The sequence below is a fragment of the Chiloscyllium punctatum genome, chromosome 6 (assembly GCF_047496795.1).
Source record: "Chiloscyllium punctatum isolate Juve2018m chromosome 6, sChiPun1.3, whole genome shotgun sequence".
In the NCBI taxonomy this organism is placed as follows: Eukaryota; Metazoa; Chordata; class Chondrichthyes; order Orectolobiformes; family Hemiscylliidae; genus Chiloscyllium; species Chiloscyllium punctatum.
Genome location: NC_092744.1, coordinates 22795182 through 23355237, shown reverse-complemented (window position 1 = coordinate 23355237; position 560056 = coordinate 22795182). Strand labels below are relative to the sequence as shown.

The 560056-nt window shown below is 43.6% G+C and overlaps 3 protein-coding genes across 7 annotated transcripts; all 3 read left to right on the top strand.

Moving 5' to 3' along the window:
• Window positions 1-19241: 19241 nt before the first annotated feature.
• On the top strand, window positions 19242-32695 carry LOC140478621 (uncharacterized). The gene is made up of 3 exons (XM_072571838.1): window positions 19242-19397; window positions 29924-29978; window positions 32097-32695. The coding sequence occupies exons 1-3, from the start codon at window positions 19242-19244 to the stop codon at window positions 32672-32674; spliced, it is 789 nt and encodes a 262-aa protein (XP_072427939.1). The 3' UTR covers window positions 32675-32695.
• A 10286-nt stretch (window positions 32696-42981) lies between these two features.
• LOC140478775 (nucleotidyltransferase MB21D2) lies at window positions 42982-108235 on the top strand. Of its 2 annotated transcripts, none has more exons than XM_072572136.1 (2): window positions 42982-43514; window positions 105469-108235. In XM_072572136.1, the coding sequence occupies exons 1-2, from the start codon at window positions 43316-43318 to the stop codon at window positions 106737-106739; spliced, it is 1470 nt and encodes a 489-aa protein (XP_072428237.1). In that variant the 5' UTR covers window positions 42982-43315; the 3' UTR covers window positions 106740-108235. The 2 variants fall into 2 exon arrangements, with proteins under 2 accessions (XP_072428237.1, XP_072428239.1); XM_072572138.1 differs by lacking the exon at window positions 42982-43514 and adding an exon at window positions 98699-98794.
• A 56350-nt stretch (window positions 108236-164585) lies between these two features.
• fgf12a (fibroblast growth factor 12a) lies at window positions 164586-492307 on the top strand. Of its 4 annotated transcripts, XM_072572133.1 has the most exons (6): window positions 321418-322442; window positions 349223-349231; window positions 357215-357325; window positions 364951-365054; window positions 465351-465549; window positions 488539-492307. In XM_072572133.1, the coding sequence occupies exons 1-6, from the start codon at window positions 322244-322246 to the stop codon at window positions 488658-488660; spliced, it is 744 nt and encodes a 247-aa protein (XP_072428234.1). In that variant the 5' UTR covers window positions 321418-322243; the 3' UTR covers window positions 488661-492307. The 4 variants fall into 4 exon arrangements, with proteins under 4 accessions (XP_072428236.1, XP_072428235.1, XP_072428234.1 ...); XM_072572135.1 differs by lacking the exons at window positions 321418-322442; window positions 349223-349231 and adding an exon at window positions 164586-164716; XM_072572134.1 differs by lacking the exons at window positions 321418-322442; window positions 349223-349231 and adding an exon at window positions 297899-298008.
• Window positions 492308-560056: the final 67749 nt, after the last annotated feature.

Here is a 560056-nt window from a genome sequence, read left to right as displayed (position 1 = left end):
ACAGGCCCTTCGGCCCAACAAGTCCACACCGCCCCGCCGAAGTGCAACCCACCCTACATCTACATCTACCCCTTCCCTAACACTACGGGCAATTTTTTAGCATGGCCAATTCACCTGACCTGCACATCTTTGGACTGTGGGAGGAAACCGGAGCACCCGGAGGAAACCCACGCAGACACGCGGAGAACGTGCAAACTCCACACAGTTACTCGCCTGAGGCGGGAATTGAACCCGGATCTCTGGCGCTGTGAGGCAGCAGTGCTAACCACTGTGCCACCGTGCCGCCCACAGAATTCTTCAGTGTTCTTCAGAATTCTTATCCATGCAACAGTTTTCACAACCTCAACACATACCAAAGTACTTTACAGCTTTACTTTTGATATGAAGGCACTGTTGGAATGTAGAGAGAGACATAGCAATGGGTTTGCCCACAGTAAAATCACACAAAGTCATGTTGACCAGGCCTTTACTTAAAACTGATATTGATTAAAGAATATTGACCAGGACATTGGCAGAGCCTCTCCTGCTTGAACCCACAACTTTGTACCTTAGGAGAAGAAGGATTACCATTAGGCCAAGTGCATTCCAGATTCTAACCACTTACTGTATGTAAAAGGTTTTCCTTGTCTCATCATCGCTTCTTTTGGCAATTATCTTAAATTTGTGACCTTTGGTTCTTGATCCTTTAGCCAACAGGAATGGTTGCTCCCTATCTGCCCTGTCCAGACCTTTCCTAACTTAAAAAAAACCTCTTTCAAAACTTCTCTTAACCTTCTGCAAAGAAAAACAAGCCCAACTGCTCCAACTTTTTTTAATTAACTGAAGTTCCTTATCTCTGGAACTATTCTTGTGAATTATTTCAGCACCCACTCTGAAGACTTCACATTATCACTCATAGGTAGTCCCCTAAAGTGGTCACAATGTAACAGTTGAGCTCAACCAGTGTTTTATCCAGTTTTAACATATTTCCCTTGCTTTTGTATTCAATGCCTAGTGTTATATCCCTGATGCCATATGTTTTATCAATTAGAGAAGGCCTATGGAGAAATAAAAAGACTGCTGGAGAAACTCAGCAGGTCTGGCAGAATCTGTGAAGACAGGAAGTCCAATTACTTTTTCAGATTTCAGAATGGAGTTGTGAACAGTCATATTGGACTCAAAATATTAACTGAGTTTCTCCTGTGCTTTTTGGTTTTAATTCAGGTTTCTAGCATCCACAGTATTTTGCCTTTATTCGTGCGCTTTGAAGAGGAGTTCAAATCTCACCAGGAGAGATGGTGAAATTTGAATTCAATTAATAAAATAGAATTTTAAAAAAATGTTAGTCTAATGTTAATGAGGAAACCATTGATAATTGTAAAGATCTGCCTGGTTCACTACTGTCTTTTAGGGAAGGAAAATATGCCATCCTTACCTGGTCTAGTCTACATGAAAGTACAGACCTACAGTCATGTCACTGACCCTTACCTGTCCTCGTAACTGATTGCTTTGCTGTAACAATGAGTATGGCCGAGATAAATTGAAATCAATTATTCATTCTTATCCCATTGATTTTCCCCTGTGTATGACTGAGGCTGTAGGAAAACACCATCTATACGGTCAGTTGCTGTTTATAAACACCCCTAGGAGGTAAATAGCAAATCATCCAGTTATCTCCAGTCATGTGAATTATAGAATCTCCAGTGTCCACAGTGAACTTACACAACCATTTTTAAAGCCGCCATTCCAAATCTTGAATAAATCAAATCTTCCTGAATCCTTCAAAACTTCTCCAAGCAAAATTAAATATGTAATGTCTTTGTAACACAAGCTAAATATTCTTAATTTATTTCCCTACCCTAGGGAAAAGACTTGCTATTCACCTTATCTATGCCCCTCGTGATTTCATAAACCTCTATAAGGTCACCCTCAATCTCCTAAGTTCCAGTGAAAAATGTCCCCATTTGTTCAGCCTCTCATTATAACTCATACCCTCCAGTCCTGGTGACATCCTAATAATCTCTTCTGCACTCTTTCCAATTTAATAGCATCCTTCCTATAGCAGGGCAACCAGAACTCTACACAGTTCTTCAAAAGTTGCTTCACCAATGTCCTGTACAGCTGCAACATGATGTCCCAACTCCTATTCTCAATGGTTTAAGCAATGAAGGTAAGCGTGCCAATACACCTTTTTCACCACACTCTATACCTGTGACACCACCTTCAAGGAACTATGTACCTGAACACCTAGATCGCTGTGTTCGCAACACTCCCTAGGGCCCTACTATTAACTGTTTACGTCCTACCTTGGTTTGTCTTACCAAAATGAAACACCTTGCATTTGTCTAAATTTAGCTCCATCTGCCACTCCTCGGACCACTGGGCCAACTGATCAAGATCCCGTTACACTCTTAGATAACCTTCTTCACAGTCCTCTATTTTGTTGTCATCTGCAAACTTACTAACCATGCTCCCTATATTCTCATCCAAATCATTTATATAAATTACAAACAACTGTGGACCCACCAATCCCTGTGGAACTCTGCTGGTCACAGGCCTCCAGTCCAAAGACACCCTCTACCATCACACTATGTCTCCTATTGTCAAGCCAATTTTGAATCCAATTGGCTAGCTTTCCCTGAATTCCATGCGGTCTAAATTTACTAACCAGTCTACTATGTGAAACCTTGTTGAAAGCCTTGCTAAAATCCATGTAGACAATGTCAATGGTTCTGCCCTCTTGGTCAGGACCTAAAAAAAATTCAGTTAAGTTTGAGAGACATCATTTCCCAAACACAAAGCCAAGCTGACTATCCCGAATCAATCCTTGCCTCTTCAAATGCATGTGAATTGTGCCTCTCAGAATCCCCTCCAACAACTTACCCATTACTCATGTCAAATTCACTGGTCTACAGTTCCCTGACTTTTCCAAATGCAACCACCAGTGAGAATTCTGGCTTTGACATTCTGTTAACAGGTCAGGCTGTGCCTGAATTTTAAAGTTCTCATTCTTAAGGAATCAAGAAACAGTACAGTACAGAAGGAGGCTATTTGGTTTATCAAATTGCTTATAACTCTTTTGAAGACCTGCTTTTGTAAAACCACAAAATGTGGAGTCTGGTTGAGTTTATCACCAATGGTAACCCTCCAAGATGTTAATAGTGGGGCATTCACTGATGATAACTCCATTGAATGTGAAAGGACAGTGGTTAGATTGTCTTTTATTGGTGATGGTCATAGCTTGGCATTTGTGTGATGCATAACAGGAGTTTATATATACTCTGGTTACAAGAGCAGTTTCAATGCTAAGAGTTCTATGGCCAGTAATTCATCTCTTGATTCCCCAAAGCCTGTCCATCATCCACAAAATGCAAGTCAGGAATGTGATGGAATACTCTCCACTTGCCTGGAGTACTAGTGTTGAGATTATGGTGCTGGAAAAGCACAGCAACCGAGGAGCAGGAGAATCAATGTTTCGGGCAAAAGCCCTTTAAAGGCTTTTGCCCAAAACATCGATTCTCCTTCTCCTCACGACACTCTCAATTCTAATCCCCAGCATCTGCAGTCCTCACTTTTGCCTGGAGTACTAGTGTGCTCCATCTACAAGATGCACAGCTATAAATACATAAGTACGCTCTCACCATCCCCTCCAAGCTACACACCATCCTAAATTGGAACTGTATTGGTATTCCTTCACTGACACTGGATCAAGATCCTGGAACTCCCTCCCTCCACACCCCACGAATTGCAGTTCAATATCACCTTCTCCCAGGTAATTGCTGGTAAATGTTACCAGCATCGCCCATACCTCATGAAGGAAGTTTAAAAATCATCCACCAATCGATGGGAACTCATAACTGACAGGATATATCTTTATCATCACAATTTTATGGTTTATTTACACACTAATAACAATGCATACTGTCAAATATAATAACAAATTTCAGCAAATTAGTTTTGAATTTGTGTTTTTAAGCACAGACTCTGTCCTAGTTCCAATAATCTTAACATGGTGAAGCCACGTGTTATAATCTACAAATATCTAATCATCTGAGAATCTTAAGCACAATAGTTCTATCACTTCCCAACCTCTTTTCTAGGGAGGACAAATCCAATTTACATAAATGAGCTGATAAACTAACCCTCCATCCCCTCAGTCACTCTCTTTGCTCTCCTCTAGGTCCATGCAGATTTCTTCCATTTACATTGTTGTTTTGTTCCCCTTTTTTTCACTTCATCCCCTCTGCAACCATCAGTGAGAATTTTGGCTTTGACAGAATTGCTCTCTGTAATGGGTCTAACAAGCGACTAGTCGTCTTGAGACCTGGACTTCAAATCTGCTGATGTCGAGGATGGGGTAACCAGCGATACCTTCATGGAAAAGAAATACAAAAAAATGAATAAATTAAAGTCTTTAATCTTGACAGCAACCTTCAAGATCATTTAAATGATTTAATTCATATAAAACCAAAAGAAATCCCAGTGGTGCCTGCTTGCTGTGTCAAAAGTTCGCTGTTGCAGTGGGCAGCACGGTGGCACAGTGGTTAGCACTGCTGCCTCACAGTGCCAGAGACCCGAGTTCAGTTCCCGCCTCAGGTGACTGACTGTGTGGAGTTTGCACGTTCTCCTCGTGTCTGCATGGGTTTCCTCTGGGGATGCTCTCGTTTCCTCCCACAATCCAAAGATGTGCAGGTTAGGTGAATTGGCCATGCTAAATTGCCCGTAGTGTTAGGTGAAGGGGTAAATGAGTCTGGGTGGGTTGCACTTCAGCGAGTCGGTGTGGACTTGTTGGGCCGAAGGGCCTGTTTCCACACTGTAAATAATGTAATCTAATCTAAAAAAATAAAGTAAATGCACATTTACTAATGCAATTTTAGCCATGAAATGATATATATTTAATAAGCTCAGTATAACTCAGTATGCGAATTACATTGTCAATTCCAACCCGGCCTTCAGAATGCTGATAAAGAATCATCCTTTTCACATAAAGTTGAGAACTAACTGGGTGATCAGACCAATTACTACCCTGTTCATCAGCAGGTCTGGCTGTGCCTGAATTTTAAAGTTCTCATTCTTCAGGAATCAAGAAACAATACAGTACAGAAGGAGGCTATTCAGTTTATCAAGTTTCTTGTAACTCTTTTGAAGATTATGTAAATTGGCTGCAACCAACTTGCTCATGCATTAGCTCCTTGCAATTTCTTTCCTGCATCTTTGTGAGATGCCTTTGTCTTTCCTATCTCTGTGACATTCACCAGCACTATAAACATTAATGCTCTGCACGCCTATTCTCCTCTCACGTTTCTCCCAGATTTAATCATGCCGCCATTCGTGTACAGGCCTTTAGCTGGTTAATATTAAGGGATAGCCAGAATCAAAATGGAATCACAGCGGGTAACTGATTTGGGTGCCATGTTAGCCCACTGCTTCCTGACACTTTGAGGGGTGGGGGCTGGGTGGCGATCACTTATAAATGGGACCAGAGGTGTCCCAGGTTGCCCATGTCACAGTCTCCCTCCTGAGCAGATGTCACAGTGGATCTGGTTTCAAGTGTAACAATGGGCCTCAAAATTCCAGGTGTCACAATGTCCAGCTCTGTTCCTGTCACAATGTCTCAGGTAGTAGATCACCCACCTAGAGAGTGGCTACCCCACGCACAGCTTCTCTTAATCCTCACCTGGCACAACTTTCATTTCCCTCCTGAAAGACGGATTTGATTCGAAGAATTAGGAAATACTGGGACCCTCCCCCACCACCACCACTCCAGCATGGATTTTGTCGGCAAGTCTGCCTCTTTCTGATTGGCTATTTCGGGTGTGTTTTCTTGGCAGTGGTGACCTTCTATGTTGTTCCTAAGGTATGAATGCAAAACACTGGTAATATCACCACATCAATGCAATGATTTGAGTGTGCAATAAAGCTACAACAGAACGCAATGAAACACAAAAAAATGTTTAGATCCAAGATTTTGAATGCTAAAGTACTCCTGAGTGAATGCATGATCATGTAAGTTCAAAGCTTCAAATAATATTTGAATTGGAAGCTGAAATGATGGAAGCATATGACAAAACAACGGGTAGCGTAAAGACAATTTTTTTTTAAAACTCCCATAATTGCTCGTTGAATCACAAAAAGAATCATTATGGAAGGAATTATTTGAACCATCTTTCCTGTGCTGACTCTTTGAAATAATTCCTGCTTTGTCCCCAGGGTCATGCCAATTTCCCCTTTTCATATATCGTCTTCATCCAATTCCCTTTTGAAAGTTTCCATTGAAACTGCTTCCTCCGTCCTTCCAGGCAGCATGCTCAAGGTCACAACTTACTGAGTGAAAATAAATATTTCTTATCTCCAACTGATTGTCCAAACAAGTAGTTTAAACCTGTGACACACAGACACACACACACACACAGACACAGACACACAAACTCACACAGGCGCACACACACACTCACAACACAGACATGCACATTCAGACACACACAAACTCACACACAGACACACACAAAGACACAGACACACACACACTCACTCATACACACACAGACACACAGGTTACAGAGCCTCATGGTTTTAAACATCTCCATGAAACCTCCTCTAAATCAGCTCAGCTCCACAATATTGGCAGAATGTCAATAATGCTTTCCCACTTGCCCTGATGTGGGCTGACTTGCTGTGTATTTCCAGAGCGATACAGCTCCAAGTCAGGATGGTGTGTGGTTTGGAGGGGATCTTGTAGGGGATAGTGTTCCTATGTATCTGCTGTCCTTGTTTATTTGTGATGAATGTAAATGTTCTGTGATGTGTCAATTCAATGTAACATCGAGGGTAACATTCTCACAATCTCTCAGCCTGTGCATTTGAAAGTGATACCCACCACATTGAGAGTCACTGCACCCAAAACATTAACTGTGAATTCTCTTCACAGACATTACCAAACCTACTGAGCTTTTCCAGCAACTTCTGATTTCATTTCTGATTTACAGCATCTGCAGTTAGAGTCATGGAGTCACAGAGATGTACAGCACAGAAACAGACCCTTTGGTCCAACTCGTTCATGCCAACCAGGTATCCCAACTCAATTTAGTCAGACATACCAGCACCCAGCCTACATCCCTCCAAACCCTTCCTATTCAAATACCCATCCAGATGCCTTTTAAATGTTGCAATTGTACTAACCTCTAACATTTCCTCTGGTAGCCCATTGCACACATGCACCACCCTCTGCATGAAAAGGATGCCCCTTAGGTCTTTTTTATATCATTCCCCTCTCACCCTAAACCTAGGTCTGGTCTCCCCCCCCTCAGGGAAAACACTATGTCTGCATGGGTTTCCTCCGGGTGCTCTGGTTTCCTCCCACAATCCAAAGATGTGCAGTTCAGGTGAATGGCCATGCTAAATTGCCCGTAGTGTTAGGTGCATTAGTCAGGGGTAAATGAGGGAATGGATCTGGGTGGGTTACTCTTCAGAGGATCGGTGTGGACTTGTTGGGCGAAGGGCCTGCTTCCCCATTGTAGGGAATCTAATCTAATCAAGTCCACACCAACCCTCCGAGCGGTGACCCATTTCCCCTATCTTATATTTACCCCTAACAAATGCACCCAGCCTACACATCCCTGAAAATTCAGCATGGCCACATCTTTTAGATTGTGGGAGGAAACTGGAGCACCCGGGTTAAACCCGCACAGACACAGGGAGAATGTGCAAACTCCACACAGACAGTCACCCAAGGCTGGAATCGAACCTGGGTCCCTGGTGCTGTGAAGCAGCAGTGCTAACCACTGTGCCACTTGCAGACAAATAACGGGATCACAATGTCAATCTCACAATTGCTGGTGGTGGGTCTCACCTTACAAAAATACACACCGAGAGATTGAGAGAATGCTGCTCTTGATTTTGGGTAGAATTTACATCACACAATCGTTCACTTCCATCTAGAGAGGCAAATGCAGCAGGTACATGGAATCCCCACCAGGTGAAAGTTCCCCACCAAGCCACTCACCATCCTGACTTGGAAATATATCGCCATTTCTTCAGTGTTGCTGGGTCAAAAGTTTGGAACTCCCTCCCTAGTGGTATTGTGGATGTCCTTGCACCAAATTGACTGTAGTGGTTCAACAACATGGTTCATTACCTTCTCAAGGATGACTTGAGAACAGTCAATAAGTCTGTAAGTTAGCTCATTGAGCTGAAATGTTTGTTTTCAGATGTTTCATCACCATACTAGGTAACACCATCGATGAGAGTCTCTGGTGAAGCGTTGGTGATATTTCTCCCCTCTCTATTTATTGGTCTTGGTTTCTTAAGGTGGGTGATGTCATTTCCTGTTTTTTTTCAAGGGAAGGTAGATGTGATATAAAACCATATGTTTGTTGTTGGAGTTCTGGTTAGAATGCCAGGCCTCTAGGAATTCTTGTGCATGTCTTTGTTTCTCCTGTTCTAGGATGCGTGTGTGTCCCAGTCAAGGTGGCGTCCTTCCTTGTCTGTATGTATAGAAACTAGTGATAGTGGGTCGAGTCTTTTGGTGGCCAGTTGGTGTTCATGTATCCTGGTGGCAAGTTTCCTGCTAGTCTGTCCGATGTAGTTTTTTACAGTTCTTGCATGGTATCTTGTAAATGACGTTAGTTTTGCTGGTGGTATCTAATGGATCTTTTAGGTTCATTAGTCACTGTTTAAGTGTGCTGGTAGATTTGTGGGCTACCATGATGCCAAAGGGTCTGAGTAGTCTTGGAGTCATTTCTGATATGTCTTTGATGTAAGGTAATAAACACATCGACTTAGATCCTAATTACCTTCCCTTGAGAAAAAAGGACCAGAAATGACACCACCCACCTTAAGAAACCAAGACCTATAAATAGAGAGGCAGGACATACCACCAGTGCTTCACCGGAGGCTCACTGATGATGTTACCCAGTATGGTGATGAAATGTCTGAAAACAAACCTTCCAGCTCCGCGAGCTAACTTACATACTAATCATCAGCCTGAGCTACAAATCTCAAAAATCGCTAACAGGTAATAAATACTAATCCAGCCAGAGGCATCCACTTCCCATGAGTGAATTAAAAAACCAAACAAAATAGGCCGTGTTACCCTTCTGCTAGTTACAAATGCTTCTACTCCACATGAGCCTTCTCAAACTACTCTTCCATCTCACCCCATCTAACCTGCCTATTCCTTTCGCTCAACTGTCTTCAGTTCGCTTCTCCTTAAATATATCATTTCCATTCATCTCAAACAACTCTCTGTGTTGATCTGTTTCAGATTCTCCCCACTCTGTAATTAAAAAACGTTCTCCTGAACTCTCTATTGGATTTGTTCCTGACTGCCTTATGTTGATGGTCCCCAGTTTTAGACTTGCTCAAAAATGGAAAGGCAATTGGATTTTATGTCTAATAATATGAACTGGTTGGGCTGATAAAAGGCAACTACTGGATTAGTGGTGCTGGAAGAGCACAGCAGTTCAGGCAGCATCCAACGAGCAGCGAAATCAACGTTTCGGGCAAAAATTCCTGATGAAGGGCTTTTGCCCGAAACGTCGATTTCGCTGCTCGTTGGATGCTGCCTGAACTGCTGTGCTCTTCCAGCACTACTAATCTAGTATTTGGTTTTCAGCATCTGCAGTCATTGTTTTTACCTTAATAAAAGGCAATGACCATTAAAATCCCAAGGTACACAGATCCTAGGGTCAGTTTTCCAAGGTTTCATTTCCCTCTTCAAGACACATATTTAATCACAGCTCCTCAGTATTCCCAACATTCCCAGCCCTGAATATTCCTTTAGTTCTTCCCCCTTGACCATTGAGGACACGTCTGTGGACTAGTCTAGGTGGACGGTGCCTTGGGAGAGGTTGCTGCGGATAGATATTAATGTTGGGCAATAGGACTAAACAGATGATAATCAATAGCTGCATTTCCCCACAGACCAGGAACCACTTCATGCCTAAGACTTCTTAAATACAGCAGACTGAGGGGTCACTCTAATGTCTGGCCAACATTTTAGAATGGATATATCACATCAGCTGATTAAGGGAGTAAGAAATCCAGGTTGATGTATATCAGGTGATGATATCAATTGCAGCCTGACTTAGACCATTGAGTAAAGTAATACATATCCCCATTTGAGATTGTCCCGCTGTTTGAGAAGAGAAACCAACTTTCAATCTCTTCTTGTGTGCACAGATTTTCAAGAGAATACTGGATTCGGCTTCCCAGAAGTATCGAAGATATTGTGAACGTAAGTTTTAGATTAGATTAGATTACTTACAGTGTGGAAACAGGCCCTTCGGCCAAACAAGTCAACACCGCCCCGCCGAAGCGTAACCCACCCATACCCCTACCCCTGCATCTACCCCTTACCTAACACTACGGGCAATTTAGCATGGCCAATTCACCTGACCTGCACATCTTTGGAGTGTGGGAGCAAACCGGAGCACCCGGAGGAAACCCACGCAGACACGGGGAGAACGTGCAAACTCCACACAGTCAGTCGCCTGAGGCGGGAATTGAACCCGGGTCTCTGGCGCTATGAGGCAGCAGTGCTAACCACCGTGCCGCCCAGTGTGTAAGTATTTGGATATGGAGACTGTAGAGTCGCAGAGCTTTTATGGCAGGAAGAAAAGGCCCTTTGGTCCATCTTGTCCATATCGGTCATCAAGCATCTGTTCCAATTCCATTTTCTGGCACCTGGCACGTAGCATTTCAAATGATCATCTGAATACTTCTTTAGTGTTCCTGCATCTACCACCCTTATAGGCAGTTAATTCGAGTTATTCACCAACCGCAGGATGAGAACATTTTCCTCAAATCCCCTCTGAACTCCCAGCTCATTAGTGAAACTGTATCCCCCAGTTACTGACCCCTCTACGAGGGAGGAAGGTTTCTTCCTACCCATCTGACCTGTGTCCCTCATAACTTTGTATCCCTCAATCAAGTGTTCAATTGTTCTATGTTTGATTATCATGGTCTGTTACTATTGTTGCTCACTAGTTGTGTGTTAGGTTGGGGGATGTTGTGGGAGGGGCAGGGTGGCTGTGTGTAGGGTGGGGGGTTTGTGGGAGGGGCAGGGTAGTTGCGTGTAGTGTGAGGGGTGTTGTGGGTGGGGCAGGGTAGTTGTGTGTAGTGTGAGGGGTGTTGTGGGAGGGATAGGATAGTTGTGTGTAGGGTGGGGGGTGTTGTGGGCAGGGCGGGGGTTGTTGTGGGCACGGTGGGGTAGTTGTATGTAGGGTGGGGGGTGTTGTGGGAGGGACAGGGTAGTTGTGTGTGGGGGGGGATGTTGTGGGAGGGACAGGGTAGTTGTGTGTGGGGGGGGGATGTTGTGGGAGGGACAGGGTAGTTGTGTGTAGGGTGGGGGGGGATGTTGTGGGTGGGGCAGAGTAGTTGTGTGTAGTGTGAGGGGTGTTGTGGGCAGGGCAGGGTAGCTGTGTGTAGGGTGGGGGGTATTGTGGGTGGGGCAGGGTAGTTGTGTGTAGTGTGGGGGGTATTGTGGGCGGGGCAGGGTAGCTGTGTGTAGGGTGGGGGGTATTGTGGGTGGGGCAGGGTAGTTGCAGGTGGGAGGGAGGAAATGCACTGATCTCCAGGTATGGAAGTTAAATACTCTCCAATGTAAATTCAGGCCAATGTGTTCTCTGAACTTGCTCCATTCAGTTTAGGTGATCACCCAAATGCTTCCCTCACTAATTGTTATACTTAAGTTTTATCTTCACTCATCAGCTTGGGGCTTGTAAATCAATTTACATTCCTCTCTGGAGGTGTATGGGAAACAGGTGGTAATGGTAATATCACTGGCCTCACAATTCAGAGATCCAACTTATTGTTCTTCTGGGAACAGCAGATGGTGAAAATCAAATTTAAAGGACCTGGAATTAAAACTGGTCTAATGGATTATGTGACCATTGTCGATGGTCGTAAACCACATCTGGTTCACTGATGTACTCGAGGGAATAAAACCTGTCACCCTTACCTGGTCTGGCCTCCATGTGATTCCAGACCCACTCTTAACTGCTTTCTGGGCAATTAGAGATGGACATCAAATACCAGCCTAATTAGCAATGACCAGATCCCATGAAAAAAGAAAATATTCCTAGCCCTGAGTTTATAAGAAATATCAGTGCTGTAATGGATAGTGTTTCACAACTATATGGGTCATGTTAATGCACCATTAGATCTTACCTGTCTGATGTTTGTATATCCTGAATAGGCCCCCTGTTTGGTTCCAATTTTTTAATTGACTAATTCCCTCTTTTCTGGCTTACTCCAGTTTCAAGGATTATTTTCAGTTCCTTAACAACACTTCTCCATTTCCTTTAGTGCACCATTAATAGAAAGAACTTTGCAGTTATATCAGTTTCAGAACATCAGGACATCCCAAAATGTGTTATTTTGGCAATACTATAATTGTAGTGTAGGAAAAACAGTGCAGCCAGAAACTATGCAAAGCAAGTTCCCACAAATAACAAAGTGGTTTAGACTACTGTCTGCTAATGGATAAAATATTGGTCAGAGCATTGGGGAGAAATTCCCCAGCTATTCTTCCAAACAGTGGCCTTGGAATCTTTGACCACCCGCTGAGACGCCAGATGTGAGCAAAATAAATGACACCTTCAGTAGTACAGCACTCCCCGAGTAACACACTGCGAATGTCAGCCTAAAGTCGTGGCAGTGGAATTGGAACTTACATCAGTCTGTCTCTGATATGAGAGAGTTGCCCACTAGACCAGGTCCAATAGTGGACTGTATAGTACTCCACATTCCCAGAGAAGTCAAGTGGCAGACGAGAGATTGAGTTCACTGTCACAATTCATATAAGGTCAGAAGTCACACACCAAGTTACAGTACAAGAGGTTTATTTGAAATCACAAGCTTTTGGAGCGCTGCCCCCTCGTTAGTTAACAAAGGGTAATGCTCAGAAAACTTGTGATTTCAAATGAACCTGTTGGACTATAACCTGGTGTCATGTGACTTCTGACCTTGTCCCACCCCAGTTCAACACTGGGGCCTCCACATCACAATTGTTATAAAAATCTGACCTTACATGGATAGAGTTTGCTGTGTGTGTTGGGGAACCAACCTCTACCAGCTACATGTTGGGTTATGGTGCTGCCAACAATCTTTGTATCAATATTCAGTCCAAGTACCTGTTAGTTTAGGGTGGTAGAGAACATCATACATCTCTGCAGCAGGTGGGACTTGAACCCAGGCTCCCTGTACAACAGCCCTGAGATATAATTTATCATGTGAGAGCAATCAGCACAAATTACACTGGCTCGTTAGACATAGTTGCTAAACCAGAGTTGACACAACTGTCAACAAAAAAATTTAAGCTGAGTTCCCTCTTCCCCAAGTCTGAGATCATCAGATTGGACGAAGCCTAACTGTCTCCAATATTAACACTTTCAGAACCATTACCTCATGCAACAGGTTTTCTTGGGTGGGGTGGGGAATGAATCTACAGAACCCATCCTAACTCGGCTAATATGTGATTCCAGTCCACAGGTAACAGAACAATCAACTTTTACTTGGTGAAATGACCCAAGGTCAGAGAAGAGAGATTTTAAAATGACATGAAGGGCAAGTTTTTTTTCTACACAGAGGGTAGTTCCCCTGTGGAATGAACTTCCTGAGGAAGTGATGGATGTGGATATGTTTACTAGGTTTAAAAGATTCAGATAAATACATGAATAGGAAAGGTTTGGAGGGACATGGGCCAGGAGCAGGAGGGACTAGATTAGTTTGGGATTATATAGAAGATTACAGCGCAGTACAGGCCCTTCAGCCCTCGATGTTGCGCCAACCTATCGAACCAATCTTGATCTTATCTAAACTACACTACTCTCTTTTCGCCCATATGACTATCCAATGACTATGTTCAGCTTGCACTGGTTAGACCGAAGGGTCTGTTTCCATGTTACATGACTCTGTTGGTTTTAAGGACTGTCTGACAGGAGGAAAGACAAGTGTAGTAAGACAATTCCAGAATTTAAAACCCAGACAGCTGAAGTTATGGCGCCAGGGCGGGAATGATTCAAACTGGAGAGGTTAGGATTAGCAAAGCGTTAAGATGCTGGACTCACTGTATTTGCGTGTTTTGTCTTATGTTTCCCCTGCTTCGCAAGGACACAACTGTGACAGCATCCAAGACCATATCGTTCATGAACTGAAACGCCTGTGGGACATACTGCTGGACAGGCTGAACCCGCTGAAGGTGACTCCCAAGATGTGCAAGCAAGTGCCCAGCTGTTCGCGGGATCCGCTCCCCTCCACCACGGCGGGCCACAAGAAGCACAGAAGGTCGTACGCCCACTGCAAGAGGAGGCGGCTCCGCTACCTGGAGCCTGATGAGCAGGAGATCTTGAGCCGTCTGTGCTGCAACTATGACCCCCACAAGTTCTCCAGGGCAGAATGGACGATAAACTTAAAGGGATACGCACCTGGCGAGAGGAGGCCCGGGAACTGCAGCGATGCCTGTAAACATTCACGCGTCGTTTTCGACACGTAGGCTCACTCCAACATGGGAGCTGTGGAACTGTGAAAGCCTCTCTCATGGGAGCCCAGCCCCTCTCCTCGTCACCTTTAGTGATGTTACTCGATTTGCAATAGTGCATACATAAAATTATTCTAATCTGCTTGTATACAAATATTATATATCAACTGGACTCTGCTAATAATAAAACTCCGATTTCAAAATATGCAACGATTGATTTTCTCACTCCTTGGCAACTGCTGCTTGACCTGCTAAAGTATTTCCAATCATCGGTCCTGTTTCCAGCTTTTTTTTTAATGCAGCATTTTGTTTGTTTTTATTTTAGTCTGTTGTAGTTATTTCCAACAGTTGAACAGAGAGTTGAAATATAATTGTCTTAGAACAATATTGTAGCTATTTTTGTTCTGTCTTTACAGTGAGATGAAAAAGTCTCACATACCTGATAATTAAGTACACATCCTCAGTTATAGAGTCATAGAGATTTACAGCACAGAAAAAGACCCTTCTGTCCAACCCGTCAATGCCGACCAGATATCCCATCTCAATCTAATCCCACCTGCCAGCGCCCGTCCCATATCCCTCCAAACCCTTCCTATTCATATACCCAGCCAAAAGCCCCTTAAATGTTGCAATTGTACCAGCCTCCACCACTTCCTCTGGCAGCTCATTCTATACACATACCACCCTCTGTGTGAAAACGTTGCCCCTTAGGTCTCTTTTATATCTTTCCCCTCTCACCCTAAACCTTTGCCCTCTAGTTCTGGATTCCCCGACCCCAGGGAAAAGACTTTGTCTATTTATCCTATCCATGCCCCTCATAATTTTGTCAACCTCTATAAGGTCATCCCTCAGCCTCCGACTCTTCAGGGAAAACAGCCCCAGCCTGTTCAGCCTCTCCCTGTAGCTCAAATCCTCCAACCCTGGCAACATCCTTGTAAATCTTTTCTGAATCCTTTCAAATTTCACAACATCTTTCCAATAGGAAGGAGACCAGAATTGCACGCAATATTCCAACATGGCCTTGGTGCCCTTTTGTGGTGTAGTGGTAGAGGCCCTACCTCTAACCAGAAGGCGTGGGCTCAATTCCCACTTGCTCCCAAGGTGTGCAATATTATCTCTGAGCAGAATGAATATTGTCCTTGCAAAAAGAGTATTCTCTGCCTCAGTGGGTACTTTTCTGGGTCTCTGAGTTGAGTATTTTGATAGGGCTGAGACAATGTTTCATTGTTGTCAGTGCCATCTGTTGGATAAGATTATTAACAAATTTTTTTTTAAAATTGTCTTTCACATCCTAAGGACATTGCAGAGATTTTTGAAGTGCAATTCGTGTCATCAGGCATCCCAAATGTAAGTTACCACAAAAACCATCCAGTTATTTGGTTTAAATTACAATGGTAATTAACTACTGACCAAAACACTAATCTACTGAAACTGCTCTTCAGTTGAATTGAATTGAATTTATTGTCACGTGTACTGAGGCACAGTGAAAAGCTTTGTCTTGTGAGCAATACAGACAAATCACAGTTAAGTAGCATAGATGGTAAATAATAGGTTAATAGCAGCAAAAACAAAAACACAGGTACAGGTGAATGTTAAGAGTTTGTGAGTCATTCAGTATTCTCACAACAGTAGGGTAGAAAGTGTTTCAAAACCAGCTGCTGTGTGTGTTCAGGCTTCTGTACCTTCTCCCCGATGGTAGCACCTTCAAAGGTGCCAGGCTTGGATCGAACAGGGAAGATAGGGCTTCAGTTAAACATTTCACACAAGAAACCCCATTTCTAGAGTGCAGCATTCACTCAGTAGTGTGCTGGGGGTGAAAACATGGCTTTGATGTAACTCAAGTTTCTTGTGTGGGACTTAAACCAACAAGTTTCTAACCTCGAGACAACAGGTAGGGTATGTCAGTGTGACTGAGCCAGGTGGAAGGTGGAAATACTAACATCAGCCAATGACTTGTTGTCTGCAGAACGGAGGTTGTGGGGAGGGAGGTGGGAGTGTTAGCCAGTTCTCAACCCCATCATGATTTGATGAGTGTGTAATTAAGTCCTGAAGAGCTCATTGAGGAACATGGTGAAATCTTGCTGGGCTTGCATACGTTACACCATAACTTAAGGGTGGGCAGGTCCATGTTGACAGATGCCGGTGGCTGATCTATAATAAGTCAATTGTGTTTTGTTTGTATTTGTGCGTCAGATGTAAGTGTCTGTGTCACTAACCAAGACAGCATTTATTACCCATCCAAAATTGCCCAGAGCGCAGTTAAGAGTCAATCACATTGCTATGGGTTGGAGTTACACTTAGGCCAGGCTAGGTGCGACATTAGATTTCCTTCCTTAAAGGGCTTTAGCAAAACAGATGGTTTTTTGCAACAATAGATAGTCATTGCATTGTCACAATTGGGCTAGCTTTTTCCTAATTCCAGAGTTTATTGAATTCCTAGTTCACCATCTGCCAGAGTGGGATTTGAACCCAGCATTATAACCTAGGATTCTGAATTAATGGTTCAGGGACATTGTGTATTGGTAATATCTCGCCCTTAGATGCTGTATTAATAATGGAGCAGGAAAAGCAGAAGCCTGGAACCCAGACAGAGCTGTACCTTGCTTTACTGCACATCAAGATGTCTACCTAGAGGGACCAGGAAGGAGAAAAGCTATGTGTTCCAGTTGCTGGTAGTGTTCCCACAGGAATGTATGCAAGGGCTGTAGCTCATCACTATAGTCCAATTTCTGTTGGAGAAGGGTCTGAAGGTTTGGAATGATTGATGCATTAATTTGCAATCTGACAGGCTGTGAACACTATTCCCAAAATTATCTTCAACCAGTCAATAGGAAGGATGAGTCCTATAAAGTGGGAAGGTTTCATTGACTCCCACAGCCAGTAGATGTTGCTTTTCCACTTGATGTGAATAGCCCATTGGATCTGAAAATCCCATTAGATGGAAATATTCCACCAGACTTCAATATCCCACTGAATGTCAATATTCCACTGTATGTGAGCTGGGAATCCTGAGCCAGAGGAGCCAGTCTTCCACTGGTAGAACTATCAGGAGCTGGGCTTCTATATGTAGCTATTCACAGAGACAGCCAGCCACTTGCCCCAACACTCACTCCCCAATACCAACTCAACCTTTTCACAGTGGGCAATATCAGCTTTGCCAGCAATGGACCCTGCTGTATTCTAAAGAAGGTGAAGGGTGAGAGGGAATCCTGAGGCTGTGATGTTGACAGCTGAACAATTATCAAGAAAAGTGCAGGATCAGGTCTTGGATCTTGGCATAACTATTCTACAACTTTAAAAAAAAACACCAGCAATAGTTACTCCCACACTTTAATATGGCAACATTTCAAACCAAATGACCATGATTAAATGGGATGCATTTGTGAGCTCATTCCAGCCCCTTCCCAATGTTCCTCCCAGTTCATTTCCAACATTACATTAACACAAGACACATTTCTATGTTCATTTCAACCCAGACCCAACTGTCCCCCCCCCCCACCTAATTCCAAATGTCCCAATCCCATCTCCAAATGTTCCAGTCCATTCCCAATTGTCCCTACTGTAATCCCAAATACATTCCCAATTGTTCCACACCAAACCCAATTCATTCCCAATTGCCCACACATTGCCAGTTGTCTACAGCTGACTTTCAAATGTGCTAGCTTATCTGCAATTGCCCTAGCCCATTCCAGTGTTGCCAGTACATTCACAATTGTCTCCAGCTCATCCCCAATTGCCTAGATTATTGTATATTTCCCAAGCCATTCCCAATTGCCCCAACTGGTCCCCAAATACCCTCACCCAATTACAATTGCCCCACAATATCCAAAACCACCATTCCCAAGTGCCTAACCCATAACCATGTGTCGTGTTCATTCTCAGTTGTCCATTGCTACCTTAAAGGTAGGCAATTGCTTAGTGGCATTACTGTTGATCCAGGAATGTTCTGGAGACCCGAGTTTGAATCCTGCCACAGCAGATGGTGAAATTTGAATTCAGTTAAAACAAAAGAATCCATTGTCTATATTGTTGGGAAGACAAAAAAACATCTGGTTCACTGATGTCCTTAAGGGAAGGAAATCTGTTGTCGTTACCTAATCTGAGGTACATGTGACTCCAGACCCACAGCAATGTGGTTAACTCTTAACTGCCTCTGGGCAATTATGGATGGGCAATAAACGCTGGCCTAGCCAGCGATGCCCTCATCCTGTGAATAAATAACAAAATTGCCTTAAACACCCAACCCATTCCCAGTTGTCTTATACTAACCCCATTTGCCCCAGTCCATTCATTGTCCCAATGGCTCTCAGATTGTGCATCAATCATCCCAGGCCCATTTCCAATTGCCCCAGTTCATTGCCAGTTGTCCCAGATAGTTCTCAATTGCCCTCATCTCATCCCCAAATGCCTCTCCATCCGAGCTCACTCCCAGTTGCCCCCTCCCAGGCCATTCTCTAATTGCTCTGTGCGCCTTTCCCACACTGATCCTCTCTGAAGTGAGGGAGGTTTGACTTAGCTGCGCGTCATAATTTGTTGGTGAGCTGTTGCGCTCAGGCCCCGGGAAACTTGTTCTTATGTCATTAACCAGGGGCTGTGAAACAATGGGATGTGTCACCAAAGCTGCAGCACTGGTCGGATCTGTCTCCGGCAAACGGCCAGAAGCAGCTGGGCTCCCGCTTCACCTGAGGCACATTTCCTAACAGTGGGACTCGTTACAAAGTCACAGGGGTCGGGACGGGGTGGGGTGGGGGGAAGATTATTTTCTCTTTGCCATTTGGAGTGAATGCATTTCTTTACCAAGGTATCCGAGGAGGAGCTGGAACCACTGCCCCCAACTGACTGGGAGGGAGGATACTTTTGTCAACATGTGGGTGTGTTTGTTCTCTTCTATTTCAGCTGTGTTCTGATCGTCCTGGCGTCCTACAGCTCATTGCTACAGGTAAGGCTTTGCGTTAATGATGGAATATACTCTTCACGCTCACAACATTCCCAAGGGCAGGATTGGACGCTTGGATGAGGAACTCTCAGAATGACAATGATGGGAAGGTATCGGCACAGGAAGAGGCCATTGAGCCCAACTTGGGGGAATAAACCTGTTCCCATCCCACTTTCCCAGTGGAGAGTCTGGAGCATTCAAGGTTACATCAAATCCATCCTCCTTTTCAATGGATTGAGGGTTTCTACCTCGACCATCCAACTCGACAGGGAATTGCAGACATTCCAGGGGTTGGCATAGGGCAACTGGGAATGGGTGGGGGAGGGGGAAATTGAACTGAGGGTAGTTAGGCTGGGATGAACAATTGTAAATGAGCAGGGGCAAGTGGTTATGGGCTTAGTTCTTGGGAACGGACTAGGGGCAATTTTTGACAGGTTGGGGGCAATTGTAAACTTCTCCCCCGATCCCCCTGTAATTCTTTCGCTAATCACCTTACATCAAGAAATGAATGACATTTAAATTTCGAACTGGACAGGATTGGAAGCATGACATCTTCAGAAACTTCAATGCGTCAGATGCTTGAGATGGCTGTTTGCAAATTCATCTTCGTGATTACATAGGAACATGGTCTTGTATCGGGCATGTGCAGAGATGGGATAAAAGGACAGAAAAAGAGATTTTGTTTTCTTGTAGCAGGTCATGAGTCTTTGGAATTCTCTTCCTCAAAAGGTGATGGAAGCAGAGGCTCTGATAATTTTAGTCAAGACAGATAGATTATCGATAAACAAAGGGAATGATGACTCTGATTGTTCTGAAGAAGGATCATTGGATCCAAAATGTTGATTCTGCTTTCTCTCCACAGACACTGCCAGACCTATTAGTTTTCCCAACAATTTCTGATTTTGTTCCATTAAAATCGGTTCATTGAAAAGCTTCGTTTGCCCTTCAGAAACATCCTGTGTTTCTCTGTCGCTTCATCTTTTGTCCAAGACTTACTGACAGATGCAACGGTGCAGATCTCACATCAAGTCGTATAGTTGAATGTAGATTCCTCAATCTACCACCAATACTTACCTTAAGTTACAAACCAAGCAGATATTGGCTGTTCAGCCCACTATCCTGTGCTAGCTCTCTGATAGAGCCACTTGTTTATTTCAATTCCCCAGCACTTGCCCCATAACTGTTCCTTTCTCCTGTCTTCATGTAAAATCTGAAGATTGTGGAATCTTTCATCAGGATGGTCAATTGAGGGACAGAATGGCAAATTAAATTATTGAGTGTAGAGCTCACTATTAGTCCATGGCTCCTGCACAGTGTCACTTGAATTTCTTATGTCTTACGTTTCCCTGACGTGATCATTATCATCCAAACTGATTACCTAGTCTTTAACACATTACTGTTTCTGGGATCTTGCTATGTTCCAGTTGGCTGCCTCACTGTCTATGTGTCCCCACACCATATTGACTGCTCAAGATGCCAATAATTGCAGTTCAAAATTATTTGCATTAATTTTGCAACTCTCACAACCAAAAGCTCCCCAAATATTTACAGCCATTGTTTGAAGTATGGTCATAGTTGCCCAAGTCATCGATTCTCCTGCTCCTCAGATGCTGCCTGACCTGCTGTACTTTTCCAGTACCACTCTCTTGACTCTAATCTCCAGCATCTGCAGTCCTCATTTTCACCTCATTGTTGTAATGTAATGACACAGCAGTCAACTTATGTATAGCAAGATCACACAAGTGGTAGTGAGAGGTTGTGATATCTTTTTAAATAACAAAGTCTTTCTACTGGCAAGAACAACGATAGATCACCATTAAAAGTGAAATACTGTGGATGATGGAGAGCTGATATAAAAACAGAGAATGCTGGAGAGACCAAGCAGGTCTGGCAGCATCCCTGGAGAGAGAAACAGAATTAATGTTTTAAGTCCAATTTGCTCAAGCTGCATTCCTTTTTGTTTGCACTTGAAGTCAGGAATTCAACTTTATATTACTCGCTTTAACGCAATGATCTTTATACAGTCAGCTGCCCCATACCTCATGACAACCAAATGATGATTGGGACTTTTGAATAAAAAACACATAATGGACTGGATTTAACACTCTCTACTGATGGGTTTGAAGGTGGCTGTCTCACTAAATCTAGTCCTTTCCCTACTGGTATTCTGGGGTGAGGATGGGGGTGGGAGGGTGTTGGTGAAGGCATTGGGTGGCTAGTCCAACAATGGGCTCCCTATTGTCTTAAATAGGCAATTAACATCAATTTAAAGGTTTAATCTCATCACCACTAGGATTTATCTAGTAGCAGGAGTGGCTCATGATAAGTGCCAAGATGTGCAAGTTCCCCGAGGTCAGCTGGTAGAGGGCAGTGGGTGCTGGGCACATCAGAGGTTCTTTCCTCAAAGATTAAACCACCCCCAGCTCCCCCTTCAATAGGACCTCTGAAACCCCAGGCTGCTCCATAATCTCCTTGCTGCATACTGCCCTCCCACAATTCCCCTTATCATGGCAAATCCCAAATATCCCCAAATGAACCACATTCCCAACTTGCTGGGAGGGCTTCCCAGTTTCTGATTGGTTAGCAGCTTGATAAGGATGAACATTCTGATTCAGATGTTTATCACCTGCCTCCAGGAGAAAGTGAGGCTGGAGATCAGAGTCGAGTGTGTGGTGCTGGAAAAGTACAGCAGGCCAGGCATTCCTGATGAAGGACATATGCTTGAAACGTCGATTCTCTTGCTCCTCGGATGCTGCCTGACCTGCTGCACTTTTCCAGCACCTGTCTCCAGCCTCTGAGTAGACAAGAAGATATATAGATGGTAGATCATTGGACAGAAAGATAATCAGGAAGAAATACAGATAGTTAGGCAAAAAAGGTAATTATACAGATGGACTGACAAAGATAAGCAGATAAATGAACAGAAAAGCAGACAGACAGATTCTAGGAATAAATGCTGGTCCAGTCAGCAACGCCTACATACCATGAGTGAATAAAACAATTGAGATAAATAGATAAATAGATAGATAGATAGACAGACAGATAAATAGACGGTCAGATAAATAAATAAATAGACAGACACAGATAGATAAATAGACAGATAAATAGATAAACAGACAGACAGACAGATAAATAGATAGGTAGACAGACAGGTAGATAAATAAATGGACAGACAGATAGATAAACAGACAGACAGATGGATAGATAAATAGACAGATAGATAGATAGACAGATACATAAATAGACAGACGGATGGATAAACAGACAATGTATATAGACAGATAAACGGATAGAGTGAGATATAGAAATAAGATAGACATACAAATAGATAGATAAACAAAAAGATAGAGATGGAGAGATAAGATAGATGTACAAATAGGTAAACAGACAGAGAGGTGAAAAGATAGGCATATAGATAGGTAAATAGAAAGAGTGATATGGAGAGATAGGACAGGCCATGAAAATAGATAGATAAACATACAAATAAATAGATGAACAGACAGATGGGCAGACAGACAGTTAGATACACAGGCAGAGAGAAAAGCAAGCAAATAGATATTTGGAAAGTCAGAGACAAATTTAAAAAATCATCCTGACAGCACACAAATTGTAATGATACAAAAAAGTTAACCAGTCATAATTCATAGTGCAGTGAAAGGCAGTTATTAAAATAGGAATAGAGTGCAGTTACTTGAAAAAAAGCAAGCTGCTGCAAAGTGAAGGTCTCCTTACTTTGCAGAATCAAATGAAAGGTGTCCTGCATTCTGTGTTAAAGTCCTGAGATCGTGTTGTCAAGTTGAATTAATTGAATCATATAAAAATAATTGAGCATTCAGAGTTTTATGTCAAGCTGTATCAAAATCTGTTCATACTATATCTCATTTGCAGAATGAGCTCTTTTCTCCTTACTTCTGGTGCTATGTTTACTTTTGCTTGTTTGGGCAAAGGTAGTCTCAACAGGAAGTAGGTTTCAAGAGATTTCTAGTGAAATGCGGACAGTAATGTTCCACCAATCTGTGAGTGAAGACATATTCAGTTGTTTGATTTTGTTAGAGTAACTTTGGTGCATATATGTCGAATCATTTTCAAAGTTGGTTTCTGAATGCTTCAGTGCTTGTTGAAATGCTTTTTGTTAAATCCAGCATTTCAGACAGGGACTGTGTATTCAATAATGGGCCTTGTTTAACAATTAAACACAGTGAATAGATCAGTTTGAGAAACACAGTGATGCTTGAGAAGATATCTGTAGCTTGTGAAATCTTCCATTAGCTCTCTCAAGTATTCTGCACACTTGGCAATTCCATTTGAGAAACATCCATTGACTCCGTCCACACTTTTCCCTGTCTCGGAAAGGTGGCCAACATCATCAAAGACCTCTCCTACCCCATGTATAATCTCTTCTTCAGGCAGAAACCAACAGATACCAACAGAATCAAGAACAATTTCTTCCCCACTCTTATTAGAATTCTGAATGGACCCCTCAAATTTCAAATCTAATGTTGATCTTGCTTTTTGTGCACCTTCTTTGCAGCTGTAACTTTGTATCCCTTGCTCTGTTCCATCACCTTATGATCTGCCTGTTCTGCATGCAAAGCAAAACTTTTCACTGTATGTAGGCGTATGTGACAATAATAAATCAAATCCAATCAAATGAAGATATCTTTGAATATTGGTTCTGTGTGCAATTCAATTTGTATGTATCCAGTTGTACCAGAATGTAACACTCAGAGGGCCCTCGGTTCTAAGAATTACTTATGGCAACAATAGCAGAAGGCTTATTGCAAGGTGTTTGATAAGTCACTGAAGGAGAATTGAATGTTAGTTCAAGAGTCATAGAGATGTACAGCATGGAAACAGGCCCTTCGGTCCAACCTGTCCATGCCGACCAGATATCCCAACCCAATCTAGTCCCACCTGCTAACACCCGGCACATATCCCTCCAAACCCTTCCTATTCATATACCCATCCAAATGTCTCTTAAATGTTGCAATTGTACCAGCCTCCACCACATCCTCTGGCAGCTCATTCCATACATGTACCAACCTTTGCGTGAAAAGTTTCCCCTTAGGCCTCTTTTATATCTTTCCCCTCTCACCCTAAACCTATGCTGTCTAGTTCTGGACTCCCCGAGTCCATGGAAAATACTTTGTCTATTTATCCTATCCATAATTTTGTAAACCTCTATAAGGTCACCCCTCAGCCTCCAACGCTCCAGGGAATACAGCCCCAGCCTGTTCAGCACAAACCTATAGCTCAAATCCTCCAACCCTAGCAACATTCTTGTAAATCTTTTCTGAACCTTTTCAAGTTTCACAACATCTTTCCAATAGGAAGGAGACCAGAATTACACGCAATATTCCAACAGTGGCCTAACCAATGTCCTGTACAGCCGCAACATGACCTCCCAATTCCTGTACTCAATACTCTGACCAATAAAGGAAAGCATATCAAACGCCTTCTTCACTATCCTATCTACCTGCAACTTCACTTTCAAAGAGTTATGGACCTGCACTCCAAGGTCTCTTTGTTTAGCAACAACTCCCTAGGACCTTACCATTAAGTGTATAAGTCCTGCTAAGATTTGCTTTCCCAAAATGCAGCACCTCGCATTTATCTCAATTAAACTCCATCTGCCACTTCTCAGCCCATTTGCCCATCTGGTCCAGATCCTGTTGTAATCTGAGGTAACCCTCTTCACTGTCCACTACACCTCCAATTTTGGTGTCATCTGCAAACTTACTAACTGTACCTCTTATACTCGCATCCAAATCATTTATGTAAATGACAAAAAGTAGAGGACCCAGCACCAATCCTTGTGGCACTCCACTGGTTACAGGCCTCCAGTCTGAAAAACAACCCTCCACCACCACCCTCTGTCTTCTATCTTTGAGCCAGTTCTGTATCCAAATGGCTAGTTCTCCCTTTATTCCACGAGATTTAACCTTGCTAATCAGTCTCCCATGGGGAACCTTGTAAAACGCCTTACTGAAGTCCGTACAGATCACATCTACTGCTCTGCCCTCATCAATCTTCTTTGTTACTTCTTCAAAATACTCAATCAAATTTGTGAGACCTGATTTTCCATGCACAAAATCATGTTGACTATCCCTAATCAGTCCTTGCCTTTGGAAATACATGTACATCCTGTCTCTCAGGATTCCCTCCAACAACTTGCCCACCACTGAGGTCAGGCCCACCGGTCTATAGTTCCCTGGTTGTCTTTACCGCCCTTCTTAAACAGTGGCACCACGTTTGCCAACATCCAGTCTTCTGGCACCTCATTTGTGACTATCGATGATACAAATATCTCAGCAAGAGGCCCAGCAATCACTTCTCTAGCTTCCCACAGAGTTCTCGGGAACACCTGATCAGGTCCTGGGGATTTATCCACCTTTAACCGTTTCAAGACATCCAGCGCTTCTTCCTCTGTAATCTGGACATTTTGCAAGATGTCACTATCTATTTCCCTACAGTCTAGATCTTCCATATCCTTTTCCACAGTAAATACTGATGCAAAATATTCATTTAGTATCTCCCCATTTTCTGTGGCTCCACACAAAGGCCGCCTTGCTGATCTTTGAGGGGCCCTATTCTCTCCCAAGTTACCCTTTTGTCCTTAATATATTTGTAAAAACCCTTTGGATTCTCCAAGAACCTTAAGGTCAGTGAGTATGAGAAAGAGGCAGAAAGTAGACTTGAACTTAGAAGTGCTGATTTTTAGCTGTCCGACAATAAAGCCAGCTGAACCACATGGGTTTTGTGGATGGGTTAGAAAGTTAAGATGCAAGATGATATCTCCGCGCTGTTGGATCTCAGACCAAGTACTGTGAGTTATTAGGCAGCTGGATGTTGCAGTCAAAGCTCAGGGTAAAACCTGGAAGTTGTGACTCACAATGAACATGGTGCTGCAAGTAGTTCAGTACCTCTGAGAGTGGGGATTGAAAAACCACATGACGTGTTTATTTGATGCAGATGAGAAGGGTTAGAATCCAGGGAATATCACAGGGAAAGAAGAGATGGACACCACAGGGGATAGAGTGCCTTATTTCCCCTTCCAATTCCAGTTTGATTTAGTGCACACCCCTCTCCTGAACTGCCTCACTTTTTTTCGATGTCAGCATTGTGTTTAAAAGGCTTTGCTTGTTACGGTGCAATTGGCCACACCAGTGTTTTCCTGGTGGTGGGAAAAAAACCGGGAAAGATCCAGTATATTGAAGATAGCTGGGAGGTGTGCATATGAGAAAGCATTGGAGTGCAGTTTTTGATGTACAGTGGAGTCCTAGGAAAAGAATGTGATTGACCAGAAAAGGAGCAGTTGGTGAAAATCAGTCTGTGACAGAGTGGATCATCGGAGGGAGTTTCAAGACCAGGTGAGTAGAAGTGATTAATTGTAGTTCCTTGTGATGTTTAATGAGACTTAATTACCTACTGTGGCGTTAGTATCTGATAGGAGTGGCTGAAAAATCCTTGGGATCTGTTTGATTGCATTTGCTACTTGATGTGTGCTGCGGCGTGTTTGGTCAGAGTATATTACCCATGTTTACGACCAAGTTAATTCTGGATATTAGAAATAAGTTGTACATTTATTGTTGATTGTTTTACTGTTTCAATATTTCATGGTAAAGTACTGATGTTTGGTTAACGTCTTCTTTTAGTAAGTCCACTGAATCTAATATTTTGTCCACTTTAAGATTAAAGGTTATTGGCCCCTAACCAGGTGTAACAAATTTTATCCAGGATCATAATGTAAAATTGGAGATCTGGTTTAGGATCATAATAATTTTGAAACGTTTAATGCATACTTGATGCATAGCCTCAACATTATCTGAATTGGTGAGAGAGGAGCAAAGTGCAGGGTGCAGTCACTGTACATTAGACACAATTGCACAGTGTTGCATTTTTTGGGAGTTCTGACTCAAAGTGATTGTCCTTTATATGTTTGCAACATGTCACCTTGATTGTGACATTCAATAAAAGTCAAGCCACCCACATATTTATAAGGACAGGCATGACTTATGATGGCTGAAAATATAATAGGGCCTGATTTTATTCCTTGGTGACCTCAGTGAGAAGTGCTGTCGTATTCATACTGAACATTGTTGTCAATTGCCAAGAAAGTTCAATATCCAGTTGGCCATTACCTTACTAGGGGAACACAATTGTTTCCCCTGAGTAGGTTTCCCTCCAGCCTCACTTCTTTAGCTGTGGATGCAAGGGGAATATGGCACCTGCGATCACTCAGACTTCACGATGACATCAAATTTGAGGAATAATCAATACTGAGGAGCACTGTGGGAAATGACAGGAAGATATATATTGTCTTGCAAATAATTAGCAAATGAAGACCAATCAAGTAAACGTGAGGGAAGGTAGTGGCTGAGTGGTAATGTCACTGACATAGTAACCCAGAACCCTGGGTGTTATTCGGGGACATGGGTTTGAAACCCACCAAGGCAGATGATGAAATTGAAATCGGTCAAAAAAAATCTGGAAACAAAAGCTGGCCAGAAACCCATCATCTAATCCCTATTGATTGTGGTAGGACCACACTTGTTCATGATGTCCTTTAGAGAAGGAAATCTGCCACCCTTGCCTGGTCTGACTACATGTGACTCCAGATGACTGCAATGTGGTTGGGTCTTAAGTGGCATCTGGGGAAATAGGGAAGGACGATAATCACCGGCATAGCCACTGACTCCCACATCCCATGAACGAATAACAAACAAATGAATACATTTTGGTAGGAGAAACAGGGAAGTGACTTCTTACTTGAGAGGTTTGAGTCCAGGTGGTAGAGGAAGAAAGATTTTGAGTACAAGTACATCTGTCGTCAAAATCTGTACCACAGACAACAAGGTTATTAAAAACAAGCCAAGCTTTAGGTTTTATTTCTAAAGGGACATATTTAAAAACCAATGTTGACTACAGAAAGCTACAGAACAGAAAAGTTTGAGAATCATGAATCACAGAAAAGTTAGCATTCAAGTTCAGCAAGTAATAGGGAAGGTAAGTGGAATGTCCCTTTATTACAACGGGAACAGTGTATAAAAGTAGGTAGTTTTGCTAAAACTGTACAAGCCATTAGTCAGACCACAGCTAGAAGAATGTGAACAGTTTTGAGCCCTTATCTAAGGAACTGGCATTGTACACAGTCCAGAGAAGGTTCCCATGGCTGATACCAGGTATGAGAAAGTGAGGACTGCAGATGCTGGAGATCAGAGTCAAGAGTGTGGTACTGGAAAAGCACAGCAGGCCGGGCAGCACTGGAAAAGAACAGCAGGCCGGGCAGCAGATTCCTCTGCTCCTTGGATGCTGCCTGACCTGCTGTGCTTTTCTCTCTCGACTCTGATACCAGGTATGGAGCGTCTCTGTTATCAAGAGAGGCCGAGTTGATTGGGCCTGTCCTGTTTGGAATATAGAAGAATGAGAGTAACCATATTAAAACATACAAGAGTCTTCAAGGGCTTGACAAGATAGAAGCAGAAAGGTTGTTTCCCTTGCAGGACAGTCTAAGACCAGTTGGCATAACCCCAGAATAAATGGTTCAACACTTAAGACACAGATCAGGACGATTTTCTGCTCTCAGTGTTCTGAGTCTGTGGAATTCTGTACCATAGAGGCATTTGAAGCTAGGTCATTAAGTATACTTAAGACTGAGATAGACAGATTTTTACTCAGTTGGGAAATGGAGGGTTATGGGGAAAGGCAGGAGAGTAGAATTGAGGATTGTCAGATCAGCAATGATCCCATTGGATAGCGGAACAGATTCAATGAGCTGACTGGCCCACTTCTGCTGCAATGTCTTATAGTCTTACGGAATGTCTTTTACTTAGTGTAAAGTGAAGTTCTAGTCGCCATACTATGGGAGAAATGGATACATAGAGGTACTGGAAACAGTGTAGGGGAGATTTATAAGTGTGATACCAGAAATGTGCGGATGTATATATAAGGAAAGAACTGTCATAATGGTTCTCTGTTCCCTCTTGAAAAGAAATAACCTGGCTCGAGGTGTTTGAAATGCTTACAGTTCCTGATGGAGTGAATGCAGAGAGAATGTATCCTGTTGTGGGAAAAATCATAACTAGAAGTCCTTAATGTAAGATAATTCCCAAAGGCTTCAATGAGGAATTCAGAAGAAAATAGGGACTTTGAAGCCACAGGGATAGGGTGAAGCCAACAGTTAAGGGAAAACAAGATATGTACATTAGAGAGAAAGGAATAATAGATTGTGATGAAGCAAGGTGGGAAAAGACAGCAGTACAGTACAATGGTAAATGTTAAAAAAAAATGACCAAACTCAGAATTATTTTTGAATGTTATAAAGCTAATGAGAAAATTGTACGTGATGGAAATACTAACCAGTATCAGTGAAATGACACATTTTAAAAAATATCTTTTTAAGGGTCTCAACATAATCTAGCTTTTCCCTTTATAGCTAGTGATAGATTTCCAATGCCTTTAATCTAACAGGATTTGATATTTTAAGTTCTCCAATGAAATGTAACATTTAAATTGTGTCCTTTGTGTAGATTTACAATGGTATTCGCAGAATTGTAAAGAGTTGCAGGAAGACTCAATCAGTGGGTAAGTGTCTTCAGTTTAAAGTGTGAGTAACAGGCTACATGATGTTATGCATTGATGACTGTCTCTCACAAAAAAAGTAGTTTGTGCAATACTTAGTATGGAACATTGAACAGGATTGTTGAGAAGTAATGAGCTTTGGTTTAAGGGAGGTGACAAATTTGCTCTAGATATCATTCTTCACATTCAACCACTGTATATTACATATACATACATGTGCACACATGTGTATGCACATAGACACATGCACACACAGACATACAAAACAATAGCACTTACATGCTACAAACACCCTACAAATATGTAGACATTTCAGCTGCATGAACACACATTACAAACATGCATAAACGCATGCAGACGCATACAGTGTAGGATTTAATTTGTCTTTACTTTTCATGCCATTGGTATTCAAAGGACATACTTCACCATTTCTGCCACCACCATGATGCCAATGCCAAACACATCTTTTCCTTCCCTCTCCCAGCATCATGCTCAAGGGACTATTCCCTCCATAACACCGGGATCCAATCCTAGGTCACTCAGTTGTCACCAGAGGCTGGACAGGGCCCCACTCTGCACAAAGTCTGACTGACTAGGAAACTTCCTTGCTCTGATCTCCTGTCATTGGTGTATTGGAAAGATTAGCAACTTATTTTGCTGGGTACATCTTCCTTAGCCATCAAGTCCTGGAGTGGGACTTTAAACCTGTAACTTCTGTTTCAGAGGCAGGTATGCACTATATAAAAATAACTTCTCCCTGACTGTCTAGGGGCTTCAAGCCTGGATGATGAATGGATGGTTGGAAAGAGTTGAGAATACCAATCTAACTATTTAGTATGGAGGTCCTTCTGTTTGCCAGACGTAGCTCAGTAGATAGTGCATTTGGTTCCCACTCACAATGTTGTGGGTTCAAGCCCATGTTTGAACACACAATCCACCCTGGTTCAGTGTTAAAGCTGCCATCTTTTTGATCAGTTTTTAAAGTGATTTTTTTACCTGTCCTCCTGCCTGGAGGTGAAATATTCCATCACACTATTTTGAAGAGGGGCAAGGTTTCCTGGGTAAATACTTGTCTCAAAATAAATTACAGTAAAAGAAAAATAATCTGTCATTTACCATTGTGGGATCTTGCTGTGTGCAAACTGGCTGATGAATTTTCAACTTCAGTGACTGCTATTCATTTACTATTAAGCTCTCTGAGACATCTTGAGGTGGTGAAAGCTACGTTAAAAATACATCTCTTTCTTTTTAACTAAACGAAACATAACAGGTTCTTGCACTCACCAGTCAAAGTATTCAACTACATAAAACGCACTGCAAGAAAGGATTACTAAACAAACACACTGAGCCACATAAAAAAATAGGATATGGGTAGAAAGTAGGAATGATGGAACAGGCTCAAAGAGCTGAATGGCTCAATGATCCAATAATATATGATTTGATGTCTCCAGGGCAGCAGATGACTAAAAATGTGGTCAGAAGTATATTAAGACCAGAGAGGAAAGAGATAACCTTCCTTAAATTATTTCTTAGGATATGGATGTCATTGGATAGACCAACATTTATTGTCTACCCTTAATGAAGAGTTAGCCATATTGCTGTGTGTCTGGAATCACATGTAGCCAGACCAGATAAGGATAGCAGATTTCCTTCCCTAATGGCCATTAGTGAACCAGATGGTTTTTTTACAACAGGGGTTACATTCGACATTCGCATTTAAACTATTTTTTGTTTCAGAATTTTATTGAATTCAATCTTCATGATCTGCAATGGTAGGATTTGAATCCATGTCCCAGAAGTAGTGGCCTGGGGCTCTGGGTTATTAGTCCAGTGGCATTACAACTGCCTCTTCATACCTAGAGAGGATGAGAGCTGTAAAAGGGGAATTCCATAGTTTAGAATTTAGGCAACAAAATATGTCGGAGTGATGAAGATTAGGGATGGCTAAGAGACCAAAATTGGAGGAGTAGAGGGATCACAGAGGGTTGGAAGATTACAGGTAGAGTGGGCCAAGGCCTTGGAGGGATTTCAGAAGACCTTTAAAATTCGCAAGTTGCTAGACTGGATGCCAAAGTGAATCACAGCCAATAACAACCTTCTAATTTTGTCTATGTTCCCCAGGATATGAGTCAAGTGCTCCACAAGGCTTTTTGCTGTTCCGCCTTCTAGCTGCACTGAAGAGGAAGCTGGGAAGCATGCTGGGAGCCGTCTTCAGCCTACGGTTCAATAGGAAGGCACACCGAAGGGTACACTACTCACTGGAGCGGATGGTACCGAGAGCTAAGAAGCGACTGAAGCACAGGAGGTCCAGCAGGCATTACAAGAGGCACCGGATTCAGTACTTGCACTCAGCCAGTGGTGAGATCCTGTGCTACATCCCACACAAAATGGTAGCCTACCCATACGCTGCTGAGATCTCAACAGATGTCCACAAGTATGGGGACTTCAATCTCATAGACCTGTGGAACTCCAGCTATTGCAGGTCTGGCTATAAGTGTGCGCGGTCAGTTAGAGAGAAAGGCTTGAGGCGATCAGTTAACATAACTGACTTCGAAAATAGACTCGAGATGAGACCCAGACTGCTGTCTCCAAATTACAGCTACAAAAGAATCCATTTCACCGAAAGCAATGATATTAGAACCCCACCCCCCGCTTCATACCAGCAAAATAAAACCTGGGGTGTTGGAGGGGATAGGTAACCAGGGTGGCGAAGGTAAACAGAAGCAGAATTTTCTACAAGATTATATAAATCAGAAGATATGAAAATGTGGAGCTTTTTTTGTTTCTATGCAATTAAAAAAAGTTGAAATGCTTTTTGATGGAGCCTTGTTCTTTCCTTTCTGTGTTATAGTCAGCTTGCTGGTACTGCCAGCACTCTGTTAGCCACTGAATGAGAAGTTGTTGGGTTAAAGTTACTACTCCAGAGACGTGTGCACATAAACCAAGTTGGCATTATCCATACCAGGATTCGGGAACCGTCGTCACTTTTTCAGATGTGCCATCTTGCAGTTGATTAATTACACCAAGGTTCCACCCCCTCACATGCATTAAAACTATGATATGTGTTAGGGTTTCCCTCAGGCCGTGAAGAAAGCAATACAAATTCTGAGACTTTCAATTATTTTATCCAAGTGCCAAGATGTGATATGCTCAAATACATAGTTGATAATTTTAGAGCGAGTGAAAATTTATCCTTTCAAATCTCTGCTGTTGCCCACTTGCCCTGCAATTATTTTCTCTTCAGATAATGTTTTGGACAGAACTTGAGTATTGCTGAAAAAAGGCAGATTTTAATGGAAACTTTTCGTCTTACACTCATCAGGACAATTTTCAAGAATGTATAAGTAAAGGGATAACAAATAAATAAATAAATGTTGTTCCTCTTTTGTATTTCTTAGTAAATCATTAACTTCTTAAAGAACAAAGAACAATACAGGACAGGAACAGGCTCTTTGTCCTTCCATACTAAAACTACCTTCACTTACAGGACACATATCCCTCTATTCCTTTCCTATTCATGTATTTGTCTAAGTGCTTCTTGAATATTGCTATTGTGTTCTGCTTCCATTGCCTCCTCTGGTAGTATGTCCCAGGCATTCACCATCCTTTGTATGAAAAACTTGCCTCGCACATCTCTTTTAAAAACACTGCTCTCCCCTCCTCAAAACTGTTATTCTTGCAAGATGTCCTGATGAGTGCAAGATGAAAAGCTTTAACAAAATTTGTCCTTTTTTAGCAAAATCTCAGATAATTACACAATTCCTTTTGAAAACCAGAATTGAATCAGTCTCCACCATCCTTCCAGATGTACTGCTACAGAATTCTATATCTGAATAGACATTCATTTTGCTGCTTTCCCTTGTAGTAAACTGATTAATGCTTTCTTGAAAGGACACATTTAAAATTTCATCAAAGGAACGGAGGATACATTTTCATGAGTAATGTAATCCTATAGCACTGACAAGTCACATCTGATAAGCACAGAATTATTCCCTGTCTGGGAATAATTCAATTAACCCAGTAATTTTATAGCATTTATTGATGAAATGATGTGTTCATAAATTTTCAAATTTATATTGAATTAAACTGGAGGATAGAATCAGAACATCTTTAAGCACAAATGATAAATTTATGTTTCAGGATTAAATTAGCCTGGGAAAAGATCTATAGATATCATTCAAATGGAAATTGCTTCTGAAACATTACTGCCTGGACAGGCTTTCATCCAATTTGCACACAGATATTTGCCCACAAATATCAATATAATAGTTAGCAGATCATCTGTATTAGTGATGTAGTTCAGGGATAAATATTAGCCGGGGCACTGGGACTAGTTTTGCTGCCCTATTTCAAATTATTGCTATGGGATCTTTCTATATGGTCTGAAAGGGCAAAGTGGCCCTCAGTTTAGCATATGATCGAAAAGATGTAATGCCTGGCAAAGCAGCTGTCTTCAGGACCTCACCGGGAACGCTGCCTCAAATGGGAGTGAGACTCAAATCCACAACCCTCCGGGTCAGAGATGAGAAAGCTGTCACTGAGGCCTAACTGAGCAATTGTGTTTTCTATGAATGAAAGTCTTGACTCCAATGCACATCTGTCATTGCAAACATCACAATTTGTAGCTGAATATTCATTTGAGTTGAAATTTATGCCAGAAAATAATATTTTAGAATCTTGTACCTGAGCAATAGGGACATGATAAGCTGAGTGGAGCAAGAATTGGGAGGAATAAGTGAATTTAGATATCTGGTTCCCAAAACTCTCCACCATTAAGGGGCTTCTTCACCTCATATCTAGGCCTGTTGTAGCCTCAATGTGAGAGATTGATTGGGATTATTCACTCGTGTCATGTTGTAGAGAGAAATATCCTGGAGGAGTCTTGAGTTCTGATGTTCAGCAGTTCAAGTGACCTTTATTCAGAGCTCCATTACCACAACTGCAGGAGAGGCCAGAGCCCACCCTGAATCTGGCTTTCATGAGGGCCCAGTTGCCCTCTTAATTACAGCTCAAATCAGATGAAAGGTTAATGACACTCTAACTTTCCAATCCAGTAAACTAATAAACATTGATGGGATAACTTTATGGACAGCCCTAGGTCTTCCCATAATCTCATAATATCTACCAGATCCCCCCATCATCTGGATTTGGGATCTTACAATGCGTCTGACAGTTATATTCCTTCCCAGCCATTTGCCAGTTGTAACACATTATTTATCAAGAATACTTGCTTATCACTTGGTTGTGACTTTGATGGCTGGTTGAGATACTGCAAAGCACCTCATAGATATTACACATTGTTGCAACTGAGCATCAGCGTTGAAGGGAATGAATGGTGAAGGTGTGGTTGCAGTACCAATCACGTGAGCTGCTTTATCCTGGATGGTGCCAAGTTATTGGAGTGTCATTGGAACTGCACTCATCCAGTCTGGCAGAGTATTTCATCACACTCCTGACGTGTGCCTTGTGGATGGTGCACAGTCTCTGGGGAGTCAGGTGGCTGGTTACTTGCTGCAGGACTCCTAGTCTCTAACTTGCTTTTGTAGCCACAGTGTTTACATGACTGGTCCAGTTCAGTTTATGATCGCTGGCAGGTCAGGGGGTGTTGATGGTGAGAAATTCAATGATCGCAATGCCTCTGAACCTAAAAAGAGGTTCCCTAGTAAACTCTTACCGGAGATGGCTATCATCAGGCATGTGTGTGGCATGAATGCTATTTTTCATCTGTCAGTGAAAATCTGAATGCTGCCTGGCCCTCCCTACATGATGCTCCTACATCATTTTCTATTCTATATAGAAATGAATCTCAGTGACTTGTTGACATTTGTTATGGTCTTACTAACTTTGTTCACTATCTTTATTGATTTGTGAGTAACAAGCTCAATTGCTCTCTACTTACGCAATCCTTCCAAATATTTAATTTCCAATAAGAATGACTTCCTCACAAAGTAATATAGAATGCAAAAAGGTAGAACCTGACCTGGAGAGAACCTGACTTGGAGAGACCCTATCTAAGGGAGAAGGGTAGGTGTCTTTCTCTGGATAAGAGGCCTTAATTAGTTTATGCTGAACATGGTTAAACAAATGCTATAACTGAGAATTTACCTGCCCTCCTAGATCCATCCTATCCCCAAACTCTGGCTTCAGAGTTTATGAATTGTGTGCTATAGAACTGGAATTGACTTGTTTCATTCGCACACTTTCAGCTAGGACCATTTACAGAGCAATCTTTTTTTATTTTTGACTGATATTTGCATGAATTGCCTTGAGACTAATTTGTTCATGAAAAATAAATTAACCATTAATATTTTAAAAGAACAGATGCTCTGATTCCACCCATCAGTTTAATGTGCAAGAGCCCCACAGGGAAAGTACTCGCTAAGACACATTTTTTTCATCAATAACTGCCATAAAGCCGCTGGTTCCCTTAGAAACCACTTGGTTACAGAATGGTCTTCTGGTAAAATAGAGTAAGCAATGATGCAAATCTCATTAACTGTCATAAGCCCCTTATTCAAACTGTTGACTAATTTCCCGCTGAGGTTCGGCTATGACAGTTTAAAGGTATTGCTGACTGGAGCTCGCATGATGCACTGGTAGTGTCCTACCTTTGAGCCAGAAGACCAGAATCAAGTTCCATCTGCTGCAGAGGTGCAACATAGTAACTGTAAACTGTTCGACTAAAAATATCGGAAGCTGTCGCTAAGAGCTGCAAGTGCTTCTGCAGCGTTTTTCAATAGCTCCCAAAACTGGCTTTGCACCAAATGAACTAAATTTTTGAAGTGTTGGTGACTGTTGTAATGTAGGAAATGCACCACCAATCTGTGTAGAGCAAGATTCCACCAAGAGCCAATTGTTACCCACTTGTAACTGGTGTCAGTTGATGGATAGTTATTGGTCAGAAAACTGGAGACAGCTCACATTACAGTTTGAAATAGCTCTGCGGGGTATTTCATTTTATGTCCCCCCAACCCAGGACCCCTCACCTGAAAGATGGAAGCACCAACAGAGCAAGACTGTCTCAATGCTGTATGGGGAGAATTGGCCTAGCTTCTCAGCTCAAGCCTCAGCAGCAGACTTGGAACTAGTGACCTGTTGAGAGTGCGACTGAACTGCAGCTAATGCTGAACCTGACAACTCTGTGTGCAGCAAGCAGTGGGAAGCAGCAACAGCAATCCTCGATCATGGTAAAAGACACGCAAGGCCCTTCATTTGAGTGCAATCAGGAAAGAAGAGACACTGAGCCCAAGAAGGTAGATCAAAGCTTCAACAAGGACGCAAGCAGGTTAAAGGGACACCATTTTACTAACCAAAACTATCCTTCATTTTTAGGCTCTGGATGTTACTTGCAAAGGTGGTGCAGCTGCACAAGTGATCAAAGATGAAAGAAAATAATGTTGTCAGAGGATCAGATGAATCAAGAATAAAAATCCTGGCCAACCTTTTACACTTCCTGGTGAAACCAACCGTGCTGCCCCAATGACCCGCTCAATCCACCTGCCACCTATCTATCTCTGTGCCCCATATAGAGAAATCTTCCTGAGCAAGAATTCCTCATCGACACCATGAGCATCAAGGAATGGTAAACACAGGAAGAAGTCACTAACAGGTTCCTTGTGATAAACCCTATGTATTGAATGGCAGTTCTTGAACCATCTCTCTGAGAGTGGTCCTTTCTAAACAGGCACAAATCAACCCAGACCCCCTGTGTAGGCATACTCCACTGTTAGGGTCTCCTAACAAGCCCCTTATACACTTGCAGTCCATTGCAGAGGAGAATTCCCTTTGCAAGCTAAGAGGTAGACTGATCACCTTAGTCTCAGTAAATGCAAAAACACTCATTTGACATTTGCAAAATAAAAATGAAAGATTCTGGAACTCCTGAACAAACTTTTATCTAAAGGTTGGCAGACAGCAAAGGGGGGAGGGGTGGGGGGGGGGGGGGGGGGGTGGGGGGAGGGGTGGAATCACAAGCTGTTTAATTTCTCTCATTTCTCGATTCAAATGCTAAGAGTCACCAGTGACAAGAGACTCAGCTGGACCTGCCATTATAAATATGTATGTCAGAGCCTGGGAATCTTGCAACCATTAACCCACCTCTTGACTCCCAAAGCCAGTCCATCATTTACAAGGCACAAGCCAGGAGTGTGATGGACGTTCTGAAGAAGGGTCATTGGACCTGAAATGTTGACTCGGCTTTCTTTCCACAGGTGCTGCCAGGCCAGCTGAGTTTTCCCAGCAATTTCTGTTTGTGTTCAAGAAACTTGACACCATCCCAGTCAAATCTTGCCTGGCATCATATCTGCAAACAAACATTCACTCCTTCCATCACTGATTCTCAGTAGCAGCAGTGTGTACCATCTACAAGATGCACTGCAGCAACTCATCAAAGTTCCTTCAACAACACTTTCTAAACCTGTTAACTCTAGCCCCTAGAGGAAAATGGGCAACAGACACATGGGAACACCCACAACCTGAAAGTTCCATCCCAAGCCAGTCACCATCCCTGACTTGGCAATATATCACCATTCCTCAGTGTTGCTGGGTCAAAATCCTCGAACTCCCAACCTCATACCACATGAACTGCAGCAGTTCAAGAAGGCAGTTTCCTTTACCTTGTCCTGGGTAATTAAGGATGGGTAACACATGCTGGTCTAACCAACAACATCCACATCCCATAAAGGGTTTTTAAAAATTCAAAAGGGATAATAGAAAAGAACAGGCAGCACCTGTTGGATTTCTCTCCCCAGCTGAATGAATCCTGAAGTGTCATATTTGTAGTAAATTTTAATCGGGGATTTCCTCTTCTTGAACCTTCATTGTGGGGACAAACAACATCCCCACTTATTCATTACGGCCCCAGAGCAATGAGGTGGAAATTAGATTGTGACTGCTCATTGAGCTACAAAACAAAGAAATTGATTATTTTACCTCTGACCCAACCCACAGTCTGTCGGAAGTCAGATGGTGGGGCTGAGCTGAGTGGGTGTAATAAAACTAAAACAACAGCATATACACACATCTATCTGCAGTCAGCTAGCTATCTACAGTATTACATTATGGCGGGGTTGGGGACATTGGTGGAAGGTCACCAACACAGTTCCCATTCAGCGAGTCAAATGTAGCTATATTGGTGTCCAAACTACATTTCCAGTCTACATTTGAGCAGCTACGAGAAATGTAGGAGAAGAGATTTGGGAGTAGAAGATCTAAACCCTCTGTAACCCTTGGCATCCCCACCCCGCCCTTCTCGATGTTGCAGCCTATATTTATTCCTGCAGAGATTTTAAGGAACCTCACAAAGGAAGACAGAATCAGAGAGGTTTATGACAGGAATCGTAGAGCTTAGGACCTTGGAGCATGGCTTCCATTTGTGAAATGACAATTGGGAATGTGCAAGAGACAGCGGGAGAGGCGATGGTCTACAGGTATTATTGCTGGACTATTAATCCCAGGTAATGTTCTGGGGACCAGGTTCGAATCCTACTTTGGCAGAGGAATTTGAATTCAATAAAAATTTGGAATGAGTAGTTTAATGATGAGCATGAAACCATTGCTATTTTCAGAATAACCCATCTGGTTCACTAATGTCCTTTAGGGAACAGAACTGCCATCCTTACCTGGTCTGATCTACATTTGACTCCAGATCCACAACAATGTGATTGACTCTCTGGGCAATTAGGGATTGGCAATAAATGCTGGCCTCGCTATCCTGTGAGTGAATTTAAAAAAAGATTAGAGAACACAGTTATCTCAGATGGTTGTTGGCCTGCACAGGCTACAGGGATTTGGAAGGTTGGGACCATGGAGAGAGCAGAAGACAAAGGAGAAAAGGGTCTCAAGGATGTGGGGAAAAAAACATCAATTTGATTGCTGATATGAACTTTTTGAACCAAATGGCATATTTAAGTGTTGAACAATTCCATGATGCCAACCAACACCACAAAGATAGATGAATTGGTTTTTGTCTCATTATTGCCTGTGTGAGCTTACTGGGCACAAATTGGATGCCATGACTCCCATTTGATAACACAGAGTGCACTTCAAAAAATGCTCCATTGCAATAACGTACTTTGGACTGTCAAAGTTGTGAAGGGTGCTGTATAAACTCAAATTGGCTCACTTTTTTTGTTGGAGGAGAAAGTGAGGACTGCAGATGCTGGAGATCAGAGCTGAAAATGTGTTGCTGGAAAAGTGCAGCAGGTCAGGCAGCATCCAAGGAGCAGGAGAATCGACGTTTCGGGCTTGTGCCTGAAACGTCGATTCTCCTGCTCCTTGGATGCTGCCTGACCTGCTGCGCTTTTCCAGCAACACATTTTCAGCTCACTTTTTTTTGTTGTTCTTTTTGATGCAGTAAGGATTGTTTCAACTTACAGATAGATCCTTAAAGTGACAGTGCAACTTCAGTCCAATCTCCATTGGAGCCCAGGATGTGACATCATGCTACCTCTCTGTAGGAGGTACTGGTACAGAGCTGGAAGGATGAAAGCTAACTTCAAATGGAAGACTAGCCTCATTTATTTCAATTAATTCTCAGGAGGTGGGATTGTTGGCAAATTTATTGCTTTTCCCAGTTGACACGAGAAGATGGTGCTGGGACTTCCTGCTCATCAGGATGGGACTTATTTACTTTGAAGTTGTGAAAGATTCTATTGAAAAGCAAGCCTTCTTATTTCATTTGTTTTATGAAATGAATGGTCTGTTAGAAATCTGCTGTCCTTTAAGGAAGGAAACATGCTGTCCTTGACTGGTCTGGGTCTGATATGTGACTCCAGTCCATCAACAATATGGGGTTTTTTCGAACCCTCACTGATTTTTGTTACTTTTGATTTTTTTTTATCAATTATGGCTTGGAGCTGTGAACTGGGAGTTGTTACTTGAGACTGACTTGTGGACTTTGAAACAGCTTGTGAAAAAGCGAAAATAACAGCCCAAAGAAGCGTTGTCTGCCTGTGAAGCCAGATGAGGAGGCTAATTGCAATTTGATTAAAATGGTTCCTATGGACACAACAATCCTGGGAAAAGCATTCTGTTTAAACAGTTAGCAGAAATTGGCTATTAATTAGGCCAGTTGCTGGGAGTTAGTTCTGGCAAGTCTGGAAGAGACCCTATGTTGAAGAAGATGCCAGGTGTTGAATGATAATTAAGGCCTCATGAAAAGACAATCAGACTAACAGGGCAGAACAAGAACAGAAGATGTTTGTTTTTCAGAATTACATTTTTGTAGGAGATTAGCTTATCTGCTGACAAGACAGCAGAAAAATGTGAAAGTTCCCTGTCTAATCTGCTGCACCACCTTTTCAAAGCCCAAAGAGTAGAAAGCTAAGTTAGAAGCATTGCTGGGTGAACTGAAGAGATTATCAGTTCCAGAAAAGCATCCACAGAGTATGCATCTATTCTTATGGAACATCATGAAAGCCACTTAATATCTGGCCAGATTTATTTTCTTTCATTTATCCCTTAAGTGTGTTTATTTGTCTGTCTGTCTTTTGTGTGAATGGGGAGGGAAAACAAAGTTTTCAGGTTGAAAGCACAGACATTAATTAGTTTACTGTGTTGTTTAATTACCTCCCTGCTAAAGTTAAAAATCACACAACACCAGGTTATAGTCCAACAGGTTTAATTGGAAGCACACTAGCTTTCGGAGCGACGCTCCTTCATCAGGTGATAGTGGAGGATACAATTCTAAGGCACAGAATTTAGAGCAAAATTTTACAGTGTGATGTAACTGAAATTATACATGGAAAAATACCTTGATTGTCTGTTGAGTCTTTCATCTGTTTGACTACCATGATAGTTTCACTTCTTTCATGCCTAAATCACAAAACTTTTTTTAAAAAGTTGCATTCTGAGGTTAACTGTAACAATGAGTGTTAGCTGGACAATATGTTGAAGGTGTTAGCCCCCTGTGTTCTCTGTCTATGCCATGATGTTTAGATTATTTCTAATCTGAAAAGTGAGATAACAGAGTTTTACATGAATTCATTTACAAATGCCAGTTGTTGAGTGATAATTAAGGCCACACAAAAAGACAGTCAGACTAACAGCGGCAGAAGCAGAACTGCCTTGTCAGTCTGATCCTTTGTTAAAGATGGAAACGAATGATTTGCAAAGTCTGGTGAGGAACTACTGGAGTGCCGTTGACATTTTAGTTTTATGTGATGCAAATACAGTGGTAGAAAGGGTGATGTGTTCCGGCAGAGTTGTAACAGGTGCCACTCTGTAAAATAGCAGCCAATTCAATTTACAGTAACGGGTTGGGCAATAACTGCTGGTGTTGCCCGTGAGACCCACCTTCTGAGAGTGATTTTTGAAAGTGGAAATTTGAATTTGCAACGGTGCTATGGGTAGATGGATAAAAATGGGGGCTGGATACTCTTAGAAAGTATATTCTGATTTTGTCAGTGTACCAATGTAAAGGGAAAACCTTTTTTTCCACCCCTGTTCTCTTCAGGCCTTGATATTTCTTGTGAATTGTCCTGATGGGCGCAAGATGAACATTTTTAACAAAATGTGCCCTTTTTTTCGGGAATACTCAAGTGCTATACCATCAAATAACTATAAAAAACAGAAAGTGCTGGAGCAACTCAGTAGGTCTGATAGCAACCGTGCAGTAGAAACAGGGTGAACATGACTTTTCCTCGGAACCATGTGCTGCCAGACTTGCTGTTTGTCTGCAACCCTTTCTGGTTTCTTTTCCAGAGTATTTGAACCATATCTAGTATCCCAAATCTCACACCTCTAACCCCTCTACACAAGTCTTTTTAAAGAGAAAAGAAAACGCAATGTTGCCAGTCGGGGAAAAATACTGGCGGGTTGCAATTTAAAAACAACTTGTTGCAATTTAATAATTAAAAAAAGACAAAAATCTCCAAATCGATGAGTTTTTTTTTGGGGGGGGACTTCTCGTTTTTTTATCAATTTTAAAACGGAAAGGGAATAGCAGGGTGTGAGATTGAATGGACATGGTCGGCGAAGGGGGTAGTGGTCGCTTTAAGAGTAGCGGATGCAACATTGTAACACGCTTGTTGATTCGAGGTCAGTTTCAATTGCCAATTCCCACGTGGGTTTCATTCATCAGAGTGGCCATGTCTGTGGACTGGATGCTGCTCACATAGGACGGTTCGTACGGCGCTTCCTGAAAACAGGACAACAAGGGGGGGGGGGGTGGAAGATAAAGGAAAGAGAGAGAAGAAAGAAAGAAAGGAAGGAAGGAGAGAGAGAATGTGAAATCACCCCGGGCTCTTTTCTATTTATTCTCTCTCTCTCTCTCTTCCCCCCACCACCACCCCCCCCTTTCCCACACCATCTCCTCCCCTCTCCATTAAAATCGCTGGAAGATGGCGGCGAATGGATCAGGCACCAAGCCCTGCTCTGGTGTGGCTAAAACATCGGTGGAACTGGACTTCAGGTCCGGGGCTAGGATCGAAGACTTGAACCGGCTGATCCGGGAGTTCAGTCGGCAGGATCAGCGCGAGTATGACGATCACCGAGCCCTGGAAATTCACACCGCCAAGGATTTCATCTTTTCCATGCTGGGTATGTTCAAGCAGAGCTTTTTTTCTTTAACGCGTGTCAGCCTGTGACCGTGATTGTCCAGAGCTAGGGAGAGCTCCTACTTTTAACATTTGGAAACAAAATCACCTTTTTTCCTTCCAATTTGCAATCTCTTTTTTTGGGGGGAGGGGGCAGTGTAGGTGCGTGCAGATAATTACTATCTCTTTCTTTTGAGCCTTCAAGTACCTATCTCAGTTCGGATTGAAGACTGAGATGATTTTAATTTAAAAGGGCAATACTGAGATTGTCTTCCTTTAGTTCAGTTTCAGTGGCCAGGGTGTTGGAAAATTAATTTAAATTAATTATTTAATTCCCCCTGGCCAAACAATAGCTTAGTGCTGTGCTACAAGTGGTCCTGTTTGCATCCGTCTGGGATTATTTTTAAATTCGGATCTGAACTGGATGGAATTGACTGGATAAAAGCAAATCTGGATTAGTGATCTCGCCAGAAATTCACTCTCTGTAAAACAATTGTCTTTTCTGCCCCGCCTGATAACGATCTTTTATCCGGCTCAAGATCCAATTACGCTGTTCAGAGATTTTTTTCTCTCTCTCCTAATGACATCGTCCACAGAACCAATCCTTCATCTCCCAAACTCTTGACTCGCTAGTCCCCTGGCTTCCAAAACGTAGAATACTGCAATTCCCAATGCTCCTGGGTAATGGGAGAGAGGCAACTTTCTGTCAGCTAATTGTAACTTCCTGACTTAGCCTCTGTGAACTGCCTCCGGGATGTTATCAGATTCCGATACGGAATGCGTTTTGGGAATGACAAGTGATTGTCGACTCTCCTGTTGTATCTGCTCCCGGCACCGCCTTGAGCTGTGAAGCAAGCCGATGTCGATTATGATGAATGTACTAAGAATTGGAGCTGTTCTCCTCACACCAGTAGATACTGCATCAATATAAAATTAGACAAGCATTTGGGGAAAGCAGGCAATCTGCTGGCTGTAGTTTGTTCAGGCAGAGATTTTAAAGTTGTTGGCAAGGCTGTGAAGTATAATAGTTCCTCACCTTTTGGCCAGGTATCAATTGAATTGAATTGAATCCATTCATTTAAAGGTCTCAATACAACCATTCTTTTTCTGTACTGAAAGCACTGTTATAAATCAGACTTGCTACGGTTTTAACGCCACTGATGAAAAAGCCATGGTAACAACATGGTTTGTAATGGTGGTGGTGAGTGGTAATGCCACTGGACAACTATAAGACATAGTAGCAGAAAGAGCATTTAACCCATTTTGGGAAAGCAAATCTTCACAGGACTTGTACACTTAATGGTAAGGTTCTAGAGAGTGTTGCTGAACAAAGAGACCTTGGAGTGCAGGTTCATAGCTCCTTGAAAGTGGAGTCGCAGGTAGATAGGATAGTGAAGAAGGCGTTTGGTATGCTTTCTTTTATTGGTCAGAGTATTGAGTACAGGGGTTGGGAGGTCATGTTGCGGCTGTACAGGACACTAGTTAGGCCACTGTTGGAATATTGCGTGCAATTCTGGTCTCCTTCCTATCGGAAAGATGCTGTGAAACTTGAAAGGGTTCAGAAAATATTTACAAGGATGTTGCCAGGGTTGGAGGATTTGAGCTATAGGGAGAGGCTGAACAGGCTGGGGCTGTTTTCCCTGGAGCATCAGAGGCTGAGGGGTGACCTTATGGAGGTTTACAAAATTTATGAGGGGCATGGATAGGGTAAATAGGCAAAGTCTTTTCTCTGGGGTCGGGGAGTTCAGAACTAGAGGGCCTAGGTTTAGGCTGAGAGGGGAAAGATATAAAAGAGACCTGAGGGGCAATCTTTTCAGATAGAGGATGGTACGTGTATGGAATGAGCTGCCAGAGGAAGTGGTGGAGGCTGGTACAATTGCAACATTTAACTGGCATCTGGATGCATATATGAATAGGAAGGGTTTGGAGGGATATGGGCCGGGTGCTGGCAGGTGGAACTAGATTGGGTTGGGATATCTGGTCAACATGGACAGGTTAGACCGAAGGGTCTGTTTCCATGCTGAACATCTCTATGACTCTATAAACCCACTAAGTCTACCCTGCCACTCAACAAGAACTTGTGTGATCTGATAATCTGCAGCTCCACTTTCCTGCCTTAACCCATAAACCTTGATCCCTTTATTGATTAAAAACATGTCTATCTCAGCCTTAAATATACTTACCAATCCAGGTTTAGCACTAAAGAATTCCACAGATTCACTCCCCTCTAAGAGAAGAAATTTCTCCTCATCTCTGTCTTAGATGGGTGACCTCTTAGTTTGAAATTACATCTCCCAGACTGAGACTCTCCCACAAGGGGTAACAACCTTTCTGTATCTAAACCCGTCAAGTCCCCTGAGAAACTTCCAGTTCAGAACACCAGGCTTATACTCTACAAACAGGATCAAGGATGTCTCAGAGGGTGCAGAATGTTCTCAAGGGAGAGAGGGGCCAGCAGAAGGTCATTGTACACGTTGGAACCAACGACATAGGAAGGGAAAAGGTTGAGATTCTGAAGGGAGATTACAGAGTTAGGCAGGAGAATAAAAAGAAGGTCCTTGAGAGTAGTCATATCTGGACTAATCCCGGTGCTATGAGCTAGTGAGGGCAGGAATAGAAGGATAGAGCAGATGAATGCATGGCTGAGGAGCTGGTGTATGGGAGAAGGATTCACACTTTTGGATCATTGGAATCTCTCTTGGGGTAGAAGTGACCTCTACAAGAAGGATGGATTGCACCTGAATTGGAAAGGGGCTAATACACTGGCAGGGAGATTTGCGAGAGCTGTTTGGGAGAATTTTAAACTAGTAAGGGGGGGGGGGGGTTGCTGGTGGTGGGAGTGGGTGGGACCCAGGGAGATAGTGAGGAAAGAAATCAATCTGAGATTGGTACAGTTGACAACAGAAGCAAGTCAAACAGTCAGGGCAGGCAGGGACAGAACAGAGAACAAGGTAGGACTGATAAATTAAACTGCATTTATTTCAATGCAATAGGCTTAACAGGGAAGGCAGATAAACTCAGGGCATGGTTAGGAACATGGGACTGGGATATCATAGCAATTACAGAAACATGGCTCAGGGATGGACAGGACTGGCAGCTTAGTGTTCCAGGATACAAATGCTACAGGAAGGACAGAAAGGGAGGCAAGAGAGGAAGCAGAGTGGCATTTTTGATAAGGGATGGCATTACAGCTATATTGAGGGACGATATTCCCAGAAATATATCCAGGGAGGATATTTGGGTGGAACTGAGAAATAAGAAAGGGATGATCACCTTATTGGGATTGTGTTATAGACATGGAAAATATAGAATGTAGGGAAATAGATGGTGACATCTTAAAGAATTTCCATATTAAAAAGGAGGAAGTGCTGGATGTCTTGAAATGCATAAAAGTGGATAAGCCCCCAGGACCTGATCAGGTGTATCTAGAACTCTGTGGGAAGCTAGGGAAGTGATTGCTGGGCCTTTTACTGAGATATTTGTATCATCGATAGTCACAGGTAAGGTGCCAGAAGACTGGAGGTTGGCAAACATGGTGCCACTATTTAAGAAAGGTGGGAAGGACAAGCCAGGGAACTATAGACCAGTGAGCCTGACGTCGGTGGTGGGCAAGTTGTTGGAGTAAATCCTAAGGGACAGGATATACACGTATTTGGAAAGGCAAGGACTGATTAGGGATAGTCAACATGGCTTTGAGCATGGGAAATCATGTCTCACAAACTTGATTGAGTATTTTGAAGAAGTAACAAAGAGGATTGATAAGGGCAGAGTGGTTGACATGATCTACATGGACTTCAGAAAGGCATTCAACAAGGTTCCACATGGGAGACGGGTTAGCAAGGTTAGATCTCATGGAACATCGGGAGAACTTGCCATTTGGAAACAGAACTGGCTCAAAGGTAGAAGACAGAGGGTGGTGGTGGTGGAGGGTTGTTTTTCAGACTGGAGGCCTGTGACCAGTGGAGCGCCACAAGGATTGGTGCTGGGTCCACTACTTTTTGTCATTTACATAAATGTAAGCATAAGAAGTATAGTTAGTAAGTTTGCAGATGATACTAAAATTGGAGGTGTAGTGGACAGTGAAGAAGGTTACCTCTGATTACAATGGGATCTTGATCAGATGGGCCAATGGGCTGAGAAGTGGCAGATGGAGTTTAATTTAGATAAATGTGAGGTGCTGCATTTTGGGAAAGCAAATCTTAGAAGGGCTTCTAGACTTAATGGTAAGGTCCTAGGGAGTGTTGCTGAACAAAGAAACTTTCGAGTGCAGGTTCATAGCTCCTTGAAAGTGGAGTCACAGGTAGATAGGATAGTGAAAGTGGCGTTTGGTATGCTTTCCTTTATTGGTTAGAGCATTGAGTACAGGAGTTAGGGGGTCATGTTGTTGCTGTACAGGACATTGGTTAGACCACTGTTGGAATATTGTGTGCAATTCTAGTCTCCACAGGAAAGATGATGTGAAACTTGAAAGGGTTCAGCAAAGATTTACAAGGATGTTGGCAGGGTTGGAGGATTTGAGGTATAGGGAGAGGCTGAATGGGCTGGGGCTGTTTTCTGTGGGTTTTCAGAGGCTTGGGGTGACCTTATAGAGGTTTATAAAATCATGAGGAGCATGGATAGGATAAATAGACAAAGTCTCTTCCCTGGGGTGGGGGGGGAGTCCAGAACTAGAGGGCATAGGTTTAGGGTGAGATGGGAAAGATATATAAAAGAGACCTAAGTTGCACCTTTTTCACGCAGAGGGTGGTATGAGGGCATATGGAATGAGCTGGCAAAGCAAGTGGTGGAGGCTGGTACAACTGCAACATTTAAAAGGCATCTGGGCAGGTATATGAATAGGAGGGTTTGGAGGGATATGGGCTGGGTGCTGGTAGGTGGGACTAGGTTGGGATATCTGGTCGGCATGGACAGATTGGACTGAAAGGTCTGTTTCCATGCTGTACATCTCTGACTCTAAATAGATTCAAATCCCATCATGATGGCTGAGGACATTTTCAATTCAGCAAAAAAAAACTGGAGTAAAAAGCTTGTCTAATGGCGGTAATTTAACCATTGTTTGCTTGTTTTAAAAACCCAGCTAGTTCACTAACGTACTTCTAGGGAAGGAAATCTGCTATCCTTATCTGGTTTGATAAATATGTGACTCCCGACCCACCGCCTTGCTACCGACTCTTAACTGCCATCTCAGCAATTAGGAATGGACATTAAATACTGGCCTAGTCAGGTATGCTCACATCCCATGACCAAATAAAGAAAACCCAGCTGAGTTAACAGTGGCGGTGGTTAAAGTGTGAGTGAGGGTGATATCATGTAATTTGGGGGGGGTGGGGGGGACACAATATCTATTCTCACTGTACAAAATAAGGCTAAGATATGTTTTTTTTAAAAAGTGTAAAATTACTCGTCAGAAAAAGAATTACCACAAAGAAACTGACCATTCGGCCCAACTGATTTAATTCTGTTGTTTGTCAGTGAGGTCGCACCCACTCCCACCCTGTCTTCATCCTGTACTATCACCCCATCCTCTATCCTCTTCCCTCTCCTGTGTATCCAGTTTCCTCTTAAATTACTACCATGATGTGAGCAGCGTCAAGGTCAGTGTGTGGTCCCAGTGGTTGCTGAATTGCCTGTTCAGTGACTGGAGTTCTGGTGTAAATGTATCTTTTGGCACTTCACTTTAACCGTTTGCTGTGTGCTATTGAGTTTGGCATTCTCACCACTGTTTGTGCAAAGAAGTTCAAAAATAGTTGTTTGGTAATAGAAAGTTTCAGTATTGCTGAATAAAAGACACGTTTGTTAAAGCTTTTCAACTTGTTCAAAATGTCATGGACCAGGCCAGACGTCCCCTCAAAATATTTTAAGAAGGTAGCCTATAAGCTAACTTTTTCTTATTTTAACAGTAAAATGAAGGACTTGTTCCAGATGTGATGCGAACTGGTCAAACCACAGTTTATTTAAACACTGCAGTTGAAATACAAGCAAAAAGATTAATTTAGAATGACTTAACTATTGGAAAACTTAATTGAATAATAAATATAGTACTTATTAACTGTTACAATATAATAACATCCCATAAATTCACACCGTAGCAAAAAGGTAAATTCAGACACAGACCCTTATGGCAGTTCTCCTGTGTGTAATGAAGTTAGGAATCACACCTTTTCACAAAATGTGAAATGTTGGCTCTTCCACAAATGGCAATTAATGCTGGACCAATTGTAAATTTAAAGTTAGAGTCTGATTGTCCTTGCATTTATTTTCGTGAGCGTAAAGGGATGTTGGACAAAAGCAGGTAAATGGGAGTTAAGTCACAGATCTACCATGATCTCATTGACAGAATGGATTTGAGGGACTAAATGGCTTCTTTCCATTCCTATATTTCTATGGCATAGATCTATCACCATACAATAGAACAGTATATAATACAGAACACATATGATGCTGACTATCATGATAAAGTCGTATGGAGGTCAGTGAGGTTCAGTACTAAAATGGGAGAGTGGAGGTTTGAGACAGCAGCTTCAGGAGAGGTCCAATGTCTTACAGTAGGCTGTCAGGGCTCCAGCAAAACTTTCCGTCTTTACAGGTGCACTGACTTATAAAGTAACGTGCAAAGTATTGTTTGTGCAATATCCAGGTGAGAGGATGGACCTTAATCCTTACAGTTAAGTTCAGCATGTGTGCTTCAGGGAATCTATTAATGAAGGTCAGTGAACTAGCTCAGCCTCTCCAGTATAGGATGTAAAAAACACAAATGATGAAATGTTCCTGGAGTTTATCAGCATTTGGGGAAAGAAAAGGTCAAATTCAGGAATGGTTTCCTCCCTCTGGATAGTTCCAGTGAATGCTCCCCACAAAATAGCCTGCCCTTTTCTGTTGCATATGATGCAAGCATCCTTTGCACTTCTTATGGATTTGCAATGATCTCTCACAGCGGTCAGGAGATTGTTGCTGTGAAGGGATTTATTTTAATTCCCTTTGCTCCAAATGCTTTCATTAATATTTCTTCACACACACACACACACACACACCCCTGCAGTCTTCTTGTAGTGAAATATAGCCCATTGGTCTGAAATATTCAGCCAACTCTGGGATATAGGAGGAGGTGATGGCCCAGTGGTGGTATCACTGGACTGTTAATCTGGCGGCACTGATAATGTTCCAGGGTCCCGGCTTCAAATCCTGCCACAGCAGATGGTGGTATTTGAATTCAACAAAAATAAATCTGAAATTAAGCATTTAATGATAACCATGAATCAGGTGCCGATTGTTGGAAAAAAAACGATCAGGCTCAGTAATGTCCTTTTTTTGCGAAGGGAACTGCCATCCTTGCCTGGTGTGGCCTACATGTGACTCCAGACACACAGCAGTGTGATTGACTCTTAATTGTCCTCTGGGCAATTAGGGATGTCATAGATATCCTCATCCTGTGAATGAATGGGGATGGGGGGGGTGGGGGGGGGTGGGAAGTAAAGCAGCTTGCATTTATATAGCAATCTTTTTATACTTTTCAAAAGGTTAAATGACATTTTCTGGAAGTGGTGATTGGTGAAGAGAGAAAATAGCTAAAACGAATGGGTAATAAGAAATTTGTTTTTTTTTCTTGAATTAAATTTGGTTCAGAATAGTAGGGTTTGAGGTCTTTAAAATACGGCAGATGTGGGATGTATGGGTTGATGGAGGAGTTTCAGGAGTGGATGGAAGTTAGTTGGATATGTTTCAGCTAAGTGAGGCAGGGTGGAGGAAATGAATGGGATGGCTTTGGGTGGATGAATTGAGATATTTAAGGTATTGGTTGGAGTATTTGCATAAAACATCCTTTCTGGTTAACTATCTATGAATTACTGTTACTTCAAAGAACTTGGTTAAGTTTGTGTCACAAAAAGCTTACCAACTCTAGGATTCTGCAGAATTCATCTTGATTTAGTACTTGTTGCTCTGGGGGTTACTTTGAGAACTTGTGGAGCAGAGGAAAATGAATGTTATTTGAAGTATAGATTGGGATAGAGTCACTGCAGCATAGAAAGAGGCCATTCACCCCATGAATTCCATGCTAGCTCTCTGTATAACAACCTAGTCAGTCCTATTCTCTCATGTTATCCCTGCAACCTCATTAATTTATTTCCCTTGTGTGTCTATTGGAGTTTCTTCTGATTTCATTCCTAGTCTCCACTCCAATCATAAGCCCAAGTTTCAGATCATTAAAAACCTGCATATTTTAAAAAAAATCTTCCTGTCATCCTCCATTCAACTCCTGCTCAAAACCATATATACATGTCCCGTTGTCCATGGAAGCTCCACTATTATCTGGCTGAAAGAGGTTTAATGGCCATCTCCTGTTTTGTTTTTTCTGTAGCTAGTTTCTCCTGGAACTGGTCACTCACCTGTCACCAGAGGCTGTAGGCTGAGCAATGGGACTCTGCATCAGTCTTGGCTGACTGAGAGACTCTGCCACTCTTCCTACTGCAGGCATATTAGAAGGATTTACAGGTTGATGTCAGCCTGTTTGACTGTGTCATATACATACCTTCCTTAGTTATCAATCCCTGCAGTGGCATTTGTACCTGGACTTTCTGGCTCAGAGGCAAGGACACTGCCACTGTATCAGAAGTGCACCTACATTGATTCTGATCTGTTGATTTGTATTTTCCCATTTTATTGAATGAACTTTCATAGAAATTCATTTATTGCGATATGGGCATCGTTGGTACAATCAGTATTTGGCGCCCATTCTGAACTGCCCTTGAACTAAGAGGTTTGCTAGGCCATTTCAGAGAGCAGTTAACAGTTAAATACATTGCTGTCAAAATATTGAGTCCCAGTGTTTCCCAACATCATCTCTGTAGTGTAACTCTAATTTTATGACTGTTCAGGCCTCCGTTCCATGGACATAATTTATCTCTGTTCCTCCCTACAGAGCTATCAAATTCTTTCATCATTTTAAACCATTCAGTGAGATCACCTCTCAAAGCTCTGAGCTGTGCTGTGCTTTGGATGAGATGTTGAAAGCTGAGGAGAGGTCTGTTCCCTTGAATGGAAATGAATGATCGCATAGGTGTGAGTTTGAACAAAAGCAGGAGAACTCACCTTAGGCTTCTCTACTAACTTATCCAAACGTTTGGCAGTTACCTGTTCTGTGCTGTATTCTTCATGACAACATGTTTATTGGTCAGAATGCAGATGCCATCCAGTCAGCAATCTCTTCTCATGCGGTATGAATTGTTGTTCCTTTTGAGGTTTGATATTTTGGCATCGACCTTGATGAATGGAAGACAAAAACTACAACCGATTGTTAGCAAAACTGAGATTCTGCGTCACTAGATGACTTTATCCTTCAGCCAAAAACAATTTAAACATTATTTTAAAAATTAAAAAAAATGTTTAAAAAAATCCTACAGCAAAGGGACTGCAGTATTTTAAATCTTTTTAATTTAAAAAACTTTTACAATTCTGATTGCTATCAGACTACTGTGTGGAAAATTGGCCACTCTGTATCCCAACATAGAAAGGTAGAAAATAAGGGTAGGAACGGGCTATTCAGCCCTTCTAACCCATTCCACCATTTGATATGATCGTAGTTGATCATCCAAGTCAGAACTCATCTGTTCCTGCTTTCTCTCTATACCCTATGATTCCTTTCTCCAGAAGAACTACATTTAACTCCTTCTTGAAAATATTTAATGTTTTGCCCACACCCAATTTCGGTAACAGAGAATTTCACAGGGTCACAGCTCTCTAGGTAAAGGAATTTCTCCTCCTCTCAGTCCTAAATGGCCGACACCTTGTCCTTAAACTGTGACTCCTGGTCTACAGACAACAGTAACCACACTTCAGAAATTACTTTTAACCTAATGCGTTTTGTGATCTGAGATTATGACCGAAGCAATAGAAATGCAGTTTTTTTTTTAAACCACAAATCAGGCTCTTGTTCTCAGGTTTATGGCCTCAATAATAAATGTTTTTGTTTTTCTACTTTTTGATCTGGCTGTGTGATTAAATACAAGCCAACAATGACTCTAGGAAAAAATGCTGTTTATTATATACAAAGCATCTTATTGAAGTGCAGAAAGTTGTGGATTTTCTACTAGTGAAACGATGGGCTTTTGTTTCCAGTCTCTGGTATAAGTTGCTGATTGCCCCATTCAATGATACAGGAATGTCAGGCCTGGTGATGTGAAAGGGGATTAGATCAGATCACAAACACATTCCTCGAGCTCACAACAGAGTGATGAAGTCAGCTATTGAGCAATCGCACCAGGCCATGTTGGAAATGTGTGCACAGACTGGGTGGGGTGTGGAATTTCAGGCCCTCTCCTAAAATTCACCAATCTTTCCTGTGTCTCTGCACCCTCTTGCATCATTCCATTCTGAACCAACCGTACCCACCATGGAATTATACGCCAAGCCATCAACTTCAACCAATCAGCTGTAATTTTGAAGGAGGATTTGCTGTTATTTGTCCTTTTACAAGGTTAAGGAGAGCCTTGTCAACATTGTAACATTTTAACCATATTTCAATAGGAAAGTACTTATTCATTAGGAAAAGCATACATATTAGCTAAAGTTAAAGCTCGTAGAATTGAGGCAAGTAACCGACTTTGTTAGAGGACTGCTTCAGTGTAAAATACAGTAAGAATAATGAGCAGTGACACCACACACAGAAGGATCTATACTTGAACCTGATCTATTCATTGTTTGTTAACTCAATAGAAAGCCATATAATCAAGTTTGCTAATGACAGATCAGTGACTAAGATCATTTTGTAGACAGGATATAAAATAATCGTGATATTATTAAACTAGGGGTGTGGGTGAAATTGCAGCAGATGGATCTAAACACGAGTAAATGTGAGTGCATCCATGATGGACCAAAGATTGATTAGTTTTTTTTAAATAATGTTAAGTTTAGAGACATTTGGAGGTGCAGAGAGATTTAGGACACTGGTTGATTAAAATGTCATTTCTTTTCTGTTGTTCATGCATTGTGGGTATCGTTTGCTTTTTATTTCCCATTGTAAATGTCCTTGAGAAAGTGGTGGTGAGCTGCCTTCTTGAACTGATACAGTCCCCTGGGTGTAGAAACACTCACAGTGCTGTTTATGAATGGTACTTGTCACTTGTCTGCTCGAGCCTTGATGTCGTCCCGTGTCACTCCCCCCCCCACCCAAGTCGATGCAAAACACTTAGAGGTACAGTATGGTTTTACTGTCTTCATCTTTATTCTGGGCCCTGGAGGGGGAGAAAGAGTGTTCGCCTGTGTGCACAGAGACATGAGTTCTTTGTCTTCTCTGGAACAGCAGATTCTTAATGAATTATTATAGTCACTTACAGGGAAGAGCATCCAGTTAAGGCAACATACATAGTAATGGTCACTCAATCAATATCAGCGAGTGTCATTAGTAAAGATTGAGCCATCTGGTGTTACACAATGTTCTTAGACTTAACTGGCTTCACTTAATGAATACTTTTCACTTTGTTAATTGACTTTACATACTGAATGCTTTTTCATCTTGTTAAATATCTGTACATAATGAATACTTTTCCACCTTGTTAACCCACTACCCTTGCCTCCAGTACGTCATCGTTTACTGCAAGTTCTTATCTGATCTGAGTCATGCTAGCTGAACCTTTTGTTTCACAAAACTTAACTCTCTTCCCTACCTGCTCATACCTTATACACTTTCTCATTGTCAGTGTCAAGGATTTGCTACATTTGGTCTTGGATTGCTTTTGTAACTGAGGAGTCACAAATGGTGCTGAATGTTGTGCAATCATCAACAAACACAATCTTCCGAAATCATAATGGAGGGAAGATCATTGATGAAGCATCTCGGACATTGCCCTGAAGAATAACTGCAGAGATGTCCTGGAGCTGAGGTGATTGATCTTTAACTATTACGGCCACCCTTCTTTGTGCCAGGAATGGCTCCCATCACCCACCTCACTGATTCCCATTGACTGCAATTTTACTTGGGCTCCTTGATGCCACACACTTTCGAATGTGATCTTGATGTCAAGGGCAGTCATTCTTCCCATGCCTTTAGAATTTAGATCTTTTGTCTATGTTTGGACCTCCGCTGTATTGAGCTTAGGAACTAAGTGGTTCTGGCAGAACCCAAACTGAGCATTGGTGAATAGGTTATTCCTGAGCTAGTGTCTCCTCTCTTACTGATGATTGAGAATAGACTAATGGAGTGGTAATTGGCCAGGTTGGACTCGTCCTTTTTTTTTTGTTGTTTTCATAGACATTACATACCTAGGCAATTTTCCTGTTGTTGGGTAGAAGATGACCATGTTGCAGCAGTACTGAAGTCGCTTGGCTCAGGGTGCGGGTAGTTTTTCGTACTGTTGTGAGAAAGACTCATAAACTTTTCAGTATTAAATGCCTCTGGCTGTATGTTGATATCACGTGGAGTGAATCTAACTGGCTGAAGATGACAGCTGTGATGTTGGAAACTGCTGGAAATGGCTGAGATGGATCATCAACTTTGACTCTTCAAAGTTAGTCTTTTGCATGATGTGCTAGGATCCTCCATAGTTGGTTATAACCAGAAAAGCTATTGGGGTTTTAACCTCAGTGACTGGAAGGATAAGCTATATGTAGAAGATGTATTGGGACAGCAATGGAATGCCCTGGATAGACTATATTTAGCTTACTGTATATAGTTCTGTGCTCTGTAACTTAGAAAGGAGATACTGATCTTGAACGGAGTTAAAAATCACAACACCAGGTTAAACCTATCGGATTATATTTGGAAGCACTAGCTTTCGGAGCGCTGCTCCTTCATCAAGCGGTTGTGGAGAATAAGACCATAAGACGCAGAATTTATAGTTTTAAAAAAAAAATGTCATGCAACTGAAATGATATAGACAATAGACAATAAGTGCAGGAGTAGGCCATTCAGCCCTTCGAGCCTGCACCACCATTCAATATGATCATGCCTGATCATTCCTAATCAGTATCCTCTTCCTGCCTTATCTCCACAACCCTTGATTCCACTATCTTTGAGAGCTCTATCCAACTCTTTCTTAAATGAATCCAGAGACTGGGCCTCCACTGCCCTCTGGGGCAGAGCATTCCACACAGCCACCACTCTCTGGGTGAAGTAGTTTCTCCTCATCTCTGTCCTAAATGGTCTACCCCGTATTTTTAAGCTGTGTTCTTTGGTTTGGCACTCACCCATCAGCGGAAACATGTTTCCTGCTGCCAGAGTGTCCAATCCTTTCATAATCTTATATGTCTCAATCAGATCCCCTCTCAGTCTTCTAAACTCAAGGGTATACAAGCCCAGTCACTCCAGTCTTTCAGCATAAGGTAATCCTGCCATTCCAGGAATTGACCTCGTGAACCTACGCTGCACTCTCTCAATAGCCAGAATGTCTTTCCTCAAATTTGGAGACCAGAACTGCACAGAGTACTCCAGGTGTGGTCTCACCAGGGCCCTGTACAGCTGCAGAAGAACCTCTTTGCTTCTATACCCTCTTGTTATGAAGGCCAGCATGCTATTAGCCTTCTTCACGACCTGCTGTACCTGCATGCTTGCCTTCATTGACTGGTGTACAAGAACACCCAGATCTCTCTGTACTGCCCCCTTACCTAACTTGACTCCATTTAGGTAGTAATCTGCCTTCCTGTTCTTGCCACCAAAGTGGATAACCAGACATTTCTCCACATTAAACTGCATCTGCCATGCATCTGCCCACTGACCTAACTTGTCCAGGTCACCCTGTAATCTCCCAACATCCTCATCACATTTCACCCTGCCACCCCGCTTTGTATCATCAGCAAATTTGCTAATGTTATTGTTGATACCATCTTCTATATCATTAACATATATTGTAAAAAGCTGAGGTCCCAGCACGGACCCCACTGGTCACTGTCTGCCATTCCGAAATGGAGCCATTTATCACTACCCTTTGTTTCCTATCAGCCAACCAATTTTCAATCCAATCTAGTACTTTGCCCCCAATACCATGCGCCCTAATTTTACTCACTAACCTCCTGTGTGGGACTTTATCAAAAGCTTTCTGAAAGTCCAGGTATACTACATCTATTGGATCTCCCTCGTCCATCTTCAGAGTTACATCCTCAAAAAATTCCAAAAGATTAGTCAAGCATGATTTTCCCTTCATAAATCCATGCTGACCCTGTACTATCCAGATGTGCTGTAATTTCATTCTTTATAATAGACTCCAGCATCTTTCCCACCACTGAGGTCAGACTAACTGGTCTATAATTTCCTGCTTTCTCTCTCCCACCTTTCTTAAAAAGTGGTATAACATTAGCCATCCTCCAATCCTCAGGAACCGACTCCGAATCTATCGAACTCTAGAAAATAATCACCAACGCATCCACGATTTCCCGAGCCACCTCCTTCAGTACCCTGGGATGTAGACCATCAGGCCCCGGAGACTTATCAACCTTCAGACCTAACAGTCTCTCCAACACCAAATTCTGGCAAATATAAATTCCCGTAAGTTCAGGTCCTTCAGCCACTGTTACCTCAGGGAGATTGCTTGTGTCTTCCCCAGTGAACACAGATCTGAAGTACCCATTTAATTCTTCTGCCATTTCTTTGTTCCCCGTAATATATTCCCCTGTTTCTGTCTTCAAGGGCCCAATTTTAGTCCTAACCATTTTTTTGCCTTGCACATACCTAAAAAAGCTTTTACTATCCTCCTTTATATTATTGGCCAGTTTACCTTCGTACCTCGTTTTTTCTCTGCGTATTTCCTTCTTAGTAATCCTCTGTTGTTCTTTAAAAACTTCCCAGTCCTCCATTTTCCCACTTATCTTTGCTATGTTATACTTTTTCTCTTTTAACTTTATATGTTTCTTAACTTCCCTCATCAGCCACGGCTACCCATGCCTCCTCCTGGGATCTTTCTTCCTTTTAGGAATGAACTGACCCTGCAACTTCTGCATTATACAAAGAAATATCTGCCATTGTTCCTCCACTGTCATCCCTGCTAAGGTATTGCACCATTGAACTTTGGCCAGGTCCTCCCTCATACCTCCATAGTTCCCGTTATTCAACAGATGTACTGTCAGTTCCGATTGTACCCTCTCCCTCTCAAATTGCAGATTGAAGCTTATTGTATTATGGTCACTACTTCCCAATGGCTCCTTCACTTCGAGGTCTCTGACCAATTCTGGTTCGTTACACAATACCAGATCCAGAATTGCCTTCTCCCTGGTCGGCTCCAGCACCAGCTGCTCTAAGAATCCATCTCTGAGGCACTCCACAAAGTCTCTTTCTTGAGGTCCAATACCATCCTGATTCTCCCAGTCTACCTGCATGTTAAAATCCCCCATAACAACTGTGGTAATATCTTTGCGACAGGCCAATTTCAGCTCCTGATTCAACTTGCATCCGACATCCAGACTACTGTCTGGGGGCCTGTAGATGACTCCCAAGAGGGTCTTTTTACCCTTAGTATTTCGCAGCTCTATCCACATTGCCTCTACATCCCCTGACTCTAGGTTCCACCGCACAAGGGACTGAATATCCTCCCTTACCAACAAGGCCACCCCACCCCCTCTGACCAAACCTAGATTGTGGTTAAGCCATTCATCTTTTAGAATGGGTTGCAGGTGTCAGTTTATTACTATGTAAATCCCAGAACTACTTTTAAATCACCTTCACGAGATAACTTTAGGTTTTATGACAAAAGGTGACATTTCAGCTCAGACGATGCATTAAAGGTGTGAGGTTCATCTGTCTGTCTATCCCAATCTTGAGTCAGGCTGGCTCTATTTCCAAAGGGGAATTTACAAAATATTACATGTATTGATTGCCTGCAGATTGGTTAAAAAATGCACAAAATAGAACGTATCTGAAAATATAATACTGCAAATACAAATTCACCCCATAGACTTATGTCTGTGTGAGAGAGCGAGTGAGTGCATGAGTGTGTGTGTGTGAAAGCTTGGTAAAGTGCGGCTGTGATGGAGTACAAGCTTGTGTGTGTATGAGAGGGGGGTCTGCGTGAGTGTAAGAGTGTATAGTGCAATGGTGGTCACCTGTAGTGTGACATGAACCCAAGGTCCCGGTTGAGGCCATCCTCACGGGTTCTGAATTTGGCTATCAGCCTCTGCTCGACCACTTTGTGTTGGTGCCTGTCTCAAAGTCTGCCTTGAAGGGTGGTCACCTGAAAGTCTGACACTGAATGTCACGGACCACTGAAGTGTTCCCTGACTGTGAGGAAACACCATTGCCTGGTGATTGTTGTGTGGTGTCCATTTATTCATTGGCAAGACCAAGCAGATACCCAAGACTTTGAGTATCCTTGCCTGCAGTGTATGACAAAGACAACGTAAGCTGAATCACATGAGTACCTGCCACGTACATGTGGGTAGTATGTGTAATGGTGGTATCCGTGTCGACACTGACACGCCTTGCAGTGGTTGTCATGACAGGGTTGTACAATGTTTGTGGTCGATGTTGTGCTGAAGGTTGTTCACAGCAAACTGCCCAATGGTCTATTTAAGGTTGTGGTTGTTTAAAGGTGAGAAGTGGAGGCGTAGGGAAGGTCTTGGCGAAGTGCTCATCCTCATCGATAATGTGTTGCAGGCTGCGAAGAACATGGCATAGTTTTATGGCTCCTGGGAACATAGAACATAGAACAGTACAGCACAGAACAGGCCCTTCAGCCCACGATGTTGTGCCGACCACTGATCCTCATGTATGCCCCCTCAAATTTCTGTGACTATATGCATGTCCAGCAGTCTCTTAAATGTCCCCAATGACCTTGCTTCCACAACTGCTGCTGGCAACACATTCCATGATCTCGACTCTGTGTAAAGAACCCGCCTCTGACATCCCCTCTATACTTTCCTCCAACCAGCTTAAAACTATGACCTCTCGTGTTAGTCATTTCTGCCCTGGGAAATAGTCTCTGGCTATCGACTCTATCTATGCCTGTCATTATCTTGTATACCTCAATTAGGTCCCCTCTCCTCTTCCTTTTCTCCAATGAAAAAAGTCCGAGCTCAGTCAACCTCTCCTCATAAGATAAGCCCTCCAGTCCAGGCAGTATCCTGGTAAACCTCCTCTGAACCCTCTCCAAAGCATCCACATCTTTCCTATAATAGGGCAACCAGAACTGGACACAGTATTCCAAGTGCGGTCTAACCAAAGTTTTATAGAGCTGCAACAAGATCTCACAACTCTTAAACTCAATCCCCCTGTTAATGAAAGCCAAAACGCCATATGCTTTCTTAACAACCCTGTCCACTTGTGTGGCCATTTTAAGGGATCTATGTACCTGCACACCAAGATCCCTCTGTTCCTCCACACTGCCAAGAATCCTATCCTTAATCCTGTACTCAGCTTTGAAATTCGACCTTCCAAAATGCATCACCTCGCATTTATCCAGGTTGAACTCCATCTGCCACCTCTCAGCCCATCTCTGCATCCTGTCAATGTCCTGCTGCAGCCTACAACAGCCCTCTATACTGTCAACGACACCTCCAACCTTTGTGTCGTCTGCAAACTTGCTGACTCATCCTTCAATCCCCTCATCCAAGTCGTTAATAAAAATTACAAACAGTAGAGGCCCAAGGACAGAGCCCTGTGGAACACCACTCACCACTGACTTCTAGGCAGAATATTTTCCTTCTACTGTTTGCCAACCAATTCTGTATCCAGACAGCTAAGTTCCCCTGTATCCCATTCCTCCTGATCTTTTGAATGAGCCTACCATGGGGATCAAATGCCTTGCTGAAGTCCATATGCACCACATCCACAGCTCGAAGCACTGGACAACCCTAACAGTTGCAACCTGTGTCTGTCTCCTTTTAATGCACTGTCTAAGCTGAGATGTCACCTTTTGTTAAAGCCCTGTTATCTCTAAGGTGACTTAAAAGTAGTTGTAGGATTTACATATTAACGAACTGAAATCTGCAACCCATTCTAAAAGATGAAAGACATTGAATAAACCTGGATTGTTCAACATATCATTGCAGTTGCATGGCACTGTAATCTCTTGCTATAAATTCTGTCTTGTGGTCTTATTCTCCATAACCACCTGATGAAGGATCAACGCTCCGAAAGCTAGTGCTTCCAAATAAACCTGTTGGACTATAACTTGGTGTTGTGTGATTTTTAACTTTGTCACCCCAGAGCAACACGGGCTCCTCCATATCATGATCTTGAACTGGTGTGGAATGGATTCACCATAATGACACCTGGATTTCAAAGTTTAGATTTTGATGGGAAGTTACTGAATCTAGAGCTGGAAATGTGTTGCTGGAAAAGCGCAGCAGGTCAGGCAGCATCCAAGGAGCAGGAGAATCGACGTTTCGGGCATGAGCCCTTCTTCAGGAAAGCTGATGCCCGAAACGTCGATTCTCCTGTTCCTTGGATGCTGCCTGACCTGCTGCGCTTTTCCAGCAACACATTTTCAGCTCTGATCTCCAGCATCTGCAGTCCTCACTTTCTCCTCGAAGAGTTACTGAAACTAGATTTGCTTCCCAGAAAGTAGAAGGTGAGGGTGGTTTGATTGTCAAGGTTAAGATATTTAGAGGAATCGGTGAGGTTAGCAGACAGAATGCTTTCATAAGACAACTTTAAAATCAAAGCCTGATGTTCAGACACTTTTTTGTTTTTGTTTTATTTTTGCATGATGGTCTCAGAACATTCTGGCAAAGAATCAGTTGATGCTAGGCCTCAATGGCTAGTTTGAAATCCTGCAGCTGATTAGATTTTTGCTGTTGCCAAGGTTATAACTGAGCTGGAGCCAAAACAGGTGGCTGGAATGAGGACTCGGATTGGCCTTCGAAAAGTGGAACAAGCTAGAGAGGTTGAAGGTCTTAATCCTGTTTGTAAATCCGGTCTGTTCCCAGATACATTGTGGTGTTTGTCTGTCTAGCCCATGCATAACTACCTGCTGTATTTATTGGTGGAAAAAGCCTCTTCCCTGCTGTTAGCAGAGTATTGAATGGACCTGTCCAATGTTAATTCTGATCTCTCTCTCTCTGCGGCTATAACACTGTATTCTGCACTGTTCTGCTACCCTGATACACTTTGTATGATACAATCTGCCTGTACAGCATGCAAAACAACATTTTTTTTTTCACTTTCTTTATTCATATGACGGCAATAAATCCATCAATCAAAAGTGGTTCATATTGCCTCTCCCCGCTTTGAAGGGTTGCAGTTTTCTCTGTGAAGAGGGTAGTGGTTTTTGGTTTTAGTATTTTATAATGGTGGAACAGAAAATGAAAAACAAATTTGGCAATTTCTGCAGCATACTTCTAATTTTATAATTTCATTTACAGGGAACCTGTTGTGACACATCTCCAGAGCAGGTGGGATTTGAACCTAGACTTGCTGAGTGGTAGTAATTCTATCACTATGACACAAGACCACGTTACTTTGTTTTTAATCAATCTATTCAGACATGTTACCACACCTCTAAAGACTGTTGGTAATTGAGTCCAGACTGCATTTACACTCCCCTTACCACTCGCTGTGCACATTACAACCAGAATGCACTTATCCAGACACTTAATAGCCTTTTCATTTTTACCCTCCACAAATCGTATGCATGTCCTTCATTCTCCCATAACAAACTCATACATGGATTGCCATGCATCCTTGCAAGGGTTCACAAAAACATAGTCCAGCATCCCACATATGTTTTTATCTACCACGTGAGTTTCTTTTTGAATATATGCACAACTAGGTCTCATTCAGCATGTATACAGCTGTTTCAATTGCAGAGTTGTTAGGGAAGTGACTTAGTGGGTTTACAGTCTGTGTAAAAAGAGTTGAATCTGTCTTTGCCTTTGAAAGTAACTGAGAGTTGCATCTCCAAAGCAGAATCTGCAAAAGAGGGATTGAGTGTAGAACCTGTAACAGTGAGCTCATTGGCAAACAATAACAGACAGCCAGGAGATCTGTGATTTGTTAATGCGATGGATGTGAAGCAGCATTCCCAGTTAGCCGCATGAGTAGGTTTAAAATCTACACAAAGGCTTCATTTTGAAGGTTGCTTTTCAGCAAAGGGTGGATGTTTGGTCAAGAGGTATTGGCATTTCAGGAATCTGACCTCTGGGGGGGAACGGAGAGGGAGGAGACATTAGTGACGGCTGCATTGTTCCACTTTGGACTGCAGACTCTGCTGGAATCTGTAACCTCGGGGATAAAAGGAGATTTTAATTCCTTTTGGTTTGTCAATAGGCTGGCTCTATAAAGGCTTTATTAATATAAGCCATGAACGAATAACGGTGGCTGCCTGCTGAGATGAATAGAATTAATTTTGAGGATGGAACATTTATTTACTGATGTAAACCTTCACTTGAGAAGTGGGTGATTAGTCTAAGCCCAGTGCCTCATGGTAAACATCTCCTGAAGACACAATGGCCAGTTCCTCCACTCCAAACATCGACTGTACCCAATAATGCATATCATTTTCTCTCTGTGGAATCTTACTGTGTGTAAATTTAGAGTCTGCATGCACCTACATTGGCATTGTCCATTAGAAATCTCTGACTGGTAGTTGGTTTTACCACTTGCTTTAGATTCATAGAGTCATAAGGTTGTACAGCACGGAAACAGACCTTTCGGTCCAACTCGTCCATGCTGACCAGATATTCTAACCTAATCTAGTCCCACTTGCCAGCACCCAACCCATATCCCTCCAAACCCTTCCTATGAATATACCCCACCAGATGCCTTTTAAATCTTGCAATTGGACTAGCCTCCACCACTTCCTCTGGCAGCTCATTCCATTTGTGCGCCCAACATCCTTCCGATACTTGAGAGAATTTTAGTCAAAAAGATTCAGCAAGTCTTCTCTCACCAACCAATCTCATTCAAGAAACAAGAATTTAACTTGGACTAATATGTGCAGTAGAATGGTCCAAAGTGGTTCATTATGTTGTTTGTGTGCCTTAGCTTTAAGAGAACTTGCCTTTTAAGGATCCCAATTCCTGTGTGTGTAGGTTTAACAATACAGTGTTAAACCTACTGTAGGTCCTACACAAACAGCTTAACAAATGCAGAAACTAGTTGCTTTGCTGTAAAATTACCTTCATAACTTTGTGTGTGTTTTACTGTTTGAAATAAACTAACCCACAGAGTTAATTGCTGATTAGTGGTCTAAACATCAATCACTTGGGTGGCACAGAAGAGCATTATTAACACCGTTTTGACATGGAACCATGTGAGCAGATATTAGGGGAAGTGACCTTTAAGGAACTTAATGATACAAAACCGAGGTAATTCTGTACCTCCAGGCCAAAGAATCTGGCAGCATGGGCAACAATAATGGAGTGATGACATTTTAGCATATTCTAACTTCCATTGTTCAATGGAATTTAGAATATCCTCCTCTTATATAAATATTTATGAGATTATCCAGGAGTGTGTCAGCACTAATTGGGAAGTGTGGGATATTGCATAAAGGCATTTAGTATCTGAAAGGGTTAACTGACCTCAGAAATAAGCTCCACCCTTCAGGATATACAGTGCTATCCCTGCGAGGAGCCAACCAGATGTCTAGTGCAGTCTATCTCAGTAACAGTAGCGTGAACTTACTCTTAAAATCTATTTTGTAATAGAACTATTTTAATGTTCATCACTCGGGTGGCACGGTGGTTCAGTGGTTAGCACTGCTGCCTCACAGCACCAGGGACCCGGGTTCGATTCCAGCCTCGGGCGACTGTGCAGACTCCACACAGACATTTTTCCAGTGTCTGCGTGGGTTTTCTCTGGGTACTCTGGTTTCCTCCCACAGTCCAAAGATGTGCAGGTCAGGTGAATTGGGCATGCTAAATTGCCCATAGAATTAGATGCATTAGCCAGGGGTAAATATGGGGAATGGGTCTGGGTGGGTTACTCTTCGGAAGGTCAGTGTGGACTAGTTGGGCCGAAGGGCCTGTTTCCACACTGTAGGGAATCTAATCTAATCTAAAGATTGAGCCCATCTTCTGAAGCTCTGTGTGCATCCTTTCCCATTTGGTAGCAATAATTGAGAAAAGGATTGTGCCATTGAATCTATCCAAAGCTTTAAGCTTGACAGAGTTTTTGTTCTGTGCCTGGAGGTTTATCACCTCTGCTCTGTTACACTAGTGATCTTTCTTCAGTTGTTTCACCTCCTTTAAAGTCTTAAGAGGTTATGGTTGGTCTGAATGGTTTTCATCTGGTTTTAACTTCCTCCAGAATTTTAGCAATTTCACCAGCGTGTATACACTATTCAATGGTGCTGCTGTGTAACTGAGTACAATGTATTCCCAGTTTGGATTCTTATGAATCAGTGACTTCACAGTCTTGACTACCTTTGCTACCTCCCTTTTTAATTACAGATGGAATAGAGAACTTGTCACCTGGTTGATTCATGCCTCCAAAGTGACCTTCCTAAAACCTTGTTTAATAAAAAAAATCCTCTGTTATAAGGAAAAGAAAAGTTCCATTGTCTGATACTAATTCCTCTGGGAAGTCATGCAGCACAAAGATCTTTTATCATGCTTTGATTACTGAGTCTGCTGCAGTTGAATGCAGTCTTAACATTTCAATCCATTATGAAAACAATTGACTAGAACTAAAAGCATCTTCCCTTTAAAATCAAATATAATCTGGTGCTAAGGTTTCCCATGGTCTTTCTGGAAACATTGACATCATTGGGCAGCATGGTGGCTCAGTAATTAGCACTGCTGCCCCTCAGTGCTGGGGACCCGGGTTCGATGCCACCCTTTGGTGACTGTGTCTATGTGTAGTTTACACATTCTCCCAGTGTCTACGTGGGTTTCCTCCTGCTGCTCCGGTTTCCAAACCTGTGCAGGTTAGGTGATATGGTCATGCTAAATTACCCATTGTGTTCAGGGATGTGAAGGTTAGGTATGATTTGGAGATGCCGGTGTTGGACTGGGGTGTACAAAGTTAAAAATCACACAACACCAAATTATAGTCCAACAGGTTTAATTGGAAGAACACTAGCTTTCGGAACACTGCTCCTTCATCAGGTGACAGTGGAGGGCTCAATCCAAACACACAGAATTTATAGCAAAAATTTACAGTGTGATGTAACTGAAATTATACATTGAAAAATTGATTGTCTGTTAAGTCTTTCATCTGCTTGAGTGTCATGATTGTTTCACATCTTTTATGTTTAAATCACAAAACCTTTTTTTAAAAAGTTGCATTTTAAGGTTAGCTGTTAACAATGGGTGATAACCAGACAATATGTTGAATGTGTTCTCTGTCTATGCCATGATGTTTTGATTGATTCTAATCTAAAAAATGAGATAACAGAATTTTACATGAATGCATGCAGTTTTTGAGCAAAGTACAAAGTAACCCTGAAAGTACAAATTCACCCCACAAAATATATGTGTGCATGTGGGTCTTTGTCTGTGTGTGTCTGTCTGGGTTGGGGGTTGAGTGTGAGAAAGTCTGTGTGTGTGTGTGTCTGTGTGTGTGTGTGTCTGTGTGTGCGCGCGCACGTATAGTTCAATGGTGGTCACCTGTAATGTGACATGAACCCAAGGTCCTGGTTGAGGCCCTATCAGCCTCTGCTCGGCCACTTTTCGCTGCTGCCTGTCCCGAAGGCCGCCTTGGAGGATGGTCACCCGAAGGTCTGAGGTCAAATGTCCTGGACCACTGAAGTGTTCCCCAGCTGGGAGGGAACCCTCCTGTCTGGTGGTTGTTGTGTGGTGCCCATTCATCCGTTGTTATAGCCTTTGCTCGGTTTCCCCAATGTACCATGCCTCAGGGCATCCTCGCCTGCAATGTATAAGATAGGCGACGTTGGCTGAGTCACATGGGTACCTGCCATGTACAAGGTGAGAGGTGTCCCCACACGTAATGGTGGTATCTATGTCCACACTCTGACACGTCTTGCAGCACCTACAACCCTGTTCAACTCCACACAACTACAACTCCATACAACCCTGTCACGGCAGGCGCTGCAAGATGTGTCAGAGTGTGGACATAGATACTACCATTATGCATGGGGACACCTCCCACTTTAGTCCCGAAAGCTAATGTGCTTCTAATTAAACCTGTTGGACTATAACCTGGTGTTGTGATTTTTAGTTTAGGTGTATTTGTCTGGGATGATAAATGCAGAGTAATAGGGTCAGGGTGGGTTACTCTTCAGAGGGTGGTGTGGACTTGTTGGGCCAAATGGCCTGTTTCCGCACTGTAGGGATTCTATGATCATTTGCTCTGTAGGCATTTGGCTGTGTATGGCACATGTTTGGGATGGCAAAATGTAGTCCAATATCCCTTTGGGAAATGCCTGATCACCATGCCGATTGCTGTGCTCTTGCTCTGCACTTCGTGTGCATTGACAGTGAGAGAACCATTGTATGGTCATTCACCAATAAATATTTCACTATTGTCAAGTGCTCCTGGCATGTCTATAATATTTGATGGACTTTATGTCAACCACCCTTGCAGACAGTTCTCTGACCTTTTTGTGCAAACTCTGTCAGGTTCTTGAGTCAAACAAATTTGAGTTTGCCCTCTTGCCAGAAAAGTGTCCATTATTCCCATAGTGTCATGACTCCCTGGGGTTATGCTCTGGATATCGAGCTCCACTATTCCCAACTACTCTTTTTTTTTTAAATAAGACAATCTGTAGATATCTTTTTATCTGTAGATATCTGCTTCCTTTGGTTTAAAATAGTATCTTTTAGTTGACTGCCCAAAAAGAGTGTTCATTGTAGTGACTTGACTTGGGATGACACGGTCACTCAGTGGTTAGCACTGTTGCCTTAAAGCGCCAGGGATGTGGGTTCAATTCCACCTTTGGGATATTGTGCAAACTCCACACAGACCGTCTTCGTGTCTGTGTGGGTTTCCTCCCACAGTCCAAAGATGTGCAGGCTAGGTGGATAAGGCATGGGAGATGCAGCGTTACAGGGATAGAGAGGGAGGTGTGTCTCAGGGGGAGGAGTGGATTGATGGGCTGAATAGCCTGCTCCCAAACTGCAGGTGGTCTCTGGTTTCTGTCATTTGCTCCTCTTGAGCATTTCTGCCACTATTCGCATCTTGCCTGAAATGTTGTCTTAGATCTCAGCTGGTAATAAGGCAGAAAAGTCTGAGCTCATTGAAACCTGGCTTGCTTGACCATAAGCTTTATTTTCCTTTTAGTTTAGTGTGGAGGTTAGCCACTGAACGTATTCACAAGAGGCTGCCAATGTATTTGTAATGAAAGAAAGCAAAAGGTTATTACATAACAGAGAATTCACAATATCATTAGAAGCATCAGAAATCAAGATTGTTGGGATGAAAGGAATCAATCTCTTACAGACACTCTGACCTCAGTGAAGAGGTACCTCTGCACTATCTCCATGCTATAGCTTCTTGCTTTGCTGGAATGGTTATAATTGGTTACATTTCATCTAATTACTGCACATTCACTAGATGCTATTTCCTGAAGTTAATGTCTCTCCTGGACTTGCTAATTTGCTCATTATTGCTTCATATGGGTTTCCTAAACACAAGATGTAGGAGCAGAAGTAATATGTTGACTCTCTCAAGTCTGCTTTGCCATTCAATGGGATCGTGGCTGATCTGATAACCCTCCACTCTACTGTCTTCCCTCTTCTCCATAACCCTTGATTCTCTTACTGATTATAAATCTGTCTCAGCCTTTTAAAAATACTTAATGATTTGGTTTCATCAGCCCCCTGTGTTAAAGAATTCCACAGAGTCACTACCTTCGGGGGTCGGGAGGAGTGGGGGAGTGGGGGCGGAATCCTCCTGAACTCATTGATTAACAGGTGACCTCTTACAGATGATGCGTTGAGGTCCCAGACTTTCTGCAGTTTACCTGCACATTGAGATACCAGTTTGCAGTATCTTGTGCTGAGTGTTCTCCACATAGTGTCCCTGAGGCTGCTTTTATTATCACTCAATAAAACTCTTTGACCCCTCTCCCCCTCTCCCCTCCTCTTCGCCTTCTCTCTCTCTCTCTCTCTCTGTCTGTCTGTCTGTCTGTCTCTCTCTCTCTCTCTCTCTCTCTCTTTCCCCCCCCCCCCCTCGTATATACATACATAAATACACTCATTCTAGACTTGATAATCTGTTTTAATGATACCAAGATCATTTTACAAAGTCTGATTTCAGATGAATCTCACTGTGTCTTACCAGCAATGTCTACGTCCTGCAAGTGAGGGGATAAAATTCATCCAATGTTTTAACGATTACCACTATCGACTACAAAAACTTTTTATTTGAAATCCAACTGTGGAACACCTGCGGAAATAAAGACAAGAAGTTATTTAAGTTGTATGCAGTACTGTTCATGACCACTGGATTTACCAAAGCAATTTACAATCGCAAGTATTTTCTGAAGTGTATGCATGTTTTAGTGTCACAAACATGACAGTTAATTTGAACATAATGTGGCCCAGGGACAGGAATATTTTAATGACTATGGTATCGGTGTTTCCGAATCAAGATTTCGACTAACACTGCTGTAGTTGATGGTCTGAACCTTTCAGGACAATTCCCCAATGAGTTTAATCAGGTTAATCGATTAGAGTTTCCTGCAGATATGCATGAATAGCCATCCAACTATCTCCATTTATTATAAATTACACAGATTTGCTTCAGAAACAACCCATAGCTGCACATTGTCTTTGTCTTTGTTCTCCATATCTAATTTCATCTCCTGTCATCAACATATCTTTTTTACACCTTTACTCCCTCCCATATTACACAGAATTGTCACCGCTCAGAAAGAGACTGTTCAGCCCATTGTGTTACAATGAACGGTTTCTGTGTTTTTTTTTTGGAATTTGACTTTCAATGTAGAATGCAGGTGGGTATTAGTTACTCGTACAAAGGGTTTTCTATTCAAACTAAAAATAGTTTAGACTGCCCCTCTGGGACAGCTGACTTCATTCAATCTGTGGCATTAATAGAAGAGTGTTTGTCCTGTGCTGTCTGTAATGGGGAGGGTAAACATAAAAGGCTGTTCGAAACTGACAAAAGAAACTTTCAAAGAAACAAGTTTTCAGTTTGGAAAAACTCAGTGATAGATTGAGGTGCCAGTTTTAATTTATCTCCTTAAAGAAGGATTAAAAATAAGGGGTAGGCCACTTAGAACAGAGTTGAGGAGAAGCTTCTTCACCCAGAGAGTGGTGGGTGTGTGGAATGCTCTGCCCCAGAAGGCAGTGGAGGCCCAGTCTCTGGATACTTTCAAGAGCTCTTGAGGATAGTGGAATCAAGGGTTATGGGGATAAGGCAGGAACAGGGTATTGATTGAGGATGATCAGCCATGATCATAATAAATGGTGGTTCTGGCTCAAAGGGCAGAATGGCCTACTCCTGCACCTATTGTCTATTGATTCAGGGCATTTCAGAGACCAAGTTACTTTAGCAGAAGATGGAGGTATTGAACTAGGGGGGGAAAAAATATAAATCTCACAACAGCAGGTTCTAGTCCAACAGGTTTATTTGCAAGTACAAGCTTTTGGAGTGCTGGGAGCAGCACTCTAAAAGCTTGTACTTACAAATAAACCTGTTGGACTACAACTTGCTGTTGTGAGATTTATAACTCAGCAGAAGAGTTTAGTTGGTAAAACCTTCATATCAAGAGATTTTAGCTAGAAATTTATAGATTATTAGAACTGAAAAAGTTTTAGGCTTTAAAATTTGTGAAAAGCTCATAGTGGCAGATTGGAGACAACTCGATGAGTCCTTTTCAACAGTCCAAAGCCAAGAAATTGTCAGCGGTGAGTTAAGTGGCACTTTAGAGAATTGAAATGGGTGTAATTTTTCTCGAGTCGAGTCTGAGTAAGTGGATGGTGTCAGGCAATGTGTTGAAACTTTGCTCTGTGTTTTAGGTCTTGCTAAATGTCTTCAATAGTTAGCTTGGTTATTCTTTTCTCATTTCTTCTGCATTTGTATATTAACCTACTGTCTGTCAAAACCAAATTCCCATGAAGCTGCAGGCTATCTGTTATTAACCACCACAGTTGACTATCAGAATTATCTTTCAAGACAGGTTTCCTTCTGGAATCTGACTTGTCTGGTGGTATTGTCGGCTGGGATCATAAGCGTTGGCACCAGCTCTGAATCATTCGTTTATTGCCATTTTCTGTATCACCCTGCATATTAACATTCCCCTGAGTTGTTTTCTGCTGGAATTCCATGTCTGTGCTTAGAAGTGGTATTGGGAAATGAAGGTCGATGCATCAGCATGTCTCTCAGGATGGGTGGAGCTGGCACAGCAGTCACACCACTTGGAAGGAACGAACATTGCTTGTGCCTTTTTTTTTTGAAAGAGGCCAGTCCAATTCCTTTTTGGACCTGCCTCCTTCAGTGTGCTCCACACCTTAACCACTTGGAAAATGTTTTTTTTTTGTTTGCTTGTTGCTTCTTTTACCAAATACCTTTCTTACATCTGTGCCCTTTTCTTGATCTTGATCCCTTTTACCATTGGGAACAGTTTCTCCAGATCTACTCCATTCAGACACCTTGTGAGGTTGAATTGCTGAACTCTAGCCTTTTTGACTCGAAGGAGAACTGTCCTGAGATAGCTAGCTTTTCACTCTCACACTCTCGCACTCGCGCACACGCGCACACTCGCTCTCGCTGAGGCTTGGAGTGTTTCAGCTTCCCTCACTACCATCTCCGACAGAGCCACCACTGGTATGCAATAAGTACTGGACAATCCAACAAATTCTAAAATACTTTTTGGCTGCTAAAATATTAAATCTCAGGAAGTGAATATGGTCAAATGTGAGCAAACAAACCCTCCCGGAGTTGGGAATGATCAGTAATCCATCTTCAGTTCACTGCAAACTCTCTCAGATATCCCACATTCACTTGTCCAACATCTTTTTGATCTCAAGCATCCACTCCCTCCACCAACACTCAGTAGCAGCAGCGTGTACTATCTACAAGATGCACTGCAGAAATTCACCAAAGATCCTCAGACAGCACCTTCCAAACTCACGACTGCTACCATCTAGAAGGATAAGGGTAGCAGGTATATGGGAAAATCACCACCTTCAAATTCTCCTCCAAGCCACTCACCATCCTGACTCAGAAATATATCGCCATTCCTTCTTAGTCGTTGGGTCAAAATCCTGGAATTCCCTCCCGAAGGGCATTGTGGGTCAACTCTCAACAGGTGGACTGCAGTGGTTCAAGATGGCAGCTCATTACCACCTTCTCAAGGGCAACGAGGGAGCGGAAATAAATGTTGGCCCAGCCAGTAATGCCTACACCCCATAAATGAATAAATTTTAAAAAATTAAAGTTGCAAGCTTCTAATGACATCTTCACATTAACTGGCTACCCTCCAATCTGAGAAAGCACTGAATTTGGAAATGAATTTTGATTTTTATGAGGACTCATTGATCATTTTGACAGAATTGTGGGTATTAGCAAGCAACAATTACTGTACAGGAGAAGACTGTCAGCATTTGGGTCTAAACTTTGTAACAACCGGGACAGAATTCATCCTCTTGGTTCCAAATATCTGAGTGTTAAACCAAAACCACATGCGCCCATTCAGTTGGACGTTGCAATTAAATTCTGCTGTCTTTAACGAAAGGTCCTCTGTGTCCTAGCCAACATTCCTTTCTTGACATGTTTGACAAGTGATGTACCAACCATTGTTTGTGGGATGATGCTTTGGACATGACTGTTGTTATGCTCGCCTTCATAAACTCCCATTTTACTTGCTAAAGATGAAACAGTTGGAGAGATTTCCATGTGATGTAAAACATGACTTACCAGATAGCACTATATCCCTCCTCTGAGCCAGAAGGTTGTGGATTCAGGTCTTGCTTCAGAGATGGGAGCATACCAATCGGGCTATCATTCCTAATGCTCAGAGAGAATTCCACAGGTTCACTATCCTTTGTGTGAATAAATCTCTCACAGAACAGTACAACACAGCACTGTACAGGTCCTTTTGCCCTCAATGTTGTGCTGACCTTTTATCCTACTCTAAGATCAAACTAACCTACATACCCTATATTGTACTATCATCCATGTTCTTATCCAAGAGTCACTTAAATGTCGCTAATGTATCTAACTCTACAACCACGATTGGCAGTGCATTCCAACAGCCACCACTTTGTGTAAAGATGATGGACCACTGGAAGTGTTATTTCTCACATCTGGTGTTAACCTGAGAATGATCTCCCTTCTTGGGGAGGTGGGGGAAAAAGTCCTGTTGTGCTATTTTCACCAAGAGCAGGGGAGTTTTCCTGGTGTCTTGGGCCATTATTTTTCTCTTAACCAACTTCATCTTTTCCTTTTTTTTTAAAAAGGTCATTAAACTTTTATTGTCTTGCTGTTTGCAGAGCGTGAACCGGCAGTCAGGTTTCCTGCATGACAGCAGAGATTACACATTTTAAAAGTGCTATCTCGGCTGTAATGTACTTTGGGATGTACAAATGCTATTTTGAGTTCCTGTTGCCACTGATCAATCTCCAGTAATGTCCTTTAGGGAAGGAAATCTTCTGTCCTTACCTGGTCTGGCCTATATGTGGCTCCCAACTCACAGCAATGTGGTTGTCTTTGAACTGCCTCTGAAATAATCCTAGCAGGCCAGTCAGTTCTATTTAACTCTCTAGGGTAATTAGGGATGGGGCAATAATTAGCAGGTGACACCAACATCCTGCGAATGAATTTTAAACCCTGTAAGAGTAATTATTTTTCGTGTTAGAAATTTGGACAAAGACAATCTAATCAAATAAAATCTGATTATTTAATTAAATCCACCCTTTCCACAACCTGCTTTGAAGGTTGGTTCTGATGGACACCATACGTAGTGTTAGAATAGTAACCATTTCTCTATTAAAGAATGGATGTACTGATGACAGTTCGGACTATGTTGTGAAACTTTGAATTCTGGCTATCTTGAGGGAAGAGGCAAGCCCCAGGACTCGCTGACATCTCCCTGATAATCTAAGCCCATGTATGTGACTCTTTAGCTGCAATCATTAACTTTTCTAAAGGTCTGACCAAAAATCCATTAATGTTGTCCCATAATGAATCGGAGCTGTATATCTCCCTGAAGACCAGGAGCAGTACCAATGGTGCTTAACATTCTTACACCTCAAGCAACCCCCTTTCAGAGGGATGTATTGTCCTAGGGTCAAGTTCTATTGACACTAGTCACTCTTTAGTAATAATAAACATGCCCATCTGTATATGATGGTATCATTCACACCGTCTGCCTTTCACAAAATGCTTTACAGCTGATGAAGTGTTTGTGTATTATATTTGCTTTCTTTCATGCATGTCATTGTGGAAGATCCCACAAACAGTAATGACATCACTGACAAATGATTCCATTCATGTGATGTTGTTTGAGGGAGGACTGGCAGCGGCCATTCTGAGAGCCAATTGACAAATAGTGCTTTCGGAGCTTTTGCATCTCGTTGAAGGTGAAAGAAAAAGGCTCCTCTTCCAATGCACCTCTCCTCAGTACTGGTCGAAATATTGATTAATGTGTGCTAGGGCTTGGAATTTACAAGCTCCTGTGTCTAAAGCAAGTGCTGTCACAGAATCAGGCTAACAGTACGCATTCCAAGTGGTTATTCATTCTGTTTTAGACTTTGGCTACGATGCTTGACTGGATGCTCCACCAGGAGGAGCCGGAGAAGGTATTGCAGGGTCATTAAATACTGCATAACCCTGAGGTTAGTGGTGAGCAGCTCTGTTTACAACAGCTGTGGGAGTCCTGCCCATCTTGTTTCTCCTTTTCCTTGAAATTCTGTTGGGAATAGGAAAATGAACATTGGGCTCGGATTGAACTGGGTCCCAATTTTTTTTTTTTGGCTGGGAGATCTCTGAATTGATCAACCAGTTTTCAAGCTAACAATCCTCCCTCAAACAGCACTACCATGTTCAACGTCCTCCAGGATACAGCAGCCTGCTTGATTGGCATCATGGTGGCTCAGTGGTTAGCACTGCAGCCTCACGGCTCCAGGGACCTGGGTTCAATTCCTGCCTTGTGTAACTGTCTGTGTGGAGTTTGCACATTGTGTCTGTGTGGGTTTTCTTTGGGTGCTCTGGTTTCCTCCCACAGTACAAAGATGTGCAGGACAGGTGAATTGGCCATGCTAAATTGCCCGTAGCCTTCGATGCATTAGTCAGGGCTAAATATAGGGTAGGGGAATGGGTCTGGGTGGGTTACTCTTTGGAGGGTCGTGGACTTGTTGGGCCGAAGGACCTGTTTCCATAATGTATGGGATCTGATCTAATCATCCCATCCACCATCTTCAACATGCGAACTGCCGTTAGTGGAAGGAGTGAATCACCAAGAAGGGGCACTTATATGCTCACCCTTTTTGACAGCTCCTTCCAAACACATGACCACTACCAGGTAGAGGGACAGGACAGCAGGTACGTGGGAACATCAGCAAAACATCCGTCTGTTGTCAACCCTCTTCCCCCACCTGCCAAACTTCTCTCACCATCTTAACTTGGATCTACATATTGCCATTCCTTCACTGTTACTGGGTCAAGCTCTTGGAACTTTCTTCCTAATGGCATTGTGAATGTACCTACACTACATGGAGTGTAGTGGTTTAAGAAGGTGGCTTACCATCCTTGCCAATATCATCTTCAGGGTAATTTAGTGTGGGCAACAAATGCTAGCCTGGCTAGTGATGCCAATGTCCTGCCAAAGTATTTTCTAATAAAACCATCAGGTCATCCATCCTAATGTTGTAAAGTTCATCCATGGGAAATGGGCATCTCTTGCAAAAACTGGCATGTCCAGTCATTGCCCGTTACCCAGAGGGGTTGATTAGATAGTTTGCTAGGCCATGCCTGAGGCAAAATTTACAAACACACCATGTTGTTGTGGGGCAGGAGCCCTTCGTAGACCCAGATGGGGTAAGGACAGGAAGTGTTATAAAGGAATGTTAGTGACCCTTATTGGTGTTTTATGCACCGTGGACTCTTGTAAACACTATCGTTTTTTTTATTTTCAGATGTCGCTTTCAAATGGAATTAAAGTATTTGAAACTGGAATTGTGGAACTTGAGCTCGGCTTCTCCTGAAGTACTGGTTCAGTAACAAAACCATGTTATATTTACTTAATATTCGTGGAACTTGAAGTGAATGCAACCTATTCAATGAAAATGAAAAAATTGCTATTGTTCTTTCCCATCCTGCTCTGAAGCAGAATTATTACCTGTGGTCATGGCCCCCAGTGACCCTATCCACCATTGGTCACCTTGACCTGGTGGTCCTGATGCCTTGCCTTGCCTTTGTCCCTGTCCCATTTGAGATTCCAGGGTGCTAGGTTCATGTCTCTTTTCCAATATTATAATGAAAGTACAAAGTTTTCAAAAAAAAAATGCAAAGGAGAATTAAAGAAATGCTTTTGTAAATAGTCTGTGATTCTTCTCTCAGGTTTACTTGCAGCTAGATTAATCTTCGAATTCCTGAAGTTATGAGAGCAATTTGGGGTATTTTGAGAATGCTAATTTAGCTGTCCAATGGCATTGTATATTTGTTGCCCTTGATTTCAAGATTTGGTTTAGTGAAAACGGGAAAGTTAATGCCACTTTTTGTTGTAAAGTTCAACAGAGGATATTAGTCAGATTTGAGTATTTGCTTCCTTCTTGGTTACGTTTTAAAAATGTATTCATTTTGAGAGATGTGAATGTTGCTAGCTGGCCAACATTTATTGTCTGTCCCTAGTTGCCCTTGAGAAGGTGGTGATGAGCTGCCATCTTGAACCATTGTAGTCCACCTGCTGTGAGTTGACCCACAATGCCCTTAGGGAGGGAATTCCAGGATTTTGACCCAACGACTAAGGAATGGCGATATATTTCTGAGTCAGGATGGTGAGTGGCTTGGAGGAGAATTTGAAGGTGGTGATTTTCCCATATACCTGCTACCCTTCTCCTTCTAGATGGTAGCAGTCGTGAGTTTGGAAGGTGCTGTCTGAGGATCTTTGGTGAATTTCTGCAGGGCATCTTGTAGATAGTACGCGCTGCTGCTACTGAGTGTTGGTGGAGGGAGTGGATGCTTGAGATCAAAAAGATGTTGGACAAGTGAATGTGGGATATCTGAGAGAGTTTGCAGTGAACTGAAGATGGATTACTGATCATTCCCAACTCCGGGAGGGTTTGTTTGCTCACATTTGACCATATTCACTTCCTGAGATTTAATATTTTAGCAGCCAAAAAGTATTTTAGAATTTGTTGGATTGTCCAGTACTTATTGCATACCAGTGGTGACTCTGTCGGAGATGGTAGTGAGGGAAGTTGAAACACTCCAAGCCTCATAAACATCTATTTGAATAGGTATACAGATCACCTGAGTGAGGGCCCTAAGTTTGAAACTGAAGACATCTGTTACATTTCGGGTATGAATGGGAATTTGCGTTAAATCTCTCAAGCTGTTCAGTCTGTTCTTGCTGGGGAGATTTTCTGGTGTTTGTGGATCTGGGGGAGTGGCTGGATGGTGCTTTATTTCATGTCAGTGACACATTGAGCTCTTGTGCCCTCTTCAGGATAATGGCTATCGACTGTGAATGAGTCTTTCTCTGATACTGTTTCTCACAATCAATTAATGCCTGGTGAAACCTGAGTGTTCCCCAAACAATGCAGCTGTGTGGAACATGTAGGTCCTGGAAAATAGAGTGAGGGAATGTAGGGAGTCAGGCAGGAAGGACAGCACCAGAGACTGAGTGACTGAGATACAGGAGTAAGGGGAGACCCATCCAGACTGGATGTGGATTTGAAATGTGACTCCTTCTCCGATTCCGAGCACAGAATGCCGAAATCCTCTCTGTTTGAAATATGTTTTACATTTAAGTAAGGTTGCTATTTGGACAGAGACGTGGCAAAGTCTCACTAAAGAATGATCATTGTTAAATGTATATTTTCGGGGTGGAGTTTGTGGAGGGGGATCGTGGGCCCAGAAAGTAGTGGAGATGCATTAATGAAGCCAAGGAATGTAACAAAGGTGTATCACAGAGGCACAGAAGAGAGGGACTTAGTACCAGGTCTCCCAACATCAGGTCAAACATTGGCAAAGAAGCTGCCTGACAGTCATCAATCATCCCTCCACCTCCACTGATGGATGGGTGCTCCTCCATGTCAAGTGTCACCTAGTGTTTCTAGCTCTACCCATACAGATTCTATTTTACTGGAGCTCATATCCTTCCTCACTACAGTATTGCATTGATGTCCTCTTTAACCAGAAATGTTACCAGCCTCCTTTTCCTTTTGCCTGTCCTTCCTAAAACTGGAATACTCCTGGATATTCAGTTCCCAATCCTGGTCACCCTGAAATCATGCCTCTGCGATCCCAACTATATCAAATAATTTATATCTGTTTGCATAAGTAATTATTCATTTCATTGTCTTGATGCACAGAGCATTAACACACAGGCTCAAGGCTTGTCCTTTTTAACACTCTTTGCATTATTTTGCTCTGTGGCCCTGATTGACTCTTGCCCCTGAATTCATTGCCTATCATTTCCTTCTTTTCCATTCTGTCTTTTGCTTCTCTCTGAATAGGTTCCCATGTCCCTGCCACATGAACAAATACTCCTAGGACATCAGTTCTGGACCTCCCCTGGTCCAACCCATCCAGTACATTATTGCTAGAACAGTATGTGGAGGAACCAACTGGAAAATAGATGTAATTTTATGTCCTATTGTGTGATAAGAAAGGGGACATGAAATGTATGTTGCATAGGAGCCTGGAGGGAAGACTGATTATAACATGTGAGAATTTTACTTTTAGATTTGAAAGTGATATCATTTGGTACGAACTAGGGCCTTAAATCTGAACCACAGAAACTGAAGAGTATTGGAAATGGCCAGGGGGAGGCGATGACCTAATGGAATTATTGCCAGACAGGTAATGTAGAGACCCATGTAATGTTCTGACCCATGTCATATTTGAATGCCACCAAGGCAAACAAATGTGCGCCCATCTGATTTCCCACACCCCCTCAGCTGATAAATCACTACTCCTCCATATTGAACAGCACTTGAAGGTAACACTGAGAGTGGCAAGGATACTGAATGTAATCTGAGTGGGGGTTTTCAATGTCCGTCAAGTGGCTCAGCAATGCCATCACTGATTAAGGTCATCAGGTCCTATCGGGCCTTACTATGAGACGGTGTCTGCAGCAGGTGCTGATGGAACCAACAAGAGGGGAAAAAACATACTTGACCTCACCTTCATATTCTATTGCCACAGATGCTGGGGAATGTTTCCCCTCATGGGACAGTGTCGGACCACACAGATAGTCTCGGAATAAAGGGGCACCAATTTACGACTCAGCTGAGGAAATATTTCTTTAGTTTGAGAGCCTTTGGAACTCCTTGCAACAGAGAGAGCTTTGGGGCAGAGTCCTTGGATAGATTTTTGATCAGAAGGGGAATCAAGGGAGTGAGCAGGAACATGGACTTGATAAATGCTTGATCAGTTATGATCCTATTCAATGGTGATGTGGGCTCAAGGGGCCAAATGGCCTTCTCCTGTATTATTCCTTATGATCTTATGCAGAGAATTTGGAGAATAATACGCAGAGAAAAAATGAGGTACGAAGGTAAACTGGCCAAGAATATAAAGGAGGATAGTAAAAGCTTTTTTAGGTATGTCCAAGGCAAAAAAATGGTTAGGACAAAAATTGGGCCCTTGAAGACAGAAGCAGGGGAATATATTACTGGGAACGAAGAAATGGCAGAGGAATTAAATGGGTACTTCAGATCTGTGTTCACTGGGGAAGACACAAGCAATCTCCCTGAGGTAAGTGGCTGAAGGACCTGAACTTAAGGGAATTTCTATTTGCCAGGATTTGGTGTTGGAGAGACTGTTAGGTCTGAAGGTTGATAAGTCTCCGGGACCTGATGGCCTGCATCCCAGGGTACTGAAGGAGGTGGCTCGGGAAATCGTGGATGCGCTGGTGATTATTTTCCAGAGTTCAATAGAATCGGGGTTGGTTCCTGAGGATTGGAGGGCGGCTAATGTTGTGCCACTTTTTAAGAAGGGTGGGCGGGAGAAAGCAGGAAATTATAGACCAGTTAGTCTGACCTCAGTGGTGGGAAAGATGCTGGAGTCTATTATAAAGGATGAAATTACGGCACATCTGGATAATAGTAACAGGATAGGACAGAGTCAGCATGGATTTATGAAGGGGAAATCATGCTTGACTAATCTTCTTGAATTTTTTGAGGATGTAACTCGGAAGATGGACGAGGGAGATCCAGTGGATGTACTGTACCTGGACTTTCAGAAAGCTTTTGATAAAGTCCCACACAAGAGGTTAGTGAGTAAAATTAGGGCGCACGGGATTGGGGGCAAAGTACTAGATTGGATAGAGAATTGGTTGGCTAATAGGAAACAAAGGGTAGTGATTAACGGCTCCATTTCGAAATGGCAGGCAGTGACCAGTGGGGTACCGCAGGGATCCGTGCTGGGACCGCAGCTTTTTACAATATATGTAAATGATATAGAAGATGGTATCAGCAATAACATTAGCAAATTTGCTGATGACACAAAGCTAGGTGGTAGGGTGAAATGTGATCAGGATGTTAGGGGATTACAGGGTGACCTGGACAAGTTAGGTGAGTGGGCAGATGCATGGCAGATGCAGTTTAATGTGGATAAATGTCTGGTTATCCACTTTGGTGGCAAGAACAGGAAGGCAGATTACTACCTCAATGGTATCAAATTAGGTAAAGGGGCTGTTCAGAGAGATCTGGGTGTTCTTGTCCACCAGTCAATGAAGGCAAGCATGCAGGTACAGCAGGTTGTGAAGAAGGCTAATAGCATGCTGGCCTTCATAACAAGAGGGATTGAGTATAGAAGCAAAGAGGTGCTTCTGCAGCTGTACAGGGCCCTGGTGAGACCACACCTGGAGTACTGTGTACAGTTCTGGTCTCCAAATTTGAGGAAAGACATTCTGGCTATTGAGGGAGTGCAGCGTAGGTTCACGAGGTCAATTCCTGGAATGGCAGGATTGCCTTACACGGAAAGACTGAAGCGACTGGGCTTGTATACCCTTGAGTTTAGAAGACTGAGAGGGGATCTGATTGAAACGTATAGGCTTATGAAAGGACTGGACACTCTGGCAGGAGGGAACATATTTCCGTTGATGGGGGAGTGCCGAACCAGAGGACACAACTCAAAAATACGGGGTAGACCATTTAGGACAGAGATGAGGAGAAACTACTTCACCCAGAGAGTGGTGGCTGTGTGGAATGCTCTGCCCCAGAGGGCAGTGGAGGCCCAGTCTCTGGATTCTTTAAGAAAGAATTGGATAGAGCTCTTAAAAATAGTGGAGTCAAGGGGTATGGAGATAAGGCTGGAACAGGATACTGATTAGGAATGATCAGCCATGATCATATTGAATGGCGGTGCAGGCTCGAAGGGCAGAATGGCCTACTCCTGCATCTATTGTCTATTGTCTATTGTCTATTGGTTATGGCCTTGTGGAAGAGTAACCAGTGTGTAGTCCTTGTCCATACAAAGTCTTGACTTCATATTGAGAATGCCTTTCATGGTGTTGATTTGGAGATGCTGGTGCTAGATTTTACAAAGTTAAAAATCACACAACACCCCAGGTTATAGTCCAACAGGTTTATTTGGAAGCACTAGTTTTCATAACGCTGCTCCTTCATCAGGTGGTTGATGAATGAGCAGCGCTCCGAAAGCTAGTACTTCCAAATAAACCTGTTGGACTCTAACCTGGTGTTGTGATTTTTACCTTCATTATGTTGTGTGGCACTATCATCATGGTCAATGGGATAGACTTCAAACCGACCTAGCAACTCAAGACTGGGCATCCATGAGGCAGTTAGGAGCATCATCAGCAGTTGAATCATACTCCAACACAAAATAACCTCCACGTTATGGTGTGTTCCCTATCAAGCCAAGAAATTGACCCTGATTTAATGAAGATTGCAGGAGGCCATTGTCTGGAGCAGCACGCAGTATGTTTAAACATAAGGTCTCAACCTGGTATACCATGACTATTTGCTTCAAACCAAATAAGCAATAAGTGATAGATAGGGCTAATTGATTCCACAACCAACAGATCAGATCTAAGCTATACGGTCCTGCCACAGCCAATTCTGAATGATGATGGACAATTAAACAATTCACTGGAGGAGACAGCTCCACAAATATTGCCATCCTCCATAATGAGGGAGCCCAGCACATCATTGCAAGACATAAGGCTGAAGCATTCACAGCAATTTTCAGCCTGAAGTGCTGAGTGGATGATCCATTTACACTTCCTCTAGAGGTCTCTAGCATCACAGGTGCCAATTTGATTCATTCCATGTTATACCAGGATGTGGGAGGCACTACTGGCTACTAAGGCTATGGGTTCTGATAAAATCTCTAGTATTGTACTAGAGACTCGCTTTCCAGAGCTTGTTAACCCTTTGCCAAGCTGTTCCAATGCAGCTATGACATTGGCAGCCACCTGACCATGTCGAAAATTGCCCAGGTATGTCCCGTGTAGACACTGGACAAAGCCAGTTGTCCAATTGCTGTTTCGTGATCCTTCTGTTGATTATCAGTAAAGTGATGCAAGGTGTCATCAATATTGCTATCAAGCAGCACTTGCTGTATAATAATCTCACTGATGTTCTGTTTGGGTTCTGGGCCAGAGGTATGGACGTTACCACAAGCCACTGTCAGCCCCCTCCCCAAGTATTTGATGTAAATAGCTGATTTCAATGACAGATCTTTGTGTTAATCTCATGGATATGGCTCTTGTAGCAAAAAGTACTCTCCCTATGGGCTGGGTGACCCAGCTTTGTTTTAGATTAGATTCGATTGTCGACAGTGTGGAAACAGGCCCTCGGCCCAACAAGTCCACACCGACCCTCTGAAGAATAACCCACCCAGCCCCATTCCCCTACCCGATAATCACCTCTGACTAATGCACCTAACACTATGGGCAATTTTAGCATGGCCAATCCACCTAATCTGCATATCTGTATGATTGTGAGAGGAAACCACAGCACCTGGAGGAAATCCACGCAGACACTGGGAGAATGTGTAAACTTCACGCTGACAGTCTCCCAAGGCTGGAACCGAACCTGGGTCCCTGCTGCTGTGAGGCAGCAATACTAACCACTGAGCCACCATGCCGCTTTAAGCTTCCTTCTGCTCCAGAAGAGGGTAATAACATCTCTGGACAGGTTGATTAGAAAATATGCCCCAGTTAGGGCTGTTTTGGTGCATTGGTAACATCCTTACCTCTGGATTGGAAGGCTTGGTTTCAAGTCCCACCTGTTCCAAAAGTATTTAATAACATCGCTCTGAACAGGTTGATCGGAAAATATCTAAAATTCTTTTTCAATGTTGTGGTGTGGTGGTAGTGTACCTGTTTCAAGTCCCATCTGTTCCAGAGCAGTCAGAACACATCTGAGCAGGTTGTTTCTAAAATAAAAACTTCCGCAGCTGGAAAAAAAACTTGCTCTTGTGGAAGTCTCTGTTATTCTGACTCTGCTTGCTGCCTATTAACCAATCCTCAACCTTTATGAATTTAATATCCAATCCTAACAATCCTAAATTTGTGTGACACGATATCTTCCGTGTGTTGAAATCCAAATGCACGAGTTCATCTGGCTTCCTCCCGTTCATCCAAGAATGGTTAGGGCACAGAAGGAGGCCATTTGGTCTCTTTTAGCTATGCCAGCTACCTGCAAGAGCAACTCAACTAATGCTCCCCCTTTCGCCATAGCCCAGCAAATTCTTCCCGTTTGGACAGTGGTCCAAACGGCAAGTGAAGCTGCAATGGAAATAATATCCTCAACATATTTAAAAAAAAATTGCCAAGCATCTTTTTCCTTAAAGCCGTGTTGACTGTACTTCATATTATGATCTTTTAAGTGCAATGTGGAGAGGATAGGCAAATAAAAAGCCCAAACTGCAATATTTCTGATGGTCTCGCTGTGTCTGCTGGACACTAGAGGATAATGAGAAGGACCTCCACCCAAAGCTCTTGACATCGGGATTGGTACTTAATGGGAGGCATCAGGGATTTTGCTTGCATAGGTAGCCATTGCCTTGCCTACTTTTGGGAAGGCCTCCAAATTAAGTACAAAATTGGACACTTAACTAGACAGCAGCAGGTCTTCCTCAAACTATGGAGCTGGCAGAGGAAGGGCCAACCCAGTCAATCTTGAGAGCTGTTCATACTGGCAATGCCGCTGGGGAGGAGATAGTGTCAGCAACAGCTATGTGCCAACCCCAGGCCCAGGAGTTCTGAGGGACAAAGGGCACATATAAGTGATATGATGGGAAGGGGGGGTGGGGAGGTGGGAAGGCTGATTTAAATCAGCAGAAAGGGGAGGAGGATGAGCTATCCAGTGGGCCACGCCCTTCCCAATGATCAGAACTGAGAGCCTGAGTAACGTAAAGGCCTCAATTGACAGATGCATGGATGGCTTTCCCACTGGCTCTCTCATCAGAGATTTCACTGGGACACAGGCAAGAAGGTTGGAGTGTCCCCACCTGCTGTTATCCAGTGTAATTCAATAGCCCACAGCCATGAAATGGAGCAAGGGTACGGGTAAGGTATTATATTCTCCCAAAGTGGTGAAAGTGCATTTCACCATGTGGTATTTTCCTGGTGACCACTGCTAGTGTCCTGTGGTATTTGGAGTCATTATCAACATTTGGGGCTGAGTAAGTATTATTTGAGGTAGTTCGCTGTCACCAATCCTCCTTCATCTTTGCTTTATGCTAGGACCTTTCTGGTGATTAACGATAGAGGATACCACCGCCACATGCTATCTATGGAAGAGGTACTGCCTTTGGATAAGAAAGTTATTACATGGTAACAATAAGTAAATTGCATTTCTGATGAAGGACTACATTGGACTCACAACATTAACTTCTTCTCTCTCCACAGATGCTACCAGACCTTCTGGGTTTCTTTAGCACTTTCTTTTCATTACAAGATTTGATCAGGCACAATTACTAGGAGTTTTTGGGAGTTAGTACAGATACCTCAGCTCCTCCTGAAAGCTAGTGTGGAGCTCCCTGTCTCCACCCACAGAATGGACAGAGCTGATGTAACATGAGCATTAACCCATTCATAACCATCACCTTGTACAATACACTGAACAGAAGACTTTGAATAGACATTTCCAAAGGATACCCTGGCTACATATTATTTTGAGAAATGTGTTTTGCCTATTTGATATCATTGTTATTCAGTGAAGAGATTCCTTTTGCTGAGTGCAGTAGAGGGAGCTCAGTCTATTACAGAATACATAGATGGGTTAACTCCTGGAAAGGCAAGAGAGGTAGGCACCTAGGGCAGGGGTCCTTTGTGGATATACACATTTCAAACAGGTGGGCTGTTTTGGAAAATGTAGGGGGTAATGGATTCTCACGGGAATGTAGCACGAACAGCCAAGTTTCTGGTACTGAGACTGGCTCTAATGCAATGAGGGGTACATTGGCTTCCAAGAGATCAATTGTGTTAGGTGATTCTGTAGTCCGAGGTACAGATGGACGTTTCTGTGGCCAGCAGAGAAAAAGCAGAATGGTGTGTTGTTTCCCTGGTGCCAGGATCAAGGATGTCTCGGAGAGGGTGCAGAATGTTCTCACGAGGGAGAGGGGCCTGCAAGAGATCATTGTCCACATTGGAACCAACGACATAGGAAGGGAAAAGGTTGAGATTCTGAAGGGAGATTACAGAGAGTCAGGCAGAAATTTAAAAAGGAGGTCCTCAATGGTAGTAATATCTGGATTACTCCCAGTGCTACGAGCTAGTGAGGGCAGGAATATGAGGACAGAGCAGATGAATGCATGGATGAGGAGCTGGTGTATGGGAGAAGGATTCACATTTTTGGATCATTGGAATCTCTTTTGGGGTAGAAGTGACCTGTATAAGAAGGATGGATTGCACCTAAATTGGAAGGGGACAAATATACTGGCAGGGAAATTTGCTGGAACTGCTTGGGGGGGTTTAAACTGGTAAGCTGGGGGGGTGGGGGGTGGGGGGTGGTGTGACCCAGGAAGATAGTGAGGAAAGCGATCAATCTGAGACTGGTACAGTTGAGAACAGAAATGAGTCAAACAGTCAGGGCAGGCAGGGACAAGATATGACTAATAAATTAAACTGCATTTATTTCAATGCAAGGGGCCTACCAGGGTAGGCAGATGAACTCAGGACATGGTCAGGAACATGGGACTGGGATATCATAGCAATTACAGAAACATGGCTCAGGGATGGGAGGGACTGGCAACTTAATGTTCCATGATACAAATGCTACAGGGAGGCAAGAGAGGAGGGGGAGTGGCATTTTTGATAAGCTGTGCTGGGGGAGGATATTTCTAGAAATACATCCAGGGAAGTTATTTGGGTGGAACTGAGAAATAAGAAAAGGATGATCACCTTATTGGGATTGTATTATAGACCCCCCAATAGTCAGAGGGAAATTGAGAAACAAACTTGCAAGGAGATCTCAACTATCTGTGAGAGTAATAAGGTAGTTATGGTAGGGGATTTTAACTTTCCAAACATAGACTGGGACTGTCATAGTGTTAAAGGTTTAGATGGAGAGGAATTTGGTAAGTGCGTACAAGACAATTTTCTCTAGTAGGATGTACCTACTAGAGAGTGCAAAACTTGACCTACTTTTGGGAAATAAGGCAGGGCAGGTGACTGAGGTGTCAGTGGGGGAGCACTTTGGGGCCAGCGACCATAATTCTATTTGTTTTAAAGTAGTGATGGAAAAGGATAGACCAGATCTAAAAGTTGAAGTTCTAAGTTTGAGAAAGGCCAATTTTGACGGTATTAGGCAAGAACTTTCAAAAGCTGATTGGGGGCAGATGCTCGCAGGTAAAGGGACGGCTGGAAAAAGGGAAGCCTTCAGAAATGAGATGACAAGAATCCAGAGAAAGTATATTCCTGTCAGGGTGAAAGGGAAGGCTGGTAGGTATAAGGAATGCTGGACGACTAAAGAAATTGAGGGTTTGGTTAAGAAAAAGAAGGAAGCGTATGTCAGGCATAGACAGGATAGATCGAGTGAATCCTTAGAGTATAAAGGAAGTAGGAGTATACTTAAGAGGGAAATCAGGAGGGCAAAAAGGGGACATGAGATAGCTTTGGCAAATAGAATTAAGGAGAATCAAAAAGGTTTTTACAAATATATTAAGGATAAAAGGGTAACTAGGGAAAGAATAAGGCCCATCAAAGATCAGCAAGGCGGCCTTTGTATGGAGCCACAGAAAATGGGGGAGATACTAAATGAATATTTTGCATCAGTATTTACTGTGGAAGAGGATAGGGAAGATCTAGACTGTAGGGAAATAGATAGTGACATCTTGCAAAATGTCCAGATTACAGAGGAGGAAGTGCTGGATGTCTTGAAACGGTTAAAGGTGGATAAATCCCCAGGACCTGATCAGGTGTACCCTCGAACTCTGTGGGAAGCTAGAGAAGTGATTGTTGGGCCTCTTGCTGAGATATTTGTATCATCGATAGTCACAGGTGAGGTGCTGGAAGACTGGAGGTTGGCTAACGTGGTGCCACTGTTTAAGTAGGGTGGTAAATTCAAGCCATGGAACTATTGACCGGTGAGCCTGACCTCAGTGGTGGGCAAGTTGTTGGAGAACTTGAAAGGGTTCAGAAAAGATTTACAAGGATGTTGCCAGGGTTGAAGGATTTGAGCTATAGGTTTGTGCTGAACAGGCTGGCGCTGTTTTCCCTGGAGCGTCGGAGGCTGACCTTATAGAGGTTTACAAAATTATGAGGGGCGTGGATAGGGTAAATAGGCAAAGTCTTTTCCCTGGGGTGGGGGAGTCCAGAACTAGAGGGCCTAGGTTTAGGGTGAGAGGGGAAAGATATAAAAGAGACCTGAGGGGCAACCTTTTCACACAGAGGATGGTACGTGTATGGAATGAGCTGCCAGAGGAAGTGGTTGAGGCTAGTACAATTGCAACATTTAAGAGGCATTTGGATGGGTATATGAATAGGAAGGGTTTGGAGGGATATGGGCCGGGTGCTGGCAGGTGGGACTAGATTGGGTTGGGATATCTTGTCGGCATGGACAGGTTGGACCGAGGGGTCTGTTTCCATGCTGTACATCTCTATGACTCTAAATCAATCAAAAACCTTTCTTCTGAATTCGTGCCTCCTACTGGTTTAAATCAATGTTGCCACCCCAGCCCAGCTGCCGCCTGCTGCGAAACTGGGAATTAAATCTAACTGTCTGAGTCTCTTTTTGTTAACCTTCAGCTTTAGCTCCGTCTCTTGTCGTCCTTTCCACAGCCCTCTCCCAAAAGCCCCAAGCATTGCTTTTCTCTTTTTTTTTTGTTTTGCAAATAATCTAAGCCCCTCTAACACCATTCATTTGGATTGTCTCACCCTTTTGAGTTGCTTTGACCTTCCTTGACCCCTGTCATGAATGGAAAGTTTTTGTTTCTCTCTGGTATTTTCCTGATACCTGGTCTTTTTGGATGGTTTTAACTTCAGTGTTTCTGCTTTTTCCTTTAGTCCCATCTCCCCTTTTGTTACAGAGAATCCTGTGCACCCATTGATTTTGTCACCATGTCCAAAACTCAAATCTCAAGTTTGACTTGCTTTCTCCATTCACATTTATTGATCGATAATGAACAAACCACGTCATAAGATGTAACATGAGAATTGCTAGACTAAGTTAGACCAAGGTTTGTCTACTGTCATCACAAGATCTAATGACAATGCAGTTATTGATGACTAGGAATGATTAATCTCTTTCAATTCATCATCTGTAACATTAATTTTTAAAACTGACCTTCATGGGATGTGGACATTGCTATCAAGGGCAGTATTTGTTGTCCGCTTGTATGGAATGGTTTGTGAGGCCATTTCAGAGAGCACTTAAGAGCCGACCATATAGCTGAGAGTCTGGAAGCATGTGTAGGCCAGATCTGGTAACTGACTGACTGATTTGAATCCATGTGTGCCAGAGCCTTAGCCTGGACCTCTGAGTTCTGAGTCCTGTGATGTTACATAGAGGCTCCTGCCTCTTCATGGAGAGATGAGCTGTAGAAGGGAGGTCAGTGACAGTCCTGGAAATAACAGCCTGTTGTTTAGTGTTGGAGGTCATGATCCAGAGGGGGATGGGAGGAAGTGTTTGAGAGTTGATGCTCAGTCTCTGCAAGGTCAAGGTCAGTATGCCAAATGACAACAGCAATGTCATTTATCGTCAGGTTTGCAAACAGTCCCAGCTTCCCATCTCATCATCAGCCAACTATACACAGCCCAATTATAGCGGCTTCCTGAACTCCAAAAACAGGAATCCCCTGCCACACTCATCACTTCCATTCTGTTCCTGCTTCACAAAATATATTTTATCTTATTTGGATTGTATTTTCTTCTCCTAAGTTCAGTGTCTCCTCAATTACATTTACGATTCTTTTGAGGTTTTACGACAGTTCCACTATCTCCAGTTTTTTGGCTCGAGCTTCCTCCTCTGCATCTCAATCACCACCATTAGCATTTGTTTTGTCTTTTGCTCTGAGTACCATCATAACCTGTTTCACTTGTTTCCCGCCCCCAACCCCCGCCGCTGCCACCACCACATCCTGCCAACAGCATAACCATAATGTCTCAGCCCCTCTCCATTCTGATGAAGCTTCTTTGGATTTGAAACATTACCACAGTTTGTCTCTCCACAGCTGCTGCCAGATCTGGTGGTTTCTCCAGCAGTTTGTTTTTATTTCTCTTTTAGCACTTAATCAGACTGACATTCCCTGTGCTGGTGCAAACAGTCTTTCACTGGCATCTTTTGGATAAGAGGTCTTGCTGTCGTTCTGTCTTCCCTCTCTGGTGAATGTAATGATGTCATTGCTGCTGTGCAAAACAAGTGCAGGAATGCCCTGGCTAACATTTCCATCTTTTAATCCACATCATAGAATCATACTGTACAGAAGGAGTCCGATGGTCCATCCAGTCTGGCCTGCCAAAATGTATTGGTCCCACTTTCCCACAATAAGCCCAAAGCCTTGAATGTTATGACACTTTTTAAGTGGCTCGTCAAAGTCCTTTTTAAAGATTGTGAGATTTCCTGCTTCAACTACCCCTCCCAGACAATGCATTCCAGATCCCTCTAAACATCTTGCCTTTCACTTTAAAATTATGTCTCCTTATTATTGACTCTTTGACTAGAATCAAAGAGATGTACAGCTTGGAAGTAGACCCTTCGGTTCAACTCGTCCATGCTGACCAGATATCCTAACCTAATCTAGCCCCATTTGCCAGCACGTGGCCCATATTCCTCTGAACCCTTCCTACTGAACCCTCCCATTCAGATGCCTTTTAAATGTTGTAATTGTACTGGCCTCCACCACTTCCTCTGTCAGCTTGTTCCATACACACACCACCCTGTCCATGGAAAAAGTTGCCCCTTCGGTCCCTTTTAAATTTTTCCCCTCTCATCTTAAACCTGTGCCCTCTAGCTCTGGACTCCCCCACTCCAGGGAAAAGACCTGTCTATTTACCCTATCCAAGCCCCTCATGATTTCATAAGCCTTGATAAGGTCACCCCTCAGCCTCCGACACTCCAGGGAAAACACAGTTACAGCCTGTTCAGCCTCTCTCTCAAGCTCAAATCCACTAAGTGGAACAGCTGCCTTCTTTTCACCCTGTCTAGAATCCCTGCAGAGTGGAAACAGGCCCTTCAGCCCAACATGTTAATGCCGACCGTTTGAAAAGTATCCACCCAAACCCATTCTTATGCATTTGCTCCAGACTAATGCACCTAACTTACACCTCCATGAACATGATGGGTAATTTAGCGTGGCCAATTCACCTAACCTGCATATCTTTGGACTGTGGGAGGAAACCGGAGCGCCTGGTGGAAACTCACGCAGACACGGGGAGAATGTGCAAACTCAACACACAGTCACCTGAAGCTGGAATCAAACCTGGGTCCCTGGCGCTGTGAGGCAGCAGTGCTAATCACTGAGCCACCGTGCTGCCCTATTTCCTCATAATCCTATGCACCTCAGCCAGCCTTCTCCACTCCACAGGAAACACCTTCCCCAGCCTCTCTCCATCGTTGAAATGCAACATCCTGGTAAATCCCCTTTCCGATTCTCTACAGTACAATCATCTCCTGATAATGTGGTGACCAGAAGCGCGCACAACTCTCCAGCTGTGGCCAAACCAAAGTTCTGTATGGCTCCAAAATGACCTTCCTGCTCTTATAATCTCAGCCGTGACTGATGAAGGCAAACATCCCGTATGCCGCATCAACCACCTTATTAACTTCTCCTGCTACCTTCAGGGATCCGTGGACAAGCATTCCCAGATTCCTGTGTTCATCTGAACTTCCTGGTGTCCTGCTATTCATTTGAGTATTCCCTTGTGGTGTTCCTCCTTCCAAAGTGTCACGTCTCACATTTATCAGGGTTAAATTTCTTCCGCCAATAACCTGTTCAGCTGACAATCCATTTGTATCCTCCTGTAGCCCAAGACCGTCCCCCTCACTGTCAACTGCCCAGTCCATCTTTGTTATCCTCAAACTTGTTCATCCCACCCCCCCCCCCACATTCTCATCTATATCACTTATGTATATCACAAACAATCTAGTACCCAGCACTGGTCCCTGTGGTTGGCCACTGCACCCTAGACTCCAGTCACTAAGCCAATTTTGGATTTAAAAGAAAATGTAAGGCCTGTTCATGGGATCACTAGTGGGATCTTCCTGTGTGCAATGTGGCTGCAGCATTTCTGACAGTTCAGGAGTATTTTGTTTGCTGCCGAGAACTTGGAGTCGTTTCAAAAAAAGTGCTGTCTACGAGAACCTTTTTTCTCCCCTCATTTCCCTTTTCTGCTGTTGGAGATTGATTTTGTTTCTTTAGTTACCTTCCATCGATAGATGGAAAACACACATCTAAAGAACTTTGAAAAATTCTCAATGTTTGTGGTTAAACACTGTGTGTTTGCCAGATTCTGCACCGATAAAGGTAATGAGTAATTTTACATGTGTTTGTGGAAATGTTCTTGGGGCTCTGCCCCCAGTCTGTTAGGGATAGACTGTTGGGGTGTCCCTTGAAGTTCAGGATGACTTTCTTGCATGCAGGAGTAGTGAGTGTACCTCCACCCCTAGGCCAGCAGTGAGTCAAGAGGGTGTTTCACCACCACCTATTCAAGGGTCTTTGGGGCGAACAATAAATCGAGGTACCCACATTCTGTAAATGGATCATTTTTTAAAAAAAAAATCAGCCCAATTCCAAATGTCTCACTGGGTTGATGATCAATGTGTATGTTAGCTAAGTATGTAAATATCTCTGGAACTGTTCCACCGAACAAACTCACTTGGCCTTCACCCCAATAGGTTTCTCTCTCTTCTGCTTTCAGCATCAGCCAGTAGCTGCCAAGTATCTCCATTATCTGGAATGCTGCCTCTGCCTTGATGAATTGAAAATAAAATGAATAATTCAAGGATTGCCATTCCATCTTTGAGTCTATTCTTACCCGTGTTCTTGTTTCGCTCCTCTCCTGAAGAAACAAGCCTGAATTTTCAGTTCAACATAGTGTTAAAATGATCTACAAGCTATTTACATCTAATGATGCCGAACTCTCAATGCAGAATCAGGCCATTCTGCCCAAGAGGTTAATATTTCACAGAAGTTGCCTCTGACTGTATCTCTCATCCCATTAGCTGATCCTTCTAAATATTTCTCCATTTTTTTTGTTGATCTATCTTCCCTTTAAAAGCATTATTTGAGTTAACATCAAGTAAAACAACTTTTTAATTAACAGACACTTATGGGATGAGGGATATGCTGATTGATCAAATATTCTGGATATTCAAGAGGTCCACATAATCAATGTAAAAACACATGCTAAGCACTGCAATCGAAATGTAATGCGGGGGTATGCAAATCACTCTTAAATTTCATTTACAGCATAAATCACTTAAGGTAAAGTTGCATTATTATTATTTAAATAAAACTTACCAAGCATAGAGTGGGTGACTGCTTCACAGAATATCTATGCCCTGCTCACAAACAAGACCCTGAGTTTCCAGTTGCCTGCCACTTTAACACCCCACCATGTTCTCTGGCTAACATCTCTGTCTCAGGCTGGCTGCAGTGCTCCAACAAAGCTCAGCGCAAGCTGGAAAAACAACACCTCATTTCCTGCTTGGGAATCCTGCAGCCCTCCGCACTCAATATAGAGTTCAATAATTTTATGGCTTGAACTCTCTTATATCTGAGCCCCCTACCCCACACACCAGGCCTAGTTATCACACAGTCTGCCATTACACATTCGCCATTGTTAGCCACTAACAGTCTCCATTAACAGCTTTTCACACTCCTCGTCAGATCGTTATCCACTCCTTTGTCCAACTGTCCTTCTCTCTCTGGGCTCTAACCCCACCTATCATTTATTCCTCGCCTCCTCTCCCCTACTTAGTTTCTGCATATAAACCAACATTTTCCTAGCTACCATCAGTTCTGAGGAAGGGTCACCGAACCTGAAATGTGAACTCTAATTTCTCTTCATGGATGCTGCCAGATCTGCTGAGCTTTTCCAGCAACTTCGGGTTTTGTTGCATTCAATCTCTCCTTGGCCTCCTCTGCGATAAAGAGAATAATCTCGGTTCCTCTAGTCTCTTTATCATTGAGTGACATCCCTTATCTGAACCTGTGCATGAGACAATACCATCTTTGGTTTAGCGTTAGTGAATAGCAAGATTTTAGACCGTTTTGGTGCAAGGATTTTTCTTTCCTGCTGTGTCAGCTCTGGACCCCTGTGCCTGCAGTTACAGGACCACTCATTGGGGGTGGGGTGTGCGAGGTGAAATGTGTGCACTGACTTCACAGTGACATGCTATGTAGGACAGAGTCACCTAGGTGACTATTGGATGATTTATTTCCTGGTAATGTTAGAAATGCTGACTTCAGGGAATTGCTTGTAACGGTGGAAGGACAAAAGTACATGAACGTAATTTTGCTTGTGTTGGCGGGAACACTATTATGCACCAAGTCTGGAGGTGATTTTTTTTATAGCTGTGCAGAGTACTGTAGTGCCAAAGGACTGGACTTATCTTTGAGGAGAGTTGTATAATTTAAAGATTGTGTATTCAAGTCCGGGTGGAAAGCCTTAAGCACAAAACCCAAACTCTGAGTGCAGTACTGAAGGAATGCTGCAGTACCAGGGGACTATTCTTCAGATAAGATGATAAACCGAATTGTGATGAGATTTTGCTCTACCCCTTTTTAACCCATTGAAGTCACAACAAATAATCTGTTTCTTTTTAGTATGCCGTTATTAGACTTCAAGTAAAGATTCGAGGAGAAAGTGAGGACTGCAGATGCTGGAGATCAGAGCTGAAAATGTGTTGCTGGAAAAGCGCAGCAGGTCAGGCAGCATCCGAGGAACAGGAGAATCAATGTTTCGGGCATCAGCCCTTCTTCAGGAATGAATCATTCCTGAAGAAGGGCTGATGCCCGAAACGTCGATTCTCCTGTTCCTTGGATGCTGCCTGACATGCTGTGCTTTTCCAGCAACACATTTTCAGCTTCAATTAAAGATTAGTTACCTGGATCATAATGAAGGAGCCAATTAAAAAGGTTTTCTTGAGTGAAAGAAAGAGCAATTTATTACCTACAAACTGAGATAAAACTAATAAAAAGTCACATTGAACACAAATAATATTATTTAAAATGGAGAGAGCAATTGATAAGATATTTTTTCAAACCTGAGATCGCACTTGTTGACCTGTAACTCCAGTAGTGGTGATGTTTGTAGATTTTTCACTGTGAGGTGGGGGGGGGGGGGGGTGCTGCTGTCTTTTTGGGATGATGGGAGACAGTCATCCAGTTCTTGCTTACAAATTCATTTTCCTTCTCTCTGCTCTGCTGCTCAAAAAAGCTACTGAAAAGTACAGAGGAACCTCGATTATCTGAAGATCAATTATCCGAATTTAAGATTATCTGAAGGAGATCTCATGGTCCCAATCGAAACATTACGTCAAAGAACTGTTTCAACCCTGATTGCATCTTTTATTTACAGGTACAATGATTAAAAACGAACTCAGTTCACTGAAATGCTGCTGAAACAGTCCTGGATATCAATGGAAGCCCAGGCACCATCTCCAAATGACTGACCTTCCACCCTCCCTCTCTCCCCCACACTTTCCGTGGAATTCTACATAGGGGTGAACCCTAAAACCCCCTTCCCCAAATAATCTCTCTAACATTGTCCTGTACAGGGCAAAGGTGGGACTTGTCAAAAAGTTGCAGTAAAAAAGTATGGCTGTGTGTGTGTGTGTGTTTTGGAGACTTACCTCACAAAGGCAGCAACAGTCTTACTGTTGATGTCCAATCTGGCTGTCCCTCGGTGGGCAGGTGCAGAGGGGGGCTTGGTGGGTGAGGGGATGAGGGGGATGGTGGGGGTGATGCGGTGTTGGATGGGATTGTGCAGTGGGCGAGATTGGGGGTGGGCAGGGGCACGCATGCGGTGTGCTGCTGCCTAGTCTCCTGAACGGGGCACAGACTTAACAGAAAACTCCAAGCCCCAGAGGAAAGACACTGAATCATTTAACCCCATCTCGTTCGGATAATCGACGTTCCTCTGTAATTTGTTGTACATTCCCAAGTATGGCTTTATTAGCTTTCCAAGCTGGGTAACTGGCAGGTGAACCTTTTCTCTCCCAAATTAACCAGCAAATGTGAATTTTAAAACCATTTGGGGATTTGGAGGCCTCCCGTCAATGTCACAGGATTATAAACCAGAAAGCCAGTCTTTTTCCCTGAGGGTATGGCTTCAAGTCCCACCATGACAGATGGTAAAATTTGAGTCAAATATAAATCTGGAATAAAATGCTAGGCCACACCAGCGCCAACAATTGTTGTAAACACCTGCCAGGTTCACTAACGACCTTTTTTAGGGAAAGGAATCTGTCATCCTCACTTGACCTGGCCTTCAGATCCATAGCAATTTGGTTGACTCTCAACTGTCCTAGAATCATAGAATAGAATTCAACGCAATTAGGGATGGGCAATCCCATAAATAATTAATAATTTTTAGAAAAGTTCTCCTGGGAATAAAACTAAAATATTGTGGATGCTGACGATCTGAGATAAAATCAGAAAGTGTCGGAGGAACTCAATAGGTCTACAGCATCTGTGGAGAGAGGAACAGAGTTGGTGTTTTAAGTCTGGTTTGACACTTGTTCAAAATACCTGATTATGATGGTGGAATCCCTTTTACCTTCATGTATTCCCTTCCTAATATCCACAAGCTGCAACAATTCTTCCTAAGTGAATGTTTTGCCTACCCTTGAATTCTATCCCACCATGTGTGTATCTGTCTCACAGAGCTTACCAACTTGGCAAAGATTTCCCATATCTCTTTCTCTCGGGGGGGAAAAAATGCTGAGGAAAGGCTTTGAATTTATTTTGCTTGCAAGCCAGCATAATGTTTAACAGTGCAGCACGGTGGCTTACTGATTAGCACTGCTGCCTCACAGCGCCAGGGACCGGAGTTCGATTATAGCCTCGGGCAACTGTCTGTGTGGAGTTTGCACATTCTCCCTGCGTCTGTGTGGGTTTCCTCCGGGTGCTCCAGTTTCCTTGCACAATCCAAAGATGTGCAGTTCAGGTGAATTGGCCATGCTAAATTGACCATAGTGTTAGGTGCATTCGTCAGAAGGAAGTGGGCCTGTGTGGGTTATTCTTCGGAGGGTTGGTGTGGACTGGTTGGGCTGAAGGGCCTGTTTCCACACTGAAGGGAATCTAATCTAAATCTAAATCTAATCTAGTAAAATAAGAGCATTAGAAGCTTAAACATAGAAAACTCTAGAAAGTCACAGGCCACATCAGAGAAACTGAATTAATGGATCGATTGTTAAATGCCCCTTTGGAACGTATTTACTGGGGAGGAGGACCATTTAAAATAAGGGGATGCCCAGTCCACCATCATTCCACCAAGCTCTGAGCTGACCTGTACAGTATTCAGGGTGCTGAAATAAATAGTTATATTTAAATAAATGATTCAGGCTTGATTGACACCCCCCCCCCCGGCAATATTGTCCTGCCCATACAATGATATGGCTCTTTGGGCGGTCAGGTGGAAGAGGTCAGCCTGTTTTCCTTTTAAGCTTTTGAAATGGCAGGGAGCAGAGTGGAGAAAGAAGAGGGAGCTATCTTTGGAGGGTGCTTTTTGCCCAGCAGGGGCACCCCTTCAGAAGTTGGTGCCCACTTTCCTTCATACATGTACATATTTTAAAATACACTCTCTGCTGCCTCTCTCCTTTCCACTCCTGCCCAAGTAGCCCCCTTACTGCCAACCCCTGACTTAACTCGAAAGAGTTACATTGAGTCTCCTTCAAGGGACCCTCCTATACTTCTGGAGATGTCCACTACCAAGCTCTGGTATGCTGGGACTGTTAATCAATGGGATTCTCCAGAGAATGGGACTTACGGCCACTGAAGGGAAGAAAACCCACTCTGCAATAATGTCTCTGCTGAAGCTGCAAGGCAGCCTTGGTGGACATCTGTTGGCTGACTACTCTCCATTCCCCATAACTCGCTGCTGACTGCTTCAGACCTGTAATTGTTTTAACGAAAGGTTCTTGCCTTGCAAAGCCCATTCTATTCCCATCTCGACATTTGCTCCCTAACCCAATTTCAGCTTTTCTGTTTTTATTTCACATTTCCAGCACCTGCAGTATTTTGCCTTTGTGACATTGTGCACAGGTGGCTAGATGGGCTGAAGGGCACATTGTAGATAGGTTGAGGTAGGTGGGCCATAATGGTTTCCTATTTGGGGAGAAAGTTCATTCCGTAGCATCTCAAAACCAGTTAAGACTTCTTTCCCTGAGGGGAAAAGGAGCTGTGTCATTTGTACAAATGTAATTTGTGATATCAGATCTCTGAGGCAGTCAGGTGGGTATAACAAAGTGTAACTTGCTTAGTTATCTCTAGTGACTCTTGTCAGTGTTCATACTCGCTGAAATGTTCATTGAACCTGCCAGGTGAACTCTGCAACACTCTGCAGTGACCCACAGAATTAATTGGATTTATATGGGCCCTGTTGCTAAATCGGTTTTTGCTGTCTCTTGTTCTCCTCCTTGTCTGTCTGTTTTGCACCTTCTTGTATCTGTTTATCTTGCCCTCTCATCCACAAGCTGTTTGGTCTTTTACTCCTGCTTGTGCATTCTCTGTGGAACCTTTATTATCAGACCGATTTGTGGGGTGGATTCAGTGCTCATTGTTGCTTCATCACTTTTTTTAATTCACAGGGTGATGGTATTGCTGGATAGACCAGCATTTATTGCCCATTCCAGAGGGCAGTTAAGAGCCAACCACACTGCTGTGGGTCTGGTGTCACATGTAGCCCAAACTGGGTAAGAATGACCGTTTCCTTCCCTAAAGAACATTAATGAACCAGGTAGACTTTCCCTACAATAATCATCATTATACTCTTAAGTCCAGGTTTTTATTGAATTCAAATCCTGCCATCTGCTGTGGTGGGGGTCAAACCCAGGTCCCCAGAACATTCCCTGGATCTCTGGATTAGCAGTCCAGTGATAATACTATTAGACCTTATGCCTTACTCTCTCACTTTCTCCATCTCATCCATTAAGGTGACTTGCTACCATTTTCTTGAGGACAATTAGGGATGGAGGGTAAATGCTGGCTTTGCCACTGTTAGGGTGCATCCTGTGAAAGTAAAAGAGAACTCCCTTGCTCCTGTCGGATGAATGTTGTGAACCTTAAAAGGGTTCAGAAAAGGTTTATGAAAACGTTGCCAGGGTTGCAGGGTTTGAGCTACAGGGAGAAGCTGAATAGGCTGGGGCTTGTTTCCCTGGAGCGTCAGAGGCTGAGGAGTTACCTCAGAGGTTGATACGAGGGCATGGGTAGGGTAAATAGACAAGGTCTTTTCCCTGGGGTGGGGGAGTCTAGAACTAGAGGGCATAGGTTTAGGGTGAGAGGGGAAAGATATGAAGGACCTAAGGGGCAACTTTTTCACACAGAGGGTGGTGTGTGTATAGAATGAGCTGCCAGAGGAAGTAGTGGAGGCTGGTACAGTTAAAACATTTAAAAGACATCTGGATGGGTACATGAATCGGGAGGGTTTAGAGAGAGATGGGCCAAGTGCTAGCAAATGTGACTAGATTGGGTTGGGATAGCTGGTTGGCATTGACGAGTTGGACCGAAGGGTCTCATTCCATGCTGTACAGCTCTGTGACTCTACTTGTGCAGTCTCTCACTTCCTGTCATACTCTTGTTCTCCTGCTCCCTCATTTATTTCCAAATTTCAGCTCAGCTTCGATTTTGTGTGTCAACCTCGTGTCTGAAGGAAGCTCCAATGCAGCCAAACTAAAATCAGCAATTTTCCAATAAAAAGGAGGATTATTCGACTTCAAATATAGTGAATAAACCTCTCCGGAAATGTATTCTGACCTAACTAATCACCCATTACATTCAATAATTATGAATTTCATAACTAATTACAATCAATATTTACATTTATTTAAATGAGTCAAAGAATATATATATATTCATTAAAAATATTGGCCATGTTAAGTTGTTCCTCATGACCAGGGATGTGCAATTCCAATTACTAACATCAACTTAGTCCCTTTTTTAAAAAAACAATGAATTTCTAATTAAAAATGAGAGGAGACACCGCTTCAGGTTGTTACACAGTTCAGTTAGATTATGATGAGCCTGTAACTTTGCTGAGTTTATCCATTTCAATGGTAGTGCTATCACCAAACACAAGTCTGTAAATCTGTGATTATATCTTCATTTGACCCTGGTCTTCAGAGCTGTTTTCTGGATGAAGAATGTTCTGGATCTTCTCAATCCTTTTGTGTGAATGTGATTGATCTCATGTTGCCCTTGGATGGGAAAGCTCTATATTTGGTTCCTATTCTATGATACCTTCATCTCTATCCAAGGCAGTAGTTTGTCTCGAGCTATCCTACTGACTCCTTTGATCATCTTCAATGTTTCCATTAGATTATCCCCTCGATTTTCTATATTTGAAGAAATACGAGTCTAGTCTGTGCAGCCAGTCCTCACTGTTGAGTCATTTTAAACTCAGTATTAGTTTATTGAATCTATGTTGCAATCTTCCCAAAGAATCTATCCTCCTTGTGGAGTGGGACCCAGAGTTAAATGCAATTACTCATGATCAGGTCTAACCTAAGCTACATCAAAGATCTATCGTAGAATCCCTACAGTGTGGAGGCAGGCCATTCAGCCCCTCAAATCCACACCGCCCCTCCAAAGAGAATCACACCCAGATTCCACTGCCCTATCTGATTCTCTGTAACCCTGCATTTCCCATGACTAAACATCTTAGCCTGCACATCCCTGGACATGAGGAACAACTTAACATGGCCAATCACCTAAATTGCACATCATTAGACATCTTTATCTAACAGAGTCTAGACTTGAGTAGGCTTCTCGGATGCTGCCTGACCTGCTGTGCTTTTCCAGCACTACTCTAATCTAGATTCTGATCTCCAGCATCTTTATCTAACATTACTTCCAAACTATTATATTCCAGATCTTTTTAGAATGAAAGGAACTTTCCATTAGCCTTTAACAAAATAACATAAAAAATCATTAATTCTTCTGTACGTAACCCCCTAAACATTTATGTAAATTTCACTGTTGCGAATTCTCATGGAAATTAGGCACAGGAATAGGCCATTCAGCACTTTGAGGCTGCTATGTCAATCTGTATGGTCATGAGTGATCTTCTATTTCAATGCAATTTCCCAGCTTTCTCCCCTTACTCCTCAAATGTCTTTAAAATCTTAAAACGTTAACCGTCTTTTTCTTGAATATATTCTGTGGCTTGACCTTCTCAGCCTTCTATGATAGAGAATTCCGCTTGGAATTTAGTGAAGATATCTTTCTAAATCTCAGTCTGAAACAGTCTACCCGTATCCTGAAATTGTACCCCCTCGTTCTCAATTCCCCAACCATGGAAAATATCCTTTCTACATCTAGTCTGTCCAGTTCTGTTAGAATTTTATGCATTTCAGTCGGATCCCCCCCTCATCCTTCTGCACTCTAGTGAATTCTGGCCTAATAGAAACAATCTCTCTAATAGTATAGTCCTGCCATCCCTAGTACCTGCCTAGCAAACTTCCATTGCACTTCCTTTATGGCAGTTATACTCTCTTATGTTGAGAGACCAAATTTCAATCTTTTAGGTGTGATCTCACAAGGTCTTGAATAACAACAGGAAGTCATTCCTACTTCTGAACTCACATCATCTTACAAAGAAGGCCAATATACCATTTACCTTAATTGCTTGCTGCATCTGCCTGTTTGCTTTCATTGACTGGAATACCCAATTCAAGGATACCTAAATCCTTCTGTGTGTCCACATTTCCCAACATTTAAGTAATGCTTTTCTTTCACACCAAAGTGTACAATTTCACATTTAGCCATGTGCCACTGCTTCTTCAATATGTTTGCCTATTCACTCAACTTGTCTAAATCACCTTGGAGTCTTCTTGTGTCCTTCTCATAATTTATAATTCCACCCAGTGTTGTGTCATCAGCAAATTTGGAAATGTGGCATTTGGTTCCCTCGTCCAGGTTATTTATAAATATCTCATGAATAGTTGGGGCCCAAGCAGTGATTCTTGTGGTACCCCACTAATCATTGCTTGCCACTTAGAAAGACCCATTTACTCCCACTCTCTGTTTCCTGTTTGTCAACCAATTCTCAATCCATGCCAACATATAACAATCTACGTCCTTGTAGTCTAATTTTTCCCTCTCATTCCCTTTGACAGACTCTTATCAAAAAGCCTGGAAATCAAATACATTGCATCCACTGGTTCTCCCTTATCCATTCAACTAGGTACATCCTTAAAAATAACAACAGTAGATTTGTTAAGCGTGATTTATCTTTTATAAAACCCATGCAGGCTTTGCCCCAACCTGTTAATGCTCATCATTTAAAAAAAATTCTCATCTATTTCTTTGTATCCAAAGTGACTATTCTCCCATTTCCTTGCATTAAACACCATCTGACTATATCCATTTTGAGATGAGAGCACAACCACACTGTATATACTGTGTATCTAGCTTGGTTTCATCAACATACTTAAATGCTCATTCATTGGTGTTATCACCTTGTCAGAAGGTTGGCTGCTATGGGCCTTCCTCCCATCTATGCTGTGTTTCACACAGGGCAACTACTTCAGGTCCAATATATTTGCCAGCTATTTTTACCTAGCTTCTCCTCAGCTATATTTTCTGTCAATGTTTCTTTCTAATAACTGTCTCTGTTTACTCTTTTCTCGAATGATGCTACTGATATATTGTATCTTTGTCTTTTGATGTTGTGCAGTAATTTCCTCTCTTTTTTTCAGATGTTTCTAACACCTCTGTGTTTCTCTTTCTGTCAGTGGAGGATATACCAGGAATCCTCCTTTCTCTTCACAAGTCAATGTATAGCTTCTGTTGTACTCCAGTCATTGGAAATTCAACTTCTTGTTTTCTAACCTTTTATGTGCCTGAGGAATGTGGGAAGATACCTCTTTAAAGATTTAAAAAGGACATGAGGGATAACTGTTTTTACACTGGGTGGTTTGCATGTGGAGTGAACTGCCAAAGAAAGTGAGAGATGCAGGTACAATCTTTAATATAAACATTTAGATAAGTTCCTGAATAGGAAAGGTTTGGAGGGATATGGACCAAGCACAGGTAGGTGGGGACGACTTCCATTTGGAAACATGGTCGGCATACTGTATGACTTCATGATTCATCACAGATATTTCCTGGGCCCCATGCTCTCAGTGACTATCTAAGACTAATTCTGCATCGTGACGTATCTTGAAGTATGCATTGACATCAAAAGTGCTTTCTTAACGATACATTTGTAAATTAAACAATGATTACCACTTCCTGTAGTAGCAAGTTTGATAGTTTAATGTTGTTGGGGATAGCATTCTGACAGAGGTTTAGCTAACTGATAGAAGACAGAGTTGGGATAAGGGGATTAGTGTTGTAGCCACAGTTATTTACAATATATATTAATGTCTTGGAAGAGAGAAGTAAATATACTATTGTCAAGTTTGCCGATGGCAAAAACGTATTTGGGAAATCAAGTGGTGAGAACGACACAGTGAGTCCATAGAAGGATATAAACACCTTAAAGGGCAAAATCTTGGCCATTAGAATATAATGTGGGAAAGTGAGAGATTGTGCACTTTGGCAGGAAAAATAGAGGACATAACATTTAAATGGAGAGACTGCAGCACAGAGGAATTGGGGATCCTTATGCACGAATAACAAAAAACATCCAACTTCAGCAGGTAACAGCAAAGGCAAATGGAATATGGAACTTTATGCCAAAAGGAATAGAATATAAAAATCTGCAAATCTTGCTGAAACTACGCAAGCTGTGAGATAGCCCATACCTGGAATATTGTGAACAACTTTAGTCTCCTTGACTAAGGAATGCTGGTGTTGGTGGCAATCCAGAGAAGGTTCACTAGATTGATCTCAGGTCTAGAGGAAGACTTATGAAGGGAGGTTGAGTAGGTTAGGCCTGTACTCATTGGAGCTTAGGAGAATGATAAGTGAAATATGTTGAATATACAAGATTCTTGGTGGGATTGACAGGGTAGATGCTTGGAGATTGTGTTTCACTTTGGGGGAGTTTAAGATCAGAGTAATCTCAAAGTAAGAAGTCACCCAGTTAGGATGAAGATGAGGACTCTATTCTCTCAGAGCGTAGTGAGTTGTGAAATTCTTTACCATAGCAAGCTTAGAGGCTGGATTGTTAAGTATATTCAAGGCTGAGATGGTAAAAGTTAATCAGTGAAGGAATTGAGGACTTATGGGGAAAAGGCAGGTAAATGGAGTCGGAGATTATCAGGTCAGCCATGATCTCATTGAATGACAGATCAGACCTGATGGGCAGAATGGTCGACCTCTCCCTTTGCTACCTGTAGTCCTGTGGCTCCCAATGAAGGAAGACCTTGACTTTAAAATTCTCCTTCTTGTTTTTAAATTCCTCTGTGGTCTTGCCCCTCGTTTTGTAATCTCCTCCAGCCCAACAATTCTTTACTCTTCTAATTTTAACCTGTTGGACAACTCCAATTGAGTTGAACTTCCATGTTTCTTATATCATAAGCTCTAGTTCTAGCTCTCCACCTCACTTTCCTTGTTTAAATTGCTCCACCTCTTTGTCCAAAGCCTTTGGTCATCTGTGGTAATATTTCTTCATGAGTTTTAACATCAAATTTTACTTTTCAGTATCCTGTGAAGAACTTTGAGATGTTTAAATAGGTTAAAGGTGTTCTGTAAATGTGAGTTGTTGTAGTGCTGATAATCCAGCTCTTAGCATGACTGAATAACCCCATGCAATAATGCTTACCAACCTGGCCCACTGATTGTTGGATTATCAGTAGAGATACAATACTGAACTGCATTTGTATGCTGCCTTCAATATAGTGAAATGTCTCAGTGTTCATAGGTGTGTGAGCAATCAAAAATTGGACACTGTGCCACATGATGTGATATCAGAACACACAAGAGGTGGCAGTTTTAAGAAGCATCTTAGAGGGTTAAACCTTTTTAACGGACAGGTTCGAGGAGTGAATTGTAGAACCTGAGGTCAAAGTGGCCAAATACATTGTCAATAATGGTGAGATCAAGATCAGAGATGCTGAAGGCTCTGTTGTTGTTGGAGGACAGAGATCTTGGAATTTTGTGGGGTCAAAGGATAGCACCAAGGAATGATGAGAAATTGGGAGCTCAACATCCCAGATTCTTCGTATCATTAGGCCACAGAAGGAGGCCAGTTGGCCCATTGAGTCTGAATGAGCAACTCCCTTTGTGCCAATGCCCTGCCTTCTCCCTCTATCCCTACACACTGTTCCTTCCCAACAACACCTTGGCTTTCATCTTTGCTTAATTACTGTCAGCCTGGAAGGAGAGACACGAAGGCTCTGTTTTGGAAAAAAATAATTTATTTGGTTTTATCATCTAAGTTTGTGTTATCGCTTTTTGAATTTTTCTGTTTTCTTTTGACTAGGCATGGTGCAGAAGTTGGACCAGAAGCTTCCAGTTGCCAATGAGTACCTACTGCTGTCTGGTGGAGTCCGTGAGGGTGTGGTGGACATGGACCTTGAGGAGCTTAGCGTCTACGTCCGGGGGACAGACTATGATATGGACTTCACCCTTCTGGTCCCGGCCCTCAAACTGCACGACCGAAACCAACCGGTCACCCTGGACATGCGCCACTCCGCGCTCTGCCACTCTTGGCTGAGTCTCCGGCTTTTTGACGAAGGGACCATCAACAAGTGGAAAGATTGCTGCACCATTGTGGACCACATCAACGGAGGCACCAACTACTTCTTCTCCCCCACCCGCGTGGCAGACTGGTTTCACGACGCCATCACCGTGGTGCTCGCTGAGATCCAGAAGAAGCCTCAGCGTGGGATGCCGAAGGTTGAGAAAGTGGAGAGGAACGGCATGGTGATCTCCATCGTCCTGGCCGTGGGCTCGAGCCGCATGCTGTACGATGTTATCCCCGTGGTCTCGTTCAAGGGCTGGCCCGCTGTGGCACAGAGCTGGCTGATGGAGAACCACTTCTGGGATGGCAAGATCACCGAGGAGGAGGTGATCAGCGGTTTCTACCTGGTGCCAGCCTCCTCTCTCAATGGGAAACGGGAAAACGAGTGGCGTTTGTCCTTCGCACGAAGTGAGGTGCAGCTGAAGAAATGCATCTCCAGTAGCCTCATGCAAGCCTACCAGGCGTGCAAGGCCATCATCATGAAGCTCTTGTCCAGGCCCAAGGCCATCAGCCCGTACCACTTGCGGAGTATGATGCTCTGGGCGTGTGATCGGCTGCCCGCTACCTTCCTTGCCCAGGAGGAGTACGCTGCGGACTTCCTGCTCGGCCTGATTGATGACCTCCAGCACTGCCTGCTCAACCGCTCCTGCCCCAACTACTTCATCCCCCAGTGTAATATGTTTGAGCACCTCTCAGATGAGGCGGCCGTGCTGCATGCCCGCAAGCTGTCCTCTGTGCGCTCTGACCCTACCGAGCACCTGCGCACCGCCATCGAGCACGCCAAGGCCGCCAACCGGCTAAGCCAGGACGTCCACCGGAGGGGCAGTGGCTCTGGCACACCATCCCCCTCCTCAGACACCGGTTCTGGGGACAACCGGCAGCCGGACGACCGACTGGCCAAGAAGTTGCAGCAGCTGGTGACGGAGAATCCAGGCAAATCCATCTCTGTCTTCATCAACCCAGACGACGTCACCAGACCCCACTTCAGAATTGACGACAAATTCTTCTGAGGCGAGAATGGGACTCCTGTCCCAAAGCTGCTTCAGACCCCGCTGAAAGGACCAATCCCCTTAAATAGCGCTTTTGAGAGCAGAGTGTGTGTCGAATAAAATACGGAACATATCTGGTACTACCAGCACATTGAAGATTTGGTCCGTGAAGATTGGACAGGTTTCAAATGCGACTTTCAAATGACAATGGTTTCCAATTTCCTCAGACTGATTTTCCTTCAGGGTGAGGAGTCTTCGAAAATTCTCCTGTTTGAAATTGTTTCATTTCTTAAAATAAAGTGGAAATAGTCTTCCTCGCACACCCCCTCCACCAAGCAATCGTTCCAAAGCTAGTAGCAGAAACCCTGCAGTAGGTCACTGAGGATGGCTCCTTTCCCTTGGCAAGGATCAAGGCCTGTTGTGGTTTAAAGACTGAGGAATGTCTTGGCACACTAAGGACCAGGAATGGGACGAGGCTTGAAAGAGCTTGTCTGCTGTTGCAGCTGGAATGCCACAGACTGAGTCCTTTCAGGGCCCTTGTTTATTGCTGAAATTCCTTGGGTTTTCCAAAAGGGTGGCTGAACTTCAGAAAAAAATGTTTGTAAAGACTGAATTAAGACAATGCGTTACTTCCTTCGTGGCCTCCACAGATCTTGGTTCGTGAACTCCTTCACATTAATTAAGTGTGGTCGTGTCTTTCGGTGAAACCGTGGACTTTGAGATGGGAATTGATCCTGTGTTGGTCAGGTCTCCATGTTGAATGTGTTTGGTAACCTGGACAAGCAGGGGGTGTGAAAGCTCCTTATGTTTAATGACTGAGTAAACTCAGTGAGGCTAGAGTGGCTGAGTATCAGTCGGAGGATGGGAGTAGGAGGAGATTCTGTTTCTGATCATTGTCTGTCTTCATCGTATCTATGAAGTGTATATGTACACATATACTGGGTGGGTGGAAGCAGGACTGTGATGGCAGCCAATATTAAATAGCTGACGTTGATGATGTTGGTGTTTAGGAGGTGTCCTGTGGAGAAAAATCTGTGGATTTCAAAGGTGAGGGTTTTGGAGTAAAAGAGGTGAGGAAGGAGAGAAACTTGAGGTTCCTGTCAACTCCAGTTCTCTGCACAGACACCCCTGCCTGAACAGGGCCATACTGCAGCTTGTGAACTCTTTACTCTGGGTATCTGCTGCTTTTACGCACTGCAATCTGCCATCTACTTTTCACTGTTGAGGATTCTTTCTGTGGGAAGACCCAGAGAGTCTGTATGTGATTCTTATCAACTCCAACTGCATCCTGAGCCGAGTAAGAGAATTGACGTGCTGTTACTGAGCTGTTAAATTGTACCTAGGAAATATTTATGTTTTAATCAGCAGCAATGAATTACACTGTAACAGTGATTACTTCCTGGCCAATACCTTCTTACTTTCTGATCCCTCCTCTCTTTTAATGGAATTGTTTCCCTGTCTTTATCCTTCAAAGACCATGAATTCTTCCTGATTAAAAGTCTTTTTTCAAAGCCGTATCACCTTGCCGTGGTAATTCCAGAGTTTTATATAACGTCTTAATTTCATCACCCTAGTATGGAGCTAACGTTCTTCTCCTGCTCTCTTACTGTAACCATAGGATGAGTTTGTGTATATGTATTTAGAAACAATTCCACTGCATTGATGTAAATCTCTGCATATATGGATGAGAAATGTCTGTGGCCATTCCTAATCTGAGCGAGAACTGTGTAGCGATCTCTTCTGAGCTTTCCCTTTGCTCAAATTGATGATTCTTTCAATGTTCCCCAGCTCTCTTTCCTGCTGTAGAAATTTGCCTCTGAAATACAGCCATGTCTGTGGACAGAGAGCTCCATTTACTATATGATGTTCTCTCTCCATCTCTGTTACATAGCACCACACGGCAGCAGAGAGACCAGGACTGAGGTAATTCCTTTTGTAAATTAGAATAATGTCTGGGAGGGTAGCCATGAACATATGCGATTGATTCTGCTCCACATAACAGTAAAAGAGCCAGTGGTTAGAAGGACACCAAGCTGGTGAGTTACCCAGGTAACTCCTTCCTTGTTCATTTAAAAATAAGAAGAGGAGAAAGGGCATCATCTATTACTAGGTTCCCTCAAAGTAAATGTATATTAGTAATTTTACCACTCGGTCACTAAACATTCCTTGCTGGAAAAGCGCAGCAGGTCAGGCAGCATCCAAGGAACAGGAGAATCGATGTTTCGGGCATAAGCCCTTCAGGAATCCTGAAAAAGGGCTTATGCCCAAAACGTCGACTCTCCTGCTCCTTGGATGCTGCCTGACCTGCTGCGCTTTTCCAGCAACACATTTTCAGCTCTGATCTCCAGCATCTGCAGTCCTCACTTTCTCCACTAAACATTCCTTCTCAAGTTCATTTCTTATTTTCAGCAACTGTCTACTTGTTTATGTTCTTGGATATTTGGTCCTTTCAGCAATCCATGATTGTATTGCTTCAGGCCAACTGTCCATAGGACTCAGCATGGAGTCACTCGTAACTGCCCTCTGAAATGGCCTACAGAGCCAATGCTTTCAAGGGCAATTAGAGATGGTCAACAGCCATTTCAAATCCTGCTATGGCCAATGATGGAATTTGAATTCAATAAAAAAATCTGGGATGACCATGAATTGATTAGCTATTGTCAGCAAAAAAAAATCCATCTGCAGGGCGGCATGGTGGTTTAGTGGTTAGCACTGTTGCCTAACAGCGCTGCTATGACATGGGGTAAACCATTATAACCAGCAACAGAAAAAAGATTATCCCATGCAGTAATCTGTAAAAATCAGAGTGGCCAAGAACTCTTTAAATTAACAACTTTATTTCTTGAAGTATATCAGAGAATAATTAACTAACCACTATTTACAATTTCTTTCTCTAACTTATCTTTTAGTTTCCCTTCTATAATACTAGTCTGATAAAACTCCCAATTAAGATTTACAAAACAATCCTTCTTATCTCGAAACCAGGCAGTAGGTTCTTCAGCTCTTCTAGTGTCTTCTTTTCTCCTTGTTAGGAATTTCCGTGTCACAGGTTACTGATTGAAAAGGTACTTTTAAGAGAGCTATTTTCAAGCAGTCTGTTTACATGCTGGGTTGTGGCAGTTCTCCTCTAAACTGTTCAAGTTTCCCTGACTTTTAAGATTGTCAATATACTCTATTCAAACTTGATTGGAGTTTCAGTTTCATGTATAATTTAAACTGATTGGCCAAATTTGAATTTGTTTTTGTCCCTAAGCAATGAACTGATTGAGGTGTTCGATCCAGTGTTATATTATTACCTTTTTGAGAACACTTAGTGCTTTGTCCGATAGCTCTACTGCTTTTAACTCTCTTAAAGGTATACCCACATCTTCATAACACCTTCCCCCTTAAGAAAAAATGAACTATCATAATGAAAAAATGGCTTTTTTTTTCTCTACTTTAGAAACATGTTACCCTAACTTTAATATAAGTTCATCTTAACTTCTCCCCATAAACCTATGTATATATACATAAAAACATTAAAGATAAATCTCATCTAAACGTTATCAGTTAAATCCATGATAATGCATCTGCGATTACATTCTTCTGACCAGCAACATATAAATTTTTAATTTAAAAATCGTACAACATAACACTCCAACGAAATAGTCTCATGTTCTTTAAAACGTTCTAAGAATGCAAACTGATTGTGATCCGTGTACACATGCGTCTCCAACACATTATTTGTGACATACACATTAAAATGCTGTAAGGTCAGTACCAAACTCAACAGTTCTTTTTCGATCATGGAGTATTTCTTCTCTTGGATGTGGAGAAAAGTAACCAACTGGCAGTTCAATCACATCATCATCTTCGTGTAGGAGTACAGCTCCAACTCCTATGTCACTAGCATCGGTGGTGACTTTAAAAGGTTTTGAAAAGTTTAGTGTAGCTAAAATTGGTTTGGTGGTTAATATTGATTTCAAATGGTTGAACGCCTCCTGGCATTGTTCTGTTCACTGAAACTTTGTGTTCTTCTTCAGCAAATCTGCGGAGTGCAACCTTTGTCTTCGAGGTTGGTTGTGGAAATTCCTCTATGGCCTTTGTCTTTGAGGTCTGTAGGGTCAGCCTTCCATGACTGATGTTATGTCCCAAGAACATCACCTCTGCTTTTGCGAATTCTGTTTTATTTAAGTTTATCATCAGTTTTGCTTCTTGTTGTTGAACTCTGCCAACTGTATCATGTGATCATTCCAGGACTTAATAAAGATAACTATATTTTCCAAGTAGACTGCACAGTGTGTTAACCCAGCCACAACTCTGTTCATGAGTCTTTGAAATGTGGCGGGCAAGTTCTTCAATCCAAAGGGCATCACTTTAAACTGATATAGCACATTTGTGTTTACAAGCACAGAAATATCTTTCACCGACTCTGATAAAGGTACCTGCCAGTAACCACACATTAAGTCCAACTTGGTGACGTAACTGGCTTGTCCAACTTTCTTGATACAGTCCTCCAATCTATGAATTGGATATGAGTCTGATTTTTGTCGTGGCGTTGACTTTCCAATAATCCATGCAGAATCGTTGAGTCCCGTCAGGTTTGGGAGCTAAGGTGATCAGCGAACTCCACTCGCTCTGGCTCGGTTCGATAATGGCCTCCACCTCCATCTGGACCTGGTCTGGCCTACATGTGACTCCTGACCCACAATAATGTGGTGACACTTAACTGCCCTCAAGATAATTAGGGATGGGCAATAAATGCTGACATAGGCAGCATCATCCCATGAATGAATAAAATAAAATGCTAGCCTTGTTCACACCGCCCACATTCCATGGAAGAATGAGAGAAGACAGGGATAAATTACACAGTTCATTCTCACTCATTTACCAAGCACAGATTTGGGTAGGTTTCTGAAATATACCTCTAACATTGCCACCACTAACAAATCCAGGTGGTGTTTCCCTTGCTTGGAAATATGACTGTTTTAAACTAACCAGCAGCATCTTTTCATCATCATTCAGCTCTCCCTTTGTGAACCATTTTCATTTCTGCTGATGGTGGTGAACTCCAATAGGGAGCTCGTCAAATAATCTGCTTTATAGATGTGGTCCGTCTCTGACTCTCCATGTGCTTATTACAGTCACCCTGTGTCTTTCTCAGGTACACATAGACAAGCAATTGCCCTGAGGTTTTGGGGTCTGCTTTTCCACACCATTGTTCAGAGGCTTGCAAATGTTAGAATTGTCTTGCCTAAACTCCATTGTAAGAAAAACAACTTCTGAGTTAGCATTTTCTAATGATATCCAAGGCACTACACTAACTCACCATCATCTCCTGCTACAGTTTAGCCTCCCCTGCAGAGTTACCACCATCTGACCAACTTTCAAAGGTAGGCAGCACTCCAAGATCCCTCAATCATGAGACAGTTCTTCTGCTGTCGCTTGTAGCTCTACACTGCCCTCTCAATCCTGGGTCTCCATTGGCTGCCCAGATGGAGGCTACCTCGTGATATTCAGATCTACTGCTCTGGTACACCAGTTCATGGCACCATCCCCAATCCTTGCTGGGCTATGTGCCTTGGACTGTAGTCAGTGCAGGCTCACATAAATCGAATCATTCAAATGTACAAAATTAGAAGCAGGAGTCGACCATTTGGCCCCTCAATCCTGCTTGACCAACCAATAAGATCATCTGATTCCTCCCCATGCCTGCCTACATTTGAAAACTTTGCACCCTCTTGCTCTTCAAGATTCTATTTATCTGTGCCTTAAAAATATTCAAAGACTTTTCTATTGCCTTTTGAGGAAGAGTATTCCAAAAAGTGTTCCACTTTCTGTGCAAAAAAACATTTCTTCTCATCTCTATTTAAAGGGAGTGACCCATGGTTCTAGATTCTCCCACAAGGCGAAACATCCTTTCCATATTCTCCCTGTTCAGAGCCCCTCAGGATCTTGTATGTTTCAGTGAAGTCACCATTTGCTCTCTCCGATACTGGGGAATACAAGCCTTTCCTCATTAGGCAAGCCCCTCATTCCAGGTATTCATCTTGTAAAACTTGTCTGAACTGCTTCCAACACATTTACATCCTCATTTAAATAAGGAGACCAATATGGTACACTGTGCTCCGAATGTGATCTCTGTATAACTGAAGAATAATGACCATACTTTTGTATCCTATTCTTCTTGTTTTCTATTTGGTTCATAATCACTTACTGTACCTCCATTCTAATCTTTTATGTTTGATGCATGAGGACATTGAGCCTTCCATATCACATACTCATCACCATTCTGATAATATGCTTCTTTAATCTTCCTGCCTAAATTGATCATCTCACCTCTTCCCACATTGTACTCCATTTGACAATCTCTGCCTGTTCACTTAAACTATCTATATTCTCCTTTTATAATCTTTTCACAATTTGTATCTGCCACCTGGATGTGTTCCCATCCTATATGCACATGTGATCAATGTGTACATACGTAAATGTCTTGCATGTAATATATGTGAATACTATGTGTTGAATACACCAATATATGTAGAGTATAGTATATTTATTGTCTGCGGGTCTGTATAGAAGTGAACTCCAGTACTTCCTGGCTCCATCAGTTCCTTAGACTGCAGCTTGACTGGTTAAATGGGGTCCGATTTAATCACTTCATAGCAATCATAAGTTCTTGAAGCAGAATTGGGCCATTCAGTCCATAGAGTCTGGTCTAGCATTCGATCATGGCTGAAATGTTTCTCAACCCCATTCTCCTGCCTTCTCCCCGTAATGTTTGATCCCCTTACTAGTCAAGAACCTATTTATCTCTGTCTCAATGACTTTGCCTCTGTAGATTCTACCCTCTGGCTGAAGAAAGTCCTGCTCATCTCAGTTATAAATGGTTGTCCCTTTACTTTGAGGCTTTGCTCTCAGTCTTAGTCTCTCCTAGCGGAAACATTACCTTCGTGTCCACTTTATCCAGACCTTCTCAGTATGCTGCTAATTTCAATGAGATCACTCTCATCCTTTTAAACTCTGTTGAGTGCAGACCCAGAGTCCTCAACTGCTCCCCATATGATATGTTCTTCATCTCTGGGATCTTCTGCGGGCCCCCTCCAACACCAATACATCCTTCCTTGGATATGGGGCCCAAAACCGTTTACAATATTCCAAAAGCAGTCTGACCAGAGACTTATCAGCATTACACTCCTGCCCTTGTATTCAAGCACTCTTAAAATGAATGTAAAATTGCATTTACCTTCCTAACTGCCAACTGAACCTGTATGTTAACTTCAAGAGAATCCTGAACTGGGAGTCCCCAGTCCGTTTATGCTTCAGATTTCCAAAGCCTTTCCCCATTTGGAAAATATTCTACGTCTCTAGTCTTTCTACCAAAAGTGCATAACTTCACACTTTCCCACATTGTATTCCAACTGACATTTCTTTGTCCACTCTCCCAGTTCTTCTGCACCTATATTGCAACCTCAACACTACCCGAGCTTTCAGCTGTCTTTGTGTCAAACCTAGCAACACTGCCCTCAGTTTCTTTGTCCAGATTGTTAATATATAGTTGTGGTCACGGCATGTGGAACTCCACTAGTCATCAGCTGCCATCTTGGAAAAAGACCCCTTTATCCGTCTTCTCTGCTTTCTGCCAGTCAGCCAATCCTCTATCCATGCCAGTATTTTGCCCTTACCACCGTGGGCTTTAGCAGCCTCCTGTGTGGTACCTTGTTAAAGACCTTCTAGAAATCCAAATAGATCACATCCACTGGCTGGTCTTTGTTGACTTGCTCATTACTTCCTCAAAAGTTTCTAACAGATTTTTCAGGCATGGCTTTCCCTTGATGAAGACATGCCGACTCAGCTCTATTTTATCATGTACTTCCAAGTACCTTGCATTTAATCCTTAATAATGGACTCTAAAATGGTACTAATGGCTGAGGTCTGGCTAACAGCCTATAGTTTCCTGTCTTCTGGCTCCAGTGCTTTTTAAACAGGGGGTATATCGGCTATTTTCCTGTCCTCTGTGGTCCTCCTGACTCTAGTGATTCTAGAAAGATCACCACCAATGTCTGCACAATCTCCTCAGCTATCTCCTTCAGGACTATGGAGAGTAGTCCATTTGGTCTGGGTGATTTATGCACCTTCAGATCTTTCAGCTCCCCAGCACCTTCTCTTTATTGATGGCCATTACACTCACCTCTGCCCCCTAACTCTCTTGAAGTTCTGATACACTGTTGGCGTCTTACCCTGTGAAAACCGACACAAAGTACCTGATTTTTAGTTCTTCAGCCATTTATTTGTTTGACATTACTACTTCTCCAGCCTCCTTTTCCAGCAGTCCAATGTCCACTCTTGCCTCTCTCTCACCTTTATAATTATACAAGAAAAAGCTCTTGCAAACTTCATTTACATTACTAGCTAGCTTGCCCTTGTATTTCATTTTCTCTGGCCAATTTGCTCTTTTAATTGTTCTCTGCTGGTTTTTAAAAGCTTCCAATCCTCTGACTTCCCACTAATGTTCACCACATTGTCAGCTTTTACTTTTTGCTTTTATGCTGTCCCTGACTTCTCTTATCAGCAATAGTTGCCTCATCCTCCCTTTGGTATGGCTCTTCTTCCTTGGGATGAATTTCTGCTGTGCCAACTGAATTATCCCAGAAACCCTCACTATTGCTGCGAGGTTCCCCTTCCTGTCAACTCTGTCCAGCTCCTCCCTTACGTCTTTATAGTTATCTTTACTCAATTGTGTTATATTTGATTACAGCTTCTCCCCTCGAACTGCAAGGTGAATTCTATTATACTTTTGGTCACTGGCCCCTCAGAGTTCCTTCACCTTAACCTCACTCATCAAGTCTTCCTCATTGCACATCTCAAATCCAGAACTACCTGTTCCCTCATGGGCTCTACCACAAGCTGCTCCAAAAACAGACATTCCACAAATTTGGAGATGCTGGTGTTGGACTGGGGTATACAAAGTTTAAAAATTACACAATACCAGGTTATAGTCCAATAGGTTTAATTGGAAGCACACTAGGTTTCGAAGCGCTGCTCCTTCATCAGGTGGTAGTCTGATGACAACCACATGATGAAGGAGCATCGCTCCGAAAGCTAGTGTGCTTCCAATTAAACCTGTTTGACTATAACCTGGTGTTGTGTGATTTTTTTAACATTCCACAAATTCCTTTTCTTCTTCTGCTATCAATCTAATTCTCCCAGTCATCCAGCATATTGAAGTCCCCATTGATTATTGTAAAAGTGCTATTCTTACATTCCTTTCTTATCTCCTTATTTATTTTCTGCCCCATGCTGGGACTGCACATAACTCCTGTCACAGTCTTTTATCCTTTTGCGGTTCCTCATGTTTACCCATGGAGATTCTACGCCTGCCAATTCTTGTGACTGATTTAATTTCATTTCTCACTAACAAAGCAACCCTTCCCCCTGTGCTTGTCCTTTTTGATAAGGTGTGTATCCTTGCATGTTTAAAGTTTAACTTTTCAACCAACTTTCTAACTTTAGCTTCCATAATTGTCCCTGTGATGTCAGTCTTTTGCATTGTGCCTCTGATTCTGGACTTGGATTTATCCTGGTTTTAGAGTCATAGAGATGTACAGCACAGAAACAGACCCTTTAGTCCAACTCGTCCATGCTGACCAGTTATCCTAAATTAATCTTGTCCCATTTGCCAGCATTTGGCCCATATCTCTCTCAACCCTTCCTATTCACATACCACCCAAATGCTTTTTAAGTGGTGTAATTGTATCAACCTCCACTATTTCCTCTGGCAGTTCACTCCATACACTCACCACTCTGTGTGAAAATGTTGCCCCTCTGGCCCTTCTTAAGTATTTCCTCTGTCACCTTAAACTTATGCCCTCTAGCTTTGGATTCCCCTACCCTGGCAGAAAGACCTTGACTATTCACCATATCCATGTCCCTCACGATGTTTATAAACTTCGGTAAGGTCACCCTTCAGCCTTCAACTCTTCAGAGAAAATAGCCCAGCCTATTCAGTCTCTCCCTGCAGTTCAAACCCTCCAACCCTGGTAACATTCTTGTAAATCTTTTCTGAAGCCTTTCAAGTTTCATAACATCCTTCCTATAGCAGGGAGACTAGAATTGAACACAACATTCCAAAAGTGGCCTAACCAATGTCCAGTACAGCTGCAACATGACCTCTTGAATCCTATACTTAGTGCACTGACCAATAAAAGCAAGTCTACTATTTGCTGCCTTTAATACCCTGTTGACCTAAGACTTTCATGGAACTATGAACCTGCACACCAAGTCTCTTTGTTCAGCAACAATCCCCAGGGCTTTACCATTAAGTGTATAAGTCCTGCCCTGATTTGCACTGCCAAAGTGTAACACCTCACATTTATCTAGATTAAACTCTATCTGCCACTGCTTAGCCTCTTGGCCCATCTGATCAAGGTCCTGTTGCCTCTGAGGTAACCACCTTCGCTATCCACACCTCCAATTTTGGTGTCAGCTTCAAGCTTACGAACCATGATTACTTTCAATGTGTATCCTGCTGTTCTCGATCCTTTCACAAATGAGAACTGTTTCTCCCAATCTCTTCTGTCCGGGGTTTCCATGATTTTGAATATCATTATCCAACCCCCTCTCCAAGGAAAATAGTCCTAAAATAATCTCATCAGATTTTTGAATGGCATGCATGTTCTACATATCGATCTCACAACCAAAATCAACATACCATGCCTTACCTTCAGTATTCGGAGACTTACTGTGAAAGTGAAGAGTTAAACATAAAATATTAAAAGATAGAAGTTAGAGGTGGTTTGAAATTAAAAAGTTTTGAAAAAAAACCTTGCAAGCTATGATCCAAAAAAAAAGCAGAAAGCACTTCTTCCCCTCTGCGCTGAATTCTCACCCTGCCTCCAAATTTCCTGAACTGTGTAGTCAGTTAGGCTACGTCTCACTACCTGTAATTTATTTGTAATGATGGGTCAAACAGGAAGAGGGATTACTTCCTGGCTAACACATTCTCACTCTTGGTTCTTTCCTATCTTTAACTGAATAATTTTTCTACCTTTATCCTTTACAAACCTTTCTGATTTGAGGAAGCTGAGATTTCTTAATGCTGTGCCATCTTTCCTTGGTAATTGTGGAATTTATAACTTTCTCTGTCTCCCTAACATGAATGCTCAGATTCCAAAAACCTGTGGCTACATAGCCAAGTACTATTCCCTCTCATACTCTGTTACTGTATAAATGGGAAGAACGTGTGCATGTGAATATAAAGGTGTGTGTGAGTGTGTGTCTTTCTGAATAATTCTTTCCATTGATCTAAATTTTTGTGTAAACATTCAATGAGAGTCTGTGACCATTCAATATCGAAGCTAGAACTGTATATCTGTGTCTTTTGATGATTGTAAACTCCTAAATCAATTCATTTCTTTTCCTTTTTCCAAACTGGTGATTTTTGCCATGTATTTCAGATCTGCTTCCTTCTGTTGCAGATACTGGTCCCTGGAATAAAGCCAAAACACACTCTCTTGTGCAATACATTTTCTCTTTAGGCTTCCTGTCTGTCTTCTCCCTGGGAATTGAAAAGAATCTTCTTTTAGAGTTGTAATCTCAGGGACCCTTCCCTCAGTTTTGCTGCTCTGGCCATGTATCCCATCTCTCCTTATTCCTTTCTTCAGCTTCCAGTTAGTACGGAAAGAATGGATTAGAGCAGGGAACACTCCTGCAATTCTGAGTGACAATCAGACCAGTGGCCAATGTTTCATTTGGTAGGAAAATTATCTGGGAAGACTGCAGGAAGTGGAGAGGCAAGAAAATACTGTATTTTCTACTTATTAGTAAATGTGATTTTTAAAATATTTGTAACTGGAATTTCTACATGAGATTTTAAATTGACCAAATGATTGGGATGTTGTGTGGTACTTGTGCCATTTTCTGCATTGGAAAAGGGACAGTTTGCACACTTTCAATTTAATAACTCTGTCCTGTGATGTTAAACAATGACCAGCCTCCCACAGTGCCACAGTTAGTTAAAATAGCAGTGCATTGCTGGATCTAAGATTGCCCCTGTTATCATTCCCTGTCTGAGTTTGTTGTCAGAGCTAGGCTGGGACAAAAGTGAGTTTCAGGATCAAATGAGAGAAAGAGAACAGAGAGAGGTGCAATTAATTGGGGCAACACTTTAAAAGAGATTACATTGCAAGATGGGCCAAATGGCATCCTTTTGGGTTGTAAGATTCTGAGTATCTTAGCTGGGGGTGGTGGCGGGGGGGGTGGGGGGGGGTGTTGGGTGGTGGTGTGGTTAGAGGGGTTGGGGGAAATCATCAGGATTCCCTTCCTGTTCAGTATCATGTGAGACTTTGTTTAAAAGTCTGTGAAGACAGGATTACTTCCAATCCCAATGTTTTGGATTAACTGGAGCCAACAACAAATCAGATCTAATGGTGGGGTGGGAGAGGGGGGAAGAACATGCATTTCTTTAGCACCTCTCACATTCTCTGAATGCCCCACGAAAACATTAGAATAGTTCTGAAGTGCTGTTAATTTGCAATCAACTTGCACACAATAAGATTCCACAATCAGCAATGAGGTATTGATGAAACCATCTGTTTTAATGGTGAGGAATAAAACATTGACCAGGAAGCCAGAGAGATCTCCCCTGTTCCTTTCGAATACTGTAATGGTATCACTTACATCTGCCTGAAAGAATAAATACGGTCTTGGAATAACAGTACAGCACTCCCTCGGCACTGTCTGCTTGTGCTTTTATGTACAAGATGCTAGAGAGAATTTGACAATCACAGAGGCACTGCAATTTTAAGTCTTTGCCAAGAGGATGGAAGTGATCAGCACCAAAGTAAACCTGGGCAGGATGCCAGAGCTGAATTTAAAACTAGTAAAAACTCATTGTGAAGCCAACCAGCGCTCACAAACAGGATACAGTTCATTATCAGTTTGAAGGGGAGTGCAATGCGATTTGACAACAATGTCTTTTAACTTGCCCAAGTGCAACGCGCGAATCAAAAGCAACTGCAATCTTGTTGTAATTAAAATGACCACAAGTTTTACCTCTTATGCACTGATGGAAATGGATGCTTGTTTCCTGCAATGCAGCAGTGATAATGTATCAGGTTGTTACATAATGGAAAGGACCATTAAGCTTGTCCAGTCCAGTTCAGTCTATCCCAGGCTGCTGGCTTGTTGCTTTTGCAAACTCTGCAGAAAGATAGGAGACCAGAGTGATAGAACTTATTGGAGAGAAGTAATTGTGAAACGTTTGCCTGCAGCAACAACACAAAGACAGAAAGCATGTTGCTGGGCCTAAATTGGCTGTCACCTTTCCTACTTTACCAGAATGGACATATTTCAGACACGTCCATTAAATGCAAAACATATCCTGAGGTTCTGCACAGAATCTCCGAATAGTTAGTGCATAAGTAGTCCATTCAGTCCATTGTCTGTGCTGGCTTTCTGTAACTGGAATTAACCTAATGCCCCTCTCGTTTCTCTTCCCTGTAGCCGGAAATATTCTACTGTTGAAATAGTGATTCAATCAAAATTGACCCCTTGGTCCCTGCCTCTAATGTTGTCTCAGGCAGCACATGCAAATATAGTCACTCGTTGCAGGAAAATGTTTTCTTCTTGTCATCATTGATGTCCTTTGGTTCTCAAACCTTCCACATCGGGAGCCAGATTGTCCCTTTCCCCTGCACCAAGTTTGCTAAATGTGCTTGTTTTCACTTCTTGTGCTTCTTGTGTGGACCCTTTCCCCTCAGTTAGAGAAGCCGGAGGTCTGGAGAATTTTGTGGGGTACTTTTCCCTCAAATTATTTTAAACACAATCGTTCAATTTGTTTAAAAATAGAGGTATCTGCTTTTCTGGATCATGCCAACAAGAGGGGCTGCTTCTGTCTCCGTTACCAATAATCGTTACCTCTTCCCTTCACAGTCTCCTTCTCTGGAGCCAGGCCAGTCTAATATCTCTACCAAATGTATTCCCACTAGCCTCCCCCACCACCTTGCAGTCTCTTTTTGTTTTAATCAATCTGGTCATTATTTCTATCAACTGTTTTCCTTAATGCACCAAACAGCCCAGCCTGCATCTTCTTGCATGTCTTTGTTCTGCTCCAAACTGAGACCAAACACACTGCCTGACTGTTTGCTAGGATTGTAAAGCTACGGAACAACTCCTTTCCCCTAGTTTTGCTTCCTCCTATGACTGAGAAGGTTCAGAATAAAAGATTATTGTTACCTTGCCACTACCTTCCATCTTTTTTCCTTTCTCTTTGGTATTTTGAACTTTGACCTTTTCGCTTGGGGGTTTGTCAATTATACACATATAATAATATGGATCTGCTCAAGCACTCAGTTGGTAATGCCTCCACTGGCCTATTTTCTGCAATGACAAGAAATATCCTTGTCCATGGGATGTAGATGTTACAGTTATCGCCTGTCTCTATTTGCCCTGAACAAGGTGGTGAGTTGACTACTTGAACCTCTGCAGCCCATGCATCTAATGTGGAAGGAATTCTAGGATCTTGACCCAGTGGCAGTGAAGGAATAGCAATATGTTTCCGAGTCACGATGATATGTGGCAGGGAGGGGACCTCTCGGGTAATGCACTTGCAGTAGGAATGTACTTGTGCCTCAAAAGATCACCACATTCTCCACATCCATTTACTAACAAATGAAAGACCATGAGACATGGACTTCTCACCAGTTTAGCAATATCCCCTCGTCCTCGCGCCCTCGTCTCTCCGTATGCCTGTTAATTATTTTCTTTTTGAAATACATATGTAAATTCTATTTTGAAAGTGACTACGAAGATGGGTCATAACCCTGGACCTCCCTCCTAAGTGAATCTGCTTCCACTGCCCTATCAAGCAGCAGATTTTAGACCAGCCAAACTGAATTTCTCCTCATCTTTCCCCGGCTCTTCTGTCAATAATTTTAAAAGCTACGCTCACTGACATCCAGGAGAGTGAGTACTGGCTCTGATATATCTCATATATAAAGATTAAACAAAGATTGAGAAATACCAAAAAAATCCTCAAAATGAATAAAAAATTATGAAAATATATCATATAAGGAAAATGGAGTTCAATTTAAGAGGGCATTCTAGTTTTTAAAAATCTGCTTAATACTTGGAAATACATTGTGGTGACCATGCGCAGTTGTTGGTGCCAGTAGAATATTGGACTTTCAATCTGTGCTCTTTGGCTACTGACCCTCCTGCTAGTGTTCACAGTTATTTCCCTAGGTGCTACTGTCTAAAGCACTCAGCTTGGAACCTTTGATAAAGGATTTCAATTTGGGGGATGGTGTTGTGATAATGTAACTTTTCTGGTAATGCATTGGCCCAATCTCAGGCAACACCGGTTCAAATCCCATTATATCAGCTAGTGGAATTTCCATCCAAAATTAGAATGTACAGTAGTCTAATAGTTACCATGAAACCTCTGTTGATTTGTCATATTGTTTTTTTATAAATCTGGTACCTTCATGCTGAATAGAGAAGGAATTCTGCCAACCTTCCTTGACTTAGCCTGGAGTCAGCACAATGTGTTGGAGTCAAGATTAGAGTGGTGCTGGGAAAGCACAGCAGGTCAGGCAGCATCCGAGGAGCAGGAAAATCAATGTTTCAGGCAGGAGCCCTTCCTGATGAAGGGCTCCTGCCCGAAATGTCAATTTTCCTGCTCCTCGGATGCTGCCTGACCTGCTGTGCTTTCCCAGCACCACTCTAATCTTGACTCTAATCTCCAGCATTTGCAGTCCTCGCTTTCGCAATGTGTTGGACCCTTATGTATCCTCGGAAATGACTCTAGCAGATCACTCAGGTCAAGGTTAATTGGGGCCGGGTGAACAAAATACTAGCCTTTCCCAGCAACACCCACAGCCCATGAAAGAATAAAGAATGTATTAAATCTGCCCTTAACCATCTCTATTCAAAGGGATAGAGCATTGGTTCTGAAAAGAGTAAAGCTTTTAAGGTGCTAATCAATGGTCATGGAATTGGGGTATGAGTTGCGTGACTTGAACAAATACCATCTTTTGAAAAATCTCTAGTATGTTCTATGACCTCAATTTCTGCCAAAGTGCATTTCAGTCTCTAACGTAACCACTGTCATAATTCTGGAACCAAGGCAACCAATTTGAGTACAGCAAGATCCCACTATAGCAATGTTACCATGACCATATAGCCTTGTCATAATGGATAAATACTGCCCCAAGACATTGAGAAAGACTCCCCTGTCGTTCTTCATAGTGCCTTGGAATCCTTTACATCCAGAGAATGGGGCCATGTCATTCATGAGGATATGTGCCTCTGACATTGCACTACTTCTTCATTACTGGAAAAGATTTTACATTCAAACCTCTGGATTTGGACTCAAACTACCAAGTGATCCAATCAGCCAGGCTATCATCTTGGAACACTTATGGAGCTCGAAATAGGGAAGTGCTGATGAATTCCATCCCTACTGCCGATCTGCATTTCTCTTGCCTATACTGACAGCACACACATCCAACACTTCTCTTTGTTTGGCCTTTGTATTTGTTTCTTCTATGTTAATTACTATGCAAGTGTTCTATTGGGCATTTGATGATATGATTTTCACATTGTTGCAGATTTTGTTAATTAGGCTTAAATCCTTTAAGTGCTTAAACTCTGTGATCTAATTATAAATAAAACCTTACAGAATTGAGACATCATCTAAGCATTCCTGTATTATTACTGGGATATCAAAGCAGCGTGTTTCTGTGTATGTGTAATTTTCATGCTGTGTCCTTTTGAAGTTTGCCAAAAATAACAGGCAGACAAATAAATTATATTCCCACCCTTCCAAGCATGTCTGTAAAGTTATTAACCTATATCACAGTAGAATGCTGTAAGATATGTCATTCTATCACCTTGGGGTCAAGCGCATATGGAGGTGAGGTTTCTGGCCTTTCAACACTGGGGTACAGTACTGATGGGGACTGGTCTGTCACTGTATAAACCGGGGGTTCATAGTACTGATGGGGATAGATGTATCACTATTTAAAACTGGGGCACAGTACTGGTGGGGACATGTCTGTCACTGTGTAACGCTGGGGTACAGTACTGGTGGGGACAGGTCTGTCACTGTATAACACTGGGCTCCAGTACTGGTGAGAACAGGTCTGTCACTCTATAACACCGGGGTACAGTACTGGTGCGAACAGGTCTGTCACTATATAACCCTGGGGCACAGTACTGGTGGGGACAGGTCTGTCACTGTATAATACTGGGGCACAGATCTAGTGGGGATAGGTCAGTCACTGTATAACATTGGGGTAACAGTACTGGTGGGGACAGGTCTGTCACTGTATAACATTGGGGTAACAGTACTGGTGGGGGTAGGTCTGTCACTATGTAACACTGGGGTACAGTACTGGTGGGCATAGGTCTATCACTGTATAACACTGGGCTCCAGTACTGGTGGGGACAGGTCTGTCACTGTATAACACTGGGGTGCAGTACTGATGGGGACATGTCTGTCACTGTGTAACACTGGGGTACAGTACTGGTGGGGACAGGTCTGTCACTGTATAACACTGGTGACCAGTACTGGTAGGGACAGATGTATCACTATTTAAAACTGGGGCACAGTACTGATGAGGACAGGTCTGTCACTGTGTAACACTGGGGTACAGTACTGGTGGGGACAGGTCTGTCACTGTATAACACTGGGCTCCAGTACTAATGGGGACAGGTCTGTCACTGTATAACACCAGGGTACAGTACTGGTGTGAACAGGTCTGTCACTGTATAACCCTCGGGCACAGTACTGGTGGGGACTGGTCTGTCACTGTATAATACTGGGGCACAGATCTAGTGGGGACAGGTCAGTCACTGTATAACACTGGTGTACAGTACTGGTGGGGACAGGTCTGCCATATTTTTAACACTGAGGAACAGGTAGAGTTTGGACAGAAGATTAAACATGCAAGTATTGCAGAATATTGAAGTATGATTGTGTTTGTTTCCATGTATTGCTACTAGATGACTCTTTATTCCCAAATGTCATTGTGTTCAAATAGAGATGATCGAGTGTGACCAAGGTTTGGAATGGGATATTGTATCGTGTGCAGGTTCGTTGCAGAAACTTTGCTGGCAGCTTCTGACCCAGTCGGGGTTATGGTGATGTGACTTTGCATCAGATCTAAAATGGTGTTGTTGCATTTTACTGATCTTCAGAACATTTTTTTTTTCAATTTCTCATCAAGATGAATCAGTCGGAAAGGTTGGTAAGCTTTCAGTTTGAAAGGATTAAGTCACCATTCAATGTTTTCAGGATGCTAGTGGGTGTCTTGTGATTTGTGGATTTTCCCTGGAGAAATTACAACAGGGAATGATAAATGATGATGTAATTGGGTTACAGAGATACATTTCATCATTTTCCTATCTGAAGTGAACGTTTGGTCTGGCAAACTGTGCCTTTTCTAGTATATTATTACCAAGATGGGCTTAAATAAATATAAGCAATTCTGCGCCTTTTCTCAAGTTATTGTGTGGAGATTTTGAAGTCTTCTTTGTGTTTTCCTGTGATTTTACACAAGGTACATACTGCCACATCTTTGACCCTTGTGTTAGTGCAACATTTCAGGCAAAATCCAGCTAATGGTAACATGAGAATATGTCCCTGAATATATTTTATGGCAAATATGAATTTATTCATGTATTACCATGTATTTTTGTATGCTTTGGGTGTTGTTAGCAAATGGGGAATAATTCTGCTGTGTTTGTCTTGGCCTCATGAATTTGCACAGACATTTTTTTTTCTCTTTCCCCCCCCCCCCAATCCTTGCTGATATCTTTAATTTACTTGGTTATGTTTCTCTCTCTGCTCTCTTTCAATTTAATTGCCACCTACCATAACCTTTTCCACCTGGAATTGGGAGGTGTACAGATTTAAGTAGGTTATTTTAACCTAGAAAGATGTTACAGCACACCATTGATATGTGGTATGTTACATCTGAGCACCACACATATTCTGTTTTCATGTTTTGTACCAGGATCCGTCACAGGGTGAGGCCATTCAACCCATTATGCCTGTGTGCAGCCTCTTTGCAATGAGTCAGTCAATTAGCCCCAATTCTGATCAGCTTTTCCCAGAGTCCTGTGCACTTTTCATTTTCAAGCAACATCTGATTCCTTTTAGAAACTTCCTATTGAATTGGATTCCATGTCTCATTCAGGCAGGGCCAGATCATAACAACTCACTGAGTGAAAATGTTATCTTCATGGCCCTTTTGGTATTGTTCAACCCTTGGCCCCTGGTTTACCAACCCTCTGTTAATGAAGACGACCTATCCTTAATGAAAGCCTCATGATTTTGGATCTTTCTCTTTGGATATTTAAAAATTCACAAAGAATAGGTCAAAGTTTTTGTGCCAAAGATTATACAATATTGATCACAGCTGCCCAAACGTCATTTACATAACATACATTATTCCCTTTTTTTTAATAAAAAAGCAGACCAAGGACCCTCTCATTCTGGTGACTTATTACTAACATGACTGGACCAGTAATCCAGAACTCCAAGCTAACCTTCTGAGGGCCATAGGTTCTAATCCAACCATGGCAGATAGTAACATTCGAATTCTGTGGAAAACAAAAGGCTGGTCCAACAGCGACCATGTAATCACTGTCCATTGTTTTAAAACCCATCTGGTTCACTAATGTCCTTTAGGGAAGGAAATCTGCCTGGTTTGGCCTCCATGTGAGTCCAGACTCATTACAATATTGTTAACTCTAAGCTGCCCTCTGGACAATTAGGGATGAATGAGTAGATGCTGGCCTAGTCAGTGATGGGTATTCGATTAAAAAATGTATTCATGAGTTGTGGGTGTTGCTGGCTGGGCCAGCATTTATTGCCCCATCCCTAGTTGCACTGAATGTAATGGTGGGCTGCCTTCTTGAAACTTGGCTATCCATGTGCGGTATGTAGACCCACAATACTGTTCCAGGATTTTGACCCAGTGACAATAAGGGAACGACAATTTTATTTCCAAGTCAGGATGATGAGCGCCTTGGAGGGGAACTTGCAGGTGCTGGTGTTCCCATGTATCTGCTGTCTGTGTCTTTCCATATGGAAGTGGTTGTGGATTTGAATGGTGCTGCTTAAGAAATCGTGGAAAATTTCTACAGTGCATTTTGTTGATGGCTCATACTGATGCTACTGAGTGTTGGTGGTGGAAGGAGTGAGTTTTTGTGGATGTGATGCCATTCCAGTAGGCTGCTTTGTCCTGGATGGTGTCAAGCTTGTTGAGTGGTGTTGGAGTTGCACCTATCCAAGTTGGGAGTATTCCATCACGAAAATGTTATGTACCTTGTAGATGGTGGATTGGCTTCAGGGAGTTGGAGGTGAGTTACAATGAACTATGTTCCCTGATCTCTCTGACTCCTCCCATACCCCACACCATTGTCACCCACAGGCAGTTGGAAAGCAGATAGACCTCTGAACAGTATATCTGAATAGTTTATCCTTGATGGTTACTCAAAATTTATCTTCTGCCGGCAATACTTTTGAAATTAATAAATGCAAGCATTGAAATAAATTCAAGAAAAAGATTCAAATCTATGTAATGCCAACCGTGATTTTTCTCCTGGGTTTTGTTGGCAATTAATCGACAATCTGAGAATGGTAAGTGATTCTATATTACATGTAAACCATTATGCTCAACAACTCTGAGGTAGTCGACGAACACCAAATCTCCTATCAACAGGTAGTTGTTGCTGAGGAAGTGGTTGTGAGCTAGGGCCATTTCAATTGTGGTAACCAGAGAACTCCTATGAGAGTATCTTTTAAACCAGTGACCTCTACTATCCAGAAGGATAAGGGTAGCAGACACATGGGAGCATTAGCAACTACAGGCTCCACTCCAAGCTGTACACTATCCTGGCTTGGAACTATATGTGTAGGTGTGTCAAGTAGGTCAGGTGTCAGTGGGATCATATAGGAGACAGTGATCACTGTCTTGTCACATTCTGGATGACAGTGAAAAATGATGATTGTCGACCTGAAGTGAGAGAAACCAATTGTCAGTTAGCCAACATGAATAGGGCAAAAATAGAGCTGGGCAGATAAGTCAGGAATAAAATTTGATGGGAAAAAATTGTAATTGAACATTGGGCAACTTCCAAAGAAGAAATAATTTAGGTATAATCCAGGTATGGTGTGCTTATTACTGATGTAGAAAATACAGTTGAAAACCAAGAGAATTTTTATTTGTTTGTGGAATGTGAGCTGGCCAGCGTTTATTGCCTATGCTAGTTGCCGTTGAGAAGGTGAGTGAGCTGCCTTCTTGAACCACTGCAATCCACTTAGTGCAGATGCACCAACAGTGCTCTTAGGGCAGAAGAATCTCGGATTTTGACCCAGTGACACTGAAGGAACAGTGATATACTTCCAAGTCAAAATGATGATGGGGAGCTTACATTTGGTAGTGTTCCAATGTACCTGCTTCCCTTGTCTTTCTCATATAACACATTTTAAACCAACTAGAAGTCTTGGTGAATTAATGCAATGTATCTTGTAGATAGTACACACTGCTGCTCCTGAGCATTGGTGGTGGAAGAAGTGGATATTTCTGGATGTGGTGCCAATCCAGTGGGCTGTTTTGTCCCAGATGGGGTCAAGCTTCTTGAGTATTGTTGGAGCTGCACTCGTCGAGGAGAGTGGGGAATATTCCTTCACACTCCTGACTTGTGCCTTGCAGATTGTGGACAGGCTTTGAGAGTCAGGACATGAGTTATTCACTACAGGATTCCTAGCTTCTGACCTGTTCTTACACGATCCAGTTCAGTTCCTGGTCAATAGTAGCACTCATGGTGTTGACAGTGGGGGATTCAATGACGGTAATCTCACTTGAATGGTAAGGGGGAGGGAGAGTATCCCTTGTTGGAGATGGTCATTGCTGGGTAATTGTGTGGTGCAACAGGTATTTGCTGTATTTGAGCAAGGACTGTTTCACTGAATCACAGAAGTCTTGTGGTTGAGAAAGAAGCCATTCAAGTCATTGTGCTTGTACTGGCTCTTCAAATGAGCATCATTAGCTCTTGCTAATATCCTGCTCCTCCCTCATACACATGCACATTATTTTTACCCAACTAATTGTCCAACGCACTCTTGAATTTCTCAGCTTAACCTGTGTCCATCACACTTCCAAGCATTCCGTACACTAACTAGTGCCGTTTTTTTCCCTCCTCTCGCCCTTGATTCTTTTGCAAACCACGTTGACTCTCGGCTGCCTTAATCTTGTTCCTTTTACAAGCAATTTCTCCTTATTTACTCTACCCAACTCACTCATGACTTTGATAATCTCCGTCAGATCTTCTCTCCAAGGAGAATAGTCTCAACTTCTTCCGTCTTTCCTCGTTCCTGGAACCATCACTTCTATACTCAATGTTGTGGCCAGAACTATACACAATACTCTGGCTGAGGATTAATATGTGTCTTATACAAGTTTCGACATCACCTCCTTCCTCTTGTTTTCTATGCTCCTATTAATAAAGCTGAGGAGACTGTCTGCTTTACTTACTACTCTCTCTTCTGTTCTGTCACTTTAAATAATGGGTGTACATATACCCTCACAAGCTGTCACACTGCATCCCACCCTTTAGAATTGTATTCCTTATTCTATATTGGCTTTCAATGTTCTTCTTATCAAAAATGCATTACCTCACTCTTCTCTGCATTTAATTAATCTGCCACTTATCTGCCCACTCTACCATGTCTATATCCTTCTAGAGTTCTACACTGCTCTCCTTGTATTTTACAATTCTTCCAAGTTTCATGTTATTTGTAAACTTTGAAATTATCCCCTGCGTACCTAGATTCAGATCATTAATATATATCAGGAAAAGCCAGCGTCCCAGTACATGCTCCTGCACTACAAATCTTTCTCCAGCCTAAAAAGTATGCATTGACCATCACTCTCCGTTTCCTATCAATCAGCCAATTCTGTATCTTTTTTGACTGTGTGGCATGCCAGCTTGGAGTCAGTCCTCAACTGAGGAGATTCACATCTCTTTTTTCTTCTTTTTTCTTTTGTTTCTTCTTTTTTCCCTACACTACTGCCAAACAGCAGTTGTGTTTATTTCTCCCCAGCACCCATGTCATGTGTGTGTACCAATTCGATATCTATTTATTCCATTCATTCCATTACCTACAACTTCCCTCACATGTCTGGTGTGTGGCACCAAATTAAACGTCTTCTGAAAGTCCATAGAGTGTCTATGGACTTATGTGTCTGTTGACACTATGTCAGTGTCATAGAGGTCTACAGTGTGGAAACAGGCCCTTTGGCCAACCTTGCCTATGCTGCCCAGTTTTCACAATTCAAACTAGTCCCATTTGTCATAAGCTGCATGGCCCTCATTGATCCTTGCTGTTACCTCTTCAAAAAACTGCAGCAAGTTGGTAAAACATGAGTTCTTCCTTAGAAATTGATGCTATTTCTTCCCGTTCAACACTCTTTTTTTCATGTGACTATTACTTTAATCCTGACTAATTATTTCTAGAAGGATTCCCATGCTGTATTTAAACTGACTGGTCTGTAATTACCGGGCTTATCCTCACAAGATGGTAATGTTTGCAGTTTTCCAGTCTTCTGGCACCTCAATGGAGTTGAGGCAGGACTCCCTTTTCCACTTTCCACTTTATGTAAAATTTTTGGATCATTGCATCCAATCCCAGTGTGTTGTCAACTTAAGTATCAAACTATATCTGACAATTATTTCTTGTCATATTTGAAACCTGCTAGCAACACAGTTCCCTCCTCTGACATCACCATCTGGGTAGCATCTCTTTCTTAATGCAAAAGAATCACTTGACACTTCAGCCATACCCCACCTCCAGATGTAAATCCTTTTTTTAATCCCTGATTGGCCATACTCCCACTTTTGCCACTCTTTTACTGTTTATATATTTACAGAACACTTAAGGATTCCTCTTTAAGTTAGATGCCAGTCTTTTCCCACAATTCTTTGTCATTGAGTCATAAATTCATGAAGCAATGAAAAAGGTCCTCCAGCCCTTTGTGTCTGTTCTGGTCATCTAGTATCTATCTGATCTAATCCCATTGTCCAGCACTTGGTGTGTAGACTTGTACGTTATCGCATTTCAAGTACTCATCCAAGTAGTTCTTAAATGTCTTGAGGGTTTATGCCTTTGTCAACCCTTAAGCAGTGAACTACAAGTCCATTATCCTCCAGTACTCACCAACACAAAAAATACAATCAAGTTGTTAGCCACGACAAAGCCATGCTGACTATCCCCGTCTAACCCATTTCTCTAAGTGGAGATTAATTCTCTACGACAGGTGTTAGACTCACTAGTCTGTAGTTTCCTGGTTTATCTCTACTATACTTCTTGAATAATGGAATCATATTAGGTGTCCTCCAGTCCTCTGGCCCACTCCTGTTTTCAGATAGGACATTTTTCATTATTAACATTAGAGCCCCTACAGGAGCGTAGGGTACATCTCATCTGGGCCTGGGGATTTGTCCACTTTCAAGCCCACTAAAACTGCTAGTACCTCCTCTCTCTCAATGCTAATTTGTTCAAGGATATCACAATATCTCTGCCTGATTTTTATACCTATACCTACCCTCCTCTATGGTAAATGCAGGCATTTTAAACCTCAGCTATGTGGATTGGCTCCACACTTGGGTTCTTAATGGACCCTAATGTTTCCCTGGTGATCCTCTTGCCCCTAATATACTTATAAAACATCTTTGGATTTTCACTAATGTTGCCCACCAATGTTCTTCCTTAATCCTTTGCTTTCCTAATTCCTTTTTTAAGTAACTTGCTGCACTTTCTATATACACGTCTGGGGCTTCTGCTGTTTAGAGCCCTCACGATCAATCATAAACTTTCTTCTTTTAATCTTGTTCAATTCTGTACATCTCTTCACAACCAGGGTTCTTGGACTTGTTTGGCATACCCTTCACCCTTCACCTTTACAAAAGCTCTCACTAATTCCCTTTTGAGTGTCTCAGCTACTCTGATGTGGATTTTCCTGCAAGTAACTACTCTCAATACACTGTCTTCTCTTAGTAAAATTGACCTTCCCAAATTCAGTTCAGATCATTTATTTCTGGTCCATCTTTGTCTTTATTTGTAATTACCTTACGTCTTACTGAATTATGTTCAGTATTGTTGAAATGCTGCCTCACAGCCACATTTATCACTTACCCACCTTCATTCCCTAAAATTAGGTCCAACACCCCTTCTCTTGTAGCAATTTCTAAATTTGGACTTAAAAAGTTATCTTGGACACATTGTAGGAATTCTACCCCTTCCAAGCCTTTCATCCTATCTATCCTAGTTAATATTGCGGAAATTGAATTTCCTTACTATTGTTATCCTATTATTTTTTATGCTTCTCTAAGGTTTGCCTATGTATCTGCCTGTCTATCTCTTCCTGATTGTTTATGGGTATATAGCAGTGATTCCAACAGCACACTTCAATAAGACAAATAATTCCACTGCACACCCACTTTTATCAGCCAAACTGGTTGCTCACAAATGTGACATTTACTTGCAGTTACTATGTGTCTGACCTTACTAGAGGGATTTGCAACATGGCACGTACAACAAACTAAAGAGGGATCAAATGAGCTAACGTTTCAGGTTTCATAATGATACATTTTCAAAATCTGCTCAATTCAATTAATTCTAACTATTCCTGGCCTTAAATCAGTTCCACACACTGCATTGAACTGATCCATGATTGAAATTCAATGGATCAGAGCAAAACACAGTAAATTGCAATTTACCGGTTGGTGGGCGGCCAGTGTGCACAGGGATGTTTGATCCAGGGAAGAATTGATGAGGGAGTCACTTGCAAATCTTGCTCTATTGACAAGTGCTCCCTCTGGTCATTAATTTGCTTCATCTCACTTCAACAAAACAACGTTCGAGCCCTGTTGCTTCATAGTTTTAAACTATCACAAGATCTCAATTTTGCCTGTTTACAATGCTCACATGCTTTAGAATCGAGAAACTATAACTCGCTGGTAATTTGATGATTTAACATTCACATTTTAGTTTAATTTTGGTTGAAGCCAAAAGAGAAAATGCTGGAAAATCTCAGCAGGTCTGGCAGCATCTGTAAGGAGAGAAAAGAGTTGACGTTTCAAGTCTAACTAACCCTTTGTCAAAGTTTTGACAAAGGGTCAGTTAGACTCGAAACGTCAGCTCTTTTCTCTCCTTACAGATGCTGCCAGACCTGCTGAGATTTTCCAGCATTTTCTCTTTTGGTTTCAGATTCCAGCATCTGCAGTAATTTGCTTTAATTTTGGTTGAAATTGTTTCAGATGAGATACAGAATCTGTTTACCTGTGTAGAAAATATCACGGCACATTTTGGCAGTTCTCATGGCGTGTTGTCCATCTGGGAGAAGAAATTCCTCCTCCTCTGTCTTAAATGGGTGACTCTTTAACTTCATAGAATAGAAGATCATAGGATCCCTCTGGGATTCTTCATCACATTCCAGATGAAGAGCTTGTGCATGAAACGTTGACTCTCCTGCTCCTTGGATGCTGCCTGACCAGCTGTGCTTTTCCAGCACAAACTTTTTTGGTACCAGTATGTTGTGGCAGGCTGTTTGAAACCCACCCAGACCCTTCCCCCTACTGTATCACTGTAACTGTAACCCTACATTTCCCATGGCTAATCCATCTATCCTGCACATCTTTGGACTGTGGGAGGAAATTGGAGCACCTGGAGGAAACCTCCACAGATGCAGGATGAACATACAAACTCCACACAGACAGTTACCCATGGGTGGGGTTGAACCTGGGTGCCAGGCGCTGTGAGGTAGCTAACCACTGAGCCACTGTGCTGCCTACAAGGGGGCAACCTTGTCTGAAGATTCTATACCGCCAGAATACAGAGGAACTTCGATTATCCGAAGTGCATGGGCGGGGCAGTATTTTTTTGGTTAATCAAATTCTGGATAATCGAATACCAGATAATATAGTTTAGCTGAGCCTCGGGGCCTTACGATCTTGCTGGATAATCTGATATTCAGATAATCGAATGCCAGATAATCGAGGTTCCGCTGTACTGAGCTTTCAATTATATTGTAAATCAGTTTGGTTTTTACAACAGTAATTGATGTGGTTTTACTAATTTTTAATTCCATAACTTTTTAAAAATTCCACCAGTGGCTGGATTTGAGCCTGCTTCCTGAGCTTTAATCGGATCCCTGGTATTGTTTTCTTGCTTTTTTTTCTTGCTTTTCCCTCTCCTGAAGGACCCTTCTGCATTCTCCTTGATTGTAAAACTCTTGAAGTAAAACTTTTTCATCTTTATTTCTAACTCCTTTGTTATCCAGGGAGCTCTGAATTTCTTGATCTTACATTTCCCATTTGAGGCAATGTACTTCAAAGATGCCAGAACCACCACCTTTTTGAAGCTCTCCCATTATTCAGTTATTGATTTTCCCGCCAACCTCTCATTCCAGTCAATCCTGCCAGCTGTATTCTTTCCCCACTGAAGTTCGCTCTCCCACCAGGTGATCTTTCTCACTCTGGATTACTGCATGTCATCTCCACCATTATCCTCAACCAAACAGTGCAATCATCACTGTCTCCTAAATATTCCAGCACTGACACTAATCCACTTGGTTCACGTCATTTCCAAGAACCAAGTCTAACAGTTGGACTGGATGCATACTGCTGTAGGAAACTCTCCTGTATGCAATGCATGAACGCTAGTTACTTGTTGCCCCTACAGTATAAACTTCCCAGTCTATATTTGAGTAATTAAAATCTCCTATTATTAACAAGTCTGTAATGCTGGCATTCCTATGTCAATTATCTGCAGATTTGTTCCTTGATGTCCTTTCCTTCGTTGGTGATCTGCAGACTGAAGGAGGGTTATACCCAAAACCTTGACTTCTCCACCTTCTGATGCTGCCTGGCTTGCTGTGTTCTTCCAGCCTCCTGCTTGTCTACCTTGGATTCCAGCATCGGCAGTTTTTTTTGTCTCTCTATAGTTATATCACGCAATGTAATTGTAGTCTTTTTGTTCCTTTAGCTCTTGCCAAATTGTTTCTGTCTTTGGACCCTCTAAGACATCCTCCCTCTCCAGAACTAGATTTCTCCTTAGCCAATACTGCTACACCACCGCCTCCTTCCTTTTCTACCTCCTCTGACTCCTTATACCTAAGAATATTTAGCACCTAGACTAGCCCTCTTTGAGTTGGATCTCTGTTATTACCATCACATCACATTTCCACATTAGAATCTGTGCCTGTAACTCCCCAACCTTATTTCCTATACTTGTGCATTCATAGACATGCAGAGTGACTGTGATTTAGACTTAATTCCTTTCTTTTTTATTTTGAATTCACCAATAACTTGCTACTGTCTATGTCAGTGTCAATTAGTGCCACAAGTATTTTGTGAATCTTGGAATTCGCCTCAACTCTCTTCTCTAGCTTCCCGCATCCCTGTCAAGTTCCTAACATCACTGGTAGAATACCCTTCAAGGAATTCTGTTCATGAGCAACCCATTCAACAGGTGCCATCTTCCCTAGAGCAAATTCCACAGTCTCAGGAATTTCGAACACTCCTGAGGTAATTCTGTAAAAATGTCCTGGAAGTGGGGTAACTGACTACTGACAATCACAACCTTTGTAGTCAATATGATTCCAAACCGTGAAATGTTTTCTCCCTGATTCCTACTGACTCGAATATTACTAGGGGTCCTTGATGCCACACACACTCAAATTCAACCTTGATGTCAACACAGAAAGTTCACACAGAAAGCTGGACTGTAACACTTCTGCAATTATTTATTTTGCATTTTGCACCTACAGAACAGTGAAGATAACCAGTTACCTTTGAGAGTCCATTGATGTCGTGCAAACAAATTTCATGAACATTTCTCTCAAGTAATGATGGGATGGATTGACCAAGTACTCTGTTTTTGAATTGGTTGAGAGAGGTACATTGACGATAGCTCTGTAATGTTGCCTCACTAGCACATTGAAACAACAGATCTGATTATCCACTTGGGTCCTGAAGATTGTGTTATATCCATAATCTTTGAATTCAGCAGAGAGAGTGCCACTGACTGAGCCAAATCAATCTTTGTCAGAAGAAATTGCAATGCGTGAATCAAGATCTTTTAGCATCTTTCTCAAAAACAATACAGAGAATTATCTTTGAATTAATTTGATGGGAGGTCCATGGTATGAGTATCAAAGAAATCATGGAAACCAGAGGTTTTACGCACTGAAAAACGCCATTTAGTTCTTTGAGGCTGTGTAAGCAGTACACTGAACCACCCAGCGTTTGCTCCTTATCTTTGGTATATATCGGATTTCAGGTGCAGGCCCAGTCATATTTTTAATAAGTTGAGGGATTTTGCTTCTACCACCCTTTCAGACAATACTATCCTCTGTGTGAAAATAAGTTCTCTCAGCTCCTCTCTCATCCTTCCCCCTAGCCACAGACACCTCTGCCAAGATAAGCAGGTCTTTCCCATCCACTCTATCCAGGTCACTCCCGATCTTGCATGTCTCAGTCAAACCTCCCCTCAGCCTTTTCTGTTTTAAAGAGAACAAGCTCTGCTCTATCCAATCTTATTTTGTAGCTGTACTGTTTTTAAGTCCTGGCAAGATCCTTATGAATATCTTCTGTACTCTCTGTCATAAAAATTACATCCTTTCTGTAATGGGGTGACCAGAGTTTTACACAGTACTCAAGCTGTCTCTCATAAAAGCTTTGATAAATTCTTGAGTTCTGCAGTCATTCCCAATTTAAGTTACAGTGACTTTCTGTGCCACTGTTTGAATCAACATTGTTCTATTAGAATCCTTTTAGGCTTCGTTACTCAACTTGTGTTACACAGAATTCCACCATAGCAATTTGACAATTTGAATTCATTTTAAAATAAAAGCTCTTGAAATTGTGTGGTTATCACCAGAAGTGGCCCCAAATTTAATGCTGGAGTTTAGATCAGAAAAGCACAGCAGGTCAGGCAGCATCCGAGGAGCAGGAAAATCGACATTTCGGCAAAAGCCCTTCATCAGGGATAGAGGCAGGAAGCCTCCAGAGTGGAAAGATAAATGGGGGTGGGTGGGGCTGGGGAGAAGATAGCAAAGAGTACAATAGGTGAATGGGGGTGGGGATGGAGGTCATAGGTCAGAGAGGAGGGTGGGGAAAGGTAGCAAAGAGTACAATAGGTGAATGGGGGTGGGGATGGAGGTGATAGGTCAGAGGGGAGGGTGGAGCAGATAGATGGGAAGGGAGATTGGCAGGTAGGACAGGTCATGAGGACAGAGCTGAGTTGGAAGGTTGGAACTGAGGTAAGGTGGGGGGAGGGGAAATGAGGAAACTGGTGAAGTCCACATTGATGTCCTGGGGTTGAAGTGTTCCGAGGTGGAAGATGAGGCGTTCTTCCTCCAGGCGTCATAATCCGGGAACCCCGCACCGCCCGGTTCTACCTCCTTCCAAGATCAACAAGCCTGACCACCCTGGCTGACCCATTGTCTCAGCCTGCTCCTGCCCCACCAAACTCATCTCCACCTACCTCGATACTGTCCGATCCCTCCTAGTCCAGGACCTTCCACATACGTTCGAGTTACCACCCACGCCCTCCACCTCCTCCAAGACTTCCGTTTCCCTGGCCCCCAATGCCTCATCTTCACCATGGACATCCAATCCCTCTACACCTCCATCCACCATGATCAGGGTCTCAAAGCCCTCCGTTTCTTCCTCTCCCCACATCCCCAAAAGTAACCTTCCACTGACACTCATTCGTTTGGCTGAACTGGTCCTCACCCTTATCAATTTCTCCTTCGAATCCTCCCACTTCCTCCACACCAAAGGGGTAGCCATGGGCACCCATATGGGCCCCAGCTATGCCTGTCTCTTTGTCGGCTACGTAGAACAGTCCATCATCCATAGTTATATCGGCACCACTCCCCACCTCTTCCTCTGTTACATTGGTGACTGCATCGTCGCCACCTTGTGCTCCCGCGAGGAGGTTGAGCAGTTCATCAACGTCACCAACACATTCCACCCCGACCTTAAATTCACCTGGATCATCTCTGACACCTCCCTCCCCTTCCTGGACCTCTCCATCTCCATTAATGATGACCGACTTGACACTGACATTTTTTACGAACCCACTGACACCCACAGCTACCTGGATTACACCTCTTCCCACCTCACCTCCTGCAAAAATGCCATTCCATATTCCCAAATCCTTCACCTCTGCCGTATCTGCTCCCAGGGGGACCAGTTCCACCACAGAACACACCAGATGACCTCCTTCTTTAGAGATCTTTCTCACGTGGTTGAAGATACATCTCATCCACATCCCACACCTCCACCCTCAAACTCCACCCCTCCAACCATAACAAGGACAGAACCCCCCCTTGTTCCTCACTTTCCACCCTACCAACCTTGTCATTAACCATATCATCCACCGACATTTCCACCACCTCCAAATGGACCCCACCACCAGGGATATATTTCATTCCCCACCCCTTTCCACTTTCCGTTCCATCCATAACTACCTGGTCAGGTCCATGGCCCCCAACAACCCACCCTCCCATCCTGGCACCTTCCCCTGCCACCGCAGGAATTGCAAAACCTGGGCCCACACCTGCACCCTCACCACCATCCAAGGCCCCAAAGGAGCCTTCCACATCCATCAAACTTTCACTTGCACATCCACCGATGTCATTTATTGTATCCGTTGCTCCCGATGCAGTCTCCTCTACATTGGGGAGACTGGACGCCTCCTCGCACAGTGCTTCAGGGAACATCTCTGGGACATCCAAATCAATCAACCCCACCGCCCCTTTGCCCAACATTTCAAATCCCCCTCCCACTGTGCCGAGGACATGCAGATCCTGGGCCTCCTCCACCGCCGCTCCCTCACCACCCGATGCTTGGAGGAAGAACACCTCATCTTCTGTCTCAGAACACTTCAACCCCAAGGCATTAATGTGGACTTCAACAGCTTCCTCATTTCCCCTCCCCCCACCTCACCCCAATTCCAACCTTCCAGCTCAGCACTGTCCTCATGACCTGTCCTACCTGCCAATCTCCCTTCCCATCTATCCGCTCCACCCTCCCCTCTGACCTATCACCTCTATCCCCACCCCCATCCCCACCCTCATTCCCCTATTGTACTATTTGTTACCTTCTCTCCTGCCCTCCCGCCCGCCTGCCAACCCCCCCCATTTACCTCTCCACCATAGAGGCTTCCTGCCTCTATTCCTGATGAAGGGCTTTCACCCAAAACATCGATGTTCCTGCTCCTCAGATGCTGCCTGACCTGCTGTGCTTTTCCAGCATCACTCTGATCTAAACTCTGGTTTCCAGCAGCTGCAGTCCTCATTTTTGCCTACCAAATTTAATGCTCTTGACTGAAGTAGATCTGTTGTCCTTAGTAAGGGTAAGTGGTTCCAGGTGCCCACCAATGCATTTGATTCTTAAATGCCATCTGCTGTGCCCAAGCAAATTGCTTTATTTGATCAACACAATTTGTGAAGGTGCGACACATGATCTCCAATAGATTCTGGCTTTGCTGACAATGCCCTCATGGGATGTCATTCTGCGCATTGAAGTCCACCCAAAACTACTTGATATTAACACAATAATGGTGGTGTAACTTCAATCTTGGATAGCCTAAGCTGTACCTTGGAACTGATTTCATTCCTTTATTGCCAAAGTCAATAGTTGGCCCAATGTTCTCGATCCCTGATGAAATTGTAGTGCTATTTCAGCCAACACATCATGAACCTACTTACAATGTATTTTGGGCAATAAAATCTTCACCATGTACCAATTACACCATAAACCTTGGATTGACTTGTATGTATTATTTCCATGTCATCATTTGAAATGAACCTTGAAGTATAATAGCCGTGTTGATTATAATGACTAATGATTATAATGTATTGATATAATAGACATAGATTTTGCATTAATGGGATGATTCAGAGGAGGACATTGCCCTGTTTTGTTTCCATACCATGAAAAAAGAAATGAAACCAGATGGGCAACCTGGCATTGATTAAGGTTCTGGAAACAACAATGGCAAAATCAGCATTGTTAATCTTGTAAAGTCATCCTTACTACCATCTGGAGTCGAGAGTCAGAACTGTGAGACCTATATTATAGACTTGGTAAAAACAATGACTGCAGATGCTGGAAACCAGATTCTGGATTAGTGGTGCTGGAAGAGCACAGCAGCTCAGGCAGCATCCAAGGAGCTTCGAAATCGATGTTTCGGGCAAAAGCCCTTCATCAGGAATAAAGGCAGTGAGCCTGAAGTGTGGAGAGATCAGCTAGAGAAGGGTGGGGATGGGGAGAAAGTAGCATAGAGTACAATGGGTGAGTGGGGGAGGGGATGAAGGTGGATGAAGGTCAAGGAGGAGAGGGTGGAGTGGATAGGTGGAAAAGGAGATAGGCAGGTAGGACAAGTCTGGACAAGTCATGGGGACAGTTACTGAGCTGGAAGTTTGGAACTAGGGTGAGGTGGGGGAAGGGGAAATGAGGAAACTGTTGAAGTCCACATTGATGCCCTTGGGTTGAAGTGTTCCGAGACGGAAGATGAGGCGTTCTTCCTCCAGGCGTCTGGTGGTGTACAAGTAAAACTTTGATGGATGTGGAAGGCTCCTTTAGGGCCTTGGATAGAGGTGAGGGAGGAGGTGTGGGCGCAGGTTTTACAGTTCCTGTGGTGGCAGGGGAAAGTGCCAGGATGGGAGGGTGGGTTGTAGAGGGGTGTGGACCTGACCAGGTAGTCACGGAGGGAACGGTCTTTGCGGAAGGCGGAAAGGGGTGGGGAGGGAAATATATCCCTGGTGGTGGGGTCTGTTTGGAGCAATAGCCTGATGTAGTCATACTCACAGAATTCTACTTTAATTACAACATTCCGCTGACACCTTCTTGGGTATGTCCTGTTCCACCGACACGCCAAGCCTGACAGAAGTGAAGGCACAATGGTATGCAAAAGGTATGGAGCTGCACTGGGAGTCCCAGCTTTGAGTCCAGACCCCATGAAGTCTCAAGGAAGCAGGTTAAACATAAGCAATGAAACATCCTGCTAATTAGCACATTACCACCAAGGCACACAAAGACACACACATATCCATACCCTCAATGAATCAGTAATCTTCCATGTTGAACAGCACTTGCAAGGAGCTCTTTCATTTTTACATTGTTTCAAGTAAGCCCATATATCAAGATCTGGGTTACACACTGGTAATATGAGACCAACATAATGGTTTTCCAGAACTCAGTCTTCAGAAAACTTAACATTGAGGTCCATATAGGCCCAATGACTAAAAGCTTGGCTCAAGATGCAAGTCCTAAAGGGCATATGAAAGAGGAAGAAAGAGGCAGAGGGAAGAGCATGGAATTTCCAAATTTGGGACCACTGTAGATGAAGATGGACCAATCAAAATTGAGGAGCAGTAGCAACCAGAATTGGAGGCTGAAGAAGACTAGGGACATGTGAAGCCATGGAAGAAGTTGATCATGAGAATGAGAGTTTGAAAATTGAGGTGGTGCGAGGCCAGACCCTGTACAGGGTCAGTGAGCATATGATGTGATGGGTATTCAGGTGGGACTCAGTGTGAGTTAGGATACAGGCAGCAGAGCTTTGAAACAGTTTGAGTTTACAGAGAATGTGATATAATGTTAGTTGAGAGATCATTGAAAGAGTTCATCCTGGAGATAACAATGTCACAGATGAGGATTCCCACAATGGATAAGCTAAAAAAGTTCAGGAGTAGTGGGGGACAATACGTTATAGATGTAGAGGCAATAAAAAAAAATACACAAAGAGATTCTTGTCAAGCCTTATGAAATATTTCATGGTTTTCTGCACAGTTTCATCATCTTCTTTCAGTACTTGTGTTGATTTATGCATACGATGAAACATGGAGGAGGCAATAGTCTAGGAGCATTATCGTTGAATTGTTAATGCAGAGCCCAAGGTAATGTTCTGGGGAGCTTGGTTTGAATCCTACCAGGGCAGTTGGCAGAATTTGAATTCAATAGAAATCTGGAATTAATGTTCTAATGACCATGAAACCATTGCTGATTGTGAGCAAAAACCTGGTTCAGTAATGCAGTTCAAGGAAGGGAACTGCCATCTTTACCTGGTCTAACCTACATGTGACTCCAGACCCACAGCAATGTGGTTGACTCTTAACAGGTCTCTGGGTAATTAGGGATGGACAGTAAATGCTGCCCTAGATAGCAATGTCCTCATCCCACAAATGAATAAAAACAAATGTTGAATGAGTTGGTCATTAATCAATGTTCAGGGAGGGGGTTGTTAGAAAGTAAAAGAGTTGGGGAACAGCACGGTGAGACATGGTCAGCCAAGGAATGGGAACAAACCATGGCTTTGAGGTTTTAGGGAGGGTCTTTATTCATGGATATTTGGCCACTTTGCTGAGGTGAACACATGATAAACCAGTTCATGTCTTTCCTGCCAGTGTATGTCTTAAATGTATATTTCCATTGAGTGAGTGTTTGGTTCAATGATAGAGGAATTCATTGTTTAGCCTGGTGAAAATGTCTTCAGAAAAAAATGTTGCACAAGTATCTCTACAGTCTAGATCTGCCTGAAATATGCAAAATGAAAGGTTGGAGTATTAACAGTATGGAAAAGGGGGAATACAGAGCAGGAAAACTGAAAAAGGTTTAGAAGCGTGAGATATCCAAGGGAAGTGTTCTTCGAGATTGGGATTGATGGGAAAGAACAATATCACTCGAATGTAGTTTTCAGCGACAATTCAGAAAGGGCAGTGGTTGAGTGACTGAACTCGAATGAAGAGTATTAGAGAGTCAGTCAGAGCCAACAGATTATAAAGTGTCTAATTGAGTCTTTAAATATTTACAGTGCAGAAAGCTGTCAATTGACCGTTGCCTGAATGCAGGATGTTTGGTATGGCTGTGTGTAATGTGGAAAAAACATAAACCTACTGGAGTGAATAAGTGAAGAAACAAATAATGGGAATAAAAGAAGACAAAGCATCTGTAAAGGTTGATTGCACTGGCAGATCTTTTTGTTTAAAACTCTTTGTCTTCACTTTTTGTCTGTTTCTTTTGCATTCTTTTTTATCCATTTTTCTTGCTCTCACTGAATAAATTTATCTGCCTTTCTTTCTCCCACGCACCCTTCCTGCTTCTGTTGTCCTTTCTCTCCTCCCTCCCTTTAGTTTTCTTTTATTTTCTTTTTCTCTCACTTCCATTCTTCCCCTGTCGCTCTTCCTCCTCCTTCCTTGTCACTTATGATGCACTTTAAATCACATTTAAGGACAAGTTGGGAGAGTAACCAAGCAATATTTCAGAAGACTTAAGCAAAACATGTCCTGCTGCCGCACCCTTGCCACCCAGCCGCGATAGTTTTGAACGCCTTGGCTTCATGAAACTGGCTTGAAAGTCTGAATGAATCTTTTTGCCAAGTACCCAAAAGAGAAAAGGATTGTGATTCCAGGCAGGAAATGGGGACAGTCTGCTGGCCTGGGCGATGTTGTTGGTGTTATCATGTGATTCTAAATCTCAAGACATTTAACCAGTTGATCAGAACACAAACATGTGAGAAGGAGACCATTCAGTCCATTGGGTCCATCCCAGCTTGAGGAAAGGCTTACCCAATATAAGGTTATTAAAGGATTTGAGGCAGGAAGCATGTTTCCGCTGATGGGTGTGTCCAGAACCAGAGGACACTGTTTAAACATAAGGGTTAGGCCATTTTGAACAGAGTTGAGGAGAAACGTCTTCACCCAGAGAGTGGTGGGTGTATGCAATGCTCTGCCCCAGAAGGCAGTGAAGGCCAAGTCTCTGGATAATTTCAAGAAAGAGATGGATAGAGCTCTTAAAGATACTGGAATTAAGGGTTATGGGGATAAGGCAGGAACAGGATACTGATTGTGGATGATCAGCCATGATCATGATGAATGGTGGTGCAAACTCGAAGGGCCGAATGGTCTACTCCTGCACCTATTGTCTATTGTCTATTGTCAATCACTGCCTGTTCTTTCCTGCACAGCCCTGTAAACATTTCCCTTCCAACTATAAATGCAATTGTTTTTGAAATCTAACATAGAAGCTCTTTCCACCACCCTTTCAGATGTGCATTCCAGATCACAACAGCTCACTGGCATCAAACAATTTCTCCTTCTCCCAACTCTGGGTCTTCTGGTATTGAATCAGTGTCATCTGGTTATTGAAGCATCAGCCCCTGCAAATACATTTTCTTTATTTTACTAGTGCAAATATCTTCAGAATTTTGAACACCTCCATTAAATCTCTCCTGAGCCTTCTCTATTCTAGTGAGAATATGATGTGGCAGTGCTGCTGTTGGACTGGGGTGGACAAAGTCAGAAGTCACATGGCACCAGGTTATAGTTCAATAAATTTGTTCAAAATCACAAGCTTTTGGAGTGCTGGTCTGACACCAATCGTTAAAGTTAACCTGAGAATGTAACTTTTTAAAAAAGTTTTGCAATTTACACGTGAAAGAAATGAAACTAACATGGTCATTCTAACAGATGAGAGACTTAACAAACAATCAAGATACTTTTCAATGTATAATTTCAATTACATCACACTGTAAACTTCTGCTATAAATTCTGTGTCCTACAATCGTATACTCCACTGCCACCTGATGAAGGAGCAGCACTCCGAAAGTTAGTGCTTCCAATTAAACCTGTTGGACTATAAACTGGTGTTGTGTGATTTTTAACTTGGTCTGGTGAAGTTTACTTCACCTGACAAAGGAACAGCACTCTGAAAGCTTGTGTTTTCAAATAAATCTTTTGAATTATACTGATGTTGTGTGACTTCTGACTAAGGGGAACAGCCCCAGCTTCCACTGTCTTCACCCTGTATAAGACCTTGACCTCCTTCCTAAATTATGGCAATCAGAACTGGGCTCAACCTTCTTGTTGACGTGTATCGAGAATTCACAAAAGTTTGTCATAGCTTCCACAACACATGTTGCTGTACAAGGCAGTTAAGGTCTGACAAAGTTACTAACATCACAAGACAAGCTCCATCCATCAGGATATGAAGGATTAGTTCTCCATGTGGACTCCAATCTTGAGTGTGTGCTTCCGTTCTTCATAGTAAAGTAGTAATGTGTACTTACTCCGAGTTAAGAATGTCTCACGTGAAAAGATCAAGTATCGCTGGTGGAATGGAACTACCTATTAAAGAATAAATAATAAAATTATTTACTGGTTCAGGAAGATTGAGCTTTTCTCTCTAATCATGTGAACTTGCTCCCCACATCACAGTATCAGTAATTTCGGAAAATCAGTAGCAGTGAATTGACCCAAGGGATCCAATATTATAAGACATATCATCATTGCTTTTAAACAGAATCCCTACAACACAGAAATAGGCCATTCGGCCCTTCGAGGCTGCACTAACCCTCTGAAGAGAATCCCATCCTGACCCATGCCCCCCTCACCCTATCCCCATAGCCCCACATTTCCCAAGTGTAATCCATCTCCTCTACACATCCCTGGACATATGGACAATTTAGCATGGCCAATCCACCTAACCTGCACATCTTTGGACTGTGGGAGGAAAACTGAGCATCTAGCGGAAACCCATACAGACACGGGGAGAATGTGCAAACTCCACACAGACAGTCACCCAAGGCTGGAATCAAACCCAAGTCCCTGCTACTGTGAGGCAGCAGTGTTAACCACTGAACCACCATGCAGCCCTAAGGCATGATGACACAGTGATAACGAATTTCATGAGTTGCATTAATGTGCGACTGATGCATTTCAGATCTTAGCTTGAGGTCACAACTCATGCCTAATATTACCTACTTTCTCTTCATTATTGATTAGACATCTAATCTCTCAACAGACTGTTATTTTGAATACATAGATTAATGTCTTTAAATGATATGCTATGTCTAGTGATGGAAGAGAAATGCATTATCATTTAATATTTTACTTCTGGCTAATGGTTCAACACAGGCTACTAACACTGCAATTATTTGCAATGACTTGCAAAAGGTCAAGGTGCTGGAATTGTCAGAACGTATGTGAGATATCACAGGAAAAATGATAGGGCTAAGCTAACATCTAATGGTGCCCAGTTCCTCCATTGTAAATACAAGCCTCCTTGATCTCACATGTTTCATACGGTAAAATAGCTGCTGAACGCTTTGGAGATTATAAAGGGCGAGCTGAATGTCGGGCAGTCCTTTACACGTCTTGGCTCTTTCGACACCATTGTAGGCTGTTTTCCTCCTGGAATAAGAGAAAGGCAGTTTTTAAGGGAGGTGAAAGAATCTGACACAGTTGTTACTGTTGGTGCAGGTGGAGTAAAGGTGGTGAGGTGATTGAGTGATGCGGCAGTGGAGGGGCCATGCAGAGGTGGTGGTCTGGAAGAATTGCATCGGTGACATTGACTGAGAAAGGATCTTGCTTATAATAGTGAGAGATGTGGAGCATGCAGTTTGGTGGGATGTGGGTGCACTAGCAGGGATAGAGTGGTGTAAGGTACCTATAGCACTTACAGAGTGGATGTCATCGGGTGAGTTTTTACTGATTTTGTTTCTGATTTCCGGCATCCTTAGTTCTTTGTCTTTTTTATTTCAAGACTGTTGGAGTACAAGAGTAAGGAAGTCTTACTGCAACTGTGCAAGGTGCTGGCATCTGGCATACAGTGAGCAGTTTTACTCCCCTTATTAATGGAAAGATCTTGTTTCAATGGAGACAGTTCAGAGAAGGTTCACTAGAATGATTCCTGGTACGGAGGAATTGTCTTTTGAGCAAAGGTTAAAATCTATTCACTGGAGTTTAGAAGATTGAGAGATGATCTCATTGAAATATATAGGAACCTTAAGGGGCTTGACGGTGTAAATGCTAAGAGAATGTTTCCCTTCATGAGAAAGTTGAGATCCAAAGGGCATAGTCTCAAAATAGAGGGGCACCAATTTAAGACTGAGATAAGAAGGAATTTCTTCTCTCAGAGGTTGTTAATCTTCAGAACTTCTTGCCACAGAGAGTGTTGGGGGCATATTTAAGGCTGAGCTAGATAGATTCTTAATTAGTGAGTGAATCCAGAGCTCTGGGGAAAAGACAGGCAAGTGGATATTACGGATATCAGATCATCCATGATCCTATTGTGTGGTGGAGCAGCTCGAGGGGCCAAATGGCCTACTTCTGTTCCTATTTCTTATGGTCTGGGGATCAGTGAGAGGATTAATGTTACAATAATCACCATTATTGAATGGGGGACTGGCGTCAAGGGTTTAAATCTGTTCATATTTTCATTAAAACAGAAAATGTTGGAGAAGCTCAGGTTCCTCCTCTGCCATTTCCACCACGTCCAGCAGAATGTCATCATTGAAAACATCTTCCCTTCCTCTTCACTGCCAGCAGTCTGCAGGGGCCGTTCCCTCCATATCCACTCTGGTCTACCCCTCCATCACTCCTAACACTTACTCAGTACCTACATGATACCTTCCATGCAACTGCAGGAGACGTAACACTTATATTTTTACCCTCCTCACTGTCCAAGACCCCAAACACACCTTGCAGGGGAAGCAGCATTTCACTTGCACTTCTTTCCATCTGATCTACTGTAACCATTGCTTACAATACAGGCACCTTTATACTGAGGAGATCAAACGCAGACTGGGGTGATTGCTTTGCTGACCACCTACACTCTGTCTGTAGGAATGATCCTGATCTCCTAGTTGCTTACCATTTTAATAAACCATCTTGCTCTCGTGCTAACATTCCTGTGCTTGATCTGCTATAGTGTTCCAATGAAACTCAACGCAAACTGGAAGAACCACACCTCATTTTCTGCTCAGGCATTTTAGAGCCTTGAGGACTCAACACTGAGTTCAACCACTTAACACTGTCCTCCATTTTGATTCCACCCACCTTGCCTTGGTTGAGTATTGTTTGGTCTTAGTACAGCTGACCTATTTTCTCCTATTAAAACATATCATTAACATCTATTTTACATCTCAATAACTCCTTTACCACCCTTCCTTTTGCTTTGGAACCCTTCACCATATTTTACACTCAGTCTTCCCCCCCACTTTGTCAACAGAATTTAAACCAACATTTTCCAAACCTCTTCAGTTCTTAGAATGATTCCTACTAGATTTGAAATGATTTGGAGTCGCTGGTATGGACTGGGGTGGACAAAGTTAAAATTTTTTTAGATTAGAAGTTAAAAATCACACAACACCAGGTTACAGTCTAACAAGTTTATTTAGAAGCACAAGCTTTCAGAGCACAAGTCCTTCATCAGGTAATTATAGAGCTCCACACACAATCACCTCATGAAGGAGCCACACTCTGAAAGCTCGTGCTTCCAAATAAACTTGTTGGACTGTTACCTGGTGATGTGTGATTTTTAACTTTAGATTTGAGACGTTAGCTTTGCTTCTCTCTCCACTAACCTGTAGACCAGGGTGACCAAGTTTCCCAAACTAAACTAGTCCCACTTATGTGTACTTGACCCATAACCTTCTCAACATTTTCTATTCACCTCCGAAAAATGTGTTGCTGGAAAAGCGCAGCAGGTCAGGCAGCATCAAAGGAGCAGGAGAATCAACATTTCGGGCATGAGCCCTTCTTCAGGAATGAGGAAGATGTGCCAAGCAGGCTCAGATAAAAGGTAGGGAGGAGGGACTTGGGGGACCGACGTTGGGAATGCGATAGGTGGAAGGAGGTTAAGGTGAGGGTGATAGGCCGGAGAGGGGATGGGGGCGGAGAGGTCGGGAAGAAGATTGCAGGTCAAGAAGGCGGTGCTGAGTCCAAGGGTTGGGACTGAGAAAAGGTGGGGGGGAAGGGAAATGACGAAGCTGGAGAAATCTGCATTCATCCCTTGCGGTTGGAGGTTTCCTAGGCGGAAGATGAGGCGCTCTTCCTCCAGGTGTCATGTTGCCATGGTCTGGCGATGGAGGAGGCCAAGGACCTGCATGTCCTTGGCGGAGTGGAGGGGGAGTTAAAGTGTTCAGCCACGGGGTGGTTGGGTTGGTTGGTGTGGGTGTCCCAGAGGTGTTCTCTGAAACGTTCCGCAAGTAGGCGGCCTGTCTCCCCAATGTAGAGGAGGCCACATCGGGTGCAGCGTATGCAGTAAATGATGTGTGTGGAGGTGCAGGTGAATTTGTGGTGGATATGGAAGGATCCCTTGCGGCCTTGGAGGGAAGTGAGGGGGAGGAGTGGGTGCAAGTTTTGTATTTCTTGCGGTTGCAGGGGAAGGTGCCGGGGAGTGGAGGTTGGGTTGGTGGGGGGTGTGGACCTGATGAGGGAGTCATAGAGGGAGTGGTCTTTTTGGAATGCTGATAGGGGAGGGGAGGGAAATATATCCTTGGTGGTGGGGTCTGTTTGGAGGTGGCCGAAATGACGAAGGATGGTACGATGTATCTGGAGATTGGTGGGGGTGATAGGTGAGGACCAGTGGGGTTCTGTCCTGGTGGTGATTGGAGGGGCGGGTTTCAAGGGCGGAGAGGCGGGAAGTGGAGAAGATGCGGTGGAGAGCATCGTCGACCACGTCTGAGGGGAAATTGCGGTGTTTGAAGAAGGAGGCCATCTGGGTTGTCCAGTATTGGAATTGGTCCTGGGAGCAGATGCGGCAGAGGCGAAGGAATTGGGAATATGGGATGGCGTTTTTACAGGGGGCAGGGTGGGAGGAGGTGTGATCCAGGGAGCTGTGGGAGTTGGTTGGTTTATAGTAAACGTCTGTGTTGAATCTTTCGTCCGAGATAGAAATGGAGAGGTCTAGGAAGGGGAGGGAGGAGTCTGAGATGGTCCAGGTAAATTTGAGGTCGGGGTGGAAGGTGTTAGTAAAATGGATGAACTATTCAATCTCCTCATGGGAGCACGAGGTAGCGCCAATACAGTCATCGATGTAGCGGAAGAAAAGGTGGGGGGTGGTGCCAGTGTAGCTGCAGAAGATGGACTGTTCCACATATCCTACGAAGAGGCAGGCATAGCTGGGGCCCATGCGGGTGCCCATGGCTACTCCTTTGGTTTGGAGGAAGTGGGAGGATTGGAAACAGAAGTTGTTCAGTCAGTCAAAGGAAGGTGTCAGTGGAAGGGTACTGGTTGGTTCGGCGGGAAAGGAAGAAGTGGTGGATTTTGAGGCCTTCGTGATGGGGGATGGAGGTGTATAGGGACTGGATGTCCATGGTGAAGATAAGGCGTTGGGGACCAGGGAAGCGAAAATCATGGAGGAGGTGGAGGGCGTGGGTGGTGTCCCGAACGTAAGTGGGGAGTTCTTGGACTAAGGGGGACAGGACAGTGTCGAGGTATGCAGAGATGCGTTCGGTGGGGCAGGAGCAGGCTGAGACAATGGGTCGGCCGGGGTAGTCAGGTTTGTGGACTTTGGGCAGGAGGTAGAAACGGGCGGTACGGGGTTGTGGGACTATGAGGTTGGAGGCGGTAGATGGGAGATCCCCTGAGGTGATGAGGTTATGGATGGTCTGGGAGATGATGGTTTGGTGGTGGGAGGTGGGGTCATGGTCAAGAGGGCAGTAGGAGGAGGTGTCCGTGAGCTGGTGTTTAGCCTCAGCATGTACCTGTCCAAATATCGTTTAATGTTGTAACTCTACCTGCATCTCCCACTTCCTCTGGCAGTTCATTGTACATATGAACCACCCATTGTATGAAAATGTTACCTCTCTGGTCCCTTTTAAATTTTTCTCCTTTTACATTAAGTTTTGATCTCCCCCATTCTATGGAAAAGACCTTTGCTATTCACCTTATCTATGTATCTCACGATTGTATAAACATCTATAAGGTTACCCCTCAACCTCCTACGTTCCAGCGAGAAAAGTCCCAGCCTATCCAGTCTAACCGTATAACTCAAATCTTCCAGTCTCAGCAATAAATCTTTTCTGAATCCCCTTCAGTTTAATAATATCCTTCCTATAACAGAGTGACTGGAACTACACACAATATTCCAAAAGTGGCCTCACCAACGCCCTGTACAACTGCAACATAATGTCTTAACTCCTATACTCAATGATCTGAGCAATGAAGGCAAGTTTGCTAAATACCTTCTTAACCTTCTCTACCACTGAGGCAACTTTCAAAGAACTATGTACATGAACCCCGAGGTATCTCTGCCTGCCAATACGACTCAGGGCCCTGCCATTAACAGAATAAATCCTGCCCTTGTTTGTTTTACCAAAATGCAATACCTTGCATTTATCCAAATTAAACTCCATTTGACACTCCTCAGCCCATTGGTCCAATTGATTCCTTTGTAATTTTAGATAATCTTCTTCACTATTGACTATATTACCAATTTTGGTATCATCTGTAAATTTACTAACTATGCCTCCAAATTCTCATTCAAATCATTTATATAAATGGCAAACAAAAGTAGACCCAGTACCGATCCCTCTGGAATATTGCTGGTCACGGGATTCCAGTCCGAGAAACAACCCTCCACACCACCCTCTAGCTCCTGCTGTCAAGATAATTTTGTATCCAATCGGCAAGCTCTCTCTAAATCTCATTTTATATAGCTTTTCTAATTAGTCTACCATGCAGAACCTTGTCAAAAGTTTTACTGAAGTCCATGTAGACCATTGGTCTTTTTGGTTACTTCCTAAAAAAACTCAATTGAGTTTGTGAGACTTGATTCTTCAAGCACAAAGCCATGCTGACTATCCCTAATCAGTCCTTGCCTCTCCAAATGCATGTAAGTCCTAACTCTCAGAATCCCCTCTAACACCTTTCCCACCACCGATGTCAGACTCATAGGTCTACAGTTCCCAGGCTTCTCCTTACAATCTTTCTTTATTAAAAAAAAATTAGCCACCCTCCACTCCTCCAGCACCTAACCTGTGGCTGTAGCTGATGCAAATATTTCTGCTAAAGGCTCTACAATTTCTTCCAGAACTTCCCACAATATCCTGGGATACATTTGATCACGTCATGGAGACTTATTTACCTTTTTTTTCCCAGATCTCCAGCACCTCCTCTTCTGTAATGTGAACTGTTTTCAAGACATCAATATCTAGTTCCCTGAGTTCTCTAGCCTCCATTTCTTTCTCCATCATAAAAATTGACCTGAAAGTTTCATTTAGTATCTTTCCCAACTCTTGTGGTTCTACACACAGATGATTTCATTGATCTTTAAGGAGCTCCATTGTCTCCCTAGTTGCTCTTTTGCTCTTCTTGTACTTGTAGAATTTCTTTGGATTAACCTTAGCCTTATCTGACAAGGCTATCTCATATCTCTTTTTTGTCCTCCTAATTCCCCTCTTCTGAATGCTTTTACACCCCTTATAACTTCCAAGAGATTCACTTGATACTAGTTGTCTACACCTAATATATGACTCCTAATTCTTGACCAGAGCTCCAATATCTTTATTTATCCATTGTTCCCTACTTTTAGCAGCTTACCCTTCACTTTAACAGGAATAAAATGCCTCTGAACTCTCGTTATCTCACTTTTGAAAGCCTCTCACTTGCCAGTTGTACTTTTGCGAACAATCTACACCAATCAACACTTGAAAGTCCTGGCTCATATAATCAAATTTGCCTTATTATTAAGACCTTTAACTTTATATAAGACCTATCCCTTTCAACAACTCATTTTAAAACTAACAGAATTATGATCACATCCCCAAAAGCTATATATTAATAATTCAGTCACTTGCCCTGCCAAGTTTCCCAAGAGAAGGTCATGTTTTGTTCCTTCTCTCGTAGGTATATCTACACATTGTTAAAGAAAATTTTATTGATCATATTGAATAACTTCCTCACCATCCAAGCCCTTGAATAAATTCCTCACCATCTGGCAGTCCCAGACTATGCGTGGAAACTTAAAATCCCCTACTATTACAAACCTATTATTCTTATATGTATCTGAGATCTCTATACATATTTGCTTCTCAATTTCCCTCTGACTGTTGGGGAAGGGTTGGGGAAGGAATGTGCTATAGGACAATCCCCTCAACGGGATCATCTCCTTCTTATTTTTGTTCTACTCATATAGCTTCACTGGGCAATCCCTCAGAAATATCCTAAGTACAGCTGTGATGTTTTCCCCAGTCAAAAACACCACTCCCCCTTCACTCTTGCCTCCCTTTCTATCCTTCCTATAGTATCTGAACTGTGGAACATTAAGCTGCCAGTCTTGTCTTTCCCTCAGCCATGTTTCTGTAATAGCCATGATATCAAAGTCCCATGATTCCATCTGCCTTACCTGTAAGACATCCTACATTGAAATAAATGCAGTTTAATTCTTCCGAGTTTTCTTATTCTCTGACTTGCTCTTGCCTGTCTTTTCTAATTAACTTGTTCTTTTTAAATTCAGAACCATCCTCATCTGTCTTTCTATTCTCACTACTACTTAGAATCCAACCCCTAACATACACACACTCTCCTTCTCTAATAGTTTAATGGCTCCCAAATAGCACTGGCAAATCTCCCTGCCAGGATGTTGCTCCCCTTCGAGTTCAGGTGGAACCCATCTCTTTTGAACAGTTCTTTTCTACCCCAGAAAAAAATCCCAATTAACCAAAAATCTGAATCCTTGCCCATTGCACCATCTCCTCAACCACTTAATTTATCTGTTCTATATTCTTATTTCTACTTTCACTAGCTATGATTCAGGTAAACATTTATAACTACAGTGTTTTCTGGTTCATCTCTAAGTTGTGTACCAGAATATTTCAGTAACAGCAATGTAAACTGACACTTAGGTTTAGCTTAAGATCTCACCAAGGTCTCTTTATGTATCTCAGATGTAATGCAATTATTTATTTAGCAATATGTAACAAACACATTCTGTTTATGAAGGGCCAAGTTTACCTTCTACTCATGATGCTCTTTGGGCATCCGTCACATTTTGCATATGTAACATCGGCTGATAGTAATTAGAAGGACTGGAGGCAGTGAATCTACCCAAGACACCTTAGATGGTTTCTATGGGATCCAACACTAACAATAAGTGGGACTTCACCTTGTCATGAGCCTGCTAGAGCATGGTCATGTCATATGACACTGCATCATTTCCTGTAATGACATATAGAGAGCCTCATTTACCTATAATGGTTACCCCTTATATTCCATGCTGCATTGCCAAAGGGCCATCTTTCAGGTAAGGCATTAAACTGGGGCCCTGTTTTCTCAAACAGATAGAACAAATGCCTTGGTAATATGCTCTGTTCTCCTTGGTGCCTGAAACAACATTTGTCGCTCAAACGACTTCGCTAACGTAGATTTTAATTGCTCATCATCAAATTGCTGTTTGTGGGAGCTTGCTGTGCACTTATTGGCTTCCATATTTCCCATGGTACAACAGTACCTACTCTTGAAAAAGTTCTTCATTTGCTGTAAAATGTTCTGCCATGTTCCAAGGTTATTATCAGGTGCAAGTTGCTTCTTCCGAAAAGCATTAACACTTGACATTGTGTCAGTAACTGTAGAACGCAGGAGTGTTGACAGTTAATTCATAATTGCAGACCAGTGGGAGATCTATTGCAAAATGTAATTTTGGCTTGTGTCAGTGACTTGGATTACAGCACTATCCCCGTCAGTAATGCCATCCAAGCTGATGGGAGATATCACCTTCGAGGAATGTCCTTGAACATTAAAAGGAAATCAATCTTGTTGCATGATTATTTTTGGGACATTGGTAACACTGACATTCCAGCATTTATCACATATTCTGAATTAGTCTCAGACTAAGAGTTAAAGCACATTGTCAAATTCAGTAGAGCTGGTAGGCTTCCTCAATCTTCCTTCTCAAAATGATTAATGGTGAATTTGAAGAAAAGCGTACTTAGATAACCTGAATTACGATCACAACTTCCCTGTTAGCAAACCGTGGGGCTCTTCATTCAGCAGTCGCACCATCCCAACATGAGAGATCATCCTGGATCTGTGAAGATTATATGCACAGGGTCGCAGTAGCTGAAGGACTTTGTGATCTTGTTGATTTGTTGAGCAATCATGAGGGCTTTGTAGCCTCCTCCTGTCCTGTTTTCTCTGCTCTTAAAATCTCAGGCAATTGAAATTTCCTCTCTAAATCTCTCCAGCTGATGCACCAGTGAACTGAAACATGAAACTGCACAAAGCAGTTTTATGTGACATCAGGAAAGTAAGTTACAACAATAAGAATTTTTGACAGACCAGGACAACAACAAAAAGAACCTCACCACTAACTACTGTATACAGACAGGAAACAATCAATAATAGCTTGTTCTCATCATTGAAGTAGATGTTTAATGTCTTCAGCTAGTGAAAAGGAGTGATCCCAGGGGTGTGTTGAGTGTGTGGGGGAGTGTTGTGCGTCAGACCCTGTCCCATCTGCAGGTCCTACTTTCAGCTTGCATGGAAAACTGCATCTGTCCTCAACACTCACCCAGCTCTCAGCTGTGACTCCATGTGTCTGCTTATGCAGACTGTATTCACAAGCCAGTAACTGGATTGATTCACAGGTCAAACGAGGTGAGGGCAATTTGTGAACTGGTGTCCATGTTCGACCTCTGACCACCCTTCCTCAAGAGCGCAAAATAACATTACCTTGATCAATGCTGCAGAAAAAATGGCCCTGTTACAGATTTTCTGAGGATTGAGATCAATGATCTTCCAGAATTCCTCTGAACTTACTTTTGGAGCATAGCACCATGTGGTCTCTAGTGTAGTGTAGAAGCCATAATGTTCCTCAACACAAGGTGCTGCATATCATCCATTGCAGCCCACCAGATCTTCAGTTTTTATGACTCATCAAAACACTGAGAATAGATATAAAAGACTAGGAGAGTAGGGCTGGCCTTGTGCAATCCATCTCCTCAGAAATGAACTCGAAGACTATCTACAGTCCTGGTCTCCTCATCAACAGTAGGCTGTCAATGCCTTGGAGATATTTTAGAAAATGCTTGCTAGATTGATAGCTAGAATGAGCGGGTTATCTTACAAGGATCAATTGGACAGACAGGGCTTGTTTCCACTGAAGTTCTTTTCATGACTGATGCTCAGTAACAGCAGTGTGTATCATCTACAAACCCACAGTCACTCCAACCCACAAGGACAGCAGATATATGGAAACATCATCACCTGCAAGTTCTCCTCCAAGCCACTCACCATCCTGACTTGGAAATGTATCACCATTCCTTCAGTACCGGCCTTAGGATGCTGTACTGCAAGATTAAATTTAGATATATTCAAGAAGGCAAACTTGTTCTAGCGCCTCAAAACTCGAGATGCACAGTCACTGACATCTGTAGACGGCAATGAATATTTCAACCGGGGCAACAGCAAAGAAAACCTATTCAATTGATAATTTTGAAGCAGCCAATGATTTGTACCAATGATTTCCAGGAAAAGAAACAAAGTTTGGGCTTGATGAGAATGCTGATCGATAATGTGACCTGTGCAATTTTGCTGCAAACATCTCATTCCATAATATCTCCCATTGATGTTCTGGAGTGTGGCATAAATGATGGGATGGACTCTGGGTTAAATGGCCTGTTCCACATACTCTGTAAGTTCTATGTAATTGTATTCCTGTGTTCCCCATCTGTTTATCTATCTTCACGTTAAATATGTCAATGTAATTTGTCTCGAATGTTGTTTATGAAAACAAGCTCTACATTCTCATGAATCTTTAGCGAAAGACATTTCTTCTGAGTTCCTTAATGGATTTAAGCCTCCTCTCCTTCAGTATGGTGTTTTGAAGATGTGGATGTACTTTAAGAGAGTTAAAAGCAGCTGAACTACCGATCATAGAGTCATAGAGACATAGAGATGTACAGCATGGAAGCAGACACTTCGGTCCAACCCGTCCATGCTGACAAGATATCCCAACCCAATCTAGTCCCACCTGCCAGCACCTGGCCCATATCCCTCCAAACCCTTCCTATTCATATACCCATCCAAATGACTCTAAAATGTTGCAATTGTACCAGCCTCCACCATGTCCTCTGGCAGCCCCATAAACGTACCACCCTCTGCGTGAAAAAGTTGCCCCTTAGGTCTCTTTTATATCTTTCCCCTCTCACCCTAAACCTATGCCCTCTAGTTCTGGACTCCCCGACCCCAGGGAAAAGACTTTGTACGTTTATCCTATCCATGCCCCTCATAATTTTGTAAACCTCTATAAGGTCACCCCTCAGTCTCCGACGCTGCAGGGAAAACAGCCCCAGCCTGTTCAACTTCTCCCCATAGCTCAAATCCTCCAACCCTGGCAACATGCTTGTAAATCTTTTCTGAACCCTTTCAAGTTTCACAACATCTTTCCAATAGGAAGGAGACCAGAATTGCATGCAATATTCCAACAGTGGCCTAACCAATGTCCTGTACAGCCGCAACATGACCTCCCAAATCCTGTACTCAGTACTCTGACCAATAAAGGAAAGCATACCAAACGCCTTCTTCACTATCCTATCTACCTGCGACTCCACTTTTCAAGGAGCTATGAACCTGCACTCCAAGGTCTCTTTGTTCAGCAACACTCCCTAGGACCTTACCATTAAGTGTATAAGATTTGCTTTCCCAAAACGCAGCACCTCGCATTTATCTGAATTAAACTCCATCTGCCACTCCTCAGCCCATTGGCCCATCTGGTCCAGATCCTGTAATCTGAGGTAACTCTCTTTGCTGTCCACTACACCTCCAATTTTGGTGTCACCTGCAAACTTACTAACTGTACCTCTTATGATCACATCCAAATCATTTATGTAAATGACAAAAAGTAGAGGGCCCAGCACCGATTCTTGTGGCACTCCACTGGTCACAGGCCTCCAGTCTGAAAAACAACCCTCCACCACCACCCTCTGTCTTCTACCTTTGAACCAGTTTTGTATCCAAATGGCTAGTTCTCCCTGTATTCCATGAGATCTAATCCTGCTAATCAGTCTCCCAAGGGAAACCTTGTTGAACGCCTTACTGAAGTCCATATAGATCACATCTACTGCTCTTCCCTCATCAATCTTCTTTGTTACTTCTTCAAAAAACTCAATCAAGTTTGTGAGACATGATTTCCCATGCACAAAACCATGTTGACTATCCCTAATCAGTCCTTGCCTTTCCAAATACATGTACATCCTGTCCCTCAGGATTCCCTCCAACAACTTTCCCACCACTGAGGTCAGGCTCACTGGTCTATAGTTCCCTGGCTTGTCTTTACCACCCTTCTTAAACAGTGGCACCACATTTGCCAACATCCAGTCTTCCAGCACCTCACCTGTGACTATCAATGATGCAAATATCTCAGCAAGAGGCCCAGCAATCACTTCTCTAGCTTCCCACAGAGTTCTCAGGTACACCTGATCAGGTCCTGGGGATTTATCCACCTTTAACTGTTTCAAGACATCCAGCACTTCCTCCTCTGTAATCTGGGCATTTTGCAAGATGTCCCCATCTATTTCCCTACAGTCTAGATCTTCCATATAATTTTCCACAGCACCAAGTGTTCTCAATAAGGCAACAGTGTATGTAACACTGGAACAACTCGATTAGGTCATTGCCTGGAGACAAAAAAACTCAAATTCAAATTCGGCCAATCAGTTTAAATTATACCTCGAAAAATGTCAAACTCCAATCCAGTTTGAATTGAGTATATTGACAATCTTAAAACCAATGACACAATCCGAAGCTTTGAGGGTATAAGACTGGGGAAAATTGAACAGTTGAGAGGAGAATTGCCAAGTCCTAGCATGTAACAGGCTGCTTGAAAAATACCTCTCTTAAAAGTACCTTTTTGATCAGTCACCTGTGACACAGAAATTCCTAACAAGGAGAAAAGAAGACACAGGAAGATCCAAAGACAAGAACCTACAGCTGCCTGGTTTTGAGATAAGAAATGTGGTTTTGTAAATCTTCATTGGGTATTTTATCAGGCGAATATTATAGAAGGAAAGCTAAAAGATAGGTTAGTGGAAGAAATTGTAAATAGTGGTTAGTTAATTATTCCTTTGTTATTCTTTAAGAAATAAAGTTGTTAATTTTTATTTTAAATAGTTCTTGGCCACTCAAATTTTGACAGATTACTGCATGGGATAAATATTTTCTGTGTTGCTGGTTTAAATTTAGCAGGAATATTTACCCGTGTTGTAACAATGGTCTCTGATAACATGTGATAAAGTCTGTTTAATGCTGCACCCCCTTCATTATTTGGATGGCAGTAGGTAATGTCCCTGCTTCTGAACTAGAAGTTCCAGGTTTGACTCCCACTCCACACCCAAAGAAAATGCATTCATAACGGTTCCAAGCAGTTTGGGGGTCAAAATTAAATCTTCCATCACGTGCTAGTGGCAGGTGCTAAGAGTGAAGGAGATTCCTGGTCAGCCATGAGTTGGGAAGACCGTTGGATCCTCTACCACCACTGTCTACAGCTCCACAATACATCACACATGTAAATGCACATGTTACCATAGCGCCTGGGATTCTTCGAGTGAACTATAACCCACATCTGCCATCCTCATGATGAAGAAGATAAGAAAACCAGATCATTTTATGAAGAACTGGGTCAAGCCTTTGTGCCTATGATAACTGTGGATGTATACTTTAAGCCCTAGCCCAGATATAATCACTGAATATACTCTCACCTTTGATTACTCAGTAGTCATGGACTCAATTTCAACCCCAGAGATTTTAGCACATACTGAAGACTGAGTTAGCAAAGGAATGCTGCACTGTTAAATGTATCATCTTCCAACTGAGACATTAAACTGAGGCCTGTACATCCTATCAGGTGACCTTAAAAGGTTCAGAGAAATAAGACTCCTCCTCTGTGCCTTGGCCAATATTTATCACACTAAAATAGTTTGATGTCATAGTTTTTATGGGATATTGTTGTTCATAATTTAGCTGGATGTTTCCTTGCATTTCTTCGGACAAAGGCAATGCCTGTGGATGAATTTAGGCAGTCTAATGTTCCGATAGGCTCCATCTAAACATCCCTTCCTGTTGCCAATCTCCTATCAGACTTTTTGTGGGAGAGGTTGGATGGTTGTCACTTCCTGATCGTGGATGGTTCTTATTATTGAATGCACTGTTGAGAAAAAGCTGAGGCCAGTAGTCTATGTTTCTCTATTCTTATTCCTTCTGTAACTTATAATGTGGAACTGAATAGCCATTGATGCTATCCAGACATTCAATCCATTTTCTATCAGTGTTAGATAAAATATTAAAAATTGCATCTCAATGCCTTTCTTCAACTTGATACTGGAATGGAAGATCATTTGGAATATTAACTTCTCCTTATCCCAAGGAATACAAAGGACTGGAATTTAAGGTTCATTTTCTTTAATCACTGGTTAGAGTTCAGTTCTACAGAACTCAAGAAGAATATAGGGGGAATGGAGTGGATACGGGGCATAAGATTAAAGGGGGATAACTACACCTTCAGTTGCCTCCAAATCTTTAATAAGCAACGCATTATTCTTCCTTTGGATAAAATTAAACAATGGCAAGGTGCCACTGATTATTTTAAGTACAGCATTACCATGATACAATCGATCCTTATTAAGGTTCATCTGTCCCTGACAAAATGAAATGGGTTTTGTGAAGGCTCCATCATCTCAGATTTCCAACCAAGTTCTAAAGCTGAGCTCAACATTATTTTAATTTTCCATTTGAAAGATTTTTACTCAGATAAAATGCTTTGCCCGAGCTCTTAGGATCTTGAGCAGCTGTGCATGTTTGTAGCGAAAGCTTTTGTCTGGAAAAACATGATGGATGACTAAAGTAAAAGAATGTGTCAGCACTTCTTCAGACACTCCAAAGTCTAGTTCATTGCAGGTTAGATACAGACTAAAGTTTGCTGCACACTGTCACTCGACATGAATCTCCTACAGGCAGAGAATTGCAGAACCAAGGGAACAAACAATTATCCCTTTATGTCACCCTTTATCAGCAGGATAGCTACAGCATGAGGTAAAAAGTAAGTTTCCTCTACTCTTTTAAATGGAAAGTAACATTCTCTCAACTCTTTCAAACTGAAAGTAAAGTTCCCTCTACACCATCCCCATTAAACACACCCAGGGCAGGTACAACACAGAGTTAGAGACAGTGTAAAACCTCCTCCTGCACTGTCACATGAGTTATATACAAGTAGAGTTGTGTCCCATCAATTCTCTGGGGCAAATACAGAACTAGTTATGTAGATAGTAAAGTTTTTGAAACTATTATTTCAAAAATGTTCCTCAAGGCTCCATAGAACACACAAATACCACATTTGTGAGCTTGGTCCTATTGATATATAACATTGGGGTGCAATGTTCATAGTATAGGTTGTTACAAAGATGCTTTTGTGCTCAACATTGCTTGAAGAATTTTTGAATTACTGTGGAAAAAAAATAATTTATTTCAAGTTTCAGGGACATGCTTGGTGTGGTATCTTTAAAATAAGTAATTGAAAGTTCCCTGTGGACATTGAAGGTTTTTTTTAACAATGTTTACTCGAAATCATGTGACTGAAGATAATAGATTGTTTTGCTATATACCCTTCCTGGTTGTTTTTTGAACTGTGATTGGCTGGAAAAGTGTTTTGTTTTATCTGCATCAGTTAAGGGAAGAGCCTGCAATGAACAAGCCACCCAGCTGATCACTGCCATTTCTGAAAAGAAAGACCTCTGAATCAGTTCTCCTGCTCCTCAGATGCTGCCTGACCTGCTGTGCTTTTCCAGCAACACACTCTTGACTCTTTATTGAATAGGTTTTATTTTGATTATGAACCAACAATTGCTTTTATTAAGAAACCTGGTTGACAAATCTTTTTATTTAAAACCTATTAGAGATGCAGCTATTTAATTGGTCATTTTCATAACTGATAAAAGTATATTTATTTTATGTTATGACCCATGGAGTAGTGGGACTTATGCACTTCTCCAGCCTTAGTTATAACGAGGTCTATAACTATTATCATATTACTTTTACATGTTGAATACTAGACACCAGTTCAAAATTGAACAAAATAAACAGTTGATATAATTAAAAGTGGACATGAAGCTGGCGGATTACTTCAAGAACCCAGAAGTTTTGTTAAACCTGTTGAAGGGAGGCAATCTGTCAATTATTGCTGGAATTGCCCAGCATTTGGCTGCAGGCCAACACTCGCACAACTGTCTCTGAAGTGGTTTAGCTAACCATTTTGGAATGAAAAGTGAACAGTACATGCTGACTTTGCCAGCAAAGTCCACATTTTGAAGAAGTATCATGAATTTTAAAAACAATTATTGAGGCATTTGCATCTTCAAATGTTGGGTGTTACCTGATAGTTTGATTTGTCTATTTTAACTTTGTTCATTCTTAGGATATTGTTGTCAATGACAAGGTTAGCAATTAATGCCCACTCCAAGTTGTCCTTGAGAAGGTAATGGGGAGCTATGTTCTTGGACTGCTGTTGTCCTTTTGATGTAAGAAGTGCAGTTAGGAATGGAGCTACAGAACTTTGGCCCTAATGAAGATAAAGAAACAGTCAGCTAGTTTTCCAAATTGGAATGATGTGCATGATTTGGAGGTGAACTTGGAGTTGCTATGCATCTGCTGGCCTTGCTTTTCCAGCTGGTAGAGGTTTCTGCTTTTGGAGACAATGATGAAAAATGTAATTCATTACAGAATAAACAATTTTTTGGAGACAACGGTAACACACAAATAGTGAAAGTGAAAATTACCCCCCGTAAATATCTTCACTGTTTTGAAAATTAGTTCAGATGTACTGAGCTAAAGATGTACTGATCTTATTGGGTCTCACACCACAAAATATTTGCTCAAATAATTGGTCAGACTTGATGCAACTTCACCAATGTTTTAATTCACTGTTTGTTTTTGTATGTCTTTCATGATTCAATACCCGAACACTCCTACTGTTATTGATGCTGACTATGTGTATGTCTTAATTTAGGGGGAAGAAAATTATAGGGACCAGCATAAATATGAAAATTATTTTCTATTAAACAGAACTACTTGAATGCAAACTATGTTTCTAATCATTTAATAAATGGTGAACAATAGAGTAATATCAAACAGTAAGGTCCCACTGTATTATACAACACAGATGCAGAAGCAAGGTTACAATAGCAAGGAAGGGAGCCAATAAGCAGTTGGAGGTAACCAGCAAGCATCTGTTTTCCAGCTTAACCAGTAAAGACGTACAGGGACACCAGTGTGAAGACCTGATAATAATAATTATCTGGGCAGGTAGATTTTGCTTTTTCTTTGAACCAACAGAATGTTAATTCCAAGTCTTGACTGGTATCTACCATGAGTACTCACTGTAATAGGTTACCAGCAGTTATATAAAACAGATGTCTGGATTTGAATACCAGGATGGATAAATGCCAACATTATCTTGATCATCTCACCAGTTTCAGGCCATATATCATTATGATGGAATCAATTGACACGGAGTCAGTTTGGGGCAGTGCAGATAAGCTAGACCAACATTAACCTTATTGAATGCTGAAATAACATTGAGGGGCTGAATGGACCATTCCAGCTCTTATTTCATAAGTTTTTGAGAGCACCTTTCTCATTGTCATCATTACTTTCACCCTTAACATCATACTTACCACCACCTTCTTCCTCTTCCTCTTCCTCTTCCTCCTCCTCCTCATCTAACCTTCCTTACTCCTTATCAAGTCTTGAATCATTCAAAGCCCTTCAACTCCTGAATTCAAGGGCATTTGAAAGAGTGGGGGGGATTAAATAGTTTAACCATAATTAAGGGTTTGACTGGCAGAACAAGAGCATCCACTTGATTAATTTCATCAAAAGCCATAGACTGACCCATCAATGCGACCTAGAGCTTCAAGGAAGGAGGAGACAAAATACCAAAGTAAATGGAATGCCTCAAAATCACCTCATATTGGCCTTTCTAAAGCTGCACACAATCAGCTGGCACCTCCTATCTGGGGTGGACTTAACCATGTGTGTTATGACTGTGATGGGGATGGATGTGGATAGTTTTGGATAATCTAAAAATTTCTAGCAATTAATTATGCATCATAAAATCAGGTGGTGATATTATAGGCATGTTAGCATCATCGGCAGCAACCCTTATATCTGGCACCTCACCTATCTCCTTCAATATATATTGCCTCCAGTACTGGATGAAGTGTGTACCATCTACAAGATGTACTACAGAAACTCAACAAGACGTCTTCAATAGCACCTTGCAAATTTCACCTACCAACATTGAGAAGTGTCGAGACATCAGGAGAACGAGAATATCGAGTTCCCTTTCAAAACAGCTGCAGCATCTTTAACGTGGACACGCATCACTATCCCTTTATCTTCACCGACTTAAAACTTTGGATTCCCTGGTTAAGAGTCAATGGGGATACATGGATGACAGTGGTTCAATAAGAAATCGCACCAACTCCTTCTCGGGCAGCAATGAAGGGTTTTTGTCAGTGGGTGAGGTGGATTGGGGTCAGGAAAGATGGGGCCAGGCAGTATTCCAGGGTTACAAGTTTGTCAGTGCTAAAGGCAATGGTATCAGATCATTCAAATGGACTTGGCAAGTCCCCTGAGGGGATGTAGAGACAAAACAGCTGTGGGAGTTGGGAATTAGCTCATAACTGGCCCTGTCTGCATAAGACACTTTGATCAGTTTGCGTACTAATAAAACTAAACCCCTCGATTATCATACTGTAGACTGCTTTGAGGAGATTGGTAACTCCTTGCCCCTAACTAAATCTCTCCAAACTGACGTGCTGGAGACAGGGGGCGGGGAGTGTTACATAACCTTTTTCATGGAAGTTTCGAATCAGTATCCTGATTTATTTAATGGCCAATAATATCAGCTCCAGGCCTCTGCTGTACGTGTTGAGGCGGCGTCCCATGGCTCAGTGAGTGTGTGAGCTAGCATTTCGGTCAGCTCTGCAGACAGCCCCTGTTGTCCCTTTAAACTGACGCTCAGTGTTGGAGCGCCGCTGGTGCATTATAGTGCTTTCAGGAAGGACAGAGACACGGGACCCGCAGCATAACCAAAAAAAAAAGCAGCTCTCTCTCCCTGAGACTGCCAGAGATCTGCCGCCACCCAGATGGACAACAAAGGTAAGGGTTTTTTTTATTGGAGAGGTTTGCAGTTTCTGGAATGTTCGTGTTCCTGCATTATTGAAGAGAGAACACGGGGACTTACAGAAAGGAGGAGACTGCAGTATACAGTACTCACTTTCACTGTGCTGCTGTGAATCGGCTGCTGCCTGGGCTTCACTGCAGCATGAAGACAGAAAGTGGCAATCTTACTCTCAAAGACAGCAAATGTCATGCAATCTCAACGCCTAACTCTCTCTGTTTGTGTCTCTGAAGGTTGTTTTGGGGTAGAAGATCAGCGGCTAAAAGCATTTGCTGATGGAGCTGATTATTTGTATTGAGACAAAATGATTGGTCCAAGCAAGGGACCGGTTTTTGCAGGAAATTGACTTTCTGGTGAACAGGACACTTTTTTTTTGTTTTTGTAAAATCAGATCAGCATAAAGTACCGAACAGATGTGAGGTCCAGTCTGTGAGATGGCTGAATAAACAATGTGCTCCTTATCACAGTCCTTTCAACAGAGCCGCAACCCAGACTTACAGAGCTGGGCCGTTATTGTCAGTGGGGCTGTGTAAGGGTTAATTTTAAGGTTTAGGGTTTGAGCTGTCTCTTATCTGGCTTATTTTTAAGTAAATGATTTTGCTGAGCCCTTCTGGCTTGTCCCGTTTCAGTTGCTGCATAGATCACATGTAATGAATGACCAAATCCCTCTCTAGGCAAAGGTGTCTCGCCTCCCCCCCTCTCTCTTTCTCTCTCTCTGTCTCCCCCGCTCTTTGCTTCTTTCTCGTTCTTGCCTCCGCGCATTGAGTTACCCCAGCAGATCCAGTTGCAGAAGTGGAGTGGTCGCTCTGTCCCACGCTAGTGCAGCAAGTGCTGGCTGGTTAACCAGATAAACATCAGGGGGTGAGGTGTGAAAGTCTCTGAGCTGGAGCAAGCCCCTGTCCAGAATTTAGACTTGAAAAGGAGTAATGTTCTGGAAAGTTGATGCCCTGCCAGTCTCTAGAGATGCTGAAGATCATTGGTCTGTAGCAGTCTCTCAAATTGGTGATGTGAAATTCTTTTGGTTTTCCAAACTAATCTCCTTGAAAACAATAGTCATCAATGAACACAAAACAGTGTTTCAGACTCTGTTGTCAGATTGATGTCTCCAAGTACATGTTTTGCTGGTTCCAGATTATTCTGAGACTTGGCAATCGAACCGAAATGAATTGAAAGGCTGTTTAGGTAAGTTTATGGACTGTTTAATCAAGTAACGCTATATATAGTCTTTATTTGCAGCCAAGTGTTTTTAAAGGCTGTGCTGTCAATGAAGCCTGCCATTATAATAAACAATATTATTAACCTACACATTGGATCATACTATGCCTGTAAGGATCTCAAGTGAGCACAGGAGGTTATAACATAGTGTGCACATGCTTGTTCTATATTGAGGGAGCTGGGTTGGATAGGAATGCCTGGAGTGGTCAGGGCATATAGTAGAAACCAGCTCTAGGCTTATTTCCCAAATAAAGCCATGGCCTAAAGCCAGGTCTAGACTCTGATCTCTTGAGTGTAAATTTGACCAAACCAGGAGTTTTTCCAGAGGTGAGTAGAAGTTCCTGCCAAATAACGAATAGAATGGTGGCTTTCCTGAGTGTGGAGTCAAAACAGAGCAGGGCCATTCATTTCAGTCCTGCTGTGGGCAGCTGCTGGGCATTGTTTCAATTCCCTATCCAATTCCTATAGCTCGTAACCTCATCCCTGTTCAAATCCTCTTCCTACTTCTTCTGCACCCAGAAACACCACTCCCTTTCAGGTGACTGATTATTTACAAGAGCAGCTTCCTGGGAGTGGCAGATGTCTGCCATACTGGTGATGCATGACAGCTTTTGTCATGTGAGCCTTTCTGTGGCAGTCTGGGAGTAATAATTGTCACTGCCAGACTATTCCCCTATCCCCTCAATTTGGCCTCTGACCAGTTTTTGCCCTATATGATGATCAGTTGATGATCATCAGATTTGATGGTACAATGGCTAATGGAATCAATCATTTAGTTTGTGGTTTGTTATTGGACACCGACACCCAGATTAACTCATGGCTAACTGTGAATTCTAACATTTTTCCCTATGATAAATTGACGCTAAATGAAGTTATATTTTGAGAAGGGCAGTGAGTCATTTGAGATTACATACTATTTTACAGTAGACAGCTAGTCATTCAGCTAAATGACCTATGTTAGGGTTTACGCTCTGCATGAGTTCCTTCTACTCCCTCTTCATCTCTCACTGTTCTTCTTTTTATTTCTTGCGTTTGTCTAATTTTGCTGTAAATTGATCCATAATATGTACCTCAACCACCCCTTGTGGTAGCAAGCTCCATGCCAATACGTTGTACCTCAGTGGTGAGAAAGCCTTTAGGATTGATAAACCAGACAAAAATAATGGTTGCTTGGACTGATTGTGAATTAAGTAAGGCAAGTCAGCACAATTGTATTAAAGGTGAATACAGTTTAATAAGTTGATTGAGTTTTTTTGGTAACATAACAAAAGAGGGTTAATGTGAATAATACAGTGGATGTGGCCACATGGATTACCAAATGACTTTTGAGAAACTGTGTCATAACAGACTTACCAGCAAGATCACATAAGCGACAATAACAGCATGGATACCAACTTGGCTTGAGATATAGGAAACCGAGTCATGGCGAGTGGTTGTATTTTGGACCAGATGAAGGCACACTTTGGGGTTCTGCATGAATCAGTGTTAGGACTGTTTCTTTTCTTAATATATGTTAATAACCTTGGGTATACGGGTGACAGTTTCAAAGTTTACACAATATTATGAAGTGTAAGAAGCATAGTGAATCTTCAAAAGGACATAGACAGGTTGATGGACTGGGGCAGACACATGACAGATCAGATTTATTGCAGAGATGTGTGAAGTAATAGCGTTTAGCAGGCAGACACAATATAAAATAGAGGTTACAATTCTAATAGGTGCAGGAACAGAGGGGTAGAAACACAAATCATTAAAGCTAGCAGGACAGGTTAGGAAAGTGAATAAAGATGGGATTCTGAGCTTTATAAATGGACACATTGAGTACAAATGCAAGGAAGTTACAGTGAATGATTACAAAGCATTGGCTCAGCCTCTACATTGTATTATGTTAAATTCTGAGCAGCACAATTTTTGGAAAAGGTGGAATTTTTAGATGGCGGTGCAGAAAAGAAAATGACCAGAATGGTTCCAGGGATGCAGGACTTCTGTTACATGATAGGTTGGAGAAGCTGCAACTGTTTATCTTGGAGAAGAGAAGATTGAGAGGAGGTTTGATCAAGGTTTTGAAAATCGTGTGGAGTTCAAATTGAGTAGATGAGAGAGAAACCGTTCCCTTTGATGAAAGTGTTGAGAACCAGAGGATGTCGGTGTAGGAGGTTAATGGGAAAAGAAGTAAATGACAAATGAAAAATATCTCCTGTAGTCAGCAAATAGTTTGGCTGTGGAATACGCTGACTTAAAAGCATGGTGGATTCAATCATGGATTTCAGTGGAGAATTGGATGAGCAGGTGAATGAGCAAACTTACATCACTAAAAGGAAAGGTCTAGGAGTGGCATTAGGTGAGTTGCTCTTGCAGACAGCCAGCACAGACATGATGGGTCAAAAGACCTCCTTCTGTCTTCTAAGCAATTGGTGATTTGACTCTGTAAAGCCAACGAGAGCAGACTGTGTGGACTCATCAGGTTGATAATAGGCCGAAAAATCCAGAATTATGAGGAAAGAGTCAGAACAACTGGGACTACTGGATCAGTGAAGACGAGCCTTAATTAAGGTTTTGAAAATTATGAGGAGTCTTGATGGTGGATAGGGAAAGAATAATTCAGCTGCTTGGGGAATCGTCAATTTAAATTTCATTGAGAGTGCAGAGAAAGTTTCCAAGAAATGTATTTCACAAGGTGAGTTGTTGAATAGATTGAATGCTTTGTTGTATTGAGCAGGTAAAGCAGTGGAGAACATAAAGGACAGCACCAGTAGAGGTGAGTATAAATTAAAGGTGGACATTTTGATCATTTATCTGTTTGCATTTTTCTTCATTTCTTTTAGAAAGTGACACCATAGAGAATCTCTGGTCTAATTGGCTGGTAAAGGACCTAGATAGAAACTAGATTTTAAAAGTATTAGATTCAGGAAGGAGTATAATAATTTAGGGACTTTCCAAGAACAAAAGTTTTTAAAGGTAAATACAATATAATAAACTATACTGGAAATGGCAGTGCAGATGATGTGTTGTTTTTGCATGATATGGGAGCTGGCGAATCCCATTGTTAATAACATCGACCACATCCGCAATAATGGTCTGCAGCTCGAGGGACCTCGGCTCAGAGTCATAGGGTCATCGGGATGGACAGCATGGAAAGAGGCCCTTCGGTCCAACTCGTCCATGCTGACCAGATATTCTAAATTAATTTAGTCTCATTTGCCAGCACTTAGCCTATATCCATCTGAGCTCTTCCAAATCATATAACCTTTCCGGATGGCTTTTAAATGTTGTAATTGTACCAGCCTCCACCATTTCCTCTGGCAGCTTATTCCATACATGCATCACCCTCCGCCACTTATATCCCTTTTAAATTTTTCCCCTCTCACCCTAAACCCTCTAGTTCTGGACTCCCCCAACCTGGGGAAAATACCTTGTCAGGTTACCCTATCCATGCCACTCATGATTTAATAAACTTCTACAAGGTCATCCCTCAGCCTCTGATGCTCCAGGGAAAACAGCCTCAGCCTATTCAGCCTCTCCCTATAGATCAAACCCTCCAACCCTGGTAACCTCCTTGTAAATCTTTTCTGAACCCTTTCAAGTTTCACAACATCCTTCCTATAGGAGGGAGACCAGAATTGCACACAATATTCCAACAGTGGCCTAACCAATGTCCTGTACAGCCACAACATGACCTCCCGACTCCTATACTTAATTCTCTGACCAATAAAGGAAAGCATACTCAATGCCTTCTTCACTATCCTATCCACCTGAGACTCCACTTTCAAGGAACTATGAATCTGCACTCCAACGTCTCTTTGGTGCTGGGTCCACTACTTTTCATCATTTATAAAAATGACATAGGAGGTATAGTTAGTATGTTTGCAGATGACACCAAAATTGGAGGTGCAGTGGACAGCGAAGAAGGTTAACTCAGATTACAACAGGAACTTGATCAGATGGACTAATGGGCCGAGGAATGGCAGATGGAGTTTAATTTAGATAAATGTGAAGTACTGCGTTTTGGAAAGGCAAATCAGGACAGGACTTATACACTTCATGGTAAGGTCCTGGGAGTGTTGCTCGATGAACTGGAATCGGAGCATCAGACAGTGCGGCATATCCAGGAGGGGAGGGTTACCTTGAGGCTGTGTTCCAGGCTGTCACACCCTGCAACTTAAGTATTTCAAATTTGGCTACTAGTCAGGGACAGAAGGGTGTGACGACAAGTAAGACCGGTAGAGGAATCTCGACCATAGCATTGGAGGACTCTCAACTCTTGAGCTTGTCGAAGAGGTATGAGCTACTTGCTCTGTGTATGGATGAGGAAAGAGTCTGCAGGGAGGATGGTCAAACTGATGACTGGACCGCAATCCAGGAAGCCATTCAAGTGGAGAGAGCACGAAGTATAGTGATTGGTGGAAAGGGGTCTATAATTAGGGGAACATGTAGCATCCTTTGTGAGCAGGATTGAGAGTCCGTAATGATGTGTAACCAACTGGGTGCCAAGGTATGGGCTATCTTGAATTGGCTTGAAAGAATACTGGAGAGGGAGGGGGGAGGATTCCGTTGTTGTGCTTCATGTTGGCACCAACAACATAGGCAAGAGGAAGTGTTTGGTGATCATCATGAATTAGGAACACAATTAATAACAGGATCTCAAAGTTTGTATTCCCTAAAATACAAATCTCAAAGTTTGTATTGTCTCAGCCAATACATGGCAGATCCAAGTGCAAATTTGCAAGCAGATAGAAGATTATGGAAGTAAACAAGTGGCTCAAGAAGTGATGTAAGATAGAGGGCATTTGACATTGACATCAATATTGATTAGATTAGATTCCCTACAGTATGGAAACAGGCCCTTCAACCCAACCAGTCCACACTGACCCTCCGAAGAGTAACTCACCCAGACCCATTTCCCTCACGCTATCGACAATTTAGCATGACCAGTTCACCTGACCTGCACATCTTTGGATTGTGGGAGGAAACTGGAGCACCAGGAGAAAACCCACGCAGACACGGAGAGAATGTGCAAACTCCACACAGACAGTCACCTGAGGCTGGAATCGAACATGGGTTCCTGGTGCTGTGGGGCAGCAGTGCTAAACCACTGAGCCACCGTGCTGTCCTATTGGGATAGGAATATTGGGATAGGAATAGAAAATATTGGGATAGGAATGAACTGTACCATCAGGATGGGCTCCACCTGAACCAAACTGAGATGAGAATCCTAGTGGAGAGGCTAAGTAGGGTAGTCAGAGGACTTCAAACTAGTTAAAGGGGGAAATGGCTCATGAGAGGTTATTAAAGTTTTCAGAACAAGTGATAAGAAAGAGAGTATGGAAAGGGTCAGGAATCTAACTTCAGGCACAGCAGATAAAGAGACAGCTTTGAGAATGGTGGTGATCAATACAGGACTGAGGGTGTTGTACTTAAATGGAGGGGAGTGTAAGAAATAAAGTAAATGAGTTTGTAGCACAGATTGAAATTGGCAGGTGCGATGTTGTGGGCATTACAGACGTGCCTGCAGTGTGTGGTACTGGGTAAAGGTAGTCTGAGGTAGTTTGTTGCTTTATCTTAGGCCTATCTCGTGATGGAGGATCAACCACCATAGAGTATCTACTGAAGAAGCACTTTCCTTAGATAACAAGAAGATTTATTGCATAATAGCAATAAATGCAACTACATTTGGCCAGGCATAATTACTAAAATGTAAGGAAACTGCAGAGATTCATCTAATCCCTCCAAAGGCTAGAATAGTACTCCTTATATCTACCCAAGACTGTGTGTGGTATCAGTCAAATGGGTAGAGCCAACGTGAAATGAACATTAAATCCTCAGGACTATTAGCTTAAATAATAGCATAACCTGAAGTATTCTTTTCAGAGAAACTTTGAATCCATACTCAAAGCAGAAGTTGATGGGATGAGAGCAGGACAATGGGATTAAATATGGATTGTTCTCACAAATAAATGATGTGGCATGATAAGCTGAGTGAGTCTTTTGAATTTTGTGAGCTTCAGTGATTGTAATATGTTGCAGGGCTGCTCTCTATATAGCAATGGAGATCAGTGATTTTCAAATTTCAAAAGTAAAGACACATTATATAAAATATGATTTAGTCCAAGTGGACTGGAAGCAAATACTTGCAGATAAAACCGTGTCAGAGCAGAGGGAGGTATTCAAGGAAGAAGTGGTGAGAATATAGATTCACAAGACAAAAGGTGAGACCAAGATTGAAGAATCCTGAATGCAATGAGACATTAATGAGTTTGAGAAGATTTGTAGCTCAGGTTGAGGTTTTGGATGTAGGTTTGCTCGCTGAGGTGGAAGGTTCATTTCCAGAGATTTCGTTACCCTACGAGGTGACATCTTCAGTGGGCCTCAGGTGAAGCAATGCTGAAAATTCCTGCTTTCTATTTATATGTTTGGGCTTTTTTGGGTTGGCAATGTCATTTCCTGTGCGGATGTTATTTCCTGCGGGGAAGTCACTTCTGGTTCCTTTTCTCAGGGGGTGGTAGATGGGGTCTAACTTGATGTGTTTGTTGATAGAGTTCTGGTTGGAATGCCATGCTTCTAGGAATGCGTGTCTTTGTTTGGCTTGTCCAAGGATGGATGTGTTGTCCCAGTCGAAGTGGTGTCCTTCCTCATTAGTTTTATCTTTCAGCAGTTTCTGGGGTCTTGTTGCTGGATGTGGACGCTCTTATTCATCTCTCTGTTACAGCTACACACTGGAATTGCATATGAGACAATCTGTGTTGTTGAATTTGCCTTTGCCAAGGGTGTGTTTATGGGATTTTACTAGACTGGAACACTTAATTAGAAGTAGTTAATATATCTATTATTTTGTTAAGCATTTTGATCGAGGTACAATTAAGCCAAATTTTTTCTTTATTTTTAGTTTGTCTTTATTTTAACTGTCGTGTCCAAAGAAAGTATGCCTTGCTTAAGTCGATAATTTGACCAATTGCATTGCATCTGGAATGCAATGCCTTACATTTACATTTAAAATAAGAAAAAGTTATGGTCTAGACTATCTTAATATATTTTGAGGGGGTTTGGTCTGGTTCATAACATAGTTAAGGTAGCACAAGAGATACTTGCTTTTATTAGCCAAGGCATTAAAAAAAAACACAGAAGGGCAAGGAGGTTATGCTGGAACTGTATACAATACTGATTAGGACATAACTGGAGTACAGCAGGCAACTCTGGTCACCACATTATTCAGAGGATGGGATCGCACTCAAGAGGGTGCAGAGGAGATATACAAGGACGCTTCCTGGGCTGGGGGGGTTGAGCTATTAGGAAAGGTTGAAGAGGTTAGGGATATTTTTCTTGAATCAGTGAAGATTTAGAGGGAACAGCATGTTGTTGCAGTAAGTTTTGAATCCTTTATGTCCATAGGTGAGATACCAGAGGAAGAAGAACTGCCCTATTATTAAAAAAAATGAGAGGTGGAGATAGACCAGAAAATGACAGGCCAGTCAGTCTAACCTTGTTGGTAGGAAAGTTATTAGAAAGAATTCTGAGGGACAGAATTTGAGAGACAAATAAATTGGGGATAGTTGGCATGGATCTGTTAAGGGAAGGTCACATTTGACAAATTTGATAGATTTCTGTTGAGGAGATAATCAGGAGTGTTGATGTGGGTAACACTTTTGATGGAGTCAAAATGGACTTTAGTGAGGTTTTTGAGAAGGCCCATCATTGGCAGGCTGGTCAATAAAAGTAAAGGGGCTAAGAAGAGAGTTGAAGAGGAAATTTTTTCATCCAAAAGTGACAGGAATCTGAAACACATTGCCTGAGGTAATGGTTGAATTAGAAACTCTCATGACACTTCAGCAGTACTTAGCCTCCAGGCCAAGAGCTGAAAAATCAGATGAATGCTGCCTTTGTTGACCTGAGTGGACAAGATGGACTGAATGGCTTCCTTCCATGCTGTAACCTTTATGAATCTATGAGTCTATAAAATGCTTTGTTTTTGAGCAGATCCAATGAATCTCAAAGGATTCTGTTATAACGATCCTGACTACCTATTAGCCAACATGTAAATGCATTGTGGAGAGATGATTAGTGTCAAGTAGTAAAAATTATGCAATAGTATGTTACTTCTAAAACACCTTCACAGAAATTTAAAGAGCTGAGTTAATTGTGACAGTTTGTTTCGGCAATCTTAATGTCGAGGGCAATGGTTCTTTGTGTTCATTTGTGAAGACTTGGTCATATCTGAATAATCTAATTGAATTCTTTAATCGTGGTTGTTAAGAAGAGAGTCATGTTGACTATATTGGCATTCCAAAAAGCATTTGTTAAAGTTATGCAGAAGACAATGATAAAAACACAGTCATTTGGAGATCATCTGGCGATGTGTTTGAGCGTAACGGAAGAAATAGGAGTAGGAATGGATCATTCATCCTTTAAACATGTCATTGAGTCATGGAGATCTACAGCTCAGAGAAAGACCGTTCAGCCCATCACATTTGTGCTCGTCAAAAACAAACACCTAAATTCTTGGCCAATGCATTGTAGTTCTTTCTTCCTCTGCTTGCTCCACTCGTTTTAATTATGACATTTAAGTCTATGAACAGGAAGGATATAGAGGGACATGGGGCAAGTGCTGGAAATAGAACTAGATTAATTTAGGATACCTGGTCAGCATGGACGAGTTGGACCGAAGGGTCTGTTTCCGCGCTGTGCATCTCTATGACTCTATGATTTTATAAGTTATTCTCATCCTATTTTCCAGCACTTGGCCCATAGCTGTGTATGTCTTGACATCTCAAGTACACATCTAAATACTTTTAAACCTGCTCCACTCAATGAGTAAGATTATTGCTAACATTTGAGCGTAACTCCTCATTCCCAAGCTATACCAATCGCCCTTGAATCCCAGTCCTGTGGATATGGAGATCTGATATAAAGCAAGAAATTGCTGGAGAACTCAATAGATTCTGAAGAGTGACATCTGACTCAAACTACTGTATAAGCTATTTGTCCCTCCATAGATGTTGCCATACCTGCTGAGTTTCTTCAGTTCTTTCTGTTTGTTTTTTTTTCATATTTCTAGACTCCACAGTGTAGTGACTGTAATGAGGTCAGCCAGGTGAACCCCATAGAATATGAGTTCCCTTACTGGGGCTATTAACCTATTCAAATCAGGGAGCCCTGGCTGACAGATACAACTAGGAGGGTTGGAGGTTCTGTTCACTCTGAGAGTTGGCTCTGAGGGAGCTGGATCAGTGTCAGGTACTATACATGTGCAAATAAAGGGTGACTTGGTGAATGGATACAATCCTCTGTGGCACTATTCCACACAGCATTTTGCTTGTATTGGAGAAAGGATACTGGATTAGTGGTGCTGGAAGAGCACAGCAGTTCAGGCAGCATCCAAGTAGCTTCGAAATCGGCGTTTCGGGCAAAAGCCCTTCAATCAGGATTCCTGATGAAGGGCTTTTGCCCGAAACGTCGATCTCGGAGCTACTTGGATGCTGCCTGAACTGCTGATTTCGAAGCTACTTGGATGCTGCCTGAACTGCTGTGCTCTTCCAGCACCACTAATCCAGAATCTGGTTTCCAGCATCTGCAGTCATTGTTTTTACCTTGGAGAAAGGATAGGTTTTGTGCTACAGAAAAAGGAGCACAGAGGAATAAGTGGAACAGATGGTAAATGTGCACCAAAAGCAAAGACAAAGAGAGTGCTAATGGTAGGAGAAAAGGTTGGATGTTACTGGTAGGTGTCAATTAATCCCCAGATTCCTTTACTGTCCAACAGTCTATCGATTTCGGTCTTGAACATATTCCATAACCGAGAACCCATAATTCTCTTGGATAGTGAACATCAAATATATACAAGACTTTTCTCTCAGTCCTCATACCTTTTTAACCTGTGAGTTTGTTCTGTAGTTCCATATTCTCCAGCCAAAAGACAGATCCTCTCAGATTTTTCCCAGCACAGAAATATTCATTACTAGGGGACATAGCTTTAAGGTAAAAGGGGATTATGTCAAAAGAAATGTGAGAAGTAAGTATTTTATGCAGAGGTTGCTAAGTGCCTGGAATGCACTGCCAGAGGAGGTGGTGGATGTGGATACAATAGCAACATTTATGAGGAATAGAGGGATACGGAACGCATAAAGATGAAAGGTGTTTAATATAGAAAGGCATTATGTGTCAGCTCAGTCTTGGTGGGCTAAAGGGCTTGTTCCTATGTTGTACTGTTCTTTCTATGTCTACCCTGTAATGCTGTGTATGAGGAAGGAGTCAATAGGTAGGGTTTTAAAATTCAGTTGATTAATGTTCAGCACCAGCATATTCCTGTGAGGATAAAAGATAATGATGGTGAGATTTGAAACCCTGGATGACAATAGATATTGAAAGCCTAACCAATAAGAAAAAGAAGCATATGTAAGGTTACGGAAAATGAAATCAAACATGGCCCTTGCAGAAGGGGCCATAAAATGTCCATGGCAATAGGATTAAGGAGAATCCCAAGGAATTGTATATATAAAGGGTAGGTCCATTCAAGAACAAAGGATGGAATTTATGTTGTGGAACCAGAGGAAGTGAGTGAGGTCCTTAATGAGCACTTCACATCAGTGTTCACAGAGTGGAGAACATGGATGGTGCTAAAATTAGAGAGGAGTGTTTTGGTAGTCTTGGCATGTTGATATTAAGACGGAGGAGCTGTTAGTGTCTTGAAAACCATTAAGACTTGACATTAAGTCAAGTCCCACGCCTGATGAGATTGATCTCAGGTTACTGATGGAGGCAAGGAAGGAGATTGCTGGAGCCTTGGCAGAGAACTTTGGATCCTCATTAGCCACAGATGAGGTACCAGAAGACTGGAGAACAGCTAATTTTGATCTTTTGTTAAGAAGATCAATAGGGATAACCCAGGAAATCATTGGCCAGTGAGCCATACATCAGTGGTCAGGAGATTATTGGAGAAGATTCTTAGGGACAGGATTTACTTGCATTTAGAAAAGAATGAAGTTATTAGAGATAGACAGCATAGCTTTGTGTGGGGGAGGTATTATCTCACAATTTTGATTGAGTTTTTTGAGGAAGTGATGACAGTGAGGGATGAAGGTAGGGGCAGTGAATGTTGTCCAAACTAAAGCACTTTTTACTACTCTTTTTACTAAAGCATTTGACAAGACCCCTCTTGGTAGGATGGTCCTGAAGATTAAGTCATATGGGGTCCACGGTGAGTTGACAAGCTGGATACTAAATTGGCTAGGCCGTAGAAGGCAAACAGTAAGAGTGGAAGGGTGTTTTTCTGATTGGAGTTTTATGACCAGTGGTGTTCTGCAAGGATCTGCTTTTGTAATAAATGTAAATAATATGGATGAAATTCTAGGTGGTCTGGTTAGTAAGTTTGCAGATGATGTGAAAATGGGGAAGGTGTGGATAGTGAGGAAGGTTGTTGAAGGATACAGAGGACATGGATCAATTGGAAAATTGGGTGAAGAAATGGCAGATGGAGTTTTAGGGAGGGGAGCCAGCCTTGCGGTTGTAGCGCTGCACTGTTACTCCAGAGACTCAGATAATGTTCTGGGGAACAGGATTCGAATCACACCACGACAGAAAAAAGGTGGAGCTAAAATTCAATAAAAATATGGAAGTAAGAATCTAAGGATGATCATGAATCTATTGTTGAGAGGTGGGAAAAAACTCATCTGGTTCATGAATATTACGACACGGTGTAAATCCCTCTGCTAATTTAAACCTAAAACACAGAAGAGGTCACCTTGTGCCGTCATAGAGTCATAGAGATGTACTGCACGGAAACAGACCCTTCGGTCCAACACGTAATCTGCTAACTTTGAGAGGCAAACAACTATCCCAGAGGTCACTATTTAAAGTAAAAATTAATAATTTTATTCTTTAAGTCCAACAGAGAACATTAAAACAACGACTATTTGCAGCTCCTTTCTCTTAAACCTACATTTTACCTCCCATACTACAGCACTAGTCTGATAAATTCCCTCTTAAATTTATGGCAAAATCAATTTCAAAACCAGGTATAGTCTTCAGATGTCAAACTTTCTCTGTAGATTCTTTTAGGTCAACTTTAGTATTCTGCTGCGCACATTTCTTATCGACAGGTACCTTTCAGAGAGTTATTAGATTAGCAGTCTGTTTGTTGGCACTCATTGCTGTTCTCCCCCTAACTGTTCAAGATGTCTGATTTTATACCCCAAAACATTAGATCATTTCATTGGTTTGATGTCATTCCTAATAATAAAATTCAAACTTGATTGGATTTTAATATCTGGTGCCTAATTTAAACTAGCTGAATTTGAATTTGTTTTTGTTCCATGGCTTCATAGCTCCAGCTATTTGTGTCAACCAAATGTTACATTTTAAAATCTTTCAGCACACTATGCGCTTCTCTAAATCCTTGCCTTATTCCTCTCTCTCTTAAACATACAGTACACACCTACTCCTTCATAACACTTAATGACCTTTAAGGTAGGAAACTGCCATCCTTACTTGGTCTGTCTTTTATGTGACACCAGACCCACAGCAATGTGGTTGACTCCTAATTGCCCTCTGAGCAATTAGGAATGGGCTTTAAATACCCTCATCCGATGAAAAAGTTTTTAAACATCTGGAGAGGTGATGAGGTGATGCTTTGTGCAAGGTTAAATGTAAGTGGAAAATATACAGTAAATGGCAGGAACCTTAGAAGTATTGATATACAGAAGGATCGCAGGGTACAAGTCAATAGTTCCCTGAAAGTGGCACCATAAGTGGATAAAGTGATAAAGAAGGCGTGCTTGGTTTCACCAGTTGAGACATAGAAATAAAATTGGGCGAGTCATGTTGCAGCTGTATAAAATTTTAGTTAATCCACATTTGGAGTATTGTGTGTAATGCCGGTTGGCACACTATGTGAAGGATATGGAGGCTTTGTAGAGGCTGCATAAGAGGTTTACCAGGATGCTTCCTGGAATGGAATGTATATTGCAACATTTAAAAGACATCTGGATGGGTATACGAATAGGAAGGGTTTGGAGGGATATGGGTTGGGTGCTGGCAGGTGGGACTAGATGGGTTTGGGATGTCTGGTCGGCAAGGACGGGTTGGACCAAAGGGTCTGCTTCCATGCTGTACATCTCTATGACTCTATGTGTTAGCTATAAGAAGAGTTTGGACAAACTGGGATTGTTTTCGCTAGAGCTTTGGAGACTGAGGGGTGACCTGATAGAAGTATATCAAATTATGAGGTGCATGGATAGGGTGGATAGTCAATTTTTTTTTGCCCTAGGGTGGAAACGTCAAATACTAGGGGACATAGGTTTAAGGTGAACAGGAAACGTTTAAAGGAGATGTGTGATAGAAGGATTTTACACAGAGGATGGTAGGCTCTTGAAACACACTGCCAGGGGCTATGGGAGAAACAGATATGACAGCAATGTTTAAGAGACATTTAGATGCGTAAGCAGTCAGGGAGTAGAGTTACAAATGTTGTGCAGGCAGATGGGATTAGTTTAGAATGGCATCATGGTCAGTACACACACGGGCCTATTCCTGTGCTGTACTGTTCTATGTTCTAAAATGGACGTGTTCTATTTGGAGCAGAGAAGATGACCTGACTGAGGTACTCAAAATTGTGAACAATGTTGACGGGGTAAAGAAGAATGTTCTGTTTCCACGAGCTGGTATGTCAGTAACTGGGGGGGGGGTCACAATTTCAAGATAGTCAGCAAGATACCTCACAGTGAGATAAGGAGAAACATCTTTACTCAGAGGGTTGTTAGGATCTGGAATGCGCTGCCTGGGAGAGTGGTGGAGGTGGATTCCGTATGAGGTTTCCAAAGAAAGCTGGATCTCTAGTTGAACGTGTTTAGAGGGATTCGGAGGTCGGGCTGGAGAATGGGCTAGCTCTTTTGGATGCTGTGTAGACATAATAGGCCAAATGGCCTCCTTCTGTAATGTAAAAGTTTCTGATTCTGTGATTCTATAATCATGGCCTGATATCTCTGGCTGAGGGATTAATATGGAAAAAGGCATGGTTGCCTCAGAGTGAGTGAGTGCTGAGGAAACAAGTGAAGAGCCCAAAGATGCAGCGTGGTCCAGTCAATGAGCAGGGTATGAGTCCCTGAGTGTCCAGTGACCTTGCTGCAGCATTACAATGAGAATTGCTGGTGCAGCCCAAATTTCAGCATTGAAGTACAGAAGCATCCTGCAAATGAATCAAGGATGTAGATTGTTCGAAGCTGGCACATGCTGGCTGCAAATGTCCATGGACGTGGAGTATGTGTAGTCAACATCAATGGAACGTGTCCAGAGATGTTTCAACATGGTAGTCACTTGGAGCAAGAGGTGAGCTGAACCTGCCAGGGACCTGGTCCAGCTTCCTTGTCAAGTGTGTTTGGTTAGGTTGAATATTAATGAGGTGAATAGTGCTATTAACTCAGTGTTTAATGAGCAGTAATGGCCATCAATTGGCACCAGGTTGCTACCTAATAACAGTTTTACCACAGCGCTTGTGAAATGCAAAAATAATGGAGTGAGATGATCGCATTGTTGAGGTCGGCCTTGCTGGACTTGTCAACTAATTCTAGCACATTCTCAGGTTCACTTCACCAAATTATGGAGACATTCAATGGGTCACATACAGAGAAGCTATTTTCTCTACTGGTGGGAGTCCACAACAAATGGGCAGAACTTGCAAAAAAAGATTGCAGAGAATACTATGGACGATAGAAAGCTGAAAAAAGAGAAAATGCTGGAGAAACTCAGCAGGCCTAGCAGGATCTATGGAGAGAGAAACAGATAATGCTTGAAGACCGATTTAACTCTTTCTCTGTGTCACAAACACTAAATTAACCACATGGACAAACGCAAAGTGGAGAATCGCAGGTCTGCAATGAATTTTATGAGGTTATTGCAATAATTCCTTTCAATTATCCTGTCCCTCAATAGACTGCCCCCCTAAAAAAAACTATACTTATTACGAAGACTTCAGACGCTTTGTTTTATATAAAACTGGAATAACTGTCTGTTACTAACAAAAAGTACAAAATTCTGGGATTGACAATGAGACAAATTATTAAAAGCCAGCAACTAACTGATTGGACTATTAGCACCAAATCCCTCTTTTTTTTCCCCAAGCCAGCACTTAATCTTGATGGATGAGACAAAAGGTTAGTTGTGGAGCTTAGGTATTAGGTTAAAGACAGAAAGAGAATTTTGGTAAGACACGTGGCTGTACTGAGAGTATTTGAATCTCAGGTCTAGCAGTTTGGAACTTTGAAAGTGCTAAACCCCCCCTGAACATGTCTGAAGGCGTGGTCAGTAAATTTGCGGACAACACTAAAGTTGGTGGTATAGCAGGCAGTGAAGAAGGCTTTCTTAGATTACAAAGGGTTCCTGATCAAATGGATCACCGGGCAGAAAAATGGCAGATAGAGTTCAATCTGAATGAATGTGAGGTATTGGAATTTGGTACAACAAACAGGGGCAGGACTAAAACAACTAATGGTAGGGCCTTGGGTAGTGTTGCAGAATATAGGGACCTAGGGATTCAGGTACATAATTCTTTGAAGTTTGTGTCACGTATAGACAGGGTGGTTAAAAAGGCATTTAGCACACTTGTCTTCATTGCTCGGTCCTTTGAGTATAGAAGTTGGGAAGTCATATTGAGGTTATTCTGGACATTAGTGAGGCCTCTTCTGGAGTGTTGTATCTAGTTCTGGTCGCCCAGTTATAGAAAACAGTTCAGAAGAGATTTACCAGGATGTTGTCGGGAAGGGGGATTTAAGTTATAAAGAAATGCTGGATAGGCTCAGACTTTATTCACGGGAGCATAGGAGGGTGAGAGGTGTCCTTATAGAGGTTTACAAAATCATGAGGGGTATAGATTGTTTAATGGCAGGTGTCTTTTCTGTAGGATGGGGGACTTCAAAACTAAGAGGCACATTGTTAAGGTGACAGGAGAGAGATTTATAAAAGATATGAGGGGCAATTCTTTTATGCTGAGAGTGGTTCGCATGTGGAATGAACTTCTGAGGAAGTGGTGAATGGGGGCACGATTACAATGTTTAAATGAAATTTGGATAAGTACATGAATAGGAAAAGATGGGAAGGATATGGACCAGGAGTAGGCAGGTGGAACCAATTTAGTTTGGGATTATGTTTGGCGTGGAGTGGATAAATAGTGGAGCTGGAAAAACCACAGCAGTTCCAGTAGCATCAGAGGAGGAGGGGAGTTGATGTTCCAGGTCGGACTGGATTGATTGGTCTGAAGGGTCTGTTTCCATGCTGTGTAACTCTATGACAGTTTGGCAAGAAAAGAGCTGAAACCTTTGACAGAATTATTGAGTTGGGTTGGTTCCTTCTTCTGTGAAGTCGACTGGTGGTACCCAAAAAATCAGACACTCATGATATGGCTCCTCGCTGAAAACGTTCTTCCAATTTGACCTTCACTGCTCCAGTTGCAGTTTCTGTTCTTTGTTTCAAGCAGTATCGCCATGGTTCCCTACCCAACGGCGCTCACAGTGTGTCTTCTCTCTGGGAGCAATCCTTTCTTGGACCTCATTGCTCAAGTTCTAGCTGTTGGTTTTGGGTATATGAATACGAAGGGTTTAGAGGGATATGTATCAAATGCTGGCATATTTACTAGATCAGTTTAGAATATCTGGTTGGCATGGATATGTTGGCCTGTAGGGTCTGTTTCCATGCTGTACAACCCTATGGCTGTACGACCCCTCATACAGAGCTGTGGGGTTTGGCTTCACCACTCCAGCCCCTTGCTTTTCCCTTCAGATTATAACTTTCTTTTCCCCATCTTGCACCTGTTGCTGGGTGTTAGGGCTAAATTCCCTCTTAGCTTTGGTTGGTTTTCTGCACTGTGGGATAATCCTGATTCATGCTGGTTCCTGCTCTGTCTAGGATTGATTCCCCAGCACGCGGTGGGTGCTGACTGAATCATGAATCTCACACAGAATCCATGTCTTTTCCAGATAAAAATCGTTTACGAAAGATTAGTTAGAAGTTAATCTTGTAAGGAAAAGTTAGAAAGAACAGGCGGGGCTATAACATCTAGGCAAAAGTGAGGACTGCAGATGCTGGAAACCAGAGTTTAGATCAGAGTGGTGCTGGAAAAGCACAGCAGGTCAGGCAGCATCCGAGGAGCAGGAGAATCGACCTTTCAGGCATAAACCCTTCATCAGGGATGAAGCTTGGAGAGGGAGAAGGAGAACTTCTTCAAGGTGGACATCCTTGGAAGAGGCTTCACAGGAAGGTTATAATCAACTAGGAGAAAGTGAGGACTTCAGATGCTGGAGATCAGAGTCGAGACTGTGTGGTGCTGGAAATGCACAGCAGGTCAGGCAGCATCCGAGGAGCAGGAGAATCGACGTTTCGGGCAAAAGCTCTTCATCAGGGGCTATAATATTTTCCAGATCTGCTGGGCTTGCTCACTATCTTTCGGATTTTCTGTATCAATGGCATAATCTTCAAGTTAGAGTGAAACCATTCAGGGGTGAAATGGGGATTCTTTATGTGGCATAAGTCTGAAGTTCTCTCGCTTCCAAACTGGTTATTGAAATTGTTAAGGCTGAAATTGGTATGTTTTGATGGGTATTGGTGTCAAGAGAATGGTAAATGGAGTTGATATAGAGATCAGCTTGATTCTTTGATTGATTGATTTACTTATTGTCATGTGTACCAAAGTACAGTGGAAAGCTTTTGTTTATGAGCAGTGCAGGCAAACCATAGTAAGCAAGGATGTACAGATCAATAAGACTTAGGGGCATGCAGGTCGCATTGCACAGGGCGTGTGCTGGGTGTGAGCAATGTCAGCAAGATCTACATTATTTGAGGCTAGAGCTTTAAGTTAAGTGAACGGTGGAACTGGCCAGAGGAACTGAACATCTATACTCTTCACTCATGGCACAAAGAAACTTCTGTTGGAAGATGAGATGTTTAGGTTTATCTTGTTTGCTTAACTCTGCAAACAGAGCTGAGCTTTAGTTGAAGAATCTGATTGGGATGAGGTGGGATTACAGTCAGAATGAGAAAGACAGGTCCCACAGTCTTCATGTAGTCAGGACCTGTGGTTATTAAACTCCGGGCAGTGTGAGCATCAATCTGATTCCATTAGACCTCTCATGTGAGGGGTGAAATGAATGACTTAAAAACCTGGGACCCATCTCTGAGCACTCTAACTCTGGCTTGAGGTACTACACAGTGGTAACCTTGTCCAAGTCACTCTGCATCTTGTGTAAGTTATCCTAATATAGGGGCATCTCAGGTGAAGCCTGTCCTCGCCTCATACCCTCTTGTTGGGTCATCAGTTACCTGGCTGTGTTTGTTTTGGTTTTGGTTTTTCCTATTACAAGGCAATCCTGCAGTATTGTGTACAGCATTGATCTTCTTATTTAAAGAATGATAAAGTCATAGAGTTGTACAGCATAGAAACAGACCCTTTGGTCCAACTCATCCATGCAAGCAGATATCCTAAATTAATGTATTCCCATTTGCCAGCATTTGGTCCAATCCCTCTGAACTCTTCCTATTCATGTACCCATCCAGGTGCTTTTTATATGTTCTAATTTGTACCTGCTTTTGCCACCTCCTCTGGCACCTTATTTCATACACGCACCACCCTCTGTGTGAAATAGTTGCCCCTTAGATCCCTCCCAAATCTTTCCCCTCTCACCTGAAACTTATGCCCTCTAGTTTTTCACTCCCCTTCCCTGGGAAAAACAACTTGGCTATTCACTCTATCCATGATTGTCATGATTTTGTAAATCTCTGTAGGGTCACCCCTCAGCCTCCGACACTCCAGGGAAAATAGCCCCAGCCTATTCAGCCTCTCCCTATATTTCAAACCCTTGAACCCCCTGGCAATATCCTTGTAAATCTTTTCTGCACCATTTCAAGTTTAACAACATCTTTCCTATAGCAGGGAGACCAGAATTGAATGCAATATTCCAAAAGTGACCGAACCAATTCTTTTACAGCTGGAGCATGACATCCCAATTCCTGTACTCAGTGTACTGACTAATAAAGACAAGTGTATTAAACATCTTCTTCACTGCGCTGTCGACCTGTGACTCCACCCTCAAGGAACTAAGAACCTGCATTCAAGGTCTCTTCACTCAGCAACACTCCCCAGGACGTTCCCATTAACTCCTGTCTTGTTTTTCCCTACCAAAATGCAACACCTCACACTTATCTAATTTAAACTGCAACTGCCATTCCTTGGTCCATCGGCCCATCTGATCAAAGTCTAGTTGTATTCTGAGATGTAAATGCATTGGAAGCAGTTCAGAGAAGGTTTACTAGGCTAATATTGGGATTGGGTAGGTTGTCTTATGAGGAAAGGTTGAACAGGTTCGGCTTGTCCCTCCTGGGGTCTAGAAGAGTAAGAGGTGACTTGTCTGAAATATAAAACATCCTGTGGAGTCTTGACACGGTGGATGTGGAGAGACTGTTTCCCCATGAACTGGGGTCACTGTTTAAAAATAAGTGGTCACCTGTTTAAGATACAGATGAAGAGAAGTGAAGTCGCATGTAGCTGATAAGGAAGAAGGCGTTTATTGGTCACTGCATTGAGTATCGGAGTTGACAGGACATTAGTTAGGCCACCTTTGGGATACTGCATTCAATTCTGCTCTTCCTGCTTTGGAGAGACGTTGTTAAACTTGAAAGGGTTCAGAAAAGATTTATAAGAATGTTGCCAGAGTTGGAGGTTTTCAGGCTGAATAGGCTAGGGCTATTTTCCTTAGAGCATCGGAGGCTGAGGGCTGACCTTATAGAGGTTTATAAAATCACAAGTGGTGTAGATAGGATGAATAAGCAAAGTCTTTTCCCCAAGATAGGGAAGTCCAAAACTAGTGGGCAGAAGTTTAAGGTGGGAGGGGAAAGATCTAAAAGGGCTCTAAAGGGCAATGTTTTCATGCAGAGGGTGGTGTGTGTATGGAATGTGCTGCCAGAGGAAGTGGTGGAGGCTGGTACAATTACAGCATTTAAAAGGCATCTGGATGGGTATATGAATAGGAAGGGTTTAGAGGCATATGGGCCAAATGCCGGCAAATGGGACTAAATTAATTTTGGATATATGGTCGGCATGGACGAATTGGACTGAAGGGTTTGTTTCCATGTTGTACACCTCTGTGACTGTATAAATGCTTTCTCAAAAACTCTTCAGAACTCTCTTCATGAAAAGTTGGTGGAAATAGAGCTTGTGAACAATATTCAGGTAGAGGCAGATAGATTCATTAATCAGCAAGGAAGTGAAAGGTTATCTGCACAGGCAGGAATGTAGAGTAATTAGCTCAGTCATAATGTTAATGATTGGTGGAGTAGCTTTGAGGGATTGATTGTCCTACTCCTGGCCCTAATTCGTATGTTCATTTGAAAGCACTCGGGCTTTAAGGTGTTTGGACTGCAGACCTTAGCAAAATTTCCCGCAAGGGCTTTTGCCCGAAACGTCGATTTCTCTGCTCCTTGGATGATGCCTGAACTGCTATGCTTTTCCAGCACCACTAATCCAGAATATTAGGAAGTCTACCTGCTGTCTATGCCTCAGTATCACTGACTGGGACTGTACAGAGGACAGAGGCACGGTTTTCGCACTGGTGCGCAGCTGAAAGCAGTGGAATAAGTAAAAGCCAAATATGGACAAAAACATGTTGTAAATGTGCTTGTGAATTAACTGAACTCTCTCTTCTTTGATGATTTACTTTTTACATTATTGCTCCTTATCAATTCATCACTGTAATGCATTTAAGTAATTATTAGTGGAGCAAGTTCCAATTAGTTGCTAACTCTTTGATTAATGGGCACAAGATTTACTGCTCATTCCAGATGAGACATGAAATCAAGATTCACTGCTCAGGTGAACATAATGTTTTCCTTTTTGTTGTTCATGAGAAGTGGGCTCAATGGGCAAGGCCAATGTTTGTTACCTGTCCTGAATAGTCCTTACACTGAGTGATTTACAATGCCAAAAGAGACACCAATATTACTTTTGAATCTGGAGTCACATGTAGGCCATACTGGGTAAGGGTGGCAGATTTCCTTCCTTAAAAGGCCTTAGTGAACCGGGTGGGATTTTCTGACATTTGACAGTTTTGTGGTCACCATCGTTGAGAATAGCTTTTAATTCCATATTTTATTATCAGATTCCATATCATTATTCTAAGAAGAGATAGGTAATTCCTGTCAATGTCCTGACAGACATTTATTCCTTTGAAAGACTTAAGCAGATTAATTTGTCATTTATCTTCGCATTTGTGGGTGCTTACTGTCTTAAAATTGACTGCTGTGTTTTCTTACAGACCATAATGACTGCTCTTCCCTTTCAGTCACTTCAAGGAGTATTTGCCAAATAAAACATAGGGTAAATGCAGTATCATAAATGGGACTGACTGAGGTTGCTGCAATATTGCAGCCATCTGCTGAAGACATTGATAACAGATTCTCAGAGCTTAGCAGTCACCACATAATTATAGTTGCTTTTAGGTACTGAATTTATTCGCCCCATTTTTCTTATCCTGAGGGTATGTGGTCCTTCTGATGTTTATACAAATTGTCAATCAAAAAGAAGGAGGTCCTCCTTATGCCTGTTCTCTGACGGAGTTATTCAGTTAGTCACAGTCCCCATGTCCTTTCCTGCTACACCCCAGTGTTTCTCTTTTAATTTTTCAAATATTTATCCAATTTGTGTTTGAAGGTTACTATTTAATCTGCTTCTGCCACCCTTTCAGGTAGCACATTCCAAGTCAAAACAACTCACTGCACTATCGGAATTCTCCTCATCCCATTTCTGGTTTTGCTCTCCTGTTCTATTCAATCTGTCGTCCCCTGGTTTCTGACCCAGCTGACACTGGAAACAGTTATTATTCATTTACTATCACGTATTGTTGAACCTCCTTTAAATCCCTTCTTCTGCTCTAAGGAGACCACTTCACCAGGCTCCTTAGACAACACCTTCTAAAGGAATGCCCACAGCCATTTAAAAGGACAAGGGCAGCAAATACATAGGAACACAGCACTTTGCAAGTTCTCCTCCAAGCCACACATCATCATGACTTGGAAGTGTATCCTTCACTGTCACTGGGTCAAAATTCTGGAACCCCACTTTCATCAGTGTGGATATCCCTACACCACACAGACTGCAGCAGTTGAGGAAGGCAACCCATCACCCCCTTCTTAAGGGCAGTAAAGGAAGGGCAATGAATGTTGGCCTAGCCAGCAAAGCCCAAATTCCATGAGTGGATAAAATATAAGAGAACTATTGTAGCTTGTACCATTTCCAGTCTTTCCATGTAATAATATACATGTGGTTTATGAGTAATGTACTAGCATGGACTGAAGATTGGTTAGCAGGCAGAGAGTATGAATAAAATGAAAATAGAATACTGCAGAAGATATACATCTGCAATAAAAAGAAAAACTGCTAGAGAAACGCAGCATTCTGGCAGTATCTGTGGAGAGAGAAAAACAGAGGGATGTAGGTTTACTCACTGAGCTATAAGGCTCATTTCCAGACGTTTTGTCACCCTACTAAGTAATATCTTCAGTGGTCCTCAGGCAAAGCACTGTACATGATTCTTGCTTTCCTTTTGTATGTTTGGGTTTCTTTGGATTGGTGGTGTCATTTCCTGTGGTGATGTCATTTGCCTGTTCCTTTTCTCAGGGGATGATAGATGGGGTCTAACTCAATGTGTTTGTTGATAGCATTCTGGTTGGAATGCCATGCTTCTAGGAATTCTCGTGCGTGTCTCTGTTTGGCTTGTCCTAAGATGGATGTGTTGTTCCAGTCAAAGTGATGTCCTTCCTTATCTGTATGTGAGGATACTCATGAGAGAGGGTCGTGTCGTTTTGTGGCTAGTTGGCCTTCATGTATCCTGGTGACTAGTTTTCTGCTTGTTTGTCCAATGTAGTGTTTGTTACAATTCTTGCACAGTATTTTAAAAAATGACATTAGTTTTGCTTGGTGGCTGTATAGGACCTTTCAAGCTCATTAGCTGGTGTTTTAGTGTGTTGGTGGGTTTGTGGGCTGGCATGATGTCAGGGAGTCTGAGTAGTCTGGCAGTTGTTTCCGAGATGTCTTTGATGTTGCGGAGAGTGGCTAGGGTTTCTGGAAGTGTTTTGTCTGCTTATTTGGGTTTGTTGCTGAGAAATCAGCGGGCTGTGTTCATTGGGTACCCATTATTTTTGAACACACGGTATAGGTGATTTTCCTCTGCTCTGCGTAGTTCCTCTGTGCTGGGATGTTGGGATAATTCACCTTCCACGACAAAACCTACAGACAAACCAACTGTACACCCAAGGGATCTCCAATATCAGGGTACTTATCAGAGGCAGTAATGCAGAGACTCGATCCAACAGCTCTGCCAACCATCCAACCCAAGCTTTGGGTCCACTATGTGGATGACGCCTTTGTTATCACTAAATGAAACAAATCAGTGGAAACTTTCAAGACCATCAATAATACCCTTACTTGCATAAAATTCACTAAAGAGGAGGAAAGTAACAACAGACTGTCATTCCTAGATGTCACAGTAGAGCGAACAGCCAATGGGCAACTTCAAACCAGCGTCTACAAGAAAACAACACACACGGACCAAATATTGAACAACAGAAGCAATCATCCCAACAGCCACAAACAAAGCTGCATCAGAACATTATTCCAATGAGCCAACACATATTGCAGCACAGAGGAACTACACAGGGCAGAGGAAAATCACCTCTTCCGTGTATTCAAAAAGAATAGGTACGCAATGAACACAGTCTGCCGATTTCTCAGCAACAAACCCAAACAAGCAGACAAAATAAGTCCAGAAACCCTAGCCACTCTGCCCTACATCAAAGACATCTCAGAAATGACTGCCAGACTACTCAGACCCTTGGCATCATGCCAGCCCACAAACCCACCAACACATTAAAACAGCAGCTAATGAACTTGAAAGTCCTTATACAGACACCAAGCAAAACAAATGTCATTTTCAAGATACCCTGCAAGAACTGTAACAACACAACATTGGACAAACAGGCAGAACACTAGCCACCAGGATACATGAACACCAACTAGCCACAAAACAACATGACCGTCCCTCACTAGTATCCTCACATACAGATAAGGAAGGACATCACTTTGACTGGAACAACACATCCATCTTAGGACAAGCCAAACAGAGACATGCACGAGAATTCCTAGAAGCATGGCATTCCAACCAGAATGCTATCAACAAACACATTGAATTAGACCCCATCTACCACCCCCTGAGAAAAGGAATAGGAAATGACATCACCACAGGAAATGAAATCACCACAGGAAATGACAACACCAACCCAAAGAAACCCAAACATATAAATAGAAAGCAGGAATCACGTATAGTGCTTCGCCTGAGGCCCACTGAAGATGTTACTTAGTAGGGTGATGAAACGTCTGGAAATGAACCTTCCAGCTCAGTGAGCAAACCTGCATCCAGAATCAGACATAATCCCATTGATTGACAGAGCAGCAACGGGCTGAATAACCTACTCCCATTCCTTCATTCATAACTGAAAGTCCTATTGTATTCAATGACCTGAGGTGCTGTGCGATAGCTCAACCTATTCTGGTTCAGTGCTGCTCCAGTGCTCAGCATTCTTGATGAAAAGCAATCAGTAGCGAGTGTGCAAGCTTCATATCTCTTGCTCCTCATTTCAGAAACAGCAAGGCTAACCTCAGCACGCCCACACTGCCATCCTGGCTGAGATCCGCTAATGTCAGGTACCAGAGCCTGGGCAGTAGTGCAGTTGGCTCTGAGCCACTGAAGGAAGCTTAGATTCATTTATCCTTGCATGCCAGCTGGATCACAGCAAATTAAAAGTGCATGGGCACATTCCATTTTGTAGCAATTCTCTGATTGCTGATGTGGAGAACCCCGAGTTTGTGTTACTGGTACAGCCTGATGTCACTGGTGAAAACAATCAGGCTAATGAGGTTGAAGATTCCTTTTTAAACCAAAGTGATTGTAACGTTTGGGATGAAGGGTGTACAGATTACACTGTGAGAGAGCTGGGCTCTATGGATTTACTGACGTGTGATCAGAAAACATTGTTAACTCACTGTTTGCCATTTGAGTTGCTAACACACTACAGTTCCTTCACTTCAAAGTCATCCAGTGTGGAAAGCATATTCAAGCTATTTCAAAGTGAAAACACACCAAGTTTAATGTTCTGTTTTGAATGGATCCATCCTTGGAAAATTCCTTTGCAGAATCAGTTGGTGTTCAATCACTTTGTTCCCACTCTGTGATTTCCTTGCTGGTAGTTTTTGGTTCTACCATGACCTGATGCCCTCTGCCTCCTTACCCAGGTGACCATCCTTTATGTGGAATGTATGAAGGCTATTACCACCACACTGTGAAGATGCATCATCTAGTCCAATCCTCTCCCAATGAGAGAAGGCAGACACGTTTGCATTTACATAACACCTTTCATAAAATCCCAATTCACTTTATTGCCAACCAAGTTTTTTTGAAGTTTAATATTTCACTTCAAAAAAAAAGGAGAGTTAATTTGGTTCGAAAGGATTTTGGTTATCCTGAGGTGGTCAAACACGTATTAAAAGTCTCTGTTACAATTTAGGAAAAGCAGCAGCCAGTTTGAGGGTTGCCAAGTCTACAGGAATGGCCAGGCATCTGTAGGAATCAGCAAGAAGCTCTCGGTGAACAGAATATTTTCAAAATGATAATGTAAGTAAATTGGTCGCATAATTCATCTGGAAGCTCTGTCAGACCTTCATGCTCATCATAACAGTGATCGCTTTGAATTGGGAGCCTGCTTCGTTCGTGGTGTTGTGATGAAGTGTAATTATGTAAACTGATACTTATGCACATGAGTGAAGTGCACCTGCCCTGTGCACCACATGTTCAAACTGCCCTCATAAATTTTACTGCCTGTTTTGTTGCTAACACAGAGTCTCATACATGTCTAAAGGAGGTAGACTAAAAACTGCAGATGGAGCGTAATAGATATGGTGCAGAAATTCAGGATGTCTCCTCCAACAGCACCTTACAAATCCCTGACCTCTACCACCTCGAGGGACAAGAGCAGTAGAAACATGGGAACACCATAAGAAATTGGAACCGTAGTAGACCATATGGCCCCTCGAGCCTGCTCTGTCATTTAATAGGATCGTCGCTGATCCGACATCCCGCACATCTAGTTTCCTGTCTTTTCCAGCTGCAAGTTCCTCTCTGAGCCACTCACCATTCTGATCTGGAATATATTGCTACCCTACTTCAGTGTGGCTAAGTCAAAATCCAGGCCTCCCTCCCTGTCAATATTGTGGGTGTCCCGAGAACACAAGAAGGCAACTCACCGCCAACCACACCTTAAGGATGATTAGGTTTCCCAAAAGCGGGATAGCTTGCTTTATGGAGGACAGGAATGTTGATAAATGCTTGCCCAGCCAATGATGGTCACCTCTCCTGAAGACATTAAAAAGGGTAGTGCCAGCACAGCTTTGAAGCTCTGCTATTGTGCACAGGTTCAACTGGCTGGTCAACCAACGATGTCGTCATTTTTGAGGAAAAGAAAAGTCTCCCTGAGTGGCTTGAGCCACAGTTGGGAATCCCCACTAATTTATACACAATAAATGCCCACAACCAGTAATGTGATCATATTTGTAGTGATGTTGATTGAGGGACAAATATTGGCAAGGTCACCAGGGAAAACTCCGCTGGCCTTTTTTGCAAAAGTTCCATGACTCTTTGAATGAAAAAGGAATATCAGTTTAAGACTGGGTCTGAAAGATAGCAGCTCTGATGGGACAGCACCTCCTCACTGGCAGCTGCTGCTCCATGTGTTGTCTTTGCGTTTCTCAAGTGGAACCTAAAACACAGAACCTTCTGACTTGAGCAATAGACCGAGTTTTTGGCCTGATGTCTTCTCAATATTCATGCTCATAAACGTTAACCTTTCGTGTTATTATTGGTAAAACCATGGGACTACAAGTGTTCTCCGATCATTGTTGGTACTTTACTCCCTTTGCCACTGGATGCTGGTTGTTTGGTAAATGGAAGGTCACTTATGGTCAGCATTGATTGGAAAAAAACTACCTTGTGTGTAGTTACCAGGAGAGAAAGATCTTTGAAAAGAAGTTGTGTTTTATTTCATTTACATTACTTGTAAAACAGCTGGGGTTAGAAGAATAGCTGTTTGAAAGTGTGAGGCAGTTTAAGTGCTTATGATAAATCCCTGAGAATTCATTCAGCCAGAGTTAGCTCACTCTCCAGGTGAATATTTGTTGGGCTGCACCAGCAACTCAGAAACCCAAATAGCCTTGACTTGGAGATGGTAAGGACTGCAGATGCAGGGAGTCAGAGTCGATAAAAAGTGGAGCTGGGAAGGCACAGTATCTCAGGCGGCATCGGAGGAGCAGGAAAGTTGACATTTCGAGTTGGGACCCTTCATTAGGACCCTTGACTTGCCTAAGAGCTGGTCCTCATAAAACTCCATGAGGATGGCAGAAATAGCGCAGGAGCTGGAGGGTTTGAGGGTGGAGTTAGGAAGCATAGTACATTGAGGGATGATTTAATAATGGATCAATATTCTGGAACTTCCTCCCTAAAGCAATCACTGCAGGCCCATGACAGCTATCTCAATGAAAGTAGAGATCAAAATTTTTAAAAATGGATGTATTTAATGACTTGTAAGGCACACAATCAATCTTCCTTTATGATCTTGTACCAGGTTTGGAATGATTGGGAGCTTTGTCATAAGGAGTCCTCCTTATGCTCATCTAAGCCCTCCACCCACTAATCACTTTGGTTACCCTCCTGTATCCTTTATCTGAATGCATTACAACAGTATGGCAACTGCTCTGCCCAGGTCCATAAGAAACTACTGAGAGCTGTGAATAAAGCTCAGTCCATCACTCAAGTCAACCTTCCATCCATGGACTGCATCTACACTTCTCGCTGCCTTGGAAGGGCAGTCAACATCAAAGACCCTTCCAATCTCTTCCATCAGGCTGAAGGTACAAAAGCTTGAACATATGTACCAACAGGTTCAAGAACAGCTTCTTCCCTGCTGCTAGTAAACTTCTGAATGGACCTCTCAAGTTTTAAATTTAATGTGATATAGCTGTTTGTGCACCTTCTCTGTAGCTATAATATTGTATTTTTCACTCCGTTTTATTATCCTAATGCACTTTGGATGTTATGATCTGCCTGTACTGCACACAAAATAAAATATTTCACTGTACTGAGGTGCATGTAACAATAATAAATCAAATCAAATCAAATCCTAATAGTACCACTTCCCAGACTGCAGTGACCACAACTGTGCACATTATTCTAAATATGGTCTCACCAATGATTTACAAAGTGACAGGATTGCCTCATTAATTTAGTTCAATATTGACCTTTCTAATACTTCCCAGCATCTGATTTCCTTCACTCACTTCCACTGTCAACTGCAGCCATAATTTCAGTGTATTCTCAAGCCACATTGACAGTGCTAGTTTATTTTCCATCCATTTATTTTTTTCTCCATTTAAGCAATACAGCCTTCTTGAATTTTCCTGTCCTTCTGCGAAGCAATGTTGCTTAAAATTCATCAGTCCGTTGTCTGTCCAAGTGTATCCAAATTTTCCACATCTCATTCTATTTCATTATTTTAGACAGTCTTACTTTCATTAGCTTTATATCATCTGTAAATGTAGCCACTGTATTGTTGCTCCTTAGCAGCAGATCATTTATAAAAGCATTAAAACGAAAGGGATTTGAAAACATTATCCCTTTCTGCTGACAGGCCTCCAGGTTGGTGATCTCTTTTGGACAACTGGGTAGGTTAATAACTGACCTGGTGCCATCCAATTACCTGCTCCTGACAATATGGTACCAGCAGGGGATTCAGAGAAGTCAGCTTGGCACTGACAAGACTGTTCCATTATCTGAACATGACAAAACTTCATGCTTCCTGTTGGGATCACTGCCTAAAACTTACAGCAAATGCAGCTATATAAGACTTTAGTCTGGCCACATTTGGCGTATTGTGTACAGTGCTGGTCGCCACTCTATATGAAGGATGCGGAGGCTTTGGAGTGTGCGCGAAAGAGGTTTACCAGGATTAGAGTGTTTTAGCTACAAGGAGAGATTGGACAAACATGGATTGTTATTGACGAAAGTGAGGACTGCAGATGCTGGAGATCAGAGCTGAAAATGTGTTGCTGGAAAAGCGCAGCAGGTCAGGCAGCATCCGAGGATCAGGAAAATCGACATTTCGGGCAAAAGCCTTTCATCAGGAGGGCTTCATTTGGATTGTTATTGCTTAAGCGTTGGAGGTTGAAAGGTGATCTGACAAAAGTATGTATAATTATGAGAGAAATGAATAGGGTTGATAGAGCATTCTTTTCCAGGGTGAAAAAGTCAAATACTAGGGGGCATAAGTTTAAGATGACAGGGGAAAGTTTAAAGGAGATATGTGAGGCACCTTTTGTTACACAAAGGGTGATAGATGCCTGGAATGAGTTGCTAGGGGAGGTGGTAGAAGCAGATACAATAGCAGTGTTTAAGAGACATGTAAACAGGCAGAGAATAGAGGGATATGGACCATGTGCAGGATTAGTTTAGAATGATAACATGTTTGGCGCACACATGATGGGTTGAATGGCCTGTTCCTGTGCTGTACTGTTCTATGTTCTACGTTAACAGTTGTGACAAAGACAAGTAGGGAACATGCTAGAAATTAGAAGTAACGGCAGAAATTTTAGAAATCTTCAGAAGGTCAGGTTGCATCTCCAGAGAGAGAAATAGTTAAAAGTTCAGGATGACATGCAGCATCTATCCTTTGACTGCTTGATGGGGACTGTGTAGAGGGATCAAACCCTATGTGTAACCTGGTGCTATACCTGCCCTGGGAGTGTTTAATGGGGATAGTGTAAAGAGAACTTTACTCTGTATCTAACCCTCTGCTTGACATGCCCTGGCAGTGTTTGATGACAACAGTGCAGAGGGTTCTTTACTCTGTATCTAACCCTGTGCTGTACATGCCTTGGGAGTGTTTGATGGGGACAGTGTAGTGGGAGCTTTACTCTGTATCTAGCCCTGTGCTGTACTTGCCCTGGAAGTGTTTGGTGGGGACAGTATAGAGAGAGCTTTTATCTGTGCCATAGCTCATACTGATATTGGCCTGGAACTGGGGAGAGTCTGGTGGAAGCTTTACTTTCAATTTAAGAGAACAGAAGAAACTTTACTTTCAGTTTAAAAGAGTAAAGTAATCTTTACTCTGTACCTAAAGCCATGCTGTATCTAACCTGAGAGTACTTGATGGGGATGTTAACGGTGTTTTACCCTGGGTCTAATCCCATGCTATACTTATCTTGGGAATGTTTGCTGGGAACAGTGTAGACACAGCTTTACTTTCAATTTATTTTCAATTTAAAAGAATAGAGGTAGCTTTAATCTGTGCCTAACCATGTGTTGTCCCTGCCCTGGGAGTGCTTAATGAGAACAGGTAAACAGGGAGCTTTATCTAATGTTGTGCTGTACCTGTCCTGGGAACGTAATGAGAGAGGGTGAAAGAAATGGATAATTGCTTATTCCCTTGGCTCTCAGATCCTCTGCCTGGCTAAGGATAAAAAATTACTTGCAAATAGCAATAGCCTCCAGTGACTGTGATGGACTAACATTGTCTGTTTATGTCTGGATAGGTTATTGATATCCCACTGTGAAACTTCAAAGTTTGCAATTATAATGTTAGTGCTGGTGTATTTGTTTAATATAATGTGACAAATAAGGCTTAACAAAGTTAACCATTTGAAAAGAGGGGCTTTTACTATGTTGGTTGTTCAACCAACAATACCATCCAAGCTTGGTTTAGTCTTGAAGTATCATTCTCTTGTTTCATAATTTGGAATTTTCTAGACCAGATTTTCACTTTGATTGTTTCAAACTGGACTCAACTCCATGCAGAAAGCCTAAGTCTCAGCTATTTACTGTGCTGTTTTAGAATGGCTTCATGTAGATCCCAAGCATTGCTTCAAATTGGTTGATGATGAAGCAATGATTTTATATTAAAAGCATCTTGGAAACACGACAAAGACCTCAATGGGAAACTGACCACGAAATTCTGGAAGTGAACGAAAGGTTGAAGTGTGAAAGTGACAGTGCAAGTTAATGTTTGGATAGGCACCTTTACCATGCTCCAGACGCTGTTGACCTGACCTACGATTTCAGAATCTTCTGACTTCATCTGAAACCCCTTGCATGTCTTTGATACCTCTTGACTTAATCATTACAAAGGCTCTGCTTGCTGCCCTCCCACGCTGACCCCACCAGCTCGGCAAACTTTAGATCATCCAAAACACTGCTTTATGTATCCCAAACCCTGTTCACCCATCAGCTACTGTGCTCCCTTTCCAACAAGGGACTGTCAGTCTGTCACTCATTCCAAGGACTTGGGACAAGTGTAGGAAATTGGGATTAGCGTATCCTTAGTGGTCGTTACATCAGTGCAGACTTGATGGGCTAAAGAGCCTTTCCTCTGCTGTATAAATCTATGAATCTATGACACATCGCCTTGTTCTTTCAGGTACATCGCCTTGATCTTTCTGACATCTCCATCTTGTTACAACCATTAGGACTATGTGCCTCTTGAAACTTGACCATGGATTTCATTACCTCCACTATTAAGGGCTGTGACAGCAGTTGCCTGGGCCACTCTGATTGGGGAATGGTAGCATGGTGATAATGTCACTGAAGTGATAATCACAAGGCTACTGCTGTAAGGGACACAGATTCAAATCCCACCATAGGAGCTGATGGAAATTAAATTCAATTAATAAACTGGAATTAAAAGATAGTTTTAGTAATGATGACCATCAATTTGTGTAAAGTACATTTGTTTTACTAATGTTCTTTCAGGAAGGAATTCTACTGTTCTTACCTGGTGTGGCCTAAATGGGACTCAGACCTTCAACAATATGGCTGACTTTTAACTATTGTCTGAAGTGACCTGTCAAGCCATTCAGTTCAAGGGTGATTAGGAATGGGTGACAGGTGCTGGTCCTGCCAGCAATGTCCCCATTTCATAGCGCATTGTTACCTGTTTTAATGTTATCTTAGACATCTGGTCATTTTTTGTTTGATGGTCTGGTTTCTTTAGCTACCTTATAGGCTTGTGCTGTGGAGTTCAAGTAAAGACCTTGAGTCTGTTGAATTTCAAATTCAAGGAGATTATTTAATGCACATGGGAGAGTTGAGCCTCCAGTCACCCCCTGCTAAGCTCTCTATATATCTCTCTCTCTCTCCAATCAGTGAGAGAGAGTGGGTGCAAGGTTTATGCACCTTTACTTAGCTAGTTTGTTCCAGTAACTCAGCCTATGAGGGTTTGGTTAAGAAAGAGAAGGAAGCATATGTCAGGTATAGACAGGATAGTTCGAGTGAATCCTTAGAAGATAAATCCCCAGGACCTCATCAGATGTACCCTAGAACTCTGTAGGAAGCTAGAGATGTGATTGCTGGGCCTCTTGCTGAGATACTTGTAGCATCGATAGTCACAGGTGAGGTGCCGGAAGACTGGAGTTTGGCTAACATGGTGCCACTCTTTAAGAAGGGTAGTAAGGACAAGCCAGGGAACTATAGACCAGTGAGCCTGATGTTGGTGGTGGGCAAGCTGTTGGAGGTAATACGTGAGGGACAGGATGTACATGTAATTGGAAAAGCAAGGGCTAATTAGGGATAGTCAACATGGCTTTGTGCGTGGGAAATCATGTCTCACAAATTTGATTGAGTTTTTTGAAAAAGTAACAACGAGGATTGATGAGGGCAGAGCGATAGATGTGCTCTATATAGACTTCAGTAAAGTGTTCGACAAGGTTCCCCATGGGAGACTGGTTAGCAAGGTTAGATCTCACGGAATACACGGAGAATTAGCCATTTGGAGATGAACTGGCTCAAAAATAGAAGACAGAGAGTGGTGTTGGAGGTTTGTTTTTCAGACTGGAGGCCTATGACCAGTGGAGTGCCACAAGGATCGGTGCTGGGTCCTCTACTTTTTGTCATTTACATAAATGATTTGGATGTGAGCATAAGAGGTACGGTTAGTAAGTTTTCAGATGACACCAAAATTGGAGGTGTAGTGGACAGCAAAGAGGGTTACCTCAGATTACAACAGGACTTTGATCAGATTGGCCAATGGGCTGAGAAGTGGCAGATGGAGTCTAATTCAGATAAATGCGACGTGCTGCATTTTGGGAAAGCAAATCTTAACTGGACTTATACACTTAATGGTAAGGTCTTAGAGAGTGTTGCTGAACAAAGAGACCTTAGAGTGCAGGTTCATAGCTCTTTGAAAGTAGAGTCGCAGGTAGATAGGATAGTGAAGAAGGCGTTTGATATGGTTTCCTTTATTGGTCAGAGTATTGAGTACAGGAGTTGGGAGGTCATGTTGCGGCTGTACCGGATATTGGTTAGGCCACTGTTGGAATATTGCGTGCAATTCTGGTCTCCATCCTATCAGAAAGATGTTGTGAAACTTGAAAAGGTTCAGAAAAGATTTACAAGGATGTTGCCAGGGTTGGATGATTTGAGCTATAGGTTTGTGCTGAACAGGCTGGGGCTGTTTTCCCTGGAGCGTCGGAGGGCATGGATAGGGTAAATCGGGGAGTCCAGAACGAGAGGGCATAGGTTTAGGGTGAAAGGGGAAAGGTATAAAAGGGACCTAAGGGGCAACTTTTTCACACAGACGTTGGTACATGTATGGAATGAGCTGCTAGAGGATGTGGTGGAGGCTGGTACAATTGCAACATTTAAGAGGCACCTGGATGGGTATATGAATAGGAAGGGTTTGGAGGGATATGAGCCGGGTGCTGGCAGGTGGGACTAGATTGGGTTGGGATATCTGGTCGGCATGGCTGGGTTGGACTGAAGGGTCTGTTTCCGTGCTGTACCTCTCTATGACTATGACTCTATCACACACAGTATTTATGTGCAGCATAGATGTACCTGCATCTATGCCCTCAGATTGTTCTAACATCCTAGTGATTGTTAAACTCATTTAACTTTTACCCCATGATATTGTCTTCCAGTCACTATACAAGCCACAGTACACCTTGTCCTCTATGTGTGACTTTGTTCAGTTGTTTGTTCAGGTGCTTTAACCACCTTGTGTACTTGTCTTATTCCTCATAGATTATTCTCTCTGGTAGTCATTGCTATATGCTTTTAGTCTTGTATTGACGAATGATTACCCTGGTGCTTGAATCTTTATTGTGAGCCAAGGATCCCACTTCAAGCAATGACATGCTGCTTCTCATGCAATAGTATCCATTTAGTGGTTTAGTCATATTGGGGCATGGTTCCAAGGGGGGGTGACATCCCTCCTTTATATCACCTGTCTGCAGTTGAAGACTCTGTCCAGTTATTGTTCTCTTTGATATATGGAGTCCAATTCCAATTTTGTTGTGTATGCTTGGTGTTTTTGTGGGAGGGGGAGGGGTTATGCAATCCATGATTCCAGCATGGTGGCTCAGTTGTAAGTACAAGGGCTTTTGCCCGAAACGTTGATTTCGCTGCTCGTTGGATGCTGCCTGAACTGCTGTGCTCTTCCAGCACCACTAATCCAGTATGTAAGCACAGCTGCCTAACAGTGACAGCGACCAGGGTTCGATTCCACCCTGAGACTGGGTCGGAGGTGGGGGGGTGGTGGGGGTGGGGTCGGGGTCGTGAGGGTGCGAACTGTCTATGTGCAGTTTGCACATTCTCCTTGTGTCTGCTTGGGTCAATTCTGGATGCTCCAATTGCCTCCAAAGATGTCCTGTACAGGTTAAGTAGATTGACTGTGCTAAACTGCCCTGTGATTTCCAGGGATGTGTACGTTGGGTGGATTAACCATGGGAATGGAAGGACTACAGGGATAGGGTAGGGGGCTGGGTCTGGGTGGGATTCTGTTCTGCAGGTCAGTATGGGCCGAATGGCCTGCTTCCACACTGTGAGGATTCTATGATTAACCTTGACTGTGACTCCCTGCCCCCATTCTATCATCGAGTTATACAGCATGGAAAATGACTCTTTGGTTCAACTCATCTGCACTGACCAGACATTCTAAACTGATCTAGTCCCACTTGCCAGCATCTGACCCATATTCCTTTAAACCCTTCCTATTCATATGCCCATCCATATGCATTTTAAATGTCGCAATTGTACCAGCCTCCACCACTCTCGCAATTGTACCAGCCTCCACCACTGTCCCTGACAGCTCATTCCATGCACACACCATCCTCTGAGAGAAAAAGTTGCCTCTCAGGTCCTTTTCAAATTTTTCCCCTCTCATCACTGAGTGTTGTAGAGGCTGCCTCTTTTCATTTTACTTTGCTTTTGATTGTGGAGTGAATTGGGAAAAGGACTGTCTTACAACGAAGGACTGAGGAAGGAATAGCTGCACTTTGAAGAAACAAGTTACTGAAGCTCATTATAACTCATGTTTACACTGTTGCTTTACAAGCATTGGGGGAAGGTGTGAGTAAATGACAAGGACTGTGTACAAAGTGAGATTTGGCCAGCAACAAGTAGCTGATTGGTTTATGCAATTGTAACTAATTGTGAATACCAAAGGCCATCAGTTTGACAACAACTCTCTCTGGTTCCTGGCAAGCTCGTGGATATGAACAATACAGAGAGAATCCCTCGGATCCCTGGAAGGCAACCTGGTGTACTTCTCTCACCAGTGAACACATGTCTCAAGCAAAATAAAGCTAGTGTTTACTCCCACCATTTGCTGTAAGCTGTGTGTTTCAACCAATAAGTCAGAGACTTTGAAGTACATTAACCAGTCACTCTGTGCCTCCTGTGAAGAAGGGGAAAAATAAACTGAAGGAAAAGATCAGAGATCTGAAGGACTTGTGAAGCAAAATGAATACCCCATTCAATCCTGAGAACTGATGCTATTGAACTCTTCCACTGTACATTATAGCCTTCATCCATACAAATCTGTATGTGTATGTGTGTATGTGTATGTGTAGGAATATTAGAAGGGGGTTAGATTTTTAACCGGTAGAATTGTATATTGCCAGTTCATAGTTGTTTACCTGAAGTTAGATGCCATTTATTTATAATAAATAGTTACTTTTAAGTACAGAAACTTGCATCATGTTTTCTGTTAACCTTAGGTAGGAGATTTGGGGACTTTGCGTAATTTGGTTAAACGATTTAAACTTTTATGACAACTCTGGGAATAGGAGGGCCTGATTTCTCGTGTGTTACCTTAGTGAGGTGTGACAGCATCTGCACCTCACTGACCTGCTGCCAAAAGGGCACACTGGAGAATCATTCAGAATAGGTTAAGTGAATTTTAGTGATGATAGAGTGCTGTCGTGTTTAGTTGCCCTGAAATTTAGTTTTGAGACTTGCCCAACCAGTTCCAGGGTGTGGAAAAGTATTAGTGTGGGCTAGAGACTCATCTAGATCAGAGTGGTGCTGGACAAGCACAGCAGGTCAGGCAGCATCCGAGGAGCAGGAAAATCGATGTTTTGGGCAAAGGAGCTTCCTGATGAAGGGCTTTTGCCCGGAATATCGATTTTCCTGCTCCTCGGATGCTGCCTAACCTGCTGTGCTTGTCCAGCACCACTCTGATCTAAACTCTGGTTTCCAGCATCTACAGTCCTCACGTTTTTGCCTACAGACTTATCCAGGCCCAGTTCAGGAGAGGTATAAGGTTTCCATCCTAAAAGAGGACATTTATAAAGCTACTTAACTCTGTAATCTGCCTGCATTGCTCGCAAGACAAAGCTTTTCACTGTGCCTTGGTACATGTGACAATAAAGTCAATTCAATTCAATTCAATTTGATCTAACTTTTTACTTTTACTGGTAGCGGCTTTTTATTTGTAACAAAATATATATTCTCGGATTGCTATTTTGGGATTCAAATTCATGTCCTCTGGTGTCCCATCTATGTTCCCTGTATACCAGTGTGCACACTGACCAGAGAAGTGCACACTCACCGTCAGCTGTGTGTTTTAACCGATAAATCAGAGATTTTGAAGTACATCAACTTGTCAAAGGATCTGTGTACATTGATCGGAGAGGCTGTGTACACTGATTGGTGGGATTGTGCACACTGATTGGAGGATCTTGGTACACTGATCAGAGGGGCTGTGTACACTGGTTAAAAGGACAGTGTACGCTGATTGGAAGGACTGTGGGACTCAACACTGATCTGAGAGACTGCATATACTGATTGGAAGGGGAAGATTGGAGGGTATCTAATCTTGTGTCATTATTTTAAAAAGGTGGTAAGGAAAAGCCTGGGAACAATGGGCCGGTGAGTCTGACGCCATTAGTGGATAAGTTGTTGGAAGTGATTGTGAGATTACCATGCATTTGAGGATGCAAATGATTAGGGATAATCAGCATGGCTTTGTGTGTGGGAAATCATGTCTCATTAACTTAATTGGGTTTTTTGAGGACTTGTTCAAGAGGATAAATGAGGGCAGAGCAGTAAACATTGTCTACATGGACTTTAGCAAGGCATTTGATAAGGTCCTGCGTGATTAGTAAAGTTAGATCACCTAGGATTCAAGAAGAGTTAGCCAATTGGATACAAAATTGGCTTGACTGTCGAAGGCAGAACGTGGTGGTGGAGGGTTGTTTGTCAGACTGCAGGCGTGTGGTCAGTGGTGTTCACCAGGGATCGGTGCTGGGTCCACTGTTGTTTGTCATTTATATAAACAATTTGGATGATAATATAGGATGTAAGGTTACTAAATTTGCAGATGTCACCAAAATTGGTGATCAGTGGACAGTGAAGAAGGTTACCTCAGAGTACAACGAGATCTTGATCAACTGTGCCAATGGGCCGAGGAGTGGCAGGTGGCGATTAGTTTAGGTAAATGTCACGTATTGCCTTTTGTTATGGCAAACAATGGCCAGACTTACACAGTTAATGGTAGGGCCCTGGGGAGTATTGTCAAACAGAGAGACTTAGGGTTCAGGTGCATTATTCCTTCAAACTGGCGTCACAGGAAGACAGGGTGGTAAAGAAGGCATTTGGCATGCTGCCCTTCATTGTTCAGAACTTTAAATACAGGAGTTGGGACGTTAGGCTGTGGCTGTACAGGACATTGATGAAGCCACTTTTGGAATACTGTGTACAGTTCTGGTCAATCTGCTGAAGGAAGGATCCTATTAAATTGGAAAGGGTGCACAAAAGATTTACAAGGATGTTACCGGGACTGGAGGGATTGAGTTATATAAAGAGGTTGGATAGGTTAGAACTTTCTTCATTGGAACATTGGAGGTTGAGGGGTGACCTTGCAGAGGTTTATAAAATCATGAGGGCAATAGATAAGATGAATAGCAAAGGTCTTTTCCCTGGAGTTAAAACTGGAGAACATAATTTTAAGATGCGAGGAGAAAGCTTTAAAAGGGACCTGATGGGCAACCTTTTCATGCAGTGGATGGTTCGTATGTGAAATGAACTTCCATAGGGTGTGGTAGATGCACGTAGAGTTACAACATTTAAAAGACATTTGAACAACGTGAATATGAAAATTTCAGAGGGATATGGGGCAAATGCAGGCAAATGGGATTAGTTCAATTTGAGATACTTGATCAGCATGGATGAGTTGGTCCGAAGGGTGTGTTTCTGTGCTGTATGACTATGACTGCATACACTGATCAGAAAGACTAGGTACACGAAATGGATGGACAGCATACACTGATCAGAGGGAACGTGTACACTGATCGGAGGGAACGTGTACACTGATCGGAGGGAACGTGTACACTGATCGGAGGAACTGCTTACACAGATTGGAAGGACTGTGTACACTGAGTGGAAGGATTGTATACAATGAAGGGACTTTGTACACTGATTGGAGGGGCTGTGTATACTGATTGAAGGGACGGTGTACACTGATCGGAGTGTCTGTGTACACTGATTGAAGGGAATGCATACACTGATTGAAGGGAATGCGTACACTGAAGTGAATGTGTACACTGATTGAAAGGAATATGTACTCTGACGGAAATGCGTACACTGATTGAAGGGAAAGTGTACACTGATTGGAGTGTGTGTATACTGATTGGAGGAAATGTGTAAACTGATGGAAGGGAATGTGTACACTGATTGGAGGGAATGCATACACTAATTGGAGCAGCTGTGTACACTGATTGGAGGGAATGTGTACACTGATGGAAGGGAATGTGTACACTGATTGGAGGGATGCGTACATTGATTGGAGGGAATGTGTAAACTGATGGAAGGGAATGTGTACACTGATTGAAGGGAATGAGTACACTGAAGGGAATGTGTACACTGATTGGAGGGAATGCATCCACTGATTGGAGGGAATGTGTACTCTGAAGGGAATGTGTATACTGAAGGGAATGTGTACACTGATGGAAGGGAACGTGTACACTGGTTGAAGTGAATGTGTACTCTGAAGGAAATGCATACACTGATTGAAGCATCTGTGTACACTGATTGGAGAGAATGCGTACACTGATTGGAGGGAATGCGGACTCTGAAGTGAATGTGGACACTAATTGGAGGGAATGTGTACACTGATTGAAGGGAATGCAAACACTTATTGAAGGGAATGTGTACACTGATGAAAGGGAATGTGTACACTGATCGAAGGGAATGTGTACACTGATTGGAGGGAATATGTACACTGAAGGGAATGTGAACACTGATTGAAGGGAATACGAATACTGATTGAAGAGAATGTGTACACTGATTGGAGGGAATGTGTACATTGTTTGAAGGGAATGTGTACACTGAAGGGAATGCGTACACTGAGTGAAAGGTCTGTGTACACTCATTGAAGAGAATGTGTATACTGAGTGGAAGATCTGTGTACACTGATTGAAGGAAATGCATACACTAAAGGGACTGTGTACACTGATCGGAATGCCGACATCATTCTAAACTGCCATCTGCACGGACTTTATAGATTCACACAGTTGCAGGAAAACAAGAGAGAATGTAGACCCCCACCCACATCCCCAAGCCCCTCACTCCATCCAGCCGAGTTTGTCCCTCAGTAATAAAAGGAAGAAGAACAGGAGGTCATGGATTTGACAGTGTCTGTCTCTGATCCAGCCACCCTGGAACCAAAGAGAAAGCATCAGGGCATGAACAATTTGTTGCCTGCTCTTCCTGAATGATCAAGCAGGTTTGTCCACTTCATTGTAATGCTCAACTGGTTACAGGACTGAGGAGGGTACTAGGGGAGCCTGGATTACATTGTGTCCCAGCCAGTCTCCAACGTATGCCTCTCCCCTACCAACTCTGCCTTACAGCTGTGGGGCCATTCTCCTTGTTCTGAGCAGGGACCTTCAGGATCAGGGCTGGGAGTTAAAAGCCTGGGCACTCTGCACTTTGCTTTGAGACTGAGATTTCCCCTCTTGAATTCAAACTGGGTTTTCGTTTTGGTTACATTTCTGGGGCTCTGATGCAAATGAGTCCAGGCAAATTCTGTGTCCCAGTGGACCGTGAGTATGCTGCATAAATCCAGCACACTATCATTAATTACAGATACAAAGAGTGATGATTTGAGAAATGGGAGAGACGCAGGTGTAAATGTGCTTCCCGAAGCTGTTTTTTTTTGGTTGTAACTATTCCATTACCTCTCCCATGGGAGATGCCCTTTCAGCATATGATCTGACATAAATTCCTGTGGATAGCTCTGAGAATAGCTGATTGTCAAGACAGAACTTCCTCAATCTCCAGGTTCCAGATTTACCTGGGGCAGGTTAGGTGGGAGACGAAGGATTCCATTTCCATTGTGCCTTCCATAATCTCAGGATGACCCAAAGCACTTTAGAGCCCGTTCAAAATACTTTTTGAAGTATTGTCCCTGTCGTAATGGCAAGAAACTACAACAATCAAACAGTGAACTGTTACAAAACTCATATTGATCAGGTTGAATGATCTGTTTTTGTGATTTTAGGTACTCAGCAGTGGGATAAGGAAGCTTGGTGCTCGGGCTGTTTATTAGCGGGTTTTGGATTATGGGAATAAGAGATTGATGTGGATAGGTGAGAGTGAAGCATGTGTGTTGTACCAACAGATGCTCAATGGCTTTCAGAAATGGAAAGGCCGAAGATGGAAAGAAGGGAGGGATTTCCATAAGGATTAAAATCTCACTTTGATCTTGAAACTGGCCAAATTATTTCATTGGGTCAAGCCTATAAATTTGAAACCCCCTCCTCTCCACAATTAGATTTGTTCTTTTCACTGCCTCGGGGAAATGACATTCTCCTGGTGTGTTGAACATAGAACATAGAACATAGAACAATACAGCACAGAACAGGCCCTTCGGCCCACGATGTTGTGCCGAACTTCTGTCCTAGATTAAGCACCCATCCATGTACCTATCCAAATGCCGCTTAAAGGTCGCCAATGATTCTGACTCTACCACTCCCACGGGCAGCGCATTCCATGCCCCCACCCCTCTCTGGGTAAAGAACCCACCCCTGACATCCCCCCTATACCTTCCACCCTTCACCTTAAATTTATGTCCCCTTGTAACACTGTTGTTGAAATTTCAACAAACTATGAAAATGTAGCGAGATATCAGTGTGTGAACTCAGAACACCAAACAGAAGGAGCTGATGATGCTGACGAGAATTAGTTGCACAGTGGGGATGTCTCTGATGAGACAGTCCTCGAACTCACACAGAAGAAGGAGAAATTATTGAGATAATTACACCGAGAATCCTTCAAAGGCATGCATTTGTGTAGCGCCATCCTTAAGATACCAAAGCACTTTGCGGTCATTGAAGTAATCATAAAATTCCTAAAATGTGGAAACAGGCCATTTGGCCCAGCAAGTCCACACTGACTCTCCAAAGAGCATCCCACCCAGACTCACCCCATCCCTGTAAGTCTGCATTTTGCATGGCTAATTCAACCAACTCACACATCCCTGGACAGGAAGGGACAATTTAGCAAGGCCAATCTACCTTACCTGCACAACTTTGCACTGTGGGAGGACTCTTACACAGGCTCAGGGAGAATGTGCAACCTTCACACAGACAATCACTCGAAACTGGAATTGAAACCAGGTCCCTCGCACTGTGAGGTAGCAGTGCTAATCACTGAGCTACCATGCCACCTCAAAGTAACATGGAAATGTAGGAAAAAGTAGCAGGAAATTTACCCAGAACACTGGATTATCTTTCTCAAAGAATAAATATTAGCCAGGGCAACTGGAATGACCCTTTGAGTCATGGATTGTTTATAACACAGAAGGAGAATATTTGGTTTGTTGTATCTGACCTGTATCTCTCTGAGATTAGCTCAGTTGACCCCCCTCCCTAGGCCTGCATATTTATTTTCCTCTCTCTTCAGACAATTGTCCAATTCCTCATTGAAAACACAATTGAAACTATCTTCACTATACTGTCAGGTGTGCATTCTGGATTCTAATTTACAATGACATACATGATGGTCCCATTAGGAACAGACCAGGATATGCTCCAGGGATATTAGAAAGCAGCTGAAGTTCTGCTGGTGTGTTGGAATTTCAACAAACTATGAAAACGTGGTGAGATATCAGTGTGTGAACTCAGAACGCTGGACAAAAGGAGTTGATGCTGACGAGAATTAGTTGCTGAGTGGCGATGTCACTGATGAAACAGTCCTTGAACTCACACAGAAGGAGAAGTTATTGAGATAATTACACTGAGAAGACATGCATTTGTGTAGTGCCATCCATGAGATCCCAAAGCACTTTGCAGCCATCGAAGTAATCATAGAATCCCTATGGTGTGTGTGTGAGCAACCCGATACTCATTGGAGCGTACACTTAAGGGTGCTGTTTAAGAGGCACTCTTGTGATGCAGAGCCAAAGTCCCAACCCCAAGACAAAGAGACCTAGTTCAAGGCCTACCTCCTCCAGAAGGGTGTAGTGATATTTCTGACCTGGGTGATTAGAAAAGTAGGTTAAATTTAAATAATAGTGTGCTGTTTATTTCTCTGTACCTCCCCCTCACTTCTGAAAAAGTGCATGCAAAGTATTCTATTGGAAACAGAGGCAATTTACTGGTGGTGGTTAATAATGGAAAAGAAAATTACCATGGTGATTTGGTGATGGGAAAACAAAATGCGCATAGGAGTACATCTGGATGTAAGAAATAAGAAAAGCAAAGTGGGCTGGTTTTGTCCTTACCATTTCACATGATTTGATTAACTGGAAACATGAGTGATTCTTGGTGATGGATAATGGATGAAAGGTCCCAAGGGTGATGTGCTAGTAGGAGAAAAGCACTTGGTTGTGTGCAATAACACTTCCGGACAGAAAACTAAAGTGCAGTGTTTCCACAGATGGGTACTGAAGGCCTTGGAGTGCACTTTTACCCTTTCCAACTCCATTATGATTTACTCCCCTTCATATTTGTTTGTTTAAATGGGGGGAGTGGGTGATTTGGTGATGGATCTTTCAAAAAGAGCACAATGGGCCAGTTTTCCGAATAAAGGGAAAGGCCTGGGAGTATAGCGAAAACTGTTCCAACTGTGCTTTCAACAAGGAGTTGGACAATCGTCTGAAGAGAAGGGAAAATAAATACACAGGACTGGGGAATGGGGTCAGCTGGGCTGATCTTGAAGAGACCCTGATCAGATGGAACAAATTAAACATGCTCCTTCTGTTCTGTAACCAATTCATGACTCTAAGAGTCATCCTTATTGTCCTCCCTGTAGAAAGAGATTTTCAGGAAGGTGAGGCAATGTACTGGAGTTTGTACTGAGTTATGAAATACAAATAAATAGTAGTGGAAGGCAGTCTGACTGCTGCTCCCTGCTTTGGTAAATTGATGAATAGCAATATAGCACTAACCACTCGCTGTGTTAAAGAAGAATTCCCCTCACGTTGCCATTGGGACATGTTTCATTAACATTGAATCATGACCATGTGGTTCACAATCCTTCTGCCAGTAAGATTAATTTTCAACCAAGCATCCCCCTGTCCAGATGCTTCGTGATTTTGAATCCTCTTCGATATATGTCGTGGCATTTTGTATGTTCTTCGATTCAATATCCTATCCGAAAGTCACCCACGCCCTCAGCACTATACTGGGAGGGTCATTCGCAATACTGGGCTCAGATCTGAAGGATGGGGCTGGAATCCAGAGCCACTTGAGTCAGGGGTGAGAGTGCTATCATGGGTTATGGTCTCTTGATGCAGCCTGTAATATCTGGAAAAGCTGCTTTGTCAGGGTCACTCACAACAAAATACGAAGATTTGGATTCTGACTGCAGACAGAGCTGGGTGAAAGTGAGGACTGCAGATGCTGGGGATCAGAGTCAAGATTAGAGTGGTGCTGGAAAAGCACAGCAGGTCAGGCAGCATCCGAGGAGCTGGAAAATCGACGTTTCGGGCAAAAGCCCTTCACCAGGAATGAAGGGCGGTTGCCCAAAATGTTGATTTTCCTGCTCCTCGGATGCTGCCTGACCTGCTGTGCTTTTCCAGCACCACTCTGATGCAGACAGAGCTGGATGAGCCAAAATTGCTGCTCTCTCCCCTCGATCATCAACATTTAAGGTTCAAAAGGAGACATTTACCCAGCTTCTTAGTCAGGTGATCCAAATGATCCTACTCTCCCAATACTTTTACCCGGCAGTCCTTCTATTTTGTTTTCTTTTCAAGTTTATATCCAATTCCTTTGTGAGTTCAGGGAAGTTATGGGAGCTGCAAAAGTAGCCTGTTCATGCATGCATTCCAGTTCATAGCAAACCAATGAAAAGGGTCTGTGTTCCTCCTTCTAGCTTTGAACTTACAAAGGAGCTTGTAAGAGAATAAAACATTTCAAATTCAAATACTAATCTGACAGTCAAACACCAACGCAGTACTTTCCCCAATTTCCACATGGGCCAATCTGCAGGTTAATGAACAGGTTCAACACGGAGAGATTATTAAGGTGCAGTCAACTGAAACCGCTGGAAGCAGCTTAATGCTGGCACTGTTATTGGAGGAGGTGTGTTTTATCATTGTAATTTATGAAAGAAACCCATTGCCTCCAGTGCTTTAAAAAGCAACTGTTTAATTTCAATTGAGAACAGTCTGGTGAATGGAATAGCAATTAGCTCCTGTAGAACAGTAAATTAGATGCAAGGAGATAATTCATTTTGGAGATTGATGTAGGCTGGGAGAGTCTATTTGGCCCATCATGTCTGTGCTGGCTCTTTGAAAGCTATTCAATTTGACCACCTGGGATAGAAAATGTGCCAAGTTTCATTCCAGGTCAGTGCTGTGAAAGTGGTTAACATTCTGAAGAATGCATCCACCACCCCCCAACCTCAACCCGCACCCCGACAATCCTGATTCCTCCCCACCCAGCACCATCCTGCAGCCAACTCGTTTTCTCAGTTCAGGAATTTCCTCCCGAAACCTTTCCAGACCCTTTCTCTTCATTTAAAACCAGCGTTCGCCTCATCCCCCACCTCCCACCCCTGCTCCTAATCCTTACACATCACCTGGTTGATTAATCTTTGAAATTAAATAAAGCTTCATTGTCCCCCTTGTTTGGCTGTCTGGAAATTTTTGTCTCTATTTACAAACCTAGAAAGTGCCAAGGGAGGATTTTGTACATCCATTGTAAAACGATACAAACACTATTGCATTGTTAACGGAGATAAGAAAGGCATTTCATGGAAACCAGACAAGCAATTAGCGAGGAGGACATACAAACAAAGTAGATTAGGCCACTTGACCCTTCAAGTCACATTCAATAAGGTGATGGCTGATCTGATTGAGACTTTAACTAACCATTTCTACATACCCCCAATAATCTTTTATCCCTTTTGTAATCAAGAATCTATCTATCGTTGTGTCAAAAATGTTTAAAGTTTCTGCATCCACTACTTTTTGATGAAGGGAATTCAAATGTTTCACAAAAGCATTTCCTCATCTCTGTTTTAAATGGACACTCCCTTGTTTTTAGATTATGACTCCTAGTTCTGGATTCTCCCACAACTCAAGGATACAGGTTAAGGCCGTCTGGCCTTCTTTCATCAGGCAATCTATTCATATAATTATAGAATAGAGTGGTGCTGGAAAAGCACAGCAGTTCAGGCAGCATCCGAGGAGCAGGAAAATTGCCGTTTCGGGCAAAAGCCCTTCATCAGGAATACAGGCAGAGTGCCTGAAGAGTGGAGAGATAAGTGAGAGGAGGGTGGGGGGGGGGAGACAGTAGCATAGAGTACAATAGGTGAGTGGGGCTGAGGATGAAGCAAGTGGTGGATTAGTGGTGCTGGAAGAGCACAGCAGTTCAGGCAGCATCCAACGAGTAGCGAAATCGACGTTTCGGGCAAAAGCCCTTCATCAGGAATCAAATAGGTCAGGGAAGAGGGTGGGGGAAGGTAGCAAAGAGTACAATGGGTGAATGGGGGCTGAGCTGGAAGTTTGGAACTGTGGGAAGGGAAAGGGTAAATGAGGAAACTGGTGAAATCCACATTGATGCCCTGGGGTTGAAGTGTTCCGAGGCGGAAGATGAGCATCAATGTGGACTTCACCAGTTTCCTCATTTCCCCTTCCCCCACCTCGCCCCAGTTCCAAACTTCCAGCTCAGCACCGTCCCCATGACTTGTCCTACCTGCCTATCTTCCTTTCCACCTATCCACTCCACCCTCCTCTCTGACCTATCACCTTCATTCCTCCCCCACTCATCTATTGTACTCTATGTTACTTTCTCCCCACCCTCCTCTGATTTATCTCTCCATCCTTTAGGCTCTCTGCCTGTATTCCTGATGAAGGGCTTTTGCCCGAAACATCGATTTTCCTGCTCCTTGAATGCTGCCTGAACTGCTGTGCTTTTCCAGCACCATGCTATTCCAGAATCTGGTTTCCAGCATCTGCAGTCATTGTTTTTACCACATAGAATACTTACTGTGTGGAATCAGGCCATTCAGTCCATCAAGTCCACATTACCTCTCCAAACAGCATCCCACCCAAACCCACATCCCCTTCCCTATCCCTTTATTTCCCATGGCTAAACCATCTAGCCTGCACATCCCTGGACATAATGAACAATTTAGCATGGCCAACCCACCAAACACACACATCTTTGGACTGTGGGAGGAAACTGGAGCACCCAAACAAAACCCACACAGACCCAAGGAGAATGTGCAAACTCCACACAGGCAGTATTCCGAGGCTGGAATCAAACCCAGGTCCCTGGCACTGTGAGGCAGCAGTGCTAACCACTGTGCCACCCATATTTTGTTAATGTCCAATAGGGAAGGAAATCTGCCATCCTTACCTGTTCCAGCTATCAGGTACAATGACTAGTACTGTATACAGCACTCCAGATGTGGTTGTACCTGTTGTAATGCTAAAAGCACTAAATAAAAAGAAAATACATTGATTGTAAACTTGTACTTGGTTTATAGAACATTCATTTCAGGCTGCATCTCAGTTAATTTCATAAATATCTATTACTGAGCCGTGATGCTGAAGTTGAGGGAAATGGCCCAAAAAGTTTGATCAATACAGAACATAGAACATAGGACAGTACAGCCCAGGAGCCACCTTTGGCTCACCATGCCTCTGCCAACCTGATGTCATAATAAATTGATCTCATGTGCGTGCACATAGCCCATATCTGAAGAAGTTTCCTGAAGAAGGGCTTATGCCCGAAACGTCGATTCTCCTGCTCCTCGGATGCTGCCTGGCCTGCTGTGTTTTTCCAGCACCGCATTTTTCAACATAGTCCATATCTCCCTATTCCATGCCTGCTTGTATATCTGTCTAAGTGCCTCTTAAACGTTGCTATTGTATCTATTTCCACCGCTTCCCCTGGCAGCACATTCCAGGCACCTACTACTCTCTGTGTAAAACATTTACCTTACACATCTTCTTTAAACCTTTGCCCTGTACCCTAAAACCTATGGCCCTTGTATTGGAGAAGATTGAGAGGGAAACTGGTTGAGGCCTTCAAGGCTGATGGTGTTGATGTAGGGGAGACCAAAGCTTGATACCATTAATATGAGATGGTGGCGGCACTGAATCAGCAAAGATCTTTTCACCCACAGACTGGTGAGAACATGGTACTGAATAGCACAGGGAGTGTTTGAGGTGAATAGTGCTATTGTATTTAGGGGGAAGGTTTTTACAGGAACAAATGAGTGAAAGGAAAAGAAAGATATATGAAGGCAGGTTGGAGAAAGTTGTTTTTTCTTGCAGAAAGGTTTAGCCTGCAACATGACAGGTAGATCTAGAGAGAGAGGTGGAAAATGATGGCATTTAAGCAGTAGAGGAAGATGGAGAGGAGTAAGTGGAACAGAGGGTAAGGTTAGGGGCAGGTTGGAGGGTGAGGGAATTTAGAGGGCAGATGTGTCATAGAACAAAAAACAAATGGGTGATGGATAAAAAGAAAAGAAAAAGCATTGATCTTGAGTCGGTGTTAATAAAGGTTTGTTGTGAATCACTGACAACAAAAATATGTAAATAAGGTACAGGCACAAGTTAGGGAGGGTGGGGGGGGGGGGGGGAGGGGAAAGCAAAGCAGACATCAAAATAAGGGAGGGAAATTCATGGTCCATTGTTGTTGAACTCAATGTTGAACCCAGAAAGCGGTAAAATACTGAATCAGAAAATGAGATTCCATGCCTCCACCTTACATTGGGCGTTACTGAAACACTGCACTGGGCCTTGGACATAATGTGAACGTGACAACAAGATGCTAAAATACGCCACCGAACTTAATTCTTCCTATCTCGACTCCATCCTCCACCCAGCTGATATTGTTCCAATCACTAGAAAGGGCATGACTAATTCTCGAGCACAAGTCTTCAGTTCTCCTAATTAACATCAAAAATGAAAATGTTTGATTGTGACAATGCACACCTTTTTGTTAAGTCTCACTGGGGTAACACACTGAAAATCAAAGCCTGCTTTTTCTGGAGTTGTCACAAAAGTTAGAGATTTTATAAATTGCAAAACCCCTAATTTACCCGTCTTTGAGACTTAGGTCGATAGAAAACATGGGCCAGGTTTCAGTACTAAGCATGAACCGCTATTTATTACCAATAAATTAATTCTAGCTACAGCTAAACTATTATGAATTATGATATATAACTATAAGATTAATCTCTAACCTGCCTTATAAAACATCACCTGAACACACACACACAAATATACTGAAAAAAAATGTGTGTATTACTCAGAGAGAAAGACTGGGAAGATCGTTCAATGGTCCCTATCCAAAGGGTTCAGTGAGATGACCCTTTTGTCTTTCCAGCATTGCTGCTCCTCGTTCTGTTTCCTCCAGGTCCTTTCGCTTGCTTGCTGGAGGTACAGAGTGACTGATTTACAATTTATAAAGTCTCTGACTTACTGGATGAAGAAACAGCTGACAGCAACTTTTGAGTGAACAAGTAAGCTAGCCATATTCAGGTTTGAGGTTTTTTCTTCTACCAGGGAAAAGGAGAATACATTCCTTTTTCGGGGTCTGAAAGCTTCTGGCTACCTCACTCACACGCACAACATCAGAGACAATTGCATAGGTTTTGGCAGGAAGGCCTTTTCATTGGCAAGTGATCACTCGACAGACCAAAGAGCTACTTGTTGCCAGCTGAATCACATTTTGTACAAAGCCTGGTTGAGCTTCTCTGCAGTAATCCTTACTTCTAAAAATTGCAGCAATCCCTTTAACAGTCCTTGGTTTTTGCAACAGTTCTTTTTCAATTTCAGTCCACAATGGAAAATACAGTAAACTGAAAAGGAAATGTGTTTACATTTCCAACTTCCTTATGTGTGTTGTATTGCAGTTAAACTTGTAACGGTCTTTTGCTCTTGATGGTTATTCTACCTGCACCATTTCTGTTGGTCACAAAATTTGCTTCTTCTGTCATGCTAACTGCTCCAATAGAACAGTCATGTTCATTTCTGGATTAAGATTAACAAGTTGTCCATTGGCATGTGCATATTCTGTGTCTTCTGGCTCATCTGGATTAGCTAGTTCCCTGAACGATGCCTCAGGTCCCTTATCCAACAGAGGTATCATGTCTGTTGTGGATATAGAGTCATAGAGATGTACAGCGTGGAAACAGACTCTTCAGTCCAACTCATCCATGCCGACCAGATATCCCAATCCAATCTAGTCCCATTTGGAAACACTTGGGCCATAAACCCTTCCTGTTCATATGCACATCCAGGTATTTTTTAAATGTTGTAGTTGCATCAGCCTCCATCATTTTCTCTGGCAGATCATTCTGCACATGCACCACCCTCTGTGTGAAAAGGTTGCCCCCTTAGGTCCCTTTTAAATTTTTCCCCTCTCACCCTAAACCTATGCCATCTATTTCTGGATTCCCCCATCTGAGGCAAAATACCTTGACTGTTTATCCTATCCACGCCCCTCATGATTTCATAAACTACTATAAGGTCACCCCTCACCCTCCGACGCTCCAGGGAAAACAGCCCCAGCCTGTTCAGCCTCTCCCTATTACTCAAATCCTCCAACATGGCAACATCCTTGTAAATTTTTTTCTGAACCCTTTCAAGTTTCACAACATCTTTCTGATAGGAGGGAGAACAGAATTGCACGCAACATTTCAAAAGTGGCCTAACTAATGTACTGTATAGCTGCAACATGACCTCCCAACTACTGTATTCAATACTCTGACCAATAAAGGAAAGCATACCAAATGCCTTCTTCACTATCCTATCTACCTGCGACTCTACCTTCAAGGAGTTATGAACCTATACCCCAAGATCTTTTTGATCAGCAACAACCCCAGGATCTTCCCATTAAGTGCACAAATCCTGCTCTGATTTGCTTTTCCGAAATGCAGCACCTCACATTTATCTAAATTAAACTCCATCTGCTACTCCTCAGCCCATTAATGCATCTGATCAAGATCACATTGTCTGAGGTAACTTTCTTCGCTTTCCACTACACCTCCAACTTTGGTGTCAACTGAAAATGTACTAACAGTACCCCTTATGCTCACATCCAAATCATTTATATAGTTGACAAAAAGTAGTGGATCCAGCACCGATCCTTGTGCCACTCTACTGGTCACAGGCCTTCAGTCTGTAAAACAACCCTCCACCACCACCCTCTGTCTTCTACTTTTGAGCCAGTTCTGTATCCAATTGGTGAGTTCTCCCTGTATTCTATGAGATCTAACCTTGCTAACCAGTCTCCCATGGTGAACCTTGTCGAATGCCTTACTGAAGTCCATATAGATCATGACCACCACTCTGCCTTCATCAATCCTCTTCATTACTTCTTCAGAAAAACTCAATCAAGTTTGTGAGACATGATTTCCCACGCGTAAAGCCATGTTGACTATCTCTAATCAGCTCTTGCCTTTACAAATACATGTACATCCTGTTCCTCAGGATTCCCTCCAACAACTTGCCCACCACCGATGTCAGGCTCACCGGTCTATAGTCCCCTGACTTTTCCTTGCTACCTTCCTTAAATAGTGGCACCATATTAGCCAACCTGCAGTCTTCCAGCACCTCACCTGTGACTATCAATGATACAAATATCTCACCAAGGGGCCCAGCCATCACTTCCCTCGCTTCCCGCAGAGCTCTAGGGTACACCTGATCAGGTCCTGGGGATTTATTCACTTCTATATATTTTAACACATCCATCATCTCCTCCTATGTAACATGGACATTTTTAAAGATGTCTCCATTTACTTCCCCAAATTCCATATCTTCCATGTCCTTCTCCACAGTAAATACTGATGCAAAATACTCGTTTAGTATCTCTCCATCTCCTGCGGTTTCACGAATAGGCTGCCTTGCTGATCTCTGTGGGGTCCTGTTCTCTTCCTAGTTACCCTCTTAACCTTAATGTATTTGTAAAATCCCTTGGATTTTCCTTAACCCTATTTGCCAAAGCTATCGCATGTCCCCTTTTTACCCTCCTGATTTCCCTCTTAAGTATACTCCTACTGCCTTTATACTTTTCTAAGGATACATTCAATCTCTCTTGTGTATACCTGACATATGCTTACTTCTATCTCTTAACCAAACCCTCAATTTCTCCAGTCATCCAGCATTTCCTATACCTACCAGCCTGGCCTTTCACCCTGACAGGAATATATTGTCTCTGGACTCTCATTATCTCATTTTTGAAGACTTCCCATTTCCAGTTGTCCCTTTGCCTGTGAACATCTGCCTCTAATCAGCTTTTGAAAGTTCTTGCCTAATACCATCATAATTGGCCTTCCTCTGATTTAGAACTTCAACTTTTAGATCTGGTCTATCCTTTTCCATCACTATTTGAAAACTAATAGAATTATGGTCGCTGGCCCCAAAGTGCTCTTCCACTGATACCTCAGTCACCTGCCCTGTCTTATTTCCTAAGAGTAGGTCGGGTCTTGCAGTAGGTATATCCATTTACTGAATCAGAACATTTCCTTGTACACTCTTAACAAATTCCTCTCCGTCTAAACCCTTAACACTATGGCAGTCCCAGCATATGTTTACAGATAGCTGAAATCTCCTTACAAATTTCCCACTGATTATTGGGGGGGTCTATAATACAATTTCAATAAGGTGATCATCCCTTTCTTATTTCTCAGTTCCACCCAAATAACTTCCCTGGATGTATTTCCAGGAATATCCTCCCTGAGTACAGCTGTAATGCTATCCCTTATGAAAAACACCACTCCTCTCCTCTCTTGCCTCCTTTTCTATCCTTCCTATAAAATTTGTGTCCTGGAACATTAAGCTGCCAGTCCTGTCCATCCTTGAGCCATGTTTCTGTAATTGCTATGATATCCCAGTCCCATGTTCCTAACCATGCCCCGAGTTTATCTCCCTTCCCTGTTAGTCCTCTTGAATTGAAATAAAATACAGTTTATTTTATCAGTCCTACCTTGTTCTCTGCTTTGTTCCTGTCTGCTCTGACTGTTTGACTTGCTCCCTTTCCCAACTGTGCCAGTCTCAGGTTGATCTCTTTCCTCACTATTTCCCTGGGTTCCACCCCGGCCTTAGCAGTTTTTGGTTCCCTTACTTAGAAAAAGGTATCATCTTATTGGTGGCATTTCAGAGAATGTTCACTAGGATGATCCCCAGTATGGAGGGATTGTCTTACGAGCAAACATTAAACAGGTTGGGACTCTACTCATTGGAGCTTTAAAGAATGAAAAGTGATTTCATTGAAATATATAGAATTCCTAAAGGATAAAGGCTGAGAGGATGTCTCCCCTCATGAGAGAGTCGAGGACCAAAGGACATAATCACTGAATTGAGGGGCTCCAATACAAGTCTGAAATGAAGAGGAACTTTTTTCCCATGGAGGTTTTTGAGTCTTTGGAACTCCTTGCCACGGTGAGCTGTGGGTTTTTTTGAGGAACGTCTTAAATGAAAGCAGAGAGGATTTGAGAGGTTTAGTCAGAGCTTTGGGACCAAGAGACAGCTTGAGGCACAGCCATTAATGTGGAGCGATATAAACTGGGAATGCACAGATGCTCAATTGCAGGTAGGCAGAGGTCCAGCAGGACATCGGGATGGGAAGAGATTACAGAGATAAGGAGGAACTCAGGCCTCAGGAGGGTTTGAATTCAGGGATGCAAACTTTCAAGTTGAGGTGATGCTGGACCAGGAACCAGTGTAGGTCGGTGAGCACAGGACCTGGCCACAAATACTGAAGAACAGAAGAGGAGGATTGCCTGAATCGAAAGTGTGGGGCTGGTCAGGCAGCATCCAAGGAGCAGGGGAATCAATGGTTCAGGCATAAGCCCTTCATCAAGTTCATCAGGAATGTGATTTGTGGGCCAAGGGGGTTGGGAAATAAAAGGGAGGGGGATGGCGCTGGGGGAAGCTAGCTGAAAGTGTGATAGGTAGATGAAGGTGGGGGTGAAAGTGATAGGCCAGAGAGGAGGGTGGAGCAGATCGAAGGGAAGGATGATGGACAGGTAGGACAGAGCAAGAGGGCAATGCAGAGTTGGAAGGTTGTATCTGGGATACAGTGGGGGGAGGGGAAATGAGGAAACTGGTAAAATCCACATTGATCCCATGTGGTTGGAAGATCCCAAGGTTGAAGATGAGACGTGTAGGTGGTGTGTGCTAACAGTTTGACGATGGAGGAGGCCCAGGACCTGCATGGCCTTGGGGGAATAGGAAGGGGATCTAAACTGTTCAGCCACGGGGCGGCGGTGTTGCTTTGTGTGTGTGTCCAGGAGATGTTCCCTGAAGTGTTCTGTAGTAGGAGCCCTGTCTTCCCAATATAGAGGAGATGACCTTAGGAGCAACAGACACAGTAAATGATATGTGTAGAAGTGCAGGTAAATCCCTGATGGATGTCGAAGGCTCTTTTGGGGCCTTGGACGGAGGTGAAGGGGGAGGCGTGGGTACAGGTTTTGCCTGAATGCCTGAATGCCTGATTGCCGGATTATACCAGATTGCCTGAATGCTGACCACATATTTCCTTCTTGCACTGGATTACATTGGTCCCTCCTTGCCCTTCCCCACCACCACAAAGCTGACTTCAGTAGACACATGAGTCAATGCTGGGGATCAGTGTATAGTATGTATAGTTCAGCAGCTGTGCTTTTATGGCACATTAATCACTTTGTAACTCAGGATGATTTATGTCACTCTCTATTGTACTTTCAATACATCATTGCTTGAGCCTTAACCAAGCCACATGTTAAAAGGTCACTTCCTTTCCATCACTTTCTATTTTTAACATGTTTTGAAATGTAACTAATGTGCAGTTATAATATCCCTCAGCAATGCTTCCTTGTAACCGAGGGCTGCACGATATTGCTACTCACCTCAATGTAATGCAGGTTCAATATACGGCAGAATCTACCCCACAGGAATGTTGACTCTTAATTACAGACGACACAAATTTCAGTTCAAAGCGAAACAAATCTTTATTTATGGATAGCTGGCGAGAGATTCTGGGTGACACCAAAGGATTCTCAGAGCCTTCTTGTGTTGGTACCCCTCGATGAATCTCTGAACATTACATGCAAGCAGTATGCTTTATATCTGCTTATAGGTTTATATCAAACCTTAATCTCTGAGTAAGGTCATGTCTGCTCCCAAAGTCATCAAAGTCACAAATATGAAATACATTTTCTTCTTTAATCATTGTCTGTTCCTTCACTGACTCTTTTACAGTTGGTTCTATGAATCTAGCAGAGTTGTCCTTACACATTCACAGCCGTAGGGGGAGGTGCGGGTGTGTGTGTGGGGGAAGGGGGGCAGTCAGCAGCACCTGAAATGGTCCTTTCCACCTTGGCTCCAATTTCCCCTAGTCCCAGTTCTTAATCAGGACAAAATCTCCAGGTTCTACAGTAGGGTAGTCTCCCCAAAATGGTCGGCTTGGTGTACCTGTGAATGTGACTCACTGTTGCAACAGGGCACTTCTGAGTCCTCCGTGAGATGGCAGATAGACACTGGCTGCCCTTCTCAACGAGAGAAGACTTACTTTGTCTCTGGGGGCAGCCCTTCTCTGGCATTTTAGAGTTCAGCCCATTGTTCCATAAGCAAACAAACAACAACACAAGCCCACACATACAAGACCAAACATTGGCGCCAGGGTCAATTGTTCTCTGCGATCACAATTGAAAGTGCTAAATCATAGTTTTGGCATCAATTCACCATTCAAATGAAAGCTTTCACTATGCATATCATCAGAATCACTCAAAGATTCAAACTGGATGTCCTTTAATTTGTATACAACAATTTACCAAGCTGCCCAATTCACACAAAGAATTTATCAAAATGACTAATCTCTCAGACGGGCCTCCAACCCTTATAACCATTTTGCTGATCAGGTATTTTCTCACAGATTGTTGCCCTTTCCAACTACATAGAGGTACTGTCCCATTTTACCTTTTGACTCCTTGCTCTGCTAAAAACAGTTTCCACTGGTCATATCAATAATGCAGGGTGAGAAATTTTCTGAGTCTGCCCTCCTTCCTTATTCTATATTCATTTCCACCGGCCATTTCCAAAAGAGGCAGCTCCCTAACCAACTCCATCAGGTAGTGATGACCACTTCCCTGACCAGGGTCTCCAGTCCCGACCTTTTTCTAAAGGAACAATACAGAGTAGCCAATGTCACCCCGCAGCAACCTGGAGCAATTGTACAAAAACATTGCTACCTTACAAGCTGGGTCCAGGTGGTTTGTTTGATCTCTTCAAGGTACCAGTTCCACTGGGTGAGGGACAGATTGTCTGGCTGAACACAAGGAGTGGTTTGAGGTAAAACATCCCGGGGTGCCCTTACCACTCTATTCTGTTCGATTCAAACTTTCAAGCCACTTACTCAGCCCAGTGAGATGTTTCTTATGTTGAGATCCCAAATCACGACACCAAATGTTGACTCTTAATTTGGACAACACAATTTTCAGTTGAAAGAGAAGCAAACCTTTATTTCTGGATAGCCGGTGAGAGATTCTGGGCGACACCAAAAGAGTCTCATAGCCTTCTTGTGGTGACATCCCTTGATGCATCTCTGAATGTTGCATACAAGCAGTATATTTTATATTTTGTTCGGGTGTGACTAATATAAAGTTCTTTACATCACATGACTGATTGTTATTATATTGTTAAAAACAAGTATTTATCTATCTTACAATGACTAAGTTAAAAATCACACTACACCAGGTTATAGTCCAACAGATTTAATTAGAAGCACTAGCTTTCGGAGATCTAAACCTTGACAACCACCCGATGAAGGAGCGTCGCTCCGAAAGCTAGTGCTTCCAATTAAACCTGTTGGACTATAACCTGGTGTTGTGTGATTTTTAACTTTGTACACTCCAGTCCAACACTGGCATTTCCAGATCATTACAATGACTAGTGATTGCCACCTTCAAATTGTTCATATGAGCCTGGTGCTGTATTATTCACAATCTTGTGTTAATAGGTAAGGAGGTAGGCAACAGGATCTAGTATTGTTGATCTTCACATACCCTTGTTAATAGGTAAGGAAGTATGTTAATAGGAACAGGAGGCAGTTAATAAGATCGATAACCAGGTCAGACAGCCTTATCCAAGGACCAAATAGCTTTGCCTGAGGCCTGAGGGCAAAATACACATCTCTGGCTCCAGACAATTCCTCCAGTTCTGAGATGACCAGACCTGCACTGTGATTTCTGGTCTCAGCCTGCCAGAGAGTAGGCACACAGTCAAAATCATAGTAGGCCACAATCACAGAAGTTTTTTTTTAACTGTTGAATTCCCAATGCTCTAAAACATGATGATAGGCCATTAGAATAAATGTTTTGCTATTGGATTCCCAAACTTTATCACAGTGCCTTTCCCAACCTCAGTGAAGGAGGGACTTTCTGAAGTGTAATCACAAGAAGTAGTAACAGGAGGAGACCATTTGAGCTCTTCAGACAGCTCTGTCATTCAAGGTGATCAACTTTAATCTACTCTTCAACTGGATGTGGGCGTCACTGGCAGGGCCAACAATTGTTGTCTAGCCCCAAGTGCCCTTGGACTGAATGGCTTGTTTGGTCATTTCAGAGCTGACACTTTGCTGTGTATCTGGAGTCACACATAGGGCAGACAATTTTCATTCATAAAGGATGTTGCTGAACCAGACGGGTTTGCAATAGCTTCATGGTCACCCTCATGGAGATGAGCTTTTGGTTCCAAATTATACAGATTTAATTTAAACTTAATCAGGTATGGTGATGAGATTTGAACCTGTCATCCCAGAGAATAAGCCTCAACATCTAGATTACTAATCCACCACATTATCAGTTGGCTACTAATCTTAGTTCTGTATTTTCCTATTGGTTCCATGTATTCATTGATTCCATGAGAGATCAGTTTGTCTCAGTTTTGAGCTGTTGTATATTCTAGGAAATATTGCAGTCAGTTTACACACAAGAAATTGTCACAGACAGATACATAATAATGATCGCGTTAAACTGCTTCTTTTTGTGATGTTGATGATATTAGAACATAGACCACAGAACAGTACAGCACAGAAATAGGCCCGACATGACACATCATGCCAAACACGACCCCAAATTAAACTAATCCCTTCTGCTGCCTTGTCCATATCCCTCTATTCCATGCATATTCATGTGCTTATCCTAAAGTATTTTAAATGCCCCTATTGTATCTGCCTTCACCACCACCCCCTGCAGCATGTCCTACCCTCCTTCCACTCTCTGTGTAAAAAAACTTTCCACTCATATCTCCTTTGAACTTTTCCCATCTTATCTTGAATGCATGCTCCCGAGTTTTAGACATTTCAACTCTGGGAAAAAGATTCTGACTATCAACCCTATCTATGCATATGATAATTTTGTAGACTTCTATCAAGTCTCCCCTCAGCCTCCACCACTCCAGAGAAAACAACCTGAGATTTTCTAGCCACTCCTTATAGCTCTAATCCGGACAGCATCCTGGTAAACCTCTTCTGCACCCTCTCCAGTGCCTCCACATGCTTCCTGTAGTGTGGCGACCAGAACTGAATGCAATATCCTAACCATGGCCTAACCAAAGTCTTATAAAGTTGCAACATAGCATCCTGACTCCTATACTCAATTCCCTGACCAATAAAGGCAAGCTTACCATACACTTTTTTTTTAACCACCCTATCTACTTGTGTGGCCACTTCCAGGGAGCAGACTTGAACCCCAAGATCCCTTTGTACATCAATGCTGTTCAGGGTCCTGCCATTAACTGTATACATTTCCTTAACATTTGACCTCCAAAAGTGCAGCACCTCACACTTACCTGGATTAACCTCCATTTGCCATTTCTCTGCCCATACCTACAACTGATCTAAATCCCGCGGTATACTTTGATAATTTTCTACATTATCCACAACTCACCGATCATTGTTTTGTCTGCCAACTCATTAACCCACCCATCTACATTTTCACCCAAGTCATCTATATATATCACAAACAGCAGAGGGCCCAGTACGGAACCCTACAGGGCACCACTGGTCACGGATCCCCAGCCTGAAAAACACCCTTCTACCACTGCCCTCTATTGTCTATGGGCAAGCCAATTCTAAATCCACATGGCCAAGTCACCATGGATCCCATGCATCTTAATCTTCTGGATTAGCCTACCATGAGAAATCTTGTTGAAAGCCTTCCTAAAATCCATGTCGACAACATTTACTGCTTTACCCTCATCGATCACCTTTATCACCTTCTCAAAAAATTCAATCAAGTTAGTAAGATGCACAAAGCCATGCTGACTGTCCCTAATTAGGCCATGCTTTTCCAACTGCAGGTAAATATTATAGAATTGCAGAACAGGGGGGAGAGTTCCCCTATTCTGCTTCAGATTGTGACTGTGGCATCTTCTACTTTTACCTGAGAGATTGGGTGCAGCCTCAGTTTAGTGTCTCATTTAAGAGATAGCTTCTCTGACAGTGCAGCATTCCATCAGTATTGTATTGGGAGTGTTGGCTTCATGTCATTCATCTGGGATAAAAACCAAAATTGCTGGAGAAGCTCAACAGGTCTGGCAACTTCTGTGGAGACAGAAAGAGGGTTAATGTTTTGAGTACAATCTAACCCTGCTTCGCAGACAGGTGCTGCCAGACCTACTGAGTTTCTCCAGGTATTTCTGTCTTATTTCAGATTTCCAGACACACAACAATTTGATTTTCACTGGTGCAGAGCTTGGAGATTTAATGCCCATGGGATATCACATGTGTTTCACAGTCAGTAAGGTACTTTGGAAGTGTACTTGCTGCCAACATGTGGGAAATGCAGCAGCTGATTTACACACAGCAAGACCCCAAACACTTCAGTGTGAGACCATCTGTTTTATTGATGTTTATTGGATGGAACGGGAGAAGTTAAATATTGACCGAGCTGCAATTGAGAACTCTCCTGTTCTTCTGCAAAGTAGTGCCATTAAAAAAAAAACGATGGTACCTTTCATCATTAATTGAAGGGATATTGCAAGGCCAGCATTGAGTGACCATCACTAATTGCAAGGCTGCAACAGTGTGCGACTCCCTCAGTACTGCACTGAAATGTTAATCTTGATCTTTGTGGTAGGTCCAAGAGTGAAAGTTGAACTCATAACCTCTGACACAAGGACAAAGGCTGCCGATCACTGAAGTGTGCCTAGCACACTGACACAAGCAAGATGGAATCAATTAGCTCTTTCAGTGCTGTATTGTTCTATATTTCCACTTTACATTCACCAAGCATTCAGTCTGCATGCCAGTCAAAAGGAACTCTCCCATTATTCCTCTTCTTCTGTTTAATATAGTCTTGGCAACAGCAATCTGTTCTCCCCCTACTAGCTTTTATCCATAGAATCACTGAAGGAAGCAAGGTGGGTCCATTGTGTCTGTGCTAACATCTCCATCCTTTTCAGATAATAATCTAATCCTCACTTTAAAACCTCAAATAACCTTGCCTACACCACAGTCTCAGGCAGCACATTCTAGATATAACCACTCATTGTGTGAAAAAGTTTTTCTTCATATTGCAATCATTTCTTTTGCCAATTAACCTTAGATCCCTGTCCTTGGTTCTAAATCCTTCTGCCAATCAGAAGAGTTTCTCTCAGTCCACTTTGTGCAGATCCCTCATGATTCTGGAAACATCTATCAGGTCTCCTCTCCACCTTCTCCAATCCAAGGACAACAGGCCCAACTTCTCCAACCTATCCATGGAACTAAAGTTAACCCAGTTTCCTGATGGTTGGCACTACTGAACCTGTCCATTCAGACAGTGCTTTCCAGATCATAATTCAATGTTTATTTTCAAAGAGCTCTCCTCTGTTATTTTGCTCATTTTTAAAATAATCTGTCTCTTCTCATTGCTGACCCACGTGTTGATACAGAGTAAAGAAGGAATTGAATTGAATTGATTGTCACATGTACCGAGGCACAGTGAAAAGCTTTGTCTTGTGAACAATACAGGCAGATCACAAAGTTAAGTAGCACAGATAGTAAATAACAGGTAAACAGCGGCAAAAACAAAAACACAGGTACAATCGAATGTTAAGAGTTTGTGAATCCATTCAGTATTCTAACAACAGTAGGGAGGTACTGTTATGAAACTGGCTGGTGCGTGTGTTCAGGCTTCTGTACCTTCTCCCCAATGGTAGAGGTTGCAGAAGAACATTGCCAGGATGGGATGGATCTTTGAGAATGCTGGCGGCCTTTCCTTGACAGTGGGCCTGATAGATGGATTCTGTAGATGGGAGGTTAGTCTTTGTGTTTGTCCAGGTCGAGTTCACTATTCTCTGAAATAGTCTCCGATCTTGAATGGTACAGTTGCCATATCGGGGGTCATGATACATCCAGACTGAGTGCTCTTGATGGTGCACTTATAAAAGTTGGCAAGGGTATTCGCTGTCGTGCCAAATTTCCTCAGCTGCCTGGGCCTTTGTAACTAGTGCATCCACATGAAGAGTCCAAGAAAGCTTGTTCTGGATGACCACTCCCAGGAGCTTGACACTCTCCACTCGTTCCACCTCTGTGCTGTTAATGTGTAGTGGTGGGAGCATGAGTAACATCCTGCTGAAAGTCAATAATAAGTTCCTTGGTTTTGCTGGCATTGAGAGCTAGGTTGTTCTCAGTGCACCATTTTTCCAGGTCTTCCACCTCCTGTCTATAGTCTGTTTTGCCGCTGTCTGAGATTTGACCGACTATGGTGGTGTCATCAGCAGACTTGTAAATGGCATTAGTCTGGTATTTGGCGAAATAGTCAAAGGTATACAGTGAGTACAGTAAGGGACTGAGTACACACATCTGGGGGGCTCCAGTGTTGAGTGTTAGTGAGGATGAAGCATTGTCTCCAATCTTCACTGATTGTGGCCTAAGGGTGAGGAAGCTGAGGATCCAGTTACAGAGAGTGGGGCTTAGTCCGAGATCACTAAGTTTAGTAATCAGTCGAGGGAATAATAGCGTTGAAGGCTGAACTGTAGTAGTGAAGGGCATGTGATATGGCATCTGATGTGGATCTATTGTTCCAATAGGCAAATTGGAGTGGGTCAAGAGTAGTGGGGAGGCTGGAGTTGATAAATGCCATTACTAGCCTTTCAAACACTTCATGATCGCCAAAGTTAGGGCCACTGGGTGGTAGTCATTGAGACACGCTGCATGAGCCTTCTTAGGCACAGAGATGATGTTATCCCTGTTGAAACAGGCAGGGACAGTGGCCTGCTGCAGGGAGAGGTTAAAGATGTCTGAGAAGACCTCTGACATTTGATCTGCGCATGCTCTGAGTACACGGCCTGGTACTAAGTGTAGTCCCATTGCTTTCCTTGGATTCACACGAAGGAAAACTGATCTGACCTCTGATGCAGTGACTGTTGAGATAGGTTTGTCAGGATTTGTCGGAATAGGTGTTACCTCTCCGCTGAAATTCTGCTCAACGCGAGCAAAGAAGGCGTTGAGACGATCTGGGAAGGATATGTCATCGTCTGCTGTCTTGCACTGTCTCTTTTTAGATCCTGTGATGTCATTCAGTCCTTGCCATAGTCGCCAGGTGTCTGTCTGAGTCTCTAGTTTGGATTGGTGTTGGTCGTTGGCTAATCGATGAAGAGACATCTTAATGGCTCTGCAAAGGTCATACTTGGTTTCCTTATATTTGTGTGAGTCTCCTGTTCTGAAGGCATCACGCCTGGTTTTTAACAGGTTCTGTATGTCCTGACTCATCCAGGGTTTCCTGTTGGGGAATACCCAGATTGACTTCCTCGGTATACAGTCCTCCACACACTTGCTGATAAAGTCTATGAGGGCGATGGTGTACTCGTCCAAGGTACCTGCGGACTGTTTGAACATGACCCAATCAGCCGATTCCATATAGCACTGGAGTTGATCCTCTGCCTCATCCCACCAGCACGGGACCCATATCTGCGAAGGGGTGCCCTGCTTGAGCTTTTGCCTGTCAGCCAGGAGAAGAAACATGGCATTGTGGTCAGAGTTCCCGAAATGATGGCAGGGGGATAGAGCGGTAGGCATCTTTCACATGGTGTAGCAGTGGTCTAAAATGTTCGGGTCCCTGGTGGGGCAGGTAACGTTCTGGTGGTAGTTGGGCAACTCCTTCCTTAGATTGGCTTGATTGAAGTCACCAGTCACAATAAACAGGGCCTCGGAGTGTTCTGTCTCGAGGGTGTTGTTGGTGGAGTACAGCACATCCAAAGCTTCCTCAACCTTTGCTTGTGGCTGTATGTACAAAGCAGTTAGTATACCAGCAGTAAATTACAGTGGTAGATAGAAGGGGCGACATTTGATGGTGAGGAGTTCAAGGTTTGGGGAGCAACGTCTGCCCAGGGTTGCAATGTCCATGCACCACAAGTTGTTGATTGAAAACCAAACCCCTCCACCCTTTGTCTTATCTGAGGATGCTGTACAGTCCATACGATAGATACAAAAGCCATCAGCCTGAAGTGCACAGTCAGGAATGGGTGGGTTGAGCCAGGATTCTGTGAAGCAGAGTGCACAGCAGTAACTATCAAAGCTTCCCTTAACTCTGAATGTCTCCATTAAATCAACTTTAAACATTCTCTGCACTAAGGAACATAATCCCAGCTTGTCTGGTATCATCTAATCACGAGACTACCTGAACCTTGATACTATTCATTTTTTTGTTCACTGTCTACAAAGCCTTGACACTCTTCCTGCTGCAGAACTCTCCAGAGACTCCTCTCTGCTCTTGTTCGCTTTTAATTCACAGTAATATGAGCGAGTTGAGGAACATCTCAGCTCCATGTTGTTTTTTGAATCTCTTCATCGATTGTCTGGGAGCCTTGTTCACTGAAAATCTAAGATAAGAAGAGGTGATGGAGAAGTGTTTTTAAAGGGTTTGGAGCAGGTTGTGAAAATTGCTCAGTCCAACTGGGCAGTACCAGTTCAACCCTGGGGTTATGTCTAAGGGAGAATACCTGTGCCAATTATTGGTTTACTTTGACACTCTCTTGCACTACTGCAATGCAGTGTATTATGACTGAGGTTGAAGGGGTCGCTATTTCCTCTCATGGTCCCACTCTTCCAATGGTCAAAACACCTGTTAAATTTGGCCAGGTTGGTGATGTGGCCAGTTGTAGGTCTCAGATTCAGTATTAAGTGCATGGCAACGAGTTTCCTTTAGTCAACAACAAATAGCTGGTTTACTAACCAAGTGAAAGAGAAGACTAACACATGCACACAACTGAGGAGAGACTCTGCAAAATGCAATCCATTTTAGTGTAAATTTGGACACTATCAGTGCATTACAAGAACCCTCTGAACTCAAAGTTTTACATATTTTAGGCTCCGGGAGAGTGTTTGTGTAGTGGGGGTATTCCAAATCAAAGAAAGCACATTATTTGCCCCACCAGTTCCATTTTAATGTAACCATCGTTTCCTACCCATTCATTATTACTAACACGTCTCTGGAACAGGTGGGACTTGAACCTGGACTGTCCGAGTTACAGGTAAAGACACTACCACTACACCACACAAGCACCTGAACCAGGTTTGTTTGTATTTTCTAATCAAAGATGTTAATACACATCTCTGAAACAGGTGGGACTTAAACTCAGGTCATTTTTTCTTAATACAACTCACCACCGAATCACCAAACAACTTCAGTCAGAGATTTGTTTTCAAGATCTCCTAGTCTCTTTTTTGCTCATTATTTTCTCAATGTCAGGTTTTCACTCCTGAACCTTTAGACTGAAGTGCAGTTGTCAGAGGTACCAATAGTTCTGGTAACTGATGTTTATTTGTTTCTCTCTGATGTTTGGAAGACCAACCTGCTTCGGTTCCTGGCCCCTGGTATATTGAATTTAAAATTTCCATTCCTATCTCCAATGATATCAATTCTATTCCACTTCCTCCACTATCTTAGTAGTCATCTCGAATTTCTCCCCCACTTTCCCCACATCTCCGATCCTCTGGTTTCTTGCGCATCCTTTATTTCTGCTTTCAGCCCAGAATGTGGAACTGCGTGAACGAGCTGAAGCAACTTATTTGAAATCATTCACCAGATGTGGGTTTGCAGCCTGTCCTTAATTGCCCTGAGAAAGGTGATGAGACACCTTCTTGAATGGCTGTAGTCCATTTGGTGTAGGTAGACCCATAATGTTGTTCAGGAGGGAGGCCTAGGATGTTGACCCACTACGTTGAACTAATGGTCATAAAGTTGCAAGTCTGGATGGTTGTGACACAGAGGGGAAGTTGGACGTGGTGGTGTTCCCACAGTGTGCTTTGCAGGAGAAGCTGGATAAACATGTTAGGGAGAAATGAATTGGAAGGATATGCTGATTGGTTGAGATGAAAATGGATGGGAGGTGACTTGCATTGATTACAAGCACAAGCCTTGACTAATTGGGCTGAATGGCCTATTTCTGTGACGTAAATATTTCATAAAGGTGCACTATCAAACACAGTTGCAGCCGAGGTAGTGTCACAGTCAAGCACAATTATATCCTCTATAACATCCTGGGGAGCATCAGTCACTGAGTAAACACAGAAGCAGCAGACTTGAGCTGACACTTTCTTTTAACCTTGTGGAGATATGGTCTGTACAGCTTTCTGAGACAAATTAAAATCATTCAGTTGAGAACAATGGATAGACACCAGAGAAGTGAGGATTGTTCTCTCTTAAAGCAGAGGAGGTTAGGGGAAGATTTGTACATTCACAGAGCTATCACCATATCTTCTCCACAGTATGTTCCTCTTTCCCAAAGTTGCAATGTAGTTTTAGTTGTTGTAGAAGACAGTTAGTATCTGGCAAGATTAACTGATATCAAGAGGTAAACTGTGTCTGTTAGGATGTAAAGGACTGCTCCTGGGAGTAGCTAATGGATTTTGAGGAATCTTAAGGCTATTATTGAGGTACCAGTTGTTCTACTGCTAAGTTCATTTGCTAACAGTGATGTGCATTTACTCTTAGTTGAGACTGGTATCTTATCATGTATCTCAGATGTAATATAAATCACCATTATATAATATGGCACAAACCTTTACGGTTTGCCATAGTTTAGCCTGTCTTCTGCCAAAGACAATGTGAGCATCTTTCCCCACATGGTATTGTAACTAATCTCATAATAATCAGAATGATTGCAGCCGTAAATCTACCCAAGAGAGCACAACCACACGTTATCCTATACTAGGTGATGCTGAACCTGAGCAATTTCCTGTTTGAAAAGTGCAACCTTTTAACATTGAAAACATTAATACTCACCTTGGGTATACTGTTGACTAATTAATACAGATTGATTGCTATGATTAGTATCACAATTATATAGTTTATGAGATTATTACATTTGGGGACCGGAGCTTTGTTTAAATTGAAGATAAATGAAGAAATGTATGCAACCCATTCAGCAGTCTGCCTGAGAGTTGTCCTGGATGGTTTAATTATTAATGATGAAAGAAATGCTTAGCTTTACAGAGAAGAAGTGCAGGGTATTTAGACTAAGAGACAATGACAGCAATTCTCTTTCATTTTATATGGAAATAACTTGTTACCAACAACATTCTGGGACCTTGGGGAAACTCAGTCTACTATTGCAATCAGAGTGACTCTGATTGCAATAGTAGACTGAGTTTCCCAAGGTCCCAGAATGTTGTTGGTAACAAATTATTTCCATATAAAATGAAAGAGAATTGTGGTAAAGGATAGCTAACCACCACTTCCACCTGAATGGAAGGTTAATGTGTTTCCTTCTGCCACTGGGGGAGAGAGCAAAGAAAGTAATTTTTGTTGATATCAGGCTACATTGGTTTCCTGTGAAGTCAAGGAATATCTCAGACAGATCTGTGGGATCAGCATTGTGAAAGTAAGCCTTGGTTTTGTGAGCTAACACAGCCAGATGCTGGAAAGATACAGTCTCCAGCTAAAGAGGCACACATTCCACAAGACTCATTCTGGCATGGCCAGAGGGGAAGAAGAGTCATTAGTTCTGTTTGTGGACTTAAGGAACATTTAAGCAAACTGAGGAAGACGCTTGCTCACAGCCACTCAAATTTATCATTTGACACAACAAGAATAGGCAACTGGATGGAAAGTAACAATGGATAATTTGCTGAAAAGTCACTAATATCATGGGGATTGTGATAGTAGATATACCAGGGAAACATTTATTTCCATTGCTTAATTGCTTGCAAAAAGAAAATAATGTTTAGTCAATAGTACTTTTTAGTCATTTGTTGCAGTCTCTGATAGCATTAGTCATTAGCTGCATTATTGCTATATCACATGTCTAGCAGGAGTTTGACTGAGAGGACCATTTCTTAGTCTGCAGTTCCTTTGATACTGGGGCTCTGTGGACACCAACCTCAACTCTGATCCCATCATAGCTACATAGATATTTAATCTGATAAATATTACTCTGTAATTTATTCCTATTATTTACATTTTCTCCTGCTATTTTATTATTGTAATTTAATGTTTGGAAGTGTCTTTCTGAGCTATGAAACTTCAAATCTTTAAATTAGGTTTCAGATTAATCTGTAAATAATGAGCTCCTTTTGGCCAGCGCGTTCTTGTCACTTGTAAATTGTTACTCTGGTGCATGGGAAAAGCAACCCAGTCATAAATAACTTACATTTCTGTAGTGCCTTTTGTAAAATGAGTACACCCCAGAGCACTTTACAGCCAACTAATTACTTTTTGAATTGTAAATTCTGTTTTAATGTTGGAAACATGGCAGACAATTTGCATACAACGTGACAAAAAATGGACCTAGTGACTAGATCTAACTCCTTTTTTGCAATGCTGGTTGAGGGATAAATATGGGCATGATTCCAGGGAGACCTCTCCTGCTCTTTTTTTGAAATAGTGGCCAGGGAACTTTGTTAAGTCCATTCGGAAGGGACCTCTGTTTTGATCTCAAATGACAGAGTGTGCAGCCCAACTGTACAGTACTCCCCCAGTACCACATTAAAGAGTCAGCCTGGGAGATATGTTCAGATCTTTGTAGTGTAACTTGCAATTGCCCCTGACTTCAAGGTGAGAGTTCTTTGCTTTTGTGTGTCCATTTGAAGTCTGTTGAGGAAGCTGGTGTTCAGAAAGCAATTTTCTTTTACCAGGGACCCGCTTTCAAGCAGGAACTGCAGGAGATTGATTGGTGAGAATGTAAAGGGAAGAACAAGATTGGGCTTGGTTATTGCTTAATGGGTACTGGGCCGATGCATCAGAAACCCATACACCTTTTCATTAATTTATGTGATGTGGGTGTCATTGGTTGGCTAACATTTATTGCCCACCTTTAATTTCCTCGAGATCAGTTCAGAATCACAGAAACATAGAAAATAAAAGCAGAAATATGCCATTTAGCCCTTTGAGGCTGCTCTGCTATTTGATATAATCATGGCCAATCATCCAATTCAGTCCCCAGTTCCATCTTTCTCTCTATACCCTTTGATCTCTTTAGGCTGAAGAACAATATCTAACTCCTTCTTGAAAACATTTATGTTTTGGCCTCAACTGTTTCCTGTGGTGGAGAATTTCATAGACTCACCACTTTCCATGTGAAGAAATTTCTTCTCAGTCCTAGGTGTTCGCATCCTTTGGCTGTATTCCCTGATTCCGGACTCCCAGATCATTGGAGCATTCTTTCCAGTTCCATGAGATCCCCCTTATTTTTCTAAACTCCAATAAATGTGGAATCATAGAATCTCTACAGTGTGGAATTAGGCCATTTGACCCATTGAGTCCACATTATTGACTAATCCTCTGAAAGGTATCCCACCCAAAATTTGCATTTCCCATGGCTAATCCAACTAGCTTGCACGTCCCTGGACCCAATGGGAAATTTAGCATGGTCAATCCACCTAACCTGTATATCTTTGGTTTGTGGGAGGAAACCGGAGCACTCGAAGGAAATTTACACAGACATGGGGAGAACGATGTGCAAACTCAACACAGACAGTTACCCAAGGTTGGAATCAAACCCGGGTCCCTGGCATTGTGAGGCAGCAGTGCCAACCACTACAGTCCTAACTGTTCTGGTCTTTCTTCATGCATCAGTCCTGCCATCCCAGGGGCCAGTCTGGTAAACCTTTGCTGAGCTCTCTCCATAACCAGAGCATCCTTCCGCAGGAAAGGAGACCAGAATTGCACAGAACCAACCACATTGCTGTGGGGTTAGAGTAAAGTGCAGGTAATGCAGTTAAGGGCAGCAGATTTCCTTCCCTGAAGGACATTAGTGAACCAAATGGTTTTTTTAGTGACCATCAAAGGTCGTCCCATGATCACCATTAGGCTAACTTTGTAGAAAAATTTTAAAGACTTTTGTTGAACTTGCTATTGCCCATGGTGGGATACAAACCAACTTCCCCAAAACATTAACATGACTCTTAAGGATTACCAGTCAGGTGACATTACTGCTTCACCACCACAAGCTGGAAAGGTAAATTGAAAATAAAGCTGGTTGGATGTAGTGTGTGAGGGTTCAAGGTCTCAGGTCATATAGATTGATTTGAAAGACACACTAATGGGAAATTCAATGGAGATCATTCACAAATCCCTCGATAGCACCAAGAGGATTTTGCAAGTGGTTTTCATATTATCAATTGTCATCGATGCCACAAATGAAATGAATAATCCTTCTGAAAATCAGTTCAGGAACTTTATTGACTAACACTTTTTTTTAATGATTGAAATCTTTTTATCATCTTTGTGGGGTTCTCCCATTTGATAAGTCACATCAGAATTAGAGTCTGTACAGTGTGGAAACAGGGCCTTTGGCCCACAAGGCAAACTGAGGACTGCAGATACTGGAAATCAGAGTCTAGATTAGAGTAGTGCTGGAAAAGCACAACAGGTCAGGCAGCATCCGAGGAGCAGGAAAATCAACATTTCGGGCAAACGCCCTTCACCAGGAATGAAGCTTCATTCCTGGCCTTTGGCCCACAAGTCCACACTGACCCATTTCCCTACCCTATATTTACCCCTGACTAATGGACTTAGCCTACACATCCCTGACCACTATTGGCAATTTAGCATGGCCAATTCACCTGCACATCTTTGTGACTGTCTGAGGAAACCGGAGAACCCATAGGGAACCCACGTGGGCACAGGGAGGAGCGTGCAAACTCCACCCAGACTGAGGCTGGAATCGAACACTGCTTCCTGGCGCTGTGAGGCAGCCGTGCCAACCACTAAGCCACCGTGCCAACAGAATGTCCTCACTAATACAAACATACAAATCAGGAACAGGAGTGTGCCACCCAGCCCTGTGATCCACAGGTGCTGTCTCAATAGCTTTGGCGAATTTCTGGAGCATATGTGGTACATGACGCACACTATTGCTACTATGCATCAAAAGTGAAGGAAGTGAGTGTGGAAGTTGGAGGATGCACTGCCAATGCAGTGTGCGCTGCTTTAGCCTGGATGGTGTTGAATTTCTCCAGTGTTGTTGAAGCTGCACTCATCTACTTCAGGAAAGAGTATTCCATCACACTCCTGACATGCACCTTGCGCCCTTCTGGTTCATTTCCAGCAATTTTCGTGCGTGTGTTTTTGCAGTTTTGTCTCAGCTCCGTATCTGGGATTTTAAAAAAACTTTTGAGTAAGAGCAATCCAGTTGGTTTCTTGTTGCTGCCCTCTACTGTTTCCTGTGTTTAGTGGAGGATCTAAAACAAAGACAGCAGAATATTTGATAAGTGGTTACCACCACCTCCTGGCAGTATTGTGTAGCTGCCTTCCCCTGTCAGTCCCTATATCAGAAATCATTTCGATTTTTTTCCCCTTTCCTCTCCTGATGGAACAATGAGATAGTGTTGTAGGAGTGCAAGAGCCCGTCACTGATTCGTTCAAATATGTTGATACTTACACGTCACTTGGTGTCCGCGAGCTATTCAACTGTTAGAGGCATCACAGCCGAGCTTGATCTTGTCCTCACCTGGGGTGTTCACAAATAGACACACGGCTGCCCACACATACCCCATGGAGCTGGGGTGGGGGGTGGGGGGGTGCAGGAGAAAGGATTGAAGTGTAATAATAGGTGTTTGTGGTGACAGTAATCACCAGTTTCATCTTCACTGTTACTTCCTAACGTATGATCAGGTAATTCGCCACAAACGGACAGCTGAAACTGTGGAAAAAGCGACGTGTTCCCTCTCCAGGGTCCTGAAACATTTTATTGTCTCTCAGCTCAGTGCCTCTTTCTCTCAAGCCATCTGTGCCCGTATTGATTTAGCCCCAGTTGCACTATAAACATTACCATCAACTTGCAATTATATAGCACCTTACAAATAGTTAACCATTCCAAGCCTGAAATGCTCCCCTCCCTATCCTTCTCTCCTCAACAAAAAAAAACTTCTTGAGTAAGTTTTTGCTGATCGATTGCTTGGCGTCATAAGTTAAAAATCACACAACACCAGATTATAGTCCAACAGGTTTAATTGGAAGCACACTAGCTTTCGGAGCGACGCTCCTTCATCAGGTGGTAGTGTCACCAATTGGTTGTCATATGTTGTTTGTGAATTGCCTTGTTTCACTTCCAATAAAGGGTGTACATAAATGTAGTTCGTATTTCCCTGAGTACCCGAATTTGATCATCGTGGAAAACAGCCATCAGACAATGTCTCTGACAGTACCGCACTCCCTCAGCACTGTCCTGTTGGTCTGGGCTCTGTGCTCACCTCAGGGTGTCCCTCAGCATTTCACAGACATCAGATAATTTTCTGAAAGTGCTGTTACTGTGTACTGTCTGAAACACAAGAGCCAATTTGTATATTTGAAGTATATTTCAAAGATAATGGATCTAGACTACTTGTCTTTAATTTTTAATGTATGGTAAATTTATAAACGTTGTTTCAATGAAAGGGCAGATGCTTTCTCAACATCCAACGGCATTAAGTGACGGTACCAAAGGTGTGTGCTTAACCATACAACAACAACCTGTGTTTATAAAGACACTGCAGAATGGCGAAACATCTCAGGTGCCTCATCGAGCAATATTTGACACTGAGTGACAGTTGGACATAATAGTACACAAACAAGATATGATGGACACTGGGAGTCTGAAATAAAAGTGCAGCATCCAGTGAGAGAAAAAAGTCTTAAAGGCCCATTCATGGCCCAGATCCTCCTGTCTCCAGACTGGAAGGGACTGGGTGTTACGTGTCAGGAACCTGTGAATGTCCTGACATATAGACCTCCATGGGAACTATCCAAGGAGTTTGAACTTTTGTTGAGCAACCCTCCCAAAATCCTTCAGATAAGTCTCTAACTCCGAGGTAGAGTCAGAAATTATGGAGAATTCCCATGTAACCTATTGGATAATTACCAAGGAAGTGTTAGATGAAAAAATTGAAGGTTATCCCCTGGGTAACTGTACATTAGACCATCCAGCCTCACACTAACTCTTTCCTTGTGCTCCCCAAACCATTGGCCACGTCTTCTGAACCTGGATACTCAGGAATGCAGAGTGGACATTCAGTTGGAGAGTTGGAGCCAAGATCTCAGTGATGATATCCTCAGCCTTGACTATATCTCTGGATCCATGCTAGCCCCGAACAACATGATGACCCCTCCACCATCTGACCCAATCTGACTGTCCCCTAACCCATCTACTGAGCCTATCCAGTGGCCATGCCATCACTTAGCTAATCTATCCTACTCATTGACTCACTAAACCTATGGTCTATTCATCATTCACTAACATTTACACTGGACATTTAAACTTACATCTGATGCTGTATAAAGTAGAGGTATGCCCAGCCTACTTCCCCAGTCCCCCAACCCCAAACAGCAGAGAATCGTTACTGACAGCTAGCACCCCAAAACAAAGAATCAAAATTCAGAATGAGGTAATGGCATGAAATTGTTGAACTCTAATGTTAAGTTCAGAAGATGTAGCTGATCACATTCCTGACTTGGAAATATATAGTCATTCCTTCAATGTCACTGGACCAAAATCCTGAACTCCCTCACTAACAGCAGTGTCTGTCTCTACACCAAATAGACTGCAATGGTTTAAGAAGACAGGTGACCACCCCCATAGTTAGGACAATCTGGGATAGGCAATAAATGCAGGTCCACCTAACATCCCATGAATAAATGAATTAAAAGGAAGTGTCTGAAGGAAATATGTGGTGCTGTTTCTCAAAGTTACATTGAGTTTAATTTTAGCAAATCAAACTTAGAGTCCAGAATGAGTGTAGCACAGGCCGTTGAAATGATTGGAAGTTTGGGATCATATTTGCAAACTGAATGGTGCTGTGATAGATGAGATAAGTCAGGACAGCTACAATCTTCCCAGACTTGATATTGAACAGAAATTAATTATTCAAAGGTGTACCTTTGCTAACACAAGGACAAAGCACAGTTCAGTCAGAGTTATTGAACAGCAATAACACATACATACTCAGATTGCTTTTTCTGGTATTCAGAAGGCAAAGGTGTGATTTCAGCATTGATTTCAAGATTTTAAGAGGAACTATGGCTCAGGGAGTTACAACCTCTGCTGGTCATGGACGCTAGGACTGGTGAGTATATATACATAAATAGACCTTCAGGAGTAAAATTAGGAAATATATCTTCACACAAGTGGGTGGTAAGAGTTGGGGAACTCTCTGCAACAAATGCCAGTTGATGTTAGATTAATGTCACTGGGTTTGTAATCAGAGGTACAGGCTGGAGCTTTAAGGGCATGGGTTCAAATCCTACGATGGCATCTGGTGGGATTTAAGTTCAATTAATAGGGCGGCACAGTGGCTTAGTGGTTGGCGCTGTTGCCTCACAATGCCAGGGACCCAGGTTCGATTCCAGCCTCAGGTGACTGGCGGTGCGGAGTTTGCACATTCACCCCGTGTCTGTGTAGGTTTCATCCGGGTGCTCCGGTTTCCTCCCACTGTCCAAAGATGTGCAAGTTAGGTGGATTGGCCATGCTAAATTGACCATAGTATTCAGGGATGTGTACGTTAGGTACATTAGTCAGGGGAAATGTGGGGGAATGGGTCTAGGTGGGATACTCTTCGGAGGGTTGGTGTGGACTTGTTGGGCTGAATGGCCTGTTTCCACACTGTAAAGATTCTGTGATTCAATAAATAAAATCTGCAATTAAAATCTAGTCTCAGTGATGGTGACCTTGAAACCATCATTAAAAAAAGTCCAGTTCACTAGTGTCCTTTGGGGAAAGAAGTCTGTTATCCTTACCAGTCTAGCCCACAGCAACGTGGTTGCCTCTTAGCTGCCACTGAGATGGCTGAGCAGACGTTGAGGGCAATTAGAAATGGGCAACCAATTCTGGTTTTGCTGGTAATGGCCATATAACAACCAAGAATAAACTAAAATCATACGTTTTAAAACTGAAATTCATAAATCTTTTTGTTAGTTAACTGTATCCAGGGATTTAAGCAAATATGGAGTAAGGTCAAAGATCTGCCATGTATTGGAGGAACAGCCTCAAGATCCCTTTCCATGCATTTTTCTCTCTCTAAAAATGCTGCCAGACTTGTTGAATATTTCAAACGTTTTCTGTTTTTATTTGCTAATTTTGTGAATGTTATAAACAGGTTCCTTTGGATTACTAGCTATATTTAGATTCTTGAATACTCATTGTAACAACTCTAATTTCACTCAATATTGAGTTTAGATTTACTTTGGCACTGTTTAAATTATTGATTCCATTATTTGGGCAATGAATTCATAAGTGCAAAGTTTTAAGTGGCAGGCTATGTCTTGTGTTCAGTAAGTGTTTTTATCAAAAAGTGATCCAGCTGCTTGTAATGGTCACCTACTATTGTCACCTAATGTTTTCATTATTCAATTTTGATCAAACACTTTTCGTCTGATTTTGACTGAGTACAAGTTTATGAATTTTTCAATGGTTTTAAAATTCAGGCCAGTTACTATCAGCTACTTTAAGTTGGTTTTGAGTCAGAATTGAAAAGAATTGACATCTTAAAGTTATTGCACTTTGTGTGATTGTAGCTTTATTTAAAGTGTCCTTACAATCATTCAGGAGGCAATATGCACCCTTCCTGGTTGCCAACCCTCAAGGAAAGCCCACGATCAAACAGATTCAGAGCAAAGGTAGGCCATTCAGCCCTCAAACCTGTTCTGCCACCCAAAGGTTTTCTATAGGCATGTCAGGAATAAAAGAATGACTAGGGTAGGAATAGGTCCAGTCAAGGATAGTAGTGGGAAGTTGCGTGTGGAGGCTGAAGAGATTGGGGAGACACTGAATGAATACTTTTCGTCAGTATTCACTCAGGAACAGGACATTGTTGCTGATGTGAATACTGAGTCACAATTAATTAGAACGGATGGCTTTTGAGGTATGTAGGGAAGAGGTGTTGGAAATTCTGGAAAGGGTGAAAATAGATAAGTCCCCTGGGCCTGACGGCATTTATCCTAGGATTCTCTGGGAAGCAAGGGAGGAGATTGCAGAGCCATTGGCCTTGATTTTTATGTCCTCGTTGTCTACAGGAATAGTGCCAGAAGACTGGGGGATAGCAAATGTGGTTCCCTTGTTCAAGAAGGGGAGTAGGGATAACCCTAGTAACTATAGGCCGGTGAGTCTCACTTCTGTTGTGGGCAAAGTCTTAGAGAGAATTGTAAGGGATAGGATTTATGAACATCTGGATAGGAATAATGTGATCAAGGATAGTCAGCATGGTTTTGTGAAGGGCAGATCGTGCCTCACAAACCTTATTGAATTCTTTAAGAAGGTGACTAAGGAGGTGGACGAGGGTAAAGCAGTAGATGTGGTGTATATGGATTTTAGTAAGGCGCTTGATAAGGTTCCCCATGGTAGGCTACTGCAAAAAATACGGAGGTATGGCATTGAGGGTGAGTTGGAGGTTTGGATTAGGAATTGGCTGGCTGGAAGGAGACAGAGGGTTGATCTTGGAGTGCAGTTACTAGCAGTGTTCCGCAAGGATCTGTTTTGGGACCATTGCTGTTTGTCATTTTTATAAATGACCTGGAGGAGGGGCTAGAAGGTTGGGTGAGCAAGTTTGCAGATGATACGAAAGTCGGTGGAGTTGTTGACAGTGAGGAAGGATGTGGCAGGTTACAGCGGGATATAGATAAGCTGCAGAGCTGGGCAGAAAGGTGGCAAATGGAGTTCAATGTAGGTAAGTGTGAAGTGATTCACTTTGGTAAGAGTAACAAAAAGATGGGGTACTGGGCTAATGGTCGGATACTTGGTAGTGTGGATGAGCAGAGGGATCTTGGTGTTCATGTACACAGATCTCTGAAAGTTGCCACCCAGGTAAATAGTGCTGTGAAAAGGTATATGGCGTACTGGCTTTTATTGGTAGAGGAATTGAGTTCCGGAGTCCTGAGGTCATGTTGCAGTTGTATAAGACTTTGGTGTGGCCGCATCTGGAGTATTGTGTGCAGTTTTGGTCGCCATACTATAGGAAGGATGTGGAGGCACTGGAACGGGTGCAGAGGAGGTTTACCAGGATGTTGCCTGGTATGGTAGGAAGATCGTATGAGGAAAGGCTGAGGCACTTGGGGCTGTTTTCATTGGAGAAAAGAAGGTTTAGGGGTGACTTGATAGAGGTGTACAAGATGATTAGGGGTTTAGATAGGGTTGACATGAGAACCTTTTTCCACGTATGGAGTCAGCTATTACGAGGGGGCATAGCTTTAAATTAAGGGGTGGTAGGTATAGGACAGATGTTAGGGGTAGATTCTTTACTCAGCAAGTTGTGAGTTCATGGAATGCCCTGCCAGTAGCAGTGGTGGACTCTCCCTCTTTATGGGCATTTAAACGGACATTGGATAGGCATATGGAGGATAGTGGGCTAGTGTAGGTTAGGTGGGCTTGAATCGGTGCAACATCGAGGGCCAAAGGGCCTGTACTGCGCTGTATTTTTTTAACAGTAGCCTCGTGTAAATGTCACCAGGCTTTGGCTCCCTGAATGTTCATTTGCAACTCTCCAGGTTTGTGAGTGACAGAAATAGTTAACAAGTAATACCTGGCTGATTGATTGATTAATTTGAAAAAGATCTCTGACCCCTAATTAGTGTCTTAGATTCATAGAGACGAACCTTTGGTCCAACTTGTCCATGCAAACCAGATTTCTTCAATTAATCTAGTCCCATTTGCCAACATTTGGCATGGTGGCTCAATGGTTAGCACTGTTACCTCACAGGCTGAGGAACACAGGTTCAGTTCTACTCTTGGGTAATTGTCTATGTGGAACTTGCACACTTTCCCTGTGTCTGTGTGGGTTTCTTCCCACAATTCAACAATATGTCGGTTAGGTGGATTGCTCATAGGGAATTCAGGATTTCAGGGATGGGGTGTGTCTGGGTAGGATGCATGTTGGTGTGGACTTGATTGGTCAAATGCTTCTGTACTGTAAGGATTCTATGATCCATCTCCAATTACCAGTTTAATCCTCCACGTCCTGTCATTAGCATATATATCACCTTTTCGAAGTTGCTTCTGTTTCTGAAGAAAAGTCACTGGGTTCTAAATGTTAACTTTTTTCCCTGCAAAGATGCTGTTCGACCTGCTGAATTTCTCCAGAAATTTCTGTTTTCGTTAGCTTCAAACCTCCAGCATCTGCAATTTGTTTGTTTTATTTTTAACCATTACATCTTCCCTGGATTCAGGAATGATGCTGGAGAACTGGAGAATTGCAAACATTACATCCATAACCCAACAATTACACAGCACTCAGCTTAACTTTGGTGGGGGAACTTCAAGAAGCAGTTATTCAGAATAGAATTATTTGTCACTTAGAAAATATGGATCGATTTGGATGCGTCAACGTGGATTTATTAATGGAAAGTCAAGTCTAATAATTTGCAGGGACAGTTGGAAGAGGTAATGGAGAGAGTTAATGAGGGCAGGGCTTTTGATGTGGTTACATGGACTTCCAAGAAACAGTCCATATAGTGCCATCTAACAGGCTTGCGAAGAAAGTTAAAGTTCATGAAATAAAAAGGACAGTAGCAATTTGGATACAAAGTTAGCTGAGGGACAGGAAACTGAGATGCATGGTTACTGGGTACTTTTCAGGCTGGAAGAAATTTTGGAGTGGGAATCCCCAGGGTCAGTACTGGGATCCTTGCTTTTCCTGATATGTATAAAAGAGAGTGCAAATTCCTGATTGTTAGAGGCACTTGTGCTTTTATAACTCAACCCCTTCATGGTCACTTTTATCAATGTCAGATTTGTTTTTGGACCAAGATTAAATTCCCAATCTGTCCTGGTGGGATTTAAACTCATTACGAGCAGGATTGCTAGCTTAGTGCCATTACCGGTACACCACTAACAGTTTGAAGCACTTTGTTTTCAGTTTTCACAGCCTCACGAGCACGTGAGTTTACTGTTTTAATTGAGTCTCAGTGGGCTCGCTATCAAGCAGTGGTTTCTTTCATAACTGCTGCCATGCTAAAGTTGCAGATGTTTGACTCCAGTAAGCATCTGTTTGCTTGCACTTCAATCTGACCTTGAGATACATTTTAACCCTTTCTTATCCTTGTATGTTCGCAGTGCAGAGAATGAAGCATTATTGTGTCTGCTCTGGAACCAGATCGTGGGAGAACTAAGTGGCTCAGGGATTATATTGGGGTCAATTTTAGTTTAACCTATTTAATAAGACCATAAGACCATAAGGCATAGGAGTGGAAGTAAGGCCATTCGGCCCATCGAGTCCACTCTGCCATTCAATCATGGCTGATTGGCATTTCAACTCCACTTACCCGCGTTCTCCCCGCAGCCCTTAATTCCTCGAGACAACAAGACAGGATTGGGTGCATTTCTGATCACAAAGCTAACTGAAATCACAGGTGAGCAATCTTAGAAAGGATGCACTGTCATAAGAGAAACACCAACTTCCAAACCTAAACACACACTGATGAGTATCTGTTAGAGAGATTCAATCCATTCAGACTATATGGAAATATGGGAGGCATTCTTTTCTCTTAAGAACTGCTTATTTGGTGGATGAATCCCAATCCTGAGCCTTTTCCTGTCAAGTGAATGATTTGAATAGAAAAGGAAGACTTTCATTTCTTCAGCACCTTGAATCCCCTTGTAATGTCCCAAACACCCATGGCTAATGAACTACTTTTTGAAATATAGGTGCTGTTGTCATGTAGTAAACTGAGCAATCAATTAGCACACAGCAAGATCCCCAAATCAGCAATGTGATAGTGACTAACTTACCTGTTTTTGTGATATTGCTCATGGGATAAATATTGGTCAGGAACGTTGAGAGAATAACTCCTCCCTCCCCTTCCTCAAAACAAGGTGATTGAAAAGTCCACATGAGATAGCAGGAAAGGCCTCAGTTCAATGTCCTACCCAAAAAGTGGCTTTTCCAACTGTGTAGCATTCTCTCAGTAACTGCACTGGGAGAATGTGTGGACTTTGGCCTAAATCTCTTGTATGGGCACTTGACCTTCTTTCTTAGACCACTGAACCATGATGGACAGAGTGTGCCATAGAATTCCATAATTTCCCAACTTGCTGGATGTACCACATTTAGGGACTGGTCACTCCTTGCATCTTTCTAATTAATACTGCATGCAGGCAACTTAATGTCAAAAAGAAAATATCTAAATATTATTGCAAGTTATTTAAACATTTGCAAAATCAGAAATAGCAATTCAGGCAGCAAATCAATGGTGTTTTCTCAGTTCTACATTAGCGTCCTCCAATCTCCTTTGTAAACTACTACATATATACATCTTAATTACAACAGGAGAGGAGAGGGTAGTTAACCTCCAGGCATGCAGCTAGAATAAGGAGATCTGAGCATTTGTGGGTGGCACGGTGGCACAGTGGTTAGCACTGCTGCCTCACAGCGCCTGAGACCCGGGTTCAATTCCCGCCTCAGGCGACTGACTGTGTGGAGTTTGCACGTTCTCCCCGTGTCTGCGTGGGTTTCCTCTGGGTGCTCCGGTTTCCTCCCACAGTCCAAAGATGTGCAGGCCAGGTGAATTGGCCATGCTAAATTGCCCATAGTGTTAGGTAAGGGGTAAATGTAGATGTAGATGTAGATATAGGGGTATGGGTAGGTTACGCTTTGGCGGGGCGGTGTGGACTTGTTGGGCCGAAGGGCCTGTTTCCACACTGTAAGTAATCTAATCTAATCCATTGAAGGTCAGACGCTCAATGCACATACACCATAAGGAAAGTGATTGTTACTAAGGAGGCTTAATCAGCTTGAGCTCCTGGACCCTGTTCAGTGTCCACAGTTGGAATATTGGAATATAAAACTTTGGTTAGACCGCACTTGGAATACTGCGTCCATGTCTGGTCGCCCTATTATAGGAAAGATGTGGATGCTTTGGAAAGGGTTCAGAGGAGGTTTACCAGGATGCTGCCTGGACTGGAGGGCTTATCTTATGAAGAGAGGTTGACCGAGCTCAGACTTTTTTCATTGGAGAAAAGGAGGAGGAGAGGGGACCTAATTGAGGTGTACAAGATAGTGAGAGGCATAGATAGAGTCGATAGCCAGAGACTATTTCCCAGGGAAGAAATGGCTAACACGAGGGGTCATAGTTTTAAGCTGGTTGGAGGAAATTATAGGGGGGATGTCAGAGGCGGGTTCTTTACACAGAGAGTTGTGAGAGCATGGAATGCGTTGCCAGCAGCAGTTGTGGAAGCAAGGTCATTGGGGACATTTAAGAGACTGCTGGACATGCATATGGTCACAGAAATTTGAGGGTTGCATACATGAGGATCAGTGGTCGGCACAACATCGTGGGCTGAAGGGCCTGTTCTGTGCTGTACTGTTCTATGTTCTATGTTCTATTGGAATGTGTGCAAGCTTGTGTGAAGGTGTGCATGCGTGTGCATGGACAGGGGCATTGGTGAAGACAGGGATAGTCTCATCCATTTCCTGAAGAAGGGCTTATGCCCGAAACGTCGATTCTCCTGCTCCTTGGATGCTGCCTGACCTGCTTTTCCAGCAACACATTTTTCAGCATAGTCTCATCCAGAAAGACAAAAAAGCCCTGCACTTCTGTCGTGCCAGTCACAGCCTCGGTATATCCTGAAGCTCTTTTAAGTGTTGTTTTAAGTAATTTAATGTGGACATCATTTGCAATGCCACAACATATTACATACCCTTGAATGCCAACGAGAAAGTGCTGGTCGTTTGCTGGGCGATTTCAGGGGGTCAATCTCCCTTCTGCGGGTCTGGAGTCACATGTAAACCAGACCTTTATTGGAGAGTAGATTCCATTCCTTAAAAGACATTAGGGAATCAGATTATTGTTTATTTACATCAGTCCAGTTGTTTCACTGTTACCATTGCTGAGATTACATTTTAAATTCCAGAATATTTTATATCGATTTAACAGAATTTGAATTCCTTGGCGCTGGGGCTGCTAGTCCCGTAACCTTGCCAGTATATGGCTTGTGGGGTGGTGAGAGAGGGTATTAGTAAGAGAGGGTATTTGCATCTCCCTTGTCCTTCTGAGATTGCGGGTTCGGGGGATAATCGTTGAAATCTGTCAGTCCTTTTCAGTTCAATAACTTCCTGCTGCTGCCAGACTAACTTCGCAGCAGAAGAAGCAGAGAGGTGTTTGAGTCAGGGCTTGGAACAGTTACAGGAGGACAGGTTACACTTTGCAGTTAGACTCCAGGGAACTGCTTTCAATGAAACCTCCTGCGCTGAGCCGAGTGGTTCCGACTTGAGCCGAGTGTTGGAGCTGGAGTCCGGGCTCTGGGACTGAACTGCTCGATGTCTCCACACGCTCCGCTTTCAAAGTTCTTTTCGCTCTTTTTCTGCCGGCCTCTCTCCCTCCCCTTTAAATAAAAAATACCCAAACCGCATCAAATGAGGATTGTGAGGAGTTTAATTCGGAGGAAGGGAGCGCTTATGCTGCAGTGTCTCTGTGGAAAGCCCAGGAAGCCGAGCTCCAAACCCCGCGGTGAGTCTGACTTTTCCCGGTGCAGAGTTCCAGCAGGTGGTTGGACAGGGTCCCCATCCCATCCCAGTCCATTCTCATCCCAGCCCTCATCCCATCCCAGTCCGCATCCTTGTCCCCATCGCGGACCATCCCCATCCCAGTCCATTCCCATCCCAGTCCCCATCCCAGTCCATTCCAATCCCAGTCCCCATTCCAGTCCATTCCCATCCCAGACCATTCCCATTCCAGTTCCCTTTCCAGTCCATTCCCATCCCAGTCCCCATTCAAGTCCATTCCCATCCCAGACTATTCCCATCACAGTTTCCATTCCAGTCCATTCCGATCCCAAACCATTCCCATCCCAGTCCCCATTCCAGTCCATTCCCATCCCAGACCATTCCCATTCCAGTTCCCTTTCCAGTCCATTCCCATCCCAGTCCCCATTCAAGTCCATTCCCATCCCAGACTATTCCCATCACAGTTTCCATTCCAGTCCATTCCGATCCCAAACCATTCCCATCCCAGTCCATTCCCATACCAGTCCATTCTTTATCTCATCCCAGTCCATTCCCCATCCCATCCATGCCCATTCCCCATCTCACCCCAGTCCAATCCCCATTCCATTTTAGTCTATTTCCCATCCCCCTTGTCCATTCAGTTCTCATCCCGGACCATTGCAACCCCAGCCCCCTCCTATTCCTTTCCTGTCCCAGTCCCCATCCCAGTCCATTCCCATCCCAGTCCCCATCTCATCCCAGTCCATTCCCATCCCAGTCCATTGCCATCACAGTCCCTATCACAGTGCAGTCCATTTCCATCCCAGTCCATTCCCATTCCAGTCCCCATCCTGGACCATCTCCCAACCCAGTCCATTCCCATCACAGTCCATTCCCCATCGCATCCCAGTCCATTCCCCATCTCACCCCAGTCCATTCCCCATTCCATCTTAGTCTATTCCCCATCCCCTCATCCATTCAGTTCTCATCCCAGTCCATTCCCCATCCCAGTCCCCATCCCAGTCCATTTCCCATCCCAGTCCAGTCCCACCCCAGTCCATTTCCCATCTCACCCCAGTCCATTCCCCTTTCATCTTAGTCTATTCCTCATCCCCCTCGTCCATTCAGTTCTCATCCCAGTCCATTCCCCATCCCATCCCAGACCATTCTCCATCTATCTTGTAAGGAGGAGTTAGACAGACTTTTAATTGGTAGTGGATTGAAGGGTTATGGGGAGAAGGCAGGAAAATGGGAGTGAGGAGCATGTCAGTCATGATTGAATGGTGGAGCTGAATCGATGGGCTGAATGGTCTAATTCTACTCCTATATCTTACAAACTTATTCCGGTTCTCAACTCCAGTTATATAGCTACAGTGTGTGGTGACTCCTTAGTTCCATCCCATTTCTCTTCCCCAATTCCACAACAAGCTGCTGCTTCCTTCTCACCACCCCTCATCCACTCCTACTCTCCGTCCCAATGCTCCCTTTCTCTGTCCCACTCCTCTCCCCATCCCCATACACCTTTCCACCCCAATCTCCCTCCTTAAACCACTCCCACTTTCTATTCCAATCAGAACCCTCCTCCCAATCTCACCAGTCCCACTCCCTCCTCAGACTCCATCTCTGCTTGACTCCATCCTCCATTCAGTGATAATACTGAAATTTTCTTAGTTTTTCTTTTAGGTCATGGGGAGTTGGAGGGGAATGTTGGGTCATTACTGTTGATGAATTCTGTGATACTTGAGAGTGTGCTCAGAGCAATGCCACCCCTCTGGGATGTGAACATCAGGATTTAGGAAATTTCAGTAATTGGAGCAGAGAATCTCTGAGATTGGATCAATATCCACGGAAAGATATCTGGGAGTGGCTGGTGTATTAGGGAGGAATTCTGGGACTGGTCACTATTTAAAGGAGAGAATCTGGAAACAGAACATTGTTTTGGGAAGGGATTCTGGGAACGTCTGTATTTCTGTTGTTCTCCTGGTTACTTTGCCTGAAATGTAAAGCGCAGAAAAATTAGAAACTTGGTTCTGAAACATTGGCTTCCTCTATGCTTTAGTGTGTGTGAAAATTTAAATATTTTTTTTGTGCTCCAAACAGTTCATGTTTTGCATGCCAGCATACACTTTAAAAAAGGGAGTTTTGCAGTAGTGGAGTAGTAGCCCTGCCTCTAAGCTTCGACGGTCTGGGTTTCAGTCCCACTTGCTGCAGAGGTGTGACATAAATCTCTGAATAGATTGATTAGGAAAATACCTGCACTTTAATAAATCCTTGCAGTGACATGGAGGCTTTTGTTTTGGTGAGCTTACTGCATCAGTGACCATTGTAACCTATTCTGAGCGTTTGTATTTTATTCTGTTTGCTTAATTCTTTCACAAGGTGTGACCATCACTGGTAAGGTTAATATTTGTTGGTCATTTCTAATTGCCCTTTAACTGGGTGTCTTGCTGGGTCATTTTAGAAGGCAGTTATTGCTGTGTGTCTGGAATCACATGTATACCAGACTGGGTAAGGATGGCAGACACTTATTACTGAGACTGGATTTCAATTCTGGGTTTTATTAAGTGAATTTGAATTCAGGATTTGAACCTGTGTTCCCGGACATATACTCCAGGTCTCTGGATTATGAGCTCAGTGACATTACCACTTGACACCAACCCCACACCCCGTTCCTCCCCATCCTCAGGGAAGTCAGGTAGACCGTCTCCTTTCCAACATGTCATGTGACTTATGACCTTGTCAAGATACTGTAGATTTGTCTTCCAATTTCCAAATCCTTAACATTCTTCTGCTTTTGTTTCCACTCATTTGCTGTTGAAGTCTCACTCATGCCTTTGTTACCTCTAACATTGACAATCCGAACATTTCTCTGAACTCTGGGTTACCCCAAGGACAGTATGGTGGCTCAGTGATTAGCACTGCTGCTTCACAGGGCCAGGAACTGGGGTTCGATTCCAGCCTTGGGTGACTGTCTATGTATCGTTTACATATTCTCCCTGTCTTTGTGTGGGTTCCCTTTGGATGTTCCAGTTGCCTCCCACAGTCAAAAGAGGTGCAGGTTAGGAGCTATGCTAAATTGTTCATAGTGTCTCGGGATGTCCAGGCTAGGTTGATTAGCCATGGAAAATGTAGGGTCTGGGTCTGGATGAGATGCTGTTCAGGGAGTCTCAAGCCAGCATTGTTAAAATTTATTCATTCATGTGACATGTGCATCGCTGGCTGGCCAGCATTTATTGCCTGTCCCTAGCTGTTCCTTGAGAAGGTGTGGGGTGAGCTGTTTCCTTGAACTGCTGTAGTCCACATGCTGTGCGTTGACCCACAATGCCCTTAGGGAGAGAATTCCAGGATTTTGACCCAGCAACATTGAAGGAACCACAATATATTTCCACGTAGTTTTCCACATATTTATTGCTCATCCCCAGTTTTGCAGAGGGCGGTCAAGAGTCAACCACGTTGTTGGGGGCCTAGGCTCATAGGCTATTCCTGGTGAAGGGCTTTTGCCCGAAACGTTGATGTTCCTGCTCCTCAGATGCTGCCTGACCTGCTGTGCTTTTCCAGCACCACTCTGATCTAAACTCATATGTAGGTCAGATTAAGTCAGGATGGTCGATTTCCTTCATAAAGGAGAATCACTTGACAACTTGCTTAAGTCAGCCATGACATCGTGGAGAATGTTTTCATTTCTGAAGTCTAATTGTAGGTTTAAGTGCAAATTCTGAGACTGGCCCTCTGAGAGGTTTTTTTTAATCAGAAACATTAACCTGAAAGCCTTCTGTTCTGTCTGCTCTTTGGGTGGCTGCAGAAGATCTGATGGCACTTTTCTCCATGACGACCCTTAACAAAGATAACTAGAAAACCAGATGATATGCTCATTACCACGTTGCTGTTTGTGGGACCCTTACTGTGCATCTGAGGGTAGTTTACAGCTAGTTAAGTGATTGTGAAGTGTAGCCACTGTTGTAATTTAGGAAATTTAGCAGCAACGTTTTGCACAGCGAGATCCCATGGACTATGGGGAAATCAATACCAGTTTATAAGTCACTTTGAGTACACTAGAAGGCAGTAGCATAGTGGTGATGTCAGTGGGACAATAATCCACAATGTTCTGGGAACATGGGTTTGAATCCCACCATGGCAAACATTCAATTCAATAAAAACCTGAAATTAAATCCTGGCTATCATGTAACCATTGGGGATTGTTGGAAACACCATCTGGCTCACTATTGTGCTTTTGGGAAGAAAATCAGTCATCTTTACCTGGTCTGATATTCATGTGACTCCAGATCCACAGCAATGTGGTTGACCCAGAACTGCCCTTGGAAATTACCTTTGTAAGCCATTTAAATCATGGGGCAATTAGGGATGGACAATTAATGCTGGCCTGGTGAGAGATATCTGCGTTCTCTGGATAAATAAAAAATCTGATAGAAAAATGCTCCTGCATGTAGGTTCAAAGACATTACCTCTGACAGTGCATTACCTCCTTCAGTACTGTGCTGCCAGCCTTGATTTTGCCTTGAGAAGAAATTGAACCCACAGTCTTCTGACTTGATATTGAGTGTGCCTGTTAAAGCTGCAAGACCAGCCAAAGCTCACTTATCATCCACTTAGCATTCAGTTCAAGCACTTGGCACTGTGGGAGAGGATGCCTTGAAGGTTACTGGGGGTCTGTTGTATCTGGAGCAAAATGAAAGGTCTTCTCATTAGTGAAACTAAACTGGTTGTTCATTGGTTGTGTGGAAAATGAAAACTAGCCTTCTTGTTGAAGATGTTTTCCCAATTTTCACATTTAGAAAGTCCTAGGCCTTCACTGCCAAATCGAAGCCACCCGACGACTGGAGGAAGAATGCCTCATCTTCTGCCTTGGGGCCCTTCAACCACACGGTATCAAAATTGACTTCAACAGTTTCCTAATCTCCCCATCCCTCACATCATCTCAGATCCAACCCTCCAACTTGGCACCATCCTCTTGACTTGTCCTACCTGTCCATCTTCCTTCCCATCTATCCATTCCACCCTCCACTCTGACCTATTGCTATCATTCGCCCACCTATCTTCCCCACACTCCCACCCTCCTATTTATCTCTCAGCCCTCTTTCCCCCCTACATTCCTGATGAAGGGCTTATGCCCGAAACATTGACTCTCCTGCCCCTCAGATGCTGCCTGACCTGCTGTGCTTTTCCAGCGCCACACTTCTCAGCTCTGATCTCCAGCATCTGCAGTCCTCACTTTCTCCTAGTCGCTGTAACCTTCCTGCGAAGCCTCTTCCAAGGATGCCCACCTTGAAGAAGTTCTCTTCCTCCCTCCACAAGGATCTCAGTGAGCGCTCTCTCTCACTGCACCCCCCAGGTCATCTCCTCTGCCCTGAGTCTCTTCAACCACATCCTGAAACAGACCCGCTACAACAGCCATGTTTCCTTCCTCAGTGCATGCCTATGCAACTGAATTATCCTGCATAGACTCCAAACTATATTCAGGCCATCACAATTTGGATCTGACCGGGACAACCACAAACTACAGCAAATCCAAAGCCTCTAGAGATGGTTCTCTCTGTTGATCCTCCGCTCCATACCCACAGCCATGCATCGCCACCTACTCTTTCAACCCAGTCCCGGCTCAGGGCCGCACTCTCCCAGACCTGCAAAGGACCTCTGTGATTCTTCATCCTGAGAAGGATTCACACACTCAACAAATGCCTTTTCTCCAGCTTATTGGACATCAAGAAATGTTAGCATGCTAAATTCTCCTGTACTTCACATCTGGCAGAGATTTTCCTGTACATCCATTGTGTCAGTTGCTCTCGATGTGGTCTCCTCTGCATTAGGGAGACAGGATGCAAATTGCAAACATCTCCGGGACGCATGCACCAAACAACCCAACTGCTCTGTGGCTGACCACTTCAACTCCTCCTCCCACTCCGCCAAGGACATGCAAGTCCTGGGCCTCCTCTACTGCCAAATCCAAGCACCTGATGACTGGAGGAAGAATGCCTCATCTTCCGCCTTGGGACCCTTCAACCATACAGCGTCAACATCAAGATTGACTTCACTAGTTTCCTAATCTCCCCTACCCCCACCTCATCCCAGATCCAACCCTCCAATTCAGCACCACCCTTTTGAAGTGTCCAATCTGTCCATCTTCCTTTCCACCTATCCACTCCACCCTCCCCTCCGACCTATCACAATGACCTCCCACCTAACTTCCCCCCACCCCTACCCTCCTATTTATATCTCAGCCCCCTTCCCCTCCATATTCCTGATGAAGGGCTTATACCTGAAACATTGACTTTGCTGTGCCTTGGATGTGGTCAGACCTGCTGTGCTTTTCCAGCGTCACATTTTTTGACTCTGATCTCCAACATCTGCAGTCCTTCCTTTCTCCTGTCCCCATCAATACTGTACTCCAGTGTAATACAGTGTCAGACCTGTCCCCACCAGTACTGTACCCCAATGTTATACAGTGACAGACCTATCTCCACCAGTACTGTACCCCAGTATTATACAGTGACAGACCTGTCTCCACCAGCACTGTACCCCAGTGTTATTCAGTGGCAGACCTGTCTCCTTCAGTACTGTATCCCTCACAATGCTCTATTCCAATACAGCGTCTTGCCAAGCACTGAATTGCACCAGTTATGTACATATTGTGGCTATGCAAGAGTATAGTAGCGGCTGGGAATGCTGCAGTGAGTATGTGACCACCTGTATCTCCATCATCTGTCACTATCCATAAGACAGGAATAGGCTGAAATACTCTCCATTTTTTCATTATTCATTGGTGAGATTTGGGCAAGGCTGGCTTAATTGCCCATAGAGCAGTTAAGAGTTGTCACCTTGCACTGGGATGTGTAGGCCGGACCAGATAAGGATGGCAGACTTCCTTCTGTAAAAGGCATTCGTGAATTGGGTGGGCTTTTTACAACAATCAACAATCGTCATTAGGCCTGTTTATTATTCAAGGTTTTTATTGAATTTACAATTTAACATTTAGTGAGGTGGGATTTAAATGCATGTCCCCCAGAAATTTGTCTGGGATTCCAGATTACTGGTCTGGTGACATTACCACTATGTCATCACTTCCTGTTGTCTGAATACAGCTCCCAGAATGCTTGGTGTTCAACATTGCCAAAGACAAAACAGCTGGATTGATTTACACCACATCTCAATTCACTTCCTTTGCCACATTTCTATCAATGAGTATCATCGAAAGATGCATTGTGGCATCTCACCAATGTTTCTTCAACAGCACCTTTGTAATCAATGACCACTTACACCTCAAAGGACAAAGGCAGCAGATACATAGGAACACCAACCACCTGCAAGTTCGCCTCCAAGCCACTCACTATCCTGACTTGGAAAAATATCACTGTTCTTTCAGTGTCACAGGGTCAAAATCCTGGAATTCCCTCCATCGAGACCTTAAATGGACGCAAGTGGTTCAAGTTGCGTCACCATTACCTTCTCCAGGCCAATAAGCTTTGCCAATGATGCTCACATCTCATGACCAATTTTTGCTTTTAAAACTTGCCTTGAGAGAGTAGTATTTGTAACTGTAAAAGTGCATGTTTCTTACAGTGCAATATGCTTTACTGCAGTGACAACTCGTGTGTGCTAGTTCTTTTGTCAACAGTTAATTATGTCCTTGTTTTGCAATGATCTGATCTGTTAGAATATATGGAATAATTTGTGCTTGGTGTAGAATGGAGCAGGTTAATCAGCATCAGAAAGAGGAGAATGGGTAAATTCTGACTCTGGAATTGTTCCCCTGCCTTACTTGTTATGGGCTCAGTCCATCACATCACTAGGCAGTGCATTCAGATCCCAACCACTTGTTATTTTCCATCATATCACCATTGCTTGGAGGGCCGAAGGGCCTGTTTCTGTGCTGTAAATTTTCTTTGTTCTTTGGTCTTTGCTTCTATTGTCAATGACTTTAATTCTGTGCTCCTTTCTTCTTGAACCTTCCAACAATGGAAACAGTTCCTCCCCATCTACTCTATTCAGGCCCCTCATGTCTTAAACTCTTCGACCAAATCTCCTCTCAGCCTTCCTTTCTCCAGAGAAAACGGTCCCAAAGTCTCCAATCTTTCTGTGTAACTGTACTTCCTCATTCTCTCAACTCTCCTCTGATTCCTTTCTAAAAACTTCACATCTTTCTTAACAAGTGTGTAGTAACTTTCAAAAGACAATTCTGTAAATATTTGAAAAGGGGAATTTTCAGGGAATAAGGGAAGAATGGGGGCAATGGGAATAATTCGATCATTCGTTCTGAAGAGTTGGTACAGACACACTGGGCCAAATGGCCATTTGGTCCTAGATAATTCTAGGACTTGTACACACATTCTCCCAGTCGATGTCTGACCAGCAATCTGATTGGTCAATAGTAACGTCCTCCAGTCAAACACTAGGAAGACCAAAGATGTGATTTTTCCCAGCCCACATCCTCCCTATCTCAAACTCATTTTGTCCATCTCCTTGACTGCTGTCACAGCTTGGCACAGCTGGTGTCAACCTGGTCTTTTCGTTAACCTTAAGCTCCTGGTCTCATGTCAATGCAACTCTAAGATCATTGATCCCATGATGTAACATCACCCCCCTTCACCTCTTCCCTGAGCTGCTGTTGAAACCCTCATCTAGGTTTCCTCCTGGCTCAACAATTCTAAAGCAGGTTAATGGGCCTCATTACTCTCACAATGAAATTCTTCCTCTCTTCTCAAACTGTGCTGCCTATATCTTGACTTGCCTAACTCCCAACCACCAATTGCCTTTGCTGACTTGCATTGCCTCCCACTCCTTCCGCTATCTGTTCCATGATGACATTATTTAATTTGGCATCAATAATTTCATAATGTTTTCGTCCTGGGATGTTTCACTATCTTAAATGCGTTACATAAGTGCAAGTTACTGTTGCTTTTATCTCAACATTCACTACTTGCTGAGATCTCTAGTTGAATTATCGAATGATCGAATTATTCCCATTGCCCCCATTCTTTCCTTATTCCCTGAAAATTCCCCTTTTCAAATATTTACAGAATTGTCTTTTGAAAGTTACTACACACTTGTTAAGAAAGATGTGAAGTTTTTAGAAAAGAATCACAGGAGAGTTGAGAGGATGAGGAAGTACAGTTACAGTTTTCCATCCTTCCACCATTGATACCCATGGCTTCAGCAGATTAGGTCCTAAACTCCTATCCTCCCACCTATATTCGATCTATCCTCCACCTCTGTATCCTTCTTAGTACCTACCTCATTGACGTTTTGATAATATAGGAACACAGGGCATGGGAGCAGGATGAGGCGTTTCAGCCCTTAGACCCTAATTGACCATTCAATAAGATCATGGGTAACCTAACTGTGGTCTCAGCTCCACTTAACTATCTGCCCTTCCATGACCCTTGACATGTCACTGATGCAAATCTGCTGTCAAAATTCATTTGATAGTGCCAGTGTGAAGCTCCTTGGGACATTTTGCTATGTTGAAGGTGCTTTATAAATGCAAGCCGTTGTCATGGGAAGTTGCTGTTTACAAAGCTTGAAAATGTTTTGAAAATGTTGTCATTCCCTGAAGTAATGGCATTATGTCACCCGGTTGAAAATGTTCAGTACATGTGGAAACCTGCTTGTGTTGAAGGACTCTGAAGAGGGTAGCGGTGGAGTACCAACAGTGAAAATAACATAGGGGGAGAGAAAGTGAATGAGGGAGGCAAATGGACATGCTGTTTGCAGAGGGACAGCTCTTCTTATCTGGCCAATGTGAATGGCTGTACCACTGCAACTCTCTGAGAGATCTGTGCGCCTCCATTTCTGACCCCCTGTCCATCCTGGAGATGCTTGCTCCACTGTTGGTGGCCAGGCCTTTTTCTCTTTTTTAATTCACAGGGTGAGGGTGTCGCTGGCTGGCCCAGCATGTATTGTCCATCTCTAATGACCCAGAGGGCAGTTAATAGTCAAACACATTGCTATGGGTCTGCAGTCGCATTTCGGCCAGACTAGGTAAGCTTGGCAGTTTCCTTCCCTGAAGGATGGTCAGTGAACCAAATGGATTTCCCCCAAAAAGCAACTCATGGTCATCATTGGATTTTTAGTTCCAGATGTTTTATTAAATTCAATTTCCAGTATTTGTTGTGGTAAGGTTCGAACCAGGTTCCTTCGAACATTATCTGGGTCTCTGGATTAACAGTTCAGTAGTAATGCCACTAGGCCATCACCTACCCACTAACCTTCAGCTGCCCGAGCCTGAAACTCTGAAATTCCTTCCCTAAATCTCTTTGTCTGTCTGCCTTCAAAACACTCCTTGAACCTCCCTCTTTGACCAAGTATCAGTCCTGCCCTTCCAAAAAGCTATGGAGAAAATTACTAAGTAGGACCTCAAAAGTAGTAATCTCCAATTTACTCTCGGTGCTCCTTGTGAGTGAGCACAGAACAGAAGGATCAAGCTGATGAATACTTGGCTGGAAAGATGGTGCAGCAGAGAGGGTATTAGGTGTCTGAGACATTGGGTCTGGGGAAGATGACACCAGTACAAGCTGATGGATTGCATCTGAACAGAGACTGGACTAAGTTCCTTTTGGAGTATTCTGCAAGTTCTGTTTGGAGAGGGGGAGGCTTTAAATGAACTCAGCAGGGGGTAGGGAACTAGGAGAGAATATCAGAGAATAACAGGTGCACAAAGTGGTGGGAGAGGCAGCTAGCACTAGAATAGAGGAGCAAGTTTGTGGGCAGAATTGGAGAAGAGGAAGAGAATAGTGAAGATTAACCTAGGTTACACTGCACAGATGTTATCAGATGGAGTACTGTGTAGTTAATAAAACTGGGGAGTTACATGAACAGATTACCTTGTTGGATTATGGTGTTGCTGTGATGCTAGGGGCATGGCCCAAGGAAGAGTAGGACTGAATGTTGAATATTCCTGGTGAAAATGTGTTCAAGGAAGATAGAAAGGCAAGTGGGAGGTGTGGTGATGAAGTTAGTTCAGGAGATTATTTCAGTGCTGGAGGAAAAGAGAGTCCAAAGACATAATCCATTTGCCTAGAGCTAAGAAACAAAATAGATGCAATTACATTGCTCAGTATAACCTATAGACCACCAACTAGTGGGAAGATGTAGTCTACAGGCAGATTAGAATGGTACAACCAGCATAGAGTAATTAGAATGGGGGACTTAAATGACCGAACATACTATGAGACATGATGGGCAGAGAGGGACAACTGCTCTTAGATTGTGTTCAGAGAACTTCAGGCAGAAGGATGTGTCTGGTCCAACAAGGAAGGACGCATTAGGAATGAGGTAGTCTAACTGGGCCAAACTCCAGTGGGGAACATTTAGGAGGTGATGATGAATGTATCATAAAGTGTGGGATGGTAGTAGAGAATGGCAGTGGTCATTCTGTAATATAAATAATGACATGTTAGAGAACGGACTTCAATGGGTCAAAATGGAGCTGGGCTGGATGGACTGGAAGCAAAGGTTGGTATGAAAAGCCCTATCTGAACAATGGGCTACCTTCAAGGAAAGGATGGTTCAAGTATAGTTGAGGTATCTTCCCTCAAAAGGGTACAGTGGAGCAAACAAATTCAGAACTCCCTGGATGACAAAGAAGATAAGTTCAAAAATAAAAGGTTTGTGCTTGACCTTCAGACAGGTGCCTGAGAGTAACTGCATTTGCAAACCAAGCTGAATACAGAGGAGAGGTGACAAAGCAATTAAAGAAACCAAAGAGGAAAAGACCAGCAGCTAACTTTAAGCAAAACCCCAACGTATTCTACAAGCATATAAACAGTAAAAGGCTTGTTAAAAATAGCAAACAAAAACAGAAATTGCTGGAGAAACTCAGCAGGTCTGGCAGCATCTATGGAAAGAGAAGTAGGAGTTAACATTTTGAGTCCAGTAACCCCTCTTCAGAACTTTGAAGAAAAATGCTGCTAGACCTGCTGAGTTTCTCCAGCAAATTTTGTTTTTGTTTCAGATCCCCAGAATTTGCAGTCCTTTGTTTTATGTGGTGTGGCAAAAGAAGAATTGAGGAGACAAAAGGAGATGTACATTTCAAGGCAAGAGGTAGACCAATGAAAATTTTACATCTGTCTTTATTTTCAATAAAAGTGCTGCCTGTGCAGTGCTGACAAAGAAGAAAAACTCAGTCATTGGAGAGGTTTAGAATTGATAAAAAGGTGGGATTGAACAAGCTGTTAGTATTAATGCAGATGTGATGAATTTGAGGATACTGAAGGAGGTGAGAGTGGAAATTACAGAGGCAAGGATTTTAACCTTCCCTCGATTCGGAGTGATGCAGATGACCAGAGAATAGCAAACATGTGCCTTTGTTTGAAAATGGTTGAAAAGAAAAACCCAATAATTACAAACCAGGTTGTTTAATTTCAGTGGTTGGGAAATTTTTAGAACCAATTATTTGAGATAAAATTAATAGTCATGTGGAAAAAGATATGAATTAGTTTGAAAGCGCAGCATTGATTTAGAGACATAGACTCATAGAGATGTACAGCATGGAAACAGACCCTTTGGTCCAACCTGTCCACACCGACCAGATATCCCAACCCAATCTAGTCCCACCTGCCAGCACCCGGCCCATATCCCTCCAAACCCTTCCTAGTCATATACCCATCCAAATGCCTCTTAAGTGTTGCAATTGTACCAGCCTCCACCACATCCTCTGGCAGCTCATTCCATACACATACCACCCTCTGCGTGAAAAGGTTGCCCCTTAGGTCTCTTTTATATCTTTCCCATCTCACCCTAAACTATGCCCTCTAGTTCTGGACTCCCCGACCCCAGGGAAAAGACTTTGTCTATTTATCCTATTGATGCCCCTCATAATTTTGTAAACCTCTATAAGGTCATCCCTCAGCCTCCGACGCTCCAGGGAAAACAGCCCCAGCTTGTTCAGCCTCTCCCTATAGCTCAAATCCTCCAACCCTGGCAACATCCTTGTATATCTTTTCTGAACCCTTTCAAGTTTCACAACATCTTTCTGAAAGGAAGGAGACTAGACTTGCACGCAATATTCCAACAGTGGCCGAACCAATGTCCTGTATAGCCGCAACATGACCTCCCAACTCCTGTACTCAATACTCTGACCAATAAAGGCAAGCATACCAAACACTTTCTTCAGTATCCTATCTACCCGCAACTTTACTTTCAAGATGCTATGAACCTGCACTCTACGGTCTCTTTGTTCAGCAACACTCCCTAGGACCTTACCATTAAGTGTATAAGTCCTGCTAAGATTCGTTTTCCCAAAATGCAGCACCTTGCATTTATCTGAATTAAACTCCATCTGCCACTTCTCAGCCCATTGGCCCATCTGGTCCAGATCCTGTTGTAATCTGAAGTAACCCTCTTCGCTGTCCATTACACCTCCAATTTTGGTGTCATCTGCAAACTTACTAATTGTACCTCTTATGCTCGTATCCAAATCATTTATGTAAATGACAAAAAGTAGAGGACCCAGCACCGATCCCTGTGGCACTCCACTGGTCACAGGCCTCTAGTCTGAAAAACAACCCTCCACCACCACCACCCTCTGTCTTCTACCTTTGAGCCAGTTCTATATCCAAATGGCTAGTTCTCCCTTTATTCCATGAGATCTAACCTTGCTAATCAGTGTCCCATGGGGAATGCCTTACTGAAGTCCATATAGATCACATCTACTGTCTGCCCTCATCAATCTTCTTTGTTACTTGTTGTGGTTCTGTTCGCTGAGCTGGGAATTTGTGTTGCAAACATTTCGTCCCCTGACTAGGTGACATCCTCAGTGCTTGGGAGCCTCCTGTGAAGCGCTTCTGTGATGTTTCCTCCGGCATTTATAGTGGCCTGTCTCTGCCGCTTCCGGTTGTCAGTTCCAGCTGTCCGCTGTAGTGGCCAGTATTTTGGGTCCAGGTCGATGTGTTTGTTGAATAAATCTGTGGATGAGTGCCATGCCTCTAGGAATTCCCTGGCTGTTCTCTGTTTGGCTTGCCCTATAATAGTAGTGTTGTCCCAGTCGAATTCATGTTGCTTGTCATCTGCGTGTGTGGCTACTAAGGATAGCTGGTCGTGTCGTTTCGTGGCTAGTTGGTGTTCATGGATGCGGATCGTTAGCTGTCTTCCTGTTTGTCCTATGTAGTGTTTTGTGCAGTCCTTGCATGGGGCAAAACCAATGTAGTGCACAAAATCCCATGCAAGGACTGCACAAAACACTACATAGGACAAACAGGAAGACAGCTAACGATCCGCATCCATGAACACCAACTAGCCACGAAACGACACGACCAGCTATCCTTAGTAGCCACACACGCAGATGACAAGCAACATGAATTCGACTGGGACAACACTACTATTATAGGGCAAGCCAAACAGAGAACAGCCAGAGAATTCCTAGAGGCATGGCACTCATCCACAGATTTATTCAAGAAACACATCGACCTGGACCCAATATACCGGCCACTGCAGCGGACAGCTGGAACTGACAACCGGAAGCGGCAGAGACAAGCCACTGTAAATGCTGGAGGAAACATCACAGAAGCGCTTCACAGGAGGTTCCCAAGCACTGAGGATGTCACCTAAACAGGGGACGAAACGTCTGCAACACAAATTCCCAGCTCGGCGTACAGAACCACAACAATGAGCACCCGAGCTACAAATCTTCTCCCAAACTTTCTTTGTTACTTCTTCAAAAAACTCAATCAAGTTTGTGAGATATGCTTTCCCACGCAGGATTCCCTCCAACAACTTGCCCACCACTGAGGTCAGGCTCACCGGTCTATAGTTCCCTGGCTTGTCTTTACCGCCCTTCTTAAACAGTGGCTCCACGTTTGCCAACATCCAGTCTTCCCGCACCCCACCTGTGACTGTCGATGATACAAATATCTTCAGCAAGAGGCCCAGGAATCAAATCTCTAGCTTCCCACAGAGTTCTTGGGTACACCTGATCAGGTCCTGGGGATTTATCCACCTTTAACCGTTTCAAGACATCCAGCACTTTCTCCTCTGTAATCTGGACATTTTGCAAGATGTCACCATCTATTTCCCTACAGACTATATCTTCCATATCCTTTTCCACAGTAAATACTGATGCAAAATATTCATTTAGTATCTCCCCCATTTTCTGTGGCTCCACACAAAGGCCGCCTTGCTGATCTTTGAGGGGCCCTATTCTCTCCCTAGTTACTCTTTTGTCCTTAATATATTTGTAAAAACCCTTTGGATTCTCCTTAATTCTATTTGCCAAAGCTATCTCATGTCCCCTTTTTGCCCTCCTGATTTCCCTCTTAAGTATACTCCTACTTCCTTTATACTCTTCTAAGGATTCACTCAATCTATCCTGTCTATACCTGACATATGCTTCCTTCTTTTTCTTAACCAAACCCTCAATTTCTTTCGTCATCCAGCATTCCCTATACCTACCAGCCTTCCCTTTCACCCTGACAGGAATATACTTTCCCTGGATTCTTGTTATCTCATTTCTGAAGGCTCCCCATTTTCCAGCCATCCCTTTACCTGCGAACATCTGCCTCCAATCAGCTTTTGAAAGTTCTTGCCTAATACTGTCAAAATTGGCCTTGCTCCAAGTTAGAACTTTAACTTTTAGATCTGGTCTGACCTTTTCCATCACAATTTTAAAACGAATAGAATTATGGTTGCTGACCCCAAAGTGCTCCCCCGCTGATACCTCAGTCACCTGCCCTGCCTTATTTCCCAAGAGTAGGTCAAGTTTTGCACCTTCTCTAGTAGGTACATCCACATACTGAATCAGAAAATTGTCTTGTACGCACTTAAGAAATTCCTCTCTATCTAAACCTTTAACACTATGGCAGTCCCAGTTTGATGTTTGGAAAGTTAAAATCCCCTACCAGGCGGCACGGTGGCACAGTGGTTAGCACTGCTGCCTCACAGCGCCAGAGACCCGGATTCAATTCCCGCCTCAGGCGACTCTCTGTGTGGAATTTGCACATTCTCCCCGTGTCTGTGTGGGTTTCCTCTAGGTGCTCCGGTTTCCTCCCACAATCCAAAAATGTGCAGGTTAGGTGAATTGGCTATGCTAAATTGCCTGTAGTGTTAGGTGAAGGGGTAAATCTAGGGGAATGGGTCTGGGTGGCGGGTTGGTGTGGACTTGTTGGGCAGAAGGGCCTGTTTCCACAATCTTAGCAATAACTACCCTATTATTCTTACAGACAGCTGAGATCTCCTTCCAAGTTTGTTTATCAATTTCCCTCTGACTATTAGGGCGTCTATAATACAATCCCAATAAGGTGATCATCCCTTTCTTATTTCTCAGTTCCACCCAAATAACTTCCCTGGATGTATTTCCGACAATATCCTCCCTAAGTACAGCAGTAATGCTGTCCCTTATCAAAAATGCCACTCCCCCTCCTCTCTTGCCTCCCTTTCTATCCTTCCTGTAGCATTTGTATCGTGGGACATTAAGCTGTCAGTCCTGGCCATCCCTGAGCCATGTTTCTGTAATTGCTATGATATCCCAGTCCCATGTTCCTAACCATGCCCTGAGTTCATCTGCCTTCCCTGTTAGGCCCATTCCATTGAAATAAATGCAGTTTAATTTATTAGCCCTACCATGTCCCTGCCTGCCCTGACTGTTTGACTCACTTCTGTTCTCAGCTGTACCAGTCTCAGACCGATCTCTTTCCTCACTAACTCCCTGGGTCCCACCCCACCACCTTACTAGTTTAAATCCTCCCAAGCAGTTCTAGCAAATTTCCCTGCCAGTATATTAGTCCCCTTCCAATTTAGGTGCAATCCGTCCTTCTTATACAGGTCACTTCTACCCCAAAAGAGATTCCAATGATCCAAAAATGTGAATCCTTCTCCCATACACCAGCTCCTCAGCCATGCATTCATCTGCTCTATCCTCCTATCCCTGCCCTCACTAGCTCGTAGCACTGGGAGTAATCCAGATATTACTACCCTTGAGGACCTCCTTTTTAAATTTCTGCCTAACTCCCTGTAATCTCCCTTCAGAATCTCAATCTTTTCCCTTCCTATATCGTTGGTTCCAATGTGGACAATGACCTCTTGCTGGCCCCTCTCCCCCATGAGAACATTCTGCACCCTCTCTGAGACATCCTTGATCCTGGCACCAGGGAAACAACACACCATTCTGCTTTTTCTCTGCTGGCCACAGAAACATCTGTCTGTACCTCTGACTACAGAATCACCTAACACAATTGATCTCTTGGAAGCCGACGTACCCCTCATTGCATTAGAGCCTGTCTCAATACCAGAAACTTGGCTGTTCATTCTACGTTTCCCTGAGAATCCATCACCCCCTACATTTTCCAAAACAGCACACCTGTTTGAAGTGGGTATATCCACAAAAGACTCCTGCCCTAGGTGCCTACCTCTCTTACCCCTCCTGGAGTTAACCCATCTATGTGACTGTATCTGAGACATTCCCCCCTCCTATAAGTACCATCCATCACATACTGTTGCTGTTGCAAATTCCTCATCGTTTCTATCTGTCTCTCCAACTGATCCACTCGATCTGATAAGATTCACATCCAACAACATTTATGGCAGATATAATCCACAGTAACCCTTAAACTCTCTTTAAACTCCCACATCTGACAAGAAGTACATATCACTACAAAGGCCATTTTTGCTCCTTCACAATCTACAGATTTGTCTGGAAAAGTCATGTCTGAGTAACTTTGCAGTTTTTTGAAGAGGTAGCAAAGAGGGTTAATTGGGGTAATGCTGATGCTGCGTACATGGACTGCCAAAAGGAGTTCTGTACAGTGTCACACAACAGACTTGTGAGAAAAGTCATATTTCATGGATTAAAAGGGACACTGGCACTGGATGCAAAATTGGCTGTGGTTGGGGAACTGAATGATGGTTAAAGAATATTTTTCAGGCTGAAGTAAAGTTTGTAGTCGAGATCCCCAGGGTTAGTATGGGAACATTGCTTTTTGCTGACCTATATTAGTGAACTAGAGAGCATCATAGAGTGATACAGCACAGAAACAGACCCTTTGGTCCAACCAGTCCACACCGACCATGTTCCCAAACTAAACTAGTCACACCTGCCTGAATTTGGCCCATATCCCTTCAAACCTTTCCTATTCATGTACTTGATCAAATGTCTTTTCTCTGTTGTAACTGTACCTGCATCCACCACTTCCTTGACAGTTCATTCCACACATGAGCCACTCTATAAAAAACGTGCCCCTCATGACCCTTTTAAAACTTCTTCCTCTCGCCTTAAACTATGCCCCCTAGTTTTGAACTCCCCTACCCTGGGGGAAAGACCCTTCCTATTCACCTTATCTATACCCATCACGACTCTATAAACCTCTCTGTAAGGTTACTTTTCAACCTCCCATGCTCCAATGTTGGAAGTCCCAGTGTCCAATCCACTCCCATAACCCAAACTTTCCATTCCTGGCAACATCCTGGTAAATCTTCTCTGAACCCTCCCCAACTCAACAACATCCTTACTATAGCAGGGCAACCAGAATTGTACACAGCATTCCAGAAGAGGCCATGCCAATCTCTTGTACAACGTCAGCATGTCTTCCCAACTCCAATACTCAAAGGTCTGAGCAATGAAAGCAAAGGAACATTTTAAATTTTGTGGATGACATGAAACTTGGAAACATTGTAAACTGGGAGGGGGACAGTGTAGCATTCCAAAAGGATATTAGTAAATTGGTGGAGTGGGCAGATAGGCGGCAGATGAAGTTCAGTGTCGAGTACATTTTTGGCATAAACATCATGGAGAGACAATATACAGTAAAAGGTGTGCAGGAGCAGAGAGATGTTGTATCTGTACATGTGTGATTAAAGGCAGAGCAACAGGTGAAGAGAGCAAAGCAAACAGCTATTATCCACTTAATTAATAAGGGCATAGAGTACAACAGCAAGGCTGTTGTGCTGAATTTAAATAAGACACTAGTTCGACCTCAGCTCGAGTATTGTATACAGTTCTGGGTGCCACATAATAGGAAGGATGGGAACTTTGGAAACTGGAAAAGAAGTTTCCAGTAATGGGTCCAGGGATGAGAAACTCCAGTTTGGAGGAAAGATTGGAGAGGTTGTGACTGCGTTCGTTGGAGAGAAGGCAAAAGGGAAATTTAATAGAGGTTTTCAAAATCACAAGGAGGCTGGATAGAGTAGATGAGAAACTTTGGGAAAGGATCCAAAACCAGGGGGCTCAGGTTTGAAGTGTTTTGCAAAAGAATCAAATGGAAACTGAGAAGAATGCCATTTACACAGCACCAAGTATGAAAGCCACTGCTTGGAAATGTGGAAATGCAGGCATGTTCAGATTAGTCATTCATGAGGCTTTTGGGTGATTACTTAATTAGAAGCAATGAACAGGGGAAAAGGCAGGAGATTGTTACTAAATCATGCTGCTTGGAGAGCCGGGCTACAGAGACAGTGAGGTTAACAGGCCCCTTTTGCACTGGAATGTTCTGTGATCCTGACAGCGTTGTCAGAGCAATGGCAAAGGTGATTTCTCTGTTATTGTTGACAAGTGTTTTCATTGGAAACTTGGTGCAGTGAAGTATTCCTGCTGCATTCTGGATGAAGTGCTTCTCTGAGAGTATTGTAAACACATTGATTGTCCCATGGGGACTGAAGCTAACATCTGACTCCTAGCCCTTAACTAATTCAGGGATTGTTATCCGCACCATTTTGTTATTGAGTGTTGAAAAACTGCCACCCTTGTGAAGCTTCCATCCTTCCAAATGTCTGTTGTCCCCGGCCAAGCATATACTGAGCCACACCCATGCACTCATCCCACCAGCAACCAAACACCGACTCACTGGTGCAGCCTCACTCACAAGACCCTGAATTTGACTCAAGTGTGAAGAAAAGAGAATGTATGATACTGTTAAACTCCGAGGAGATTACAAAATAATAATGGCTTTTCATTTATGTCGGGCTTTTGTCAACCTTCCCAGCCAGTGAAATAGATTTGACATGTCTTCATTGGTTTAAGACAGAAAACTCAACAGAGTAGGGGATCAGTAGTGATATGATCACGGGACCATTAATCCAGAGACCCAAGCAATGTTCCGTAGACCTGAGTTTGAATCTCACCACACCAGGAGGAAGAATTTGAATCCACTAAGAATCTGGAATGAAGAATCTAATGTGTAGATTGTCAGGAAAAACCCACCAGGTTCATTAATGTCCTTTAGAGAAGGAAACTGCAAATCCTTACCTGGTCTGATCTACATGTGACTCTAGACACATGCAAATGTGGTTTACTCTTAATTACCCTCTGGCCAATAAATGCTGGCCTACTCAGAGATGCCCTCAACTCGTGAGTGAATAACAAAAGAAAAGATCATTTGCATGCAATCAGCTCCACAAACAACAAGAAGAGAAATCCTCAGATTTTCATGCAGGGATTTTGAGAGGGAGATTTAACCTGAGATCCAGAACACTAAGAGGAACTCCCCTGTCTGTTGAAATAATGACAGGATCTTTTGGATGTTTCCGGAAGCAGGCAGGGCCTTAGCTTTACAAACGTGGCACCTCTGACACTGTCACACTCACTCAGACTTACCCTCGCAGTGCTAGTACTATTTCACAATCCAAACTGTAGAGCAGGCATCATGCCAATGATTAACTCACTCGAAAATGAGAGGGTTCCAGCTATCATCTGGAAACAAGTTGGGGCAGCACAGTGGCACAGTGGTTAGCACTGCTGCCTCACAACACCTGAGACCCGGGTTCAATTCCTGCCTCAGGTGACTGACTGTGTGGAGTTTGCACATTCTCCCTGTGTCTGCGTGGGTTTCCTCCCACAGTCCAAAGATGTGCAGGTCAGGTGAATTGGCCATGCTAAATTGCCCGTAGTGTTAGGTAAGGGGTAGATGTAGGGGTGTGGGTGGGTTGTGCTTCGGCAGGGCAGTGTGGACTTGTTGGGCCAAAGGGCCTGTTTCCACACTGTAAGTAATCTAATCTAAAGTTAAAGGTGTACATGTGAAGGGGGAATAAATTGGGAGTGCATGGTACTGGTAAATTCTCTTGGGATTTAACAATTTATGGGAATATCGGAACTGAGTGGTGGTGTAGAGTGACACCGTGAGCCACAGCCAAACTGGAGATGATGGGTAATACCCCTCCCAACCACATCAGTCATGTCTTGAGAGTGTCTCTGAGTCACATCTCGAGGGGGAATAAGTCGATAGGCTTTTAGGCAGACAATTTATGTTTTGTAACCACCCTCCACTAACTGCATTTGGTAGGAGAAATAATCCTGGCTCTATTAAAAGAAGTCACTGTGGTTTTGTTTCGGAGTTATATTTCAGAAGGTTTGTGATCTCTCTTTTTAAATCAACTCAATAAATAATCCTTGTTTACTGCAAGTCTTGCCCTCTCCAATGCTTTGCAAACCCTGCAGTAGTTATGTTGCAACAATTATTTTTAAAAAAGCAACGTCCTGCAAATGATGGAAATAGGAAAAAAGATTCTGAAAATATTTAGTGAGTTTGGTCATATATTTGGAGAGAAAGACAATATTGTTTCACATTAATTTATGAGGAAGGGTCACTTGACCTGAAAGGTTGACTCTGATGTCTGTCCAACTGTTTACATAGATGCTGCCAGACTTGCTGAGCTTTTCCAGCAATTTCTATTAATGTTCCACTTTGATGACTTTCCAATGCAGTACTGTGGGAGTGTAGCACTGTTGGTGTGCTGACATTTGATGCTGAACAGGCTAACTGTCTGCCTGTCAGGTGGATGGAGATTATCTCATGATAACATTTTGAAAGAGACTGGGGGTATTCTTCCTAGTATTCTGGTCAATATGTACCTCTCAACAAATGTCACACAAAAACCTTGAAATAAATGTATCACATAAACAGATTGTCAGGTTTCTATCTGAGTGCTGTATTTAAGATCCTGTTGCATGCAAAATGACTCCTGCACTTACTGCAGTCTAGCAACGATTACAGTTATGGGGTGGTGATGGCCGAGTGGCATTATCACTAGACTGTTAATCCAGATACTCAAGTAATGTCCTGGGGACAGGAGTTCGAATCCTGCTATGGCAGATGGTGAAATTCAAATTTAATACATGTCTGGAATTAAGTGTTTAATGATGACCATGGATCCATTGTCGGTTGTTGGGAAAACCCATCTGGTTCACTAATGTCCTTTAGGGAAGGAACCTGCCAACTTGGTTTGGACTACATGTCATTGCAGATCAGACCCACAGCAATGTGGTTGACACTTAGCTGTCTTCTGGGCAATTAGGAATGGGCAATAAATGCTGGTCTAGCCAGTGATGCCCACGTCTCATGAATAAATAAAAAAAATTAATAAAGGGACTTCATGGGCTGGAAAATCCTGAGACTGTGTAAGGTGCTATGTCAGTACAACTTCTTTTGCTATTTCTGGGCAGGTTGTAGCTAAATCTGATATGGCAGTACTGTAAAAGCAGCAGAAAGTTATTAATATCTGACAAAGGAATATTACTCAATGTTTCCACAACACCTGTGGAATTATTATTCACTATTCAGGATTACTCTGACTGCTGTGGGATTTTAATTTGAATACACGATGGTAATGGTAATTAACTTTGTACTTGAATTGCTTGATGGGAGCTGAAAAAGTAGTTTTACAATATATTCAGATGAAGAATTCTCCCCCGATTCTGTTGGTTGTTCTGAAAAAACGAGAGGTTTGCCGGATTTCTTGACTGTTAACTAAGCAGTATTGTTCACGATGTATATAGATTAAACTTTTTCGGAGCAGGACTAGATCTTTGAGGAGTTGGTTGAATATAGAATCACTACAGTACAGAAGCATTTGGCCCATTGAGTCCACACCAACCATCTGAAGAGCAACCCACCCTCCCACCTTATCCCTGTAAGCCTGCATTTCCCATGGCTACTCAATCTAGCCTGCACATCTCTGGACAATTTAGCATAGCCGATCCATCTAACCTGCACAACTTTGGGCTATGGGAGGAAACCCACACAGACAGTCAGCAGAGGGTGGAATGGAACCCGTGTCCCCAGTGGTGTGAGGCAGCAGTGCTGGTCACCCTTGTGCAATGTCAAATGAGTGCAAAGAAACTGAGAGATCTACATCTACAAGTACAATTAGGCAGTGAAGCAGAATTTGTCATTAGATGAGGAAACACAGGAAAAGTCTTGGTGATCGATGCTTGAGCACAGGTCTTTGTCAATAAGGATTTTTTTTCACTGGCAAGACCTTGATTTTACACAGTTTAATAATTAAGGACCTTCCATTTAAGATGGAGTTTTTGTTAGTTTTTAAAAAAAAACCCACAAATGTTGAAAATTAGCAATAAAATCAGAAATTGCTGGAAAAACTCAGCATGTATGGCAGCATCTATCGATAGATGCTGGAGAGCATCTGTTGGCCTGTCATCACATGGGCTGCAACCACAAAAAAAAACCCACTGTCAGCTGTTAGCCATTGATGGTCCCCATTAGCAGCTATTGATCCTCCTAGACTGACCTTTACCCATTCCTTTGTCTACTCACCTGTTGTTCTCTCTCTCTGGGCTCCATCTTTATCCATGATTCACTCTTCCCCCCCCCCCCCCCCCCCCCCCCCGCAACTCCGTCGCATTCTCTAGCATATATACCAACCCTTTCCTTGCAACAATCAGTTCTCAAGAAAGGGTCACGAGACCCAAAACACTAATTCTGCTTTCTCTCCACAGATGCTGCCAGACCTGCTGAGTTTTTCCAGCAATTTCTATTTTTGTTCATACATTTTAATAGGTTGCATGAGAGAGAAAAGTATAGAAGGATACTATGATAGGGTGAGATGGAGTAACTTTCGAAGTAGCCTCATATGGAGCATAAAGACTAGCACAGGTAATAGAGTCCCTATGATGTGGAAGAAGGCCATTTGAGTCCACACTGACCTTCTGAAGAGTGACCCACCCAGACAGTGCATTTCCCATGGCTAATCCATCTAACCTACACATCCCTGGTCACTATGGGCAATTTAACACAACCAACCCACCTAACCTGCACATCTTTGGACTGTGAGAGGAAAATGGTGCACCTAGAGGAAACCCAGGCAGGCACTGGGAGAATGTGCAAACTCCACACAGACAGTCGCTGGATGGTGGAATCAAACCCAGTACGCTGGTGCTGTGAGGCAGCAACCAGTGAGCTGCTGGGCCACCTATGTTTCATTAATGCCCAATAGAGAAGGAAATCTGCCATCCTTACCCATTCTAGCTATCAGGTGACTTCAGACCCACAGCGATGTGATGACTCTTAGCTGTTTTCTGGAATGGCCGATCGCGGCTCCCAGTTCAAGGGCAATTAGAGGTGAGCGATATATACTGGCACAGTCAGTGATGCCCACATTTGGTAAACAAATAGAAATAAATCACAGGATAAGGGGGATCACCAATAAAGCCAGAATGTCTTACTCATCCCTAAATGGTGGTGAGCCACTGCTTTGACCCACTGCAGTTCTTGTGGTGTAGGTAGACCCATAGTGCTGTTGGGGAGGGAGTTCCACATTTTTGGCTCAGCACCCAGGATGGACTGTGGATATAGCCCCAAGTCAGGATGGTGAGTGTCTTCTATGTGAATAGGAACCACGGTTGGAAGGTGCTGTCTAAAGAGTCTTGATTAGTTGTTACAGTACTTCATATAGGTGGTAGCTAATTCTTCCACTGTGCGGTGGTGTTGGCGGGCATGAATGCTAAAGGTGTTAGATGTGTAGCCATTCTGAACAGCATTGAGCTTCTTGAGCATTGTTGCACCTGCACTCATTCCTGAGTTCTGCCTTTGAGGTGGTGGAAAGGCATTTGGAAGGCAGCAGTTGATATGGCCGCTCTGGAATTCCTGGTCTCTGACCTACTCCTGTAGCTGTAGTATTTATATGGCTAGTTCACTTCACTTTCTATTGATCATGGAGGATGCAGATGGTAATTCCATTGAATATCAAGCAAAGATTATTCGATTTTCTCTTGTTGGAGATAGTCACTGCCTGTTCCATGTGGTGCCGATGTTGCTTGCTACTTGTCAGCCCAGTACCCTGGATTTTGTCCAGGTCTTGTTACATATGGATATGGTCTCCACTATCTGAGGAGTTGCACATGGTGTGGAGCATTGTGTAATCATCATCAGGCATCTCCATACCTTTGGGGTGGTAGTGTGGCTAGGACTGCTGTCTCACATTGCCAGGGACCCAGGCTCAGTTCCACCCTCAGTTGAATGTCTGCAAGCGAAAAGCACAGCAGGTCAGGCAGCATCCGAGGAGCAGGAGAATCGATGTTTTGTGCTGGAGGCCTCATTCCTGATGAAGGGCTCCTGCCTGAACCATCGACTCTCCTGCTCCTCGGATGCTGCCTGAACTGCCGTGCATTTTCAGCAACATACTCTCAACTCTGATCTCCAGCATCTGCAGACCTCACTTTCTCCTGTCTGTCTGCAAGGCTTTCCTCCCACAGTTGGACTAGCCATGGGAAATGCAGGCTTAAAGGGGTAGGGCAGGGGGTTGGGATTGGGTCTGGCTGGGATCCTCTTCGGAAGTGGGTGTGGACTCAATGGGCCAAATTCCTCCACACATTAGGGATTCTCTGATTCTTATTACAGAGGGAAGGCCATTGATGAAGCAGTTGAAAGTGGTTGGGCCTAGGATACTATTCTGAGGAACTCCTGCAGAGATATCCTGGAGCTGAGATGACTGACCCCCAGCAACAATGACCATCTTCCTATCTGCCAGATATGACTCCAATCTGCAGAGAGTTTTTCTGTGGATGGGTGTGATGCTTAACCTAAAGAATGATGGCTGTGGATTAGTGGATGAAGAGAGCATTAGAAGGAAAGGGTCTTGGAGAGAAATAGGACAAAAAAGTTGTTTTATGGGAGGGTTGAGGGGATAGGCCTGGTAAGAATGGAGGCTAAAAGATTCAAGAATGGCTAGAGGGAGGGAGTGAGGATTAATTCAGAGCTGGGTAAAGTGGAACTTGGTGTTTGAATGTCAAACATCACTGAGTTGTCTTAATTCAATCTGCAGTCAGATGGTAACATAATGAAGCCAAACATCAGTCCTAGCCATAATACATTTATTTACAGAATGCAACATTACAAATATTTGCTCCTTGCAAATCAAACCCAATGTCTCAGCAGTCTCCCTGTATTTCATCTCTGCATATACCTTCACCTTAATAAATTAACAGACTCACCTTTTTTCTTTCAAGCAAAACTTTTATAATGCACAAATAATTTTCTCTGTTTTAAAATACAGTTTTTCATATTATAGTATAAGCTGTCATGTCAAGAACCTCAAATAGTCATTCTATATGAGAGTTCCATGTTGTATAGCCATCTAAAACGTTGAGGACACAGAGCCAATTGCTGAGAGGGTTTGTGTGATATTCACATTTTTACATATCTCTGAACTCATTATTAGTGAAGTCCCCTATTATTTTCAAGTCAGGAGTTTAGCCAATGCTCCAAGGCTGGTCCCTATCTGTTGATAAAGTAATGGAAAGTTCCTCTTTTGTCTTTATCAAGTATTGCTGTCGTAAGACTGAATTTTGTTGTCAAGACTGTGAAATGTAAAATGAAAGTGTTTCTGTTCTAAACCATTTAAACTCACGGCTACTGCTTCTTTAACGTCTCAAGGAAGGCTTACATGAGAACATGGCAGCATCCTGTGATATGTTTTATACATACATATCACATTTTGTAGTAATCTCTTTGAGCTATGTATCTTCAGCATCAATCACGCCTGTATCCTTTAGCATGGCCTTTAATCTGTGACAAGAAAGTTAGGCAAATTGTTTCTGCAGCTTGAAGACAATTTATTTTTCTCTCTCTGATTCTTATCAATGGGTACCATGATACTTTCCAACATTTTGGTTAATGATATTCGGGTTAATGATATTGAGGGGTTGCAGTAGTGCCCTGAATGAAAAGTCAGTGGATCTGCATTTTACCCCATGTTCTGTGACCAGTTCCAGTTGCGTTTTTTACATGAAAGATTTGTTCAGCAGTGAGGTTATCTTAGAGACTCCATCAGCATTAAAATGTAAATTACTCCAGCCGTTCTGCATGGAATCATCAATGTTTTCTATGATTTCAATAGATTATCATTCCCCCAACTAAAATCTAACTTCATATAAAACTGATCTTGCTGATGCTGATCTTGCCTAGTGCAGACCCTGCACTGTGAGCCTCTAAGTTTTTTTTCACCCTAAGATCTGTATGTCCTTGCTTACTAAGATCTGTTTGTGCTGCTTGTAAACAAAACTTTTCACTGTACTTAGGTACACGGGACAATATTAGATAAAATCAAATAAGTGAAGTTTTCAAATTCTTTGACTTTACTTCAATCTTTACTGCTGAGTGAATCCAAATAATATTTTATTGTTTTGCTGCACTGTTATGATATGGGTAAACTTTCCTGCTTAATTTAAAACCAGTGACACGGAAAAGATTTTTCCCATGCAGTAATCTGTGGCACAGTGGTTAGCACTGCTGCCTCACAGCCCCAGAGATCCAGGTTCAATTCCTGCCTCAGGCAATTGTCTGTGTGGAGTTTGCACATTCTCTCTGTGGGTTTCCTCCGGGTGCTCCGGTTTCCTCCCACAGTCCAAAAATGTGTAGGTCAGGTGAATTTCCTGTATTGTTAGGGGAACGGGCTGGGTGGGTTGCTCTTTGGAGGGTTGATGTGGACTTGTTGGGCTGAAGGGCCTGTTTCCACACTGTAAGTAATCTAATCTAAAAATCGAGTGGCCGAGAGCTATTTAAAGTAAAAATTAAAAACTTTATTTCTTAAAGTATAACAGAGAATAATTAGCTAACCACTATCTACAATTCCTTCCTCTAACCTATCTTTTACCTTCCCTTCTATAATACTAGTCTGATAAAACTCCCAATTAAGATTTACAAAAAGAATACTTCTTATGTCAAAACCAGACAGTTTTCGGTTCTTGTCTTCTTTTCTTCTGGTTAGGAATTTCTGCTGTACAGGTTACTGATCAAAAAGATGCCTTTTTAAGAGAACTATTTTTCAGGCAGTCTGCTTACATGCTAGGTCATGGCAGTTCTCCTCTCAATTGTTCAATTTTCCCTGGTTTTATATTCCAGAGCATCGGATTGTGTCATTGGCCCTCAAGATTGTCAATATACTCAATTCAAACTTGATTGGAGGTTTCAGGTATAATTTAAACTGATTGGCCAAATTCGAATTTGTTTTTGTCTCCAAACAACAAACTAATCGAGTTGTTTGACCCAGTGTTACATTGTTACCTTTTTGAGAACACTTGGTGCCGTGTCCGGTAGTTCTGCTGCTTTTAACTCTCTTTAAGTACACCTACATCTTCATAACAGCACTGACAAGATGAAACTACAATCTAACATGGCACAGTTAAGTGAATCCAGACCAGCATACATTATTGGACTAAAGCTTCTTATGATTAGTACAATTCCCTCAGGTTGATTATCATCATCTTCACTTTCTGCATTCTGTCCATTGTGAATCAGCTCACACACCCTGCTGTTCTGCTTTGGAAAGTTCACTACATAATGATATTTTTCACTACTTCTGAAATGCCTGTCAACTGTTCCCTGGGAATCGTTTATTTTATTGCTACTGCTGTGTTTCTGCTGTCTGGTGTTATATGCTGATCTGCTAATAATATCTTTATCCTTGGTCCTTCAGAATGTAACTCCTCTGTTGTACTACTGAAATGTGAGCTCTTTTTTCTGAACAATCTTGAACATCTGCAATTATTGAATTCTCAATTTTTTCAGCATCACAGAATGCACCATCAGGGCTGGTAGAAGTAATTGTTTCCTCAGGAATTTGGTTTAAGGCATCAGACATGTCATTCATAAAAGCATCACTTCCTGAGAATCTCGTGCCAGTTAAGCCCCAAACTGTATCCATTTGCAACACCTTAGCAGAGTCCAGCAATTGAAATGTGATTACTGAACAAGAAATTTCCAAATTGAATTTCTGCAATCTTTTGTATGATTTGTTAAAGTCCACGATATTCTGTTCTGTGAAAGTGCCATCCATGTTTCAAAAGTTATTGAAATCTGACCATGCCTTGTAGATACTCTATAGATCATCTTTATAGTAAACATTTTCAAGGTATCCTGATCAAACTAGTCATGTCCTCAAAAAGGTCTGTGAATGTTGAATTTGCATATCTCATTCAGTCCCCTTTTAATTTTGTTTCAATTTTACAATTGAAACTATCAGTACAGTTTTCTGCTTTAAACAACTGTCAGTCTTAGAAAGGGTAAATCAACCCACAGCATTAAGTCTGATGTCTCTCCACAGCTGCTGCCAGACCTGCCGAGCTTTTCCAGCAATTTCTATTTTATACCTTCCGTTTTTTTGATAAAAGTAACTCAGTTTACAATCTTTGTTCTGGAAAAAAAATTAGCTGCTTAAAACTGACGAATGAAAACTGTCTTCTGCCACCATGTTATTCCATTCTGAAGCTAGCTGGTGAAGTAGGAAACCAGAGCCAATCTTTTATTTAATACCAAATGTATTTACAGAATCCAACATTCTTGAGCCAATAATTAATCTTTTATCTTTACCGATGTTATTGTAGAAAGATTGAATCTGGTTGTTATATCTATGAAATGTCAAATGAAAGTGTTCCTTTAAATCCATGGCTGCAGCTTCATTAAAGTATTCTGCCAATGGAAGTCTTATGAGAGAACATGGCAGCATCCTCTGATATATTTTACATATGTCAGATTTTGCACTAATCACTTTTTAGAGTGTTCAGTCAGTCTTGCCTTGCGTGTGTTCAAGCTCCTTAAGCAGTCTCCTTCACCTGTATAACACAATCCCGAACATAAAAGTTGATAAACCATTACAATGTATCGAGCCAAAGATTGAAAGGGATACAGTGAAATGGTCAAACAGCATCTCAGGAGTCGGAGAGAAGATGTTTCAGGCATAATCCCTTCATCCTACTCCTCGGATGCTGCCTGACCTGCTGTGCTTTTCCAGCACCACACTCTCGACTCTGATCTCCAGCATCTGCAGTCCTCACTTTCTCCTAGTTGATTATAACCTTCCTGTGAAGCCTCTTCCAAGGATGTCCACCTTGAAGAAGTTCTCCTTCTCCCTCTCCAAGCTTCATCCCTGATGAAGGGTTTATGCCTGAAAGGTCGATTCTCCTGCTCCTCGGATGCTGCCTGACCTGCTGCGCTTTTCCAGCAACACACTCTTCGAATCAGATCTCCAGCATCTGCAGCCCTCACTTTCTCCACAGTGAGGTGGTGAATGAAAGAAATAGAGAGAACGGAGGAAAGAATGAAACAGAGAGAATGGGCAAGAAGAGGAAAGAGAGTAACAAAGGACAAGGGGGAAAGAAGGACAGTTCACACAAGATGTGATGGAGGGATTAGAAGGTTATGGAGTCTCTTTGTTTCTATTCTGCTGGTTCACACTCAGGATGCTGTAGATCCGTCACCATTAATGAGTCACTTTTTTTCCAGGTATTAGAAATGGAAACCTAGAATTTCAGCCAGGATGGATGGAAAAGTGGATGTGATTTTGAACTGATTGGTTAGTCGCAGATAAAACTATTGAATACTTTCTCCATTACTATGTTCTGGAATTGTGCTAAGGATTTGAAGTCGAGAGAAAGACTGGAGTCTTAATAGTTCCTTTCACAACCCCAAGACATCCCGGGAAGTGCCTTATGAAATACTTGCTCACCACGTATCTGCCAGACCTGCTGGGTTTCTCTGGCACGTTTTGTTTTACTTTCAGGTTTCCAGAATCTGTAGTATTTTGTTTCTTTCTGAAATGTGTAGTCACATTAACAGCGGAAGGAAATGCGCCAGGCAGTTTGAAGCTCCAACAAACAGCGCCTTGGGATTTTTTACAGGACAGCCAGGGCTTTGTGCTCCTCTGAGAGACAGGACGTCTTCAACCGTGTCACGCTTCCTCTGTACCAGTCTGGATTATAAAGCCAGGTTTGAACCTGTCACGTTGCGGGAGAGTGTTACCATCAGGCCAAAGCAAATGGTCAGGCTCAGAAAATAGGAAAATAATCATCTTTCCGAACTGTACACGTCTGACTATCGGCCCATCCTATCCATGCTGGCCATGAAGGTTATCCAGGAGAATGTGAGGACTGCAGATGCTGGAGAGCAGAGTCGAAAAGTGTGGCACTAGTAAAGCTCAGCAGGTTAGAAAGCATCTGGGGAGCAGGAGAGTCGATGTTTCGGGCATTAAACCCTTCACCAGGAATGAGGAGGGGGCTGAGAGATAAATAAGAGGGTTGGGGGTGGGGTTGGGTGGGGAGGGTAGCTGGGATGGCGATAGGTAGATGCAGGTGGGGGAGGTGAGTGATGGTGATAGATCACTGAAGATTATCCAACCTAACCTGCTTCCCAGCTTTTGGAATATTGGAGATATTGTGGGTCCTTTCCATCAGCCCTATCCAGGCCCCTCTACATCTCACAATTAACTTTCCACTATTCCTTTTAATGAAGAATGTCCAAGGTGAGTTGACTAGCCAAGGGTTGGTGAGAGCTGAGTCCAGTCAGGGAGAACTTATTGTTTAGCTGTCCAACCCCCACCTGGATTAACTGTTCCCATACTGGGATGAGATAAGGGCTGCTGTACAGACTCACCAGAACAACACCAACACTGAAAGTGTTAACAGTTGGAGCGGTGTTTCCTCGGCCCAGCTGATCTGTTTGCTCCGGTAAACATTTAAGCAGCTTTTACTTGACTTGGCTGTGAGAAGGCAACACCTGTCACCTCATGATGTTCCTTTTCTGCCTCAGGCTTGGAACATTGATCGAGTTCCCTTGACATTATTCCCAACTCCTCCTATCTGGCACAGTACGTTTTCATTAGCACTGCTACAGAAACATTGAAACACAGGTGCCATTCGGCCCCTCCCACTCCTGTCAGCATGGATTGTCCAAATGAGCATATTGACCTGATGCCAATCTTTTGCCATTTCCCTGTACCCTTGTGTGTTTCCCTCACTGGGACATCAATGAAGCTGGCTCCATTGCAATTCAGGACAACCTATTCCATGCCCTAACTACTAGCTCCCCTTGGCCTTTTTGGTTCCAATAACAGACCCAACTTCTTCAATCTGTCCTCACCACTGACATTTTATATCCCTGGAACTGTTCTTGTAAAACATTTTTCCATTGTCTCTCTCTTTCTCTCTAATGTGTTTATATCCTTCCCATAGTGTAACACCAGAATTGTACAGTTCTCCAGCTGAGGTCTAACCAGTGTCTTATACAAGTTCAGCGTAACATCCTTGCTCTTGTACTCTATGCCCCATTAATGAAGCCTACAATATTGAATCTTTTATTCATCTCTCTTTCTATCCAACACACCAGCTTTGATGGCCTATTTGTGCATACACCTGCACACCCTTGAAAAATATATCCTTTATTTCACATTATCCCTGATGTTCTCTCTACCAAAATGTATCATCTCACAATTTTCCACATTGAACTTCATCTGGAGTCTATCCAACCACTCCATCATCTTGTTTATTTCCTTTTATGGTTCTTATTGCAGTTATTAGGGCCTTGGTGAGGCCACGCCTTGAGTATTGTGCACAGTTTTGGTCTCCTAGTCTGAGGAAGCACATTCTTCCTATTGACGGAGTCCAGTGAAGGTTCAATGAACTGATTCCCGGGATGGCAGGACTGACATATGAGGAAAGACTGGATTGACTGGGCTTGTACTCACTGAAATGTGGGGGAATCTCATGGAATCATATAAATTTATGATGAGACTGGATAGGCTAGATGCAGGAAGATGGTTCCCAACTTTGGGGACATACAGAACTAGGGGTCACAGTCTAAGAATAAGGGGTAAATCATTCAGGACTGAGATGAGGAAGAATTTCTGCATTCAGACAGTGGTGAACCTGTAGAATTCTCTCCCACAGGAAACTGTTGGGACCAGTTCTTTATTTATATTCAAGAGGGAGCTGGACGTGGCCTTCTGCTGACTGAATTTCCAACTTCTCACCGTCACCTGGGCAATATCTACTCCCTTGATGTGGACAGATTTCAGTTAGCGCCTTAGGCCTGTCTCCTGCCTCCATGTGTAAATTCCTTTCACTTTATTCCTCCATTTGTGAAGATTTGCGCTCTAGAACACGTTGCTTCCTTAATCACTGGCATTCAACTGAAAACATGGAAAACTGCCCAGACATGTCCTGCCCACAAAGAGTAGGACAAACACAACCAGGCCAATGGCCGCCCCAACAGTTTACTGTCGATCGTCAGTAAAAAGAAGACAGTGTCATCAACACTGCGACCAAGCAGCACCAGCTCAGCAATAACCTGCTCAGTGACGCCCAGTTTGGATTCCGCTGGGTCACTCAGCACCACACCTCATTGCAGCCTTGGTCTAAACATGGACAAAAGGGACGGCACTTGGTTCAGTGGTCAGTACTGCTGCCTGACAGTGGCAGGGACCCGGGTTCAATCCCAGCCTGGGGCAACTGACTGTTTGGAGTTTGCACATTCTCCCTGTGTCTGCTTAGATTTCCTCCGGGTGCTCTGGTTTCCTCCCACAGTCCAAAGATGAGCAGCTTAGGTGAATTAGCCATGCCAAATTGCCCAATGGTTAGGGGTAAATATAGGATAATAAGGTAGGGGAATAGATGTGGGTGGATTGCTGTTTGGAGGATCAGTGTGGACTTGTTGGGCCGAAGAACCTACCCTATAGGGATTCTATGTAAAAGAGCTGAATTCCGGAGGTGAGATGAGAGTGACTCTGATTTGAACCAAACTGCAAATTTGGAGACAATAGGAACAGTGAGGCAAACTCTCTGGAGTGATACCTGGCACAAAGGGAGGTGGTTGTGATTGTTGGACGTCAGTCATCTCAGCTGCAGGACATCTCTGCAGGAGTTCCTCAGGGGAGTGTCCTAGGCCCAACCATCCTCAGCTGCTTCATCAATAACCTTCCCTTCATCACAAGGTCAGAACTGGGAATGTTCATCGATGATTGAACACTGTTCATTCGTGATTGCTCAGACAATGTCAACATGCAGCAAGACCCGGACACTATTCAGGTTTGGTCTGATGTAAAGACAGGTATCACTTCATTTCTCGTATCCTGATGGACAAAAATGAAAGAAGGAACGTGTTTTAAACCCAAGGGCTAAAGAAGGAAGTGCTGTACGTCTAAAAACAAGTTACTGAAATACACTGTGTGGGATATTTAGATTGCTGCTTTGTAGAAGCTGTTGGGGGGTGGTTGGGAAGAGAGATGTTTGTAGACCACAAACCACTTGGACTTTTGTGTAGCGTGTGATTTGGCAGGCAACAGGTAGGTGATTGGTGTGTGTAATGGTGAGCAGCCGTGGATGTCAAAGGGCATCAGCCTGACAACTCTGTGATTCCTGGTAATAGAAGAGCTTATGGGTATTAACGATACAGGGAGAAGCCTTTGGACTGCTGGAAGAGCAGGTAGTCTGTCTGTCTGTCTCTCTCTCTCTCTCTTTCTGCAGTGAGGGTACCTGAAGAGGGACTCTTGTGGCACATTGCTAATGTCTTACCTCTAAAGCAGAAGGCCTGTGTTCTATTCCCATCTGTTCAGAGGTGTGTAGATTCAGACAATACCTGAAGCCAGTTATTCTCTCACAATAGTTGTCTAACCAGTGTGCACTATCTATAAGATGGATTTGATTTGATGATTAGATTTGGTTTATCTATCGTTATGTGTTCCCAAGTCCAGTGAAAAGCTTTGTTTACAAGCAGCACAGGCAGATCATAGTAAGCAAGGACCTACAGATCATAGGGTGAAAAAAAAACAGATGCAAACAGGTTACGTGACACAGAGTGTGCGTGAGGCAAGGTCAGCATTATTTAAAGTTACAGAGTCCCTTCATCAGTCTATTAGTTGCCAGGAAGAAGGTGTTCCTGAACCAGCTGGTGCGAGTGTTCAGGCTTCTGTATCTTCTGCCTGGTGGAAGAGATTGTAGGAGGTCATTTCTGAGGCCTGATATGTCTTTGATGATGTTGGCAGCCTTTCTGTAGTAATGAGCCTTGTAAATGGAGTCCATGGATGGAAGGTTGGCTTCTGTGATGGTGTGGGCTGTGCCCATCACCTTCTGTAGTTTCTCATGGTCCTGGGCAGAGCGTTGCCATACCAGGCCGTTATGCATCCAGACAGTATGCTGTCAATGGCGCATCTGTAGATGTTGGTGAGGGTCCTTACGGACGTGCTATAATTTCCTGAGCCGCCTGAGGGAGAATAGGCATTGTTGTGCCTTCTTGACCATTGCATCTAGTTGGCAAGTCCAGGACAGGTTGTCAGTTATCATCACTCTGAGGAACCTTACACTGTCCATCCTCTCAACCTCACCTCTGTTGATGTTGATGTCGGGGGGAGGGGGTCGGGGTGGGTGTGGGGGAGGTGTTTGCCTCCTGTCTTTCTGAAGTCAATCATCAATTCTTTAGTTTTGCCGACATTGAGAGAGAGGATGTTATCATTGCACCACGTCACCAAGCCCTCTATCTCCTTTCTGTATTCTGGCTCATCGTTGTTAGATACCCATCCTATCATGGTGGTGTCATCAGTAAATGTATACATGGCATTCATTCAGAATTTGGCAACACAGTCATGGGTTTACAGGGAGAACAGTAGGGGGCTGAGGATACATCCTTGGGGAGGTCCAGTGTTGAGTGTTATTGTGGAGGAGGTGCAGTTGTCTATCTTCACTGATTGCAATCTGTGGGTCAGGAAGCTGAGGAAACAGGTGCAAAGGACAGAGCCGAGACCAAGATCATGGAGCTTTGAGATCAGTCTGAGGGGGTAATGGTTTTGATTAGATTCCTTATGGTCTGGAAACAGGCCCTTCGGCTCAACAAGTCCACATCGACCCTCTGAAGAGCAACCCACCCAGACCCATTCCCTACATTTACCCCTGCATCTAACACTACGGGCAATTTAGCATGGCCAATTCACCTAACCTGCTCATCTTTGGACTGTGGGAGGAAACCGGAGCACCCGGAGGAAACCCACGCAGACACGGGGAGAATGTGCAAACTCCACACAGACAGTTGCCTGAGGCGGGAATTGAACCCAGGTCTCTGGCGCTGTGAGGCAGCAGTGCTAACCACTGAGCCATTGTGCTGCCCGGTGTTGAGGGCGGAGCTGTAATCAATGAACTGGAGTCTGATGGAGGTGTCCTTGTTTCCAGATGTTCCAGGAATGAGTGCAGGGTGAGGGAAATGGTGTCTGCTGTGGACCTGTTACATCGTTCGGAGGAACCGGACCTGGTATGAAGAAGCGACGGGGAAAGGAATGAGCCTATGTCCCAGCGAGGAAGATCGTAATGACAGGAAGGAGCTGAGCCAGATAGACCTCATAGATTGTCAGTTCCTTGACTGGGGCTGTTAACCCGGTCCAAACAGGATGTCCTGGCTGACAGATACAAATAGAAGGGTCAGGGGTTCTCTTCACTCTCGAAGTCGGCTCTGAGCTAGCTGGGTCAGTTCATGTACTATACACGTGTCAGTAAAGGCTGTCTTGGTGATGGATACCGGCCTCTGTGGGGTTATTACAGTCAGCTCCTCTAACCGCCAAACCCACAACCCTTACCTTTTTGAAAGATAAGAACAGCAAATCCAGTGGGACACTGCCACCTGCAAGTTTCCCTCCAAGACTCACACCATTCAGAATTGGAAATATGGCGCCAGTGCTCCAAGGTCGCTGGGTCAACATCCTGGGATTCCCTTCCAAAAGGCATTCTGATTGTCTTACACCTTAACGGCAGCAACGGTTCAAGAAAGGAGTTCACCACCACCTTCTCAAGAATGCTCTGGGATGGGCAATGGATACTGGACCAGCCAGGAATAGCCACATTTGATGAACAGAGAAGTGGATGATTTCAAAACTGTGGTTGATTGATTTTTGTCAGTTAAATGTATTAATGAATGTGGAATCATGTTGGATAAATGGAGCCGAGAATCAAGGCAACCATGATCTGACGGAATACACAAACATGCATGAGGGGCTGAGCAGCTTACTCCTGTTCGTATCTATTTAACCCATCCTTTCTTAACGTGTATAGGTGTTAACTGGGGAATAATTGACATTGGATCTTCAGCAAGTTTTAAATTTGTTTAAATTATTGTTTGAACAGAACTTAGGCACTGGGTTTGTGTGTGTTTGTGCATATTTTTACATGTTTCTATGCATGTGTGACTGTTGTGTATGCGTCTCCATGTATGTGCACATATGTGTGTGCGTAGTGGGAAAGTGAATATTGGAGGAGCTGAGCAGAATTCCATCGCCTAAAGTGCTTGTAATGCCTACTTTCTGTCAGCAGAGGACAGCATTGTCCTTTCCTTGTCTAATTATGGGGGCCAAGGCAGGAAGCCAAGTTGCAGGTTTGAGGAGGATCTGCAGTATTACAGAATAACTTCCAAAGGCTGTGTGTTACTGTCTGAGTCGAAGTGAGGTTAAAGGTGCCGATTATTAATTGTGAATTCAAATTTCAGGTGAGGGCCAGACAGGTAACTAAATGTAGAAATTCAAAGGTTTCAGTACGTGTTAAGGTTGCTGTGAAAAACTGGCATCTGCGGAGGAAATAGACAATGTTTGGAATGAACATTGTGGACCTCCATTTTGAAGTATATTGGACTTGTCCAAACAGCGTGTGGCATTTGCCAGTTTTACTGGTTTTTCCTTATGGATGCCTGGTTTGCCATTGTATCAAATGAGGTAGAGTTGTTCAGGCTGATCAGAGCTAAACTCACCGTAGGAAGTGATTTTATGTATTCCATGTTGCTATGTATCCATTAAAAGGTGGGGATAGATTTTAATTATAATTAATGTGGAGCCTCATCGTTTTTGGATTTGATTGTTTTGAGGTTTTAAAAATGTTGAATGTAAAAAAACTTGCTAAAAATTAAGTTCACTGTTATGTCTTTACCTCTGTTTCAAACCAGTCTTTACAGAGTCAGAATTCCGACAGTGCAGCAAGAAGCCATTTGGCCCATCGAGTCTGCACAGACCTCTGAGGAGCGCATCCCACCCAGAGCCATCCTGTCCCTAAAACCCTGCATTTCTCACGGCTAATCCATCTAGTCTGCATATCCCTGGACATTCTGGGCAATTGAGCATGGCCAATCCACCTATCCTGCACATCTTTGGACAGTGGGAGGAAACTGGAGCACCTGGTAGAAACCCAAACAGCCACGCAAACCCAAGGCTGGCATCAATTCCCAGTCCCTGGTGCTGAGAGGCAGCAGTGTTAACCACTGTGCCAATCTTTATTTGGAAGTTGCAGCTGTACTGTTGCCTTCCCAATCCTAGCCCTGTTCACTTCACTTCATCCTTTAATCTGCCTGATCAGGGACGTTTACGGTTCCATGCAGTGTTCATTCTGACTCCTGGTTTCCCCTGAACATGATCAGCTGCCATGTGCTCTCAGCAGCTTCACAGGTAAAGAGTTTAGAGACCTCAATGTGCATTAATCCCTCTAACTAACAGCAGACAGTGACTTATCCCAACTTTGATCACTTTTAGTAGGTCATGTTTTGTTTTTAAAAGCTCACTTACTGGGCTGTTTGCTTTCAATGCTGCAAGTGTGTGGGGTCTGGCCGCAGACAAGGTCCTCCATTTGCTTACTGCTTTACCCTGTGCTCCAGGAGTGACCTTTGACCCTCCCTAGGCCAGCTTACCTGCACTACCCACTGTTCCACCTCACTGAGATAAAGTACTGGAAATAAAACCACACCATTTCTGGAGTAATCACATAAGTTAAGGATTTTAAAACAAATTGCCTACTTTCTGATTTTTCAGAAAGCACAGACCACTTTTCTGCGCTTAAGAAGAATTAGAATTTATTACAAATAATTTGACTATAGCTCCAGGTAAACAGTTATAAATCGTCAACATATAACACGAGAAATTAAAACTCTAGTTTCCCTTATAAATGCCCCCCAACATATACACAGAGCCAAACAGACAGGGAGAAATTGGTCATGCACAGAGGAAAACTGGGAGGCAGGTGAGAAGTTCCTACTCGTAGGGTGCTGACATGATCCTTAGGATTCTTATGCTGGTCAGAACATTGCTTTTCATTCTGTTTCTGAATGTTTTTACTGGTTTGCAGAAGGCACAGGGTGGCTAGTTCAATTATAAAAGGTCTCTGACAGATCAGCTAAAAGTCACAGCTTACAACAATAACTGGTTATCTTCAGGTTTAAAATGGCTACAGAGAGGAGAGAGAGGGAGATCAAATCATTTAGAGTCATAGAGAAGTACAGCGTGGAAACAGACCCTTCAGTCCAACTCATCCATGCCAATTAAATATCCTAACTTAGTCTAGTCTATTTGTCAGCACTTGGCCCATTTCCCTCCAAACCCTTCCTATTCATGTACCCATCCAGATGGCTTTTCAATGCTGTAATTGTACCAGCCTCTGGCAACTCATTGCATACACATACCACCCTCTGTGTGAAAAAGTTGCCCCTTCGGTCCCTTTTTGTATTTTTCCCTTCTCACCCTAAATCTATACCCTCTAGTTCTGGACTCCCCCATCCCAGGGAAAAAAACCTTGTCTATTTACCCTATCCATGCCCCTCATGATTTTATAAACCTCTATAAGGTCACCCCTCAGCCTCCTAAGCTCCAGGGAAAACAGCCCCAGCCTGTTCAGCCTCTCCCTGTAGCTCAAATCCTCCAACCCTGGCAACATCCTTGTAAATCTTTTCGGGACTCTTTCAAGTTTCACAACATCCTTCTGATAAGATGGAGACCAGAACTGCCCACAATATTCCAACAGTGGCCTAACCAATGTCCTGTACAGACGCAACATGACCTCCCAACTCCTGTACTCAATACTCTGACCAATAAAAGAAAGCATACCAAACACCTTCTTCACTACCTTATCTACCTGCGACTCCACTTTCAAGGAGCTATGAACCTGCGCACCAAGGTCTCTTTGTTCAGCAACACTCCCTAGGACCTTACCATTAAGTGTATAAATCCTGCTCTGATTTGCTTTTCCAAAATGCAGCACCTCGCATTTATCTAAATTAACCTCCATCTGCCGATCCTCAGCCATTGGCCCATCTGATTAAGATCCCATTTGACTCTGAGGTAACCTTCTTCGCTGTCCACGACATCTCCAATTTTGGTGTCATCTGCAAACTTTCTTGTTTCTAATCCCAAACTCTTCAATTACCTGAAAATCAATCATGTGGTTGCTGGCAGGCAAATGACTTTTCTCATTGGTCAGTGAGTGAGTGACCAGTTATCAATTAATGTCTTGTTGCCACCCTCTAGTTTGTCTGCAACCCGAATTTGAATGACCACTTGGTCAAACTTATTCCTGATGAAGGGCTCCTGCTCCTCGGATACTGCCTGACCTGCTGTGCTTTTTCAACACCACTCTAATCTTGACTCTGACCTCCCGCGTCGGTAGTCCTCACTTTCACCCACTTAGTCAAACCGCTGTGTAAATGATAAATCAAAGAACTGACGATGCTGGAAACAAAGTCAGAAATTGCTAGAAAAGCTCAGCTGGCCTGGCAGCCGATGTGGAGAGAAAGCAGAGCTAATGTTTTGGGTCCAGTGACCCTTCTTCGACCCTTCCACGAGTGAAAGTGAGCCAGCCGAATGGCATTGTGGGTCAACCTACACAACTTGGACTGCATGCAGCAGTTCCAAAAGACAGCTCACTCCCCCCCCCCCCCCCCAATCTTGGCACATTTTGGCCATGAACCGATTGAATTTGGAATGAGGTTTGAGAGGGTGAATGCCATCTTTTAGACTCATAGACATTGAGAGCACAGGAGGAGGCCATTTGGTCCCTAGTGTCTAAAGAAGCCACAAAGGTCTGACCCCCTCAACCTATTTTCCCAGTTTGTGGCCCATTACACGGGAGACAATGCACACACAAATAAAGGTTGAAATACTACTTGAATGTTCCCAGAGTTTCTGACTCAAACACCCTTTCAGAAAGAGAGTTTCCAGACACTCACACCCAGGCCCATATTCTGCTTCAAGTTCCTGGATATTTTACTCGGTGTCCCTTCTCACCTGAGTTCTGTCCTGGCCCAGCAAGGGGACTGTTAGGGGAAGGAGGTGGCACTACAGCCCTCAAACCTGTCCCTGTGTGTTTGCTGAGATTGCACCTGAACTGTACTCACTGTGATTGTAGCTGAGCTGTACTCACTGGAACTGGGGATGAGCTGTACTCACTGGGATGGTGGATGAGCTGTTCTCCCTGAGATTGTAACTGACCTATACTTGCTGAGATTGTGGATGAGCTGTACTCGCTGGGATTGTACCTGATGCGTATTACTGAGATTGTGGTTGAACTGTATTCACTGGGAATGTAGATGAACTGTACTCGCTGAGATTGTGGATGGCCTGGACTCGCTGGGATTGTGGTTGAGTTATGTGCGCTAGGTATTGTCGATGAGCTGTAATCATTGGGAATGTACCAGAGATGGACTCACTGGGATTGTGGATGAGCTGTCCTCGCTGGGATTGTGGATGTGCTGTACTCATTGGGAATGTGGATGAGCTGTACTCATTGGGAATGTGGATGAGCTGTACTCATTGGGATTGTGGATGAGCTGTACTCACTGGGATTGTGGGTGAGCTGTACTCACTGGGATTGTGGATGAGCTGTACTCACTGGGATTGTGGGTGAGCTGTACTCACTGGGATTGTGGGTGAGCTGTACTCACTGGGATTGTGGATGAGCTGTACTCATTGGGATTGTGGATGAGCTGTACTCACTGGGATTGTGGGTGAGCTGTACTCACTGAGATTGTGGATGGTCTGGACTCGCTGGGATTGTGGTTGAGTTATGTGTGCTTGGTATTGTTGATGAGCTGTAATCATTGGGAATGTACCAGAGATGGACTCACTGTGATTGTGGATCAGCTGTACTCGCTGGGAATGTGGATTAGGTGGACTCATTAGGATTGTGGATGAGCTGTACTCACTGGGATTATTCGTGTGCTGTCCTCACTGGTTTTGTGAATAAGCTGTCCTCACTGGGATTGTGGATGAGCTATACACGTTAGGAATGTGGATGGCCTGGACTCGCTGGGATTGTGGATGACCTGTACTCACGGAGATTGTTCATAAACTGTACTCACTGGGACTGTAGCTGAGCTATATTCACTGGGATTGTGGATGATCTGTACTCCTGGGATTGTGGATGAGCTGTACTCACTGAGATTGTGGATGAGCTGTACTCACTGAGATTGTGGATGAGCTGTACTTGCTGGGATTGTGGATAAAGTGTACTCACTGAGAATGTGGATGAGGTGGACTCATTAGGATTGTGGATGAGCTGTCCTCACTGAGATTCTGGTTGAGTTATACACGTTTGGTATTGTCAATGAGCTGTAATCGCTGGGAATGTACCTGAGGTGGACTCGCTGGGATTGTGGATCAACTGTGCTCGCTGAGATTGTGGATGAGCTCTACTCACTGAGATTGTGAATGAGCTGTACTCACTGAGATTCTGGTTCGGTTATTGTCGATGAGCTGTAATCACTGGGAATGGTACCTGAGCTGTACTCGTTGGGATTGTGGATGAGCTGTACTCAATGGGTTTGTGGATGAGCTGTGCTCGCTGAGTTTGTGGGTGAGCTGTACTCGCTGGGATTGTGGATGAGCTGTATTCACTGGGATTGTGGATGAGCTGTTCTCACTGGGATTGTGGATGAGCTGTATTCACTGGGATTGTGGATGAGCTGTACTCGCTGGGATTGTGGATGAGCTGTACTCATTGTGTTGTGGATGAGCTGTATTCACTGGGATTGTGGATGAGCTGTATTCACTGGGATTGTGGATGAGCTGTTCTCACTGGGATTGTGGATGAGCTGTACTCGCTGGGATTGTGGATGAGTTGTGCTCACTCGGAATGTGGATGAGCTGTACTCACTGAGATTCTGGTTGAGTTATACACGCTTGGTATTGTCGTTGAGCTGTAATCACTGGGAATGTACCTGAGCTGAACTCGCTGAGATTGTGGATGAGTTGTATTCAGTGGGAATGTGGATGAGCTGTTCTCATTAGGATTGTGGATGAGCTGTACTCGCTGGGATTGTGGATGAGCTGTACTCACTGGGATTGTGGATGAGCTGTACTCACTGGGATTGTAGCTGAGCTGTACTCACTGGGATTGTGGATGAGCTTTACTCGCTGGGATTGTGGATGAGCTGTACACGCTGTGATTCTGGATGGGTTATATGCACTTGGTATTGTCGATGAGCTGTAATCACTGGGAATGTACCTGAGCTGAATTCATTGAGATCGTGGATGAGCTGTACTCGCTGGGATTGTGGATGAACTGTGCTTGCTGAGAGTACAGCTGACCTGTCCTGACTGGGATTGTGGATGAGTTGTACTTGCTGCGATTGTGGATGAGGTGTACTAATTAGGATTGTAGTGAGCTGTATTTGATGGGATTGTAAGTGAACTGTACTTACTTGAGATTGTGGATGTGTTCTACTCACTGGGAATATGGATGAGCTATACTCACTGGGATTGTAGCTGGGGTGTACTCACTGGGATTGTGGATGAGCTGTACTCACTGGGATTGTGGATGAGCTGTACTCGCTGAGATTGTGGATGTGCTGCACTCGCAGAGATTGTGGATGAGTTGTACTCACTGGGAATGTGGATGAAGTGGACTCATTAGGATCGTGGATGAGCTGTATTCACTGAGATTCTGGTTGAGTTATACACGTTTGGTATTGTCGATGAGCTTTAATCACTGGGAATGTACCTGAGGTGGACTTGCTGGGATTGTGAATGAGCTGTACTCACTGGGATTGTGGATGAGCTGTTCTCACTGGGACTGTGGATGAGCTGTTCTCACTGGGACTGTGGATGAGCTGTACTCACTGTGATTGTGGATGAGTTGTTCTCACTGGGAATGTGGATGAGGTGGACTCATTTGGATTGTGGACGAGTTGTCCTCATTGGGATTGTGGATAAGGTGGACTCGCTGAGATTGTAGCTGAGGTATACTCACTGTGATTGTAGCTGAGGTATACTCACTGTGATTGTGGATGAACTCTACACACTGGGATTGTGGATGAGCTGTACTCACTGGGATTGTAGAGGAGCAGTAGTTGCTTGGGACTGTGGGTGAGCTGTACTCGCTGAGATTGTGGATGAGCTGTACTCACTGGGATTGTGGATGAGCTGTACTCACTGGGATTGTGGATGAGCTGTACTCACTGGGATTGTGGATGAGTTGTACTCACTGGGATTGTGGACGAGTGGTACCCACTGGGTGGTTGATGAGCTGTTCTCACTGGGATTGTAACTGACATGTAGTCGCTGAGATTGTGGATGAGCTCTACTCACTGGGATTGTGGATGAGCTGTACTCCTGGGATTGTAGATAAACTGGTCTCACTGGGATTGTGGATGAGCTGTACTGACTGGGATTATGGACAAGCTGTACTGACTGGGTTTGTGGATGATCTGTACACACTGAGATTGTGGATGAACTGTACTCGCTGGGATTGTGGATGAGGTGTATCAATGGAATTGTAGCTAAGCCATACTCACTGGGATTGTGGATGAGCAGTCTGCACTGAGATTGCGGATGACCTGTAGTTGGTGGGATTGTGGATGAGGTGTACTCGCTGAGTTGTAGATGGACTGCATTCACTGGGATTGTGGGTGAGCTGTACACACCGGGATTGTGGATGAGCTGTACTCACTGGGATTGTGGAAGAGCCATACTTGCTCAGATTATGAATGAGCTGTACACACTGAGATTGTGGATCAGCTGCACTCGCTGAGATTGTGGATGAACTGTACTCACCTGAATTGCTGCTGAGCTATATTCGTTTAGAATTGTGGGTGAGCTTTACTTGCTGGAATTGTGGATGAGCTGTACTCACTTGGATTCTGACTGAGCTGTATTCACTGGGCATGTGGATGAATTGTACTTGCTGAGATTATAACTGAGCTGTACTTGCTGGGACTGTAGCTGATCTGTACTCACAGAGATTGTAGCTGAGGAGAAAGTGAGGACTGCAGATGCTGGAGATCAGAGCTGAAAATGTGTTGCTGGAAAAGCGCAACAGGTCAGACAGCATCCAAGGAGCAGGAGAATCGACGTTTCGGGCATAAGCCCTTCTTCAGGAAGAATTGTAGCTGATTGTTTGTGGATGAGCTGTACTGACTGGGATTGTGGATAAACTGTACTCACTGGGATTGTGGATGAGCTGTACTGACTGGGATTGTGGATGAGCTATACTCACTGGGATTGTGGATGAGCTGTACTCGCTGGGATTGTGGATGAGCTGTACTCACTGGGATTGTGGATAAGCTGTACTCGCTGGGATTGTGGATAAGCTGTACTGACTGGGATTGTGGATGAGCTGTACTCACTGGGATTGTGGATGAGTTGTACTCACTGGAATTGTGGAAGAGTTGTACTCACTGGAATTGTGGATGAGCTGTACTCGCTTGAATTGTAGCTGAGCTATATTCGTTTGGAATTGTGGGTGAGCTTTACTCACTGGGATTGTGGATGAGGTGTACTCACTGGGATTGTAGCTGAGCCAAACTCCAGTGAGATTGTAGCTATGCCGTACTCAGTGGGATTATGGATCAGCTGTCTGCACTGGGATTGTGGATGACCTGTAGTTGGTGGGATTGTGGATGAGCTGTCTCACTGGGATTGTGGATGAGCTGTAGTTGGTGGGATTGTGGATGAGCTGTACTCGCTGAGATTGTGGATGAGCTGTACTCACTGGGACTGTGGATGAGCTGTACTCACTGGGATTGTGGATGAGCTGTACTCGCTGAGATTGTGGATGAGCTGTACTCGCTGAGATTGTGGATGAGCTTTACTGACTGGGATTGTAGCTGAGCTGTACTCACTGGGATTGTGGATGAGGTGTTCCCACTGGGATTGTGGATGAGCTGTGCACACTGAGATTATACCTGAGATGTACTTGCTGTGACTGTAGCTGAGCTGTACTCACTGAGATTGTAGCTATGCCGTACTCACTGGGATTATGGATCAACTGTCTGCACTGGGATTGTGGATGAGCTGTACTCACTGGGATTGTGGAGGAGCTATACTCACTGGGATTGTGGATGAGCTGTACTCGCTGAGATTGTGGATAAACTATACCGACTGGGATTGCAGCTGAGCTGTACTCACTGGGATTGTGGATGAGCTGTACTAACATGGATTTTGGATGAGCTGTACTCATTGAGATTGTGGATGAGCTGTTCTCACTGGGAAGGTGGATGAGCTGTACTCACTGTGTTTATGGATGAACTGTACTCGCTGGGATTGTGGATGAACTGTACTCACTGGGATTGTGGAAGAGCCGTAGTTGCTCAGATTATGAATGAGCTGTATTTACTGGAATTCTGGATGAGCTGTACTTGCTGGGATAGTGGATACGCTGTACTCACTGGCATTGTTGCTGAGCTGTACACACTGAGATTGTGGATCAGCTGCTCTTGCTGAGATTGTGGATGAACTGTACTCGCCTGAATTGTAGCTGAGCTATATTCGTTTGGAATTGTGGATGAGCTGTACTCACTGGGATTGTGGATGAGGTGTTCTCACTGAGATTATACCTGAGCTGTACTCACTGAGATCATGGATGAGATGTCTGCACTGGGATTGTGGATGACCTGTAGTTGGTAGGATTGTGGATAAGCTGTACTCGCTGGGATTGTAGCTGAGCTATATTCGTTTGGAATTGTGGGTGAGCTTTACTCACTGGGATTGTGGATGAGGTGTACTCACTGGGATTGTAGCTGAGCCAAACTCCGGTGAGATTGTAGCTATGCCGTACTCAGTGGGATTATGGATCAGCTGTCTGCACTGGGATTGTGGATGACCTGTAGTTGGTGGGATTGTGGATGAGCTGTCTCACTGGGATTGTGGATGAGCTGTAGTTGGTGGGATTGTGGATGAGCTGTCTCACTGGGATTGTGGATGAGCTGTACTCACTGGGATTGTGGATGAGGTGTAGTTGGTGGGATTGTGGATGAGCTGTACTCACTGGGATTGTGGATGAGGTGTAGTTGGTGGGATTGTGGATGAGCTGTCTCACTGGGATTGTGGATGAGGTGTACACACTGAGATTATACCTGAGCTGTACTTGCTGTGACTGTAGCTGAGCTGATCTCACTGAGATTGTAGCTGAGCCAGACTCGTTGAGATTGTAGCTACACCGTACTCACTGGGATTATGGATCAGCTGTCTGCACTGGGATTGTGGATGACCTGTAGTTGGTTGGATTGTGGATGAGCTGTAGTTGGTTGGATTGTGGATGAGCTGTACTGACTGGGATTGTGGATGAGCTGTACTGACTGGGATTGTAGCTGAGCTGTACTCACTGGGATTGTGGATGAGCTGTACTGACTGGGATTGTAGATGAGCTGTACTCACTGGGATTGTAGCTGAGCTGTACTCACTGGGATTGTGGATGAGCTGTACTGACTGGGATTGTAGCTGAGCTGTACTCACTGGGATTGTGGATGAGCTGTACTCGCTGAGATTGTGGATGAGCTGTACTCACTGGGATTGTGGATGAGCTGTACACACTGAGATTATACCTGAGCTGTACTTGCTGTGACTGTAGCTGAGCTGTACTCACTGAGATTGTAGCTATGCCGTACTCACTGGGATTATGGATCAGCTGTCTGCACTGGAATTGTGGATGAGGTGTACTGACTGGGATTGTGGATGAGGTGTACTGGGATTGTGAATGAGCTGTACTCACTGGGATTGTGGAGGAGCTATACTCACTGGGATTGTGGATGAGCTGTACTCGCTGAGATTGTGGATAAACTATACCGACTGGGATTGCAGCTGAGCTGTACTCACTGGGATTGTGGATGAGCTGTACTAACTTGGATTTTGGATGAGCTGTACTCATTGAGATTGTGGATGAGCTGTTCTCACTGGGAAGGTGGAAGAGCTGTACTCACTGTGATTATGGATGAACTGTACTCGCTGGGATTGTGGAAGAGCTATACTCGCTGGGATAGTGGATACGCTGTACTCACTGGCATTGTAGCTGAGCTGTACACACTGAGATTGTGGATGAGCTGCTCTTGCTGAGATCGTGGATGAACTGTACTCGCCTGAATTGTAGCTGAGCTATATTTGTTTGGAATTGTGGGTGAGTTGTACTCACTGGAATTGTGGATGAGCTGTACTCACTGGGATTGTGGATGAGCTGTACTCACTGGAATTGTGGATGAGCTGTACTCACTGGGATTGCGACTGAGCTGTACTCACTGGGCATGTGGATGAGCTGGACTCACTGGGATTGTGGATGAGCTGTTCCCACTGGGATTGTGGATGAGCTGTACTTGCTGAGATTATACCTGAGCTGTACTTGCTGTGACTGCAGCTGATCTGTACTCACTGAGATTGTATCTGAGCTGTACTCACTGGGATTGTAGCTGAGCTGTATTCACTGGGATTGTGGATGAGCTTTACTGACTGGGATTGTAGCTGAGCTGTACTCACTGGGATTGTGGATGAGCTGTACTTGCTGAGATTATACCTGAGCTGTACTCGCTGGGACTGCAGCTGATCTGTACTCATTGAGATTGCAGCTGAGCCAGACTTGGTGAGATTATAGCTCCGCGTACTCACTGGGATTATGGATCAGCTGTCTGCACATGGAATTGTGGATGACCTGTAGTTGGTGGGATTGTGGATGAGGTGTACTCGCTGGGATTGTGGATGAGCTGTTCCCACTGGGATTGTGGATGAGCTGTACTCACTTGGATTGTGGATGAGCTGTACTCGCTGGGATTGTGGATGAGCTGTACTCACTGGGATTGTGGATGAGCTGTTCCCACTGGGATTGTGGATGAGCTGTACACACTGAGATTATACCTGAGCTGTACTCACTGAGATTGTAGCTGAGCAAGACTCGGTGAGATTGTAGCACCGCCGTACTCACTGGGATTATGGATCAGCTGTCTGCACTGGGATGGTGGATGAGGTGTACTGACTGGGATTGTGGATGAGCTGTACTCGCTGAGATTGTGTGTGAGCTATACTGACTGGGATAGTAGCTGAGTTGTACTCACTGGGATTGTGGATGAGCTGTTCTCACTGGGAAGGTGGATGAGCTGTACTCATTGTGATTATGGATGAACCGTACTCGCTGGGCATGTGGATGAGCTGTACTCACTTGGATTGTGACTGAGCTGTTCTCCCTGGGATTGTGGATGAGCTGTTATTCCTGGGATTGTGGATGAGCTGTACTCTTTGAGATTGTGGATGAGCTGTTCTCCCTGGGATTGTGGATGAGCTGTACTCTTTGAGATTGTGGATGAGCTGGGATTGTGGATGAGCTGCAGTTGCTCAGATTATGAATGAGCTGTACTCAGTGGGATTGTGGATGAACTGTTCTCCCTGGGATTGTGGATGAACTGTACTCGCCTGAATTGTAGCTGAGCTATATTCGTTTGGAATTGTGGATGAGCTTTACTCACTGGAATTGTGGATGAGGTGTACTCACTGGGATTGTGGATGAGCTGTATTTGCTGAGATTATATCTGAGCTGTACTCGCTGGGACTGTAGCTGAGCTGTACACACTGAGATTGTAGTTGAGCCAGAGTAGGTGAGATTGTAGCTCTGCTGTACTCACTGGGATTATGAATCAGCTGTCTGCACTAGGATTGTGGATGAGGTGTACTGACTGGGATTGTGGATGAACTGTACTCACTGGGATTGTGGATGAGCTGTACACACTGGGATTGTGGATGAGCTGTACTCACTGGGATTGTGGATGAGCTGTACTCGCTGGGATTGTGGATGAGCTGTAGTTGGTGGGATTGTGGATGAGCTGTAGTTGGTGGGATTGTGGATGAGCTGTACTTGCTGTGACTGTAGCTGAGCTGTACTCACTGAGATTGTAGCTACACCGTACTCACTGGGATTATGGATCAGCTGTCTGCACTGGCATGGTGGATGAGGTGTACTCACTGGGATTGTGGGTGAGCTGTACTCACTGGGATTGTGGGTGAAGTGTATTCACTGGGACTGTGGGTGAGCTGTACTCACTGGGACTGTGGGTGAGGTGTATTCACTGGGAATGTGGGTGAGGTATATTCACTGGGACTGTGGGTGAGGTGTACTCACTGGGAATGTGGGTGAGGTGTACTCACTGGGATTCAGTGCAGTGCCACAGGTGTGTAGCTGAAGCGGAGAATTGTAATTGTTGTTCGACACAAACCGATCCGATTGCGATGCGGTGTTGCATCACCTGTGTTCCTGCCTTTGAGGTGAAGCAGATTCTCTCCAGCGCTCACTCTCCGCCCAGTCCCCAGCTGAGTTTCTCTCTGGGACAGGTTTCGCCTGTCAACCCTTGGAGCTGCTGCTGTCCTGTGTCATTACCCAAGTCCCGCTGGCCTGACAGACCGGGTCGGCCATGCAACCCTCTGGACCGGGTGAGTGCTTCCTGTTCCTGGTGTTTGTTTCTGTTTGCTGTTGTGGGAGGGGAGGGATCCCCACCCCCGATGGTGCTGCATCCCTCCCCCGATGGTGCTGCTGTTTCATCCCGGGCTAGTCCCTGGCTCAGCTGGGACTGAACATCCTGATAACGTGCTCAGTTACCCCCCTGTCCTGAGGGGGGTCGGTGCAATGGGAGCAGGATCCCTAACACGGGAGGGTGTGTGTGTGTGTGGGGAGGGGGGGTGGTCCCAGCTCCTGTTCTCAGGAACAGACCAGTCCCACAGCAGAGACCGTCCACCCCTTCACTGGGATGGGGGTGGACCACACCGACATGTCAGTATTGCTTGCCCACCTCCTGGGCTGAAAGATGTCCCTGTGTGAAGGTCTGTGCTGAGGGGGAGTGCATCTGTCAGCTGCTGGGTAAAACATTCCTGAGATTCCCTGGTGCTCGGTGCAGAGCATTTGGAGAAGGCCGCCCCTCCCGGAAGTTTTGTGTCCAAGTCCTTCCCCGGCTAGCAGCATGTGATCTCGGCTGACACCCTGTTTACACAACTTCAGGACAAACCCAAAGAGCTTTGTCATGCCTGGACGGATCACCTGATGCTCTAGAATTTCAGCAGTATGATTGCACAACCAGCAGAGAGGAAGCAGTGGAGGTGTGGTAATATAATGGGGTAGTAATTTGGAGGTCCAGGGTTTTGGGACACATGATAAAATTCCACTGTTGCAGTGAATGGAATTTTAAAATCAATTCATAAATCTTCCAAAAAAAAAGGTGTGGTTATGACAGTATTGTCATCAGGGTCACTAATGTACCTTAAGGAAGGAAATCTGCCATCCTTACCTGGTCTGGCCTACATGTGACTCCAGACTCATGGTTGACTTTTAATTGCATTTTGAAGTGACCTGATAAGCCACCTCAGAGTTCGGGGGCAGTTAGCAAATGCCAGTCTTGTCAGTGACACTCACAGTCCATACAAGAATGAAGAGACCTGTTTTTTAGTGTCAATTGAGTGATAAGTATTGACTCAGAGGAGAACCCCTTTGTTCTTCTTTGACACAATGGCCATAGAATAATTTGACATTCATCTAAGCAGACAGACAATTTATGATAGTACCTCCAGTGGTGCAGCACTCCTTTACTAGCATGCTGTAAAGGTCAGCGTAGTTTATGCACAAAGTTCAGAAGAAGGTCTTGAACCCATGACCTTCTGACCTGGGAGTGAGAGCAGTACACACCAATGACATAGATTTCCAAAAATCTGACACCCTGCTAAGTGGATGGGTATGTAAGTTGTGGGCTTTTTGTGAATGATTGGAAGAAATTTATTTTAAAATATTGAGTCAGTCTAACTCAGAGTGATTAGGCTTGAGAGTCAAGTGCCTGCACGTTCGTGTACAATGACATTGGTTTCTCCTTTTTTTTTCAAAGTCCATCAAGTTTACCTTGTAACACCCTGGTATTTGATTCTAGGGGCTTGCTGCTTATTGCTCACAAGTCACAGATTTGTCCAAGTTTCTTTATTGCATTCGTCAGGATAATTTGCAAGAATATCAATACCAAAGAGAACAGCAATATATATTGTATACACAATGATGGTGATTAGTTTACACATGGACTTCAATGGGAGGGATGTTGCCATGGAGAATGTACCAATTAGATGACGACAGACTGTCAAACTTTGTTTAAACTTAAGGCAGACGCTGGTGGTCAAGGCATTGCCTTGGGGAATGAACTAGACAATGGCTGTCATTTGTCTGAAGACAACATGTGTATATGTTCTTTCTGTCTGCAAAGCCCTTTGTAGTTTCTAGTATGAGTGGGTGCACCACATGGTGAGCCCAACTCTCACATGTAAACAGGGATGTTATTGTAGTCATCACTGTCTCTCAGCAAGTCTACAAGTGTCTCAGATGTAAGGTAAGGCCAGGGGTGGAGAACTTTGGGAACAATGCACCAAATATTAACTCTGAAATGGGTGGATTTTGAATGGGGTTCCATAGACCTGAAATCACCTGTTCCTCTTTAGCACCTCATACTCAACACTGCTTGTTGGTGATGAGGGATGGCCAATTTGTGACTCCCACACCCTAAGACTGAGGGCTAATATTATCAACAATATTTACAGGGGCAATAAGCCCTCCCAGCATGCTGTTCATCCTGAGAAATGAAGAGACTGCCAAGTTGCGACCTTTAATCTGAAAAGAGCACGAACAATGGTGGGCCTGCTATGGGGCTTTCCCTGACTATATTTGGTCTGTTTCTTGGTGGCCTGAATTGATTGTGAGCTCTAAGTAAAAAGTAAAGAAGTCTGAGCGATGGTGAGCCCTCCAGCTTGCATTGTCATTCAATAAGTTCATGGCTGATCTACCTCAGTCCCACCTTCCCACCCAGTGGAGATTTCAAAGGTATGTTGGTCTGATCATGAACCCATTAAATACAGAAATGGCCATCTTTGTTTAGAAAATGCCAAAAGCTGAGAATCCTCCAGAGCCAGTTTTCCTGATCTCGTCCTAAATGATCATCCCATTATTTTGAGACTGAGTCTGAACTCACTCATCAACAACAACCTGTATTTATATAGCACCTGTTCTGGGAGTAAGTCTCCCAAGGTGTTTCATGGAGGCATTATAAAACAAAAAAATTCAACACCGAATCATACAGGACAAATTTGGACAAATGATCACATGCTTGGTGAAAGCTGTGCACTCACATGAATGTACTAATTAGGGGCAGGACAGCCCTCTACTTGACCTTACTATTTAATACGATCACAGCTGATCTGGTTACTCTGCATTCCTGCCTCCCTCTGCAAATCTTCCAGTGTTTTGCTTATTAAGAATCTGTCCCCTTCTGCCTTTAAAATATTTGAGGAGTCTGCCTCCACCCTTTTGATAATTTGGCTTCCAAGACCTCTCAATGTTTGTGAGAGTTATCTCTTATCTCTGTCTTAAATGGGTGGCCCGTAATTTTGAAACAGTGACCCTGTGTTCTAGAGTTTCTTACCACAGGTTTTCTAAGGAGGATCGCAACAGAGAGAGAGAGAGAGAGAGAGAGAATCAGCAATGTTTAAGGAGGTAACTCCAGAGTCCAGGGACCATGAAAGCCTGCCAGACAATGTTGGAGTGATGAAATTCGGAGATAATCAGGAGATTTTGGAGGATTGTACATATGCGTATAGGAAATAGGAGCTCGAGTAGGTCTTTCAGCCCCTTGAGACCACTCTGCCATTCTAGATTGGGGTTGAACACGTATCTCAGTCTCATGTTGCCACGTTCACACCATGCTCCATGATTAGTGTTTAGATATCTATTAATTCCTGTCTTGAGTATAATGGTTGAGCTTTCACGGCCTTTGGGATAGAAAATTCCAAACAATTACCACTCTGAGTGAAGAATGTTTCTCTTCCACGTACGGCAGTAACTGAGCCATGTGAGATTGGTCGTGTATCTGTGCTTTGACTTTGCCCTTTAACCTTGTGAGGTGAGCATGCTGGTCCTTTTGAGAAGGCCGCATTAGACTTGCCTTTCGCACTGCCCTCTCCCCTGAATATGGCAGGTGTGCAAAAAACATACCAGATGTAGTCAGTAGAAGCTTGTTTCCTGACAGGGGACCATCAACTCAATCTCTCCTCTGCCAACAGATTAAAACATCTTTGATGGATAATGGATTGGGGGAGAGACAGGGAGATAATTTGTCATTTTTATTGCGTCCTTCACAACCTCAGGACATTTCAAAGTGCTGTCGAGCTGATGAAGTAATTGAAATGTAGGAAATGTGGCAGCTAGTTTGCAAACAGCAAGCTCTGACAGACGGTTAGCTGGTCTGTTTTTAGTAGTGTTAGATGGAGAATTGATATTCTGTATGGACACTGGATCAAACTGCTCAGCTCTTCTTCAGAAGAGGACTAGGGGATCTCTTACATACCCCTGAAAGGACAGATAGTTTCATTCTGAATTACTGACAATGCAGCACTCCCCCCATAATGGAAGTGTGTATTGATTTGCAGAGGCCACACAAGGCTGATTAGCAAGATTTTCATAAGAAATGGATATTAGGGAATTGACAGGAGGCTGACTGACTGGAAATATAGGCGGAAGTGGGTACTGCAGATGCTGGAGACTAGAGTCAAGATTAGAGTGGTGCTGGAAAATCACAACAGGTCAGGCAGCATCCGAGGAGCAGGAACATCAATGTTTCAGGCAAAGGCCCTTCATCAGGAATGAGGCTGGGAGCCTCAGGGGTGGAGAGATAAATAGCAAGGGGCTGGGGCTTTTGCTCGAAACGTCGATTTTCCTGCCCCTCGGATGCTACCTGACTTGTTGTGCTTTTCCAGCACCACTCTAATCTTGACTGGAAATATGGCGTGACACTGATGGCTGTTGTTAGGTATTACAGCAGATATGTGATATACCTTTACGGGACATGCCCATGATTTAACAACCATATAAGGAAAGTTCAGTGCTCCATTCATGCCCATCACTGTGGAAGGGGTTTCAATCTCATTCATACTAAGATCGGTTCATTCTAGAGTTCATACCAACTAAAAGAATGTCACACCAGAATTGGCATTGAATTGAAGAAAACAAATTGATGGAAAAACTGACCACTGCACAGGGGTAAACTTCTTTAAGTTAGAAAATTAAATTTTAGTGTTCAAATCACCGATCGTCTCCATAAGGGTTTTCAGATTAGATTCCCTACAGTATGGAAACAGATCAGCATGGTGGCTCAGTGATTAGCACTGCTGCTTCACCGCACCAGGGACCCAGGTTCAATTCCAGCCTTGGGTGACTGTGTGGAGTGTGTACATTCTCCCCGTGTCTGCGTGGGTTTTCTCCGGGTGCTCCGGTTTCCTCCCACAATCCAAAGAGGTGCAGGACAGGTGAATTGGCCATACTAAATTGCCCGTAGTGTTAGGTGCAGACTTCTCAATACTGTTAGGCCCAGACAGTCAGGGGTAAATATAGGATAGGATAGGGTAGGGGAATGGGTCTGGGTGGGTTGCTCTTCAAAGGGTCAATATGGACTTGTTGGGCCAAATGGTATAACACTCTCAGCCTTCATCTTATGGAGTTCTGTCTCCTTGTAGTATCACACACCAAGAAAAGCTTGTTATACCACATTCAAATTGCTTATGTTGAGCCTAGACTGGCAAGTAGATATCAGGAGCTGTAATAAAAGCTCATTGAATCCTTCAGGACAATGTGACTCACATCTCATTCATATGTTATGGGAGCTAACATAATTCTCTCATCACAGTATCTGCTGCTTCTCCCCTTCTCACTATGGTGGCAATGTGATTGGAACTTCCTGTAGTTGTTTATAAAAGAATCTTCAGTGAAGATATAAACAGCTCTGAATCATTATGTATTCAGATGACCAATCACAGTTTAATCAAGTTTACATGAATACAGATCTCCAATTTAAGTAGCCAGGAAGCAGATTTACCTTCTTTTCACTTAAAGTCCATAACCTATGAACCTAAAAGCCCCCTATCTCTTTTGCAAAACTCAAAAAAAATTAAATTTCAGCTTCCCGTCATAAAAGTTAAGATCCAGCAACTTAGATGATTTCTTATTGTTGAACCACATATAGATTCCCTACAGCGCAGGAGGCTGTTCACCCATCAAGTCTGCACTGACCCTCTGAAGAGCATGCCACCAATACCCTATCCCTGTAACTTCCACATCCCCAGACACTACGGGGCAATTTGCCATGTAAAATCTACTTAACCTGAACATCTTTGGAATATGGGAGGAATCTTACAGAGGCACAGGGAGGACGTGCAAACTCCACACAGTCACTCAAGGTCGGAATTGAACCCAGGTGCCTGGCATTATAAGGCAGCAGAGCTAACCACTGAGCTGCCAGGCCTCCCAAATAAAGGTTAAAAAGCAAAACAGCAGCTTAAAGTCTTCTAAGCAATAGTGAATGTCAGAGGAGACTGTCGGTTTAACGACAGAGCAACACGGTGGCTGAGTGATTAGCACTGCTACCTCACAGCACCAGGGACCCAGGTTCAATTCCAGCCTCGGGCGACTGTCTGCGTGGAGTTTGCACATTCTCCCTGTGTCTGCGTAGGTTTCCTCCGCGTGCTCCGGTTTCCTTCCACAATCCAAAGAGGTGCAGGACAGGTGATTTGGCCAAACTAAATTGCCCATAGAGTTAGGTGCAGAGTTCTCAATGCTGTCAGGCCCATAGGGTAAATATAGGATAGGATAGGGTAGGGGAATGGGTCTGGGTGGGTTGATCTTCGGAGGGTCAATATGGACTAGTTGGGTCAAAGGGCCTGTTTCCAAATTGTAGGGAATCTAATCTAAAAATCCTTATGCAGACGATCAGTGATTTGAACACTAAAATTTAATTTTCTAACTTAAAGAAGTTAACCCCTTTGCAGTAGTCAGTTCTTCCATCAATTTGTTTTCTTCAATTCGGTGCCAATACTGGTGTGACATCATGTGATGTGATCATTCTTTTAGTTGGTATGAACTCTAGAATGAACCGATCTTAGTATGAATGAGATTGAAACCCCTTCCACAGTGATGGGCATGAATGGAGCACAGAACTTTCCTCTCTAGAGATGGTGGAGGATGAAATAGACCCATGACCAGTGAACAGATACACAACTGTTATATAGGTAGAGAATGCAAGTCAGAAATCCAGTCACACATTCCTGGATATCAGCAAAGGGTTCCAAGATATACGATGGCCCTGGTTGGATGAAGTCATTACCGATCATGATGCTACATTGAAAAGGAACAGAAGCCGGCTCAGACCAAAGTACAGCACACCAATCATATCAGGATATGAGGAAGATGCTGATTGATTGATTGATGCTGACTGACAGCGAGCAGCAGGAAGATAACCAAGTTACCAGCCAGAAACTTACCGAGAACAATACATACCTGTGCAGGTGGGAAGATGATTGTCAATGTAGGATGAGCTGTCAATTCTCCAGGACGTTATCTTGAAATCTGAATGATCAATCTTCTCAGTACTGTTCTTACATCTCTGTAAATGTGTACAATTACCTATGTACAGCAATGCTATTCTAGGATTCCTTTCCTTTTTGAAAAGGGGGATGCTGTGTTCTCTTTCATGGCTAATGAGCAATATACCTTTCAGTGGGATGTTCTTGTGTCATCGCTGTATTGTGAGATGTGACCTAATGGTGTGAAATTCTTAGTCTTCATCTTACTTCATCGTGGGCGGCACGGTGGCACAGTGGTTAGCACTGCTGCCTCAAGCGCCAGAGACCCAGGTTTAATTCCCGCCTCAGGCGACTAACTGTGTGGAGTTTGCACGTTCTCCCCGTGTCTGCGTGGGTTTCCTCCAAGTGCTTCGGTTTCCTCCCACAGTCCAAAGATGTGCAGGTCAGGTGAATTGGCCATGCTAAATTGCCCGTAGTGTTTGGTAAGGGGTAAATGCAGGGGTATGGGTGGGTTGCGCTTCGGTGAGTCGGTGTGGACTTGTTGGGCCGAAGGGCCTGTTTCCACACTGTAAGTAATCTAATCTAATCTTACTGGGTCCCTTTCCTCTTGTATTGCTGAGGTAAGCTTGTGACAGTGCATCTGAATTACTTTACTTGAGCCCACACAGGCAAGTGCCTGTGCTTATTTTATACTTGTGTATATACAGGAACTGTAATAAAATTTAATTGCGTACTACATGACCTCTATACAGGAGTGAACATAATTTGGAGATGCTGGTGTTGGACTGGGGTGTACAAAGTTAAAAATCACACAACACCAGGTTATAGTCCAAAAGGTTTAATTGGAAGCACACTAGTGAACAAAAGTATCACATCACGACAATTGAGATTCTTCAGCTATCAGGGTTATCGCTTCAGTCGGTGTCACTGAGCTGTGAGAAGCTTTGAAATAATCTACCCCACGGCTGAGCAGTGGCTCAGGCTCATCCATCTCCAAAGCACCTGAAGACTGGGAAATAAGATATAGAAATAGCTTAGCACATTGGGAAATGATGGGTGAATCCACTTTGGGAAATGTATATACCCTCAGTGGAAGGTTGCTTAAAGGGAGGTTGTTGGCAACTTAATCTGCAGGACAATTTCTAAAGGAAATTATATTAAAGAAAAACAAAAAAAAAATTGCAGGGATAATGGAGAAGGGCCAGGGAGGAGCTAGTAGTAGCACAATGGGCAGCATCATTACCTTTACTGCTACATCACCTGAGAAGCATTGCATGAACAGGCAGAGCCTGTTTTATATGGGGAGAACAGGGAAGTTAATATTGAATTTCTCTAATAAAAAAAATTGGCTAATTAGCCTTCACAAACATCCGCAATAACAAATGGCATCAGCTATCAACACACTTCCCTGTGAATGCACATCTTGTGCTTGATGTTGCAAACAATGTTTTTCCCATCCTGTACACAAGGGGGAGGCAGAGGTCTTTACTTGTGAAATGTGTTTGCTTCAAATTTGCAATACCAGTTCAGGAGCTGCACATGTGCTGACAACACCGCAGCGGGAATACCTCTTAACCTGTTATGCTGCAGAATATTGTGTCACATACTTCTAATGCATTGGAGTTGTTCCATTTTTAGTTGCTCCCCCTCTGGTGACGGATCTTTCCCCAGCAGTACTGTGCCATAGCGAGATACAATGACAGACCTGTCCCCACCAGTACTGTACTCCAGTGTTAGACAGTGACAGACCTGTCCCCTGCACCCCCCCGCCCCACAAAAGGTGCCCCAATGTTATACAATGACAGACCTGTCCCCCCCCCAGTACTGTATCCCAGTGTCATACAGTGACAGACCTGTTCTCACCATAAGTTACCCCAGTGTTAAATCTCTCCCTCTTCAAATAAATTCTTAAAAAAACTTGCCTGTTTGTATAAGCTTTTAGTCACTGTCCCAACTTCTCTTTACCTGTTTTTATTGGAAACATGGTTTAACTTAGATTTCCTCAGAGCCCTAACTATCTACAGATTGTCCTAAGGGTGGTGTCTGTACTTACATGCACTGTGATGCTTTGCACTTGCAGTCTGGGACATGTCCTGAGTAGCTAATGGAATTTCATGCTCTTTCACCATTGTAAGATGAGTTCTAGTAATCCAGAGTCCCTTGCCTGGTCTGGCCTATTCTTTCAAAGTGTTGGCACTATCTGACCTGACTGAATGGCCTCCTTTCTGTGCTGTAGAATTCTACAATAGGGCTAAATGCACTGCATGTGTTCCTAAGTACTTTGTACACACTCGATATATATTTAAAGAAGCGTGTAAGTGCTTTGGAGGCAGGTTTACTAGGATTGATACCTGGAATGAGTGGCTTGCACTATGAGAAAGTTAACCAAACTGGACTTGTTCCCACTGGAGTTTAAATGAGTGAGGGGTGACTCTATCATGCAGTTCTGTTGCTGTGTAACACTGGGGGACTTGATTTGAAGTGCATAAGATCTGGAAGGTCCTAACAAAATGGATGTGGACAAGTTGTTTCTTTTTGTGGGTCAGTTCAGAACTAGGGGCACTGTTTTAAAAATTAGGGAATCACCCTTTTGGGACAGTGATGAGGAGAATTTTCTTCCCTCAGATTGTTGTACGACTTGGGAACTCTGCCTCACAAGATGGTGGAGGCGACATCATTAAGCATTTTCAAAGAAGAGGGTGGATAGCTTCTTGTTTGGAATCAGAGGTCAATGGGGCAGACGGGAATCTAGAATTTGAAACAAGTAGATGAGCCTTCAGCAGAGTCGAGGGACAGAATGGCCTGGCCTCCTCATTCTCCGATTTCATATTAAATCTCTGAAAGATAAGGCCAGTAGCAAATAACTATGGGTTGAGAAATCCTGGAGGTGTTTCTGGGTTTGGTTCACTGATTTCCACGAACAGCTGAGAACAAATACTAGCTCTCACGACTCCAGAGGTAGCAGCAATTTGAGTCAGTACCTGGAATGTTATGAGTATTGTCATTACACATCAGAAAGAGGGAGACACACACTGCAGAATCTCTGTAAATGTTAGTGCAGTCAGTTTATTCCTGCTTTCGTTTTTCTGACTGCCTTTCTGGATCCTGTTTAATGGGATGTACTGGCCAATTCTTCAACCTTTCCCTTTGAGCCTTTTTTCTTGTTGCCACGGTCAAACTGAGGAATAGTGACAATGGAAAGACCTTGCGTGGTTCTCGTGCTTGATCATGCCTCGAAAACCTCCCGAGTTACACAACCCACTTTGGAGCCCAGTCACAGCCGTCACTTCTAGAATGCTGCATACAATCCTGGTCGCCCTGCTGCAGGAAGGATGTTATTAAACTAGAAAGGCGACTGAAAAACTTACCAGGATGTTGCCGGGACTGGAGTGTTGAGTTGTAAGGAGAGGCTAGGTAGGTTGGGACTTTTTTCCCTGCAACATTGGAGGCTGAGGGTTGACCTGATTGAGGTTTATAAAATCATGAGGGGCAGGGATAGGACAAGTAGCCAGGGACCTTTTTCAAGGTTACGGCAGTTCAAAACTAGAGGGATTAGGTTTATGGTGAGAGGGGAAAGATTTAAAAGGGACTTAAGGGGCAACTTCTTCACGCAGAGGGTGGTATGTGTATGGAATGAGGAAGTGGTGGAGGCTGGTACAATTACAACATTTAAAGGATATTTGGACAGATACATGAATAGGAAGAGTTTAGATGGATATGGGCCAAACAAGGCAAATGGGACTAGATCAGTTTAGGAAACTGGGTCAGCATGGATGGGTTGGACCAAAGGGTCTGTTTCCATGCTGTGTGACTCTATGACTATGCATATCAGACACATGGTTGACATAATCCACATGGTCATTGGACCCATTTATATTTTATACGGCAAAGGGTTTGATTCATTAAGATTCCACATATTGGGCATGAGTGGACTGCAGTGGTTCGAGAAGGAAGCTCACCTGCTCCAGGACAACGTCTGACAGGCAATAAATGTTGGCCCAGCTAATGATGGCCACGTCTCCTGAATGACTGAAAAAGGGAACATATTTTGTCCTTTTGAAGTTTTAGACGGAGAACTATGTTCTAGTTTCCCTGTTGTATCAGTAGTAGCATCAATCAGATGAAATAAATCGAGAACAGTACCTGACTGGGGAGATTACCTATAATCATCCCAACTTCAACATTTCTGAGAAATTAGCTTGTACGGCAGGCAGAACCACCCACAAAAAAGGTTGCTGAGCTAGAATAATGAATTTTAATTAGTAGAGAGCTGCACGTTGGAAAGGGAAAGTCACAAGAAGACAAATTGAATGTATCCTTCTGATTTTCTTGGAATGTAACTCAAAAAAAAAAGTATTGACTTTTTGATCCAGACTCATTGACTTTCCTGTGTTCATTGCAGTAACCATCATTGAAGACCAAGGAGTGTAATTATTGACTGAATATGAGCCCATACTTACAAAGATACAAATTAGGAGCAAAAAGTGGACTATATGCCCTTCAGTCTCCTACTCATTCAATGAAATAATTGTGGATGTGCTTGTAATCTCAAATCAACTCAATTTAAAATTTGATATTGGTTTATTTTGACGGGTTCAAGACAAAAAGCTTCAATAATGTCTCTATTTTCAATAAAAAATACTCAGACACTTCAGCATCAAGATCTGACCTCGACTTAACGGTATCTATCCATCAGATGGATTGCACTGTCATTTTTATCCTTTTGTTTAAAAAATCTGAAAGCCTTAGTTAAAAGGCTGGTGTTTAAATTTTCAGTTGTTAATTGTCACTGAACCAATCATTTCCAAGAAAGACTGAAAATCTCACCATAACTTTACCTTATACGTCACTCCTAGCTGCAACTTCTGTTCATCCCTTAAGTCCTTTAGTCTCCTACTCACAGTAAGATAATTGTGGATGTGATTGTAATCCTTTTGTAATAATTGTAATCTCAACTCTGTATTGCCACCTACTCCCTACAACCCCTCACTGCCTCAATTAACAAAAATCTATCATTTCACCATAAAAGATATTCAGAGACACTGCTTCCACTGCAGAGAGTTGCAAAGACTTTCAACCTTCTGTGGGGTAAAATTTCTCCTTATCACTGTCTTAAATGGGCAACCCTTTGTTTTTAAACAATGATCCCTAGTACTAGATTGTCTCACAAGAAGAACCATTGTTTCCTCGTGCACCCTGTCAAAATCCTGCAGGTTCTCAAATGTTTCAATCAAGTCACTTGTTCCTTTTGAAATTCTAATAGATACAAGGCTGGCTTGTCCAACCTTTCCTCCATAAGACAACCTGGTCCACATATGCCTTCTCTGAACCACCCCAACTGCTTTACATCCCTTCTTAAATAAAGTGACCAATATTATACTTAAGATGTGGTCTGACCGATGCCCAGTCCAGGAGTGTGACCATTGGCTGAATACAGAAAGCTGATAATAGAACATAGAACAGTACAGCCCAGTACAGGCCCTTCAGCCCTCGATGTTGTGCCGGCCCTTTATCCTACTCTAAGATCAGACTAACCAACATACCCTTCATTATACTAACTTCCATGTGCCTATCCAAGAGTCGCTTAAATGTCCTGAATGTATCTGACTCTACTACCACCGCTGGCAGTGCATTCCACACACCCGCCACTCTCTTGAGTAAAGAACCTACCTCTAACATCTCGCCTAAATCTTCTTCCAATCAACTTAAAATTATGCCCCCTCATGATAGGTATTTCCACCCTGGGAAAAAGTCTCTGGTGATCCACTCTATCTTTGCCTCTCAACATCTTGTACACCTCTATCAAGACAACACTCACCCTTCTTCGTTCCAATGAAAAAAGCCTTAGCTTTTCATGCAAGCTGATCTCCACCAACTCCATGATCCCCAAACACCAAACCCAAGGATTGTTGATAGGACTTCTCCCCCTAGACTGATGGAACCAAATTTCTTCCTTTCAGTAAATGAAGTACATTGTACGAGTTAATGTTCAGCAGAGGTCTTGGCGATTCATGAATTTGTTTTAAATTATAGAAATAAGCTCAAGTGTTTTCAGTTTCAGAGGCTTTGATAAACAAAAACAGAGTTAAAGGTCATTGTCAGAATGAGAGGTAACATGATAGAAAAATATATTTCATGCAGCAAGATGATAGGGTAAATCGACAAGGTGGGAGAGTCCAAAATGAGAAGGCATAGGTGTAAGGTGAGAAGGGAAAGATTTAAAAGGGACCTTAGGGGCAACTTTTTTCACACACAGCGTGGTGGTGTGTATTGAGTTGCTAGAGGAAGTGGTATAGGCTGGTACAATTACAGCATTTAAAAGGCATCTGGATCGGTATTTGAATTGGAAAGGTATAGAGGGATATGGGCCAAATGCTGGCCAATAGGATGAGACTAGGATAGGGTATCTGGTCGGCATTGATGAATTGGACAAAAGGGTCTGTTTCTGTGCTGTGTATGTCTATGACTCTATGATATGATTTGGAATTTGCTACCTGAAAAGACACTGGAAGTGCAGGGAATACAGTGAATTGGATAATGCTTTCAAAGAGACTTTATAAGTTGTGAACCAGTCATTCTGTGTTTCCTGAAAGCAAATGAAAGTACCTGGAGAAGGAAGTCCTGACAAGCCAAAGGATCAATCCAATGAGCCCTTGGACAGGAACCATTGAACTGCCTACCCAGTTTTTCCCTTCAGCCGTGACACCCATATATTTTCAGTGTGTACCTGTATGTGCGTGTAGGGAGAGTTAACAAGAGGTTAGTGTTTTACTTGGTAGAGTTGCATATTATTAATCATTGATTACCAGTAGCTAGAATTGATTTATTTGTTTGAATAGTATTTCTTGTCAAGAACAGAAACCTGTTCCTTGTTTTCTGTTAACCTAGTTCAAAAGGACGGGTAAATTGGGGAATTTTGAGTACTTTTATATTTAGTTTTGTCACAGCTCTGAGAATAGTGGGTTATGATTTGCAGCGCACTAATCCAGGAAAGTGTAATAAGACATAGCATTGCACATTAAGAACATCAGAACCACGAATCAGAGTAGGCAATTCAGCTCCTCAGGCCTGGTCTGCCATTTGATATGGACATGTTTGATATCATAGAATCCCTACAATGTGGAAGAAGACCATTCAGCCCATCAAGTTCACACTGATCTTCGAAGACCATCCCACTACAGACACGCACCCCTGCCCTTTCCCTGTAACCCTGTATTTCTCACACCTAGCCTGCACATCCTTGGACACTATGGGGCAATTTAGCATGGTTAATCCACTTAAAGTGCACATCTTTGGATTGTGGGAGGAAACCCAGAGCACCCAGAAAAAGTCCGTGCAGGCACAGGGAAAAGTGTAAACTCCACACAGACAGTTGCCCGAGGCGAGAATTGAACCCAGGTTCCTGGTGCTATGAGGTAGCAGTGCGAACTACTAAGCCATTGTGCCACCCATAAATCATTTGGCCTTAACTCCACTTTCCTGCTTGCTTCCCTGAAGCCTTCGACCTAATTAGAAATCTGTCTATCTCCTCCTTAAATTTACTAAATGTCTCATCTACAGGTCTCTGGGTTAGTAATTTCCATAGATTCATGATTGTTTGGGAGAAATAATTTCTCTACTATCTCTAGTCCTTATCCTAAAATGATAACTTATTGCAAATTACCCACATGAAGAAATATTTCTCCACATCCATTTTGTCTGACCCCTTTAACATCTCATGTACCTTAATTGGATCTCCTCTCATTCTTCTAATCTCCAGAAAGTATCAGCATAAACTGCTCCATCTGTCTTTGTAAGACAAACCCCTTATCAATTTTTGAGAAAATTTGTAGCTCAGGTTGATGATAAGTCTATAAGTTAGCTTGCTGAGCTAGTAAGGTTTATTTTCAGATGTTTCATCACTATAACTAGGTAACATCATCAGTGAGATTCTCTGGTGAAGCACTCGTGGTATGTCCCGTCTCTCTATTTACAGGTCTTGGTTTCTTAAGGTGGGTGATGTCATTTCCTGTTCTTTCTTTTCAAGGGAAGGTAGATAGGATCTAAATCGATGTGTTTATTGATGAAGTTCTTGTTAGAATGCCACGCCTCTAAGAATTCTCATGCATGTCTTTGTTTCACCTGTCCTAGGGTGTGTGTGTTATCCCCATCAAAGCAGTGTCCGTCTTTGCCTTATGTATAGAAACTAGTGATAGTGGGTTGAGACTTTTGGTAGCCAATTGCTGTTCATGTATCCTGGTGACAAATTTCCTGCTAGTCTATCCAATGTTGTGTTTTTTTACAGTCCTTGCATGGTATCTTGTAAACGACGTTAGTTTTGCTGATAATATCTAATGGATCTTTTAGGTTCATTAGTTGCTGTTGAAGTGTTTTGGTAGGTCTGTGGGCTACTATGATGCCAAGGGGTCTGAGTAGTCTGAAAGTCATTTCTGATATGTCTTTGATGTAAGGTAATGTAGCTATAGTTTTTGATTGCGTTGTGTCTGCTTGTTTGGGTTTGTTTCTGAGGAATCAGCAGATTGTGTTTATTGGGTACCCGTTTTTCTTGAAAACGTTGTATAGACACTTTTCTTCTGCTTTTTTAGTTCTTGGGTCCTGCAGAGTGACGTAGCTCATTGAAATAATGTCTTGATGCAGCTCTGTTTGTGGGTATTGGGATGATTGCTTCTGAAGTTAAGTATTTCTGTAGATGCTGGTTTGAAGTTCTCCATTAACTGTACGTTCAGCTGTCACATCTAGGAATGGGAGTCAGTTGTCGTTCTCCTCCTCTTTTGTGAATTTTGAGCCTGTCAGGATATTGTTGATGGTGTTGTATGTTTCCTCTAGTTTGTTCCGTTTTGTGATCACAAAGGTGTCACCTACGTAGCGGACCCGAAGTTTGGGTTGGATAGATGAATCTCTGGAATGAATCAAATGAACTGACTCAATTACAACTACCTATTAAAATTGGTTCTTTCGAGTGTGGATCATTTCTGCACAGTTCCTCATCAGGAAAAGTGCCTGTCAGAAGGTTTGTAGCCTTACAAACAGATTATCTGATCCTGACTCTGTCAAAGAGGGATTTTTTTTAGCCTTTTTCTGCCATTATGTCATAGTTAAGAGTGGGAAACATCAATTGAGGTTTCATTGTTTTGCCTTGCAGAGTTTTGACCCCCCCCCCCCACCCTCCCCCCCCCCCCCCCCCCCCCCCCCCCACCCCAAGAAAGTAATGAGGATGACATTTTGATTACACCTCAAATATTAACCCTAGTGGGTTGAACACTATGCCTGCTCTGGGTGGTGCTGTTGTGATAACACCACAGGTAACCTCCAGTTGAACAGAAAATTCAAGCCTGGGAATATGACAAGAGTTATTGCCCACACATTTCTATCCTTTATCTGTGTGCATTACAAACATACATTCCCCACCTGCTGCCTGTGAAAGACAATGAGGGAAAACCGAACTGGGAGTTTCCTCTTCGACCCACATAGGCGATTGAAACCAGTCCAGACGCTCACGTTGGTCTAGACTTACATAACAACAGGATATTTAACCCACTGTAAGAAATTATCTGTGGCTCGGGAGAATCAGCAGTTGCTCAAAGGAATTTAGTCGAACCACATGCACCGCAAGAGTCGTCAGGCTCTTCCTTGAGCCCATGGCTCAGTTGTTCGTGAAACTAGAACAGCCAATCTAGTTCTGCCCTGTCACAAGAAGCAAACTTGATTGTGTGTTTGTAATAAGTAGCCCAGATAAATGAAATCTGGTCTGTTCAATATTTTCTAAACCTCAAGCCAATCACCACCAAGTTGACACTTCTTTGAGATTATTTGGGTAAATGAGGTGTTTCATATGAGAAATAAATTTTACTTTACTTCCTTTTCAAAGCCTCATGCACATGTGGAGACCCGTGAGGAGACTGTCATTGTTATTGTTAGCAGCAACACATATTGCTATCCATGGATCCTTATATTCCTAGATAGACACTGCTGCCAAGCACTAGTTCAATGTCACTGTCTCTAGTGCCCTTTCTAGCTTGTCGTAGAGTTAAACAGCATGGAGACAGATCCTTCAGTCCAACTCGTCCATGTCCTCAATTAATCTGGTTCCACCTGCCAGTATTTGGCCCACATCCTTGTAAACCCTCCTTATTCATAAACCCATTCCAGATGTCTTTTAAATGTTATCATTGTACCAGCCTCCAGCATTTCCTGTGGCAGCTCATTCCATACACGAACCACCCTCTGTGTGGAAAAACTCTGAGCATATTTTAATGGTCCTATGAGTTGTTGATGGTTTTCTGACTCCTTGGAAGATGGAAAACCTTTTCCATTTCTGGCTGCACTTGTCTATGATCCAACAGCCTTTTATTTTATTGTTCACTTGTGGGATGTGAACATTGCTGGATTGGCCAGCATTAATTGCCTATCCATAATTGCCCTTAAGATGGTGGGATACCATCTTGAAGCATTACCATCTCTGTGGTGTAGTTAAACTTGATTTAAAATTTTACTTAGTTTCTCTTTGTTTACCAGATGACTTGTTGCACATGATATTACACACTTCTAATTTTGAAGAAAAACACTTTTATGTATATCTTATTTGCCTTTGTACACAAAGTAGGCCACTCTTGCTTCCAATTCTTAGGGTTTTTCTTTTGATTTAGGATATTTACACATTTTGACTTATCCATGTACACTTGTGATATATCCACCAGTTTCCTCAGCATTGTGCAATCGATCTGTTCCAAACTTTTCTGCCATTTTATTAAAGTTCCAGTCTTGCATTACCAGATATTTGGCACTTTTGGTCCAATTGAAATGTTATAGTGTCGAGGTGATTATTTCCCAGATGATTTCTCACACGGAAGTCCATTACCATTTTTGCCCATTACCAATTTCATCATTAATAACTCTTTGATATGATGGCCACAAAATTATTGCAGATTGATGGGGGAGGATGTCTTAACTGCAGGCCATCTTGGTCAAGATTTGCAGCACAGACTTCTATCTTTGGGAAGCTGTCTCACCCAGAAACATTGGCTGTCCTTCTGGCATCTGCAGAGTTTGAAGGTGTCCCAGTTATTGTCACAGCCAAAAGTGACACTGATACATTACCTGTGATGTGTGTCTGAATTGTTATTGTCTAGACATATGCTTTGAGGTGCTGATTTCACAGTGCTCACTCTCCCATTAGCTGAATGGGCAGGATTTGTAGTAGTCTATTTCAAAATCTTTTAACTATCCCATCTAACAGCTGGATTCTGCCACTCTCAGTTTGTCACTCTTGCATAATGCACATTGTAGGATACTGCTACATTTGCCCCCCTTCATAGGATCACTCTGTATCTTGTTCATGAAAAACCTGAGCAATCTTGAGGGGTTCTGTTCTCTTCTACTTCTGTTCTCACTGTATAATAGCTCATACTTATACAGCAATCAGTTCTCAGGACATTCACATCTTCTGCAAACCATTAACTATTGACTGGCAGATGGTGAATACCTGGATTCAACAAGTTGGAAACATGCATTTAGTTTTATCATCTCATCTCCCCTTCTTCCTGTATCAACCTCTGTTACAGAACTGAGCAAACTTGTTTGCCTGGTAGCACTTGGAAACCAGCCCATTAATTACAGCGCCTCGGAGATTGGATTTCTTCCAGATTTATCTTTTCTGATTTAATCCTACATCACAACACTTGGATCTGTTTCCATCTGCAACTTGGAGAATTGAAACAAATGGAAATTCGCTTTAAATTTTAAGAGCATTTCCTAGAATGTATATGGGACACACACACAAGGCTCAACCATGTTAAGTGTTTCCAACACTCCTACATCAGGTCAAGTATTGGAAACAAATCTTAAATTGTATCGGTAAGCTATATGCATTGAAAGGTTTCAGTTGACTCAGTTGTTAACAAAAGCTCCTTAATCAGATTAAATAGTCCTCCTTTTCCTTTAGTGTTTGCAAGGAACTTGAGTTTTCCCAGAATAATAACCTTAACTATTTTAGCACTCATTCATTGTAACTGAATTAATTGAGGATGTTTTCAGGTTATAAGTACTGCACTCATCTTTCTTGATTAAGGGGCAATCTCATTGAGATATTTAATATGATTGAAGGACTTACTCGATAGAAAGGAACCATTTGCCCTGGTGGGAAGGAGTCCAGAACAAACGACACAGGTTTAACTTCAAGCCAGCATATTCAGGGATAAAGCCAAGAAACACAAAGTGGAGTGAAAATCTGGAACTTTCTTCCCTGCTAATGGTAATGAGTTGGTGGTGGCGTGTTGGTCAGTTGAAAGTTTCAAAGCCATGATTGATGGTCAAGGCTATTACGGAATAAGGAGTAAAATCGGATAGATGAAATTGAGATCCAGAAAATCCATGATTTAATGAAATGGTGATATAAACTCAGGATGCCGAAAGATTTCCTTCTGTGTTTAAACACTCAGGTGTCCTTTGAGAGAAAGCATACCGAGTCCACCAACACATTAGGGTTAGGTCCCTTTAGACATCAGTGGCTATTGCAGGGACGAGGGTGTATCAACCTCTCTGATAATGATATTTTGATTTTATTTTGGTTAAGTTTCTATTAACTGTAGGTAGATTTTCTTCCAGTACCCTACCGAGGGCTGTCTAATTCGTTTAAGTTTTTTTTTAAGGAGTGGAAAGAAGGAACAGGTTCAGGCACTGGACCATGTGGGGAGTTATTGTACCCAACTCTATGCCCCTATTCTGTGGTTACATCTGCAACCTGGTGCCCATGGAGGGGGGCGAGAGAGAGAGAGCACGGTGCCCATCAGAACATTCCAGACCTTCTGCAACCAATGGCCACCATGAGTGTTGGTGTGCATCCTCATCCCTGAACTGATGTTATTTAGAAGCTTTTTATTTAAAATAATGAGCTAATGGGGTTGTATTTTAAAATTAGTAGAAAGGAGAATTTTTTGGGCGGCACTGCTGCCTCACAGCGCCAGAGACCTGGGTTCAATTCCCGCCTCAGGCGACTGACTGTGTGAAGTTTGCACATTCTCCCTGTGTCTGCGTGGGTTTCCTCCGGGTGCTCCGGTTTCCTCCCACAGTCCAAAAATGTGCAGGTCAGGTGAATTGGCCGTGCTAAATTGCTCATAGTGTTAGGTAAGGGGTCTGGGTGGGTTGCGCTTCGGCGGGTCGGTGTGGACTTGTTGGGCCGAAGGGCCTGTTTCCACACTGTATGTAATCTAATCTAATCTAATTCATGGTAGCATTTTATTCCAATCACTAGCCACCACTGTTTGGTATCTTTACGTAGGATTGTGCCAATGATCAATTTGTTGAAAAGGGTTAAGGAGATTTTTGGGAGAGCACTCAAGGTTTACCTTTGGATTAATAGGATGAGGTGACATTTCCTCATTGATACTCCAGTTTGATAATTTGCACTCAATCTTTCCTCTTTCAGAATCTGCGTTGCTAAGGAGCAAAAATGTTCCATTAAAGTTTGAGCAGGTGCCATTAAATCTTCAAGCTTTCTTTGGTTAGGTTTATATATTTTTCAAACATATTTAACCTATTTTGCCTCATCAGTCTGTTCAGAGATGTTATGACACAGCTCTAGAGTAGGTGAGACTTGAACCCAGGTTTCTTGGTCCAGGGGTAGGGATACTGCTATAAGAGCCCCTTCTTTGCTTAGTTTAAGGTTCCGTAAAATCTTGCCAGTTGAACTCAGTTTAATGGTCCTACCTGACATCTTGCAGTTTTTCTACAATAACAATATGGACTTTTATCCAGTCAAAAATATGTTTTCTAATATTAGGGAAAGGATCTAGACCTGATGAAGTCAATCAGATTTCCAGGAAAGCCTCTTGTGTATGTCTCTCCCATTGCTGAAGATGCGGTGAAGCTTTCAAATGACTGATCAAATGGTTCCCTCTGGAGATGGAAACATAATGCCCTTATCTCATGTGGGTCTCTATGCAATGTTAGACCTACACCATCATGTTTGACTTCTAACTGCCTCTAGCGTGACCTGGTAAGACACCCATTTCATTAAAACCAACAATCCAGGATGGACAATAAACAGTAGACTTGCTAATGCTGCCCACATTCTGAGAATGATTTTTTAAAAATAAAAAGCCTGCGTGATTATCTATGCATGTGTGTGGGTGTCACATTCACACGCAGATGGATTTGTAAACAACAATCCATGAGCGTTGAGTGCTTGTCTGAGTGCCTTTAAAAGTCTATTGTAGCAATTTTAAACCGAGCTGCTTGTCTCATGCTGTTGAGTTTGGGTGAAATTTGGGTTTTCCACCCTCAATTTTTCATTGTGTGTGGGGATTCACTTCAGAGGTAGTCTGAAACAGGTGTTTCTCCTGATCCAATGGTTTTCCTATCCACGTGATCAGATCAAGCTTAGCCACATCTGACTCCCACGTATTCTTAGTTCAGGTAACCAGGGATGTATGATGTATGTCTAAGAGAATGTGTTTTTTTTCTGCCAGTAAATATCTAAGCGTGCTTATTGTGAATGCCTTTGTGATTCTCTCTATGTAAAACTCTTTAGTGTATATCAGTGTATAGTGTGGGTCATAAATGCTAGTATGGACCTGTCAGACTAAATAGCCTGTTTCTGTACCATCAGATTCTGTGTTTCCAGCTGCATTTGTTTCTCTATCTGTAGCTGTGCTTCTTCCTGATTGTATGAGTTGTGATTGTTGTTGGCAAGGCCAGCATTTGTTGCCTATCCCTGGAATTGATTGGCTCTCCAGGCCATTTCAGAGAGGACTGCTAATTGTCAATCACTTTGCTATGTGTTTGAGTCACATGTAGGCAAGACTGGTTAAGGATGGCAGATTTCCTTCCCTAAAGGACATTAGTGACTGGATGGGTTTTCAATGACAATCAAGTGGTCACTTTTGCACCAAGATGGGATTTGAATGTATCCCCTCAAACATTAGCCTGGGACTCTAGATTATTGGCTTGTAACATTACTAGTACCCCACTGCCTTCCCTTAAGTGTGTGCCTGCCTGTGTACATCTCTGCAGTGTGTGTCACTGTGTATATAAGAAATAGGAGGAGAAGACCATTCTATATGTCAAGTCTGGTCTGCTATTCAAGATTAAGATCGTGCTGATGTGCTGCCTCCATTCCACTTTGCTTGTTTCCCTACAACTCCAATCCCCCCTGACAGACCAAATCCCTATCTCCAATCCTAAGTATACTCAATGACAGAGGTTTCACAGTCGTCAATTCCAAAGACTCTAAACCCTATCAATGAGGTCTCTATATAGGTACAGGAGTAGACCATCTAGCCCATTCTAGATCATGTCTGATTGTCTTCTTGATGTCATTCTCCTGCACTATCTCGTCTCAATGTCCATAGTCTCCAGAAATCAACTATTTTCTGTCATAAACACACTCTGTGATTGTGCTCCCATAGCCCTCTGGGAAAGGAACTTCCAAAAGTTCCTGCTTTCTGAGGGAAGAAATCCCCATTTAGCTCACTCTGTCTCTTATCCTGAGATTGTGCTCCTAGTTCTAGAGTTGTCAGCTAGGGAAAACATCCTAACTCCATCCACCCTGTCAGAAATTTGTAAGGTTCAATCAGATCACCTCATGATGCAAAGCTTTGGAGAATACAGACCTCCTCATAAAATAATACCACAATCCCAAGGATTAATCTGGTAAGCCTCTGCTGTACTCTGTCTATAGCAGGTATATCCTTCCTTAAATAAGGCAAAGTATACAATACTCCATCAGGGCTCAATACAATAGCAGCAAGACATCTTTTTGATTTCAGTACTCAAATCTCCTTCTGATGAGAGCCAATGTACCATTTCTCTTCCAAACTGCTTGCTGACCTGCAATGCTGGCTTTTAGTGACTTAGGACCAAGGACACCCAGATCCCTTTGGACCTGCACTTCACAATGGTCCAGCATTTCAGAAACAATCTCATTTTCTGTTTTATTTTACCGAGTACATCACGACATATTCATTCAAATGATACTCCATTCACCATGTCCTACCCTATTCATTTCAGTTCTGTCAAAGTGCTATTGAAGTCTACTGCACCCTCTACACAGCCTACATTCCTACTTTGGTCTGTGTCATCGACATATTATTACAGTTGGCCTCCACGTGTATCCATGTAGCCTGTGTGTATAGTGTGTTTCTGAAGTGTGTCTGTGTGCAGTGTGTACAGTATATAGAGTACGTCTGTATCTGTTTGCATGTTTTTGTGTATATTGTGCATGTCTCTGTGTGCAACGTGTTTCTGTGTTCACCTGTATGTCTGTGTCCACTCTATTTTATGTGTGTCTCTGTGTCCACTCTATGTTGTGTGTGTTTCTGTGAACACTGAGGTTTATTTGGAGAAGGATAGATCCGAATAGTTCAGGGGCATGTTCTCGCAGCCGCAGTTCCTCTCCCTTCCTCTTGGCACTACTTCGATCTCCAAGCTTCATCCAAATCTCACTCACGTACAATTGCGTAGCAGTTTGGGAGAAGCTGCACAAGCGGCAGGAGGCTCGGAGAGTGACCCAGTCCTGCACCTTTCCTGCTCCGGGGATTGAGAAGCCGGGGCTCCATGTGGAGCAGCAGCTTCGGGACATATCCAGGGAGCTGGTGCCAAGTTGGAAACTGCCCGATGCTCCCTGACCGGTGGTCTTCTCTTTGGGAGACGGGGGACTCTCGGTAGAAGCTGCCCGTGTTGCTGAGCCCGGGAGGACGAGAAGTTCCAGCCCGGGCTGGTCTCCGTGAGCAGGAGCTGGAGGAGAGTGGGCCAGTGGGAGGGTGTTCCGGGAGAGATGGTCTGGATAAGGAATGCCTGGGAGCCTGTGCGAAACGGTGTGCAAGCAGCGTACTCCCCAGCCCGGCGCTGTCTAAAGCCGGACTGCTAGAAGCTGAGAACACAGGCAAGGAGCCTGCACTTGCCTTTTTACTGGAATTAACAGCGGCATTCACCCCCTGGACTTTTTCAGAGAGAAAGGGAAGACTTTTTTCCGACTTGTCTTCAAAGGGGAGTCTGTGTGAAGCAGCTTTGCAACCTCCGAGCTTCTAAAAGCTGGGATCTTCCTGTTCATCAGTGTTTGGGGATCGGGGATGTCCCTGGTCCCCGGAGGGAGGGAGGGGGGTAGGGAGTTCCCTGATGTTTTGACTCGATCCCTGATGTTTTGACTTGACCCCCCCTACTCCCAGTTTTGTTTCTCTTTGAAGAGGGCAGCTTGTCTTCTCCGTGTTTTTTTTGTTAATTCGCACTCCTGACCCGGGTTTGATTTTGTTACCCCCCCCCCCCCTGTCTGTCTGGTGAATGCTGCCCCTCAGGCTGGGATATGGCAGCGGCTCTTGCCAGCTCCTTGATCCGGCAGAAGCGGCAGGCGAGAGAGAACAATGCCGACCGAGTGTCAGCCACCAAGCGCAGGAGCAGCCCCAACAAAGCCAAGAAGTCCCTGTGTGAGAGACACGGCCTCGGGGTCTTCTCCAAAGTCAGGTTCTGTAGCGGCAAAAAGAGACCAGTCAGGAAGAGAGCAGGTTAGTGTTAACTCTTCCTCTGCCGCTGAACGCCGTTTGTCCACCGTTCTCTCCAGTTCCCCGCATGTTTCCCGTTTAAACCCTTGGAAGACTTTTTGTGGAATATTCTTCAAAGTGCATGTACTGGTCTCAAACTAGTTAATGGTGTGTGTGTGTGTGTGTGTGTGTGTGTGTGTGGGGTGGGGGGGGGGGGGGGGGGGGATTGGGGCGAGGCAGGGTGGTGGTGTTGAAAGTGTGACATTGTAAACACAGGAAGCCGGATAGAACGTGCACACCTATGAGTTTCCAGGTTCAAAACCTTTCTTACTCGTTTCCTTCCCCTTTCACTTCCACTCTCTCTCACAAGCATACACACTCTGTCTCTCCATCTCCCTCATTCTCCCTTCTCTCTCTAACACCACTTTTTCACATACTTTCTTTCTCATGTTCCTCCCTCCCTATCCTTCCCCCCCTATCCTTCCCCCCTCCCTCCCTATCCTTCCCCCCCCCCTCCCTCCCTATCCTTCCCCCCCCCCTCCCTCCCTATCCTTCCCCCCCCCCTCCCTCCCTATCCTTCCCCCCCCCCCTCCCTCCCTATCCTTCCCCCCCCCTCCCTCCCTATCCTTCCCCCCCCCTCCCTCCCTATCCTTCCCCCCCCCCTCCCTCCCTATCCTTCCCCCCCCCCTCCCTCCCTATCCTTCCCCCCCCCCTCCCTCCCTATCCTTCCCCCCCCCCCTCCCTCCCTATCCTTCCCCCCCCCCTCCCTCCCTATCCTTCCCCCCCCCTCCCTCCCTATCCTTCCCCATCCCCCTCCCTCCCTATCCTTCCCCATCCCCCTCCCTCCCTATCCTTCCCCATCCCCCTCCCTCCCTATCCTTCCCCATCCCCCTCCCTCCCTATCCTTCCCCATCCCCCTCCCTCCCTATCCTTCCCCATCCCCCTCCCTCCCTATCCTTCCCCATCCCTCCCTCCCTATCCTTCCCCATCCCTCCCTGTCCTTCCCCATTCCTCCCCCCTCCCTGTCCTTCCCCATTCCCCCCCCGTCCTTCCCCATTCCCCCCCCGTCCTTCCCCATTCCCCCCCCCCGTCCTTCCCCATTCCCCCCCCCGTCCTTCCCCATTCCCCCCCCCGTCCTTCCCCATTCCCCCCCCCCCGTCCTTCCCCATTCCCCCCCCGTCCTTCCCCATTCCCCCCCCCGTCCTTCCCCATTCCCCCCCCCGTCCTTCCCCATTCCCCCCCCCGTCCTTCCCCATTCCCCCCCCCGTCCTTCCCCATTCCCCCCCCCGTCCTTCCCTACTCCCCCCCCCCCGTCCTTCCCTATTCCCCCCCCCCCGTCCTTCCCTATTCCCCCCCCCCCCGTCCTTCCCTATTCCCCCCCCCCCCGTCCTTCCCTATTCCCCCCCCCGTCCTTCCCTATTCCCCCCCCCCGTCCTTCCCTATTCCCCCCCCCCGTCCTTCCCTATTCTCCCCCCCCCCCGTCCTTCCCTATTCCCCCCCCCCCCGTCCTTCCCTATTCCCCCCCCCCCGTCCTTCCCTATTCCCCCCCCCCGTCCTTCCCCATTCCCCCACCTCTATCCCATGCCTCCCACCTTCCATCCCCCCATTGGTTCTCTCCCGTTCTGTCCACCCCTTGTACCCCTCTCCATCCCCAATCATCAGCCCCCTTCTACACCGTACCTTCCATTCCCCCGCTTCCATCCCCATCTCTCTTCCCCCACTCCTCATCCCTCTTCCCCCACTCCTCATCCTTGCCCCCTCTTTCTGCTCCCTTGTGCTCTCTTCCTGTTCCCTCTTCCTCCTCCCATTCCCTTTTCCTCTTCCCTCCATTTCCTCTACTACCACCCCACCTTCCCCCAATCCTTTCCCCCTTTTCTTTCTTTCTTTCTTTCTCTCTCTCCTCCCTTTTATCTTTTCCCACTTCTTTCTCCTCATCTTCTTTCTCTTTCTCATTGCCCTTCCCCCTCTTCTGTACCTCGCTATATTTGTTGCTTATCTCACCACTCTCCACCCCGCCACCCCTCCCCCTCATTCCCACAACTGTCTCTCATGTATGGACTCATTTTCTTTCTCTCTCTCTCCCACCCATTCATTCTCACAATGTCAGGCAGCATCCACTGTGTGCAGTGCCTCTGCTCCCACTATCTCTGCTGCAATGGAATTGAGAGTGAATCACATTCACTAGGAATATACAGTAACCAGCAAAAGTCTCTCACTTTGCGCCAGTGTTTGCATTGTGTGCTGTACCGGGCTCACATCTGGCCCACTTATGCCTTTGTCCATGTTTAACATGGCTTTGGAACCTTATTTTACATTATTCAGTTGCCCTGTGTGCTAGTATCAGGGTGCACATTTAATTTGTGTGGATCATGCTTCTGAGGGTATTCATTGCATAAATTTAATTTTGTGGAGAGGAGATAGATGGGAGCTGCAGGATGGAAGAACTTGTAATGATATCTTGTACAACCACTAGGTAATAATTGATTGTTGGGAGGGTAAGTAGTGCTTGTCATGTATTGGGTGACAGTTGCTTGTGATCACTGACTTGTCACGCTTCATTTGTAAAGCAATCCTTTTGTTTGCATACTTTTGTACAGAAGTTTAAACTTGGGACAGGTTGGTGAATTGTGCATAATCACTTGGTGTCTGTGTGTATATGTCTCTGTGTGTATCTATCTCTATCTGTTGTGTATGTTTGTTTCTATGAATGCCTTTGTGTATGTCTCTGTGTAAATGTGTATGTGCCTGTCACTCTGTGTGTGTCTGTCTCTATGTGTTTGTATCTCTGTCTATTTTGTGTGTGTGTGTTGTGTGTCTGTCTGTCTGTCTTTGTGTGTCCATGCATATGCCACAATAGGTGTCTCATTCAAACTAATACGAGATGTCCCTTTTAATCATCTAGTTGTGCAGAGACACGTGCATTTAGCTGCATCCATCTGAACCCCTCCACAGTCTGCAACCCCAACTCTCCTACCTTAAACCCCATGCCCAAACTTTCCATTGTTTGGGATTTGATCCCATTTCCTTTTTGAATGCTGGGGTTTCTTGTCACCTTTCTGTTATTACAGAAACAAAACACTGGGAACTTGAAGTAAAATCTAAAAATCATGTACTCAGTGGCCCTGTTAATATCAGTCGAGAGAGAGAGAGGCAACATTCCAGGCCAGTGAGCATTCATGCAGATATGATTCTGTATTGGTGGAAGAACATCGATCGAAAATGTTAATTAACTCTCTCTCGTTGTCCACAGAGGTGACTTATTCCTTATACTGCTTCCTGCTTTCACATCCGGGAGTGGGATAGTGCATTTCCCTGGGTAAACTCAACTTCAGCAGGCAGACTGTGGAAACGAAAATCGCAGTCTGGTCCTGTGGTCAAGAAAAGTTAATCCTAACAATGTAAACACAGCAATTAAGGTAGGATGGGTTGCCTGCAAGAGACATGGTACCCCTAAGCTGTAATTAGCTTTAATGGAAGAATACTTTGTATGCCCAAATGCTTCACTGTGTAAGGTTGTTCTGATTTTTAGTTGGATCCATTGTCCAGCTGTCACAGACCGATTTCCCCTGACCCCATGGTGTCGACTTTGCTATCCCAGGGCATGTGGTACAGGGTCCCCCCACCCCATGTGCTAGCTGCCAGTTTTGACTTGATGATTTCATGATTTCAGGAGGCCCAACAAACAACAAATTGCATTGGTATAGCATCTTTAATTAGATTACGGATTAGATTAGATTACTTACAGTGTGGAAACAGGCCCTTTGGCCCAACAAGTCCACACCGACCCGCCGAAGCGCAACCCACCCAGACCCATTTCCCTACATTTATCCCTTCACCTAACACTACGGGCAATTTAGCGTGGCCAATTCACCTAACCTGCACATCTTTGGACTGTAGGAGGAAACCGGAGCACCCGGAGGAAACCCACGCAGACACGGGGAGAATGTGCAAACTCCACACAGTCAATCGCCTGAGGTGGGAATTGAACCCGTGTCTCTGGTGCTGTGAGGCAGCAGTGCTAACCACTGTGCCACTGTGCTGCCCACAAATGCATCAAAAATATCCGAGTATGCTTTTCAGGTGCATAATCAAATAAAAGTTGACATTGAGCCCCATAAGGTTTTCTTATGTCAAGTGTGTAAAAGCTCCGTCAGAGAGTGAGGGTTGGAGTGCTGCCATCCGAAAGGAGGAGAGGGAATTCCAGAGGGATAAATAATGTTGAGCAAGAGGCCGGAGCTTGAGGGACACTGGGATCTTGGAGGGTAAAGAGTTGGAACAAGTTACAGAGATAGGGAGGGATTTGAAAGCAAGAGTAGGAGCTTAAACAAAACAGAAAATGCTGCAGAAACTCAGCAGACCTGGAAGTATCTGTGGAGAGAGAAGAACAGTTAACGTTTTGAGTCGAGTATGACTCTTTGGAACCCATGTTCATTATGTCACGGAGCCACGTAGGTCAGTGAGCATGTTTGGATTGGTGACAGGGGAGAGAGGGCGGGGTATTGTGTGCTCGGATACAAGCAAAGGTGTGTTCACTGAACTGAAGATTCTGGAGGATAGAAGATGGAAGGCCAGTCAGGAGAACATTGGAATACTTGAGATTGGAGGAGGAAGTGTAAGATGGTCACCATGGTACAATGGGCAGGAATATTCAAAAAGGCAGATGGATAAAGGGGAAAGGTCTCACAGGATACACAATACTCACTGCTGTATTCAGCCATCAACGGCAGCTGTGTCTGACCTGTAAAAGAGAGAGGTGCGCACTGGATCTCAGCATAAAAATATCCAATGAGACATCACCCAAGAAATGCCATTGAAATGTGTAAGTGTTTAATATATTTCTAACTGAGGGCTTTTGGTGGCTACTGGTTGTGTAAATTATGGACTTCACAGACATGTTTAGACATAATAGTGAAGGCACTTGCTTCCCATCATTGCAGGATGCCCAAAGGTTCCTTACATTACTTCTTGCACTAGTCACTGCTATAATGTAAGAACTGTGGAATCCAGTGTGGGCATGGCAAGATCCCACAAACTGCATTGACACAATTGATCAAATTATATTTTCAACAACTGTTTAAACGAGGGATAAATATTAGTCAGGAGAATGTAGAGCACATCACTGCTCTGTCATGCACAGTGTCGCCAGATCATCCTCCACCAGCAACAAACAAAAGGCACATCATCTTTATGGTACTTTGTTGCTGCTAATATTCTGGTGCAAACCAGCTTCATATAGGAGAGGAGGACAGTTACCAAAATTGACTTGACTCTTTCTTCTCTCTTGTTGTATGCTTGCTTCTCCCTGAATATTAACCTGAATTTGAACGTCCTGCTTTTTACTAAATCCTTCTATGTGGCTGCCCCAAGCACAGTTGGTGTCGTACATCCCATGAGCCAGAACTGCGGCCATTTCTGATTTGTCAGACTGTGTTGTTGGTTTAACCATGTGAGAAACTGAGACAGCTTTCTGAGGTTCTCCTGGGTCCAGTCACTTTCCCAGTGCCAGGCTGACATGTGATTGGCGCATTCAGTGAGCTGGCACATTCAGGCTTGTCCAATTAAATTCCATTATTCCCTCCTGCTTACCAACTCTCACCCTGCCCCTGCTCTGTGTTTTATTTTGCTTCAGTTTCAGGAGTTCCCAGGAAAGGGGAATATCGAATGTGAAGAACACAATGCTAATGTTTCCTATGCTGAACTGTGTTCACCTTGCTATTGTTACTTTCTGGGCTTGCCCTGGGATAAGTGAAGGCAGTTTATTCACAATTTTATGAATTCACCTTCCTACATGCTGCTCATATTTTGGCTGACGTCCCATTATCGTTCTCAGAATAGATGATCCCTCTGAAGACACGGCACCATTTTCCAATTTAGAAGAAAATGTTTTTAAGACAGAATTCACCCAGACCAAAAATTCATACTAAAAGTTAATTAAGACCTTTTTTTCCCTAAAAAGATGATTCCTGTCTGAAATTGACCAAGTCTTAATGCTCTCAAAAGCAGCTTCAGAAAAGTCCAGATGAAATTGATACTAGAATAAGGCTGATGTGTTCTCAGTAAACTGGGGAGAGCCCTGTTTGAGACAAGATTGACTCGACCCTGTCCTCTTTCTTGTTTATCTTTGGTTCTCCCTGAATATTAACCTGATTTTGAGCATCCTGATTTTCACTGTATCCTTATGTGCGTCTGCCCCAAGACCAGTTGGTGTTGTATGAGCCAGGAGTCAGATTAGAGGCCAAAGGTTAAAGGAGAAAAGTTAGAGTTGGTAAAGGGTAGGGAAATGACGCCACAGTTTAACACTGGATGCCATTCCAGGGTTTACTCTGACTATGATTGATGGATTCTTGTGGTTCAGTGTTGGTGTGGTTATTGCGTTCTGTGGATTCACTCTTCCTTTGATTGGTGAAATCGCTGGAATCACTCTGTGTGATTGGTGGAATTCCAGGGTTCAGTGTCACTGCGATTGGTTTAGCCCCTGGGTTCACTAGTTTTAATTGGTGGAGATCACAAGTTTCTCTATTACTGTGGGTTTGAAATTATTTCAGTCCAATCATTTTTCCCTCAGTAGGTTACGGTCTTTCTATCATTCTAGCAGTGCAGACCACTTACCTCATTAGGGGAGAAAGTGAGGTCTGCAGATGCTGGAGATCAGAGCTGAAAATGTGTTGCTGGAAAAGCGCAGCAGGTCAGGCAGCATCCAAGGAACAGGAGAATCGACGTTTCGGGCATCAGCCCAAAGAAGGGCTGATGCCCGATACGTCGATTCTCCTGTTCCTTGGATGCTGCCTGACCTGCTGCGCTTTTCCAGCAACACACTGACCTCATTAATCCAGATGTGGGAAATGTTTCTGATCTGACTTTCCCATGTAGGTCCTGGATCAGTTTTAATTCCTTCAAGTCAACTGAGAGGAAGCATTCATTTGCCTTCATTAGCCTGGAATGTTAAACTCTTGCATCTCTTGGAGAAAATCCGCAGTGTAGATGGGGATGGGAGTAAATACATGATGGTATACCAACAATGGCAGGTTGTGGGTCACACCAGACAGACAGGTTGATTTTATCCAACACGTAAATTGTTCATGTGCTCACCTCTCCTCCAGTTTCACCCATTGGAGGAAAATTTTAGCGTTGTTCACCATTTGCAACTTAAAATCTTGTAGTGGTTTTCTGTTTATGGTCTTTCTGTCACCCGCGTAGTTTTTGGCACAGTGCATCAACTCTGTTGTCCCCAGCACCTTTGAAAAGATTAATGTTGGAGTTTCATTAAGCACCCAGCTATGTGAGCTGGGATGCCTTTCAATATTAATTTGCCCACCTGCTTCAAGAATTCCTGCAGTATGGATGGGCCCACTCGCTAGAATTGAGTGACAAGAGTTCTCACCTGCCATATGTTCCTTGGAACACATTGAACCTATCGTGGTGGCAGACGGTTGCCCAACTGATCCTATCAAGCAATAACAATCATTAATCTTGAGTGTTGGCAAAGCTCGCATTTTTTTCCAAAACCTTGTAACCAGAAAGTTGATGGCTGGGGACACAGCAATGGAATGAGTGATTATTGCCCCAACAGTCACTAAGGAAGGGTGTGTACATTTTAGTGCTAATCTTGAAACACGATGGGAGGAGGTTAGAAGGATGCGACACCTTTATGGACCCCTCTGCTACAGAGTGGTGTTGCAATGTCTGAGGTGCATTTCACCAGTTCCCTTACACTGCAGCAGCAATGCACTCTCAAACTTACAGTAGCTATTGGTTTGTTGGGAGAACAGAAGTAAGCAGTTTAGAGTCGTAGTTGTTCATCATTAACCAACAAAGATTTAATGCAATTGTTCATTTTAAAATGACTAGGTTCTGTGCAAAAAATGTAAAACATATCGTAAGAGCTTTCTGTCCAAAGTTGCCTTGGAAAGAGTACAGAGGAGATTTATTAAGATGTTACCGAGGATGGGGATTGTGAGGAGTGACCAAAAAAAATTAGAAATAAGGGATCTCTCACTTAACACAGAGATGTGTAGAATTTCCTTTCTCATGGAGGGTTTTGAGTCTTTGGAACTCTCTTCCACAAAATGCAGCAAACGCATTGCCTTTGATATTTTGAAGGTCGAGGTGAATTGTTTCATGGTAATTAAGGAGTGGAAGATTTTCAGATGAATGAGACTGTGAGTAATTCAATCAGCCATGATCTTGTTGAATGGTAGTGCAGGTCCGCGGGGCCAAGAACTTGAGTGGACAAATAATTATGCTGGACGTCAATTGTTTTTCATCAGTCAGACTAATTCCAAACAGAAAATGCCAGAAAACTGCAGCAGGTCAGGAAGCATCTGTTGAGAGAGAAATAAAGTTAGTAGTTCACCTAAACTCTTGTTTCCCTTTTTAGTAATTCTTCATTGTTTTGGAAATCTACTCTGGTCTTCACAACTTTCGAAGATCTCCAAATTGCTCTATCTCTGGCTTGCCCAGTTTTAAACATTCTCCCACTGGGGATGTGCCTTTGGTTGCCTGAGCCATATTTCTGGAACTCACTCCCTCAACCTCTTCCTTACCTTTTAAGACCTTAGAACATATCTTCCTTAAGCAAGCTTTCAGTCACATGACCTATTATCTCCTTATATCAATTTTTCCTTTATTATGTCCCTGTGAAGTGCCTGAGAACACTTGTTTATATTAATTGTGCTGTATAAATGGAAGTTGTTTTACGGGCAGGTTGGGTCAGGTTGTCTCTTGCCATGTTGTTCAATTTTTGGACCCTATGTTCAGTGCAATCCCTGAATTAAACTGAAGTCTAATCATGGCTTTAATTTAAAGTGCTCGCACAGTCCATTCAACTTTATGCACCAAATAGATTGGGTAAGATTTCAAACTGTCATCCCATTCCCAACTTGTCTCTGTTTTCTTCCTGGGTAGTTGGCTTAAAATTGGAGCTCTGTACCGAAGATGAGAGAAGAACCTTACTTTTCCAAAATCAGAGTGATCCGAGTGAAGTTTGAAGATGCAGCAGAGCCATAGTTATTGCTTCCCCAATTTGCTTAATGTAAATTCAGTGTTAAAGTTGCTGCCCTTTTCCCTGAGCAGCTTTTCAGCACAAGCAGCTGTCTGTTTTTCTGACACATAGCTGGGTGCACAATATTCAGACACCTTCTGCTGACAGGCAATCTGCTTAGTCTGAGTGGGCAGAACAGTCTGTACTTGTTTGCACACTGCAGTGTTATTAAAAGTCTCACCAGACCTACTCAGGCTTGTTCTACAGCCAAACGTATTTTTGTGTCAGGTGAAGCTCTGTAGGTACTGTCATGACAGCACCCAGTTTGTCTGTCGTAGCAGTGGACTAAATGACTGGTTATCTGTTTTAGTGATATTGTTTGGGGGTGAAATAATAGGCAAGAAATGCCATGCAGAACTCCTTTGCATTATAAAGCATGGAATCATTTATTCCTACTTGACACTGCTCACAGGTTCTCGGTTTAACATCTCAATCTGGTGTGGTGACAGTGCAGCACTCACTCGGTACTGCACGGGGCATATCAGCATGGATTAGTTGCTCTGGTGTCCAGACCTGGGATTTAGCAGAGGGGAAATTGCTAATTGAAGATTGTTGTTTGATGGCCTGAAAACCCAATCTGAGAGAGAGCTGCTATTGTACTCCAGTAAGCTGCAGACTCTCAAGCTGATCCTTAGTAGGAATCTCAATGTATTGCTCGAGTATTTAGAAATGTAGAACATAGAAAATAGCTGCATGAGGAGGCCATTTGGCCCTTCGAGCCTGCACCACCATTCAGTATGATCATGGCTGATCATGCAGTTTCAGTACCAACTCCCGGTTTCTCTCCATAACACTGGATCCCTTTAGCCGCAAGAGCCATGTCCAACTCCCTCTTGAATCTATCTAATGAGCTAGCCCCCACAGCTTCCTGTGAGAGAGAATTCCACAGACTCACAACTCTGAGTGAAGAAATTCTTCCCCATCTCAGTCCTGAATGGCTTACCCCTTATTCTTAGCCTGTGACCCCTAGTCCTGGACTTCCCCAACGTCAGGAACATTCTTCCCGCATCTAGCCTGTCCAGTCTCACCAGGATTTTATATGTTTCAATTAAATCCCCCTCCTCCTTCTAAATTCCAGCAAGTACAAGCCTGGTTGATCCAGTCCTTTATCATATGTCAGTCCTGCCATCCTGGGAGTCAGTCTGGAGAACTTTTGCTGGACTCCCTCAATTGCAAGAATGTCCTTCCTCAGACTAGGAGACCAAAACTGTGCACAATACTCAAGGTGTGACCTCACCAAGGCCCTGTATAACTGCACCAAGACATCCCTACTCCTATCGTCAAATCCTGTTGCTATGAAGGCCAGTATGCCATTAGTTTTCCTCACCACCAGCTGCACCCCTTCTCTTTGAAGACCTTACTTAGAACCTGTCTTCCTTGACCAAGCTTTCAGTCATATGCCCCAATATCTTCTATTGTTCAGCATCAAGGTTTGTTTTATCATCTCCCTGTGAAGTGCCTTCAGGCATTTCATGGTGTTGTACAAATGAAAGTTATTGTTTTCACAGAGAGGGTAGATCAGGTTGTCTCTCCTTATGTTGTTCAATTTTTGGATCCAATGTTCAGTGCAATCCATGGATTAAACTGAAATGGCAACCTTTGGCCATGACACCCAAGTCTCATTGCACCTCACCTCTTTCTCAACTGCCATTATTCAGATAATAATTTGCCTTCCTGTTTTTACCACAAATGTGGAAAACTTCACATTTATTCAGAGTTGACCACATTGCTGTTGATCTGGAGTCATATGTAGGCATGGCTGGCTGAGGGTGCCACATTTCCTGCCTTGAAGGACATTGGTGAGTCAGACTGGATTTTCTGACAATTGATAATGGTTTCATGGTCATCAGTAGATTCTTAATTTCAGAAACTTTTATTCCCCAGCTGCCGTGGCAGTATTCAAACCCTTCACGTTCAAACCCGTTGCAGAGTAATTCTTGAGCATTCCTTTTTATGGCAATCAGCTCCACATTCAAAGAAACAGCTCTATTGTCATCCAAAGGTTCCGACTCGGTATATAATTCCACTAAAATTATAAATCAGTTTTCACTGACATTGGTCTTTCCCGGCTCCAATGTGTACTGCTTTCATCTGATATTAAGATAATGATATTCTTGGCTGCAAATTTGGAAGTTTCTCTTTTGCTTTTTGGGCCCACGGTTATAACATAGTGAGTTACTGGGCTCTTGTGGCTATATCTCTGGACCAGAAGGTCAAGTCCCCCCTGCTCCAGAGGTTATGTCATAGCATGTCCGAAGAGGTTGATTGAAAGTATCTTCATGGGTATTCAAGTTCAGCACCCTCTTCCTCAACAAGTCTGTCATTTTGAATAGATTGCATTTGGTTAGAACTGACAAACAAAAAAGGGTATGATCATGCTAATCGGGTTTTCTTTAGAAAATCTGTGGACAATCTGGATGAACAAATCTGCAGTGATATGCAAGCAAAATAGATTCGCAACAATGTGAGACTGTAATTAGCCACCTACTTGGCTGTTCGTTGGCTGGATGACTGGTTGGCAATGTTGATTGATGCCAACGGCATGGGTTCAATTCCTGCCCTGACTGAGGTTACCATGGAGGCCCTGTCTTCTCGATCTCTTCCCTCGCCTGAGGTGTGATAACCCTCAGGTTAAACTCGCCACCCATTGTCTCTTTCTCTATTGATAGAGCACCCCTGTGATCCTCTGGGACTCTGGCAAACTTCAGTGCTAATTATCCAAATGTCAGTTGGGTTAATGTCAGGATAAAGTGTAGGCAGAGAGAGGTATTTCTGAAATGTATACCAGAAATAATGGAGAATACAGGATTCAATGAAAGGGAGGAACTGAAGTGTATCCTTTGAAAAATCCCCAGGGATTGATCATCTTTTATTTTTTATTTAATAAAAAATAAATATAAATTATATCATTAATACAACTGATTTGGATGTGAGCCTAGGTGATGTGGTTAATAAATTTGCAAATGGAACCAAAATTGGAGGCATAATGGACAGTGAAGAAGGTTATCTCTGAGTACAACAGGACCTTGATGAGATGGGCCAAGGAGTGGCAGATGGAGTTTAATTCAGATAAACTGTGGTTTTGAATTTTTGTTAACGCAAATCAGGGCAGGACATGTACGCTTAATGGTAGGGTCATGGGAAGTGTTACTAAACAAAGAGACCTTGGGGTACAGGTTCATAGTTCCTTAAGTGAAGTTGCAAGTAGACAAGGTAAGGCATTTTGCATGCTTGCCTTTATTGATCAGTGCATTGAGTATAGGAGTTGGGAGGTCATGTTGCAGTTGTACGGGACATTGATTCAGCCACTTTTGGATTGCTGCATTTAATTCCAGTCTTCCTGCTGTTGTGAAATGTGAAAGGTGTAGAAAAGATTTACAAGGTGTTGCAGGATTTGGAGTGCTTGAGCTGTGGGGAGAGGCTGACTAGGCTGAGGCTATTTTCCCTGCAACATTGGAGACTGAAGAGTGACCTTATGGAAGTTTTAAAAAAATTAGGGGAATAGTTGGAGCAAATAGTCAAGGTCTCTTTCTCCAGGGTAGGGGAGTCCAAAACTAGAGGGCATAGTTTGATGGTGAAAGGGACCTAAGGGACAATCTTTTCATGCAGAGGGTGATGAGTGTGTGGAATAAGCTGCCAGAGGAAGTGTGGAGGCTGGTACAATTACAACATTTAAAAGACATCTGGATGGTACAGAATAGAAGGGTTTAAAGGGATATGGACCAAATGCTGGCAAATGGGAACAGATTAATTTGGAATATCTGGTTGGCATGGATGATTTAGACCAAATGATCTGTTTTCATTCTGTACAGCTCTGCAGCTCTATTACTCTATCTACATCCCCTTCAGAAACAGTGTATACATTGGTCGTCATCTTCCAAGATTTCTTAGACTCTGGAACAGTTCTCCGAGATTGGAGGGTAGCTGATGTAAGCCCACTATTTCAATAGGGAGATAAAGAGAAAACAGGGAATTATGGAGCAGTGAGTCTGACATTGGTAGAGGAGGAGATGTTGGAGTTCATTTTCAAGGAGTTTTTAACTCAGAAAGCAGTGGTAGAATCATATACAGTTATTATGGATTTACAAAAGGGAAATCATGCTTGAAATATCTACTGGTTACAACCTCAAAGAATTCCAGTATAATTAAGGGAAATTTGTTTAGCTGACAGGCAACAAAGAGCAGGAATAAATGGGTCTCTGTCAGGCAGTGACTAGTGGGGTACTGCAGGGATTGATACTAGGACTCCAGCTATTCACAATACATATTAATGATTTAGTTGAAGGGACAAAATATTATATCACAAAATTTGTAGATAACACAAAGCTGGATGGAAGGGTGAGCTGTGAGGAGGATGCAGAGACGCTGCAGCATGATTTTGGATAAGCTGAGTGGGAAAGCACATTGCAGATGCAATATAATGTGGATAAATGTTGAAGTTTTCCACTTTGGTAGCAAAAGTAAGAAAGCAGCTTATTATTTGACTGGCTGTAAATTGAGAGAGAGAAATCTTCAATGAGACCTGGGTGTCATCGAGCACCAGTCGCTGAAAGTAAGTGTGCAGGTGCAACAGGCAGTAAGGAAGGCAGACTGCATGGTGGCCTTCATTGTAAGAGGATTCAAGTACAGGAACAGGGATGTGTTGCTGCACTTATACAGGGCATAGGTGAGGCCACACCTGGAATATTGTGTGCAGTAATGGTCTCCTTATCTGAGGAAGGATGTTCTTGCTGGAGAGACAGTGCAATGAAGGTTTACCAAATGGGTTCCTACGATGGCAGCACTGATCTGTGAGGAGAGATTGAGTCCATTAGGATTGTATTCATTGGAGTTTAGAAGAACGAGGGGATCTCTCAGAAACCTAACATTCTAATTGGGCTAGACAGGTCAAATGCAAGATGGATGTTCCCGATCGTGTGGGTCTCCAATACATTGGTTCACAGTTTAAGGAGAAAGGACAAACTTTTTAGGGTTGAGATGAGGAGAATTTTTTTTTTCACCCAGAGAGTGGTGAACCTGTAAAATTCACTATCACAGGAAGTGGTTGAGACCAAAATATGTGTTTTCAAGAAGGAGGTAGCGATGGCACCTGTGGCTAAAAGGATCAAGGGATTGGGGGGGTGGGTAGGATGAGGGTATTGAGCTCAATGATCAGCTGTGAGCATATTGAATCGTGCAGCAGGCAGGAGGGGTCAAATGGCCCCCTGCTGTTTCTATCATCTACATTTAAAATTTAAACAAGGTTTGGAAGCTGTCAATCAGCATTAATGTGTGCAATCTTCCCAGCAATGCCACTGCCAACCATCCAACACTGTAAAATAAGTGTGCGCTTTTCCTTTACATTGATATTCTTGTGAGTAGTCCTGATGAATGCGAAACAAAAAGCTTTGACAAAGTGTGTCTTTTTTCACCAATACTCAAGTTCTATCCTGCCAATGACTTGTTTGAATGTAGCCAGTGCTGGGCCAATATTCAACAAAGGGTGTAATAACATGGCTAGTAAACTACAGTCTGGTCAATTTAACATCAGTAATTGGTAAGGTTTTAGAAAAGATAATCAGGGAAAAAGAAATCAACAGAGATTTGTGTTATTTAAGGAGAGCCAGATGGGATTATAACAAGCAGCTTGGCTAATCTAATTGATTTTTGTCGACAAAGTAACAGGAAAGGTTGACGAGTGAAAATAAGTGGATTTTGTCCATATGGATTTTAAGAAAACATTTGGCAAACCATGAGAAAAGTTGTTTAACAAATTGAGGCACAAGGAATAGGAGGGTAAACCTGGATAAAGCAATTGGCTTAAGGACAGCAAAAATAAGCCATGGGAAATGTTTTTTTTTTAAAACCTTGCAGTCTGGTCGACAGTGGTGTTCCTCAACAATTGGTGCTCTGACTGCTGTATTTTAAAGCAATTTATGCTTAAATGTACTTGGATGTTGCTGCTCCAGTTCAAGTGCAACACTGGCAGCTACTCAACAATGTGAAATATTACCCAACCATGTCCTGTCCACAAACAAAGTAGGACGAGTCTAATCCCACCAATTATCACCAATTAGCAATGACCCATTCACTAAAACTCCCATGGGTTCTGTCTGGGACACTCCGCTCCTAACCATGACAGAAAAGCTGAACATGTGTAAATGTAGATTTTTGTTTCCCTTTTCTAGAATTAAAGGTCACTCTCTTAAGATCTAGATGCAGAGGAATTTCTTCTCTGTAGAATTCTTTTTCATGGACTGCTATAGTGGCTGGGCCATTGAATGTACTTAATGTTGAGACATTTTTAATCAGTAAGGGAATCAAGGGTTATAGAGGAGTTGAAGATTATCAAGTCAGGCATTGAATGGAGCACAGGATCAATGGACTGGAATGATTTACTTTAATTCCTGTGTCTTATGGTCTTATGGGTGAGAATGAATGCCCTTTCCATCAAGGAGTCCCAGTAAAACTGGATTGAATGGGAATTATGGGGTGAACAAACCATTGGTTGGAATCGTACTTAGCACTAAGGGAATGGTTGTGGTTGTTGGAGGTCAGTCAGCTCATTCATAGAATCCCTATCATGTGGAAGCAGGCCATTTGGCCCATCGAGTCTGGACCAACCTTCCGCAGAGCATTGCTGCACGAGTTCTTCAGTGTAGTGTCCTGACCTAAGGTCTTCAGCAGCTTTGTCTTTCCTCCATCATAACGTCAGAAGTGGGGATGCTCACGGCTGATTCCACAATGTTCAGCCCCATTCTAGATTCCACACGTACTGAAGCAGTCTTTGTCCATTTAGTCCACATCCAGGTTTGGGCTGGCAAATAATATTGATGTCATAAAAGTTCTAGGCAGCCACCATCTCCAACAAGAGAGCATCTAACTGTCCAACGTCTGAGGCTAGGAATGCTGTTCTGAGTAATTCCTCAAAGTTTATACACTGCCTCGGGGCTCAGTTAGTTTAGTTGGCTGGACTATCGATTTACAATGCAGTGTAATGCAAACAGTGTGGGTTCAGTGCCTCACCAGCTGAGGTTGCCATGAATGACTCTCCTTCTCAACCTCTCCCCTTGCCTGAGGCAGCAACACCCTCAGCTTAAACCATCACCAGTCGTCTGTCTGTCTGTCTGTCTGTCTCTCTCTCTCTCTCTCTCTCTCTCTCTCTCTCATGAATGAACAGCTCTATGGTACAGTCAGTCTATGTTGACTTTAGTGCCACCTACAAGGCACAAGTCATGAGTGTGACAGAATAGTCCTCACTGCCAGGATAAGGACACTTCAGCAACACTCACAAAACGTAATGCCATCCAAAATGCTTCAACCAATTTGCTTGGCCCCACATTCACCACCATTTATTCAGTCCCTCCACGTTTGACACATAATGACAGCAGTATGTGTCATTGACAAGATACATTGCAGCATTTCACCAAAGCCCCTTTGCATGCACCATCTAGAATGGCAAGGCTGACAGATGCACATTCAAATTCCCCTGCAAGCTGTCATCTGATCTGGAACTATAACAGTGTTCCTTCCTTGTCACTGGGTCAAGAGATTCATTCCTAACAGCACTATGTGTGTACCTACACCACATGAACTGTGGTGTGGTGGCTCACTCCCTGGTTTTCAAGCCAATGAGAAATGGGCAACAAATGATGCTCCAATGTCAATGTTAGAAAATTTACAGCTAATTTCAAACTTTGCCAGGGATTTTAAACTCTTAAGGTGTGGCAAGCAATGAGCATAATACTAAGCGATCAACAGGACATAGACAGTCAAACAGAATGGACAGGCAAGTGACGAAGATGTGCAGGCTGCAGTAATTTCACTTTTGGATAGGGAAATGGAATGTAAACCTAAAGACACATTTTTATGGGGTGTTCAGAGGCAGTGCCTCTTGGGGTTCATGTGCATCAACCTTTGGAAGGATCTTGCACTTTGAAGATGGTACAAGTGGTATTGAGGGCAAATGTCAGGACGTTATGCTGAATCTTTATAAAACTCTGGTTAAGCTATTTCTATCACATTGCATCCACTTTGATCATCACACTTTCGGAGCAAGTTGAGGGTTGTTGAGAGGGTGAGGAGGAGATTTGCCAGAATGGTTGCAGACAGGAAGGATTTCAGCTACAAGAGTAGTTCTGAGAAGCTGGATTTGTTCTCCTTGGATCAAAGAATATCGGGCAGAGACTTGATGAAAAATTACAAGATTGTGACAGGGTTAGATAATATAGACAGGGAGAAGCTGTTCCCATTGGCAGGTGGGACAAGGGTTGGGGGAGGCAGATTTAAAATTTTGGGAAATGTGAGTGGAAAAGAGCTGGATCTTGCTGCTTACAATGGGTGTGGAAGAGATGATGAATATTTTCTACAGGAATTTGGGTGGTTGCTGGAAGGTGCTAAACTCACAAAGCAACAGACAGAGATTGGGGAATTGAACAGATTGGATTGCTCCATTGAGAGCCAGCCTGGGTAGTGGACTGAAAGGTCTCATTCCGTTCTGTAATGACTCGATCACTCATTTGCCCTCTCTCCACTGGTTCTGTGTTTGATGTGATTTTCCCTTCTTGAGGTGCTGAGACTCTGTTCTGTCTAGTAGACTGATTCTCAATTATTTCATTCTGCACATTGTAGAGGTTGAGTCTATAATTTCATTTTTTTTAGTAACTGGAATATGGTGGCCCTGGCCTCATCTTTGACCCGCTAAATTAAACAGTTGTAGTTAACATCTGGAACAAGCAGACAGAGCCTGGCCTGGTTCAGCCGACTGCAGCAGAATGGAATTTGGAATTTGGAATTATCAACCATGGCAAATGCTATCTGTGTCATTAAGGGTTAAATTATGTTCACCAAATGACTGCCCGTGCAGAAATCTGTTAGAATGAGCTTGAAGCCTTTAAACCTTTTTTTTTGCAGATAACATATTAGAAATTTCATGTCAAGACAACAATGCTGAGAAGGTTTATTTTGATGTGCAGCATATACCTGATGACATTGTGAACAAATTTAAATGCAAATGTTAGAAAAATGTATTGTCGCATGCTGAAATGTTTTTTGACCGACATTACACTGAGACAAATGGTAAGCTCATTTGAGTGTGGAAACAGCTATCCCTTATTGCTTCCAAACAAAATATGTGGCTGATTGTATGTCAAGCCAAACTTTGTTCTTAACCTTGGCCTGTTAAAAGATCATTGACTAAGATTGTCTCCTACTGGATTAGTGGTGCTGGAAGAGCACAGCAGTTCAGGCAGCATCCAACGAGCAGCGAAATCAACGTTTCGGGCAAAAGCCCTTCATCAGGATTCATGATGAAGGGCTTTTGCCCGAAATGTTGATTTCGCTGCTCGTTGGATGCTGCCTGAACTGCTGTGCTCTTCCAGCACCACTAATCCAGTATTTGATTTTCAGCATCTGCAGTCATTGTTTTTACCTTTTAAGATTGTCTCCTGACCATTCATGGTTTCACAATCACAATACGGAATTTTAATTGATTATAAACAGCGATAGGGCATGTGTTCAGTTGTATCATTATTGCTGCCGCATCATGATTATATTCTTTCTGTCTCTTTGTGTTTACACTCAATGACTGTTCCCATCTCTCAGTCTCTATCTGTATTCCTGTTATGCTGTCTGCCCCAGCCTGGCTCTCTGCCCTTGTCTTGTTGTCTGTCTGTGTCCCTGTCTGGCTGTTTTGTGTTTCCTTAGAAGACCTTGGTTCACCAGATCTGGAACATTTGCACAAGTCAGAGGCACTAACCCTCATTGAGTTTGAGGGGACCCAGAGCTGACCAATCAAGGTGAGGTTGAGGGACACTGTCCACTATAGTGCAAGTCCCTGGAGACATGAGTTTAGAAGTCAGAAAGGATTAAGAATGGAAATGAGCTCAAGCTTTGATCCCAGTGAGAAAATATTAAGTGGACTGGTGAATGGATTATCTGGCCACTGCAAGATGATTCCTTCATATTTAGTGAGTTTGAGTCATCTGCCGCAAAGCCCTGGTTAGATTACACTTGGGATACCATGAGCATTCTGGACGCCACACCTCAGGGAGGATATAGTGAGCTTGAAGAAAATGCAATCTAGATTGGCCAGAGTTGAGGTGAGACTGACTGTCCTCTATATCAAGGCAATATCTGGTTGAGTGCAGCAAAACTAACTGGAGTTAGGGGAACAATCTCCATTTGTTACAGTCATTTCATCATTGGTTGTGTTTGTTTGAGGTTAACCAGCTGACCCAAATATACCTTCAACATTAAGTCATCTCAAGTGGCTTCACCAATGACTTTCTGGCCATGGTAAGGTGGAAGTGGAGACCTTTGTGCAATCATCAATGCTCAGCCCCATTGGTGACTCCTCAGGTACAGAAGCAGTCTATGCTTAAATGTAGCATTGTCCACGCCCTTGCTGATGCATGGGCTGATTGTTGGAAGGTAGTTTTTGCATCATGGAATTACCCAACGGTAAAATCTTACTGTTCGCTCATAACACTCACTGCTGTACATTGGTAGATCTCCACTGTCAACATTCTGGTGTGAGCACTAATCCATGACTGAACTGGTGGAGAAAAAACAAGGTCAGAGGTTAGAGTTCTGTGGTAAATAATTCTTCTGCCTCCTCAAAGCCTGTCCATCATCTTCAGGACACAGGTTAGGAATGTGATGGAATACTCCCCACTTGCCTGAGTGAGTGCAGTTCCAACAGCACTCCAGAAGCTCAACACCAATTGGAATAAAGCAGCCCACTGGATTGGCCCACCATATTCAATATTTAGAGGTCTACCACTGATGCACAGTGATAGCAGCGTGAACGACCTACAAGAAGAATTGCAGTGACTCACCAGTGCTCTTTGACACCAGCTTCCAAATCCACAACCTTTATCATATATAGAAGGAAAAGGGCAGCAAATACTTGGGAACACCACAACCTGCAAATTCCCCTCAAAGCAGCACACCATCCTGACTTGGAAATACATCACTATTCCTATATTGATGTTGGGAAAATCCTGGATCTCCCTCCTTAACAGCGCTCTTGCTGTCCCTTCACCCCAAGGACTGCAGTGGTTTAAGGAGGCAGCTCACGACATTGCCTCCAGGGCATTCAAGAATGGCAATAAATGCTTGCCCAGCCAGTGATGCCCAGATGCTGTGAATGACTTTCTAAAAAAAAAATCTGTTGAATCATGAGGGGAGATTAGTCAAGCTTTAGAATATTTTCTACAGTTTAAAAAATGAATGGTTAAGATTTTTTTTGAAGTTTTCAAGGTACAAGGGTTAATCATAAGTTAAATAGAGAGAAACTATTTCTGTTAGTTACAGGGAGGGTGGGGGACAAAGAGGACATTCAAAAATGAAGAGCCACACATTTTAGCAGTGAGATTAATCAACACTTCTATAGCAACGTCTTCATTTTGGACAGAACTGACAGATTTAGTTCAGGAATATTACAACCCCAAGTCTCCTCTAATTCTGAGACACTATCAGTTTAACTCGGCAGTTCGAAAACCAGGGGAATCAGTGTCAGGATTTTTGACTGGGTTAAGATGACTGGCAGAGGCATGTGACTTTTAGTAAGATGCTGAGAGATCATTTGTGATGTGAGATGAATGATGTAACCGTGCAAAAGTGCCTGCTAGCTGAAACTCAACTGGACTTCAAGGGGGGCTCCACCACTGCCTCTGTTATTCGAAAATGCAGCAAGTGGAACGTATGAGTTACAGAGTATTCCGATGGAAATGAACACCCTCACCAGGCTGCCTGAGCTTGTGGGACTCCACGTGAGTGAAGACAATTGCGTAACCTCACTCAGGACATATCCTGAACCGAGGGACTCTAGATCAGCCAACAGCAAAAACCCCAAAACAAAGCCAAGCCTTGGCCAAATGGTTTACATTTCCTTCGCACAGCACAAGAATCCCACTAGGCCTGAATTGAGTAAGAGAACTCATAGGCCAGTATCCAGGAGATTGCGCACCTTGGTCAGCCCAGCTACATCTGGCTTGGAACATTAATAACATTCAAATCAGAACCGATCAAACATCTGGTTAAATGGTCATCCAGTTCTCATGGCGGTTAGTACTGGTGCAGCTGTATCAGTGATTGCAGAACTAATCTTAAACAAAATTCGCTCTGGACTCCAACCCTTAAGTTTGCATAAGACCATGGCTAGACAGAGAACCTATACTGGGGACCTTAACTGATTAAAGATACAACTTTGGCTGCGGTCTCATGAGAAGCAACTGGTTCACTTCCCACTGATTGTAGTAAAAGGCTCGGGCCCAAACTTGATGGGACAAAATTGATTCACCCTAATTGACTCAACATGTTTCAATTAAAAAAATGGCTGTCTGAGTGAAGTTCTCACTAAACACCCGAACGTTTATCAGGAAGGTCTAGGGTCTGTAAAAGGAGCCAAGGCCACCTTACATTCCACGATTCTGCAAGGCCTGCCCAGGGCTATTTGCCTCACTGGCAAAAGTAGAGGCATAAATCAGGAGGCTGGAAAGCGAAGGAGTCATCAAACCAGTCCAGTTTGTAGAAAGGGCTACACCGGGCATACCAATTGTGAAGCTGAGTGGGGCAGTTTGCCTTTGTGGGGATTTTAACCAAATAGTAAATCACTTCTCGCAGCTGGATAAATACTTAGTCCCTCGTGTAGAGGGCTTAAGCGCAAAGCCCTTTATGAAGCTGGACATGAGAAGTGTGTGCCTGCAATTGCGGTTAGATGACGATTCCCAAAAGTACGTGACAGCTAATACCCATTAGGGTTTATACCAATATACGAGACTGTCATCTAGGGTATCATCAGGCTCTGCCATTTTTCAGTGGACAGTGGAGAATATTTTACAAGGTCTACCCCAGGTCGCCATTCATCAGGATGACATACTATAACCAGGAAGACCAATAAGGAGCTGAAGAGAACTTGGGCAAAGTCCTTTAGACATTTCTCTAAGGCATGCATATGCTTTATAAAGTGGGAAAAGAATGTATTCCAGGCATTCCAAGTGACCTACCTAGTCTACAGAGTTGGCATGACCGGCTTACATCCTTTGGAAGATAAAGTGAGCGTAGTCAAGAGTACCTCGGCTCCTGTGTCTATACCATAGATTAGGTCTTTCCTTCGATTGGTGAATTACAACAGCTGGTGGTCGATGGAAGAAACAAAGGGCCATCACAACTGGATTGAAACCTTTCCAGACCCAGCAAGACCAGGTCACCATTTAAGATGACATTTTATTCTGGGGAGCAGGAGTGATTGTCCTGAGCAACCATGGCTGCCAGATACTGGCTGAACTCTCTCCAGAATCAGCCCGGGCTTTCCAAAGTGAAGAGATTGGTGAGAAGTTATGTCTGGTGGCCAGAACTGGATATAGATATAGACACGTTAGTGGGGCAGTGCCCAGAGTGCCAACAAGGACAAATATTACCACCAGCTCCCTCAGATTTGTGGGAATGGCTGGGTAAACCCTGGACTCGAATACACATCGACTGTGCAGGTCCTTTCATGGGCTCAATGTTCTTAGTCATTGTGGACACCCACCCAAGGTGGTTGGACATGCAACGAGATCAAATACAGGGACAATGTGAGCATCTCTTGCAGTGCACAGACTCACGGAAGTGTTTGACACAGTCAGTGGGCCGTCATTTAACAGCAGGAAATTCAAGTGCTTCCTAAAGTCGAATAGCATTTGGCATATTTCAGACATCTCCATGCCATCTGTTGCCAATGGTCTGGTGGAAAGAGCAGTCCAAACTCTGAAGACAGACTTAAAGAAACAACCTACAGCCTCACTCAATGCCAAACAGTCCTGGTTCCTGTTTGTTTATAGGACCACCCCTCATGCAACCAAAGGGATAGCTCCAGCAGAGTTGCTGATGGGGAGAAGATTCTGCACCACATTAAATCTGGTCTTTCTGGACCTGGGGGGAGTGGAGGCTGAAACAGTATCAAGAATGCCGATGCCAGACACAGAACTCCTGTAAGTGAGAGAGACAGTTAACTTCAGGGGATGAAGTTTGGTGCCAAAACCATGAGACGTCCAAAGTTTGGGTCAGTGAGATGGTTCTGAACAACCATGTGGGCGACACGAAAGTTGCAAACTCTCAAAATTGGTGCAGGAGCAAAACATACCCAGCCTCTCAGAGCCACCAGAAAGGCTGTTGGAACCCATGGGTTCTCCCCCTCTGTGTAGTGTCAAAGAAATCCCTGACTATGAGATGGACACAGCAGATGTCGCAGCCTTGTCACCTTTACCGCCTGAAGAAGACGATGAATTTCTTCTGAGGCCCTCTAGGTGAAGGAGGTGGGCTACAGTCCGGTACATGACACTTGTACCTGAGGCAGAGTTGGGAGAACCTGACCTAGTGCTAAAACAGCACTGGAGGAACTACAAAAAAAAAGAACCGGCCTATGTCCTCAGACTCAGAGGGGGATGGATGTAGTGATTGTAACAAGATTGGCCAGGTAGACATCATAGAATATGAGTTTCCTGGTTGGGACTGTTACCTGGTTCAATCAGGGAGACCTGGCTGACAGATATAACCAGGAGTGTCAGAGGTTCTGTGGACTCTTGAGAGCGGGCTCTGAGGGGGCTAGACCACTGTCGAATATTATGCACGTGCAAGTAAAGGGTGACTTGGTGATGGGTTACCGACGTGTGTGGAGTTATTTAAATAACCGTGGTGGAATTTAGCATAAGAGGGAGAAACATGGATCAGAAACAAAGTGCTAAACTTAAATAATGGTAATTCCAAAGGAACAAGGGCAGAGTCAGCTGGAATTGACTGGGAAAGGAGATTGGCAGCAAAGATGGTTAAGGAACAGAAGCAAATGATTAAGAAGATAATTCAGAGCTCGCGACAAAGATCTATGAAGAAGGGGATAAGCAAACCATGATTAATGAGAGAATTTAAGAATTAAAAGAAAAACATACAGTTCAGCAAAACTAAGTGCTAGAAGTTTGGGAAAGTTCTAAAATCAACACAAAATGTCTAAAAATAATAAAGAGGGGGATATAAACTTTGAGGGTAAAATTGCAAGTAGTAGCAAGATGGAGAGCAAAAGCTTCTTTAAGTGTATAAAAATGAAGAGAATGGCCAATGTTAACAAAGGTCCTTTGGAGAATGAGGCCAGGGAAATAATAACGGGCAAGTGGGAAATTGCAGAGTAATTGAATAAATACTTTGCATCAGTTTTTCACATTAGAAGACACTAATTGCATTCCAAAAATTCTAATTTATCAAGGGACAAGAGAGAGCAAGTAATAACTATCACCAGAGAAAAAGTATGGGAGAAGAGGAAAAACTAATGGGAGTAGAGACGGAAAAGTCCCCCAGACCTGATGAGATGCATCTTAGGATATAAAACAAAATAGCTGCAGAAATGTTAGATGCACTGGTAGTGATTTGCACTGGTAGTGATTTCCCAAGAATCCTTCAACTTTAGCAAAGTCCCAGTGGATTGGAAAACTGGATAAATTTATTAGAATTCTTTTGAGGAGTGGAGTTGTTAAGTTATTTAAATAATCATGGTGGAATTTAGTATGAGAGGGAGAAACATGGGTCAGAAACAAAAGTGCCAAACAGGAAGTAGTGAATGTAATGTGTTTTAATTTCGGAAGGCATTTGCTAAAGTACCATATGTTAGGCTACTTAATAAACTGCTATTCTATTCTAATTTTCACACACAATTTTACAAACAAAAGTACAGTGTAAAGGTTTATAAGTCGCCATCCATGGTGTCTAATCATCATCATTAGGTAAGAACCCATGGTGTTATACAGCATGGATAGAAGATCGGTTAACTGATATAAAACGAGAAAATGAGGACTACAGATGCTGGAGATCAGAGTTGAGGAGTGTGGTGCTGGAAAAGCACAGCCAGTCAGGCAGCATTCAAGGAGCAGGAGAATTGACAATTTGAACAAAAGCTCTTCATAAGCTCTTCGGCATTTTCTGGGAGCCACCCTGTAATGAATGGAGTGCCACTGGGATCAACACTGAGGCCACAACTACTTACACGATGTGTTACTGATTCGAATAAGGAAAGTGAATATGGTACAGCCAGGTTTGTAGATGACACAAAAATAGGTGGGAAGCCAAATCGAAGGGTCTGCAGAGGGACGTAGACATGTCAGGAGAATGGGCAAAAACTTGGCAGTTGGCATACAATGTGTGAAAAGGGGCGATTATGACTTTAACAGGAAGACTAGAAGAAGTGTATATTATATAAATGGGGAAAGACTGCAGAATGCTGCAGCGCGGAGGGATTTGGGAGTCCTTGTATAAATCAGCGAAAGCTAATGTAACAACTTCAGCATGATAATCGGGAAGGCAAATGGAATATTGGCATTTACTTAAAGGGAATGGAATATTAAAAATAGGCAAGTTTGTTAAAACTATACAAGGCACTAGTCCGACAATGTTGGAATATTGTGAACATTTTTATCAAAGGTGACGGAGGTAGTCTAGACAAGATTCGCTTGGCTTATCCTGGCTATGGAGGGAATATTTTATGAGAAGAGCTTGACTCTTGATGTCATTGGATTTTAGAAAAATGAGATGCAACTGTATTGAAAGATACACTATTCTTAGGGAGAGATTTGATGGATAGATGTGGAAAGCATGTTTCTCTTTATAGGAATGTCTAGGACCAGAGGCATAATCTCAGAATAAGGGGCTGCTCATTTAAAACAAAGATGAGGAAGAATTTCTTATCTGAGGCTAGTGAATCTGTGGAATTCTTAGCTGCAGAGGATTGTTAAAGCTGGATCATAAAGTACATTCAAGACTGAGATAAGGAGACTTTTAGCTTTTAAGGGAGACAAGCATTATGACAAAAAGGCAGGAAAATGGAGGTGAGAATGATCAAGTCAGCTGTGATCTCATTGAATGGCGAAGCAGAGCCGATTGGTAGAATGGTCCCACTTGTTGCAGTCGTATCATGGGACAAAGATTGGTGTGTGGAATCGGGTGACAGATCAGTCACCTCATTAAATGGCAGAACAGGATGAAAGGGCTAAATGGTCTCCTCATATTCCTCATGTGTGAAGACATCAAAGTGGAATTAATAAATGGGAAAGGGAGAGTCTGGTTGAACCTATAGTGATCTTTTCTTGTATTTCCCTCTGTATGTGAATACTTTGTCAACTTTTCTGTTTGCGTGAAGATATATTTTGTTTGCAACCTGTTACAGTTACTCTGTTGTCAAACCTTCAACCTCTTGTATCTCTTAGCAATCTATCGCCATCTCTGTGGGCTCTTGTGTAGAAATGTGTTGTGTTGGTGTTTGTGTGTTTTTGTGTTTGTGTGTGCTGTGAGCTTTTTTTTAAAATCTGTGCCCGTGAATCAGAGTCCCATTTGTGTGAGCGCGAAAGTAACCCTGATTTTTCTTTTTCCCTTTCCTTTTATTCCCCTTTTCAAGAAGGTTACACAGCTCCAGAGGGTGAGGAGGATAGGGAGTGTTTCTCACAATCATGTGGGGGATGATAGTGCTTTCCTCATGTTTGTGTGTCCTGCATGCATTGTGCTGACAGACCAATGGAGGCTGTGCATGTGGTGATTATGTTGCATAGTCATAGCTCTCCCCCAAATTCAGTGGCCACCTTCAGTGAGGGGGCTTCGAGCTATAGATTTCAGCTCCTGGCACCACCCAAGTTCAAACTCTCTCATTTTTTTTAAGAAAAAAAGTTTCTTTCTTTTAAAAAAAACAATAAATGTGACAAGTTTTCTAATGCCATGCATCTCTTCTTCTTTATTCCAAATTGATGTCCCCCCTCATGGCGAGCAGTTTGCACAGGTGAGTGGACAGTCCTTGCTTCTAACGGAATGAGTGACGAGATGTTTCTGGGAGTGACTGAATGTGTGGCTGGGAATGACAGTGAGTGAGTGAGAGAGGGAGGCCCGTGGTTGGGATGGCTGCCAATCTTTGCCTCCCTAGCCTTTCCTCTGGCTCTTAATTAAAGTGCTCCTATTAATTAGAGAGTCATCGAGTCATACAGCATGGAAACAAACCCTTCGGCCCCCATCCATGCTGACTAAATTTCCCAAACTAAACTAGTCCCATCTATGTTTAGCCCATATCCCTCTAAACCTTTCCTAGTAATGTGCCTGACAAATGTCTTTTAAATGTTGTAAATGAATGTCTATCAACCACTTTCTCTGGCAGTTCATTCCACATATGATTCACCTGCTGTGTGAAATAGTTGCCTTTCAGGTTCCCTTTAAATCTTTTTCCTCTCACCTTAAAAATATACCCTCTAGTTTTGAACTCCCCACCCGAGGGAAAAAGACCTTTACTATTCACCTTATCTATGTCCCTAATGATTGTTAACAAAGAAACCTCTATCAGTGTTGTCACTTGGTCACTGTGGTCTATTGGAAATCTCTGACCAGCCAGGAATGTTGCAATGCTAACACTGTTTTAACTACTTGTCATCGTTGTAGTCAAAGTTTCGATATATGCCTATACTTTTTATATGTAGATTTACTTCAGTAGCCATGACAGTACAGCACTCAAACCAATCAGAGAACTCACCATCTTTGTTTTTCTGTTTTACCAATAAATACACAGGCCACATGGGTATATATTGAAATCACATGACCAACAATAGTGTTGCCTGTTTATTCACTAACCTGAATTACAGTTAGCCACGTCCCAATTCCTAATTGCTACACGATATTCAACTTTCAATGTGATACAGTAAGGGTGTGTTTGTTTGGACACAGTTTCTGAGCCTCCTCCTTCCAGTCGGTAATATAAACCCCGTTGTTGGTGGGTTGTGCAGGGATGGATGATTGCAGGTCACCACTTATCACTGTGCAGCTATAGTCCAGCCTGTTGCACTGATGGAGTCCCAGCATTCATCCAGGTAACAGAGGCTGCAGCCTTGATTTTCCTCTTAGAGTAGAGAAAGTAAAGAGGACCTTTCATAGGAGTATTCAACATCATGAGTTAAGAACGTACTTAGTAGGAACGTGAATGGACCACACAGGACCTTGAACCAACTCTATTTCTTCCAATAACATTGAGACTAATCTTCTCTTCAACCCTGTTACCAACTCACCACATCCCCATAGACGGCGAGAAGTTGGCATGAGGCTTAGCAACCAGAAGGTACAATTAAGTGAGGAAGTTAGAATATTTTTTGTGTAGTGAGTAGTTGCAATTGGGTTCATGTTGCCAGAAAGGATAGTGGAAGCAGATTGAGTGGTGACTTTCAAAAGGTAACTGGATAATTACTTGAAATGGAGAAAATTGAAGAGCTGTGGGGAAAAGGGGGTTGGTGGAAATGGGACCAATTGGACACTCCTTTCACAGAGCCAGCACAAGCACATTGGGCTGAACAGCCTTTTTTATAATAGTGAAGGACAACAAGATCATCTATCTGAAGGAGGAGGAGAAGCTCCTGAAAAACTGGGAATGTCTGAGTTGAGAAATGGTAGCCATATTGAGATTTTACTAAAGATGTGATGAGATAAACATAACTTGATTCTGAAACATCTATCATCTGAAACTCTCCAAATTGGGTGCAGCTTTCATCACAGAAAATAAATGGTTTGGGTTGAATGAATTGGCACAGGGAACAGTAAATATAAGATACACAGTTAGTAGACTTGCAGGAGCAGTGCAAGCAGGGAATCTTAATAAAGGTGTTCCTGATTTAAGTTAATAGGTATTGGCAGTGGAAAAGTGTGGGTGCATATGAAAAATATTATCTTCAACTCTCTTCCCCTGGAAATACCAGTTTGCTGGATGCAATGACCAAAAGCAAAACAATGGAGATTCTAATCTTTGAGAGAATGGGTGTCCATCTCATGTTTTAGGTTTGGCCTCAAATTCCCAGAGGTTTCCTGGGCTTGGCAAGGTGAAGTAGGTTGGGGTAGCAGAGATTGGGCAGCGTGACTCCCTAGATTCAGGCCCAGTGAAGCAGTGAGAGTAGGGGTCTCCCATCGGCTGCCTGCCTTCTTCAACGTTGACTTGTCTGCCTTCCATCTGGAAGATTATTAGTGACTGTCAAACCTCTGGACATCCTGGTGTTAGCCCAAAGATCCAGAAATGACTGAAGATAGTTGGAGGACAACCACTGTGTTAGGCTTCCAAGGGTGGCACCACACCTTATCAGGGAATCTCTTCGATTCATACGCTGAGGATATGACCTGTTTCTGAACCAGCACTGGTCCTTGCATGAGGATGACAGGCTGGTAATATAAAGATTTGTCCCTTAAATCTATGTGCCTTTTCAACTTGTGACTAATTGGACTGGTGTGGCTCCTCCAGGCCAGACTGTTTCAGTGCATCTAGAAGAAAGAACTTGCACTTGGCAAATCTGTTCTTTTTTTTGTGGTTTGTAGGGCAAAGATTGGCTGTCTACCACAAGAAAGATCTCCCCCACTCTTGTTGAATATTACTCAGAAACATGAGTGGTAGCCATTTTAATTTCATTCTTCCAGTCAATGTGTTGACCTGCCTGGCTTAAATTTAAACAATGCTTGTCAGTTAACTGTCAGTCACCACCTAACTGGTGTATTCTCCATGACAATGCCTGTACCGATCAGAGTTCACCTGCCAACCAACCAGTATTCTATTCTCATACAGTATAGTGTTATTTTCCCTTTGCATTGGTGTTCCTTCCAAACATCTTGATGATGAAAAACTTCATCAAAATGTGTCTCCAATCAGCAACACTCAAGTTCCGTGCCCCAAATGGCTCCTCCTTTGAGTAGTGCACCTCTTAAGAGATGCTCAAACGTACAAGTCTGCACTCAGTGGATTGGGTGAAATAGTTCCCATCAACAGAAGGATTGAGAACCAGTGGATACTGAGTTAAGTCATTTCGTAAAAACAGTAATGACAACATGAGGAAAACATTTTTCTTGCAGCAAGTGGTGAGAATCTGCACTGCATTGTCTGAGAGTAGGATGAAGATCTTTCAAGAAGTTCAAAAGGCAGAAATCCACTAGTACTCTTTAGACAGCACTGTCCAATCACATGACCATTACAACTGAGAAGGATAAGGGCAGCAGTTACATAAGAACATTCCCATGCATGACCAATCATCAAGCCACACACCATAAGACCGTAAGACATAGAAGTGGAAGTAAGGCCATTCGGCCCATCAAGTCCACTCCGCCATTCAATCATGGCTGATGGGCATTTCAACTCCACTTACCCGCATCCTGGCTTGGAAGTATATCACCATTCCTACAATATCAAAATCTTTGATTTCTTCCTAACAGTGACTTTAGGATTATGTGCCTCAAATGGATTGCAGCAATTCAAGATGGCAGCTGACCACCACCTTCTAAAGGGCAACTGGGGACTTTTGCAATAAATGCAGACCTACCCAGCAGAGCCCATATCTGATGAATGACTGGAAAGGTAGAATAATTATTTAGCAATATAACTTTCATAGCATACAAACTATCTTTAAAACTTTTTCTGGAGAGGAAAAAGACAACATGGTTATGAGAAAAGACCAGGAGAGTGGGGTTAGCTGAATGACTTTTACAAGAAAGTTAGGCCAAAAAGCCTCCTTTTTGTGCTGTAACCATCATCCAAGATTATTTATAAAGAGTAAGTTGCTGCAGTTTTGGATCTGATGCTTGCTATCCCAATAATCTAAAGGAGCCTAGTGACAACACTGTTGGGTTCCACCTTTTGCATTAAATGGATTCCTCTTATAACTATTTCAGGGGAATAGATTAAAGAGGAAGCTTTAAACCAAATCCCACCCTACTCTTGGACAATATAGATGAATGGAAACAGTTTGAACTGGTTTGTGTGTGTATTTTCTGTGGAATGATGCTGTCAGTACCACCTGTGAGCCTGGGTGACTGGTGTTGGAATGTGACAGATAATGGTCCCTTACATATTGTGATTTCACTACCCTCTTTAGTAACCACGCGGTTAAGGAACTAGAGATCCCACTTTTTCTTCCTTCTCCCTGTCCCCCTGAGGTTTGGGGAAATCTGCAGGCACTTGTCAAGAGGATGTGTTTTGCAGGTTTGGGTGAGAGTCACTTCCTGATCACAGAACCCACAGAGGAAGTGACAGCTCTCCTGATTTGAACCCTGAATGCTCTGGGGTAGGGAGTAACGGAGAGGGAAAAAGGTACAGAAAGAGCATGGATCTGGGTGTAATCCTCCATCAGAAATGGGAATATGAGAAACTGTCCTTTTGCCCTTTGATGGATGCTGATTCCCAAGTCAAAGGCAGGACACTGGGTTCATTTCAAAATCTGATGGCTAGTTTTACTGTGAGGTGATACTCCAGGAAGGATGAGATCTCCTCATAAGCAGCTATGTTCTCCCTTTCAGATGTTAATCATTGAGTTTGCTCTGTGTCTTCAACACTTTGGATACTCTTTGATTCCCAGTGCTCACCCTCAACTCTCCAATTACCAAACATGGAAACTCTGAGTATCTCGTCACAGTCAAAATTGTGTATCACCACATTCAGTGGTAGAGGTGACCTGGGTCAGTGCTGTTAGATCATTACCTGTGATTCTTTGCTGGTCTGCTTCAAATGAGAATTCTGGGCAAAATTGTTCCCAATACCAGCGACATTGGCTGTGCAACCATGGATCATTCCCGGTAATTCATCATCCCTGAGCTTCCCAATGGACAACGGCCTGAGATGTCTCACCCAATTAACTCTGGGCTCATTCATGAAATATCCTGAAGATTAAATTAAAGAGTTGGGAAAATTGGTGCAATGCTTGTTTGATTTCTGCTACCCCCATGTTAAAATTTCAGTCAGCAACTTCGTCTGAATGAGAAGCTCCTTATGATCTTTCTGAGCGATGCTGTGAATACTTGTGTAAACACTAACATTTGCTGTTTGCTCCTGTACACTTCACTTTTTATTTTCATCGATCTGGCTTTAGAACTTGACTTGTGCACTTCTTAAAAAGATGAAAAACGTAGATTAAATGTCAACCAAGTGATTCAAAGCCATTTGGATTTCTGTGTTGAGAAGGGGAAACAATGAGGTAAATTTACGCTTTAGGCTCTGGACAGACTTCGATGGTTCAGCTGTATTTTCTGAGGTCTTTTGGATTTCAGATTTCAGAGAATAATCACTGCCTACAAGGAGATGGAGTACTTTACAAGATGGTTGACGTAGAAGACAATTAGAGGTATCTGGAGTCACCTGAGGAAGAGGAGTGTGGATGGGAAGTGGTGGAGTGGGGTCAGACGTTGTTGGTGATGTGGTGCCCAGCTGTTCTGCTGGTACCCCCTCAACTGTGAGCCCTCCCATGTGTTCCCAGGCAACAGGATCAAAATAACCAGGGGGCACACAGGGCTGGGTTAGTGTACCAAGCATGCTGCTTTTTCCTGGAATTGAGGATTTTAGGTCACTCAGGACTTAATTAGAGGCTTAAATGACACTTTTAAGAAAAAAAATTCCTTTGGCCAATTTTGATGACAGTTGACAGATCAGAAGGAGTGAAGATGAGACAAAGGGTGTTAGATTGAACCATCCAATCAGACAATGAGGGGCTCGTTCACACTTCTAATGGTTGGGGTTGTTGTACGTGCCAAGAGGCCAATGGGAGTGGAGCATTGTGAAGACCATGTGATGAAAGCTCCATGAATATGCCCTACGGCAACATTGGAGTTGGGGTTGGGCATTGAGGGGCATTGTGTATCTCTGATTTTGGCCCTCTCTATACCTGCCGTCAGCTAACCATTACCATCCAGGAGAGTTTGTTGGAGAGCAGCCAGCCCTGCATCAACTCATTGGTTAGACCTGGGGACTATGTTTCCATGTCCATTGTACAATGGGCTGTAACCCTTTGTCATGATGAGACTGTCCAGTATTCTTTACATCATTGACTTTGGATCTCATTGATGTACCTCCTTCACTGCCTTTAGTGAAAAGAGACTGATCCACCTGATAGTCACATTGTGGATCTTTGGATCTTTTTGAGAATCTTCCGATCCCTTGATGGTCTTGTGCTTTGAGGTTCTATCCGCCAGGACTTCACTGCTCGCTCAGTCTGAGGCTGAAGGCCCACCGTGCCATTGGGTCAAGTGCCAATTGTAAAAGTGGACAAACTGACAGCAGCAAACACTGCCGGCTGTGGGTGGCACTGCGCAGTTGCACCACCAAGAGGTAAAGTCGTCTTTATAAAGAAGACATGTCTCTGCGACTCACAATCTGCCAGGTTGAGTCAATCATGTTGGCAGAACCTATATCACTGTTCAAGGACTAGACTGTGGACTTCACTGTCAGTACTTTGCTTTTGTCTCTTCCCTCCTCCCACTGGAAGGAGTGTTTGCCTCTTTGGTGGGCTTTGGTTCCACGTGGGATACTAAACAAAGTGGGGGGAGAAGAACCAGTCACTCCTCTGGGAGATCTGGCTCAGCAGGCAGGTTGTGTCCAAGCCCAGATGCAGTGAGTGTTAGCTCACTATTCACGCACTGTGGGCATCACATGGGAAGCTGACCCCATAATGGGCATCACACAGGGAGATTACCCCACCAAGTTCTCTTACGTGAGGGCCCAGGCTCTCGCCTAAGAGAAGTTGCTGGGGTCACCTTCAGCACCTCTTCAATTCATCCAGTCAACACTCTATAGACGGCAAGTCAGATCAGTGGTTCTTCAACAACTTTCCTTCTTATCAGCTCAGCAACAACAGTGGTCATCAACAACCAGCTTTCTTGGACTCTTCATGTGGATGCACTGGTTACAAAGGCCCAACAACGTCTCTTCTTCCTCAGGCAACTGAGGAAATTTGGCATGATGGCGAATACTCTTGCCAACTTTTATAGGTGTGCCATCAAGAGCATTCTGTCTGGATGTATCACTACCTGGTATAGGCAAAAGTGAGGACTGCAGATGCTGGACACCAGAGTTTAGATCAGTGTAGTACTGGAAAAGCACAGCAGGTCAGGCAGCATCCGAGGAGCAGGAAAATCGATATTTCGGGCAAAAGCATCTATTCCTGATGAAGGGCTCCTGCTCCTTGGATGCTGCCTGACCTGCTGTGCTTTTCCAGCATCACTCTAATCTAAACTCACTACCTGGTATGGCAACTGTACCATTCAAGATCAGAGACGGTTACAGAGAGTGGTGAACTCTGCCCAGACAATCACAAAGGCCAACCTCCCGTCTATAGAATCCATCTACCAGGCCCGCTGTCAAGGAAAGGCCGCCAGCATTCTCAAAGATCCATCCCACCCTGGCAATGTTTGTCTACAACCTCTACCATCTGGGTGAGGGTACAGAATCCTGAACACACGCACCAGCCGGTTTCAAAACAGTTTCTACCCTACTGTTGTTAGAATACTGAATGGACTCACAAACTCTTAACATTCGCCTGTACCTGTGTTTTGGTTTTTGCCGCTGTTTACCTATTATTTACTTATCTATGCTACTTAACTACGTGATCTGCCTGTATTGCTCACAAGACAAAGCTTTTCACTGTGCCTCGGTACATGTGATGATAAATACAGTACAATTCAATTCGAAAAGGGGTTTAGTTTGAAAAAGAAGTTGCATCACATTTTTATTTATTTTCACTGGAACGTTTGAAACCGTTTTTTGTTGACATGGTGAATTGTTGTGGTCAGGACCACACTGCCAGGAAGGGCAGTGGAATCAGTTTCAACAGGAACTTCCAAAAGGCAATTGGGAAAAAAAATTGATCAGGAAGTAGAGTTAATTGGTTAGCTTTTGCAAAGGTCTGGCTCAGAGTGGATGGGCTGAAGGGCCTCCTTCTACACTGAATTATTTTCTAACTCCGTTTTTTTCCCTCCAATTCCTTTGCTGCAGACCCCCAGCTGAAAGGTATAGTGACGAGGTTATTCAGCCAGCAAGGCTTCTACCTGCAGATGCAACCTGATGGCACCATCGATGGTACCAAGGACGAGAACAGTAACTACAGTAAGTCGTGAGTCTGACTCCTTGTGGACTGGTTCAGACAGCTCAGCACCAGGCCGGGGGCTGCCCTGGCATGGCTCAGTGCCCAGTGGTGCTGCTGGGTGACAGTGAAATGGGTGGGTGATGGGTAAGGGAAGGGTGTTGTTGCCAGGAGACTGTGAAGATGTGGTGTCGCTACGTCTCAGGGGAATGATGGTGTTGCGAGGTGACGGAATTACTGTGTTTCTGAGTGACTGGGAGGAGCGACGCTGTTGCTGGGTAGCGGGGGGGGGGTGGAGTGACTGTGTTGCTGGTGACAGGGTGGAATGGCGGTGTTGCTAGGTGATGGGGGGGAGTGACGGTATTGCTGGGTGACGGGGAGGAGTGACAGTGTAGCTGGGCGACGAGGGGAGTAATGGTGTTGCTGGATGAAGGGCGGAATAACGGTTTTGCTGGGTGACAGGGGGAGTGACGGTGTTGCTGGGTGACTGGGTGGGAGTGACGGTGTTGCTGGGTGATGGGGGGGGGTGAAGTGACGGTGTTGCTGGGTGACCGGGGGAGTGACGGTGTTGCTGGGTGATGGGGTGGGAGTGACGGTGTTGCTGGGTGACGGGGGAGTGACTGTGTTGCTGGGTGACCGGGGGGGGGGGGGGGGGGGGGGAGTGACGATGTTGCTGGGTGACGGGGGGGAGTGACGGTATTGCTGGGTGACGGTGTTGCTGGGTGACGGGGGAGGAGTGATGGTGTTGCTGGATGAAGGGCGGAATAACGGTGTTGCTGGGTGACGGGGGAGTGACGGTGTTGCTGGGTGACGGGGGGAAGTGACGGTGTTGCTGGCTGATGGGGGGATGTGACGGTGTTGTGTGACCGGGAGAGTGACGGTGTTGCTGGGTGACCGGGGGAGTGACTGTGTTGCTGGGTGATGGGGTGGGAGTGACTGTGTTGCTGGGTGATGGGGTGGGAGTGACGGTGTTGCTGGGTGACTGGGGGGAGTGACTGTATTGCTGGGTGACGGGGGGGGGAGTGACGGTATTGCTGGGTGACGGGGGAGGAGTGACGGTGTTGCTGGGTGACGGGGGAGGAGTGACGGTGTTGCTGGGTGACGGGGGGGGAGTGACGGTGTTGCTGGGTGACGGGGTGGGAGTGACGGTTTTGCTGGGTGACGGGGGAGTGACAGTGTTGCTGGGTGGTGTGGGGGGAGTGACGGTGTGGCTGGGTGAAGTGGGGGGAGTGACGGTGTTGCTGGGTGACGGGGGGGGAGTTACAGGGGAGTGACAGTGTTGCTGGGTGAAGTGGGGGAAGGACAGTGTTGCATGTAAAAAATGGTCATCTGAATTGCCTCTTTCTGTGCTGCAAAGCTGAATGGATATCTGTCCCACTTTGGTACATGTCTTGCACAAGTAATGGAGCAAGGTATTTGTCTAGGGAATTTAATGAGTTATAAAATTTATCACAACTTCATCTCTGGATCTGAGCCAGCCAGCCTGTTGGAAGAGAGGATTTGTTCCTGGCACTAACAGATATGTCTTAGACACGGAAACGGATGAAGTCTGTCTGGGTGTGAAGGATCCTTTCACTGCCAGAATCCTGTGCCAGCACAATCTAACTTTCATTCTGACAACCCTGGAAATCGCCCCTTCCCCCACCCTGGCGTTCAGCACCTCTTGTACAGTTTGGTTTTGTTGGATGGCAGTGCGGCATTGATGTCAGAACAAGGCAACAAAATGAGGCCATTCATTGTCTCCAACCTGTTTGATCACTCACTTGGATGACAGCTAGTCTTGTCTCTAGCTGCTGTTGTTGCTTGCATTTCCATTTAATATTCTTACCACCTGTAAGATATTTTTAGCTGCTTGGATAGATTTTATTGTTAGGAACACTAATGAACTATAATGTTTTATACATTCTTGTATATTTTTTCTGTAGCAATGGGAAGTGTGCAATGGGTTTGCAGACATGATTGGAGTCTTTCTGGGGATCTGGCTTTACCATAGAGAGGAATCTAATTGCTAGCCACTCTGTTCTAATTGTTAGTGATGAGCACAGGAGATTCCCCTGTGTCATAAAGCTGCTGGGCCAGAATCACTGCTGCTGTGCGTGTTTTCTTGGAATCCTTCTCCCAGGCAACTGCGTGGATTTTTTTTTTTAACCTCTATTCCCTCGCCAATGATGAACAGTTCCCGCTAAAGTTTTGGAACGCCCACACACTCTTCAGGCACAACAGCTCTGCTATCATTGTTTCCCTGGCCAATTTGTTTCTGAGATTGCGGTAACTGAGTATCACACTCGTCATATCCAGGCATGTCCATATAGGGATGACTGTGGCAGAATATTGAGCACTTCATCTATGACAGCACAGTCAGATTTTGGGTAAAGATAAGTACAAGTAATGCACCGATTAGATATCCAGCTATTCTCCTCATTAGACAGGCCTCTGCAGCGCTCAGTTTCAAACTTGGTTTTCCAATAAAGCCAATAATGGGGTACTTTTGGAAGCAGGGTTCTAGAAGCAGCACAGCGTAACCCCAGAGTGTATTGTTAATTGGGGTGACTTAAGAATTGGGAACACAACCGTGGGAACAGAGAAGGACAATGAATTAAGGGTCGGTTTAATGTCAGCTAAGAGACAGAAAATATAGTAAGGAAAGAGAAAGAAAGATTGAGTTTAGAGAAAGAAGTGAGCTACATAAAATTATAAACACAAAAGCAATAATTTCCAACCTGATATTTTTAAAAATCCCTTCAATAATTTATTTGCTTGTTAGAAATTTACTTGTGCTTATAATTACTGGCCTTAAATATCAGATATCACAACATATCATAGAATCCCTACAGTATAGAAAGAGGCCATTCAGCCCATTAAGTCTGCACCACCCCTCTGAATACTCAGTGGAAGCCCACACAGAAAAAGAATCTGCAGACTCCACATTAACCCCGGTTCATAGTGCTGTGAAGCAGCAGTGCTAACCACTGAGCCACTGAAGGTAGAACTGCAAAACTTATAACATTTCACTGCACACGCATGCCTTATCCAAAATCACTGTAACATTTACGTCAATAAAGATTGCATTCCATTAGCCTCACTATTACTGCAGTTGTACATAAAATCTTTTATACACTGTCCTCATCAAATGCTCCCAAGACAGTACAGGACAGGGTTAGATACAGGTTAAAGCTCCTTCTACATTGTCCCCATCAAACACTCTCAAGCCACCTATAAATAGGAATATAGGGACAGTATAGGCTACTAAGCCCATCAGCTTGTCCTGTCATCCTAGATCCTAGCTAATCATCAACTTCAATGCCATTTTCTCATCCTATCCCCAAATGTCATTAATATCTCAAAATCGATGGAAATCTGTTTTAACCATATTCATTATGTCAAGGACTGCTGCTTCAACTTTTCAGCACGTGTTGTTCTCTTGCTGGTCCCATTGTGCGTCGAAGGCTAAGTTAGTTGTTCTTGGTTTTCATCTGCACAACACAGGGATAAAGGAGGTAACGATTCATTAGTGACCCTGTTGGTTGAGAGCCAGATTTGCTGTGTTTCCCTCCCTCTGGTTTCACCCAATGTGCTGGGCGACTGTCACTGAGCGTGCAGGGCAGTGGCCGATGGGGAGTTGCTGCATTTGAGTCTTCAGGAAGTGGCAGGAATTATATCAACACTTGGTATTTCAGTGCCAGAGGCCAGGCATGTGTTTTGGTAGCTTACCTGCTTGTGACAAGCTTTGGATTCAACTTGTATAGTGAGTTCAGGTCTAAGAAATCCAATTCCATCATAACCATGCAGTACTGAGGGGATGCCGCACTGTCAGGGGTGCTGTCTTTTAGATGAAAAGCTGAACCAATCTGCTTTCTCAGGTGGAGGAAAAGTAAGGGAGTTCTCCCAGGTGTCTGCTCAACATTAATTCTTCAAGTTTTTTTTTGTTATTTGTTCCTGGGATGTGGGTGGTCTTGACTGGGCCAACATTTCTTCCCTAATTGCTCTGGAAGAGCACAGTAATGAGCTGGCCTTCTTGAACTATTGCAGTTGGTGTGGGACAGCTGTTCCCATGGTGCCATGAGGGGAGGGGTTTCCAGGGTTTTGACCCAATGACCGTGAAGGGACAGCGATATGATTTCCAAGTCAGGTTTGTGGAAGGGAACTTGCAGGTGGTGGTGTTCCCATGTGTCTTCTGCCCTAGTCCTTTTGCATGGTAGAAATTACTGAAAGATTATCTTATCACTATCACTAGTTGTGGGATTGTATGGTATGTTAATAACACCTGACTTTCAAGCATTGCAACACAGCATACACTTTGCAAATACATCATTGGATATAACAGTCTTTGCCGTGACATGGGAGCATGAAAGGAAGTGAAATCAATACCTCATTTACAAGTTTACAAAGTTAAACATCTCACAACACCAAGTTCTGGTCCGACAGGTTTATTTGGAAGCACTAGTTTTCAGAGCACTGCTCCTTCATCAAGTGGTTGTGGAGTATACGTTCGTAGGATACAGCTTTACAAGTGCACTTGTGCTTAGAATTACTGGCCTTGAATATCTGATATCACAACTTATCGTAGAATCCCTACAGCACATTAAGTCTTCACCAATCTTATGGGTACCCAGTGAAAACCCACACACATAGGGAGAATCTGCAAGATCCACACAGACAGTCGCCCAAGTCTGTAATTGAACCCAGGTCCATGGTGGTGTGAGATAGCTGTGCTAACCAGTAGGCCAGCCCTAATGAGATGGAGTTGAGCATGTGAATGATGGAGATGAATATTTTGTCAAGCACGCTATAATGATTCCCAGTAGCGCCATTTCCACTTTGTTGGAAGTGTGAAGTTACGGCGTTCCGCACTGCTCTAATGAGGCCATTTAAATTTTTTTGCCTGTCGGCAAATATTTCTGACTATCATTTGAAGGGACACAAGCTGGTAACAATCCACTTTGTTTAAATGTGGATGGCTTAAAACTAGATTAACCCACGTACAGGCATCAAAGTCAACCACAGTAATCATACACAGAATTAAAGAGTTGAAGAATTGTTTGTTGCACCAGTGTTTGCACGTCTGGCCAGCGCAGATAAGATTATGTTGTGACAGTAGAGATTTACAACTGCTTATCTCTTCAGCCAGCAGACGAGTTTTGGTTTGAGTGGAATTGGAGATTAGAATAAAGGTTTGGGTGCAACCAGCTGATACTCAGCTGATTCACAACTTTGCCCAGAATGCAGATGGATCCAACTGTTTCCTGGTGGCACGGCTGACCCCAGTTTTAATTGGATGTGCGTGAAATTTAATTGCCCAGGGACGAGTGTGAAATTTCCAAAAGTTCATTCTGTCAGCGTGTGCTTGCAATTCACTGAAAAACCAATTTGTTCAAAAGTAAGATTTTTTAAAAAAATTGTGCTTCCTGATGGCTCCAAATTGCAGTTGCTCAAAGCAGATCTGAATTTTCTCAACTTCTGTACACACTGACTGTGTAGTTGGCTCGGTTAGTTGGCACAGAAAGGAAGTAATGAAAGAAAGCTGTTTAATCAGCCTCCATACTCCATTTCTTCCCTTTCATTGAAGTTCACCACCATCCACCCACTCTCTACCCACCAAACCCTGCTGGCCATGTGACTGCCATATCTTAACTTCAACCCTGTATGCATACTATAATTTGTTTTCAACTCTTCAATGTTGCTTGTCACTGTTCCAACCCCTGAGGTAATTTGTTACCAGAGTTCTCCTCTGAGACCGGTTTCCAACCTTCACACAGTGTAAATTTCTGAATCACCATCTCCACTGATCTCCTTCACTTCTTTCCATCTCCAAACTCTCAATCTGTGGCCACAATCTCATACCTGCATCTGCTTTTCGTCCCAACTATTATCTTCCACTTCCCCATGACATAATTCCAGTTTCTTCTCTGGAATGTCCTCAATTTGGTATTTCTGTTGATTCTTGCTCCATAAAATTTTTAGCCCTAACAGTCACTTGGTATTACAGATCTTGAGCATTGCTGAAGACATGTCAAAGTTTTTCATTGTGCAGTCTTTAGGACAGATGCAAAAATGTCAAATTTCAAAAGGAACAACAATTTATATTGTATTAATTGTTTTTCCCTTTGAGGCTTTTTATTCTTGGTAAATGTTATGATGAGCTCTGGAAGACAAGTTTCAGTAACACGTGTCTTTTCAGCAAGACCCTCATTCCCAGTAAATCACATAGCTAGCTGCCCTCACCATCAGGGATCCAGGAATTGTTGGTTGTAAAGAAACCAAAGTTCATCGAGTTTGTCTTCTACTTTCCTATTAGTTGTACAATTCAGCAGTAATCATAGCAATCCCAATTCACTTGGTCTCTGTAATCTCCTACACTACTGCCTAGATGTAACCGTGCCTTCCTTTTCAAATTCCTGACTACGTTGTCACTTCATGATAATTTCTCAGTTACTCACTGACAGGACCATGTGTGAAACAGCAAAAACATCCAGTGCTCGCGAGCTTTGAGGAACCATCAGTTCAAACCCACTTGTTCCTCCCAAATGTACCAATCATTCTGATGAAACAGTTCCCACTTCTTAACCATCAAGGTTAAAGACTACAAAATCAAGACAATTGTTGGTTGACTGGCCTATCATCTTGAGAGGCGTGTTGTGCTCCCATGTTCTTTTGATCCATTTCTGCTTTGAGGTTTTATGATGTTATTCTAAGATCATCCTGAAAAGTAAGGAGAACAAGCTGACCCCTACAAATCGGATACAAGGAATGTATTGATTCTTTTGTCACAAAGATAAAGATAATGGAGCTGCCTTCACCTTTGCTGTGCTCTTTGCTCTTCATACACCAATATTCTGAAGCTTCCTCGAGCCTTTCTTCAATCTGGCTCATTATCCTTGGGTAGTTTTTCCCTACAATGTTCAATCATGGAAACCCATCAGAAGAACTACCTTCGCAAACAAAATCAGAAATTGCTGGAAAAGCTCAGCAGGTCTGGCAGCATCTGTGGAGAGAAAGTGACCCTTCTTCAGTTCTTAGTGCTGCAGTCTTACAGGGACGGGATGTTAAACCAATGTCCCATCTCCCCTGTCAGGTGTCTGTATAAAAGTCCCATGTAATCATTTTAAAGAAGAGCAGGGAAGGTTCTCCTTATGAACTGGAAGGGTTTGGAGGGATATGGGCCGGGTGCTGGCAGGTGGGACTAGATTGGATTGGGATATCTGGTCGGCATGGACAGGTTGGACTGAAGGGTCTGTTTCCGTGTACTCTATGACAAATGCATTGTGCTCTTTTTGGGAGCTGTGGTGCACTAATTGTCTTCCACTTTCAAAACTGTAAATATTTCCAACTGATCTGTTAAAATACATGTCTGGGACAGGTGGGATTTGAACCTAGGCCTTCAAGTCCAGAGGTGGGGACATTACCATTGTGTAATAGAACCTTTAATTTCCATATTGTAGCCTTGGTTCCTTCAGCTGTAAAGCACAGAGGGATAGCCTATCATAATGAAGAGTTATACAGAAGTACAAATCGATGTTCTTTTCAAATTGCTTTTTGTGTATTGTTGTTGGAGGTAACACCAGTACACCTTTATAATTAGCTAAAGTGCAATTGAGAGCAGGTTTGTGCCACTGTAGTCGTTGATGTAAATCACTTTTTTGCTCCTCAGCTCTCTTCAACCTGATTCCTGTGGGATTGCGAGTGGTGGCAATTCAAGGCGTGAAGTCTGGTCTCTATGTGGCCATGAATGGGGAAGGTCTCCTCTACAACTCAGTGAGTACAGATGCTTCATTTCCCCACTGTTCAATCAGAGCTATCATTGAGCCCCAAGACACTTTGCTGTAGGTCCTGGTCATTCACTAATCTCCCTGGGTTACAGAATTCAAGTGAGCAGTTTCATAAGGTAGAATCCCTACAGTGTGGAAGCAAGCCATTCAGCCTATTACCTGCGCTTTAGAAAGCATCCCAAACCCTCTACTCTCTCTCCTCCTCATCCTGTATTTCCCATGGCTAAACCACCTAGCCTGCATGTTCATAGACATTATTGGCAATTTAGCATGGCCAATCAGCCTAAACTGCACATCTTTGGATCGAACCCACATCCTTGATGCTATGATGCAGTAGTGCTAACCACTGAGCCATCGTGGAAAGGTTTTGTCAAGTTCACCTCAGGCCTGTGAATTTATAGGATGGGGGCAGTAATCAAAATGAGCTCTGAATTCATGACATTTAATCTTCTGAACTATTGTTCAAATAAAGGTTTTGGTTAAATAAAATTTCAGCATCTCTCTTGTTAGCATTATACTTCCTTTCTCCTCCCTCTCCCAGGCGATGCTCTTGCCTGAAGTTGAGTTGAGCTCTGGTCAGGCTCTTGTGAAGTTGGGTCTTTCCTCTTTCGACTTTATAGATGTTGGTTATGGGCCCTGAGGTCTGAGCCCCAGTAAAGTCGGTGGTCCCTTCCCTCCTGTTCTCCCCCAATCCATCTCCCATCTCCCATACACAGTAAAGGTGGCTTCCTATCTGATAGATGGAAGAGCGGGAGGGGGTTGGAGAGACAGGATGATTTGGGAGGTGGGTGTTACACTTAAAACTGTCTCAGGATATTGATGCAGGAGAGTGGGTTTGACAGCAGCATGGGATCTAATCATAGCAGCTGTTTTGGTACATAACAACTGGCTGAGTCTGTTTTACTAGAGTGGGTATTAATAAAGCCATACTGGTACTCATTCGATCACTGACTACAGAACCAGTTTTACACTATTCTACTTCATCTTTGTGCCTAAGTGAGTTTTTGAACAGCTCAGTAAATTAGGTATTTATTTATTGCTTCCATTTCTGCACAAACCCATCACCACATTTGAATACTTATGGCTAATTGTGTCAGTGCTCTGGGAGATGTCAGTTAAGCAGTTTACAGAACCTACCAGTTAAGTCGAATAATTCAGTGGTCATGAACTCAAATCTCATCCCTCAACTCTCAAACAGAGAAACTCCATGATTCCCTCATTTCTTTCTAGCTTTCTGCTTTTTTTTTTGGCTGATTGATGTCTTTTGTTGTTGAGTTCGAGTAAATATTTACCAAGTGTCTGGATGGTGCACTATTCTGTAATGTACCTTATAAATCTGAAACCTTAATGGATCGAAGGCATGTGGTGAAAAATTGCACAAGAGATCAGTGCTGCCTTAAAAGGCTTCATGGAATGTGAAAAATAATGGTTTGTTTAGCAATGAATGCTCCTTGTGCCTGATTCAATGACTACACATAGTGGGCAGAATTTTCCAGGCCTGCTTGGAGTTTTTAAAAGGATGGGGAATTTAATCAGGCAGGACAAGAAATTTCGGTTAACTGATGGCAGGTTACATTTTTAATACTGTTATTCTTTGATGGAATGTGGGTGTCGATGGCTGGGTCAGCATTTGTTGCCTGTTCCCCTAATTGCTCTTGTGAAGCTGTCTTTTTGAAGTGCTGAAGTCTATATTGTACAGTTACGGAGGGTGCAAGGAAGAAAGTTTCAGGATTTTGACACAGCAGCAGTAAAGGAAGAATGATATTATTCCAAGTCTGGATGGAGGGAGGCTTGACGGGGAAGTTGCAGGTGATGTATTCACTTCTGGTTCCTGCAGCCATTGCCGCATACAGACCTTGGGGATCTGCACTGTGTCTGGTGGAATTAAAGGGGATGGTAGGTCATGAGATTGCTGCAAGATTCCAAGCCTCTGACCTGCTCTTGTAGCCACAATATTTATCTGGCTGTTCTAGCTGCTACTTTGTCAATGGGAACCCCCGGAAGTTGGTTGTGAAGGATGTAGCTAAGGGAGTGCCATTGAATATTAAGGACCGATGGATAGGTTCTCACTTGCTGGAGATGGCCATTGCCTTGCAGTTTTGAGGCACTTGCTTCTTATTAGCACAAGCCTGTTTATTATTCAGGACTTGCTACATTTAGAAGCCTCAGTGTCTGAGGAATTACAAATGGCACTGAACGTTATGCAACCATTCATGAACACCCCCACCCCCTCCCCTTATGATAGAGGAGAGGTCATTGATGAAGCAACTAAAGATGGCTAGATGCAAAAATAGTGATTGTACTTCCTACGTAAATTATTGGCTTTGATTCAGAATGTCTTACGGATTGATACAATGCTTTTTCTTCATTCCCATTATGCGTTTACTCTTTGGCTTCGTCTTTACTTGTGAATGAGTCATGAATGGACCAGGATCCTTGGATGACTGGGTGGTAGTGAGGAACAGGTGTGAAGAGAGAATCATAGTGCTGTACACCACAGGAGAGGCAAGGTGCGATTTTCTGGAGATGTCTAACATTATCATAGACTTTGATGGAGAAAATGCAGGAGAACTGTTTCCAGTGGCAGAAAGATCAGTCAGTAGATTGAAAGTAATTACAAAAAGAACCAGAGGGAGAGATGACGACTTATTTATGACAATCTAGAACATGGTGTCCAAAAGGACAATGGAAGCAGATTCAAGTGGAACTTTTACAAGAGAATTTGATAAATACTCAAAGCTAAAAGGAATGTAGGAATCAGGAGAGAACAGAAGAAGTGTGATTAATTGGATATCTCATTGGAAGAGCTGTCATACATTGAACGCCTCTGTTTCTGATGTAAGATTTTATAAATTTATCAATGTAGCAGAATTTAATATCATCTGTACCCACTTTATATTTAACTTGTCAGCTTGCTGATGCTCCTTTTGACAGTTGGCTGTGGGTTGAACAGCACTTTTATTGGGTTCTGACTGCATTAGCCTTGTGTCCAATCTAATTCTTCACTGAGTACTGCAGCAGGGAATTTCCTGCTTGTTTCTGTCTTTGGCTGTCCATTTGAAGCTGCTAAAAATGAAATCGCCTCATTAAATATTTATTCTGCGAGTCTCTTCAATGTAAAAATTGTCCCCTGCTGCTGCAGTTTCGGGTGTCTTTGGTAACATTTGATATTAGAAATGTACAGGCCAGATTTGACACACATCACGAGGCTTATCACAAATTTCATAGCTTGTTCACCTGGCAATGACTGGCTTATCTGATCTGCTGCTGCTCTGAAAGGTGGTGTGATTCAGGTCTTTCGGATTCTGGATAGGGTAGAGATGGAGATGGTGCTCCATTTGCGACTGAGATCAGAACAGAGGACCATGGATTTCAGAGAGCTGCTAATAAATCCAGTGGAAATTCAGGAAAACAAACATATTAGCCAGACCTTATGCCCGAAACATCAATTCTCCTGCTCCTTGGATGCTGCCTGACCTGCTGCTCTTTTCCAGCAACACATTTTTCAGCTCTGATCTCCAGCATCTGCCGTCCTCACTTTCTCCATGTTAGCCAGAGTGGAGACAGTGTGGGACTCAGGGAGGGGTTGAAGTGAATAGTAATGATGCATTTAAAGGGAAGTGGGATAACAGATGATGAAGGAAGGAATGGAAAGATGGGATGATGGGAGAAGATGAAGAGGCGATAGAGGGGACTAATATGGGAAATGAAAACTGAAATGACAGCAGTAGTTGCCAAATTCCAATTGGATATAATCTCCCAATGCAGGCTTGTTGGCCTGAGCATGGGTCATCAATTCCCATTCTGCCTGATTGCTTTGAGTAGATGTTATCTGAGCATTCAGACTTAAAACAAGACAATACTGAATTGTTCTGTGACTGGGTCAGTGGGACTTGAAGCTGACTCTGTTTTACACCATGCTGAATTCAAACCTTACTTATTGCTTAAAGGCTGCTGTCACCTTTTCCCATTGGTGGTTTCAAATAGAACATTGAGAATGAGAAGATGCCAAAGCTGTTTGGAGTACCCAAGATTTTTATTATATAATTTGTTAACCAGGAGGAATACTGTTTCCACCACGGGGTGTATCCTTAAATCCAATGAAGCAATTTACTTGATCCCTGTCACCATCTCCAATTTTTCCACAGTATTTTGCACAAGGACAAACGGCCTGTTCAGGTTGCTGCGTTGGAAATGCGGGAAGGGGACCTCGAGCCTCCTACTGTTCAGTTGAGCCGAGCTGGATGGTCTCTTTCAAAGGCCTACTGAGCTGTTTCTTGTTCACTTTGATTCTGAGATCACCAGTTGGGCAGTTTGATTTAATAAAAAGGGGGATCTCAAGCTGGTGAAATCAAATGAAAGCATGGCTTGTCTACCAAGTCTGACAGTCAAAGGATGTAAACGTCTGTGATGAATGTTGCTGCATGACATTTCCAGGTCAAGCCGATTAAAGCACAGTAAATTGGAACAGACAAGCCAAGGTAAGTTCAAAGCACAAGCTTTCCTGATAGCTCATCCATGTCCAATTTCTTCAATCTTTGCAGTGAAGTGAAGCTACTTCAAATGGTTCTGTCACTAAAGTCTTTCTCTGTGTCTTTGTCTGAGTGGTCATCTTTATTTGTGTCTTTTTGCTGTTCATTTATCTCAATAGTTCTTATGTCTCTCTGTATCCCTCTGTGTGTTTCTGTCTCTGTGTGTGAGCTTTCCTGTTTCTATGTTTCCCCCTCTCTCTTTCAGTCTTTTTCTCTGTCACCTCTACTCCCCATTTACCTGTATGACCATCGGTAGACCATTTGGCCCATCAAGTCTATTCCACATTCAGTGAGATTGTGGCTAATCTCACAACCCTTAACTCTACACTCCTGCCTTTTCCTTGTAGCCCTTGGCTCCCTTGTGTATCTGTCTCAGCCTTCAATATAATTAATGGCCCAGCCTTGACTGTCCTCTGCAGCAGGTGTTTTCACAGCTTCACTACCCTCTGAGAGAAGACATTCCTCCTCAGCCCTGTCTTCAGTGGGGGACTCCTCACTCTGAGATTATGCCTCTGGTCCTCGACTCTCCCATGATGGAAGCAACTTCTCTGCAGCTACTCTCTCAACCCTACTAATATTTCAATACATTTGTCTCTAAGCTTGCCAAAGTGCATAACCTGATGTTTTCTCTCATTATATTTCATCTGTCAAGTTTGTGACCACTCATCTAACCTGTCAAAGTCCCTCTGTAATCCTCACCACTTACCTCCCTTATCCAAGGTGCTAATACATATTGGAAATGATTGTGGCCCTACCACTGATCCCTGTGGTACTCTGCTATTTACAGGTTGTCAGCCTGAAATGTTCTCTTTACCCCAACTCTCTGTCTTCTATTATTTATCCAAACCTATGTCCGTGTTAATATCCTACCTCCAACAATTTGGACACATGTTATTATGTGCGATACTTTGTTGGAAGTCTTTTGGAAACCAAATACATTGCATCTACTGGCTCTCCTTTATCTATGCTGCCCGCTACCTTCTCAATAAATTTGCCAAGCATGACATTCCGTCTTGATGTAATGCTGTTTAATAGTCTGTCATATTTTTTCAATGATAGTCATTAAACTCATTGGCTGATTAGCTTTTTTTTATCCCTGTCCCTTTTTGAGCAGGATGCTACATTGGTACTTTCTGATTTTATTTGGGAATTTTCCAGACCCCAAGGATTCTTGGAAGATTATCATCAGTGCACTTACTATCTCTGTAGTTAATTCCTTTTGTAGACTTGTTTGCAACCCATCAGGTACAAGAAACACATTGACCTCTTAACTAATTAGTTTCCTTAGCACTTCTTCTCTAGTGGTAGTTATTGTGGTTAATTCTTTCCTCTTGCCCCACAACCTCCTGATTATTTAGTATTTTAAGAATGTTGTAAATGTCCTCTTTCATGAAGACTGATGCAATGTATTTATACAACTCACTGCCTTTTCCCATTTCCTATTATTATTTCACCAATTTGGTTCTCTAAGGGGCTTATTTTCACTTTGATCTTCTTTTCCCTTTTGTATATTTACAGAAGCTCATACGGTCCATTTTAATATTACTTGTGAGTTTATCCTCATGGTTTTCTTTTGAGTTATTTTTTGCTGTCTTTTGAAATGTTGCAAATCCTCTTAGTTCACCACTAATCTTTGTCACATTGAATGTTTTTTCTTTCAGTTTGATGGTGCCTTACATTTCCTTGGTTCACCATGGTTACTTCATTCCCTTTCAATAATCCTTTTCCCCTGTGTGATATTCCTTTGCTGTCAGTCATGAACTATTAAATGTCTGTCATTGTTCCTCAACTATCTTTTTTGCTAAACTGCTTTCTCGGTCTCCTCCATTCAACTCAGCTATCATTTCTTTATAATTACCTTTATTTAAAATTTAGCGCTGATGTTCCTGACCCAACTTTCAAAAAAACCTGAATGCTAAAATGTGTTGTGTTATGGTTGCTCTCTATTGGTCTCTCTCTCCCCCTCTCTCTCTCTCTCTCTCTCTCTCTCTCTCTCTCTCTCTGTCCTTCTTCCCCCCCTCTCTCTCTCTGTCCCTCACCCCCCTCTCTGTCCCTCTCTAACCTCCTCTCTCTCTCTTTCTCTCTTCCCCCCCCCCCCCCCACTAACTCTCTCTCCCCCCACCTCACACTCTTCGTCTCTTCCCCCTTCACCACCTCTCTCTCTCCCTCTCTTGTCCCCCACCACCACCCCCGCCTCCCTCTCTCTATCTCACACACTCTCTCTCTCTCTCTCTCTCTCTCTCTCTCTCTCTCTGTCTCTCTCTCTCCCCCACACACAATACCTGTCTGACTGTCTTGGACCTCTTATGTTAGGGCCTATCAGAAAAGCAGAGTCATTTTCAGATTGGAACCAGAACAACTAAGTTGCATACTTTGTTGCTTTTTGCCAGAACAGATTAATTACTGTCCTGTCTCTGAAAAGTCGGAATGTCACATCCTTCCTGTCAAAACACAGTTCCAGTGAAAAAGTCCACAACAAAGGTTATGAGGGATCGCCAGCAATTGGGTATTTCAGACTGCAGCAAGTGCAACAGAAGAGGAAACAGGGAAGGTTGTTCCAAATCCCTTATCCCCTGACACCACTTTTATCTGGAGGCAGGATCTGAGGGACTGCTATGCGGAGAGTTGCCTGTGAGTCCAACAGAAGAGGAAATCCGCTCTGATGAAAGAAGCATTGATGAAGGAGGTTAGTGTAGAATGATGGTCTGTCCAATCTGGATCAAATGCACCAAGAAAATCCTGTGGAGTGTGGAGATCGTGACTGGAAGAACACATTGAGGTGCCAAATGTCACGGTCTGATTTTGCCAGAATTCTCCTGTACAGCTCTTTTCAGAGCAACACAGTCTGCAGCTCAACTCATTCCTCTATCTTTTGAGGCACCTTCTCATATTCCACCTGAAAGGCAGCACCTTACTCACTGACCTTCACTTTATTGTCCTCTCCTTCCGATATATAAGCCTCAGAACCTCATTGCAGGAGTTCCTTAGGTTAGCCTCCTAGGCTCACCCATCGGGGAAAGTGAGGACTGCAGATGCTGGAGATCAGAGCTGAAAACGTGTTGCTGGAAAAGCGCAGCAGGTCAAGCAGCATCCAAGGAGCAGGAGAATCGACGTTTCGGGCATGAGCCATTCTTCAGGAATGAGTCCTTTTCCAGCAACACATTTTCAGCTAGGCTCACCCATCTTCAGCTATTTCGCTGCTCCTTGGATGCTGCCTGAACTGCTGTGCTCTTCCAGCACCACTAATCCAGTATTTGGTTTCCAGCAACTGCAGTCATTGTTTTTACCATCTTCAGCAATTACTGAATATACAGGTCATAAGGCTGCATATTGATGTCCTGATTTTGTTGGCATCATTCTGGAAATGGGTATTGTGGGTTATCTGTAGTTTCCACCGAATTGGGCTGGTTTAGGAGAGTGATGTGATTCCCATCAGCTCCAGAGGTGTTGTAAATTATGAAGAGGACAATCAGGAACCATACGAAAGGTAAGTTGAAAAAGTGTTGCGAACTTCACGTGTACTTATAAAGTTGTATATGTTCACAGCTTCATTTTCAAAAGCTAAATGTCACTTCTCCCTGGGGTAGTGGATTGGAAATAAAGCCCTGCTATCCACGGAGTTGTAACAAACATTGAAGGTTTTTAAAAGAGTGAAGAATTCCCATTTTACTTGAGTTTCAGACCCAGATTGCTAGCAGGGACCAGGCTTCTGTTCTTAACAAGAATGAGTATTTATTACAGGTGATTTGATGCCAGTTACCGATGAGCAATTGTAAATCTTTAATACTAGTTAAACTCCAGTCACCTTATAAACTCCCCTTTACACAGACACACAAACAGATACAGATAGAGAAAACAAAACATGGGTATTATGGGTGGAGGGAAAAGCCGGGAAGGCAGTTCACAGGATCTGCTAGGATGATGCATATGCTCATCAGAATGCTACCACTTTGCCTTCCTTCTCGAGGTGCTTTCACTGGTTTGCAGGAGGCTCAGAGTGGCTGGTTCACAATTCTGAAAGGTCTCTGACCTATTAATTAAAAGTCATACTGTACAGCAAGTGCTGAAGGGAAAATAAACTGTTTTTCTTCAAATTTACACTAGCGTTTACTGCAGAGAATACAGAAAGCTCCTGAGCTGGTGGAGGTTTGTCTCAATCTTGTTTCTAGCCCCAGGCTGGTTAGCTACCGAAGAACCAATTACATAGTTGTTGGAAACCTTTGCTATCAGTGCTTATAATTTATGAACTTTGGGTTAGTTGCTTTTTAAAACTACAGTATACATTCAATAATACTTGGTTTTAAGATAGTTCTTCTCCCATGGAGATAGTGAGTACTGCAGATGCTGGAGATAAGAGTTGAAGAGTGTGGTGCTGGAAAGGCACAGCAGATCAGGCAGCATTTGAGGAGCAGGAGAGTCAACGTTTTGAGCATAAGCTCTTCATGCTCGAAACATCGACTCTCCTGTTCCTCGAATGCTGCCTGACCTGCTGTGCTTTTCCAGCACCACACTGTGTGACGAGAGTTTTTCTCCCACTTCAGTCCACCATCAAAAATGCAGAAAAATAAAAATATATGTTACTTAAAGCTAAATTTATATAGTTTCCAGATTGTTACATCTAACCAGCTGCTGAGGCAATGAACAGCATTCTGTAAATGAAATAGATTTCAACTGTATTAGAGTATATTATTCATTAGAAAAGTATATTGTACCAGAGTGAAATCCAGGTGAGAAATGTGCATGCCCATAACTGTTACCTTTTCCCATGAATTTCAGTTGAGTCTTTGGCTATTTCAGAGCCTTGAGACCTGGCTGTCGTTCTTATTATCATAAAGCCCTAATGTATTCAGCTCTGATGGGTTTATTGGTACAGTTGTTAAATGGAATGTTATTAATGGTTCCTGCCTGAGTTCCAAATATACTAATGATTATGCTCAGTAGTGACTGTTGACATATCTGTCAAGCAGGATGTGACCATTTTGTTTATTTTGAAAGATTTGTGAACTAAGAGGATAAGTAGTTTTATATTATTTTAAAATATTGTGCGTTTACTTTGAAAAATTATTAATGTCTCAAAAGGCATTCCAGTGTTAATAGAAATCTGGTGAGTTAATTTTGGAATGGAATGGTGAGTGCATTGGGGTGAATGGGGTTGGGGCATGCAAGTGAGGGGGGAGTATTTAGGTAGAGGCTTAGACTAGCACCTCATCTCACCTCGAGAACTGGGAAGTTAGTGTCATAGACCCATAGAGTCATAGAGATCATACAGCACAGAGGACGACCTTTCAGCCCTTGTATTCCCACCGGTGAAAAGAAAACATCCAACCATTCTAATCCCATTTTTCAGTACTCGGCCCATAGTCTTGTATGCCTTGGCATTGAGATAATACTTAAATGTCATGAGAGTTTCATCTTCTACCTCCATTTAGGCAGTGATTTCCGGATTCTCACCACCTTTTTTCCTCACGTCTCTTCTAAACTTTCTGTCCCTACCTTGAATCTATGCCTCTGTCATTGGTCCCTCCATCTAGGGGATACGTTTCTTCTTGTCTCCCTATCTAGACCCCTCATAATTTTATATATCCTAATCATGTCCCTTCTCAAACACTACTGCTGTATGGAAAACAACCACAGACTGTCTTAACTTTTCTTCCTCACTGAATTTCTCCAGCCCCCTCCCACCAAAGCAACATGCTTGTTAATCTCCTCTGCACCTTCTCTAGATCTATCATGTTCCTCCTATGACATGGATTCAAGAGCTGCACACATCTGAAACCTAACCAGTGTTTTGTACAGTTCCTGATAACCTCTCTGCTCTTTTACTCCAAGCCTTGACTAATAAAGTCAAGTGTACCATATGTCTTCTTACCCACTTTAGCCACCTGACTTTATACCCTTAAAGAATATGGGGGTATTCGCACCATGGTCTTCTGATCCTCAGTGTTTCCAGGGTCCTATCATTCAGCATGTTCATTGCCTTGTTTATAATGTCCAAGGGATCACCTCACACTTATCCAGATTAAATTCAGTGAATGGAAGCTGACTGTTGAATTTTGCCATCTTCAGTTCAATCTTGTGTTTCTAGTATGTGGTCCATCTCCTTATCATGAAAATAGCATTGGTATGTATTACCAGTCAGGAGTGGCTTATCAATAGGGCGGCACGGTGGCACAGTGGTTAGCACTGCTGCCTCACAGCGCCAGAGACCCGGGTTCAATTCCCGCCTCGGGCGACTCTCTGTGTGTAGTTTGCACATTCTCCCAGTGTCTGCGTGGGTTGCCTCCGGGTGCTCCGGTTTCCTCCCACACTCCAAAGATGTGCAGGCTAGGTGAATTGGCCATGCTAAATTGCCTGTAGTGTTAGGTAAGGGGTAGATGTAGGGGTATGGGTGGGTTGCGCTTCGGCGGGGCGGTGTGGACTTGTTGGGCCGAAGGGCCTGTTTCCACACTGTAAGTAATCTAATCTAATCTAATCTAATATCGGGAAGTCTCCCAACTCCTGACTCTGCCTCCAAGATACAAATCCTGCTCTAACTGCCAGAATGGAAAATATTCCAGGAGTAATACCATTAAGCTTATGAGGGCATTAAAAAGGTCTTTAAAAAGTATACTTCATTTGTAAATATTGCATTAATGTATTAACAAAATGATCAAGGTGGGGGATGATGGAGTTCAACTCAAATGTTGGTTCATTTCTGTGGCAGTGTTTCCTTTTTATAATTTTTAATTATGTTTCTTTTTCTAAAATGCTAATTATTTCTGCAGTTCATTCCTCACTGGCATTTCCCCAGCAGATGGTCAATGCTTATTCAGCATTCGCTGTTCTGTGGAATTTTCAAAGAGGGTGTCTTGTAGTCAGATTGTAACTAATGAGTTGTTTGAAACTCAGTTTGTGCTGACGGGGACTCCCAGAGCAGGTGAAAATGTAAATGACAGAATTTTTCATGTCAGAAGCAGATTATTTATTGCAGTGCTGTACAAACTTGTGAGAAATAAACAGACAGGGAGAGAGCGCCTTGTCTCTCCCAAGGGTATATTGTCATCACACGTTTTCAACCGAATATATGTAGCGGTGGGGGAAGATAATGGCTTAGTTGTTATGATCTCAGCTGATGGAAACACTGGAAACATTGGATCCCAAAGTCAAACTTGGATTGATTGATTATAACTTTAATTCTTGAAGTTGGATCCTGTGATTAATAGTCACTGAGCATATAAATAAAAATCTGCAAGTGTTCCTTATTTGAAGAGAAACATAAGCCTGTGGAACTCGCTAGCATAGAAAGCAGATGAGGCCGAAACATTGTATGAGTTTAAGGAGGATTGGATATAGCAGGTGAAGGGGCAGCACTCTGAAAGCTTGTGATTTCAAATAAACTTGTTGGATTATAACCTTGTGTTGTGTGACGTCTGACCTTGTCCAGTTCAACACTGGCAGCTCCACATCATCACTGTATTGAATGGTGGAACAGGCTTGGAGGGCTGACTGTGTAATAAATGTTGGCCTTGCCAGTGATGCCCATATCACTGAACAAAGAATAGAAGCTACATTAGATTCCCTACAGTATAGAAGCAGGCCCTTCGGCCCAACTAGTCCACACTGACCCTCTGAAGAGCAACCCACCCAGACCCAACACTATGGGCAATTTAGCATGGCCAATTCATCTGACCTGCACATCTTTTGGATTGTGGGAGGAAACCGGAGCACCTGGAGGAAACCCACACGGGGAGAATGCGCAAACTCCACACAGTCAGTCACCTGAGGTGGGAATTGAACCCAGGTCCTTGGCGCTGTGAGGCAGCAGTTCTAACCACTGAGCTACATGCTGCCTATCAGGATACCTTCATGCAAGGCATTGGGTCACCTGATACAGGACACCTACTTTTATTTCCAAAGCACTCCACAACACCACAACCAATCCCAGATAGTATTTGAAGCATGGTGCTTGGTTGTAAAGTGGGTTGGAAGACTATAAGGTTGTAAAAGGTGCTGGAGAAATTCAAAAGCTTTTTTTTGTCCTTAAATTATAAATGCTGATTATAAATTATACCTATTTATAAAGATTGGTCTGGGGCTAATTGTCACAAAAATAAATTGATTTTCTGCTTGCAATGTCCAAGTAAATGCATTTCAGTTTTTGTCATTTAACAAGGGGGAGTGAGAACCCAAAGTGATATATGCCTTGGGGTATTAATGTAATTACAATACCCTGACTGAACCATGGGTATGATGTCATTAAACACCAAAAAGTGATGATTGGATTCTCCTTTTTAAATCACTCCTGCAATGTGAACATCTCGAGCTAGGCCACAGTTATTGCCCATCCCTGATTGCTCAGAGGGCAGTTAAAAGTCAATCACATTGTGGGTCTGGAGTCACATGTAGGCCAGATCAGGTAAAGATGACAGATTTCTTTCCTGAAAGGGCATCAGATGTGTTTTTCCCAACAATCGACAATGGTTTCATGGTCATATTAGACCCTTAACTCCAAATTCTTTATTGAATTCATGGAGGGATTTGAACCCAGAATATTAGTTGAGGTTATGGATCAATAGTCCAGCAGTAATACCCAAGGCCATTGCCTCCCATAAATGGTCATTGCCTGGAGCTACGTGGCTCAAATATTGCTTGCCACCTATCAGCCCAAGTGTTGATTCTTGCTTGGTCTTGCTGCAACTTCTTCACAAGAATCAAGGCCAGTGCAAAGTGTGGTTCAGAAAGGCAGTAACCACCAAATCCAAATATGATTCAGCACTTTCAGGAGGTCAAGGGGAAAGTAATCAAATGAATTACGCTGTTTAGACAGAGTGAATGGGGGAACCATTCACATTTGGGAAAACATCAAAAGCAAGAGGGAAAAGATTTAATGTAATTGGCAAAAGTAGCAGAAATTCTGTGAGAAGAGGTTACGTACGTTAACACAGGGCCCTACTCTTCTGTGGACAGAACAAAAAACGTGCATGCACTCTGCCTGTTTCAACTGTACAAAATAGATGACAATCTGGTGCATTTCTTTGTATTATCTTGAGAAATCAGAGCCAACTGCCTGATTTAAAATTTAAATAAAAGTTTGGCAGTTAACTGTCAATCAACATTAACACATTCTCCAAGGCAATGCCTCTATCAATAAGAGTCCACTTGCCAAACAATCTTACACATTGTAAAATAAAACAAGTATGAATGCTGGAGATCTGAAGCAAACCGACCCAAAATTACTGGAGAATCTCAGCACTTCTGGCAGCATCCGTGGAGAGAAAACAGAGTTAACATTTCGAACCCAGTAAGTGGTTATGCTGATGCTGTTGAATTTCTCGAGCAATTTCTGATTTTGTTTGTTACACAGTGTAAATATAGGCGTTCCCCTTTATTGGTATTCTTCCCAGTCATTCTGATTAGTGCAAGATAAAAAGCTTCAACACAATGTTTTTTTTCCTGATAATCCTGAAAAGCTTTCTTTCCTCAAACTGAGTATTTAGGATCTGGAATGAACTGCCTAAGGGTGTGGTCAGGGCAAGCTGAATCAATGCATTCAAAAGACAGTTGGAATATTATTTGAAAAGGAACAGTACATTGAGTTATGCAGAGAAGGCAGGAGCTTGTCATTAAATGTAGAGAGTGTGGTGCTGGAAAAGCACAGCAGGTCAGGCAGCATCCAAGGAGCAGGAGAATCGATGTTTCGGGCATAAACCCTTCGTCAATGCCCGAAACATCAATTCTTCTGCTCCTGGGATGCTACCTGTCCTGCTGTGCTTTTCCAGCACCATGCCCACAACTCTGATCTCCAGCATCTGCAGTCCTCACTTTCTCCTAGCATGGTGTTAATAGGCATGATCATTTGGAGAGCTGAAGTAGGCATAATGGGCCAAATGGCCTCCTTCTGCTTTGAAATAATTCTGTGACTTTATAATACTGTGACTGAAGAATGAAGTTATCTGATCTGATCAGGATATCCTTCAGTGCCTTTCTCCATTCTCTCTGTATCTGGTGTTCCCCTGAGTCCCACAATGCTATTTACTTCAACGACTCCATGGGCTCAATGTTACCACTTGCAGTGATCTCCATCTCACAGGCTTCAGGATGGGGAGGGTGAATCCCCTCCCCCTACCATGTCAATAGCGGCATTAAGGAAAGACATCAATCATCCATAGAAGAAGACTCACCTCAGAGATTTTCTGTCCGATCAGATAGCCAAGAACTTTGGGTCTGCTCATCAATTTCTGGACATTTGTTGACCTATTTTCCTAATCAACAGAGATGTTATTATGCACCTTTGGAGCCGGTAGGATTTGAACCTGGGCCACCTGGTCCAAAGATATGGATGCTACCACTGCACCACAGTATGGCCTTCTGTGTTTTTGTTGATTATCTAACCTGTAGCTAATCTGTATTAGAGACCAAAATCAAATGAACTTTTTCCGCACCTAATAGCCCACCAAATATTTTGAATCTGAGCAATGATTTTGCTCATCAATAAGTGATATTATCAATTTGAGTTTAAGATTCTGAAATGATTATTTTCTTCAATGATTCAAGCCAGTGAAGCATGCACCAATGTTGATTTCAGTGCTGTCCTTTGCTGCTCGAAAGCCCTATTACTCATTATTTCAGGTTTATATTTTTGTTGCAGATCAACTTTTGTCCAAACTTGACATTTCATGCAAAATTAGCTTTGTTTCATATTTCTAGTAATAGAGTCACAGTATTGTGCATTCAGGTGCTGCTTTGATAGAGAAGTCATACTTAATCCCAAAGCCCTGCTCGTTCCATAACCTTGTCGGTTCTCTGTACTCAACTCCTGGTGCGATTACCTTTTTAATGTTCTGCATGGAATCAGCTTCCCACACCACCTTTTTCAAGGTGATCATTCCAGATTCTGGTAACATGCAATGAGGAAAGATTTTCCTTATCTCCACTCTCAACCCCTGCAGACACAAAAAGAAAACAGAAAGTGCTGGAGAATCTTTGGCAGGTTGTGCTGCACTTGTGGAGAGGCAGCCAGAGTTAACGTTTCAAGTGCAATATGACTTCCTCAAAACCGCAGAGCCAACACTGCATCCTTCTTTGTTGGATTGAAGTCTTGCTTTTAAAAAAAAAAGTATTTTATGAGATGTGAGCATTGTCAAGCTTTGTTCCCCGTCCTTAGTTGTTCTTCAACTGAGTAACTTGTCAAACCATTTCAGAGGGCAGTTCAGAGTTGACCACATTAGAGTAGACCCGGGGTCGTATGTCAGCTAGAGCAATAAGGTCAGCTAATTTTCTTCCCTAATAGCCATTATTGAACCTGGTAGACTTCCACAAAATCAATAAGAGTTTCACAATCAGTGTCACTGGCACTGGCTTTCAAATTTCCAGATTTCCTTCGAATTGATTGGATTTAAATTCCACCAATTTTCCTGTTGGGATTCAACCTTTTTTCCCCCAGATCACCAGCCTGGATCTCTGGATTACTGATCCAATAGTATTACCTCTCTTACCATCACCTCCCCATCTGCCTTTTAAACAAAAATCCATAAATGCATTAAGTGTCAAATCTTAGATTCTATCTGCACCTTCTGTGAACTGTAGGATGTTTTACTGTGTTAAGGGCATTGTGGAAATATAAAGGCCTTAAGTAATTCCAAGTGCTTTCTTAAAAAGGTTGTTAGTATTTTGGGTTTTATAAATTGACAGAAGGGGAGAAAAGCATACTTGTATATCCCCTTTCACGATTTCAGGACATGATAAAGGATCTGACCATGAATGCAATACTTTTGAGGAGTAATTTAAAGGCTCGTGGCAACAATTTATCCACAGGAATAAAATAAAGGACTGTGGTCAGAACAAAGTTAATGTCTCATCTGAAATACTTTCACAAGTTCTGCACTGGGAGTGCCCCTTGGGGATATGTTTCAAGTGCCTAGATTGGGACTTGAACCCACACCTGTCTGACCCGCAGGCAGGATTCCTAACTGCTGGTTGGCACATAAATAAGAGTATGGTTTTCAAAATTGATGGAGTAAACTAGCAAATTCAGACTCCTTTGAGCACATGAAAAGTACTGACCTCTTCTAGAGAATGCTCTTAAATAATTGACATACTTCTGGGATATAGGAATCCTATAAATAGTTCCTGAGAACTCTGTATCATCTGATTTCCTGAAATATTGTAGAAACATCAACATCGTCCTGAGGCGCTTCCTCCACCAAGTCTGTGCAAATTCTGGTGTTGTGCTGGGGATGCCCTGCAAATTATTAATGCATTCTCACAGACTCTTTACAAAGAGTGACAAACTCCTGGATGAATAACATCTGAAAGGTTTTATGTGGAATGTGCGCCATGAAAGCTACTGAATTTACAAATACAGTGGGAAAAATAGTATGTTTCTTCTGATACTTTGCCCATGGGGTGTGGCATCATTATGTCCAGATGGGCAAAGTCCTGATCATTTTGACAACCCTAAAAGAGTAGGACACACCAATTGAAAAGTTTTAACCTGGTGGCTCACTGAAGTGTTCTCTGAGAGCAACAGAGATACAGAATTAACCTGTTAATCTCATTTTTAAAAATTTCCTGGAACATTTGTGGGCGGCACGGTGGCACAGTGGTTAGCACTGCTGCCTCACAGCGCCAGAGACCCGGGTTCATTTCCCGCCTCAGGCGATTCTCTGTGTGGAGTTTGCACATTCTCCCCGTGTCTGCGTGGGTTTCCTCCGGGTGCTCCGGTTTCCTCCCACACTCCAAAGATGTGCAGGTCAGGTGAATTGGCCATGCTAAATTGCCCGTAGTATTAGGTAAGGGGTAGATGTAGGGGTATGGGTGGGTTGCGCTTCGGCAGGGCAGTTTGGACTTGTTGGGCCGAAGGGCCTGTTTCCACACTGTAAGTAATCTAATCTAATCTAATTAATATCAAATTCCAGTGTTAGTTGTACTGCTTGCTGATCAGTACAAATAGGTTTTGGTAAATTAGGTTTACATTTGGGGAATGATTATTTGGATGAAGATTTATACCTAGTGTTGATGAATCAGATTATCATCAGAATTTGAATATTGTAAAACTGGTGTGCATGATTGGATTGAACAGATGGTCTTTGACTCAACCACTGAACTGACAAACTGTTTGAGCTTGCAGACTGTAGCTTGTAACCACATCTTGTCAATGAGGTCTTACACTGTTGTCCCTGTCAGTGGGATAGTCACTAATGTAAGATCCTGTGTTAAATGTGAAATGTCAGATCTGGAATTGATCTGGGTACAGTTTTTTTAACTTTACGAATAGCTTGTAAACTTCTACTGTAACTTCAAATTGCTCTTTCTCAGGATTGTTTAGGGTATAGAACATAGGACATAGAATAATGCAGTGCAGAATATGCCCTTTGGCCCTCGATGTTGCGCCGATCTGTGAGCTAATCTAAGCTCGTCCCCCTACACTATCCCATCATCATCCATGTGCTTATCCAAGGATTGTTTAAATCTCCCTAACGTGGCTGAGTTACCTACATTAGCAGGTAGGGTATTCCATACACTTAACCACTCTCTGAGTGAAGAACCTGCCTCTGACATCTGTCTTAAATCTATCACCCCTCAATTTGTAGTTGTGCCCTCTCGTAAAAGCTGACATCATCATCCTAGAAAAAAATGTTTCACTGTCTACCCTATCTAATCCTCTGATCATCTTGCATGTCTCTATCAAATCCCCCCCTTAGTCGTCTTCTTTCCAATGAGAACAGACCCAAGTCTCTCAGCCTTTCCTCATAAGACCTTCCCTCCAAACCAGGCAATATCCTGGTAAATCATCCTGTTCCTCAGATGCTGCCTGACCTGCTGTGCTTTTCCAACACCACTCTAATCTAGACTCTGGTTTCCAGCATCTGCAGTCCTTGTTTTTAACCTATCCTGGTAAATCTCCTTTGCACCTTTTCCAATGCTTCCACATCCTTCCCGAAATATGGTGACCAGAACTGTACACAATATTCCAAGTGCAGCTGCACTAACGTTTTGTACAGTTGCAGCATGATATTGCAGCTCCGGAACTCAATCCCTCTACCAATGAAACCTAACACACTGTATGCCTTCTTAACACTATCAACCTGGGTGGCAACTTTAAGCGATCTATGCACATGGACTCCAAGATCCTTGTGCACATCCACACTGCCAAGAATCTTTCCATTGACTCAGTACTCTGCCTTCCTGTTATTCTTCCCAAAGTGCATCACTTCACACTTACCTGCATTGAACTCCATTTGCCACCTCTCAGCCCAATTCTGCAGTTTATCCAAGTCTCCCTGCAAGCTGTAACATTCTTCCAAACTGTCCATGACTCCACCAACTTTAGCGTCATCTGCAAATTTACTAATCCATCCACCTATGCCTGCGTCTAAGTAATTTATAAAAATGACAAACAGCAGTAGTCCCAAAATAGATTCTTGTGGCACACCACTAGTAATTGGACTCCAGGCTGAATATTTTCCATCAACCACCACTCACTGCCTTCTTTCAGAAAGCCAGTTTCTAATCCAAACTGCTAAGTCACCCTCAATGCCATGCCTCTGCATTTTCTCCAACAGCCTACCATGTGGAACCTCATCAAAGGCTTTACTGAAGTCCTGCCCTACCCTCATCTACGTGCTTGGTCACCTTCTCAAAAACGTTTTGTGAGACATGACCTCCCCTTGACGAAACCACGTTGACTATATCCAATCAAATTGTTACTTGCATGTATCAATGACATTTAACAAGGTAAAGGTTTGTTCACTAGAAGACTTTTGTTATAAGTAAAGCCTGTAACAATCTCTCCATCCCCAGATAACAGGGTACTGCATTAGCAAGTTTTGAGAAGATTTGTAACCAGAAATGACATCACCATAGGAATTGACATCACCGGCCCAAGGAAATCCAAATCTGTAAATAGAAAGTAGGAAACACCAGCAGTGCTTTGGCCGGAGGCTCACTGAAGATGTCACCTAGTATGGTGACGAAACATCTGAAAATGAACCTTGCAGCTCAGCGAGCAAACCTAAGTCCAGGGTACTCCATGTTAGAAAGAGGAAGACATTGCTCAAGAGTTCACTTTGGAAATGGTTCTTGTTAAGAGATGGCTATGTGGGATTAGAACTTGAGAACATTTTATACTTTCCCTTATAAATTCATTGAAAGTCACGGGACTGAAGAAACATTCAGAAAAGTTTAGACTAAGAGTGGAATCAAATAATAATGTTTATTTTCCTACAGCAGCCTCTGAAATTAGTGAGTGGGTCAAGAATCTAGCAACTTCAGTAAACATACGATTGGGAACTGAAGTCGGATTTTCAGCCCCTTGAGCAGGCTCTTTTAATCATTCCCAGATCATGGCTGATCTGATTGTAGGCTCAACTCCACTACCCTGCCTACCTCAATCCCTTTGACTTCCTTGTTAATCAAGAATCGGTATCTGTCTGCCTGCACTTTTGACTACAGTGGAGACTTCCACAGACTCATGACCTTCTGAAAGAAAAATATCTTCATCTTAAATGGGAGACTACTTTATTTTTGAACGATATTCCACAGGCCTAGTCTTTTCCCTAAGGAAGAGATCCACAGTAACTAGCTCTCTCACAATCTTTGCGTGGTTCACTTGGATCCCCTCTCATTATTTCCACTATTTATTTCCAGAAGGCATTCGATAAATTAGTGCATCCAAGGTTATTGTGGTAAATAGAAGCTCATTGTTTAGTAGGTAATATGTGGCGTGGATAGAAGATTGGCTGGCTAACAAAAAGCAAAGATGAGGAGTAAGTGCATCTTTTCTCAGGCTGACTGATGCCATGACTGATGTGCAATCACGGTTGATGCTGAGGTCTGAGCTCTTGTTTCTTCATTCACTTTTGGATTGTTGTCGAGCAATTTATTGCCCATCCTGAGTTGCTCTCGAGAAGGTGGTGGTGAGCTGCCTTCTTGAACTCCTGCAGTCCATGCTGTGTAGGGAGGTGGCCTTAGGGAGGGAATTCCAGGATTTTGTTCGAGTGGTAGTGAAAGAACGGAGATACATTTCCAAGTCAGGATAGTGAGTGGCTTGGAGGGGAGCATGCTGGTGGCGGTGTTCCCAAGTATCTGCTGCCCTTCGCTTTCTAGATGAAAGTGGTTGAGAGTTTGGAAGGTGCTGCCTGAGGATCTTTGGTGAATTTCTGCAGTGCAGGTCCTCATACATACTGAAGGATGTAAATGCTTTGGAAGCAATTCAGAGAAGGATTACTGAACTAAAAGCTAGAATGAGCAGACTGCCTTATGAGAAGAGGTTAATAAGGCTGACACTGTATCCTTTAGGATGTAGAAGAGTCAAATGTAAATTACTTGAAACATATAAGATCATGAGGGGTCTTGATGGGTGGATGTTGAAAGGATGTTTTTGGGAGAATCCAGAATTAGGGGTCATAGTTTTCAAACAAGGGTCTGCCCATTTAAAACAGAGGTGAGGAAACATTTTTTTGTCTGAGGGTTTGAAAGTCTTTGCAATTCCCTTCTGCTAAAAGCTGAATATTTAAATACTTTTTAAGGCAAATGTAGACAGCATCCTGATTGCCAAGAGGTTAAAAGATGATCGGGCATGTGCAGCAATGTAGAGTTGAGCTGAAAATCAGATCAGCCATGTTCTTCTTATATGTTGGAGCAGGCTCAAAGGACCAAGAGGCCTACTTTTGGTCTTGGTCATTTTTTATAAATTCAAATGAATAAGGATCCAAACTACTTAATCTTTCTTTGTGAGATAACCTCGTCATCCAAGGAATCTGTTACTGAACAGCTTCTCATGCAGTTATGTTCTTTTTTACGTAAGGAGACCAATACTGTAAACAGTACTTGAGATGTGGCCTCACCAACATCCTGTACAACTGCAGCAAAATGCCAATGTTTTCATATTCCATTCCCTTTTCAATGAGTGACAGCATTCTATTCACCTACCTAATTACTTGCTTTTCCTGCACACTAACTTTTTGAGATTCATGTTTCAGGACCCTAGATCCTGATGTACCTCTCAATTCCACAATTACTCAATTTAAATAGTATACTGCTTCTCTATTCCTCCTGCCAAAGTGGATAGATTTACATTTTCCCACACTATACTTGTCCACTGAATTAACCAATGCAATATCCCTTTGCAGACTCCTTATGGTCTCTACACAACCTACTTTTCTTCCTGTCCTTGTATTTTCAGCCAATTTTAGCTGCCGTTCATTTGGTCCTTTCATCCATATTGTTGATATGGACTGTAAGTAACTGAGGAACAGGCATTGATACCCATGGCACTCCACGCGCGACAAGTTGCAGTCCATTTATGCCATCCAAAAACAATCCATTTATATACATTTTCTGGTTTCTGTTAGCTAACTCATCCTCAATCTGTGCCAGTATGTTACCCGTACTCTGAGTTTTTATTTTGTGTGGTAACCTTTGATACAGAACCTTGTCAAATACCTTTTGGAAATCCTAGTTCACAGTAATCAGAACATCTCCTTGTCTTTGTTACTTGTTACTTCTTCAAAGACCTCCAATAAATTTGTCAAATGTGATTTCCCTTTCACAAATCTATATTGATGCAGCCCAACTGCTTACAAAATCTCAATGCTCTGCTATGATCCTGCAATTAACATTCATTATCAAGGGAAGCAAATTTCAACTAAAATAAATGTCGACAAAGATACAGGGAGATTCCTAGTTAGAAGAAATCTGCTGTGCCTACCCAGAAAGTGCCTCTTTAATATGAGATCCAAATGATGGCATCTGCTACAAAGCAGCACTCACTCAGTGCTGTACTGGGAATGTCAGCCTGACAATTGTTGACTACCTAATGGGATTATCAGCATATGTATTGTGCTCAGTGCTTTGGGGTGCACTCCAGTGAAAATTAAGCTGTTATGGAGCTCCATCACCCACCATCAGATCAAGGAGAACTCAGTGTCACCCTGGGGTGAATTTGAGCTCCCATCATGTGGGTGAATTGACTCACTCAGATACTACACCAACCCACTTACTGTTTTTCTGTCTTCATTGCAATCAAAGACATATCAGATGTCTTATTGTTAGGTAAAGTGGAAGCTCCAGCCTAATAAACAGAGAGCTTTCAGTCTCTCTTATCTACAGAAAAAATTCCATTTATACATTTGCAATAATTGGCACAAGGTAACAGTGAGGTGTAGGAAGATGAAGAGGCCAGATGGAAGAGGAAGGGAATTGGGTATTAGTAAATTAATAGGACTTGGACAGACATGATGCTATTAGCGGTGTTGGCATCTAATATCCCTCTGTTCTTTCTGACCTTTATTTTTCACTTTCCAATTAAAGCACCCACACTTGCTGGAACAATGTGTGATTGCTTCTAATTGCCGTAGCGAGATTTGTGATTAAAGTTCCCCCAGCTCTGCCTTTGGATCTGATTAATATTCAGTTGAATAGTATCTGGTATTCAAATGGGATTGTGTAGAAGTTTCAGTTTTCTCAAAAGAGACCCTGACGCTTGCATGGATATTGGATGAATGAGTTTGAACTGGTGCCAAATCCAGGCCTGTTGAGAGAGACTGGGTAGTTAATTCAAGGTCAACACACAGAGTGGCTCACTCTTGTTCCTCGTAGCTATGGTGTACTGATTTGAAGAGACAAAACATTTCTTTATAGACTCGATTGTGTTTGGTCGAACTGTGCTGGATATTCTCTCAAAATGTCCGGTGGGAAACATTTCTCAGTGAACTTGGTTGAGGGATTATCAGGCAGCTTCTTTGATTCAATGAGGGAGCTCACCTGGAGCTGGAGAAAGGAAATGAAAGCATGGGTGCGCTCCTGTATCTGATGAATCACAGAATCCGAGGTAGTAAACATCCCTGATGGAAACGACCTCCACAAACAGTCAAGTCAGGCTGATGAAAGGACTGTAGGTTGGAACAGACAGCCCAGCTAAGATCAAAGTGTAGGTACATTAAGGCACAGGTCTCCAGGAAAAAGGGCATCTTCTGTTTTTGATTTTTGCAGCGAAATGAAATTGATTGCAAACCAGACTCTCAACTCTGAGTACTGTCTTTTTGATCTGCAGCATGTACTCCTTACCTTCTGTCTCTCAGTTTGTTATCCTCACTTTCTGTTGCAATATTTTGATTATTTCTATTTCTGTATTTTTCTTTCTCTCTGTTTAACCTTAATTGTGTTTCTTTTCTCTTTTTCATTCTTTCTCTCTCTTTCACTCCAGCCTTCTTTCTTCTTCATCAGGAGCTTTGTGCGTTTATCTCTTTTTCTCCCTCTCTCTCCTCATTCTGTCTAATCATGTGTAAAGCACGGCTCAGTGGATAGTACTCATCGCTGACTCAGAGCGCTGGCAAATAGCACTGAGTCAAAATACTTGTTGGAGAGCTGTTCACACGTGATGCATTGAATGGCCTCCTCCTGTACCCTGACAGTTCTGTGATTCAGAATTCTTATTTCAAAACATGAGCAGAAAATCCAGGCTGAGAGAATACTGCACCATGAGAAGTCCCATTTTTGAGATGAGATGCTAAATTGTGGTTTTCTCTGTCCTCTCAGGTAGATGTAAAAAAAAATCCCATGGCCAAAATTTTGAGGGATAGCAGAAGAGTGACTGTTAGACTAACATTAACCCCTGGATCAATGTATCTGGTCACTATCACACTGTATCTGTCAGCACTTACTGTGCACAAACTGGCTGCTATGTTTTGTACCTTTTTTTAACAATTTTTTGCCTTTCAAACATATTTCACTGGCAATAGAAAAATTGCTTTGGGACATCCATTTATCATGACAGGTGCTCTGTGAGGCCAAGTCTTTCTTTCTTTCTCTTTCTCCAATCTTTCTTTCTCATTAATTCTCATTCTCTTCCTTTCTTCCCTCCTGTTCTGGTTATGTTGGCACCTTTATGTTATCTCCATTATGTTGATTCTGGTACAACCAGTCGTGCCATCTAATTGTGACCTTTTAAACTGAAGACTGTGGAGCCTAGGCTCAGCAGTAAAGCTAAGACCATAGATTGTGCCCAGAGACTGGAACTGACCAATGCCTCAACAGTAGGTAACTGAGCAAACTGGACCCCATATCAGTTATGTATCAGGTATCTGAAACAGCTGAATACTGGGTAAAATCTGTATGAATAGAGCAAGGGTGAGGAGGGAGAAGCTGTTTGCTGCAGCTAGTAATTTGCTAATCAGAGGTCATACATTTAAAACAACTTGACAAGAATTAGAGGAAAGATGAGGAAATACTCCTTCACTCAGAGTGATTGGGAAGGGACTACCTGAAAGAGCAGGGAAAGCAGATTTCACAGAAACTTTCAACAGGCTTTTGGATATATACTTAAAGAGGGCTAATCAGTGAGGTTACGAACAGGAAGCTAATGTGTGGGACTTCCTCCAGTGCCAGTATGTCTTTTCTTAGATAATAGAATCAAAACTGATCACAATATTCCAGCTGTGGTTTGACCATTACCTTGTCTAGCAAGACCTTCCTATTTTGTATACTCCATTCCCTTGGGAATATGACCCAATATTCCATTTGTCTTCTCTGTTACCTGCTCAACTTGGATACAGGCCTTTTGTTAATCATGCAGTAGGACACCCAAATTCCTCTGTGCTGCAGCTTTCTGCAGTCTTTCCCCATTTAAGTAATATCCAACTCTCATATCTTTCCTGCTGTCCCCACCCCCAAAATGCATTACTTCCCTTGTCCCCATATATTATTCCATCTGCCAGGTTCTGTCTACTCACTTAACCTGTCCATATCCCTTGGTGGAATTTTTGCGTCAGCATTGCTATTTGCCTTCCTATCTATTTTTGTATCATCCAGAAATTTGGCTGTTGTGTATTCACTCAGTCCCAGCACTGCTCCCTGTGGCTCTCCACTAATTACAGATTGCCACTTTGAAAATGTCTGCTTTGTTTCTTTATTGATGCCATCTGTTATTTAGCTTGTCCTTTACCCATGCTAATATATGACCTCCAATACTAGGGTTCTTCACTTATTAAGTAGTCTAATGTGCAGTATCTTATTCGAAGATGTTTGGAAGTTCAAATATAGTGTATCTACTGGTTTCCTTTTATCTATCCTGCCTGTTACCGGCTCAAAGGATTGTAATAAATTTGTCAGGCATGATTTCCCCTTCATGAAGCCACTTTGAGTGTGCTTGATTTTATTATGTAGCTACAATTGATTTACTATTAAATCCTTAATAGACTCCAATATTTTCTAAATAACAGATATCCGTGTACAAAATTTGTTTGAAGCTGAAGAGTGAATGGATGGGGTGTGATGTGAAAACTGTAATGTAGTCACTTCTGATGTCAGAGCACAAATCTAATCTGTGCTGTGCGTGTCCTGGGAGTATTTGATGGGGACAGTGTAGAGGAAACTTTCCTCTGTATCTAACCCAGTGCTGTGCCTATCCTGGGAGTGATTGGTAAGGATGGTGTAGAGGGAGCTTTACTCTGTATGTAACCCTGTGATGTCTCTGTCCTGGGAGTGTTTGATAAGGATGGTGTAGAGGGAGCTTTACTCTGTAGCTCACTCCATGTTGTCTCTGTCCTAGGGTGTTGATTAAGATGGTGTACAGGGAGCTTTACTCTGTATCTAACCCCAATGCAGTATCTGTCCTGGGAGTATTTGATAAAGGTGGCGTAGAGGAGCTTTACTCTGTATTTAACACTGTGCTGCCCCTGTCCTGGGGCAGTATTTAATGATGACGGTGTAGAGAGAACTTTACCTTCCCATACATTATTTGATATTTGATCAGTGTCTATCTTTGAATGCAGGGAGTAATAATGGAAAGGTTTCTGTTCCTCAGCCTTCAAATATCCATGAAAATAAAGTTTCAGAAATAATCAGCATTTCTGCAGAGTTTTGTCTGTGCTACACTGTGTTACTGTAAAGGACAGTTCATTCTATTGGGTTTAACTTATCGCTGCGCTTACCTCTGTCTTGGCTATTTTGCTTTTTTTAAAGACCTCTCCTTTGCTTTCTTCTGGGTTGTTCCGATGATGCAGGCTAACCTGCAGTGGCTGGATTGAAATGAATCATTCCTCTTTGATTCCAGTGTCATATATTCTAAAGCACAGTGACTGTCAGCACTCGGACAGAGGTGATCAGTCACTGTACTATGCTGTAACGTCACTGGGTATCGCCATCCTGCATTTGTCATCATTCCCAATCTCTGGCACACTCCGTGCTCTTCCTACACAGTAGTAGGAGGAGGGCTCCCCTCTTGTTAGTGGTGGTTCATCTCAGACTCAGAAGCCAACAAAACTCAAACTCCTGGTGCCAAGAGAGAGAGAGAGAGCTACATTGTTGGAGATGCTGTTTCTCCCATAACAATCACAGAGTAGTTAGGGTTCAGGAGGAGACCATTTGAGCCAATGTGTCTACACTGAGTATTTTAACTTAGTACCAGTTTCCTGCCTTTTCCCTTTAATCCTGCACATTGTTTCTGTTTAAATAGTGAAGAACAAAGGCAATGACATTGGTGGAATAGGAGAGATGGAGATGTAAAATCAGTGTGTGTGTTGGGTGTGAAAGGATCTGGCACCCTTTGTCCACTCTGCTGTTTCAGAGGGAAGTTCAGGGACAACCAAATTGCTGTGGTCTGGAGTTAGATGAAGGCCAGCCAGGTTAGCATGGCAGGTTTCCTTCCCTGAAAGACATTAGTGACCCAAATGGGTCTCCACGGACAGTCCACCTGTAAACCCATTGTCCACTTAAATGCCTCGATTGAACCTGCCTCCACCATCTTTCCAGGCAGCGCATTCCAGACATGAACTGCATAAAAGATTATTCTCACCTCGCACTTGCAAATTAAATGAAGGCCTCAATCTATCTGGGAAATTCACGATTCTGGAGTGGAACACACTGCTTCAGGCCTAAAGGTTAGGTGAATTGTCCGTGCTAAATTCCCCGTAATGTTCAGGGATGTGTAGGTTAGGTGTGTTAGTCAGGAGTAAACGTACGTTAATACAATAGGGGAATGGGTCTGGGTGGGTTACTCTTCGGAGAGTTGGTGTGGACTTGTTGGGCTGACGGGCCAGTTTCCACACTGTAGGGAATCTATGATAACTTCTATGGTGACTGAGTGGTATTTCTTGAGCCATGACTAACACTCCAATCTAACGCGACCAATGGACACTGTTCCCTTCTGACTTATTTTCCAAATGCCATTTGGTTATATTTTGCAATGACATCAGTTCCCATGGATGCATGAATTTAAAATGACTACTTTTATTTGCCGTTGTTACTACAGAGTAAGGTATGGCAATCCATGTACCAATTCCCCTTGTCTCCCAAAAGCACATCCCCAACACTTTAAATAAAAGCAAAATACAGCAGATGCTGAAGGTCTGAAATAAAAAGAGAACGTGCTGGAGAAATCGAGCAGGTCTGGCAGCATCTGTTAGGAGAGAAACAGAGTCAATATTACAAGTCAAGTATGACTCTTCTTTGCAAGTGAAAGGGACTAGAACTTTTATGCTGTAGACAAAGGGGGAGGAGGAGTGATTGGAACATATTAAGGGTGCCCAGAGTAAAAAATAAAGTCTGTGGCAGTGGTGTTTTGGATAGATGAAGATATAAAATGCCCTGGATGTGGACAGAAGAAATTTGAAATCAAAGAATAAATATGAAGTTAAAAAAGCTAACCTGATCCACTGTTGCATGTTGATTTTCCACGAACACCCATCTGGGTCTTGCCTTTCACGGAAAGAATTCCGCCATCCTAACTTTATGTGGCTTTCATGTGACTCCAGACCTACACCAATGTGGTTGACTCTGAACTTCCCTCCGAAACAGCAGAGGATGCTAGGTCCTTTCACATTGAACATATACACCCATTGCACATCTCTATCTCTCCTATTCCACCATTATCACTGCCTTTACCTTTGCTCTTAACATCCACATGATCTGCTTCACCCTCTCCTCCTCTCTCTGTGTCAATAAAATTTTAAAACCTATCAATCTCCAGCTTCTTTCAGTTCTGAAAACAGTTATACTGGACTTGAAACAACTATTTCTCTTTACACAGATCTGCTGAGTTTCTCGAGCACGTTCTGTTTTCATTTTACCCAGACACCAAAGCTTCAACCATGCTGTGTAACTGTGTCTGTATCAATGGAACTGCTTTTGCCATTTTTAAGTTCCAGCCACGACTATGTTGCTCCCCAATATTAGATTGGGCGTTGATTGATAACTGTTTTATTATAGCTTGGAATAAACTGACCAACTTGTTACTTCAAGCTGCACACTCCATTACACACACTTTCAGTTCCTAAAGTGTATGAACAGGTTTATATGTGAGCAATTGTGGTGAAAGATGTTCCCTCCATGCTCTTTACATTATCACAGCTCATGTGTCAAAATGCTTCTCCAAAACACTTTTTTAAAAAGTACTCACTGATCTCGCTATAGTGATTGTAATGAGGTCAGCCAGGTGGACCTGATGGGATAGGAGTTCCCTGATTGGGGGTGTTAATCTGGTCCAGTCCGGGAGCCCTGGCTGACAGTGGTATCAGAGGATCACAGTGAAATCCAACAAATCACATCACCAAGTGAACATTAAGTTCATGGAAGATGGGCATCACTGGCAAGACCAGCATTTATTGCCCATCCCTGAATGCCCTGGAAGTAAAAGACTTGTTCAACCATTTCAAGGGCACTTAAGAATCAGCAACATTGTGATGGGTCAGGACTCACATGTAACCCAGCATGAGTAAGGGAAACAGATTTCCCTCCTTAAAGGACATGAGTGAACCAGATGGGGTTTTATGGAAATCAACCATGCTAATGTGGTTGCCATTAGATTAGGATTTTATTCCACATCATACTGAATGCAAATCCTACCATCTGCTATAGTGGGATTCAAGCTCATGTTCCCCACAGCTTTTGCCTGGGTTTCCAGATGACTGTACTGTCTCCCTTTGTTTGTGAGGGTAAAATTGTGAGGGTTCAGGGATTGTGAGGGTGAGGGTGTGTGACCTACTGTCTTGTCAGCACACCGAATGCACCTGCAGATTGCCACATCATGAGCAGGAATCCTGGACTCATTTTTTTTTTAACCTGCTACAGTGCTGCACAGACTGAGGCATCGGAAGCACCACAATGCTGGCACTGTAAGCAATAAGGAAGACAAATGGTCTGTCAGCCTTTACTGCTACAAATTGGAGCATAAGAGTACGTAAGTCTTGCTACAGCTATGTAGGGCTTTAGACAGACCAGCCCTGGAGTACAGTGTATACTTGCTTTAGAGGGGTTGTTCATTTGATTAATTCCTGCATTGTCGCAGCCATCCTGTGAGGACTGATGATGTAGAATTAGCCGATATTTCATATCGTTTAGGAGGATAAAAGTTGATCACATTGAAACATCCACAATTCAATGATGAGGGTCATTATTTCAGGATAGGATGTTGGCCAATTAGGGCTGAAATGAGGAGAAATTACTCTTTGAATCTTTGAAATTCTCTACCTTGAGGTTTATGAATGTTCCATCATTAAGTATGTTTAAGACCGAGATGATTAAATCTTTGAGCTTGAAAAGCATCAGGTATTTGAGGATTGTGTGGGAATATGGTGATTTTATGGAACGGTGGATCATGTTGATGGGGATCCCTTTCTTACATTCCTGAGTTCTTAAATCTGCAATTCTGACTCCGCGCCATATTGTTTGATTGTTAATTATAGATCAGTTATTTTTAATTATCTGTAACGGTAGCCATTAACTAGATTTTTACTTGAGCAGGTTTGAGAGACATTGACTGACCCTTCAAATGGAAGCTTGTAATATTTCCTTCTGAAAATATTCATAAGGCTGAGTAAAGATTAGCTCTCTTACCATCCTTCAATTGACTTTTTTGAATAGAACAGTTTGATGTGCCACTGTAGTTGGTGTTAATAGAATTTTCTGTTTGATTCTATTCATAGTTCAAACAAAAATTAAATTTGAAATACGTTTTCCACACAATGCTGTTGCATGAACACATCAATGCCCTCTGCCTTGTGGAGAAACAAGGCCTGATTTCAATTTTGCAAAAGTGAACGGGTTTTAAGAGTTACATGTTCACTGAGGATATCTGTGATATAATTGGCTAGCCCCTGCCTGCACACTGGGCTGAGACATTAAAACTACCCTAACACAGGAATGTAAAAATATCCCGTGTTTACTATTCTGAGGCCCTGGTGTCTTGCCTGATATTTATATCTCAGCTTGGCTTTGAGCAGTGGAGAGAACCAGACCCATGGGAGACCCCTCTATTTGAGAGCAGATAAAAGAGAGAGCAGGCTCAAGGCCTTCACTAACCATCAGAAAGTGCAAAAAAAAAGGACTTACAGGAGACACCTCACTCATGAACTTTGGAAAAAAAAGACATCAAAAGCAATGTCACATGAGAAGTGCAAGTTCATTGGTTGAAGAACAGGAAAGCAGAGATCCTGAAGAACAAGCAGTCAGCAGCATATGGGTGAGTGTTTCTATTGTACAGTCATCCTTTAGTTCTGATCACATACTATTTACAGTATAAAACATAAGGGAGGATCTTTAGTATTGTTAATATTCGTTAAACTAGAGGAATTAAACGTAAAGGAAATGATTTAATGGTAAGGCAGGACAGGGTGGCACATCCAAGTGGAAAGCTCCTCCTGTGTTATGTGGGAAATCAGATGCTCTTCTCGTGTCCAGGGTGACTAGGTATGAGGAAGCTATTTGAGCTGCAGCTACTCAAAATCTGAATTTTGGATCTTGAACTGAGAGTGGTGTCACTGTGGAGGATCTGGAAGACAGAGTCATGGATTCATAGAGATGTACACCGCGGAAACAGACCCTTCAGTCCAACTCATCTGTGCCGACCAGATATCCCAACCCAATCTCCTCCCACCTGCCAGCACCCGGCCCATATCCCTCCAAACCCTTCCTATTCATATACCCATCCAGTTGCCTCTTAAATGTTGCAATTGTACCAGTCTCCACCACTTCCTCTGGCAGCTCATTCCATACATGTACCACCTGCTGTGAAAAGGTTGCTCCTTAGGTCTCTTTTATATCTTTCCCCTCTCACCCTAAACCTATGCCCTCTAGTTCTGGACTCCCCCATCCCAGGGAAGAGACTATGTCTATTTATCCTATCCATGCTCCTCATGATTTTATAAATCTTGATAAGGTTGCCCCTCAGCTTCCGACGCTCCAGGGAAAACAGCCCCAGCCTGTTCAGCCTCTCCCTGTAGCTCATGTCCTCCAATCCTGGCAACATCCTTGTAAATGTTTTCTGACTTTCAAGTTTCAGAACATCCTTCCGATAGGAAGGAGACCAGAATTGCGCGCAATATCCCAAAAGTGCCCTAACCAATGTCCTGAACAGCCGCAACATGACCTCTCAACTCCTTTAATCAATACTCTGACCAATAAGGAAAAGCATACCAAACGTCGTCTTCACTATGCTATCTACCTGTGGCTCCACTTTCAAGGAGCTACGAACCTACATACCAAGGTCAGCAACACTCTCTCGAACCGTACCATTAAGTGTATAAGTCCAGCAAAGATTTGCTTTCCCAAAATGCAGCACCTTGCATTTATCTAAATCATCTACCACTTCTCAGCCCATTGGCCCATCTGATCAAGATCCTGTTGTAATCTGAGGGATCCTTCTTTGCTGTCCAGTACACCTCCAATTTTGGTGTCATCTGCAAACTTACTAACTGTACCTCTTATGCTCACATCCGATTTACATAAATGACGAAAAGTAGTGGACCCAGCACCAATCCTTGTGGCACTCCACTGGTCACAGGCCTCCAGTCTGAAAAACAACCCTCCCTTTGTCTTCTACCTTTGAGCCAGCTCTGTATCCAAATGGCTAGTTCTCCCTGTATTCCATGAGATCTAACCTTGCTAATCAGTCTCCCATGGGGAACCTTGTCGAACGCCTTACTGAAGTCCATATAAATCACATCTACTGCTCTGCCGTCATCAATCTTCTTTGTTACTTCTTCAGAAAACTCAATCAAGTTTGTGAGACATGATTTCCCACGCACAAAGCAATGTTGACTATCCCTAGTCAGTCCTTGCCTTTCCACATACGTGTACATCCTGTCTCTCAAGATTCCATCCAACAACTTGCCCACCACCGACATCAGGCTCACTGGCCTATAGTTCCCTGGCTTGTCCTTACCACCCTTCTTAAACAGCAAGCACCACGTTAGCCAACCTCCAGTCTTCCAGCATCTCACCTGTGACTATCAATGATACAAATATCTCGGCAAGGGGCCCAGCAATCACTTCTCTAGCTTCCCACAGAGTCCTGGGGTACACCTGATCAGGTCCTGGGGTTTTATTCACTTTTATGCATTTCAAGACATCCAGCACTTCCTCCTCTGTAATACTGACATTTTTCAAGATGTCATCACCTACATTCTATATCTTCCATGTTCTCTTCCACAGTAAACCCTGATGCAAAATATTCATTTAGTATCTTCCCCATTTTCTGTGGCTCCACCAAAAGGCTGCCTTGTTGATCTTTGAGGGGCCCTATTCTCTTCCTAATTACCCTTTTGTCCTTAATGTATTTGTAAAAACCCTTCAGATTCTCCTTAACTCTATTTGCCAAAGCTACTTCATGCCCCCTTTTTGCCCTCCTTATTTCCCTCTTAAGTATACTCCTATTGTCTTTATACTCTTCTAAGGATTCACTCGATCTCTCTTGTCTATACCTGACATATGCTTCCTTCCTTTTCTTAAACAAACCCTCAATTTCTTTAGTCATCCAGCATTCCCTATACCTACCAGCCTTTCCTTTCACCCTGACATGTATATACTATCTTTGGACTCTTGTTATCTCATTTCTGAAGGCTTCTCATTTTCCAGCTGTCCCTTTACCTGCGAACACCTGCCCCCAATCAGCTTTTGAACGTTCTTGCCTAATACCTTCAAAATTGACCTTCCTCCAATTTAAAACTTCTACTTTTAGATCTGGTCTATCCTTTTCCATCACTATTTTAAATCTAATAGAATTATGGTCACTGGCCCTAAAGTGCTCCCCCACTGATACCTCAGTTACCTGCCCTGCCTTATTTCCCAAGACTAGGTCAAGTTTTGCACCTTCTCTAGTAGGTATATCACAAACCGAGTCAGAAAATTGTCCTGTACACACTTAACAAATTCCTCTTCATCTCAACCCTTAACTCTATGGCAGTCCAGTCTATGTTTGGAAAGTTAAAATCCCCTATCATAACCACACTATTATTCTTACAGATAACTGAGATCTTCTTACAAATGCGTTTCTCAATTTCCCTCTGACTATTAGGAGATCTGTAATACAATCCCAGTAAGGTGATCATCCCTTTCTTATTTCGCAGTTCAATCCAAGGAACTTCCCTGGATTTATTTCTGGGAATATCCTCCCTCAGTACATCTCTAATGTTATCCCTTACCAAAAGCGCCAATCCCCCTTGTCTCTTCTCATCCTTTCTGTCCTTCCTGTAGCATTTGTATCCTGGAATATTAAGGTGCCAGTCCTGCCCACCCCTGAGCCACATTTCTGTAATTGCTATGATATCCCAGTCCCATGTTCCCAACCATGTCCTGAGTTCATCTGCCTTCCCTGTTAGGCCTCTTGCATTGAAATAAATGCAGTTTATTTTATCAGTCCTACCTTGTTCTCTGCTTTGTCCCTGCCTGCCCTGACTGTTTGACTCACTTCTTTTATCAACTGTACCAGTCTCAGATTGATCGCCTTTCCTCACTATCTCCCTGGACTCTCGAGGATCTTTTTAAATTCTCTGTATTCTCCCTTCAGAATCTCATCCATTTCCCTTCCTCTGTCATTGGTTCCAATGTGTACAATGACCTCCTGGTCGCCCCTCTCCCCCATGAGAACATTCTGCACCTTTTCTGAGACATCTTTGATCCTGGCACCAGGGGGGGCAATGCACCGTTCTGATTTTTCGTTGCTGGCCACAGAAACATCTATCTGTGCCTCAAACTAAAGATTCCCCGAACACAATTGATCTCTTGGAACCTGACGTACCCCTCGTTGCATTAGAGCCAGTCTCAATATCAGAAACTTGGCTGTTCGTGCTACATTCCCCTGAGAATCCATCACCCCCTATATTTTCCAAAACAGCCTGTTTGAAATAGGGATAGTCACAGAAGACTCCTGCACTACCTGCCTACTTCTCTTACCTTTCCTGGAGTTAACCCATCTGTGTGATTGTATCTGCGACTTTTCCCCCTTCCTACAACTACCTTCCAACCCACCCCCTTGCTCTTGTAAATTCCTCATTGCCTCTAACTGTCTATCCAACCGATGCATTCGATCTGATAGGATTCGCAACCAATGGCATTTATTACAGCTAAAATTCTCTGTAACACGTAAACTCTCCCTAAACTCCCACATCTGACAAGAAGAGCATATTACTCTACTAAAGGCCATTATTGCTTCTTTCAATCTACAGACCCAGAAAATAGCACCATCTTATTCCTCTACAAAACACTGCTCCAAGCAAAATTAATACTTCTGGCTTATCTTTTTAACTTTACACAAGAGACATATCTCAATAAAACATACAATCAAGACAGAACCCACTCTACTCACTACTGCAGGCTTACTGTAAGACCACACTTAAAAATATTCACTTATCTGTTCCTGTGCTGTGACCTCTCCCAAACAGGTTCCTCCAAGATTAGTTGTGAATTTCACTGTTTGTTAATTTTCCCAGATGCACTCCGATGTCCAGCGAAACATGAATTCAAATAGCAAAGGCAGTAAATGCGCAGCTTCACTGCTGTGTTAGTGTGGGTTTCTCTCTCTCTCTGTCTCTCTGTCTCTCTGTCTCCTGCACTAACCTCACCATGTGCTCCCTTTGTCCGTTCCCCTCCCCTTTAAAAGTGCTGTTGTTTTGACTTTTTTTTTCTCCAAAGTTCCAACATAATGCAACAGCATGTAAAACAGTAATTGCTGCTCCTGGAATTCAAGCAAATCACCTCCAATGCCTAAAATACCTCAAAAAAAGGAGCAACCTGTTATCGCCAGAAATTTTTCCCGTCCTCCATCTTGGATTACCCAGAATCCCACCTCCCCGGAATCCCATCTCTCACATACAGCAAGGTGGTCAAAACGGAGTTGAAGAAAGCACAACAAGAAGGAGAGGGGGTGACCTGCTGACAGAGTAAAAGCAGTAGGTGAGCAGTGCCAGGGAGCCCTGGGTCAGTATTCCCCTATATTGGTCTTTCAGTTTTCAAGACTGCCAAGGTCGGGGAGCAGTTTCTCAGGGAAAAGAGGGAAAGCAAACTCTGTGGCACCATGAATGCCTCATCTGCACAGGGTAAGGGAGAAGAAAGAGTGGTAGAGCAAGACTGATGGAGGGTCCTATCATAAGGACAACGTTAGGTGAGCAGATAGAAACAGCTCAGGAGCAGGCTTTTCAAGATTTGGTATTGTGCCGTGAAATGGGATCATTTATAATATTGTTATGCCAAGTCTTTAAAGAAAGAGTGACCATAAAATTACTTCTTAATTGGGGTAGAAAGTGAAGTCGTGCAATCTGAAGCTTGGATTCTGAATCTAAACAAAGGAAATGACAAAGCTATGAGGCCTGAGTTGATTGCGATGGGTTGGGTAACGTTAAAAGGCAAGATGGTGGATAGGCAATTACTAATATTTACAGAATCAGTGCATGCACTGCAAGAGTCATACATTCTACAAACATGTAACAGGAACAATGACCCACCCATGACTAGCAAAAGAAGTGAAGGATAGTATTAGTTTCAAAGAGGAGCCTTATAAAGTTGCTAGAAAATGTAATAGTCCTCAGGACTGTAAACAGTTTAGAATTCAGCAAAGGATGAAGAGCTTAAGTATGAACGTCAGGGACTTTCAAAAAAGCAAATGGTATAAACTGCTTCAGGCATTTAAAAAGAAAAAAAGATTATAAAGACAAATGTCGGTTCCTTGCAGTCTGAAACAAGAGAATTGATCATGGAAAACAAGGAAATTGCAGAGCAATTAAATAATTCCTTTAGTTGTATCTTCATGGAAAACAAAGATACTTCACAGAAATGATAGGGAAGCAAAGATGTGTGTGAAGGAGGAATTAAAGAAACCAGTACTAGTTTAAAAAAAGTGATGGAGAAATTGATGAGACTGAAAACTGTTAAATCCCCTTGATAGTGTGGATCACCAGGTACAAGAGGTGACCAGGAAAATAGTGAATGCATTGCCTGTCACCTTCTCAAATTCACTAGATTCTGGAACAGTCCTGGCAGATTGGAAAGTGACAAATATAACCTTGTTGTTTAAAAATGGAGGGAGGGAGAAAACAAACTAGCAGCTTGATATCAGTCAGAAGTAAAATGGTAAAGTCTGTTAGAAAGAAAGGAGGATACTTAGAAAATACCAATGGCATTAGACAAAATCAGCATGGATGTATGACAGGGAAATCATGTTTGACAACTGAGAACAGAACTAGTGAAATAAATGAAGGAGAACCAGTGGATGTGGTGTATTTGAATTTCCATTGTCCCACATGAGAGGATTGTACACGAGATTAAAGCACATGGGATTGCGGATAATAAATTGGTATGGATTGGGAATTGGTAGCAGGTAGGAAACAAAGTGAAAGATTGGGAAGTGTTGATGTATAAAGGATACTGGATATCCTTGCAGACAGATCCTTGCAAGCCAGCATGCAAGTGCAGCAAGCAGTTAGGAAGGCAGACTGTCTTCATTACAAATGGATGGATTAGTGCAGGTGTACTAGGCCTTGGTAAGACCACATCTGGAGGATTGTGCTGTTTTGGTCTCCCTCCCTAAGAAAATTGCTGCAAAAGAGAGAATACAGCAACGGTTCACCAGTCTGATTCCTAGGGTGACAGGATTGTTGTATGTTAGGTTGACTGGGCCTGTATTCTCATTGAAGCCTATGGAATTCTGACAGGGCTGGACAGACTAGGTGCAGGGATGTTGAGTAGCGGATCAATTGTTCCTAATTTCTTTGTTTCTAAAAACAAACACTCAGACCATTTGTGTTTTCTACCTGTTGGAGCTTGCTGTGTAAAATTGGGTGCCTCACATTGGGTACCTTACATTACCGAAACTCCTCCAAAAAATGCCCTTCCCATTTCTCCTGAACCTTTGCATCCTCCAAGTGAAATTTCTGTCCAAACAGTCACTGGTATCTTAATGTGTAACAGTGAGAGTGCCTATCGAACCCAACTTGCAATATTCATCTTGCCATGCCAACTCTACAGCTTCCTGTGATTATCTCTTGTTTATAGTTGGAAAAGCTTATCACCGCTCATTGTTGACTGGTAAAATGAGCTTTAAAAGTTATATTCACAGTGGCAGGATCTACGTGCTGTGAATCTTGTGCAGTTGCAATTTACTTCAGTCTTACAGGACTCTGCTGAACAGTCCTGCAATATGTTTGCTCACAGTGCCATTAGAATTCATGCCACCAACACTCAGTATCAGGAGCAGGAAACACAAGAGCTGGACTTAAGATCATGGTTTTGATCTGTGTTTTTGACAGCGTTATCAAATGAAGGTGTCAGAAGTTGTGGATATGGAATCTGCTGTTTTATCACAGCTGATGCACACTGTAATGCAAACTGTTCAAAGTACTGTTTAAAGGCTCTTGTGGTGCAGTGGCAGTGTCCAAACCTCTGAACCAGGTAGGCCAGGTTCCAGTCGTGTCTGCTCCAGATATCATAACATCCCCTAGCAGGGTTGATCAAAAAATGTTTAGGGTTGCTGTTTAAGGGCTCTTCTCGCTCTGTGGTAGGGTCCGTGCATCTGAGTTGGGAGACCCCAGTTCAAATCTGGAAATGTGTAACAACATCTCTGAACAGGTTGATTAGAAAATATATTAGGAAAGCCTTTTATAAGTTATTTGTTCTCATTCCATGCCCCAATGGGTGTGTTGATAGTGGGGAAAAGAGGTGATAGTGCTTGTTAATTAGTTAATTATTTAAGTGACTTTGTATTGGGTTTTCAATAAAGAAGCTTTTGAACAGAGGTGGCCACCGCGAGGTACATTATCTTTCCCTACAACGCTGTTCTGATTTAATTCCTTCCATTGATCCCTTGCATTTTTATTGTTACAGTCCCCTCCCACCCCGGATGTGCTTGGGTGTTTTGTTTAATTAGTGGTGGGTTTCAAAAATAAAAATAAAAGTTGGGGTTTTTCCTATTAAGGGAGTTGGCCTCTGGAGATGGAAAGGATCCAGAAGAGAAAGGTGGGCACTTATAGTCATCGAGTCATAGAGATGTACAGCATGAAAACAGACCCATCAGTCCAGTCCATCCATGCTAAACAGATATCCCAACCCAATCTAGTCCCACCTGCCAGCACCCAGCCCATATCCCTCCAAACCCTTCCTATTCATATACCCACCCAGATGCCTTTTAAATGTTGCAATTGTACCAGCCTCCACCACATCCTCTGGCAGCTCATTCCATACACGTACCACCCTGTGTGTGCAAAAGTTGCCCCTTAGGTCTCTATTATATCTTTCCCCTCTCACCCTAAACCTATGCCCTCTAGTTCTGGACTCCTCCACCCCAGGGAAAAGACTGTCTATTTATCCTATCCATGCCTCTCATAACTGTGTAAACCTCTATAAGGTCACCCCTCAGCCTCCGGCGCTCCAGGGAAAACAGCCCCAGCTTGTTCAGCCTCTCCCTGTAGCTCAAATCCTCCAACCCTGGCAACATCCTTGTAAATCTTTTCTGAACCCTTTCAAGTTTAACAACATCTTTTTACTTTCGCATTGAAATATAGGTTAACAATAAAATAGTTGTCTATCTCTGAAAGTCTTCTGCAGATCGATTCAGCAAGCAAATGTCCATCCAAGGAACCTATGCCAGTTTACCTAACGTTGTCAGGTTGCTCTGGGTCCTTTAGCCATGGGACTGTTGCTGTTGATGTTTGCAACAGAGGGCCACTTGCACGCTGATGTTACTAACCTTGTCCCTCAGCCTGAGGTGTGCCTTGTCCTGATACACTGTTCCACTCGAAAATACTGCAGACCCTGGAGATCCAAAATAAAAGCACAAAGTGCTGGAGAAATTCAGCAGGTCTGCAGCATTTGTGGAGAGTGAAAAAGGTTAATGTTTCAAGTGCAGTGTGAATTTTGGTGGGAATATATCATTCTACTCTGGATTGAAATGTAATTGGTTTCCTTCATTTCTCTGTTGATGGAGAACTGCAGGGTCACAGGGTCTAAGGTTTTATTGGGACTCAGTTCTGCTGCTGTTGCTGATCAGCAAAGCATGTCATTAATGTCCAGTGTTGGGCTGCTGGATCTCACTGGATCTCAGGTAAATAGTGCAGTGAAGAAGGCATATGGCGTACTGGCTTTTATCGGTAGAGGAATTGAGTTCCGGAGTCCTGAGGTCATACTGCAGTTGTATAAGACTCTGGTGCGGCCGCATCTGGAATATTGCGTGCAGTTTTGGTCGCCATACTATAGGAAGGATGTGGAGGCACTGGAACGGGTGCAGAGGAAGTTTACCAGGATGTTGCCTGGTATGGTAGGAAGATCCTATGAGGAAAGGCTGAGGCACTTGGGGTTGTTTTCATTGGAGAAAAGAAGATTTAGGGGTGACTTGATAGAGGTATACAAGATGATTAGAGGGTTAGATAGGGTTGACAGTGAGAACCTTTTTCCACGTATGGAGTCAGCTATTACAAGGGGGCATAGCTTTAAATTAAGGGGGGGTAGATATAGGACTGATGTTAGGGGTAGGTTCTTCACTCAGCGAGTCGTAAGTTCATGGAATGCCCTGCCAGTAGCAGTGGTGGACTCTCCCTCTTTATGGGTATTTAAGCGGGCATTGGATAGGTATATGGAGGATAGTGGGTTAGTGTAGGTTAGGTGTGCTTTGATCGGCGCAACATCGAGGGCCGAAGGGCCTGTACTGCGCTGTATTCTTCTATGTTCTATGTTCTATGTTCTAATTTGTTACATTGTATGCTGCATAACAACAGCACTGCAACAAAGCAAGTCTTCACTATGAAGACAAAAATCCAACACCAAGAGCACTGAGGCAATTACTATAATGAAGAGCTAATGGCCTTGTGACAATGTTGTTGAATTAATAATCCAGAGCCCAGGTTAATGTCCATGGGGCAGACCTTCAAATCCCACCATCGCAACCTGGTGAATTTAAATTCACAGAACATCTAGAATTAAAAGCTGTAGTGACTGTTGTTAATTGTAATGACATGGTCTGACTGACATATGATTCCAGACCCATAGCAATGTGGTTGACACTTAATTGCCCCTTGAATTGGCCTGTGGGGAAATTAGTATAGACAACAAATGCTGATCTTGCACACATCCAATGCAAGGAAAGCAAAATGAGTGACATGCTGGATTGGTGAGGATCAGATCAGGTAGCTTAATTCCAATAGTACTAGTTCACTCACCATCTGATGTTGCCTCGCTGGGGGAGCAATGGCCTTCAAAACTTGTCCACCCATGAACTACTGAACTATTCTTCATGAAGATTGAAGACTTTTGCCTAAAGCACATTCTTTGTTCTCCCTTGTTCTTCCACTCCATCTTTCCTCTTCCATGCAATACTCAAAATGGAGATCCATTCAGGACCAAGGAAGGAGATACTGCACTTTTACACAGCAAGTTACTGAAACTCATTGCACATTGTGTTTATTGTGTTGCTTTGGAAGCAGTGAGGGAAGGTGTAGGTATATGGCATGGAATCAGAGAATGTGTATGGAGTGAGATTCAATCAGCAACAAATAGCTGATTAGTTTGTGGAATTGTGACCCACTGTGAGTGCCGAAGGCCATCACCCTGACACACATCTCTCTGATTGGCTACCCAGGAACCAATCAGCTTGCAGATGTGAACAATACAGCAAGGAGCCCTTGGATCTCAGAAAAGGGAGGTTGTGTGTTTGTCACCTTCCAGTTAAATATCTGACAGTACAGAAAGCCACGGTGTTTCGTCCCCGAGTAATTTGTGAACCAGTTGTCCTGTGCATTCTGTGAAGAAGAGAACCTGAAAGAAAAGCTCAGGGAGCTGAAGAATTTGGAAACAGAAGGAACCCCTCCCTTGAATCCGAACGGCTGGCACCATTGAACTGCTTCCTCAGCACTTTGTACCCTCCATTTAAATGTGTGTGTGTCGGAGTGTTTAGAAGGGAGTTCACAGTTTTACCTAGCAGAGTTATATGTCAGCAGTTCATAGTTGCTGGCTGCAAATAAACAACTATTTGTTTGTGATAAATGTTAGTTTCTGTTAAGCAGAGAAACCTTGTCTGTGTTTTCTGTTAACTTGAGTCTATCAGACAGATATAAATAGGAATGTCAGAGGCTCTCCTCACCCTGAGAGCTGGCTGTAAGGAAGCCAGACCAATGTCAAGTATTATGCACATATAAATAATGGGGAACTTGAGGGGATAGTGGTCTCTGTAAAATTATTTCACTTTTGAGTGAAATATTTCTCCTCATCTCTGCCATATGTCTGAGATTCCCTATCTAGAGAAAATAACATCCTGGCATCTACCCTGTTAAGCTTCAAAATCAGGAAAATTGAGAGAGGATTTTTAACTTTCGTGACAACTCGAGAATAAAGGGGTTTAATTTCCAGAACACCACCCCAGGGAGATATGACAGATTATTCAATGTAGACCGTACCAAGCTGGAAGTCCCTGCATCACCTTTTCCACCAGCCGGATCGGTGCCACTGATGTGTTGTTGGAATTTGAGGGTTGTTGAGCTTCTTGAAAATTGTTAAGGGAATTTGAAATTGAGCATTTCACATAGTCGCCAGGTGGCTGAGACCATTGCAAGCTGTAAAAGTAAAATTGGACAGGCGGTAGGGTCTGTTATGTCTCGAGTGCTGTACAATTGATCCCTTGGTATCTCCCAGCAGCTTGTTTCAAACACACTGGATTAGCTCTTGGCAGCAAATGTTGTACGAGAAGTGGCTCGCAGCCAGTTTCTTTTGAGGGTTTTGGTTTGCTGGCAGATTTGAGAGACAGACCTTCTCACCCTTCCATATGATAGAGCCAGAGGGTCTATGACAGCAAAGAAATAGACAGGTTCCCTATTTCTTTCAAATTTGATTGAAACAGGCAGAGTTGGTCACAGAGTAAAACAGTGTTCACTTTCATCCTCCTCAGATGCTGAAGCAGTTTGTGTCCAGATGTAGTCAGGCCTGGGTAACATTTGGGTTTGAGCCGATAAGTTGTAAACAACATTCTTGCCTTGAAAGTGTCAGACAGCCATCACCTCCAATCAAAGAAAATCAAAGCACCTTCCCATGGTGTTCACTAACATTTACAGCAGTCCGTGTACTGAATCCACCACCATCAATGCTCTTGGATCTCCATTGACCAGGAATGTAGCTGGAGCAGCTACATAAATACTCTGCCTACAACAGCAAAGCAGTGGCTGATAATATCCCAATAAGTAACTCTCAAAAGCATATCTGCAAAGCACATGTCAAAGGGTCATAGAGATGTACATCATGGAAACTGGCCCTTCAGTCCAACTCATCCATGCCGACCAGATACCCTCAACTAATCTAGTCCCACTGGCCAGCACTTGGCCCATATCACTCTAAACCCTTACAATTCATATACCCATCCAGAAGCCTCTTAAACGTTGCAATTGTACCAGCCTCTATCAATTCCTCTGGCAGCTCATTACATTCGTGCACCACCCTCTTTGTGAAAAGGTTGTCCCTGAAGTCCATTTAAAATCTCTCCCCTCTCACTCTAAACCTATGCCCTCTAGTTGTTGATTTCCCCACCCCAGGGAAAAGACCTTGTCTATTTACGCTATCCATACACGTAAGGTCACCCCTCAGCCTCTGACACTCCTTGTCTTGACTTTTATTGCATTGGTATATCACCCAGACCCTAAAGTCTCACAGTACTGCTGTGTTGAGTTGCTGTTTAGTGCAGGCACAGTCAGGCTACGTGTCACATCTGTCAGTCAGGATCAGTCCATGCAATAAGGTGAGAGAACACTCCCAAACCGCCTGGATGAGTACAGCTCCAGCACCATTCAAAAAGCTTGATGCCATCCAGGTTAAAGCAGCCCAGTCAATTGGCAGTGTACCTATCACCTTCAGCATTCACTGGTTCCACCACTGAGACCTGTGGCTGAGAGATGATTTAAAACATTGGACATTTTGAAGCTTAACAGGGTAGATGTTGGAATGACATTTTCTCTCGATGGGGAATTTTGGACATACGGCTGAGATGAGGAAAGATTTCTTCACTCGAAAGAGTTGAGTGTCTTTGAGTTTCTCTACCCCAGTGAGCTGTGGATGCCCATTCAATATGGAGGTCAGTAGATTATTGGTTTTGAAAGGAATTAAGGGATATTGGCATTGTGAGAAAGACTGAGTTGAAATAGGTCAGCCATGATCAATGGAGCATGCTCAAAGAACCAAATCGCCTCCTGAACATCCTAATTCTTATGTTCAGTGTGTGCAATTGGCCAAATACCCTGCAGCAATTCTTCACTCGCACCTTCCAAACCCATGACCTCTATCATCTTGACGGACAAGGGCAGCAGATGCACAGGAACCTCAGCAAGTGCAAGTTCCCTTCCCACAACACAGCAACCTCCTTTTGAAGTCTTCACTTTGACTGGATCAAAAACCTGCAAATCCCTTCCAGACAGCATTGTGGGCGTTCCTACACCCTAAGAACTGCAGAGATTCAAAAAAGGCAATTCAGTTTCACTTTTTCAAGAGCTATGACAGCTCATCTGACTATGGCTGCCTGCTATAAAAAAAAGCATTCAAAAAAAGGCTCCCAAAAAGCTGTGCATCTTCAGTCCTAGCGTCAGGTCCACTGGTAACTGATCCCATCAAAGTATGTGGGTTGCGGGGCAGTCACCGCTTCTAAGTGGATGACTGTCTAACTCACACTTCATCCTGGAAAGTGGAGGCCAGGTGTGGGGGGAGCTTGAAGGAAAGATCTTCATAGTTAAAACAACAGCATCAAAAACAATTTGAATTTATGCAATGCCTTAAATGTTATTAATTTGTACCAGGAAGCTTTACAGGCACACTGTCACCCAAACCTCCTAAGAGGAAGTCAGGATAATGAGCTATAGCTTATAAGGTATGTCTTAAGCAAGGAGGGTCAATGGGTTTAGAGAGGGAATCTCTTTGGTTGCTGAAGGTTCATCTGCCAGTGGGAAGGTACACACATTTAAATAGTCTTCTGAACATAGAACATAGAAAAGTACAGTATAGAACAGGCCCTTCAGCCCATGATGTTGTGCTGAGGGTTACTCCTAATCTAAGCTAAAATAACCTAACCTACACACTCCTCAAAACACCGCTATCCAAGTGCATGTCCAGCAGTCGCTTAAATGTCCCTAATGACTCTGCTTCCAACATCACCACCACTAGCAACGCATTCTATGCATTCATGACTCTCTGCATAAAGAACCTACCTCTGACATCTCCTCTATACCTTGCTCCTAATATCTTAAAACTATGACCCTCGTACGAGTCAGTCCTACCCTGGGGAAAAGTCTCTGGCTATTGACGCTATCCATGCCTCTCAATACCTTGTATATCTCGATCAGGTCTCCTCTCTTCCTCCTTCTCTCCTGAGAGAAAAGTCAGAGCTTAGTCAACTTCTCTTCATAAGAGAAGCTCTCCAGTCCAGCCAGCATCCTGGTAAACCTTCTTTGCACCCTCTCCGAAGCCTCTGCATCTTTCCTATAATAGAGCGACCAGAACTGGATACAATATTCCAAGTGTGGTCTCACCAGGGTTTTGTAGAGCTGCAGCAAAACCTCGCGGCTTTTAAACTCAATCCCTCGTTAATGAAAGCCAAAACACCATGTACTTTCTTAACAACCTTATCCACATGGGTGGCAACTTTGAGGGATCTATGTATTTTGAGGGATCTATGTACTTGCACACCCGGATCCCTCTGTTCCTCCACACTGCCAAGAATCCTGTCTGTAATCCTATATTCAGCATTCAAGTTTGATCTTCCAAAATGCATTGCTCGCATTTATCCAGGTTGAACTCCATCTGCCATTTCTCAGCCCAGCTCTGCATCCTGTCTCTGTCACACTGCAGCCTGCAGTAGCCCTCGATACTACCAATGGCACCTCCAACCTTTGTGTCATCAGCAAATTTACTAACCCACCCCTCAATCTCAATTTGGTAAGGCAAAGCTTGAGTATTTCTGAAAAAAGACACATTTTATCAGAGCCTTTTAATTTGTGGATTCCGCCAATCCACCTGCCAACCAGTGAACATATAGTATAGATGTTGTTTCCCCAATACTTAGGTATTTATTGCAAGTGCAAGATTATCAGGTTCAACAAAATTTGTTTTTCACCACTGTGAAATAATTGAGCGATATGCAAAAGGATAGTAATAGAGAAAGACTGAGGTCTTGGAGCATTGTGGGAGGTAACAGATCTGTGGAGGGCGTAAGACTATGAAGGGATTGTCAAGATTCTTAATAGAGTAGGTTGTGTGCGTAATCTGTCAAACTCCAAATGAAGTGGATTAGCCAGCCTTTCTATGAGGTGATAGATCAAATATTATTGGCTTTTCCTTACGTTCTCTCAACCCAAGTCAATCTGGAGCTCATTGAGAAGTGAATTCCAATTGGAATAGTAAATTTAGAATGGTGCTGAAACTATTTCTGCCAGTTATACAGAGCCAGGAGTGCAACACTACACATTGAATGAGCCAAATGCTTGCAGAGCCACTGTGGGAAAGACTTGGCAGGTGCTTGAAAACGCATGTCAATTTTCATCTCATTCAACTAAAATAATTAATGTGTCTGTTCAAGTGTGAATTCAATTCATCTGCATGTTAATCTTCATAACTGATGTAATTTCTTCTCATAAAAGTGCCGGCAGTTTCTTATGTTATACAGCATGCAGTAATTTGCTATTCCATTATCTGCTACTGCACTGACCCTGATGATGATGACTTTGATTCAACATAGATGCCTACTGATTGGTGAATGATGGGGGCTATTTGACTTCAGAAGGTCATCAAAGCTGAGTCTGATCATCTGAGCTCCTAATGTTCAGACAAATGGATTTCCCAGCAGGGGAACGTTGGGTTAGGAATCTTGACTTATTTCTTCATCCCAGGGATTTGGAAGTCAGTGTTGAGGGGCTGGAGGAGATTGGGAGAGGTGACCATATTTGGAATTGTTGTGCTCTTGCTTTGCTCCAAACAGAGAATAGTTGAGTTTCATGGAGAAAAATTTCTGGTTTTTGAGATGATGACCTTGAAAAATGACCATTCATAGAGTCTCGAGGATGGTTGAGGGAAGTGAGTCGATGAAGGATGGGGAGTCAGATGGTTGAATGAATTGTGGTGTACAGCTATTCCTTGATGTTTAATTTTATTACCTAAACACAATCACCAACGATTTCAGAATAAATTGATAGAACAGGATTCTCTTGGACACAAGGATAAACCTTTTGATTGTCCTCTTACCACTTTCTGTGCTGTTCCTGACTCCCAAGCTTGGGATGATCTAGAATGGGTATTTATAGACATTCTCTTACTTTAGTGTCAAAATTTTATACTCATTTGCATAAGTAATTTAAAGACCTTCCCTTAATGATCAGTATCCGACAATTTACCAATTAAGCAGCTGGTTAAATTCAGGCAGCATAAGCCATTAGTTTGAAAGATAGAGTTTGTAAGCTCACGGAGAAGTTGTTTTCAACTTTAATATTTCTTACTGCCATACATTTCCTGTTCAAGGTTACATTTCATTGAACCCTGAAATTAGTCCATAAAAAGAACTTTATGAAGGTATTTAACATCTGCTGTTGGAGTAAGTAAAGCATTTGAGAAGGGACCGTGCGGAGGACATCATGCAATGTGTATAGGGAAATGCATATTGAGCAACTGTTTGACTCAGTGGGTCAGATGCTAGTATTTTGTGTCAAGAATCTGGTTTTTAATTTAGCCCAGTGCCAGTGTGACAGTCTCTTACCTAATGGCTGTAAGGCATTGTTGTGAAATAAATTAAGACTGTCACAGACTTGGTCCCAATTGACCTGAGCCAATAGCACAAAATTGTCCTTAATTTGGCTTCACTTATAGACATCTAAACTGTATAATAAAGTGTGGTTATGTAGCAGCCTTCACATAATGAAACATCCGCAGATGTTTTGCGGGGGTGTAACCAGCCTTAGATATGGCTCAGGGAGTAACTTCCTTCTGTCTAACTCAGAAGGTAGTGTGCCTCAGGCCCAGTTTGGAGCTGACTTGAACAGAGAGATGGAGACCTGCATCCTGTTTCCCCCAGCCTCACCTTTCCCTCCACCCACCCTGAAGGAAAGACAGCAGCCAGCATTAAGCTTCTGTATCACCAAACGAGCTTTTTCCGAGTTGTGCACCAAGGTTACTCCGAGGCAATTGATGAACTGCCGAAACTGCAAGGCAAGCTGGTTGTTTTGTTACTTTGGTGCTACAAGTTGTCAAGAATCTGGAATACACTATCTGAAAGAGAGGCAGACCCAAACAAGACTCTCAAAACAGAATTCATTGCACGCTTGACAAGGAAACAAAATGTTGAGGTCTGGGGCAGAAATCACGGTGGATGATGCTACTGTATTTGGTTAGCACTTGCAACGAAGCACAATAAATGGAATGGCTTCTTGCTGGCATCTTCCATAAACCATGATTCCATGACATACGTTTTCAGCCCTGTTTGGCTCAGTTGGTCCTTCAAGGGTTTTATGCTGCACACAATCTTCCTTCCACCTTCCATCACCTCTCATTCCTGTTATGGACCATACTAGACCAGACCTCCTCAAAATACATTACAAAGATAGCCTAGATCCTATTTTCTTTCATATTCTGAAGGCAAATGTGAAGTGCTGTGTTCCAGATTTGATGCAACTACTTGACATTTAGCAAAACACAATTTTTTCAAACACTATAGTTAAAATACAAAAGAAGGAAGAACTTAGAATAGCTTAACTCTATTGGAAAAATTAACAGAATAATAGATACAGTAACTATTAACTGTTCCAATATAGTAACATCCCATCTTTGACAAAAAGGCAAATTCAGAAAACAGATTTTCTCACATGCACAATGCTAGCAGTAGGAAGAGAAACCCCAGCTTCGAGCTGTAACCGAGAGAAAGGCAAAAAAATCTTCTACTTCAACAAGATTCCAAAAAAAAACTAGAAATGCTGGTCTGTGAGAACTGGCCACATCCGTCCAGGCTGCTTTATTGTTCAATTTTACAGAAAAACCCAAAGTTCCACAAGCTGTGTACATTACCACAGACTGTTCAGTGCTTCTCGTTCAATCTCTCTCTTAAAGAAACCAGAACAAAATACACCTCTAAAGCCACAGCATCATGACATTCCTATCAGCCTAATCTTCTGTAACAAAAGCAAAGTACCGCAGATGCTGGAAATCTGAAATAAAACCAGGAAAGGCTGGAGAAATTCAGCAAGACTGGCAGCATCTGTGGAGAGAGAAACAAAATTAACAGTTCAAACCTAATAGCTTTGTCTGAAGGCAGAGGTGGAATAGTGATGGGATCTGTGCTGTAGAAAGTGGTGGGGAGGAGCACGAGAGACAGAGGGGAAGGTTTAGGAAAGATTTGAGGATGAAAGAGAATAGAAGTCATTGGTGTCACAGGTTTAATAGTAGAATAATCTCCTTTCCTCTTTGCCTTCTTACTTGCATCAATGCTATTTCATTCAACTACTCCCTATAGTTAGATATTCCCCATTCTAACCACTGTCAGGCTAGTTCATGACATTAGACTGTGAATGATCATAGAAGCCCTACAGTGTCAGCCCATCAAGTCCACACCAACCTTCCGAAGATCATCCTACCCCATCCCTGTAACACTGCATTTCTCATGACCAATCCATGTAACCTGCACATCTTTCGACTGTGGGAGGAAACCGGAGCACCCGGAGGAAACCCTTGTAGGCACTGAGAAAATGCGCAAACTCCAGACAGCCAGTCACCCAAAGGTGGAATTGAGCCCAGGTCCCTGGCACTGTGAGGCAGGAGTTTTAACCACTAAGCCACAGTGCCATCCCTAAAGCACAGTCGTCGGGTACAGTGGTGTTGTTTTACTTCTACTAGGCTCATAATCCAGAGGGTGTGATTCCAAATTCCACCATGTTATTTTCAGAAATGTAATGTGCATGAGAAACAAAAACTGATCTCAGCTAAAGTGAATGTAAAGCTGCCACGAAAATGCTCCCGGTTCACATGTATACCTTTAGGAAAGGAATATTGCTATTCCGTACTCAGTCTGAACTGATATGTGTTTCCACACCCACGCCAATGTGATCAACTCTTAACCTCCGCCATCCCCTCACAATGGCCAAGGGAGCCACACAGCTCTAAATGACTCAAGATGAAAGCCAACCATGACGTTCTCAGGTCACTTAAGGGTGAAATGGCAGCTTGGCCAGGAATGCTCAAATCCCAGGAACCAATATACAAAGAAATTCCTGCAGAAAATCCTCAGCCCCTACCCTTCCTGCCAGGTTACCCTCTCGACCTTGATGAAAAACGTTGTTCATTTTTTGAGATGTGGCTATCCTGCCAATATTTATTGCCCTTCCTCAGTTCCCTTTGAGAAGGAGGTGGTGAGGTGCCACCTTGAACTGTTGCAGTTTGGTGAAGGTACTCCCATGGTGCTGATAGGGACAGAGTACCAGTATCCCAGTAACGATGAAAGAACACAATTATAACTTCAAGTTAGAATAATGTCTGATGGGTGTCGTCATTGTAATATTTTATAAATGCACAAGGGCTCAGTCATGCAATGATTGACCTCTCTCCATTTTCTAACATTATTAAAGCAAAACTGAATGCATTAGACCAGGCATTCTGAGAAACGATTTCAGACCATGAACTCTATTTTCAATTTTGCCTGTACACCTCTTGCTCCTCCCCACCAGCCAGTGTCTTATTTACATAGGATTGCTCTCATTACAACTGACCCATTTCATGCTATTAACACCTACCATCGCCACTCACACACCTCTACTGTCATAAGTACTCTCTTAGCCTTTTGCTCAGTTAAAGCTTTCCAAACTGTTCTACTTGCTCCTCCCCTCCCATTTTTTCTACAGCGTAAAATCTATCATGTATCCAGCAGCTCTTAATTCCGAAAAGAGAGTTATATTGGACTTGAAACTTAACTCTTTTTATCTCCACAGACTGCGGGACCTGCTGAATTTCTCCAGCACTCTGTACTTTCATTCCAGGTTTCCAGCATTCAGTAATTCCAGTAATTCTAATGTGTCTGAGTCCAGATATTAGCATTGGCCCCAGTGCAGGGTTCTCCAGCTTCCAGTTCAGAAGGTAGTGGATTGCGTCCCCACTTCGAGGTTATCTCCTGTTGGATCCAGGATACATGTCCTGGGTCTCTCAGGAATTGGGAACAAGCTTGAATTCATGTGTTGCCTTTTACAACCCCAAGTAAATTCCAAAGTTCCACTGAAATACTTTTTTTAAGTGTAGTGACTGTTGAGGGAAATGCAGTTAGGACAGGAAGATTCCAAACAAGTAATGTGATTTGGGCATGTGTTTTAAGAGATAATTGTTAGCCATGAATCCTGTTGAGAACTTTGATCATTTTTTTGAGTAATGCCATTGGATCTTTTACTTTCTCTGCCTCATTCGGTACTGCTTCCCAGGAAGGAGATTATGCTTCGGTTTTGCCTCGGAAACTCTGAGTGATTGTATTTGCAAGGTGCCCATGGCTGCCAATGCACCATGCCACTGAGGCTGTCATCAGCCCATTGTGGAAGGGGCTGAAAATGTGTTGCTAGAAAAGCGCAGCAGGTCAGCCAGCATCCAAGGAACAGGAGAATCGACGTTTCGGGCATCAGCCCTCCCCGAAACGTCGATTCTCCTGTTCCTTGGATACTGCCTGACCTGCTGCGCTTTTCCAGCAACACATTTTCAGCTCTGATCTCCAGCATCTGCAGTCCTCACTTTCTCCCCATTGTGGAAGGGGGCCAGACTAAGCAGCAGGAAACTGAGACGCTCTACAAGAGAGCAGAATCACGGCCTTACTGCAGCCCTCAGGTGCTGCTACTTCTCATTGACTCTGATTAATGTGTGTGCTTTGCAGATTGTGGTCATATGCCATTCTGTGAAGACGACTGATGAAGCACAGATTGAGGTCCTAACCTGTGAGCTTGCAGACAAATTGTCTGCAGTGGTTTTTTTTCCCCACTGGCTGTCGGCAAAAAGACAGACATACGGAGGCTACACAAGATTCAAACAGTTCTGCAGGATTGAGGACTTGTTAAAGGGACAATGTTACACAATAACAATCATAGAATCCCAATAGTGTGGAAACAGGCCCTTTGGCCCAACAAGTCCACATCAACCCTCCGAAGAGTAACCCACCCAGACCCATCCCCCTCTACCCTATTTCCTATATTTACCCCTGACTAATGCATCTAATCTACACATCCCTGAACACTGTGGGCAATTTAGCATGGCCAGTTCACCTGACCTGCACATCTTTGGGTTGTGGGAGGAAACTGGAGCACCCGGAGGAAACCCACACAGACATGGGGAGAATGTGCAAACTCCACACAGTCACCTGAGGGTGGAGTCAAAAAGTTAACAATGTTAACAAATAGCTTCAACAGTGATATTTATCATTCACTTTTGAGAACTCTTCGAATGTGGTATCACCTCAGAGTTGAGAATCAGCAAACAACAAATTGAATAATTTTTGTGACTTTAGCCAATACTCAATGGGGTTCCAGTTGTACAAGGTGTTTGTGTTACCTCCATAGTCACCAGGTCCAATGTCTTTTCAGCCAGGTTCCCACCCTGCATCCTAAATAAACCTGAGCTAATTTAAGTCTCTGTAGTCCATTTAAGTCTGTTGTCTAACTTGCATTAAAACCTCATTCACCCATCAGTTCCGACCTACACAGGCTCCTGATGTGTCAGTGGCTCAGTTTTAAAACTCTTATCCTTGGTTTTTAAAGGAGAAGTCTTCCCCCTTGCTTTCTTGGCAGTTTTCGGTGGCCTACTGAGATCTCTGAACAGCGCCAGTTCAGTTTCACGCTTAACTGTGAGGTTAGGCCTTGGAGTATAGTCAATGATGGGACATAGTGTTGGATATGATTGATAATAGTTAATTTATGACTGCCAGCCCCTAGGAAAGAGACTAGTGTAAATATTACCTTTCTGAGTATTTAATGTTGGACAGAGGTACTTAGTCTTTGGTCAAAGACTTATCATTCCGAAAGGAAGATTATTGTAGTGGACAACGAAGAAGGTTATCTCAGAGTATAACGAGACCTTGATCAGATGGACAGTTGGGCCAAGGTGTGGCAGATGGAGTTTGATTTTGTTAAGTGTAAGGTGCTGCATTTTGGTAGGGCAAGACTCATACAGTTAATGGCAAGGTCCTGGGGAGAGTTGCCTAACAGAAACCTTGGAGTGCAGGTTCATAGCTCCTTGAGGGTGCAGTCACAGGTAGACAGGATAAGAAAAACATGTTTGGTATGCTTGTCTTTATTGGTAGGTGCATTGAGTACAGGAGTTGGGAGGTCATGTTGTGGCTGTAATTGAAATTGGTTAGGCTACTTTTGGAATACTGCCTTCAATTCTGGTATTCCTGCTGGAGGAAAGATGTTGTTAAACTTGAAAGGGTTCCAATTTACAAAGAGTTTGCCAGGGTTGGAGGGTTTAAGCTGTAGGGAGAGTCTCAATAGGCTGGGACTATTTTCCACAGGGGTTGGAGCTTGAGAGGTGACCTCATAGAAATTTATAAAATCATGTGGGCATAGATATGGTGTGAACAGTCAAGGTCTTTTCCTAGGGGCAGCTTTTTCACATGGTGCATGTATGGAATGAGCTGCCAGAGGAGGTGGTGGAGGTTGGTACAATAACAACATTTAAAAGCCATCTGGATGGATATATGAACAGGAAGGGTTTAGGGGGATATGGACTAAATGCTGACAAATGGGTCTAGATTAATTCAGGATATCTGGTCGGCATGAACGTGTTGGACCGAAGGGTCTGTTTCTTTGATGTACATTGCTGTGACTCCAAGACTCTATGAAAGACATAATAATGATTGAGTTTTGTTGTTCAGAATTTTCAAAAGCCACAAGTGTCCATTGTAAAATATTTCTATGAGTTGGTTACGTCTTTACATGAGTAAATAAATATAATCACTGTCAGATGTATTCTCTCATGTAGGTGGCCATGAATGATAGTGATTAGTTTTGAAGTGATTACTCCTCTGGTACTAATCACTGACCTGACTCCGCTATCCCTGCATCCTTACTGCAATGGCCGTTCCTTATTAATGTGTAATCTATGTTGGGCATCATGTATTAGTTGCACATTTTACAGCATAAGCAATCAGTGGACAGGAATTGAGAGCAGGAACCCATCTCAAGGCAGGCGGTATGTAGCAATCTCGTTGCTGACTGCATAATTACAAAATCAGAGATGTGAGTTGGCACTTTGCCAGTCTGCTACATTCAGTGACATTGAAGGAGCTATGGTTTTCCGAGAGGCACGAGTGAGAATTATACAACATAAGGCAGTGCCTCACTCTCTCTGAATAGCTCTACCCTGTAACATGCTATGCTCCTCTGTTGACCACCAGGCCTTAGTCCTAACTTTAGGGATATTTTCCCCTTAATTTTCCATATCCCTGGCCAGGTACAGTTTTTATTTTGGCTATTACTGATTGCCTTGAACTGAGTGGTATCCTCGACAATTTCAGGTCAGAGTTAGAGGTACATCAGACCAGGTAAGGATGGCAGATTTCTCTCTCTAAAGGGTATAAGTGAACAGGGTGAGGTTTTTTTAATTATATGAGGACTGGGTTTTCAATTCCAGATTTTCTTGAATTGAAATTCCATGAGTTGCCCTGGTGGTTTTCAAAGCTATGTCTAGAGACTTGTAGCCCAGTTCTCTGCATTACTGTCCAAAGATGTTACCACTACTGCACTGTCTTCCTCGTTGAAAGCCTTTGTAAAGCCTTCGTCTTTGACTAAGCTATTGGTAACTTGGTCTAAAATCTTCTCAGGAGCTCATTATCCAATCTCCTTTCAGTAAATGTGCCAGTGAAGGATCTTTTTATGTTTAAGCATGCAATTTCAATGCTGATTTGTTGTTATAGAGTCAGAGAGATGTACAGCATGGAAAGAGACCCTTCGGTCCAACCCGTCCGTGCTGACCAGATATCCCAACCCAATCTAATCCCACCTACCAGCACCCAGCCCATATCCCTCCAAACCCTTCTTATTCATATACCCATCCAAATGCCTCTTAAATGTTGCAATTGTACCAGCCTCCACCACATCCTCTGGCAGCTCATTCCATACACGTACCACCCTCTGCATGAAAATGTTGCCCCTTAGGTCTCTTTTATATCTTTCCCCTCTCACTCTAAACCTATGCCCTCTGGTTCTGGACTCCACAATCCCAGAGAAAAGGCTTTGCCTATTTATCCTATCCATGCCCCTCATAACTTTGTAAACATCTATAAGGTCACCCCTCAGCCTCCGGCACTCCAGGTAAAACAGCCCCAGCCTGTTCAGCCTCTCTCTGTAGCTCAGATCCTCCAACCCTGGCAACATTCTTGTCAAACTTTTCTGAACCCTTTCAAGTTTCACAACATCTTTCCGATAGGAAGGAGACCAGAATTGCACGCAATATTCCAACAGTGGCCTAACCAATGTCCTGTACAGCCGTAACATGACTTCCCAACTCCTGTACTCAATACTCTGACCAATAAAGGAAAGCATACCAAATGCCTTCTTCACTATCCTACCTGCGACTCCACTTTCAAAGAGCTATGAACCTGCACTCCAAGGTCTCTTTGTTCAGCAACACTCCCTAGGACCTTACCATTAAGTGTATAAGTCCTACTAAGATTTGCTTTCCCAAAATGCAGCACCTCGCATTTATCTGAATTAAACTCCATCTGCCACTTCTCAGCCCATTGGCCCATCTGGTCCAGATCATATTGTAATCTGAGGTAACCCTCTTTGCTGTCCACTACACCTCCAATTTTGGTGTCATCTGCAAACTTACTAACTGTGTACCTCTTATGCTCGCATCCAAATCATTTATGTAAATGACAAAAAGTAAAGGGCCCAGCACCGATCCTTGTGGCACTCCACTGGTTACAGGCCTCCAGTCTGAAAAACAACCCTCCACCACCACCCTCTGTGTTCTACCTTTGAGCCAATTCTGTATCCAAATGGCGAGTTCCCCCGGTATTCCATGAGATTTAACCTTGCTAATCAGTCTCCCATGGGGAACCTTGTTGAACGCCTTACTGAAGTCCATATAGATCACATTTACTGCTCTGCCCTCATCAATCTTCTTTGTTACTGTTGCTGAGATAAATAGTATTGTTCTCAATGAATGGCTCTTTGTTGTGGAGATTTATCTTTGAGATTTGAGTTTGCATCGAATGCTTTAGCTGACTGGAGCTCAGCTTACCGATGGAGGGGCATTGGAAGTTGAAGAGCACAGACTGTGCTGCTCTTTATTGGTCCTCACTATGAGGAACTGATTGTCATGTATCGCTGATACTCTATCACTCTAGCAGCTACTCTGTCAGTTCAGGCAAAAGAAAAGCAAGAACTTACCTCTCCGTGATGACTTTCACAACATGTGGGTATCCCAGACCACTTCACAGTCAATGACCATATTTCACTAATCAGTGCTGTCTTGCAGGAAATGTGACAGTCAACTTACACAGAGCAAGTTCCTACAAGCAATAACATGATGATAACACATTAGGAGCAAATTACTGCAGATGCTGGAGTCTGTATTGAAAACAAAAAGTGCTGGAAATCACAGCAGGGTCAGGCAGCATCCATGGAGAGAGAGAGAGGAAACTACCATTTCGAGTCTAGATGACTCTTCATCAGAGCTGACATGGTGTGCAGGATGCAGCATTTATGCTATTGTCGGTGTTGGGGGTGGGGGGGTGGGGGGGGGTGGGGGGGGTGGGGGGCGGAGGCGGGGTGGGGAGTGGAGTTCTGGGGCAGAACGGATGCTGCTACTGTAGGTTAAGTGATCAGAAGACTGTGCCCCCTCAGCATGCTGCAATGCTTCCGTGAATCACAGAGCAAACTGGAGGATCAACATCTCATCTTCAGACTAGGCACTTTGCAGCCTTCTGGACTTAATATAGAGATCAACACCATCTGATTGTAAACCCACTCCTATTTCTTCCTTTTCTTTTAGCTTTACTTATTGCATTCTCCATCACTGTGTCCTCCCACCCCCGCCACGCCCGCCATCCCCCCACCCCACCCACCCCACCCACCCCCACTCTTGTGGGACTGTCTGTTTTCCGGTCTGGCAGTGAAACACACTGTCATTCTGCCGTTCTCCCATTCCGATCCCTGACTCAGCAACCTTCTTCCCAGAGAGCTCCACCGCCCCTCGACAATAGCGTAAATCCTGACCCCTCGTATTTCACATCAGCTATAATGAAGAGTTATCTTGACTTGAAACGTTAGCTTCTTCTCTCTCCATGGATGATAACAGATTGTTTTCATGATGCAGGTTGAGTGATGAAGTTTTGTCCAGTGCATCAGAGAGGAATCCTCTTCTCTCACTGGGAATGATGTTTTCTACTGAAGACGACAAATTGGGCTGTGCCTGGCAAGTCCAGCAATGCCTCACTGGGAATAACAATCTGGATTGGGAAGGGTCTCAAAGCCACAGATTGTGACTCCTCAGACATTGAAACAGTACATGCCCAAATGCAGCCAGGGGGATATGGGCAGTGTCTGGGTTTAGGATGGCAAGTGGCAAGTGACTTTTGTTCCGCACCAAGGCCAGATAATGATCATCGCTAGCAAGAGAGCATCTGACCATCGCCCCATGACATTCAGTGGCATCGTCATCATTGAATTTCCCGTTTTAACACCCTGGGGGGTACAGTCACTCAAAATCAAACTGGTCTAGTCAGATAAGCATTGTGGCTACATGGGCAAGTCAAAGGCAAGGACTGTTGCAGTGAGTCACTCACCTCCTGACTCTCCACAACCCATCTGTCATCTACAAGACACAAGTTTGGAATGTGATGGTATACACCTTACCTGCTTGGATGAGTGCAGCTCCTACAATACTCAACTAAGAACAGCACAGCATAGGGACAGGCCCTTCAGCCCTCTAAGCCTACACCAACACATCTTGTCCTTTCATACTAAAACTGTTTTTGTTTCCAGGATTCGTATCCCTCTATTCCCTTCATTTTCATGTATTGGTCCAGGTATTTCTTGAATGTTGCTATTGTGTTTGCTTCCACAAGAAGTTTGACATCATCTGGGATAAGGTAGCCCATTTGATTGGTACCCCATCCACAAGTATCCACCTTCTCTACCGCCAAATCTCACTAGCAGCAGTGTATATCATCTACAAGATGAACTGTAGCAATTCATTAAGCCTCCTGAGATATCACCTTCCAAACCCATGACTACTTCCATCTATTAGGACAAGGACAGCAGATACATGGGAGCACCACCATCTGCAAATTCCCCTCCAAGCCACTCGTCACCCTGACTTGGAAATGGGTCATCTCTCCTTTACTGTGGCTGGGTAAAAATCATGGAATGCCCTCTCTACCAGCACATGGACTGCAGTGATTCAAAAAGACAGATCACCACCACCTTCTCAAGGGCAACTAGGAAATGCACAGTAATGCCAGTATTCCATGAATTTATAATAAAGAAATTCTGTTCAGGCCATTGTGATGAAAAATCCACAGAGGCTTGATGAATATTACCTCGGCTTTCAGTGTCTTTTCAAACCTTTTTTAATTAACACCTCAAACACTCAAGATATAGGGAAAAGGTTCATTGCAATGACTTTAGATTTTAACTTTTGTTAATTAAGGAAATGTGATTCTTAACTTTTAACACTTTAAGATAGTTAGAAGTCAAATCTAGACAGGTTGGGAGAGTGGTCCAGGAAATGGCTGATGGAATTTAACGTGTGCAAGTGCGAGGTCTTGCACTTTGGCAAAAAGAATAAAAGCATGGACTACTTTCTAAATGGTGAGAAAATTAATAAAGCCAAAGCACAAAGGGATCTGGGAGTGCTAGTCGAGGATTCTCTCAAGGTAAACATGCAGGTTGAGTCTGTGATTAAGAAAGCGAATGCAATGTAGTCTCTTATCTCAAGAGGGTTGGAATATAAAAGCAGGGATGTACTACTAAAACTTTATAAAGCTCTGGTTAGGCCCCATTTGGAGTACTGTGTCCAGTTTTGGTCCCCACACCTCAGGAAGGACATACTGGCACTGGAACGTGTCCAGCGTAGATTCACATGGATGATCCCTGGAATGACAGGTCTAGCATATGAGGAACGGCTGAGGATACTGGGATTGTATTCGTTGGAGTTTACAAGATTAAGGGGAGATCTAATAGAGACGTACAAAATAATACATGGCTTTGAAAAGGTGGATACTAGGAAATTGTTTCTGTTAGGTGAGGAGACTAGGACCCGTGGACACAGCCTTAGAATTAGAGGGGGTCATTTCAGAACAGAAATGCGGAGACATTTCTTCAGCCAGAGAGTGGTGGGCCTGTGGAATTCATTGCCACGGAGTGCAGTGGAAGCCGGTACGCTAAATGTCTTCAAGGCCGAGATTGATAGGTTCTTGTTGTCTAGAGGAATTAAGGGCTACGGGGAGAATGCTGGTAAGTGGAGCTGAAATGCGCATCAGCCATGATTAAATGGCGGAGTGGACTCGATGGGCCGAATGGCCTTACTTCCACTCCTATGTCTTATGATCTTATGGTCTTAAATGTGCAATACAGACAGAAAATCTATCCTTCATTCATTAGGAGAGAAATTTTGAACAAAGCCGTTGTCTCAAGAAACTGATATCTTGGATTTGTAAAGTAAAACATAGAACATAGAAAATTACAGCACAGTACAGGCCGTTCGGCCCTCAATGTTGCGCCACTCTATGAAACCAATCTGAAGCCCATCTAGCTGACACTATTCCATTCTCATCCATATGCTTATCCAATGACCATTTAAATGCCCTTAAAGTTGGCAAGTCTACAACTGTTGCAGGCAGTGCGTACCATGCCCCAACTATTCTGAGTAAAGAAACCACCACTGATATCTGTCCCATATTTATCACCCCTTAAATTGAAGCTATACCCCCTCGTGCTAGCCATCAATCATCATCTGAGGAAAAAGGCTGTCACTGTCCAACCTATCTAACTCTGATTATCTTATATGTCTCAATTAAGTCACCTTTCAACCTTCTTCTCTTATGAAAACAGCCTCAAGTCCCTCAACCCTTCCTCATAAGACCTCCCCTGCATATCAGGCAACATCCTATTAAATCTCCTTTGAACCTTTTCCAAAGATTCCACATCCTTCCTGTAATGCGGTGACCAGAACTGCACGCAATACTCCCAAGTGCGGCTGCACCAGAGTTTTGCACAACTGCAGCATGACTTCATGGTTCCGAAACTTAAATCCTCTACCTATTAAAGCTAACACACTGTATGTCTTCTTAACAACAGTATCAATCTGTATGGCAACATTGAGGAATCTATGTACATGGACACTGAGGTCTCTCTGCTCATCTACACAACCAAGAATCTTACCATTAGCCCAGTTCTCTATATTCCTGTTAGTCCTTCTGAAGTGAATCACCTCACACTTTTTGACATTAAACCCCATTTGCCACCTCTCAGCCCAGCTCTGCAGCTTATCTATGTTCCTCTGTAACCTACAACATTCTTCGTCACTATTTACAACTGTACCGACCCTAGTGTCGTCTGCAAATTTACTAATCCATCCTTCTACGCCCTTATCCAGGTTGTTTATAAAAATGACAAACAGCAGTAGACCCAAAACAGATCCTGTGGTACACCACGAATAATTGAACCTCAGGATGAAACTTCCCCATCAACCACCACCCTCTGCCTTCTTTCAGCTAGCTAACTTCTGATCCAACCACTAAGTCACCCTCAATCCCATGCCTCTATATTTTGTGCAGTAGCCTACTGTGGGGAACCTTAGCAAACACCTTATTGAAATCCATGTACACCACATCAACTGCTTTACCCTCATCCACCTGTTTTGTCACCTTCTCAAAGAACTCAATAAGATTTGTGCGGCACAACTTACCCTTCACAAAACCCTGTTGACTACCCCTATTAAACTTATTCCTATCAAGATGATTATAAATCCTATCTCTTATATACTTTTCCAACACTTTACCCACAACCGAAGTAAGGCTCACTGGTCTATAATTACCAGAGTTGACTCTATTCCCCTTCTTGAACAAAGGGACAATATTTGCTATCCTCCAGTCTTCTTGTACTATTCCTGTACACAGTGATGACAGGAGCAGCATTGTGGGTCAGTGGTTAGCACTGCTGACTCTCAGTGCCAAGGGCCTGGGTTCAATTCCAGCCATGGGTGACTGTCTGTGTGGAGTTTGCAAATTCTCCCCACGTCTATGTGGGTTTCATCCACATGCTTTGGTTTCCTCCCACAATCCAAAGATGTGCAGGACAGGTGAATTGGCTATGCTAAATTGCCCATAGTGTTCAGGGATGTATTGGTTAATGTAGAGCAATAAAGTAGGGGAATGGGTCTGGGCAGGTTACTCTTTGGAGGGCCTGTTTCCACACTGTAGGGATTCTATAAAGATCAAAGCCAAAGGTTTGGCAATCTCCTCCCTGGAGGAGATCTCTAGCTATAATGACTGTACAAATTCCACCACGAATATATTAGTACTGAGTGATAACTAGCCTCGCTACAAAACAGACTTATTCTCATCCAGAACAAATGTTGAAAACACATTAAAAAGTAGCTGTTGTAACAGATACTTGAGAATTTGATTGATATGTATTAAATATATACTCGGGTCAGAATCACGATGCATTTGAGTTTCTGTACAAAAGCCATAAAGTTTTCTCATAAGTACAGCTGTTAAATGAATGTTTAATTATTAAACACTTCATAAATCTGTGACACCTGACATTCTAGGATGCAAACCCGCTTGAAGGAGTAGGTTATTTATCCTTCAGCTAACAAGATCCACTCTTACCACTCATCATTCCTGCTGCTTTTCTTACATTCGGAATTAGATGATCTTGGCTTCAGACCAACAGCTGAAGTGAACTATTTAATGATTTGTTCAGATAGTACTGTAGCTTGGTAGTACAGAACAGACATTGAGAATTGACGACAAAGGAGAAGAGCTTTTGTCTTGCACTCATCAGGACCAAATTTCAAACAACGATAACATGTTGCACGAGAAAAGCTTGCGGATTGGCTGATGTGTGGACTCTGAATGGTTGAAGAGTTACCATGGAGAATACAGTATGGAACAATTGTTGCAAAGCTTCTCTTCAGTTCAAAGATGTACAGTGCCTGGATCTGTTCCTTATATCAGTCGAGCACAGATATGTTGAACGTTGGTTCGAGCAGCGCTGACTTGGAACTACCTTGAGATAAGTGGGGGTCTCCAAGTACCAAGGACATCAGTGGTTTAAGAAGACAGCTCACCACCACCTTCTCAAGGGCAATTGGAATGAGCAATAAATGCTGGCCCAGCTAAAGGCATTGCATTTCATGAATGAGTAAAAACAAGCAAAAGAAAAGTGATCTACATTGCCAGCCCAAGTGATAATCTGAGATGTTTTATTCATTAGCAGACCTGTGATTGCTCAGCACAGTTGAACATCTTTTAATTAAAAGCGAAATAATGTGAGATCTGAAAAAAAACCAGAATTCTTGAGATTCTCAGTAAGTTTGGCAGAATCGGTAGACAAACAGTGCTCGTATTTCAAGTTCTATACAGCTCTTCTTCACTTTCTGCCTGAGTTTTTAAAACAGCTGCTATTTTTTTAATTTCCAGAATTACTGATTTCAGCCAGCAGCCATAGTCGGATTTGGCCCCATGTCTCTCGACCATTCGACTTGACCAACAGATTATTGCTTCAGTGACATTACCACCGTAACACCATGTCTTTCTGAAGCAGAGGAGATAGAAAGGCTACAGGAAGGATTTCCAGAGTTTAAGTATTAGGCGGCTGAAGGCACAGTTGCCAGTGGTAGGGCGTTAAAATCAGAGAACTGCAGGAGAGTGGAGCTCTCCCAAATATTCTGGTCCCAGAGGAGGCAAGAAGAAAGATGATCAGGGGAAATTAATTGGACAGTTGGCCAAAAATACAGAATTCCAATGGTCAAGCCATCTTTTACAGAAGAGTCTCTGACTTTAGATGGGAGTCAGCCTTCACAATTACAGGAGTTGCAAAGCGGATTTTATGTTTAGGGTGTAGATTTGCTCGCTGAGCTGTAGGTTTGATATCCAGACGTTTCATTACCTGGCTAGGTAACATCATCAGTGGCGACCTCCAAGTGAAACGAAGCTGTTGTCTCCTGCTTTCTATTTATATCTTTCTCCTGGATGGGTGTTCCTGGGGTTTGTGATGATGTCATTTCCTGTTCGTTTTCTGAGGGGTTGATAGATGGTATCTAGATCTATGTGTTTGTTTATGGCATTGTGGTCGGAGAGCTAGGCCTCTAGGAATTCTCTGGCGTGTCTTTGTTAAGCCTGTCCCAGGACAGATGTGTTGTCCCAGTCGAATTGGTGTTTTTTTTTCATCCATGTGTAGAGCTATGAGGGAGGGAGGGTCGTGTCTTTTTGTGGCTAGCTGGTGTTCGTGTATCCTGGTGGCTAACTTTCTTCCTGTTTGTCCTACGTAGTGTTTGTGGCAGTCCTTGCATGGAATTTTGTAGATGACATTGGTTTTGTCCATGGGTTGTAGATCTAGATACCATCTATCAACCCCTCAGAAAACGAACAGGAAATGACATCATCACAAACCCCAGGAACCCCATCCAGGACAAACATATAAATAGAAAGCAGGAGACAACAGCTTCGCTTCACTTGGAGGTCGCCACTGATGATGTTACCTAGTCAGGTAATGAAACGTCTGGATATCAAACCTACACCCTAAACCTCAACCTGAGCTACAAACCTTCACAAACCTTGCGGATTTTATGTATTTGCATCTCAATAAAAGGCTAACATTAGCACAACACAATGCCAGGTAATGACCATCACCAGCAGAAGAGAATTGAATTGAATCATTGCCCCTGGGCATTTGATGACATTGTTATCATCATCTGGGGGTTCAGAGGTTTACCATTGAGCAGAAAATGAACAAGACTCATCATATGAATACAGTTTCTACAAGAGCAGATTGGAGGCTAGGAATCCTGCAGCGAGTAACTCACCTCCTGACTCCCCAAAGCTTGTACACCATCTACAAGATTAGATTAGATTACTTACAGTGTGGAAACAGGCCCTTCGGCCCAACAAGTCCACACCGACCCACCGAAGCACAACCCACCCAGACCCATTCCCTTACATTTACCCCTTCACCTAACACTACAGGCAATTTAGCATGGCCAATTCACCTAAACTGAACATTTTTGGATTGTGGTAGGAAACCGGAGCACCTGGAGGAAACCCACGCAGACACAGGGAGAATGTACAAACTCCACACAGAGAGTTGCCTGAGGTGGGAATTGAACCCGGGTCTCTGGCGCTGTGAGGCAGCAGTGCTAACCACTGTGCCACCGTGCCACCCATAACAAGGCACAGTTAAGGTGACTTCCCACTCCTGCAGTCTTGAGGTCCCACTCCGGCATCTGGCAAAGTTTTATCACTGTGTCTTCAGAAGGTAGCCACACTGACCCGCTCCCACCAGCAGGGCTTAGAACTCCTTGTGAAAACAACCTACCTTGGGAAGAGGATAGATTAGTTTCTTGGATGTTGGAAGAGTCCACAGTGTAATAAACTGCAACTGTGCATATGTCTGTCTACAGTGTGAAATACAGCGCTCTGATAATGAGGGTACATCCTTCAGTCATCCATTCAGCTTCAGCCCTCAGCCTGTGCAGCAACTTGGTGAAGGTACTGCACTAACATTTTCCCTCAAAGAGGGACTGCGTGCTGCTTTACAGATCCTTTCCGGTGTCAGATCCACATCAATCATTCAACGTCCCACTGCAGTCAGTACAGGCCATCATTAAACTGACATGGCAGATGATGAAGTGATGGTCTCTGCCTCCCACTGCAGCCTTGGACACTGCACAATTAATGGTTGGACTTTGGCCAGCCTTTGTCCTCTTTTTAATGTCATTGCTACTAACTTCAGCATCATCGAGATGCCCCAGTTTAATTTACAAACACCAATGGCATGTTGTAAATTGGCTTTGATAAGCAATTAGCAAAGCACCTTCACCTGCATGGATAGCACCTTCTCAAGGGCAACAATGCATATTCAATCATTAAATAAATTAGATTAGATTTCCTTCAGTGTGGAAACAGGCCCTTTGGCCCAACAAGTCCACATCGGCCCTCCAAAGAGTGACCCATCCAGACCCATTTCCCTCTGACTAGTGCACTAGTTTAGCATGACCAGTTTACCTGACCTGCACATAGAGTCATAGAGATGTACAGCACGGAAACAGACCCTTCGGTCCAACCCGTCCATGCCGACCAGATATCCCAACTCAATCTAGTCCCACCTGCCAGCACCTGGCCCATATCCCTCCAAACCCTTCCTATTCATATACCCATCCAAATCCCTTTTAAATGTTGTAATTGTACCAGCCTCCACCACTTCCTTTGGCAGCTCATTTCATACACGTACTACCCTGTGTGTGCAAAAGTTGCCCCTTCGGTCTCTTTTATATCTTTCCCCTCTCATCCTAAACCTATGCCCTCCAATTCTGGACTCCCCGACCCCAGGGAAATCACTTTGCCTATTTACCCTATCCATGCCCCTCATAATTTTGTAAACCTCTATAAGGTCACTCCTCAGCCTCCGACGCTCCAGGGAAAACAGCCGCAGCCTGTTCAGCCTCTCCCTATAGCTCAAATCCACATCTTTGTACAGTGGGAGGAAATCAGAGCACCCGGAGAAAACCCACGCAGATGTGTGGAGAATATGCAAGCTCCACACAAATAGTCACTCAAGGCTGGAATCAAACCTGGGTTCTCCAGTACTGTGAGGCAGCAGTGCTAACCACTGAGCCACCGTGCCGAATCTGGAATTACAAAGCTCTTGTCAGAAATGGTAGGAGCTGGTAGTCTCAGATGGCTAGCATGTGGTTCAGGATAATGCCACCAACACGTGATTTGATTCCCATTCCAGTTGAGGTAGACTTCAAACTCCCCTCCTCCCCCTCCCCCTGAGAGGGGAGGATGATGGCAAATTGTTGCTGCTGAAAAGAGCCATGAAACTGGCTTGAGGCATCATTAGTCAATGAGCTAAGTGTCTGCCAGCACTCTCAATATCACATCAATCACAGTGACCACAAAACCACTGGATTGCCTTGCAAATGGCTCTGTCTCACTAATGCCCTTTAGGGAAGGACATTTGACATGCTTATCCAGTCTGGTCTACTTGTGACAGCAGACCCACATCAATGTGGTTGATCCTTACCTGGTCTCTAGAAAAGCCTGGCAAATCATTCAAAGTTTATTCGAGAAGACAGCTCTCCACCAGCCACAGAAGGCCAATGAGAGTTGGGAAATCAATGCTGGTCTGCACAATACTTAGCAATGTCCCATGCATGATTTAAAAAAAAATGTCATTCATAAACTGTCAGAAAGGACAGTCTGTGGGTGGTGAGTGTCATTCACTCTGTGGAGTAATAAGCTCAAATTCACAATCGACAGTTCAATTCAATATGTCTGTCACACATTCAGCCCACATTTCCATTATGGAATTGATCCCAATTGGAGCTACACTGTCTCACTATGTTGGTGGAGACATAAGAAATACTTGATGCATTCTTGTTGCGCCTTGTAACCTTTTCTTTCCCAGCTGTTGGCAGTTCTCAGTCCGTGGCACTTTTAACCCTGACCCAGAAGGATGTGAGTCCAAGACCCATTTCAGAGAGTTATCTCTAGATTGATCCTCCCAAGTGGCAGTGCTTCAGGACTGGACTGCTGGCAGTCATTGTCTTTAAATTGAGGCGACAGACCATGATCCTGTCTGCTTTTTCCAATGACATAAGAGTTCACAGCCACAGTTTTGGAGATGAGCAAGTGAGTTCTTCCAATATTTATCCCCAAATATTCATCACAAAACATAATGTCTAGGTTGGTAGTTCACTGCTTTTTCTGTGATCTTGCTGCGTAAAAAGTGTGTGTTGCTTTTGTCTGTGTTGTTGAGAGTTCATCTGTGAAGCATATTGGGATGCCCTGAGATTGTGAAAGGTGCTACAAAATACAATTATTCTCCCTTCTTTCTGATGACAGTATTGTGTTACCCAGTTGTCTCAGGTTGTAACTCTGCTGAACGATCTTAAAATTCAATAGAAAACTTTCCTTGTTAGAAGATATTTAAAAATGTAACTCTATCTTCCTAGTGGTTATAATCCCTGCAGTTTACAAACTGTTCCAGTACCTTTACAAGATGTCAAACTGACCAAGTGAGGGCATAATTATCATTTTAGCAAGTCATTAAATTTTGAAGAAAATTTTAAGAAAATGATGTGTTCAGTTTTAGTTTTAGAACATAGAACATAGAACATAGAACAATACAGCACAGAACAGGCCCTTCGGCCCACGATGTTGTGCCGAACTTCTATCCTAGATTAAGCACCCATCCATGTACCTATCCAAATGCCGCTTAAAGGTCGCCAATGAATCTGACTCTACCACTCCCACGGGCAGCGCATTCCATGCCCCCACCACTCTCTGGGTGAAGAACCCACCCCTGACATCTCCCCTATACCTTCCACCGTTCACCTTAAATTTATGTCCCCTTGTAACACTCTGTTGTACCCGGGGAAAAAGTTTCTGACTGTCTACTCTATCTATTCCTCTGATCATCTTATAAACCTCTATCAAGTCACCCCTCATCCTTCGCCGTTCCAACGAGAAAAGGCCGAGAACTCTCAACCTATCCTCGTACGACCTACTCTCCATTCCAGGCAACATCCTGGTAAATCTTCTCTGCACCCTCTCCAAAGCTTCCACATCTTTCCTAAAGTGAGGCGACCAGAACTGCACACAGTACTCCAAATGTGGCCTAACCAAAGTCCTGTACAGCTGCAACATCACCTCACGACTCTTGAATTCAATCCCTCTGCTAATGAACGATAATACTCCATAGGCCTTCTTACAAACTCTATCCACCTGAGTGGCAACCTTCAAAGATCTATGTACATAGACCCCAAGATCCCTCTGTTCCTCCACCTGACCAAGAACCCTACCATTAACCCTGTATTCCGCATTCTTATTTGTTCTTCCAAAATGGACAACTTCACACTTGGCAGGGTTGAACTCCATCTGCCACTCCTCAGCCCAGCTCTGCATCATATCTAAGTCCCTCTGCAGCCGACAACAGCCCTCCTCACTGTCCACAACTCCACCTATCTTTGTATCATCTGCAAATTTACTGACCCACCCTTCGACTCCCTCATCTAAGTCATTAATAAAAATTACAAACAGCAGAGGACCCAGAACTGATCCCTGCGGAACTCCACTTGTAACTGGACTCCATGCTGAATATTTACCATCTACTACCACTCTCTGACTTTGACCGGTTAGCCAGTTTTCTATCCAATTGGCCAAATTTCCCTCTATCCCATGCCTCCTGACTCTCCGCATAAGCCTACCATGGGGAACCTTATCAAATGCCTTACTAAAATCCATGTACACTACATCCACTGCTCTACCCTCATCCACATGCTTGGTCACCTCCTCGAAGAATTCAATAAGACTTGTAAGGCAAGACCTACCCTTCACAAATCCGTGCTGACTGTCCCTAATCAAGCAGTGTCTTTCCAGATACTCGTAAATCCTATCCCTCAGTACCCTTTCCATTACTTTGCCTACCACAGAAGTTAGACTAACTCAGTGTTAGCTCAGTTTTAGCTCAGTGTGTCAGTTACTGCGACATCCTTTTTGGAAAAATAAAAATGATTAAAAGTAAAAGATTAGATAGATTCCCTACAGTATGGAAACAAGCCCTTCGGCCTAACAAGTCCACACCGACCCTCCGAAGAGTAACACACCCAGACCCATTCCCCTACCCTATATTTACCCCTGACTAATGCGCCTAACACTATGGGCAATTTAGCATGGCCAATTCACCTGACCTGCACATCTTTGTACTGTGGGAGGAAACCAGAGCACCCGGATGAAACCCACACAGACACGGGGAGAATGTGCAAACATCACACAGTCACCCGAGGCAGGAATTGAACCTGGATCCCTGGTACTGTGAGGCAGCAGTGCTAACCACTGAGCCACCATGCCAGAAGTGTACAGAAGCATTTGCAAAGGGTTCTGCAGTCCAGTGCTGCCATGACTAGGTGATTGCTGAGTTCAAATCCCAACAAGGGCAGATTGAGAAGCTTCAGATAAACCTCAAAATAATAAGTTGCAACAATAAAAATGAAACTATTGTAAAAGCACAAATAGTTCATTTGTGAGAATTAAACCTACTGTCATTATAGATATTTTTAATCAGTCTATTTAGGCACTTTATAACATACCTGTAGAGCATCTTGTGAACTTCTGAGATAGGAACACTACAAGAGAGCCACCATGGTTATTTTTGTAAACGGATTCTGGTGTCACATCAACATGATTCATTTTTGACTGCCCTCTGAAATTAGCTCGCTCATAATATGGGCAGGAAATGCTAACTGCTGCCAAAAGGTAACTTGAGAAGTACAAGGAGAGAAGGGTTTAAAGGGCACATAACCTGGGCTCACTCTCTTTATTACCTTGATGTGTGTTGCGGAGTTATATCCAGTTTCAGCAAATGGTTTGAAAGCTGACAGGAGCAATTGGCCTTGACGGATGGCAGAGATTGATGAGGGACTTTTCAATTCCCTTCATCGTCTGCTGCCAGTTTCTGACAAAGCATTTTCAGCAGAGATGAGGAAAAGACTTGAGCAAAAAGAGGGTTGGATTTGACAGTGAAATATTTGCCAATGTGTGCTGATCATTCATTCAAAACGTTATTGGGAATTATTGATGGAGATTGAACAGTCTGTGTCCCATCTGCCCTACTGATTTATGACACAACAATGTGGAAAGAATTTATTTCTTTAATGTGCATCAAAATTAATTTTTTTTAAGAGGCAATTTATTAAATGCTTAGAAATTCATATCATTAAACACAATATCAACAGCATTTTTCTTATTGCTACATATTGTGACCACTACAAAAATGTAAATCAGTCAAATCTTTTCAAATCCCATGCTGAATTGCCTCTAATTAGCTCAAATCTTTCTCACAGTTCTTGGGTATTATTCCTGTAGCAGGTATTCAAAAGATTTCTGCTTTCATCCTTTCCCTGTTTTTTTGAGGAGAGTTGTAATGTTGGTTGTCTTTTGGCCTTTTAACTCTATTTCCACTGTCTGAAGTGGTTTAGAAAATGGTGACTAATTGGTGCATACTCATGTTCAGACATCCCGACAGTTCCACTTACATCCCCACTCCCTAAACACAGGAAAATGATCTAGGGGCTCTGAGTTGGTCACTGGCCAATTGGGAACATTTGCCATTGTGCGAGGATGGGTTTGGCGCAAGCTACAGGACAAACACTTGAGCACATAATGTGGGCTGGGACTCCTCATTGTCAGAACTGAGGGAGAACTGTCCAGCCCAAGGTGATGCCTAATGTGTATAATGTTCAATTCAGGCCATATCTGACCCTAAGGGAGGCGATAAAAGATCTTATTCTGAAGGAGAGCAAGGGACTACTTTTCTGCTGTTCTGGCCCTCAGTTAAAATTCCAACTCAACCCCAAAACATTTGCATGGTCACTATCACATTGCTATTCACAGGAACTTTCTTGCACAAATTGGCTGCCAAATCTCCTACACTGCAAGGATTCCTACATGGTACAACTACTTTGCTGGCTACAAAGTGACTGTGAAACTTCTAAAGAATGCTATAGAACAGCACTATTTTCCTTTTATTGAATATCTCTGGCACTCCTTCACTTCCAAGTGCAAGATATTCCTTCTCTCTCTAAATGCCTCATGCCTTTGTCTCCTTTTCCACCTCATGCACCAGTAATTATTCCCTGCTTTTTCCCTTTACGTCATTGCGCTGTACCCTTGCTATTGACCCACTTTTATCTTTCATCACGTTCCTAAAAACCTCTGCCAATTGTTTCCTATGTGGATCAGTTCTCACTATCACCATTTTCTTATCCCCACTTTTGCATTTCAAAAATATTTACCTGGGTATCTCTTTTTATGTTTTCCCTATTTCCTTTAGCCTTGTTCATTTCACTTCAGTAAAACTGACCATCTGCAAGTTGTTCAATATCTGCAAATCCTCCCTCCATTTGCCTTCCTGCACAGTTTGATGTAGTTGACTACAACATCATCCTTCAGCCGTCTTCACCATTGTGCAGTGGGATGAGACTAACTGAAACTTGCATTTGTTCTTATCCTTGTAATCATGGGCAAAAGAGTCACCATCAGTGGCTTCTCTTGCTGCTGTTACACCATCAGATCTCCATCAAGGGTCTATCATTTACTCCCTTCTATTTCTCATCTATATATTGCTATTCAGTGGCGTTAACCAATGTTCCTTTATCAAAGTTCAAACCAGAGATTGTGCAATTGAAGAACTTTACCCTGACACTCACCATAGCGCCCAAAGTTCCGAACTGTGATGAGTTCCAGACCGATTCTGAAATGTGAGGCTGTGGAGGAGCAGTCTCTGAATAACTAACACTTGTAAAGGCAGAGATTGGTCAGGGATATTCAGCATGAATTTGTTGGAGGGAGATCCTGTCTGCCTAATTTAATTGAAGTTTTTTGAAAAGATAGATCAGTATGACAAGGGTAGTGCAGTTGATGTGGTTTACATGGACTTCAAAAAGGCCTTTGACAAGGTACAACCTGAAAGGCTAGTCCAAAACATAAGAGCCCATGGAATCCAAGACAACCGTATTCAAAAGTAGCCAACAAATGGAGGCAAAAGGTGTTTGGTGGGCCCTCACCCCTCCTGGGCCCAACCACAGCTTTCGACAGATTAAGGATAAATTCCCTGCTTTTGGGCCTCTGTTTGTGGAGACCAGGTCCTTGTACACTTTGTTGTCTCACAATGCCACGCAGTCTTCAAAGATCGATGCATGGGAAAATCCTTCTATCCTTGCATAACATTTTGAATTGCACTGTTATGTCTATATTACCTCTATCACATCTGCCAAAAAGCATCATCTCCCAGTTCTCTGCATTAAGTTTAATTTCCCACTTGTTTTCTCCTCCCGCTAACCCATCTATTTCCTGTCATAGAGGATTGCCATCATTCTCACAGTCAGCCATATCTTCCAAGTTTAGAATCAAAGGGAAATATTCATATTTTAATTTTACTGGCAGCATCCAAATCATTTACATCATCAAAATAGTCACTGGTCCTAGCACTGGCCCTTGGAGAGTAACCATCCTGCCAACTGCAAGTCAATCATTAACCATGACACGCTTTAAGGCAATTTTTTTAATCCAGTTCCATCAGCCTCAGTTTTTTAATGATCATTTTATATGGTAACTTGTCAATTGCTTTCTCAAAATCGATATGCCAATATTGATTACTTTCCCTTCATCGGCTACTGTTTGCCATAAAACGTGTTTGGATTAGTCAAACACTATATGCCTTTTACAAGTCCACGCTGAATTAACACAAACCTTTCTGGGGACTAGTTGATTATTTAACCCTGATTATTGTTTCTCAAATATTGCAAACCCTGATCTTAAGCTGACCAACTTGTAGTTATTAGGAATGTCTTTAAGCCTTTTCTTGAATAAAAAATATTACGTTTGTGATTTGACAATCCTGTGGCATCTCGCTAGTATGTAGCGTACATTGCTAGTTTATGGCAAGCTTTTCCACTAAACTCTCTCACAATTCTATAAGTGACCTGGGTACAAGCCATCTGGACCAAGTGACCTATCCCTCATTATAGCCAACCTTTCCAGTACATCCATCCTGTCGATTTTCATGCTATTGATTCCTCTATCACCTCCAATGCTCCCAATATTGTCAGGCATGTCTTCCCTAGTGAACACCAAAACACAATGTATATGAACAATTCTAGCCCGGTCTTGTGCCATTAAATACATATCACACTATTTTCCCCGATAGGTTCCACCTGATCTCTCTCAATTATCTCACTATTTACAGCTGACAGAAGATTTTTGGGTTTATTTTACGTTGACTGTTGATCTAGTCTTTATTTTCTCTTTTCCTGTTATTGTTTTCTCTTCATCTCCTCTTTCAATATTTAGTATTTGACCTGGTTATTGCTTGAAACATTCACCTGACGTATATCATACTTTCTGAACCTTTTTGTTTTGTCATCATTTCTATCTCCCTTATCCTTCAAGGAAACCTAGCTTTGTTCTCTCTATCTATTGCTCTTGTTCACTTCTTGAAAGACTATTGATTGCTCTGTTACAGTTTGCTCCGCTAAACCACATTTTGTGAAACAGCTGCATGCTTAAAAGAAGTAAAATATTGTTGGAACCAAGTGACTGGGGATTAACAAGAGGGGAACTGAGTCATTCCTTCTCAACTGTAATTGTGTGAACATTCAGCTTTATTTCTTTATTTTCAACTTAAAACTAAGAAGGTCTGCATTGTGTAATTGTTAACCTTACTTTGTATGGTTTACACTGCACTATAATTACCATAATGTTGAACTTTTAACCTGCTTTGTTCTTAAGATTCTATAACTTGGTACTTGTACCTAAGATGGTGACTTTAGTGGAGACATTATTCACTTTTCACTGTACTCCTGGACCTCTGTGCTTGAGTACACATGACAATAAAATCAAAGCAAATCAAATCAAATCATTGGTACCATTTTATCCTGGCTAGATCCCTCCCAGCTTGTTATCATTAACCCTCTTCCAATTTGAACATTTACTTTAGATTGTAACTTACTCTTCTCTGTATCTGACCTCAACTTCATGACACCTATATTACTCTGACCAAGTATCCTTCCACCTGATCTAATTGATCCACTTTGTTCCACAACATTTTCAAAGTTACTTGGACAAAGTATCCCAAGATAGGCTTTCCAGCCAAGTTGAATAGGGTTTAAAAGAGTCAAGGACAGCATTGATACAATATTGGCTGCATGGCATGAAACAGGGAACAGTGGTGAATAATAGTCTCTCTAACACTAGAAAGTTATACCTATATAGAGCAGTTTTCCCCAGTATTCAGTGGATACTGTGACCATTACTTTCCTTGATACATATTGATGACCCAAATGTGGGGGACACAGTTATTGGATTTGTAGATAGCGGCATTGTGAGATGTGAGAAGGGTAGTGATTGACTACAGTGGGACGTAGATGGGTTGGTGGATTGCGTGGAGACATGACAGACTAGCATTTATGGCCCATCCCTAATTGCCCAGAGGGCAGTTAAGAGTCAACCACATTGCTGTGGGCCTGGACTCACAAGTAGGTCAGACGTGATAAGGATGGTAGATTTCCTTCCCTGAAGAGGCATTCATGAACCAGACGGGATTTTCCTTACAATTGTCATCATCAGACTCTTAATTCCAGACTTCTATTGAATTCAAACTTTACAATCTGCCACAGTGGGATTCAAACTGGGCCCCCAGAATGTTACATCGGTCTCTGGATGGACAGTTCAGTGATAATACCACTAGGCCATCACCCTCCCTAATTTAGTGTGTAGTGAGATTTTGATAGGAGAAATGTAGACAGGCAATAGAAAATAAAGAGTACAGTTCTAAAACGATTACAGGAACATAGAGACTGCAGGTTTTAAATAGTGCACTAATCGTTGAAGGTAGCAGAGTAGGTTTCAAAAAACAATGAATAAGACATGGAGGATTCTGGACTCTATAACTGGAGGCATCAAATTCAAACACAAGGGAGATGTGAAAATCCTTGCAAGATGCCGGCTAAGCCTCACCTAGACTATTGTGAGCAACTCTGAAGACCTCACTTAAGGAAGGATGTGATAGCATTAAACTTTTGTCTTCGTTCATGGTACATGGGTAATGCTGGCTCGACCAGAAATTACTGCTCATTCCTAATTATCTGGGAGCACTCATAAAAAGTGATAAGGGAACCAAAGGTTTGAGAATAGAAAAACAGCAGCTAGTGGTTGGGAGCTGAACACACTGCCTGAGAGTCTAGTGGAGACCAATTCAATTATGACTCTCAAGAGTGAACTGGATATACCCCTAAAGAGAAGAGAAATTGCAAGTTGTGTAGAAAGAGCTGATTGACTCTGGCATTGAGCGGAAATGAGCAAGAGATTGGATGGCTGCCTAATGTGTTGTAACCATTCTGTGATTCTGAGGTCTTCCATCTCCCTACCTCTGTATCCTCCAACCCTACAACCCATCTTTACATTGCCATGACTCTCTCGTGTTGCCCAAATTTTAGCTGCATCATTGGCGGGTGGGCCTTCACCTGCCAGGACCCCAAACTCTGGAAGTTTCTTCCTCAACCTCTGCACATTGCTATCTCCTGCTCCCTCTACGGTGCTGCCGAAATCCAACTTCTTTGACCAAGCTTTTTTTTAAAAAGTGCCCCTATCACTGAATGTGGCTCACCGTTAAATGTTGTCTGATGATCAGAAATTGCGAAATACTTTCTGATATTTTACTGTGTCAAAGATGCTATAGAAATGCGGAATCAGTCACGCTGCGAATCAGGACTGAATTCATTCTCAGCATTTGGAGGTAAAACCATGTTCTTCTTTTCTATCTCTCTTTCATTCACTCTCTCTATCACCCTAACGTTGCCAGCATCGACATCCACCACCACCACTTAATCCGGTTATAAACACTTAGGGATTTCTTTCCACATTTTCCTGGGAGTAGACAAGGACATAATTTTTGGGAACTCTGGTGAGACTCCATCCAGAGAAGCTGTGATTTGTTCTGGGATTGCACTTCAAGAAAACGTATATTGCCCCTTGAAGGGGGCAGGGGGTCCATTCAGTACAGATGGACCAAAATTATGCATGGGCTGAAAGTGGTGAATTATAACAGCAGGCTACATAGTCTAGGCTCATATTGTACCGAGCAGAGAATATTAAAGGAATTACTAAGCAGATGCAAAGAAATGATTTCCCTGCTCAGAGGAATCGGGAATGTGGTACCACGTGCCATTCAGACTGTTGAGGGATGCTTTCTTCACTCGAAAGGAAATGGAAATTTAGAATTCCCTCCCTCCTCAAAACAAAACTTGGTAAAGTTGCAGGAAGTTTGTTGAGAATTTCGTACCTGAGATTGATAGATATTTTTGGGATTGGCAAGTGATTATGGGAGGCAATCAAGAAAATTGCAGCCACATCCTGATCAACCGTGACCCTACTGAATGGTGTTGCAGGCTGAACGGATTGAATGGCCTACTCCTCCCCCACCCCCTCACCCCCAAGCCCAAACTCAACCTCCCCGGTTCTATTTGTCATGTTCCCATTTATCTTGCAGAAGAATATCAGGGGTTTCAGAGCCCAAAAAGCATGAAGTGCCCAAAGCAGCCACAATCTAATTAAAAGAGGAACAGACTCAAATAGTGGTTGCTGCATTCTGTTTTGCTGAGCAAGCTGTCTGTTTAATGTACTGTTAGTGGTCCTTTTCACTCAGAATTCACTCACAGTGGTTTCCACACCATGCTGACTGATATATAGACTGGTAAATCTGCTTTATATCACACGTTGTGTCTGCCGATTTGACTTATTGAAGAGGCCACACATAATGCTTCCATTATAGCAGCACTGGTGCTGAAATTGCTTTAGTCATGGTTCCCAAGAGATCCTTGCGGTGAGTTTGGCTATATCACTCTGACAGGTTTTTGTTATTGCACTGTGTTGTTCCCTCCGGATTTCTGACTCTAACTCTTTGCTTAGGTTTACCTCAGGAAACATGTACTTGCCTGAGAGGGAGTGCAGTGAAAGTCTATTAGACAGATCCCAGGAATGAAGAGGTTTGTGCTGCAATGAGGGATTGAGTAGACTGGGACTACATTCATTGCAATTTTAAGTAATTAGAAACGACTGAAATGTACTTTGAAAAATCTTGAGGACTTGGCAGGGTTGAGGCTGTGAGGGTGTTTGGGTGAGTCCAGAATCTGGGGTCAGAGGCTTCACAGAAAGGTTCAGCTGTTTAGGACTAAAATAAGAAAAACATGTCTTCACCTTAATGATTTTGGATGTCCCCAAGGAAATTGTAGATGCTCAGTCCTTGAGTACATCCAAGGTTGGAATTTATGTTTGACCACTCAAGTAATTAAGGGATATGAGGCTCATGCAGGAAGGTGAAATAGAGTTGGAAGGTCAGCTGTGACATTGTTGAAATGGTGGAGCTGGATTGTCAGGCCAAATGACTGACTTTTCCCCTGGTTTCTTATATTGGTGCATTTATTTTTCGCTCTGTCGGTGCTCCCCAGTGTCAGAATGTTTGCTATCTGCTCATGTGCTTTTTAAGCTGTATGTGGCAGAGGGAAAGAGTAACTGATGTGCTGCCTGCTCCAGAGGAAGTTGTTCCTGCATTTCATTAAAAAATGGTCATGAGGGTGAATTGCCAGTGAACCTCTGAGGGAGTACTGCACTGTTGGGGGTGTATTGCTCCAGATCAGACATTAAACTGAGGCCTTGGATGGAATATGGAAGATCCCACGACATTATTTTCGAATCAGAGCAGGGGAATCTGCTCGAGTTACCGGTCAATGTTTATCTTTCAACCAACGGTGACTTAGCGGATTATCTGGTGGTTATCAGAGGTAGTGGTGGGAGCTGGCTGTGCTCAAATTGGATATCTTAGACATTGAGACCGTGACTGCTCTGCAAAAGGCCGCGAAGGCCTTTGGGGCATTCTGAGGATGTGAATGGCGCTATTGAAATACAAGTTGCCTTTGCAAAGCAGTGAGGCACCTTGATTGTATTGTTTTTGATGCTTATCGAGCGGAACAATGTTACTGTTGAAGATTAGGAAGTTCTTCCCTCTTCACTTATTCTTGGGAACCTAACAGAGTCTAACGTTGAGCGACAACCAAAGTTTAGGGCCCAGTTAGATGAAGGTTGGGCCAACATTGGGGGGGGCAGTTAAAATCAACAAAGTGCAGGAGTGCAAAGATCTCGGAGGGTTGTCAAGTTGCAAAGTGTAGAGAGGAAGGGAGGCATCAAAGCATTGGAGTAATTTGAAATGAGAATATTAAAATCACTGACAGACTGAGAACTAATGTCGGTCAATGAACACAGGGATGTCAGGAATTTGATGTGAGTTATGGACAGTTAGGTTTTGAATGAACTCTAATGTATATAGTGTCAAGTTGATACAACATCATTGACTTCACTGATTACAAAGCAGGAAAGCGTCTCTGATGTGGTGAGGGATTTGATTCTCAGTAGAGCAAGTGAGAACCATTGATTCCCCTCCACACAATAGCGTTCTGTACTCATCCTGAGGCTGTCCTGCTTAATTTACATAGGATTCTTAAAGGCAACAAGAACAACAATTTACCCTGATGTGAAAATGGTTAATGGAGCAAGACACCTTTGTGTACTTCATAAGAATGATATTAAACGGCAATAGCAAAAATATCGGGACAGGTGACCAAAGGTTAGATGAAGGTGAATGGTTTTAAGGAGCATTTTAAAGGATGAGAGAGGGAGAAGAGGTTTACAGAGAGCACCTCAATCATTTGATCCTAGGTATGGCCATGGAATGATGAAAATGAAGAATATCTAATTGGAAGAGCACAGTTATCCAGTAAGTGGTGGGGCTGGTGTAGGTTATAGGAAGGCTACAAAGATAACTCATTCAAGAGACTTGCCATCCTCACATGTAAAATCCCTTTCTTCAGCATCTTTGCCTTGCCGCAAATGTTCTCTCTTTAATACACCACTTTGCTGCATTCAGACCCTGATGGCCACCCTTATCTATTTTCTCATGTATGTTTGCTGAGCTATCCCCATCCATCAATCTGTAATCAACTCTGGGATCACTCTCTCTGCAATACCTACTGCACTTATTTGACTGGAGATGCTGGAGGTACAAGGGAAGTGCCTTACCTAGTCCATGCTCAGTATCAACTACCTCCTGGCAACATCAGTGCTTCTTTAGGACTTTGAATTATGTATTTTAAACTTCTGTAACTATCTTCAAATTTCCCCTGGGGAATCAAGCACTATTTCACTTTTGCCACCTAATGTCAGTCCCAAACACTTAGAGGCACAGCTCCAGTTACGCAGCTCCCACAGACTGCCACATCAACTAATTCCAAATTAAATATCTCACAGATTGATTGAAGAATTCAGTTCCCCAGTCTAGGTGCCATCAAACGCTCCCAGGACAGGGACAGCACAGGGTTAGATACGGAGTAACACTCCCTCTACATCATTCCCATCAAACATTCCGAGGCCAGGGACATCATGAGGTTAATATAGAATGAAGCCCATACACCAGTCTACCCATCAGACAAGGGAACACCTTGCGACAGTCTCCTCAACTCCGTGTTACGTTAATAACTGGAGATATGACAGGGCTTTGTGACCCACTTCATGCCTCAAATACTCATTACAGAATCTCCAGAAAAAATAGTTTAATGTTTTCCTCATTAACTGCCAAACAAAATCATTACTGGACTATATAAAGCTGAACTTAATGGCTGTTTAAACAGCACCTCCTAATTCACCATGCTCACCAGTGTCACATTTTCAACTCTTTCAATAGCTTTGCCAACAAAAGGCATTGCCAGTTTCCTGTCAGTTCCTGAAATGTTTTTTTCTGGTTGACAGATGTTGAGCCAAGATTGAGAGTACAGTTTGCATGCACTGCCATGTCAGCTACTACCAAGCGAGATAACTCACAGATTAAACAAAGAATTCATTTCCCCAGTCAAGGTCCTATCAGGCACTCCCAGTATGGGGTGAAGTACAGATTAAAGTTCCCTCTGCCCTGTCCCCACCAAACACTCCCACAACAGAAGTATAGTGTTGAGTTAGATACAGAATAAAGCACTCTCTGCACTGTCCCAATTGAACACTCCCAGGGTAGGTACAGTACAGGGTTAGATACAGAATAAAGCACTCTCTGTGCTGTCCCTAACACTCCCAGGGTAGGTACAGTACAGGGTTAGATACAGAATAAAGCACTCTCTGCGCTGTCCCTAACACTCCCAGGGTAGGTACAGTACAGGGTTAGATACAGAATAAAGCTCTCTCTGTGCTGTCCCAGATATTTTCCAGAATTTTGATCCACTGATTAATAAGGTACGGAGTCAAGTTTCTTTTCCACTATTCCCATCAAACATTTCCAGGATACGTACTGAGTTAGATACAGTATCCCCTGTTTTCTGTTTCTGACAGTGTCTGGTCATTACTGGAAGGTAGGCACCAGGGATGATTTTACATCCTTTTAACTCCCTGGTTGGCTCTTTCCATTCAATAGTTCCTATTTGTGCTTGGGGTCAGGTTTGCTAACCTCAACTTTGATATGTAAAAACAGCAGGAAGTTGTTCAACCCCTCGCGCATGTTACAGCATTCAATCAGATGACAGAATCTCCAGATTTCTTGGAGAAACTCAGCAGGTCTGGCAACATCAGTGGAGAGAGAAACAGAGTCATTGTTTCAACTCCAATGTGACTTCTACCAAATGAGGAAGAAAAGTCACATTGAACTCATTGACAATTCTGATGCTCTCTCCGCAGATGCTGCCAGACCTACTGAGTTGCTCCAGCACTTGTGGTTTTTAAATTTCATATTACTAGCATCTGCAATAGTTTGCTTTTAATTTGATTCATGATGCTATTTCCCTTTCTAGATTCCGTATTCTGGAGTATGCTTTCCAAACACAAATATATTGATTAGAGTTTTTAAATTTTCTATTCATCCCACAGCCTCAATGCCTTTTTGGTGGTTCGAATTTCCAGATTTTGTCAGGAGACACAGTGGAAATCACACTAGAAATCAAGCTGTCTTATTCCTGGAGTTAAGTGTAAAGATTAAAAAGTTAAATATTTTACAGTCAGTACACTAACTTCCCAATTTACTTGATTTCCAGGCCTAGTTTGAGATAGAGCAGTAACCAAGTTTCTTCATTGAAGGAGCAATTCAGTTGTTAATAAGTTTCAGGAGACCGCAGAGCTCAGGCATGTGGTAGTTTATTTAAGCAAATACCAGTAGCTTTCAAGAAGAGGCACTTGAGACATACTGGCACAGGGCTATGCCAAATGCACTCTGATTTCAATACAAACAAATTCTCATTTTATACTTCTTTCTTGTACCTCTAATACATTCCCTCCACCTGCATCCTATTAGTTAATAATGCTGGGTTGTCCAACCGTGATTGGGTTTTTTTTTAGTACATCACTCTATATCCGCAGTTTGCTTGTTGCTGCGTTCAGATGGGGCCATTTTAGTGTGTGAGAAGTTTAACTTTGAATGGTTACTGGCAACCCTTATCTCTTAATCACAGGGACTCTAAATTTTTCCACTACAGGAAGTACAGTATAACTCAATGTCCATTTCAATCCTCCTAATTGCTGTCTTTGTTAAGCGATAAGAGAGGCTTCATCTGTTTTGTCTGAAATTAGGTTTTAAATCTTCTAATGCTTTTAGTGATTTTTAAAGATATGTGTGTTAAATCTATGACTATTTTGGAATCTATATCAATGACTATCTTGAAGAATCTTAACTAAAACCTACTTGTAGTGTTATAGGTGATAAATCAGTCGTTTTCCTGAAGCTCTTTTAATCAATGTGAAATGTTCTTATTTAGGATTGCAGTTTCAGCTGCACATCCAATCTTACTTAAACAGACAACTATTGTTCTATTTGCCGAGAGTACATTAGGCAAGTCTTTGCTGCACTCCTTAATTTCTGTCAGGCATGTCCTGCAAAGCCTGTTGGGGCTTTTGTTGGCCGTTTTATGCTGCTCTGTCATGGGCAGCTCTAACATTTATTCAACAAGCATCACTATGTATTACAAGTAATTAGACTCCAGCTATAGGTGAACAGTTATAAACTGTCAGCATATAAGACTACAAATTAAAATTCTAATCCCTTTATATACTCCCACTTATACCGTGACTGACAAAGGGGAAAACTGCATGGGCGGAGTGAAAAGCTGGATAAATAGTTTAGTAACCTTTATTCATTAGATCCGTTAAGTTGGTTCTGACTGATCCGAATGATTTTCTTGGCTTTCCTTTTTTGAATGCCTCCACTGATTTGCAAGAGATGCTGATTGCCTCCTTCACTTATAAAGGTCTCTGACTTTTTTTTTAAAAATTACAGCCTAAAGCGACTGCTGAGAGAAAGATGCACTAGGTTTCTTCAGGTTTAAAGTGTGTTTTGGCTGCAGAGAACAGAGTGACAGCTGCTGTGCAGGTGGAGATTAATTTTGTTCAACTTGTTTTCAGCCTCTGGATGTTCAGGAACCTGAGAACCATTTGCACAATTGTTAGTAGACAAAAGGCATTTATCATTGGCACCTGGTCACTAGTCCATGGACCAATTAACTTATTGTTGTCAACAAAAGCTGCATCTGTATAAACAACCTGGGCTCCAGTTTGTCTGCAAACATTTCAATTACTGTAATTCAAATAGCTGTAGAAATAAAGCTTGCCATGACTTTCAGGTTACTTGCTTTTCAAAAAAATGAGTAAGTTTTGCAAATCTGTTTTTTAAACAGTTCTTTCTCATTCAAAGTTTGGGAGAAGATTTGTAGCATGGGTGCTCGTTGTTGTGGTTCTGTTCGCCGAGCTGGGAATCTGTCTTGCAAACGTTTCGTCCCCTGTCTAGGTGACATCCTCAGTGCTTGGGAGCCTCCTATGAAGCGCTTCTGTGATGTTTCCTCCGGCATTTATAGTGGCCTGTCTCTGCAGCTTCCGGTTGTCAGTTCCAGCTGTCCACTGCAGTGGCCGGTATATTGGCTCCAGGTTGATGTGTTTGTTGATTGAATCTGTGGATGAGTGCCATGCCTCTAGGAATTCCCTGGCTGTTCTCTGTTTGGCTTGTCCTATAATAGAAGTGTTGTCCCAGTCGAATTCATGTTGCTTGTCATCTGCGTGTGTGGCTACTAAGGATAGCTGTTCGTGTCGTTTCGTGGCTAGTTGGTGTTCATAGATGCGGATCGTTAGCTGTCTTCCTGTTTGTCCTATGTAGTGTTTTGTGCAGTCCTTGCATGGGGCAAAACCAATGTAGTGTACAAAATCCCATGCAAGGACTGCACAAAACACTACATCGGACAAACAGGAAGACAGCTAACGATCCGCATCCATGAACACCAACTAGCCACGAAACGACACAAACAGCTATCCTTAGTAGCCACACACGCAGATGACAAGCAACATTAGTTCGACTGGGACAACACTACTATTATAGGACAAGCCAAACAGAGAACAGCCAGGGAATTCCTAGAGGCATAGCACTCATCCACTGATTCAATAAATGAGCACATCGACCTGGACCCAATATACCGGCCACTACAGCGGACAGCTGGAACTGACAACCGGAAGCGGCAGAGACAGGCCACTATAAATGCCGGAGGAAACAGCACAGAAGCGCTTCACAGGAGGCTCCCAAGCACTGAGGATGTCACCTAGACAGGGGACGAAACGTTTGCAAGACAAATTCCCAGCTCGGCGAACAGAACCACAACAGTTCTTTCTCATTTCTGACCACAGGTTAAAAACACAAAACCGAAAAGAACTGGTCTTTACAATTTCCACTATTCTTTGTGTGGGCACACTCTCTCTGATGTGGCCAATCGGCTACGTGTACCAACCAAAGCTTGAAACAGGCATCAATTCTCCATCAATCCTTGGTTTTTAAACAGTTATCTTCTCATTTCAGTCCGCAATTAATTCGGGAATAAAAAAGAAAGATACGGTTTTTACACATTGTGCCATGCAATGGTTTGTGATTTCCAACCCTCTGCTTGCTGAGGAGAGAAGCCTGATGAGACTAAGAGTGATGGAGATAAAAGGTGCAGTGAAGTTGGAATTTTTCACACTGCACAAACCGAAGTCCATATCGAATCTACTCTCACCAGAAAAGAAGATGAATACAAAGATTTATTATATAAAAGCTGAGGCAGGCAGTCGTGGATAATGTAGAAGCTAAGAGGATTAAAGATAGCAAGGATGAAAACTTAACAATAACTGAAAATTGCCAAAAGAGAAAGTCGGTCAAGGACAACTGAATGAGAAAGCCTTTACTTTTCGATTGTACTTGGGATGCATAAAACTGATGACAGGCACAGCATTTAACGTGTACATTTTGCAGCCTGGAAAAGTACTGGGGGCCTTTGGTGCACTGCTGAAGGTACACCCACCGCCAAATGAGAAGATATTTTGCAGAATTCCGATCCACTGATAAATAAGGAAAGATGAAATTGTTCCAAAGTGGGATAATTTGCAATTTGGAGGTGAATTTGAAGCTGGTGATATTCCTACCCATCTGCTAACTTTGTCATTTCAAGTGACAGAGGTCATAGGTTTGAATGGTGCTGCTGTGAGAGGACTGGTCAGTTGTTGCATGTCATTTGTATAATATTGTTTCATTTGTCCTGTAGAGTGGTAGATGACACACGACCGGCCCTGTGACAGTCAGCATGAGTGAATTGTTGTGTTCCTCTTGCAGCTGGTGAATGTGATGAGCAAGAATGGGTTTTCTTTATTCTTTCATGGGATGTTGGTGTCACAAATACAGCAATTGTAGCCCATCCCTAATTGCCTCAAACTGAGTAGCTTACTCAGCCATTTCAGCAGTTCTGTATCAACCAAATTGCTATCGGTCTGAAGTCATATGTGAGGCAGACCAAGAAAGGATGGCAGATTTCCTACCCTAAAGAACATTGGATGTATGGTTATTCAAAACTTCAGCAATACTAAAAAAAGACCCATTTTATTAAAGCTTTTCATCCTGCATCCTCAGGACAATTCACAAGAATACCAATTCAAGGGGAAAACCTGCCTTTATGTTGCAGGAAAGAAGACTGCTGACTGGTTGGCAAGTGAACTCTGTTTGGCAGAGGGATTGTCACGGAGAATGTGCCAATTAATGATGATTTACTGTTAGGCCTTGTTGAAATGCAGAGGTTCCTGTTCTTTAGAATCAATGTACACATGTACTTTGCCCATTTAAATTCAACAAAATAGGGGGTCAGCCTTTCATTGGTTCATTTTGAAGGGCAAAGCTCTGACCAGTCAGAGTCAAGCTGCTTGCCAAGTTTCAAATTATCCTTAAGACTAAAAGAAGAAAAAAAACACTTTGCCATAATGTGATATATTTCAGCATTACTAAAGGACATTAATGAATCAGGAAGGTTTTTCTGCAATAACTGATAAGCCATCTCCCCTGCTATCTCCATCTTTGTCTTGATGTCAATTTTTTTTCTGATAATGTTCCTCTGAAGCTCCGTGTACCACTTTAATACATTAAGGGTGCCATATAAATGAAAGCATCTTAAGTATTGTTCCAGCTGAGCTGCATTCGATCACAAACTGGATTAGGCACTGACTTTTAAGTTCTGGAACCAGCATTCATGCCAGAGCAGTGATAGCAGTAAAAACAGAAAGTGCTGGAGAAACTCAGCAGATTTGGCAGCATCTGCGATAAGAGGAACACAATCAACATTTTGAGTTTGATATGATGCCTATTCAGTTTCAACATCCACCGTATTTTGCTTGACCAAGCTGATAGGAAGGCAGTGTTCCCTTCGCTAATTGTAACAGACTAACCCCTCATTTTGAATGTATCTTCATGATTAAATTACCTCATGTCAATGAAAACATCACTTTGCTGCAGGAGTAGGTGAAGGAAAAGCACTTTCACTCACCTAAACTCAACAGGTAGAAAGCACTTCACATCATTCTGATGCAGAAAGCTTGATGGCATGGTGATTTTCCTTCCCTCATCAGCATGCTGAAATAATCAGCCAGCTTTGAGTGAAATGTTCAAGACCTCATGTTGGCGAATGTTTGTTTCTGGAAATTCTTCTATTTTAGTGGGGTTTTTTTTCTTGAGATTCTGTGTGACTAAATATAGTCCAAAATTGGCCTGGCTTATGTATCCAGGGTCTGGAACCTTTCCTGTGGAGTATACCCAGCACACTCAGTTGTCTAATGAAACTGCGCGAAGACTAGGATGGGATGTTGGAGACTGTGATTGGTGCTTGAAGTTATCTGGGAGTTCTCACTTTTATAGCAGTTCTCTAACCATCTATCCATTTATCATACTGGCCATCTGTTTCCTTTAGTCCAGTCATTCCACTCCACAGTATCACACTCGCAAAGCAATATGCAATCCACAATCTTAAGGAGAGGGAAAACCAGCAGGTCATGCTGATTTCTTCTGATCTCGAGCCAAGAATTTAACAGTTGCTGCAATTACCCTCTGACTGATCTCAGGAGTGTACAGGTACCTAGATGTGCCAAATCTACTGCTTCACTTTCTAATGTCAGGCATTCAACTCTTCATCCTGTAAAAAGGAGATGCATATTACACAGCGCCTTTCAGAATCTTCGAGCATCTCACTTTGCTTTCCAATCCATCAAGTTGTAACATGGGAAATATGGCTACCAATTTGCAGTCAGCAAGCTCCAACAAACAGAAGTGCAATAATGAATAGATAATCTATTTTAGTGAAAGTTGTGAGAGATAAATATTCACCAGGACATCAGGAAGAATCTCAATCTTCAAACTAACATATTCTTCAGAGGAAAGACAGAGCCTCATCTCATGAGCACTTATCACTCAGTATTACCGACATGAGAATGTCAGGATTATGTTGCAAGAATCTCAATTGGGTCTTGGATCTTCTGACTGAGAGGCAAGTGTGTTCAGGCTTGATACACAAAAGTGGATCTGAACCTGTCCAATTCGGTGATAAAGTTGAGCAATGCTTATTCAGTCCAGACACGCTGAGGTCATGGCTAGGCCTCAAACCAGACATTGTGTGTTCAAGTCTCAGAGATCAGAGCACATAACTCAGGTTGGCATTCCCGCTGTAATATTAGGGGTGTGCTGGACTTTTAGAGGAGCCATTTTTTTGATGGAGACATTAAACCCATAAAAAATAGGAATAGGAGTAGTACGTTTGGTCCCTCGAGTCTTCTCTGCTATTCAATAGGATCAAAGCTGATCTGACATTTCTCATGTCCATTTTTCTGCCCTTTCTCCATACCCCTTAATTCCCCAATTGATCATGAATTTATCTATCTCAACCTTAAATATACAAACGGACTCCCACAGCTTTTCAAGGCAAGGAATTTGAAAGACTCACAACCCTCTGAGGGAAGATCTTCCTACTCATTTCAGTCTTAAGTTAGTTCCCCTTAATTCTGAGACGATACCCTCTGGTCCTGGACTCTGCCATGAGGGGAAACTTTCTGTCAGCATTTACCCTGAAGAATCAGCCCCATATGAATCTATATGTTTCGATGAGATCACCTCTCATTCTTCTAAACTCTATTGTGCAGAGTCCCAACCTATTTAGCCTTTGCTCATTAGACATCCCCTCCACACCAGGGATCATCCTAGTCACCATTTTCTGAACTATGTCCAATCACATAATATCATTCCTTAAGGAAAGTGCTCATGATACTCCAAATGTGGTCTCACCAGCACCTCATACAGTTGCAGAAAGACTTCCCGACTCTTTTACTCCAATCCCTTTGAAATAAGGACTGACATTCCATTAGCCTTCCTGATTAACTATGTGTGAGCTTTCTGCGTTTTGTGCACAAGTCCCCCCAAATCCCCTTGTGTTGCAGCTTTCTGCACTTTTTCTCCATTTAAGTAATACCCTATTCTTTAGCTCTCACCTCCAAAGTGAACAATTTCACATTTTCCCACATTATACTGCATTTGCTCACTTACTCAACCTATCAATATCTCTCTATAAAGTGTTTGTATCCTTTGCAGCTTGCCTTTCTACCTATTAAACCAGTCTGAGAGATTCCAGTGCGTTATTCACAGGAGAGTGGGGATGATCCCCATTACTTAGATTTATTGCTCAACTGCAATTCTTAATCATTAAAAACCAGGTCACCTGGTGATGGTTACATTGCTGTTTGGGGGAGGTGGTTGTTTGTGAATGTTTGAGTGTTTAATTTGTTTCTGGTTCTGTCAGGGAATAAGCAGAGTGCCAGAGGGTGTATTAATTATTCTACTGAGACAACCTTTTAAAAGTAAAAAAGCTTTTCTGCCTACTGAACATCACTCACCATTTTAATGGGTGGTAATTTGCATAGACGGCTTAATGCACTTTGCTGGATACCAAATGAGAATTGGTCAGGCTGTCTTTGTTCACAACCTCTCTAAAATGTTACATTCTCGAAAACAAATTAAAAGGCAGTGATATTTATGGAAATTAATGTGTAAATGTACAGAATACCATGACAACTGTGAAATCAATGCTGCGGAGTTAGCTGTGGGTCAGTGGGTGGCACTTTCACTGTGGAGCCACGGGGCTTGTGGGTTCAAGTTTCACAGGGTCAACTCCAGACTGCTCAGTGCAAATCCAGGCTGACACTCCCACTGATGTACTTCGAGAGTGCTGCAGTGACCTAGATACCATTTACTGGCAAGTGGAGGCTAAATTTTCATCTGGGCTCCAACCAGTGTGTTCCTGTGACTTGCAAACTATGCACTTCTCCCATATGTGACTTTATGAGTTATTTTCATCTTTATACTTGTGGTCGAGTTTGTAGTGCATTTTGTAATGGAGTGCCTGAGGCAGGCAGTGATGGAGTTGGGCGGATTAGAGGGCCAATCTTAAGTCTAGCTTGGAATGTCATTTGAAGGCTCCAAGTCTCACATCCATCCCAAGCTCCCAGCCTAAGCTGCCCCAGATTGGCCCATGTCACCCAGGCCACCTCACATTCCCCACACCATCTCCTTTTGCTGCATGTGGGATGTGGGCATCTCTGGCTATGCCAGTATTTATAACCCATCTCGAATTGCCTTAGAAAAGATGCTGGTGAACGGCCATCTTGAACCATGCAGTCGTTGGGGTGTAAGGACACCCCCAGATCTGTCAAGAAGAGAGTTTAAGAATGTTGAACAAATGATAGTGAAAAATTTCCAAGTCAGGATGATGAATGACATGGAGAGGAGCTTCCTTGTTGCCATGTATCTGCTATACTTGCCCCCCTAGGTGGTAGGGATCATGGGTTTGGAAGGTGTAGTTGAACATGGTGAATTACTATCGTGCATCTTGTGGGATATGGTGCTAGCCAAGTTGGGTTGTTTTGTCCTGGGTGGTATCAATCTTCTTGGGTGTTGTTGGAACTGCACCCATCCAGGCCAGTGGGCAATATTCTGTGACACGCCTGACACTCCTGACTTGTGTCTTGGAGTTGGCACATCATCTTCCATCTCCATGCATTAGCGTTAGAAACTATTTGAAATTCTTTGGAAATGTATTAAATTATGAACATTCTCATAAAATCCTGAATTCAAAATTATTGGCATTGGTAGAAGAACATAAATCCCAAGGGAAAATCCCAAGGGTTCTATAAACATCGATTGGGTTTATAAATAAATGCTTACGATTTTGAAGGCATAATCTATTACTGTCAGCTTGAATTTTGTGTTTATTCATTCACAGAATGTGGGAGTTGATGACTAGACCAGCATTTATTGCCTGTAGGACTCTTGAAAGTCTGGTGTGAGTCTGGAATTATGTGTCGGTCAGCATTAGTGAAACTGACAGAATTTTACAGCCAATGCGATTACATTAGGTTAGCTTCTTCTCCCAGTTTGTTAACTATCTGCCATGATGGGATTTGAACTCATGTCCCCATAACATATTGGCCTTGGCCCATTGGGTTCGTAATCCAGCGACTTTAGCATTATCCCGATACCTGCACAGAATTTCAATCGCTCCTGTATCAAGAAGGCTGCTTTCTGAGCCAAAGCTTTTGAAACCCAGTGAGGCATTTACAACGGAACACCTAGCACCACAACAACTTCAATGATAGAACAGAAATCATTTCCCTTATGGAGTATCTGTCAATCATTGGCAGAGGGAACGAGTCATTTTCCATCTTCAGAAGCAGGTTTTGTTTTGAAACAGTCAGTAATATCAGAGACCAGTGGAGGAATTTTGCTTTTAACTTTGAATACTTATGGGGAGGTGGTGGCACAGTGGTAATGTCACTGGACTAGTAATTCTGAGCACTGAGGTTTGTGGCCTGGGTTCAAATCAAGCCTTAATAAAAATCTGGGATAAAGAGCAAGACACAAATGTGTAACCATTGTCATGCAAAATCCCATCTGATTCATTAAAGTATCTGCCATTTTTCCCTGGGCTGGTCTACACTTGGTTGACATTTAACTGTCCATTGGGCAATTAGGAATGGACAACAAATTCTGACATGAACAAAATGATGGTACTTTCTCCTGTGCATTGTAATGACTGTGATTAATTACACAATCCTGGCCAATTTGCATTATTCATATCTTATGTTGAATGGCTCAGTTAAAATACATTTGCATTAAAACCTAGCATCAAATATTAAAAATGCTAAAACGTGTTACACTTGCCTTTCCAAACATTCCCTATTTCTAAGATTTGTTTTTGTTTTCCTTACGAGCCCTCAAACCTTTTACTGAGCTTCCAAAATCCCATACCACCAGATGGAAATATGCATGTAGGAGCACGTCTGATTTTTGTCTCCTGTTCATGATGGGGAACCCAACCTCAGCATGTCAGGCTGTGTTTTGTACACTAAGCATTCCCACAAAAGGCCAGAGGGAAATGGCACAAAGTCAGGAACCTAGAAGGTTTGTATCGAAAGCAAATTCAAGTTGTATCTACTGGAACACACAATGCCCCTCCACAAACAAAACTCCGGCCCAAGATTTTAAAATCTTGGGCATGTTGGCCTGTTCATGCCCTTTGACCTTAGCACTATTTTGAAGAAGAGGAGGAAAATTCTTGCCTGGTGTCATTGCAAGTGTTTTTCCTTCATCTAACATCATTTGGAAAATTTGGATTAACTTGTTTCTCTCACATTTCTGTTTCTGGGAGCTTGCTGTGTCCAAATTGATTGTTGTCCTTCCCACAGTATAAGAATATTTCAAGAGTAACATGCTTTGGGAGAAGCTGAGGTTGCGAAAGAGGCAATGGTATTGAATTTTTTTCTTTCATCGCACTGACTTGTAGATGGCAGAGAAGGTAGATGGTTAAAAATGCAGAGAAGTGGTTAGGTTTTTTTTCCTCATCTGTGCTTTCAACACTTGAAACCTTCCCAGGGTGATGCCAGTCACCAGTGCTGTACCTGACACTTAGCAAAGGGAGGTTGAAATTAGGCAGCCATCCTTGACTGACTTACCAGCAGCCTGTCAAACCAACTCACAATCACCCCAGGCAGCTCCCCGTTCGTGTAATCAGAAAGAATATTCTTGAATTCAGACTCCATCAGAATTAAAAAAGGGGTCAAGCAAGGTGGGGTGTTTGTGGAGCCTTCTTGGGGACAGTGTATAATCAGCAGGTCAGAAACAGACACACAGGAAGGTAATATTTCACACACTGTTTTCTCACGTACACTAGCTTTCCTTAGCAATCAAACCTCCTATCCCATTCACCTGCTGACAGATTTAGTTACTGTCTTTTTTTCTCTTTATGCTTTGATGGAAGTTGGAGTACCTGTTTATTTCTTACAAGTTTACAGATGAATTCAATCAGAAATGATAATCCAGGCAGTCAGCCAGATCTGCAGGACCTCCCCAGTGTTGACCCTCCCGCTAGTAAACAGAGTGAATGTTGAAAGGGGTGGGTGGGCCGCTAATCAAGTGGGCTGCTTTTCTGTGGATGTTGTTGGTCTCCATGAGTTTCCTTGGAGCTGCAATAGTCCAGGCAAGCTGTTGAGAATGGAATGCAGCCGATTGTCCCTCCTCTGAACATCAGGCAACAAGGTCAGTCAGGTGGTTCAGGTTGAACATAGCCCGCGGCTGTCCACGATTCAGTCTATGTGAACTGAAGCACACCATGTGGGAAGATCTCTGGGCTTATCTTTCAAGGGATCTCTTTAGCACAGTCCTGGCATTTCTGCTGGTGGGTTTGATGTTTGAGACCTGCTTCCAACTTCAGCAGAAGCTGAAAAGACAAAGGAATAACACTTTGGTTTCAAACCTACGAATCTGTGCAACTCTGTACAGGGGAACCTCGACTATCCGAACAAAATGGGTGGGCACTATTTTGTTTGGATAATCGATTAAATGCCTATCCTCTGGGCTGAGAGTTTTTAAAGTCTGCTCCCCGTTCAGGAGACTGTAGAAACACACAGCGCGTGAGACATCGCCCCCCAACCCCACCCCCGGCCAAACATACCTCCCGCCCCCAGCCAACACCGCCCGACCCCCCTTCCACCCCTCCTCGACACTGCCCCCGCCCCAGCTGTTCAACACACCCCTGCTCCCAATCCCGTCCAACACCGCCCCCAACCCTGTCCAACACTGCTCCCAACCCTGTCCAACACTGCTCCCAACCCCGTCCAACACTGCCGTCCATCACCGTCCCCAACCACGTCCAACACTGCTCCCAACCCTGTCCAACACTGCCGTCCATCACCGTCCCCAATCCCGTCCAACAACGCCTCCAATCCCGTCCAACACCGCCCCCAACCCTGTCCAACACTGCTCCCAACCCTGTCCAACACTGCCGTCCATCACCGTCCCCAACCACGTCCAACAACGCCTCCAATCCCGTCCAACACCGCCCCCAACCCTGTCCAACACTGCTCCCAACCCTGTCCAACACCGCCCCCAACCCTGTCCAACACTGCTCCCAACCCCGTCCAACACTGCCGTCCATCACCGTCCCCAACCACGTCCAACAACGCCTCCAATCCCGTCCAACACCGTCCCCAACCACGTCCAACAACGCCCCCAATGCCATCCAACACCGCCCCCAACCCCGTCCAACACCGCCCCCAATCCCGTCCAACACCGCCCCCAACCCTGTCCAACACTGCTCCCAACCCTGTCCAACACTGCCGTCCATCACCGTCCCCAACCACGTCCAACAACGCCTCCAATCCCGTCCAACACCGCCCCCAACCCTGTCCAACACTGCTCCCAACCCTGTCCAACACCGCCCCCAACCCTGTCCAACACTGCTCCCAACCCTGTCCAACACCGCCCCCAACCCTGTCCAACACTGCTCCCAACCCCGTCCAACACTGCCGTCCATCACCGTCCCCAACCACGTCCAACAACGCCCCCAATGCCATCCAACACCGCCCCCAACCCCGTCCAACACCGCCCCCAATCCCGTCCAACACCGGCCCCAACCACGTCCAACACCGCCCCCAACCACGTCCAACACTGCCCCCCAACCCCGTCCAACACCGTCCCCAACCACGTCCAACAACGCCCCCAATCCCGTCCAACACCACCCCCAAACACCGTCCAACACCGCCCCCAATCCCGTCCAACACCATCCCCAACCATGTCCAACACCACCCCCAAACACCGTCCAACACCGCCCCCCAACCTTGTCCAACACCGCCCCCCCAACCTTGTCCAACATCGCCCCCCAACCCTGTCCAACACCGCCCCCCAACCCTGTCCAACACCGCCCCCCAATCCCGTCCAACACCGCCCCCAATGCCGTCCAACACTGCCCCCAACCACGTCCAACACCATCCACGAACCCCATCCAACACCGCCTCCCCCAACCTTGTCCAACACCGCCCTCCAATCCTGTCCAACACCGCAGCCCAACCCTATCCAACATCGCCCCCCAACCCCTTCCAACACCACCCCCCCCAACTCCGTCCAACACCGTCCCCAATCGCATCCAACACCGCCCCCAACCCCGTCCAACAGCGGCCCCCAACCCTGTCCAACACCACTCATCCAACCCGTCCAATACCGCCCCACAACCCCGTCCAACACTGCCCCCCCAGCCCTGTCCAACACCGCCCCCCCAACCCCATCCAAGTTTGCCCCCACCCCCAACCCTGTCCAACACCACCCCCCAAACCCTGTCCAACACTGCCCCCACCAGCCCTGTCCAATACCGGCCCCCGAACCCCATCCAACACCGCCCACCAACCCTGTCCAGCGCTGCCCCCCCAGCCCTGTACAACCCCACCCCCACAACCCCATCCAACAACGCCCCCCCAGCCCTGTCCAACACCACCCCCCAACCCGGCCAACACCGCCCCCCCCCCCAACCCGGCCAACACTGCCCCCCCCAGCCCTGTCCAACACCGCCCCCCAAACCCTGTCCAACACCGCGCCCCCAGCCCTGACCAATACCGGCCCCCCCAACCCTGTCCAACACCGCCCCCCAAACCCTGTCCAACACCGCCCCCCAAACCCTGTCCAACACCGCCCCCCCAGCCCTGTCCAATACCGGCCCCCCAACCCTGTCCAGCACTGCCCCCCCAGCCCTGTCCAACCCCGCCCCCACAACCCCGTCCAACACTGCCCCCCCAACACCGCCCCCCAACCCCGTCCAACACCATCCACCCAACCCTGTCCAACACTGCCCCCAACCCTGTCCAACACCCCCCTCCCAACCCTGTCCAACACTGCCCCCCCAACCCCTTCCAACAGCGCCCCCCACCCTGTCCAACACCGCCCCGTCCAACACCAGCCCCCCAACCCCATCCAACACTGCCCCCCAACCCTGTCCAACACTGACCCCCAACCCTGTCCAACACTGACCCCCAACCCTGTCCAACACTGACCCCCAACCCCGTCCAACACTGCCCCGCCCCAAATCCATCCAACAGGATTCTGTCACAGAAAGCAATTGAGGCTGAAACATTGAATGCTTTCAAGAAGGAGATAGATATAGTTCTTAGAGCAAAAGGTACAAAGGGTATGGGTGAAAGCTGAAATGAATTGGATGATCAGCTGTGACCGTATCGAATGATGGAATAGGCTCCATGCTTCTTTGATACAAAGATACTGTGCCTTTAGAATGAGTGGGTAACGCAACAAAATCAAAATTTGAGATTGTTGTCAGCAATTGTTGCCCACTGTGACTGTAATTGAGCTGCTTGTAAGGTGATATCAGGAAGCAGTTAAGTGTTAACTCTACTGTTTGATGTCTAGAGTCACGTATTGACTAGGCCGGGGAGGAATGACAGAGTTAAACAGTCTACCCCACCCCCCAAACACACACACACATCCCACCAAAAGGCATTAGTGAACCAGGTAGCATTTTACAACAATTCAGTGAGCTCCAGAGCACTACCATTGACACTAGCTCTTTATTTAAGATTGCAATTAAAAGTCTTTGGTTGTTGAGGTGCAAGCTGAATGTTTGTCTTTGGGTCCTGATGATTACTTTCAAACATTTTCTTATCAGCCTATTCTGAGTTGTTATTAGATACCTCCTGAGCAGGTGGGGCTTTAACCCAGGCCTCCTGGCTCAGAGATAGGGACATTACTTCTGCACCACAAGAACCCCCAGCCATAACATCTGTATTGCTGTAGCCAATAACCTCCTCGTTCAAAATAGGTGCGAATATCAGAAGGACTGAACAATTACATTCATGGATTTAGTTTTCATTTTAAAAGACAGATAACAATGCCAGAGATGCCCCAGACCTCATTTTAATCAATCAAACTAAACACGAAGCATAGTCTCCATGCAAAGCCTCGTGTGGCTACGTAGCCTGCACCCCTGGAAGATGAGAGTGGAAAACCAGTTGGAAAGAAGGAAGGATTTGCATTTGGATCATTACCGTAGGATATCACAAAGCACTTCACAGTCAATGAAGTACTTCGGAAGTGTACTGACTGATGTAGGAAACATGGCAGCAGCTGTGTGCACAGCAAGATCACACAGACAGCAATTAAACATGAACCAGGTTATTTCTTCCAGTGATGTTACTTCATGTCTGAATATTAGCCAGAGAACTGGAGGAGAACGCACTTGCATTTCTTCAAAATAATGTCATGGAAACTTTTACCTGCAGCAGAGGGCAGCTGGGGCCTCAGTTTAATGTCTCTGATGGATTAGTATTCCCTCTGTACTGCCTGGACTTTAGTGCTCATGTCTCTGGATTTTCAAACTTGTGATCCAGCAGCCAGAGCTGCTACTCACTGAACCATGGTTCACACAATAAGAGAAGACTTCACTTACATGGAAGAATTAATTAGGTTCAGTTTCATTTATCATTCTGTGGTTAAATCCAGGGATTAAAGGCTGCAGAACACTACTCTGTGTTTGCTTCTGTCCTTGTTTCTGAGGATAGGATTAGACCAGGCTCAGGGCCAAAGTACTGCAATGGTTTGCTTTTGCTGTCTGCAGGATAGTTGCTCTCACTTACCTTCAGCTATAAGGGAACAACTTTATCGATGTTTTTCAGAGAATCCCTACAGTAGGGAAGCAGGCCACGTGGCCCACCGATCTTCCGAAGAGCATTCGTCCCAGACCCACCCCTCCACCCTATCCCCATCACCCCACACTTTGCATGGCTAACTCGCTTAGGCTACACATCCCTAGACGCTACAGGCAATGTACCATGGCCAATCCACTTAACCTGCATACCTTTGGACATTGGGAGGAAATTGGAGCGCCCAGAGGAAACCCACACAGACACAGGGAGAATGTGCAAACTCCACACTGACGGTCGCCCAAGGGTGGGCTTGAACCTGGGTCTGTGAGGCAGCAGTGCTAATCAGTGAGCCACCATGCTTACTACACCGTGATGATTGACAGGCTAACAATCCAGTGGTTCAACCACAAAACCACTTCCACAGCCGACAAGTCTTGTGTTGGGGTTCGAACCCAGACCTTTTGATTCAGGAGGTAGGGCTGCCTGTACCTGCAGTAAGAGACCACAGAAGCCAAAGTCCACCAGCTCAGTGAGGAATATCCTCAAATGCTGTCTCAGGTTTAAATTGCTTCTGTTGCTCCATACCAGAGAATCAATATCATTGCATTGTTGCCATAACTCCTGTTGGTATTACTCCAAGTTGCTAAAATACTGACATTATTCTGTGAAGGTAGGACTTTTTATTCATTCACGCGATTCACCAGCAGTTAATGCCCACCCCTAGAGGGCAGTTAAAGTAACTACATCACTGTGGGTCGGGAGTCACATATAGGCCAGATCAAGGTGAGGATGGCAGCTTCTCTCCCTGAAGGACTTTAGATGGGTTTCACCCAACAAGCAGCAATGGTTCTCATGAGCCCCTTAATTACAGATTTTTGTGGAATTAAAATCTCACCATCTGCTGTGGCAGGATTCGAACCCAGGACTCCGGAATGTTACTCAGGTCTCTGGAACAACGGGCTAATGATAATACTATTGCCTCCCATAATGGGGGAAGGGAGCTAGAGAGCTGATGAAGGATTACAGAGCACCAAGGCCTACAGGCTTATGCAGCGAGCTAGGTGAGCTATTTGGACAAAAAGACAGTAACAAATTTTGGCTACCTCTTCGTGTGAAGAAATGCTTCCTGGTATGACCTTTGGACAGTGTGACTCTAAGTTTAAGGTTGTACCGTCTTGATCAAGAGCACCCACCCCCCTGCCCCTTCAACCCATCCCACCCACTCCCAGGAAATAGTTTCTCTGTATCCCAACATTCGACAAGGTTCCCCATGGGAGACTGGTCAGCACGGTTGGATCTCACGGAGTACAGGGAGAACTAGCCATTTGGATACAGAACTGGCTCAATGGTAGAAGACAGAGGGTGGTGTTGGAAGATTGTTTTTCAGACTGGAGGCCTGAGACCAGTGGCGTGCCACAAGGATCGGTGCTGGGTCCTCTGCTTTTTGTCATTTACATAAATGATTTGGATGCGAGCAGAAGATGTACAGTTAGTAAGTTTGCAGATGACACCAAAATTGGAGGTGTAGTGGACAGCGAAGGGTGGTATGTGTATGGAATGAGCTGCCAGAGGAAGTGGTGGAAGCTGGTACAATTGCAACATTTAATAGGCATTTGGATGGGTATATGAATAGGAAGGGTTTGGAAGGATATGGGCCTGGTGCTGGCAGGTGGGACTAGATTGGGTTGGGATATCTGGTCGGCATGGATGGGTTGAACCAAAGGGTCTGTTTCCATGCTGTACATCTCTATGACTCTATTTTGAAACACTTTAACCAGATTACCCCCTCAATCTTTCATACTGCAATATCAGCAAGGAGTGCACAACTCAGTTTCATAGTTTAGTCCATGAATCTCCGCAATGACCCCTATAAGACTGATATATCCTTCCCGAAGTGTGATGTTCAGAGCTGAAGGTTTTTACTCCACTCATGGTCTAATGAAAGCTCTGCAGAACAAGAGAAAATAACTGCTCTCCATCTCGTCTCTAAAACCTCCTTCATCTTAAACACTTCAGAATGTAATCCATTTTGTGAATAACATTCAGATGCTTTGACATGCAAGGATTCTGTCTAATAAGTGCAGTTTTATGTTGTAACAGGATGTATCAGGGATTGTGAAATTTTACACTTCTAATGAGCTGTAGCAGATCCTTGGAGAGAAGCTTTGGCAGCATTTCCATTCATTCCCACCTTCAGTGAAAGTGTCTCAACACATTTTAGTTAATGCAGAACACCGTGCCTTTTGTCTCTTTGACAATGTCGAGTGCTCAGTCTTTGGGTCTCTGCAGTGGTCCTTTGTACCTCACAGATTTGCACGCGCTGGCAGGATATTAAAAAGTGTAGCGACTGTGTGGGGAAGACTTGTCAAGCTCTAGGACGGTCAAGTCAAAATCCAGATGCTTCCAGTTTACTCCTGTGTCTGAGCAGCTGTTGCTCACTGAATGACACTCACAGCATCCAACGTTATTGATTTGCACAGATCAAAATAGATGCACTTGCATTGATCTTGCAGGCTCCAGGACTTGCCACCTTGTTACACAGCTGATGAACTACTTTTTGAAATGTGGTCCCTGTTGTAGTGAAGTGTGGCTACTAATTTCCACAGAGTAAGATAGAATTGGTGCCAGGTACCTATATGTTGGCTTGGAGCCAGGGTTTGTATTTCTCTTCAACTTGACTCATCCACACCCACCATGAACTCCTCCCAAACATTTTGAGGGCTTTATTTTGAAGTCCAGAGTCACATTGTTCAGTCTGGGTGTGGTATTGTTTAGGCCTGAACTTGTAAATGTTGTACATATACAGTATATCTCAGTTATGTTTAAATTTGAACTTTTGAATTTGAATTTGTGGCATATGAATTTCCTGTGTGTCTGAAGGGGTTTAATGATTTGCTCGTGAGTATTTCTGTAATCATATTTATTTATTTTTAGGCATGTTTTGAAGGAGGTTGGTTTGGAGGCTAATGGAAATTTGTGTATATTTGGAGAGTTTAAAGTGAAGGAAGCAAACAGTATACTCCATTAGCTTTCTGGTCGAAGATTCCAGGGTTCTTTTCAGGCTTAAGAGCAACAGCTTGAAGAAACAGACTTTTTTTTTGTATTTTTGGTTTAGCTAACTCTTCAGAGTCGTAAGCTGAAGATGGATGTGTAAAGCAATTGCTCCTGAGAAAGGGAAAAGATAGTGAGCTTTGAGATTTGTAGCTCAGGTTGTGGTTTTGGATATAAGTTTGCTCGCTGAGCTGGAAGGTTCATTTTCAGACGTTTTGTTACCTTACTAGGTAATGTCATCAGTGGGCCTCATGCGAAACAATGCTGAAAGTTGCTGCTTTCTATTTATATGTTCGTTGTTGAAGTCAACAAACACATCGAGTTAGACCCCATCTACCACCCCCTGAGAAAAGGAACCGGAAGTGACTTCACCACAGGAATAAACATCACCACAGGAAATGACAGCACCAACCCAAAGAAACCCAAATATATAAATAGAAAACAGGAATTTTCAGCATTGCTTCACCTGAGGCCCACTGACGGTGTTATGTAATAAGGTAATGAAACTTCTGGAAATGAACTTTTCAGCTCAGCGGGAAAAGATAGGTTAGAATTGCAAAAAGTAGATTACCTTGGTCTATGAAGGTCAGCAAAAGTTCCAGACCAGAAGTGTTTAATTAAAATCCTGAAGAGAATTTGAAGTTGAGAGATTTTTAAGCTCAGTTATACAATGAATCAAGGAAGAGGTTATCAAATTCTCACAAGCAGAAATTGAAGCCACAGGTAAGTCAAATTCTGTGTTGAATACAAGAGGACATACTCTCTGCAGTGGGATGCTGTTGGGATTAATGGGATCATACTTTGTGTTTCAAAATCTTTAAACATGCATTATATGTGAATAGTCTGATTTGTTTTCTTTTATCCTCATTTCTTTTGTGTAATAAAATTCTGTGTTAATATTAAAATGAAAATCTGCAATATTACATGATTATGTTTGGTGTGAAACAACCTTATTAAAACAAAACAGAGAAAAGTATAATCCATCAAGTAAGCTTTCAATTTGTGATCTGACTTGTCCATAATAAGATCAACTGGAATTATAACAGTACACAGCAGCCAAAAGCTCAAGGAAGCAATCTTGCCATGGCTCCAGGGTTAAGATATGGGTCAGGCCAAACTTTACTTTGTCCTTCAGGAATGTTAGCGCAGTAGGAATTGTAAAGCTACACCAGGAGTCTTTGTAGATAGGCAAACAGTGGGGGTACGGGACAGGGTACAAAATAGGAATCAGGCAGCAGGGTTTGAACCTGCTCAATGTTTGAATCTTGGGAATAACATACATTTCAAGAAGTTGCACAGGCAAAATAATTCATACCATTGCCGCACTGTGCAATGCTACATTGCAGCAAACCAATCATGCCTTTTTTATTGTGTGTTTTTGTACCAGGAGCTTTTCACGGCAGAGTGCAAGTTCAAAGAGTCAGTTTTTGAGAACTATTACGTCATCTACTCCTCAACTCTATACCGGCAGCAGGAGTCAGGCCGAGCCTGGTTCCTGGGACTCAACAAGGATGGCCAGGTCATGAAGGGGAACCGAGTCAAGAAAACCAAGCCATCCTCCCATTTTCTACCAAAACCAATTGAAGGTAGGCTTCTTCTTTTACTTGTGATGCTGAATCCAGTGAGGTTTTTGACAGTCTGGTTGAGTAAATGGGATCAATAGCTCCTGATGTTCTCACAGCCTCAGAACTATTTCCTGTGAGTACCCAACTCTACAGTGGGCAAACAAAACCGCCTTTCAGAGCCTCCATGCTCGATCACTTGTATTGTCATTCATTGATAACACCCAGAGCTTGTTAGACTTTATGGAGAGCAGTTTATTTATTACTCTTAGGCATACGTTGTTTCTTTTTTCTCTTTTCTTTCACATTCAGAAGCGCTGTTAGAGTCGTGCAGTCACACAGCATGGAAACAGACTGGTCCAAATCGTCCATGCCGACCAGACATCCCAATCTGATCCAGTCCAATTTGCAAGCACCTGGCCCATATCCCTGTAAACCCTTCCAATTCATATACCCATCCAGATGCCTTTCAGATGTTGTAATTGTACCAGCCTCCACCCCTTCCTCGAGTAGCTCATTCCATACACGCAGCAGCCTCTGCGTGAAACTGTTATCCCTCAGGTCATTGTTAAATCATTTCCCTCTCACCTTAAACTTACGGCCTCTAGTTTCAGACTCTCCCATTGTAGGAAAACGACCATGGCTATTCACTCTAGCAATGCCCCTGATGATGTTATAAGCCTCTATGATGTCATCTCTCAGTCTCCAATACTCCAGGGAAAGAAAGACCCAGCCTATGTAGCCTCTCTGGATAACTCAAGCCCTCCTGTCCCGGCAACATCCTTGTAAATCTTTTCTGCACCCTGTCACGTTAAACAACGTCCTTCCTATAGAAGGGCGACCAGAATTGAATGCAGTATTCAATATTCAATAACATGACATCCCAGCTCCTGTACTCAGTGCACCGCCCAATAAAGGCAACTGTACCAAATGCTGGAGAGTCGGGTCGGGGGCCCTGAGGAGAGGGGTTAAGGGGTGTGGAGGGTTGGGTCAGAGGGCCCTGGGGAGAGGGTTAAAGGGGTGCTGGAGGGTTGGGTCAGGGGATGGTGGGGAGAGGGGTTAAGGGGTGCTGGAGGGTTGGGTTTGGGAGCGGTGGGGAGAGGGGTTAAGGGGTGCTGGAGGGTTGGTTCAGGGGGCCGTGAGGAGAGGGGTTAAGGGGTGATGGAGGGTTGGGTCAGGGGATGATGGGGAGAGTGGTTAAGGGGTGTTGGAAGGTTGGGTCAGGGGGCAATGGGGAGAGGGGTTAAGGGGTGCTGGAGGGTTGGTTCAGGGGGCCGTGAGGAGAGGGGTTAAGGGGTGCTAGAGGGTTGGGTCAGGGGGCAATGGGGAGAGGGGTTAAGGGGTGCTGCAGGGTTGGGTCAGTTGGCCATGGGGAGAGGGGTTAAGGGGTGCTGGAGGGTTGGGTCAGGGGGCCATGGGGAGAGCGGTTAAGGGGTGCTGTAGGGTTGGGTCAGGGGGCCGTGAGAAGAGGGGTTAAGGGGTGCTGGAGAGTTGTGTCAGGGAGCCATAGGCAGAGGGATTAAGGGGTACTGTAGGGTTGGGTCAGGGGGCTGTGGGGAGAGGAGTGAAGGGGTGCTGTAGGGTTGGGTCAGGGGGCCATGAGGAGAGGGGTTAAGGGGTGCTGTAAGGTTGGGTCAGGGGGCCGTGGGGAGAGGAGTGAAGGGGTGCTGTAGGGTTGGGTCATGGCAGCAGCAGGGTTTGGTGCATCAGAAGGTGTATTCCAGTGTGAGGCAGCAGTGTGGGTGTTGGGCTGGTATCAGATACCTGAGCTTGAGGTCTGTGAATGCCACTAGCCGTTATTCAAAAAGCATCTTATAACCTACAGTTACCCCTCAAATCATCACCCCCATACTGTGTATGGTAACATGACAGAGCGTGAGGTACTGAGATGTGGCAAATTGTCTAAAGGTTTTTGACAGTCTGGTTGAGTAAATGGGATCAATAGCTCCTGATGTTCTCACAGCCTCAGAACTATTTCCTGTGAGTACCCAACTCTACAGTGGGCAAACAAAACCGCCTTTCAGAGCCTCCATGCTCGATCACTTGTATTGTCATTCATTGATAACACCCAGAGCTTGTTAGACTTTATGGAGAGCAGTTTATTTATTACTCTTAGGCATACGTTGTTTCTTTTTTCTCTTTTCTTTCACATTCAGAAGCGCTGTTAGAGTCGTGCAGTCACACAGCATGGAAACAGACTGGTCCAAATCGTCCATGCCGACCAGACATCCCAATCTGATCCAGTCCAATTTGCAAGCACCTGGCCCATATCCCTGTAAACCCTTCCAATTCATATACCCATCCAGATGCCTTTCAGATGTTGTAATTGTACCAGCCTCCACCCCTTCCTCGAGTAGCTCATTCCATACACGCAGCAGCCTCTGCGTGAAACTGTTATCCCTCAGGTCATTGTTAAATCATTTCCCTCTCACCTTAAACTTACGGCCTCTAGTTTCAGACTCTCCCATTGTAGGAAAACGACCATGGCTATTCACTCTAGCAATGCCCCTGATGATGTTATAAGCCTCTATGATGTCATCTCTCAGTCTCCAATACTCCAGGGAAAGAAAGACCCAGCCTATGTAGCCTCTCTGGATAACTCAAGCCCTCCTGTCCCGGCAACATCCTTGTAAATCTTTTCTGCACCCTGTCACGTTAAACAACGTCCTTCCTATAGAAGGGCGACCAGAATTGAATGCAGTATTCAATATTCAATAACATGACATCCCAGCTCCTGTACTCAGTGCACCGCCCAATAAAGGCAACTGTACCAAATGCTGGAGAGTCGGGTCGGGGGCCCTGAGGAGAGGGGTTAAGGGGTGTGGAGGGTTGGGTCAGAGGGCCCTGGGGAGAGGGTTAAAGGGGTGCTGGAGGGTTGGGTCAGGGGATGGTGGGGAGAGGGACTAAGGGGTGCTGGAGAGTTGGGTCAGGGGCAGTGGGGAGAGGGGTTAAGGGGTGCTGGAGGGTTGGGTTTGGGAGCGGTGGGGAGAGGGGTTAAGGGGTGATGGAGGGTTGGGTCAGGGAATGATGGGGAGAGTGGTTAAGGGGTGTTGGAGGGTTGGGTCAGGGGGCAATGGGGAGAGGGGTTAAGGGGTGCTGGAGGGTTGGGTCAGGGGATGGTGGGGAGAGGAGCTAAGGGGTGCTGGAGAGTTGGGTCAGGGGCAGTGGGGAGAGGGGTTGGGGAGAGGGGTTAAGGGGTGCTGGAGGGTTGGGTCAGGGGGCCATGGAGAGAGGGGTTAAGGGGTGCTGGAGGGTTGGGTTTGGGAGCGGTGGGGAGAGGGGTTAAGGGGTGCTGGAGGGTTGGTTCAGGGGGCCGTGAGGAGAGGGGTTAAGGGGTGATGGAGGGTTGGGTCAGGGGATGATGGGGAGAGTGGTTAAGGGGTGTTGGAAGGTTGGGTCAGGGGGCAATGGGGAGAGGGGTTAAGGGGTGCTAGAGGGTTGGTTCAGGGGGCCGTGAGGAGAGGGGTTAAGGGGTGCTAGAGGGTTGGGTCAGGGGGCAATGGGGAGAGGGGTTAAGGGGTGCTGCAGGGTTGGTTCAGGGGGCCGTGAGGAGAGGGGTTAAGGGGTGCTGGAGGGTTGGGTCAGGGGGTGATGGGGAGAGGGGTTAAGGGATGCTGGAGAGTTGGGTCAGTTGGCCATGGGGAGAGGGGTTAAGGGGTGCTGGAGGGTTGGGTCAGGGGGCCATGGGGAGAGCGGTTAAGGGGTGCTGTAGGGTTGGGTCAGGGGGCCGTGAGAAGAGGGGTTAAGGGGTGCTGGAGAGTTGTGTCAGGGAGCCATAGGCAGAGGGATTAAGGGGTACTGTAGGGTTGGGTCAGGGGGCTGTGGGGAGAGGAGTGAAGGGGTGCTGTAGGGTTGGGTCAGGGGGCCATGAGGAGAGGGGTTAAGGGGTGCTGTAAGGTTGGGTCAGGGGGCCGTGGGGAGAGGAGTGAAGGGGTGCTGTAGGGTTGGGTCATGGCAGCAGCAGGGTTTGGTGCATCAGAAGGTGTATTCCAGTGTGAGGCAGCAGTGTGGGTGTTGGGCTGGTATCAGATACCTGAGCTTGAGGTCTGTGAATGCCACTAGCCGTTATTCAAAAAGCATCTTATAACCTACAGTTACCCCTCAAATCATCACCCCCATACTGTGTATGGTAACATGACAGAGCGTGAGGTACTGAGATGTGGCAAATTGTCTAAAGATTGTTGAACCACCTCTCTTATCTCCATGGTCCTCTATAACATCCTCCTCTCCACCCTCTCCCTCCTTTCTCACCCTCTCTCTCCTTCCTATCCCTCTTGCCCCTTCTCCCCATCCTCCCCTTCTCTCCACCATCACTGTCCTCTCCCTCCTCCAACCCTATCTCACTGCTCACTGTTAAGAATCATTTCTGCTCATTTATATAAAGCTTTTCATCAGCGATATCTTCCACAGTATATTTTAACGCTGTACCAAACATACTCCCCCTACAACGGGCTGCCTTGAATGGGAAAGAATCACTTGGAGGAACCTTTGTCGCAGTGATTGATGGGTTATGCTTGCTTTGCCCATGCACGTTTGCTTGCTGCTTATGGAGATATTGCAATGTGCTGGTGAGCATTTCCTTTGCTCACTGACATTACAAAGACCTTTGCAAAATAAAAACTCAATAGCAGAGCTGGCAACCCATTGTACGCTCACGATTTTAGAACGCACAGCAGAGACCAGGTTCCAGGAGACTTAGTTGTGCATTCGACGTGAATGAATCAGCACATTGTTCAGTCAGGAAACATCCACCTCTGTGGGTTTTTGTTTCTATGCGGTGGCTGCATTCAGTCGTCAATTTCGAAAGCTTTTTAAAGTTAAACTTGCATAATATTCAGCTGTTTGAAATTCATCCATACTAATGTTTTGAAATGAATCTAGTAATCGATTTTCTCAATGGATGTCCCTGTCCGTTGTAGTACTGCAGTAGTAGCAGCTTACATGCTTGACTGAACAATAAATACGTGCAATGTTTCCACACTCCAGCAGGGAAGTTACAGATTTTGTGCAGCATTGAAAAATCCCTTTGGCCAGCGAATCTTGTCCATCTATTCTCATTCCATTTTCTAGCACTTGGGATGTGGCCATATATGCTATGGCATTTCAAATACTCATCTAAATACTGCTTAAACATCTTGAGGATAATCCTCTTTATCTCCCTTTCAGGTGCAGCCTCTAGGTAACATTTGTTTCCTCAAAACCCCTTTAAACCTGTTACTCCTTAGCTTAAAATTGTGACCCTGCTAAGGGAAAGGTTTCTCCCTATCTACCCTGTTCATCACCCTCATAATCCTGTGCACTTCAATCACTGCAATCCTCCCTCAGTCTTCTCAATTGTTAGGAAAACAACACCAACCTCTATAGTCTCTCTTTATCGCTGAGTTACTCCAGCCCAGGCAGAATCCTGGTGAATCTTCTCCACACCCTCTCTAGTGCAATTACATCCTTCCTATAATGTGGCAACCAGAACTGCACACTGTAATCCAGCTGTGGCCTAACTATTGTTATATACAGCTCCATCAGAACCGTCTTGTTCTTGTAATTCAGTGCCTTGACTAATAAAGGCAAGTATCCCATATGCTGCCTTTACCACCTCATCTCCCTGTCCTGCGGTTTTCATGTATCTATGGACAGTACACCAAGGTTCCTCTGATCCTCTGTACAATTCAGTGTGTACTCCCTTGCTTTGCTAGTCCTAACTGGGAATGTACTGGGATATAGTAGTTTCTCTCCATTGAAATTAATAGACATATGTTCCAGGCTAAGAGTGTGAATGGGCCAGTGAGGGTAGGTCCTGAGAGATTTTCTTCCCCTGCTCAGGAAATGCAGTACACAGGGGGCACAGACTTGGGATAAAGGACTAGTCATTTCAGATGGAGATGAGGAATATTTCTTCATTCAATGTGTGGTGAGTTTTTGGAATTCTCTTCCACAGCCGGCTGCGAATGCTTTGTAATTGAATATATTTAGGGCTGAGATTGACAGATTGTTTGTTGGTTCAGGAAATGGGAAGTAGGAGGGAAAGTCACATTGGAGTCAAAGATTAACTGTGATGCTAATGATTTGGAGATGTCGGTGTTGGACTGGGGTGTACAAAGTTAAAAATCACACAACACAAGGTTATAGTCCAACAGGTTTAATTGGAAGCACTAGCTTTCGAAGCATTGACATCCACCTGATGAAGGATCTGCGCTCAGAAAGCTAGTGCTTCCAATTAAACTTGTTGGACTATAACCTGGTGTTGTGTGATTTTTTAACTGTGATGCTAATGACTGACTGAGCAGGATCGATGGCCTAAATACTCTACTCATGCTCCTAACTCCTGAATTCTCCCAAAAAACAAATTTCCAAAGTGCATTCCCGGCTTCCCTATCCTGAACAGTGAGAATGTGGGGCTCGATACCATGTAAAGCAAAATGATTAACTGAGGTCAGCCAGGTGGACCTGATAGAATATGAGTTCCCTGATTGGGGCTGTCAACCTGGTTGAGTCAGGGAGCCCTGGCTGACAGATATAAACAGGAGGGTCAGAGGTTCTGTTCACTCTGAGAGCTGGCTCTGAGGGAGCTGGATTAGTGTCAGGGAATTTCCACATGTAAATAAAAGCTGACTTGATGATGGGATACCGGTCTCTGTGGAGTTATTTCAAAGGGGAAGCTTGATAAAAGGTGGAGAAAGAGAGGGATAGAGGGATATGCCACTGAGGTGGTAGGGGGGATCTTGTGGAGTCTAAACACCAGCATGAGCATGTTAGGCTGAATGTCCAGTTTCTGCGTGTAAATTCTGGGTACGACTAGCATTTGGGATTGTGAACGGTTGAGCATGAATGCAGTTCAAGCCTGCTCCCATGATTCACCATTCACTCAGATCATGGCTGATCCATATTTTAATTCCATCTACCCATTTGGTTTTGCAACACTTCACCCAACAGAAACAGGCCTATGCCTGAAACACTGATTCCCCTGCTCCTCAATGCTGCCTGATCTGCTGTGCTTTTCCAGCGCCGCGCTTTTCGTCAGAAATCTTTCTGTGCCAGTTTTGAAATCTTTAATTGAATACTGAGTCTCAAAGCATCTTGGTGGATTTTGGACGATTGTTCCGACAGTTCTTTGCTATTTTTGAGTCCTAGTTTTAGTCTTGAGTATTGTAAATTAGTTTGTGTGTTGCTTTGCCCTGGACTCTGGGACATGGTGGTAATGTCACTGATCTCGCAATCCAGAACTGAAGGCTCAGAGGATGTTGGTTTGTAATCCCTCTGTGGAAGATGGTGATAATACAATTCAACAAAGATCCGGAATTAAACATTAGTCTAATGCTGATTGTTGTCAATGGTTGTATAACCCCAAATAAACCAAAGAAGTGCAGATGCCGGAGATCTGAAACAGAAGCAGAAATTGCTGATGAAACTCAACAGGTCTGGCGGCATCTGTGGGAAAAAAGCAGAGTAAACGTTTCAAGTGCAGTGATTCCTGAAAGGAAAAACCCATCTGGTCTGCTAATGTCCTTTTAGCGAAGGAAACCTACCATCCTTACCAGGACTGGCCTGCACTATGTGACTCCAGACCTACAGCAATGTAGTTGATTCTTAACTGCCCTGTCAGTGATAAATACTGACCCAGCCAGTGACATCTACATCCCATGATAAATCCTTAAAAGAATTGTATCTCTGATACAATGTCCTTTGTATCCTGTAGCAAAAATCATTATTGTCTACCTTTGTTTTAAGATGCCGTACCCCTTTCCACATTTTGCAGACTTCAAAGTGACTGAGAGAATGAAATATGGATATTTTGAGATAATATCACAGAGCGTTGTTGGCATTACCCTGATTGGTTTCAGGGGGTGCCTGGATCAGCCAATATTCCTTGATATCAACCAGCAATATTCACATGGAAATGTGCGGAAGGCTTTCTTTCCCTTTCAGTCATTTAAGACACTTTGTAAGGTTCCTTTTTGCACCGGCTGTGATTGAGATACTGTGTTATACAACCACTGACAGCAGCCAGCATTAGACTAACGTTTAATTCCAGATTTTTGTTGAATTGTATTATTACCGTTTTCTACAGTGGGATTACAAACCCACATCCTCTGAGCCCTCAGTTCAGGATTGTGAGATCAGTGATATGACCACCACGCCATTATCTCAATTGCTGGGCAACATTCCAAACCACATCCAAACAGGACCTCAGCGGCTCAATTGTTCAAAAGTGTTTTATCAAAAGATAATGCAACAAGTCACAATGCTCTTCTGCATTTGTCAGTTGAGCAAATTGTTTCTTTTATTCATTCATGGGACGTCCATATCACTGGTTGGGCCAGTGTTTATTGCGCCTCCATAGTTGCCCTTGAGAAGGTACTGGTGTGCTGCCTTCTTGAACTGTGGCAGTCCATGTGCTGTCACAGTTCCACAATCCCCATACAGAGAGGGTTCCAGATTTTGACCAAGTGATCTTGAACGAATGGCGATATACTTCCAAGTCAGGATGGTGAGTGGCTTGGAGGGGAACTTGCAGGTGATGGTGTTCCCATGTGTGTGCTGCCCTTGTCCTTCTAGATGGTAGTTGGTCACAGGTTTGAAAAGTGCTGCTTAAAGAACACTGGTAGATTTCTGCAGTGCACCTTGTGCAAACGCTGTGACTGAATGACTAAGTTGTGGAAGGAGTGAATGCTTGTGCCAGTCAAGTGGGTTGCTTTGTCCTGGATGGTGTTGAACGATGTTGGAGCTGCACCCTTCCAGGCAAGTGGGGGGTATTCTGTTCCACTCCTGAGCTGTGCCTTGTAGATCCCAGAAAAATTGCTTAAACGCTGTTCATATAACAAGATCACATGAGCATTCATGAGGGGGTAATCAGGTGAAAAAAGGTTGATGGTGAGGTGAGGACAATGTGCTGAAAGGTCAAAACATTTTTGCCCAAGAACCAAAGAATATTGAACAGAACCTTAAAAAAAGCGAGAGGGGCAGAGCAGTTGCAGAACTTAAATGGCTTTGCCATCAACAATAAGAATGGAAATCTAGAGACCTCTTCACCCATCACTTTCTACATTGGCTCCCAATATCATCTTTGTTTTCAAGTCCCTCCATCTCTGTAGACTCCTCCAACCTAAACCCCACCAAGATTTCTTCACTTTTCCAATTCTGGCTTCTTGCTTATCTCTATCTGGACTAGAAGCTCTGGAGTTCATTCGCTAAACCTCTAAGCGTCTCCATTTCTCTCTTCCCTCTGATACCCAGTCTCACTCTATTCAGAACATGTAGATTTTATTCAGCCTTTGGCTTTCCTCCTTCCCTCAGGCTGAAATCAGTTTTAATGTTGCACCTTCATGTAGAGGAGTTACATCAGTGCAGACCAAGGATCAGATCATGGGGCCGTCTGGTTTCTATTTTACTGTTGTGCACTGCCTTTACGAAGTGAGGGGGTCAGCAATTGTCCAGCGCACCAGACTTTGTGGTGTGTGTTTCCGTGTGGTAACCTCAGACTTGGCTTCTGAGACTCTCATCTACACCTTTGTTACCTCTGGACTCAATTACTCAAAGGTGTTCCTGGCTGGTCGCCTATTTTTAAAACAAAAATCTTTCATGGGGTGTGGGCATCAGGACAAAGCCAATATTTCTTGCCCGTCCCTCAACGTTGGAGTTGAGGATGTTACTAATAAAATTGATAAAGAGGAATCAAACGGCATAGTGTACTTGGAATTTTTTACAAGGCTTTTGAGAAGGTTAGCAAAATTAAAGTATATGGGATAAGCAATAATTTACTGGCATGGATTAAGGATTAGCTAAGAAGAAAAAAAGCAGGGGTTAGGAATAAATGGATTATTCTCACATTGACAGACTCTGACTACTAGATAAAAACAATGACTGCAGATGCTGGAAACCAGAGTCTAGATTAGAGTGGTGCTGGAAAAGCACAGCAGTTCAGGCAGCATCCAAGGAGCAGGAAAATAGACGTTTTGGGCAAAGCAAGTGTATTCCTGATGAAGGGCTTTTGCCCAAAACGTCAATTTTACTGCTCCTCGGATGCTGCCTGAAAGGCTGTGCTTTTCCAGCACCACTCCAATCTAGAATCTGACTACAGGGGTACTACAAGGATCAGTACTTGGGCCCCAGCTGTTCATGATGTACATCAATAATTTGGAGGCGGGGTCTAAATGTATTATTTTCAAATATGCAGATGATACAAAGGGGAAAGTATGTCTTGAATTTTCAGGAGGATTTGGGAGGCTTAGCGAATAAACAAGAGATAGCAGATGGAATATAATGTGGAATCATGTCAGGATATTCACTTTGGTGCGAAGAACATATGTGCAGAGAATTTCTTAAATGGTAAGTGGTTGCAAATGTATAAAGAGATGTGAGTGGCTTAGTCACTGAAGGCTAACAAACAGGTGCAGCAGGCGATAGGAAGGCTAAAGGATGTTAGTTTGTATCAGAAGAAGGTTTGAATGCAGCTGTAGTGAAATCTTCATTCACTTGAGTAGGAGTTTGTTTCAATCACATCTGGAGAAAGCTGTCGTGTTAGTCTCCTTACCTGCCTCAAGATATTGTTATGGAAGGATGCAACAAATGTTCACTATACTTGTCTCTGGGATGCTGGCACTGTTCCATGAAGAGAGATTTGGCTGATATTGTCTGAAGTTTTGAAGAATGAGAGGAGATCTCATTGGATCTTACAAAGTCCTTGAAGTGACAGAAAGGAAAGATGCAGATGAGATATTTTGCTTGTCGGGGAGTCTCGAACCAAGGGGGTGGAATTTAAAAATTACAGGGATGCCACTTAGGCCCAAGATGAGGAAAATCTATTTCATTCAGTGCATTGTGAATGTTTGGAATTCTCTCCCCCAGAGGGCTGTGAAGGCTCAGTCTTTGAAAATATTTACAGTCAAGGTTATAGATGTCTGATTACCAATGGTATAAGATTTTATGGGAATGCTTTTAGTACAAAAGTATAAGTGTTCAAACAGCCATGATCATATTAAATGGTGGCAAATACTCAATGGGCTGAATGGCCAACACTGTTCCAAATCCCTTTGATCCTAACTGCCACTTGAACTGAGCGACTGCTGGACAACTTTAGACAATTGTCAAAAACAAACAGGTTGCTGACTCTAGACTCAATGTTCTGGATTAGTGGTGCTGGAAGAGCACAGCAGTTCAGGCAGCATCCAAGTAGCTTCGAAATTGACGTTTCGGGCAAAAGCCCTTCATCAGGAGGCTTTTGCCCGAAACGTCGATTTCGAAGCTACTTGGATGCTGCCTGAACTGCTGTGCTCTTCCAGCACCACTAATCCAGAATCTGGTTTCCAGCATCTGCAGTCATTGTTTTTACCTCTAGACTCAATGTGTCAACCAGAAGAATAGCAAGGATGGCAAGTGTAAGGATGGCAGATTTCCTTTCCTAAAGGACATCAGTAAACGAGGTTGCTTGATGGATTTCCTTACCCTGTAACTTTGAGTTTCTCCAAAACTCTGCTAACCAAACCTTAACTTAAACCCTCTTCACCCATCACATTCTATGCTCTATATTGGTTCCCAGTAACACTATTTTCGAATTCTCGTCCTTGTTTTCAATATCTCTGTAAACCCCCCCAAACTAAATCCTTCCAAGATTTCTTCACTCTTGTTACTCTGGTTTCTTGCTCATCTGCCATGTAGACCAGAAGCTCTGGAATTCATTCCCTAAACCTCTCCATGTTTCCATTTCTCTCTTCCCTCTGAAAGATGCTCTTTAAAATCCACCTGCTTGAATATCACCTACTGAGGCTTAGTGCCAGACTTTGTTCATCAGTCATTCCTGCAGAGCATCCTCAAACACCTCACAATTACAGAACAGTTCGGGAGAGGAAGGAGGCCGTTGAGCCCATCATGCCTGCCCGGGCTATCTGAACAAGCATTATGGCTCATTGCTATTTTCCAACCTTTTCCCTGTTAACCTGAATATTATTTCTTTTTAAATAATCATTTAATACCCTCTTGAACCTGCCTCCACCATTCACAGCATGTTCCTGGCACAAACCACTCGCTGTGTGAAAACATTTTCTCTCTTATCATATTTGCATTTCTTGCAAACTATCATCTCTCTGTGCCCTCCATTTCTCAGTCCTTTTATGAAAGGGAATGGTTTCTCTCAATTATTCTGCTCAACTCCTGCATGATTTTGAAAATGTTTGTGAAAGTAATATATATTTACAAATTTTTCTTGTATATAAATAAAGCAATTTATCTACTTGCTGGTCAAGATCTAAAGGGTGTCCAAAAAGACAGGCATGATGTTGTGTGGTACTGATGAGACCCTAATGGTTTTGTCTGAAACTATTAAATGGGAAAGGTGGTGCTAAAGCACTCATTTCTTTATTTATTCACAGGCAGCATTTATTGCCCATCCCTAATTGCCCAGAGTCAGTTGAGAGTCAAGAGTGTGGTGCTGGGAAGGCACAGCAGGTCAGGCAGCATCTGAGGAGCAGGAGAACGGATGTTCCTGATGAAGGGCTTTTGCCCGAAACAACGATTCTCCTGCTCCTCGGATGCTGCCTGACCGGCTGTGCCTTTCCAGCACCGCACTGCCGACTCTAAACTCCAGCACCTGCAGTCCTCACTTGTGCCAGAGTCAGTTAAGACTCAACCACATTGCTGTTGGCTTGGAGTCATATGTAGGCCAGACCAGATAAGAATGGTAGTTTCCTTCCCTAAAGGGCATTAGTGAACCCAAATGGGTTATTTTTTCCATCAATCAATTCATGGTTATCATTAGACTCTTAATTCCAGATACTTATTGACTTCATATTCCACCAGGATTCAAACCTGGGCCCCAGAATATTATCTGAGTCTCTGGTTTAACAGTCCAGTGATAATACCACTAAGCCATTGCCTCCATCTGTCAACCATTAACATCCAGTGACATAATTAAAAATGGATGTCTCAGCTTAACACCTCATCCAAAAGATGGCACCTGGGAGTGTCATACAGTCCATACAGAGGGGAGAGTACTGCTTACTAAGTCACGCACAAGGGTCAGCACCTTATACACTGACAGCAGAAATTGTCACTCTATAGACACCGCAATGTTCCTTGAGGACACGAGAGAAATGGAGATAAATTAGTTGGGTTAGATCTCACACTGCAGCTGTCCTAAGTGGTCCATCTCTACAGATTTATAGAGTCAGAGTCCTACAGCATGGAGACAGGCTCTTTGGCCCAAACCAGTCCATGCCAACCAAAATGTCCATCCAGCTGACCCCATTTCCCTGCACTTGGCTCAAATCCTTCTAATCCTTTCCTATTCATGTATTTGTCCCAATGCCTTTTAAATGGTGTTAATGTACCCGCCTCAACCACTTCCACTGGCAGTTCACTCTATATGCATACCACCTTCTTTGTTCCTTTTCAGGTTCCTTTTTATTTTTTCCTCTCTTACCTTAAACTGATGTCCTCTAGTCCTCAGAGAAAGACTGAGTGCATTCATTCTATCCATGCCTCTCATGATCTTACACACTTCTATAAGGTGCCCCCTCAGTCTCCTACGCTCCAAAGAAAATGTCCTAGCTTCCTATAACTCAAACCTTTTGAAGTCCTGGCAACATCCTTGTAAATTTCTTCTGCACTGTTTCCAGTTTAATAACATCCTTCTTATAGCAAGGTGACCAAAAAAACAATCACATGCTAACAATTTAAAGAATTCACTTTTCAAAGCGTAGGTGACTCTTTTCATCGGTTTCTTGAACTTTGGGTCCAATGATTTCAATTCAATTTGTGTAGATGTTCTGAAACAGATGTTTGTTAGCCTATCTAGGTCAATGAAAGAATACTGCCTCCTTACACAACTGTAATTCCCAATCATGTATAATTAACATGTGTGTTTAAATTGTTAATTGTGGCTCCATGTATCCTTGTAACTAGTTTCAACGCTGTAAGATTGCTTTGTGAACGTGCTTGAATCATCTGTTCTGTGACTCTGCATTGCTGATTTGTTGTTTTGTACTTCTGTGCCCTTACACTGTTCAGTAAAGGTGTTGTATTTTGTACAGAGTGATTCAGCCTGTGGGGCTCACTGCACGTTCATAAATAAAAGAATATTAGTCCATGTTCACGTCTCTAAGTTCAATATACAGTGCTCTTGAGTGCTGTGAATGGGTATGTTTTTCTAAGGCTTCATTTCCTCTGATTCATTAGAATAACTGTAACATGTCAACACTGTAACTGCCATTTTCCTTTCTCTCCCTGTCTCTCTCTTTCTCTCTCTCTCTGCTTCTCTGTTGTGGATATATCATGTAGGGTTAACCGAGAGGAACACTGCACTTATTCCAACTTGGGCTTCCTTCTCCCTACTTTGGAATCCACAGGGTGCAGAAGAGCAAGTTCCTGAGCAAGTAGCTGAACAGAACAAATGCCAAACAAAAAAATTAAAGAGAAAGCTTGCAATTCTGTAGTGCCTTCTGTACTGAACACCCCAAAGCACTTTAACAACATTGAATACAGAAGCAGGAGTAGTCCATTTGACTCCTCCTTCAGAAAAGATCATGACAGACTGTGATCTCAACTCCTGTCTGCACCCCATAACTCCTGCTGCTTGTTGATCAAATATCCATCGATTCACAGCCAATTAACTACTTTCTGAGGTGTAGTGACTGTTGTAGGAAATGTGGCAGTGAATTTCCGCTCCAGGGACTCTGAGTTTAGGTGAAGCTGACTGAGGGGCGCCAGACCGACCACCATTGTGCAACTCTCCCTCAGAGTACTGCAACAGAACCTTTTATATTCACCTGGGGAGGCAGCAAGGGTCCCCACAGCCCTCCCTCAGTACTGACCCTCTGTCAGTGCCACACTCCCACAGTACTGACCCTCTGTTAGTGCGGCACTCCCACAGTACTGACCCATTGACAGTGCTGCACTCCCTCAGTACTGACCCTCTGTTCGTGCGGCACTCCCACAGTACTGACCCTCTGACAGTGCAGCACTCCCACAGTAATGACCCTCTGACATTGCAGCACTCCCTCAGTACTAACTCTCTAACAGTGCAGCACTCCCTCAGTACTGACCCTCTGACAGTGCAGCACTCCCACAGTACTGACCCTCTGACAGTGCAGCACTCCCTCAGTATTGACCCTCTGAAAGTGCAGCACTCCCACAGTACTGACCTTCTGTTAGTGCGGCACTCCCACAGTACTGACCCTCTGACAGTGCAGCACTCCCTCAGTACTGACCCTCTGACAGTGCAGCACTCCCACAGTACTGACCCTCTGACAGTGCAGCACTCCCTCAGTATTGACCCTCTGACAGTGGAGCACTCCTCAGTACTGACCCCCTGACACTGCAGCAATACCGACCCTCCGACAATGCAGCACTCCCTCAGTACTTATCGTCCAATAGTGCAGCACTCCCTCAGTACTGACTCTCTGACAGTGTAGCACTCTTTCAGTACTGATCCTCTGACAGTGCGGCACTCCCTCAGTAATGAGCTGACAGTGCAGCACTCAGTACTGACTCTCTGACGGTGCAGGACTGGCTCAGTACTGACCCTTCGATGACACACACTTCAGCCTCTGTGGATCAGTAATGAAGTCAGTGAGTTTTGAATGTGGTGGATGGGGTGCCAATCAAGCAGGTTACTTTGACCTTAAGTATGTTGAGCTTCTTGAGTATTGCTGGAGCTGTATTAATTCAGCAAGCTGAGGGTTTCCAACCATATCCCTAACCTGTGCCTTGTAGATGGTAAGTGGGTTTTGTGTAGATAGCAGGTAAATTACTTCTGACAGAAATCCTAGCCCCTGACCTCCCCTTGTAGCCACAGTACGTATCTGGATATGAACTATAACAGAGTGTTTGAAGACCCTGATGGATACTGATGTACAGTGGTTTTTCTTTCATATGGTACTGATTAGCAAAAATAAGTTACATTAAAAATAAATGTTATAAAATATCTTTTGGAAACTTTCAATAACTGCTGACTTCAGGACAACATTGAATTCCCTTTTTTATGTTTCTGTCTGCATGTTGAACATTAATATTCAACCATCAAATATTAATGTGTAACACTTGCACAGTCATGAAATATTAATATGTGGGACTTGCAGAGTCAGTGAATATTGATGCATTAGGCCCATATCTATTGATGGCTCCCATGGTGACAGGGACATTTTCAAATTCCTGTCACTTCCCCTTTAATTGTGAGCTTGATCTCTATTAGATACAGGAACTCAAACCAAGCCCAGTGGGTGGTACTCCTAGTTCTGAAACAGAAGGTCCTTTATGTCCCAATCCAAACAATTGAGGACATAATGCTCCCAGTCCATTTCTCTGTGTAGCAGTATTGTCCAAGTGCCAACACATTGGTTCAGTGGTTAGCACTGCTGCCCCAATTGCCAGGGACCCGGGTACAATTCCACCCTCGGACGACTTGTCTGTGTGGCGTTTGCACGTTCTCCCCATGTCTGCATGGGATTCCTCCGGGTGCTCCAGTTTCTTCCCACAGTCCAAAGGTGTGCAGGTTGGGTGGATTGGCCACGCAGAATTGCCAGTAGTGCCCAAGGATGTGCAAGCTAGGTGGCTTAGCCATGGGAAATGCAGGGCTACAGGGATAGTGAAGTGGGCTAGACCTGGGTGGGATGCTCTTCAGAGGGTCGGTGTGGAGCCGACGGCCAAACGGGCCTGTTTCCACGCTGTGGAGGTTCTATGATTTTCAGTTCTGTTTCTCGGGTGAGTGATCAGTCTGCCCTCTCGGGTGGACAGAAACTATTTCCTGACGCTGTCTCAGAGAAAAGCAGGTGCATTCTCCCTAAAGCTGTGAAGGTTATATTTGTCTCTTTACCACATTGATCTGATCATGTGGTTACAGCCATTCTCACAACCGGCCAGTGCGTTTCCAACAACAGTGGCTGCACTTCAGAAGTGCACCATTGGCTCTACACTGCCTTTTGACATCCTGAAAGGCACTATGTAAATGCAAGTTATACCTTTTATCTGTTCAGCCCTTTCAATAGACTGAAATATAGCACGGTGTTTCTCAGAAACATAATTGGACAAGTCTAATGCGGTTTTAGACAGGAGAATGGGAGATGAACTCTGTGCACGATAACTAATTGACGCCAGTCTTTGTGTGACAGAACCCTGTAGGTTGCAGGAGGAAAGGAAGTGGGAGGTGAGGAAATGAATCAGTTGGAATGGAAGATCTGTGATTTGTCAAGATGTAGGGAGGAGAACAATTATGCAGGATTGGATATTCAGAGTCTAGGAGGAAGGAGGGAGCAGCATGAGTCGAATCAATACAAAAGAGAAAATGATGCCGGCGAGAGACTTTTTTTGCATAATTCACTATTTGAGGCAGAACTGCACAAATCTAAGTGACAAGGACTCGGTGTGCTGACATACTTAGAACCAGTAATCCTCACATGACCAAAGGGATTCCAGTTAACCACTTCCCCATTGAGCTCGGCAAATATTATCAGTGGTAAGAGTGGACTGTGTCATCTTTATTATCCTGAGATAAAATGGCCAAATTACTCCGCACCTACTCACCCACCAAACCTCTCCCTGGATGGGACAGGAAGATGAGAAATGGAACATTGGGTCACTCCGATTTATTTTCAAACTGTGAGGAGCAGAGTTCGGCCAATCAGCCCATTGAGTCTGTGCCACCATTCGATCATGGCTGATATGTTTCACAATTCCATTCTCCTGCCTTCTCCCCATTACCCTTGATCCCCTTCCTAATCAAGAACCTATCTATCTCTGTCTCAAAGACCCTCAACGACTTGGCCTCCACAGCCATCTGTGGCAATGAGTTCCACAGATGAACCACCCTCTGGCTGTAGAAATTCTACCACATCTCAGTTCTAAAGGGTAATCCCTTTCCTCGAAAGCTGAGCCCCAAGTTCCTAATCTCTCCTATTTGTAGAAATACCTTCTCCATATCCACACTCTTCAGGCCTCTCAGTATTCTGGAAGCTTCAACCAGATTCCCCCTCATCCTTCTAAACTGTATCGGGTATAGACCCAGAGTGCTCACCTGCACCTCATATGACAAGCCCTTCATTCTCAGGATCATTCTCATGAATGTCCTCTGGACCCTCTCTAACACCAGCCCATACTTTCTGCACAGCGCGGACTCCCGGTTTCAAGTTGAAACCCAGGACAGATTCACCCATTCCATCAGCTTTTATATTTTTCCTCTTGCTTTCTCTGCTTTCAATTTTATTTCTTTATTTTTCAAATTTAACCTAAGAGGGCACTGGCAATGGCAACTTTATACACTTTTCACTGTATTCCTGTATCCCTGCACTTTAGGACAGAAGACAATAAAATCTCATTCTAATTCTAAGTACATGCCCAAAACTGCTCAGAGTATTCCAAATGCAGTCTGACCAGCGCCTCATACAGCCTCAGTAATGCATCTCTGTTCTTGTGTTCTCAGCCTCTTGAAATGAATGTTAACATTGCATTTGCCATCCAACTGCCAACTGAACCTGCATGTTAACCTTAAGAGAATCCTAAACTAGGACTCTCAAGTTCCTTTGAGCTTCAGATTTCCGAAGCCTACCCCATTTAGAAAACAGTCTACCTCTCTATTCTTCCAAAGTGCATAACCTCACACTTGGCCACATTATATTGCATCTGCTACTCCTTTGTCCACTCTCCTAGCCTGTCTGCATCCCCCTTGATTCTTCAACACTACCTGTCCCCGTACCTACCTTTGCAACAATGTCCTCAGATCTTTCATTCAGATTGTCAGTAAATAACATGAATAGTTGTGCTTCTCTGTGGAACTCCACTAGTCACCAGCGGCCATCCTTAAAAAGAGTTTGGGATGGAGCAGTGCCCTCTCCTAAGTGTCCACTCTCTGCAATCTCTACAGCTATTTCCTTCAGAACCCTGGGGGTGGGGTGGGGATGGGTAGTCCATCCTGTCTGGGTGATCGATCCGCCTTCAGACCTCTCAGCTCCCTCTGCACCTTCTCCTTCATGTTGGCCACTGCACCCACCTCTGCCCTGATTCGCTTGAAGTTCTGGTACGCTACTACTGTCTTATACTGTGAAGCCTGATGAAAAGTACAAATTCAATTCCTCTGCCATTTCTTTGTTGCCCATTACAGCTTTATTCTCCAGTGGTCCAACATCAATTCTTGTCTTTCTTTTACATTTTAGATAACCTAAAAAAGTTCTTGCAACCTTCTTTTATATTATTCGCTGGCTTACCCTCATCTTTCATCTTCTCCCCCACACATCCTTATTGCTTTTTTAGTTATCCTGTGCTGGTTTTTAAAAGGCTTCCTAATCCTCTGGCTTCCCACTAATCTTCAGATCATTTTATGCTTTTCCTGTTGCCTTTATGCTGTCCCTGACTTCCTTGGTCAGCTATGGTTACCTCATTCTCCTCTAAGTATGTTCCTTCTTCCTTGGGATGAATTTCTGCTGCGCTTCCTGAAATACTCCCGAAACTCCTGCCATTGCTGCTCCACCGTGTTCCCTGCTGGTGTCCCCTTCCAATCAACTCTGGCCAACCCCTCCCTCATGTCTTTGTAGTTATCTTTCCTCAATTGTAATATCATTACATCTGATTCCAGCTTCTGCCTTTCAAACTGCAAGGTCAATTCTATCATCTTATGGTCACTGCCCCTTAGGGGTTCCTTTACCTTAAGCTCCCTAATCAAGTCTGTTTCATTGCACGTCACCAAGTCCAGAATTTTCTGTTCCCTAATGGCCAAAAAGGCCATCTCATAGACATTCCACAAATTCCATTTCTTCAGATCCTCTACCAACCTGATTTTCCCAGTCCATCTATAGATTGAAATTCCCTCTGACTATTGTAATGGAGCTTTTCTTACATGCTTTTTTAAAATCCTGATTTAATTTTCTTCCTCACGATCTGACTACTGCTAGGAGGCGTGTACATAATTCCCATCAGGGTATTATTTCCTTTGTGGTTTCTCGTGGATGCGAGCAAAGGAGCTATGGTTAGTAAGTTTTCAGATGACACCAAAATTGGAGGTGTACTGGACAGCAAAGAGGGTTACCTCAGATTACAACAGGTTCTTGATCAGATGGGCTAATGGGCTAATAAATGGCAGCTGGAGTTTAATTCAGATAAATGCGAGGTGCTGCATTTTGGGAAAGCAAATATTAGCAGGACTTTTACACTTAATGGTAAGGTCCTAGGGAGTGTTGCTGAACCAAGAGACCTTGGAGTACAGGTTAATAGCTCCCTGAAAGTGGAGTCACAGGTAGATAGGATAGTGAAGATGGTGTTTGGTATGCTTTACTTTATCGGTCAGAGTATTGATTACAGGAGTTGGGAGGTCATGTTGCGGCTGTACAGGACATTGGTTAGGCCGCTGTTGGAATTTTTCGTGCAATTCTGGTCTCCTTCCTATCGCAAAGATGTTGTGAAACTTAAAAGGGTTCAGAAAATATTTACAAGGATGTTGCCAGGATTGGAGGTTTGAGCTATAGGGAGAGGCTGAACAGGCTGGGTCTGTTTTCCCTGGAGCGTCGGAGGCTGAGGGGTGACCTTATAGAGGTTTACAAAATTATGAGGGGCATGGATAGGATAAATAGACAAAGTCTTTTCCCTGGAGTTGGGGACTCCAGAACTAGAGTGCATAGGTTTAGGCTGAGAGGGGAAAGATATAAAAGAGACCTAAGGGGCAACATTTTCATGCAGAGGGTGGTACGTGTATGGAATGAGCTGCCAGAGGGTGTGTTGCAATTGCAACATTGGGCACTGGCGTGAGTAATTGGACAGGAGGAAATTGCAACATTTAAGAGGCATTTGGATGGGTATATGACTAGGAAGGGTTTGGAGGGATATGGGCTGGGTGCTGGCAGGTGGGACTAGATTAGGTTGGGATATCTGGTTGGCATGGACGGGTTGGACTGAAGGGTCTGTTTCCATGCTGTACATCTCTATGACTCTATGACTAATTCTACACCTTGCAACCCAACATCACTTTCTGCTATCAATTAAATTTCATTTCTACTAACAAGGCAAACACACCCCACTGCCCATCTGCCTGTCCTTTCGATAAGATGTGTACCCTTGGATATTTAGTTCCTGACCTCCTTGCAGCCATGTCTTTTTGATACTCATGACATTGCCAATTTCAATCTGCGTTACAAACTCATTTACCTTGTTTCATCTCCTGCACACATTTAAGTACAACACCCTCATTCCTCCATTGACTGTCCCCCTTCTCATAGTTGTCCCATTATCTGTTGTGCCGGAAGTTAGATTCCTGACTGTTTCCATACTCTCTGTCCAATTTCTTGTTCTGAGCCCCCCCGCTCTTAACTAGTTTAAGTCCTTCTGACTTCGCTACTTAGCCTCTTCACGAGGGTTTTGGTCTCAGTTCGGTTCAGGCGGATCCCATCCTGATGGTACAGTTCTCTCCTGTCCAATTACTCACGCCAGTGCCCAATGAGTTGGAACCCCTATACCCTATACCAGTCCTTTAGTGTTTAGTTCCTGCTTAGGAGAGTTTGAACACGCTCACTGCTCCATCCCAAACTGCTTCACCGTGACACCGACTGTGAAGACACCCTTCCCAGAACGCCTCACCGTGACACTGACTGTGAAGGCACTGATCCCAGAATGCCTCACTGCAACACCAATTGCGAAGACACCCTTCCCAGAATGCCTCACCTTGAAACCAACTGTGAGGACATGTATCCCAGAATGCCTTTCCGTGACACTGACTGCGAGGACACCCTTCCCAGAATGCCTCAGCATGACATCGACTGTAAGGTTAATCCTCCCAGACTGGTCCAAGGCAATTCTGATGGTAGAAACTAAAACCTGAAGGATATTTTTCTGTATTATTCCATTCTTACTATCAGTGTGTGCCCTTGTCCTTAAGCATTTTGGTGAGTTGTTTAACAAAATGGTTCAAACATTCCTCTAGACTCGTAGCATAATCCTGGGTCAGATCTCCCACCCATTCTAAGGACAGATTGAAATTCCATTCTGTTGCATTCAGTTTTAAGCAAGTGCTTCCCAAAATTTTCTTGCACTGTGATCCCATTTCGAGATTTGAACATTGTCCCAAGCTCTCTGAGAAATGTGAGACTGAATGCAGTGCTCTGAGAGTAGGAGCATAGCTGTTGTTACGGGCTCAGAGCTCCATGGGCAATTGCACGTTGGAATTGCTAACCCTAAAATGTTGTTGTTTACTGCTCCGTCCAAGATAAGTTTCAACTCAGCTTTAACACAAAGTAAAACATGCCAAGACACTGCACAGGGACAATTCACAAATGAAGGCTGACTTGGAGCCACACAGGGAAATATTGGCATGCCAAAAGCTTGGTGAAAGGGGCACATTTTAAGGCATGATGTAAAGGCAGAAGAGGTTTATCGAGCGATAGGTGGGAAATATTACCAATGAGGACATTAATGTTGAGACAGTTTGAGGTATTTCTGGAATGAGAAAGGCCTTCAAAACCATTAAAGACACAGGAGTTTCTGATAACCGGTGTTCCTTGCTTTGGACGGATGCATAAGGCAGAGCATTTATAGTGAACATTCTCTGTAAATACATTTCAGCAAGGTCATCCGGAGAGAAAGCGATCTTTTGTAGTGAGTGCTTAGGATCTGGAATGCACTGCCTGAGGATGAAGTGTGGGGAACAGGTTCAGTTGAAGCTTTCTAGAGGGACTCGGGTTATTATCTGGAAAGGGAGAATGTGCTGGGCCATGGAAAGATGGGTGAGGAATGGCACTCGACAAATTGCTCCTTCAGAGAGCCAGTATAGAATCAATGGGCTGAATAGCCTCCTGCATTGTAACCATTCTGTGAAGTTGAACTGTGTGCACTTTAGAATGAATGTTTGCTCACCGAAATGAAAGGATGAAGCAATTAACTATTCAGAGTGGAGCTGCCATCAAGGCCTTTGATAGAAAATGTCATGATTTTCACAGAAGCTGATGCATGATGGGGCAGAAAACTCCCCGACTGTGAGATTTCCTTATGTTTGATTTAAGAGCAAGACTGAGTTTGACCTTTCGGTTTTCCTTTCCTCTTTCTCTGTTCCAGTTTGCATGTACAGAGAGCCGTCGATGCATGAAATCGGGGACAAAGCCGGACGCTCACGGAAGAGTTCAGGAACGCCAACCATGAATGGAGGCAAGGTAGTCAATCAGGAGGAGTCCACATAGCAGGACCAAGGCCTCAGGAAGCTGAATTGGATCCATATGCACAACTTACAAGAATCAAACAAAAAAGAATTTAATTAGAGAGAACAAACAAATCCAGGAGTGAGGATGTTTTTGAACATGCAATCCGTTAGATGAACTGATGAAGCCATTGCCTGAATGAACAAAGAAACATTAAATCAGGACTTGATTTTCATTCTGTTTCCTCTTATGCAAAACTCTCGACCCTGTGGTAAACTCATCTACAAAACATTAAATAAAGGAAAAAAAAAGAAACTTAAATTACCCTCCACGTTTGAGATTTGAAACAAATATCCCTCAAAATCCAAAGGCCTTTCTTGCTTCTCCACTGTTGAAATCCTTAAAACCGAAGAGAGGATTTTGTTTAGCAATCACCAAGTATCATGTGAGGAGTGAACCCATCACAGTTCATTCAGACAGCAGATGCAGGGCTCTGTGTTCTGACGGTGTTAGCCACACCTTCACTGAGCCCCAACCAACTCTTGTCAGGATCCAGAACTCGCCATGTCATCTTAGTGACGTTCCAGTACTAGGAAAGGAAAGGACAACTGGTCAAACATAAAGACAATGTCCAACTCTTATTGGGCATGACGGCGCCATGTCTTTTGGCTGGGTGAACAGTTGGCCTCTGGGAAGTAGACTGCATTTCATTCAAGTTTCTCCACCCTCAATCCCAACCCCACCATGGAGTTCCTCACCCATTTCCAAGTCCTTCTTCTGAAAGTAGTCCAGACTCATCCTTTGAGGGTAGAGCATGGTAGGAACCCAGCCTGTGCATACTGGGCCCATTTGTGTTGAATGATCTTAATTTGCAGAAATTCTGGTCACCACCTTTCAAGACTTTCCTAACAGTATTGTGGGTGTAACTCTGTATCCCACAGCCTGCGGAGGTTCAGGAACACCACCACCTTACCAGGGGCAATTAGGGATGAGCAATAAGTACTGGCCCTTGCCAGCAACACCCATATCCCATGAAATAATTGAAAAAACACCCACAGTGAGATTATGTTGAATTTTTAGATATGCACACTTGAACAGCTTCCAGCTCACTGGTTTGGTGGTTTATGTTTTGCGACCATTTTGTTCTGCCATATTCGGGATTGCTGACTGTTCCCAAGACATTTGAGTTGCACTGAATGTCTGGATGGATTTGGATTGCTAAAACAAGTCTCCAGCCCATTTACACATTCATGATATTGGCTGCCTGTGCGCGGTATCATATTTCTGTTGCTGTAAGATTCCACATCAACACTGCAGCTTCAACTTACATTTTCACCCATTAACGAGCCTTATGGCTCTAATTAACTGCTGGTTTGGATGGCTTAAGGAGTGCAGGTTGGCGCTGACAATGATACACACCGACAGTCATTAGCTGCAGAACAAAAAGATACAATTAACACAAATAGATGGTTCACAGAACTGTAATTTTGGCTCGCTCCTTAAAAAGCCCTTGACTTAACAGGTGTATATTTTACACCAACAATAATGCCTTGCATTTATATAACACCTTTTAAAAGAATTGAAAGCCCTCTTGGGTGTAATCAGCAAGTCAAACGAAGTTGGCATTGGGGCAGGAGACCAAAATCTTGCTGAAACTGGAAAGGTTTAAAGAGAAAAAGCGAGGCAGTGAGACAAAGAGGTTTAATAAAAGGAATTCCAGAGGGTAAAGCTCTGATAACTTTCACTGGTGAGAGAATGATTAAAATTGGGGGATGGACATGAGACCTGAATTACAGCAGCACAGAAACATCCAAGGTGGAAGGGTTGGAGGTTGTTTTATTGGGCAGACAGGAATGAATGAGGGATTTTGTAAACAAGCATCAGCCCCGAATTGACTGAAGGACAGTGTAGATCAGGAGGCAGAAGTACCATTGCTGCAAGGCTTATTGTAAGCTAGGACATTACCATGGAATGTCTGAATGTTCTCAAGTTTACAGAGCGCATAACTTAGGAAAAGCTCCTTGGAATCACCGTGACTCCTGGTAACTAAATAATGGGTGAGGGTTGATGAGAGAGATGGAAGCTGTGCTGTGGTGATGTTGTGGAGGTGGAACTAGTTTTAGTGATGGATCAGAGATGTATTTGGAAGTTCATTTCAGGGTCAGTAGCAACATCCGGTTCGTGCACATTCTAAATCAGCTCAAGACAGCTGCCAGAGATGGGGATGGAGCTGGTGACTTGAGAACAGAATTTGTGGCGGAGATCAAAGAGAATGGTTTTATCTTCCAAGGTTTTAGCTGAATCATTATTTTGGCTTACCTGTCGCTGGATGTTAGACAAGCAACATGACTAACCAGAGGCAGTAGTGAGGTTGTAGGAGGAAGAGCTGGATGTTATCTGAATATGTATGTAATCCGATGCTATGTTTTTGGAGGATATTACTCAGGGGTGGCATATATATTGCAGGAAATGCTACAGCCAAATTGCACACTGCAAGATCCAATGAGCAGCAATGTTTTATATGACCCAATACTCTGTTTCAGCGATGTTGCTCTGGATTTAATTAAAAGTTATGAAAGGTGCTATAGAAATGCAGCCTTTTTCCTTTTATATGACCGGGACCCAGGGCTTCATTGTCATATAAGGAACCAAATGAGCAAATGAGAGCTCTGGGTAGCTCCTCAGTATCTCTGCAGGCTTTGTCCATGACTGTAACCATTAATAAATAAATGGTGCGAAGCCTATGTTACCACTCTGCAAATGTTAATTAAATGCTTGAACTGTGCTGTCCCTGAAGGGAATCGGAAGATGCGTGTGCTATTAATGCAGCATCGTGTAATGCAAGCCATACACTTCCATCAACTGCTGGCATCTTCTTGCTAATTCTGCAGTGCCGGTGTTACAGTGACAGATTGTAAATACCTCCTGAACAAGTATCCTATATGTTATGTGATCAACTGCCATTGAAAGGCAGCTAGCCGCACCATCTGTAAAACAGAAATACTGAAATTAAACTCAGGACTTCTAATTATTCATGTTTAGATTAGCAGATAACCAGGAGTGAGCTCCAGGTTGGAATCTAATCCAGGGGTGAGGATGGTTTATATTATAGAATAATATGAGTGAGTTAACAGCTTCTTTGAGGGCTTTGAGTGATTTTATATGTTTCATAACAGGTACTCAGGAATGAACTACAGTTTGGAATGTAACTGAGAGGTTTACGTAATTTATAAATAGGATAATGGATACCTGGCTGTGAATTGAAAGCAGGAATTGAGTTGAATAGTTCAGATAGTTTATAGAGCAGGACATATTCTGGAATAAGTTAATTGCTGGAAACTAATTTAGGGTCTCAGACAGTTTTATATATAATAGAGATATCCAGGAGTCATTTGCTTGCTGAAAACTAATTGTGGGGTTGAGTTTTATATATATATATATAGAACAATGGAGATTGTGAACTGTAGTTAACAGGCTATTTCAAAGGCAAGCCATCAGATCCCTGATTTAGATAAAAGCTGCAAACACTTGCTGTGTATCTTTCACTTTGATGCTTAAATAGTTGGTTTGGGGAGCAGAATGTTTGAATAACTGAATGGTTTTGCATGGCAGTTTAAATATTTCCAGTATTTTAATCTTTATTAACTATAAAAAGACACAATAAATGCTCTTTTAATAAATGCAGAGAAGTGTGCAGAATTATTTCAGTTGCTTTTAATTAGCTGAATACTGAGTTCTCCCAGTGCTCTCTTGTTTGCTGGATGGGGTATTTCTTATGAGACCTGATCTGTCACTTGTGAAGTGGCAATGTAGTTGTCAGTGTCAGAAATCTCAAAGCTCCAGGACTTGGACATTTTAATGAATGAACTTTCGAGGAAGTTTTGACCCCAGGAGACTGTTAGTTGGCATAGGATATCTAACACCCTGACAGCTCAAACCACAGAATGGCAAGGAGATGCAATGATAAAATCAGAACTGGACCATTCATTGGAACAAAATCAGCAGGTGTTCATTCACATAGGGTACTGGGAAATCTGAAATCTGGAATACTCTTCCTATGAAACACTGGGGGTCAATTCAGAAGACAGATGGATAGATTTGTTGGGTGGGAGTTTTGAAGGACAAAGACTGTAAATGATGCTGATTGCCATGATCTAATTGACCATGGCACAGCCCTCTTTAGAACTAAGTAGTCTTTTCCATATTTTCTTTTTCTGGATTCCTGATGAAGCGCTTATGCCCAAAACGTCGATTCACCTGCTCCTGTGATGCTGCCTGACCTGTTGTGCTTTTCCAGCACCACACTGTGGACACTGATCTCCAGCATCTGCAGTCCTTACTTTCCCCTGTTTTCATTTTCCTTATTGGTCCTTTTACAGTGTCCAGCTGTGCACACAAAGTGGCATTGGAACCCATGCTTCTTCTAGAATAGGACCCATCCCATCACATTTACCAAATGCCCAGCAGAGTAAGAGGTGAAAAACCCAGCTTAAGAGAAGCAGTGATGCTGAGTTTCTGTGACAGAGGAGAAAGTGAGGACTGCAGATGCTGGAGATCAGAGCTGAAAATGTGTTGCTGGAAAAGCACAGCAGGTCAGGCAGTATCCAAGGAGCAGGAGAATCGACGTTTCGGGCATGAGCAAGGGCTTGGATGCCCTTGGATGCTGCCTGACCTTTCTGTGACAGAGCAAAGTTTGGCACAAGGTGCTGGGATCTCAGTAATGATAGGCCAAATGGCCATCTTCCATGTTGGAACAGTTCTGTGAATTGAGAATTGGTGAGTTAGCCATTTTTTTAACACTTTGCCTGGATTTTTATTTCCGCGCATGAAGATTTTGATTGCCGGCTCACTAACTCTTGTCCTTCTAACCACTGCACAAAGTGGATGCCCCATCTTGTCTAATAATCATTCTACTCTTTGGCATCAGCTTTACTTGAGGAATTTCGATCCTTATCCCACTGTCTGAGGTTCCTGAGTGGCTGTGTTTATCTGGTTAGATTTTCACTCCCTAGCACTCGCCAATTTGCTGCCTGTACAATTTGTTTTTATAAAGTGACCCATAAGCATGGTGTGACCTGCTGCTGTTCTATTCCTGCACTGAACCGGAAATCTGAACTATTCTCCTGAAAATCCCCAGTCTAATTAGGATGACAGGAGTAATTTGCAACCGTTTATCGGAGAAGTATTAATATTCCTTTTGCCCTTTTAATTAGTTATCTAGCTGGGAGAATTAGCTGCTGTCTCTCTAATTGTATTCATTTCAAGCCTCAGCATAACAGAGATAAGACAGTCACATTTCACTGGAGCTTGCTCATCATTTCTTCTGTTAGGAGGTGGGCGGCACGGTGGCTTAGTGATTAGTGTTGCTGCCTCAGAGCATCAGGGACCCTAGGTTCAACTCCAGCCTCAGGCAACTGTATGGAGTTGGTACATTCTCCCTGTGTGTGGGTTTCTTCCCACATTCCAAAAATATGCAGGTTAGGTAAATTGCCTAACCTGCCCATAGCATTCAGGGAGTTGTAGGCTAGGTACATTAGTTAAGAATAAATGTAGAGGAATGGGATTGGGTGGGATATCCTTCAGAGAGTTGGTGTGGACTTGGTGGGCCAAAGGACCTGTTTCCACACTGTAGGGATTCTAGTAAAAAGAGGTGATGGGGTAATCATAACATCACTAGACTAATAATCCAGAAATGCCAGAATAGTGTTCTGGAGTGAGGGGTTTGAGCCCTATCATGGCAGATGATAACATTTTACTTTAATAGAGGAAAAACTGGAATTTAAAAATAAAGCTAACCTAATGGGGATCATGTAACCCCTGTCAATTGATGTAAAAACCCAATTAGTTCACTGATTCCCTTTATGGAAGGAAACCTGCTGTTACCTGGTCCATCCATATGTGACTCCAGGTCCACAGGAATATGATTGACTGTTAACTGCCCTCTTGACAGTGAGGGATGGGCAGTGAATGCTGGCCTAGCCATTAAAGTCCACCTCTCCTGAAAGAACAAAGCAAAATTAGCAGACAGGTTACTTCAAAAATAAATAAGTCAGGAATAGATTCATTTGCTTTCGAGGCTTGATGTTCCTCAGACATATCTGAATAAATTGAGAGAAGGCCTTAATAACCCCAGAGGTCTTACCCTCAGTGTGAGCTCATTTTTTCATTATTTGTGATCAGAGCCCTTTCCAAAAAGGCTGCACTCTCTACTGCATTTAGTGTGCACTGTCTGCTTGCTGTGCTGTACCTCCCTATGTTCTGTCTCTTCAAATTCTTTGCACAGAAATAAGTGGCACCTTGCATAGTCTCCAGCCATCCCACAGAGCTATGGTGAAGAAGAGAAAAGAACTTCCATTTGTATAGCACCCATCTCCATCTCCAAAACACTTCACACTCAATGAATTATTTCTGATGTACCATAGGATATGCTACAGGAAAGTGCTGGTAACTAATTTGCAATCTAGAAACTAATCTAGAATCCATCATTAAGGATGAGGTTTCTAAATTCTTCGAAGAACAGAGTCAGATTACAACAAGTCAACATGGATTTAGTAAGGGGAGGTCGTGCCTGACAAACCTGTTGGTATTCTTTGAAGAGGTGACAAGTAGGTTAGACCAGGGAAACCCAGTGGATGTGGTCTATCTAGACTTCCAAAAGGCCTTTGATAAGGTGCCACACGGGAGGCTGCTGAGCAAGGTGAGGACTCATGGTGTTCGAGGTGAGCTACTGGGATGGATTGAGGATTGGCTGTCTGACAGAAGGCAGAGAGTTGGGATAAAAGGTTCTTTTTCAGAATGGCAGCCGGTGGCAAGTGGTGTCCCACAGGGTTCAGTTTTGGGGCCGCAGCTGTTCACATTATATATTAATGATCTGGATGAAGGGACTGGGGACATTCTAGCGAAGTTTGCCAATGATACAAAGTTAGGTGGACAGGCAGTGGGGAAGTGGGGAGTGCCTGAGGAAGTGGGGAGGCTGCAGAAGGATCTAGACAGTTTGGGAGACTGGTCCAGGAAATGGCTGATGGAATTCAATGTGAGCAAATGCGAGGTCTTGCACTTCGGAAAAAAGAATAAAAGCACAGACTACTTTCTAAACGGTGAGAAAATTTGTAAAGCCAAAGTACAAAGGGATCTGGGAGTGCTAGTCGAGGATTCTCAAAAGGTAAACATGCAGGTTGAGTCTGTGATTAAGAAAGCGAATGCAATGTTGTCATTTATCTCAAGAGGGTTGGAATATAAAAGCACCGTTGTGCTACTGAGACTTTATAAAGCTCTAGTTAGGCCCCATTTGGAGTACTGTGTCCAGTTTTGGTCCCCACACCTCAGGAAGGACATACTGGCACTGGAGCGTGTCCAGCGGAGATTCACACGGATGATCCCTGGAATGGTAGGTCTAACATACGAGGAACGGCTGAGGATCCTGGGATTGTATTCATTGGAGTTTAGAAGATTAAGAGGAGATCTAATAGAAACTTACAAGATAATACATGGCTTGGAGAGGGTGGACGCTAGGAAATTGTTTCCATTAGGCGAGGAGACCAGGAGCCGTGGACACAGCCTTAGAGTTACAGGGGGTCAATTCAGAACAGAAATGCAGAGACATTTCTTCAGCCAGAGAGTGGTGAGCCTGTGGAATTCATTGCCGCAGAGTGCAGTGGAGGCTGGGACGCTAAATGTCTTCAAGGCAGAGATTGATAAATTCTTGGATGTCGCAAGGAATTAAGGGCTACGGGGAGAATGCGGATAAGTGGAGTTGAAATGCCCATCAGCCATGATTGAATGGCGGAGTGGACTCGATGGGCCGAATGGCCTTACTTCCACTCCTATGTCTTATGGTCTTAAGCAGGCAATTCCTATAGACAGCGGTGTGATAAATGGCCAGCTGATCTGTTTTTAGTAATATTTTCTGACAGTGACCAGGGAGAACTACTCTAGTTTTCTTCAAAACAGTGTCCTGATATTGTTTTTATATGCCTGTGAGAGAGGTCAAATATCTGGGTTTGGCTTCAGGACAGGATGAGGAAATAATACTCAGACAATGCTTTAGTGGCTGCTGTTATGCTGATAGTTTGTTACATTAAACTCTGGGTCTGGAATCTGACTCAAGGTCCAGTTTATTTCCTTTCAAGAAAAAGGATGCAAAAATTGAGATTTGGGTGCGGTTAAGGGATTTCTTTTCAGCTCCCAGTGAGTAATCAGACCTTGCATCCAATTATGGAGGTTTAAGTATTTACATTGACCCAATAAGGCAACAGATTTTGATTTCTCAAAAACCTCACTTCAGATTGACTTTTACTATCAATTAACGATGTCATTACACAGGGAGATTTTACCGTTACCTGGTACCTTTAAGGTAGCATTGTTTCCCGAAATAGACACTACATCGTTATTAACGATTAGGAGGGGTGAGAAAGTATGGCTTCGAAGAGTTGGTATTGGATGACAATCTTAGTCATCCCAATGTCTTGCGTTTATATAGCAACTTTAACATAGTAACACGTCCCCAAGACACTTCACGGGAACAATAATCAAAAAGGATTTCACTAGGTCACAAAAGGAGTTAATAGATCAGGTTGACCCAAGTCTTGCTCAAAGTGTTAAATAACTTCTTAAAGCGTGAGAGAGGTGAGACAGGCAGAGGTTAGAGATGAAACTACAGAACATAGGGCCTCAGCAGCTGAAGGCATGCCTCCTATTAGTTGAGAAAATAAAATGGAATTGCTTAAGAAACTTGAATTGGAGGACTGCAGAGGTCTGAATACAGATGGTTGGAAGTGTTGATGACAGGAACAGTCTGACTGTGGTTACACCATAGTCTCTTGCAGGGTGAATGCACATACAATGGTTTGCAAGTGATAGTCTGTATTGGGTCAGTTCAGAACAAGGTTACCTCTGCTGTCAGGTCATATGCGCAGCCTTTGGGAGTCAAAACAGTAAATGGTCAACGAGTCTAAGAATCCATCCTTTTCTTAATTAATTTGTCCTTTAATTTTTTCTCTCCTCAGAAATGGTTCCAATTGCCACTTCATCACATTTGTATTTCAGTGACCATCCTTGATAACTTCATCCAGATCCCCAGTACAATTTGAGTGAAAGTTTCCCCGACTCATAACTTTGTTGTTTTAATGTTTGAAATTGTTCTCCTGAAGTTCATCCCTCATACATTAACTGTCCGGTGGACACCAATGCCTCTGGTAGAGTAATTCTGCCATTGAAACCCATCTTCTGGTGAACTAATTCTCTCAATGAAACTAATCCCTGCATTACACCACCTCTCTCATTGAAGCCTATCCCTCTTATGCACTTAGTCTCCCATTCAAACCAATCTCTCTGGTTCATATTTTTTAACTCCTTCTGCTGAAATTGACTTTATTAATGGATTATTCCAAGCATCGGTCCCAGTGAGTAACTTATACACAATGTGGTTCTGGTTTAACCGTTTTATGCCTCAACCAGCTTCCCCATACTGATGCAATTTTGCTTCAATTTGTACAACTATCGCAAAAAGTCAATGGGGTGAGGAGTTGAGAGGGATTTGTTTTTACATGAGGAATTGACACAATGTGAAATATGTTGAGTGGTGAAATCAAATAAGGATGTAACAAGGCATGGGATTAATGTTTGTGGATAACTCCGCTTTCAAGGATGATGAAGAAAGCACCGGAGAGTGGAAGTAATTTGTTAGCTTTTAGAGATGGGGCATTATGAGCGGAATAACTTCCTCCTGTGCTCTTATGATTGTACGAGGAATAGCTAGCTGTTTCACATTCACACATTCATTTCTTCATCAATTTCTTCATCCACATCGTAATCCAGCCGCCTGTTACACTGCTCACGTTTTGTTTCCACGTTTTGCGCAGGCTGACAGAAATGAATGTGTTTGCCCAGATGGTGCAGCGAACAGCAGCATTTATCATTTCCAAAGCTTTCTCCCTTGAGAGCCACATTGACCAAGGCTGGGGGTTGGGCAGGCATGTGATAACTCAGCTGAAAAACATGGCTGCGCTTCGGGTCTTAAAGTTGGCGTAGGATAGAGACCCTTCGACTCCTGACTAACCCTCGGAACTTGCACATGGATGGAAGATGGGGGCAGTCAGAATCCCAACCCATGACTCAGTAACCATTTTGATGCTCACTGTCCAAGCTCACACATGCAGTCATGTTGGGGCGCTAACACTGAGCAAACACTATCTGAGCATCTCAGAATTATTAGAGGGTCAAACAGTTGACAGAAAATAAAACAATGGAGGCAGCATTGGATGAACTACCTGATAACCAACTCTCTCTTTGATGCTCGATTCAACAGAAACTCAGGAGAGATTGGGGCAGGCAGTGTCATGCAGTTCTTTCAACAATGAGACTCAGAAACAGTATATTGTTCAACTGAAGAAGAGGTTTTAAATTATGTATAAGGGAAATTTTTCTTTAAATTTGTTCGGAAAAATTATCAATGCGATACGTAACCCAGAGCATTCCCTAGGAAATGAAGAAGTCCAAACTAACTCAGGGGTTTCTGTATTGTTCAGGTTTGTTTGGTGTTTTTGTCTTTTTTTTCCCTCATGGATTGGGAGAGATCATTTTCTGAATTCTAGTCCATTCTCAAGTGATTTGCGTGGAATTTTATCGCAGAGAAACAGGACATTTGGCCCAAACAGTCCTTGCTAACAATGAAATTGCACTCTGTTTCAATCTGAGTAATAAGTGCACTATTCCGTTTTAAAGTAGATCTCTGTCCCCTTTCTGATCCCATCCAAAAGCATCGCCTCCTTAAGAGTTCAACAGTAAATGTCACTTGTTCCAAGTTGTCTGAGCCCAGACAATAGGGACGTGTTTTCCAATCGCTGCCTGAATGTAAAACTGATGCCATTGTTGGGTTTCTCATTATAGAAAGCCCCTGACTCTCATTCTCATTCTTATTGAATCCGAGAACTGAGCATTGGTCAGTTTGCACAGCAGGCAACCAGCCCCCTGCTTACTGCCCTATCCTTTCTTGGTGCCCTCAGGAAACTCTCGGGCACTATTCCCATCTGGACAAGTTCCGACCTCAATATTCTGCTGTGGTTTGGATGGGATGGACAATGATGGTCATCAGGAATAAGAGCCTTCACCTTGATCATCCTGGTGTCACTCCTCAGCAGTAAAGCTCACCGAACCCATCTGAACCCAAGTAGCTGGTTCTTCAAGATCTGTGCTTCATGCTATGTGCTACCTTGATGTAAGTTGCCATAGTACACCAGAAATCCCCTTCACAGTGTTTATTTTGTGACCACATCTCAAAGTATTGTTGTCATTTCTTCCTTACACACCCACAAGAATAGCCTTTAATCCCTTCCTGTCCCAGTCACCAACCTTCCTCATCTTTTCTCTGTTCCTCTCCTCACTTGCTTCTTCCCCCAAGAGCTCCCTCACCACCTCAACTCCCCACGCTGTCTCTCTATTTCTCCCTCCTCACACTTCATTCACCCCCTTCCCTTCCAATGTCTCCCACCTACTCCCCTTCCCATTTCTCCCACCAATTCCCCAACCCATATCTCCCACCCATTCCCCACCCCATATCTCCCACCCACTCCCCACCCTATATCTCCCACCCATTCCCCAACCCATATCTCCCACCCATTCCCCACCCCATATCTCCCACCCATTCCCCAACCCATATCTCCCACCCATTCCCCACCCCATATCTCCCACCCACTCCCCACCCCATATCTCCCACCCATTCCCCATCACATATCTCCCACCTATTCCCTGCCCCATATTCCCCGTCCACCTACCTATCCCCTTCTACTATCAGCAAGACCATAACAGCATAAGATGTGGGAGCAAACATAGGCATTCAGCCCATTGAGTCTACTCCACCATTCAATTAGATCAAGGCCAATTTGATAATCGTCCACTTTTGAGCCTTTTGTCCATAACCCTTGATTCTCTGGCATATTAAAAATCTGTCCACCTTAGCCTTGAATATTCTTCATGACCCAGTCTTGATAATCCTTTGTGGTAAAGAATTCCACAAATTTATGTTCTTTCCACCTTTTGCCTTTCGGTTTATATATCCTTCTAGTGCTATTAGTGTCTTCTGCTGTGAAGATTGATGCAAAGTATTTATACCACTCCTCTGCCATTTTCTGATTTCCCATTATTAATCCTCCAGTCTTAAGGGACTTATGTTCTTTATTTTTATTCATTTATGGAGTGAAGGTGTCACTGGCTAGGCCAGAATTTACTTCCCATCCCTAATTGTCCAGACAGCAGTTAAGAATCAACCACGTTGCTATGGGTCTGGGGTCTGGAGGTAAGGATGGTGGTTTCCTAAAGATGGGATTTTATGACACTCAACCATGGATTCATGGAAGTTCTTCCACATTCCCTCCTGGTCTGACATCTCATTTTAATGACTGATGGGTTTGATCTCACCCAGAAAATGGCAACATATTCCTTACCCTTGGAACCCTGTTATAATCTTAATGGTCATCTCTCAGACTCGACTGTTTAGAGAGATTACCTCCCCTCCCCATCCAATGGGGATAACCACTTAGTTCTGGCATCAGTGAAGTAAATCCTTTTGCACCTTCACCCTAAGCCAAAAACAAAGTTCCAACGAAGGCAAGGGGGGAATGGCAATGGTGTTATCAGCTGGCATTAACTCATTTTGTACCCTGTGGTGCCCAACAGTCATGAAAGATCTCAAGTACCACCTGGCATGAATTGGGCAAACAATGGGACTATAACAACAAAGAGATTTGGCAGGTTAGCAAGTTGCCAACCATTTCCCAATTCACCAGCTCGATTGAGTAGGCTGAATGTGTGGATCTGGCTTTCTGCCAATGGCACAGATTCATTTCCCTGAGTTTTAATTAAAGAAGTGCAGATGACACTAAAGTTGGTGGAGTCATGGACAGTTTGGAAGAATGTTACAGGTTTCAGGGGGACTTGGATAAACTGCAGAATTGAGCTGAGAGTGGCAAATGGAGTTCAATGCAGCTAAATGTGAGGTGATGCACTTTGGGAAGAATAACACGAAGGCAGAGTACTGGGTCAATGGAAAGATTGTTGGTAGTGTGGATGTGCAGAGAATCTTGGAGTCCATGTACATAGATCCCTGAAAGTTGCCACCCAGGTTGATAGTGTTAAGAAGGCATACAGTGTGTTAGGTTTCATTGGTAGAGGGATTGAGTTCCGGAGCCGCAATATCAGGCTGCAACTGTACAAAACGTTAGTGCGGTCACACTTGGAATGTTGTGTACAGTTCTGGTCACCATATTTTAGGAAGGATAAAAGCATCGGAAAAGGTGCAGAGGAGATTTACCAAGATGTTGCCTGGTCTGGAGGGAAGGTCTTATGAGGAAAGGCTGAGAGACTTGGGTCTGTTCTCATTGGAAAAAAGAAGGCTAAGAGGGGATTTGATAGCAACATACAAGATGGTCAGTGGATTAGATAGGGTAGACAGTGGAAGTCTTTTTCCTGTGATGATGAGGTCAGCTTGTACATAACTACAAATTGAGGGGTGATAGATTTAAGACAGATGTCAGAGGCAGGTTCTTCACTCAGAGAGTGGTAAGGGCGTGGAATACCCTACCTGCCAATATAGTTAACTCGGCCACATTAGGGAGATTTAAACAATCCTTGGATAAGCACATGGATAATGATGGGATAGTGTAGTCCACAGGTCAGCGCAACATCGAGGGCCGAAGGGCCTGTTCTGCGCTGTATTGTTCAATGTTCTAAGTGCAATAATTCACAATGGGTTCAACAAACCTTTGCTCTGATGACAATTGGCACCACTTTCGGGTGAATCAAAAAGCCCTGTTTTATCAGCAATTCACTTAGCATATTTCAAGGAGACAAAAAAGTTACCCATTCAACTTTTTTGATTTTTATTTATTCTTCATGGGGTTTGGGCATCGCTGGCTGTGGAAGCATCTATTGCTCATCCCTCTACTTGGAATCCACAAAAGGAAATAACCCATCGATTGTGAATTTAGACAAAGGTGATACATTGATGGTGATACTCCCTCAGCTCAAAAGCATTTCTTTCGTGATAAGAGTTATGCTTCATGAAGCACATTTGAATGTAGCTGCTCACAATGTAAATAATTTTTTGTATTACAGCACTAATTTTCTTTTATTTTTACAAGGTACAGTCTTGCTGAAACTGCGTGCTTATTACCCTGAATGCAATTGAAATGAAAAGCTGCTAGGTTGGAATGAATCTGGTATGTCTGTCACTACACACTATAATGGGAACAGATGTATAATACCTTGCTGTATTTCCCAAAGTAAGTAGTTCAATGTCGAACAATCCTGACACCTTTCTGCTGCAGGGATTAGTGAGAGCATTGTTACAATATGAAGTTCTCAGGACAGTAAAGGGCTAACTTATCCAATCAGTCCATTTGCTAACCAGGCTGTATTGGCCATGATGCAAACCATTTGTCTCCCTTTTGCCCAGATCCATCAGTTTCTGTAACAAAGTGTTACTTGAGCCCGTCTTGAGCTGTATGAAAGACAGGAAAAGCTTGCGTTTGTACAGCACCCTTCACAACCTCATGACATCCCAGAATGCTGCAGCAGTTCACAAAAGCAGCTCTGCCATCTTCTCAAGAGCAATTGGTGCTGGGTAATGGATGTGGTCTAAGCTAACAAAGGCCGCGCCCACTGAATGAGCAAAAGTGAAACAATGAATGATTGAAGTGTATTTACTGTTGTAAAGTGGAAAAATGTGGCTGCCACTTTGCCCACAGCAAGCTCCTGCCATCATCAATATTATCCCTGAGTAGATAATTGGTCTTGTTTTGTTTCACACTCAGATGAAGAGGTTTTGACCAATCTGTCCTTTGGATTAAGTCTCATGGGTGATTCACGCACCACTTTTTGGGAAAATAGTTTCTCGTTGCCTTTTCTCATGTTTCCTAGTTTGGTGATTATGTATTTAGTGTCATAGAGTCATAGAGATGTACAGCATGGAAACAGACCCTTCGGTCTAACCCGTCCATGCCGACCAGATATCCCAACCCAATATAGTCCCACCTGCCAGCACCCGGCCCATATCCCTCCAAACCCTTCCTATTCACATACCCATCCAGATATCTTTTAAATGTTGCAATTGTACCAGCCTCCACCACATCCTCTGGCAGCTCATTCCATACACGTACCACCTTCTGTGTGAAAAGGTTGCCCCTTAGATCTCTTTTATATCTTTCTCCTCTCATCCTAAACCTATCTGCAACCTAAATGCATTGACATCTTATCATGGAGGTTGGGAGAGTCATTGGAGCACATGGCAATGACTGGGATCCTCTGCTGTCAGAACAGCCCAGTTCCTCTCCTGTCCCCTATAGTTCTCTGATGTGGAACGCAAGTCCAATTTCGTTGATACCACCGAGCTGTGGTTTGCTTGGTCTGGACACCTCTGCTGGAGGGCAGCCCTGATCTTGGAGAGCCTGGACTGGTTTCCTCTTGTCAGGATCTAACTGGGGTGGGATTCCAACCTCGCACCTTTTGGCTAGGAGGTTGGAATGCCATCCCTACGGTTAAGGCTGGCTCTGGAATCTTTGTAAAGCAAAGTAACTTGAGGGAAAGGAAGACAGCAGATGTGTAGAGTGCCTTCGCAAAAAGTCAGCTCATGTTTTAATGGCCACATCTGACTCATCATACTTTGTCTTTCTAAATCTTTCTTCCACTGCTCTCCTGAGAAGCCATTTGTTTAGTAGAGGACACATTATACCTCCTTAAGGCATCTTAAAATATATTTATGGGCTGTTAAAGTCAATGTTGAAATTACAGTAGATTTATAAGACTCACTTTGTGAAAACTGCAGAGTGAAGTCTGTGCTTTGGGAAGTTCCCAGTTATTGAATCCCGAATGTCACTCTAAACCTTGTGATTATGCGCTTCCAGTTTCTGTGTCCTTCTCCCAAAGTTTTGACTTGCGTTAAACGCCAATTGGAGGGAAAGGTCAAAAGATCTAACCGAGCTCAAAAACAGGGCTGGAAAATGTCCAGAATGGTTGATTGTAAGCCATGTCAGATAACCATGTACATACAAATCTTTTTAGCAATAGGAAAAAGCCATTGAATCCAACAAGCACACCCCTGTTTGCTAGTTCTACCCATCAAGCCCATCAATATGTCCTTCTTTGATTCATACCTTAATGTCCAGTGTGATTTGAACCCTTTAAGGTGAAGGAGATGTTAAAATCAGCGATGAGTTCCCTGGCCATTTTGTAGATATTTTCTAATCATCCTGTTCAGGGATGTAATTATGCATAGTTGGAGCAGGTGGGACTTGAACGCAGGGCTCCTGACTCTGAGGTAGCGGCACTATCACTGCACCACAAAAGCCCTCTGATCTGCTTGTATTGAACACCAATTTACAATATTTTCTTAACCATGCAATTGAATTGGCTAATCAGATTTCTGCACCATCCATTCTGATGTTTGACTGGATTATTCCAGTTTGTTCTGCATATGTTTATTTTCAAATTGCTCAGACCGTGAAGGCAATTTGTTGCTTGACAAACTGTAAACCCAATGGACTGAAGGAATTTAGTGGATTATCAAACCCTCTTCTTGTAGGTTTTCCTGCAAGTTGGTCCTATCCACTGGCAGGAATTCAGAATGAATTAACATTTTCATCAATGTTTCATTAAATGAATGCTGCTTGCTTGATCATTATCATTGAGGGGGCTGGACCAGAGGAGAGTGTTCAAGCAGCCACAGCTTTAGGAATATTGAATGAATGGGCACAAATTGATTTTATCTGCAGTTCCTTGATGAGAGTTCTCCCTGAGTGCTACTCTCCATTGGGAAGATTAGACCATTGTATCAGCCACCTTGTGGAATTTCAAGCAATTTCACTTGAAGCATTATGCCTCCTATTTGGAACCATATTCAAAGGAATTTTCTGCATGACTCTAACCACTCGCACACTGATATTCCAAGAGCCTAACTTTGAGGGATACTAGTTTGCAAGGGAGTCAAATGCAGGAAAAACTCAGAACCTGCATGAGCAAAACGTCTTGTGTCACATACCTTCAGTCCACTCGTCTTCACTGGCAACGGGGTTGGTACCAGGGGACTGGAGAGTAGCGAATGTTGTGCCCCTGTTCAAAAAAAGGGAATAGGGATAACCCCGGGAATTACAGGCCAGTTAGTCTAACTTCTGTGGTAGGCAAAGTAATGGAAAGGGTACTGAGGGATAGGATTTACGAGTATCTGGAAAGACACTGCTCGATTAGGGACAGCCAGCACGGATTTGTGAAGGGTCAGTTTTGCCTTATAAGTCTTATTGAATTCTTCGAGGAGGTGACCAAGCATGTGGATGAGGGTAGAGCAGTGGATGTAGTGTACATGGATTTTAGTAAGGCATTTGATAAGGTTCCCCATGGTAGGCTTATGCAGAAAGTCAGGAGGCATGGGATAGAGGGAAATTTGGCCAATTGGATAGAAAACTGGCTAACCGGTCGAAGTCAGAGAGTGGTGGTAGATGGTAAATATTCAGCCTGGAGCCCGGTTACAAGTGGAGTTCCGCAGGGATCAGTTCTGGGTCCTCTGCTGTTTGTAATTTTTATTAATGACTTAGATGAGGGAGTCGAAGGGTGGGTCAGTAAATTTGCAGATGATACGAAGATAGGTGGAGTTGTGGACAGTGAGGAGGGCATTTGTCGTTTGCAAAGGGACTTAGATATGTTGCAGAGCTGGGCTGAGGAGTGGCAGATGGAGTTCAACCCTGCCAAGTGTGAGGTTGTCCATTTTGGAAGAACAAATAAGAATGCGGAATACAGGGTTAATGGTAGGGTTCTTAGTCAGGTGGAGGAACAGAGGGATCTTGGGGTCTATGTACATAGATCTTTGAAGGTTGCCACTCAGGTGGATAGAGTTTGTAAGAAGGCCTATGGAGTATTATCGTTCATTAGCAGAGGGATTGAATTCAAGAATCGTGAAGTGATGTTGCAGCTGTACAGGACTTTGGTTAGGCCACAGTTGGAGTACTGTGTGCAGTTCTGGTCGCCTCACTTTAGGAAAGATGTGGAAGCTTTGGAGAGGGTGCAGAGGAGATTTACCAGGATGTTGCCTGGAATGGAGAATAGGTCGTATGAGAATAGGTTGAGAGTTCTCAGCCTTTTCTCGTTGGAACGGCGAAGGATGAGGGGTGACTTGATAGAGGTTTATAAGATGATCAGAGGAATAGATAGAGTAGACAGTCAGAAACTTTTTCCCCGGGTACAACAGAGTGTTACAAGGGGACATAAATTTTAGGTGAAGGGTGGAAGGTATAGGGGAGATGTCAGGGGTGGGTTCTTTACCCAGAGAGTGGTGGGGGCATGGAATGCGCTGCCCGTGGGAGTGGTAGAGTCAGAATCATTGGCTACCTTTAAGCGGCATTTGGATGGGTACATGGATGGGTGCTTAATCTAGGATAGAAGTTCGGCACAACATCGGGGGCCGAAGGGCCTGTTCTGTGCTGTATTGTTCTATGTTCTAACAGTCAACCCTCAGAAGATGATTGCTGCATTTTCCTGCATGTGTTAATTAAGAGCTTTACCTGATCTCCCGGAGTTAGATTCACAAATCTCCAGACCATTAGCAGCAACCCCATCCTGACCCCCGTCCCGACCACAATCCTTCCTCATTATGATTGGATCTAAAACTCAGGCTGGAGGCTGAGGTACTAGGTCCTGTGTTCCACCATCTTTGTTCCAAAGTGGTCCCATTCCATTGTCTTGTACACAAACTCCAAAATACATTGTCGAAGGCTGCCAATGTAAACCATCTTCCTGAAGTAACCTTGCACTCTTTAAGACAATGTGTGAGTCAAAACAGAGGTCTGGGATTACATAACAATGCATGTGCACCATCCTTCATTAAGGAGCCAAGACCTTCTGGGAAGTAAAAGATAATAATGAGGCCATCTTAAAACTCAAACTCTGGTCACCAAATAGTACAATGTCACTGAATACAAATTTCCATTCACTCTTCCATTGGTTTTGATTCTGTTGTCTATATTGTATTGATGTGCAAGCTACGGTTTAAGGAGCTGTTCATTTACTCCAGTCATCAGAAAGACTGTTCTGATCTACAACTGTGGCTGAGTCACCAAGTTAAACTGGACCACAAAATAAGCTGGGCTACATTAAAGGGGAGCAGTCACCTCTGAGACAGATAATACAGTTGCATTAAATTCTGAGGTTCTCTCGTTTAATCTACAATGTTTTGAATGGTTTATCTATAATTGACGAAATACCTGATCAATAATTCATTGTCATCAGAAGTTCTTTAGATGAACTTTTACTTTCAGTTTTGCCTTCTTCTGTTTCCATGTAAGGTTCTCTATGTGCACCCTAATCTTTCATCGTTTAGAAATCTCCAGTGTACAGGAGTTACACAAAGATTAGAAGCGGAACAGTGAAGTGTAAATAACTTTGTGAATAACTTAGCAAACCAGTAACCTGAACAAAGAAATAAAAACCTGCACTTACATAGTGTTTTTCAAAACCTCAGGTCTCCTAAAGCACCTTACTCCCAATAATGACATTTATTCACTGTTAGAGGGAACTTGCTGAGTGTCAATAAGTGTGGTGCTGGAAAAGCACAGCCGGTGAGGCAGCGTCCGAGAAGGCGAGTCGAGCAGAAGTGCATAAGCTCTTCATTCCTCATGCTCAAAACGCTAACTCTCCTTCTCGGATGCTGCCTGACCTGCTGTGCTTTTCCAGCACCACACTTTTTGACTCTGATCTCCAGCATCTGCAGTCCTTACTTTCTTGTAGGAACTTCCTGAGCACGAATTTGTGAGCTGCAAGCCTCCCCCCCCCCAAAAAAATAACAATGATCAGATAATCTGTTCTTAGGGATATGTATTAGCCTGAGATACTACAGAGATCTCTCCTGGGAATTGTTTACATCCACCTGAGAGGCTGTATTTTAACTCAGTTTGAGCATTCACTTGAAAGACAGCGTTCCATTCCATGAGCATTGTGGGTTGGGAGAGTTGGTCTTAAGATTTTAAGTTCACATTTTTAAGAGTGGGGCTTGAACCCAAAACCTCTCGGCTGAGGCAAGTAAGGGCTACCCATTGAGCACATCATCATGGTTTCTCATCATGCAGTTAGTAACAACATAGTAGACAGCCCTTCTTGGTTTTGCCAGTTGAGCCTGTGCCTAGGATTTGATGCACTCGTTCTGGGCCGCTGTCTGTGGTTAGATCGACCATGAGCACAGGAATATCAATCTACACCTGTATAAGGAGAAACGAAAAATTGCAGAAGTTGAAGAAATTGGAAATAAATCCACTGAGCCCCTTTTAGCAATTTGCTAACTCTCACCAGAAGCACAACCTAACTTCACGCTTGGTGATCGCAGAAAATGATTTGGGTTTTTGGCATTTTTTATTTATGAAAAGGCATCTTGGAGATTGACTTGAATCTTGTTTCCTGTATCAAAATATTTGCTTTCTGCTTGTATATAGTAAGCTGTTTACACGTTGAGAGGAACCAAATAATGAGATGATCCACTATTGTCAATCGAATAAATGAATATATTTCACCTTTACTTTGTTGTTGGTGTAATTTGAATATCTGACATGGGCACTCAGAGATCTAATGCGGGTCACCATTTTTTTCAGCTACAGTACATCTTTAATTCCTTTGTTTTCCACATTTACTTATGTGAAATTAAATGTTATCCAAGCTCTTAAACGCAATTAAAAGTCTTTAAAAATTTAAGAATTGTTGTTTTTTTCACTTTCAAACAAAGGCTGAAAAGCTACTTGATTTTAAAGGGTTTCCCTCCCATAATTGACCTCAAACAAGTTGTAGTCTTGGCACACCTCTGTCGTGCTAGTCCTCAATGTGACTGCTCTCGCTGATAATTGGAAGCTTCAGGCAAGTGCAGAAGGTCTTAAACCTCCAGTGGACAAAGGGCAGGCCACAGTTTTAATCATGTCAGCACTGTGTTCGTCAGCAATACTGATCTGAAGCCATTCAAAATATCATTCTCATTTCGGTTATGTATGTGTTCCTGGCAAAGTTGTTGACCTGAGTGGTGTGCCAGACCAATTGAGTTAAGAATCAACAATGTTGAGTCTGGATTCATATATCAGCCAGATCAGGAGAAGAAGCTGATTTCCTTCCCTCGGGATCACTAATGAATCAGATGGGTTTTACACCAAGGGTCGCCTTGCATCACTGAGACCAGGTTTATAGAATAAAATCCCTACAGTGTGGAAACAGGCCCTTTGGCCCACCAAGTCCACACTGACCCTCCGAAGAGTAACCCACCCAGACCCATTCCCCCACCCTATTATCCTATATTTACCCCTGAACAATGCACCTAACCTACACATCCTTAAACCTATGGGCAATTTTAGCATGGTCAATTCACCTAACCTGCACATCTTTGGATTATGGGAGGAAACTGGAGCACCTGGAGGACACCCATGCAGAGGACACCCATGGGGAGAATGTGCAAACTCCAGACAGGCAATCGCCCGAGGCTGGAATCGAACTCAGGTCCCTGGTGCTGTTAGGCAGAACTGTGCCAGATTTATTTATTGAATCCAAATTCTACCAATTGCCATGCTGGGATTTGAACGTATATTCTCAGAGCATTAGCCTCAGCCTCTGGATTACTAACCCAGTGACATTACCAGTGTGCCACCATCATCAAAATTATCTTCTGAAGAAATGTATTGATGTAAAGGGAAATCATGCTTCACAAATCTTTAGGAACTTTTTGAGGATGTGACCAGTAGCTTGGATAAGGGTCAATCAGTAGATGATGGACTTTCAAAAGACTTTCCACATAAGAGATTAGTAAGGAAAATTAAAACTCATGGTATCATAGGTAATGTATTGACATGGATAGTGAACTGGTTGGCAGTCAGGGGTAGAGATTTGGGATAAATGGGTCATTGTCAGAGTGGCAAGCAGTGACGAGTGGGGTACCACAGGGTTCAGTGCAGGGACCCCAGCTGTTCACAATATACATTACCAATTTGGACAAATGCAATATCTCCAAATTTACAGATAACACTAAGCTGGGTGGCAGTGTGTGCTGTGAGGAAGAGGCTAAGGGGCTGCAGGGTGGCTTCAAATGTGAGGTTGTCCACTTGAGTCGCAAAAACAGGAAGCCAATTTATTATCTGAACGGAGGCAGTTTAGGAAAAGGTGAGGTGCAACAAGACCTGGGTGTCACAGTGGAACAGTCACTGAAGGTTGGCATGTAGGTGCAGCAAGGAATGAGGAAAGCTAATGGCATGCTGGTCTTCATAGCGAGAGGATTTGAGTATTGGAGTAAGAATATCTTGCAGCAGTTATACAGGGCCTTGGTGAGGCTACACCTTGAGTATTCTGTACAGTTTTGGTCTCCTAGTCTGAAGAAGAACATCTTGCTATTGTGGGAGTCCAGCGAAGGTTCACCAGACTGATTCCCAAGATGGCAGGACTGACATATGAGGAACGACTGGATCAACTGAGCTTGTATTCACTGGAATTTAGAAGGAGGAGGGAGGGTCACCTAGAAACATATAAAATCCTAATGGGACTGGACAGGCTAGATGCGGGGAAAAGTATCCCAATTTTGGGAAAGTACAGAAATAGGGGTCACAGTCTAAGAATAAGGGGTAAACCATTTAGGACTGAGATGAGGAAGAATTTCTCACTCAGACAGTGATGAACCTGTAGAATTCTCTCCCACAGGAAGCTGTTGGGGCCAGTTTATTAAAGATATTTAAGAGGGAGCTGGACATGGCCCTTGCAGCTAAAGGACCAAGGGGTTTGGGGAGAGGGTGGGAATGGGGTACTGAGATTGCACAGTCAGCCTATGATCATTTTGAATGGTCGTCCAGGCTCAAAGGGCTGAATGGCCTATTCCTGTACCTATGCTGCTATGTTTCTAATAAACAAAAAACACTTAGACCAGGTAATAACACATCATGGAATAATGAGGAGCTAAGGACAAAATTGAAACTATCCAGAAAGGCACTCACCAAGTACATAAGTTAAAAAAAATGTCAAGACAGAAAACTTGTCAAATAAATCAAAGAAATCACTTAGAAAGGCAAAGAGAAACTCAGGATAGAAATTATCAAGAATGAGAGAAGTATATAATAAAGTATTCGACAGATAGGTAAGTGAAACCTCAGCACTGGGTTTGAGTCACTCAGGAATGCATACTCGGTCCATGGCTCATGACAGGGAAATGGCAGAAATATGAAATCATTGCTTTAGTGTTTGCCAGGAAATTCTAACATGGGGAAAAGGATATTGGAAGAAAGGATACTGAGGGACATTTGTGAGAGGCAATAGGGGATAAAACCCATTGCTCAGGTGGATTACATTCATAAAACAAATTGGGGAAGAAAAGACAGAAATACATATTATTCCATATCCATAACATTTCACCCGATAAGGAAATAGTGCCACCAAGGATTGAGAGAGCTAATGTGATCCCTTATATTTAAAAAAAATGAAATAGAACAAATCCAGATGCCTGTAGGCCAATAAATTTAATGTTGGTGAGTGGAAAGATAGTGGCTTCAGAGCTGTAATAGAAAAAAAAACAGAGTAAGTGAAAATATAAAAACAGGACGAGTCAGCATGGATCCCAAAACAGGTCACGCTTGACTGCCATCATTAAAGTCTTTGAAATAATGTAAAGGGTAGACAAGGTTAATGTATTAGAGTCGATGTAATCTCTCGATTTTTCAAAAGGCTGCAGTGGAGACTCATGGCAAAGGTCAGAATGTGTGGTGTGACTCGACAAATCATGAAATAGATAGCCAGCTGGCTGTACGCACACCCAAATACGGAGCAAGAGAAAAACAATCAGCCCCTCAAGGCTGCTCCACCTTTCAGTAGATCATGGCTGCTTTGAATGTGGATGCAACTTCAGTTTTGTGCCTACCCCCAATAACCTCTTATTCCCTTGTTAGTCAGCTTCTAAGGCTGCAAAACAGAACATAGCTAGAAGGTGGTTACATGGGCTGACAAAGCGTAGAATACAATGTTCTACAGGGGCTCATTGCTGTTTTATATTTACATAAAGGACTTGGATTTAGACTTGGAAATACAATTGTAATATTTGCCATTTACACCAGGGGGAGTGTAATTAGTGCAGAGGCAGATTGTAACAAAATGCAGGTAGATGCAAATAGAGTTGTTGAATGGGCATGTAATTGCCAAATGAACAGCAATATAGACACATGTTTTATCATGTGGCTTATTTGGGTTCAAGGTAGACCAGCCACGGAGAAGGCAACATCAGGAACTGTCTTCAGCTCTAGACTTCAAAGTAGCACTATTTATTCTATTTTCATGTTAACTACTGCTACAGACTGTAATTGTTGATATAGGCGAAAGTGAGGACTGCAGATGCCGGAAATTAGAGTCAAGATTAGAGTAGTGCTGGAAAAACACAGCAGGTCAGGCAGCATCCGAGGAGCAGGAGAACCGACATTTCAGGCAAAAGCCGTTCATCAGGAACGGGTGATGAAGGCCTTTTTCCCAAAATGTCGATTTTCCTGCTCCTCGGATGCTGCCTGACCTGCTGTGTTTTTCCAGCACCACTCTAATCTTGACTGTAATTGTAGATATGCCGAGCTTCGACTTATAGTTACATAGGGTAAGGACTAATCTACCTTCTTTGTGTGCTGATGTCCACGTGCTCCTGTGAGACTCTTGGAGAGAGAGTGTTCGAAATCAGTCCACACTGTGATGTCAACATGAGGTTGCTCCAGGGTCCTGAAGCCCTTACATAGTAATAATTGGATGGTAGTCCATTTAGATAAAATAACCAAGGAGGCCAGACACTGTTTGAAAAATAAGGCTCTGATTTCCATTCCTGAGTTGGACGTGCAGAGGCAGGAAATTTCCATGTCCATGAAACAACCTTTAAAAATTTCCACCAGCATTTCCCATTTTCCATCCAGAGGCTGGATTTGTGGGAAAATTGGAGGAGACGGCCAGTTCCTCAGATGTTAAGACAGAAAGGCAGCCACAGGACTTAAGCATTGTTTGCAAACTATAAAACATTCCTCCAGCCTTTACCCCTCAGACCTACCCAACCCATACCACCAAATGCACCCTATGAATTCTCTGTGGCCTCTCATACTCTCATGCCATCTGATTTCCACCCAACGCCCATTGTCCCTCATCTACCATGCCAAGTCAGCTGATATCCACAAGTACACATGCACAAAGAAGAAAAATATGCTATACGGTAATACCTAAAGAGTAGACTATTCAAAAAAACATTCTATATAAACATATTTTGATAGTTCTTGACAGATTTGATGTTTCTTGACAACATTATAGTCCAGACACAATGTTTGTTACTGGCAATAATCCCAAGGGATCCAATCCCCAAAGGTATCTGATCACCCCCTCCCCACTGCATGGGGACTCCCCCTAATCTATGTGGAATGTAATGTGTACACACCAGCTCACACAGTTATGGAGGTAAGTTCTATGGGAGGATAGGGAATGTGGATTTCAGGCCGCAATCAGATCTAATTGGTGTACGTTTGCTCCTAATTCATTTTTACTTGGGTTTGACATGTTAGGACGCCAGTATCCCATTTCAGTGGTGTCAGCTGGTCACTGAAATGACAGGCTGCCTCTGGAAAATGTACATTCAGCCTGACTCCACTCAGATCCTGCCGGAATGGGATGTACCAGGCACGGGAGCAGCACTAGAGATTTTGAGGCACTTCAGTCATTTTTTCACCAACAGAGAGAGGACCTCCATCATTCTGAAAATTCGGGCCTAAGAATTCGATTTGGTTTGATTTGACTTATTATTGTCACATGTACCTCAATACAGTGAAAAGTTTTGTTTTGCGTGCAGTACAAAGTACATTAGGGTAGTAGAACAGAATGGAGAATACAATGTTACGGCTGCAGAGAAGGTGTACAAATGAGAGATCAACATTAAATTTAAAATTTGACAGGTCCATTCAGAAGTCTAATAACAGCAGGGAAGAAGTTGTACTTGAATATGCTAGTACGTGTGTTTAAGCTTTTGTATCTTCTACCCAATGGGAGATATTGGAAGGAATTATAACGGGGGTGGGGGGGGATGTGGGAGGGAGTCCTGGATTATGTTGATTGCCTTCCTGAGATAGGCTGAAGGGATCTAGAAATGTAGATGGGTAAAGACAGGGATGTAAGTTAATAAAGCCTCAGAGAAAACAACTAAAACAAAAGGAATTCATTTCTCAAGCAGTAGAAATGTAAAAACAGGTAAGTTATATCAAACCAATGCAGTTGTGAGGGATGTTTGGAGAAGATGGGACTGCTTTCTTTGGAGAGGACAAGGCTAAGAAGAGAGGTTTTCAAAATCATGAGGGGCTTAGACAGAACAGCTAAGGAGAAACTGTAACAAAAACAGAAATTACTGGAAAAACTCAGAAGGTCTGGCAGCATTTGTGGAAAGGAATCTGCCATAACCTTCTTCAGACTATTCCTGTTCATAAATGGATTGAGAACTGCAGGCAGGGATTTGAAGTATTTCGCAAAAGAAGTGAACGCAGGAATTAAGAAGAAATTCTTTCACACAGTGGGGAGCTCGTGTCTGGAATGCACTGTCTGGATTAAGGATGGAGGCATTCAAGAGGCTATTGGATGAGTTGGTGATTATTGAAACGGAAATAGTATGCACCATTATTTGAAAATGCAGGAGATTGATACCTAATTATAATACCCAGACAGCCAATGCAGACTTGATGGCCCAAATGGCCTCCTTCTGTACATAGCAACTGGGTTAGTTAGACCACATGTGGAGTGGTGTGTGTTCTCCCACGTCCCAGATCAGCCCTTGGAGAAGGATATTAGATTCTTTATTATGAGTGTGCGACACACTGAGATGTTAAAGGGAGGGATTGGAATAGCACTGACTTGCACAAGTACGCAATCATAGGAATGTAATCAAACAACATTTGATGACCAAGCTGTACTAGGAGCTATGAGGACAAGTGTCTGAAACGTTTGGTTGCAGAGATTGGTGTAGATCCGGGGGATGGGGGGGCAGTAATAATTTAAGGAAGTAATTATAAAGTTTCACTCCCAGGCAGATAATGGCTTGGGTCTCACTGGCAGAGTTCTGAATGCACTGGGGATGCAGTAGGAAGCCCGAATTGCCCGTGTGCAGAGATCTTGAAGGGTTGTAGAGCTGAAGGAGGTTTTAGTGAAAGGGAGGGAGAGGACATGGAGGGGCATTTTAGAATGAAACCAAGAACTTTCAAATCGAGATTCAGAGGCTTCTGTTCACGCACCATCCTGTCCAGCCTAATTTTATTTTCTTGTCACTTGGCATTATTTTAGCTTTGAAAAATAATGCCTTTGGGAAAAGCAGAAACAAATATTTGAAGATTTGAGTCGAGTGTGACATCAGCCGCTTGCAAGCCCCAGAGGTCAAAGGTCTCATTTGTCACTTGCGACTGTGAGCGGGCACACAGCCCAAGGCTACAGTAGAGGATTTGCTGATAATCCGTCAATATTGATTTTGGTTTCCATCCAGGATAATATGACATATCAGAATGTTAAATAAAAGGCTGGTGCATCTTCTCAAGGGAAGTGGGAACAGATAAAGTTGTTTACCGCTCTATGTCTTCTTACAGACACACTGAAAAGAAAATGTATTCTGTTCCAAATCTCCTGTCTGTGTAGCAGTCCCCAGATCCATCATCCAATCAAAGTAAAAAGTACGGCATTGTTATGCTAAGGTCAAAGTGGGCACTGCACCAGGGGAACTGTGCAGCAATGTTATTTAGGGGTGTCGAAATGAAGTCAAAACGACTTGTTAACATGGCCTAGCATTTGAATAATGACAGCCAGTTCCACCTCACCTTACCCCATAGATAAGATAAATGCAATCATTAAGTCGGCTGCCAGAAAAGTTACCTTTTGACCAAACTCTCATTAATCTTGAGCTGATTATATTTGTTTGAAAATGAGAAAGTCAGCCAAGCGCTCTGCAGTGTGGCCAAAGTCCATCAAATATAAATATTTGATATTGTGTTTTTAATTTGAATTATTTGTTGTCACTTGCATTTTACAGTAAAAAGCTCCAACTGTCGCCACAAGAATAAATAGAATAATAAGGTATAACTGAAAGAGGGTCTGTTTTCATTCCAAGGCCTTCACCATGAGTCCTGATCCAGCTCCCCAGCAACAGCTACACCACCAACCCTCCTCCACTGTCTTGACGCTGCCTGTGCTGGACCCACCATCGTAGGAGTTGCCACTCTTTAGCTGCCATCTCTTCACCGCTCGGTTCACCTCGCTGATGATGCTGTCGAGTCGACGCTGAACCCCACCCACCCCGCAACTAGGAGGCCCCAATCTGGGCCTACTTTTTTCACAGTGAGGAGATCCTGGCTCTCCTGCTACCTCACTAAGAAACAGGAGTCCCTGGCTACACTGTTGCCTCACCAGTGACCAAGAATCCCTGGCTCTGAGCTTACCGTTATCGCAGCTGGGAGTCCCAGCCTCTGCTGCTGCCTCACTGATAATCAGGAGTCCCTGCTCCAGGCCTACTGTTATCACATGCATGAGTCACTGGCTTAGCTAGTGCCTCAACAATGCCAGGACCCCCCTGCTGCCGCTGCCTTGCTAATGCCAAGAGTTCCCAGTCTGGATCTTCTGCAGTTGGGAGGCCCTGGTTCTCCTGCCAGGCTAGACTGCCGCCATGCTAAGAGTCCCACTCGGGCCACTCTCCTCCGAGATGTCGCCTTGCTGGAGCTGCCATCTTGGAGAGTCTTCTGCCACTGCCTCTGATCGCTGGAGCAACTTTGCTTCCAAATGCCAGGAGGTGCCGCGTCCACCGTCACTGCCATCTCTGAATACTGAGAGGCTACTGCCACACTGTGCCAACTTCACAGATCATCACTTTAGGAAGGAATTTAACTGGGTCCCTGGCTCTGTGAAGCAGCAATGCCAACCACTGAGCCACCATGCCACCCAAGTTGTGAGGTGACATTTTGGGGTCAGGAGCCCCCAAGGTTGGAACGGCTGATTCGCCCCAAATACCCTTACCCCTGCCCTGCTCTCACAAGTCTTGTCCCGCTCTATCCATGTGACTGCCCAGTTCCCAGCTCAGGGATCTGACAATTTCCAAACCTTGACTTGGAGGTCTCTTCTTCGGTTGATGCTCACAAAGTACCAGGGCTACTGGAAAACTGAAAGAAGAGCAGAGAATTCTGGGAGTGTACATCATCAGTGAAGAAAGTTGATGTGATTAATGACCTGAAACTTTAACTTTGTCAGTCTAGTGAGTGGTGACTGCATTCTTGTGAAGGTAAAATACCTTTTCTTCAGTGAGGACACCACAACTGTCTGGTCATACCAAAACCTGATAAAATCACAGCAAGGCTTCCTTACTTTTATATTCCGGTCCTTTGACAATAAAGAATGCATGCCATTTGGTTTTAAATAAAGGCAAACTACTGCAGATACTGGAAATGTGAAATAAAAACAGCAAGTTTTGAAGAAACTCACCAGGTCTGGCAGCATTTGTGGAGCAAAAAAGCAGTGTTAGCATTTTGAGTCTCATATGACTCTGCTTCAGATCTTTGGAAATTATATTGGACTCAAAATGTTAACTCTGTTTCTCTCTGCATAGAAGCTTCCAGACCAGCTAAGTTTCTCCAGCATTCTCTGTTCTCATGCCATTTGCCTTCCAAGTTGCTTGCCGTACATGCATATTCAATTTAAATTGTTTGCATATAGGGACTTGCATTTATGCAGCATCCTTCAGAGCTTAAGCAGGCCCTGAAATGTTTTATAGCCCAGGAAATACTAATGTGACAACAGAGTAAATGGTTGCCAATTTATGCAAATCAAGATCTCACAACCAGCAATGTGATCCTGACATTCAGTTGTTAGTGAAAGTTGGTTGAGACATCAGTATTGATTCAACACTGAGAAGGTAAAAACCCGAAACGTCGATTTTCCTGCTCCTAGGATGCTGCCTGACCTGCTGTGCTTTTCCAGCACCACTCTAATCTATACTCAATGCTGAGAAGACCTACCGGGTTCTATGAAATTGGGACACATGACCTTTCACATCACCAGAGAGAGTGAATGAGTCCAGCTGAAAGACAGCTTCTCCAGCAGTACACCTTCTTCAGTACTGAACTCACACCTCGACAGCATTCCAGTTTCTCAGTACAGATTTTGAGGGGCTAAACTTGAACCCACAACTTTCTTAACTCAGAGTTGAGAAACAGCTTCCCTACCCTGCTGCTATCTGAACTGACAATACTGTAAAAAGCATGAGAATTGGTAAAGTGTGCACCTTTAACAGGTCACAAGCCTCATTACAGACTTTGTAACCATCAAATCAATCAAGTTAAACTCCAGACGATTTATTAGAGCACATTTCAATTCAAATCCATTGTACAATACAAAGAAGAGCAGAGGTTCCACCTCCCTGTTAAGCCCGCCATCATTTACTCCCTAACCAATGGTGACCATGTGCAGCATTTTGCAACCTCAGCTGAAGTTAAACAATCTGCTCTCTCTGTTTCTCTCTGAATTGTCCTTTACACCACAACATCCATCACAAAGAATATCCTGGCAGTCGAAATGTTGAGTAATAAATCAGTTGCCTTGTGGAAATGAGATTCCCCTGTCTGGGGTTTTAATAAAAATAGGAAGCCTTTCAAAAGAAGTATTAAAATTACAGAAAAATGAAATTCAGGCAAACACCATACTGCAGTTTTTATTTAAACCTCTCTGGTTAGTTTCAATCCCTGTCAATCTTATTCAACTCTACCAATTAGCTGCTTATCTCTTCAGTTACAACATTGTTATTTGAGTGAGCTTGCTGTGTGCAAAGCAGTTGCCCTATTTTCTACACTGGCCTTTCAGAAATGCTTCATTGGTGTGAAAGGATGTAAAAGGCTTTATCAATAATTCCTTCCATTGCTTTACAGATGATAGGAGTAGACTGAGAAGTCGCGATTGGCTGGGTTGAATTTCTTCTGCTCTTTGTGTACACGATTTCTTGTGCTCTTTGTGGGTGGCACGGTGGCACAGTGGTTAGCACTGCTGCCTCACAGCGCCAGGGACCCGGGTTCAATTCCCACCTCAGGTGACTGACTGTGTGGAGTTTGCACGTTCTCCCCGTGTCTGCATGGGTTTCTTCCGGGTGCTCCGGTTTCCTCCCACAGTCCAAAGATGTGCAGGTCAGGTGAATTGGCCATGCTAAATTGCCCTTAGTGTTAGGTAAGGGGTCAATGTAGATGTAGGGGTATGGGTGGGTACGCTTCGGCGGGGCGGTGTGGACTTGTTAGGCCGAAGGGCCTGTTTCCACACTGTAAGTAATCTAAAGATAGACCAGGGTAACTTTCCACATTGGCAAGTAGATGCCACCTTAGACATGTGATGTAAGGTGCATAATTTATATACATTTTAATATCCTTTATTTGAAATTTTGGACTAATGGTATCTACGTTTAGTCTGCATCCATTAAGAGGTTGAATGATTAACTTGTAAGTATTTCAGACTTTCAGTATTTTAAAGAATAGCATGAAAGAGTTCCTGGAGAGATAGGGGTTTTTTTCACAATGGAAGTACAGGAGGACAAATTAAATAATCATGCTTTTAGTTTACAGGTCAGGGATTCTTTTTTTCTTCTCTTTTGACTGGGGGAAAGCAGCCATTACTTTGAATACGGTTTTTGGGTTTCAGTTTGAAAGCACAAGTCTTGAATCAAACTGGATGTGTTAAATAGTTGCTACCCATCTGACCGAGGGAATTTAGTTTGAACATTCCAGGGCAGATTTGTTTAGTTACATTCCTGGAGGAGGTATATGAAGCTAAGAAAGTCGAAGCTCAGTTGTATGACGGCTTCAAGCAAAAGGCTGCCCGATTATCAAACCAGAGTTAAATTAATCTCTATGGATGTGAAAAAGCAATGGACCTTTGTCAACACTTCCCCACTGCCTCGGGATTCCTGAAGAAGGGCTTATGCCTGAAACGTCGATTCTCCTGCTCCTTGGATGCTGCCTGACCTGCTGTGCTTTTCCAGCAACACATTTATCAGCTCTGATCTCCAGCATCTGCAGTCCTCACTTTCTCCTATCAAAACTACCATGGCCTGATATAACTGTAACAGATAGATTGGTGAGGATGAGCAAGTATTTCCTCCTTGTCAACACTGACAGCACACCCACTCCAGTAGCAATACCCTTTACGACTCCATCAGTTTGGTCAGTCATTGTACTGTTGAGACACACTTGGTGATGGACATTGAAGCCAATGGCAACTCTAACCCGAATCCCAAGACTGAAAGTAATTACAGAGAGTTGTGAATGCAGCCCAGTCCATCACGTGAACCAGCTTTCCATCCATTGACTTTGTCAACACTTCCCCACTGCCTCGGGAGAGCAGCCAACATAATCACCCTAGTTATATTCTCTTCCACCGGGCAGGAGATACGAAAGTTTGAACACATTAACCAACAGATTCAAGAATAGCTTCTTCCTGGTTGTTATCAGACAAATGAATGGACCTTTCATATAATAGAGTTAACCTTTCTCTTTACATTTTCTCTGTAGCTGCAACACTATATTCTGCATTCTATTCTATTACCCTGTACTTATGTCAGGTATGATATAGAACATAGAACATAGAAAAATACAGCGCAGTACAGGCCCTTTGGCCCTCGATGTTGCGCCGATCCAAGCCCACCTAACCTACACTAAGCCCACTATCCTTCATATGCCTATCCAATGCCCGTTTAAATGCACATAAAGAGGGAGAGTCCACCACTGCTACTGGCAAAGCATTCCATGAACTCACGACTCGCTGAGTAAAGAATCGACCCCTAACATCAGTCCTATATCTACCACCCCTTAATTTAAAGCTATGCCCCCTCGTAATAGCTGACTCCATACGTGGAAAAAGGTTCTCATGGTCAACCCTATCTAAACCCCTAATCATCTTGTACACCTCTGTCAAGTCACCCCTAAACCTTCTTTTCTCCAATGAGAACAGCCCCAAGTGCCTCAGCCTTTCCTCAGACGATCTTCCTACCATGCCAGGCAACATCCTGGTAAACCTCCTCTGCACCTGTTCCAGTGCCTCCACATCCTTCCTATAGTATGGCGACCAAAACTGCACACAATACTCCAGATGCGGCCGCACCAGAGTCTTATACAACTGCAGCATGACCTCAGGACTCCGGAACTCAATTCCTCTATGTCTGGATAACATGCAGAATCATCCTTTTCACTGTATCTCGATATATGTAACAATAATAAATCAAATCAAAACATCCTCAGTACTTGCTCCAAGTGCTTATCGGCTAATATTTGACCTAATACCATGAGACTTCATAGGGTCTGGTGTCAATATTTGGGACTTAAAGGGACACCTCACTCTCAACTTTATAGCACACTGCCCCCACCTCTGCTGGGTCTTGTCATTTTGGTTAGACATGGCATACCCAGAGTTGGTGGTGGTGGTTCCTGGGCACTGTCCGTAAGCTGTGATTCCATGTGCTTGACTATCTCGGCCTGTTGCCTGATTAATCCATGGGACAGCTCTCCCAGTTTTGGCAGAGGACCCCAGCTGGGGGTGAGGAAGACCTTTCAGGTTTGACTGGACCATGTTTACTGTGATTGTTTCCAGTGCCTAAGTTGTTGCTGGGTGATCTGTCTGGTTTTGGCCCTTCTTAATTGTTTAATATGGCGGAGTGGCTTGCTCAGCTATTGTAGAGGGCAGAATGTAGTCAGTCATGTTGCTGCGGGTCTGGTGTCAAATGTAGGCCAGACCAGATAAAGGATGGAAGAATTCCTTCTCAAAGAGATGTTAGAGGACCAGGTTGGTTTTTACAACAATTGACAATGTTAACATGATCACAATTAGCCTAATATTTCATTAATTAAGTTTAGATCTATGAATTGATTTCACACAGGAATCAAGCCCACATCCTGAAAGCATTAGCCTAGGCCCCTGGATTATTAATCCAGTGGTTTTGCCACCACTTCTCCCCTTCACAAGTGTAGGAAAAGAGATGTCGTGCCACAAATGTGCAGACTGAATCTGGTATGTTGCAGACAGCTTTTGTCTCTTTAAATTGAAGTTGGAAGGTTCAGAATCATAGAGTTAGAAAGTTACAGAACAGAAAAATCCCCCTTAGCCCACTGCATCAGTACCAGTCAAAAACAAGCATCTAACTACTCTAATTCCATTTTCCAGCACTTAGCCCATAGCCTTCCATGCCTTGACCTCACAAGTGCATGTATCAATACTTCTTCAATGTGATGAGGGTTTCTGCCTCTCCCACCCTTGAGTTCCAGACTTCCTACCACCATTTGGGTGAAAACGTTTTCCCTCACATCTTCTCTAAACCTCCTGCCCCTTACCTTAACTCTATGCTTCTGGTATTTGATTTCTCCATCAAGGGGAAAAGTTTCTTCCTGTCTCCCCGACCTATGCCCTCATCATTTAATACATCTCAATTATTTCCCCTCCCAATCTCCTCTGTTCTAAGGAAAACAATCCCAGTCTGTTCAATCTCACTTCATGACCGAAACTCTCCAGCTCGGGGAACATCTTGGTAAATCTCCTCTGCGCTGTCTCCAGGGCTATCACATTTATTTGAGAATGTGGTTACCAGAACTGTACACAAATCAATGGGTTTGCTCCAGGGAAGAAAGCACTACCTTTTGAGGAAGGGTTGGGCCTATCCTCATTGGCCCGTAGAAGAATGACAGGATTTCGAAGAGTTTTAATTTTGTTCGGGAACCTCGAAAAAGCAGGTATGGTTTAGACTGAAGAGCTCTCACATTTAAGATAGAGATGAGAATAGGTTTCTTCTTTCAGAGAGTTGTTAGAGTTTGGAATTCTCTTCCAGAAGATAGTGGAGGCTCGATCATTGGATACAATTAAGATGTGGAAATGCTGGTGTTGGTCTGGGATGGAAAAAGTTGAAAATCACACAGCACCAGGTTACAGTCCAACAGGCTTACTTGGAAACTTTTGGAGTGCTGCTCCTTCATCAGGAAGCTAGCCTGTTGGACTATAAACAGATTGAATGAAGGCAGAATCAGACAGATTTCTGATCTACAAAATGAAGTAGACTTTAAGGGCTTAAACAGATCAAATATCCTCTTACGGAATGATGGAGCAGGTTCGAGGGACTGAGTGGGCTAACTCTTGTTTCTGTCTCTCATGATCGTCTGCAATAGGAGGGAGGTGGGTGTGTGGAGCTCCACTGTCTGAAATAGGATGGAGGTGGGTGTGTGGAGATCCAGTGTCTGAAACAGGGCGGAGGTGGGTGTGTGAACGTCCAGTGTGTGAAATAGGATGGAGGTGGGTGTGTGGAGGTCCAGTATGTGAAATAGGATGGAGGTGGGTGTGTGGTGGTCCAGTGTCTGAAATACGATGGAGATGGGTGTGTGGATGTCCAGTGTCTGAAATAGGATGGAGTTGGGTGTGTGGACATGCACTGTCTGACAGAGGATGGAGGTGGGTGTGTGGAGGACCAGTGTCTGAAATACAATGGAGGTGGGTGTGTGGAGATCCAGTGTCTGAAACAGGGCGGAGGTGGGTGTGTGAACGTCCAGTGTGTGAAATAGGATGGAGGTGGGTGTGTGGAGGTCCAGTATGTGAAATAGGATGGAGGTGGGTGTGTGGTGGTCCAGTGTCTGAAATACGATGGAGATGGGTGTGTGGATGTCCAGTGTCTGAAATAGGATGGAGTTGGGTGTGTGGACATGCACTGTCTGACAGAGGATGGAGGTGGGTGTGTGGAGGTCCATAGTCTGAAATAGGATGGAGATGGGTGTGTGGAGGTCCAGTGTGTGAAATATGATGGAGGTGGGTGTGTGGAGGACTCGTGTCTGAAATAGGATGGAGATGGGTCTATGGAGGACCAGTGTGTGAAATAGGATGGCAGTGGATGCGTGAAGGTCCACTGTCAGACATAGGATCGAGGTGGGTGTATGGAGGTCCAGTGTCTGAAATAGGATGGAGGTGTGTGTGTGGATGTCCACTGTCTGACAGAAATTGGAGGTGGGTATGTGGAGGTCCAGTGTCTGAAATAGGATGAAGGTGTTTGTGTTGATTACAAATGTCTGAAATAGGATGAAGGAGGGTGTGTGGAGGTCCAGTGTCTGAAATAGGATGGAGGTGGGTGTGTGGATTTCCAGTGTCTGAAACAGGGTGGAGGGGGGTTTGTGGATGTCCAGTGTCTGAAATAGGATGGAGGTGGGTGTGTGAAGAGCCTCTGTTTGAAATAGGATGAAGGTGTGTGTGTGGAGGACCAGTGTCTGAAATAGGATGGAGGTGGATGTGTGGAGGTCCAGTGTCTGAAACAGGGTGGAGTTGGGTGTGTAGAAGGTACAGTTTCTGAAATAGGATGGAAGCGGGTGTGTGAAGATCCTTTTTTTAGTAAATAGGATGAAGGCGTGTGTGTGGAGGTCCACTGTCTGACAGAGGATGGAGGTGGGTATGTGGAGGTACAGTTTCTGAAATAGGATGGAGGTGGATGTGTGGAGGTCCAGTGTATGAAATAGGGTGGAGGTGGGTGTGTGGAGGACCAGTGTCTGAAATAGGATAGAGGTGTGTGTGTGGAGGTCCAGTGTCTGAAATAGGATGGAGGTGGGTGTGTGGAGGTCCACTGTCTGAAATAGGATGGAAGTGGGTGTGTGGAGGTCCACTGTCTGATATAGGATAGAGGTGGGTGTATGGATGTCCAGTGTCTGAAATACGATGAAGGCAAGTGTGTGGAGGCCCCGTCTGTGAAATAGGATGGAGGTCGGTGTGTGGAGCTCCAGTGTCTGACATAGGATGGAGGTAGGTCGGTGGAAGTCCTGTGTCTGAAATAGAATGGAGGTGGGTCTGTGGAGGTCCAGTGTCTGAAAAATGATGGAGGTGCGTGTGTAAAGGTCCAGTGTGTGAAATAGGATGGAGGTGGGTGTGTGGAGCTCCAGTGTCTGACATAGGATGGAGGTAGGTCGGTGGAAGTCCTGTGTCTGAAATAGAATGGAGGTGGGTCTGTGGAGGTCCAGCGTCTGAAAAATGATGGAGGTGGGTGTGTGGAGGTACAGTGTGTGAATAGGATGGAGGAATGTGTGTGGAGGACAAAAGTCTGAAATCGGATGAAGGAGGGTGTGTGGATGTCCAGTGTCTGAAACAGGGTGGAGTTGGGTGTGTGGAGGCTCAGTTTCTTAAATAGATGGAAGCGGGTGTGTGAAGATCCTTTTTTAAGTAAATAGGATGAAGGCGTGTGTGTGGAGGTCCACTGTCTGACAGAGGATGGAGGTGGGTATGTGGAGGTACAGTTTCTGAAATAGGATGGAGGTGTGCGTGTGGAGGACCAATGTCTGAAATAGGATAAAGGAGGGTGTGTGGATTTCCAGTGTCTGAAATAAGATGGAGGTGGGTGTGTGGAGGTTCAGTTTCTGAAATAGGATAGAGTTGGGTGTGTGGAGGACCAGTGTCTGAAATAGGAAGGAGGAGGGTGTGTGGAGGTTCAGTGTCTGAAATAGGATGGAGGTGGTTGTGTGGAAGTCCAGCATCTGAAATAGGGTGGAGGTGTGTGTGTGGATTTCCAGTGTCTGAAATGTTGAAAGAGAGAAGGCAAAATCGGATGTAATGGTGTTACAGTTAAATAAAGGTAATTATGAGGGCATGAGAGAGGAACTGACAAAAATAGACTGGAAGCAGAGGCTTGCGGGGAAGAAAGTAGAGCAAAAATGGCAGGAGTTTGTGGGTATAATTAAGGACACTGTACAGAGGTTCATCCCCAAGAAAAGAAAGATTATCCAGGGAGGGATTAGACAGCCATGGCTGACAAAGGAAGTCAGGAAATGTATTAAAGAAAAAGAGAGATCCTATAAAGTGGCCAAGAGCAGTGGGAAATCAGAAGATTGGGAAGGCTACAAAAACAAACAGAGGATAACAAAGAGAGTAATAAGAAAGGAGAGGATCAAATATGAAGGTAGGCTAGCCAGTAATATTAGAAACGATAGTAAAAGTTTCTTTCAATACATAAGAAACAAACGACAGACAAAAGTAGACATTGGGCCACTTCAAACTGATGCTGGAAGCCTAGTGATGGGAGATAAGGAAATAGCAGGAGAACTTAATAAGTACTTTGCGTCAGTTTTCACAGTGGAAGACAGGAGTAATATCCCAACAATTAAAGGAAGTCAGGAGGCTGAGTTGAGTATGGTTGTCATTACAAAAGAGATAGTGCTAGAAAAGCTAAAAAGTCTTAAAATTGATAAATCTCCTGGCCCCGATGGGATACATCCTAGAGTTCTGAGAGAGGTGGCTGAGGAAATAGCAGAGGCATTGGTTGAGATCTTTCAAGAGTCACTGGAGTCACGGAAAGTCCCGGATGATTGGAAGATCGCAGTTGTAACCCCATTGTTCAAGAAAGGATCAAGACAAAAGATGGAAAATTATAGGCCAATTAGCCTAACCTCAGTTGTTGGTAAAATTCTAGAATCCATCATTAAGGATGAGGTTTCTAAATTCTTAGAAGAGCAGAGTCTGATTAGAACAAGTCAACATGGATTTACTAAGGGGAGGTCATGCCTGACAAACCTGTTGGTATTCTTTGAAGAGGTGACAAATAGGTTAGACCAGGGAAACCCAGTGGATGTGGTCTATCTAGACTTCCAAAAGGCCTTTGATAAGATGCCACACGGGAGGCTGCTGAGCAAGGTGAGGGCCCATGGTGTTCGAGGTGAGCTACTGGGATGGATTGAGGATTGGCTGTCTGACAGAAGGCAGAGAGTTGGGATAAAAGGTTCTTTTTCAGAATGGCAGCCGGTGACGAGCGGTGTCCCACAGGGTTCAGTGTTGGGGCCACAGCTGTTCGCATTATATATTAATGATCTGGATGAAGGGACTGGGGACATTCTAGCGAAGTTTGCCGATGATACGAAGATAAGTGGACGGGCAGGTAATACTGAGGAAGTGGGGAGGCTGCAGAAGGATGTAGACAGTTTGGGAGAGTGGTCCAGGAAATGGCTGATGGAATTCAACGTGAACAAATGCGAGCTCTTGCACTTTGGCAAAAAGAATAAAAGCACAGACTACTTTCTAAACAGTGAGAAAATTCATAAAGCCAAAGTACAAAGGGATCTGGGAGTGCTAGTCGAGGATTCTCTAAAGGTCAACATGCAGTTTGAGTCCGTGATTAAGAAAGTGAATGCAATGTTGTCACTTATCTCAAGAGGGTTGGAATATAAAAGCACCATTGTGCTACTGAGACTTTATAAAGCTCTGGTTAGGCCCCATTTGGAGTACTGTGTCCAGTTTTGGTCCCCACACCTCAGGAAGGACATACTGGCACTGGAACGTGTCCAGCGGAGATTCACACGGATGATCCCTGGAATGGTAGATCTAACATATGAGGAACAGCTGAGGATCCTGGGATTGTATTCATTGGAGTTTAGAAGATTAAGGGGAGACTTAATAGAGACATACAAGATAATACATGGCTTGGAAATGGTGGATGCTAGGAAATTGTTTCTGTTAGGTGAGGAGACTAGGACCCGTGGACACAGCCTTAGAATTAGAGGGGGTAAATTCAGAACAGAAATGTGGAGACATTTCTTCAGCCAGAGAGTGGTGGGCCTGTGGAATTCATTGCCGCAGAGTGCAGTGGAGGCCGGGACGCTAAATGTCTTCAACGCAGGGATTCATAGATTCTTGTTGTCTCGGGGAATTAAGGGCTACGGGGAGAATGCGGGTAAGCGGAGTTGAAGTGCCTGGCAGACATGATTGAATGGCGGAGTGGACTCAATGGGCCGAATGGCCTAACTTCCACTCCTATGTCTTATGGTCTTATGGTCTTAAATAGGGTGGAGGTGGGTGTGTGGTGGTCCAGTGTCTGAAATAGGATGGAGGTGTGTATGTGGAGGTCCAGTGTCTGAAATAAGATGGAGGTGGGTGTGTGGAGTTTCAGTGTCTGAAATAGGGTAGAGGCGGGTGTGTGAAGATCCTCTGTTTGAAATAGGATGGAGGTGGGTGTGAGGTGGTCCACTGTCTGACAGAGTATGAAGGTGGGTATGTGGAGGTCCAGTGTCTGAAATAGGGTTGAGGTGGGTGTGTGGAAGTCCAGAGTCTGAAATAGGATGGAGGTGGGAGTGTGGAGGGCCAGTGTCTGAAATAGGATGGTGGTGGGTGTCTGAAGGTCCCCTGTCTCAAATAGGACGCAGGTGGGTGTGTGGAGGTCCAGTGTCTGAAATAGGATGGAGGTGGGTGTGTGGAGTTTCAGTGTCTGAAATAGGGTAGAGGCGGGTGTGTGAAGATCCTCTGTTTGAAATAGGATGGAGGTGGGTGTGAGGTGGTCCACTGTCTGACAGAGTATGAAGGTGGGTATGTGGAGGTCCAGTGTCTGAAATAGGGTTGAGGTGGGTGTGTGGAAGTCCAGAGTCTGAAATAGGATGGAGGTGGGAGTGTGGAGGGCCAGTGTCTGAAATAGGATGGTGGTGGGTGTCTGAAGGTCCCCTGTCTCAAATAGGACGCAGGTGGGTGTGTGGAGGTCCAGTGTCTGAAATAGGATGTGGATGGGTGTGTGGAGGTTCAGTTTCTGAAATAGGATGGAAGCGGGTGTGTGAAGATCCTTTTTTTAGTAAATAGGATGAAGGTGTGTCTGTGGAGGTCCACTGTCTGACAGAGGATGGAGGTGGGTATGTGGAAGTACAGTGTCTGAAATAAGATGGAGGTGATTGTGTGGAGGTCCAGTGACTGAAAGAGGAGGGAGGTGGGTGTGTTGAGTTTCAGTGTGTGAAATAGGATGCAGGTGGGCATGTGAAGGTGCAGTGTGTGAAATTGCATGGAGGTGGGTGTGTGTACCTCCAGTGTGTGAATAGGATGGAGATGGGTGTGTGGAGGTCCAGTGTCTGAAATAGGATGGAGGTGGGTGTGTTGAGTTCCAGCGCGTGAAATAGGATGGAGGTGTGTGTGTGGAGGACAAATGTCTGAAATAGGATGAAGGAAGGGGTGTGGAGGTCCACTGTCTGACAGAGGATGGAGGTGGGCATGTGAAGGTGCAGTGTGTGAAATTGCATGGAGGTGGGTGTGTGGACCTCCAGTGTCTGAAATAGGATGGAGGTGTGTGTGTGGAGGACAAGTGTCTGAAATAGGATGGAGGTGTGTGTGTGGAGGTCCAGTGTCTGAAATAGGGTGGAGGTGGGTGTGTGGAGGACAAGTGTCTGAAATAGGATGGAGGTGGGTGTGTGGAGGTTCAGTTTCTGAAATAGGATGGAAGCGGGTGTGTGAAGATCCTTTTTTTAGTAAATAGGATGAAGGTGTGTGTGTGGAGGTCCACTGTCTGACAGAGGATGGAGGTGGGTATGTGGAGGTCCAGTGTCTGAAATAGGATGGAGGTGGATGTGTGGATGTCCAGTTTCTGAAACAGGGCGGAGGTGGGTGTGTTGAGTTCCAGTGTGTGAAATAGGATGCAGGTGGGTGTGTGGACATGCAGTTTCTGAAATAGGATCGAAGCGGGTGTGTGAAGATCCTTTTTTTAGTAAATAGGATGAAGGTGTGTCTGTGGAGGTCCAGTGTCTGAAAGAGGAGGGAGGTGGGTGTGTTGAGTTCCAGTGTGTGAAATAGGATGCAGGTGGGCGTGTGAAGGTGCAGTGTGTGAAATTGCATGGAGGTGGGTGTGTGGACCTCCAGTGTGTGAATAGGATGGAGATGGGTGTGTGGAAGGCCATTGTCTGAAATAGGATGATGGAAGGTGTGTGGAGGTCCATTGTCTGAAATAGGATGGAGGGGGGTGTGTGGAGGACAAATGTCTGAAATAGGATGAAGGAAGGTGTGTGGAGGTCCAGTGTCTGAAATAGGATGGAGGAGTGTGTGTGGTAGTCATGTGTCTGAAATTTGATGGAGGTGGGTGTGTGGATTTCCAGTTTCTGAAATAGGATGGAGACGGGTGTGTGAAGATCCTCTGTTTGAAATAGGATGAATGTGTGTGTGTGAAGGTCCACTTTCTGAAAGAGGATGGAGGTGGGTATGTGAAGGTCCAGTGTCTGAAATAGGATGGAGTCGGGTGTGTGGAGGTCCAACGTCTGACAGAGGATGGAGCTGGGTATGTGGAGGTCCAGTGTCTAAAATAGGATGGAGGTGGGTGTGTGGAGGTCCAGTGTCTGAAATACGATGGAGGTGGGTGTGTGGAGGTCCAGTATGTGAAATAGTGTGGAGGTGGGTGTATGGAGGTCCACTGAATGAAATAGGATGGAGGTGTGTGTGTGGAGGTCAAATGTCTGAAATAGGATGGAAGTGTGTGTGTGGATATCCAGTGTCTGAAAGAGGATGGATGTGGGTGTGTGGAGGGCCGGTGTCTGAAATACGATGGAGGTGGGTGTATGGATGTCCAGTGTCTGAAATACGATGAAGGCGAGTGTGTGGAGGCCCCGTCTATGAAATAGGATGGAGGTCGGTGTGTGGAGCTCCAGTGTCTGACATAGGATGGAGGTAGGTAGGTGGAAGTCCTGTGTCTGAAATAGAATGGAGGTGGGTCTGTGGAGGTCCAGTGTCTGAAAAATGATGGACGTGCGTGTGTAAGGGTCCAGTGTGTGAAATAGGATGGAGGTGGGTGTATGGACATCCAGTGTCTGAAAATGGATGGAGGTGGGTGTGTGGAGGACCAGTGTCTGAAATAGGATGGAGGAGGACGTGTGGAGGTCCAGTATCTGAAATAGGATGGAGGTGTGTGTGTGGTGGTCATGTGTCTGCACTATGATGGAGGTGGGTGGGTGAAGGTCCAGTGTCGGAAATATGATGAAGGAGGGTGTGTGGAGTTACAGTGTCTGAAAAAGGATGGAAGTGGGTGTGTGGAGTAACAGTGTCTGAAATAGGATGAAGGTGTGTGTGTGGATGTCCACTGTCTGACAAAGGTTGGAGGTGGGTATGTGGAGGTCCACTGTCTGAAATAGGATGGAGGTGGGTATGTGGAGGACCAGTGTCTGAAATAGGATGGAGGTGTGTGTGTGGATGTCCACTGTCTGACAGAGGTTGGAGGTGGGTATGTGGAGGTCCAGTGTTTGAACTAGGATGCAGGAGGGTGTGTGGAGGTCCAGTGTCTGAATTCGGATGGAGGTGGGTGTGTGGAGGACCAGTGTCTGAAAAAGGATGGAAGTGGGTGTGTGGAGTAACAGTGTCTGAAATAGGATGAAGGTGTGTGTGTGGATGTCCACTGTCTGACAAAGGTTGGAGGTGGGTATGTGGAGGACCAGTGTCTGAAATAGGATGGAGGTAGGTGTGTGGAGGTCCAGTGTCTGACATAGGATGGAGGTGGGTGTGTGGAAGTCCAGTGTCTGAAATAGGATGGAATGGGTGTGTGGAGGTCCAGTGTCTGAGATAGGGTGGAGGTGGGTGTGTGGAGGACCAGAGTCTGAAATAGGATGGAGGTAGGTGTGTGGAGGTCCAGTGTCTGACATAGGATGGAGGTGGGTGTGTGGAAGTCCAGAGTCTGAAATAGGATGGAGGTAGGTGTGTGGAGGTCCAGTGTCTGAAGTATGATGGAGGTGGGTGTGTGGAGAACAAGTGTCTGAAATAGCATGGAGGAGGGAGTGTGGATATCCAGTGTCTGAAATAGGATGGATGTGGGTGTGTGGATATCCAGTGTCTGAAATAGGATGGAAGTGGGTGTGTGGAGGTCCAGTGTCTGAAGTATGATGGAGGTGGGTGTGTGGAGAACAAGTGTCTGAAATAGCATGGAGGACGGAGTGTGGATATCCAGTGTCTGAAATAGGATGGATGTGGGTGTGTGGATATCCAGTGTCTGAAATAGGATGGAAGTGGGTGTGTGGAGGTCCAGTGTCTGAAATAGGATGGATGTGGGTGTGTGGAGGGCCAGTGTCTGAAGTATGATGGAGGTGGGTGTGTGGAGAACAAGTGTCTGAAATAGCATGGAGGAGGGAGTGTGGATATCCAGTGTCTGAAATAGGATGGATGTGGGTGTGTGGATATCCAGTGTCTGAAATAGGATGGAAGTGGGTGTGTGGAGGTCCAGTGTCTGAAATAGGATGGATGTGGGTGTGTGGAGGGCCAGTGTCTGAAATAGGATGGATGTGGGTGTATGGACATCCAGTGTCTGAAAATGGATGGAGGTGGGTGTGTGGAGGACCAGTGTCTGAAGTATGATGGAGGTGGGTGTGTGGAGAACAAGTGTCTGAAATAGCATGGAGGAGGGAGTGTGGATATCCAGTGTCTGAAATAGGATGGATGTGGGTGTGTGGATATCCAGTGTCTGAAATAGGATGGAAGTGGGTGTGTGGAGGTCCAGTGTCTGAAATAGGATGGATGTGGGTGTGTGGAGGGCCAGTGTCTGAAATAGGATGGATGTGGGTGTGTGGATATCCAGTGTCTGAAATAGGATGGAGGTAGGTGTGTGGAGGTCCAGTGTCTGAAGTATGATGGAGGTGGGTGTGTGGAGAACAAGTGTCTGAAATAGCATGGAGGAGGGAGTGTGGATATCCAGTGTCTGAAATAGGATGGATGTGGGTGTGTGGATATCCAGTGTCTGAAATAGGATGGAAGTGGGTGTGTGGAGGTCCACTGTCTGATATAGGATAGAGGTGGATGTATGGATGTCCAGTGTCTGAAATACGATGAAGGCGAGTGTGTGGAGGCCCCGTCTGTGAAATAGGATGGAGGTCGGTGTGTGGAGCTCCAGTGTCTGATATAGGATGGAGGTAGGTAAGTGGTAGTCCTGTGTCTGAAATAGGATGGAGGTGGGTGTATGGACATCCAGTGTCTGAAAATGAATGGAGGTGGGTGTGTGGAGGTGCAGTGTATCAATCGGATGGAGGTGGGTGTGTGGAGGACCAGTGTCTGAAATAGGATGGAGGAGGACGTGTGGAGGTCCAGTATCTGAAATAGGATGAATGTGGGTGTGTGGAGGACCAGTGTCTGAAATAGGATGGAGGTGTGTGTGTGGTAGTCATGTGTCTGCACTATGATGGAGGTGGGTGTGTGAAGGTCCAGTGTCTGAAATATGACGAAGGAGGGTGTGTGGAGTTACAGTGTCTGAAATAGGATGAAGGTGTGTGTGTGGATGTCCACTGTCTGAATTAGGATGGAGTTGGGTGTGTGGAGGTCCAGTGTCTGAAATAGGATGGAGGTGGATGTGTGGAGGTCCAGTGTCTGAACTAGGATGCAGGTGGGTGTGTGTAGGTCCAGTGTCTGAATTAGGATGGAGTTGGGTGTGTGGAAGTCCAGTGTCTGAAATAGGGTGGAGGTGGGTATGTGGAGGTCCAGTGTCTGAAATAGGGTGGAGGTGGGTGTGTGGACGACCAGTGTCTGAAATAGGATGGAGGTAGATGTGTGGAGGTCCAGTGTCTGAAGTATGATGGAGGTGGGTGTGTGGAGGTCCAGTGTCTGAAATAGGATGGAGGTAGGTGTGTGGAGAACAAGTGTCTGAAATAACATGGAGGAGGGAGTGTGGAGAACAAGTGTCTGAAATAGGATGGAGGTAGATGTGTGGAGGTCCAGTGTCTGAAGTATGATGGAGGTGGGTGTGTGGATATCCTGTGTCTGAAATAGGATGGAGGTGGGTGTGTGGAGGTCCAGTGTCTGAAATAGATTGGAGGTGGGTTTGTGGAGGTCCAGTGTCTGAATTAGGATGGAGTTGGGTGTGTGGAGGTCCAGTGTCTGAACTAGGATGCAGGTGGGTGTGTGGAGGTCCAGTGTCTGAATTAGGATGGAGTTGGGTGTGTGGAAGTCCAGTGTCTGAATTAGGATGGAGTTGGGTGTGTGGAGGTCCAGTGTCTGAAATAGGGTGGAGGTGGGTGTGTGGAGGACCAGTGTCTGAATTAGGATGAAGGAGGGTGTGTGGAGGGCCAGTGTCTGAAATAGGATAGAGGTTGGTCGGTGGAAGTCCTGTGTCTGAAATAGAATGGAGGTGGGTCTGTGGAGGTCCAGTGTCTGAAAAATGATGGAGCTGCGTGTGTAAAGGTCCAGGGTCTGAAAATGGATGGAGGTGGGTGTGTGGAGGTGCAGTGTGTGAAATAGGATGGAGGAGGACGTGTGGAGGTCCAGTATCTGAAATAGGATGAATGTGGGTGTGTGGAGGACCAGTGTCTGAAATAGGATGGAGGTGTGTGTGTGGTAGTCATGTGTCTGCACTATGATGGAGGTGGGTGTGTGAAGGTCCAGTGTCTGAAATATGATGAAGGAGGGTGTGTGGAGTTACAGTGTCTGAAAAAGGATGGAAGTGGGTGTGTGGAGGTCCAGTGTCAGAAATAGGATGGAGGTGGGAGTGTAAAGTTCCCCTGTCTGAAATAGGATGGAGGTGTGTGTGTGGATGTCCACTGTCTGACAAAGGTTGGAGGTGGGTATGTGGAGGTCCAGTGTCTGAACTTGGATGCAGGTGGGTGTGTGGAGGTCCAGTGTCTGAAATAGGATGGAGGTGGGTATGTGTAGGACCAGTGTCTGGAATTGGGCGGCGGTGGGTATGTGGAGGTCCAGAGTCTGAAATAGGATGGAGGTGTATGTGTGGATGTCCACTGTCTGACAGAGGTTGGAGGTGGGTATGTGGAGGACCAGTGTTTGAACTAGGATGCAGGAGGGTGTGTGGTGGTACAGTGTCTGAATTAGGATGGAGGTGGATGTGTGGAGGTCCACTGTCTGAAATAGGATGGAGGTAGGTGTGTGGAGGTCCAGTGTCTGACATAGGATGGAGGTGGGTGTGTGGAAGTCCAGTGTCTGAAATAGGATGGAGGTGGGTGTGTGGAGGTCCAGTGTCTGAAATAGGGTGGAGGTGGGTGTGTGGAGGACCAGTGTCTGAAATAGGGGGGAGGTAGGTGTGTGGAGGTCCAGTGTCTGAAACAGGGTGGAGGTGGGTGTGTGGAAGTCCAGAGTCTGAAATAGGATGGAGGTAGGTGTGTGGAGGTCCAGTGTCTGAAGTATGATGGAGGTGGGTGTGTGGAGAACAAGTGTCTGAAATAGCATGGAGGAGGGAGTGTGGATATCCAGTGTCTGAAAGAGGATGGAGGTGTATGTGTGGAGGACCAGTGTCTGAAATAGGATGGAGGTGTGTGTGTGGAGGACAAGTGTCTGAAATAGGATGGAGGAGGGTGTGTGGAGGTCCAGTGTCTGAAATAGGGTGGAGGTAGGTAAGTGGTAGTCCTGTGTCTGAAATAGGATGGAGGTGGGTGTATGGACATCCAGTGTCTGAAAATGGATGGAGGTGGGTGTGTGGAGGTGCAGTGTATGAATCGGATGGATGTGGGTGTGTGGAGGACCAGTGTCTGAAATAGGATGGAGGTGGACGTGTGGAGGTCCAGTATCTGAAATAGGATGAATGTGGGTGTGTGGAGGACCAGTGTCTGAAATAGGATGGAGGTGTGTGTGTGGTAGTCATGTGTCTGTGCTATGATGGAGGTGGGTGGGTGAAGGTCCAGTGTCTGAAATATGACGAAGGAGGGTGTGTGGAGTTACAGTGTCTGAAATAGGATGAAGGTGTGTGTGTGGATGTCCACTGTCTGAATTAGGATGGAGTTGGGTGTGTGGAGGTCCAGTGTCTGAAATAGGGTGGAGGTGGGTGTGTGGAGGACCAGTGTCTGAAATAGGATGGAGGTAGATGTGTGGAGGTCCAGTGTCTGAAGTATGATGGAGGTGGGTGTGTGGAGGTCCAGTGTCTGAAATAGGATGGAGGTAGGTGTGTGGAGAACAAGTGTCTGAAATAACATGGAGGAGGGAGTGTGGAGAACAAGTGTCTGAAATAGGATGGAGGTAGATGTGTGGAGGTCCAGTGTCTGAAGTATAATGGAGGTGGGTGTGTGGATATCCTGTGTCTGAAATAGGATGGAGGAGGGTGTGTGGAGGTCCAGTGTCTGAAATAGATTGGAGGTGGGTTTGTGGAGGTCCAGTGTCTGAATTAGGATGGAGTTGGGTGTGTGTAGGTCCAGTGTCTGAACTAGGATGCAGGTGGGTGTGTGGAGGTCCAGTGTCTGAATTAGGATGGAGTTGGGTGTGTGGAAGTCCAGTGTCTGAATTAGGATGGAGTTGGGTGTGTGGAGGTCCAGTGTCTGAAATAGGGTGGAGGTGGGTGTGTGGAGGACCAGTGTCTGAATTAGGATGAAGGAGGGTGTGTGGAGGTACAGTGTCTGAAATAGGATGGAGGTGGGTGTGTGGATGTCCAGTGTCTGAAATAGGATAGAGGTTGGTCGGTGGAAGTCCTGTGTCTGAAATAGAATGGAGGTGGGTCTGTGGAGGTCCAGTGTCTGAAAAATGATGGAGCTGCGTGTGTAAAGGTCCAGGGTCTGAAAATGGATGGAGGTGGGTGTGTGGAGGTGCAGTGTGTGAAATAGGATGGAGGAGGACGTGTGGAGGTCCAGTATCTGAAATAGGATGAATGTGGGTGTGTGGAGGACCAGTGTCTGAAATAGGATGGAGGTGTGTGTGTGGTAGTCATGTGTCTGCACTATGATGGAGGTGGGTGTGTGAAGGTCCAGTGTCTGAAATATGATGAAGGAGGGTGTGTGGAGTTACAGTGTCTGAAAAAGGATGGAAGTGGGTGTGTGGAGGTCCAGTGTCAGAAATAGGATGGAGGTGGGAGTGTAAAGTTCCCCTGTCTGAAATAGGATGGAGGTGTGTGTGTGGATGTCCACTGTCTGACAAAGGTTGGAGGTGGGTATGTGGAGGTCCAGTGTCTGAACTTGGATGCAGGTGGGTGTGTGGAGGTCCAGTGTCTGAAATAGGATGGAGGTGGGTATGTGTAGGACCAGTGTCTGGAATTGGGCGGCGGTGGGTATGTGGAGGTCCAGAGTCTGAAATAGGATGGAGGTGTATGTGTGGATGTCCACTGTCTGACAGAGGTTGGAGGTGGGTATGTGGAGGACCAGTGTTTGAACTAGGATGCAGGAGGGTGTGTGGAGGTCCAGTGTCTGAATTAGGATGGAGGTGGATGTGTGGAGGTCCACTGTCTGAAATAGGATGGAGGTGGGTGTGTGGAGGTCCAGTGTCTGACATAGGATGGAGGTGGGTGTGTGGAAGTCCAGTGTCTGAAATAGGATGGAGGTGGGTGTGTGGAGGACAAGTGTCTGAAATAGGGTGGAGGTGGGTGTGTGGAGGACCAGTGTCTGAAATAGGGGGGAGGTAGGTGTGTGGAGGTCCAGTGTCTGAAACAGGGTGGAGGTGGGTGTGTGGAAGTCCAGAGTCTGAAATAGGATGGAGGTAGGTGTGTGGAGGTCCAGTGTCTGAAGTATGATAGAGGTGGGTGTGTGGAGAACAAGTGTCTGAAATAGCATGGAGGAGGGAGTGTGGATATCCAGTGTCTGAAAGAGGATGGAGGTGTATGTGTGGAGGACCAGTGTCTGAAATAGGATGGAGGTGTGTGTGTGGAGGACAAGTGTCTGAAATAGGGTGGAGGTAGGTAAGTGGTAGTCCTGTGTCTGAAATAGGATGGAGGTGGGTGTATGGACATCCAGTGTCTGAAAATGGATGGAGGTGGGTGTGTGGAGGTGCAGTGTATGAATCGGATGGAGGAGGGTGTGTGGAGGACCATGTGTCTGAAATAGGATGGAGGAGGACGTGTGGAGGTCCAGTATCTGAAATAGGATGAATGTGGGTGTGTGGTGGACCAGTGTCTGAAATAGGATGGAGGTGTGTGTGTGGTAGTCATGTGTCTGTGCTATGATGGAGGTGGGTGGGTGAAGGTCCAGTGTCTGAAATATGACGAAGGAGGGTGTGTGGAGTTACAGTGTCTGAAATAGGATGAAGGTGTGTGTGTGGATGTCCACTGTCTGAATTAGGATGGAGTTGGGTGTGTGGAGGTCCAGTGTCTGAAATAGGATGGAGGTGGATGTGTGGAGGTCAAGGGTCTGACTTCGGATGGAGGTGGATTTGTGGATGTCCAGTGTCTGAACTAGGATGCAGGTGGGTGTGTGTAGGTCCAGTGTCTGAATTAGGATGGAGTTGGGTGTGTGGAAGTCCAGTGTCTGAAATAGGGTGGAGTTGGGTGTGTGGAGGTCCAGTGTCTGAAATAGGGTGGAGGTGGGTATGTGGAGGTCCAGTGTCTGAAATAGGGTGGAGGTGGGTGTGTGGACATGCAGTTTCTGAAATAGGATCGAAGTGGGTGTGTGAAGATCCTTTTTTTAGTAAATAGGATGAAGGTGTGTCTGTGGAGGTCCACTGTCTGACAGAGGATGGAGGTGTGTATGTGGAAGTACAGTGTCTGAAATAAGATGGAGGTGGTTGTGTGGAGGTCCAGTGTCTGAAAGAGGAGGGAGGTGGGTGTGTTGAGTTCCAGTGTGTGAAATAGGATGCAGGTGGGCGTGTGAAGGTGCAGTGTGTGAAATTGCATGGAGGTGGGTGTGTGGACCTCCAGTGTGTGAATGGGATGGAGATGGGTGTGTGGAAGGCCATTGTCTGAAATAGGATGAAGGAAGGTGTGTGGAGGTCCAGTGTCTGAAATAGGATGATGGAAGGTGTGTGGAGGTCCAGTGTCTGAAATAGGATGGAGGGGGGTGTGTGGAGGACAAATGTCTGAAATAGGATGAAGGAAGGTGTGTGGAGGTCCAGTGTCTGAAATAGGATGGAGGGGGGTGTGTGGAGGACAAATGTCTGAAATAGGATGAAGGAAGGTGTGTGGAGGTCCAGTGTCAGAAATAGGATAGAGGAGTGTGTGTGGTAGTCATGTGTCTGAAATTTGATGGAGGTGGGTGTGTGGATTTCCAGTTTCTGAAATAGGATGGAGGCGGGTGTGTGAAGATCCTCTGTTTGAAATAGGATGAAGGTATGTGTGTGAAGGTCCACTGTCTGAAAGAGGATGGAGGTGGGTATATGGAGGTACAGTGTCTGAGATAGGATGGAGGTAGGTGTGTGAAGGTCCAGTGTCTGAAATAGGATGGAGTTGAGTGTGTGGAGGTCCAACGTCTGACATAGGATGGAGGTGGGTGTGTGGACGTCCACTGTCTGACAGAGGATGGAGCTGGGTATGTGGAGGTCCAGTGTCTAAAATAGGATGGAGGTGGGTGTGTGGAGGTCCAGTATGTGAAATAGTGTGGAGGTGGGTGTGTGGAGCTCAAATGTCTGAAATTGGGTGAAGGAGGGTGTGTGGAGGTCCAGTGTCTGAAATAGGATGGAGGTGGGTGTGTGGAGGTCCAGTATGTGAAATAGTGTGGAGGTGGGTGTGTGGAGGTCAAATGTCTGAAATTGGGTGAAGGAGGGTGTGTGGAGGTCCAGTGTCTGAAATAGGATGGAGGTGTATGTGTGAAGGACAAGTGTCTGAATTAGGATGAAGGAGGGTGTGTGGAGGTCCAGTGTCTGAATTAGGATGGAGGTGTGTGTGTGGAGCTCCAGTGTCTGAAATAGGATGGAGGTGGGTGTATGGACATCCAGTGTCTGAAAATGGATGGAGGTGGGTGTGTGGAGGTGCAGTGTATGAATCGGATGGAGGAGGGTGTGTGGAGGACCATGTGTCTGAAATAGGATGGAGGAGGACGTGTGGAGGTCCAGTATCTGAAATAGGATGAATGTGGGTGTGTGGTGGACCAGTGTCTGAAATAGGATGGAGGTGTGTGTGTGGTAGTCATGTGTCTGTGCTATGATGGAGGTGGGTGGGTGAAGGTCCAGTGTCTGAAATATGACGAAGGAGGGTGTGTGGAGTTACAGTGTCTGAAATAGGATGAAGGTGTGTGTGTGGATGTCCACTGTCTGAATTAGGATGGAGTTGGGTGTGTGGAGGTCCAGTGTCTGAAATAGGATGGAGGTGGATGTGTGGAGGTCAAGGGTCTGACTTCGGATGGAGGTGGATTTGTGGAGGTCCAGTGTCTGAACTAGGATGCAGGTGGGTGTGTGTAGGTCCAGTGTCTGAATTAGGATGGAGTTGGGTGTGTGGAAGTCCAGTGTCTGAAATAGGGTGGAGTTGGGTGTGTGGAGGTCCAGTGTCTGAAATAGGGTGGAGGTGGGTATGTGGAGGTCCAGTGTCTGAAATAGGGTGGAGGTGGGTGTGTGGACATGCAGTTTCTGAAATAGGATCGAAGTGGGTGTGTGAAGATCCTTTTTTTAGTAAATAGGATGAAGGTGTGTCTGTGGAGGTCCACTGTCTGACAGAGGATGGAGGTGTGTATGTGGAAGTACAGTGTCTGAAATAAGATGGAGGTGGTTGTGTGGAGGTCCAGTGTCTGAAAGAGGAGGGAGGTGGGTGTGTTGAGTTCCAGTGTGTGAAATAGGATGCAGGTGGGCGTGTGAAGGTGCAGTGTGTGAAATTGCATGGAGGTGGGTGTGTGGACCTCCAGTGTGTGAATGGGATGGAGATGGGTGTGTGGAAGGCCATTGTCTGAAATAGGATGAAGGAAGGTGTGTGGAGGTCCAGTGTCTGAAATAGGATGATGGAAGGTGTGTGGAGGTCCAGTGTCTGAAATAGGATGGAGGGGGGTGTGTGGAGGACAAATGTCTGAAATAGGATGAAGGAAGGTGTGTGGAGGTCCAGTGTCTGAAATAGGATGGAGGGGGGTGTGTGGAGGACAAATGTCTGAAATAGGATGAAGGAAGGTGTGTGGAGGTCCAGTGTCAGAAATAGGATAGAGGAGTGTGTGTGGTAGTCATGTGTCTGAAATTTGATGGAGGTGGGTGTGTGGATTTCCAGTTTCTGAAATAGGATGGAGGCGGGTGTGTGAAGATCCTCTGTTTGAAATAGGATGAAGGTATGTGTGTGAAGGTCCACTGTCTGAAAGAGGATGGAGGTGGGTATATGGAGGTACAGTGTCTGAGATAGGATGGAGGTAGGTGTGTGAAGGTCCAGTGTCTGAAATAGGATGGAGTTGAGTGTGTGGAGGTCCAACGTCTGACATAGGATGGAGGTGGGTGTGTGGACGTCCACTGTCTGACAGAGGATGGAGCTGGGTATGTGGAGGTCCAGTGTCTAAAATAGGATGGAGGTGGGTGTGTGGAGGTCCAGTATGTGAAATAGTGTGGAGGTGGGTGTGTGGAGCTCAAATGTCTGAAATTGGGTGAAGGAGGGTGTGTGGAGGTCCAGTGTCTGAAATAGGATGGAGGTGGGTGTGTGGAGGTCCAGTATGTGAAATAGTGTGGAGGTGGGTGTGTGGAGGTCAAATGTCTGAAATTGGGTGAAGGAGGGTGTGTGGAGGTCCAGTGTCTGAAATAGGATGGAGGTGTATGTGTGAAGGACAAGTGTCTGAATTAGGATGAAGGAGGGTGTGTGGAGGTCCAGTGTCTGAATTAGGATGGAGGTGTGTGTGTGGAGCTCCAGTGTCTGAAATAGGATGGAGGTGGGTGTGTGGAGGTCAAATGTCTGAAATTGGATGAAGGAGGGTGTGTGGAGGTCCAGTGTCTGAAATAGGATGGAGGTGTATGTGTGGAGGACAAGTGTCTGAATTAGGATGAAGGAGGGTGTGTGGAGGTCCAGTGTCTGAAATAGGATGGAAGTGTGTGTGTGGAGGTCCAGTGTCTGAAATAGGATGGAGGTGGATGTGTGGAGGTCCACTGTCTGATATAGGATAGAGGTGGGTGTATGGATGTCCAGTGTCTGAAATACGATGAAGGCGAGTGTGTGGAGGCCCCGTCTGTGAAATAGGATGGAGGTCGGTGTGTGGAGCTCCAGTGTCTGACATAGGATGGAGGTAGGTCGGTGGAAGTCCTGTGTCTGAAATAGAATGGAGGTGGGTCTGTGGAGGTCCAGTGTCTGAAAAATGATGGAGGTGCGTGTGTAAAGGTCCAGTGTGTGAAATAGGATGGAGGTGGGTGTGTGGACATCCAGGGTCTCAAAATGGATGGAGGTGGCTTTGTGGAGGAGCAGTGTGTGAAATAGGATGGAGGAGGACGTGTGGAGGTCCAGTATCTGAAATAGGATGAATGTGGGTGTGTGGAGGACCAGTGTCTGAAATAGGATGGAGGTGTGTGTGTGATAGTCATGTGTCTGCACTATGATGGAGGTGGGTGTGTGAAGGTCCAGTGTCTGAAATATGATGAAGGAGGGTGTGTGGAGTTACAGTGTCTAAAAAAGGATGGAAGTGGGTGTGTGGAGTAACAGTGTCTGAAATAGGATGGAGGTGTGTGTGTGGATGTCCACTGTCTGACAAAGGTTGGAGGTGGGTATGTGGAGGTCCAGTGTCTGAACTAGGATGGAGGTGGGTATGTGGAGGACCAGTGTCTGAAATAGGGCGGCGGTGGGTATGTGGAGGTCCAGAGTCTGAAATAGGATGGAGGTGTATGTGTGGATGTCCACTGTCTGACAGAGGTTGGAGGTGGGTATGTGGAGGTCCAGTGTCTGAATTAGGATGGAGGTGGGTGTGTGGAGGACCAGTGTCTGAAATAGGATGGGGGTAGGTGTGTGGAGGTCCAGTGTCTGACATAGGATGGAGGTGGGTGTGTGGAAGTCCAGTGTCTGAAATAGGATGGAATGGGTGTGTGGAGGTCCAGTGTCTGAAATAGGGAGGAGGTGGGTGTGTGGAGGACCAGTGTCTGAAATAGGATGGAGGTAGGTGTGTGGAGGTCCAGTGTCTGAAACAGGGCGGACGTGGGTGTGTGGAAGTCCAGAGTCTGAAATAGGATGGAGGTAGGTGTGTGGAGGTCCAGTGTCTGAAGTATGATGGAGGTGGGTGTGTGGAGAACAAGTGTCTGAAATAGCATGGAGGAGGGAGTGTGGATATCCAGTGTCTGAAAGAGGATGGATGTGGGTGTGTGGAGGGCCGGTGTCTGAAATACGATGGAGGTGGGTGTATGGATGTCCAGTGTCTGAAATACGATGAAGGCGAGTGTGTGGAGGCCCCGTCTGTGAAATAGGATGGAGGTCGGTGTGTGGAGCTCCAGTGTCTGACATAGGATGGAGGTAGGTAAGTGGTAGTCCTGTGTCTGAAATAGAATGGAGGTGGGTCTGTGGAGGTCCAGCGTCTGAAAAATGATGGAGGTGCGTGTGTAAAGGTCCAGTGTGTGAAATAGGATGGAGGTGGGTGTATGGACATCCAGTGTCTGAAAATGGATGGAGGTGGGTGTGTGGAGGTGCAGTGTCTGAAATACGATGGAGGTGGGTGTGTGGAGGTGCAGTGTCTGAAATAGGATGGAGGTGTGTGTGTGGAGGACCAGTGTCTGAAATAGGATGGAGGAGGACGTGTGGAGGTCCAGTATCTGAAATAGGATGAATGTGGGTGTGTGGAGGACCAGTGTCTGAAATAGGATGGAGGTGTGTGTGTGGTAGTCATGTGTCTGTGCTATGATGGAGGTGGGTGTGTGAAGGTCCAGTGTCTGAAATATGACGAAGGAGGGTGTGTGGAGTTACAGTGTCTGAAATAGGATGAAGGTGTGTGTGTGGATGTCCACTGTCTGAATTAGGATGGAGTTGGGTGTGTGGAGGTCCAGTGTCTGAAATAGGATGGAGGTGGATGTGTGGAGGTCAAGGGTCTGACTTCGGATGGAGGTGGATGTGTGGAGGTCCAGTGTCTGAACTAGGATGCAGGTGGGTGTGTGTAGGTCCAGTGTCTGAATTAGGATGGAGTTGGGTGTGTGGAGGTCCAGTGTCTGAAATAGGGTGGAGGTGGGTGTGTGGAGGTCCAGTATGTGAAATAGTGTGGAGGTGGGTGTGTGGAGGTCAAATGTCTGAAATTGGGTGAAGGAGGGTGTGTGGAGGTCCAGTGTCTGAAATAGGATGGAGGTGTATGTGTGAAGGACAAGTGTCTGAATTAGGATGAAGGAGGGTGTGTGGAGGTCCAGTGTCTGAAATAGGATGGAGGTGTATGTGTGGAGGACAAGTGTCTAAATTAGGATGAAGGAGGGTGTGTGGAGGTCCAGTGTCTGAATTAGGATGGAGGTGTGTGTGTGGAGGTCCAGTGTCTGAAATAGGATGGAGTTGGGTGTGTGGAGGTCAAATGTCTGAAATTGGATGAAGGAGGGTGTGTGGAGGTCCAGTGTCTGAAATAGGATGGAGGTGTATGTGTGGAGGACAAGTGTCTGAATTAGGATGAAGGAGGGTGTGTGGAGGTCCAGTGTCTGAAATAGGATGGAAGTGTGTGTGTGGAGGTCCAGTGTCTGAAATAGGATGGAGGTGGATGTGTGGAGGTCCACTGTCTGATATAGGATAGAGGTGGGTGTATGGATGTCCAGTGTCTGAAATACGATGAAGGCGAGTGTGTGGAGGCCCCGTCTGTGAAATAGGATGGAGGTCGGTGTGTGGAGCTCCAGTGTCTGACATAGGATGGAGGTAGGTCGGTGGAAGTCCTGTGTCTGAAATAGAATGGAGGTGGGTCTGTGGAGGTCCAGTGTCTGAAAAATGATGGAGGTGCGTGTGTAAAGGTCCAGTGTGTGAAATAGGATGGAGGTGGGTGTGTGGACATCCAGGGTCTCAAAATGGATGGAGGTGGCTTTGTGGAGGAGCAGTGTGTGAAATAGGATGGAGGAGGACGTGTGGAGGTCCAGTATCTGAAATAGGATGAATGTGGGTGTGTGGAGGACCAGTGTCTGAAATAGGATGGAGGTGTGTGTGTGATAGTCATGTGTCTGCACTATGATGGAGGTGGGTGTGTGAAGGTCCAGTGTCTGAAATATGATGAAGGAGGGTGTGTGGAGTTACAGTGTCTAAAAAAGGATGGAAGTGGGTGTGTGGATGTCCACTGTCTGACAAAGGTTGGAGGTGGGTATGTGGAGGTCCAGTGTCTGAACTAGGATGGAGGTGGGTATGTGGAGGACCAGTGTCTGAAATAGGGCGGCGGTGGGTATGTGGAGGTCCAGAGTCTGAAATAGGATGGAGGTGTATGTGTGGATGTCCACTGTCTGACAGAGGTTGGAGGTGGGTATGTGGAGGTCCAGTGTTTGAACTAGGATGCAGGAGGGTGTGTGGAGGTCCAGTGTCTGAATTAGGATGGAGGTGGATGTGTGGAGGTCCACTGTCTGAAATAGGATGGAGGTGGGTGTGTGGGGGTCCAGTGTCTGACATAGGATGGAGGTGGATCTGTGGAGGTCCAGTGTCTGAACTAGGATGCAGGTGGGTGTGTGTAGGTCCAGTGTCTGAATTAGGATGGAGTTGGGTGTGTGGAAGTCCAGTGTCTGAAATAGGGTGGAGTTGGGTGTGTGGAGGTCCAGTGTCTGAAATAGGGTGGAGGTGGGTATGTGGAGGTCCAGTGTCTGAAATAGGGTGGAGGTGGGTGTGTGGACATGCAGTTTCTGAAATAGGATCGAAGTGGGTGTGTGAAGATCCTTTTTTTAGTAAATAGGATGAAGGTGTGTCTGTGGAGGTCCACTGTCTGACAGAGGATGGAGGTGTGTATGTGGAAGTACAGTGTCTGAAATAAGATGGAGGTGGTTGTGTGGAGGTCCAGTGTCTGAAAGAGGAGGGAGGTGGGTGTGTTGAGTTCCAGTGTGTGAAATAGGATGCAGGTGGGCGTGTGAAGGTGCAGTGTGTGAAATTGCATGGAGGTGGGTGTGTGGACCTCCAGTGTGTGAATGGGATGGAGATGGGTGTGTGGAAGGCCATTGTCTGAAATAGGATGAAGGAAGGTGTGTGGAGGTCCAGTGTCTGAAATAGGATGATGGAAGGTGTGTGGAGGTCCAGTGTCTGAAATAGGATGGAGGGGGGTGTGTGGAGGACAAATGTCTGAAATAGGATGAAGGAAGGTGTGTGGAGGTCCAGTGTCTGAAATAGGATGGAGGGGGGTGTGTGGAGGACAAATGTCTGAAATAGGATGAAGGAAGGTGTGTGGAGGTCCAGTGTCAGAAATAGGATAGAGGAGTGTGTGTGGTAGTCATGTGTCTGAAATTTGATGGAGGTGGGTGTGTGGATTTCCAGTTTCTGAAATAGGATGGAGGCGGGTGTGTGAAGATCCTCTGTTTGAAATAGGATGAAGGTATGTGTGTGAAGGTCCACTGTCTGAAAGAGGATGGAGGTGGGTATATGGAGGTACAGTGTCTGAGATAGGATGGAGGTAGGTGTGTGAAGGTCCAGTGTCTGAAATAGGATGGAGTTGAGTGTGTGGAGGTCCAACGTCTGACATAGGATGGAGGTGGGTGTGTGGACGTCCACTGTCTGACAGAGGATGGAGCTGGGTATGTGGAGGTCCAGTGTCTAAAATAGGATGGAGGTGGGTGTGTGGAGGTCCAGTATGTGAAATAGTGTGGAGGTGGGTGTGTGGAGCTCAAATGTCTGAAATTGGGTGAAGGAGGGTGTGTGGAGGTCCAGTGTCTGAAATAGGATGGAGGTGGGTGTGTGGAGGTCCAGTATGTGAAATAGTGTGGAGGTGGGTGTGTGGAGGTCAAATGTCTGAAATTGGGTGAAGGAGGGTGTGTGGAGGTCCAGTGTCTGAAATAGGATGGAGGTGTATGTGTGAAGGACAAGTGTCTGAATTAGGATGAAGGAGGGTGTGTGGAGGTCCAGTGTCTGAATTAGGATGGAGGTGTGTGTGTGGAGCTCCAGTGTCTGAAATAGGATGGAGGTGGGTGTGTGGAGGTCAAATGTCTGAAATTGGATGAAGGAGGGTGTGTGGAGGTCCAGTGTCTGAAATAGGATGGAGGTGTATGTGTGGAGGACAAGTGTCTGAATTAGGATGAAGGAGGGTGTGTGGAGGTCCAGTGTCTGAAATAGGATGGAGGTGGATGTGTGGAGGTCCACTGTCTGATATAGGATAGAGGTGGGTGTATGGATGTCCAGTGTCTGAAATACGATGAAGGCGAGTGTGTGGAGGCCCCGTCTGTGAAATAGGATGGAGGTCGGTGTGTGGAGCTCCAGTGTCTGACATAGGATGGAGGTAGGTCGGTGGAAGTCCTGTGTCTGAAATAGAATGGAGGTGGGTCTGTGGAGGTCCAGTGTCTGAAAAATGATGGAGGTGCGTGTGTAAAGGTCCAGTGTGTGAAATAGGATGGAGGTGGGTGTGTGGACATCCAGGGTCTCAAAATGGATGGAGGTGGCTTTGTGGAGGAGCAGTGTGTGAAATAGGATGGAGGAGGACGTGTGGAGGTCCAGTATCTGAAATAGGATGAATGTGGGTGTGTGGAGGACCAGTGTCTGAAATAGGATGGAGGTGTGTGTGTGATAGTCATGTGTCTGCACTATGATGGAGGTGGGTGTGTGAAGGTCCAGTGTCTGAAATATGATGAAGGAGGGTGTGTGGAGTTACAGTGTCTAAAAAAGGATGGAAGTGGGTGTGTGGAGTAACAGTGTCTGAAATAGGATGGAGGTGTGTGTGTGGATGTCCACTGTCTGACAAAGGTTGGAGGTGGGTATGTGGAGGTCCAGTGTCTGAACTAGGATGGAGGTGGGTATGTGGAGGACCAGTGTCTGAAATAGGGCGGCGGTGGGTATGTGGAGGTCCAGACTCTGAAATAGGATGGAGGTGTATGTGTGGATGTCCACTGTCTGACAGAGGTTGGAGGTGGGTATGTGGAGGTCCAGTGTCTGAATTAGGATGGAGGTGGGTGTGTGGAGGACCAGTGTCTGAAATAGGATGGGGGTAGGTGTGTGGAGGTCCAGTGTCTGACATAGGATGGAGGTGGGTGTGTGGAAGTCCAGTGTCTGAAATAGGATGGAATGGGTGTGTGGAGGTCCAGTGTCTGAAATAGGGTGGAGGTGGGTGTGTGGAGGACCAGTGTCTGAAATAGGATGGAGGTAGGTGTGTGGAGGTCCAGTGTCTGAAACAGGGCGGACGTGGGTGTGTGGAAGTCCAGAGTCTGAAATAGGATGGAGGTAGGTGTGTGGAGGTCCAGTGTCTGAAGTATGATGGAGGTGGGTGTGTGGAGAACAAGTGTCTGAAATAGCATGGAGGAGGGAGTGTGGATATCCAGTGTCTGAAAGAGGATGGATGTGGGTGTGTGGAGGGCCGGTGTCTGAAATACGATGGAGGTGGGTGTATGGATGTCCAGTGTCTGAAATACGATGAAGGCGAGTGTGTGGAGGCCCCGTCTGTGAAATAGGATGGAGGTCGGTGTGTGGAGCTCCAGTGTCTGACATAGGATGGAGGTAGGTAAGTGGTAGTCCTGTGTCTGAAATAGAATGGAGGTGGGTCTGTGGAGGTCCAGCGTCTGAAAAATGATGGAGGTGCGTGTGTAAAAGTCCAGTGTGTGAAATAGGATGGAGGTGGGTGTATGGACATCCAGTGTCTGAAAATGGATGGAGGTGGGTGTGTGGAGGTGCAGTGTCTGAAATACGATGGAGGTGGGTGTGTGGAGGTGCAGTGTCTGAAATAGGATGGAGGTGTGTGTGTGGAGGACCAGTGTCTGAAATAGGATGGAGGAGGACGTGTGGAGGTCCAGTATCTGAAATAGGATGAATGTGGGTGTGTGGAGGACCAGTGTCTGAAATAGGATGGAGGTGTGTGTGTGGTAGTCATGTGTCTGTGCTATGATGGAGGTGGGTGTGTGAAGGTCCAGTGTCTGAAATATGACGAAGGAGGGTGTGTGGAGTTACAGTGTCTGAAATAGGATGAAGGTGTGTGTGTGGATGTCCACTGTCTGAATTAGGATGGAGTTGGGTGTGTGGAGGTCCAGTGTCTGAAATAGGATGGAGGTGGATGTGTGGAGGTCAAGGGTCTGACTTCGGATGGAGGTGGATGTGTGGAGGTCCAGTGTCTGAACTAGGATGCAGGTGGGTGTGTGTAGGTCCAGTGTCTGAATTAGGATGGAGTTGGGTGTGTGGAGGTCCAGTGTCTGAAATAGGGTGGAGGTGGGTGTGTGGAGGTCCAGTATGTGAAATAGTGTGGAGGTGGGTGTGTGGAGGTCAAATGTCTGAAATTGGGTGAAGGAGGGTGTGTGGAGGTCCAGTGTCTGAAATAGGATGGAGGTGTATGTGTGAAGGACAAGTGTCTGAATTAGGATGAAGGATGGTGTGTGGAGGTCCAGTGTCTGAAATAGGATGGAGGTGTATGTGTGGAGGACAAGTGTCTAAATTAGGATGAAGGAGGGTGTGTGGAGGTCCAGTGTCTGAATTAGGATGGAGGTGTGTGTGTGGAGGTCCAGTGTCTGAAATAGGATGGAGTTGGGTGTGTGGAGGTCAAATGTCTGAAATTGGATGAAGGAGGGTGTGTGGAGGTCCAGTGTCTGAAATAGGATGGAGGTGTATGTGTGGAGGACAAGTGTCTGAATTAGGATGAAGGAGGGTGTGTGGAGGTCCAGTGTCTGAAATAGGATGGAAGTGTGTGTGTGGAGGTCCAGTGTCTGAAATAGGATGGAGGTGGATGTGTGGAGGTCCACTGTCTGATATAGGATAGAGGTGGGTGTATGGATGTCCAGTGTCTGAAATACGATGAAGGCGAGTGTGTGGAGGCCCCGTCTGTGAAATAGGATGGAGGTCGGTGTGTGGAGCTCCAGTGTCTGACATAGGATGGAGGTAGGTCGGTGGAAGTCCTGTGTCTGAAATAGAATGGAGGTGGGTCTGTGGAGGTCCAGTGTCTGAAAAATGATGGAGGTGCGTGTGTAAAGGTCCAGTGTGTGAAATAGGATGGAGGTGGGTGTGTGGACATCCAGGGTCTCAAAATGGATGGAGGTGGCTTTGTGGAGGAGCAGTGTGTGAAATAGGATGGAGGAGGACATGTGGAGGTCCAGTATCTGAAATAGGATGAATGTGGGTGTGTGGAGGACCAGTGTCTGAAATAGGATGGAGGTGTGTGTGTGATAGTCATGTGTCTGCACTATGATGGAGGTGGGTGTGTGAAGGTCCAGTGTCTGAAATATGATGAAGGAGGGTGTGTGGAGTTACAGTGTCTAAAAAAGGATGGAAGTGGGTGTGTGGATGTCCACTGTCTGACAAAGGTTGGAGGTGGGTATGTGGAGGTCCAGTGTCTGAACTAGGATGGAGGTGGGTATGTGGAGGACCAGTGTCTGAAATAGGGCGGCGGTGGGTATGTGGAGGTCCAGAGTCTGAAATAGGATGGAGGTGTATGTGTGGATGTCCACTGTCTGACAGAGGTTGGAGGTGGGTATGTGGAGGTCCAGTGTTTGAACTAGGATGCAGGAGGGTGTGTGGAGGTCCAGTGTCTGAATTAGGATGAAGGTGGATGTGTGGAGGTCCACTGTCTGAAATAGGATGGAGGTGGGTGTGTGGGGGTCCAGTGTCTGACATAGGATGGAGGTGGGTGTGTGGAAGTCCAGTGTCTGAAATAGGATGGAGGTGGGTGTGTGGAGGTCCAGTGTCTGAAATAGGGTGGAGGTGGGTGTGTGGAGGACCAGTGTCTGAAATAGGATGGAGGTAGGTGTGTGGAGGTCCAGTGTCTGAAGTATGATGGAGGTGGGTGTGTGGAGAACAAGTGTCTGAAATAGCATGGAGGAGGGAGTGTGGATATCCAGTGTCTGAAAACGGGTGGAGGTGGGTGTGTGGAGGTCCAGTGTCTAAAATAGGATGGAGGTGGATGTGTGGATGTCCAGTTTCTGAAACAGGGCGGAGGTGGGTGTGTTGAGTTCCAGTGTGTGAAATAGGATGCAGGTGGGTGTGTGGACATGCAGTTTCTGAAATAGGATGGAAGCGGGTATGTGAAGATCCTTTTTTTAGTAAATAGGATGAAGGTGTGTCTGTGGAGGTCCACTGTCTGTCAGAGGATGGAGGTGTGTATGTGGAGGTCCAGTGTCTGAAATAGGATGGAGGTGGTTGTGTGGAGGTCCAGTGTCTGAAAGAGGAGGGAGGTGGGTGTGTTGAGTTCCAGTGTGTGAAATAGGATGCAGGTGGGCGTGTGAAGGTGCAGTGTGTGAAATTGCATGGAGGTGGGTGCGTGGAAGGCCATTGTCTGAAATAGGATGATGGAAGGTGTGTGGAGGTCCAGTGTCTGAAATAGGATGGAGGGGGGTGTGTGGAGGACAAATGTCTGAAATAGGATGAAGGAAGGTGTGTGGAGGTCCAGTGTCAGAAATAGGATGGAGGGGGGTGTGTGGAGGACAAATGTCTGAAATAGGATGAAGGAAGGTGTGTGGAGGTCCAGTGTCAGAAATAGGATAGAAGAGTGTGTGTGGTAGTCATGTGTCTGAAATTTGATGGAGGTGGGTGTGTGGATTTCCAGTTTCTGAAATAGGATGGAGGCGGGTGTGTGAAGATCCTCTGTTTGAAATAGGATGAAGGTGTGTGTGTGAAGGTCCACTGTCTGAAAGAGGACGGAGGTGGGTATGTGGAGGTACAGTGTCTGAGATAGGATGGAGGTAGGTGTGTGAAGGTCCAGTGTCTGAAATAGGATGGAGTTGAGTGTGTGGAGGTCCAACGTCTGACATAGGATGGAGGTGGGTGTGTGGACGTCCACTGTCTGACAGAGGATGGAGCTGGGTATGTGGAGGTCCAGTGTCTAAAATAGGATGGAGGTGGGTGTGTGGATGTCCAGTGTCTGAAATAGGATGGAGTTGAGTGTGTGGAGGTCCAGTGCCTGAAATAGGGTGGAGGTGGGTGTGTGGAGGTCCAGTGTCTGAAATAGGATGGAGGTGGGTGTGTGGAAGTCCAGTGTCTGAAATAGGATGGAAGTGGGTGTGTGGAGGTCCACTGTCTGATATAGGATAGAGGTGGGTGTATGGATGTCCAGTGTCTGAAATACGATGAAGGCGAGTGTGTGGAGGCCCCGTCTGTGAAATAGGATGGAGGTCGGTGTGTGGAGCTCCAGTGTCTGACATAGGATGGAGGTAGGTCGGTGGAAGTCCTGTGTCTGAAATAGAATGGAGGTGGGTCTGTGGAGGTCCAGTGTCTGAAAAATGATGGAGGTGCGTGTGTAAAGGTCCAGTGTGTGAAATAGGATAGAGGTGGGTGTATGACATCCAATGTCTGAAAATGGATGGAGGTGGGTGTGTGGAGGAGCAGTGTGTGAAATAGGATGGAGGAGAACGTGTGGAGGTCCAGTATCTGAAATAGGATGAATGTGGGTTTGTGGAGGACCAGTGTCTGAAATAGGATGGAGGTGTGTGTGTGATAGTCATGTGTCTGCACTATGATGGAGGTGGGTGTGTGAAGGTCCAGTGTCTGAAATATGATGAAGGAGGGTGTGTGGAGTTACAGTGTCTAAAAAAGGATGGAAGTGGGTGTGTGGAGTTACAGTGTCTGAAATAGGATGAAGGTGTGTGTGTGGATGTCCACTGTCTGACAAAGGTTGGAGGTGGGTATGTGGAGGTCCAGTGTCTGAACTAGGATTCAGGTGCGTGTGTGGAGGTCCAGTGTCTGAAATAGGGCGGCGGTTCGTATGTGGAGGTCCAGAGTCTGAAATATGATGAAGGTGTATGTGTGGATGTCCACTGTATGACAGAGGTTGGAGGTGGGTATGTGGAGGTCCAGTGTTTGAACTAGGATGCAGGAGGTTGTGTGGAGGTCCAGTGTCTGAATTAGGATGGAGGTGGGTGTGTGGAGGACCAGTGTCTCAAATAGGATGGAGGTAGGTGTGTGGAGGTCCAGTGTCTGAAATATGATGGAGGTGGGTGTGTGGAGGTCCAGTGTCTGAAATAGTGTGGAGGTGGGTGTAAGGAGGTCCACTGAATGAAATAGGATGGAGGTGTGTGTGTGGAGGTCAAATGTCTGAAATTGGATGAAGGAGGGTGTGTGGAGGTCCAGTGTCTGAAATAGGATGGAGGTGGGTGTGTGGAAGTCCAGTGTCTGAAATAGGATAGAGGTAGGTGTGTGCAGGACCAGTGTCTGAAATAGGATGGAGGTGGGTGTGTGGAGGTCCACTGTCTGAAATAGGATGGAAGTGGGTGTGTGGAGGTCCACTGTCTGATATAGGATAGAGGTGGGTGTATGGATGTCCAGTGTCTGAAATACGATGAAGGCGAGTGTGTGGAGGCCCCGTCTGTGAAATAGGATGGAGGTCGGTGTGTGGAGCTCCAGTGTCTGACATAGGATGGAGGTAGGTCGGTGGAAGTCCTGTGTCTGAAATAGAATGGAGGTGGGTCTGTGGAGGTCCAGTGTCTGAAAAATGATGGAGGTGCGTGTGTAAAGGTCCAGTGTGTGAAATAGGATGGAGGTGGGTGTATGACATCCAATGTCTGAAAATGGATGGAGGTGGGTGTGTGGAGGTGCAGTGTGTGAAATAGGATGGAGGAGGACGTGTGGAGGTCCAATATCTGAAATAGGATGAATGTGGGTGTGTGGAGGACCAGTGTCTGAAATAGGATGGAGGTGTGTGTGTGGTAGTCATGTGTCTGCACTATGATGGAGGTGGGTGTGTGAAGGTCCAGTGTCTGAAATATGACGAAGGAGGGTGTGTGGAGTTACAGTGTCTGAAATAGGATGAAGGTGTGTGTGTGGATGTCCACTGTCTGACAAAGGTTGGAGGTGTGTATGTGGAGGTCAAGGGTCTGACTTCGGATGGAGGTGGATGTGTGGAGGTCCAGTGTCTGACATAGGATGGAGGTGGGTGTGTGGAAGTCCAGTGTCTGAAATAGGATGGAGGTGGGTGTGTGGAGGTCCAGTGTCTGAAATAGGATGGAGTTGTATGTGTGGAGGACAAGTGTCTGAAATAGGGTGGAGGTGGGTCTGTGGAGGTCCAGTGTCTGAAAAATGATGGAGGTGCGTGTGTAAAGGTCCAGTGTGTGAAATAGGATGGAGGTGGGTGTATGGACATCCAGTGTCTGAAAATGGATGGAGGTGGGTGTGTGGAGGAGCAGTGTGTGAAATAGGATGGAGGAGGACGTGTGGAGGACCAGTATCTGAAATAGGATGGAGGTGTGTGTGTGGTAGTCATGTGTCTGCACTATGATGGAGGTGGGTGTGTGAAGGTCCAGTGTCTGAAATATGATGAAGGAGGGTGTGTGGAGTTACAGTGTCTGAAATAGGATGGAAGTGGGTGTGTGGAGGTCCAGTGTCAGAAATAGGATGGAGGTGGGTGTGTGAAGTTCCCCTGTCTGAAATAGGATGGAAGTGTGTGTGTGGAGGTCCAGTGTCTGCAATAGATTGGAGGTGTGTTTGTGGAGGTCCAGTGTCTGAATTAGGATCGAGTTGGTTGTGTGGAGGTCCAGTGTCCGAACTAGGATGCAGGTGGGTGTGTGGAGGTCCAGTGTCTGAATTAGGATGGAGTTGGGTGTGTGTAGGACCAGTGTCTGAAGTAGGATGGAGGTGTATGTGTGGAGGACCAGTGTCTGAAACAGGGCGGAATTGGATGTGTGGAGGTCCACTGCCTGACAGAGGATGGAGGTGGGTGTGTGGAGAACAAGTGTCTGAAATAGCATGGAGGACAGAGTGTGGATGTCCAGTGTCTGAAATAGGATGGAGGTGGATGTGTGGAGGTTCAGTGTCGGAATAGGATGGAAATGTGTGTGTAGGTCCAGTGTCTGAAATAGGATGGAGGTGAGTGTGTGGAGGTCCACTGTCTGACACAGGATGGAGGTGGGTGTGTGGAGGTCCACTGTCTGACACAGGATGGAGGTGGGTGTGTGGAGGTCCACTGTCTGACAGAGGATGGAGGTGGGTGTGTGGAGGTACAATGTATGAAATAGGATGGAGGTGGGTGTGTGGATGTCTAGTGTCTGAAATAGTGTGGAGGTGGGTGTGTGGAGGCCCAGTGTGTGAAATAAGATGGAGGTGGGTGTTTCGAGGTCCAGTGTCTGAAATTGGATGGAGGTTTGTCTGTGTGAATCTCCAGTGTCTGAAATTTGCCTTTGGCAAAGGAGGAGAGAGATTACAACCAAGCATAGGCCAATGCATCATTTTAGTCTAAATCCTGGCGTGACGAATTGCCCATCTTATTATGGATGGAGTTAACTGACAGGACAGTAAATGTTTTGCTGCTGGGCTTGTTCTAAATCCACTACAATGCAAGAGAAAAATAAATGACTCCAATCTTCAGTCTTGCTCAGTGTATTCACCTTGTGTCTCATTTTGCAGCCTCAGCCTTAGTTAAAGGACCAGCTCTCTCTCTTGCTGACCGAATTATTTATTCCTCCACCATATCCATCAGAATTAAAATCCACAGGATCAAATTTGTGAGTAATTGATTGGCAGCCTTGTTTATACACGGCAGCCCTGTCTGGTGTTTTAATAAAAGTGGTAAGCTGTTGAACAGAAATAACGGTTCGTGAATTTCATATACATTCCTCTCTGCAATTGTTACTTTGATCTCAGTGGTCAATGTTAATCCCTCTTAGTCATTTCAACGTTGCCAGTTTCCCGCTGTAACAAAAATTAACAATTATCTCTGTGCCTATAATCTATGTTTTAGTAAAAAAAAGCTAGAAGTTCAGTTTTGATTTACCAGAAGCACCAGTTTTTGTTTAATCTGCATTTTTGTGTAGGGTAATGGTTCTGAAAAGGATAATGTTGAAGACTGCATTAAGGTCCACCCAAATTGATGATGTTACACAAACTGGGTTGGGAGATAGTAGAGATTAGCTCTGAATCTAGAGCAGGCAGATATGGCAGTATGGTGGCTCAGTGGTTAGCACTGCTACCTCCCAGCACTAGGGTTCCAGGTTTGATCCCAGCCTTGGACACCCATCGTGTCAGCACTGTTTCATTAAATGTGAATGATTACTTATTGCCCCACTCCCGTGCACATTACTTTTATCCAGATCATTATCTAATGCCCTCTTAACTGCCCAAATTGAACCTGCCTCCACCGCACTAATACCCTAATTACATTGAATTGAATTTTTTTGAATTGAATGGAATTGAATCAGTTTTTTTTTACATAGAGCACAGAACATTACAGCGCAACACAGACCCTTCGGCCCTTGATGTTGCACCGAGAATATATTGTTACATGTACTCTCATAAGTGCAGTGAAAATGTTTACAAGTTACAACTTATGACGCCATTTTAGGTACAAAGGTACCTAGGTACAGATTCTTAGGGGAAAAATGGAAGAATAAAGAATTAAAAAGTCCAGCGTAACAGATCTGCAAAAGTACAAAATCATAGTATTAGATTAGAAAAAATAAAGAAACAGAGAAATAAAAATTTCGGAATAAGAGGCCTTCCACAATAATATAATACAAAAGAAAAAACAAATTTTAAAAAAAAGGAGAATTGAAGATAATGCCCACTTATCCCAGAGAAACACAAGAGAAATCAACCACTGAAGCTGCTAGAATGAGTCTCAGAGTGACAAGTTTTTTCTCACTTCACCCTTGCTTTTGCAGTTCATTTCCTTTTTTATAAACTAGCTAATCTAAGTTGTATGCAATTGCAATATCATGCAATAAACTACATCTTGTCTGTTAAAGAGTCTCTTCTTATTAATACTCATTCTTAGCTGATCCTCTGCCACTGTAAACTAAATGGGCCCCTCGACTCTGTCAAGGGAACAGAACTGCTGATAGCATCTTTCTGCTCACAAATATCACATGGTGATCAGCGGTGAGATCATGCCTTAATATGGAGATATTGAGAACTGCAGATGCTGGACAGTCAGAGTGGATAATAAGTTGACCTGCAAAAAGCACAGCAGTTCAAGCAGCATCAGACGAGAAAGGGAGTTGACATTTCAGGTCGGAACCTTTCACCAGGAAACCTGAAATGTCGACTCCCTTTCTCCTCTGATGCTGCTTGACCTGCTGTGCTTTTTCCAGCTCAACTCTCTATCCACCCTTCTTGCTTAATATGACAATACTGTATACAATGGTGAAAAAGATCCAGTTGTCCACAGGTGAAGAAATTTCCAGAAAAGCAAGTGAGTTTGCAGCTTTAAAGACTTGACCACCTTAAGTACTACTCTTACAGATGGTCAGCAGTTGTAAGCACTTGAGCAACCAAGCAGTCAGCAGGAACTTGCGGAAAAGCCAACAAGGGAGAAACAGCATTGCCTTCTATGACCTTCAGTTCGAACCTGGCTTGAAGCACTGGAAGAGCAGTGTGGGCTAGAAAAACGTAGCCCTTCTAATCACAGCCCACAGTTAGAGGCTTCGTCAGGTGAAATGGTAGCACCATTCGACTACTAAGAAATACCATATAGGTTATATTAGATATATGGCAGAAAATAAACTTATATGATGTATTTTGCACTCTCAGGACATTGCAAAGTGCTTCATAGTCAATGCAGTTCATACTCATGTTTACTGAATGTTTTAAAGCACTAAATGAGAGAACAATTTGTAGACAATCCACTCCTGGATTGACGCTTGTGAGTGGATTCTTATGCTTTTCAAGGTGACAAGCTCAGAGGCAGGCTGAAGATGAGTCCAAACCCTCTGGCCTTCCCATCTCCACCAAAATTATGTTTGCCATTGTATGTTCCATGAGCCACTGCCCTGCTACCAACTGAGGGGGTTAAGTTGCCAAATAAAGGGCCTCCTGCCCCTCTGGCTGGGTTCACCCACCAGCAGGTGGCAGTGCTGGCAGCTTGTCACTGAGGTGAATATGGGTCCCTCAACCAAAAACTATCCAGCACTGACCGAGAGGCTGGACATAGGGCAGAGGCTGTCCACTGTGAAGCCCACCCCATCCTCGCTTCCTTGATCGCCTAAGGATGACCATGTAACCACTTCGATTGTTGGAAAAATGTGTTCATAAGTTGGTTCACTAATGCCCTTTAGATAGGGAAAATATGCCATCCTTATCTGGTCTGGCCTATATGTGACTCTACAGTGACAGAATTGACTCGACATTGCCTTCTTAGCAATAAGTGATGGACAATAAATGTTGGCCTAACCAGCAACATCCACCATCCTCTGTGAAACTTGAAAGGGTTCAGAAAAAGTGTACAAGGATGTTGCCAGGGTTGGAGGCTTTGAGCTATAGAGAGAGGCTGAACAGGCTGAACAGGCTGGGGCTGTTTTCCCTGGAGTGTCAGAGGCTGAAGGGTGACCTAATAGTGGTATATAAAATCATGAAGGGGCATGGATAGGGTAAATAGACAAAGTCTTTTCCCTGGGGTCGGGGAGTCCATAACTAGAGGGCATAGGTTTAGGGTGAGAGGGGTGAAGATATAAAAGATACCTAAGGGGCAACATTTTCACACAGAGGGTGGTACGTGTGTGGAATGAACTGCCAGAGGAAGTGGTGGAAGCTGGTACAATTGCAGCATTTAAGAGGCATTTGGATGGGTATATGAATAGGAAGGGTTCGGAAGGATATGGGCCGGGTGCTGGCAGGTGGGACTAGATTGGGTTGGGATACCTGGTCGGCATGGATGGGTTGGACCGAAGGGTCTGTTTCCATCTCTATGACTCTATAATCACACTGACGAGAAAGCAGCTGCTGCTGCACACAATGGGGCCATACCTTTTGTGGTATTCCTCTTCGCAAGTGTGAGTGTGGGTTTTTGCATTTTTGTACTTCCTCTGACTGCTCCACCAGAAGTCAGACCCATTGAAATATAACCAAGCAAGATCAACACCTCACACAGCAGTTCCATGTCAGATCGGAGGATTTGTGCTGATAGATTAAGTCAATGACTAAGATCATTAACTCTCTTTCTCTCCCCACTGTAGCTGCCTGACCTGTGGAGTTTTTCAAGCTTTTTGTGTTCATGTGTATCCAGCTGATAGAACTCAGAAAGGAAATGTATCAATGAAATTGAATGAAGTTTAAATCATCGATCAGTTTCCACAGCTGCCTTCAGTGAAAAAGTTGATAATTAGGCAGCAAGTGTTTCAGAAATCCATGGAACAGTCAACAGATCTCACTCGTGTAAATCAGTCTGGCCTGTAAGGGCCATCTATCATTAGAACATTGCAATGATTTGCTTCAATTCTTCAGATGAGAATGTTTGATTGATGTATTTGACAACTCAGCCTGTGACATTGAGTTTTGCAACATCAGTTGAAGCTATGCCATCAGTACACTGTGGAAGGGCATGCAGAAAGTGAAAGGTACCAAGGCCTCTACTCTGTGTGTGTGTGTCTGTGACTGTGTGTGTGTTTGTGTTGGGTGTGTGCGCGTGTGCACGTGTATGTTGGGTATGTCTGTGTTGTTGGGTATGTGTGTGTATGTTGGGTGTGTTGGGTGTGTGTGTGTGTTGGGTGTGCGTGTGGGTGGATGTGTGGGTGTGTGAGTGTGGGTGTGTGTGTTTGTGTATGTTAGGTGTGTGTATGTATGTTGGGAGTGTGTGTGTTGGGTGCGTGTGTGTGTGGATGTGTGTGTGTTGGGTGTGTATGTGTTGTGTTTTGGGTGTGTATGTGTTTTGTGTGTGTGTGTTGGTGTTTAGGCATGTGTGTTAGGTTTGTCTGTGTGTGTTTTGGGTATGTGAGGTGTGTTTGCGCTGGGTGTGTGTGTGTGGGTGTTGTGTGTGTTGTGTGTGTGCGTGTTGGGCACGTGTGTGTGTTGGGTGTGTGTTTGTTGACTTGTGTGTTTTGTGTGTGTGTTTTGGGGTGTATGTGTGTTGGGTGTGTATGTGTGTTGGGTGTGTGTGTTGGGGTGTATGTGCGTTGGGTGTATATGTGTTGGTGTGTGGGTGTGTGTGTTGGGTGTGTATGTGTTGTGTTTTATGTGTTTGTGTTGGGTTTGTGTGTGTGTATGTTGGGGCTGTGTGTGTTGGGTGTGTGTATGTGTTGGGTGTGTGGGTGGGTGTGTTGGGTGTGTGTTGGTGGGTGTGTGTTGGGTGTGTGCATATGTTGGGTGTGTTTGTGTTGGGTGTGTGTGTGTGTTGGGTGTGTTGGGTGTGTGTGTTGGGTGTGTGTGGTGGATGTGTGTGTGT

Bases quoted from the DNA above. Each gene is read 5' to 3' on its own strand.
- LOC140478621 (XM_072571838.1), top strand. From the start codon at position 19,242: ATGCATTTCTTTACCAAGGTATCCGAGGAGGAGCTGGAACCACTGCCC. The intron at 19,398-29,923 runs GTAAGGCTTTGC...TCCTTTGTGTAG, and splicing joins CCTACAGCTCATTGCTACAG to ATTTACAATGGTATTCGCAG. The intron at 29,979-32,096 runs GTAAGTGTCTTC...TATGTTCCCCAG, and splicing joins CAGGAAGACTCAATCAGTGG to GATATGAGTCAAGTGCTCCA.
- LOC140478775 (XM_072572136.1), top strand. From the start codon at position 43,316: ATGGCGGCGAATGGATCAGGCACCAAGCCCTGCTCTGGTGTGGCTAAA. The intron at 43,515-105,468 runs GTATGTTCAAGC...TCTTTTGACTAG, and splicing joins TTTCATCTTTTCCATGCTGG to GCATGGTGCAGAAGTTGGAC.
- fgf12a (XM_072572133.1), top strand. From the start codon at position 322,244: ATGGCAGCGGCTCTTGCCAGCTCCTTGATCCGGCAGAAGCGGCAGGCG. The intron at 357,326-364,950 runs GTAAGTCGTGAG...TTTGCTCCTCAG, and splicing joins GGACGAGAACAGTAACTACA to CTCTCTTCAACCTGATTCCT. The intron at 365,055-465,350 runs GTGAGTACAGAT...TTTTTGTACCAG, and splicing joins AAGGTCTCCTCTACAACTCA to GAGCTTTTCACGGCAGAGTG.